The 576,716-nt window shown below is 42.7% G+C and overlaps 11 protein-coding genes, 2 non-coding genes and 1 pseudogene across 33 annotated transcripts; 10 read left to right on the forward strand and 4 right to left on the reverse strand.

The window, feature by feature from the left end:
- Positions 1 to 35,860: 35,860 nt before the first annotated feature.
- On the forward strand, positions 35,861 to 235,672 carry LOC122399631 (teneurin-m). Of its 5 annotated transcripts, none has more exons than XM_043400446.1 (16): positions 35,861 to 36,383; positions 165,252 to 165,324; positions 208,865 to 209,047; positions 212,753 to 212,837; positions 214,173 to 214,336; positions 214,521 to 214,685; positions 217,761 to 218,050; positions 218,316 to 218,562; positions 219,489 to 219,863; positions 220,215 to 220,550; positions 221,233 to 221,440; positions 225,147 to 225,363; positions 225,873 to 226,708; positions 226,780 to 229,088; positions 229,165 to 229,900; positions 229,976 to 235,672. In XM_043400446.1, exons 2-16 carry the CDS (start codon positions 165,288 to 165,290, stop codon positions 231,462 to 231,464), a joined length of 7,677 nt encoding a protein of 2,558 aa, XP_043256381.1. In that variant the 5' UTR covers positions 35,861 to 36,383; positions 165,252 to 165,287; the 3' UTR covers positions 231,465 to 235,672. The 5 variants fall into 5 exon arrangements, with proteins under 5 accessions (XP_043256381.1, XP_043256382.1, XP_043256385.1 ...); XM_043400447.1 differs by having other exon boundaries at positions 217,761 to 218,038; XM_043400450.1 differs by lacking the exon at positions 208,865 to 209,047 and having other exon boundaries at positions 229,976 to 235,671.
- Positions 235,673 to 236,553: 881 nt separating this feature from the next.
- LOC122399633 (RING finger protein 121) lies at positions 236,554 to 243,234 on the reverse strand. Of its 4 annotated transcripts, none has more exons than XM_043400454.1 (9): positions 243,098 to 243,234; positions 242,849 to 242,883; positions 242,486 to 242,627; positions 242,249 to 242,403; positions 241,607 to 241,835; positions 241,294 to 241,529; positions 241,093 to 241,209; positions 239,102 to 239,195; positions 236,554 to 237,936 (listed from the first exon to the last, which is right to left on the reverse strand). In XM_043400454.1, the coding sequence occupies exons 1-8, from the start codon at positions 243,122 to 243,124 to the stop codon at positions 239,126 to 239,128; spliced, it is 1,011 nt and encodes a 336-aa protein (XP_043256389.1). In that variant the 5' UTR covers positions 243,125 to 243,234; the 3' UTR covers positions 236,554 to 237,936; positions 239,102 to 239,125. The 4 variants fall into 4 exon arrangements, with proteins under 4 accessions (XP_043256389.1, XP_043256386.1, XP_043256388.1 ...); XM_043400451.1 differs by having other exon boundaries at positions 236,555 to 238,158; XM_043400453.1 differs by lacking the exon at positions 236,554 to 237,936 and adding an exon at positions 238,878 to 239,028.
- A 739-nt stretch (positions 243,235 to 243,973) lies between these two features.
- On the forward strand, positions 243,974 to 293,009 carry LOC122399543 (protein kinase C and casein kinase substrate in neurons protein 1). 5 transcript variants are annotated; one of them, XM_043400292.1, is made up of 11 exons: positions 243,975 to 244,228; positions 281,347 to 281,738; positions 282,003 to 282,191; positions 283,110 to 283,130; positions 284,205 to 284,216; positions 286,562 to 286,788; positions 287,060 to 287,180; positions 287,754 to 287,864; positions 289,404 to 289,570; positions 290,305 to 290,465; positions 290,545 to 293,008. In XM_043400292.1, exons 2-11 carry the CDS (start codon positions 281,376 to 281,378, stop codon positions 290,655 to 290,657), a joined length of 1,485 nt encoding a protein of 494 aa, XP_043256227.1. In that variant the 5' UTR covers positions 243,975 to 244,228; positions 281,347 to 281,375; the 3' UTR covers positions 290,658 to 293,008. The 5 variants fall into 5 exon arrangements, with proteins under 5 accessions (XP_043256232.1, XP_043256227.1, XP_043256228.1 ...); XM_043400297.1 differs by lacking the exon at positions 287,754 to 287,864 and having other exon boundaries at positions 243,974 to 244,228; positions 290,545 to 293,009; XM_043400293.1 differs by lacking the exon at positions 284,205 to 284,216 and having other exon boundaries at positions 290,545 to 293,007.
- Positions 293,010 to 293,176: 167 nt separating this feature from the next.
- Positions 293,177 to 297,074, reverse strand: LOC122399541. 4 transcript variants are annotated; one of them, XM_043400289.1, is made up of 5 exons: positions 296,980 to 297,031; positions 296,568 to 296,769; positions 296,345 to 296,491; positions 296,191 to 296,265; positions 293,177 to 296,131 (listed from the first exon to the last, which is right to left on the reverse strand). In XM_043400289.1, exons 2-5 carry the CDS (start codon positions 296,703 to 296,705, stop codon positions 293,342 to 293,344), a joined length of 3,150 nt encoding a protein of 1,049 aa, XP_043256224.1. In that variant the 5' UTR covers positions 296,706 to 296,769; positions 296,980 to 297,031; the 3' UTR covers positions 293,177 to 293,341. The 4 variants fall into 4 exon arrangements, with proteins under 4 accessions (XP_043256224.1, XP_043256226.1, XP_043256225.1 ...); XM_043400291.1 differs by having other exon boundaries at positions 293,177 to 296,119; positions 296,568 to 297,074; XM_043400290.1 differs by having other exon boundaries at positions 293,177 to 296,122; positions 296,568 to 297,074.
- Positions 297,075 to 297,394: 320 nt separating this feature from the next.
- On the reverse strand, positions 297,395 to 298,554 carry LOC122399544. Of its 2 annotated transcripts, none has more exons than XM_043400299.1 (3): positions 298,305 to 298,554; positions 298,045 to 298,223; positions 297,395 to 297,965 (listed from the first exon to the last, which is right to left on the reverse strand). In XM_043400299.1, the coding sequence occupies exons 1-3, from the start codon at positions 298,479 to 298,481 to the stop codon at positions 297,674 to 297,676; spliced, it is 648 nt and encodes a 215-aa protein (XP_043256234.1). In that variant the 5' UTR covers positions 298,482 to 298,554; the 3' UTR covers positions 297,395 to 297,673. The 2 variants fall into 2 exon arrangements, with proteins under 2 accessions (XP_043256234.1, XP_043256233.1); XM_043400298.1 differs by having other exon boundaries at positions 297,395 to 297,968.
- A 2,949-nt stretch (positions 298,555 to 301,503) lies between these two features.
- LOC122399539 (ubiquitin carboxyl-terminal hydrolase 1) lies at positions 301,504 to 305,377 on the forward strand. The gene is made up of 7 exons (XM_043400285.1): positions 301,504 to 301,788; positions 301,995 to 302,171; positions 302,260 to 302,498; positions 302,590 to 302,819; positions 303,503 to 304,017; positions 304,079 to 304,271; positions 304,374 to 305,377. Exons 2-7 carry the CDS (start codon positions 302,006 to 302,008, stop codon positions 304,930 to 304,932), a joined length of 1,902 nt encoding a protein of 633 aa, XP_043256220.1. The 5' UTR covers positions 301,504 to 301,788; positions 301,995 to 302,005; the 3' UTR covers positions 304,933 to 305,377.
- Positions 305,370 to 308,331, forward strand: LOC122399540. 2 transcript variants are annotated; one of them, XM_043400286.1, is made up of 3 exons: positions 305,370 to 305,883; positions 307,265 to 307,463; positions 307,652 to 308,331. In XM_043400286.1, the coding sequence occupies exons 2-3, from the start codon at positions 307,293 to 307,295 to the stop codon at positions 307,997 to 307,999; spliced, it is 519 nt and encodes a 172-aa protein (XP_043256221.1). In that variant the 5' UTR covers positions 305,370 to 305,883; positions 307,265 to 307,292; the 3' UTR covers positions 308,000 to 308,331. The 2 variants fall into 2 exon arrangements, with proteins under 2 accessions (XP_043256221.1, XP_043256222.1); XM_043400287.1 differs by having other exon boundaries at positions 307,308 to 307,463.
- Positions 308,332 to 309,992: 1,661 nt separating this feature from the next.
- Positions 309,993 to 350,064, forward strand: LOC122399695. 4 transcript variants are annotated; one of them, XM_043400574.1, is made up of 6 exons: positions 309,993 to 310,276; positions 324,013 to 324,215; positions 327,111 to 327,359; positions 337,246 to 337,459; positions 338,930 to 339,064; positions 340,031 to 350,064. In XM_043400574.1, the coding sequence occupies exons 1-6, from the start codon at positions 310,143 to 310,145 to the stop codon at positions 340,236 to 340,238; spliced, it is 1,143 nt and encodes a 380-aa protein (XP_043256509.1). In that variant the 5' UTR covers positions 309,993 to 310,142; the 3' UTR covers positions 340,239 to 350,064. The 4 variants fall into 4 exon arrangements, with proteins under 4 accessions (XP_043256509.1, XP_043256512.1, XP_043256511.1 ...); XM_043400577.1 differs by having other exon boundaries at positions 338,930 to 339,068; positions 340,031 to 340,222; XM_043400576.1 differs by having other exon boundaries at positions 310,148 to 310,280.
- Positions 323,145 to 323,216, forward strand: Trnap-ugg. Its single transcript has one exon. It is a non-coding gene; the product is annotated as a tRNA-Pro (tRNA).
- Trnap-ugg lies at positions 323,509 to 323,580 on the forward strand. Its single transcript has one exon. It is a non-coding gene; the product is annotated as a tRNA-Pro (tRNA).
- Positions 350,065 to 367,781: 17,717 nt separating the features above from the next.
- Positions 367,782 to 369,892, reverse strand: LOC122399694 (mitochondrial inner membrane protein OXA1L). The gene is made up of 8 exons (XM_043400573.1): positions 369,711 to 369,892; positions 369,445 to 369,616; positions 369,301 to 369,384; positions 368,890 to 369,213; positions 368,710 to 368,795; positions 368,360 to 368,620; positions 368,103 to 368,265; positions 367,782 to 368,031 (listed from the first exon to the last, which is right to left on the reverse strand). The coding sequence occupies exons 1-8, from the start codon at positions 369,774 to 369,776 to the stop codon at positions 367,871 to 367,873; spliced, it is 1,317 nt and encodes a 438-aa protein (XP_043256508.1). The 5' UTR covers positions 369,777 to 369,892; the 3' UTR covers positions 367,782 to 367,870.
- A 239-nt stretch (positions 369,893 to 370,131) lies between these two features.
- Positions 370,132 to 371,717, forward strand: LOC122399652 (annotated as a pseudogene).
- Positions 371,718 to 431,344: 59,627 nt separating this feature from the next.
- Positions 431,345 to 489,579, forward strand: LOC122399537 (protein apterous-like). Of its 2 annotated transcripts, none has more exons than XM_043400279.1 (6): positions 431,345 to 432,154; positions 447,923 to 448,211; positions 448,497 to 448,911; positions 477,299 to 477,828; positions 483,915 to 484,132; positions 489,205 to 489,579. In XM_043400279.1, exons 1-6 carry the CDS (start codon positions 432,107 to 432,109, stop codon positions 489,418 to 489,420), a joined length of 1,716 nt encoding a protein of 571 aa, XP_043256214.1. In that variant the 5' UTR covers positions 431,345 to 432,106; the 3' UTR covers positions 489,421 to 489,579. The 2 variants fall into 2 exon arrangements, with proteins under 2 accessions (XP_043256214.1, XP_043256215.1); XM_043400280.1 differs by having other exon boundaries at positions 448,515 to 448,911.
- A 65,539-nt stretch (positions 489,580 to 555,118) lies between these two features.
- LOC122399581 (LIM/homeobox protein Lhx9-like) lies at positions 555,119 to 571,941 on the forward strand. Its single transcript, XM_043400362.1, has 5 exons — positions 555,119 to 555,478; positions 560,895 to 561,068; positions 562,001 to 562,233; positions 570,397 to 570,632; positions 571,002 to 571,941. The coding sequence occupies exons 1-5, from the start codon at positions 555,204 to 555,206 to the stop codon at positions 571,254 to 571,256; spliced, it is 1,173 nt and encodes a 390-aa protein (XP_043256297.1). The 5' UTR covers positions 555,119 to 555,203; the 3' UTR covers positions 571,257 to 571,941.
- The last annotated feature ends 4,775 nt before the right edge of the window (positions 571,942 to 576,716 follow it).

Here is a 576,716-nt window from a genome sequence, read left to right on the forward strand (position 1 = left end):
TGTAAAAGCGATGGTCCAATGTAAGAAATTGCTGGCTGGGGAAATGCCACGAATCCTATCAGCCTCTTCTTTATTGGTTGAATACCGTGCAACCATCGCCCCCGTTAAAAAAAGAACCAAGGGAACTCTAATACGCCACAAAAACCACGAAACCAAAGTGTCCAACTACTTGAAATATCCAAATATACTATCCAAATTATTTTTTACGAAATTGGAGACTAATACTGGTTTCTTGTAATAATATATTCTCAAACTGACAGACTTTAATCGAAATAAAATACACAGGAAAATACTCAATGTCTTTAATATTTAAAATTCATCATCTTCTATATACATAATTAATCACTGATATAATTAATTAAAGGATTTCATGATTTCATTCTATACTGAGTGTTTTACTTACAAAGCAAATTTGCTTTAATTTTCAGCGTTTGTGCTATAAAATATAACGTTGAAAATTAAAAACAAATACTGTTAAATATTTATATTCGTTACTTTATTTATCCCTATAACAATACGAGCAAAATACCAGTGAGAATTATTATAGGATTACTTGTTGATTATTTTCCTACGCATAATTTTCGATATTTGTTTGAATATTGGGTTCACCTTTGGAAATTGAAATTTGCATTCAGCCCACAGAATATTTTTTTACTAATCTATCCGTGAGTAATGCGATTTCACGTCTGGCCACGCACGCCAGAAACTGCATGGCGACATCAAATTTCGAAACGTGGAACGTCCTTGGGGGGTTTTTTGTTCGCTTTTATCCCGTTGGTTGTGCTCCTTTTCGGGAATATCTTTATCGGTGTGCATTTCAACTCTAACCCAGAACACGTTTTGCTATGGTTTCGAATTTTCAAAGACAACCATTTACCTACTTTTGAGGAAACAAACGTTTATTGCGGGGGATGCTTCGTAAATAGAAATAGTCTTGTTTCTCGACCAGCACGTGTTGCTTAAAGCAATTTCTATGCATAAATAAATAGTCCTCGGTGTAGACTACTGTGAAAAACCGAGCGTCCGTTGAAATGCAAACAGAAAAGTACAATATATCGATTTAATATAATATCTTTGTAATTTTGTACGAGTGAGTACTCCTATCGTTTACACCACTTTGTTTCTACATGTCATTGCCATTTATTTATGCAGATATTTTAAGACACAAAGAAAAATGCCTTTATAAGAAATGTTGACCCATAAACTGACTTTTCTACAGGGGATCGCGAAGTACACTTTTCTTCGCGTAATGGACATGTCGTATATATCCGCAAGCGACGTAAACTTCGAGCCAATTAGGAGCACGCTGCGCACAATCTAACGAGAAGCTTAAAAGGTTAAGGACTACAGAAGTCACCGGAAGTGGTCACTTCGGAAGACGTTGCCACTCTTAAAAATTTAATCGAACGAAATCACAGTGCTACAAGTTAGTCACGGCCAAGAAGATGCTAGTTGAGTTCCTCGCCTATAATATCAGAATTGTGACAAAAATTAAATTTTTCCTTTCAAGAACTTTTTAAACGACAGAGATTTTTGTTTCAGCCTATGAGACGAAAGTTAAGGTTAACCCTGGAATGGCACATTACAGTATTTAAAGACTCTAGAAAAATTGAATGTATAAATAAATAAAGAGTTATTTAATTTTGGGGTTATCATTGTGTAAAAACACTTAGAATTAGTCCTGATATCTGTAATTTAGATGAAGTCTTTCAAGTCACTAAATTTTGTAGGATGTCTGCGGAGAATCTTCGAATCGGAGGAGGAACAAACACTCAAGATCGAGATTTAGTCTAAAAAAAATGTCCTCGTTTTTTCACGGACAAGATTTAAATGGTCCACGATATCGGAAGTTTCTAAAATTCGCGATACTTTCTCTATTGGATGACGCCCTGCTTCAGCTACAATGCACTTTAAAGTACTTCCAGAAGGATGAGGTGCTAGCTCATGACGCCCGGATTGTGACACAATACATAAGGGAAATGTAGCGAGAAAAATGGTTTGGCTCACCAAGTCCCACACCTTGGCCACCTTGTTCCACTCGATTTCTTTCTACGTGGTTTTGTAAGAGACAAAAATGTACTGCGAGTAAAATGATACAAAAAACGAGTGGAAATGCGTATTACTCTATCTTCTATAAATGTTTCGTTTCTCTCGGTTTCGAGAATCGCCTTGTTTGTGCATGGCTGTTTTTGACGTACGATAATGCGTGTACAGCGTGACGTGAAATACTTTGAAAAATTCTAACGAGCATTGTGGCGCGACAAAAGTTTCCCAACGACCCGCATAATGCGTCTCGAAATGAAAACTGGCGTACAGTTTAGAACGTCAGGGGTGCGCATAACTACTAAATAAATTGCTGAAGTTTAAACCCCCGAGCACGGTTCCGCGGTGGCCCGAGGCGCGTGTATGTTAATCGACATCGATGAAATTTTCAAACGAAATTACAAGTGCCGCGGGTACCGGGCGCGATCGTCTCCCGGCATCGGTGAAATCGCTCGGACGTTCGCGTATTTTCCCAGGGACAGAATTATTGCCAGACGTCGCGGCTCGAAAGGGGTTTGGCATCTCAAGGAACTTCAGGCGAGTCTAGGGGTCGAGTCATCGACCTTATAACTGCCATAAGCGCCGCCACTAAAGACGAAATGGCCGGATAAACTTCCGTGTAAAGATTTTTTCCCCTACCCCCATAATGAATCGTTCGTGAACACAGAAACTGACGCTTTTTAACAGCGGAGAAATCAATATCAATTCTGTTCTAAATAAATATTATTTGTCATCAAATTATAAAGACAAGTCACAAAGAGCGGGAGATTCGAATTGTGGAGAAGACCATTTCTCATTTGCTCAAGAATAGTTTGTAAAATTTTGGAATAAATTCGACCAAACTTGTCTAAGAATTGTCATCTATTTATTTCCTCGTATAAATAAATTTGACGAGGCCACGTGGCACTTGAGAAATATTTGCGATTTCCGTTCGACATCTGGCCGGACGCGTAATAATGCGAAATTATTATTATTGCGACGTTCGGGGCTCGCGACTCATTAGTTTTCGATTTATTTCGAAATATTTCGACGCGCTCGTCGATCAATGGTGTACCCGACGACTGGTTCCATGGGCGTCGATCGTCGATCGCGGGAACGGACAAACTAGAAACGAGCGATTTATCAATTTTCAGAGCGATTGTTCCACTGTATAAAATATCATTCGGTCCGCCGCCTCTCCTCGACCTGGCGGTCCGACCGATCGCTCGGGGCTACCAACGAGGATAATAATTATTATTTCACGCGGTTAACGAACGAATTGTGTCACGAGCAGCGCGACGTTCCGCGCCGAGAGAAAGAGGTGCGGGCGACCGACGGAATAAATAGAGAAGAAAAATAAGGGTGGTCTCGTAATTACCGTGGAACGTGAAATTCGGAAATCCTGACTGGCGTGCGTCTCTTCGTAGTAAGCCAACGGTCGGCCGGGCACCGGCAGAAACGTCATGTGCCGTCGTTTTGAACAATAAAACCGAGCCGGGTATACCTACACAACCGTCTAGTCTCTCCCGTGTCCTGTAATCGGATTCGGTTTTTCCAATGGGATCATTCCACACGTCAAATAGGACCTTTTTTATTTTAAACAACATATTTGATTCAGTCGAAATTTAAATACGGTAGAACTCCATTTATCCGAAATCCGTTTATTGGGAAAGAAATTTTCGCCGATACTCGATTTAATCAACTTCTATTATCCGAACCGGGGGTCAACAAACTATTTTTTTTCAACAGCCAAATACTATACAGGGAGTTCGGTTTGCGGAGAAAATTTTAATGAGAGATTCTAGAGGCCAAAATAACACGAAAATCAAGCACACTAATTTGTTGATTGAGCCTTCATTTAAAAGTTAGAGAAACATATCCGGCCACGCGGTATATTTTCGGAAAAGAATTTTTTTCTCGGAAGTACGTAGGATTTCGGGGGTATGTCTATTGACCAAAAATGTTTGGAATTGACCCCCGCGACCGAAAATAATTTTTTCAGAATGATTCCAAACTTTTTAATTTCGGCGAAAAATTTAGCCACCTATTGAATTTTTTTCTCGAAACCACGTAGGATTTCGGGGGTATGTCTATTGACGAAAAATGTTTGGAATTGACTCCCGCGACCGAAAATAATTTTTTCAGAACGATTTGAATCTTTTCATTTTTGCCTAAAAATTGAGCCACTTACTGAATTTTTTTCTCGAAAATTCGTAGGAATTCGAGGGTATGTCTATTCACCAGAAATGATTATAATTAACCCCTGCAACCGAAAATAATTTTTTCAGAATGATTCCAAACTTTTTAATTTCGGCGAAAAATTTAGCCACCTATTGAATTTTTTTCTCGAAAATGCGTAGGAATTCGGGGGTATGTCTATTAACCAAAAATGTTTGGAATTGACCCCCGCAACCGAAAATAATTTTTTCAGAACGATTTGAATCTTTTCATTTTTGTCTAAAAATTGAGCCACTTACTGAATTTTTTTCTCGAAAATGCGTAGGATATCGGGGGTATGCCTATTGACCAAAAATGTTGACAATTGACCCCCATAGCTAAGGTAATTTTTTCAGAACAATTGAGAAAAAATTTTTTTCGCTGAGAAATTTAAGCACCTACCCCCTGTCGATTTTCCTTAAAAATTCGTTTATCATTTTTAGTAACCTTGTTTGACGCCCTACAGAAAAGTTGTCTAATAATTTTTTGTAGACACCCATGGGCTCTACTTCAGAAAAAAGTTTCATTGAAATATATTCACTATTGTAGAAGTTATGGCTGTTTGAAAATTGGATCATTGTTATAGGGTTTTCCTCAGTTCACAGGGTTAAGGACCAACTTTTCGATTATTTTTACAATTTCTACATATTCTCCACTAAAATATGCGTAGTTTGCTTTTTTAAAAATCAAAATCCGCCAATCCGTTCAGAAGTTATGACATTTTAAAAATTTCAGTGAAACATCTCAACGGTATGGTCAGACATGAAATTTTCGGTAATGAATTTTTTTCTCGAAACTGCGTAGGATTTCTGGGGTATGTCTATCGACCAAAAATGATTATAATCGACCCCCGCAACTAACTATAATTTTTTTAGTGTGATTTGAAATTTTTTTTTTCGTCAAAAAATTCACGACCATCGTAGATCGACTGTCTGTGTTCGGAGACGTTGAGCAAACATTCTCCGCGTCGATCGTACCGGAAATTCGGTGAAGATTATTTGGTGGTGGTCGAAACGTGATTGGTCTTTCAATTTCCCGAAGGAGCAACGCCAACGTTTCGTCCAGGACAATACGCATTCGAAACGTTTTCGCTAATTAAAAGGGCCAATTTCTCGAATTGAACGTATCGGTTGCCGGAACCAACTCGCCGCAGTGACATTTTACGATTATATTGTTCCACGAGTCAAGAGGTATACTGGATGGAGGGAATATAGTAACTCTCGTAAACGCAGCAGGACACCAAAGACGATGCAGCCATAAATCATCGTTTCAGCGCCGTGTCTCGGATGCCTTCTCGCATTTGTAAAAATGTTACGCGGGCGTTCGCGAAAAGATCTTTAAAAGAATAAAGATACCCTAGAATATTCCCTACAGACTGAAATAACTTTTCGAGGAAAGATTTTTCTTTAAATACACGTAAAAATAACATTCACGTGATATACCTAGCTCTTCAATCCATTGTTTTGGTTTCCAATGATTGAATTACCATTTCGAAAAATAGTTTGTAATTTTGTCTGGTGTCAACTGGACAGTTTTGCACTTAAGTGTCACTACCAGAGAATACGAATCTCTAGTGGGTACTGCACGGAGGGTAAAAGATTCTTCACACGAAGACATGGGAACTGACTTCACGAGTAATGAGGCAACTTCCAGGGTGAAGGCTATTATGCTAACTCTTGTGAAACAGCTCTTATTCTAGATACCGACTCTCAAGAGTAAAACTATCAAGCGAACACCATGCATAAGTCCTCCTACAAGCTGAATATGTTACGGATACAGTTATTGCTCCGGCTAAGTTCTTCGCGTAGCCATATGTGAGGCGTTTTCTACCATTTTCTAATTCAATAATTCTAATTATATTATTACGTTAACATTGTTGGGCATGTCTGCATAAGACTGTTAAAAAGAAGAAAATGGAGTAGACTGTGTAAGTACAAAAATAAAATGGCTAATAAACATTTGTTATTCGCATTCGAATTTACTAGATCGTTTCGTGTTTGCTACGATAGTGTATCCCAATTGTTTCATTCGTTCAAGAATTCTAAACGAGAGTTTATTGACGATAACGTCGAAAGTCATTGCACTAACTTTTCTGGAAGAAGTGATCAATCGATTGGGGGGACACTGTGGACAGATGTTGTTAGCTCTCAACTCTGAAACGTATGTTCCATAGAAAATAAAACCTGTAAGAGCAAGACAAGCCAGTGTGTCTGGCCCCTCATCCCGTTTCTCGATTTTCTTTCCTTCATACGCGCCCCGCACGGTCCTTCGTCTTCCCCGAGTATGTGTGCGGACGGAATGAAATTTCATTGTGTATTTACCTCCGCGACTATTTTTCTTCAATGACAACACGTCGACAAACAGTCGTTATTAATTTTACTTTCGATTGCTCGCCGGCAACCAAGTAACAATGTCTAACGTTCGAAGGTGCGTAAATTAGTAAATTCTCCAATACGAGATGCATAAATATATAAATTGATACGCTAAATATTTGCAGGCCTATTTGCCCAATTGAACTTCTCTAAATAGTAACGTTTCATTTCGATCTGCTGAACGGCGTGTAATCGTTTCACGAAGAAGTTTATTTGATCGCAGGTTCGATCAGTGAGTGTCTGTTTGTTTACTGGCATCGCGATTGACATCTAAATGCAGACGGACAGATCTATACCGACGTCGTTTTTATTTTGGGGGGATCGAGAATTATATTTCGAACTGATAACAATTAAAATTTAAAACAGAAATTATGTACTTCACAGAAAATTTACAGTACGAGCAACAATAACAACAAAAAATATGAAATGTCTTTTAGCCCCGCAGCATAGGATATATTAATTCGAGAACACGTGGGGAATAACACGGGTAGAAATATTATTGCGTTTAATTAAACGTTGCTGACTGTACGCAAAGGAATACGAAAAGCACGCACGGAATAATAATTCTAGATTTACAGTTCGTTGCCCTGGATCCACGCGCCCAGTCGCCAGCCAGATAAAACCCAATATTTAATGACCGCCGTCCGAGCACCCGTGATTCCACAGCGCCGATCAATCAAGATTATAACCCCTAATGAAAAAAAAGAAGTCTCGGCCCCGCGAGTGTCGGCAGCCCGGTCCAAACAGGCGTCCCCGTGAGTATCCAGGTAAACGTTGATCCGAGTCACAAAAGAAAAGGGGGGCTCCGCGCGGATGAGAGGAGACACGCTCGTGCGGCGGCGGGGCCCGGGTCCCGACTCTTTGAGCGCGCTGTGGGGTCCGAGACCCCCGTCGGGCCCCCCCGCGGTTCCACGTGAAAGAAGAATGACAACAAACCTAGAAACAAGCACACCCGTCGTCCCCCCGGGGGCTGGTTACGAAAGCTGAAAATATGTGTTTCGGCTTTAATGTGCCGAAGGTCACGACCCCCGGGCCCCTCGCGTCTCCGTTTCTTGTAACGAGCGTTAATACAAGCGATAAGTTCAGCCGTGCAGCGAACGGGGGGCGAGAGGGGGGAGAACCGACGCGTGCCTCCGGGCGAGGATGATTTGCATACATACTCGTACGAGAGCTGCACCTGCCCACGGACATTTTTACGCAAGATTTTTAATCGAATAACTTTAAATCCTCGGGCGAAAAGCAAGTCGTTCGACTTCTAATGGCTAATAAAGTCGGATTCATAGGTGGCTTCAACGTCTCTTATTGAGACGGTCAATATGGCGTCTCGAGAAGTAGATATCAGTGGATATCGTTCTCAAAAGCTAACAGAATTGAATTAGTTTTAATACTGTAATGGTTAGCGGGCTCGGTGCACATTATGGAGATAACAACGATATTAAACGTTTCGGTTCTATTTCGAAACCCTCTTCACAAACTTTGCAGATTTATTAGGCTACGATCAGATACATAGAGCTACCGGTGAACATAATTTTCCCTGTTAATTTAGCGATTAAAGTTTTTAGCCGGTGGAACGTTCACGTTGATCCTTGGAGTATTTAACCATCGATTATTTTGCATTTCTATTTAACGAATTTATTTACCAAATAAAAACAAATGTGTGTTTTTTAGTAGAATTGCTATAATAAAGTTTCAGCGATAAGTGATATTTGCGGTACACTTAATTCGTTCCTGTCCAACATAATTGCTTTTTCGGATAACTTGTCTTCGAATAATCGACATTTCCATTAATCGACGTTCGAATAATCGACACTTGTCTATATCCACGGTGTTTTGTTTTTATTTTCCCGTGTTCGAGCTGACAAGTGGAAGCGGAGCCAAAAAAGGACCCAAGGAAGAAAATCCATTAGCTGCTTGATAAAAAGAAGGCTGCACGAAAAACGCATAAAGAAAATTCACGTGTCTACCGTTCCATTTCTAACTTGCTTTTTGGACGATATATTCGCCATTGAATTATTACATAATCAACGTCTCGACTTAAGAATTAATTTTTCAAGTCAAAGTGTTAAGTTACTATTGGAAATAAATTTTACCCAGGTCTACTTTAACCCATTAAAATGGAGGAATATGTAGCAGACTCTGCCTACTACCTCCCAACATGCTGATCATAATGTTTCCTAATGATCTAAGGAATACAAAAGCACTCTCCCAATCCCGTACTGGGGAGGCGAGATTGGTGATTTATACCCAATTACTGACGAATTCATCCTCGAAACCAGGAAAAGACGTGAATCCCCGGGAAAAGCCGGAGAATTAACGGCCAATCAGTTCCGTTCTCGTGGTCAGCCTACCATGAAGGGACGCGGGAGAGTGTTCGATTCCTTAGATGTTCCTGTGACAGACGAGATGGAATGTTGAGCTAAATCACACCGATACGTTTCCGTCAGTTTACTTAATTGGAGGAAACTTTAAGAAGATTATCGAAACGCGCGAAATTTCCAAACATATAATTTTGTCTCCGGTATAAGTTACATTTTGTTAGGTTGAAGTTGAAATCTAAATAATTTTCTGTCTGAAAAGTTCTTTGTATTAGAACGATCACCGTTTTGGTTCGCCATTTTTCAAGAGGTGGAACCCCCCCCACGTGCTCCAATAATTCCTAAGGTCGAAAGGGTCTAACCCTATCTTATTTCAGCTATCCGACATCGTCAGTATCGAGTCCCATAAATCTAGGGTGGTTAGTATCGCGTTTCACAAGTACAAAGTCGTGCGTATCGGGTCCCACAAAGTATACAATGTGGTCTGTTCCACATCTACTTCTACCGTTAACTATCGAGCAGTGGATCCTACTTTGTCTCAGCTTTATCACTAAGTTCTAACGGGAGCGAAAAATGCTTGTGCAAAAATGTATGTTAATTGCACGGAGGCCTTCTTAAACTTCTAGACCATCCCTAACTCGACAACAGTCTTATTGTGATTTAGAAATTCGGAATCGTCGCTAATACATCTCACGTTTCTAAGCTCGTCTCTTCTATGTGTCACAAACCAGGGTCGTCGTTACCGTGTTTCGAGTCTCCAGGGTCGTGTCTATCATGTTTCACTACACCTGCGTCTTTCGTATTGGATCAGGCCACGGGGTCACTGATGTCGTGTGTCGTGTTACTGGGATTGTCGATGTCACATTCTTTAACTTTGGGACGTACGTATCAGTTACCTTCGTACAGGTCATCGTTATCAAGCCCTATAACTGTACGACAGTTCGACACTATCCTGTTCCATATTGTCCTGAACAGTTTGTCGCGAAACTTACATCGTGCAAGAGAAACTATAATGATATTTTTGAATTTTCCTACCAAATACAAGCTTGATTCTAATTTAAATGGAACGTCCACATTCAGAAGAAAGGATCGAAGTATACAAATCAGTGAGTAATTGTACTGTCTACTCTGAGGAGAGGAGTCTCTGCTGTACACGAATAATCGCTATAATCGTTATTGTCTCTGTGTATTACGATTCGTCGTGGTTAATGTCTACTGTGATTATGATGAATTCAGGCGTTAGGGAGTCGCTAATTATACATAGTTTTGTTACGTGTGAAATGTCAAGCACGCGACGTATATGTGGAATATTCGGTATATGCGAGTTATGCGTGAAATGTCAGCGATTCTCAACTTGCTACCATTTTGGAGATTTGAGTTTACTTGCAGGAACTCTTTATGGATAAAATGGGGTCATTTTCAATCGTTTAAAATTAAAATTTGTTATGAAAATATCTATCGAAGCTACATCTATGCCGAGTACTAGATTTTCAACTATTTTCAGTAGATTGGCAGCACGTATTCAACAATAATTTGAAGAAGACCGTACAAACGAGAAGTAAAGAGCTCAGTTAAGATAAGAGCGACCTAAATTGTGCTGTAACAACTATTATACATACTGGAACTCGCTGAAGGCTACACTCCAACTATTTGCTCGTTAAGCCAAGTAGCTTTTCTTACATATCTGACGAACACTGGACAATAGATACTTTTGTCATACGAAAATTCCGTTCTACCCGCGTTTTCACTAATTTCGTCGCAACAATTTATCAAAAACAAAAAACCTTTTAATCGAACTCTAGATATTTTGACGCTCCGACCCGGGTCACGGGATTTAATAAAATTTTAACACCATAGTCTCAATAACATCCACAATATTGGGTTTCAGGCCTGGAATTTAATCAAAATCGGCTTTCGCACCCTGTTTTTGAAACTGATATCTGCACAATGACTGGGATTATATAGATTATGTATATGTAGTGCACTTTAAATACTATCAAGGGAAACGCGCGCAGGGTTTAATTAAACCTTCAAAGTTTCGAAATTCCTTGCAATATTTGAATATCACCATATTTTCAAAAATTCCGTTCGACGAATCGATGGGAATCGAAACTAACCTGGCGAAGAAGCTCTATATTTATGATTAATTTTTGTCTTTTTGTACGTCAGGTAAATTTAAAAAAAATAGGTGATTTCAGTGTCCTCTTCTCATGGATGAAGAAACTACATCGTATAATAATTTCTGAGGGAGTCGCGAGGGCGACAAAGTGCACGTACCGAGAAGGGATATAGTTCGCGGCAGTAACCTTCGAAGTAACCCCTTTAAAAGTAACTGTCGCGACACCTGGTGCTGGCTACGCCATCAGTCGACCCTCTTCGCAATTTCTTCCCGCGTGGAAGAAAAGATCACCGCGTGAAACCTTCACGGGCGCCGGGTCGCACGGACTGAATCGTTCTAACTATTCGATTAAGGGAAACGGTCGATAAGTAGCGCGAATAAGAAGCCTCCCGCCCTCCAGGACCGGCGAAGGTGAAAATATTGAATGAAGAGAGGAAACAAGTTCGAGACCCCGCGATCCTCCGAGAAGCAATTTTCCTAGCGATGGAAGTGGGCTCGCGGAGGGGTCCGGAAAATTTATCGGTCTCCTACAGACGAATCGAAATCATTTTTTATAACGTTCATAAAGTTAGGTGGCAAGCAGAGTTTCAAGATAAACAGGGACGAGAGGGCGCTACGTCAAATTTTATGCGACCATTTGCGGCGGCGTCGACTCCGGAAATTATTTAATTTATCGAACCGAACGGCCGAATAATGTAAATAATAACGGAGCTTCGAGGCCTCCGGTCCTCTCTTTGCCGACGTGGCGATAAAACGAGAACATCGCCGGCAAATGTGGCTGAATGAGCCAGTATCACGAGCACATTACGCGAGGGTTCGCGAAAATGGTCGCGAAGAACGTTGTTAAATATCGATTATAGATATCACTAATGTGCACGAATTTGTACAAAATTTTTTAACATCCCAGACTGACAGTTACTAGTTACCAACCAGTTAATAGAAATGTTTTAATGGCCACCAGTTTTTTGGGGAAAGAAGTTTCGATTTTTATGCTCCCGTGCCGCCTTAAAGAAGGGAAATAACGAGTTCTGGATATCGTTTGGAACACTATCGGGAAGAAAAACGAGGATTCGGTGTCGTTCCGGGTTAATGAGAGGACTACCTTCGGTATGACGAAACTCGAAACTTTCGACTCGTAATCGGATTATTCGGAGCGCGTATGCCATCTAATCTTCGGCAACCGAGCGTCGTATTTCGTTTGACGAATGTGGCTCGTAAATTTCATTGATGTAGTATTAAAAGTCAATATTTCGTTATGGTTTCCGTGATAACTCCTCGTAAAGGGATAACGATAAATGTCGCCCAATGCTACGGCTTTACTTGGCTTTTACGGCACCGAGGCTCGTCCATCTTGATCTGTTGCTCATTAAGTGATTTATATAGTGATCGATAGAAACTCGTTTGATCGAGAACGAACAAATGACACGCGTCAACGACTTCTGGCCGATGTTGGATCGCGTTGGTCGGTTTTAGGTTTTCGTGGACATTCGATAATACGAGTCCTTGGCCTCGTACATAAGATGTGACGTAATCCCAATGCAGCTCTAGCACCGGTTTTACGAACGCGAGAGCTCGTATAACAAGACCGGATTACGAAACGACCACCTTGAATCACTGTCCACCGCGTGAAATGCATGACAGGCTGGTGTGTAAAGTATTTAACGTTACCACGAAAATTCCATTAACCCACGTGCATTTCCACTCAAGACGTGATAAACGTTCCGGAGACTGCGAGCCCATTATTCGCCGCGCGTTCCTTTTATTAGCAATAAATCGCGCGAAAAAAAATAAAAATATCACGACGCCAAATTACAGCGTGCAACGAGTCGGAATCGACCAACAAAATGGTATCGCGCGAAATCTAATAGCTCCTGGGCGAATTCCCCCAAAAGTCAGATTGCAACGTCAGCTCGTGCACGGCGTAAGTTTGAATCGTTAACCTAAACGTGGGATAGCAACGTGAAATAACGTGTGCACTTGACAGCTCGTTGAAGCGTCTGACCCTATGGGAACGCCGAGTCAGCACCTTGACTTGATGGACATTAACGCGATATACGCGTACTTCATCCTGCCCTAGATACAATTACCCGCGATCAGAAACGTTTCGGTTGTTTATCGATAAACCAATTACTATTTCTCGACAATAAAATTTGCTGTCGCTGTTGAAGGGGAGAGCACGCCAGATTCAAATCCCAACACTGAATAAAATGAATAAAATGAATTTAGTAATCGATGAATATTATTCTACTTGTTTACCTCATTTTAACGAAGATATTGTGCAACGTAATTTCTTTTAATTTTTAATACAAACCCAATCAGGGTAGTGGTGTTCCAGGGTTAATGTGCTGGCAGTTGTTCGAAGAACATTCGTGGACCTCTTTGTGCCTCCGGGAGCTTCATCGAGGCAAGTGTTTCGATTCTCCAGGAATTTGTATGACCAAGGACGGACCTGTATTCGCTTAGATGCCACATCGATATCGGCATACATTCGCCGTAGGCATCGAATACTGCTCGATCGTTCCTTTCAGCTGCCTGTGCGCTCGATACAGCTGCCTGGAAATCACGAAATGAATCTGTAACTCTTCCACGAACAACCTTGAAACCATAATTGTACCTAACGAGTGTATTATACGGGAGAAGCACCTGTACTGTCCGGACCATACATGGACCCTAACAACGACCATTTTATCATTCTTGTTTCTATGTTTGGATAACGTTTCTCGTGAGAAAGTATTTGCTCTAGTCTCCCGTTAAGATTTTTAAAAATAGAACGATCAATATCTTTCTTTTAGAGTTAGCCAGATCAACAAAATCGACAGGTAAAAATAGCTCGATACCTTTCGTATCTTCGTGAACTACTGCTCTGTAGCTACTTAACCCATTAACGCTCAAATTTGTCGGGTTAACCAAGAATGATCAGTGTTCTTTATTGGATTTGTTTCCAAGTTGTATAAAAATGCGGTTTTCGTTAATTGCAATGTTGTATCCGACGTATAATTTGAAGAAAAACAAATATTGTCATCCCTTAAACAATTAAATCAAAGAAACATCGTCTTTCAAAGCAGTCAGACTCGGGCATGAGCGTTAAGGGGTTAAACGTGAAATACAGATTGTAGCCAAACTCTTGGCCAGTAATGTACCGTGGGGCCGATCTTGACTGTATACACGTAATTACTGTAAAGCTACCAACAATGTGTTCAAGATAGATTCCATTGTTTCATAATCGTCCGTTAGATTTCCTAACGTTTGGTTAAGACGGAGCACGATGAACAACACGATCTACCTCAAATTATTGCTCGCGTTCCCAAGAAATACCTGCACGGGTTTCCCATCCCCCCTCCGTTGCATAATGAAAACTTGCGTCAGCGTCATTATCCGTGCGCGGTTTGTGAGTGCGTTTACAGTGCTGCAACTATACGAGAGTTTATGTGCTTTGCGTTATCTCGCACTCGCCCTATTCCCATCTAGCTCGCCTGTGTACGAGCGAGACTACTTATCTACTCTGATGTATCGCTCCGGAAACTCCGCACACGAAGGCTTTCGCCTGGCCCTCCGTCGCCATCTTTGCCCCTTTCATCCCCGGCGTTTCTTACCCCCTCCACCCCCCCTCTAGGCGCTGCACCACGTTTTCTGGTGGTCGGGAGAGCTACGCCAATGGTATGGAGAAATTCGGGAAACTTCACTTTCGAAAGTTGCGAGCCCGCAGCACTTTGCGGTTCATCGGGCGCCGCGAATGAAGATAATTTCACCCGAATTCGGCCAAATTTCGCGATTTAAAATTGCTTTCCGCGGTTACGGTTAATCGGTTCGAAGAAACAAAGAGCCGCGACGAATAATTTCCACGGGACGTGAATTTAAACTCGGCTATTCGGAGTCGAACACGCGAATTCGTTTTATAAACACAAATTTCATTCGTGGTTCGTTGATTAAAAGGAAATTTTCGAAGGATGAGGAATTAAATACATAATGATATATATTTCTAGCTTGAAAACTGTAGTTTAGCATCGTCTTTGGGGGCCAAAGTAAAGCGACAAGATGGCGGCTGATTTGATAAATCGAGAATATGAAAGTAATTTCTCGAAAATTATGAAGAGTACAAGCACGAGTATACGATATTCCGGTTGCAATAGTTATCCTATCTGTCGATCAAGGTTGGAGCCAGATCGTATTGCGGAATTCTAATGCCAGCTACAGTGTAAACATTACACGCGACCTTAAAATTTTTTTACGGAACTCTAGACGCACGGTCGCGATCGGATCTCGGGGAAAAGTTGTCTGGGAGGATAGAATAAGAGAGCGTGTTTACGCTCGAAACGGAAGGTTGAACGATGCGGGCAAAACGAGGGGAAAATCTTCGCCAAATCTTATCAATCGTAATTGTGACCGATTCGAAACTTCGTATCCGCCTCCGTTTTCTCCTCTTAAAGAGGTAAACTTGTCAATTAATAATTAGAGGGATTCGTATGACGGTTTTATTTATTTACATCCATTGTTTCCTCCATCCTCCCTCGTTTCTGAGACACGCTCGCTCTTCTTCTGCTCCACACAACAGCGCTAAATTGTCGTATTAAATTGCAATCACGCAACGATACTATTATCCGTGGGTGCCACCGATTTCATAAGCGTCTGCGATTGCATACTTGTTTTTTACTTAATCTATTATCGTATTGCATGCTGTTAGGGTTACCAACCGTACTCTTCTCAGAGTCTTATATTCCTCACAATTGCAGGGATCTTCCTTGGAGCTAATGAAGCAGAAACTGAAAATAATTAAGTCAGTTCTGATTATTTCCACTCGAAAAAAATTCTGAACATTCTTAAAACATAAACAAATATATATACAAAGTATCGAAATTGAGAAACTTGTACTATTTTTTTAAAAAAATGCCTGAAAAAAGACTCTAAACTCTAGTACCCACTTACTTGGATCGATGGATCAAGGTAAGTTAATAACGGAGGCGAATGTGATCGAGACTCGAAATAACTTATGGCGAGATAACTGTGGGTGGCTGCTCTCAATAACAATCGCTTTTAGATACAGTATTTTAACATGGTAATCGGCGCTTCGAACTAGAATCTATAGGTTGCGAAGCCGTGCGGAGCATCCCTCGCGTGGGATAAGGTTTTTCGTTAGCATATTGGAAAGTCGTAGATAAGCGATGCTTTTTCTCCTTCGGACCCCGGGTACAAGGCGAATCCGCTTAGAGTGGCCCCGTATTCTATGCACAAAAGGCAAAGCGGCGATATCTTCAAAACGCGGCCCCCGCCGCCCCCCTTCCTCCACCAGCGTCATCATTTATTCCAGGCGCCTATTTACACGCGAGCCTTCAAAGTCGCTTTCACGAGATAACCCCGGCTCGCTCGAGTAGGATAACGTCAAAGTGTTCTTCCAAAGGAGAAAGGTTACGGTCAGAGACGACCGATTGAAATAGCCACCGTCAGCACGAACGACTATTTTTGAGGATGAGCGATCAAAACGATCGGAAGCGCCACCAATGGAAAAGTATCTGTCAACGTAGAAAGCTCGCGTCCGGGCCGAGACCAGGCAAAGGTGAAACGGAGAACGAAACTTTTGGCGTCCAGGAATTTACTTTGAAAATCTTCAAAGGGTAATGCACCGCGCCGGCGAAGTCCCATTTAATATGTCTGACACGAATGAACGCTAACAAACAATTCTCTACGCGTGTCTGCACCGCATACTATCACTTCTATTCGAATAAACTATTTTATTAAGAAAATAATGTGTGTTTATGTAAATTTAAGAACAACTAAAATTGAATGGGTTACGATCCATGTTAGTGGGTGACATTTTCGCATAAATTCAATACGTTACACGCATTAAGTGGGGCACGTAACCGTAACCACATCGATAATTTTGTAAATTATTTATTCGAATTTAAAGAACAAAACGGTTTCGTTAACGTTTGATCGAGAATCATTGAGTTTATCGACGGTGCATGTATTTTTCACAATAAATCGAATATCGAAATATGTTGCCGAGCGTCGTTTTCATCTCGCGATTCTCAACGTACGCAAATACCTGCGGAATATGTAACATCCCGTGGAGATATGAGCAGCAGAGAAACGCACCCTTTCGGAGTCCGCTTTCCATCAGACAGGTGATTGGCGAAACCATTGTTTTCGGAGCCGCGGACCTCGTTGTTCGAAGGAAATCGTTAATTACACGCGTAATTAGACCTGGAAATTTCATTAACATTTACGTTTCGTGCACGTGCACAACGTATTGTGAAATTTGTTAGCCTTATATTGTACCTTTCGAAATGCACCATGACAAAAAATTGCAATTTTCGAAATATTTCACGGGCAATAAGTTCTTAATTTGACACGAAAGAAAATGACGTGAATTTAATCGCGAAACTCGCAGTGCTTTCATTTTTCTGGGTGTTTTTGATTCGAGAGGAAGGAAACTGGTCTATCGCGAAATACTCGCACGTGCGTGCGCCATAAAACCGTGCATAGATGTAAAAAGTGCCGACAGAGGTATCGTGTTTATGCGCAGGAGGGGTAAAAAAAGGAACGCGGTCGAATCAGAGTGGCGCAGATCAAAGGGAAACGGAAGATGGGAACGAACTGCTGAAACGTCGGTGCCTGGTAATCCATCATGCGCTGTCTATGCCATTTCCGTGGCAGTCGCTCGGGGCTAAACCAATCCACGCATTTCATTCCGGTGACTTCCTTCGAATCCGTCATTTTTCATCGTGCAACGTGACTGCATCATCGTTTTCTGATACGGAAGGTGTACTCACCTATCTGGCGCCACCCTCGTCATGCGGTCTGCGCGAAAGCAGTCACCTTTCTCGTCTTGTCACATCGGCAGACACGTGCAGATTGCGGCTGTGAAAACGGAAGCGGGGACAACCTCCGGCCGTGTACAGAAGGAATTGAAACAGCAGATGGGATTAATACAACGTCGGTTCCAACCTGCAATTTTAGTTTATTGTAAACAAGTATAGCTTGGTCAACTTGGTAAACTCATCCTCTATAGACAAAGTTGGCAAAAAGGACTAGATTTTGTTCTATTTTTATTAATTGAATTAACCTATTCTAACAATTAAAAGTAGCTACTGTATACAGAGATAGTTTTGGAGTAATGGTTCTTTCTGCGTCCAAAAATCAAGTGGTTCGATCTTCGATTTTGGTGATCCTTCCAGAGGGATCCTCTCTCGATAAAATCTTCGATAGTTACCCTACAGAAACACTCTAGCGCCATTCGTCGCGTCGAATCCTTTGTGCAAGCGGAACCGGAGTTTCTATCCGAGTAGAAACGATCAATCATCGGAATGGCTCCACGAGGAGCTACCTTTCATCGCTGAACTTTGGATTAGAACGTCGGATGGTACTCGAACGCTCGCGAAGTATCAACCGAAAAAATACAGCGTGGTGCGTTCCTAACAGTTTTAAATCTCTATGTATGCGACAGAGGAATGGAAACTTTGCTAATTTGAATACTTCGTTCAAAGCTTGTTTCGTCTACTTTATCATGATTTACTAATTGGGGGAAAATACTACTGTGAAATGAGGTTTCAAAAATTCGTAAATAAACATGGTAGTATAAATGGCAATGTATTATTCCGAGCGATAAAATCGAGAATATTGAATAAAGTTTCTCCGTGTCTTTGCTCTCGAGATGACTGTCATTGAATATTCATCAGGAACGTGTCTGGAAATGACTCGTTATATCTACTCGTGTTGAGTGTTTATGAGCATCGATAATACGGTGGTAGTTCTTTCAACTGGTTCTACCTAATTATAATAGCAATTATAGCCGACGATAAAATCATTGAACAACGTCTACCGAACCACCTATTAATTTTAAATCCTTGAAGCCTTCTTTGCACAAACTTTATACACTCACAAACAAACAACCTCCAACAGACTCAATGAACAGTATCAGCCACAAATAACATTAATGCAAAAGGCAAGCATGAAAATATATAAAAGATCCCGGAAATTTACACGAAATGAAGAAGCTGAACTTACTTTAACTTGGATTTTTCCTTCTTTGAGAATCGTGACAACCATCGAAGGACTGCTTTTGCGTTGTAGAAATTCTGAATATTCCTTAAATGTAGATCTAAACGTACGCGTTGAAGCTTAACCTCTGCCCGTACCAAACGGCACGCGTAAACAAACTAGACTGATGCTAAACTGCTTTGTAACAGAGGTGATAAGAATCGTGAGGAACTAAAACTCAATCACGATCGCCAATTGCTGCCCGCGAGCCAGGCTCGTGATGTTTACGTTCGGACCGACCTTCTGCTCGCGAGTCTGGCTCGTGATATTTATGTTTGCGCGAAAATCTTTGTCACGAGTGAGGCTCGTTAAAGTACGGGAAGACTGGGAAAAATATTTTGTATTCTCAACGAGCCGGTGATAAATTTCGTTTCGGAGCAGAATACCCGTTTACGCGGTTAATAATTTGTCCACGGAGATATAACTATTACTATTACGCATAACGTAATCCGAAAAAAGATTGCTAAGTGGATAGAAGGAAGGTAACCGTTGCCGCGTCAGCAAAGCGTGAAATCCGACTGAGCAACGACGCAGTCTCGTGGAGTCAGTTTGCCGAATTTCGGTGTCAAACGAATAAGACTTCCGTCGGCGTTTGCTCACGGGGGTACGGAGAAATCTGTTCGGTCTCTCCGTCATCGTATTTACTCACGGGCGTTCGTTATCGCTCGTTAATTGAGCCCTTGACGCGGCTAGCGTTCACACGAGGCACAGAGCCCCGGGAGCCGTCGCGAGCACGCAAATATTCTCTGCATTCGCGTTGCAACTTCCCTCCCCTCTTTATCCACGGTCTCTGCCTCTCTACCGCCCCCAAACCACCCCTCTAGTTCTCCTTTTCGATTTCTCCTTTCGCGTCTGTCAATTTCGCTTCTCTCTAGCCCCGCGTTCACTGTCAATGCCAAACGGCGGGAGGACGGTAGCGATGGCATCGCGACGGGGAGCGGCAGCCGTTGCTCATTTACCTTGGCTCCTCGACTGTTGGATTTGGATTTAATTACAGGATCCGCGGCGGCGCGAGACAGCACGACAGACGACGGGGATCGTTGCGAATGGCTCGCGTTTGCGAGTGCGTGCCGAGAGAGACGAGAGCGATGAAATTTATTTTATTCGTCGTGTCGCAAGCCCTGATTGCCCGGGCGAAAGAGAGAAAACACTTATCGCCCGACGATAACCATTAGGCGCGAGTCATAACTTCAGACGTCTCCTTTGAAAGTTAATTACGTGGTAAATTAAACATTCGCCCCTTCGCCAAGGCTAAAAATTGCAATATTCCTCCTCCCGCTCCATGGACGCGGACCTCAATTAACCAACAAAATAACCAAGTCTTTATATTATTATAATATTATTAGCACAAACACTGGCAGAAAGTTTTCAACCGGTAGCATTTATATAAAATTCAAGGGGATATTTTAGAAAGTAATTTGTTAGTAATTTTTTGCAATTTTTTGTGGGAAATGGTGAAATATTTTTGTATTATGCTTCGACACATATATTTGAGGAATATTCATAATTTTTTCTATGCCAAAATATTCAATATTTTAGAAGTTATGGTAACCTCAATAAAGGTCCTTCCATGGTTGCCACAATTCTGGTCGTTTGCTCATCAAAAATGTTAAAATCGAAATGCATATTATTCATTGTAGTTATAGCCAGGAATTAGAATAATTAAAAAGTATTAAAGACTAGATATTTGGCAAGAATTTTAATTCAAAGAATTCTCTACGTTGGGTGTCAGGAGAAGAGTTCTGGTTAATTCCACCAAAGAAGCGACTCAGGACAATGATTCTGCTGCATATTTAGGGGTGCAAAGGATGTTATCGGATGTCCTTCGATTTCCTTTACGCGGGACGCGGGGCAAAGGGGGGCGAGGGCCGAGGGTGAAGAAAAACATTTCATCGCCGGGGCTCCGTAATGCAGTTTTCCCTGTCTTCGATGCGGCTGAAGTGTCGCGGGTAGGGAAAAAGAAAAGCGAACAAGGGAATCGCGAAGGGGTGAAAATGGAACAGAAGGGAAAAGGGTCCTTTTCCTCGGAAGACGGGAGCGCGTTTCGCGGTTCTCGTGCACAGAAAATATTAAGCCGCGTTCCTTTTTCCTTGACTTTGAGACAAGACCCGGGAGGCGCGCGCTTACCATTCGCAGCCTATAATAAATTGTGCATGGCGGAACATTTTAACAGCCTCGTTTCTTCCTGTGTTTAAAGCGCTGCAAAGTAGGAGGAAAAGAAAAATCGCGAGGGAGACGCGGAGAAACGAGAAAAGAAATAGACGTACTTAGTCGGTGTACGCGGATGGGAGAGAGAGAGAGGGAAGGAGAACCAGGCGAACGAGACAGAAAGGACGACGGTTGAGGGCGAAAAAGGGGGGGTGGGCTGGGTAGGAGGAAACGAGGGTGAAATGTCTGGTCGACCCGCCAACCCCCTTAACTCGAAGTGTAGACGGTACTTGGAGCGGCGCGTGGAAAAGAGAAACTCCGCGTAGAAAATGCCGAAAAGGCAACGTATGCACCGATTCCTTTCCGCGTAGCGAAAGCTTTAGACCGTTTCCCATCCCTCGCCGGCGTTCGGCTGCCGGGCGAACCAGCCAACCAGTCAGTCTGCCATAAATGCGCGCGTTTTCATCTTGGGCGCAAAAGTGTTCAGGTGTGCGTGCGCGAAGCGCCCTGCAAACTCATTAGGAGCTGAAATAAATACGATGCAGTCGTTGCGCCGGCTGGCAGCACGCTGCGCTTGCTTATAGAGAGGTGCCTTGACGCCGGAACCCGAAAGTTTCGCTCGCACGCTTCCCCGCGCATGTGCCTGTCTGCGCGGAAGAGATGCCGTAGAGGGAACGGACGACAGGGAAAATAAAACAGGAAAATATGACGAAGGAGGAGAAAGAGAGAGAGAGAGAGGGCCTCCAGCAGGAATCTAGCTTTTCCAACGTTGGCTGGGTTCTTGTTCACCCCCGGCTTTTCTCCTCTTCGGAAAGCGACGTCCTCTCCTCAGCCGCTACTCGTCCCTACACTCAAGGGTTTAAACCGTTCGAGCAATCTAGCGCTTTCTGTGTCTCGCGACGACGTTCCTTCCTTCGATAGGCAACCCCCCACACGCCCCCTCTTTTTAGTTTCCCTTTCGTTTCTCCTCGAACAGTAGTTTTCGATCGAAAAATGTAACGATCGCGCTGTAGAATTGTCCAAGGAATGAATTTTCAAATGTTTTTAGCGAAATGAAACAGCCTGTACACTCCCAACCCCTATTTTTATCGCGTCGACTCGATTGTTTCCCTCGTTGCGTTCTTATTTGTCTCGAATGCCCAGCGTGCTGGTTCTGCTTTCTTTTTCGCCCGTTACGAGCATTCACCAGCAACAAGCGAGTGCCATTATGAGGAACAACCGCGCATTCATAATCGAACGCGCGTCGCGACGTCTCACGTACCGGAACTCTTTGGAAAACAACGCATTGACGGGGAAACAAGCGAACGAGCGAATTAGAATCTACAATGGATCGTAATTATACTCTTGTCATTTCGATTTAAAAAAAACTACTCTTCATATATAAAATAAAACGGTGAAGAACATAAGTGCATAAACACATTTATCAACTCAGGGTAACAACGTTTGTTGAATGTTGATTTCGACGAAATTCCATCGAGCATAGATATTTTCTTAGGTTAATATTTTCGAATATTTTCAAATTAATTTCAAACTACCAGGGACGCGCATACACGATCCGTTGCACAGTGCTGTAGCTGTACGGATTAGCCCCCTCGTCCGGCGATCTGCTTCAGCACCACCCCTGTTAAGCCAACCTATTCTGTGATCCGCTTTCGCCATTTCAATTTCGTTGTCCCCTCGTGTCGTTCCTCTTCCGCGTCTTCCGCATCCTGAGAACATCTACAGCTGCGCCTACAACGGGGAACAGAGAGGGAAAGAGACGGGGATCGAGGAAGAGAAAGAAGACAGACTCTCTCGAACCTGCGAAATAACAGTGAACTTCCACCTTGGACTTTGCAACATTTCTACGGTGGCTTCGTAGACGATGGGAAGAAAGGGGAAAGCCAGATCTCGTCCTTGAAATAACCGTAATAATCTTTCTTCTCGCGGATAATCGCGAAACGATGGAGTCGTCGCCGAAATCGAGAAACTCGGAATTAAGTTTCTTGCTTCTAGACAAACGAACTAACGAATTATTTACTTCTATTTGGATTTATTACACCAGAAATATTTTTATTTAAACAAACAACAGTGGACGTCGGAATAAAACTCCCGCCATTTTATAAACCGTCTTCCCTGACGTTGTTGGGAGTTTCTCGAGCGCCGGCTCGCCTGCATTTTTATCCGACCGATCAAGGAATATAAATGACCCTGTGAATCGAACGATTCCATCTACGAAAAGTAGAAATACAAAACAGACACGTGTACGTCGCTTCATCTTTGTCCGCGCCCTCGAAATCAGATTAACATTGGACCGATCAACGCCTACGAGGCGAGCGGGCCCCCGGAGCCATTCCTCAAGATGGAGGAACGCATTTCGTCCGGGCCTACAGTTTCGTATACGAGACATTCCGATAGGATCACCAATTATTCTCGGGGCTGGAGTGAAGTACCGGGGCTGTCAATTATCTACCTGGACCGTGAACCCACGTGCATGAGAAACGATGCTTGCTCGATCTCTGGAAAGGCCAACGTTGGGTCGTTACACGCCATTGATAGATACCATTTATTCGCGACCGAGTTAAACGCGTCGACGTAAAACCCATTCGTCCGTGATTCACGATGCGTTCTCCTACCTGTAGAAATAAAATTCCAACTTTGCCCGCGATTGCAAAACTTTTATTTCGATCTACGATCTCAAAGAATGCGACGCTCGCTTTTTCTAACAGTTTTAAATTCCTATACAAAGACCTACTACTCTTTTTTTATTTTTAACACCCTCTTCAAAGCAGCAACACACTTTCTACATGTGAAAAAGAGTCGAGAAAATCGATATTCAAAATTCAAAGTGCCATCATTTTATGTATTTTCACTCGAAAAGAATTGTGAACATTCGTAAAACGTGAATAAATAGGTAAGAAAAGTGTCGAAATTCAGTAACTTATACTTAAAAAATTCTTAAAGGGGTTAAAAGAAAATGAAGAAATTATTTTCTTTCGTCGAAGAAGGAATAAGTTAGTAGGCTTATTTCGTCCGAAATTCGTAGTCGTCCCTAAAGAGCAATATGTCGATTCTCCGCGGCGGTTTCATGACTCGTTAGCCCAAAAGGGACACCCTGGTAGGCCGGGATTCGGACAAAGTCGAGACTCGCTTCTCGAATTTACATGCCTAGTTTGTGTGTGTACACGTGCAATTTGTTACCGCCGCCATTGCCGCAGCTACTGCTGATTGCTGATTATTCACAGACGCTAAAATATACACGGCTGAGCCCGAGCCGCGCAGGGTTTATGTACACATGCATGAGGGGTTGAAGCGGGGTACGAAGCAAAGTACGAAGGATTCATATATCCGCGCTGCGTACGTATCCTGCGCGTCCATGTGTGTATCCCGTGTATGCGTACGTGTGCGTGTATGCATTCCTATGTACCATTTGCATAATTACAAGAAAAGGCCGTCGTTCGAATTGGACAGCGGACAGCGATGAATACCGAAGCCTGAAACGTAGGGGGGAAACGTTTATTTAAAAAATTTCATGCAACCGGCGGATCGTTTAATTTTCGCCGAAATCAAAAGCACGAACATCGGACGTCGTTAATATACAGCCCATCGAACCCATCTGGAATTTTGTAATTATCATACATGAATCGTAATGGACAAGTATAAAAGAGGTAATTAATACAATAATATCACTGCGTGTGCCACATCATGATATAATTTCCAGAATACCTACTATCACCCTTCCATTCCTCGTGCACGCTTTATTAATCTTGAAATATTTTCATTTCGTTTGTCTCTAACCGTGAAATTATTAATTAATTCGCCCGTGTAATTGATAATTTTCGGGCAACTCCCTCGCAAAACCAAACAATCCAATTAATGTATGCGTGCTCGATAATTGCTCCTTAGATGACAAATTCAATAGTTTTTCGATTTTGTACGGTATCTGCTAATTAAACCATTTCTGCTGATTCTCTTCGGAGAAAGATACTTATTATTTATTTGTTATTATTATACGAAAATGTGACCCATAATATATATCTGCAGAGGGGCTAGAGCAAGGCAAAACGAAGTGTTGCAATAAGTATTTATAATTTACCGCCATGAATGTTTGATGCAGCGTGATTCTTTCGTTTCAAATAAATGTTAGTTTCATTTTATAATTAATTCGTCGAGTGTCTGGTGATTCGCGGGCAAAAAATGATACGTCTCCCGAGTCACATTATGATCGAATTACAATTTCTTCTTTCCCCCGTTTCTTTCGGTTTGTTTCGTTATAAAACCGCGCTAACGATTGCAGGGGGGTTGGAATTTGTGCTTCCTTCTCGCGTAAGGCGGTATCGACAAACTGGCGAGAAAAAGAGAAAATGTCTACGTGTATATATTGCGCCGTTCCGAATTTTCCGAGAAATCGGAGTAACCCGAGTAAAATGACACGCGGGAACGACCGACAAGGGGATTCCTTGCGAGTTTTCAGTGAGAAATTACGATCGTTACCGATAATTAGCACGAAACATAGTCTCCGGGCTACAGCCATTGCGTAACCTCGTATAACATGAACGAGATACCCTTGTGGCAATTATCGCTGCTTACGACTATTAATAATAGGATTTTCTTGGCAAAGATACTCGAGGTCCCCTGCCTACCCTCCATATTGCTCGGAAGGGAACGTCGATGGCTCTTTTCGTCGTGGCTAGAAAGTAGCTTTCTAAATCGCAACACCCATTGTCCGACCCTGTCCAATTTGCCGCGATTATTTTACACTCGGCGAAATTCGTTTCTCTTCCCTCGAATCCGCATAATGGATCAGTCGGGGACGAATCGATGATCGAAACGTAAATACGTAGTTGCCGCCCTCCTTTTCATTCCGCTTCGACTCCGCCAAAAATGATTGCAATCGACCCCTGTAACAGAAAATAATTTTTTAATTCAATTAATTTATCAGAAAGCACAACACTCCGTCGCAGAGAAAATTAGACGTTTGCTTTGTACAAATATGTGATTGCACGGCATATATAAGGAATCTTTTCGTCGCCATGGACTATTTTCATGGCACACAAAGCTTGTAGACTTCAGCAAACCCTACTCTTAAGTGTACCACTCGGAAGTCTCGAGATGTAAACGCTTCCTTCCAGGTAGTTGATTCAAGAAGTGAATTTGATCTCTGTCGTAGAAATTCTTACGCAGAAACTGTTTACCTGTCGTCGTATTGGCTCAGCTCTTTAAATAAAACACCAACAGAAGTTAATTGTTAAATAATACAGGCTTCGTGAGCCTGCAAACGATATATCTAAGATCTTTCGATTAAAAACATTCGAGTCAAGAAGGGTCAATCGACCATCGGATTGGACGGCCACAAGTGCCCCCAATTATCCGACTAATTCGATGATCTACCGTATGTTTAAACAGACGCGTCTCTGTACGTCATTCCTCGACAGAATGTATATCGTGAAAGCATTTATTATTAAACTACTGGCTCGAAAGCTGCAGAAAAAGCAATAAGACATGGAGGTTTAGAGGGCTAAGCCGTACGAATGCAAAGTAATCCTTTCAATAATAGACGCGCAGCAAATCGAAAGTAAACATGGAAACCCGGCGTTTTTCATCGGTTTAACGAAGTCGTTGCAAAGGTTGAGGTTCGTTCTACTGTATAAAGCCCGGTACGCAAAGAGAGTACAGAGAGGCCGGGGACGAGCGTGTATACCAAGTTACCGTGCAAACAGAGACAAGAATGCACACGTGGTGCGGTCAATGTGCGCGTGGGCACACCAGTCCATACGTGCAGATGCGTGCGTAGGTGGTGAGAATACGGAGAACAGGTCAGAGGCAGCCCGATGCATTATTCAGTTCGGTCAACCCTAACTCACGCAAGACGCATCCTCATCCACCCTCGGCCGCCTTCGGAATAAGCCGCACTAACTATCTGATCCGCATACGTGCACTGGTGTGTATAAGTAAGACCAACGACGAGTAAGCCACGATATGGCTACCACCGATCACGATATCCCCGCGAAGTTTGCTGATAGGTAATCTGTACACAGAGATCGAGAACTGCTTGTCAAGAAGTTCCGGATTAGTCTACTTAAACTCCACTGTTTAGTTTACCGCCAGTTCGTTCTTCTTTGACAATCGGGCTCGAACGATCGAACAGTTTATTCGTTGAACCGGGGGACTTAAGCGAAGGTATACTTTGACACTATGAAATTGTCTCCATCGCTCCATCAAAGACGCTCAAAACGCAGGAATCGATATTGCAATTTTAGATGACTTTTAATACAAAATTGTCCGCGTTGTTTGTCGTTCGCATGGTCGACCATGTAATTCGGAGGGCCAGAAAAAATCAGATGGTGCCCCGATACTTGGGGACAAGGAGGAACGGGAGTCGCTTTTGAGGGAGTTTGAAAAGTCCTTTACGAGTCGCGGTCTGATTCGAGGGTGGTCAGGCGAATCGAAATGGGTATTTGGTATTCTGACGAAGTAACTCCAGCCTCTTTCCTCTTTTCCGTCCATCGCACACGCACGCCAACTATCTTTCGATCGTTCCTGACAAGGGCTTCCCGTGTCTCTCGTCTTCGAGGCAAGTAAATATTTGCGATAGCTCCAAAGACAAAACCACGGAACTGCTCCTACTGAAAAGGACAACGTTGTGATTACATTTCATAGCTTCCAAAATTTTCTATATATATTATAACTTGTTATATTTATATTTCGTACATTCCTCGTACGAAAACAATGTTCATGTATAAAGTTCGTTCACCTTTCGGTTCACGATGTCAATTAAAATGCAGCATTAAGCGGTGGCGAGCAAGAAACACAATTTTCTCGTTAGAGCGTGGGCCCGTACGAACGTAGAAATTGATTCGAATTTCCCCGATACGAATGTAACGGAAGTATGAAAAATGTGTTGCATTCCCGGTTGCTTTCGTTCGGCGCTGCGATTTTTACGTTCGTTTACAATGTGCCCGATCATTCAATTTATACGATGGAAAAGCTCAAATTCCTCGACAGCCGAGTTGCGATGCTCGTCGGGCCGGGAATCGATAATTGGAACGAAGATCCGGCGCGTGTTACGAGCAACGAATACGTCGCGATGTTTTTCAGTTTTCAATTAGCGTCTCTGCGCCCGTGATACCGAAAGGAATTTCTTAGGCGAGTTGATAAACAGAACCGGCGGCCAACCTTGGCGCTGGCACGAGCATCTTCGATTTAAACCAACTCGCGGTAAACATTCGAGTTCGCGGAACTTTTCCACACGGTCCTCTTCGTCCTTCGGTCCTTCGGCATCGCGACTTAAGACGAGACGTTTTCATCGTTCTTTCGCCATCATCTTTCTTTCATCCTCTCTGTCTTTCCCGACGTTTTCGTGAAGTATCACAACTTCGCGAGGGCCTTCGATTTGGTCGCAGGTGGGTGGAGGCGGATGGCGAATCCGCATCAAACGAACCGATTGCAGAAAACTTGTCGAAAGCCCCGACGAAATCCTTCCTCCCCCCCCCCCCTCCCTACACCCCTTCCACGAACCACCCTCGCTCTGGTCTTTCATTCGACCCCCGCCTCCGCCGCCCCCCGTTGGCTGCTTCCCTCTGTCGGCTGCGATGCGTTCTCTTTTTCTCGCGCAAACGTCCCTCCTCTTCATTCTTTCCCGATTGTCCTGGTTTTATTCCAGGCCATTGCCCCCGTCGTCCTTCCTCGCGAGGCGGTACGGAATATAGTGGAAAGCGGCGCAACTACGAGATAGGAATCAAAAGACCTCAAAGGATTGAAACCGCCCTCCAGGAGATGTTGTTGGTTTTCGATCACCGGTTAGCCGAATGCGGAACGCGAGGAAATTGCTGGTATTCTTCTCGCCCAATGGTAAACTGTCACCGTTTGTCAGATCAACAGACATTTGTTCGATGTTTCGTCCCGACACTTAACGAACATTTTTCTTCCCCGTGCACGCGTAATTGCATTTTTTTCTACGATCCTCCTCCCCTTTTACGCGTCGCCCACGTTAGGGTCGAAGAATATTTCTAAATTGATAAAGTACTCCGAGCATTTAACCTTCTTCGTGTTTAAACGATTCCTACATAAAAGGATACGCGATAACATTTGGAAAGTTTCAGACTAGCATACCGCTATTGTGTTCGTTAAATAGTAAATGATAAGAAGTGCAAATTTCGGAATTTACACGCCATTAAGGGAAAGCTGGTCAAGTTCTTCGAAAGTTTTATCAGTTTATTCGGGGGTAATCTCTCCGGCGTTAAATTAATGAACGTTTGTGGCACTTGTTTTGTCACGTGGTTTCTTAAGAATCGTCTACGAGGGGCGGAGGAACCCGGGGACCGTATTACCCTAAGGAGGAACATTTCCCGCGGCAACGTAATTTGTGAAGCAACAAGAAACGAGCTCCATTATTTTAACCTTTAATTTACCTATAAATCTCGCAATGCTACAAAACTTTGGTAGGGTTCAAGTGAATAATTGAATTATATACGCACTCGCTTGCTTTTAAATTGCTGCGTATTGCACACCGCTGTCAGATAAATTAGACCTGCCGCGGCCTTCAGCATAGTTCGCGCTTCCTCCCTTCTTCGAAATTAGCAACATTTATTCCACTCCCGCGATTATGGGCATGGAATGTCACATTCATTTATCACAACCCTAAAAGCCTAGGTTCGCGAAGCGTGTTACACGTTTTCGCGCGCTACTGAATTTCGTGGTATCTTGTCCTGCGCAATTTTACGTTTTCGAAAACAGAAAAAAATGAAAACCGAATCTCACAGAAGATATATTATGGGGATACTTTTTTGTAGACGATAATACATGTGGTATCTCCGCCTCAAACACATTTTTGGGAAAAATGTTGAGTGGAATAGTTACGTTTTCTATCGATGATAAACTAATAACAAATTTTCCATTAGTTCGATACGTTTAAAGATATTTTTCAGATTGCTCAAACGTATTATGCGAACTATTTGAATGGCCCGCGATTTTCGCGGTACGGTTTCCTATTTCTCGAAATATTTCCGACTCATACGCCATAAAACAGTTGCAAAGTATCGTAATACGCAGGAAAGGTCGTGGCCAGCGCATAAAATAACCGGGGGCTGTTTCTCTTCTCTATACCCTGACCTGTCAACCGTAACTCCGCGGACATCCTGTTCCAAGTCGTGACTCGGTTCGCTATGAATGTCGAGGGGAGCGTAAACCTGAAACCCTGAATCTACTTAATTGGATAAAAATTCTATCGTAATATTCCCTTTGTTTTGCAACAGTTATTATCCCCCCGTTTCCTTATCCCCATAGTCACGTAGTAAATAGACTTTGGTTTTTTATTCGTAACGAACAGAAAAGACGAATGCATCCTTCCGATATTCCATCTTTGTTAATCCCATGGCCGTTGCAGGATCCATAAACTCGGTTCTTGCAACGTGAAACGTAAATAGAAATGTTTACCAACGATTCAAATCGATTCGGTTCTCGGGAAATTTGTAGCCGGATGTGGAATTCAAAGGGAAGGAGTTTTGTTCCCATCAGAAATCTGATTCTGATGACCCGATCGTTCGAGAAACGAGGACGTCGTTCTTCCTTTCGTAGATCGGATTCGCGGTGAAATACACCGTGCAGTTCACTCTGAAGTATACAAAATTCACGTAATCCTGTCGTCTTAAAAAATTCAGCCGAGTCATATCTCTTTTGCAGCGCATTTCGACCGAAGAAAATGTCCTAAAACGGTAATACTTTGGTGTTAACGTTATTTAATGTATTGAAAAGCAAGTTTTCCACACCGCCAACAGAGGACCATGCTCAACTTGTCTTTCTCACAAGTACTCGACCAATAAACGCTCTCTTTTCCTATACTCTCCTCCTGCTATCTCTCTCGTTTCCTGTATAGAGCAACCTGCAACAAATACTCAATAATAAATCGAACTCTTAGGGCACATTTCCTATAAATCAAAAGTTTGATAGAGCAAACTTGTATCAGCGTATCGTCGAACATAATTTGTTAATGCATTGCTTTAGAAAAACGTCCAATCCTTTCTCAAATGTTTCGAAGAATTCAGGAGGAAGCTCATGGTTCCGCGGCTTCCGGAGCGTCCTTCCGAAGTCTTGGCCCGTGTTGCCGATAACATCCTAACATGCTTCGAATCCAACGAGGTGTACACACACGAAACACGGCTAAAAGCGGAACACATCCACGACCTCTCACCGACGCGCACACATCGAACTCTCGTACCCATCCATCTTGTACACGCGTCTCCGAAGAAGTTTTATTCTGTACGCTTTCAACCCTCCGGCCTATCTTCCTCGCGCGATAACGTCAGCCTCTGCAACTGATTGTGAGAGGAGGATGTCGCGCCTTATACGGAATTTCCTTTTACGTTTCGTTCAGGATGATCCGAGACAACTTAAATCTTCGACGTCTTCCCCGAGAGTTCGCATCGACGTCGACCATTCACGCAGTTTCACCGTTTTGTTTCCGCGCTATTTTCCTCCTAATCGTCCGTGTATTATCTCCGGTTGGGATATTGTTATTTATTTGTGATTCGATGATGCATAAAAAGTTTATTCGACAAGGATTCGTTTCTCATTTCGCGCAACTGAAATTTCGTCCACCACAAAAGGCGAAAGACTAAAAAAAACACTAACTTCGATCGCCCGTAGCTGTTTTCTTCCTAGAGAAAATTGATGCAGAATGAATGTGCATGTATGGAAATGTAGGCAGAGTCGTCACTATTCGAGGGACGCTTTCATATTTACATATTCGTAGATTGCTTTATTTAAATCTGACCACGATACAAAAGGACGATAGGATAATGGCACTTACTGATGCATATGTAAATTGAAATCAAACTGTTCGGAAAAATCTTTTTCCCGGCCATCTCCGTCTTATACTTCTTAAAATTATAAAACTACAGAAGTCCTGATACATCGTTACACTGGAGGAATAAGAGAAGAAATAATAATCATCTTAGTCAGAGTTGTAATAATTCCATAAAGATGGCAACTTTAGTGAAATCGTGCGTAGATTCTGGCTGCGAATCGTATCGTATTCATTCCCTATTCCTTTCACTCGGAACAATCATATACATAGATCGGAACACCTCTGATTTTTACAAAGATCATCCTGTTTTCTCCGACACGGCTCGGCAGTCGAGAGGGAGAAGGAAGGAGGAGAGATAGGAGCCTTAAACTCTCCTCCGCTCTTCAATTTTGCCTTCTTCCAGCCACTCTCTCTGTCTTCTCTCTTCCTCCTCCGACGAACTATCCAAACCCGCCTCTATTCTCCATTCTTTCCTTGACTGCATTTGTTCCTTATTAGATATTCCGTTTTATTGAACGAAGCCTAGAAAAGCCTTCCTTCCTGACGCCCTTTCTTGCATCCTTTTGCTTTGCTCCAGAGCTACACACGAGGATATATATTCTTCCCCCATCTTGGCCCTTCTGTCTTCTTTACTCTTCCTTCTATTTCTTCCCCACCCCCCTCCCCCCTCCCCCCTGTCGTTTCTCAGCCGCCTCTCGTCCACGACATCATTTTATTCCGCGTCTCGAATTTCAAACGTTATTATTCACCCTTCCGCGAACCCCTCCGCGAATCTTAGATCTTCCTCGTCGAGCATTTCCGGTTAGGTGCGCACCCGGAAGCCATTCTTCCTTCCTTTTTCTGCTGTTCGACTCTTAGAAATGTTTCGCTCGGCTATACGTCGATTCCATTTCTTGTGCAGCGAGGGTGACGGGGGGCGGGGGCCGGGAGGGAACGAAGAAGCGGAGAGGAGAGCCGGTGGAAACGAAGCGGCAGATCGACGAGGGCGTACGGGAAAATTTCTTTGAACATTCGATCGGGGGATCAGAAGTGTATTTTGATGAGAAGACAGGGCTAGGTTTTATCGTCGCCGTTGTTCGATGGACCGAGCTACGATCTTGAATATCATAACCGTGTAAAGTCGTACGGAGAGTGTGGAGATTAACGCGTAAAATCGTCGAATTTGCGACTTGCAACGTGGGGACGTTCGAGAACAACGAATATATACCTCTGATCATCCTGAATCGGTGACAGCCCTTCTCTTGATCCAGGCAATCGTCGTTTGCGAGCTATCATCCACAGAAAATGACCGCATAAAGCCTTTCCCATACGCGTTACACCCTCCCTCTTTCCTTCCTTCTCTTTTCATCTTCGATATCCTCGTTTCCTGCTTCATTCGGTCGTCAATCTTCCCTCTTGACTTTCTCATCTTCCCTCCGTTCTCTCGGTCCTCCCATGCTTTCCCTTGGACCCCCGATTCCTGCGTCTCTCACCTGGACAACCGATTATGTCAGTCAGACTTAAAGCAACGTTTGTTTATCTGATCCCGCGTTATAACTACAGACAGACAGGCTACCGGTGGCTCCTCCGGGCGCTATCCACTGCGTATCCGATCAGAGACGACGGGGGAGCAAGAGGACCAGGTAAGGTCAACGTTGGGACAAGGGAGAAAGAAAAGGTGAACGCGAGCGGCGTGCTCCGTCCTGTCGCTCGAGGCGAGGACGGCTCTCCTTCGGAGAACAGTTTAGTTACGATGAATGGACCGAATGAATCACGCAAACCAATTAAGGATTACAGTAGACGATGTTCCGGCACCGGTGCCGTGAGATAGAGAAAGCAAGACTGCTCCTTCACGCCTCCTTAACCTTCGCTAGCTCGCACTTAATTGGAACAGCTAAATATACTTTCCCGATCGAATGTTCCGTAAATTTTCTTCGAACGCGCTCGATACGCGACTCTAACTCCGCTTCTGTCACGCAGCCCTCCAAACAGTCAATCCACTGCACGAAACTTAGGAGCATCGTGCAAAATGATGCACAACGAGTAACGAAAATATTCCTGATCTTCGTGCTATAGCCAAGGATTTATTCATCGACTCGTTTGCTATTAATTAAACTTTTCCCTACTCGAAAACATTCGCAAGGACCTAAATAAGCAGAAGCGTGGAGTTTCAACGCTAGAGAATATGGCGGTTGAGCACTTTCTAACCCAGTTTCTCTAATTTATCCCGACTTCCTAAAGAGACACGTGAACTGACGTTAACTTGCTCTAAAATGATACTTCTGATTTATTAGAGATTTGCGTGTTCGTCTTCTATTGCTCGGTAAAATTGCTGCAACCGGTCGTAGTGCTTTAAAGAATTAAACATGCTGGGAGCTGTTTATATCTCTGTCATGTCTGGTTAGCAGATTAGGATTGTTAACGTGCGATACTTTGCATAATCAAATAAATTAGATCGATCTAAAGTTTCAAATTCTATTCAGGAATGACGAATGGAAGTTTTAGATCCTTTATAATAAGTTACTTTTCCTTGTTATCTTGTATCGTGAAAGAGATGCTTTCGAATTCTTTTGTGAAACTAGCTCCGAAACTATGTCATCGCGATAGCTGTATAAATAACGTATGCATAATCCTCATCACCAGAGATATTATAACTCTGTCTCGTATTCACTCAAGAACAAGGTCCGTGTCGTATAGATTTACGACGAATTTTAAATAAGTGGGAGTTGTTCCCGTTCCTTTCTACCTAGAACCAATTTATTTTATCTGACAATCTAACAATTTATCTTTGACGCCGTGCATTCGTCTACGCTTTTCCTTCGCGTTATCTTTAACGAGATCACAGTTCATATCCTACGACTTCAATAGAGTAAAACGTTAAACATCTAAGCGTATATCTGCATAGCAACTTAATAATTTTACACTTCCGTCCATTCTCTATCTGCTTAATCGATCTCTGATACGTTTTGTATTTAACATATCCTGAATTATTCCTCGGGGTTCAAACATTCGACCTGTATTATTCGATTTAATTATAAATAATACATGCAAATGTATACAACAATATTAATCCCTTTCCTATGCAGTGAACCTGAAGCTTTTTGCAGAATCAAGAAACAGTTTCTTATATAAATAATTCCCTTTGAATCTGTAAATTTTTAATTTTGTTTCAACAATCGTCGAGTTGTATATGTTTGTATTATATAAAAAATTCCACAAATTTAAAAGGAGACACTTTAGAGCTAGAATACCCCTTTAAAGCTTCGAGAATTCGAAGTTTACACTAGAATTTAACGTTACGAACTTTCTCCCGATACAATTTGTTCCGCCACTGTCCTCGATAAGGTCTGGCCTAATCTACTGCCAGGAGTCGTCGCGTTACGTTCTCGAGCCGGTCGCGAGAAGAGGGTATTTGACGCGCGAAGCCGACACCTCTTCTTCCTCGGTCTTTCCCGACAGTGAACACTCTCGGGATCGAGAGCCTGGCGGCAGCAGGGGTAGAGGGGTGGGTTGCAGAGTGCCGATTTAGGGGATGAAGCGCAGAAGTATGTCCGCGTGTACGATCGCGTACGCGTAGCTGTATGCATCCCTCGTGAACGTACACGGTCGAGGCAAAGCACGAGCAGGGCAACGAGGGGGTGGGCGAGTAGGGACGAAGGGGTAACAATGCCGACGAGGACTACGAGCAGGACGTCGTCGTCGACGACGACGACGACGACGACGGTGTCAGCGACGGCGTCAACGACGGCGCAATGTCGCCGCGTTGTCGCACGCATGCGCCCCGCAGAAGTAACAGCCGCGGACTCGGGTCGAACCGGCAAGCTAGTCAGTGCATTGCCAGCTCCTGAACCGCGAACGCTAAACTCGCGCGATCCAGCGTTAATTCGCGATTAGGTACACCTAGACTGGTTTTTGCCAGTGCGTTCTGATCGCGAACGCGTCGCTACGGACTCGTACGATCGGACAACCGACGGACCGGACCTATCCACCACCCACTCGACCGTCTTTGTTGCACCATCGTGTTTATCCGTGGCCCTTCGACGCTCGAAAGATACGGAGAAGTGAGATTAGAGTGTACAGGGGGGTCCGTAGTGTCCGAACACTGGCGCGTACATGTGTTGTGTCTTCGAGCGACAGGATACACCGGCCGTCTCTGGATATACGTGCGCGGTACCGCCGTACTCACGGGCTCGTGTGACGGAACCGTGCGACTGCATTGCACGACCGACCTGCAACTCCACGGACGTGTTTTCTGTCACCGGCGATCGGTGCCCCAGATGATGATCACGATGATGATGACGGTGATTTGAGAGTGTCGTGCAGTGCTGTTGTGCGACGACACGGGCAACCGGTATCGCCAGTGTTCTTATAGGATCATTACATGTACCAATTAGGTGAGTGTAGCACTCTCGGTGAATTTTAACGCGTTTAATGCGGGGCCTCGTCGACCGTGTCGTCCGCATATGGTCAATCGCGCGCTCTTTCGGTGTTTCTTGACTCCCCACCACGCCCAGAGTTTGACCGCTTGCTCGCTGGCCCCGAAAGTCGCTGCTCCGAAAGTTGACGAGCCATCCTTTTTGCAGACGCGAGACACCAACTTGCTCCCGGAAGCGAATTGATAAGGTGTGAGGGCGCAGACAGAGTAGTTTCTGCCTGACAAGGGTGCACCTGTGCTCGTGGAATGATCGGTGATTGGGGGATTGAACCTAACATCAAGGGTTGTAGCGTTTCTCTCGTACTTTATAATCTTCGATTTCACCGCTCGAATAATCGAGTATTCGAAACGATTACCATTTGGAGTCTCAGTGCCTCGTATTTGGTTCATACGTATGTCTCGCTTTAATACAATGTTAAAGCTTTCGAACCGTTGTACAGAGATTTTTCTTGTCATTTTCGGAATCTAAGGTTACCAAATATTGAAATTTTTTTCGCGATCGGACGAGCGGTGATGCAGTTTAGTTTAAATTCGGCTCTTCTACACCCCCGCGAAAGTATCGAACATCGATAGTGCGCGGAGCAGAGCGGATTTTGCTTTAAAAGCGAAAACAGATTTCGAGCGTGTCGCGTGCGAACGTTGCGCGAAGGAAATTTATTTAGAAGCGAAGGCCGTTGACCTTAATGTTCTTGACACTGGCGCTAGAAGAAACGTTGGGTCTGGCGAACGTCGAGTGGATCGTATATACGTAGAAACTTAGCTGGTTCGTCACGTGAAAAGTTCATGCGACGATGCGATAATGCCGGGGAAAACAAGATTGATTTGAACGACCCTTGGAAGGATAACGAAAATGTTTTTGTTTAATCTTCGTCTTTGAGACCTAGCTAATAGGTTATCAGGGCCTCCCGCGTTACGTTCAAGTTCATATCACGACACTTCCTGATTACAGTTCGTGTGGATTAGAATAATGCCCCTGTTAGGGGTGAAACATTCCTGGCTAATTACTTTTTACCTCGAGGTTGGTTAGTATTCAACCTTTTAAGATTTTCGAAGGTTATTAACATCGACAACATAATTAAACAAGTGGACTCGAGTTTCGATGTTTTAAATAGTATAAAAGTGTTTTCATTTGTGTTCTTCATAATTGATTAATAAAAGTGTACTCATTTTCTCCATTAGTAATATTATACGAGTTTGGAAATCTAGTAGCGTGACCATAAAACGATGGACATGCAAAATGGAGAAATTTAAATGTATAATTCGTTAACATTCGAAACAATGTTGTAACTAGCAATAAATTACGCGTTTCTTCCACCGAGATAATGTCTCAATTAAGGAAATTTATCGAGTATAATTAAATATTAATTTTTTTGCAAATGTTACGATATAATGGATTCAATGACTTGCGTGAGAACTTGTTAGTACGTATGTATATTCGTATGATACCGTTTCGCAGTAAATTTGCTCTAAATAAATGATAGCGCGAATTTGAAAACGCATTACCAGCATATATCGTTAATTTACACTTCAGCAATTACGAGGATATATAACTGGTCGTTTCAAATTGTGAGTTGATTAACAACATCCAGCGTTAGGTAGAAGTGTAATTAAAAACGACGAGAATCAATATTTATGCCACGACACTTCCTCTGTAGCTCACGTAATTATACGTGCGCAAAAATCGCTTCCCTCTTTACCATTCTTCTTAAATAGAATTAAGTATTCTTCTAATATTTCCTTGTTTAGATTCGTCTAACTTTAAATAAACTTTTCGTCGACTTTGTTCCTACTTCGTATTATTGTTTCAATTATTTTAGATCGATCAAATTACTGGTTTCAAGATGAAGAATAAATGTTTGAAAATTGTTGTGAAAGTGGTGAACGAAATCAGAAATTCTAATGTTAAAAAAATTGTTTTAAATTTGAATTAGAAAATGTTTGAGAAACTGAGTCGAAGTTATAGTTTTGCATGACTATTTTTGTGAAAATTCTTTTAATTTGATTGCTGGAAAACTGGAATTTTCTTTGAAATGGAATACGTTGTTAGAGAACGACGAAGTCTAAATTGAATTATAAATTTCTGAGAACCGTTGATGTTACAGGCTGACCTATCGGTGGCATTTAAGTGGAAACAAATGCAACGTGCGTTTTCACTGGTGAAAACGACCACACGGTAGTACGGTAGCGTGTCACACGTGCCGTTGGCAGGTACGAAAATAGTTTCGCGAAAAATAATGACCTGTGACTCGCCACGCGAGCAACGCGATGTAGAAGGGCGAAATTGAGTAGGATATGGTAATAGTATAGCTTGGGTGTGTTAGCCTCCAAGCGCACCATTAGGCCTCCTATCACGTAGCAAACTATACGCGATGAATTGCTAATACAATCTTCGAAAATCTCTTTAAAAAGATAACCAATTATCGCTACCGAATATAGAAAATACAGGATATTTAAATTCATTGATCTCTCATCGATAGAACCCTTGATTAAAACCATCTATTTTCGTCTCTAAATTTTATTCGATAGAAATGTTTTGTTGATGAGTGCAGTATGCTCTGGGTCGTTATCTGCCTGGTAAATCAAATTATTTAGTATACAGGTTTCTGCATATTGCAACAATACCTCTCTCACAATATTTAAGTAGACAAATCCGTCGATAATATCCCCATTATGGCGAATTGGGCCAACTTCATTTATCGATATTGCACTTCACGCAATAACAAATTAACCGTCTCCTTTTACCAGCTTAATGCAAATTCGACGATAATCTCCTCCAACGCGACGTCTAACACACGTTTTTCCATCTAATTCGAGTCTATTAAGCTTAAATTCGTCTGTAAATATTACGGCAGCTATTCTCCCGAGCAAATCAAATTAGTTTTGGCGAAAATTATCGTCTTTCATCGCGTCTTTCTACTCGTCTTAGCAAATCAAATTCATTCGACAGCGTCGAACAGTCGTGACACTTATTTGATAATTTGACAAAATATTAAATTGTTATGTGTCCTTTCTCCATAATTGCAGTAATAATTTTAATTTCTTTTTCTATTCTAATTAATCTTTGAAGAGGAATTGGTCCATTTTGGTCCAAATCTGAATTCTATTATTCATTATTATCCTCAATTTTAAAAACTAGTTTTTCACGATACTGAAATAAAGTGAGATTACGAACACATTCCAACCTGTTAATAATCGATATATCGAAACAAACGGCAGTCAAAGAGTACAGAGTATATTACACCAACCCAGAAAATTTTCCAAAACACATAAAACTGTATCTTTCTACCTAAATAGATACCTTTGTTTATAACTTTTCATTCCCACGGTAATTTAAATTTCTCGATGTTCGTAAGTTTTGCACGTTAAAGAAGTATCATCGTTATTATGATTATTATTTGGACGTCTGTATTTACGAAGAAGTATTCCAAAGAAATTGCGCAAGAAGGTCTCCCGGGGGCAAAGGTCGAGCAGCGTGCTTTTTCTCCGTGCCTTTGTCTATCAAAGGAAACGGTCGGATGTCCCGTCGAAAGTGATTGGTGGAATCTGCAGCGTAGATGATTCATGCAACGAAATCCAATAGTCTTAAGACGATTGAAAGCTATTTGCCGCGTAGCGAGTTGAGAACAACGACGAATGACCGCGATTAACTTCTCGGTAGCGTGGCAATCAATTGCTCTTGATAGAACGGTTCACTGAATACGAGAGCGAAGCACTCCTTTGGTCTGACCGCCTATTAAAAATACTTAACTGGCCGGTCGTCGACCCAGTGTCGTCGATACCATCGAAATGCAAATGTACTCCGTATGTGACCACATATTTATGCATTCTTCGATTCCAACACACGTTTGCGCTCGCCTTCCAACGGGTATCGTTACGGAATCGTTCGAACGCTTATTTCAATTCGATTACTTCAAATATTTCTTATATTTTCGTACATTAAGTGCATTCTACATTTTATCAAAAATTTAAATTTCGAACACTGTTCTCGAGAAACCATTTTCTGGCCATCCAAGCCACCCAACGATACGTTTCGCTCGTGTCTCACGAAGGACTAGGAAATACCGAAAAAAATGACAATATCGGAGCGGTTTCCTTCGAAAAAGCATTTCACGGGGAAGGGTGGAACGTCATAGATGCCGAGGGTGGGCGTCAGACCGAAATGAAACAGCGGATCGTACGCGTCGAGACGAGATGCGCGAAGGTGGAGAGAGAGACGCATCAGGGACGTAGAACAGGCGCATTTAAAAATGCAATCAGGATAATAGCAAGGTGGCTCCGTAAAATCGCACAAAGGAGGGATGCTTCCTGTCTCGACGTTTCCCCCTTATTTCCTCGTTCGCTTCCTTCGCGTGTTACTCTTCCTGGCCGTTGCCTTCTTCCCTACATCTCTTTCCGCGAATCTGCTCCTTGCTCTCTGATTTACTCTGCTTCTGGAACTCCCGCGAGAAACGTCTTTGTCTCGGAGCTTTAATTTGTTAAAAGGGAAAGAAGCAACATCTCTCAGCGGGGAGAAGAATGTTTGCGACGCGGTGCGTACGCGCGAGAGAATCCCGTGCTTGTCAAGTAGATACACTCCTGTACCAGTGGTTCCTAATCTTTCTTTTTCCACCCCCTCGTGGCAGTCTAATGGAGCTTATGGATCCTTTTCCATGCGATGTTTTCCCCGGGATAACGTTCTTAAATTAAATCAGTGTTTTTCCACCCAGTGACGAAAACCTTGGCTCGGCGAGATAAGCTCGCAATGAACAACAGAGCTCTCAGAGAATTTTTTACTTCGAATTCGTTGTGAAATATTTAGTTGTACCTTCTCAAACTGTTGATGATAAATATACAAATTCTAAAATTGAACTGTATCATTAGCTCTTCCCCGAACGAAGAGAAAGAAAATAGAGCGTGTTCGTAACTCTTCCAAGTTTGTTTTTGAATCAATGAGTGATGAAGAAGCATGTAGCTACGTTTCCCAAGAATAATTTGATTTATTATCCAATTCAACGTGTTAATCTCGAGCGGTGGTCTTATTTTTGGAGAGAAAAACACGATTGTAGAATTAGTAAATATAAATTCTAAATGGAATTGAAATAGAAGCAATCAATATTAACGTTTTCACCAACGTTACAATGTTATCGTCAAATTGGAAGATTCTATTTTCGTATCGAAGTTTTCAACGAGTAGCTTAACATGCGGGAGCAGATTAAAAAATTTACGGAAATTTCATTAAAGCTACCCTTGTCACGCGTACGTCTGAATGCAAATTCGAAGCCTGTGCGTACGACATAACGAGGTAATTGGCTGTCTCGTATTGGACATCAAACCGTACGCGATTTTCGAGGGAAACCCGTTGTTTTTCCAAATATGTCGCTTGCGAGAGCAAGTTACTCGATTTAAAAGGTTTAATTGAATTTCAGTGGAACAGAGTTCTCGAATTTCAGTATTATTGTCCACTAGAGAATGATGAAATTCTTATCCAGATAAAAATTTCAGTCAATGTGCGATAAACAACTATTTGCATATTATCCATCGAATAGAAATAGAATTAAATGTTTTCCATTATTATTGGAAAGAAAGCGGAGAGACTTTACGTATAGAATCTGGCGCAATCGTCGCAAAGTCGACGTAATAGAAACAATTTTTTAACTACTGTCCGCGAAACATTAATTTTTAAGCGAGACGAACTTTCCATCGGAAGTTTCCTCGCCACGGAGCAACTTTTGTTAACCTCAAGCCGCGAAAACTTCAAGCGCGAACGATGTATATTCGAGGAGAGCTTTACAATGGTTGGATTAAAATAAGAGAAATATCTAATTATCGTTGCCACGATGTTAACTTTTGCCAACAATAACACGCCGGAACGTAGACAAATATCCGAATCCACCGACGAATATTTATTCGCCAACAAACTAGAAACTGAATAACAATGTAAACGCGGCCGTAATATGTATATTTCTCGAAGTTTTGATTCATCTTGTGCACGCGAGAACAAATTATAACCCAGTTTTCTTGAGGTCCATGTTTCATTGTTTGCTTTCAATTCGCCTTGTTCCCAAATACACAGCCCCTAATTTCACAAGAACATAAACACGTATTACGTAAACATATTCCTGTAAAATTAAACAGATAATAGAAAAATATATTTGCAATTCTCGAATGCAATTTTGTGATGTCATTTTACGAAATTAAAATTGTCCCCTTTCCCCAGAAAAATTTGTAAATAATTGAAATTTTGAAGTTTTCTATTCGTTAAGTTTGTGTTATCATATCTAAGTCCTAAATTAAATTGCGGTGGATATTATATGTCAGGGTGCAAAAGATTAACGTCTCACATTAGGGTGGCTACAGTGGAAAATTTGTGTTTCTTAAAATTTAATTAGTATCTATTAATTGTATAATTTTCAAACCCAAACATAATTTGATCTATAGAGGGTTTATTTATCGATCTTTAGACCCCCCAATTACTCCATGAAGGGTCGTTGAGCAGAACAATTTCTAAATGGGAATTGATGTCGCGAGGCACGAGAACGATAGGAACCGGAGTGCCGTTCAGGGGCAAACATCAATCGTTTCCGACTGTGTCTTAAATTAGTCTGTTATATTGTAACGCGCGATAGAGTTGATAGACATTATCGCGGCTACCGAGGTCGGATGTCACGGAGACTGCATGGTTGGAAGCAAAGGGCAACCCTTCCCATGGCGTCGCGCGTGGCGTGTATTCTGAGCCGTGGAACAGCTTTGCTACGTGCCACACACACGTACACACGTGCACGCACACACTCCAACACACGGGTGTGGGCCACCTTGCGCTATCGCGCTCGCACGCTCTGTGCACACGTTCGCGCGCATGCTTTGGTGCATCGACGAATCCGTGTCGCGACGTTTACGCGGCCTGCAACCGCGGACACGCTTTTGATTTTGCGTGCACACACCGACGAACAGAATTATTGACACGGTCAAGAGTTTGCCATAAAATTACCTGCAATAGACTAGTAATAGAAATTTACTTATCTCGACTCGTGACTTCATTTTTCTCTAGAAATATATTTTCTTTGGATTCAACTCGGTTAATACAAGATATTCGACTTAAGTTAAACACCCTAAACATCTCTCTAAAGCAATATTAATATTTCACGTTGCTCCGACCGCGGTATGTCCCAATTTCGATGATTGCCAGTTTCTTTGAACAACAAATAGCATCAGTTTCGGTTAATGTGTAAACGCACCCCTCGACGGGTGGCGAATATCAACTGGGGCCCTTTGACTCCCGAGCATCGTGGTATTTTTATTCGAATTATCTCTGTCCGCCAGCAGTCAGTCCGTCAAAGGAGTACAGCAAGTACATTAATTTCAGGACGACACCCCGGACGCAAACTTATACACGTGCACGTTTACGTGTGGCCGCGTAAAGGTGGTCCAGGGATGGTGACCACGACACGGTATATAGCGACGGCTAAACCCTACTAAAGCTCGTAATGTATAGCCTAGCGCAACCCGTGCTACGCCCTCTGGCCAAACCCTACGATCCCCCTGTCCTCCTTCGTGACACCCCTCTATTCTCTATCCCGCTCCCTCGCCCACGAACCTTGCTTTTCCGTTACCTTCAGCCTCTGGTACCGAGTTCCGATAGCAACTATAAACCCCCTAGAATGTTATCGACCAATCGCTATGGATTTAACGAATCGCTGATTAATTGCATCGCACAGTCTTCGATCCAAACAGTTTATATTCTTATTGTTGGAGGAACCATTTTATTTTATTATTTTTATTATAAGTTGCAAGCATCGAGGGTACCAGAGTTAGAGAGAAGTATGGTTATTCCCTCTTTCTTAATGCTTCATTCGAGTATTCTTCGTTTGTGTTTAATTAAAGTAGTAAATCTTTGGTTTGCAATAAAATTATTGTAAAAATTAGCACATTTACTCTCTCTCCTTTCTCATCCTATTACCTCAAAACCTACTAGAGTCTGTAAATTTATTTTATCAACGTAGATATTCGCAGGCTGTTGAAAATCGATACATTAATTAATTTTGTTCCCCGAACGATTGTTCCACGCTGAAAGTTGGTTCTTTAAGGAACCCGATAGGAGGAAATTGAAAGTTGTCAGATTGGATGCTTTTGACGGAGACTGTCTGTTGCTAACTTTCTCTATCCGACGTCCAGGAAATATAAGATGAAGGTGTTGAAGTCCGAGGTGGCAGTATAAACGTAGGGTCTAAACAAGTTCTGAATAAAGTTTGAAGTAGTTCTATGAGAAAGTACGGAATAACTTAGTATGAAGTCCGCCTATGTTTTCAACTCCGTTCAAGTTCGTTGGAGAATGAAATGAAAAGTACACTCCTTCAAAATCTGAGGCTCTGAACTTCAAAACCCAAAACCGTGTCCCGTTCCTATCGATTTTGAAACTCACAGAGTATTTAGGAATGCATTCTATCGGGCAGGTAAAATTTTTGCATCGTCCAATGATCGAGGGAACAAATTGGACATTAAGGGACAGTTATCGGGAATCGAGTCAAATTTTATGCGCATAATAAAACATTTAGTATCCCGCACATTAGTATCCCGCGAGCCGTTCGTATACAGGGTGGTAGGAAATTTCCAGATTTCCAAGCGCGGTTTACGATGTCGTGATTCGCGCGGAGTAATGTACCGCTGATTAAATTATCAAAAGCGTTGAGGTTATTGGGGTGAAGGGTGGATAAGTCGTAGCCGCGGCGGATTCCGTTCCACCGATCGAGGGGGACGGTCTTATTTCAATTAAAAATTTATGAAGGGATCCTCGGTCCTCCGCAAGTCTCCGTTCATTATGCGCCGATATTAATATTTCAAGATTTATCTCGGGAAGCATCTCGCCGCGGCCAGGACGTTTTCGTTCTCGTTTTCTATACACCCTCCTCCTTCGTGGGCGTCACGATCCTCTCTGTCCGACGATTGTTCTCACCCAGGGTGGTCAGGGACACGGGGACTTCCTCTCGAGGGAGGCTCAGAGAATTTTCCGACTTTGAACGCCCCCTTCGGGGCGATCCTTCGTGATTCAGTGCGTCCGCGGTAACGGTCAGATAACGAGTGAGTCTTTAAAGCCTTCGTTCCGGCATCACAAATCACCTTAAGTACGTTTGGATTAAGGTTGCCGGCCTCGCTGACTTCAATTACACTCACCGACCCATAGTTGCCGCCTGACCCACCCACCCTCGTCCCTTCCTTCCGCGTCCTGTTTTCTTAAACCTGAATTTATTGTTTATTCTCCGGTGTTGGTTCGGTCCCGGCGTTTACTCGTGGGAGACACGGTTAATAAATCTCCGTCCTGTTTCGCGTCGAGTAGGAAAACAAGATCCTTCCTTGCTTCCCGCGGGGTCCTCCCTTGCGCGTCACTTCCGGTGAGCTCTTTCTTCCACGTCCGAAAACAGCAGAAAACGGCGTTCTCGGATCGATTAACGCAACACGTTCGAAACATTACATATATTTTTAATTACCTTCGAAGAATTAACGAATAAATCAATCTTGATCTCGTGCTCTCAGACACCGCCATTTTGTCGCGTCGCTGAAAACTGTATCTCTCGATCTTTTAGGCTGCTGGAATACTATCTATCGTCCTTGTCTCGCGTGCAATATGTTCAGAATTTATGTCTTCGGTTATCTTTGTCGTTTGTAAATACGACCGCATCGCCCTTCTCATTAAATCAAGCCGGCTCAACATGACACAAAGATGGATCTTACACCCCCTGTGTTCTCGCGCGTGAAATCCACCACCCCGATAGTTCTTTTTATATACGCGACATAATACGTTCAGACTGAATTTCGTGCCATCGTTCAGCGTTCGAGTCGAATTTTTTTCACCTTTATCGTAAGCTGCAGCTCACTGTTTTAATCTCTTAATCATATTTGTGCTTTCTTTGTGTAAAGGCATGTCTCCTAAAGATTCATTATAAATTTCCAGTCAATTAGAACTTGTATGAAAATTCTATTAGAACAGTACCGTTCCCTCCAAGTGACTGTAACTTACTTTTACGAATTCCGTAAAATGACTTCGTAAACGTGCTTCCAAGATATTTTTGACGCGGATCGGTAGAAAAATCACGACAATACGAAGCATCGCCGCTAGTTTTTTCACGATGAACACACCAATTATATTGAACGCGGAGCAATCGCAACTGGGACAGCAAAATATTCCCTATCGGTGTCAATTAGACCCGTTTTAACATCTCTCGTCCGTTCGCTCCTCGCGACCCCATCCTCGCAGTTTGGTTGGCGGTAAAATGAAAAGCAAGGACGATCGATGGAACGGGAAACGAGATCGCCGATTTCCCTCGATTTACTCTGCGAAACTCCGGGGGGATTGGTGATAGGTTCGCCGCTGGCGTCGGCACACGTACTCTGTCCATCGATGGGAAACTGCTTGATATCGTTTCGTCTCACGCACCCGGGAAAATTTAGTGCTGCTATAAAATGACGCTGCCAGGCGCGAGGGACAAGCGACAAAACGCGGAAAGGGAACGAGCGAGACACGCGATGAGAAAATAGCGAACGACGAGGAAATAGGAGGAAAGAGACATCAGCGAGGGCGAGAGGGAGACAGAGCTGCTGTTTAAAATAAAAGGAAGAAAAAGGTGGAACAAAGCTACAACGTCCCTGTAGATTTATTCGTCGATCGATCCTCGGATTGCAACCCTAAAATAATATCTCGGAGTGCAAGTCTGGCTAGATCTTACAACGGGGCTGTTACATTCGACACACACAAGTTATATTCGCGGATTTATAGCCGTAGATGACCAGTTAGTTACGAAAAAAATGAGTGCAAAGTTTGCTTAAAAATTATCTTACGATTCAATAAGAAAATACGCGACACTTGAGGGAGGAAATTTAAACGTTTCCGCGGAGGAGAATGAAAGTTTTATCGCAATCATTGATTCATTCCACCATTTGCAAGTTGCCGCACGATCGTCGGGAAGTTTTTCAACAATGTTCCCTGAACTTTTATAGTTCGGTCGAAGGGAAAAGGATTGAATGGAAAGAGGACGGGAGGCTGGCGGGGACGTAGGAAAAAAGCTAATCGGAAATAAAGTTATATTTAATACCCGGCAGCAGGTAGAGTCTCAAACTCGCTAATCTTACTTTCACGAGGAGTTAATTAGGCAACGAGAAAAACGTGTTACGTGGGTGCATTGGCAAGCAGTGGAAATTTGTTGCGGATTTGCATATTCACGGCGCGCACGTACTTACCCCGCGCGAAAACATTTACCTTCGGTAGTCTTTATTATTCCTGGCCGTAACGATGGCTTCGAATCCGAAACTTTGGTGTTTCCAGACGAATAAGTTTCCGGCTTCTCTGAAACTCTCATTATCGTGAAAATGGAAGTAAAACATTCGAGGAACTGCCCTTTTTTCCCTTCTTATCGTCGATATTTTTTTTTTCTTACCGGTCAATTATTCGATCGAACTTTTTCACGATACACAGGGCTGCAGACGCAACATGCAATTCTGCATACAAACGATTATAAGTACAGAAACAATTGTATCAATTATCATCATAACTTGAGCTTGCAGAATTTATTCATAAATAGTGAATTTAACGTAAGGGGAATCTTATATGTGTTTCCAGGAGCGACAGAAAAATTTGCCTCGTTAGTAATTTAATCCCTCGTGAAAATAATTAGGTACGTTTCGAGCTATTATAAACGCATTACGTGTCAAATGAGTTCCTTGATTTTCTGTCTGCAATTATAAATTATCGGGAGAATCGATTCGGGCCGCTGGTTAAAGTGTAATAGAGATAACTGGAAGGAAGGAGCGTCAAAGAAGGGTGGATGATGGACGGCGAAAGGGAGAGAGAAATTGGATGGTCTGAGAGTGCTTCCTCGGTTCGTTAGTGGCTTTATAATAATGAGAACTTGGCTGGTAGTCCAAAAGATGGATTGAAAAAAGAAACTTGTCTCTGATCGTTAACCTTCGTCGGTCAAAATAAAACGAACGAGAAACCAACCCCTTAGGTGCTGTAATAAAATCATGAATTCGAGCAAATATGCACGTTTCCTTTATCAAAGAAGAAATGGATGGATGAAGTTTGAGGAACACTGACCTAGTGTATGTACTCTTCGATTACTGAAATCAGTGTATGCTAATGGACTGCAAAAGTTTATGCGAGTACGCATCGACTGAGTTCGTCCCTCTTTCCATAACACATAGTTTGTGTATCGACTTGCGGTGCTGCTATTATTTTCACTCTCCAACGTCCTACTCTCTTGTACACGGGGTATTAAATACTTAAGGAGCTGAATCTTGACAATAGAATTATTAAAAAATAGTAGACTCGAGTAGACTCAATCGAGCACTCGCGAGAAAGATTCAGGTTGATCGTAGCCCTCTGTTGGCGAGTGCAAGTACCTTGCCATGACTCGAAAGAGTTAACGCGATAAAGTGGACGCTAAATATCGAGCCATTCGTCGCCAAAAAACCCGGTAACCAGAGGTGTCTGAGAAGACAAAGGATATCGCGCGAAAATCCCGAAAATTCGTAGGAATGCCGGTAAGTTCGCGAGCGTAGATACATTTTCCCCAGTTCCAGCATCAGGATGAACAAGAAGAGAGGTAGCTGGGTGGAGGGGTAGACAGAGAAAGAGGCATTTGGGGGATGAGATATATAGGCAATGCCTACCATCGGTGCGATACATAAATAACGATATTGGTGTTTTCACAAGCACACACACTTCCGAGCGTGTACAAGGGAGGTTACTCTACCGTGGCACCGGGCTCTGCGGTATATAACTCACCCCGTCGAGAGTCGTGTACGCTGAATAGAGTCACTGGGATCGATACGTATTGGCCTGTACGTAGATTCGCTCCGGGACAGGAATTTTTCCGCTCCTTCCTATTTTAATCCTCGTGCCCGCGATGCACTCGTCCCGCCCGCGGAAATCGTTCTCCCTCCGGTCATTCGTCCGCTGTTTAAAATGATGGGATTGGCTTTCACTGTTTACTCGACCGCCGCGTCGCGAGACACCCCCGAATCGTCGCTGCAAATCACTACGTGGATCTTCTTGAGACAGCGAACGTTGCTTTATTCCCGACGAGAGTCCATTCTTTCTATATACTTTTCTTTTTTAATTTTGGAAAGACCAATTTGTACATTCGTATCGAACGCATAAGCTAAAGCATTTTCTTTCGTTTCCGTGGTGTTCATCAACGAGCGGGAGTGGATTTTACAAATTCATCGATCGTATTGCCGCGGCGTTTATTTATTCGACAAGAGCGAAAATTGCGGTGGATTTATGCGACACGTAGTACAATTTCGCAATGCGTCCGAGGTCCCTCGAATTTCCGTGTCAGTGCTGAATACTTTGCTGCAGGTTTCTACCGTGACGCTTTATACGCGGCCAGTTTCGGTCAGATGGGCTTATTCGGGGTGTTTAGGGGTTTGGGTGATATATCGAGGGATAAATACAGCGCGTTCAGTGGTACACTGTACGGTCCGTGTGCTGCTTTACCCCCGGGATCACACGACACCAAATAATGACCGACGCTGCAACCCTGGATTAGCAAATCCCGCGCGGAATTAGGTTCGGTGTGCAATGGTTCGGGGCTCGTAGCTTCGCGATCTCGTGTGCGGCCTCGTGACTACCGGACTCGATCGATTGTGGTGATCTCGATGAGGCTTGAAACGATAAGAAAACTAGGAAGCATTCGCGAACCAGTTCTCCCCTGGTGCCTCCGGTTCGATGAACATCGAGAAAAACACACCTTTCAGCGAATACCGGCTTCGTTCGATTGCGTATCGCCGGTCTGGCGCAATAATGACATAACCGGGGGAAAAAAAATGATTTTTCAAACGTAGGAAACCAATCTCGCGATACTCGCAATTAAATAACGAAGGAAACGTTTCGTAATGTCGGAATCGAAGCGATCGTTAGCGTTCTCCAGTTACATTTATGCTTGAATTAGACGCAAATTGATGGTTTTCCTGCGCGCGTGTTCTGTCGCGTGTATGCAAATGTTTCAGATCATTTTTCAAGCAAATGTAATTATATTTAATCAACGGAATTTTTTGCATTTGGTTTGGTTGGTGGATATCTATCTGAGATGCCAATTTTGTAATCGATTTGTAACAGGAAATTGCTCAGGTGTTTAATAATGTGGGAAAATTATATTTGACATGATAAATTCCACTTGACTTACTTGAAATTAGTAATTATTTGAAAATTTCTTTCTTTCACTTTATAATTATTTAACCGTTGGGAATGTCCGTCCTTGCATTTGAAAATGGAGCTTGTTAAGGAACGTGGTAGGCAACTTTCCCCTAGGAGGCTATTAACGACTGACGTTGGGCTCAAGCAGTGACGCATCCCTTAATTATTAACGCGCTTGGACAGATGTGAGAAGGAACGATCAGCGCGCGGGGATCACGCGTGATTTGTTCCGCGCCACGATCCAACCACCAGGCGATGTGTCTCGAAAAGTATAACGCATCGGTGCCGGTATAAGGGGGATGCGAAATGAAACCGGCCTCGTCAGGATCGTTGTACGGTCATGAATAATGCAGCGTCCGTATACCTCTTACTCCAGGTCGCAACAGCTCCATCCGCGATTGCCAAGCTACCGATATATGGCTAATCTTGTCGGTCAATCTAAACGTGCAATCTGATCGGTGGGTACTTTCTGCACGGTCGAATTCAATCCATCGATGGCAAGAAACCCGCGAACGTTGCAGGCCAATCAATCAAACGTCGCTCTGGGTCGTGAACCTCTCCTGTGTCAGATTTAGAGTGGCTTACGCCTAGGTACACTACTGGACAAAACTATAAGAAACTCGTCATATTTGTACGTTAATTTTATATCAGGGTTTTTATTTCAAAGCTTTAAAAATGAAGGAATCTGGTTTATTTGCACTCTTGGTCCAATTTAACGCTTGTCTGTGGTCTTCGTGTAAACCCTGGCGTTTCGATGCGAGCCGCGTCGCTAAAAAATGGCCGACACCTGCCTCGTGGTATTACTGCAGCACGGTAACCTAAAATTCATATCACGGGATCGTTCGAGTCAAGCTTAGCGAACTCGTGTTCCCGGGCTGATAATAGGGCCAAGTCGAACACGTCTGACGTTTCTTTGAACCAGTTGAACTTGTTCCGAACTGGGATAAGAAGGGAACTCGTATAAAATCCTCGTCTGACGGTTGAAATGTAAAGTTCACGCGCGAGGCTCCCCGAAGGGGTGCACAGCGCGACAAAATAACGCTGCTGGAATCCTGAACGAAGAGAATAGACGTGGAACGCGGATGCCGAGGTTTACTGAAAAGACGGCTCTGGAAAAGAACGGTTGGCCTATTTTCGAGAACTAAATGGAGGAAAAAAAAAGAGAAGGATCGACGGAGTGCGTGCACGCGAAACGAAGCAGCTGTGACCGAGTAAACGCGTAATGATAGACGGGCTAATGATAAAGAAGCGTGGCGAGGAAAGAAGCGCTTTGGTAGGGGGAGGGAGAGCGTGCATACACATCAGGGTTGCATCGGTGGCAGTAATGACGGTGCAACCACCTCGCGATGAAATATGAATGATCGTGTTCTCTCGGCACAGATGGTTGAATTTGAGGTCGCTACTTCCTGCAGCAATAATGCTCAGATCGATAGGCCACGGCTATAGATACTAGCTGAGCGCGGATAACCTCTTTTCGAATTCATATCTCTAGTAGCGGTGCTTCTTGCATCGGGCTCGGACTCTGCTCTTTCTCTTGGTATAACCTCCCCCTCCCCACCCTTCCTCTTCTAGCTCTTTTTCTCTCGTCTCGTCTCTCTAGCGCGTTCTTGCGTCCCAGCTATCGATTGGCTTCGTCTTATGGTATTTTTATTTCCGGGTACCGAGCCAACCCGCTCGAAGAGCCGTTGAAAAATTGACCAGCTGTTCTTGATGATTCCTCTTTATTACTTAATCATGTTGACCTCGTTACGCGGCGTCCGCCAGGAAGATACGAAACGATTGAATCGCTCTGCAAGTTCTCGATTCCCGATCAATTCTTTATCACAGCTCGATCAATCTTTTTTTAGGGATCGTGGGTTTGAAATGCCTGTGAGAAGGGAAATGAAAGGGAAATTCGTTTATTAAAAGTTTGTTCTGCTAATGGACTTATTAGTAAGGCAACCGTAACAGTCGATAGCTTGTGAGAAAGACAAGAGCGTAGCCCTCTGTTGACGAGCGCGAGAAATTTCGCTATGATACCCTGAATTATCAAGTTCAATTAATTATTTATTTTAACAATGTATACTTCCTTTCCTACTCCTTTGTCCGTCTACTATTATAACTCTCTTTCAGTCAGTACACGTTCTATAGATACCTACATCCCCTTTATTCATGCAGCTCGCTGTTTTATTCTTTCCCATTTCCTATCTTTCTGTTCACGATTAAGTCAGATTATGAGTTAGGATTAAGTTACGTTCGGTTCGGTTTATTATCAGCTAAGAAAGTAGAATATTCAGCGACCTATATTCGCGTATTTCGGCTTGTCGTACATGATTAACGAATCGAATTCCATTTTGCCGCGTTTAATCGTCCGACGCTTCATCTAAATTTTAATGGCCGCAACGTGTCGATGTTAAGCATATACCACGGTACGTAGTAACAGTATAGCGTTCGCCCATCTAAAAATGCAAATACAACCTCGCCGGATTACACGTAGCTCGTTCGCCGGGCACGTAGTTAGGAAAACGCAGTTTGGGAAGTGTAATATAGGCGCGAGCAAGTTTTGCGGGCTCGTTCCAGCGAGTCGGCCGCGAACTATTGCCTCGACCGGTACGGAAATTCGATCAATTTCGCGAAACAACCCATCACTGCTCGGGGGGGAGGGAGGGTCAGTCGCTAAGTGGACCAACAGAAACGAGCATAGCGACGCGGGTGAGCCCGTAAATTTGATTAGTCTGCGAATGCGGTAGTGTCTGCACTTAGACAGCGGCGCGTATCGAATGTTCCGGCCACCCCGATCGAAGAAAACCCGAGAAACCATCGACCGGGTCCACCTGGAAAATCGAAGCAATAATTAAAACCGTTCGATCGCACTTTCGACCTGTCCAGTTTCGTGGAAAAACTTCGTTGTATCGATAGGTGTTATAAATATGCAAGAATAAAATGAAACGCGTCCCCGAGGGGTTGCTAGTTTTTCGGTCAGAAACGCGTTCTCCGTCTCTGGCGCGGGCCATAAATAAATTCGCTCCGCTCGAACGTCGGTACACACATGGTGCGACATAAAGGGAAATCTCTGCAGCGGCAACAGACGTTGTTGCGACGGCGGAAGAACGAGCGAGAGGCGGGTTGGAAGTACGAGATGACCGGCGGCCAGTGGCGATGCTGTAATTTTAAGTCACGTGAGCGTCCAGGGAGCCATTAACCCTTTAGCCTACTGGCGGAGGCCGTCCGACGACAACTGGGCGAGGGGCGAGGATAGAACGGTGAGACGCTAAGCGGTCTAGGATAGGAATAAAGGGCGAGAGAGAGAGTGAAAGAGGAACGGAAGCAGTCTATCGAGCGGCGCAACAGCGGGAGAAGGTAGGACACGCGAAGAACCGGAGGAACGTACGAAACGGGTTGAAATAAAGAGAGATAGAGGGAAAAGAGCGAGCCAGTGTGTTTGAGAGGACCGGGTAGCACAGAACCGACCGGCAGAAAGGGAAAAAGAGGGTAGTTGAGGGTTACCATGACGACCACTGTGAACCAAATGGACCCACACGCTGTCAGGGCATGCCTGCCTTGAGTGCCAGACGGAGAAAGACTACAAGAGGGAGGCTAGAGGACGCTGTCATCTCTACCACCACCGAGTCTCGACGTTCTCCTAGCCGCCTTCACCCACAACCTCTCCTCCTTCTCAACCCCCGGCATTGGAGGCGCACAGCCAACGGAATTATACTAAATCCTCGACGAGGAAAATTCGCGACACGACGTCGCGTACATCTGCATGTTGTATCGCACGAAATCAACGCGATCTACGCTCGCGAACCCGGATACGATTCGATCAGGATCTATGGCGAACGGAAGTCTTTTCAACTTCCACTGTACAGTCGAACATTTCATAATTGTTCCATTTTACGTACAAACAGAGCAGAGGGCAAATATCGATTCTACTTGTCATGAAAGTTCAATTTTCACAGTAATTTTATATTCAATTGATAAAAGTTCTGGAGGAATTTCTTAACAAATATTGTAAAGTGAAATATAGAAATTTATTTTAAGTAAAACAATTTTGAATGACGATAACTACATGAAAATTCATCGATTATTAAACTGACGTACATTTTACGTACAAACAATCGTTATCGATTCTACTTGTTATGAAAGTTCAATTTTCACAGTAATTTTATATTCAATCAATGAAAGTTCTGGAGGAATTTCTTAACAAATATTGTAAAGTGAAATATAGAAATTTATTTTAAGTAAAACAATTTCGAATGACGATAGCTACATGAAAATTCATCATCATGAAAGGAACCTAATTGCAAATGATATTGCATTAAAACTCCAAGTTGTGTTTACGTTTGAATCATGGAAATCTGTGTGTTCCCTTTCTTAATATTTCGCAATATTTAAAGCGTAGATATTAAGCAGTTTTATATCGTCGATGGAAACGTAGCTGCGTTGATACGATGAAATAACAATGGCGGACGCGCTATAAGAGCGATTCCTCGGAGTGTGAAAAGAGTAATGGAGCACGGATCGCAGAAATTCGAACAGAAATTGGAACGAGGGAGAGATTCACCGCGCCGAGGAAAACACACCCGATGTGTTTGCACGGATTGTTATTCAACCTGATTGGTTTACTCGGAGAGACTATGTACCGAGCTATCCTGCGAGAGAAACTGTTTTACAAACGCACATCTTGTCACAGACATCGTACGTCTTTCTTATATTTTCCCTTTCGCGATCCTTGTCGCTTCATCGCTGCTTCCCGAGGCAACCTTTGCAGTTTGCATTGAAACGGAATAGTAGACCGTCGAGAGACTTCCTGTTTGAAATGACTTTAAACACATTGTGTATATATTTCCAACGAAAATATCAGGAAAAATCATATCGCGATGAAGATAAAGATTACATTAAATTTCCAGCCATGTTCACTGTTCGGGTCCACGTATTTGTCTGAAATAATTTTCTTTGCAAATAGAAATCTTGTCGAAACGGTCTTCTATCTTTCTTGAATCACTGGATTTGATTTAAAAATTTTTATTAAATCTTACTATTGCAAGACAAGACTTCTTTGGTCTGAAATGATAGTTTTGGTCCACGTGCTAATGCATCAGGATGGTTTGACCTCTTACGTTTTCACGATGACAAGTATTATACCATTCAGTGTCACGGGATCAGAAGTGATGATATCGTGTGAGAAAGGATCGAAAAAATCGGGAAGAATTTTTGAATCACTGGATTTGATTTAAAAATTTTTATTAAATTTTACTATTGCAAGAGAAGACTTCTTTGGTCTGAAATGATAGTTTTGGTCCACGTGTTAATGCATCAGGATGGTTTGACCTCTTACGTTTTCACGTTGACAAATATTATACCCTTCAGTGTCACGGGATCAGAAGTGATGATGTCGTGTGAGGAGGGATCGAAAAAATCGGGAAGAATTTTCGAATCACTATACGGGAGCACGTATATGGGTGAACGACGGATGAAGATGACATATTACGCTCGGCGGGCTAGCACGCATACGTATACATATATGCGCGCGAATAATGTAGGGAGCTTACGATATTCCCCTTGTATTATCGCAAGCCCCATCTCGAAGCAGCGACATATTTCAAGATTTGTTATCTTTAATGCTGTATCGTGTGCAAGAACGTGAGTCGGCGCTTAGGCTTAAGCAAAGAGGGTACCCACGGGTGACATAACCGCGAAATATATGTATCGAAAGGTCGCATTGTATTTACAGTCAACTAAAGCCCCGTGGAAAGCACTCGTCGGAGAAAATTATATTAATGTCGGGATCCGTGAAAGAGTTTTCCAATTGTCTCCTCGCGTGAGAATTTTCTTTCAAACGTCTACGATAAACTGTACGGCTGAAAATAAATTCCTTTCGCTCTTTAAAAGTTGCACGCGATAAGACGTATATTTGGTTAAGTCATAAAATTATGAAATTGAATTTTCGTGCCTCGACCGGACGAAACGCGAACCAGTTTCCCTCCAAACAGATTAAAATAGTAATCAGGCGAACGAGCAGTTTTTCTTCGCGGCCGAACGAAAGGAAAGGGTGCTCGTAAATTATCCGAGTGGAATATAACATTACACCCATCCAACGATACGAATGGCTCGAGTAGGGTCTGTTTTATGTATACTGAACGCTCGGTGCTCTGGCCGACTAGCCTAGTCTTTTTTAGACGTTCGAGCCATTCGAGCAGATTGTTTTAATGGGACTTTTAAGTGCCTGTACGGCCCTTATCTGCATACAACCCCGCGTGGCCCACCCACGAAATTTCTTCCACGAAACGGCTCAAAGAAACTGTTATATTCCCTGTCGAGTGTGTTAGCGGACCGGAGTCTCGGTTTCACAAAAATTGTGAGAAAAAAAAGACGGAAAGGACCCGACCCGGGATTTGACCACGCCCTCAAGGCTCCTCTATCGTGGAAAAAGGAAGCAATGTATTCTGCTGCAACAATTTTATTCATAATTAGATTCATTCTAAAACTAGACTTGGTCCCTTGTTCGTCTAAATGTTAGTTAAAAACATTCATTTCTAGACTCCATTTTATCATTGGAAATAATCTACATATATTCAAGAAAAGGCTACATTAGAATATTCTTTAAAAATTATACTTTTAACCTAACATTATTTCACTTCATCGACACTATGATTTTTTCCAAATCAGCCAAGATAGAAGCAGAAGACGTATTATAATTATTTTGGCTGCTGTATGGATGGTGTAGTGAAAATGTTGAAACTATGTTTTTGGAAATGGCGTCAGTATTCGAGGTTATGTTCCGAATATAACGTGAAACGACGGAAGAGGGAGTGGTTTCGTCTTGTAGCACTTCCCTCCGCCGCAGTGTACTGTTACCATTGACGGGGGAAACGAGTCCGACAGGATACGCGCGTATTCGGTAACGAAATAAGTGACGCATTGTGGCTTGTCAGGTATGCGTATTAGCGCGACAAAAAGAGAGGGAGGACGTCCGTCATCGAATCTCGTTGACGTACCACCTGGCCGGGGCCGATTCTCCCTCGCGTTTCGCGCACAGAATCGTCGATTGTGTTGCTCGCGATGAAACGGCTAATCCGGGGGGGGGGAGGTTGTTTTGAAAATAAGCGTCGCGTTTCGGAGCACGTTTTGCGGGTCAAGCGGCGCTCCGGAACGTTCGTGACGCGAGCGTCGAAGAGAATCATTGTTATTGGGCGGAACGGGTACGTTTAATGGAAACGTCGTTTACTCAAATATCAATTTTTCAAGGAAAAATACACAACTATTTCTATAAATTTATATTAGTGTTGCTCCGAAATTCTCAGTGGTATTTCATGATTCCAAATTCTTTATTAAAAGACTCTAAAGGATACTCTGTTTTCCCGTTTGGATAACAGTGAATGGCGAACGCTAACAATTATTTTGGCTCGGTTTTTTTTTAACATCGGTTAGACACTCGTTTCGAACGAGTACGCGTTTGAATGAAGGCTTTGATCGAGACAAGAAAATCTCAGCGCGGGTTTGTTCGCCGGCCGGACCGAACTCTGTCGAGTGACGTCGACGCGGCGATGGAAACGTGGGACAAAAGATTCGTTTCGATTCGCGTGGCTCGCCAATTTGTGGATACTTTAACGATAAATAGCGGGACGCGAGTAATAGAGTCGATTTATTGACACTCCGTTTGACACAGCGGGATCGTGCACGTCTCCGTTTTGGCACAATGGCTCCGATCCGTGGAATCGGTCTGCGCTGGATTATCCATTAAAAAAATGTGTCGAATCGCGGAGTGGAAATAGAATTTCTTCGTGACTTGCCAGGACATCGACGATCGCGGCGCGAACAAATCGCTCGGATCGTACCCGAATAACGCTCGTTCGATTTGTACGCGAGTGGATAATGGAAAACGCATTTTCGATGTATTGTCACCGTTCTCTTCCTTTTCCCCTCGTACCTTCGACGCTATCGATTCCTGCTCTCTCTGGACCATCCAGGTAGGCATGCACAAAACTGCCCCCGATGTTTAATGCACGCTTGTACGCCCCCGTTTGTCCTGGATTAAACGGCCCGACACGGCCATTTTTACATGAGAACACGAAAGCCCATCGCGTCGATGTGTCTTCAGCCCCCGATGTTAATTCATCAATTAACCTTAATTAAAGCGAATCAGCCGCGACCAGGAACAGGAAGTTGGGACGATGGTCTCAGCCGGTCGCCATTTTACTTTCAACGTACAGGAATGAATCACTTTGTTCGAACAAACAAGCACAGTACACAATTTGCACAAATGCTTTGCAGAAACGGTTCTAGGGATGTTTTCACCCCTTCAAAGGGATTCTGATTTTTTGAAATTGTATATTTTTATATTTTTGGATCGATACCGTATTCAGGGTATTTTTAATTACTCATCCTTCGAATCAGTTTTGTACATGGAAAAATGGTCGGAATATACTCGTGGCTAGATTCATATTTATCGGAAAAATGTCGCCAATTTGTTAAAAATATTTCCACGATATAGTAATGAAAAATACAGGAGTTTTACTTTTCGATAGCAAATGAACCATGGTCCTACGCTTGACAAAGATTCTAGTTCGTTTATGAAGGGTGAAATTCAATCAGTTAGCGAGGGAATACTGCACTGAATTGCATAGTGAATGCATAGATTGCCGCACAGGCAGCTAAAATGATATAAACGCGTGGCAATTGAATCGATGTACGTTCGTTTGAAATTTAAAGAACTGGTGTCGGCGCAGTTGCAACGAAAATGCATTTTCGATGCGTCTGTGACAGTACTGGTGACGCACGATCGAACCGGGAATTCTAGAACCTCGGTAATTCTATACAGATGAAATTAATATTTTCCCCGTGAAAACGTGCAATAACTGCCCGTCGCTCGTTACCGACCGGAAAATTTAGAAACTCGGCTGCATCCCTCGGTAAATACAGTAGAACGTAGCCGTAAGGCAAACAATACGACTCGATAATAACTTACTTTTTCCGTTGGAAACACGATCGCTAATTAAAGCCGTGAAATTCGTCGACTGGAATTTCGACGTCGATGCATTCAGTTAACGAATGTAATTCACAAGTTATAGTGGAACGCGTCGTGTTAAGTTTCAAACGAATATCGAATAAATTGCAAAATGTAAATACCTACTTTAAAAAAAAAAAAATTCAAGTAGGTGGGAAAATCGACAAAATTAAAAAATTTCAAATCGCACTAAAAAAATTATAGTTAGTTAGAGGGGTCCATTACAAGCATTTTTGGTGAATAGGCATACCCCCGAATTCCTACTCAGTTTCGAGAAAAAAATTCATTACTGAAATTTCATGTCTGACCATCCGTTGAGATGTTTCACTGAAATTTCAAGTAAATTTTTAAAACGTTATAACTTCTCAACGGATTGGCGGATTTTGATTTTTAGAAAAGCAAACTACGCGTATTTTAATGGAGAAGATGTAGAAATTACAAAAATAATCGAAAAGTTGGTCCTTAACCCCGTAAACTGAGGAAAACCCCATAACAATGATCCAATTTTCAAACAGCCATAACTTCTACAATAGTGAATATATTTCGATGAAATTTTTTTCTGAAGTAGAGCCCATGGGTTCCTACAAAAAAGTATTAAACAACTTTTCTGTAGGATGTTAAAGAAATTTATTAAAAATGAAAAACGAATTTTAAGGAAAATCGACAGGGGGTAGGTGCCTTAATTTGTCGGCGAAATTAAAATGTTTGGAATCATTCTGAAAAAATTATTTTCGGTTCCGGGGGTCAATTTCAATCAGTTTTGGTCATTAGACATACCTTCGAAATCCTACCCACTTTTGAGAGAAAAATTCGAGAAGGTGTGAACTTTTTCGACAAAATTAAAAAATTTCGAATCGTTTTAAAAAAATTATTTCTAGGTTCTCAGGTCAAATACAATCATTTTCGGTGAATAGACATACCCCCGAAATCCTACGCGTTTTCGAGAAAAAAATTCAATAAGTGGACAAATTTTTGGACGAAATTAAAAAATTTCAAATCACACTAAAAAAATTATAGTTAGTTACAGGGGTCAATTACAAGCATTTCTGGTGAATAGACATACCCCTGAAATTCCACGCGTTTTCGAGAAAAAAATTCAATAAGTGGACAAATTTTTCGACGGAATTAAAAAATTTCAAACCCTTGTAAAAAAATTATTTTCGGTTGCAGAGGATAACTACAATCATTTTTGGTCAATAGACATACCATCGAAATCCTACTCACTTTCAAGAAAAAAATTCGAGAAGGAGTGAAAATTCTGGCGAAAAAAAAAAATTTCCAATCGTTCTGGAAAAATTATTTTCGATTGTAGGGGTCAATTACAATGATATTTGGTGAATAGACACACCCTCGAAATCCTAACCAATTTCGAGAAAAAAATTCAGTAAGTGGACAAATTTTTCGATGGAATTAAAAAATTTCAAATCATTGTAAAAAAATTATTGTCGGTTGCAGGGGTCAATTACGATCATTTTTAGTCATTACATATACCCCCGAATTCCTACGCACTTTTGAGAAAAAAATTCCTTACCGAAAATATACTGTGTGACCGAATATTTTTCTATCTCTTTTTAACGAAGCCTCGATCAACGGATTAGTATTCTTGATTTTCAACTGTTTTTGGCCTGTAGAAGGTCTTGCACTTTCCCTGGGAGCCATTCAGTAGCAAAGATAGGGATCAAACGAGTTTCTTTCCCCAGTGATCAGATTCCTTAAAACGCGGTGCATAAATTGCGGGTTAAATATCGCGCAATAATTCTCCCTAGAAATTCTAGCGTTCATTAAGCACTGCGATGCCTTCTTATGTTCTCCACCGAGAATAAATAGCCGACCGTTTAACGTTCTTCCGTTCTAACGTGATTTATGCAAACATCCTGCCGCGTCTGTGGAACGCGCAGGCATAACCATTAAACAAGACAATCAACGAACGTTACACCTGTAGGTGGGTTACCGGTTATCGCGAGAAACGAATAAATGAAGCGTTAAGGATAATCTATTCCTGCCGGCGAAAGGGGCCGTTGGGAAGTGATAAGATGAGGGCTGAACGTGAAAGAGAACGAGAAACAAATAAAAGGACGGGGGGTGGGAGAAAGCGCGGGGCGAAAGGAACGGGCCAGAAAACGGGGCACGGGAGAGATAAAGTGCCCGAAGGAGGAGAGAAATTCTCGAAAGCCCCGTGCCTGCTCGCCTCGCCCACTTTTACCTCCGATCTAAATTAGAGCTCAGACAGGAGTAACGCGTAGAGACGAGAAACGCGACAGTTCTGCGCCTAGGAAACAAGGATAGGGCCCACAATGGCGGAGAACGCGGGGGGAGAAGTCACAGACTACGAAGTTGGAAATTAGGGAGACTGAGAAGCGCCAGAAAGAGAAAGAGGAAGACGAGGATGGATGATTGCGTGTACGCAAAGGTGGAACGCGATGAACGGTGAACAACGGGGGTGTGGGGGGTGGAAAAAGAAACTTAAAGAAGATTGAGACGACCCTAATTACGCGAGTGCCTCGGGAGGCGAGATTACGCTAAATGTGGCCTGATAAACACTCTCGTTTTTCAGTGGAGCACTATGAGGAAAGAGGCTGAAGAGGAACGAGAAAGGGGAAGAACTGTCTTCGCGCCACTTGTATCCGTTCCACGAACGCGGAGGCGCTACGTCCCGCGGATAACTCGGTCTTTTTCCTTTCCTCTTTTGTCTGTACTTGGGAAATGCTCGCTCGTTAACCCGAGCGACGTCTTACTCGTCGCTTAGATAAGCTTTGTACCGTAAACGGCAGCCACTGTTAGGCTCGAGGTGAAAGAATCTGTCGATGGCTCAATCGGTTGGACCCGGTTTTGTCCATTCCGTGTTTCAATTTTACTAACCCAGGCATTCCGGTCGCTCGATTCATCTTCTTACTTCTTCTCGTTAAATGTTATCGAAGATGGCTGCGTGTTTGTTAAGCTAGCTAAGTCGTGGCCATTACCAAAAGGATTTAGAGATTGGGGAACCTAGCGACAGGGCTTTGACAGATCAATTGGAAGATTTTGTTTGTTAAATAAATAGTTATATTTGTTTGGGCTTGATTGCGAAGAAGGACTTTGCAATATTAGCTGTAGTACAATGCTCTAGAACTTCGATTATTGTATGGTGGCCACAAGTGGAGGGGGCGGTCGCTAAGCAACAACTAAGGCTGAGGATCTTAGGGGGAGGGGGGTTGTAAATATATAGCTACGATTGGTTACCTTGATTATAACAGGAACCTCAATTATTGCAAAAGTTTTCAACTCCGATTTTCCCCATTAATCGAGGCTCTACTGTATCGATCAGGACATCGTAAATAGAATCTTATTATTAATTTTAGACGAATCGTGGTACCTTTCTGGACTGATAAGATATTTTTCGATCGCCGATTTGTGATATAAATGCATTGACCTCTTTCTTCAATTAGCAGCTCGTTCTTAAATCGATGTAGGAAGACATTTGCGTCTTTTTCTATAGAATAGTGTGATAAGTGCAGGAACGTAGATTATTTATATATTCGACGGTGTTACGCATACATACGGTTTTCGCGATAAATCGAAAACGATAGTTTCGACGATACCGTCCCATCGTCGGAGTAAATCGAATCAAGTACGGACCCCCGATAATCCTGGCAAGTCCCTGCATTGCTGATCCATCGATAAGAACTATAATCTATTCCGCGTCGCTCCAGTCTTTTCTATTTCCCTTCTTTCGGTGACACGAGCCACGTGTGGAGGGTCGCGTTGGTCACGTGTGCTTCTAATCTCTAATCGTGAATCGGGCCCCGGAACAATTAACGTTCGCCAGTCCAGAGCAAGACATTAGAATGCGTTTGCGCGTGAGAGAATAGGTTACGGATGCTGGTGTCCTGTCGTGGTCATTATTTCGTAATTATGAACACTGTAAGGGGAACCATTTCTTCCTCTAGAATCAGCGTAAACTTGCGTTGCAACGTAACTTGTATCGTTTAATATAATTAAAGTAAAACATCGTGGTTACCATATATTTGTGTGATGTCACACAATTTCATCAGTCACATTTGTTATTCAGAAGAGAAATAGGTTATTGTGGCTGTTTGCTCCCGGGAAATCTTTGAAATATGTATAAGATAAAGCCTCGAAACGACAGCTGCCCCCAACGAGGGTGTGAACCCTTAAGAGCACTCCCTCACTTTTAGAATACCGCGTTACGTATAGATAAAATAAGAAAAGTCAATCTGGCTGTCCCTGGAATACGTAATTGAAACGTACCAATAAAATCAACACAGCCATGTTTGCTTTTTCCATTTACAATCACAGCGGTAATCTTAGGGTCGCGAGTGGTTCCCTGTTACATGTTAATTAACCTCAACAACATTAACAAATGATAGAGGAACACTGAAAAATACCGTGTCTCTAAAAATTACTTTACTTAAATTTTATTCAAAATTAATGATTTGTTCGCGTTTTAAGAAAATCAATTTCTGTTGATTCGTGGCTACGGGATTGCGGAGAATTTTCCAGTGTATTTCCAAAACGGTAAAACTATATTATGTGGTGCCCAAACACTGTCTGCAAAGGATTAATATTTGGCGGTACGGTTCAAATACACCTCATACTGGACTTTCATATATGGCGGCGCGGAACAAATATGTCCCGTAGACTTTTCAATTACGCCCCCCGTGCCGGACTTTCATATATGGCGGTATTCGGTAAATACGTTTGTAGACTTTTCAGTTACGCTTCGTATTTGATGTTCATATCTAGCGAAATCGTGAAAATAGTCTCGTAGATTTTTTTCCAGGCGCGTTGGATATACTCTTAACTTTGAATTATAAATATCATACTTCTACTATTCGTACAGAGCACATTGGCAAAGACCTTGTCCCTGAGCATACCTAGCCTCTTCCTAGAAACACTTTAGCCTTTTCCCTTTCATCTCACGAAATTACGAACGCGACGTATCGCCTCGGAAACGGTCTGTTTAGCTCGGGATCCGTAAATTAATGTCTCGCCCACGTTCATCCGCGCGAGACCATTGTACACGCGGTTCTAAATCACTCTCGGGGATCCCCCCCCACTCCGCAGAAACAAAAGAAACGCGGAGTATGTTTTCAAGGAACGGATAGAAGAGACGAAGCTAAAAAAGAAAGGGGTTACACGGATGGAAACAAAGTCGCATGACGAATCGGTTTAAGATGGTGCGACGAGCTCGTGTTGGTCCCATTCTTTTTTTTCTCGAGCTGCTTCAAGGCGTTCCCCGCGTGTTGCTGTCCACGTTGCCCCCGCTGATAAACCACGAGACACTCTTCACGATCCGTGACAAGCAACCAAGCGCTGTTTCGTTGCCTTTGCAGCGACCAAACCCGACCCACCGCCACGTTTCCTATCCCGTGGACGTGATAGATGCACCGAATCCCAGGAAAATCCTCTCCAGACGGACCCGTAGACGCAACTGGTCTTACGAGTTCCGAGATGCATTTAAATAGGAAGTGGCTCCGACCTCGCGCCACGGTTGAACTTGGGTGGCAGCCACCGGGGCTGACTAATTACCGAAAAATGCGTTAATTGTCTCGGGACCCTAATATCTGTCACGCACGATCTACAAGAGGCCATTTTTAATGGGCATTCCCGTGGAATGTTGCTCCTCAAATGAGATGGAACTAACAAGGGTCTTTCGGGACAAGACGAATCCGTTCGGAATTAAGTGCCCCATAAGTGTGTACGTTATCAGTTACGCGAAGAGGAAGTACTATTATTAAAACCCAACTTCGAAATTATATTCTTGCGAATAACTGGCTAAAACCATCAACCTTGATTAACATATATTCATATTCATATGCCTTTCATTATCAAATGGTAATTTAAACTAAAATTTATTCTGTACGAAAACTTCAGCTCATTTTCATCGATATTGTTATCCTCTGTAGCGTTCGTTACGAGTTAATTGGAGCACCCATGAATCTTTAAAGTTTGAATCTACTCGAAAAAACACGAATCGGATGTTGTTTCCGCATATGTTCCTAATTCCGCGTGGCTTCGGAACGCATTGTTCAATGACAGTGCCGCGTTTAACGACGATACAACGAACCGGGGTCGTAAAACTCGCGGCCAATCGCTCGTAGACTCACTGCAGCTAACAAGACTCGTTTATGCTTTTACATTCGGAGAGAACCGGACGAGGAGTGCCGACATAACGACACATTATGCTCTGCACGTGTTCCGTGTACTGCAACTTGGCTCACATGTGAATCGCATTCCTCGATGTTGTAGCTTCATAAGCGACCGATCGCCACGACGGATTAACGCGAGGGATTGTTTAATTCGTGGCAGGTACAACGACAAAGTAAAAACAGTCGAAGAAGAATACTTTTTGAGACCTACTTGCCAACTTACTAGCTTTTAAATATAGTAGGAAATTTAAGCGTGCGATAGACACTGTATTGGTGTCATCTAGGGTTTATAAAAGTGCTGTACACGTTGTCGAACTCTCCATATATTGTGATTTCGTAACGCTGCGATATAATCTTGCAACCGATATAAGGAAGTGACCCCTAAAAGAGTAGCATATTTCCCGAGCTTGCAGAGTGTTATGTTCCTTTAACGCGGTGATCGAAAGCTGTCGATCTGAACAGTTGGGCGTCGGTGATCGGGAGTGGTGTTCACAGGGCCAATTCTAATATCAATCGGCAGGTTCTCGCAAGGGGTCGGTGCTCGAGAGCTGTATCGAGGCATCGGGGGGAAAGGGCAACGTACGGCGTTGCAATATCGAAAAACGGGAAGGTTTCCGTGGCGCTTTCACGGCAAGACTCTCGTCCGCGCCGTCTGCCCGGGAAAGAGTCCGGTCGGATAGAATATTGGAAACTTTATTCTCGGCTGTCAGGAGGAAGATAGAGGGAAAAAAGGGGGCGAATAAGGGAGGGAGTGGGTGGTCCGGATGGCAGCGGCTGTAAACCATGCATCCCGTTTTCCCATTCAATAAGGGGATGCGCAATGATTTAGGCGAACCGGCCAGCCGAAAAAGGTGCAATAAATAGGAAAAGCTTACGTGCCCGGAATTCGACCGTACCTTCGACGAGCACGTCGATTTCGAAGGGAAGGATCCACGAACCTGGAGAGAAGGAAAAAGGCGCACGAACCAGGGGGGAAGGGGGAGGGGGGTTCGCGTGGACGCGTTCTTACGGGATAGATTTTCTTCTAGCTCGGAGGTCGTCTCGATTGAACCAAGTCGTCCGAGAATACGGTACCGGCATAGGGTGGCATAATTCCGGCTTGATAAAGCACGGATGATCGGCGAAAGAGATCCCCCTTTCCTTTTACGCGTATGTCCATGTGTGTATATATCGGGGGAGAAAGGGTCCGGCCTTTTATCGTAGCATTATCTGGCTTGGAAATCGACACTGGCTTATTGGCGCGGCCGATTTGAATGCACCGCCCCGACAACGGGCTCGTTTTCGATCGGGAAGCGTGCGCGGATAGCCTGGACATGACAATTGGGGCACCCAGGGAACCCGTTAGATTACGGAATTCTGTTAATCGAAAGCGAAACTCTGTTTGTACGCGTGCCCTGGTACATTCTCCCCGTTTTGTCCGGTGTTGTTCGTTGCCCGACTACACTTCGGGACGATGGTAATCTTGTTGATTAAAGATCGATCGTGGATAGAGGAACCGTATATTTTCCAAGCTCTGTCGTCTTCGTACCTTATAATATTGCACCAGTTGTTTTATGGAAATTCAAACTACTCGATCTCGTATCGTATTTAAGGATAAGTCCTCTATATTCTGGCTCTCGGTTCACTGTACGGATTCGATCCAATACCGTATCGGATCCGTACGATCTCCAACAAATAGAAGAACGAAATTAAATAAATCAAACAGGGGCTGAGCTGCCCCTTCTGTCTTTTATCTTTCGTCTATCTACGATCGTTCTAGGGTCTGTCCCTCTGGTTGAGGTATCTTCCGTTTACAATCCTAACCCCGACGAATCCCTTAAGCGAGATTTTCAAGACTCCTCGTCCGTAACTCGTAGGAATGGCTCCGCTAGGAAAAACTTACCCCCAAGCGGCCCTATACCTCGTACCGCGTATAAAGTACCCGGCCAGAGGAAACCCGAAGGTAGAATCTCCAATACTTATCTGAAAGTTATGTATCCGATATAGAAAATCTCGAAGGCTTCTCCGTGGCCTCGGAAATGTCGGGAAATATTCAATGTATCAATTAATCGATCGAAAGGCTAAATCTGATCCTTTGAATCTTGAATTCAAGGGGCTTTGGGACAAATCCTCGTACTATTAATATTTGAAAAGAATACAGAACACGTCGTAAGCTGTTCGACAGTAACAATGTTCGAAACAGGCGCCCTTTTGGCAATTTCCAACGTTGGTAGGGTTGGAGACGAAAAATCGTCGTAACTGGAAATCAAAACGCGAGAGAGGAGCCAATCTGTCCCTCTCCTCGAGTTCCCTTTCATCGGAAATTTCGTTGAACGAGCGAACCGTGTATCGTATGCGTATCACGTACGCGTAATTCGTAGAGACCGATCAGTCGTATATCTTTGAATGTGCGCGCGCACGCGGCGTTCCGTACACATATCACGGCACGCACATGCGCCGTTACATACGTCCTCGAGAGCGGGTATTCCCAAGGTAACTATAGAGCCACTCGAATACATTCTGCTCCGGTCCCTGAATGTATGCTGGAACGATAGCCAGCTGATAGGAGGAACGAGCGATGACCGGTTGCTTTGACAAACCCTTAACCATCCCTCTCTCCTTTTCTCTTTCGATTCTCCGCCCCTGAATGTCCCTGCACTCGCAACCCCTCCGTCTTCCTTCCTATATCCTTTTTGGGTACGCGCACCAGCCATGATCTGCCCTTTCAGATCGCGGACCCGGATAATTCCCGTAACGAGAACGAATTAAAAGGCGAATTAATCGAATCTCTTACGTTCGCGCCGCGTACTTGGACAATCGAGCACTGCCCGGGCACACGAAACGAATCCGTTTAGAGGAATTCGATTTTGTACGAGGCTACGCTCCACGTTGAAACGACGCGTTTCGACGACGACGAACCAGCGATAATAATGATTGTATTCCGGGGAATCCGGGTCCCCGGGGATACTCGAGATCTTTTTAACGTCCAAAATTCTTTGCTATGTTATTTTATTTGCACCATTCCAAGTGCAACACATTTTTCTAATCTATTAGTGTAAAAATATTTTGATTTACTCTTGATCCAACTCCCAAATTTAAATTAGAATTTCTTTACATCCTCATTATTTCCACAATGGCGTTATCGAAGTCCTCAGCCATCGAACAACCCTGGTACAAATTTAAAACTTTTAAGGTTTAATTCTTTCGTGTATTTCGGTTTATTCCGGCCATCGAGGGACCGCGGCGAGCTTTCAAATTTATTTTCCCGTCCCTGCGCGAACATACCTCTTGCTCGCGAGCACTCGTTTACGCGTCCACGGCGAAACGAAATAAGCGTCTTTTTGCGGTGGGTTCGTCCCCATTGCTTTTGTGTCTCGTTTTCATACAATTAAATCTTCCGTGTGGTCGGGCGAAAAGAAAAAAAGAAGCGAGATACGGACGCAGGAGCTTTTTGTGTTTTCGTGCACACAGAGCGTCAGCCCTTGCCGTTCCTACGAAGATTATGTGCCAGCTGACCGCCCTCGATATGGCCGTGACATATCGTTCTGATAAATCGCAACAATTACTCAACAGAGGATGGTGGTACACATATGTCCCGGTAAAATCGGGGTTGCCTTCAGAAGCGTATCTAGCCCCTTCCGTGAGCCGTGGACGCTTTTTGTCGGGACACGGGGTACGATACGCCCCGGAGGATTATAAGGCCGTGGACCCGCCTAATTGTAAAACGTATAATCGTTGCAACCCTATGGCTTCTTTTTTCCTTTCTTTTATACGCAACGATTTAAACAAAAATTAATCAATTTTTGGTCAGCTATAAATTACAATATAAAAACTATCGAAATATTTTTTATTCCAAAGTCAAGGCCACCCTCATTTTATTAAATGGCATTCTATATTTTTCCTTCGAATTTAACCTGACCTTTGAAGAAGAGAATAGCTTAACAAAATATTTAAAAAGAGGAAATATTAACTGTCTCGTCCACCTTGCAAATATCGAGCAAAGCGATTATCATTTATTTCCTAAAAAATTAATCTTTTTTGCATTGGAATTGGAATAAAAAAAAAACTAGGAACGGACTTATGACCTAATACTTTGACGCGTTAATATGGAGGAGATATTTATTTTGTCCATCGACACGTACCGAATCGATTTCAATCAAAACTCCGTAACCACCCCCCCCGGGTAGGAAAACTTTGATCTAACTCTATCGCGATGCTAATCCTCCCCGCCGATAATATTCATAATACCTAATCTCTGAAATTGCATAGCTCGCGCCCGCGCTTTCATTCCCCCGTTATCAAAATTCTGTGGCTTTCGGACAAAAGGTGGTCCCGTTCGCGACTCCGGGTTTATCCCCCGGCGCGGAAAGACTGAAACACGCGCATAGTCCGTCCTAGCTAGTTACCCCGGGTAATATTTTCTTTCAATTTCGTCCGAGGGTGCACCGTACGAAATGAAAGGGCGACGAAGGGTGTTTTCGGGTGTCGACGTTGCAACGGGGACGGACGGGACTTTGCAACAGCGGGCAGCGAGCGCCTGGTATCACCGACGGCAGTCAGCAAATTATAGATGAGTATCAACCGCACGTGATCCGAACAGATAATGCGGCAAATGAATAGGCCGGCTCGACAATGAGGGACCACCGTGACTCTTTCATACGGCCGATCCGGGCTTAACTCCTCTACCCGTAATCAGTTTTCGATCCCCTAATGATTTTGGGCGCGGTTACGGCCCTCTGTCTGCGTTTCTAGGTCGCCAATCTGCTCTCCACCGAAATCGAAAGCTTCCCGCGCGATGTTAAAAGGTCGAATCGACCAGCGTCATTCGTCATACTCGCGATCCACTTTTCACCGCAAGATCCACCATCGATCATCCGTTTTTCTATCATACTGCGTTTTTTGTCGCGATTCGGAGGCTGAAAAGGCTCCCAAGACTGTTCCAAACTGTTACACATCGGATCTGTATGAAACAGTTACGAGGAATCTTCATTTTTAATAACTACGAATAGGTGGTCGATATCGAGTACTTGTGGGAAAGACAAGTTGAACGTAGCCCTCTGCTGGCAAATACGAGAAGTGTCGTCATCTTCTCGTGATGCACAAGATTTCGTGAGGCATTGTTCGTGAGACGTGTAGGTAAATTAGAAATGGAATCAGATTGCATCGAGCACGCTTAATGAGATTAGGCACTTAACAGAATAAGAAGTAGACCGGGGAATCAATAGGATCTGTGTAGGACAGAAACGAGAGGGTTTGGTGGAAATATGAAGACAAAAGGGTGTCGTAAAACAATATTGCTGTGTAGACTGCAATTATTACGAAGTAGAACGCGCGAGCTAGGCTCATCCGGGCAGTTAAAGATTAAAATCTAATTAATCAAGTCTGCGGGGGCGGCGGCAACATGGAACGGGAGAGGAAGCAAGAGAATGGAGAAATACTCAATTAAGCTCCCGGGCCTTTTCGCCTCTCTTGGGGACTCGAAGATTTATCTTGGATAACCAGTCGGCGGTGGTTGCGTATTTAAATCAAAGTGGATTGAAGATAAAAAGGAGAGGGAAAAGGTGTTGAATTCGAGACAAGAGCTCTTCTTTCGCCGGCACACGATTCTCGAGCCGTGGCAAAGCGGAAATGTCTGAAAGCGCGCGCAAGCTTCGCCTCGGTGATCGAAGGTAGTTAACCCTGTTAACCCCACGGATCGATCTACCGTGGATATTTCTTGAGATCGGGTTACCAGTGCTCGAGAGTCGGAGGTTAAGATGTTGAGTGTACCCTTGAAATACAAATGGTACTAACGCCTCCACTTTTATTTTTACTCGGCCACCAGACATTCTGTTCCACGAAGGTTCCATCCTCTGATACCCTAACGCGAGACATTTTAGATAGTTCGAAGGGTTGAAACAATTTTAAAATGGTGAAAGGTATAGAAAATTAAATAAAAACGTGTGTTCGTGAGCATCCACGTGTTACAAAAATGACTGCTCGTTTTCGTCGAGATAACTAAAGTTAAAAATAATTAAAGACCGAAAAGCGTCAGTAAAATCTATTTTTCGTAATGGGGGCGCCGAAAATAGAGCAACAAACTCGATTGATTAGTCTCTCGCTATTTCTCGTTATCCATATACGATTCATTGAACGAACATTTCATTCTCTCGAAGGAAATTAAACTTTTTATCGACGCGTTGAAAAAAGGAACCCAGAATTTAAGTTGTACGTGAAATAGAATAGGTTACGAGCGTAAATATTGTTGGAGTTCTATCGAATCGAGCGAATAAATTTCGCGCGTTCAAAGGGAAACAGAAATAGTTGCGCTCCACAAACGAAAGATAAAAATTGAAATTCTGCGACCGGGGCGAGTTGTTTCCGTCGAGTCACGTATCTCGCAGCTTTGGTGAGTAAACGGCGGTCCGATGTGCCGCGTTTGCATTGACGACAACTGAAATAGTGAATTATTGCGGAACCGTGACGTCTACTATTGGAGGTTTTAATCCGTTTCCGTAACCTACAGCCCGCCAAACCGGTTTCGTTCAGCAATTGCTTACCAATTTCATCGCTTTGCGCAGCAACAATATAACTCTGTCGTTTCCCGTTACCTGCAGCTTCGTCCCGGTGCTATCATCGTTCCGCGTTTCCTGAAAAGTATTTACGGAACGAAAGCGAAATATTTACGTGCGCCGTCTGTATCGAAACACACGAAATATTCTCTATAAAAGGAACTTGTCTAACGGAACAGCGGTATACACGGCACTTTTCTCTATCGCAACGAAAAATCGCTACGGCGAGGTCGTACATTTTACCCGGCATCCGTTTTCCCGAATCTGGGACGGAAATAAAGGAAACGCGTCCTCGAACGTTTTTACTAATGCGCAACGTTTACCAAGATACTCGATATTAAATATGGAGTCGAGTGAAACGCACCATCTCGATGTTGCGATGCATTCAAACTCTGATTTAGGGACATTTTTATTCAAAATATTTTTTCTTCCTGGTCTTCTTATTTTACTAATATTAGTGTCAACAATATTTTATCAAAATGTCCATAAATTAGATTTCAAATGCTCAAAAACAAAGACATTTGTCTTCGTGACATGGATAAAGAGGTCATGAAACAATTGGGACAAAATGGTACCTGCTAAAGTGAGGTTATGTTTCAACCTACAGAATTTTAATTGCACTCTACCTTTTATTCATTTAATAATAATAGTAATAATAAAAAATAACATCAATCTTTTATTATACACATCGAACTTGAACCGTTGAAGGCGTATTAATGGCGTCCAATACGGTACAAAGTAATTACCATTTGAATATAGTAAGGTACCCGCAGGAACGACACGTTCCCCTCGTAATTTATTAATGACGGGGTGAATAATGTTCAAGGACGATAAAAAATGTTCATGTTAACGCGGGCTGTCGAGCATTTGAATGGTAATTGATAATTGTCGGGGCATTACCGGGTATTTATTCGGAATAATTTCCAACGATCTACGCGTATCAAGTATTTCCAGTTTTCCGGCCTGTCGGGTTTCATGTAAATGTTTCCCTTGATTCATAATGCATTCGCCGTGTACCAGCCCCCCATTAATTCACGAAAACTTTCGTCCGCTGTTCGAAGCGGCAGAAAAATTCGCTCCGCGCCAGGCGCAGTTGCTAAATCCGTAATCGTGCAAGGGTTTTGTTTCCCACGCAAAACTTGCACAATAATCGAACCTGTAGTTCGGGATTTATAAATATTATTAATCAAGAAGGTTTTTTGTTATTCCAATAAACCTACGTTTTATTTTTAATTTCGTTCGAGAAGGTGTAAAGGTATTAATAATTAAATTATCATGTAGCTTTTAATGCGAACAATCAGTCTCACAAATCGTGAAACTTCCCCCATTTTTTTCTGCGCGCTTTTCCGAATGAAAGTTAGGGGGTTGCGTCAATATGTTGCAAAGCTCTTCGTATTTGCTTTTATTATTATTTCTGTGTGCTGAATTTAGTCTTCAGGTTGTGTCCACAGATTTGAGGCCCCACCGTATGAAAGTACTTCGCGAGAAGGGAACTTACGCGGTAAAAATCTGTTGACAAAGGATCCGGCGTGAGATTCGACGTTCTTTCACCCTTCGACAGTTTCGAAATTACGAGGCGTGCGGTAGGAAAGTGAGAAAGAGTACCGGTGGCGCGTTGATTAAAATGCATTCGTTGGATTTTTCACGTCCGCGGTGCTTTTCCCGTACGCGCGTGCTCGCGTAATTAACGTTGATTTTTTAATTAGAATCTCGCGCGTGCAACAACGTCAATGTCGGTGCGTAACGCCCGAAGACGTTTCTACGTTATCGGTAAATGGATCATGAAAAAATTCGAACGTTAATAACAACGATGTCGTTTCAAAGGAACTTAATAAAGTTGGTAACAAGTTTCAGTTAGAACGTTGGAAAAAATCAATATCCATCCAAAACCATCGTTCTATATTTTAATCATTCGTTCATTCATTTAAGAAATGTACAGAGTGATTTTTTTCTCTGAAATTCTATTGATCTTCTCCGCTATTTTCAATCCTTTGTACAATTTTTTCAATCCAACATATGAGATATATCAATTTCCAGATTAAAATGCTACAGGTTATACATTTCACGAGTAAATATCTTTACTCTTTGTTGTTTCCATATTTTTGCATTTCTGAATGGATCGTATAACATTTTTCGTTTGCATTGTAACAATATAACGAGGAAGCTTTGCACTTTGATTTGTAATATTAAAAAGTTTCTTCAACAAAAGGGATTACTTGCGTTAGACTGTTCATTTTGTTTTTATTTGATCCATTAGTCTGGTTAAAAAAACAGGAAAAAGGGTTATTTTGTACACTGTTGTTTGCACAAAGTGAAATTAATTATAATAAATTACACTAATTTTAATTTATTATTTTAATTTACTACTTTTTTAGTCTTCCATTCCAATTACTGTAATTTGCATTGCTTCTTTGCAGAGAGAGGAAAAATGCATTTATAAAACTTCTTTTATAAACCATTGGCAAACGCTTGAAATAAAATATCTAGAACGATGTGAAATTTTTAATAAAACTGGGTTGTATTGCTCTACAAATAACAACAACACTCATTTTATCTTTTCAAAATTTAATATCTCGAAAGTTGTGATTACAATATTATCAATTCATGGGAAAGTTAAATACGGCGTGTCATATTTGTAAAAATGTATTATCATTCAGTGAAACTTGAATTTATAAAAGCAGAATCGATCGTGTCTCTTTTTAGTTTGTAGTGAAATATTTTAATAATAGTAATAAAGACTGATACAATGCGCGAGGCATACAAATTCGTTATAAAATATTGTTTGCATTGCATCAAAGTCATATTTCGCGATTAAATAGTTTAATTGGCTGAGCTCGCGGCTGCTCTTTATTAAAAAACGTAAATGCAAGTAGAAAATGAACATGGCGTGGATACAAGCAGAACGAGCGAATTCATTAAAATGCAGATTGAGCGACATTTCTTTTCACGGGGACTTTAATAACACTGTAATTATCTTGTTAGAAACAGGAAGAATAACTTTCACTCTTTCGTTATCTTTTGACACTGAAATTCGCTTTTTCTGTCCCCCCACCTTGGAAACAATAGGGTAGGGATTTTAATAAAGCGTTTCCTTCTTAATCCCAGTTTCCTTTGCACTTTTATTTCCTGCTCGAACAGATTATGATACGATTATTAAGCAAACGTATGAATTCGCGTATAAACATCTGTAAATCTGTAGAATATGAATCAGACAGTAGAAAAAGACTTATTTTTTGCATTGTTTGTTAATCGGAACATTTACTAATGCATTTCTGAGGTTTTTCTGATTAAAATAAGACCAAACACGATATAACTTGAATCAAGTGTATTTAATCGTATTTAATATGATTTTATACTCTATTAGGAGTAGATTAAAAACAAATTATATCGTGTTTGGTCTCATTTTAGTCGGGAAACTATGACAAATACATTGGTAAAGGTTTCATTTAAAAAAATACACAAATAAAAATGTTTCATCTTTGCATTATGTATTATAATATTGTCCAGGTCAGGTTATACCACGCTTAACGTTGAGTTGACTGCAATTCATTTCTTCAATAGAAACTGGCTCGTCTATAACTTTTACTTTTAAATGTGCGTGGAAATTTGATCGAATTTATAGTTTGTTGGTTAAAAAAAAGTATTGAAAAATCAGTGTTTTTCGGGGCCACAAAGATGAATATCCCTTAACGTCACTTCCCTTCGAACAAACAGACAAACGATGATTTCGTTTCAGAATTCTCTCCTTTTAATCTGTGCTTGACATGGCTATTCGCTGTCCTGGCGACCGGATGCCTTTCAATTATTCCGTTCACGCCACGCGTAACGTAATTCGAGCTTCGCTCGCACTTTTTCGCAAACGAACATACGTATTCCTTCTATTTTTCCTGCTGCCTTTTTGTTTTGAACGCGTGGAAACTGCACAGTGTACCGCAGCGAGGTTGTTGTAAAAAAAAAAAAAAAAAAAAGAAGACTCGCGAGATCGAGGGAGAAAAATGGAATTTTCAACGACGGCTCGCTGCCGGCCAAATGGACTTTCGATCGACTCAAATGACCAGCGCTTTAATTGCGTTCCTTTTTTCCCCCCCGCCGCGCCGTCGTGTAATTTGCAGCGTTCCTCGTAGTTTATGCACTTTAAGTGATGTAATCAACGGACTTAATGCGCCCCGTAAAAATGGGAAACGTCATTGTTTTATCAGCGATAATGGGCGCAATCTGCTCCCGTGACGGTGGTCCCGTTCTCGTCGCGAAATAGGATTTGTACTTAAGAGACAACGATTTCTCGTTTGCGGAAATGCATCGGAGAAAAAGATCCGGATTTCGCTTGATCAGGACTCCGGATATCTTTAGCTTGCACGGCGATTGCATTAATCGATTAAGCTATTCCGACCGTCGACGAATTCTCCTTCAAAGTCTCCTAACCGCAATCAGCGATTCCGCTGAAAAAATTCGAGAGCTTTTCTGACGATCGCCGCGTCTGCTTAATTTAACACTAGATTCGCGTCTACTGATTGCATATATTTTTAGTTTTAGAAAATATAATTAAACATATGTAACTTCTGACCGGATTGAATTACTAAAAAACGACTAAATCGATGTAGCAGGAATAGTTTAAGTTAAAGTTGTTTTAAATTGAAAACAACCCCAACGATTTGAACAAGGAGTATAAGCTAGCGTATTACAAATATGTGTATTTCTTTTTGTTTCAGGTAAGTCCGAAAGTAAAACGAAAGCATCGTCGTGGAATCACCGGTGGCTGTAAGTTACGTCCTGTAAACGAATCACGGTTTATCGGTCCATTAATAAGGAGCGTTTCGATGGCAAAAGCGCCGCGCGCTCCCCTAACAAATATATAGATCGAGGCGCGCGCGCGAGTTTGGGGAATTAATTAGTGAAAATTCAACAGCGGAATCGAGGGAAAAGGCAGGTCGGGCTGCAAAGATTGGTCTGTGCTGGCCGGGCTAAGGGCGCGGGCGGTGGAGGCGGTAGACTTTGGTACTCGAGACTTCGCCCTTCCAAACCCTCGTTGCAACGAGGTTCTCCCTCGGGAACTCCCCCCCCTCCTCTGCCCCCTTCGCCTACGTACTCATTGAACCTCGCTCTTCTCCATTTTCCACAACCTCTCGCCGATGTTGGTAGTCGACTCTTTCTGCCTTTTCCCTTTCCACTATTCTCGTTCCCTCGTCCTCCTGCCGACCGATACTCAATATTAACCGCATCTCGCCAGCGCCAAGCCGTTATCGTTATAATAAAGAAGGAGGGAAAAGAGTAGAAAAAAAAAGAAAGGGGACGGGCCAAGCGAACAGGGGGCAACCGACGTCGAAACGAAAACGGTGCAACACGATTATCTACGACCGCCAACGAGGCACCCCCTATATGGCGGCCTGCCGTGCCAGATCATTTCGTAAACGACTTGTAGAAAGTGTATAATATTTTCCCGACTCTCGCGTAAATTGGCGCGGCTTGGGAAATGGACGATAGCGTTTTACGGTTATAACGGCGCCGGACCGAAATTCCGGAAAGTTGCGCGGCGAGCAACGATTAAATAATGGTCGAAGGAACGGTTGAATAACGCAGGATTTAACGAAGAGAATTGCATTTGGAACAAATGTGCAAATTATATAATTTTAAACAAGCTAATGGGCACATTAGTCGAGCACCTGTGAGAGAGCGTGGCCCTCTGCTGGCGAGCGCGAGAAGCGTCACTATAAGTTAATATCTTTTTCTAAAAATAAATAGGTGGTTTTCGCTACCACTGATTAATTCAGCGAGTGAAAAGGTTAGAGAAGGCCTCGGTTGAGTACTGTTGCACGCGAGCGGCCGAAAAACAGGTCGTCTTTGAGCGTTCCCTCGTTTTGTGATACCTGGTAGCTTTCTGATTCGAACAATAAAGCAACCGTGTATACTCTGTCGACACGAAACAGCGACCAGCTTTCAGCGGTCCGTCGCGTTCCCATTTTCTTTTCATGGATTGTCTCCTTAGACGAATCACACCTCGCCGAGTCGGTTCTCGGTCTGCATAAATGATGACTCTGAACGCGTGTGCGCGCGCGCTCGTTGTTTGGTGATTTTTTTACGACCCGCCGACGAAATAGCGCCGGGGTAAAAAGGAGGGTCGAGAACACCGAGGCTCGACATCCCCTACACCGCTTACTAACTCACACCCCCCTCTACCCGCGGCGTTTTCACACTCCAGTCGATTATCCGACGCGAAGATGAATGAATATTCGTCCTCTAACATCATATATGCTCATAGTAACAAAATTAGACATCGCTGAAGAGCGTAAGGGTGTTTGATTATTCGTCTGTTCCTCTCTTCCGCTTGATTTCCTTTCTTTCTCAGCGAGAGAGTGAAAAGAAGGGTTCACAGAGCCTACGGTTATGCAATTCCCGGGGGGGTTTTTTTCTGAGCTCTGTCTACGTCTTTTCTCGACCATCTTCGCGGGGGAAAGGTATTCTAATGTCTCGTGGTACCCTTCCACTTTTTCCTTTTTCTATAACATCCACCGTTCGTTCGCCTACCACCCCGTAAACCTGGCTCTTTCTCCAACGACGAATCTCCTTCCCCGAGCGAACAAAAACCCAAAGACACGTTCCTCGTTCCGGAATCGCGCAACGAAATGGAAATCCGATATCGACGCCCTTTGAAGAAAACACCGAGCTAAGTGTCTGCGTGTAAACTCTCGAGGGTCGATTCACCGAAGGGAAAATCGTGTCGAGGTGAGGGATCGAAGCGGATCGGTTTCGAGAAGCGTCGAGTATTAGGGAATGTTGGTGCTACGAGGTAAATGTCACCTTTTCTCACCATAGAAAATCTTTACGGGCATTTTTAGTTTGCATTTTACGGGGTAGGAAAAATTTCTTTTCTATTTACTTTGTTAGAATGTTTTTTTTTATATTTAAAAAGTCTTGAAGTATGGTGGCTTAGTAGTAGGCAAACTCCTTGCTTTGGAGGAGTGTGCACTTGTGAGAGAGACAAGTCGAGCGTAGCCCTCTACTGGCGAGTTCTGGAAGTGTTTTTATTTTTGAAATTGCAACAAATTTTGATGAACTTCGTCGAGAATACTAGTTGCTAGTAAAAGGATAGTATTAAAAATCGTGACAGAGTTACATTCTCTAATACACTGGTGTTTGTCATATTAATGTGGTGGGGAACGAAAGCACTTCGACACCTCTGAAATCACGTTAGTGCCGAACAATATCGTAAACTGGATTTGATGGACAGCTATACATCTTAGTTGCCTGGGGCTGGTCGAGGGTACCCTAATCCCTTAATTGTCACGAGCTAATGTCCAGGAATAGAAGGATAATTCTCCGGGGGGAAAGATGAACGTAATCGTGGCATATCTAACACCAACTCCTGCAATTCAGATTTTAGTAACAATCGATAACTCTGATAAATGACTTATTGCGTGGAAAAAGAACAAATTTATGTCATTTATCCCCGAGTTTGCTTAATTTTGTCGAGGGTCGTTCGACAATAAACTACCCTCGTATATCCTGAGAGCATCGTTCTTGCTCCTGGAGCAAACCTCTTACGAAAAGTAAAAGCGAGAACAATGCTAGATCGGCTAGGCGATAATCATAACCGGGGGCAGAGGGGGGGCTGGGAAAAACCCGGTGAAATAATATCGCGAAATAAGCCCCGAGACGAATGAACGAAATTTATTATCGCGTCAGCGGATAGTTGTTGCAGGGAGGCTGCGGAGGCTGTGGGGGGTGGAAAGCGTGGATGGAGACTCGGGACTAGATCGTCGTAACACGCAGAGGGGGTGGCTTACCCGTCGAGTCATGAATAACGCTTTAACGCCATTTTTTATGCCTCCCGGCCGGCAGTTACGGTGGAAACAACCGCGGATTCTAAGTGCCTCGTACGTGTATCCCGAAATTCACTCCGCGAAGGCGATATCTCCGACACGGCCGCCCCAATACGGAAATTTACATTGCGTCGACCCTTCTGTGTGCATTTGCCCGTCGCCCCCTACGATCCCCGCTCTGGCCCCCTGTGCTTCGAAATCAAGCCGAGAATGCCTCTATTATCGGATCAGACGCATGCTGGAAGACTGCTACTTTGCATCGGCAAAAAGCTTCGGTAAAGTAATTGACATTATCTACGACACCCGGGGATGGAAGACGAAAGTACCCACAATGCGGGCGCACTCGGGCGATTGTATATGCATTAGAGCTGTACACGGGGTGCCCGTTAGATTGCAACGGGTGGGCCCAGGCGTGCTTCGATATAGGCGAAATTCGGTCGCTGTTGGAAATATCATAGAAATTTTGCACGTTTGTAAATTACGTCATCGAGCATCTTCTTTACGATGCTGTATAATAGAACACCTCAAACACGAGAACCTGGAGTCGAATTACATCGAAGGACAAATATATCTTCTTGCATCAAGGAGCATCAATAATCGACGAAGCTTAAGAATAGCCTCGCTCGAAACACCGGATCGGTACGAGTCTATAATTCACGCGATGCAATTATTTAGTTACACGGATATGCATTATTACGCATCGCGAATGCGATACCAATTTTGCGTCAAAAGCTTGTTTGTAATGTTCGAGCTTTCGACACGTGTAAAGTTTATATCAATCGTAATTTCCACAATTCGGAGATGACTGCCACGTTCGAATTTAGTATGGTTAACTTAATTTGTCAATACACGAAACGTTATCGATAACCGGTGAATATTTAAGTACCTCTTCGTTATGGAGTTACACCGTTCCCGCGATTAAACGATTTATTTATTAGAACGATATTGATTAGCAATTACGTTCCAATAAAGTAGAGAATTGACGCGTGAAAAGCATCCGAAAAAGGGCACCGCGACGAGGCGGAGAGCAACAATACGCGTACCGATCGAGAGGTGGTTGCAATTAATGAACCGTGGAATCGTTAAAAAGAAAACGCGGGAAATAATGGAAACAAAAGCAGGAGAAGTCGTTCACTTGATCCACTAACGACTTTCGCGAACGCACCTCTTATTCCGTTTGGATCCTCGAACGAGTCGTTTAATATTTAACGATGAAAGGGAACTCCGATAAAAGGTAAATATTGGGTCATCCGGCAAGCAGATGTTTCATAATTGAAGCTGTTTATTATTTCTTTCAAACCGAGCAAAGATGGCGTTGATAAATGCGTGAACCCTCGATTGGTATTCTTAAAAGTTTTCCACTAAAAAAATAATAGGCGATGTAATACGTATCAATAATAAAGCAAAATTCCACCGTAACGATGAAAGAATATTCGAGCAGCTCTGGCTCAAGGCACCGGATCGATCCATCAGCATCTGCAAAAGATTGGCAAAGTTTCTAAGCCGGGTTCTTTTCGAATCGTCGGGTCCCGCTAACTTCCGTCGATAACAATTTTTTCTGAGAGCATCGAGAACGTCCAAAAATGGCGGATTGTTAGGACGGGCATCCTGTACGACTCCCACCTACCTGCCTCAATTGCTCGGCGTTGAATCATTAATTCTGATCATCTCGAAGATACCGCGTTATTTATGGGACGACCCGATACCAACACCGACGGATCAGAAAGTTTGCGGGGAAGAGGGACGCCTACACACGTTCCTCGCGCAAATCCTTATTCATCCCATAAAACACAGGAAGGCGCACCCCCTCGGATAGTCGTCGAAATTGCCGGAGGAGCAATGATAGAAGGGATCCAGCTCTCTTTTTCTTGTCTTCACCCTCTCGTCCCGTGGATTCTCGATTATCCAAGACGACCCGGTACTTTGAACGCCCCGTAATCGGACCAGAGTATGAACAAAGAAAGCAGACAGCGCAATGGCACGCGCAGGGCTGGACGCAGACCGAGCACAAGGCGGAGGAACTGATCAAAAGAAACCAGATTCATCGGTACTGGGGCGCATTAACGAACCTGGCAAGCCGGTAATGGCGGCGACGATTGTCTCACGGAACCGGTGCCAGACGATGGAGTCAAGGACGCGTCAAAGCAGAAGGGACTCGACTGGGTGGGCTGGTTTTCACCTCTTTATCGATCAAGGGAAGCTTTCTGGTTTCGAACGCAAAAATATCTATTCGTTTGAAAGTTCAGGAATCCCCTGAATCGACAAGTTTCGTTTCTCTTTGATTAAATTACGAATTTTATCCTCGTCAATTTGAGAATATCAATTGAGAGAGTCCAATGTATTTTCACGATTTGTGCGGGGAGTATTTTCGAAATACCGTGGCGAAATAGTCTCGTTCATTCGTAATGCGACTGATTATGCCAACAAGAACGAATACTTGCTCCTGAGGAAGCGAACCGCGGGTGCTCCGTAGCTGGCAGGTACCGATAACTAGCAGAAAGGACGAATCGATGAATTTCGTAACAACGAATTTCCGCGGGCAAAGGGTGGTGCGGAGCTCTTTGGCTGGTGTGGGAGACGATGGTGGGCGGAGGGATGTACTCGCAGCAGAGTCGCTGATAGGGGGTGTAGGTGGTTCGTGAGCGAGGACGAAATCAATAGCGTCGGCGGGCTCATAGCGGCGCGCGGAGAGCGTCCTGTAGAAAAGGGACGAATGTAAATAAATTTAAATCAAACAGTCGGGCCGAGTCGGAGGCGCGAAAAAGCCTTGGCGGCTGTGGCTGGGCCGAGGTTGCTTTGTATCTTCCTCAGCCGCTTGGCAAACCTTGCTCGAGTGGACTTTGCTCCTGCGGCGACAGCCACAGGACTTGTCGCGTGCAGCGGTCAGAAACTCCTCTCAATATTTATCCCATGTCTTGCATTCGGTTCTTAAACGTGTGGAAGGGTTTAAACTGACATTTAACAGTGAATTCTTTAAATAATTTGATAAAGTTCCCCATTCATTAGATTTCATTTACCATAGGCAGGATCATTATGCCAGCTAAGGATAAGCAGTGTTAAAATTTACGCTCTAATAAAGGCGGCGGGTGCATTGAAACGGGTGCAGATATTACAAGGCATTGTTAGGTGTGTAGATAATGGCAAATATTTGAGCGTGAAATTGAAGGAAAATCGCGCGGTCTGGCAAAGTTTTTCGCGAGAACAAAGAATTCTCAAGGCCAGCTTTAGAAATTCCAAGCCGAAAGTCTCCATTGAGATGGAAATATCCGAGCAACGGCGCTATTCAAAATTTAGTATCGGAACTCTTCCGAAATTACATTTTATAGAGGCAATTCGTTCTGCGCCGCACCGGGATTGGCTTGCATTAATAATGCCTTTATAGGGAGCACCGGGTGACCCCGAAGTTAGTAGTCTTCCTCGATTTTTCACGATAACATGGCAGCCAGTCTCTATAAAAGCATGATAGAAGAAAACGTAGCTTCTATTTCTGTCTTGAATTTTAGATCGCGACCTATCGCAACGGTAAAACGAGATCCCGTTTCTGGAAAATCGGAAACTCGGCTAGATCGCGTTCCTTTATTTGCAAAGGATCGATCCTCTCTCTTCGAGGCTTTCAATTATCCTCTGCGTATACGATTACAATTATGGAAAAGGTATCAACGAAATGATGTTTAAATATTTATTAAAGAGAGCAACAATGTCCACGATTTCCCATTTAAATGCAGAGAATATCTTTTGAACAAGACAGAAAGCTTGCAATATCGCGATGGAGAGTAATGCATAGTATTTACTCGAAATGCAATAAACAATAATTGCTAGTAATTTCATCTGTAACCGCAAGTGGAATGAGCATGAGTGGAATTGTTTCATTACGTGTACCATCTCATTTGCTATACCACAAATGGTACCTATTTTATACAGCTAGCAATCGCCTGTCAATTGTCATTTCCAAATTTAGTAGCGATAATTATCCATAATTTCTCGTAACATCGAAATAGTTTTACACGTCTTACCTGTTCGATCCTTTAAAAATTAACTGAGTGTACCAAATCCAACGAATTGTTGGAAAACGTGGCGTCGAGTTCGATTAAAACGAGTGCAGCCGTGATTGCATAGAAACAGAAACTCGCAAATTAATGTACTCGTGGATTTTTCTCGTGGACAGCGGATAATTCCTCCGAACGTCTCGTCCGGGCTCGCGGTTGCTCAACTTTCGTCCGAACCAAAAGTTTAAACAGTCTATCCAATTTTGATGCACGTTGCGAGGCGGGAAAATAGACTCGCCAGACCCGGGGAAATGAAAATCTAACTAGTTACTTCGACTTTAACACAGAATATTTAAGTAGAATTAATCAGAAATCAATAATTAAAATAACAATTTCCAAATAACAAGTTCTAAATCGATTCTTTAAATGTCACTACTTTCTCACAAGATATGAGAAATGGTAAAAAATATTTTTTTTCAATCGTCTAAAAATATAGATCTTTCTCGTTAGCGATCGATGGAGAATTTTAATACGTTTCTTGGAATAAGAAAGGTTGAAAATTGCTGGTCCATAAGATTTTATAATGCAATAAAGCGTTAACGCGAATCACTGTACGTCTGGTTAAGTTTTTCATAGTCGACGGTCAATAGTCATTCGCAGGCAACAATGGAGTTCGGCGCGGGAAAGGTGGGAAATGGCCTCTTCGGTGATATCGTAAAAATCTGGAAGGCGGTCGTAAAAAAATGGCGCGCGTGCACCTTTACGCAGACACGGCTGCTTCTAATGCGTCCCCGAGGCGTGACAGCGGTTTACGGCATTATACTGTGTCCATACGCTCGCTCGTGTGTTAAACTTTACTTCGACCGTACGCGTTTAGCAAAAAGAATCGTCTCGGGAGAAAAAGTAAACGGCTCCCGAGGGCCTCGATCGCAAACCAGTGAACTAATTTAAAAGAATCGTCGAATGCCTTTGTAATTAATTAATCACGCGAGAGCTGGGAATACCGTAGCAACTTAAACATCAGTTTATCACTGACAAAACGCCATGAAATAGAATTTTTTAACGTAAATGCTTTATACATCAAAATTGTGGAGTGCTTGCGAGAAAAGAGGTTGATGAGCGTAGCCCTCTGTTGGTTAATGTGGGAGGCGCGCCGCAATTTGTTCGCAGAAGGGTTACCCCGCGCGTGTAAATAAATAAAACCGAATAACGAAGACACAACAATGCACTTTGCACCTTCGACGACACTTGCGCGACGTTCCTGTGCAGAGCAGACGCGGCTTTGGGTCCAAACTTGTATAGGGAGATTGAATTACGCGAAAAGGATGAAGGATCGACAGGTGACGGAGATCCAACAGCACCCGTAACTCGAAAGTTTGTTCCTAATTCCAACGTCTCGACGTAAGCCGAATCGAGTTTACTCCAGTCTGGTTCTATTCGAGTTTAGTCGCCTTGAATCAGGGGAAGTAGTGTTACGGCTCACTCTGTGGTTGTCAACGTAGTTCGCCAACGGCGATTCCGTTGTCTCGCGAACATTTTAGTTCGGTTTACATCGCACTTCATCGCGATTCCACCTGCGTCGCGTACTTGCTTCTAGTAATCGGACAATTAAAAAAAAGGTGAAACGTCCTAACTCACCAAAGCGATCGTTTCAGTCGCTGATTTAGTTCTTGTTGAAATCTAGTTCGAACAATGTGACGCGCGAATGGAACAGTACTTCGAAAATTGATTTTTACAGAGGAATTCGGAAACGGAGCACGTCAAAGGCTACAAAGGGATAAAGTTATTTGACCGTTCAGTTGTTTACGTGCGCTCGTGGTTAAAAATGTTCGCGCCAACTGTTCCTTGGGTTCCGCCATGACACCGAGTATCGTGCTTACCATTTCCTTCCAGGTATCGCGGTTATAAATTTAATTACGAATAAATTAATTTCCGTAAAGCCGCATTGAAATCGCGGGACATTTGTACGGGTGCAATTAATTAGATCCGTTACCGTGAACATAACGGCCGTGCTTTGGACGTTGAATCTCGTCAGTCACGCCCGGAACCTGTAGTTTTTTAGCGCGTAGAAACGTGTTCCGTGTTCCGAAACAACAATTATAACCAAGAAGTAATAGCTGGTGGATATCGCGGGTGGAGCCACGTAAGGGCCACTTCGGAGCCCAAGATGACGACATCGACGAAAAGCTGGCTAATGAGAATCTACCGTGGGTGTAAAGTCAGGCCAGAAGTTCTGCTACGTAACAAGTTCCGAGTAAGCTGACCAAGTTAAGTAATTTGTGCGCCAGGCGGCTGCGGCGAATAAGTCATAACTAAGTTAGATTATGACTAATTGTGTCCCAGGTGGAAGGTCGCGAGTCGTTTTCGAAAACGGTCCACCGCTGTTTCCCACCGACTATGCACGAACCGGTGAGAACGTGAACATATGTCGACCGATACACAACATACTTGTAACGTCAGTTACAAACGCTAAATATCTTCGACGAATACGGTTTAAATAAAGTAGAAATTTCCTGCTGCCCTCGAAGGGTGAAAAGCCTTGAATTAAATTTCAATCTTGACGGTATTATGTTAACCAGCGAACATAATACCGAGAGAAAAGTTGAGCCTCGCGGTGCAAATTCAGTTTGGTCGACGGAAAGGTAACGAAGAAAGGAAGACAAACTGGGTTTTCGCGAATAACCGCGATCGACGTCCACCATTATTTCCTTTGGCCGGAAGCGCGCATGGAGGTAAACGCTCTTCACCCTCGTGTTTCTCTTTTCTCATTGTCGCGTGCAAGATAAACAACGTTTCAATCGCGACGGAATCGCTCGACTTATTAAATAGTAAAGGTTAACCGGGGACTTTCGTAGCCACGATTCGTTATCGTTTCCGCGTAAGTAGGACAAAGGAAATACAAAGGGGCGGCGAACGCGTTCCTTTTCCCTAGTTCTTTCAATCGTGATTCGCCCTCCAGCGACATTTCCCGGATATGTCCACTCTGGTTCGTCTCCCCTGGACACCCATGCTCAGTCTCGTAAGGTTAAACAGATATTCTTAGGACTAATTACGCGCGACAGTGAGGGTTCCTCCAGGTTTAATTCTCTAGAACGTCGATTGTCCTTTTAAAAATGTATCGTTGATCTCTTGATACTATAATGGTATTTGATTGTTTTTTACGCGCCTTGAGCACTTGCTTATTTTGCTTACTGGTCGATCCAGCAGAGGGCGCTTGCATACCGGAAACCTAACTGAACAGTTCGGTTCGGTACGCTCAGGAGGGCCAATAGAAACAGTAGAGCGCCACTCGAACTGCTTTGTTGGGTTGCTCAGCCACCTCGACAAAACAGTTCCACGGATGATTTTCACAGCGCCAAATTGAACTGTTCAGATGGGTTCCCGGGTGTGTAAGCGCCTTTAGAATTGTGCTGATTGGTACTCCTGAGACATCTTGGGCGCTGCTGAACTGAACAGCTCGGTTGAATTCTCGGTATGCGTCTTAAGACAATGTCTATGATCTTCGACGTGAATCCGAGCACAATTAACACAAAATAAGAATCTTCTTAAGATATTCAGTCTGTTGTAAGTCTAAGTAAAACTTGTTTCACACTTAAATTTCATATGGTGACTTGTTTAACGAAAGAAAATTTGCTTCCATAATTTGTACGATTCTAAATGGCGGGTAGGAAGAATTTTGAGTGAATTTCGAGGACCACCAAACGTGTTTGGCGAAGTAGCAGCAATGTCCTTTCCTCCAGGAAATAAACTCGTGATTTAAGGCGTCTAAAAAAGAGATCTTTATTTCGCGCCGGGCACTTATTTCTCCAACGGTCGGGACTAAGGCCTGATTAATGGGTGTTAGTTTTATTCGTTTCCTACCAGTTTTCTTTCCTTTCGAGTTGGGTGTTGCTTCGAGGTCGGCCTTTATCTCGGTGGTCGGAAACCAGCTACCCCCGCGTTGTTCAACCGTTGGACCATGAAATAATATAATGAAAAAGACGCCGCTGCACCATCTCTTTATTACTTCTTTTTTTCGTCGTTTTCGTTTCGTCTTTCGCGGGGAAATTTCTCCTCGAAGAAATTCTTTGCGTCTCCATTAGCATGCAGCTTTATTTGCTCGTTTCGTCGCGTTTTATTCCGATAACCTATGAGCGAACGTTCACGACGATGAACGATCATCGGTACCGACATTTTCGTAACGTTTATTAAACATTGTCGCTCTGGGACACCGGTGGAAATTGTCATTTAAATGGGAATTTTTGGGAAATTGGAAAACTGGTTGCAGCGAAAAATAGAACACGACCTTGCAATTGTTCCGTCGTCCTGACACAAATACACCCTGCATTACTGACACGCTGGATGCCTCTCGAGAATTTTTGGAAAATGAGTTATCACAATTGAAACGATTAGAGGATTCTACATTTAAAAAAAGTCCTTGACATTTTCTGGGCCATTCTGAGATATACACCTTCCACCATGCTTGACATTAGGGGTTCCTGTCGTCAGAAATGCGCCTCTTCCAACCTTTCCCTTCGCGCCCTTGCGAATTTAACGATTCTAATTTCGTAGACACCCTCCGCCCCTTGTAGCGTTCGTTAATTGTTCCAACGCAGGCTCGAGTGGATTCGTACTTCACTCGTAGCTGAAATTGGAGCGCAAAATGCACGGTTGAAGATTGTTTAGATAGAGGAACATCTCAGCTTTCGTTCGAGGGATATTTAAAGTACACATTCTAAATGCGTTGCTTGAGTTGCAAAATCCTGACGAATTCAGAGGGAACGTGATATTTCGTCATGTTTCATCAAAAATTTATGAATAGTTTAAGGTTTTTATCTACAACTATCGGTGATTGCACATTTTCTGATCGTAAAAATCGTAGTGGCGTACTTCTCGCGCTCGCCACCAGAGGGATACGCTTCAATCTGTCATGGCGTCTGAGCCAGAGCTAGTAGACCACTCAACAGACCTACTATGAGTTGAATTTTCACTCAAACGCTATAATTATAACATTGAAAGTAAAATAAAAACATTAATCAAATACATTAAAAGGTAATTAATAAAAGGATAGATGAAAATGTCTCTGGGATGAATTTTCAGCCATTAGGGATTAAAAACTGCAACTGTCCAACGACTTACGAGCGGGGTTTATTATACGACATTCGTGCGCAAAGACCATTAACGGGGCGCGCATTTAAAGTTTCATAAAAAAAAGTTTAGGAGGAGCCCACATTTGAAAGCCCCGGTGCTTGACGTTTGCAGCGTATAATGAACAAAGGCGCGTGTAACGGCCAGGTGAAAATTTACAAGCGTCTAATTTATGATAGTCAACGGGGTCTGTGTTGCGTGTCGACGTAAACGCGGGGTGTGCGTACACGTAAAGAGGCGGACAAATAATCGCAGGTAGAGGACAGAAGAGGTAAAACGCGTGGGGATAGACACTGTTGATACAGCATGGAAACCCCGTGGACAAAGTGGCTATTACGTTTCCTCGTTATCTACGTACGCTTTTTGAGCACATCGAGCCCCGGTGCGCTCGCCTACTCGTGGGCGCTCCGCTATACTGGGTCAAAAGCGCGAGCAGGAGAACGCGAGAGCCGGGGTCAGACGCCAGTTGGCATCCCTGGGCTCTCTTCAAACCCTGCCACTCGTTTTCTTTTTCTTCAACTTTAACGAATGCTAGGTCCGTCCATTCGTTTTATGCTCTCTTAAGGGGGAAGCTGCCGTCACCCTCATACAGACCCGCTACGTTAAGCTTCCACGACTAAGAGATACTTACTTTTTAAATTAACGATGGTACTTCCGTAACTTTTTCTCGGCCTTTTTACCGCCAACCTGCACGCCGGTCGACGTAACGAGGCCGCGATTTACAAATTGTAGAAAAATCCAAACTTTAAGCGCCCGTTCGACGAGCTCGCGCGGAACGCTGCGTTCGTTTAATCCGAAAGCCACGGATCCACGAGGGCACTTTGATGACCCCCGAGTGAATCTCGGTCCTCTTTGAAGTTCGGTAGTTTTCAGAGAGCTTCCACGCAACCGTTCGCTGACTTTTAGATCTCCCTCGTCTTTTCATTCTCAGCAACGAAATATAATGGGGTTTCTGTAAATTGCCACTTAGCTATTTTCTAGATCATGATATTAATTCGTGGAATTCTAGTTACTGGTTCGAAAATAATTGTATGTCTTGCGCGCTCTGAAAAATTCATTTGTATTTGTATTTGTTAATTTTAATAGCCTGTTTGGAAGAGGCACGATAAAATTAGCGTATTTTATAGGGTCGTGCGAATCGGGAGCATCATTTTAAATGGCCGGGTACTGAAAAATTGATAACGGAGAAGCGTGAAAGAGAGATACGTTGCTTCCAGGCACGGGCTAACCGCTTTATTTTGGTCCACGGTCCACTTTATCTATCTATATGTTGGATTCGAATATTAAGCTGGGCGAATCGTGCGCCAGGTTAGGTCTCGTAAATAAACAAAACGGGTGTTGTCAGCATCGATCCGTGTCGCGTTATCGCTTCGCGTTATAGAATCGGTTCTGGTCAATGATCAGAGAATTCCGATTGATGTCGGTATGTTGGTCTCGTTTTCGATTACGTTATTGTGCGCTACGTTTTTGATGGGATTGTCGATATCCCCGCGAATGAATTCCGTATAGTTGCAACAATGGAACGTGTTTATGGGGGATCCGCCGCACGAGCATTTATTCCGTCGCGTTATGAATCCACTGTTATTCATGAAAATTAACGTTAAATTGGTTAGAATTATAACGTAGTTCAAATTTACGAACAAATAATGTGTTATGTGTGAAATACACCGTGGCATTAGATCTGTCAGAACGAATTCTAGAATTCTCACTCGATACGACATTCGAGTTTTGAAAGGTAACTTTTACATTATTTAGTATAGTTTCATATACGTTTGGTTTTTCACAAAAAAAAAAAGGTTTTTTGTTCGATCTATTCGAACATTTCCCTTTATAAATAGTTTCATTTTTTGTGCGCGGTTTGAAAGTTGTGGTACCAGCCCTTCTATACAATTTTATTTGGAACGTATCTATCGCGTAACAAAGGAATTGAAGCGTACAAATTTACAATATTTTCTATTTATAGAGCCATTCCTGTATTCTTGGCTTAATGCATTTGATTTCATTGCATAAAACTGTATTATTGACGTCCATGTGCAATGATACAACTATTATTTGGTAAAAGTACGTAGAAATACGAGAATAATGGCGTTTAGATGCTATTTGAGTATGATAGTATTTGAAAAAATGTTGAAATTCATTGGCTCGGCTGCAGTGCGTAGTTCGATGAATTTGTTAGGCGACAAGCGAGCCACGAAACGCCAGCTGCGGTTTCAGACCCCATTAAGGATTAAGTTTGGAGCGCCATCGTCGGCGTTTTGTCCGATCGGCGCCGATGGTTAATTAAATCAGAATCAACATCGAATTAAATTGGAGCCTCGTCGGGGCTGGGAATCATCTCTTATTCTACGCAGCGGCGTGCGGGATCGTCTGAAAACTTCCGATAAGAAGAGAGGAGAACAAGGAGGGAGGCGGAATAGCAAAGGGTAGCGCGTCGCGGCGAGAAAAAGAGGGAAGTCGTGGCAGGCTAGAGTAGATAGAATAAGAGTACCCCAGAAGTATCTGGCCGAATCCAGGTTCCTTCCTTCCTCCCTTCCATTCTTCCTTCCTTCCTTCCTTCCTTCCTTCCTTCCTCCCTTCCATCCATTTCAAGTTTCCAATGTATAATTCCGAACTTTCCGCCGACAATGGCAGTTCTCCGCAGTTCCGCAACACAATTGATCGCACCGTCGCGATTCGCCCCCTCCACCCCCACCCCCTTCTCTTCGTCACGCTTCGAGATCCGAGAAATCGAAAAGACTGGGAAGGTCCTTCGCGGAAGTTGCATGTAAGAGCGTCGCCTACGCGTGTGCCAGGCCCAGTTTCGACGCCTGGCTGACGAACGCCGACCGATCGCTCCGAACAGACTCGCTTCGAGATACTTTTGTACGCGGCTGCTGATGGGATTCGACGAAATTGTGAGAAATGCTCCGCCAAGCTACGTTGAAAGCATCATTCGCGGGGAGAGTTTCCGATTTTGCTGCGCCGGGAAATGGAAAAATGCGCGGCGCGAAGGAATTGATTAAAGTTAAAATTATATGTTTGAGAGCAACCCTTTGAATTGGAGGAGATCTGGTAAAAAGAGTTGCAAAATTTGGCCGTTTTTTAACATCCTCCTTTAGCGACTGCACGACGAAAAGCGTCGATATTAAACGCGTGTGCGCGGTCTGATAAAAGAGTGGCTGGCCATCGCGCCAGGAAGTCGGAGGCGGTCGGGAAACGGAAGTCGTGGCGTTCCTTAGATATTGCCCATCGAGCGATAAAGAGACCTTAAAAATAGACGCTCCGTAACTTCGTTAACCAGTTGTGCGACCCAGATATAAAACAATAAAGCTATATTTGATATAGTAAGTGCTTGAAAGATACAATCACCCCTGGGAAAAATTTTAAATACCAATTTGTTGAGGCTTCGTTTTCAAATCGTTCTGGAAAAATTCTTTTCGGTTGTGGGGGTGAATTGCAATAATTTCTGAACTGTCGGTTACGTTCATTAGCAAGCAGCGAGTTTTACATCAAATATTGATCGACGTGGTAGCAAGAAATCGCAAATTGATTAAACAGCGTAATGGAATTGTCGTACAAACGTCGAACTAGAGTACTGTCCTCTAATTAAAATGCTAATTCATCGCAGTAAAACGCACGCAGGCATTATGGAAAACGCTTGAAACGGTCAACGGACATGGGGAGGGAAACTCTGCTCCAAAGACGCGAATTAAATAATCCCCCAATTCCACTTGAAATTCCATGGTGGTCCGCCAAAAAGGTTGGGCGAACGAGTCGGGCACGTTCGTCGGAGTGTAGAGCAGAACCGGCACTTAATTACCGTACCCCGGAGTTATAATCTGTCGTAAAATCTGAATAACTGCAGCCAATTTCTCAAATTTATCTAAATCTCGACGAAGCAGATTCCCGGTACACATGCTACCAGCGCCGTTTAATCTCCCTAAAACGCGAGAAAGAAGCGATCCGGCTTTGGTCTTTTTACCTATTCCCTGATTAATATTCGGAAATTTATACTCGCCGGCGGTGCAAGTCCGAAAATACAAGTGGCGGTAATAATTACGCGCTCGTACGTCATAGAATTTTATCGCGGATCTGGATCGTGAGCGAAGCCGGAATTTCCCGCGAAATGAAAAAACAAGGAACGACGACAAGAACGGAGCCGGCGGTTTTTCATGCGCAGAAACGGGGCGGCTGAAATAACGCGAGGCATCGATATGTTTTTAACGATAGCAATTTGGAATAATGAAATCCTTTTTTTATCGTTTGCTGAAAAGTTTATTTAGCGAACAATAGAAATTAATATTTAGAAAATCAGTAAATAATTGATTGTATGTTTTCTGATATGATATAACGATTGAACAACTTTGATCCATTAACCATCCCCGTAGACGGCGCGAAAGGGGCAAGAATTACCATCAACCGTGTTAAACACAGTCTGGCCTGGAACATAACGTGGCGAAGGGTGGGGGGAAAGGGGGTGTAGGGGTCAAGGTAGTCCATTACATCAGGCGGAATGAATATTCGCAAGGCGAAGTCACGTCTCCGGCGCGTGCCTGGGCCACATTCGTCAGGGGCCGGTGCAAAGCGAATTCTAAGAGGGCCCCGCTGCCCGTCTAATATACTCATCCAACCCCCGATCCTACCGGTCAGAGGCTACACGATACCATCTCTGTACACTAGTTATGCCACGCTTCGAGAGACGTCGAGATAGGTCGGTGATATATTCGCCTCGTTCCGACATTTCGAGCCTCCCCATCGACTTCGGTCTCGCGTTTCCTCGCGTACTACCACTTCGCTATTCCTTTATCCGTCGCTTCTGATTCTCTCGACCGACCCGTGATTTATGACACTTTTTTCCGTTATCGCGCTTCAAGATCCTCCGCTGCACGCGCTCCGAACGAACGAAAACCCCTACGCGACTGTCCCCCCAGCCGTCGTCTGCGAAAGACGTCGTTCGTGCTGAACGCGGCCCCCCCATATATCCTTCGTGCGTGCCCGATACTTCTTTTCCTCTTTCCTTTGTACCACTCTCAAGCATTTCGGATGAATTTCTTGTCTTATCAAGAATAGAAATTTGTTGGTTCAGTTTACCAAAACTACAGCCCTTAAACCTAGACCTTTTCCTTTATCACCGTGTATAGACGACTGTAGCTGACAAGTAAAGATTTGCTCGAGCTTATCGTAAGTCAGGTTAACCGCGAAATAACGGGTTGCGAACCGCGAACGGTTAATGCGGGGGTGTGCGTTGGAAGCCGGCACGATACGCTTTCGCCAGCTTTTTAACCGCTGACCACCTCCTCCAATTCATTCTGCCTTCTTCTTCGCTCCTCCTTGTAAACGTATCGGACGCGAGTAACAACCAGCACTTTTTTTTACGGGCCACGATCAAACGGCGCCGATAAGACTGCTCGCTCGAACGTGCACCCCTTACGCACGCGGGGGTCGATTACGACCTTTAAACTCGGGTACCTTTGGCGAACGCAATCCTACCGTTATGGCCACCTGAACAGTAGCCACGATGAACAGTGTGGAGGACATTCTTTAACCATACAACCCCCTCCTTCTTCCCCCTCGGTTATACCGTTGAGTTTAGTGTCTTGATATTTGTCTTGTCTCGTGTGGAATTTCAACAGAAAATATGGAAACGCAAGGATAATTAGGCCAGTGTCGGTGCACTTACGTTTATCGTCACAAATGAAGCTTGAAAGCCAAACGGCGGGCAGCGTGAAATTTGCCTTTGACGTTCCCCGAGGCTTCTGAGATCGATTCGGACGGTGGTAGGGGAAGGTCGCAGCATTTTCGCGAGGAAATTTTGTCGATAGCCAACTCGGCCGCGCGAAAGGGCGAAGGACGCCGCTGGGAGGGGTTGGAAAAAGGAGAGCTCGTCGTCTGTTTGCTCGGTCGTCTAGGCCGGCCGCAATAAAGGAATCGGGCGAAAACGTAGAATTCGTTCCGACAGTCGGGGGTGGGGGGGGCTGGTGGTTTCTCGAGCGACGAAAAACACGCCAACGAAATCCACGACCGTGGTGGAAAAGGAACGGGCTGATGGGAAGGGTGAGTCCCGGGAACGGGATGAGTAACCGGGCGGGAGCAAAGAGGACGATTCCGAGGAGAGGAGAAAAAGAAACAGAGGAAAAATGAGAGACGAGAAGATGCGCAGAAGTCGAGCGGGAATGGGTGAATGGGGGCTTCTTGGAAAATGAGAAGAGACTTTATCCAGCACGGATGGATACCGAGTGAGAAAGTAACCCTGCTGGCCGGGGCGTACGAAAGCCTCGCGGAACGAGATACTCGAAAGCTTTTTGGCCTTAGCCGACATCCACCGTCGACTTTAATTCGTATCCATTGCCGTAAGACCCCCGTCTCTGATCTCTTCCCACCCTTTCAACCCACGGCGATTGTACCGCGTTATTAACCCCCGCGTGTGTGAAAAAGGGTGTATCCGTTACGAGACGACGACCACCCCCGGGACAGATCGTTTTCGGTAACAAACCGTTGCGTTTAGTGCGCGATAACCCGGGGTAATAATACGGGGGAATAGATTACAGCTATGATCGGAGATAAGTATACTCCAGATGAGATTTCTTCGGATACGGTGTAAGCTTCTTTGCATCGAGCATATTCGCGAACGGGAAAGGGAAGAAATCTGCTTTCGAACACTCAATGGCGCTCTTTCTCGAACGTTCTTGTGAAATAATTGAATCTTCGGCTTTGGAGGCGCTTACATATAAATTCAGGAGGAACCGAAGAAAATTTTTTATTCACTTCGTGATCTTAAGGGAGCAGTCTCATGTGTACCCCATACTTACACCATATTTATTAATTTCTTTTGGCTATCTGTTACCATTAGAAATTAATAATTCAGTATAATCGACTCGATCCCATAATTAAAAATACTGCAAGCCCTTTTAGATAAGTACAAACGAAATTGGAGTTGCAAAATCGAAATACAACATTTCCAGTGTACTCGTTTCCAGGTTAATTCTCCGTTCATTAATAACGTGTAACGCTATTAAATTAATTTTCCTAATTATTAGTTTGATCATATAATAATTCTTCAATACGTAAATATTACGATTAATTATGCACAGTAAACGCATCGGTGCCGTTTATCGTAATATTGAAAATTCCTTGACGCCGGAAATGCTAAATTTTTAATCGGCCATTGATTTTCTAAAATGATCGCCAGAGGAATACGAAGCTAATTCGAACTTTGTAAGATAGCTGTGAACGTCTAGATAAAGCTGTCGCTTAAACGACAAGAAAAAGAACTATGTTTGATAGTCTGTAGTTAGATTCTCAGAGGATTTCCTCGTTCACGTACCATAATGGCCTAGAAACATCGGATATCGTCTTGAGAAGAACGCTCGAACATACTTGCTATGCCCCTCTGAATTCTCAGATTTGTTCAGTTATAATAAAATAGAAAATTAATTTTATTTATTTCCCAATTAAGTAGTGTCGTGGGAACGAACGAATGAAATTTTATTCGTACTTATAACGAAGAAAAAACAATTTTATTCAGCAGAATCTGTAAAACGATTCGCGATCCTCGACTTGCATTTTATTACGCGCGATTCTTTAAATAATTTATGATTCATGGAATAATATGTCGCTGGCCATTCTTCTTTTTTTCGCGTCTGTGGAAGATAATGAAATTAATGTTCGCAATAACTTAATGCGTTTAACGATTGGTGTCGTGTCATAAACCGGGCATTATATCATATCCGAGGTTTTTTGCGGGGCGATCTAAACTACCGTGTACGTACGTCCTTATCGGGTAATGAAAAAATAATTAGTGTCCTTTGGGGCGCAGTCACGAAGGATCGTTATCTATCACGATACAAATTTCGTCGGTTGATTATTGGGATTCGCGTGAGGCGAAAATTATAAGGGGTTGCGTCATCCACGCGATCGAAAATCCGGATGTTGCGTCAAAACAGCAACAAAGGAAGTAAAGCGCTCTAAACGTGTCATTAAACATGGCCCACAGATTTATTAACATACCTCGGAGTAACAATTAATTCTGAAAATTACCACGCTGTTGCCTTTGGTCTTTTTGTTTTTTAAAACATGGTTTCTTTATCATTCATTATTATTATTCATGATTTTGTTTCATTATTTTTCTTGTAAGTAAGTATTTTATAATTGCTTTCAATTATACAATGACTTTTCTTTGCACTGTTTGTCTATCACAAGTTGAATATAATTTACGATTTTCCTGGCGTGGTTTTTCTTTTTTTTTTTGACATTTTACTGAGTCAATTGTTGTGAATAACATTGGGAATAGTATACTTTTAAAAATTGTATATCAAGAGGAAAGAAAAGGTATAGAAAAGGGAGACGTTTCCTAATACTTGCGAGAAAACGTAGCCCCCTGTCGGCGAGCGCGGAAAGTACACAATAGACTTTCAAACGTGTGTCACGAAGTACTTAAAACTGAAATGAAATTGCAAATATAATAGCTTTTTAGAGTGATGTAACAAGATCATTTGCTGTTGTAACTTAATAAAGTAAAGTCTTGTAGCACTAATGTATCGGCAGTATTGTCTCGCTGTCAACAGAAAGCACACGTAAGAAGGTAGTCGAGAAATAGGTCGCATTCCAGTTTCTTGGAGTTTCTTCAATGACGTCGCATCACTAGATTAAATCGTCGCCTTTTAACAGACAGTTTCAATCTCCTTGATACGGATGCTCCGGTTTGTTTGTATTCCCTTTCGCGCATTCCTCTTCTTCTTAGAACTGGAACGTAGTCCCTCGCACACATTCTTCCGAAGCGGAGCCGGGAATATTTGCGACGACATTTTCTATACATAGGCGTCGCTTGTCAGAGAAGCTGGTATATCTCTCCGAGTGTTTTCCCCGGGTCTGGCCAATTCATTGTCCGATGGGACAGTTTCCAGCACGCCTGGCCAGATATAGCCATCTCTCCGAGATGGACGGAATTTTTATTTTTATATATAATTCGTTCGAGAAAAGACGACGAAATAGAAACAGTGTACGATTGTATTCGATCCAACGATTGTTTAGATAAGTTGCTGTTCATTTAACTGTGTACTTGATTCCTAGGTAATAATTTTTTGGGCCTCAGTGGGCCAGCAAGACGTTGACCATGTTTGTAAGCATTAAATTTGGGTTTATCGTTATCTGGAAATTAAGAAACGTTGTTTCGTGGCTCGGTAGCTAAATAGAAATGCCTCGTGGGTAAAAATAAATTCTCTGGGGCATCGATAAGTACCGAAAGCCCGCAAAGAGCCCATTCGCGGAGAGTCGACTGCGTAAGACGGTTGTTTAGATCAAGAAAAATGGGGCTGGTTTCGCTGGTGCGTGTTTAAGGATTCAGGATAAAGGTAGGAGCGAACCATCGCGCACCGGTTTCGGGCTTATCGTCGAACGCGAAAAGAAAAACGACGCCTTGGTCCTCGATTAAAAGTCCTACGGTGCATTATCCAAAATCTGTCTTCTGCGAATTCAGCCATAGAAGCAACGAAAGCACCGGAAGATAACGCCGGCTAGCGTGGTCGTCCACGGCCAGGAGCGGATCCAAGGACTCCCACCTTGGGCCTAATCAAATTGTAAATTCGCTAAAAATGCAAATTCACCGAATCGCGCGGTTATCTGAGCGAAACGCCACGAGCGTGCACGCAACCAGCCGTTTTCCAACGTAGAAAAGCATCGCGGCATCTACTGCTCATTTGCATACACGCCCCGAATGGCAATGATTCCTCGCGCGTCCCTACGTACTCTCGCTTCCCTGCGCCTCTCTTCTTTGTTCTTATCGCCCCTGGCAACGATTAATTACAACCGAACTCTTGAACCATTTCGTGTCCTCCGTCGGCTGAAATCACGAAACACCTCAATGGCTGCTGTTAACCTGTCACTCCGCCTAATGAAATATCTGGACGGTCGGGAGGCGAGGGAAGTTTTACACGCGAAAACGTGGGAAGACTCTGTCTCGATGGGGGGTTGCCCACCGAGGGAAACTTTCTTCGTTGTTTCGAGGGGGGGTGGAAGTTACGCGCGCGTGTTTCGATCACGCAAAATTAAAAGTAGTAAGTCTTATTTTCATCGGCGTACCGTGGGCACGAACAGCGAAATCTGATCGAAAAACTTTCTCCACCCCTTGAGGTCCAAAATACATTTTCACTTTTATTCGTTCGCGTTATATTGTGACGAAATTGGACAACAATATCTACCGTTGATAACACGCGAAATGCCATTGGTTCATAAATTTAAATGCAGACGCTGCATCGATCGAAAGTCGTATCGATGGGGGATGAAAGTTACAAAGGGTGTATTTACGTTGGAACAAAGTCTCTCCCACACCTGCCTGCATGAAATCTGTCGTTGACGATTTGATTGCGAGAACAGAGACAGCCGCCGTTGGCACGGTGTATTTACAAATTCCATCGTATCCTACGTACAACGAAATTTACTCAAACTTCGACGGAACGTATTACAATTTTAATTACGATCCCACGGCGCCGTAGTTTAGGTTTATGGTACGTGTTCCAAGGGCTCGCCTTCATTAACCCAGCGCGGAGAAAATGAACCGCGAATGAAGCGAAGGCAGTGCCATCGCGATGAAATACCGCTTCGTCGGTCGAAATTTATTTCAACGTCTGCTCGCGGTGGTGATGTAGTTTCCGACGCTCGGGGGATGAATTAACGGCGCGGACGTCGCTAATAAATATAAAAGGGAATCGTGACGCGAAACGAACACCCCCGGCCGCCATTTTCGTTCCGTGGCGGACCTGACCCCTCCCGTGATTAAGGGCTACGTTCGATGTATCGGATGCGTGTCCCAACGTATCGTGGAATGCGATAAGAGCGAAGCAAACCCCGTCACGCGGACCCTCCTCGTCCCTCGATCCTTTATTTATTTCCCCGTACCCGTCTCGCTGCAATATTCATCCGGTAGAAATTGATTTGAAATTAAACCTCCTCTTAGACCTCACTTGTGCTTTCTAAGCACTCTCGAGGGCAAACGAGATTCCTTAGAAGGGAAACTACTCCAACGGAACTTCGCCGCCATTACTCTTCGAGTAATTTCGTGTAATGCTTTCGTAGATTTCCCGTGTTACGTCGAACACCGTCCGCTGTTCTGCCCTCCCGACCTAAAAGGCCATATCTCAAACGCTTGTTTCTTCGACATTAGCGCCTCAATCGACTCCCCGTGTCTTCTTTTCATTTTTCAGAAATTAAAATACTGGATAGCCAAGAAAGCATACAGCTGTTTATTCCTAATGCCTTTAATTTGGACATTAGGATGATTAATAGTATCAAAGGCTTTAGAAAAGTCAGTATAAACAGTATCAACCTGCATGCCTTTGCAAAGAAACGATAGTTTACGACAAATTAGGTATTCCGTAAAGAAGGAAGCTGTTCGGAATTCGTCTCGATTACATTCTTCGCAGATCGAAAGGTACAAAACGGTGCTTTCGGTTTCTCTTGCCTCTCGTCGCGCATTCCGCCCTTGTCACGATTTTAAACCGTAATTTCGGCGAACACGCTCGAATGAAATTTCAGCCCGATGATAGTCGATTGTTTTCGCGTTCATAACACGGAGGGGTGAGCGCCGTTATATCTCGCGCGAAGCAAAACGCACCGCAGGGGATGGTACCCGCGTACGTCCCTCGCGACGCTCCAAAAAATCGAGGGGTTGATTAATTAATATAATTCCGATTCGCCGCTTATAAACGAGTTAGTCACGAGTCCCGCGTCTTCAATTAACACTTTTGTGCCCGTCGAACGGGCGAGAGGGGTGGTAGTGAAATAAAAAAGCACCTCACGCACCTCATTTCCGTCGCGACCCATCCGTTCCGCGGACTAGCTCGAGTTCCGATCCGTTTCACCCGTGACGTTTCGAAGCCACCAATGCTCCGTAAGAACGAAGTTAGTTTCATATCCGGCGTGGTCTCTAAAGCTTTCGGAATCACGCCACCCACCCTCCTGTCAAACCGAACGCAACGCTACCATCGACCGATCCGAAAAGAGTAACCTGACATGCCATGTCGTCCCTGCACGCGATCCTGCCGTCGGGAATCATCCCCTTCCTTTCTATCGACCGTCTATCTATCCCCTTTCATCCCTGTTCCACGGTTGCCCCGTACGTTACGAGCATCGTCGGTGCAGCTCACGACCACGCCAAACCAACCCTGGTTCAGACCACTTTAGCTGCTTGACAAAACGCCTCCACCTATCGGGAAAAATCTCGGTACTGACCCTTGTTTCTGCAACGAGGGTGCTGACCGCGCACCCTGTGTCCCTTTTCGTCCCCACGTTGCAACGGCACACCCCCGTCCCCCGGCGGTCGCCCTTTCCCGCCGCCGAGATTCCCTCGCTAAATTATCGGACCTTGCAGACTCTGGCCCCTAATGGAGCAAAAACTAATACGCTAAAACTCGTATTGATAAACTTCGATCGCGGAGGAAAGTTGCGGAATACACCCCCGGCGCGTTCACTTCTCCTGCTTAACCCTTGGACCAGTACTAAGCATCTTTTACGTTTTTACATTTCAAACAAATAGAATGGCCGCGATAATTTCTAAATTTATAGTAATAAGTAGACTGCGGATGTTTATGCATTTATGGGGAATTTTAATACGTAAAGTAAGATACGAATTATTATATTTAAGGGTTGAGACAATCATCTACAAAGCTCCCATTTTATTAATTCTATTAATAAAAATATGAATTTGATCCGCAGTCTAGTAATAAGAAACATCGACTATTCATCTATGCTTCACAAAATAGAACAAGTACACGTTGCATTTTGAAGAAACTAAATTAATGCATTTAAACAATATTGGACAGAAGAAGATTGGGTAACCAACTTGTCTTTCACACGATTTCTTGAGAAATGTCGCTGCAAATTGATACGATTTAACATCTCATGTTGAACTAAATAAAGTTCGCGCGCTACATTTGCCCGTCGTTTACGTATACGTCGAAAGTTATAGAGAGTCAAAGTACCGCGAAGTAGTGGTACGAATATCAGTAAACGAATTGCTCCTCGCAAGAATTGATCTCCTTTCTCGTGCTTCGTCCAGCGCTACCTTCGATCAATCATAACTTTCGACAAATGTTATTTCGAAAAATTCTTCGCGGAAAAGTTATTCAATTTGATTCGAAGTTATGAGTCATATACTCGATAACCGTCCGTATTTATTAAGCGACCTCGATATGAGTTCCAACAAATTTCTATCTGTGGAAAGAATAATATTCTAAAAATTTTCCTAATATCAAAAGTGTTAATACAATCGACGCCAGATATAGTAGAAGATCCTTCGAATAAATTTAATTGGACACCCGGTTCGCGGATGAATATCATCGGCATTGATAAGTACCATTTTCAACTTTTCCGTCCTCTGGCTCGGTCCAGCTTTATCCTAAGCGTGCTTTTCCTCTTTCGTCCGCCATCGAACGAAGCCAAGAAGTTTCTCGTGTCGTTCCAACCGCCCCCCCCCCACCGCCCCCCGCTGGTCCTTCCGTCGTCCCGCGTCTCGTCACGGCCGCGAACGTCGGCTAACGAGCGACGTTAGACAGGATGCAATTAGTAGAAGTCCTCTTTTCAGGTTAGGTATACGTCTTTTCCTTTCGAAGAGGAAGAAGTGACGAGCCGGAGGGAAAAACCCCGGGACACCCTCAATTGAAAGTCACTTCGGCACGCACCTAATTTATTTCTTTCTCTCTTCTTCTTTTCCGAATGCAAATGCCCTTAGCCGCATCAACTTTCCCCTCCCTCTCTCGTTCCCTCCCCCTCTGTCCCCCCTTCTGGTGGCTGGTCCCGGGTCCATCCCCTCAGGATTCGGCGCTGGGAGCCCGGGTCCCATGGTTCGCATCAGTATTCCTCTCATTTGTCTCGCACTGATTGTCCGGGAAGCGTAATAGCGCAATCTCCTGGGCCAAAACCGTCGAACGAGCAGCCAGCGCAAACCCAACTTGGAACCCTCCGCCAAGTCACGTATTACGGCTGAATCGGCGACCTACGTACCCACCGGGATAATCAATTTCTTCCGATGAAGGGGAAAAAATCGGGCGACAATTAAATGTTGATACGCGAGAATTAAAACGGCTTTGCCCTCGTCTTGCTCGTTACGCGGCAAACTGGGGGCGGGGGTCGACTAACCTCAGAGGGAATGCAAGATTCTAAAACTATTAGAAATTTATTATTTTGTAAATTGTATCAGAAGTTAACGTTAACGTAACAAACATTAATGGAAGAAAGTTGTTGGATGTGATTCCTTTTCTATTCTCAATTTGTGTGTGTAGATGTGAATGCGCCTTAAGCTTTGTATAGTGCATAAACTGTTATTTAACGGGTAATAATTTTTAACGAAAATCAAAATGTACATATATTCGTAATGCCGCGGGGTACACAAAAACCCATAGAATGGCGGACGTCTCCCCGGCTGATCCGTTCGATTCTATGATCCAGGCGGCAAAACGAATCCAACAAATGGAGAACATCGGCTCAGCCAATCCTGGGGGGGGGGGTTCCCATCGTATGCGGGCCGTAGCAAAAATGTCGAGCAAATTTTTCTCCGTCCTCCCCCCTCCCCCCACGCCAGCTCGCGTGGCCTGATATTCCCAGGATCGAAATTGCTCGCACGCTGCGACCCGTGATGACGTTTACGAATCAGAACACGGGTGACCGAAACGAAACTCATCGCTCGCCACGCTCCGATTCACATAGCTTCGTACACGTGTGTCGCGTTGGAGGTGGTAGCCAGAGGGTGGGAGGGGGGAGGACGGAGAGAGCCTATTCCGCACGTCGACACGCATAATCGAGCGCGTACGCGACGAGCAGGCGCGTGTCCGTGTCCGTGTCCGTGAGCCTCTATCTTCGCACGCATGGATCGCGTACGCGCGATCGTGGCTCACGGTTAGCAGTTAGGGGGGTCACGGACGACTAGTTCGCGTTAAGGGTCACGCTCGGTTGCATCCTACTTGCACTCGCACGCCGGTCAATGCACGTTGACCGGGCGGAGCGGTAATTTCTGATCCCGGGGCACGTCGGATTGGCGTGTGCGGAGGAGGAGAATGGCAAACGACCAGAAGAGATGCATCGAGCGACGAGCCGTGGATCGTGATACGGGCCCAAGGGTAGACGCAAGACGTCCGCTACGAGTGGATGGGTAGGGAGAGTGGCGCGTGGGAGCAGAAACAGATTCCTCGGGCATAACCGGTTCGCACACACGCTCGGGCCCCGTAGTTCCGAGAGCGCGAGTTTTATCGTTCCTCGGGCTAGCCAAGTCACTCTGGGATGGGGTTAAGTAACCTCCAGAATCGCCGGGAAATATTCATCGACCCACGTCCCGGCCTGTCTTCCCATCTCATCGATTTTTAATAGCCCTAATGATGGGTAGGCGGATAAGAGGGATAGACTATCCGTCTATCCCTGCAACGGGCCCAGATCGGCTAGATGGGATTTCCCTATCGCCCGGTTCGAGCTTCTTGCTGGCTGGGATCCTGATCGTATTGTCTAGAAACGGATATCTTGATATCGGTTCTGGTATTAAGGACCTTTATGGAATTGAATTCCTACAGATTTTTATCCGAATTGTACATCGAGGGACGAAAACGCTGATACGCGGATACTCGTGCATGTGGAATATCGATTGCAAATAAATGAAAATAAACTCGGCGAACCTCTGGATCGGAAATTACAGTCCACAAGTCAGGGGACACTTAACGAACGTCGAATGAAAACGAATTAACACCGTAAAGGGTTGCAAACGGTACCAAACTTCAAGCAAAAGACACTAATTTTCCAAATTCCTTCGATGCTAAATTTCACTATAAAATTTAATAATACCTAGAATCAACGTACCTTTTTAGTTCTGTTAAGTTACTTTAAAATTATGTACATTTTGAAAAGTAATTCTATTCTAATAAGAAAATGATTTGACACTAAACCTACCGGCACTTTATGTATAACCATTCCTACGATGACCGGTCAAATGAGTATTTTTGCATTATATGTATAGAAAGTTGTGTTAAATAAACAATTTATGATCGAGTGTTATCGTACACTAGTCGTGCGATCAGTAGGAATTGCTGAAACTTCTTTGGGTATGTAGCGTCAAAGTAAATGTGAGAATAAATATAGAAGATAGGAAAAATTATGGTAGGTGATATGATCATTAGATAGAGGATGAAATGCCCTTTAAAATGAGTGGTCGAACAAGGCGATAGCTTTATTAGTTCCGGAGATATAGCGATTTTAGTTTCAAGTCGATGCGGTGGCTAGTTTCGAAGATAGGGTTTGTTTACGTTTCGTTGCGCTCGCGAGTGTTCATTGATAATTCGCGCGCGAAAATAGTAAACAGTGCGTAGTAAATTCTTGGAAATACTACGAAACTAGGTCACGACAGTCACGACTCACGTGCGACAAAGAGGTCCAGCGCGACGCGTCAGACAAAGACAGAGATAGTCAAATTAAGAAAAATTACCCCTTTACATAAATTACGATATCTCGAAAACGGTAAGTCCGATCGACAAAAACCAAAAACCGTTTTAAAGGGGAAGGTTCACCGCTGCCAACAGTGGTTCAATAATTAAGAAAACCCTAGTAGTTTCGGAACTGCACGCGTCCAAAGTTTAACTATTTTTAATACGCGTTAATAGCCTTGTCTAACATGGGGAAGCGAGAGACAGCAGAATTTTAAAAATTATCTTTTACATAAATTACGATATCTCGAAAACGGTAAGTCCGATCGTCAAAAACCAAAAGCCGTTTTAAAGGGGAGGCCTTGCCGCTTCTAACAATACCTTAACAATTAATAAATCCCTAGTAGTTTCGGAACTGCACGCGTCTAAAGTTTAACTATTTTTCATACGCTTTAATAGCCTTTTCTAAGACGGGAAGCAAGAGACAGCGAAATTAAAAAAACTACCCCTTTACATAAATTACGATATCTCGAAAACGGTAAGTCCGATCGTCAAAAACCAAAAACCGTTTTAAAGGGGAGGCTTCACCGCTGCCAACAATACCTTAATAATTAATAAATCCCTAGTAACTTCGGAACTACATGCGTCTAAAGTTTAATTACTTTTAAATAAAAAAAAAATGTAAAACTAACATTTTCTCATTCGCTAACACCTTTTTTAATTCGTGGCTCGCAGACTCCCTAAAACTGCATTTCGTGGTGCGAGTTTGACACCGCTGCGCTACAGTAATGCAGTAATGGAACGTGCATTAACTTTAGAGGGCACGAAACGAACCCGAACGTAGGATAGGAGACGATTATGCGCGCGTCGTGGCACCTAATGTGCGCGAAGTGCTTCCGAAAATATTTTCGAAACACTCGGCGTACATTTTTCGCTTGGATGTCCTCCAGATTGAATGGTACCGAGTGGCGCGTGCATCAGTGCCGCGTAAGCAGTATTGATCGAGCAGGTGCATTACAGCGGTGAGCCCGCAGAAGATGGCGGAGAGCACGGGGCTGCGAAGATCTTGGCAGCGTGGATAGCCAGCGTAGCTCGCTATACCAACCTAACAAAGCGTTGCTATTCGAATTTCATGCCCCCGGTTCTTGCGTCCATTCCTCTCCATCCATCTTTCCTTCTTTCGTTAATCGCCCTCGTTCGTATCCACAAGTCCTCGCACGAATGTCTCTAGACGTCCCCAGGAATCAGGTTAGTTACATATTTTTCTCGAAAAACAATGAGAATAGAGGTGAATATTAAAAAATTCGTCATGGTAAAGTATTATCTAGAATATGTATGAAGCGTGATCCAGGGGGATTATAATCGATCGTTCTCTGAACTTAAAACCCTTTCCCCCCGCATCCATTTCGCGTGACGATTGGTTCTCCCTTCGGGATCATCCTCGTCGAGCAATCTTTGTAGGAACATAAATGGCCAAGAACCTGCCAAGTCTGTTTGAACTATCGATGCTTTACGCTTGGTCTCCGACCACTCTGCCTTCTCTCGTTCGATTCCTCTGACCTCGTGCGGTCAGCGAGAGATCCCGTGGGGAAGGTATTAATAGGCATAGTTCCGAAAGTGAGTATAGCACAGTCGGTACACCCTTCAGCACCCGGTAGAATAGTACGGGCATCGAGGTAGACTGCTTTCGATGGAGGCAGAGCCACGTTCGATCGACGTTCATCAAGGTAATGGATTCCATGTTCAATTTAATAAGCAGTCTGTATTTCTGATTTCAATACCGCGCATATCTGTCAAGGTTTGCCCTATTACCGGCCGACTAATTGACAGAGAACGTTTACTTTCTGAAGTGGGTCAGATTCTTCGCGGATAGAAGAACACGACCGCAACGGAAATACACACGTTGATGCGATTGTGTCGGTGGGAAGTAATATCATCGTTGGTGCACAGTCGGACGCGGGGACTCTTCGGTATCGTTTGTCAAACAAATCCCAGCCTTTAACAAGATTAATCGGTTGAACAGCTTCCAAGACGAACAGAATTTAGATCAAACGAGAGAACGATCTTATTTGTGGTTGTTCGAGCCGCGAGACTGGCGATTTAAATTATATTATTAAGTTCAATCAGCGGTAAATAATACGATCGGTGTGGGATTATAAGTTTATTCGCCGAATAAACGCCGAATTATTGTCTATTTCAAGTGCGATGATTTTATCCGGATTCGTATTTATTTATCAGAATACAATTCAATGGTATTCATACTAACACCGTGTGGTATGCTGGGGTTATTGACAAGTTAACGAAAGTCATCGATAATTGTGAGGAACGTTAGCGAATTCGCCATCGTCGCGACCCTCGATCGGGGCCCTTTAGCCACTCGGTTACATATTGCTTTTGTTAGGGCAAATCGACCGACGCTCCGACGTCGAGCGTCCTCGGGCATCGGTATGTAGGAACGCACGGTGGCGCGTCCCTCATCACTCTGCCTGATTAATTCATTGCGCGGCGGGGAGGGTGGGCGCGAGATACTGACGACGCACACACGCGCGTGCATTAAGGGGGAGTACGAATGTTTGGCCTATGGTAACGGACCGGTCGGACGTTTTGATTCAATGCCGCCTCGGCGCATTGATTAAATGACTTCAAATTAAAACTGATAGTGCAGCAGGTGTGGCGGCCCGGCTCAATCAGGAAATGCAGGGCCGACGCGAATATCCCGCGCGTATGCACCCGGGACGATTGTGCGCACAATCGTTGCTCGGTGACCGAATTTCTCGAAATAGAGCTGATCCGTTTGCGTCGCGCCCGTTTCCCAGAATGTTCGACATCGACAACGCCGATGGTCGTTTCCCATAATGACCGCAAAAACAACTTTAACCCTTCCCTTCCGCCACTTTTCGATCCAAAAAATTTCTTCCTCCTCCTCTTCCTCTGGACTTGTTTCATTGCATCTGTTTGGATATTTGGTGGGAATAAAAATGGAAAATATTCTCATAAGAACAAGTTTCATTTCATTCATGGTGAGTCCAACAGAAAATTATACAAAGGGTTCCATTATAGATTATCGTTTGAATCAACGTCTTCAATGTATGTTGACAGGATGAGCTTATTGTGAAGCTTGTAAAATATGAAGAAACTTGTTCTTAACAAAATAGGAAGAGACGTAACAAGTTTAGTGGTAGCTAGTGTCTTGTATAGATTATACACGTATGAGAACGTGCGGTTCAAAGGACCAGAAATGTTCCGAGAGCTTCGTAGTTCTCTTCTGGAAGCCACGTGACCTGTCATGTGACATTCGAATCAAACGGTAGTAGACCTACGTCGCCTTTGGCGTGACAGCCGAACGCAAAGGGTTAAATCAGCCATGTTCACGGTTGAAGTCCCTTACACGGCTCCGTTCCCCTTCCACCGTTATCGAGAAATATCGAAACCAACACAGTAGCGCGTTCCAGCCTCTGCTAATCGTTTCGATCGTAGAAAAGACGGCGCCGGTATTCGATTTTCGTCAGAAACAAGCATCGTGCAGCTAATCACGATAACTATTGGAGGACAGATTAGGGGTATGGTGACTAAGGCTCCGGGGAGCTCTAATTAACAAAGAAAAACTGAAGTTAGGAAGCAAATTAGACGGAAATTTATTAGAAAATTAAATTAGCAAATTTCTTTGACGCATCGCAAATGTCAGAATCGTCTTCCGACTAGACAATGATGGATCGACGCGAATAATTGTGCACGAATTCCATTCCCTCGACGATACGAACGAACCTGTACTTTGTAAATGTTGGGACCAGTCGTTGCTAGAAAACTCCACCGACGACGGACAAATCAAACGTGGACATTCCCATTGTAAGAGGGAATGATCGATCCGTAGTCGCGTTGCCTTTCAAGGCGCACTCTCGACTTTGGCTAGTCCCTTTTCTTTCTCGACTTGACGTTCGGGTATTCGGTCGATACCTTAGCTCGCGCCTGTCTCTCCCTAGGAAAGATCCTATCTGCCAGAAACGCGACGACCTACTTCTGCTGTCGAGTCATGCGATATCAGCTCCTCGCAAAGTGATTTGTATAGTTGGAAAGTACTTCTGTTACAGTGGAATATAACCACTTCGCAGGGACTCGCTCGGAATCGTGCCTTCGCGACGAGACAAGTTCGACGATCACTGAAAATACAGTTTACGTGTCGTATTTTATTCGCCAACGACGTATAGAAATTTTTAAGTCCCGTTTAAGATTAAATTAAAAAATTTCAAATCATTCAAGTAGAATCATTTTTGTTTAACTTTTCTTTAGCGATACCTATAAATAGGTATTGTCGGTAGGTCTGGCGCAAACGTAGCTGGCGTAGGCTCGTTGATTAACTGCGAAATGAACCGCCTCGGTGTTAGGGAGCAGTATGACAGAATGTCGTTAATTTGAAATCGAAGGGAAACTTTCGGTTAAATCAAACGAGACATTCATGGCTGCGGCGATCGTCTGATCAATGCGACAGCGTTTACACTAGTTCGCAGGAAATTGAGTTAAAGAGAGGAGCGTCCATGCTCGAACGTATCCGGTCTGTGCGCGCATCGTCGATCATTGAATGTGTCGCGAGGTCACGGGACACTGGACGACACCACTAGCACCAGCGCCGTGACCTCGCGACAACTTCAATGATCGCCGGTGTACATTGATAGTAATCCCGGCGTTCACGCTGGATACGTAAACTTGTTAATAACACGATGTGACTTGTACGTGGGCCTCTACGCGCGTGTGTACGTATCGTGATTGCATCGAAACGGTTGAATGGACGTAAATGAAACTTTATATCGAAGTCCCCTATTCGCGTCTCGATATGTGCATCTTGCATTTTTTTATATTATATCAATGTGCTATTTTTTTTCTCTTCGAAAAAACCGAACGTGCGAACAGTTTTGTTTGAGTCGCCGCGTACGTCGGTAGGAGAAATTTAAAAAACTCGTGAAAGTCAACGAATTTATTGGTCGGACCGATGAATTTTGATTTTTGGAGTTTGCACGCAGTGTTCGACAAAACGATAGCGATAGATAGAGCTTTTTTCACTCAGCCCGTCTCGTTTTATGTGCTGACGAATCCGTTTGAGTCCGTTGGAAATTTACCATAGACGGGCAGCAAGAATTATTTGTTCTACGCGGGGGGGGCTTTATTAGTAAAGGCAACGGAGGTTTTACGTCAATCGTTGGCTTTATATCTCAACGTATGGAGTTAATTCGACGCCGCATCGTTTCTATGGCTATTCTACCTCCTGTCTACGAAAATACACGACGAGACAGGAGATAGATGAAGAATTAGCGAACGATGGGGACGAAGGAAGACGGAAAACTGGGATGAAGCGCGGATAATAAGAAGAAAGTGCTTCCTGTGCAGACTTGTTTATTCGTGTTTTAATGGCCACTGATATTTTGGCATTCTCCTATCAGCCACTGTTTAGTTTACACTTTCTAATTGACGTCCCTCTAAAACTTATTTTCCTCCGGCATTTAATGCAGCCGCCGATTGCTGTAGAAATCCAACTAAAATATGGAAATTTCGTGTCACTGAAGCAATTTCTAGATCCTTCATATCTCAAGTAATTTTTCGACTAAATATTGTATTCGAACGTTCTTATCATTTCAAAATGTTGAAATAGTATTTGACCAATAAATACTTGGTTAATTAGCATTTGGCTGATAGTTAATTACTATTTGTATATGGTTTCATTGTTAAATAAAGCCCGTGGACATATCTAGTGATAGTGGATGTTGAATGTATTTAGAATTTTGATTTTGGTCGATTAAATACAGCTAAATTTTGCACACAAATTTGTCCATTTGTCACGTGTACGTGTAAAACAATATGTTCAATTTTTCACTATAAAATGATGAATATAGTCGTAGTTGAGAAATTGAAGGTAGTAGTGAAATTAGGTAAATCCCCGGTATTTTATTGGAAGAATATACCATTTACTTTCGTATCATTTACATTCTTGAGAAGTTATCGACGCTAAAAGGTCTTCGTAGAGCTAATCGTCAACGATCGGTAGGTTGACCGTCAATCTGTACGTCAGGAATCTGGTTTGGCATCGAAGACGATTTCTACGGGCAGGTGATGGCCCGAGCAAAGAGCCAGACGCTGGATTGACGGTCGAGAATTTGTCGAAGGTATCTACGGGGCTGAAACAAGAACGGAACGCCGGAGGATTAGCCGATTATCGATTACGGGGATCGATCTTGCGCGTCGTATAATTGGATTGCGGCTACTTTGTGTACAGTAGTGTAGTACGGTGCACCTGGCTGGTTTAATAACCCCATGCCCGAGATTCGTTCCCTGTCGGCTAGAATCGACGTGACGCGATCTCTAGTAACCCGCATAAGGCGGCACGATGGCGCTTCCGGGTGTTCCCCGCGTCGGCCGTGCAAAGAACTCGCGCGTAAATCGAACATGCATGTTTTAAAAGTCACAACCAAACGAAAAAGATCCGTACATTACATCGTTATGGAGTCACAAACGAACGCTAGGGACTTTCGATAAATAAAATGTGTTCAATTTTTCTGATTATTTTTGTTTATCAGTCCACAAACAATCCTTTCAGGCACTAACCACTGTGTATGATCGCGTGTGGGTGATTTTTGTTCGCAACATTCTGTATTGGAACTTGGCATTCACCCTTTCTCTGTGAAAATCTCGTCGGGCGAGTTTCGATATGCTCTTCTGGATTTTCATAAGACAGGTTGAATCTTATTTAACGTAAGGTGTTAACAAGAATCTAAGGTTCTCGATAATTTCGGTAAGTAGAATTTTTCATGCTGCGAGAGAGGTGAGAAGCCTCCATTAACTAATTGGTATTCATGATTTTCGTCTTATTTTGGCCTCTAGAAATTATTAGAACGTGCTTTATTATATCGAAGTAAGTATTAATTCGTGATAGACCTCTGTCTTCCCGAAAGGTTCTCTGGTTAGCGTTAGTACCCTATTTCTCTAATCGCAACTTCAAAGCAATCGTTTCAAATCGCGTCGGAAGTAATATTCGCTTCGTCAGAGGCAACAAGCACAAAAGGTTTTCGGGGAAGACGTGAAACGACAATAGACTGTCACCGCAGGAAACGTCACTGGCTAAATATTCCTCCGGCCGCCGCAAGACGTAAGTTCGATCCGAAAGGGAGAAATTAGACCCTATCCAATCGAGGAAATGAACTGCGCGGCGGTCTCGTGAAAATATGGAAAAAGAAGACGGGGGGGATCGTCTGTAGTTTCTGCAGCCTTCGACAAAAAGAGCTTTAATTTCCGGCGAGAAAAACCAACGGGCGCTTATGTAGACAGTTACGCGCGGATACACGAACAGCCTCAAACAAAATATTACTATAGCTTAACGCCCTCTACGGGAGAACAGCCGGCAACTCCATCGTCCGTCTTCCATTTTGTTTAGCTCGGTCTGTCATGGGGTTTCCGCATTATTACGGATACCAAACACTTTTTTTACGTACCGCAGATGCATTTCAGCGACGAGAAAAGTTTTCTTTTTCCAAGGAGAGTTTTAATTTTTATTGAAGAGTACAGAATTTCGTTTGTTCTTGAAATGTATCAAATTGATTAACATGTTCGTTAATCACAAATCAAAAGTGCTCAGGGCGCAGACCTAACTTAGAAAGTTTCGAACAAACTCCTAAACATCGTTCCCCGTGAGCTCGCTAGTCACGAATGGCCTTGCAATTTCGACTCCCAAGTACAGGACTTACTTAACCCGGGACCGGATAAATTTCGTGCTCGTTCCTCGCGGCTTAAATCGTCCGAAACCACTTACGGCACGTTCGCGAACCGCACGTCGGGGCGTATCGACGCAAAAGGAACCGCGGCGGCAGGATTCGGCCGTCGTAACCCCCCCGGTACCGCTGCTGGCAGGAAGTTGAAAACGTTACGAGTCCGCCCTCGCGGCCGAGATAGAGAGATATCGTGGCAAAAGTTGCCCGAGAGAGAGAGACGAGAACCTGGGCATCCTGCTGACTCTGCTGGCGCGGCTCGCCTTCAGACGTCGCCGAGAGGAGAACCTGGAAGTACGCCTGAACCACCCACCTAACCTCCCTTTCAGCTGCTTCGTCCTCGGCCAGCGACTTTTGTCTCTTTTGCTCTTTTCACGTCTGCCCTTTTCCCCGTTTCTATGTCAGGCTTTCGTCCCGCGGGATCCACGTAATCCTCTTCCATCATTTCGCAAGGATGATATGAAAAGAGTACTTACGTGGGTTCAATTATGGTGCCCCATGCCAATAAAAACTCCCGCTTTCTCTTCCTCCCTCGCCCCTCTATCTCTCTGTCTTTCTATCTATTTATCTTTGTCGCATTGACTTTTTGACTACGTATCTCCTCTCTCTTTCTCGATTCTGGTATCTAACTTTAATCTTAATACCGGTTATTATATGGTATCCGAGAACCAGCCGCGGTAACTTTATTATTCTGACGATTCGCGATTCTTTATCGCTTTATAATAATATTGAAAAGACAGGTTTCAGACTCCATATTTACAGTTACAGAACCCATAAATATCATTTATATTGAATTTTCTTCATGTAATAATACAAATACACAACCTTCTTGCAACACATTGCAAGCTCGTCGCCAGAGGGCTACGGCTCTCGTCTCTCTCGCAAGTACTCGACCGCCCCATGCGTGTTGGCGATACCAATTAAAGACAGGAACAAAGAAAGTTAGTAAAACGAACGGGAGAACGTACTGGTTAATATTTTCTCTCATAACGCGCCACGAGTACGCGTTCATGCTGTTTCCTTTTTCGTGCTCACTTAATTATTAATCACATTACGCGGGCTTTATCAACTCGTAAGCTAATTTGCGCGCGCTGACGATGATCGCAGTCGAAGTTAATAAAGGATAATAAATAATATTATCTTATTACCGGGGGTAAGTAATTGGCACTTGGCAATTAACGTCGGTGTTTATGATGTAACCTTTGCCGTTTATATTCGTTTAGCGTACAGTTACGATGAAAACTAGGGGCATTCTTGGATTATCGATTCGCCTGGCGGCCGAGCGTGTGCGATCCGCCAATTAATCGGGCAGCAAAGATGGAAAAAGAAACGGCAGCAAAACGCTGGAATAGGTTTTGCCCTAATTAAACATAAACCTTCTCGACGGGCAGTGTGTAGTTACACGATTCGAATGAATTTACAACGGACGGATCGTATAATTACGTTTTTGTTCAGCTTCTGTTCGCTGTTAAATAAACGACGATAAATTATAGCACCTGTGATAATTAACTTTTCCCTATTAGTCACAGATAATACGTTATTGATTTCGATTCGTTCCTCGATTTAAACTCTACGAGATACGTAAGAAGCGTATACAAAACGATTTTTTAAAAAACGAAGATAAAAATAGTCTCGACGATGCTCGCGTGTTCGTTTTCTCGAAGATTAATTAATTAATTTGCACGAGAATGTTCTGCAACGTACAGTTTCTCGTTTCAATTCTCTCTTGTTGTATCGAAGTTCGTTTTTCGAAATAACGAAATATTGCTTCATACAATTTACAGTAAATCATTAAAATTTGCAGAAGTACGAACGAAATAACCTTTGAAAGGGATTAGGGAAAAAGGGAAATATTTCGTAACCCTGAAATCGTGTATTCCGCGAGTTTGTGCGTGAAACTCGAGTTGTACGGCGATGTTCCTTTCATTTCCGTCGTTAAAGGGCATCAAAAAGGCAACCAAGCAAATCTAAGGCGGAGAGGAACACTTCCGGTCAATCTACGCGGCCACCGGTACACTCTCGCGCGTGATTTAGTTTCCGTCATATAATTACCTGGTATCACAGTCAGAGATAATTAACCGATAAGGGTTGTCAAAGGGAGGGACGGAATGGAGCGATGTCATCAAAAATGGATGGAGTTAATCGTGAACAGAAGAGATAATGATTTCGACCTTTCGTCCCTGCCGACTGAAAACGTTCCGGAAATTAATTGAAGCTCTTGTCGGGATACATCCAATGAATACGATATAAATTGTAGACATAGGAAATGATGAGAAAAGAAAGGAACGTACGGATGTTTAATTGGAAAGAATAAAAGTGAATTGGGAAAATTGTTCCGCGAGGGATTTACTCTTTTTCTTTCTTTCTGCCCTTTGATTGTTTCCTGAAGCAATAAATATTCGTACGTGTTGCTTGGTTGGTTTAAGAGCAATATTAAACGCAGCAAGCCTGGTCATTTGTTGGTTAGTTAAAATAGTAATTAAAAGATAAAATAGAATTATACAGGGCGCCGAAATCTCCTCTATTTTTAGGGTGGCGCCTCCCAAGATGTTTGGAAACATACACTTTCGTGTCTCGTGGCTCGTGACTCATCTCGCGAGCACGCAAATCGTAAAAAGTAACGAAACGAAAGGAGAATTCCGTACTACGTTGTCGAAAATATCGAACAATAAAATCGGGCAGAGCGAAAGGAACCATCGCAAACGAGCATATCGCAGAAACGACTGTCTTATTAATAGTCGTCCACGCATTTGCTACGTCTTCGTCGTATGTCATCGTTTTATTTTTCCAGCTACTCCGCGTAGCACGGTCCCTTTCATCTTTGGACTGTCGGGGGAACGATGTATCCCTTGTAGTTCCATCGTACGGTTTCTTTTCCACCGCGAGGATGTCGTAAATCGTACCGCAACGCGCACCTTTGGCTGCTATTCGCAGTTAGAAGAAACAGCGATGTTCTTCGACGTTGACTCGCATCTTTGTGCCCGAATAATCATCGCGTACTTCGCATGGGCGTTGTCCATTGGTGCATACCGCTTCGAACTTGTTTGAAATCATTCGTGAAAGAATATTTATTATTTCAAAGTTCACGAAAAACCATTGATTTCGATGAAATAGTCTGTGACGATAGGATGACATTTGCTTCACAATGAAGCATACATACATAGTTATATTTCTTAGAGAATACTGTGGACACGTAGCACGTATGTACGTGAAGCAGTCGCATGGGGAAAACTATTTCTATCGTGTCTGTGAAATAATGCAAAGCTCTATAGTTCGTAGTTTCCTCAGAGGTGTGTACCAATCCGTTTTCAGCCTTTTATCAGGGAGCTGTATTATCATCAGCTATTCAAAGAGGAATATCAAATTTGAAACTATTACACGCAGATATCTCGCGTATTCATTTTCTATAAGTTGGGCTATTATACCAAAATCATGCAATGTGCAAAGAAGCTATATTTCTGAACATTGAACATTTCTCTCAATTTCATTCACTCGGAGTGTGGTCTTATTTTCGTCCAAAATGCGATTAAATAGCAAAGATAAAGAGGGGTTGGTCGAGCACTTGTGAGAGCGCGACCCCTCTGGTGGCGAGCATGGGAATTACTGACATTAATTTGCGAAGTAAAAGAAATTACATTAATTAGATTTCTTGGGAATATTGAAAATTACTGTTCAATAGTCTTGAAGTCGGATTTAGCTCGGTTTGCTCACTAAAATAGACGAATGAAAGTAAAGATCGCTGGGCGCGTACTTTTTCCATGGCTGATGGCACGCTGGTCTGCTCCGCGAACGAGTGAAATTTATTTTTAATTAACGTGCAAATGAATGTACTGGCCATCGTTTTCTGCTTATCAGAAGTGCCATTCGTTGGCGTTGATAGCACTCGCGCGTACCGTTCGTAGAGATTATTCGTGTCTCGTGAATCTGTCCGCGAAACAACTGTCCAGAAAGTGACATGGACATAGTCATCATCTGGTTAAGAAGCGTTAAAACAGAAAATCTACTCCTATGACTGACTCGCGAATCGAAAGTTTGGGATTATTTATATTTATTACAAAAGGACAGTTTTCTTTATATTTTAGAATGGTTAAACGTTGGGAGAGAGATGGTATTCGCACGGAAACCGAACGCTATTTTAATATCCCGCGGTAATCTATGACGAAGCTATTAATTAGAGCAGAGAAGATGATGAGACTGAGGGATCGACGAGCAGCAAATTCATCTCCGCGCTCGAGGGTAACCAACGTGGTCGAGAGGGGTTGCATCCTGGAAGCCAGGTCGCAGCATCCCTTGGCATCGTTTCCGCTACCCTCCACTCTCGTCCCTCGCGATTCCACCGCCGTGAACTACCGTCATCCTTTCTCATCTCGACCAATCTCCTTTCTTGATACTGCGCGTTCGAGACCGTATATTGAAATATAATTAGGGGCGGTTTAATAAGCGTTGGCCCGTGGCATTCTCTCGACTCTTGAGAACGTAAGCTTCAGCCTGTTAACCGGTACACTTCCTCTCGGCTTTTCAGTCCCCAGTATCGACTTTGCCGCGGTTAAAGTCCGTTTCCAAGCGACCTGCACAGACGACTTTTAACACCTCGATCGTCCTACCGTCCACGTACGGAATCAAAGTTTATCGAGTCACTTCAAACTTCAGAGGAGAGTAGCAATTTTATTCTGATAGCTAGATCCAGTTTGAGTTCGATCACCGTTAGAATCTTGGTACTTTCTAATTAAAATAATGTTCTTTTAATAGTATATTAATGCATTCAATAGTCAGTCGTATTGTGCTTCTAATTAACTACTCGTATTATATCATTTTTGATAGGAAATATGATAAAAAGTTCCTCAGTAAATACAGTTGAAATTACTGAGTTTCACTCCGTGTATTCAGTAATTTATTCTAAGAAACTGTGTTTGTCGAATAAAAGGCGAACATTGGCGAAGTATTTACCCCATACAAAATGGTGTCTCGATCAGTGAGCTTTGCAATCCTGGTCCTCCCCTTGCCAGAGCCCCCCAGCCCACTTCCCCCGGAGTTAATAATGAAATTTGTCTTTGCCGCGTGAGCGTAGGAACGCGAAACGATTCGTTGCCCGTGTAATTTCACGGCAACAGAAAGGGAAAGAGAGCAGAGTCGGTGGGTGCTTCGTAGAAAACACGCAGCCGTTTCGCCAGAATTAATCGTCAGAACGGAAATCGCTGGGCGCTGGTAGCAGACGATGTGCAGCTGCAGCCGTCTGGTACGGTCTGCTTAGCTCGACACGCCGGAAGGTTACGACCTACGGCAACGGGTTGCTGCATAAACGGGTTGCTGTGTGCCAGCCACGTAGAAAGTGGAAGAAAGGGAAACGCGAAAACTGGGGGACCAGGGGGGGGGGAAAAGTTTCGGTACCGAGATGCAGCCGCCTCCTCTCGCTGTCTCGCGGACTCCGTTGTTGCACCCTTCCGCGTGTTATTCCACCCTCCCAAAAATTCATAGTTTCATGAACCCGACAGCTGACGCAATCTATAAACATCAGACACGCTCACGGGGTTGCTTCGGCTTAATATATTGAAAAACTTTAATTGCCGACAGAATACGCTTCGACGGAACCCCGGAGGGGGTTGCTCGTTTTCCTTCGAGTCCTGGATGAGTAAGCTGGTTCGCGCCACTCGGCCTGGAACTTTGTTTCTATTTACCTTTATGAAACCGCGGGGCTCGGCAGTGATTTATTAACTTGTGTACTCCAAAAACACCGTCGGCTTGTTAGACGCTGGGACGATCGCGATGCACCGCGTGGGTTTTGTTTTGGTACCGATGACAGTAGCGTTTGGACGATTGCGAACGATGGAAATGGATTCACTTTATTTTTTAAAGATTTAAAAGGCTAGAAAACGTGATCATCGTTATCCACGATTCGATTCCGTTGGAAATTTAATCAGAGCCGAGAACAGAGGAATGTAATTCCCCTTTTATAGGTAGTAAAGTAAAAATTAACCCGTTTCAGCACGCGTAAAAATCGTTGTTTGCCCTCGCCACGTATTTGATTAGCAGAACGGTTAGTTCCCCGGTCGTTGGATATCGAGAACGTCTTCGTCAGGCGTGGTGGAAGGACGTGAGCAGGATCCGTTAGAGGCGCGAGGCGAAGCGGATTTTCCGCGAGGCGCCGTCAGAATCGTCTATATATTTTCGAGCAATTAGTGTCACGATCTTTTTCTACCGTGCGCTTAACTTTGACATGCTCTGTCACTCCGAGCCCTGGTACCCTTCAATCCCAGTTGTCTGCTATTCGGATGCGAGTAATTACGCGTCACTCATGGCTCTTACGTTCGACGAGCGTGCTGGCGAAGTTTCCTCGCTCGAGCGCGAGCCTACCAACCCGGCGAAACTTCTGTCGCCGAAACGCCACGGCGTTCGCCTTCGTTCGTGTCCCGACTATTTTCGCCCATAATCGCGTTCAAGCCTTCCACGGGTCTCTCTCGACCCACGACTTCCTTCAACTAACGTGATAGATGCTAGAAAATAGTTATTTTCGGAAGCTCTTCAAACGTCAGATTAATCCCCACAATGCATTGATAACGTTATCGTAACGCTACATGAAAACATCCTTTCCGAACATCTGTTTCTCAGCTTATTAATCATCCAGCCACAAAGATGTTCAACGACCTCTCCGTGCGATTTGTCCGAACAAATAGCCGCTGTATCGTTCGAAGACTTTCGCCGGTTTTAATGTATGCGGAGCGTTTAATTAAACGCGCGGTATCGTCGTGGTCGCGATAATTTCGCGATATGCTCGTGTCTGAGCTGTGTTTTACACGTATCGTAAACACGTACATATGTAGATCCGGGCTGTGCACGATTCGCGTGTAGGATCGCACACAACACGAATCAGTTTATTGCGCATCTAGTCTGCGCAGGGTCATCAATCGTCGATTAATCAACCGGAAATGGTCGATTTAATGCGTTAACGTTACGGCCGTTGATACGCGTATCGCTGGTGTTAATTAATGTAATATGGGGCGTCCGTTGTGAGCTTTTTTTTGACTAAATCAATTTCCCTGACAATGCTTTTTACTCGAGAATGGGCATTTTGCTTTTTTATATAAATAGAAGAAAAATAGAAGAAAAATTCTTGGGCTGTTAAAGGGATCGATGGGGAGCACTCGCGAGAGAGCGTAGCCCTCTGTCGGCGAGTGTGAAAGCTATCGCCATAAAATATTCTCTTAAAAGTCTGGTGCACGTGATCTAACTCATCCAGAACGTCTGTAGTAGAGATTAGTGTTTCGTGAGCTTTGACCCACCAGTTATCGGAAAAAAAAGAATATTCTTTATTGGAAACATGTCAAATTTATCTTGTCATGAGAGCGAATTTGCACTTTGCTACCGAGAGTCTACAATTATTTTAGAACAGAATGTAGGATCCGTTCAATGAACATTGCTTCGTGTTATATTCTTAACTTTTAAATTGATATAATACTTTATAGCATTATTTAATACTTTTTCAACAAGTCAAATGGTTTACTTAATTTAGGGAAGTTTAACTGCATCTAACTATAATCAAATTATCGTTACAATCCATTTTCGAACTGTTAAATTTAGAAGACGCTGACACATTTCCACGTCGAGGCCGCGTTATTTTAATAGCATCCAGAAACTTTTAATTTTTAATTCAACCGCGATTAAATACTTGTTTTAACATTTATATCAGTGACATAGGTCATTAAATCGAGTTCAATTTCATAAATTAACTGATCCGTTATTGGATAATGCTCCATCATAATAAAAGATTTTCTTACACAGTTCAAAAGTTAATCAAATATAAATTCGTCACATTATTTCCACTTTTTCTGGAATATTTAAACTTATTAGCTTCGGAATAATGTAATTTTAGTAGAATATTTTAGTTAGAAAAAGAGTAAGTTTTAATTTTTATATTGTTTTGGTAAATATTGTAAGTATTGTTTTTCTAACGAATTTATGTTGTTTTCTGTTGCAGGTAAGTCAATGCCAACAAATCTAGCTGCACAGAACACGATTATGTGAGTACGTTTGAGTTATCTGATACGATACCTCTTGTTAACAATTTTTAACAAATCTGTAATGAAATTTCATAACTTAAAAATGTTAAATATAGCGATTATCGAGCGTAATGTTATCCAAGAACGACGATCATCGTGGCCAGTGTTTCAGGTTATTTGATCTGCTCTCAGCCCTTCGCGAACGAAGTCGACTACCCCTGTTATCCGTGGAAAACCTTCACCCTCTCATCATCCGTTTCACACCTTCCCCTTTCACCTTTACTGGCCTCGAAATATCGATTGCCTTGGGCAACGATTCGTACGTGTGTGTGCAGTGTACTTCTGACACAGGTTCGCCGACAGTAATGGCTGTGATTACGTACGGATGATCTCATTAAGGATTACGAGTCTTACAGCAAGACTTTTTGGCAGCCGTTGAAACAGGAAATCTCTACCTTATCTGAACTTCTAACAGACAAACTTTCTTTTACAGGCTCCTCCCGGGTCAAACAAAAATTGCTCTTCAAGTATACTCATTGACTTCTCAAGATTTCAGACGTTCTCGTAATTTTTCGGTGATTCAAAAGTTTCATGATACCTTCCTGTCTTTCTGGCTTTTCGACACACAATCCGTGACAAAACCGAAAAAATTGAACGTCAAATAAATTTGAAAATTTTCCCCGGACCGTTTGACGATACGTAAACGCTCGGTGCGCAGAATATAGTGAACAATTCGGAGTGGATTGTTCGGATCGTGATTTCCGATCGTAAAAAAGGGAATCTTCTAGTACCACAGTTTTGACAGTAAACAACAGCATCAGATTGCAGTTTGGAAATCTGGTACAAGTGCGAGCAATCTTCCAGCTAGCAAAAAAAGCCTCTCAAAGTGTGTCACACAATCCATCACTCGTTAAACGCAGCTGTGCCCGCCGATTTCCATTGTCTGTGCACCTGCTGTTTCGTGGTTCTCCAAATACGCTACCACCATATTTCAACTTTCGGTGGAAAAAAGGTCGCGCAACATTTTTTGACTGAAATATCCGTTTCGAGTCCGGTTGAACGACTTCCGAGTCGCGAACGGAAGAACGAAGCTGTTCAAGTACCAAAGTATTCCGAATAATTCACACGATAACACACGGTAGTGAAAAAAAACGTATTCGAACAAATACAAATAATAAAATTAGTAAACTGTTATTTGATATTTCCTTTTAACTGAATCGAGAGGTCTTTGGACGAACATGGGGGGTGAAATTCTTTCATATAAGCGGGGAATACAGTATTGTATGAAGTAGGTACTTGAAAAACAATTATTTAGGAATTATCGAGACTCGTATTGTCTGTAAAATTGCTATTCACGCGGATATTTTATTTAAAAATAACAATTTGTAACGAACGCGATCGAGATGCCCGTCGAAAGCAGATTCGCGATCGAACGTTGTTACGGAATTGTTCGCCATAATTTTCTACGCTGTCAGCCCATTGTATTTTACTTCCACGTGATGTAGGGTCAGTAGTGTGGTTACTTATCAGCGATAACCGTACCACTTGACACAAATGTTCGTTACAGTCATTATGTTTCGATGGGGTCATGCGAATCGATACGCACCAAAGCACGAGAACAGCTATGCAGGTAAATAGGTAGATAAAGAGATAGGGAAATAATGTACTTGGGACGAAGCAGTATTTACTGTAGCGTGACAAATAATTCATACCTCGTCGAAATTAGTGAAACGAGATAAATGCATGTGTTTCGAATAGAACGCAATATCCTATACGTCACAACATCAAACTAATCTTGCGTGACTCGCGAAACAGTTTCAAATCTTTTACGCGATTAAACTAAACAGCTAAGCGATCGTACACGCGGCGATTAATATAAAATGATGACATTAAGTCTGTGGACGTTATTGGATTTCATTAAAATAATAGAATGTTGTTCGAGATTGGAGTTGAATCATTTCTTACACTCGCCGGCAGAGTTGCTTAATTACCCCGGGTCATAATTCAAGACTGAAAAGTCAAGTTTCTATAGAGCTCTTGGAAAAATTGACCAAACGTCAAAAGGGAAACCAGTAGTGCATTAGACGCCCAAAGTTTTCACCGAATAAATCTTTTGGAGTGTTTGTAAATATTCTTAAGCGAGGCTGTAATTAATTTCACGTTGTCGTACGATTTATTAAACATTTTCCCAGGGCTGGCGGGGCCCCAGATACACTTTCTTCGTGAAAAACGTCGGCGTCGTTTTTGCTCGTTCGGGCTCGATGACGTGAAAAAGCCCCCGCGGTGATTAATTATTCTTTTAATGAAAGAATTAGGCCGTACGAAAAGAAAAACAGTGTATACAACATTCCGTGCCATTGTCTCATGCTCGTTTCTCCGCTTGCCACTTCGAACGACACGCCGTCGAGGTATTTGCACCTTCGGCATGAAAGACGAGGGCGGCCGGGATGATTAATGAGCGAATGGAGTTTTGATTGTGGTAGCTCAGAGGGTGGCCCGTCATGCAATTAGAAGATGAATCATTTGTAGCCCAAAATCGCGGTAATCCATGGAGAGAATCGAGGAGAGGCTGAAATCGAGATTAGGAGAGGGTCGTGAATAATTATTGCACTACTTTGTTCATCCCTTAACACGTATCGTTCGAAATGATCCTTCCATAAAACAAAAATTGACCCTGTTGACAATTTTTAATCGTTCAATATAATTTCATTCCATAATTTGAATTCTAAGTTTTATCAAAGATGCAGTATATAACGAGTTATTTATCTTTCATCCCCTATTATCAATTTACAATTTTTTAAATTAATTTTATTATCTTTTGTATCGAATACAAATTGCACAACTTTGTCTTTATAAAATAAATTATTCCCATTAGCTACGTGGCACTACTTGTTACAGCAAAACATAGCGTGGATAATAATCGCATTAGGTTGTTTAAGCCGAGTCCAGGATTTCAGAGGATCGAAACACTTAAATACCTAACAAACGTCGTGAAAGAGTAATTTCCGCGTGAATATTTAAGCGTAACGCGATTAATATTTTCCGTCGCGTCAGCTTTTCGCCTGTAATGATGTAATTTCCGCGTTTATCGCCCGGAGGGGGCGGTTCTAAAACCTGCGCGCTGTATTACAAAACACAGTCGTCGGTTATTTTATTCCAGCAGGCTCATCGTTCAACGCTGATGCCCAACGACTTGCGAAATCTCTTCGTGGTAATTGTCGCGAAGGCACGCTAATTATGACGCGTAAGATGATTAAGCAAGCATTGTCGTTGGCTAATTAAGAGATGACTTCAACTTACTCGAGCCAGCTAGCGAGATTAATTAAACCGAATTGCTGCATGGGTGCAATGCTTGGGATCTCGATTTGATTCGTCTGCAAACTTTCTTCGAGTTTGCTCGACGAGCTGCGCCTTTAAAACGAGAATCTATCCCCTACTGTTGCATTTACTGTTGTCCAACTCGAAATATTCGATTACTGAAATACAAATCAAAAGAAAATTCATTTTTTCATTCAAGAATTCAAACTTGAAAATATTCAAAGTTATTCCTAGTATTTTTTATAAATAGATTAATATTTTCATAGACTTTTCTCTTGGAAATTTCATTATACTTTACATGTAGCTTAAAAATCTTTAATTTATGCATATTTGAATTAAAGGCATTGCAAAGAAAGAATGGATGCCAAATTAACCTCTGTTTATTAACCATTCATTTAAAAAATAGTATTTTTCGATATTTTTTTAGAAACGTTCACCGAGAAAAGGTAGAAATTCCTCTAAATACTTTTTTCGAAGCTTGAAAGGAACGAAATTCACTTGAAATTCACAAAGAACGAAATAAATATCGAAATTCACAGCTTCGCGGGCGTTCGACGAACGGCGAATCGATGCGTGTCGGAATCGAGTACTATAATCGATTTAAAAAATCGTAAATCGTTTCGAAAGGTTCGATTTTCTCGAAAATTGATTCGAAATTGAACGTTCCCCGCTCGATGTTCGCAATCTAATAAGTACGAACGAACGTTTTCTACGCGGTGTTCAATTTTTGCTCGGTTTTTGACCAACAAAAAGTTTCGATCGATCGACGTATCGGTAAGGGAAAGGGGGGAAAATGGGTACACTCGTCAGGATCGCGGGGAAATCAGACTCGACAACGAGAGACGCGACATTTCTAACACTGGCAGCCGATATTTATCCAACTACGAACGCCACAAAAGCGAGATTCCCACGTTGTTGCGTTCATTCCTACCGTTTTATCGGTAATACTTGGACTGGTTCAAAGGATTGTTCCCCTTTGTTGGCTTTTTCCTTCTTTGACTCTTTACTTCTGAAACGTCGAATGGAATCACCAATGTCGTTGAAAGTGAATTAGGAATCAGTATGATACCACGTATACAGTGTTCTGATCGTTGAATTGGGAACCACTGACGGTTACGGATGTCCCCTGCCTCCGAGACACAGTCCGTCATCCAATTTGCTCTCTGCAATTATAGTTTGCAGATTCTAAAGACCAGCTTAGTCGATAAAAAGGGGGGTAAAGAATGTTGTTCGCGTCGGTCGAGTCCCGGCCGAGTGGCGGGTTTCCTTCTTTTTTCTTTTTTTATTTTCACTTTTCCCTCGGTAACGGGGGATCAGCAGACCGTTGAATCGCGACCAGCTGGATCGGCACAAGCCGTCCACTGTGCCCGGGTTCTTTCGTACGAGTGCAAAGAACACCGGGAGCCAGAAAGGAGTGAAAAAGCCAAGACGGGGGGACGAACGCGATCTCGCGCGCGGGCGCGCTCGATCCTCTACGAGCCTCTATATATGCACGCCGGTCCTCCCTCACAATGGCGCCGATTGTTTATCTCGAGATCGCAGCAGGCAATGAAAGCTCACTCGAGCCACAGCCGCGAATATACGACGAGCGCCATCGTCGTCCCTCGAGAGTCCCGGGGATCAAGCAGCGTCATTGTCTTGACGCCGTCGTTGCCTATCCCGTCTCGCTCGTCTCGAAAGACACTCCTGAAGAAGAGGTCGAAGATCGACCGTTGTCTGCTGCACGGCTTACTATCCATTCCCGCCCATTATGTTGTTTCGCGTTCGCGAGAATCTTCCGTGGCGTCCCTTTTACGCGTTTTCGATTCGTCTCGTTCGAGGATCAACGTGGAAGCACCCTCCACCTAAACCGTCTGTCCTTCGAGTAAAACAAAGCAACCGAGAATTTACCCGTTGCTGAGAACCTGGCGAGCTTCACGATTACGCTAAACACCCCTATTTTTTTTGAGAAAATTTCTATTCGGTTATCGAACTCGCTTTGAACTCGACGCGGCGGATATTTTTACGCAATGCGGCGTAATTGATGGAAGAGCACGCCTGTTTTGATTTCGGGATAAGCGAGCCGGTAAGCGAAACGGTCCTGATGAAGATCGATTTCCGTGTAATCGGATGCTGCACGCCGCAGCGTCGGTAATTTATGGCTTCTCGTTCGATCGACCGTTTATAAGTCAACCGGGTTTCACGGCTCGCGTTCAAATTGATCTAACGAGGAGTAAATTTAATGGAACGGTACATACTGAAGCGAGGTTGCGTTTTACTCGAATTATTCATTTTTAATAATTGAAGAGGAATAATTCTTTTTACCTTTTCGATAACCATTCGAGGGACTTTCTAGAACTAGTATAATTTTCTACAGATCTCATAAGAAACACCAAAAATTAACAACCTCCAATCCTGTAAATTGCAACGTGAACGTTTCACAAAAGAACCCAGAACATTTCCCCTCCCCTGACAAACGCGTGTTTCTCTCGCGAGCTCGTCCAGGTCTCAACGAGCATTTTTCCCCCCCTGGATTCCGCGTATGCAAAACTCATAACTCCCGTCTTTTCGCGAGGCTCCTTCGCTAACGAGCGTGCGTGTAACTAATCAATTCCTCTCGCCCCCTTTCTCTCTGTCATGCTCATTTTTATGAACCTCTCGGCGATCGCGCGTACACAGAGAGAACACACATAGAGACAGTCGGTACATACCTGATGGTAATTCCCGCGCGGCGTAACCGACTATCCGCAGGGAGTTCGAATGCTGCCAGCCCAGCGGCCGATCCTCCGCGGATAAAGGGTTGCTCGTGGATGATGTAGTGCCATGTTTATTGCGTCCTATTTGCTCCTCTACCATCAGCGTGGCCGCAATAGCGCGAGCCAGACGACACGTAGGTGTGTGCCCAGCCGCGTTATCCTCCATACCGTGTGCGTGTACGTACGTGCGTGTGTGTGTCTACCATCCGTATGTCGCGCGACACTTGTATTCGTTCATACGTGCCCGGACAGCACCTCTGTGTTTTCGTCTGTACGCTGAGCTGGCTCAACTCTTGCTCTACAGAAACTAATTACAACGGAGCCCGGCTTGTTGGCCGAGAGAGTGCAATGTTTTCGTTCTTGTGCCCGTTGCGCCGTCCGTTTCGCCGCATCCACCCCCTCCCCCGGGGGTGTGCTCTGCCTCTGTTCATCCCTCTGCCTCCTCGGAACCTGGGGGACGATACGCCCTGACGATCGTTCCTCTCGCAGTCCCGCGAAACTCGCTCTCCCACCGTGGAATACTGACGAAACGAAAAAAGCAACGTGCTTTTTGAACAGTCGTCACGGTGCCTTTGCCACCCTTTGAAACCAGTCTACACGAAAATTTGTTACACGGGGTACGATTTGTTGGGGGTGGTTGTAGGAGGGTTTCGAGGTACTAGGGTAAAGAAATGATTCGAGAGTTAACCCTAGCTTTTGGAGATAGAAATCTGACCAAATGGACAGAGGACCCTCTAAAGTAGGAAGAAGAAAGATGGTAAAAATGTTACACGAACTGGGGTGGTTTAGTTTAAATGGTAACGCAAGGGGGGGGACGAAAATTGAGAGTACACGCATATAGGGCTCAGAGGCGAGACGGTGATTGATTATGTGATAACTGATGAAATTTAGGGGATCGACGGTATGGAAGCAGAAGAGAGAATTGACTCAGACCATTACCCCATAACAGAAAGGAAGAAGGATACGCAGGGGGGGCTGGACATTGAGAACAATTAAATGAAATGGAAGAGCGTAGAGCAGAATTGTAGCGTTGCCTCCTGCACTCTCCAGCAGAGGGCTACGCTCTCCCACAAGTACTTTGGGAGGAACAAGATCAGGGAAAGAAGGGGGCTAAATATATACAAATCGACCCAGACCTAACCCAGACCTAACCCAGACCTAACCCAGGTTCAAACGTTATCAGAATACCATCGTGAAAGTTCACATTCGTTAGATAGGAGGAACGAATGATCCAAAGTTAATTTCGCAGGTCGAATTTTCTCGTTTTCCAATCCGTTCGACTAATTTTTAACGAGCAGGATCCAATTAAGCTTCGCCTAGGCGACATCGAGCAATTTACAGGACACCCAATTGTCGAGCTGTAACATTTCTGTGTAAATTATGCTCAGCGACTCTATGCACGGCCATTCATGCTTGCTAATGACTTTATCGTACTTTCTTCCCTCGAAATCATTCGTTATTGACGGGGGGCCGAACAATCGCTAATTACGTTTCCAATAATGCGGATGCAGATGAATTTCTGTTGCGCGGTGGAGGCACAATGACCCGAGAAAGTGTAACAAAAGGAGACATCTACTGCTCGGTTCGTTACGCGCTGATACGGTGGAAACCGCATGCTGCAACACAGTTGCTGCTAACGATAACTTGCATCAACGATATTCGTCGATATTTCGTCGATAACGTGAATTTAACTGGTACCAGTCACGTAAAAAACGCAAAACGTGGCTGGAATACGTAAGAACGGTAGAAGACTAATGCTTGAACGATTGTTGCCGAACCAATTGCATAACTGCAGCTACACCTCTTGCACTCGCCGGTAGAGGGCTACGCGCAACTTATCTCTCTCACAAGTGCTCGATATTTTCTAATGATTTCTTCAACAAGGAAACCCTTTGAAATATAATTCCATCCCTCGATTCGAATTATAGTTACTTAACGAGTAACAAATGAAACCCTTGCGCAACTCTGGTACCGACAACAATCTTATCAATTATTAGAAATCGTTGCATCTACGACCCCCCATTATGTGCATCTGTGACAGTATCGAATCGTTTGAACCGAGCCGGGAATATCTCCATCGCGGCCTTCGTTTGCATGATACATTTTCGCATAGAAATTAGGGGATGGAAAACGAAAGAAAGGCACGGGGACGAGATAGTAAAAATTGCTGGCATCGTGGATAGGGACAAGGGTGGGGAGGGAAGAGTAAAAAAAGAAAAAGAAGAGGACAATCAAAGTGGGGGAGACAGATGACAAAAAAAGGGAGGAAAAAACGAGGAGGTTCGATGATTGATGGATACTGGCCGATTGAAAACCGCGCCGGCTGTCTGCCCGCACGACTAAATTTCACGTTTAAATTCACGTGGCGGAAAGTTTGCATTGTAGGTTTCGTTTGCACCATCGTTTTGTTGCCGATCCATTTTTTACGATTATGCAACAACGAATCCGATCCGAGCGAAAAGCCGAAGATTAATATTTCAGCGTGATCGACTTGCTTAGGATGCTCGCTCGCCAACGTATCGATCCATGAACGAGAAAAATAGATTTCCTTAATGCGTGTTACGTGTTTGGCAATCGACGATATTAATTTCTTTATTGCTAGACGCGAGTGTATCGAATTCGTTCGCGTTCGAAACGAAGTTACATTTTAACGAAGGTTCAACGTTTATAAATTTGTTTAAACAGCATTACTACGTTAAACAACCCGCTCCGCGATAAATAGCAAATGAAACTTTAACGTTTGCTCGTGAATAACAAATAAATTTTATTTTCGAAATTAAATGAATTCGTTGGTAACGAATACATTTTCGTTTATATCGGAATTTATTCCGACGAAATTCTATTCTTCGCACGGTAGAATTTAGTTGAACGAACGCAACGGGGCCATCGATTATCGGGCGCATCGATTTTAAGAAATTCTGTTCGTCGAAAGACATTATCGAAATATATAACGCGTCAATAAAAATTTGTTCGAATAATGACAAACTGTAATGAGAATTATATCGCAACGAAACGCTGAAGAAATTCGTAATATTCTGCGACAGAGGCGCGTTGATGATTATTGAAGTTTCAATTTTTATATCGGGCGCGTTGCAATTTTCATTCGTGGAAAACGAAAGAGCTTTCACGCACTTCCGCCTCGGTTTCGTCCTTTAAATGTTTACGCAAATATTTGCACTTGGCGTATAATCGTCAAAGAGAAATAATAATTTAATTCTAGTCTTAGAATACTTTCAAATTTTGATATATTTTTAAATATTGATTACAGTAAAAATTGATGCAACTACTAATGATTGAAATTGTGTAAATCTTAATAATTTTTTAATGATTTGGATCGAAATATTTTTATTTGAAATTTTGAAGACTTGAAAATTACGCCAATGTAAACGATAGGGAAGAATTATGGTAAAAGCACGCAGCATTACGTGCTAGTGAACTGATGAATTTCTCGATGAATTTCATTTCGGCAATTGATATTCTGATTGACGGGTTCGGTCAATGTATTATTTTATTGAGGAAATATTATTCCCGATATAATCGAAATTGTTTCGTGATTCGAATTAACTTCAACTAGGGGGAATAAACGTTCGTTTCTTTGAGTGATGTTTAACAGATGAGGTAATTAATTACACCTGTCGTTCAGCAGTCTTAAACTTGCAATCACCCCTTTCGTATTATTTCAAATTTTATTATTAAAATATCTTTTGTAATAATTATTTTACTTGGATTGGTAATACAAAGCTTTATTAAATTCAATTCTGTTATCAACAACCGGTACATATTTGCGATAAACTCGTCTCGATTCTTCCATGGACCCGACTCCCTTGCCTCCGTTGGTATCCACAGAATTAAGATCGCGTTGATTATTTTTCATTCCATCTTTTCTGGATCCAAGAGAAAGATCCGAGACCAAGAAATAATATCGTCGGAAATGCCTAAGGGTGAATAATTCATGTCGGTTCTGCCAGCGTTATTTATTAAGCAGCAACCCCCCTGAAAGAAGAAACTCCAGTCACCGAACACGCTTTGTGCAATGGTATTTGTAGTAATCCGTAACCACGGCGTCGCGAGCGCATCGTTTTTCATTCGTATTTTATCAACCGACTTCGCCGTGGAAAAATAAACAAAAGGAAAACAACGCATCCATGGTCAGTAATGTATCAAAACCTGACACATCGTGTAAATATGATCGATGATTGATAACGGACGATTCTATCAATCTTCGGAAGTCAAGTGCAAATTTGATCCGCATCGATTTTCTATCGGTTCTCTGCATAAAATAATAACCTCCATCAGCGTTGCGCCAGTTTCTTAACGGAAACCCCTAGGATCGCTTTCTAGGGACATTTCGTGCGAATTTGCATTTTATCAGGCACGTATATTTACCAATTTACAAGCTATATTAACGCAAAACGCTGAAATTAAAGTAAAGTGAAACATAATGGAGGCAAGCCTTCTTTAGAAAAGAATATTTTTCTATTCAAAAATGTCAGTTTTACGTTCGTGGGTTTCAAGCTGATACGCGACCGTTCACGGATCTTCTTACTTGCAAAAAACACAACGATTCAGCTTGAATTTTTCGGTCCAACGGCCAGCGCGAGCACCGCGTGCCTGTTCCGCTTTTTAATTAAATCGAAACGCACAGCTCAATGAATTCGCTAATCACGTCATTGCCAGTGACCGGCCGGCCAGGACGGACGCGTGATTTGTTCTGTAAAATTTCAATAAAACGGCTTAATCGGTTAATCTCCTGGCGAAATGGTGGACGGGTATCGCGGAAAAACGATAAACAATTGTGCAACTGTACGCGTCTAAAAATTGGAACCGATGTAACATTTGCCGCGCATTCCGCCATCTTTTTTCTTTGTGCAAAGAGGCTTGAAACGCCATTAAATAATGTCGAAGGTGCAACGGACGACAAATACCAACGAAAGACTTCATTTTTATCATCAAGTAGAATAATAAAGAAGCTTTTAGCATTTATTGTAAAATATAATGACAAAAGGAGATTTTGAACTTCGAAAATTCTTAATACCATACAAGAACTACTTTATATTTCATTTAAAATGCAAAATGGCCCTTGAAATCTTCTTAGCACCTCCACATGAAATAGTCTCCGGCAGCAGCTGAGCATCTTCCTCGCATATTTCCAATTTTTTAGAGCATAATTAGGTTCCACGGATAATTTTTACCAAAAATCTGTTGTTCTCGCGACGCTTACATTTAGGGTTTTCAAACAGACGCCCCGTGCATGCACAAAACGCTAGTTAGAGTGAGAATTCTGTACAAGCACCGCTGGTATTGTTATCGCTACACCAGCTGCCAACCTCCGGGTTTACCTTTGCGTAGCACGCGTTGCATTCTCGGTTCAGAAATACACCTATCCGGCTAACAAAATCGTAACTCGCGTATACTGGGTGGTTCTTACTACGTGCAAAGTATAACAACGTTGAATTCGTCCAGAAAACGATATCGAATGTTCGACGGTGCACCGTTGTCGGCTTACGAGTTACGAGTTTATGTTCCCCGAGCTTTTCCGGGGTGGAACTATTCGATAAAGAACGAAGACACACGGTTTAGAATCGGTCTCGTTCCGGTTACAGCCCCTTTTACCGTTACGAAACCTCCCACGCTCGCCGCCAGAGGGCTACGCTCTTGTCTCTCTCACTAGTGCTCACTTACTCACTTTCTCTATACCACAAGCCACTTAAAACACATTTCTCGTATTTTAAAACAGTATAGAATGATAACTATTAATATTCGAATGCGAGGTGCCTTAAATTTCGACGGGAAAATGATGCATAACGAATAATGAGTCTTCTCTGTACCCCAAAGTGATAGTAATTTGCTAGAAGAAGCAGTGTTGGTATCGTAGAGTTCACGGAAGTTTATGTTCCTCGAGCTTTTCCGGGGTGGAACTATTCGATAAAGAACAAAGACACAGGGTTTAGAATCGGTCTCGTTCCGGTTACAGCCCCTTTCACCGTTACGAAACCTCCCACGCTCGCCGCCAGAGGGCTACGCTCTTGTCTCTCTCACTAGTGCTCACTTACTCACTTTCTCTATACCACAAGCCACTTAAAACACATTTCTCGTATTTTAAAACAGTATAGAATGATAACTATTAATATTCGAATGCGAGGTGCCTTAAATTTCGACGGGAAAATGATGCATAACGAATAATGAGTCTTCTCTGTACCCCAAAGTGATAGTAATTTGCTAGAAGAAGCAGTGTTGGTATCGTAGAGTTCACGGAAGTTTATGTTCCTCGAGCTTTTCCGGGGTGGAACTATTCGATAAAGAACAAAGACACAGGGTTTAGAATCGGTCTCGTTCCGGTTACAGCCCCTTTCACCGTTACGAAACCTCCCACGCTCGCCGCCAGAGGGCTACGCTCTTGTCTCTCTCACTAGTGCTCACTTACTCACTTTCTCTATACCACAAGCCACTTAAAACACATTTCTCGTATTTTAAAACAGTATAGAATGATAACTATTAATATTCGAATGCGAGGTGCCTTAAATTTCGACGGGAAAATGATGCATAACGAATAATGAGTCTTCTCTGTACCCCAAAGTGATAGTAATTTGCTAGAAGAAGCAGTGTTGGTATCGTACAGTTCACGGAACACCCTGTATATTCGAAAACGTACACGAAGGTCGAAAACAGCTTGGCGAAGCTATATTCGCGTAGCCTGCGGGCGGAACTCGTGCACGAACGACCTAGGTGGTCCACTGGCACTAATTACGAACAGTGTGCCACGAACACATCCCTTTCCAGTACCATCTATTTCTCTTACTCTCGACGCGTGCTCCTTTCTTCCCCTTTCTGTTCTTTCTTTCCGCCGTATATCGACGTCGCGTTATTATGAGCCAGCTAAACTTTCCCTGTAACTTCGAAAATCGTCCTCTTCCCTGATACAGACGCGCGTCGGATGAACACCCTGGGGACCCCTCGGGGGTCGTTCCGCCGGGAACACGTGTGACTCGAATCCTGAAGAGCCAATCAGCCTCGGTAAAGTTGCTGCACCGTTCGTCCTTCCTTCTTAATTACGCGAACAGGGGGCTGAATTTATTTTTCGAGTCATCGTTTTTTTTTTCCCCGAGATACTTGAACCGCTACAATGGCGTGTCCCTGGCCATTGTGCGTCGCGCGTCGGAGACGAAGTTTGCATTCGCGTCGGTTCTGCAGCGACGAGTCTATACTTTGGCAAACAAAAGTGAACGCGACGAAACGGATCGAACGTCAATATTAACAGTCGATAAATGAAGACGGAACTATCCGTCCGCTGTCTCGTCTCGTTGGACAAGGTATAGTGGAGCTCGAAGGAGGGGGTGGTTTAACAAAATATCGTGAAGAGAATTTGAGATCAAGAGGAGCTTTTTAATATTTTGATTTTGAGGCTACTGCAGATCTGATAAGATAAAGAGACCAAGCATGAAGGGTCTTAGAATAGCTTTATGGCAGTGTTCATTGAAGTTCGGTACAACGTGAATGACGCACGCGTCGTCGTAATGATAGTTCTCGAGGCCCAACGGTGGGCTTTTAAGCAACGTTGGCCAACTTTTTGGCGATTCTTTGCGTGCTCGATCGGGAGAAAGAACAGGATGAGAAATGGAGGGCTCCAAGGGGTGCTATCCCCTCGATACAAGGAGAGAACTCCCTAACAAAGCGTCCGACAGATAATTCCCCGTCTGTTGCAACGTCATTAAGTTCTTCTTATTGCGCGAGTTACACCCTGTACGCATTCGTCGTAACGCGGCAGGGGGTCGACTGTATCGAGGAACCCTCCTACGCCATTTGTAACTCATCGATCAACGATGAGAAACGGGTAGAAAGAATTCCGGCTATCCACACCTCCGCGAACACGGATTTCCTTCGTAATCGAGTTTGTTCTCGATTATTGGCGATCGCACTTACCGGAAATACGGCATTTCCGCTTCGCCCCTGACGAAAGAAGCGTTCTATCCCTGCTGTAAAGGCATTTTATGTGTATATAAATACACATAAAATGTGGAATTAAAATTTGCTCACAATTAGAGCTATTTGGACCGTTTCAAATAGTTTATGCACTTCTCTTTCTAACAGAAAATCATTATTTGGTAAAAAAATATTTCATTTTCGAGCATTATCCGACACCCGTGTTCGTGTACACCCCAAAGCTATGCTCTTCGAATTTATGAGGTGCTATCCGACAATAAATCTCGCGAACTTTTTCACGTCGGCGAGGAAAATACGCCATGCTGGGTGACGCGCGGAGAAAGTGCAATTTCATCGCGATTCGAGCGTGACCAATCCCCCGTCCAACCCTTGCGAGAGATCGGGGAACGTTCGACGAGAACACGTATCTCCTTCGTTAATGTCGTCACAGGGAAATTTGGCAAAACGCTTACGCCCGTGGCGACGCGGATCGATCCGTCACGGCGTCAGGCTGCGGTCCCATAAAACATCCGTTAATGATATTCATACGTCGCGACGCTCGCAACGTCCGGCGCGCGCCGGTGAATACCAATACAGGAGAACGCGAAATCGTCGAATCGAGTCGGGTGGGTCCCGTGGGCAAAGCAAACTAAATGTCCCTTCGTCCATTTGATGCGACGTCCCTGCAGGAGGATCGGCGCCAAGGGACGGCTGCACCCTCTCCTTCCTTTGACCGCGAGCTAATGAAATATCACGTATGCGAAATTGACAGCAACGAAATAGACTCGACGATAATGCGACCCCTCGTCCTTCCTCCCAGGGACCGCGTCTCCCACGGAAATAACCGCAAAGGACCCGATTTTTATTCCTCCTCTCGATCTGTGATTTACGCAAAATACACAGTAATATTTAGGGAGGCTTCAAACATCACATCTTTGATAAATTTGCTACTTAAAAGTCTATTTATCTGTTCCATTTTGTGTACCCATAGATTTGATACCCCTTTTCTTATACTTATCGCAGAATAATGCTCACAATGGCGGTTTTAGACTATGCTCTGTGATACATTCGATTTTACAGGAAAATTATACTTAGAAAATAAAGAAAACTCCCATTGCACATTTCAATGTTATTAAAGCCGTGTCTTTATCTCGTTTCAATCAAACGTTCTACGATTTTGACACCAACTTGATCAGTTTGCGCCATTGTACGTCGCCGGGCGACAAACAAAAGATTTTGTTCGAAATGGTTGCACAGTTACGTATCAAGTTACTGCATGATTTCACAGTACATAATCGAAGTCGCCTTCATTGGAAACCGTATATGCATCACTACACCCTATCAGCGTTCTACATGACCGTGTATATTGTACGATTGACTGACTGTCGATGCCTTTGAACACTTCCGGCTGATCTCTAATTGAATCGCATGCATTGATTATTTAGTCGGGGAAAGTTCAAACAAAATTGTTATAAAAATTTATTAAGTATGTTAATAGTAAAATTTATTCAGTATGTTAATAGTAAAATTTAGTTAAATTTCAAATGATTTTTACGAATAATTTACTCTATTTTTCTAGCCTAAAAAATAATTTCTCATTTTACACTTCACGTTGACTAAGTTTTCTTTCTCTAAAAAAAACTTTAACCATTTTGTTGCACTTTCAAAGCGCGGAATACGGCCTGTATAAATCGATGATTCGTTTTCCTTTCTCAGTCTGTCCCACCCTTATCTCTCTCTCTCTCTCTTTCCCTCTTTTCCAATTGCCAGATTTTAATTTCAACCTCTTTTTCGACCGGTTTATATTCCCGTGAATTGGCTGATGTAATGCATTGCAATTTGAAAAGCGTATCAGCAGACAGAGTTAAATCACGAGTGCATTGAATTTTTCGTTTAAATATCGGCATATTTCTGATCGCCGTCAAATATTTGAACTGCTAAAAATCTTTGCGTTCCGCGCCCCGATATAGACCGGATTAATATCGAGATTTTGGAGTTTTTAACGCAGTTTCCGGGCCGACGGTGGTCCGAAATCAACGGAAACGCGGCGAAAAATACAAAAAATAATTATAATTCGAAAATCGGTGCCATTTTTTTTTTTACGCGTCCACTGATTTCCGCGCAATTAGAGTTCCAATTACCGTGCATTCGCGATCACAATTAGGAAAAGCATATTTTTTTACTGAATTTCAACGATGGCGGCCAAAGGAGCGAAAGAAGCAATCAATTCAAGTATCTCTAAGGATTATTCGTATCTTCATTAATCACTAATCACTGATCCTCTTAAGTACACTTCAATCAGCGGAAAAATGGGTTAAGAGAAAGAATGGAACAGTATTTTACCCAAGCATATATTCCTAAGATAGAAGAGACCGTTTTCGACGTGAAATCATTAATGAATTTTAATGGAAAAGTAGTCTAAAAATGGGCAACGTTGTGAATTTTGCTAAATTAATTATATTAATAAACTAGTAACATTAACAAAATTAATCATTTTATTTGAAGAGACAAATAATTTTTGTTTAGATTCTTTCGTTATTTGGGTTGAAGATGAAATAATTCTTCATTTTTTTTTCATTCTCTACTTGTGGAAACTGAAAAGTAGTCTGTTCATTTGAGTATAGGTTGAATTTCTTCGACTAGTCACAGATTACGCGAAAGAATATCGTTTGCAGAATCTTCGTTTCTGCGAAACGCGAACGCGACGCCATTTTGGTAGCGATCGTCGCAGCGTATCTAAAACGCTCGCGTTAATTAAGATATCTTTCCGTCGCAGCGTCTTCTTATTTTTTATATCCGCTCGACGTCGGTGAGATTGTTGGGAATAATAATAAATTTCCCGTCTATCAAGCAGATATCTGGAAAGTCTTGGGGTACACGGTTGTGCAGCGAGATCAGCCTGGCGGCGAGGATATTTTTGCCACGGAATGGCGCTCGTAAAAATATGAGGAACCTGTCGTAAAACGTAATCGCCGATTAGCCTGGGAACGTCCAAACGGCAGCTTTGCAACGGTCTAGGATTGGCTGAGGTTATGCTGTACCTCGTATCAAGCGCCTCCTAAATAGGTACGACCCGATAGAAGTTTGTCTCGCGTGTGTGTGTGTGTGTGTTTCCATACTGGTGGAAAGGGCTCGAGGAGCTGGAGATGAAGACTGGTTCATAAAACCAATGGAGCAACCCTTTCGAAGTCAGGAAATGAATACTGTATGCTTCCTGAGGGACTGTTAGGACCGTCGATAAATGAGAGCAATTACGAAACTGTATAAATAATCATGAAATGCAGTTTGGAGATCTGATATGACTATTTTTGTAAAATGTCAACCATCCTATAAATTACGTGGGGGTTACAGCCCTCAGCGTCGCGATGATTAATGTTTAATGAAGATACGCTTGTTGAGAGGGCAAGGGTTAAACAGGATTGCATCCTGGCGCAGCCCTGTTTGCATTGACCTATCGATCGTTGTCTTCGTCTGATTGAGATCGCTGCTGCAACACTGGTAATGCACACACGGGGTTGGATAAGCTTACATCAATAATAATGTAACGTGAGTCTCGAAAACAGTGGGCAGCATTATGCCTTAAGGTTTGCTCCTATCGTTATTCCATTTCAACTAATTTTCATTGTTTTCTATCGCTCTGAAACCCGCGAAAATATTGAACCAAACGTCTGGCCATTTAGTAGACATGAATTATCAAATATCCATTGCGCACGAACCATAAATCGTAATGAAACTTTCATAAAAATTTTTTTAAATCACGTGTACGCTTTTATAACCGATGTGAAATACGAGAACGTGTGTTCGAAGTTTAAATCAAAATCTATATTTTATTCCGAATAACTCCGTCCATGTTCTGTTGGGATATTTTTTAAATTCCAGTTTTGGCAGGTATTTAAATCGATGTTTACATTTTTTTTGTGGTTCAATAAAATTGATACGAAGTCAATAAACAGTGCTTAAGATATTAAAAAATAGCTGGAAGGAGATTAACCGTGCCTCTTTTTTCGTTGCTCTCTGTTTGATAATAATGCACTCGCTCCGCGCGCCATTTTAATCCGTTCCCATTCATTGTTTCATTAATTTACGATCAGTAACAATAACGTTCTGTAATATCATGTTCTCCTGCTTTGTCCCTGATAAAATAATAGAGATCAGTGCCACTGGCATATTTCGACATTCGCTAATTATCACGGATGACTATGTTTTGTTCTCCTATTATCTATTCACGGCAGGATTAAATCGAGGATGATTATATCGTGTATACATAACGCTGGTAATTAATTGTCATCGAATCTCTATATCATCGATGTCATTACTCGCGATCCATAAACGTTTTACATCTTCCAAACTCGATGATCGACTCTCGAAACACCACAATGGAGATTAAAGTATCATTTATCGAATTTCAAAGTATCAAATACGAAGATTCATAAATGGCAGACCTTTATCTCGTTATTTCGTCGTTTAAAATTCGTTTTTCAAAGTAGCAAGTTTGTCCTTTATTTTCTAAAGCGCCATTAATAATAACAGAAATCTATTTTTATGTTGAGTATTATTGTTTATTAAAAAATTGCTGAAAAGGATACGAAATTCTGGGTTTTTCACTTTCAGCGTTCGCCATTTTGTCAATTTTCAATTTGACAATGACTTAAGACTGTAAAATCTCATTTTACGAGGTCAGATCGTTAAAGAACCTAAAACAATTAAAGCATGCTACTTCAGCAAACTTAAGAATTTGTTCTCAGTCTCTAAATTGACTTCAAGCGATAAACGACAACTGACCCTTGACAATATTGAAAAAATACTCGTAACATATTGTATTTTCAGTATATTTTTAATTATTGTCGACGAGGCTGAGGCAGAACGATCGAAATAAAGCAACCAAGGGGCACGCTAAACCGGAAGTCGCGGAGGAAAGACGGAAGACGTAGTGTAAGGGACCAAAAGAACCATTGAGGTCCATTGAGACACGTAACACCGTGCTGTTTAATCCATCGTCTGGCCCCCTAATTCCCTAATAACGTTCGTAACGACAATGGACACCGTAGCCTGGAAAGTGTCCAGACCCGAAAATGGTTCATGTTCGAGATGGTTCAATAACGCGCGGGCAGATTTGCGCCCGGGGGTCGCACCAAATAGGATTTTTCGTGAAACGATCGATAAATCGCGCGGACAAAGCGCATTAAAGACGTCTCTCGAAACGGAATCGGGAACAATCGACGGTCGTCGCAGAAAAGAGCTCAAGACGAGAGATCTCGCCGCTCGAATGGATCCCCGAACGCCAGAAGTAGGTTACTTATACCAACGTCATACAAAGCAAATAGCATTACCGACCACTGACAAGAACACGCGCCTCTAAATATACAGTGTCGACCATAAGCATTGGGCACAGCACGCGATTCCGTGTTCAGAGCCGCTCCGACAGAGTTAGGGCAAATTTTATTCCCTAATAACTAATAATTAGACTCGTTCGAAACCAATTTTTTTATGATTTACTTGATTTTTTGGGGAATAAAATCGATTAAAAATATTTTTGTTTCGACGTTTATTGTTTTGATGTTTTGCGGGGATATCAGTTTAGGTATCCGAGCAATACTGTAAAATGTATTTGCGTATCTACGACAACAATAGAAAATATGAAGGATCAGGAATGACAGGGAACGTTGCTTCTCTATTAATTAACAAATTACGCGTCGATGATACAGAATTTCTAGCATACATTATATTCGTTGATTATCAAACTTGGACTAAATAAAATGTATGTTTCTGTTTCTAAAAAAAGTCGAAACAGATAATATTATGTGTCTTCCATATTAACTCAAACACAATCGTTTTTGCTATTCCTGTTATGAGAATGAGGAGATAATTACAGTCTTATATTTCGTTGGTAAAAAGCACGGCTACACCTGGTGCACGGGATCCAAATTTTTTTATTTGCACGCGGGATGAAGACGTCCAGCGGCCGCTGTACATTTCCGTTTTTGCCCGGAGGAAACGTTCGTTCTAGCGTCCGCTGTTTTACGCGTAAATAAAAGCTTTCCCAATTTGTCGTATTTAACACTTTTATTTGGTTCCGAAATAAGTTCGTTCCCCGCGTTGGGGATTTAATTTTAAACAAATACAACTCTGACCATAACAGAGGGTACCTCGTCAAAATAAGGCACACACGATTCAACGTGAAATTCTCTTCCTCGGTGCACGCGTTAATTCTGCATAATCAGGCAAATTATTAAAATCATTTTGTTACATTTCTTGTGTCCAAACTGTAAGAAATAAAAATGATCGTTTCAAAATTAATATGCTCAAGTGAGACAGGGTGGGTGTCCATGAAATATATCCCCCTAATTCACGAAAATGTTTCCTGTCATTAGGATCGTTAAGAACACGTTATAATTACGGCCATAATTAAATAACGCGGTCCAGTCTCGAGCAAGGTGAAAATTTCGATAACGCCTTTCGTCGGTGTTTTTTGTTTTATTCCTGCTAACGTTATACCCCATATATCATCGTTCTTTTCACCTCTCAGTTTCTTTTTCACACCATGATCAATCGCGTTTTAACTTCTCCATAACACGAGCAATCGGACGCGGCCGAAAAATTGCCGGGCGCAACGTTTAAATCAAATTTCGACGAGGAACTACTTTCGATTTATATTCATGTTAACACACGGTAACGAAATTAATACGCCGCGATTGCGCGAAACTGCTGATAAAATGCGGGACAATATAAAATCTCATCAAATTTCTACCGGCGGACAAATGCATTTTTGACGAACAGCGCTGATACAGAGGGCCGTGTTCGCGGAACTTCGTTTCGTCGTGATTAATTACGCCAGACAATTTTAACATTTTCGATTTCCACCATCTCCATTCGACCGACCGAATAAAAGTCAAGTCTCTGACGAATGCATCGTGTGTACCAGGTAATTCGAATATTTTCGAACGAGTTTCTCGATGGAAAGAACCGTGTTGACGCAGCAGTGTCAAGTACGATGCATTTATCTTTAAATTTACAAAAGGAAGCACTTGTAATTTTTAGACGAAATTAAAAAATTTCAAATCGCGCTAAAAAAATTATAGTTAGTTAGAGGGGTCCATTTCAAGTATTTTTGGTGAATAGACATACCCCCGAAATCCTACTCAGTTTCGAGAAAAAAATTCATTACTGAAATTTCATGTCTGACCATACCGTTGAGATGTTTCACTGAAATTTCAGGCAAATTTTTAAAATGTCATAACTTCCGAACGGATCGGCGGATTTTAATTTTTAAAAAAGCAAACTACGCGTATTTTGACGAAGAATATGTAGAAATTGTAAAAATATTCGAAAAGTTGGTCCTTAACCCCGTAAACTGAGGAAAACCCCCTAAACTTAGTTCAATTTTCAAACAGCCATAACTTCTACAATAGTGAATATATTTCAATGAAACTTTTTTCTGAGCTAGAGCTCATGGGTACCTACAAAAAAGTATTAGACAATTTTTCTGTAGAATGTCAAACAAGACTATTAAAAATAAAAAACGAATTCTAAGGAAAATCGACAGGGGGTAGGTGCCTTAATTTGTCGGCGAAATTAAAAAGTTTGGAATCATTCTGAAAAAATTATATTTAGTTACAGGGGTCAATTATAATCATTTTAGGTCATTAGACATATCCTCGAAATCCTACTCACTTCCTAGAAAAAAATTCGAAAAGGTGTGAAATTTTTCGTCGAAATTAACAAATTTCAAATCATACCAAAAAAATTATATTTAGTTACAGGGGTCAATTACAAGCATTTTTGGTGAATAAACATACCTCCGAATTCCGACGCGTTTTCGAGAAAAAAATTCAATAAGTGGGCAAATTATTCGACGAAATTAAAAAATTTCAAACCCTTGTAAAAAAATTATTTTCGGTTCAAGGGGTCAATTACAATCATTTTTTATCATTACATATACCCCCGAATTCCTACGCGTTTTTGAGTAAAAAATTCAATAAGTGGACAAATTTTTCGACGGAATTAAAAAATTTCAAACCCTTGTAAAATAATTATTTTCGGTTGCAGGGGTCAATTACAATCATTTTTGGTCAATAGACATACCCCCGAAATCCTACTCCCTTCCTAGAAAAAAATTCGAGAATATGTGAAATTTTTCGAGTGAATTAAAAAATTTCAAATCATTCTGGAAAAAATATTTTTAGTTGCGGGGGTCGATTACAACCATTTTTGGTCTATAGATATACCCCCGAAATCTCGCCCATTTTCGAGAAAAAAATTCAGTAGTTGGGCAGATTTTTCGACAAAATTAAAAAATTTCGAATCGTTTTAAAAAAATTGTTTCTAGGTTCTGAGGTAAAATACAATCATTTTTGGTGAATAGACATACCCCCGATTTCCTACGCGTTTTCGAGAAAAAAATTCGAGTAGGTGGATAAATTTCCGTCCTACAGCCACAATTTAGAACGTTAATAACTGCTTAACGAAGCTTCAATTAAGAAATGAATATTCTTAATTTTCGTCTTATTTTGGCCTCTAGAATGTCTGTATACAGAATATTCAAACAAACTATAGATATAGATGAAAATAATCTTTCAACTTTTGAAGAATTTCTAGAAAATAAAATTTCAACAACAATGATAACAATAACTATTAATTAATAGTGCCATTTCGAGAAACTTGTGACATCTCTATTGCTGAATGAGCTACCTGCCGCGTGGCAGGCGCGTGGCGCCCCCTTTTAGCAAAGCTCGACCGACAGTGTTCCACGTGCAAGATAAAGATGGACAGACACATAGATGGACAGAGAGACTGAATAGACCATCCTGTCCAACACCACGCCTCCACTCGTCGTTACTTTCTCCTCCCGTCTCGTCGGATGTGACGAGACCCGTCGTTTTCCCGTTGGGGGTTTCCGTGTACGTGAATGGACCCTATGTGAACGGTGCCACACGCACACACGTTCGACGTTAATACACGCAGCTGGACTTGCTAATGACCAGACGCATCCAGGAATCAAATTCAGATGACGGGAGCTGCGGTGCCGACATCTACGCGCAATTTCAATTGTAACATGTTCGCAGAGAGGGTTCGGGGGCCGATTCGCGCGATACGCGGCAACGGAAAAGTCCTCTGTGTACGCCCAACGCCGTCCATTCATGCTGCCAATTATTATCGAAAGAGCGACGTAACCGTGCGCACCCGGGGAAATTGGCTTCCTCGATGCTTTATACATTCCGCTCGCGGACCACTGCGGGGGGTGGTTTTTATCGAGCTTGGCCTTCTTCGATCCCCCCCTGCAACCCCCTCGCGAACAAGAACGGACCAGTTACTTATAGAATTCCCCCTGCCTCCCATCCTCTTATTCGCTGCTTTTTCTTGTTTGGAGAGCCGGATGTGTATTGTTTGCCGGGGAATCGATTCGAGTCTCCGATGCTAAAGTAACCCCAGGCTTACGGGGGGGGGGTAGGGACGAAATTTTAGAGGTAATATTCGGCTCGATATTGTCCCGTAAATTGTAATCGAGGATGAATACCTGGGCGCATAATTTTCAGCCACCGTTTACTGTTTGACTACACGAATTTTCCGAATTCTGTCAAAGTTACACGTTTCAAAATATGATAGAGTAAAAAAGAGAAAAGAAAGAGTAAAGAGAAGTATACATCGGGGTTTCCTTGAATGAGCAGCCGTTAATTATTTAAATATTTTACAAAAGAACATTCCTTCGTCATATCTCGCTTTAATCCCATATTATCTAAAATTCACCTTGGCTTTCGCCCCTAATGCGGAGTTAAAATGCTAACTATCCGAAAAACTTTGTACGAAACCGTACTTCTCGCCGTTCCCTCCATTTTCAAACGCGCGCAACATCGTTAGGGAGCATTTAAAATTTTCGTCAGGGCAGAAATTTTTCTCCACCGCAAAGCGGCGAGGCTAACGGGGCAGCATTTATTTGACACACTTCCTCGACAGCTAAACGTCATGCATCGCGCAAGTTGGTTAAACGAAAGAATGCACGTTATATCTAACCGCGGTCAAAGGTTATTTCCAGGGAGTTAAGTGTCAAATATGTCCCTAGAATCGCTTATCACGTACGACGAAGCAATACTCTGTTTACTTTATGACACCTTTCGTGACCAGGGCATTACATAGCTGTACGTACAATACAGTACCTCAATTTTCAAGCGGCACGAAGTCGGTGCGCTCACGAAAGAACCGGGTGGAAAGCTTATCCCTGGGTCATCGACTAGGTCACCCACTTGCGAGCAACTATCCTCGCCTGCGAGGCACCGTGAAATGGGAAAATGATGTTCCGTGAATAACAAACTCACCCTTTTGCTGGCTTGAAATAATAGGCATTAAGATAGCACCACGTTTACCACGTTTGAACTGATCTACCGATAATTCTATGGCTTCGCCTTCAAATCGATAAGAATTTCAAATAGAAATTGCGATATTGCCTTTTAAAGTTAAAAATGGCCCCTCCGTTTTCATATGTTTTCGTCTATATTTTAAAATTTTTTATATGGGATATCCTGAAGCCTGTTAATGATCTGATAGACAAAAAATATCGATTACTCGTTCTAGAGCCCTTATTTTTTAACAAAATATTTATTTATTTATTGTATTGGTAAACCCCCATATTTTTACAGTTTAACAGTGCTTATAAACAAAACAATACAGAACGAAAGGGGTCAAATCCAATTTGACGTTTGGACCTCCATATTTGGTTCATTTGGAAATACTTTTACAATACAAAATAACGAAAGTCACAAACGTGATTGAATTATAATTACACTTCGTATCTGATATAAATTTTAGTTTCTAGCGAGGGCGTAAATATAGGTGGACGGATTAAATTGGATTCGATCAAAGTCCATAATTTTTTATCGTGAAATAAAACTTCATCCCCGTAGACGCGGCGTTTAGGCATTAAAGCGGATCCAGCTGAATTTCAATTCCTTTCGAATTACGTATCGTCGTGGAATTTCGCGAATATCACCGAGGCGCGCTGAGTGGGGAATGGAAGTTACAGGATGTCTGGAAATGAACGATTTCGAAATCAATTTTCTCGATACAAGCGCGCTGACGGGCCACGTACCGAGGGATGAAACTGACACTTTCGTGTCGGGAGGGGGAGGGACGATCCGAACATTTTCTAGCCTGGCATGAATAATGGAGAGTGTTTGTCAAAATTTCTGAAGTGTACAACGGCCGGTTATTGGTTATGTCACGGGGATATAATGTTTACACCCGTTGTGTACAAAAGTTCCCCGTAAGAAAGTTACGACTTCGTATGCTCGGCAACCCTTACTTTTTCACTTCGCCATTTATATGCAGAAAAATGAGAATTTTGACGGAGTGTTTGCCCTTTGTTCCCGCAGGTTATCGAATTCGTGTCTATGACCGCGTAAACTTCATAAAAGATATACTACGCCATTTTATCCAGTTAATTCAAATATAAATAAGAGACACAACTGATCTATAGAATAATAATTATTTCGTTATTAATATTATTGAGCAGACTTCTCTACTGGTAATAGAACTTCAAATACGTCTTCATTCGAATTTTAGGAATAGTACAATGATTTGTAGTATTATTTATTATTTATATAATATTAAAAACTGACGTATAGAATAATAATTATTTCGTTATTAATATTATTGAGCAGACTTCTCTACTGGTAATAGAACTTCAAATACGTTTCCATTCGAATTTTAAGAATATTACAATGATTTGTAGTATTATTTATTATTTATATAATATTAAAAACTGACGTATAGAATAATAATTATTTCGTTATTAATATTATTGAGCAGACTTTTCTACTGGTAATAGAACTTCAAATACGTTTCCATTCGAATTTTAAGAATATTACAATGATTTGTAGTATTATTTATTATTTATATCATATTAAAAACTGACGTATAGAATAATAATTATTTCGTTATTAATATTATTGAGCAGACTTCTCTACTGGTAATAGAACTTCAAATATGTTTTCATTCGAATTTTAGGAATAGTACAATGATTTGCAGTATTATTTATTATTTATATAATATTAAAAACTGACGTATAGAATAATAATTATTTCGTTATTAATATTATTGAGCAGACTTCTCTACTGGTAATAGAACTTCAAATACGTTTCCATTCGAATTTTAAGAATATTACAATGATTTGTAGTATTATTTATTATTTATATCATATTAAAAACTGACGTATAGAATAATAATTATTTCGTTATTAATATTATTGAGCAGACTTCTCTACTGGTAATAGAACTTCAAATATGTTTTCATTCGAATTTTAGGAATAGTACAATGATTTGCAGTATTATTTATTATTTATATAATATTAAAAACTGACGTATAGAATAATAATTATTTCGTTATTAATATTATTGAGCAGACTTTTCTACTGGTAATAGAACTTCAAATACGTTTCCATTCGAATTTTAGGAATATTACAATGATTTGTAGTATTATTTATTATTTATATAATATTAAAAACTGACGTATAGAATAATAATTATTTCGTTATTAATATTATTGAGCAGACTTTTCTACTGGTAATAGAACATCAAATACGTTTCCATTCGAATTTTAGGAATAGTACAATGATTTCTAGTATTATTTATTATTTATATAATATTATTTTTGCCCCCAGAATCTTCCATTAAAATTTTTACCAGGACTGTACACACTGTATATTTTATACGTTTTCGATTAATTCCCCATTAAATTTATCGCGGCCCTTAACAAGTCTGTGGCATCAAAACTAATTCTGTAACGTATAAATCTGTATCGTCTCTCCTCCAGTCGTGGGAAACTCGAGCAGCGGGATCTTTGATGAGCCCCGGCTGTATAATCGTGCAACGCCAGTCTGTGCAAATCTGTGCAGACCTGTGTTTTCTTTAACGACCGAAGGAAACTTGTCGGGTAAGCGTGGCATCGGAAATTGCGTGCGGTGATCAGGAGTCTCGTGTGCTCGTCTGAACGCAGTTCCGGATTTCAATGTAAATTCTGCCCCGCGAATTTCCGGAAGTCAGTCGAGCCGCGCGCGCGCTCGTGTGAAGAGCATTCCCTTTGAGCTCGACGGGGAGGAGGAGGGGGTAGGGACTACAAAATCTGCATCACGAGAGAAGCTCGCGTGCTCTCGTCTGAAAGAGCCCTAAGTGTCCAAAGCTTGAGGCAGGTGAATACATTTGCGGTAGTTACCGGTTAAAGTGCAATCATTTGACTAAAACTTCGGGGAACTTCGAATCCACTCGCAAGGGAGGCCAAATTGGCAACGAGGCAACTATTAGTTGTTTCGATTCCGACACTTTTAACGATATAGGCAAAGAGTCGGTGTTCGTGAATTATACGAATAAAAAACCCTTTTCACCACCTCACTGGCCACCATTTTCTTACGATCGACGCGATAAACGAGATTCTACCGTCGTTTTCGCTGAAACAAATATAGACCGATCGATAGAGTCCAACTGCGAGCCGATCGTGCCTCCGCGGACATTAATTCACCTAATATCAAAGGAACCGACGGGAAACCCTTCCGACTTTCTGCAGATCAATAGCGGGGCGGTCGTAAATTTTAGATTACAATTATATCGATTGCGGGCTGTACGGACGGCAAGAAGCAAGCAAGGGAACCAGTGCCTAAGAATAATAAGGTGGCCGGGGGTATCCGAAGATTGATAAGATGCCGCGAGTGGTGGGGTTAAAGTGGCGGGCTGGGGGGCGGGTTTGGGGGGAGGCTGTTCGTTGGTCCGTTTGAAAGGAATCGCGGGAAGTATTTCGTTCCGGCCGACAGCCAGGAATTTCGGGCTCTTTGTGATTGGCAATAGACCGAGGAAATTGGTTTGAAATTCGCGGGGCTATGGAATGTATTGGCAATCAGATTTTCCGCCCTTCTCGCTCTCTTACACGGTCGCAGGGATCGGCTGGCGAGGGCACAGCCAGCCGCCGCTGATTCTCCCAGCTCTCCAGTTATTCTCAGAATGCGGACCCCCTCTCCCGTAATCGAGATATTTCCTTGAATTTTTCCACCTTTCGTGGAGTTTACGGGACGGAGTCGCGAATTACCCGCGGATTCGAACCGGGCACGAAACGACCCTGGTGGCTAATTGAGCGACGCCGCGGAAGTTTTATGGCCGGCTGTACGGAAAATACGCTTCGCCTCGTCGTCGTAAAGAAAAGCAATAAGAACGCTCGGAAATCTAGCCGCGGTTGCTGAAACAGATCGGGGGTGTATACGCGGTTGAAACTGTTATCGGCCATGGTAACTGGAATTTGTAGCCTCGGGACGGCGTACGGTGGTCCAAACTGCAGACCAGTCCCCCTCGCTAATGTACCCTACTTTTTCCCTCGATATTGTTCGCTGGAGTCATCCTCGCCAATTCCTGGAACTGCAACGTAGCCATTACACGTTCTTACGTAAGACTACACCAGTAATCCCTCGTTAACGTTCGCTACCTTGCCCCTCGATATTATATTCGCGTAATCATTCTCACCGATTAATCCTTGGGACTGCATCAACGAGGTAAACGTTGCGAGCGTGGTCATTAAACGGTCATACGTAAGATTAACCACAGTAATCCCCACAAATTGGTATTTTTTATTTTCGTCTAGAATCTCTCATTAAAATTGTTCCCAGGGGTGGCAGAACACCCTGTATATGTGTAACAGCGGAGGGGTCGGTCGAGCGCTTGCGAGAACGCAATCCCTCTGGTGGCTCATGTCGCTACTATTCATTGACTCGGTTTCAGGACACGAACATTGTCAAGAAAGGGTCAATTCCGTGTATTTCTTGTTCTTAACAGTTTCTTCCTACGATCGACTCGTGGCAACTTGATGTTTGAGTAACGCAGTGATTACAAAGCGTATGGAAAGGCTATCGGATAAGAAAATTCTCAAACAACGACGTACTATCGCCGCTGCATCTCCCCTCGTCCATTCGGGATGAAATAACAAGGCGGATGTTTCTGTCTCGGCCGTCATCGGTTCCGTGGAAAGCACGCTGGGCAATCAGTTACGAGGACTTATGACTCGTGCAATCGTTTCAGCCGTTCCCCGGCGAAAATATTGGCACTTCTGCCCGTACGCTGATAAGAACTGCATCTCACGACCTTTCGTTACGGGTGCATCGTGTATGACGGTCGGGGCCGGGGCGGTTCGGGTATAAAGATGAAACGGCGGATAGAGAAATTTATTGCCACGATTGTGTTTCACTGGAAGCATGATAGGTTCGTAAGTCCCGATCGTTGCGAACGGTTTGACTGGCGCATAAAGATGCACTCTCGCCATGCAACACGATGCTCGTTAGAAATTTCTCTACACAAATACAGAGTGATTCTGGAAACTGGCACAGACTCCAGTTATTTTCTAATCGTGCGCGACAAATTCGAAATAGTGTTTCGAAAGAGATTAAATCATTCTTTGATGTTTCAACGGGGAGAAAAAGACTCCCCAGAACTCTGCAATAAATTGGACCGGAGATATTACGTTCCAAAATTTGAATAAAAAGTACAAAACTCGACGTGGTAACACGGTATAACACCGAGGTACTCTTTTAGTCGAACTCTGAAATGTTATATCTACGCACCCTAGTTATTGTAAAAACTTTCCCGGAGTCTCGTTTTCTTCGTTAAAAAAAATTATTTTACATCCTTTGCGAAGTTTAAAAAGTATACCCTTTACCATATTTTTTTTATATTCCCCTCTGAATTCGTTTCTACGAAATGGAACGCATTGTTACGTGAATTATATAGTAAAATGTATGTCTCATGAATTGATATTTCTAATTACAGGATTTCATAGCTGGTTTTTTGCGTCTAGATACTAGCCTAGGCGATTAAACGTCCGCTTAATTTAGAAGCTAATCTTGGAGCTCGCAGACTTGCACGTAATACATTTCATAGTAATTAATCTCATCAAGCTTCGCTTACGACCATACGAGTTTGGTCTGCTTTGGTAATAGAAAAGTGAATAATTATTTAAAAATTAAAGTTTCAATGTCAAACAGTGACGTGAACTTATTTAAAAAGTTTTCTAGTATATATAATAATATTAGTGAATGTTATTCGATTGGTTATGTTCGATAGTAAGTCTTGTGCGCTCCAAGATGGCGCTCGATCGTGCTGGAATCGTAATTTTTATTAAAAAATAGCAAGCCAAAATGGAGGAAAATTGAAAATTAAGAGAATGAAGCGAGTGAGGGATGGAGGATGAGCCCATAATATCGCAAGGGTGAAATCTCTCTTCCTCTATTGTTCTAGTACTAGTTAGTTTCATTAGTGTAATTCTCGTGTACCAGATGAGGGGTTTCTCGTATTTACTTGGTTTCCTTTTTACTAATCTATTGTCGGTGGCAACGGTGTTTGCATTGGCCATTGTCAGCCACTGCAGGGGTGGATCAAGGATTTTGAAACTGGGGACTGAGGAACGATTAAGGCCCCTCTTGATAAGCAAAACGAGAGATATCAGAACTGAAAAGAAAATACGTTTTCCTTAATATTAGAATATTCAGTTTAAATTCCGCGCCTTTTTTTTGTGGGTTAAGTTATTTTGCGGATAAGAGGAAAACGGTAACGTCGACGATCAGTCGTTTCATCGTCGCGGAGAATGCGATTTGAATCTTTTTAATAAACGACCGTAAATCCTGCAGATGATCCATTGAATCCGCCTCGCGTAACACACGACGATAAATGAGTGACTTTCGTCGGGTTAGCGGTAACGCAACTTCGATCCAGGTGAATGCAAATAGCCTCGGGGCTGTTTGGCTTCCGTTGAATTGATATTTGTTTGGGAGAACTGTTTATAGTGCTTAAAAAGTAGGCCGCGCGGAGGATGTTAGGAGAAGGCTGTACGAGCGTTCGAGCCGTGGCTGCGGTTATGAAAAAGCCCGGAGAAGAAATAAACCGGATGGAGCTTTTTACTGCCGCCATCTCTTAACTTATTTCCATCGGCGGGCAAACGGCTACAAAGTTTTCGGGGAAACGTGCGCCAGGGGGGATTTTAAATATTATCGTGGCTGGGGACCGATTCGATCGAAAGAGGCCTGGAATCCGTGCGCCATTTTGTCGCTATACGATGAGGGATTAATTTCTGTAATCGAATGATTTTGGTTACTGACTAACCGTTCGAACGGTTAAATTCTTTTCACAGTAACGATTATCTATGGCTGAAATTTAGTTTTGGTTATGGTAACCGATATAAATGACCGAAATTTCGTTTGGTCATCCGGTAACCATTGTCGATGGCGGAACATTTTTTTTGGTTACCAGCAAACAATATGGACGGCGAAATTTTTTCTGTCGACACGCGTCCATCGTCGATTATTTTCAACAGTATCGATAATTACATTCTTTTCTTTTCTTTGTAATTATCAATAATATCGCTAATAATGATTATGAATTCTTTTTTTTTAATTTTCAAGTATATTTGCAATTTGTGACAAAAATAACAGTATTTTAATGCACCAGAATAATCCCCAATTGTTAGTAATTATTTTTATCTGAGAGCAAAGATTGAAAATATTTATTGATATCACTTTTAAAAGTACATCAACGATTCACGGAGTTGCAGCTGTGTAATTGGATTCTACGAAACGTTAAAATTGCGAGAAGAGAATAAAAAAGAACACTGATTAAATCAGCAATGTTACACGCGTAACCTCAAAGAGATACTTTCATTCCATTAATGAAATTCGATCAACGAAAATTTTACGATGTTTGAAATCTCGAGTGATTGAAATATCATCAATTCTACTTGAATATTAATCACATTGAATGCAGAGCATTCGCATGTATTTATTATTTAAATTCGTTTATTTGTTTATGTAAAACGTTCTCACATAATAGCGAGCAGATATTTACTATCGTATATGCAAATTCTGTGTAAACGTATCTCGATATCTTATTATTATAATATCGCACGTATCTATAAAATTAATATTTAATTTTGTATATTGCAGTACAAAGTACAAAACACGTGCATACATATCGCGGCCATATTGGATTCAGCGACAAGCGCGCTGTTCACATTGCGCAATATCGATCGTGTGAAATCACTATACTTTTCACACTCACTAAGAATAGAAAAGAAACTATACTCGAAACATACCAGAGCATATATTTATATATTTTCCAAAGATTTCTAATAACATCGAGATTGATCAAATCAAACGTTTTTATAAGAAAGTAAAACGAATGTACCACGAGTATGTAACTTTTCTCCCATCCGTCAACGGAATCGCGACACCTAGGATTCGCCTTCCGGGCAAACGGACAACGTGTAATCCTTTATCCGGTTTTATGACTTCCGGCGTGGCTTTTTTTCGCGCGCACGCATCCCGCCGTTGACGTCCAACGAAATTAAGAACGTCGTTCGTCTTTCGTCCACAGCGAAAGAGACACTGCACGCGGCTCCCCGCTGCGTTTTTGTCCCGTTTACGGAAATACGAAAGCGACGGGGCGCTGGGAAGAAAAAGTACTCCCCCTCCCCCGCCCCCTCGGCACGAGCTCGAGCTCCTCGCGATCACGATGACGACTATTTTTCACGGATGGGCCGTACCGATTCATCTCGCTTTCGGTTCAACGTAATCGCAAAGAATAGTCGGGGGAAAACCAACGACGGGGGCCGGGGAGTGTCTCTTAAAAATCCGACGGATCGTTGGCTCAATGATTAATTCATTATTTACGACTCCTTGGTAGGGATGACAAACTGTGAGGATCAGATCGTCCAAATGGGATCACTCGCCAGAATTCTCTGAACCTTCGGACCTATTTGTATTGGTCTCAGCTCTCCGCGCTAAATCCAAATGTGTCGTGTCGTAATTTTCCGTAAAATTCCTAAAAATGAATGCAACATCGTCGTGGCAGCTATTTATGAACGCGGTCTGAATATAGACGGTGATCCAAACAAGACAACTTTCCCCAATCTTTTTCTTCTTTGTTCCGTGCTCCTTTTTATTTTGTCGTCTCGTCGCCTGAGGGGGGTGTTTCTCTGTCGGCTGGTCGCCGCTGCCACGCGCGGTTTTCATTTTCACGGGCTCGATAGTGTTAAACCGATCGTGTCAATTATCGATGCACCGACGGCAGGCGCGTACACGAGCCTCTGGTTACAAGAAAACGGGCGGGCTTAATTAAATTTAATTAATCACGGTCGGGATCGCGATGACGCGAATCGCACGCCGTCAAAGAATATCCTGGTTGCGAATTAATTACAGTAATTCGCTGGTGGCGATGAATCGTACAGATATCCAACCCGCGGACGGCCCTTGCACCGCCGATTTATGACCGCGACAGTGTGAAATGGAGCGAAAATTGAGACAAACCGTTCGTAGCCTCGTGTGTTACCGATCGCGTATGTCACTTTTTTCGTACACACGCTCCACGTGCTCGTAGATAAACATCGCCTCTATTAATTACCGTTTTTACATACAACAACTGTTGGACAAACTGTAATTTGATTAACGGAATAATGATTATAATTATCGTGTATCGGATAATGATTAATGGTCCCGATTAGCGAGTAATTAATAATTACGTTTAACGATGAACGACATTAATCAAAGTGAACGTAATCGTCGGACGTTATTAACTCGTTGACCATTAATCACCGAACGATCGTACGTGTATTCTGGATCCATATTGATGGCGTGTATCACTTCTTTTGCGATCGTTTATTTATTCTTTTATAAAAAATTACGGTAAATTGTTTACAAGCTTTATTAGAAATTACGAACGAGTCATTTTGAGACAACCTGTACAGCTTGTTCTAAAAAGAAGCCATCGATTAACGCTCGAGTAAAAAAAAAAAACGCCCTGTTGTACGCGAAAGGGAGGAAAAGCAGCTGATTCTATAATGGTCCGTCACGGGGCTGGCGTGACAAATCGAGGCGTGAAGAATCACTGACTTCCGGTGTCGCCGACAGAAACAACGATGTCCATCCCCCCCCGCATGCGGGTGATTCCGGGGTTTTCGTAATAGGGCTCGCTCGAAAACGTGCTGTCCGATCGCCACTTTGAAATCCTTAAATAACTCGCGATCGTCTCTCGCGGGGAACCAGCGATGGGTTCGAAACGTCTTTCAACCCTTCCCGGGCGGCCATCTTGGAACACGTTGGACAAACTATTCGCGAAGGGTTAATATTCTAAACTGATATTCTTAGGTTAAAAAAATTATTTCTTGGTCATTCGTATATTCTTAAATGAATTAACCTGCAGAAATATTGAAATAATTCTAAATTAACAATACTTAAACAAATGGGCAGTGTCACTACGTGTTTAGATGGATATTGAAACAGCAATTTTGGTGATTGTACCATGAGATTTATTTAGAAACCATTACTCTGTTTGACAAGTAGTACAATGATAAGTGGTGGGTCAGATTTGGCCCGCGGGCCATGGTTTGCTAGCCCCTGCAATCGAGGGTTAAACCATTCCAATAGGGAGTACAGATGTATCGATGTTTAGTATAATAAGTCATAGAATTTTGGTAAATCAATTTGACGATAATAAATAAATATATTTGTACATAGTTATTATAATTTCTTGCTCGTTCTTATCTTTTTTATATTAACAATTACGGTGGTAGTTGAAGCGAATTTCAGTGATACGTGGGTCGACTTATTCCGACACGAGTTCGATATAGCAACGCTTGAAATTGATAGATATTGGTACGAACGGATACGTGATTGGATTAGTCCCTTCGCTACTCGTCACCCTCTCGAGTCTCGAATTTTTCTTCTTATTTCTCCCCGAGCGACGCCGCGCCGTCGCCCCCTTCAAACGAAGACTCGGCTCGTCAACCATCGTTTCTTCCTACGCCAGACCCTCTAATTGGTCGTTTAATTACGGTAATCAAAGCGAACCGCGCGCGATTCGTCACGTTTCCCGGGCAAATAATGCGCCCGGAGCGCGTTGGAAAAGGAAAAGAGGCTGCCCCCCCGACGATTTCCATAAGCGTCGGCTATCCACGAGTCAAGCGCGCGCAACGATCAATGCTCCAGGGCCCGCTCTGCATTTTTACATTTTCATTCGCCGTCCGATGGCCTCGCGGGATTTAGACGCCGTTCCGACGCAGGCGAATTTCGAATTCCACGGCAAAAGCCCCTCGACTTGTCCGCGAACTCGATTCCGCGGAAAGTAACTTTGACTTCGGCGATGCAAACGACGACCAGATAATTGGACGAAATTGATCGTCGCTCGGCCGCCTTCTCCGATATCAATTCGCCCGATGGACGGATTTCCTTTCCGTTCGAGCCACTAGCGGCGAAAGCTTTCGGAAAATATTGAAATATTGCGAAATATTGACAGCTCCATGAAAATATATTTGCATTCACCTTCCCCTGGCCAGTTACGACGAATTTCTAGGTCCCATAGAGTTTCATTCCCAACAAACGCGTCCCTTCATATTTTTTATTTATTTATTTAATATCGTGTCATCCCCATTGCTTGCATCTTCGAAATTCTCAGCAAAAGCTTAGAAGAAGAAAGCTAATTCCTCGCTAAAAAAATCAGTATCACCTCGAAAGAAATTCGGAGAATTCGTCATGGAGCTAACAGGTCCTTAATTAATATATTTATCTAACGAATAGCGCTCCGTAGAGTTTCATTCCCAACAAACGCGTCCCTTTATATTTTTTATTTATTTATTTGATGTCGTGTCATCCCCATTGCTTGCGTCTTCGAAATTCTCAGCAAAAGCTTAGAAGAAGAAAGCTAATTCCTCGCTAAAAAAAATCAGTATCACCTCGAAAAAAATTCGGAAGATTCGTCATGCAGCTAACAAGTCCTTAATTAATATATTTATCTAACGAGTAGCGCTACATCTTCGAAATCCCTGACGACGCTAAAAGGAGGAATATCTCGGCTCGCGAGACGGGGGAATCCCGCCCACGCCTCGTCCCTCTTCGTTTGTACCTTTTCACCGAACAAGAGGCTTTATAAGTCCCATCCTTCCTCCGGGGGTAACCCGGTGTTGCGATATTTTCCCGTAACGAAACCTGCAGACGGTAGCACCGCGCGCGGGAACTATGGGCGAGGGGTACAAAGAGGTGGACACGGGTACGAAACAAGATGAAAATCACGGACGCGAGGAAGAGAAGGAGGGTACGAAACCGACGGAAGACCGAGAAAGAGACGTGTCAAAAGAGGGACGCTTAATTTCCTGTCGCGCGCGCTTTATTTCATTAAAAAGTCGTCAATAACATTACGTTAATTACGGTAGCGTGTGTGCGTGGGGCGCAGGTGTTGGATGCCTCGAACGAAACGCACTCTGGTGGTTGTTCGTTGATTTAAGGCGCTGCCGTCGCGTACGTGTTTCATTTCACCCCTTCCATCTTCTTTCCTACGCGATATACAATATTACAGCGTGGCAGCCAGCCACCCTGTCCCGACATTGTCTTCTTGTTCCTCTTCGATGTTTCCCCGTTACCATAAACCGCCTACGACGAATTATTCCGCCCAGTCCTGGTGCTCTGCGCGCTGCAATCGCTGAGAATAAAATCACTAGATTTCAGATAAAAACTCTAACAAGGAAATCCCCGATTTTAATGAAACTTATGGGAGTATGTAGTTTTTACCCCTGGGGAAAGGACAAAATAGGACGAAAATAAAATTACGAAATTGTAAGCGTTAAATCGTTGGTCTTAAATCTTTATTTTGATGTGTCGCTCTGGTGTATACAAGGCCCCTCTCTCCCCGCACTGAGAGGACATTGGGAACGGCTCTCGAATCTCGGTGAGCGACCGGTAGTCAGTTATGTGTTACGTTCCGAGCTATTGACAAGGTCTCTACGAATAACAAACGCTTCTAGACCGCGCAGAAGTTAGATTTTATTTGGTAAACCAGTTCTCCAAATGACTGATATTCTCCTACGAAATGTTGGGTAACTAGAAAACGCTAAACAAAATGCATAAGATTTTTAAACGCCTTGTAATTGTTTGAAGAGGTGCAAGACTGTGACTGGGAATTAGGCGACTTTGACGTCCCGAAGGGCGAAATGGTTCCCCGGTGAAAAGGGAGGCCCACGGAAAGGTGAGAATATCCATGCACAGGTCACTAGATATCGATTCGTGTATCGTGCTTGTCCAGAACACGATGTCCCAATTTCGTAGCACAAAAGAGAGGATGCACATGTTGAGGCACCAGCCTCGTGTTCGCCGATTGAACCGGCATAGAGGAACCGAGCGCAAAAATATCGGCGCAACAGATGACGTTCCTTCTTTGGAAGAATAATACGGTCCCGTTTTGGACATCGTTCCGGGCGATCTCTTTGATCTACCTGGACGGCACCCGGGTACAGAAAGTCTGTCATTCGTAATAATAACTCAGCCTTCGCCCGAGATCTGCCCTCTTTGGGGGTCCTAGCTTATCTCCAGTTTCATCTTATTGCGCGACTCCGTACATTGTCTCGCGTTTCTCTCCCTTCGTGGTTCTTCTATCCGGGCAACGTATTTGGTCCCTCCTAACCGTTCTATCCCGTTTTCTCTGCCGCGGCGAACATCTGCCCGGGCTCGTGTAACTTCATCCAATTGTTCAAAGCGAGGCGAGCTTTGAGGGCTCTTTTACATTTCGCGAAAGTTAAACGTCCGTTTGCTGATCACTTAAGCTTGTCACTCGACAGAGACACTGAGTACATTTCATTTGTTCTGTGAATACTTCATCAAAGGGATTGTTATTGTTTGATTCGCGGTAGCTTCGGCGCTGAAAATAGAAAGACCTTCTGGCCTGGTGCTATTTAAGTATCGACTTGAAGATAATGGCCTCGACTTGTTGCGGATACAGTAAAAAGTAATGTGACGAATTTTCATGGAACGAGGAATAAACAGAACGATACGGGCATTAATTTATCAGGCCCAGTGTGGATATTAAGCGTAGAAAAATGGTCTCTCGCGGGACCACACCGATGGAACGACGTAACAATTTAGAGTGCTCGAGTGCGTGGAATAACAGTCACGCGTACAAAGGAATCGAGGAAGACAAATTATAGAAAAAAAGCGTCGGCGGAGAGGTCGGATCTGTTAGTTTAGGGCTAGGAAGAAACACGACACGGCGTTCAAGCACTCGAACCATTAGCTATTTACGGAAACGGCGCTGCAAATGGGGCGTTCGACGATTTTCGTTTCGTCGAGGGTGGGACGGGATGAAAGAGGTGTATAGAGGTTTTCTCACCGAGCAGCTCGAGCCGGAGAACGGAATATCGACCGTAAGTAAAAGGGTTGTGACGGGAGCTCCTTTTATTTCGGGAGTGGCGTGCGTCCGCCAAGTGTGTCTCGCGACGTGGAAAATCGTACGTAACGATAGCCGTGAAGAACGGAGGAACGTTTAGGTTTCTTTTTTTCCTTCGAAGCCAGGACAGTTGTTGGCATTCGTCTTTAACATTATTCTTTGCTTTTGCTTTGTTTTTAAAAATGAAAAGAACGCGCTTTGAAGTCTTAGGAAAGGGAATATCAACAAAATTTAACGCGTCTATAGCCTCCCCGTCGAACGACCATTATTCCCAGCGTTGTTCCGCGTATTCTATGCGCGTTGTTCCGCCGCCATAAATTCGTAACAACCAATGATGACGGAGGTAGCGCGCGGTCATGGCGTAGAAACAACAGCCTCCCCCATTGTAAGCGGGCAATTAAACGCGCGTAACGGGATTGTCGTAATCGTTGACATAAAACGCGGGTCACCGTGATTCCGGCGTACGCGTACGGAAAGTTATCGATCGAACAGTCCCTCTCTTTTCATCGCACGCCCCCGCCTCATAAATTTTTCAGGAATCGGAGTGCTCCGATCGCGTGCGCTAATCTCGCAAGCAGATGCCACGCAATGCCTCGCAAAACCGATTACGCGAGAGTGGATCGGTGTATGTTGCGCGGTAAAGAGGCCCGCGCAGGATGAAACCGGCACTTTCGAATCCATCAAACTGCCTATAAATCGCCTACGGATAAAGCCCTGTCCTTCCCAGTACACCGCCGCGCCGCTTTTTATCCAAAGGACACTCAGCTACCGTGACTAAACGGATTTCTGTCTTTTCCTCGAGACCGTTCCCATTGTCGAAGCAAATCCATACGACCCGATTACCTACGCTCCTCTACCCACGTACGTGACCCACCTTGACGCCCAATCATGCTTTTAGGATCACCTACAGTCCGTCACAATACTATTAAGTTGGCAACTAAGTGATTGCTTATTTTAAATAACAAGGAAAATTCAAAATTTTTCCTTAAAAATATAACTTTATTCAATCAGGTATTGTCCATTTTTGTCGATGATCTTTTGCCATCTTTCGCTTGTCTCGATAGCTTGATCTTTACTTTAGGAGCTCGCTATATCGTGGCCCGAACTATACAATACTATCATATATATTTCTATCAAGAATCTCGCCTCTAATCCGTTTTGTCTGCCTATAGGAGTACCTAAAATGCACCACGAAAAGTATACAAATCCCCTTTCGAAACGTGTTAACCGCGGTTAGCCGAATCGACGTCTCTTATCAAGTTCTGTTTGACTAGATCGTGAGTAATTGAGAGTCTAAGAGCGATTCCTCTGGTTTTGAAAGTGTCGTGGTCGTGTTTGCCTTCTTCCTTGTCCCCTAATGCTCAGGATCTCGTCGAGTTGCATCCCTACAGAGCACACAGAGAGTAATCCCCATGGACAATAAGAAACAGGATACAATTAAATATTTGAGTTCCCCGTGCCTAAATCCCTCGTCATCCGATAGGGTCGGCCTCCCGCGGAGTGGCGACAACGTATTAAAGAGATTCTTTACTTGTTACCACGTAAAAGAAATTGCCAGCGCGTGCGACCGTAACTTGGAAAGGAAATTCTAATAAACGTACAATTGCATTAACGTTCCCCGTTACTTTCGCGACCGAAGTCCAGCCTTTCGATACGTTCCGCGCGTTAAGGAACACCCAGTGCAATATCATGAATTTTTTATTCTTCAATTTCCTTTCGTCGACCGCCAGGCAACGGCGCTTCCAGGTTCTCGAGTCATGCAACGAGCTATCCGATATTCTCAGCGCACGAGCGCATCTTTCTTTCAGGACTTTCTTCTCGAACGCCTCCAGCACGTGTGTACCCCGTAACAGTGTAATAATTGTCACGTTCGTGGCAATCAATCCCCGATCGTGCAAATATTTGTCAAGCAAAGTCTCGTAAATTCTCCTTTCGCGACGTGTCTCATTCTATCGAGAGCAAAGAAAGAGGAATCAAGCAAGAGACGACGAGAAGTGGAGGGCACGGTTGGTAGAAAAGAAGGGAAAGAAGAAAAGAATTATCGTTCTTACCGTGGCACCTGTTGAATACGCATTCGCGTATCTACCTGTTCGTACTCTATCGGCAATTACTTGGTCGCGATGGCCAAGCGCTGCGTGTGCGTTTTACCATCGAACCGATGGGGGTCTGTCTTCCCATACGCGATACCGATCTGACAAACGGTTAACAATGTCGCTCGTCGACAAGAACGTTAAGGGACGATTGATATTTAATGCAAGGGAATGCCGATGCAACGAAAGCTATCGTACCATTTATCCTCGTTCCGGCGGCCATCAAGGTCAGGCGTGATCTTGCCACGTCATATATCATCGTTACGAGCAAGCCGGAATACCAGTTAAGGGTTAAAAGCTGCCTTTATCAATCCCGGCCGAGCCCTCGGGTCTTTCTCATACATCTATCGTCTCCCCAGCCCCCCAGACGCGCATTTCCATTAATCCTCCGCTGCTATAAGCAGACTTTAAAAGCTTGACGAGGATGATCACTGTCTCAGCCAGATATTTTCGCGGAAAAGTGATGGTCCTCGGGCGTTTCGCGCCATCGAGAGGCCTCGTTACATGGGGCAACGAGGGTTGCAATAACATCTTAACGTGCATTGTTATTTTTAAATTAGAAAGGTTACTTCACGTTGAATAAATAAAATTATGTTGGAACGAAATCCAGCAGTGTTTAGGGTTTCGATAAAATGAATGGAAGGTTCTGCACTGTCCTCGTAATTTGAGGTTAGGATCCGTCGAAAGACAGACCTTGTGGATGAGTAATTTGTGTCGGTCAGACGCTGTGACTCATCGTGCAAATCTTGGAAACAGTCGATGCAGAGGAACAATTGCATTCGTTCGAAAGGGTGGCCAAAGTCATGCGAATCCCCCGGGGCAATTTCTACGGAATGCCGGTCTGCTCTTTTATCCGTGCAATTTCCCGCAAACTAACGACCCCTTTTAGGCCTGTAATTATCGGGGCCGCGTAAGTCATTGCGGTTCGGATTAGACCGTTACGCGAATCGATTAGCGATCTCGAGGCAAGGATTCTACGACGATCATGATAATTTCGTACGGGGGTACCCGTCATTCTACCTGCTGGTAATGACCTTCGCCCGGAGGGTCGAGTCACTCGTGGGAGGGTCGATTCTTCTGCGGGACGTATCCGATGCACGAGCATGAGAAAATAATACCGACGATCCTTTAAATACTCCACGGACAATTGCGCGTTCGTTTCTGAATAATGTAGCTCGTGACTCACTGGGAAATACAGGCGTGAGGTGTTTCGAAGACAATGACCGTCGGTTCCGGTGTAGAATGCGTTTGCAATGGAGATTGGAAAAGTAAATGACGAACTTGAGGAGACTAATGTTGACAGTTTAATATGCCAAACAGCTACAAAATAAATACAGAGAATTAGAATTCAGTCAAAATGGACGGTACGCGAAGCCTCGTGAGTGACGTTTACGATGAATTTTTGAAGCCTGACCCGCGGCCTTTGCAATGTCAAAACGTTTCCCTCGCCTCGGCTGTAGGGCGTCCGAAAATCTAATTAACCGTGCAAGTAATTTTGATTTACGCGCACTCGGCCGCAACGACTGCGAGCGGTACCCTTTATTCTCGAAGCTACGCTGAACGCAGACCACTATAAGGGGGATAAGTTATGTACGTGCTCGCGGTCACCTGCTACATTGGCCCTCGAGATGCTTTCGGAGCTGGTTGCGCGTGCAGGTGCATTGTGCACGGTCGAATTCGGGCGATCTTAAGATCGCTAGCGCGTACGCGAGACGAGGGAGCCCGAAAACCAGCCGGGAAGACAATGGGAGCGAACCCGCGGGGGAGTCGAAGCGGCGGAACGCTCTCGAATGCCTCCGAGGTCGAAACGAGTCGAGAGACGCTCCCGTCCGCGAATAATCGCGTTTTGACCTCCCGTCGAATCGAGTGTTTTCGTTTCACGTCGAGTGCCAATCGTTTTGCCCTCGCTAAAGCGATAACTAAAGGGGGAAGGATTGATTAGCTCCTACGCGCAACGTACACTCCGGAACAAAACGATACCACGCGCGTTTCAGGCATCTAAATAGCATATACTCCTTATTTATTCTTTAAGCCCCCTGTACACATCTGAAACTTTGAACATATAAACGAGTACATTTCACAGAGGCGTTTTAAAAACAACCAGGGAGCAAACTGGCCGTGTGTTCGTATCATCGTCTTCCGGAAATATGCTCGTGCACCCTGAATGCGGGTTCGAGGTCCCCCTTCGCGCTTTTGAAACCGTATTTTCTTAAAACGTCGCCAACTTACTTTCACCGTCGTCACCCGGAATATTCAACACGCCGCGCGTTTCATTCCACGACGAGCTCTTACCGCAAAATGAAAAAATTCACCCCTTTTCGCGCAGCCCCGGTGTCCCGTGGGAGAAACTCGGCGTTCGTCTGGATTTCTTTTTCCTTTTTCTCCTTTTTTTTTTCTTTCTCTCGTCGCCGGTGCGCGATTTGTCGCAAAATGGAGCACACATACGCACACCGTACGGCGGCAGGGGGGGTGAACCCAGACTCGAATTAACATTACCGAGGGTTGCGTTTTAATCCGAGGCGTGTCGAGTTGACTCGCGTATGAGTCACGGGCGCGTTCGCTGGACACCTTGCGAGTTTAGAGAACCTTAAAGGGTCGTTTCTCTGTGGAAGTTGCGAAATTTTCAGAAATGTTTTCGAAACGAATGCTACCGCCAACGTGGCGACTCTTTTTCGTAGGTTATTCAATTACATTTTAGTGGTACATTCAAATTTTGTACATAGTTTTAGGTAATTGTTTTTTACCGTTATCTTGTGGGCAAGAAACATGTTTTTTAACCCTTTGCCAGGTGAAAAAATTAAATTTTTCTATAAAAATCTAACAATGCTTGAACTTGCGTACTTTCGTGGAACGAAAAGGGAAGAAAAATCGATCCTTTTTTAAGGTGTCGCAGAGAAATGTTCCCCTTAAACAGAGTATGAGGGGTTTGGCGTTGTGGCAACGCGAAGCTTCGCGACCCTGTGCTGCGGAGCTTGCCAACCCTAAAGATTGATGGTGATAGCGGGAGGGGTAACGCAAGTCATTGCCTCGGGAGAGGAAAGTTTAAAGTTTCACCGGAACACGTATTGCCTCTTAAATACACTTAAGCTTAACAGCTTTTTTAGGTGAAGATTTGCCGGACGAACTTCGGGGTCAATCATTTCGTCGATAATAAGATTCTTGCTTAATTCGCGGCGCAAGAAATTCGAGGAGTTTCAAACCTTTCGTGCGCAGGGGGGTGGAAAGATAATTCGTAAAAAACAGTATCAAACGAAAACATAGATCGTAAAAATACAGTAGACCATTCTAATCTCTGTGCTTCTTGAATGCCACTATTTACAAAATCATGAAAAGAATTTCAATAGATTCGGTACGAATTATTATTATTTATTTCAAATGAAATAATTCTGTGCCAAATCCCGCACAATTAAATTGATTGTTTCGATACTATTTGCATTTGTAAATTATTCCGCGATCCGTGGGAAATTGTTTCATATTGCTCGAAAATGATATTTCAAGTTTAGTCGCGACGTTGAGAAACAGTGAGAAATGGCGTGTTTACAACGAAATTTCAGATACCTGGAAAATTAATAAATTCCGTGCTGCGTTGGTCGTTATATCGTTGAAGTAATTTATCCACGATCCCCTGCGAACAACTTTTCTGACAGATATTTCGAATTTCTTTTGTTCCAGGTACGTACACACGATTTTAAAATACGATGCACACTGATGCGCTCCACTAACACAGATACGGACGAGACGTCGTGTAAGTAAAAATATTTTATACGTTTATTAGTAGAAACGCCAAAAAGCATTCGTGTTTTTAATATCGATGTTAATACTGTATTGTTTTGATGCTGGTTTTAAAGAACTACATGATTCTCTGTTAATATGGGGCCTCGTATAAATTGTAACAAATTGATGAGAAAAAGGTTAATCTTGAATCCTCCGCGACATACGGGAAGCGAGAACTAAGATGAGTAGATGACTTCAACGATGATATAGCCTCCAAGGATCACGATCCTCAACCACAACCTGCTTTTCGACATCTGCACTCGATTTGTAAACGTGGGACCTCGAACGATTACCAGTTTGCTTTGTTTGTTTACAAGTAGCCTAAACATCGAGACGGTGATTTTCCAATCTTCGCACGAACGGGTATCGTCTCCCACAACATGTGGCAGACTTCTGTCCCGAGCTCAGGGGCTCCTTAATGGCGGAATTTTATGGTTCGAGTCCGTCCCCGTATCCTTGAATAGATTTCTTTTTGAGTGTCTCGGAGCCACAGATTCATCCAATCACATTTTAATGGTTTTTTAATGAATACGGAACGTTTTGTTTCGACTACCACCGGAAATCCTCCTTTTTTAACTCGTAGCCTAGTTGATCAAACCGTTCAAAGTGAAACAATTTCTTAATTTGATACGAATAGCAGAGAGATGTCCGTCTAAACATTTTCAAAGGAATTTTGCTTTGTGATCGGGAAAGATTGGATTCTAATTGTGAGAAACTCTCTTCATCCACGTGGCTTAGAAAGCTCAACCGGTATCGGCAATATTATTCTATGGAACGGTCGAGAAGCGTATTGAGTCCACTCTCGAGGGCATCCAGCGAGAAGCAACAATCGCGCCTTGCACTTCCGCGAAACCGTTGTTGGTTAAACGGGGGATCTCCTTAAATCTGGCCTAGAATTTTACCTGCTTTCGAACGACCGACAATTCGACCGTGCACTTCTACGTCGAACCGTGCGCGAAACTGTTTGTGCAGCCGTCTTGAATCTATCGGAACAGAGATCTTCCGGGCCACGACTCCAAACTCTTGTCTTGCTCCGGTGTTTATCGAAGCAATTTTCCGCTAAATGGCGTTCGTACGGATGTCGTGTCCATTTAACGATCCTTCAACGCTTCGTGACTCGCGGGGAAAAATGTTTCCGGTTCCTTGGACCTGGCGATGTTTACTTTCGTCTTGGTTATAGTTGTCCAAGCCACTTCAGACAGAAACTTTCCAACCTGAAGAGTCTCCAAACGGGAAAACTATTAGTCCTCCGTTCTTGCATTCGATCGTTAAAACTGAGCATTAATCACGACAGAAGCTTAAAATTTTGAACGTGAAATAAATCGAAATCGACCCAATAGATATAATAATATAGAGTTGAGTAGATGTAGTTATCGAGAAAAGTAAATTCCAGGTGTAATTGTAATAAAAGGGTAAACGATTTATCTCGTGAATTCCATAAACGAAATGCAAATTTCGGTTAGCAGAGATGACGGAAAGCGATAATAGCATCTCCGGGAAGCACTCCGCCATCGTGGCGTCTTCGTTAGGGTTAAACGAATGCTAACACTATTTTCCAACAATCGCCAGGGTGGTCTCCGTCACAGATCAGTGAGCTCCTCTCGCTCCCGAATGGGCTCTCAAGGTACCTGAAATTACGGTGTCGGACACTGGGCGGCCTATCGGTCGTTAACGACTCAATTTCCCATCCACGATCGTGGCCGGTCAGTCCTGGTTGTTTGTTTTCCTAATTTTCCGTGGCTCAGGTAAACAGACTTTGGCGACAGCCGGGTCTAACGTTCCTCGGGATCGACGTTGCAACGCGAGGAGCCTGAAAGGGGCTAATTGTGTCTACCGAAAAATTAGGATCGCCGAACCGTACTTCAAACATCCCGTCGGAAAGGAATTCCCTCGGAAGATTTCCCTGCGGACAGGTAACCGGGCCTAATTCAGACCGTCGCTTCTGTTTCTGTTTCCGTAACTATCGTTCAGCTTGGTCGATTATAAACCAAATAGCAACATCGGTGGAACAACGATGACATGTTTTATAACTTGTTTAGACTACGAACAAACTTTCCGTGGACCGGATAAACAGACGCCTAAAAGGGTCTAATTGTGCCTAGCGAGAAATCAGGATCGCCGGGGTCTTACTCCAAACATCTCGTCCCTTTTTCCGCCCTGAGATATCCCCGCGGAGGGGTAAAAAAAATATTCACCCAGCAGGAGACGCCGCGTCTGGCGTCCAGGAGGCCCGAACGAAACGTGCGTCCATTGTCCTGCGCTCAGACTCCCCGTCAGGTCTGTTTAGGCTTTAAATGCAAATCCTTCGCGTGGACAATACCTGGCGAGATTGGCGCGAACTGTTCGTTTTTGGGTGGGCAACGTGTGCGACAGACATTTGCACCGATATTGCGAGCTTCTCCATTCTTCTTGAGACTTTCCAGCGAGTTGGCCAAATTGTTGGTGGGTCGTGGCGTGCGTACCACGTGTCTGGGGAGGAGTTACGCGAAACGGAACAATAGGCGGCTACGTGACGAAGAACAGTCGGCGACAGATCTTGGAACAGATGGATCGAGAAGATAACTGGGGATCCAGATGAAATCTGGTAACACTCGGCACGTTCCGAACGAATAAAGGAGAACCTTGCCGCCGCGGAACTTTTACGATGTTCGAAAGACCTCGTCGTGTCACTCGATAACGAATCTTCCATTCGAATTCTGACGGACAAGTTTAACGATAAACACCGATCGTTTCTTATTTTTATCGACGATTGATATTGATATTCCAATAAGCAAATGTGATTTTTGTACGTTTCCATGCGCTGTATCGGTACGGTGTATTAGAAAGCGACGAAGATGGTCGAAATGAAACATAATACTACGTGTTTCGGGGTTTGTACGCGAGTCACGTAAAAGCTGTACATCCTGTGGGCCCGAAGCACGATCCCCAAACCCGACGTCCAGATGGACCACGGTATGACACTTCTTAACACAAACAATACCAGCTGTGACTCGGGAAAGTACGAAGAACTCCTGGTTTTGACATCAGTCCACGTTGAGAAAACATTGCCATGGAATACCAAGGCAAAGATAACATTTCGTGTTGCGGCGTTAATTGAAGTTCGGTTTAGAAACAGCTGTACCTTGTCTCGTGCGATTAGACGCTCACTTTCTCGTCTACAATTTTTCCTAATGTAATAATAAAAATTCAAGCGGATGCATACTGTTGTGGATAGAACGAACGAAGAACATAAACAAACATCTGGTAGCAAAAGGATGAGAAAAGTACAAGTTCCGTGTTTGTCTCTGGTTGCGTAAGCACTGCTGGGTGAAGTATCGTCGGTTATTATCCGGAAACGGTCGTTTAGGGTGAAAGAAATTCCTGTCGCGTAGCTGAATATACCGAGCGACGTAAAAGCAACACCATGACGGAGTACCGAGGGACGCGGGATGCAGGGGATTAGCAATTTCTCGAAGTGCGGCTGTGTTACGTCCCTGGGGCATCGTATTGCCCACATACCAATCGATGGTGCCATCAATCACTCACACTCCGCACTCGAAGCAGAAATCTTTCTTTGGATTTCTCGCTGAAGCGTAGAGCAAGTCGACGAGGAGCCTGCTCAACCCCCTACTCTGCATCCTAATAATTCCAAATTCGGGTAGAAATATTAACCACCACGTTTCGAGAAATAAAAGTGATCGAAGTGGTGGTTAAATAAATAATACTAGGCGCTGACGGTGCTCCCGGGGAAACTTTATCGGAATTCACCCTATTCCCTTGGCATATTTGGATATCATCGAGCAGCGCGGAAGTGTGCGTTAATGCCGGGCTGTTTCGCGCGTTTGATAGAACGGGGGAGGATTTAAGGACCCTCCTGTATTCGCGAGCTTCTAATTGTCTGGGTATGCGTAGATTCGACGAAATCTTCGTCACGCACGGGGCTGCGTCTGTTTGGTCCGTGGAATCACGCAAACACCCACCGCGAATACCGAACAAATGCCTGGCATCGGTTAGGCCGATGCACCACCGAAGGGGTGGAAATCCCAGCGAGCTTCCGTCGAGGGTGGGTTGCACTGGAAATTTCGTATTCCGCGCGCCGTGCCTTTCGTTTCGCGTTATCTCTTCTTTTTACCCGCTGCTCGCCTTTCTTCCTCCCACCACCACGCTCGTTAACATCCATCGACAATGAACATCGCGAACTATATTCGGTACGAAAACGCACGAATTGCAATTAGTCTTTGCAAACAGTTGCGTAAAGAGGGCTGTTGAGGTTAGATTGTGTTTCGTACGCGCTACGGAATTCTATTCGGTTCGAGTTTACTTCGTAATGACTCCTCGAGTGGCTCGAGTTTTCAAAACTTCTCGAATTTCCATTTTATTATCTTTGAACGTCTGGCGATAATCCACCTCGAAAGACGCGAACAGAAACCACTTAACACTTTACTGGCCGCCTATTTCGGGTCGAAACTATCCCTTTGAAAAGAAATACTCGTAGAAGCAAACTATGCAACAGATGCATCATACAATTAGGTAGCCTTTAACTAATTAATAAAGGACGGATGATAGTTCACTGGTTCTCGGTGTATAACGTTTAAAGTATCGATCGTGTTTTATAGTTTCTGTCGTGTCGTTATATGAAGGTGGACGCGTGGAGTCTTTACACCTTAATCCATCGTAACTTCGAAACAATGATTCCGTACAGTCTTCTTTTATCTAAGACTTTTCGTCTGTATTATGATCCGGATTTGCTACCTGAGTATTAGACGCATACAGTCCTCTGACCACCCTGCACAACGCGAAGGGAAGACGCCGCTTACGCGCCTAATCGTCGTGTTCAGCGGGACTAATCGGACTTTCGGTTGGTAGGGACATCTGTTATGGTCGGGCCGGATGCTTCTTCCACGCAAGCACGACGCAAATGTGTTTGTCATACTCGTGACTTTCAGGCGTCGTCGCGGTGCTCCGAGGAATTAGAGGGACACTTATTCAAACACGCGCCGGTTAAAAGTGGTCCCCTTCTGCACCATTCATCGTCAGCTTTGTGCCTACACTGACGAGTTACACCGTGTCAGCTTGCGAAAGTAGAGTACTCGTCTCTTAAAAATGCGAAGGAAACGTCCATTGCTACGCACCGATGCGTGCTAAATTTCTAGACCCTCCGTGTCGTGGGACCCCACCATAGTAATTGGAGAAACTCGGCTCCCCCCGCTTCCGGTGACCGAGTTTGCGTAAAAATACGGTGACTCCCGTAATTGACCAAGTGTCCTTCCAATAGAATTGTTATTATTCGTTTATTTATTATCGCTGCAAATTAATACGACTCGGTTTTTCCACCCTCGTCCGTATTTAACCCTTCATTTGGTATTCGTGTTTCACGTTTATTTCAAAGGCGCGTTGCAACTCGAAACTAATATCGACGCTGAAAGAAAAGCTCCGTCGAGGTGCTGGGCCTAACGACAGGTTCGTATTCCGAGCATATTGAATTTTGCCCTCACCACAGACTATGTTACGTGACGAACAGCGGATCGGGATCATCGGCGGAACGCATTAGAGGCGCATGTTCCGTCTTTTTTTACGTACGCCTCCATTAATCATAGGAAGGATCCAAACGAGCATCGAGATCGTCACCGCGTGACAAGTTTTGAAGCAATTAGACACCCTTCGAAATTCCTAGCTGAAGAGTCACCGTGGCCCCCCCCTCCTTCCATCGTAGCCTGTTCCGTGGGCTCTCGTTTCGATGGGGCCCGATACGTTCGAAAAGAATCATCGAACGCGTCCCTTGAATTCTAAATGGACGAGTCGACGGGTCGAGGTCTCGAATATTAAATACCATTCCTTCGGTACGGGGCGATATTTTATTACCCGGGCAATCTTTATATTTAATTTCGTTTTATTTCATTTTGTATCTCATTTTATTTATACTCCGTTACGGTGCAATAAAGTCGTTAAATAAATAAAGCAAATCGAGGAGGTAGGTAAATAATGGCCTTCATATAACCGTGATATCATTATTTTCTACGTTTATTAACCTTTCGATCGTTCGTGGTCCTCTCTAGAAAGATCATTAATCTGCATAACAGCGGTATCATTTACAAAAATCTGTCAATCTTATAAATGAATGGAATGTTCCATCTAACTCGAGCCAGAGAAACTAATTTTTAGCGGAAATAATACATATGATAGTATACAATGTGCATATTATTATTTCGAATAGGGTATACCTCACCGATTTCGATGATTTTCAAATATGTTATAGAATTCAACATTCTAAACAAGTCTTCTTGATACATATAACCCCCGTTCGGCTTTAGTTTCCGAGATATTTGCAAAATTGTGTAACCGCGTGCGTATAAGCCACATTCGACGTAACTCTAGCGAAAGTATTTTGCAAATATCTCGAAAACGACGGTCGAACGGGGCTAATACGTATAGAAGAAACTTGTTCAGAATGTTGAGTTCTATAATATATTTGAAAATCAAAGAAATCGATGGGGAAGCCCCTATTTTAAATAACTGCGAACTATTGTACATATTAATTTTGAGGGAAAAGGAGACCCTGAGGGGTGTTTTATTATTTCGTTGCGGGTCGTCGTGTTTGATGGCGGGCTCTTTAGCAGTGCAGGGTCGTTATTATTGCCAGAAGGACGTCGATACGATTTTATTGGCGCTTTGGAGTTTGATATCATAGGGGCCGGGGGGATCGCAAGAAAAACGCTTTTCATTTCGTCATCGGGACCAGCGGGGGAAAAGTGCTTACTCGGTACAGCGGAAGCCTTGAATAAGGCGTATAGGGGGTTTTTCTCATTTTGTCTCACGGCAAACGGGTCGGTCACCGCCACACCTAAACGTATTACGATCCTCCACGTTCCTGGCGAGTACCTTTCGCGGGGCAAGAAGAAGGAGAAGAAAGAGGACTGCCCGGTCAATAAGAGACCCCGTGCGTGCTGATACGAGCATATTTCGTCGTCGAGAGGGTAAAGTCTGCGGTGAAATAAGGATCCAATAACGGGCCGAGTGGACGTCGCGGAGTAGCCTCCTGCGACCTCGCGCTCCTTACGTTCGGTTTAACTATCCGACACGGGACAAAGACAGGAAAAACCGTAGGACGGGATTGGTCACGGCAAACATAAGGGGATATTAGCACCGGTATCAGGTTTTTCTTTCAACGTGGACGTACCGGGAATCCTCAACTTTTAAAATACGCTCCGCACTTATCCCTATCTCTTTCGTTCGCTCCCGTACGCTTCGCTTCTTCGGCCCGAACGGATTAAAATAATTAAACCAGACAGCCAGACCGATAACTATAATGGTTTCTAATAGTGGAAAACCTTGTCCACGGTAAAAGCGTTTCCAGACGGATGTCGGTCGCTTTCGTCGAACAAATTATACAACTTTTAATGAAATATGAATTTTGTTCAGCGATAGGATAAACAATGAATAATACATCGATCGTGATACAGTTCTTTAAGTGTTTCTGAGTATTTTGTGTATTGAATACTACCATAACTGTGACAAATATCTTTCATTTAATGTCGATTGTTGTATCAAAGAAAAATAAACGTAATATAGCGCAGGTATACTGAGCGTAGTAATTTTCCATATGAATATTGTATGTCCTTTGGCATGGGCACACAATGTTTGTACAAACAGTGCACTAGAATCAGGAACATATAGTACGTAAACACAAATATTCGTTACAGAAAATGTATACAATACATGAATATACGATATTTATACAGTATAAAAAATCAACCAAGTTCGTAGCACACAAAAAAATAAATTTAACAAAAAGTTTACGCACTTTTTATACTTGTTGGTACGGAAAATGTTTTACATGTTTGTAATTTAGTCGATATAAAATATAGAGTTTCCACGCGTTACGATATTTTCAGAATCATATATCGTTTAAAAATTCCAAATATGAATTTCCACCTTTCTTTCGAGATTTTCGTGAAGCTAGAACTTCGACCTTCGGTCACACAACTCCTCGATAATCCAACGAAACTATCCAGACCTCCTTGAAGCTCGAAGAAGGACGATCGCTACCCCTCAGCGTAGATAAGATTGACCGGCGCGTTCTTTCGTTGTTCGTTCGAACGTAACATCTTCTTCGATTGTAGAAGGATGTCCCCCCATTTCGTGCGTACCTCTAACAAGCTCAGCTCTCGCCACACAACTCGATTCTCTTTCGCCACGTCGTTCAGGGAATATTCGATCGTTCCTTTCTTCTGCTTAGAAACAAAACCATATTCGAAGGGGATACTTTTATCCGATAAATTCTTACCGACGAAATAAGGACCGCTGACGTAACTCAAATGGAACTTGTGAAAATACACGAAAGAAACTAAGAAATTCAATTTTTATTTCTTATTAGAGAAGCTAGAGAAAAAGTGCAGTCCTTGAAGCGTTTCGTTTCTTAATCTTTAATTACTTTCACGCTCTTGGCGACTCGTGAAATTCCTCGAGCTAGGAAGGGTGAAGGGGGTTGAACATTCAACGACACGATTGGATGGTCAAGAGTGTTTACCCTCGCTAATCGAACCCAAAGGTAGACGTACCCCTGGCGAACGAAATTTTCGGTTCTTCCCGTTTTTAAACCTCCAATAGCGAACTCTCTCGCATCAAAGCAATTCTCTTGCCGTAACGATTGCTCTTATTCCCCGAGCAGATTCGATTTTCTTGTCAGTTATTGAATCTTGGAGCGATTTCCGTAAAAATGGTCTGGCGAGGTAAGAGGGACCAAAGATTAGATGGGCAAAACTGGCGAGACGATCGACGGAACGTCCTTAAAAGCCCGTTGAATCTGTCGCCGCCGTGGAAAATCGACCTTATTTATCATCGATGTTCCGATCGAATTTCGAAAAGGTTTCCCCAGCTGATCATTTGATCAAAAGACGAAGTACGTAATAGTTCCATCACACCTGGACTTTATTTCACTTAATAAAATTAATAATGGTTCACTAACTCGAATATCTCTCGAACAAATTTTCAATGACCTTTGCTGATACTGTTCCTTAAAATCGAGTTTCCCAGTTTTCCTCGCCAGAGGTAACAGTAAAGAAGAAACTTTCCGCTCTGTCCTATAAATTTTCCTTTATTTTCATTCGCATTTTTCTCGAAAGTTTCCAAGTTTCTTAGGTTACTCTCGTCGTAAACATCGGTAAAGTTAAAACTTCTAACAATTCCTGTTGCTTCAACATCATATCTTTCGGGGATAACTTCCCGCGTTACTTGGGCGCAAAGAAGCGTATCATTTTCGATCACATTGGGGCTAATCCAGCAACCTTGCGTTGCTAAGGCGTCGCGAAATTAATTAAGAGAAGCACCGAAAGAGTTTTGCTCCAGCTAGGAATCAGAATAACACAGCACCAAAGAAACTCGAAACATAGCTAGGCAAATTGAAAGAGTGTTAATAGAATTTTTACACCCTCTGAACTGAGCCAACGAACATTACCATATTACTGTACAACAACAAATAGAATATTTTGTGACTGGCTCTATACTAATTCAGTTTGCCCGCCTAACCGTCTCCGCGTCCGGTTCCTCCGTCTAAATCTCGACAGGTGGTAACCGGCGTCGGTTTCCACCGAAAACCCACCTAGAATCGCTACAATGTATCGTGCCCCAATATTACAACCGAAAACATACCCCTCGACGCTGGAACTCGCTCGTAAAAGGGACGTACCCTTTCGCGAGGAGGTACCTAGGTTGTCCCCAGCTCCGGATAGAGCGGGGGGGAAAAAAACGAGGTAACACGAGACCCGCAGAGTGCAGCACGGCGCTGACAAATGCCTCGTAATAAGCCCGATTGTTCGGTGTCGGGCCAATTTGAGTGGCAGCCTAGCAATTTCGAGTGCGGGAAGCTCCCACCGGAAAAGGCGATCCCGGTCGGTCCTTTTCCCTCCTCCGAAGCTGGCCAGCAACGCGCTACGTCACAGTCCCACCAAACACGCACACCGAACCACCCAAAAAAGGGTTGCATCGGTGCGTTCGTGCCTCTATACCTAGTTTTTTCTTCGGCTTTCCATTCGACGCGGCCCCCAAATCGCACCCCGTGCCACCGTATGTCGTAAATACAGTATACAGGGTCGAATTCACTGCTGTAGCTAGATTCAAATTGACACAAATTGAATTTGAATTTTTAATATTTCTTTATTTTTGGAAGTCAAAGTCAAAGAAATTGTTGAGTTCAAAGGGTTGAAAGTCGTAAAAACGTTAGTTTCCGTCCCCCAGACCGGAATCTTGCGTTGTCGACGATCAGTCGAATCGTGATGCTCCCCTCCACTCTGACCTCGTCGTATTAGATAATCACCAAAGAACAGCGCCGTGAAGGGAGTGGAGGGACGCCAGCCGCTGCAGGGACTTGAAAGGTCCCGACATTCATCATCTATGGACACAGAGAGAAGGGATTTTTCCCCCTCCGACTCGCCGGGCGGCTGGTCGATGGTGGACCTGTTCGCGACTTCCCTTTCGAAAATTTCCTCTTTGTCACGCTTCGTCCCTCTCTCTCTCTGTCTCTCTTTCCACGTCGTCCTGTCCCTCGGCCCTTGTGTACACGTCAGGGTAAACACAATGTCAACGAGCACATTAATGTTACACTACACTCGTCGCCCGGACTCTTTCGTGACGGTCCATCGACCCGCGAATCTCTTCCCAGTGACTTTTGGAAATCATTTGGAGAGAGACATCAGTTGAAACAATTCTACCCAGATTAAAACCGATATCTGCATTTCGAACGCTCTCTCGCAAGTGCTCGCGTGACTGTTCCTCTCCAAAAGTTGCGAATTACACAACAAAAATCTGCCCCTATACTTCGACCCTATCGGATCGTTTGGCATTGTTCCACGGAGCTGGTTTACGGACCATTTGAGGGGAACAATCAATGGAAAACTTGTTTCGATTTCTTTGTCGGTGCCAGACAGAATCGTTTGACGAACCATGACTTCTCGTCCACGCGGGACGTGTCTCGTCTCGCGGTTTCGATGCACCTTGTAGGAAATAATGGTCGAAGGGAATCAACTGCACGGCACGCGTACGCGATACGTCGATAATGGTTTGCTCGTCTTCTTTCGAAAGGAACGATCGGCTAAGGCCTCGTACGGTATTATTTCCACCCTTGGAGGACTTCTGAGCTTCGTATTGGATACCTTTTCTTCTTGGATTCGAAATGGAATATGTAAATGCGAAAGCTCCTTACAGTGCTCCGAGCACAATGCACGAACGCCGTATTTTCCCTGTACCACGGAAATGAATTCTTTGTACGCGAATCAACTTGAGCTGATTTTGTTCCTTGTGCTTGACATGAGTATCGAGGTGGGCGAAATCAGTTTTAGAGTTTATCGGAAGCAAAGGACTTCCCCTTCTGCTCGAAACGTACGATACACTGGACACAGATTAAGTATTTCCACTCGTCGACGTATCTTTTAACCCCTTCGAGTTATTTTCATTTACTTTTTAACTATTTACAAACGTTCGAACCCCGGTACACTGCACGTTGCATTATCAATTTCAATTTCATCATTCCATACTCCCTTTGGTATAACACAACCAGCGTACATTGTTCCATGATTGGTTCCGGTGATGCAGCATTTTCATTTAAGTTTCCAATCAAATCCGAAGACTTCGATTTCATTATCATTCACGGGCAACAAAAGACGTAATAAGTGTTTCCTATAGCGTTTCATTAAAAATTCAATATTCGTCTTTAGAATTGCTCCGACCATTATGTGCTTTACGGGTTCGAAGACTCCTTTCCCAAAATATTAAGTCACGCCTATCAAATTAGCAGATTGTTCGCCTAACTCCGTAATCGTAAATAGAAGGGGAAGACGATCAGTGCCGACTCTTAATGGGATTTGTAAGAGAAGAGAGTTTAAAAGTATCAAAGTTAGTTACGAAACACTTTGAATCGCCAAAGGAGTTACAAATTAAAACGTTTTCAGGGAACAGCGATATTTGAATGCCCCGTTGTTAGACGTATCTCTCCCTGTGTGTGTGTTTCATTCGTTCTCTGCCGCGATGTATAGCTAATCGGTTCCATGAAAATATTTATGAGCTTCTCGGAATCTTCCATTATTAGTCAAGTTACTTAGCGACTAAGCTACTCGGAAAATTTGAGCTCGATAAGCCTGGGTGTACCGAAGTTTTGGAGGGGGATATTTATGCGAATACGTAAGGTCTTCGATTAAAGTTGAGGAGGAGTTACATTTTCATTAAAACTGCTCTATACGCGCGGCGAATACGTTTCTACCTGAATGGGGGAGGCTTTCCATTACGGGAAGTACGTTTCCAGCGTGTGTTTTGCCGACTAAATGACTTATTATTCAACGACGCAATTAAATTACAGATTTACATATCCATTACGGCGAGCCTTTACCGGGCTATCCTAGTCACGCCCATACATAAATGTAAACGCTCATGACAAATGATACGAAAGTAGGGGTGGTGTCCTTTCATACTTTGATTCGATCGATATACTTTTATTCTTTTTAACATTAACCCTGGAATATAATAGTTTTCTCGAACTATCAAACGGTACACTGAGAATTTTCAAGTTTGATGTGGTTTGTGCACACTTGACTTGATTTTTTTCTGATATTGGTAATTCACACTGTTCTAATACTTGACAAGCATTTGACTACTTTCTTCATTTGTAGTATAAGAAAGAAACGTATTCGTTAGAGGCATATAGATCACGTTTAAGTTCCAGAGATTACTGTCGGTGAAAAAGGTGGGCATTTTCCCGGGGGGAGGAAGAAAAAGGAAACTGGCGTTCGTTGGTGTCTGGTCCGCATGATGTAATGCTGGAAAAGGCACGTGACACACGTGCAAAATTTGAAGGAATCGCATGGAGATGCGTTGGTCGAGCTTCCTGCACGTTTCGGTGCGTGTTCGCGCATGAAACAGGCCAGAAGGACCCCGGAACCGTCCAGGTTCCCGAAATCACGTTCCCTCCCCTCCCCCACCCACCTTCGGGTTTCTGGAAGAATGGCAAAGCTGGGGAGCAGACGTCGTCTTGAAACTTTCGCGGCAGAATGTTCCTTGACTGAAGATTAAAGCACTTTGAAACGAACGAATTTCTATGAGAAGAACCTGAGAAAACTGATACGATTCTTCTCGTTTTTAACATTAGCCTATAGGAAGTGAAAGAATGTTAATATTTGAGTCGAAACCTCCCAATTGTCCGATAAACAAATAATTTAAATATCTCGAATGCCACGCTTTACATAACACTGCTACGATAAATAGCCTCTAATTATCATTTCAAATTTTCTTCGAGGCTTCTTTTCTTATTTTCTTGTATTACATTTTCCCCCCTGCTTATTTCCTCGGGCGCATTAAATATCCGGTCCTCTTTCTTGCGAGATACTTAGTCCATTGTGTTTGCACCATTTACATAATAGTAACCCTAATTTTCTCATTTCCATACGCACTACTTCCTCGACCATTCTTTTGTCAAGATTCGGATGAATGGAAGCCACGTCTAGACTTTTAACGAAATGAAACAGTATATTTCTCTAAGAAAAAAGCCAGAAAAAAAAGGTAGAATATTAAACAGTCACTTTGCATTTCTTTTTAATGATGCTCGTTCTTTTCCATATCGAAATTTCCTTCGACCTGGGCGTCTCGATCGACCATTTTTCTCTCGTATCGAGGTTGGACGTGTCTGACGCGAGCACAGGTATACTTTTCACGAAATAAGACAATACACTCAGCGGGTGAACGTGTTAGAAGAGATACGATTACTCGTTCGGAACGTATTGACACTGATACAAGAGAGAGAGAGGAACGAGTACGGTATGGCTGTGCAAGACGTTCCGTAAATACGACCGTGAATCGGTAACGTGGGTGAGGGCATTAGCATAATTCAGGCTGAGCCGCACTCGAGATTCCTTCGCCGTGGAAGCTGGATGTCAGATGGCCGGCCTATGAAAAAGCCGGCAGCCGGGGATCTCCCGTAGGGCCCGGGGTTTCTCGCATCGAGATTAGCATCGACGTCCGTAAACGCCAGAAAATAACCAACGGGCCCCTCCCGCGCATTGTCGACCGCCGAAAATTTATTCCGATCCTTTGTTCTCGAACGCCCGTTAGTTATCATTAGTACGCCGCGCGCCTCGAGCACTTGTCAGGTAGACCGGAATACCAGAGACTCCAGCGAAGCTGCCACGCTCGTAAAGAAGCGTACGATTTTCTGCTTGAAGTATTTATTAGCGCGGCAAAGCCTTGCAAGGCGTTATATCTGCGTACGGACACTCAACTATTAACCCCCCTCGAACGACCATTTTCGACGAAATTACGCGTACTCGTTATTATTTTATTCAATGTGTGCATCTTACAAGAAATTTTAAAGGACTACTTAAAGCCTAGATGCTGGGGAAACACTCAACAAAATAACGTGTTCGTAGTTGCTTTATTCAATGCGTCAATTTTACAGTTATCTGGAGTCTGTATACAATTACTTTTTATGAAGGATATTGCACTTGTCCTGTGCGTGCAAAAGACCACTAAAAGCATAGATGGTTGTTACGTGCAGCTTGCATTATGTATAACCGCGATCATCGAAGTTGTCGCGATGTCAATAATGACCCCATAATCAGAGTCTGACGGTCGACGCTTCGGGCGGTCCGCCATTTTGTTGTGCAGTGCGTGACGGGCCGCGCAACTTTGAATTCCATCGCGTCTTTGCGATTCTAATACATTTCTCTGGTTAGTATCTTTTATAAAAGATGTTACGATGCACAATGGCGCAGAAGTTTTAAGAATAAAGGAATATTTTAGCGGTGTTTATTACTATTCTCAGACAAATATTGTTGCATTTTTCGTCTTTAATTTCTGTGAGAAAACGATCAAAGCTGTCAACAGGTCTCACTCGTTTCTAGTTACCTGTCATTTAATCTCTCGTATCTGGTGATCCATGAAGAATTCTGAAGCCTGACCCTCTCCCTTGGTGGTCAGAAAACACCTATAGCCTTTTACTTACCATTTTGACCAAGAAAATTTCCCAGCCGTCTCATAAATCAGATTCGGTTTACGTTAGTTTCTCAAATGAAATCGCCACCACGAGCAATTAATGTGCACTCTGTTTTAGTAAATATTAGCAACGACATACCGATGAAAATAGAACAACAATAATTTGTTACTTTCGACAAATTTGCGTGTTTGAGCGAACGTGGAACAAAAATCGATCCGTTTCAGCTCGAATCGTTGATTCAGGCGTCTCCTTGGGAGAGAATAAGGGACGCCCTTGCCACGGTTTTCTGCTTCTCGGGGATACACCACCGCCCCCGCAGACCATAAACCTCTTGAAGACGAAAGGATAGCCGGAACTGACCGTACGGGCTGGAATAAGGGACGACGAGCGTCACAACCCGAGGGAAAACAATGTGAGATACGGACAAACTCGGCCGATAAGATCTTCGGTTTGTTGCGAGGAGAGGAAGTATATTAAGGAAGTCGGGATCTCTGGCCGGATTGCTAACTGGGCGCTGCATTACGCTCTATCCCCATTATCAGTTGAGACAACTGCAATTAGATTAACACTAAACCTACCGACACTTCGTGTATACCTATTCCTACCATGACCGGTCAAATGATTTCTAATCGCCTAATTTTTGCATTATATCGTATAATATACAGTCGTATGATCAATAGGAATTGTTGAAACTTCTTTAGGTATGTAGCGTCAAAGTAAATGTGAAAATAAACATAGAAGATAGCATAAATTATAATAGTTGTTATAGTCATCGGATAGAGGATGAAATGCCCTTTAAAACGAGCGTTTGTACGAGTCGATAGCTTTATTAGTTCCGGAGATATAGCGATTTTAATTTCAAGTCGATGCGGTGGCTAGTTTCGGTGATAGGGTTTGTTTACGTTTTGTTGCGCTCGCGAGTGTTCATTGATAACGCGCACGTGACAATAGTAAACATTGCGTAGTAAATTCTTGAAAATACTACGAAACTAGGTCACGACAGTCACGAGTCACGTGCGACAAAGAGGTCCAGCGCGACGCGTCAGACAAAGACAGAGATAGTCAAATTAAGAAAAATTACCCCTTTACATAAATTACGATATCTCGAAAACGGTAAGTCCGATCGTCAAAAACCAAAAACCGTTTTAAAGGGGAAGGTTCACCGCTGCCAACAGTGGCTCAATAATTAAGAAAACCCTAGTAGTTTCGGAACTGCACGGGTCCAAAGTTTTACTATTTTTAATACGCGTTAATAGCCTTGTCTAACACGGGGTAGCGAGAGACAGCGAAATTAAAAAAATTACCCCTTTACATAAATTACGATATCTCGAAAACGGTAAGTCCGATCGTCAAAAACCAAAAACCGTTTTAAAGGGGAAGGTTCACCGCTGCCAACAGTGGCTCAATAATTAAGAAAACCCTAGTAGTTTCGGAACTGCACGCGTCCAAAGTTTAACTATTTTTAATACGCGTTAATAGCCTTGTCTAACACGGGGTAGCGAGAGACAGCGGAATTTAAAAAATTACCCCTTTACATAAATTACGATATCTCGAAAACGGAAAGTCCGATCGTCAAAAACCAAAAGCCGTTTTAAAGGGGAGGCCTTGCCGCTTCTAACAATACCTTAATAATTAATAAATCCCTAGTAGTTTCGGAACTGCACGCGTCTAAAGTTTTAGTATTTTTAAGACGCGTTATTAGACTGTTCCAAGACAATGGAAACTGAATACAGGGTGTTCGGCCACTCCTGGGTTAAGACAACAAGGGAGCCAATGAGCCGAGTTAATTGCTATCGTGCTGGTCTCGATTTCTCAATGGTTCAAATTTTCTGTATACGTTCTTTGCGGAATAATCGTTCCTTGACTCTCTAAAATGACAATACTATAATATTGATACCATTTCCATTGATCGTCCATCGTAGAAAAGGCGAAAACATTTCGTTGGAGGCAATAGTTGGAACGATTTTCCCGGCGAGCTAGTTTTGCAGTACCATCAGTGACCTCGTAAAGAATAATAGTATAGAAGAAGGAAAAAGGGTACGCGTAAACGCAATCCTGTCGTACGGATTTAGATCTTGGAAAATAGTTTTCGAATAACCGGGAACGTAGAAAAAGGAGGAATAAGAAGCGACAGGAAAATCCGTGCACAAAGGGGAATCCCGGGTTGGAGACACTTTCATTGCACGCGAGAGAGAGGGAGAGAGAGTGAGTGAGTGACGGTTCCTTCTCACGTTGGGGTTTCGCGAAGGGGGTGAACGCCGAACGAGAATCCCGAATTCGATTTTCGTGGCGATACAGCGGTTTGAATGGAGGACAGGCCCTCGTTCGGAGGAGCCACGGGTTAACGGAAGGGACGGGAAGGGCTAGAGAAGAACGAGTTTCTCATCCGAGATTGTGAAACGTCTGGGATTACGTAAAAAAAGGACTAAGTCAGATTGCACATCGGCCAGATGGCAAGCAGACGCTGCTCGCCCTCGTCAAGCTAACCCGATCTCTGCACTTATGCGAGCTACACGCGTCTACCTGGCGCGATGCACCCATTTATACCTCGCAGGACGACGAAACTTTCGTAGAATGAATTTTAGTGTGTTAGGTACATTATTGATAAATTTAAAACCCGTGAATTTTGTTAAACGGAGTAATATATGTATAGTTTGAACGTCGTAGGCAGAATTAAATTCCATTTCGGGTCATAGAAATTCAGGGAACAGGAGCGGGGTTAATTGTGATCCGTTCCGAGGTGCCAGGGCACGTCAACTGTCCAAAGTTGCGCTATTAATCTCTAACAACGTCGGATAATTTCCTGTTTTCTCGCCCAACTATGCGTAACATTTTTTGATCCGTGCACGTTTCGAGCCAATTACGGAGACGGGTCTCGCGAAACTTGCTCCCATTTTCTTACGTGGTTCACCGGCGAATACGTGTTTAACCAGACTAACAGTTATGATGCACACCGGCGACGTGCTACGGAAGTTCGGGGGTAGTCGTTGCGGAAGATTCCCGGCGCGTTCCAGTTGTGCGTCAGTGTAACACGGCTACAACAAATGTGTGAAGTTGAAGGGAACAAAACCCGTGGAACGAAACACTCGGATCATCTCAAAATTTAAACAATCAGTTTATCAATATTTCACCGGGAAAAGCAGCTCTCGGAATATAAGTGGACGCTGCTTAATTTTGGCTACGTTTTTGGGGATTTCTGTCTAACTGTGCATCCCCACGGAGAACTTGATAAAAGATTCGGTCATCGTGATTCCATTTGTCTTCCGTGGAACTTCCAGACAACGCAATCTGAGCCACAGTTGCTCTTTTTTCTCCCCGGTTTCTTCCAGAGAGCTGACTTCATCTCGTTCATCAAGAAAACGGGGGAATGGGGAACCTATAACAGGTCACTTTCTGCGCGTATAGTGAAATCATCCTGTCTGGCACCATCATCCTGATAGACTTGATACGAAATAGCCAAAGATTTAATTATTTTCGAAATAAAGACTAGTTCTATTTTTTAAATCACCCAAATTTCAAGAATCTTCCTCTGATAATGTAATTATAAACAGCACATTGCACCTTGAAGTTTTATTTTCCAATTGATCTAAGCTCTGTCACAGAGTGGTCCAGCCAAACCATTTAGTTCATGGTTCATAAAATATTTACAGTACAATATTACTAGGTTCCATCCCAGATTCCACTAGTTAAACTTATTAGCAAGGTCTGGTAAATCTTACCTTAGACATGACGCTATTAATCGTTTGACGCACTCTGTTCAAACTAATCGTGTGCTAATAAACTATCGAGTAATTAGACACTGTTCGATCGATTAATACCGCCACGCCCAGGGCAGGATCTGCTACATATGCGGATAATCCTTACCGTTGAGTCCAAGTAATATATATCCGAGACGAAACACGATGATCAGGATTGTTGCGCCAAAAACATTACTTCCTTCGTAAAAAAGTGTCGAGTATCTACGCCTACTATTTTGCATATTTTGTAGTTGGACAGTTCATGTCCCTCCTTTGTGAGAGGCCGGGCGTCAAAGGATTAAAAGAAACCCCTACGATCCATTATTACGCTTGTTCTTCTCGCGCATTATGCTCACGGAACGCGTGTTTATCCAAGCCCCCGGCAACGAGGAACGGTGTGCATCGCGCGAGAAAGTTTTCGAAGCCGACGCGCAAAGAGGTTCCTCTCGGCCGGTCACGGCGCAACGAGGAAGAGTCGGTTGCTCAGAGCTCCGTAATTTACGAACCAATCATTCTTGTATGCAGATGTTACGGGCCCCCGAGGGTTGCCCCCCCTGTAAGACCCCCTCCGCCCAAGCCCGACCAACCCTTTTTCCAACGCTCGAGCCTCTGCTCCTCGCCATCATCACACGCGACTTAGCGAGACCTCCCGCGTGGCTCGACTTGTGCTTCACAGTTTTATTGGCTTAACTCACTATTTTACAGCCGATAGTGGATTAAAAAGATTAAACGCTAGCCGTAGCCTCGTTCGTGTGTGCCGTGTGCTTCCTATAGAGACATAAACTCGGCAAGATACGGGGATTACCCTGCTTTCCATGCTCCTTTTTCTCCGCTCTTTTTTTAGTTCTTATAACAGGCGGTTTGCTGTTGCTCGGCTTCGACGCGTATAAGAACGATCCCTCGATAAAAAAACTTGATTCACATTGATGGACACGGACACTAACAGTCAATTTGTGTACTTGAATATTCAAATCAAGATGGAACTCGTGTTCTCAAACCGTGTCAAGTATTATCCAGTTTGATTGTTCTCAAACTTGAGAAAATTCAATTTCAATCTGGAAAAATGTGAGAATGACTATAATGTAATCGATTAAAAACTTATATCTACCCTTTCTTTTCTTCGTGGAGGAATAATTGCACTGCAAAACCATCTTATTCTAAGCTCAACTATTTAAATATCAAAACACTCGGTGTTTTACTGCATTTCCAATGTGAATTCGTTCTCGTCCAGTTTCTTTTGTCTCCCCATCACGAAGAAATATACTCTAACAAAGAGCTGGAGGTAGTATCCGGTTCGCGTATTCTAAATACCCCGAACAATCTTCGGATCTCGTGGAAATCGACTTGTTTCTCGCGCTTCCGGATCGTTTTGTCGCGACGCGGCAAAGTAGCGAGAAAAGGAATTGGGTCGCGGGAATGAAAATCGGTCAGCGGCTCTATTCTCCGGGCAAATTGAAAATTTTCCCACAATCCCGCGGCGCGGCGAATACGAAACTGGCTTTTTGTGCTTCCTCGATATCTGGCCGAGGAATCGCGCGAATTCACTCGAGCGAAGGCGCGAGGTTTGTTTTAATCTGCGCCGATAAATATCTTTTCATCGCGATGCTGTACTAATTGCATCGTATCCTATACAGTCAAGTATTGTCGTTTAATTAGCGAAACGTCAGTGGATGAAACTTTACTGCTAATGTTTTCGAAGCTCCGTATTAATGTTTATATTACAAATTTTTATAAAACATAAAAAGTACGACAAAATTAACATTGAAATATGTAAAAAATCAGTGTAGTTGGATATTAACTTTCTTTTTGACATATTTTTTAATTTCTGGGAATATAACAGAGCAGGTAAATGCAAGCAACATTTAAGAGTTAAAATAGCGTAAAGTTTTGTTAAAATAGACATCTGGCGGTTCACAATACTCCCACAATTTCCGTGAGGGTTGAATTTTGTTTATTTCTCGTTTGCATCGACACGGAAGAAATCTCGAATCAAACGCAATTTTCCTCGAAACAACTTTCTCGGTAAGGCAAGCAATCTTCAGGCCGATTTCGTGAATTATACGAGCAATTCGCCGACCTTTATGACCCACGGAGGCTTGTTATCGTTCTGACCCATTTACAAGCTGCAATTACGCGAATCGCTTTTATCTATTTGTCCGTTCGCGTTGTATACGTCCCCGGGCCATCGCGACGGATAATTTAGTCCGAAATCACCGGTTCGCGGACGAAGATGAGAAACGCTGAGAAGTCGACAGGTGTGGTTGGAAACCGGAGCGAAACATCGACGATCGAATCTCAACTTCCAAGCGATTCAAAGTCTCGAAACTGTGAAGATTCGAATCGCGTTCGAAGTCTAAAACGCTCGAGTGGTTTAACCCCCAACTTCGAGGCGATTCGAAGTTTTTGAAGACTACGAAGTTTCAAACCGGTTGAAATATGATCTGGAACCTTAAAAATTTGTCTCGATACGTCTGGTTACGGTTGTTGTACACGTGGACCTGTAAATTTGTGTAATTTCATTAAGATCCTCGAGGATCTAGCGATATGGTCCTTGTCAGAGAGGACAGTAGTGTGCAAAGGGTTGTTGAATGTCGTTGCTGGACAAATTGTGAAGTTTCTTTGGAGAAGGAAGAAACGATTCGAAGTTTTTGAGGACTACGAAGATTCAAACCGGTTGAAATATGATCTGGAACCTCAAAAATTTGTCTCGATACGTTTGGTTACGGTTGTTGTACACGTGGACCTGTAAATTTGTGTAATTTCATTAAAATCCTCAAGGATCTAGCGATCTGCTCCTTGTCAAAGAGGACAGTGGAGTGCAAAGGGTTGTTGAATGTCGTTGCTGGACAAATTGTGAAATTTCTTTGGAGAAGAAAAAAACGATTCGAAGTTTTTGAGGACTACGAAGATTCAAACCGGTTGAAATATGATCTGGAACCTGAAAAATTTGTCTCGATACGTCTGGTTACGGTTGTTGTACACGTGGACCTGTAAATTTGTGTAATTTCATTAAGATCCTCAAGGATCTAGCGATATACTCCTTGTCAAAGAGGACAGTGGAGTGCAAAGGGTTGTTGAATGTCGTTGCTGGACAAATTGTGAAATTTCTTTGGAGAAGAAAAAAACGATTCGAAGTTTTTGAAGACTACGAAGTTTCAAACCGGTTGAAATATGATCTGGAACCTTAAAAATTTGTCTCGATACGTCTGGTTACGGTTGTTGTACACGTGGACCTGTAAATTTGTGTAATTTCATTAAGATCCTCAAGGATCTAGCGATATACTCCTTGTCAAAGAGGACAGTGGAGTGCAAAGGGTTGTTGAATGTCGTTGCTGGACAAATTGTGAAATTTCTTTGGAGAAGAAAAAAACGATTCGAAGTTTTTGAAGACTACGAAGTTTCAAACCGGTTGAAATATGATCTGGAACCTCAAAAATTTGTCTCCATACGTCTGGTTACGGTTGTTGTACACGTGGACCTGTAAATTTGTGTAATTTCATTAAGATCCTCAAGGATCTAGCGATATACTCCTTGTCAAAGAGGACAGTGGAGTGCAAAGGGTTGTTGAATGTCGTTGCTGGACAAATTGTGAAGTTTCTTTGGAGAAGGAAGAAACGATTCGAAGTTTTTGAGGGCTACGAAGTTTCAAACCGGTTGAAATATGATCTGGAACCTTAAAAATTTGTCTCGATACGTCTGGTTACGGTTGTTGTACACGTGGACCTGTAAATTTGTGTAATTTCATTAAGATCCTCGAGGATCTAGCGATATGGTCCTTGTCAGAGAGGACAGTAGTGTGCAAAGGGTTGTTGAATGTCGTTGCTGGACAAATTGTGAAGTTTCTTTGGAGAAGGAAGAAACGATTCGAAGTTTTTGAGGACTACGAAGATTCAAACCGGTTGAAATATGATCTGGAACCTCAAAAATTTGTCTCGATACGTTTGGTTACGGTTGTTGTACACGTGGACCTGTAAATTTGTGTAATTTCATTAAGATCCTCGAGGATCTAGCGATATGGTCCTTGTCAGAGAGGACAGTAGTGTGCAAAGGGTTGTTGAATGTCGTTGCTGGACAAATTGTGAAGTTTCTTTGGAGAAGGAAGAAACGATTCGAAGTTTTTGAGGACTACGAAGATTCAAACCGGTTGAAATATGATCTGGAACCTCAAAAATTTGTCTCGATACGTTTGGTTACGGTTGTTGTACACGTGGACCTGTAAATTTGTGTAATTTCATTAAAATCCTCGAGGATCTAGCGATCTGCTCCTTGTCAGAGAGGACAGTGGAGTGCAAAGGGTTGTTGAATGTCGTTGCTGGACAAATTGTGAAGTTTCTTTGGAGAAGGAAGAAACGATTCGAAGTTTTTGAGGACTACGAAGATTCAAACCGGTTGAAATATGATCTGGAACCTCAAAAATTTGTCTCCATACGTCTGGTTACGGTTGTTGTACACGTGGACCTGTAAATTTGTGTAATTTCATTAAGATCCTCAAGGATCTAGCGATATACTCCTTGTCAAAGAGGACAGTGGAGTGCAAAGGGTTGTTGAATGTCGTTGCTGGACAAATTGTGAAATTTCTTTGGAGAAGAAAAAAACGATTCGAAGTTTTTGAAGACTACGAAGTTTCAAACCGGTTGAAATATGATCTGGAACCTTAAAAATTTGTCTCGATACGTCTGGTTACGGTTGTTGTACACGTGGACCTGTAAATTTGTGTAATTTCATTAAGATCCTCGAGGATCTAGCAATATGATCCTTGTCAAAGAGGACAGTGGAGTGCAAAGGGTTGTTGAATGTCGTTGCTGGACAAATTGTGAAGTTTCTTTGGAGAAGGAAGAAACGATACGAAGTTTTTGAGGACTACGAAGATTCAAACCGGTTGAAATATGATCTGGAACCTGAAAAATTTGTCTCGATACGTCTGGTTACGGTTGTTGTACACGTGGACCTGTAAATTTGTGTAATTTCATTAAGATCCTCGAGGATCTAGCGATATGGTCCTTGTCAAAGAGGACAGTAGTGTACAAAGGGTTGTTGAATGTCGTTGCTGGACAAATTGTGAAGTTTCTTTGGAGGAAGAAACGATTCCCAGTAAGTTCCCTTTATCGTTGATGGTTTACGCGAAGGGCGGAAGAAAAGAGGAATGGATATCACGATATCTAGCCGTCAATACTTCTCCTGTTCGGCGTTCGTTTACGCGCGGGGGATCCACCGCTGCCTGGCGGCCCATTCAAGTCTCGTTACGCTAACCATTGACTCGTTAACTCGCTCTTGGCCCATTATTTCGCAATGTATTACGGAGGCATTAAGTTGAGCGTGAATTCCGTGAATGGCGCGAAGCCGCCGGAAACACTGGGAATATTCAGCCACGGGAAAGAAACGGAAGAGATGGAAACACCGAATACCGGCGAGATTTACATGGAATATCACCCAACTGTTACGCGCCGATATTATTTTATTTTATTCTTTTTCCCTTTATCGCCTAAAGCGATCTTTGCAATCTGCAACTACCATCGATAAAAAAAAAATTGAACGACGGGATACGTGTCAGGGTAAATTTTATTGAATCGCGTCGAATCGAAATTAATTTTGATATATTTTTCAATGAAATGAGTCATACATGTAGTATTTATGTAAAAAACTGAAGAACATAGGTTGCTTTTTATAGTTTAGAAGATGATAAAGGTCACTTAGTTCAACAGTGTATTCGTTGTATTCGCCTTGAAGTTTCTATTAAAAAAAACATCGATGACCTTAAAGTCTTGGAAAATATGACCTTAGAAACCGACACCCTGTATAATAGAAAATATTTCCCCGCTTATTGAGTACCTCTCTGTAAAATATGGCTGTCAAAATGGTGATGTTACTATCGAAAGGTTAAAAATTAAAAGATAACACTCGTGGCGTATATTTTACGAAGTGCAATTTAAACCTTGCCGGTTTCCATTAATAAAACTTGATTTTGTTTTCCATTTTATTCTAAAATTATATCGTCGTTGATAAAATATCACTCTATGCATTAAATATTCTTTCATAGAATATGAATTTCAAGTACATATTAATGATTTTAAGTACGTCGAAAGGAAGAGTGAAACTTAAAGGGTTGTCTAGATGTCGCTAGTCTCCAGTAATAAAACATTATGAGCTTCGAAATTCATTTTCTATACTGCATCGTTTAAAGTTATTTTTCTTATTAAAATATAACTTTATGAATGATAAAATGTAGTCTCACAGAAATTAATTAAATTTCTTTTCCTTTTACACGTGCCAATCGTATTCTTTTCCTCCGGACAGAGTAGTGCCCCTATTCACATCAATTAATGATTATCCTATAATTAAACACTGCGCGACATAACTTCTCCGATCTATTCTTAACGCCCCACGCAACCATTCAAATTTCACACGACCCTGTACAAACGTAACTTCCGCGACAAGTCGATTTATCGTCCCCGGTTGCGGGGGCGTTCTCAAACTACCGGAAAACCCATCGCGTTCCCGTTTTGAAATTTATTCTTACAAAAACAATCGTCACCGGCTGGAACACGACGAACCTACGGAAAACAAACAACGAAGAAAGAAAACAGTACATTTTCAAATCATTTTAACGACCGAGCCCCACTTTTCTATCTGATTGGTAGAAAAATATAAAGACGACTACGAACGAGCGATCGCGAATAAAACGAGGAGCGAGAAATCGAAAGAAATAACATAACTCGAGGGAGCAACTGAGCATCTTACGATACTACCCCCTGCACCCTCGGTGAAGTAGTGGTTGCTGTGATCGCCGAGGACCGGCTGTTGTCCTCCCCTGTTTCGTTTCTCTACCCATTCTGTACGCCCCCGACCTATGCGAGCCACCCCTTCCTCGAAAGATCTCCCTGCCGCTCGTTTACTCCCCACTCCATTCGGCTCCATCCGCCACAGTGTCGGGAGTCATCGGCTGGCCCTGTATCCTCAGTCTGTCAGTGACCGCGCAAGCGTGCGGTTCGTCTCCGCTTCGATACACGACCTACGCTCGTCCCACGAACCTCCGTCCCAAACAAACTGCCTTTCGAATCCACGAACGATCGTTTCCGAGCTACACCGATCGCGTCTCTGTCGAATCGATCCACGTGCAACGCGAGTACTAGCGATCGTTCGACGTCGCTGGAAAGTATCGAGTGAATCTCGTGCCTCGAGGGTGTTAAACAAAGGTGCAATAGTGCAATAGCTGCGCTCGAAGGGAGAATAATAGTGTTGCGAGTGATAACAGTCTGCACTGGTCCGGACAGGTGGATAGGCAAACGAAGGACGGGGAAATCTGACCGTGCCTATATCGATCAGCTGAATTTTCGGCGGATTTTCCAACCCTTATCACCAGATAACGAGGCCCTGATTGTAATGGTTGATCGTCTTTATGGATAATTGCGCACGTGGTCGGCGACCATTTGTTTTCGTCGGGGTCACTGTTGATCCGAAAGGACTCTGATACAAAACTCGTGGAAAAGTTTGTTAGGTTTTCCCTGTGTTCGTCGCGTCCTCTGCTCGTTGTTTACGTGCAAATCCGCGTGGCTAACCCACCAGCCGATCCATGCAAATCCTCAAGATATTCGTTCGAACGGAGAGAAAGTTTCATCGACGGGAACCTAGGCGACATTTCACGACGAAGTAAACGGGGAGCTATTTTTTCGCCTGCAGGACGACGGCGTGCACTGCACGAGGGCCAATTCCTCTAACAACTTTCAACGGTTCGTCAGCATTTCACGTGAACACGCGACGAAATTTAATTTGGGATTCGTGCGGGAGTTTCGTGTGTACTTTGTCGTACGTGGACGTCATCCATCGACGTCGTGATCCCTTTGAAGTTTCGAACCACAAGGATCGTTTGTACGGGTCCTGTCTGCGCCCGGGGAGCGAAAGGGGGGTGGAAAATTTCGCTTTCGTTGTCGAAGTGTCGCGACAGTTTACCCGGTGATCCCGTGAGGTCGCGGAGGAGCATGTCATTCCGTCGATGACGAACGAGGTGATCGAAGTGCGTTTCGATGTGCGATCCCACGGCGTTGTTGGACCTAGTGCCGAGCGAGGGATTACTCAAGAGGCCGTCCATGGACTATAACGAGTACACGTACTGCTACGGTGGTGGTCGAGGTGGGTGGTATTCTTCCCTCGCTTCTCCTTCTCGGGGGCCGCGTGTAGTTTTTCTTCGAAAAGAACCAGTCCGTGCGGTCCCTCGAACGTGGAGGATTTTCTACCGTCGTTCGCGACGATTTCTTTCGAATCCACGCGATGTATTCGATCCCCGAGGAACGTCGACAATTTTTACGTTGAAATCGGTCGTGTCGCAATGCCGATCTACCTTCCAAGAAATCACGACTGATCGATTGTTTGCGAAACGTCTATTTCTGTAGTTATTTTTGTGAATTCTCAACAATCTCTCTCTGTACTCTTTTTCTAAGCAAAGTTTAAGTTTGCAAGAGAACGACTAAATTCAATATTTTATTTTTCTAAAAAATACGGAAGGCATACAATCGAAATAAGTATACATACGAAAAAAGAGCTTTATTTGTTCGTGATCGAAATTTTTCGACATCGTACGGTGGCTCTCGATATTTTAGAATAGTATCCAACGTCGCTGTAAGTGTTTTTAATGGATCGTATCGCTTAGAAAATTGCGAGGTACAACAAAACGTGCCCCGCGCCTAGGAAATAATAAAACCGCCATTTTTGACTGAAATTGATTGCCCTTCGCTGACGGAAAAAAAAGAGCAAGGCGAAGGAAACATCCCTCCGGTGTTGGAAGGTGGTGGATGTCACGCAACTGCATTATCACGCCGAACATATTTGTCACGCTGACGTTTTTCAAATCGTGACGCGTAGAAATTTTTCATGCGTCGAAGCAGGAAATAGCGGACCGTGTTGCAAAAATTCCGCGCGTTTCTGATTCCACAAAATTGCCCTTTGCTGCCTGGACAAGGGAAGAATTCAAAAAAACAAAATACAAAATGAGGCTAAAATATTGAAATTTGCACTTTTGCAATACGATCGTAAATTACTATATTGTTCATCGAGACTGTGATGACAGGTTTAGGCCTCTAGAATCTCCCATTAGAATTATTCTAATTCGAATCTATTAGAAAACAATATTTGATTTCCCTTTGTACACGTTCAAAAAGAAAACTTTACAGAGTTAATTTGTTTCGAAAAGGTTATCGTGGCGTAGAAAGGCGCGAAAATAGTTGAGAGCCGTCGTCATAGCAATTAAGAAGAGACGAATCGCGTAGGGGGAACATGCATTTTCCTCTGGCACTTATCACCAGGGTGCATGCAAATCGCTATACGCTAAATTTATCCCCGTGTACGAAATCTCGGCTTATCCAGCAATCGGCCTGCTCTGTTCGCGTGATAAAAGCCTCCTCTCTATTTCGAGCGCGGATCGATTCTCCCGGAGCAACACTTTCACCGCTTTAAAAACGCAACAATGAAGACTTCCGTTCCGTGAAGGGCGATGATCAGAAATAATGTTTCCTCGACGAAACCTGGAATTCCCCATGGCTATTTGGAAAAGAGCAATCATTTCTCTGACGTCAGATCATTGCTAATAGAAGATTATTTGTTAATAGAAAACAATTCATTATTTTTAACTACTGAAATAATTAACTATTTAACTTCAATATTCTCCGCTTTTACAGCGTCGTTACTATGCTCTGATCTCGCTATATAGATTCAAGCCTTTAGTGCACGTACGACTCGCCAGATGTCGCATCCATCCAGCAAGCAGCGATGGAGTAGAACGTAGGTACTTTATCGAGTCCAATATTGGGAGCAAATTCATTATTAGTTAATATTATATAAAAAATACGACACCATTACACTAACAAGAACAGTGTCTTATATAGTTCTTGCCTATTTTAATGAAATTTGTTAGGACAAATAGAACGAAAATAATTATTTTAGAAAGTGTTTAAACTCGTTGTCCCATCAATTTCAGCTTTTGCATAGATTATTTTTCCATCATAATTCTAAGTTAGATGTGGTCCTGAAAAAAGTTTTCATCATGGATAACAAAGGTCCACCCTACTGGTAGTATAATGAAATCAGGATACACAGGAATAATTGAAAGAGTGTGTTTTCGCTTCCGGTTCTCTTCCCGTGAGAAGAAGGACGCTGTTCGCATTAACGGGGACTTGTAGTATTTATCAGACGGACATTTCTAAATGTCGCGCGGTTTATCAGGTGTTCCCGGGTGGAAAGCTTAAGGCCGTGTCGCACGCACGCGCGATGGCGGCCATGGGAACGGGCGAGCGCGCGTGCATCGAATCGACGACGTCATTAAATTTACATAATAAGGCGTCGCGTGGTCGAGTACGGGGTTGCTGCTGCTGCTGGGCTGTGTCTATTGACGCTCTGACGCTGATATTCGCGTGCAGCTGCAGTGATCGCTGGGCAATTGAAAGCGAAACGTGTTTAGTTGTAGCGCCTCGAATAGGAGCTAATCGTGACGAGTGGGTTAGACGGTAAAAACATTATTCGAAAGACCATTAACGAATTCACAAAACGTACGTTCCAGTTTTTCAATAGGCTTCCCCCTACAGGACATAGATACTATCGATTAATTTCCAAAATAAAAACTTCAACCTTTATAATTTTACGAATATTACAAATATTTTTTTTAGAAATTTTGCTTGCAATAGTCGAGGAACAATTAACGAAGTTATATCGTGGAAAGCTTGTAGTAATTACTTTCTATAGAACTGACGTCGACAGATGGCGCTCGTATATTTAAAATGGACGACGATAGACTTATAATTTATTCTACATTTTATGCATTCTTGCTGTTATAACGTGTTCTTATTGAATGAATACAAACCCGTAGAAACTATAAGAAATATCAGATATAGAGATATTGTGCACGTAACGTATGTACCTATATTTTAACCGAATATCTGGTTAGAGCTCTTGCTGATCAACAAATCCATTCGCCCAAGTGATACTCTATTTCTTTCAAGCAGTTTGCTAGAAACTTTGTTCCTCTCCAGAGAAATTTATACGTTCCAGAGGTACTAGGGTAAGTGCCCTGTGATTGCTCACAGTCATCTCACCTATTCCATTTCGTGGCTGGATCCTTTAAGAACACATCCTTCTTTATCTTAGTTCTGTTTCACCAACTTTTCAACATACTTTTAATTAATAATTTGTCCTCCCTCGCGTATCTATCGTTCGATCGCATTATCGGTTATCGGTTATCGACGAGTCTCGAGTGTTTCTCCTCGCTGCATAGAAGTTATCCCGACTATTACAAGTTTCGAAACGATCGTAACGGGTCTTCCGAAATGACAGGACTTGGTCCAGGACTATCTCCACGCCGTTTGTTAGTCGCTAACCCACGGATTTCGCGCGACGAATCCTCCACGAAACTGTAGCGAACTTTCGTCGCCGGGGACGAAAGCGAAACGAGCCGTCGTAAAAAGAAACTCCCCGTACGGCTCGTCGACTCTGCTTACCATCCCATTCCCGACGATTCGAGGGAGAACGATAACGTTCGTTTAGCTTCGATTCCGACGATTCATGGACGTGTTACGGAAACTCGTCGAAAAGCTGGGCCGAGCTCCGGGTAAGTTTGTTTCGAGAGCTCCAGTATTAATAATGGAGCGTTTCAGATGATAGGATCGCGAATAGAAACTCTGATTCCAGAAAAAATGATCAGAACCCGCTACTCAGTTTGTTTACGATCGTTAAATAACTTCTAAAAACCAAACTGTTGGTTCGTTAAGAATCGTTTTGAATTCTATGAGCATTGTCCTGGGATTAAAAACGTTTATTATGATCTGACATCTCGAGCATCCCCTGTGACTCTTTCGACGCGAAATCACACGAATAGTGTTGTATGTCCCTTCGTTCGCGCGACCCTTCCCATATGTAACATCAGTTGCAGAATTGACACCGCGTCACGTAGCGAAAAACCCTCGTTGAACGTTTCTATTATCGATCCCGAGGCTAAAACGCTGTAACGAGGCCGGGCTTCTTGAATTACGCAGCCTGCAGCGTCGGTTCCGTTCCTACGAGATTAACGTCTAGCAATAGCGAGCGAAAGAGAGAGGCAGGCGGCGCAAAATACCCTAGCTACCGCGTACAAGGAACGGATCCTGCGGCTGGCTGTTGAGGGGTAGGTGTAACGCGCGCCTCCCGATTGCTCATTAGAGGTACGCGCGTGGTTATCGGTTGCTCCCGTCTACCGAGACTCTAGACTCGGACCTCGTGGAATTTAATTGTCGAACGCTGCTCCTTGATGCGCCGGCACAGTATCGTGGAACGACCAAAGATTATCCGGGCAATTACCACGCGATAGGGATTTTATTTCAAATTATAACCAACGCTGGGATCGTGTACCTCTCGGGGAATAGTTGACGACTCCAAGTTGCACGCGTATAATTAGGGTGGAACGAAACACAGGGGCGGATCTCTTCTTCGTTGATAATTCATGGCCTCTAATCATAGGCCATATAAAAAGTTAACTTTTACGATGATATTTGAGGAAGAAATCTCTCGAGTCAGTGTCCTACATTGCAAACTCGACGCAAGGTTCCGCGTAACAAAAATTCGATTCTTATTAAAGGTACGTGTACGGTTATATCGGTTATCCGTTCACGTTATCGGCAGGCATTTCGCAGAATGTGATTGCTCGAAGCAAACGTTGGAGAGAAAAGGAATCGGAGTAGCGCAAGGACGAACCGTTGGGACGAGCTACCCTAAGATCGTCTTGTATGACCTCGTCGGGCCTCCTTCCAATATCCACGATCTGCCAAACGCAGAAAGTCCCTTTCCTTCTCCGCTTATCCGCCCCCCGAAACCTTCGCAAACCGCTGCCCTCCGCTTCGTCTTCTTTCTTTATTCCCCAGACTCTTTCTCTCTCTCTCGCCCTCTTTCCCTCTTTTACGACTTTCGTCTCCCCTTCCTGTCCGAACGACTACTGCATCGATTTTAACCTTAGCTTTACGGATTTATTTCGGCCCCTGTTCTCCTCTCTCGGCGCTGGAATGCCGGACCAACGTGTCCTCATGAAGAAATATGTAATTCCTCTTGGATCGTAGAAAATAGACCGGGGAACACGCTGGGAGTGGAAACGTGGACTCTTCCACGGACTACTGATAATAGAATATTTCGGAACGGTCGTGGAAAGCTTGCGTATTCAGCGCCATGTTTCTACCTCGCGGTCAAATTTGCGCGACGTGCTCGTGCATCGCCATTTCTGTCTTTAATTTGATGGAGACAAAATGGGAGGAAACAAGCGCATCGTGGGGATTTAGATTTCATTGCAGAATACGTTAAAATATTTTAATCATAACGTGACTAATTATTATTTTGTTCAATGCAATTTATGACTATTAGTGGGCATCACACTTTTATTCATTTAAAGAAATGTGAACATTTTTTTATTATTTCCTACATAAGTTAGTCTGAGAGTCACATGTGTCGTTGATAGTGTTAAATGCATTAATATATGAGCTTCAAATTCTTACGGTTTTCCATTGGAATAACTTGTTTAACAAAGCCTCAAATCAAACTGTTTTTCGTCTTATTTTGGCCTCTAGATAACTAAAAAATTGGGAAATCATTTGAGGAGTGTATATATAGCAACGGAGGGGTTGGTTGAGCGCTTGTGAGAGCGCGAGCCCTCTGGTGGCGACGCGACAGATCGAAGAACGTTGGGAACCGCTGCTACGAGCGAATCTACTGGCTGCATATATCTTTGGCAAAACGTATTCTAAATTCAGGGCATCGAGAACCAATGGGTGGGGGGAGACAGCCATTAGAAATCCTGGTTCGAAAGTTCTCGAAGGGATCGACACGCTCCTAAATCACGGTTTTCTTCGCGTAGGTGAACTAACGACCGAGCCTCCTCCGCAAAGCGGAAGGGCTTTAATTAATAGTTAGACCGCGCTCTCAGATTCTATATCACCAGATTACGTTATGGTTGAACCGAGAGGCGAGGCGATCACGGCACGTAGATATTATAAGACGATAACGCGCGAAGCGAAAGCGGCGAACGATCGGCGGGGGCCGTAGCGATTACTATCGATTGTTAATGGTGCCGATTAACGAATGCCGATGTCAAAACCGCACGCCTGGGCTCGGCTCGTTAACGCCCACGCGTTTCCGTTAATTAATTCCGCGCCAAGTGCGTATCCTCCTTGTGAATACGAGCCCGTCGTTTCGAGATTGCGAATTTAAACGCGATGAAAATGGAAACGCGTTCCACTTCGTCGATAGAAATTCTTGTTAATTTATTGATGGTACGATACATTTGTAATTAAAAGCCCTTTACTACAAATGATGCTTGTAAAAAATTCAGTAGGTGGGTAGATTTATCGACAAAATTACAAAATTTCAAATCGTTCTGGAAAAATTATTTTTAGTTGCAGGGGTCGATTACAATCATTTTTGGTGAAGAGGCATACCCCCGAATTCCTACGCATTTTCGAGAAAAAAATTCAGTAGGTGGGCAGATTTTTCGACAAAATTAAAAAATTTCAAATCGTTCTGGAAAAATTATTTCTAGGTTCTGAGGTCAAATACAATCATTTTTAGTGAATAGACATACCCCTGAATTTCTACCCATTTTCTAGAAAAAAATTCGAGAAGGTGTGAAATTTTTCGACAAAATTAAAATTTTCAAATCGTTCTGAAAAAATTATAGTTAGTTACAGAGGTCAATTACAATCATTTTTGGTCAATAGACATACCCGCGAAATCCTACGCAGTTTCGAGAAAAAAATTCATTACTGAAATTTCATGCCTGACCATAGCGTTGAGATGTTTCACTGAAATTTCAAGCAAATTTTTAAAACGTCATAACTTCTGAACGGATCGGCGGATTTTAATTTTTAAAAAAGCAAACTACGCGTATTTTATTGGAGAATATGTAGAAATTGTAAAAATATTCGAAAAGTTGGTCCTTAACACCGTAAACTGAGGAAAACCCCCTAAACTTCGTCCAGTTTTCAAACAGCCATAACTCCTACAATAGTGAATATATTTCGATGAAATTTTTTTCTGAAGTAGAGCCCATGGATACCTACAAAAAAGTACTGAACAAAATTTCCGTAGGATGTCAAACAAATTTATTAAAAATGGAAAACTAATTTTTAAGAAAAATCGACAGGGGGTAGGTGCCTAAATTTTTCGGTGAAATTGAAAAATTTCAAATCATTCTGGAAAAATTATTTTCGATTCCGGGGGTCAAATACAATCATTATCGGTGAATAGACATACCCCCGAATTCCTATGCATTTTCGAGGAAAAAATTCAGTAAGTGGACGAATTTTCCGACAAATTAAAAAATTTCCAATCGTTTAAAAAAAATTATTTCTAGATTCTGAGGTCAAATACAATCATTTTCGGTGAATAGACATACCCCCGAATTCCTACGCATTTTCGAGAAAAAAATTCAGTAATGTGGACAAATTTCTCGACAAATTAAAAAATTTCCAATCGTTTTAAAAAAATTATTTCTAGATTCTGAGGTCAAATATAATCATTTTTTGTGAATAGACATACCCAAGAATTCCTACGCATTTTCGAGAAAAAAAATTCAGGAAGGTGGATAAATTTCTCGATAAATTAAATAATTTTCAATCGTTTAAAAAAAATTATTTCTAGGTTCTGAGGTCAAATACAATCATTTTTCGTGAATAGACATACCCCCGAATTCTTACGCATTTTCGAGAAAAAAATTCTGGAAGGTGGATAAATTTCTCGACAAATTAAATAATTTCCAATCGTTTTAAAAAAATTATTTCTAGGTTCTGAGGTGAAATAGAATCATTTTTGGTGAATACACATACAAATTTCATCGGCTTTAACTTCACGAAAGAGTAGAAATTTTACGTCCAGAGCAGAATTACAAACTGTGAATTCAGCAAATGAAAAGAAATTCGATTTTTTTTTAGATTTCGGACAGTAAATACTCGTATTAATATTCACGTCCTTTCGAGAGGCGATGTAACATATGACGAGGTGCAATTCGCGCTCAAAAGCGCCGATCTACGATTCGAAGCGGTCACCCACGCAGCCTTGAGAGAGTCGACAAGACCGTTTTGTTTCAACGAGCAATTTATCTGCTGCCTATTGTAACGCGAATATCCTGAGTTCACCAGCGATGGGACATTTGACGCACTGCGTCACCGTCCAAATTGCGGATCGTTGCTGACAGTATATCGGTATATTTATTTCGGTGGAAAACCTCGATATTGGCCATTTGACGCGTCGTAATTCCTCGTGTTCATTAAGCGTTCCAATCAGTTTCTATATTTCTCGTAATCACCACGTTTGTTCGAATTTTATTATCTCGCGCAGAGACGTTTTGCTTTTAACACTGCGTCTCTATTTTTAGATATACTTTGCGCTGACCTTTCACATTAATTCGGATTACTTTTATCTCGTTCTTTCTGGACTCTGATCCGAAGATTTCATCGTATCGTATAATAACATTTGTAAAGTAACTTCTTCTTCGAACAAGTCCACGTATTTTGATGGCGTTTAAACGGCGTCTGTGAATCTCTAACCTAACTTTGATCTTGACGCAGTGTTAATGCATTTGATTTATATTAATATTATAGTAATATTTGCATATTTTTAAATCTATGCAAATCGAAGAAGGCGCGTTAAAAATGCCAATAAAATGGACGATTATTTACGAAATAAACAGCGGGTAAGCAGCCATTGTTGCACTCCTAAAATTCAACGCGAAACCACGAAAACTGAGTAACCTCGAACGCAGCGTAAATGTAAAAAATTTCATTGCAATGGAAGGCAGAATTATTACGCTTGCGTGACCAAAAAAAAAAAAAAGATATCGACGGGGGGGAGGAGGAAAAGAATAAAACCGTTTCGAAATCGAAAACGTTTTTTGATCCCCGACGTTATCGAAACGCAATTATTGCTCATCACAGCGATAAATGCAGAATCGATCGATCGAAGCGAAACAATCGTACCAAAGCGAGTGGATTCCGGAACATGATTGGACTCCATTTTGACGCGATTGCGCGAGACAAAGACGCAACAAAAGGCGCCCCAGCGCGTAAAAGTCACCTAATAACGTAACAAACCCTTTCTTTTCGACCTCATCAATACCAAATAACCTAAGATACAATGGGAAAAAAAATAATTATTGTTTGTATCCAAGGTAGAGAAAATAATAACAACTTAAGAGGCTTCGTAGTGCAGAGGGTTGATTTTATTCGACGAAAAGACAATTTTAATTTTAATCAGCGTTAATCGGTCACTGGAGAACGTCGAACGCGCGTCGTCGTCGCATTTTTTCCCCACCCACCGCCCCCCGAAGTCCCCAGAAATCGAGAATCAGCGCGTGTTTGGGCGCTTAAGAATCCACAGACGCGTACTACGATTCACACGGACCGTCGACCCTTTGATTTCGACTCCTTTTCGTCCCGCTGGAAGAATTCCACGCGAGACCATCGCGCCACGGCTTTTCCACGCTCCGTTCGTCGCTTGGATCTTTGTAGAAAAGGTGTGGGACGACCAAAGGGGAGAGAAAGAAAACGGGGATGTCGACTGAGGTCCACTCGAAACCTCCGCGCTTCACCGAGTCCCGCTCGTAAAGAACGCTGGATTTTCGTGGCTCTTTTACCCTCTTTCGACTCCTGTGGCTGTACCGCATAAATTCTAATAGGAAACGAATTAAGGCGACTTCTCTCCTGTCTCGACGAACGGACAATATTTGGGAATTAATTGGTACATTTACAAGGGACGTTAGGTGAATTTTTTCATGCGATTTGATCCAATAATGCACGAGTTATTAACGACTGTCTTATTAATGGCTCTACAGAATAACAAATTCTTTGAATTTAATTTCCAACAAATTGGGATCCATTTTGTGCATCCAAACAGTGATTCAACTAAGAATTCACATTTTAGCAATAATAAAATAATATAGCCTCTTATTTTATCCAAGTTAGGTTACTTTGATAATTAGTTTGAACCATTTGGGACCTCATATATAGCAGTTTTTATTACTAATATTTTTGTAACGTCGAAGTAATAGAAATCTCACATTTATAACAATTTTGCGGAAATAATAAAAGTTTTTAAAGAAATACCGTTCTAGGGCGAAGCGTGTGAACAATTTATATCAATTATCATTTCCGTAGAAAAAGTGCAGTTATTTTAAAAGGCTTGAACATTTACAAGCATCCTCTAGGCCGTAGCGCATAAATTCTAATGGGAAAGGAATTAAGCTGGCCCCACGGACTCGGTTCTTTTCGGCGAACGCTACGTCCCAACGAGAATGGAAGGATATATCATTCGATTACCATTGCACGTTGCTCCATTTGCTCGTTCCTTCGTCCTTTCCTACGTCCGTTGCTCATTCCGGCAAACGAAACGTTCATTTTGTTCATCTCTGTGCATTATTGGCTCGTTAAGCGAGTTATTACGCCGGGCAATCGTTTATTGGTTCCTTTGTACACGTGGTTCTTCCATCCAGGAATTTACTCGATTTATTATGCGTATCGCGATGCTTTGTAATATTCGCGGTCCCAAGGTGCCCATAACGGGGAACTTTCCGAAACGTGGAATTAACAATAACGCTGTAAAAGTTTTGCATTGCGTTTACGAGGCTACCTGCCCGGGTGAATAATTATTGAACTTAAGTAACACATTATACCGCGTAGATGGCGCCACTTTCCAAGCGTCCTCAGCAGTCATCGTTACTCCATTTTGTACCAATTATTAATAATCTACAATTCGGTTGCGATTCAGATTTCGACATTAAACGAAGCGTAAAATTAATTTTTTAAGACTTTATAACCCTTTATCCTCCTTCGTGCCTTGCTCAGAAACGCGTCAAACAAGGACATGAAATTTAGAGCAGACATATTGGCTTTGAATACTACAAAAGTGAAACAGGAAACTGTTCACTATTATTTTCTGGATAAATTAGAAAATACGAGACAAAACACCGTTTCTTGATACTTGTTGCTCTCGATTTTCAATCGTAATTTGGTCCACGGATTTTCTCTCGATTTCCAGCGATTCCCGGGTGCACGTTACGCTGCCAAACTTTGTAAACTTTGATTCGACGCCGTTCCCTACGTGTCCCTCCCTACGAAGCGAAACGAATTGACGCTACCGGCTCCGTCGCAACGACGAAGCTAATTTTATTTTCCACGGTATTTCCCCGCCGCGAAATTCGATAGCTACGCGAGTAAGGAAGGAACGCGCCACGGATTCCGCCCTTCGTCCCTATCCTTTTACCCCTACGCTTTCTTTCCACGAAGGTTTCTCGCGGCCTCTTTATTCTCGAGCCACGTAAATTCGAATGGGAAACGAATTAAGCTCTTTTTCCACCCCTATGAGACGACTCTCGTCCCGAAGCATTGTAGTTCCCATCTTGTTCGTTGGAAAAAAAAATAAACGACCGCGGAACACACAAATGATATACTCTTCTAAATTTAGCGGCCATGTTGGACTAAAACTACATTGTTGGTACTTTTATTATATGAAATTTAGTTTTAGTCCAACATGGCTGCCAAATTCAGAAGAGCCGGAATATCATTTGATTCATTTCACCGAATTCTGTTTTATTTGCATTAATTAAAACAATTAAACGTAACTTGTGTCCATTTTTCCCCCCATTTCGAGTTCAAAGCTAGTTATCTGTCTCTGTATCGAGCAGACCTGATCCATTTCTGTATTTGGGAGCTTTAATCTCGTAGTTTTCGTGAAGAGAGAAAGGTAGCCACAGTTACGGCGAGTTGCACGTGTTGGTGCGTGTTTTGTGAGACGGTGTGCACGCATTAACGTGTGTAAGGGCGTGTACGGTCGCGCGAAAATGTACGTAGCGAGGATAAAGGGAGCGAAGAACGAGCTCGAGGGTAAAGAACCACCACCGCCGCTATCGCCTCCCTTCTCCATCCCTCTAACCTTTCCCCTCGCCCTTCCCCCTTCGTCCTTCGCCGCGCCACGGTTCACCTCACCCTATCTCGGGCTAGGGCCAGGCAACGCTACCCACCGTCGTTTCCCTCCACCCCTGGCTTCCAATTAAAACCGTTTTCGTCCATCTCGACTCTGTTATTTTCTTTCTCCCTCCCTCTGTCTCTTCCCCGTGCAGCGGACCGCTCCGTCATTTTTCAAGATTTTTCTTCCCGACGCCAGCAAGTCGACGGACGGGGGAATCGGAAAGGGAACTCGGAAGGACTTCTGCAGGGCTCTTCTCGTTGAAACGTTCGTCAACGGGAGGCGTTGTTGCAGCTTTTTTTCTCGCTAATGTTCACCACCTTTCCCCTCGATATTGTTCGCGTTGTCATATTTATGCAAAAACGTGAGAAACGAAGTTTAAAAATAGGGGAAAAGAAAAGACACAAAGACACTAGCTACCTAAATGTGTACTTAAGAAAAAAACACCGGGAAAATCGTCTATATCATTGGAAATGCGCTCGAGGTTAGGTCTGAGCTAGCTCTACATAAACCAAAAATGAAACTTTCTTATTTTCCTTTTTTTTTTTATAAAACTTTTACCAATGTATTTGTTAGAGTTTTCCAATTAAAATGAGACCAAACACGGCATAATTAGTTTCCAACCTACTTCCACCAGAGTACAAAATCTCGTTAAATACGGAAATATGTTGCTCGTTCGTACGCAGAAGCATGAATCGCTGATAAAGAGGACGAAAATAGCATATTCTTTCGACGATATTTTCACAGAAGCCCTGCCTTTCGTGCCGTTATCTAGGAGAATATAATTACCATCTCCGCGGGCAGGATATAATTCACATCCTGCGGCAGAAGCCCCGCCGGAAGTACATTCTCAACCGAGACACGTCGATTTCGACCTTTTTACAAGACCCGCGCTCGCCGTGCTGACTCTGGAAAGTTTCCCAAAGCCGAAGTTCGAAACATTGATCGACTTCGATCGACCGCTTTGAAAATTTACAGCTACCGGTGCTCGCGTTACGCAGCAGCACGTTTTTAAATAGACGTTTCATGGGAAAACCGATACGAGGCGGGCTTGTAATTTTAGATAAATATTAAATTTAGATTGTCATAAATATTTCTGATCGGCCACTGCTTTCAGCGCGTTATGGACGCGTTGCTTAAAATAAGGACTCCTCCATCGTTTCGTGATGTCCTTAATATTTCAGTTCGAAGGAATAAAAATACAAGCTATACGATATTTTAAAATTATATAAATTGAGCGTCGAAGGCTCTTAATAAATATTATAAAATATGGAAAATTAAAATGAAATTAATTTCATTGTAAATAATTTATTAAATTCAGCATTGGAATTCTTTTTTAGCCCCCGTCAGATAGTAATTAAATGACTCGATAAAATTTAAGTCATTTAGATATTTGAAGAAATAGAATTTTTTCGAGAAGTATGAAAAGGTGACGTTTGCTTTGATCTTTATCCTGTTTCACGTTCGTTCGTTTCGAAGTCACGATACTCAGGGACAGGGAATGGGCGCGGACTTAGCCGGTCGCATATTTTTCCCCGTCGCTCGCTATAGTATTAATTCGTTCCGGTTCAAAAGCTAATCCAGACACGAGACTAACCCTTGTCCATTTTCTCTGTTCCGCTCCCCGAAATACGTCGATTCTACCCGGCGATACGTGACCGGGGATCCGAATCGTTTGCTCACTTTTCCCCTCTGGAATGGCAGTAAACGTTGCTGCGATGTTCTTCCGCGTTGCGTTTTATTTCTAAACGATTTAACACGGTCCACGATCCCGTACGAAAATTAATTCGATCCTACGATATATCCTCCCTTCGCGTTTTATCGCGAACTGCTCGAATAATCGTTCGAACGAATTTCTATTTAATGGGAACGAATGTTTATTCTCTGACAGAAAACTACGGTATATTTTGAAAAATCCGGTCGAGCAAATGTTTCAGTTTCCCCGGGGAATCCGAGTATTATAAGGCAAGAGGTTAAACAGGAGAAGTAAAATAGAGAACGCGAAAGCGCCGAGCAAGTACTCGAGATCGCGAGTTACTTCTTCCGCGGCGGCTCATAATCCCGCACGTTCCAATCCCCGATTCCCGGGGAAGACCAAACAAAAGCGGCGTCGCAGTCGTTCAATCTCGAAACTTGGATAAGTTAACCCGGGGGATCGAGGAACTCGTAACATCCTCTTAATTCGTGGAAGAAGACATGCGGCACCCCGAAGTCTTCGACGCAAGGGTGGCTCCTCTCCCGGGTACCTTCTCTAATAAATTCCATTAGCCATGGGCTCTTGGTTACGAAGGTCCCGATATTATGTTACGCGTTCTGACGTGGAGTTCTCAATGGGCGAAGCATCCATTACGCGAGGCCCGGTGCGACAACAACCGTCGAGGCCTGAGGTTCATTCAGCGGAATCCTTTTCTGGGCCACCGGGGGCCCCTCACGGTCCTTTTCTTCGGGCATTCTCAGCGGCTCGGGGTCCCTAGGACCCAGGACTCGAGGCTCGACCAGCCGAGGATAATTCGATTCACCGATGCCTCCTCGTTTTCCCTTTGCGGACGGTCCTCCCGTAACCTCTATAGCACGAGACTCATCCTGAACACTGGATTACCGGATACCGGTAGCTCCGAGCAGGTCTGACCCAGTCGTTCTTCGTTCTTCGTCCTTTGTACCCGTCTCTTTCTCTCGGTACGCTGTTGCGCTCCACCCTCGGTCTCCGTCGTTGCTCTTTTTCCCTCCTTTGACGCGCTACCCTGCGCACCGATCGACACCGGACCCAGAATAAAGGATCCTCCAAGTAACGACCGTCACAATGACTACTCCCGCCGATCTATTAGGAAGAATAACGACCCGGACACTTCTGCTCCGATGATTCAGTGAGAACGAACTGAGATTCTTTGTGATCGACTTAGGCGCTCGAGCCTGTCGCGCTAGCGGTTCGTGGATTTCGTGAGTGGAACACGGAAAGTCTTTTTCGTGGTCGTCGGAACGACAAGGGTTGCGGAGGACGATCAGATCGAGACGCTTAAGCATTAGAGTCCTGAACTGAGGACTTTTAAAAAAACGTATAAGTTTCTTTATTTTTGTAAAATAAAATATGGCGTTTCGTCTCTCAAAGTCTTCTGAATTATGCAACCAGACTCAAACCTCTCGTCTTCGATCCTTTCGAGACCACGTTCGAATCATCCCCTCCTCGTAGCCTTCCGTTTCGGTAGCGTCGCGACGTCGAGGAGATTTACATGTCCGGTGAAATTTGCTTCCCCGAGGGAAAACGTCGAAACTAAGAAACTCGAGTCGTAAAAGGGTCGAGTGCTCTTGATCGAAGCATCGCGATTAGACGTAGATTGGGAGTAAATCATTATTTCTCTTCTACGCCGCAGTTCTCCGTCCCTTCAACCCGTTCTCGCCTCCTCTGGTCGCCTTCTCTTGCTTCCTGTTGCGTTCGACGTCGGATATCAGGAGGACGTTCTTTACAAACGCAGCGGGGGGAAAAAAGGCTAGGAAGGATTCAGTTCATTGGTTAATAGTCGGCGTAGAAGAAGGAGCAAGGCTCGAATTTCACGCCGGTCACCCTATCCCCGGGTCTTAGGCTTGCTTTTTAGAGTGCTCGATACAATGAGAGACCGAGGTGCTCCGAATCCGAACACGGAGTGGGCTTATAATCGACTTAAGGATGCCGCCAACTGCTCCACTTTCCGTATCGATTCCCTGGAAATCTGAAAACGAAGGCCCTCGTCGACCATCCGTGAACCTAAACTCGCGGTACCGCTGCTCTCTGTGTGTATAAAGCCCTGATTGATGACTTTAAATACTCGACCCAAGATAGACCAACTGCGGGTATCGTCGTTAAATTAATAAAGATGCACTTTGACGAAAAGTAAGAATCAGTGACGTTCTTATAGTCGGGAAAATGTTCATTTCGCATCGTCGTGCACGGAAGAACGTGTCCCGCGATTCTGGGTCACTCTCATTCGTGATGATTCCTATAGCGGCGAAGAGCCTGGCCGTGTGAAACGTGCCTAATCGCGAGATCGGCTCAACCCTTTTGCCTCGGTGAAAATCGCCTGGCCACCTGCCCAGGATTACGCGTAGGCATTGTTCGCCCGTTGAATCTCGGAGAAAACCGGGTCCGGGTTAGGTAATCTAGACCACAAGGTTATTTCAACGATGGGGCGGCTTAACCCCGCGTGTTTTCTAATAATCGCGTTTCCCACCGTGCGGCAACAGCCCAAAATGGACGTTAAGTAACGAAAGAAAGCAAGGTTGCGTTATCTTTTAAGGATATATTATTTACAATAACACCGTGGCGACTGATCTGGTCATCTTCATTATTGGAAACCCCCGTTAACGATTATGAGTGATTTAGCTAAGCATACTAGACAATAAATACAGTCTAGGCTAAAACTGGCTCTTTGTACGCGAAATTGACCATCCAACCACCCATTTGCATATCGAAAAATATGTTTTCACACTTCAAATAGTAATAATATGCCTTCAGCGTGGGATCGAGTAAAAATAATGGTAGAGAAGATACATATTTACGGTGTAAAGACAATGTGCACGCTGCTATTAACCTAAGCTCGGCATCTGCGCTCCTAACGAAGTTTATAACCTTCCTCGGTTTCTGGAGTCGTTCCGCGAAGTTTAATAAACCACGACGAACTACAAAAGGCAGTCGTTATTTAAATGCATCGGGGGTAAGTCGAGGATCCCCCTGGATGTAGTTTCCCCCCAAGACTTCCTGGCAAAAACAGTAAACTTGCACGCCAATCGCTCCTTTCTATCGTCCAGTTAGATCCGCTTAATCGCGATGTAGAAAAAGACATATCCTCCGGTGATCTGCCGTACGTAAATCACACGTATCCTTTCCATGGTTGTTGCAGGGTGTTTGTTGGACAATTCGGCGCCGCGGGGCCCGCCCGATGTGCCACCCCGTAACCCTACAATGAGTCGCGTCAACGGAAGATTGCCAGGAAGTCACGCAGTCAGCGATCACGAGCGTGATCCCGACCTCCAGCCGTCCTGCCTCGTACGCACCCCATCCGGTGGCTTCTACAGTATACCAAGTGAGTCTTCGAGGTAGCCTGATTCACGGGGAGGAGGAAAAAGGGGGCCACGAACACGTGGGAAAAGGATTCTCCCCCCTGAGTCCACCCTTGCCCGTTCCGGGTTTGTCGTTGCTCGATAGTTAGTTTTGATCTTGTTAACGAATCCACTAGCTCGCGAAAAGGATAAAAAATGCCTCAGTCTACTAGATCTAGTTGATTCCAAAAACGTGTCAACGCAATAACGAATTTCTTATTAAAAAGGAGCTACTACTTCGTCAGTAAGTCAACCTTAGAGAAAGCGTATCGCCATATTTGTTTCTCAATTATCTGCAGTCGATAGCGTTCAGAGAATATCACGATTTCAGGATTCCAGGAAGATCGGTCGAAAGTTTAGGACTAACGGACGAGATAGGAATAAGTAAGAGCGTTCGACAAATGAAATTGAAAGGATAAATAGAGTTTCTGGGAAGAAAGTTGGTCGTAGTTCGGGGGAGGTGTGTCTGGTGATAACGTTGGACAGTGTATCATCGGGGACAGCAATAAGATGGCTTAGCCACGGGGAAGTGACTGGCGTCTCTGACGAGGGTGGTACGGAGCTGTAATCAGCGGTAACCAATGGTGGGCGGGGGTGCGATAATTTTCTAAAAGCACGTCCTTCTGGCTGTTATCTTATCGGCCACCCGGGACTCTCGAGCAGCTCTAGAAAAATTCTACCGTGCCTGGAACACGTTGCTTTCGTTGAGGATTCGGGATGGATTATTTGTAGAAGTATCTAGGACCAAAAGCCTCTTAGTTTATCTTCGAGGAACGGAGCGGGGCCCTGCTTCCTGGCGGAGCTTTTTCCGTGAAACACAGCAGCTCTTTTGTTCGTTGCTAGTCAAATTCTCTACTTTCATCGCAAGAAAGTGATTTCTTCCCCTACAATGGATCCCATTGAACGCAAAGGAAAACTCGAGTTTGCCAGTAACGATGAACCGTAAAATTCTCCGCCGGCGGTCGGGGTTCGAATGCACTCGACTGCGGAGAAAAAAATGTTTTCGAGACACTTTAGCACCGTGGGTATGTATCGTCCGTAGCGAAAACAACGAGGAAACCCAACCTTTTCGATGTTTCGAGTGTTCCCCAAACTACTCGAAGGAACCCGAAAAGCGGCCAACAGACAAGCTCCTTTCTTGTCCGTTCCGCGTTTAACGTGCCTGGGGACTCGAAATTTTCCACGGTCGAGCGTGCAGCAGGCGCCAGGGGCGACTTTTCTTAGCCCGACCGTGTACTTAACATTCCTTCACAAAGAACCTCGTTGCACTTCAAAGCCGCCCTTTCGAAAACGTGGGACGGTTCGAACGTTGATTTATGATCTCTCGACTTATTGACCCTTCGGTTATGACACTGTCCGACGCTTATGACCTCCCCGCAGAATGCTCGACTCCTCCTAAGGTCGATCTCCGCTCTCCCGTTTTTCATTCTCCCCGACTTTTCGACCCGCTTTGTTACTCTCTCCATCCATCGGCGAATGTCTACATTCTTTGCATTCTTATCCGCGAAATTCCACGGTGTATTCTTAATCGAGTGATAAGCGCAACACGCGACTTCTGATCCATTTCGTTTTACGTCGCGTTTGCCAAAATGGTTGTTGAACTGTTAACCCTTTGCACTCCGAATTATATTTCAATTTTGTTACCAGCAGCTCCCCGACACCTTCAAGTGTTTTATTTGAAATTTACCTGTTTTATTTACACTGTTGTTGTATTTTGTAATTTTCAAGTGTACGATATCTCTTTGGTTGTCGAATCACACTCGACATAGGAGTGCAAAGGGTTAAGTAGTGATATTTATTGATTAGAATCTGTCTAATTTAATACAAATCTAATCCAACGCAAAGTTATCGAATTAAATAGTCTGCAATCTATTGTGAAACTATAAAACGAGATTTCATCGTGTTCCTAGAGTTATTCCCTAGAGACAGCGACATCTAGGGGGAACTAGTGGTGTGGAATAAAAGCAGACATAACCTAGATCCCCTTTGGACACGATCACTGTAGTTTTGTCGATGTTTCGAATAAAATTTTGCCCGATGCATGTTATTGCGTTACGTCAACGATAAATCCTGCTAAGTGGCTGGGTATTTTCCAAGATCGTAAAGGTTCGCTAATTAAACGCGTGACTAGGAACCCCCCCCGTCAGGTTGGCTCTTCGACACCGCGAGCTGCATGGGAGTAAATCATCCCCGAAGCCGGCCATTAAAACCAATTCCGACACGCAACATCCCACCTTCTTGTTCGGTTCCGCGCATTAGGCGTCGTCTCGTGCGCCCAATAACCCGGAAAGGAAGTAAAAAGAAACCCGAACGGGGGATCCCTGAATCGGCCGTAATCACAGATATCTGCCTAAATGCCATAATCATCGGATTTCGGGGCAGAACGTTCGCCAACACCTGCAATTAGCGGCATGGGGTCCGCTTTTACGGACCTTCGTCTTCCCACGCTCCGATTTCATACTCCAGGTATCTACATGTAACGGGTGAAAGAGCAGGGATCCCTTCGAGGAAAGACAAAGGGCTGCCAGAGTACCAAAGTTGCGTACCCTTTACCTGTTCTCACCAAAAAACTACGAATAATGAGCAGAGGTGATAGGGCGAGAGATTTTGTTCAGTTCAGGATCAATATAGTAACAGTGAATGCATTTTATCGAAATTTATTTATTAAATAGAATGCACGAATACCTAAAAAAAGGGTCAAACAAAATTACTAAAAATCAGAAACGAATTTTTAAGAAACAATCGACTTTTCCGAGGACATTTTTAAATCGTTGGTCGGAAGAAATTGTGGATCGATTACGGGGGGATGGAGCGTGCGATCTTGCGGTGTTTCTAAGGTGTTCAGATTTCCTCGTGCACCTTTGCGGCCTGGTCGCTTGAAATTCAAACCGAAACCGCGATGAATCATGTACTTATTGATTCAACACGGGCCTCCGTTCGGCGTCTCGCTTCTTCCTCTTTTTCCTCGTTCTTCGTGTATATTGGGGAATACGGTCAAAAGAAAGGGCGTCGCGTCTGGCATGGCAAAACGCGCCACCGCGAGGCTCACGGAACGAATAAAAACAGCCGACTCTTGGTTAATTTATTTCCTCGTGGGTGCTCCGCCCCGTCTATACTACGTCTCTGATTATGTGTACCTTGCCAATTAGAAATCTGCGATAAATACATCCGTCGAAAGGCAGGTTGCAATTAAGACGTCGGCAGCGTCGTGGACTCCTCGCAAATCACGATTGTTTACGCGCAAATTAGAGAACGACAGCGATTTATGAATGATCATCATAGTCCGTTAAAACGTACTTTTAAATTCAACATTTCGCCAAAATTACATAAAAAAAAAGAAATAAGAATAGAGTGAATGAGTCACACTGGGGTTCCCCTTGTAAGCATACGTACAACGTGTTCGAAGAAAATACTGAATTATTGACAACACGGTGTACACGTTACTAAGATTCAAAGTTAGATTGCAAGCTTTTGCATTCCCGACGCGAGCGTCGGGCCGTCCAACGCGCGGCGTCGATGAATTATTTCGCAACGTGGACGGCGATGGGAAACATAAAGATATTTCACGGACAGGGGGGGTGGATGAAAGTCTCGGGGCGAGAAAGTAGGGCAGGCTTTCCCACGAGAAATTTCCGTCGATCTGCAACGTAACAAATTTCCTCTATCGTTCCGTTCTCTCTTTTTCGCAGAGATACCCAAGAATGAGTACAACAACAAGAATCAGTCCACGGGGAATAGTCCAATAAAGGTCGAGCTGCAGAACAACATGGAGAGGTAAGCCTATTTCATTTCCCCGGTATCGTATCGTTTCGTGCAACGGCTGGTCCTCGAAACGCGGACAAAAAAACGTGGAAACGCAAGAACGAGGCAACGAGACGTGGAAATTTCGTGAACGACCTGGTAGATCGGAACGAACGAACCGTGGCGACGGACATTGGTTTTCGTCGAACAATGCAGCGCACTCGACGGGCCTCGTGAATCATCTGGCGTAACACAATGAGTCGATGTTTGAAGATGAAGTGTCATCCGTCGGAGAACGGTTTTTGTCCACGCGACACCGTAACACCGTGGAAAATCGTGTTCCTTGGGCCCGCAGAGCGGCTTGCAACAAGGCCCCTCGAGTGTGCACTCGAAGTTTGCTAAACGGTCGTAAACCTCGCCCTGTGGGGGGTTGGTCCCCGTCTCGAGGAAAATCTTCTTTCGCGTAGCAACTGTGACTCCTCCAACTATGTTTTGACGGTTATAAAAACCGTACCTCCTATATTGGTCGAGTACTTGCGAGAAAATATATCCCTCTGCTGACGAATATAGGAGGTACACATATCTCAGTTATCTTCAGTCGATAACGTTCTGAGAATTTCACGATTCCACGATCCTAGAAAGATTGATCTATGCATCATTAGCAGAGACTTAATCCCTTGCACTTCGCTGAAATTCTAAACGAGCTCTAATATCGAGTTTGGCCCAAAATTTTTATCATGAGTCAGACTCGTGAAGATAGGAATCGAAGCCACGTCATGTTCGAGCCGCCTTAATTCGTACGTTAAATATTTAGGCTAGCCAAGCAAGACCGACCAGTGGGCTGGTAAGTTTGTGTGATTTTTGAAAGGGGGGGATCCCCGCGAAGACGACGATGCGTCTGGCTTTCGTTTTCCATTATCGCCGCCGATGCAACGAAAGCAAACAGCCGCCCTTCGCGCACGGGTACCCGCCCGTCCCGTTTAAATATTTTTGTTAGACGTTTCTGAGTTACTTGGAAGCACGCGATGTTCGGTATAAACACACTCCGAGAACCCGATGCTTTTGCGCGGAAAACACGTGACGGCCGCGAATATATTTCCTGCGTGTGCTCCGTTTTCTTTGAAATCAACGTTGCCCAGCCAGATTCCGCTTCAATCGTTAACCAGCAGTCTGGCTAATTTTTCGATCGTAAAACGTTCGTGCACGCGTTCGAATAAATAAATAAAGACCGTTTCGCCACCGTTGGCCGTTGCTCCGCAAAACGAAAACGATCGTATCGATGGATAATGGGATAATGAACGTTTTAAAATCAAAAAGATTTTAGAATATTTCCCTAAGTTAAACGCGAGAAATTTGAATTGATTTCAGAGTAAATTTACCGTACGGCCACGCGCCCTCGATGATCCCAATGAGGAGACAGAGCATTCGCTGCCACTTCGTGAAAGGGGTCGACTGGTGCAGCTGGAAATTAATTGCAATGATATTGCTTATAGTCTCGTTGTGCATAACAGCAGCGTTAGCCTATGTCGTAGGTAAGTAGTTTTCCAATTTATATTCAACGCGCGAGCATCTATGCAGATTAAATAAAGAACAAGTGTCTGGATGGAGTACCATTGAAACGAGCAATCGCTGTGACTTTCATTCAAACCAGTATCATTGTGATTCTATTTATCATTGATCATTAAAAATAGAGGAATTGTTTATACTATGTTGCAGTTTCCAGCATAGTAAGCCGGACTTATCACGGCACGAAAGCGTGCGAGGTGGACGAAAGCGCAGAGACGAAACCGTTGCCCGTCGAGGCGAACAAGACGTTCTCGACAGCGGTCGCGTCGTCGTCGCAAGCTAACAGCAGAACGGGTCAACAGGCGTCTCCAGGAGGTAGTATTAATCCGACGGTTAGCATGTTAGAGCACGTGTACGTCCGTAAGCGTAGAGACACGTTTAACCAGCATGCGTTGCACCAAACTGTCGTATACCCCGAACACCGCGAAGAGCCGGCGTCGTCGAGCGAGGCAACGGAGGATAGCTCGCGGTTGAACGAGGATCGTCCTGGTAGGGTTGTGCATGAAACGGAGCATGCGGATGGTCCTCGGTTAAAAGTGAACACCAGTCGTGAGGACAGGTTGCTCGGAGGCGTACTCGAGTCGTCGGGATCGACGGCTCCCCAGGGGACAATGCTTGCCGCGAATGTCTCTGACTCTTCGATTACTAACTATTCGCACGATCGTTCGACTCATACCACTGTCGCTGTCGACCTCGCCTCCACGTACCCTGCCTTTGTTGCCTCTGACCCTCCCGGCGATCGTTCGCTACCATCTTCGTCCTCCTCTTCCATTTCACTTAACGAACCTGCGGAGACCACGGAATCGACCTGGAACGAGGATCCAGTCACCGTCGAGATCGCGACGATCGATGCTAACGCGGAAGCCGCTCGAAGTTCAAAGGTCTCAGGGGGCCGCGTTAACCCGGGACAGGCGTCCTCGGTGGGCGTAGAATCGAAGAAGTTTGGCGAAAGCGTTAACGCCGAGGACGTTGCCTCGACTACGGTGAAAAGTCCGCTAAACGATGAGTACAGCAGCGTTGGTAGAGCAGAGTTTGTAGATAGGAACGTAGAATCGCTAGAAAATACCAAAGACGTAGACGCTACCACCTTTGCAGCAGAATCCTCGAGCGTAAGTACCGACTGGGCTGCGAACGATTCTAACGAAAATCCTGTACCACCGCAAGCGGAGGATGCAGAGACGAATTCTTCTGGTAATTTTTCGGACGTCGTGAAGGAGACGCAAGAACTCTCGCGCGAGGACTCGTCCCTCGAATCCGATGCTCCGTCGAGTCACGCGAACAGTTCCGAGAGATCCGAGGAGCTCCAGCGAGACTATCCGTTGCCGATTTATAATTACGGCCAGGACGAGATCGAGATCGTGAAGTTGGATCAGAAGAGCGAGTCGGGGACCACGACGAAGACGAAGCAACGCGGTTACGAGTCGACGAACGACGTCCACCGTTCGGGGCACCGGAACAGCGATCTGCGAGTAATCACCAGAGAAGAGAACGACGAGGAATTCATCCGGGAGTTCGAGAAAAAGTTTCACGACGCGTCGGGGGAATCGGATCGCGTGCTCGAGGATTCCAGCCCCGCGAGGAGCCACGATCCCTCTAACAAAGCAGACTCCGCGGAGTCTGGTTCGCCATTGATCCAACAAGTGAAAATCGTTGAGGTGCCGGTGCACCGTGATCGCGAGCCCTCGTCTTCGTCCTCGTCGTCGCACCGGGTGCTCGTGAACATAACAATCGCTTCCGGAGATTCGGGTTCCGCAGCCTCGAAGCCGCTTTACGTTCTCTCGGTCTCCGTGCCTACAAACGGCGACGCTGAAACGCACTCATCCGGGATGAACGTCAAACAAGTCGAGACACAGCCGCGCGAGACGGCTCGAGAGCCTGCCGGCAGCGTGGCGAACGTAGCGAATACCGTCGCGACGGAGGCGAACGATAATCGACTGCCGCCCCCGCCCCAGCCGCCCTCCTCGCCGCCCCCTTCGATTTGGGCCGGCGGTGAATGCGAATGCTCTTGCCCGTGCATGGGCTCGTCCTCCGACGAGTGGGACAACTTTTCAGCGAACGACGAGAGCCTGAATTTCTACCAGGAGACCGACAACTCGAGTCACTCGACGGACAAATCCTCCGAGCGTCGCGAAAAGACCGACGCCGTAGGGGCGGAGGAGCAGATCGAACGGAAAGAGACCCCGTCCGTGAGCTCGATGGATTCGGTAAGGGTAGACGTGACCTCGACCACCGAGAATCTATACTCCCCCGCCACTGAGGGGAATACCGAACCCACGGAATGGACTACCCCGACTTACGAGACAGAGTCGAGCACCGTAGGCATATCAGGGTGTTCTGGGACAACTCCGTTACCCCCAGAACCCACTATACTGATCTTGGAAGGTGAGGCGCCGTTTACGATTCTTTTCAAACCTTTGCCAACTATTAACACGATTTTTTTTCTTCTATTCTCTAACTCTGCTTGCTCTACTATGGCGCTTCTAGCTTCCCTTTCGCTTCTGCTATGTTCTTCGCTTGACTCAGTGTAGTTACTCGCGTTGTACAGTAAGTTCGTGATACTTGACGAAAACTCAGGGTCTGAATCTGAAAATTTACGAGGCTTCGAACGGGGGTTTCTACCATAACGCAAAATACTTGTACAGCAAGAGTTATTTTCGATTGAATAAGTGAACGATAGTCATCCTTATACTGCTAGGGGATTCCCCTTGAGAGACAACCAAGCTCAACGTCGTATGGACCGCTTAGTATAACCTGATCTGAGCTCGAATATCCGTGAGACTTTGATGAAACATTTTTATTTTTGTTTTTGAAACAATTCAGTTACCAACTTACTGTACACTCGATCTTCGTTGCCTGGAACGTTAATTGTAGCGTGTTTTGCGTGGTAATTGCTAGCGTAGACGTTTCTGTAACACTGTAACACGGTTTGGGTTAGGTGTGTAACATGGTCTAGGGTTAGGTCTGTAACATGGTCTCTCACATCGTAGCACAAACGTAATCGAGCCATTTTGTAATCTCACACACGAAATGTTATGGGAAACACAAACGATAGCGGTAACGAGAACTCGCTGAAGAATTTTTGTTTTCTAGAATGTTGTGTTCCTTTCTATAGTGATCTAGGGAAGAGATAGACGGTAAGGAAGAGAATATCGTTGTTGGAATCGTCTTAGCAAAGATAGAATGCATTAGAATCGTACAACGAAAATGAGCGAATTTGCAATTAACATTAGTCGATGCGAAATAATGCGAATCGAAACTTGTCGCGAAGCTACGCAATTTTTGAATACCTGTTTGCTTTACATTTGAACAGAAATAGTTTTCAATCAGAGAACTGATTGCTGGTGGACGGGAAATCAATTGTACTGATCCCTGACATTTCTAACTATCCAGGTGCGAGAACTTTCCCTGCCAGGTCTTTCCCACCTGACGGGACAACGTTCGCCCAGGTGGGCTTGGGGCAGAAGCTCAGCAAGGAGATTCCACCTTACAGCTACTGGAACATGCAATTCTATCAATCGGAGGCCGCGTATGTACGGTTCGACTATAACATCCCACGAGGTGCTAGCATAGGTGTCTATGCCAGAAGAAACGCTCTTCCCACGCATACGCAATACGATCTTCTGGAAGTGTTGAGTGGATTCAAGGCTAGGACCACTCGGGCGTCCCATGTTAGTGTCATTGTATGTGCCAGTGCCCCATTTTACTTTTTTCTTTCTCTCGATCGTAGACCTATGAACCAAATTCGTTCAAAGATTTATATTTTATTTTTTATTTTCCTAACTTTTCTTCGACACGAACGGAGCAACGAACTCCGGTGTTTTTATATTTGGAACTGTCGGTGTTTCGAAAGTCTTTTCTCTCTTTTTTTTTAATTTTTTCCCTTGGAAACGTATGGATCTGTAGTATGGGGCGCGTAAGAGATCTCAAAAACGATCCCCCTTGCAGCCTTCGATCAAGAAAGAGGTGACGCATTACATGGAGCCAGGCCATTGGTTCCTCTCGTTGTACAACGACGATGGGGATCCACAAGAGGTCTCGTTCATAGCTGTGATCGCTGAAGATATGACGCACAATTGTCCCAATGGTTGCAGCGGGAAGGGCGAGTGTCTTTTGGGCCATTGTCAATGCAATCCCGGCTTTGGCGGCGAGGATTGCAGCGAAAGCGTTTGCCCGGTTCTCTGCAGTCAACGCGGTGAGGAACAAGATGATAATTACGTCATAATATCATCAATTTTAACTTATATAACTTAAAGATCATTTAATCCTTCGACTATCACGTCATCCATGATGAATGACAGGACTTATGTAGGAGATTATGTAGTGTCTGGTCTGTCAGGCTTCTTGTTAAACGAAAATTACTTTGATAGTGATTAAAACTGTAAGGCTGTCGATACATCGCGAAGTAGAGTTTCTTAAGCTGACTGACAATCATTTTTGGTGTGAAATTTTTCGACAAAATTAAAATTTTCAAATCGTTCTGGAAAAATTATTTTTAGTTGCAGGGGTCAAATACAATCATTTTTGGTCAATAGACATACCCCCGAATTCCTACGCATTTCCGAGAAAAAAATTCGAGAAGGTGTGAAATTTTTCGAGAAAATTAAAATTTTCAAATCGTTCTGGAAAAATTATTTTTAGTTGCAGGGGTCAAATACAATCATTTTTGGTCAATAGACATACCCCCGAATTCCTACGCATTTCCGAGAAAAAAATTCGAGAAGGTGTGAAATTTTTCGAGAAAATTAAAATTTTCAAATCGTTCTGGAAAAATTATTTTTAGTTGCAAGGATCAATTACAATCAATTTTGGTCAATAGACATATCCCCGATTTCCTACGCATTTCGGAGAAAAAAATTCGAGAAGGTGGATAAATTGTCGTTCTACAGCCACACAATTTAGAACGTTAATAACTTTACAACGAAGCCTAAATCAACAAATTGCTATTCTTGATTTTCGTCTTATTTTGGCCTCTAGAATCCCCCATTAAAATTTCCCCCAGCAGATTGCACATAAAATCACTCGGTCATCCAGCAGAGGCGACACTAAGCGCGTGTTTTGCTGATTTAATCGAGCCCCAAATGCGCGGTTCCTCTTCTGACTCGTTCGACTGTATTATAGGGGAGTACATAAACGGAGAGTGCCAATGCAATCCTGGTTGGAAGGGGAAGGAGTGTTCCCTGCGACACGACGAGTGCGAGGTGCCCGATTGCAACGGCCACGGTCTCTGCGTAAACGGAAAATGCATCTGCGTGCACGGATATAAAGGAAAGTACTGCGAGGAGGAGGACTGCCCTCACCCCAATTGCTCGGGGCACGGTTACTGCGCGGACGGCACCTGCATCTGTAAAAAAGGGTGGAAAGGGGCTGACTGCAGCCAGATGGACAAGGAAGCGTTGCAATGCCTACCGGACTGCAGCGGACACGGGAACTTCGATCTAGAGACGCAGACCTGTCTCTGCGAACCGATGTGGTCCGGCGACGACTGCTCAAAAGGTAATAACACCTCTCCAAAACAACGTACGTACCTTGTCATTATAAATATTAGCTGTACAGGCGGTTGTGATCTGTCAATCAGTGATAAGTGAAAAGAACTACTATTCCAAGATGGCGATTCTTGCATTTCAATGATGGATACCTGTGTTTTCAGGTCTCCCAACGACGACAGTTTCCTAACGTGACGTTTCTAGAACCCTTTACTAAATGTTGCGCTTTTTTAATTCCTCTGTTGGTTAACTAGTTTGTCAGAAAATGTCCGTGTTTACGAAAACTAACAGCTTCGAACTCCTCAAGACGTAGCCTCGCGGGAGCATCGAGTAACTCGTGTTCCGTTTTTACGTTTTCCAGAGTTGTGTGATTTGGATTGCGGGCCCCATGGCCACTGCGTGGACAACGTTTGCGACTGTCTGACAGGATGGTCAGGTGACTTGTGCAATTTGAAGCAGTGCGATCCACGTTGCAACGAGCACGGCCAGTGCAAGAACGGGACGTGTTTGTGCGTGACCGGTTGGAACGGGAAACACTGCACGATGGAAGGCTGTCCAAACTCTTGTTCCGATCATGGACAGTGCAGAGTCAGTAACGATGGCCAATGGGAATGCAAGTGCTACGACGGCTGGGACGGCAAGGATTGCAATGTGCTCCTCGAGCAGAATTGCGGCGACGGAAGGGACAACGACAAAGGTACAAAACGCGACAGAAGGGAAACTTGTTAGCAGCCCGAAATCCTTCTGGATCATTAGACTTAAGGAAAAGGAACTTGCCAGGGCTCTGAATAGCTCCATTAGAGTAATCGTCTAGCGAACAGGGAAATGAATTCGGGAATATCGATCGAGCGAGGGCATTTAACCCCTTCGAACCGATACATGGTGTACGATGATATCTTAAAGACGATCATTTTGATGTGCAAATCATTTTTATTAATATCGTTACATCGTGCAATTTGCTCGAAACTAATTACTTCTTTTTATTTTTCAATGGCAGGTTTCATATCGATTTCGTCGTTGTTAGAATGACTGGCAAGCGAGAAGCAGTCCGTGACACTTTTCTAATCTGAAATGAATCTCCTGGGACAGTTCGATCGAGCGGTAGATTGTCATTCTCCGTGAATTGAGTCGATTTGCGATTTTAGCTAGCTTCGTTCCAGATTGGAAATGTGTCAAGATTGTTTCTCATTTACTAGTCATTCAAACAACAAATCAATATGGAACATGTTACTGAAAATAAAGGGGAACGAAACAGAAAGAGAATCACAAAATTGAATGAAAAGTCGTACAAGTTGCTTAGTTGTTCGCAGTCTAGACGCAAAATATGTGATTTCTCGAGTCAACGATCGATTCTAATCTCGATGCAATGTGGTCTGCAGACGGTCTCATCGATTGCGCGGATCCGGAATGTTGCGCGAGTCATGTGTGTCGTACCAGTCAGCTTTGCGTGGCTGCACCGAAACCGATCGACATACTGCTGCGAAAGCAGCCGCCGGCCATCACCGCGTCCTTCTTCGAGCGGATGAAGTTCTTGATCGACGAGGGCAGCCTTCAGAACTACGCGCGGCAAGAAACCTTCAACGAGAGGTGAGTTAGTAAAAAGCACGCCGCGTGCGATTCTTCTGCGTTCCGCCGATCGTTGTCGTTCGATGGATCCGATTACGTTCCGCGCGGATCACTTCGGAGAACTTATACGAGCGTCGACTGAACGTGTCCGTCCCGATTTTGATGTTACGTGTGTTGAATCAGATACACTTGGTTACAAAGAAAACAAATATACTCAGGGTGTTCGACCAAACCTGAGAAAAACTTTAATGGGAGGTTTTAGAGGCCAAAATAAGACGAAAATCAAGAATGTCAAACTCTTGATTGAGGCTTGGTTAAAAAGTAATTAATAAAATTAAATTAAAAAATTTCAAATCGTTCTGGAAAAATTATTTTTAGTTGCGGGGGTCGATTACAATCATTTTTGGTGAATAGACATACCCCCGAATTCCTACGCGTTTTCGAGAAAAAAATTAATAACTGAAAATTACATGTCTGACCATACCGTTTATATGTTTCCCTGAAATTTCATGAGAATATTTAAAACGCCATAACTTCCGAACGGATTGGCGGATTCTAATTTTTAAAAAAGCAAACTACGCGTATTTGAGTGAAGAATATGTAGAAATGACAAAACTATTCGAAAAGTTATTTCTTCACCCCATAAAATGAGGAAAACCCCATAAAAATAGTCCAATTCTGAAACAGCCATAACTCCTACAACAGGGAATATATTTTAATGAAACTTTTTTCTGAAGTAGAGCTCATAGGTAGCTACCAAAAAGTATTAGACAACTTTTCTGTAGGACGCCGAACAAAACTATTAAAAATAAAAAACGAAGTTTCAAGAAAAATCGACAGGATAGGTGCCTCAATATTTCGGCGAAAAAAAACAATTTCCAATCGTTCCAAAAAAATTATTTTCTGTTGCGGGACTAAATTACAATCATTGTTGGTGAACAGACATACCCTCGAAATCCTACTCACTTTCTAGAAAAAAATTCGAGAAGGAGTGAAAGTTTTCGACAAAATTAAAATTTTCAAATCGTTCTGGAATAATTATTTTTAGTTGCAGGGGTCAAATACAATCATTTTTGTTGAATAGGCATACCCCCGAATTCCTACGCGTTTTCGAGTGAAAAATTCGAGAAGGTGTGAAAGTTTTCGACAAAATTAAAATTTTCAAATCGTTTTGGAAAAATTATTTTTAGTTACAGGGGTCAATTACAATCATTTTTGGTGAATAGACATACGCCCGAATTCCTACGCACTTCCGAGAAAAAAATTCGAGAAGGTGGATAAATTGTCGTTCTACAGCCACAATTTAGAACGTTAATAACTTTTTAACGAAGCCTCGATCAACAAATTGTTATTCTTGATTTTCGTCTTATTTTGGCCTCTGGAATCCGACATTAAAATTTTTCCAAGGTTTGGCCTAACATTCTGGTATACAGAAAACTCGGTAGTCCACCCAGACACGAACACGTAGCATTTAATAAATGGGTGTACGACCGAAAAGAATGCATGTGTTGCGGGACGAGTGAAGGTTATTAAGACTATCGCGGTCCCACGAATGATCAATCGTGCCTACCTATGGGCTTAACGGGCGACTTAGAATATGAAAACGCGTACGAAAAACCCTGGGGGCCCGGTAATCTTTAACTGGCTCGACGTATACGGGACACATGCATACCACACGTCTTATATACATTCTCGTCCGTACACGATATACAAGACACGAAGACGTATACATAGATATGATATATTCTCTGCGTTGTTGTAACCCGTGTGAAATCACATCCCAAAAGTTTTATACATATGTTTGTACGTACGTGTGCGCGAGCGTGTGCCCTGCACTGAACCCCGTCTCCATTCTCACTATCATTCTCTATTTCTTCTTCGCCTATATCGCTATTCTACTACATTATCGATCTTATTGATATACGTATAATCGTCTCCATTCTTTATATATACATACATATATAGAAATATATTTTCTCTCACGTGTCCGTCCGAGTGGAGCTTGCGTGAATGTGTGACTTCATGTTCGAGCCACGAGCTTTGCGCCCATCATACCGATCAACGAGGAAACGATTCTTCTAACGAATCAAAATTTTTATCGAAGACCAGAAATTCTTCTTACGTTCGCTCCTACGATCTTCCGTCCCGGATCTCTCCTCCTTCACTCCCCCTTTCTTACATACTTCTCCTATTCTCTTGCTCTCACTCTACATACATATATAATATATATATATATCTCTCTATCTATCTTCCGTCTAGTTTTGCCTTTAATCACATCATTTTAACTCGGTTCTGTTTTATCCGTGCTGCCCGGTCAGTATGTTCTGGAATCACTTCAACACAAGGTAAGAAACTACGACGACGAAGCTCGACTATGACGAAAAAGAAAAGAAAAAGAAAAAGAAAAAGTAAAAAAAAGAAAAAAAGTAACAAATCGGTTGCGAGTACAGTTCGTTGGTAGAGTGTAAGCGGTTAATAGCTGCTGCTGTTTGACGATATTTTCGTGCATATTTGGTATCATGTGTACATACTTCCTGCATCCGACTGCAAATAAAAAAAAAAATAAGAGAAGACGAGTTGCTCGTGCGCGGTCAGTCGCATTCGAGATCGAGCCTCTTCACGATTTTTGCCGGCCATCGATCGAGTCCATCAATGATTGCCGACAAACGTAAGAAGAACCTCTCCCTCGAACGTCGTCGACGCGCCCGCGCGACCGTTCGAAAAGCTCACAACACACCCCTTTCGTTCCTCGCCATTGTTCGACTCTTTCTCGTTGCATGGTTTGGTTACCTTATTATTCCTACGTTGTCTTTCGTGCCTTTTAAGTTAAGCTTCTGACTTTGTGTTATTTGTGTATATGTACATGTATATAAATATGTATTACTAGCAATCTGTGCTCGGGCGACGTGTTTCGGGCGTGAAAGGGACAAAAGTCGAACGCGTTTCGAATTCGCCTCTTCCATCGCCCAAGCTAGACCGCCTCGAGTTAATTCTATCACGAGTTCGAGAACTTTACACGCACGGAATACCAGATTTATCGAACGAACAAGTACTGTCGCGTCCAACGAGCATTAGGGACCACTGTGCAGATCGTTTTGGATCGTTTATTACTCGTATTGGCTCGTAAATTACATTTTTGCAGTCGTATTGTCCGGTCTGTTGGTTCGAGACCTTGTTCGACGGGTAACATAACTTTTTTCAATAATTCTAGTCGCTATGGATGGATGGAAATCGATGGACTCCGTAAATTAAATGTTACAAAATGGAGCATCCGTAGGTATAGTGCAAGAAGCTACGAAGAATGCTTCTGAATAATCTGTTCAATAAACTGTTGCAATAAACTCCAGAACTCGCCAATAGAGGGCTACGCTCTCTCACAAGTGCTCGACCTATATAAAAGGAAGCCACCACAGTAGATTTCGAACTCGATAGAGCTAATCAGAGGCATTCTATCTAGCTCATACATAATCTATATCATAGTTTCGTCTCGAATGGTTCGTGCACGACAGTACATTTTCGTTTAACGAGACTTTCACTTGTAAAACACAGTAAGACGACGTACGAACGGAGAAGTAATACTGTCGTAGAATTGGAATTAGATTAGATGATAGCCAGTTTGCTTTGTTGTTAGCGTGCCACGGAGCACTGTGGAAAGAAACGATCACATTAGTTGAACACGAGCGACGTGGTCAGCTACCGGATGATTAATGTTATTATTTCCTGACAGCCGATCGGCGGTTGTACGTGGTCGCGTTGTCACGCATCTCGGCACCGGTTTGATGGGAGTAAGAGTTAGCACCAGCACGCCGTTGGAAGGATTTACTCTGACGAGAGACGACGGATGGTTTGATCTACTGGTGAACGGAGGCGGTGCCGTCACCTTGCAATTCGGCAGGTCACCCTTCAAGCCCCAAAGTCACATAGTCTTTGTACCCTGGAACGAGGTAGAATCACATTGAATAACTGTCATCGTCTTCTTAAGGGATCTGTCTAGTTTGGAGATACGGAAAAAGAATCCTTTTCAAGGTTCCAAGTTGTCGATTGGTCTTTGAATTAGAAAGACTGATCGACATATCTGGAGACTCGGTGTTGACAAAATTTTGTTAGAATAATAGGTAATACTGAAGGTCTATAGCATTTATTTATAATGTTCCTCCAACAGAATACAGAAGATTTGATGGAAACATCGAAGTCGTTTCTTTATTTAGATCCAGAGAACAACCACATCACCTAATTGTTGCAGCTCCAAAATAAACAGATCCCCTAACGACATCGTTTTACTGTATGAGGCATGTAAAGCATGACAGTTAAATATACTCAAAACAAACGATAATATAAAAAATAATACTGTAATCTCTAATTTTGAAAATAATCAACTAACACGCTCTGCGTGCCTCTCCTCGTGTGGTCGTAGGAGTTTTAAGAAGTCTAAGTAAAATTCTGTTCGTTGAAGGTGGTTATCATCGACAATATCATAATGACTACCGCGGAGGAGAAGCAACCCAGCCACGTTCCGCACTCATGCGCTGCCCACGATTACGATCTGATGAAGCCCGTGGTCCTGGCGACGTGGAAGCACGGTTTTCAGGGAGCGTGTCCCGACAAGAGCGCCATTTTGGCAGAGTCCCAGGTGATTCAGGAGAGCCTGCAAATCCCTGGTACGGGATTGAATCTCGTCTACCACAGCTCCAGAGCGGCCGGGTATCTATCCACGATACAGCTGCAGCTGACCCCGGAGGTCATACCGCCGTCCCTAAATTTAATCCACCTGAGGATCACGATCGAGGGCATACTGTTCGAGAGGACGTTCGAGGCTGATCCGGCGATAAGGTTCACCTACGCGTGGAATCGACTGAACGTTTATCGACAACGCGTTTACGGCGTCACCACCGCTATGGTGAAGGTGGGGTACGAGTACAACGACTGCAAAGACGTGATCTGGGACGTGCAGACGACGAAACTCAGCGGCCACGATATGTCCATCTCCGAGGTCGGTGGATGGAATCTGGACATTCATCACAGGTACAATTTCCACGAGGGGATCCTGCAGAAGGGCGATGGTTCGAACATCTACCTCAAACAGAAGCCTAGGGTAATTCTCACGACTATGGGCGACGGGCTCCAGAGACATATGACCTGTATGGAGTGCGAGGGACAGGCTTCCAAGCAGAAACTTCTAGCGCCGGTTGCTCTTGCTGCGGCTCCCGATGGCTCCCTGTTCGTCGGTGATTTCAATCTAGTACGAAAGATACTCGTCGACGGAACTGTCAGGACTGTTGTTCAACTCAAGTAAGTCTCATGCCCGAAGCTGTTTGCACAATTTGTTCGAGGATAGTTTAATTCGCCCCTCTTTCTTTCAGCGCAACAAGAGTTTCGTATCGGTACCACATTGCTCTGAGTCCACTGGATGGCTCCCTGTACATATCTGACCCAGAGTCTCATCAGATCATTCGCGTACGCGACACCAACGACTATACAGATCCCGAACGTAATTGGGAAACGGTGGTCGGGTCCGGAGAACGATGTCTTCCTGGCGACGAGGCCCATTGCGGCGACGGTGCTTTGGCCAGAGACGCCAAGCTCGCGTATCCCAAAGGCGTCGCGGTGTCTGCCGACAACGTCCTCTATTTCGCGGATGGCACGAACATCAGAATGGTCGACAGAGACGGTATCATCACCACCGTGATCGGCAATCACATGCACAAATCCCACTGGAAGCCCATACCCTGCGAGGGTACTCTGAACGTGGAGGAGGTTCATCTCCGTTGGCCCACTGCGTTAGCGATCAATCCTCTGGACAACTCGTTGCACATGATCGACGACCACATGGTGCTTCAGTTGGCCCCGGATGGTCGAGTGAAGGTGGTCGCTGGTCGTCCCCTTCACTGTGCATCCCCATCGGTTTCGTTCGACACGGAACTAGCGACTCACGCTACTCTGGTGATGCCACAGAGTATCGCGTTCGGTCCATCCGGTAATCTGTACATCGGTGAGAGCGACTCGCAGAGGATCAATCGGTTACGTGTGATCGGTACAGACGGCAAGATCTCGCCATACGCAGGCGCGGAGTCGAAATGCAACTGTTTGGAACGTGGCTGCGACTGTTTCGAGGCCGATCATTACCTGGCGTCCACCTCCAAGTTCAACACCATATCCGCGGTGGCTGTGTCCCCTGACGGAGTGGTTCACATAGGCGATCAGGCGAATTACAGGATTCGTTCCGTGACGGCGAGCATACCGGACGCGAGCGGCGCTAGGGAATACGAGATTTACTCGCCGGACACCCAAGAAATCTACGTGTTCAACAGATTCGGCCAGCACGTCGCCACCAAGAACATCCTGACCGGTGAGACCGTCTACCAATTCACGTACAACGTGAACACCAGCAACGGCAAGCTGAGCACTGTTACGGACGCGGCTGGCAACAAGGTGTTCCTCTTGAGGGATTACAGCAGCCAAGTGAACTCGATCGAGAACACGAAGGGACAGAAGTGCAGGCTCAGAATGTCCCGGATGAGAATGCTCCACGAATTGAGCACACCCGACAATTACAACGTCACGTTCGATTATCACGGACCGACCGGGCTGCTGAAGACTAAATTAGACAGCACCGGCAGGAGCTACGTCTACAATTACGACGAATTCGGCAGGCTAACCAGCGCAGTTACACCGACCGGAAAGGTGATCAGCCTGACCTTTGATCTCAGTTTGAAAGGCGCGGTCATTAAGGTCGGGCAAAATAACAGGAAACCCATCTCGATGCTGATCAAAGGATCGTCGGTGGTTACGAAAGTTGGAGAAGCGGAACAAAGGACTACAGTTCTCGCGGATGGATCCGTTGGTCAGGTCACGCCATGGGCTCATACAATCAATACGGACACCATGCCGTACACGGTCCTGGCTGAAATCGAGCCGCTGTTAGGCGAAAGTTATCCTGTTCCTGCCAAACAGAGAACCGAAATTGCCGGCGATCTGGCGAACAGATTCGAGTGGCGATACTTCCTGAGAAAAGTCCAAAGCAACAAGAATCGAGGCAACTCGAAGCCCGTCGTCGCGCAAGTGGGTAGGAAGCTTCGCGTCAACGGGGAGATTCTCCTGTCCCTGGAATACGACAGGGAGACCAACAGCGTGGCGGTGTTCATGAACGACGTGGAACTTTTGAACGTCACTTACGACAGAACGGCTAGACCGATCAAATGGGGACCAAGGAACGGTATCTTCGCTGGCGTGGAACTCGAATACGATCGCTTCAGCAGACTGACCAGCTGGACCTGGGGAGATATCAGCGAGACCTATGGTTTCGACAGAGCTGGCCGATTGTACGAGATCAAATACAGCGACGGCACGTCCATGGTGTACGCGTTCAAGGACATGTTCAGCAGTCTTCCGTTGAAAGTGACAACACCCAGGGGAAGCGATTATCTGCTGCAATACGACGAGGCTGGAGCATTGCAGTCGTTGACCACCCCGCGAGGACACATTCACACCTTCTCGCTGCAAACTTCCCTGGGATTCTACAAGTATCAGTATTACTCGCCCATGAACAGGCATCCGTACGAAATTCTGTACAACGACGATGGACAGATTCTGGCCAAAGTGTACCCCCATCAAAGCGGCAAGGTTGCTTACGTTTACGATCACACTGGGAAATTGGAAACTACTCTTGCTGGTGAGTGATAGATATTTGAATATACACATTTGATTTAAGCTACTGTCTCCAATCAATTCTTTTTCTCTCTCTGCAGGGTTGTCTTCGATCCACTACACGTATCAAGAAACGACGAGTCTGGTCCACAGCATCGACATCAACGAGCCAAACTTTGAGATGCGAATCGAATACAAGTATCACGCTGGTATCGTCAAAGATGAGAAGATCAAATTTGGTAGCAAAAGCGGTCTGGACAATGCACGGTATCGTTATCAGTACGATGGCAACGCGCGAATATCTGGCATCGAAGTGGACATTAATGGCAAACAGCTTCCTCAGTTACGGTTGAAGTACAACCAGAATCTCGGTATACTGGAGGGCGTCGGTGATCTCAGGGTGTACAGGAACCTGTTCAACAGATCGGTGATGCAGGACAGCAGCAAACAGTTCTACACCGTCACGGATTACGACGAGCACGGTCGCGTGAAAACGGTACTCATGAACATTCGCACGCTGGACGTGTTTCGTATGGAACTCGAGTACGATAATCGAAATCGCATCAAGATGAGGAAACTGGCGATCGGTAAAGACTCGAAAATGGAGAAGATCACGTACAACGCGGATGGTCACGTGCTGGAGGTGGCTGACACGGAGAACAATTGGCAGTACGCGTACGATGAAAATGGTAACGTGATCGGTGTTACGAGAGGGCACAACGAGAAACTCGCGTTGGGGTACGACAGCGGGGACCGTGTCATTCAGTTCGGTGACGTTGAATTCAACTCGTACGATGGACGAGGATTCGTCGTGATACGAGGGGAACACAAATACAGGTTCGTTGAACTTTTAGTTACGTTTAAGTCGTTTAATGTTCGTTAAAATTCATTGTAATTCATTGTGTTGTACAGGTACAATTCCCGCGGGCAATTGATCCACGCGTCGGAGCACAAGAAGTTCCAGATATGGTACTTCTACGACGATCGCGGACGATTGGTCGCCTGGAACGACGATCGCGAGAACATCACACAGTTCTTCTACGCGAATCCAAAGACGCCGGACCTGATAACACACGTCCACTTCCCGAAATCCGCAAAAACCTTCCGGTTCCTCTACGATTCCCGCAACTTCTTGATGACGGTGGAGACGTCCGAGCAAAGGTTCTACGTCGCGACGGATCAGAACGGCTCTCCCCTGGCGCTGTTCGATACAAACGGGAATCTGATCAAGGAGATGAGACGCACACCGTTCGGGAAGATAATCAAAGACACGAATCCGGACTTCTATTTGCCCATCGACTTCCACGGCGGCCTCCTCGATCCCAACACCAAACTGGTCTACCTGAACAAGAGGTTGTACGATCCAACAGTTGGCCAATGGATGACCCCCGCCTGGGAGCAAATGGCGAACGAGCTCACCACCCCCACCGACATCTTCATCTATCGTTTCCGGAACAACGATCCGATCAATTTCAAACAGAACGTCGAGTACATGACGGACCTGGCCAGCTGGCTGAAGCTATACGGTTACGACATGTTCGCGATACTAGGCTCCGAATACATGAAGCAGATGGTGTACCAACCCAGCGCGATGATCACGTCGCCGCAATTGACGCCAGAGTTCGGTGTGATGTCCGGACTGCAGTGTATCGTAGACCGCGTTCACGAGAAGTTCTCCGATCTAGGATTCGTACCGAAGCCTCTGCTTAAATTAGAGCCAAAGACCAGAAATCTCCTTCCGCGAGTGGCTCATCGTCGCGCCGTCTTCGGCGAGGGTATCTTGGTGTCGCGAATCGGTGGACGAGCGCTCGTCAGCGTCGTGGACGGGGTGAACAGCGTCGTGCAGGGCGTCGTGACCTCCGTGTTCAACAACTCGTACTTCCTGCCGCTGCACTTCAGCGTCCACGACCAAGACGTGTTCTACTTCGTGAAGGACAACGCGCTGAAGATCCGCGACGACATGGAGGAGCTGCGTCGACTGGGTGGGATGTTCAACGTGTCGACACACGAGACCACGGAGCACGGGGCTGGCACGTGGAAAGAACTGAGGCTCCACAATCCGGATGCAGCTGTGGTGATCAAGTATGGCGCCGATCCAGAGCAGGAAAGGCACAGGATACTGAAGCACGCTCACAAGAGAGCGGTCGAGAGAGCTTGGGAGATCGAGAAGCAGCTGGTGCTGGCCGGTTTCCAAGGCAGAGGAGACTGGTCGAAGGAGGAGAAGGACGAGCTGATCAGTCGGGGCACCGTGAACGGGTACGAGGGTGTCGACATCCACAGCGTGCACAGATACCCCCAGTTAGCCGACGACCCTAGCAACGTGGCGTTCACCAGGGACACGAAGAGAAAACGACGGAAGAGCGGTAACAAACGCAACAGAATCCACAGGCACGACTCGTGATTCGAGGATGTGACGCGAGATCGTAACGCTATTTGGGACTTGGTTCACGCACCCACGTGAATCGCGCAGCGGACAAAACGTAAGAAAGAACAATGAAGAGAGACAAGACTAACACGTTCATATTACATTCAGCCGTAAAAAAAAAAAGAAAAAATGGTTCGTCGAGACACCGCGCGTATATGTGCCCGTCGTTCGCGTCCATTAATATCCACCAACCTCCCCCCCGTCCCCGTAATTTTTCTCTGTTCTCCTCTCCGTCGCACTCGTAAAGGAGGAACGAAGTATGAAATTGAGATATGTTCGCGAGGTGCTGTCGATTATGTTCTTTTCCTCACCTACCAAAACCCCCGCTCGGTGTGCCATAATAGCGTTGCTTGCGATTCAACCGTTCGAACCGTCTTTAGTTAACGACAGCACGATCGTGGGCGTCCCCCCGGAGTTCCGATAACCAAAACGTCACCGGGGTTTCCCCTCTGGAGGGCGGAACGGATCGCGACGTGTCGAAAAGAATTATCGAGCTAGTCACAATTATATACGGGAAACGGGAAACGCGTGAAAATGGTTTGTTCGCGCGTGATCAGGGGGAGAGACAATTCCTCGCGAAGGGAGATCTCGAGGTGCGCGCGCATACGAACTTTCAAAGGTGCCGTCCGTGATGAAATCCGACGAAAGACGAGTGCGTGAAAGAGAGAGAGAGAGAAAGAGAGAGAAAGAGGGGATAAAAAGTACTCTCGTGTTCGTTGAAGAGTGTCGATCGAACTGGTGTTCTCATGCAACAGGGTCTATACGAACGTTGCCGTGTACGTCGCCCGTGGCGAGTTTAATAGGGAAAACAAAAAACGAAGAAAAAAGATACGTCGAGAAGGAAAAAGAAAAAAAAAAATATACAACAGATATTTTTAACATGACGCGATGGTGTGCTAGCGCGAGGCGAGCGAATTTGTAAATATAGCTACTCGAGTAAACGTAACTGTAGATATTATAACATACGAACCGGTAAACTTAAGTGGAAACTGTCGATAATGCTTTTATATATGTATACATATACACGGAACACGTCTCGCGTATTAAAAAATGAAAATGATGAGCGATGCATACGGACAACACATTTCACACGAATCCACCGACAGTGCGCGAAACATATGCCCGATGCGTAGGCGAGAAATGATTTGTAGAATTTTGTAACGTGGGGAAGAGCTAAGTTTCTTAAAAAAAACGAGGGATTTGGTCGATATTCGTTTGTGCTCAGGTTTACGCGCGTAATCTCCGGGTTCGCGACAGAGTAATACTTGCGTTTGTCCCGTTTCGAAAGGGGGGTTTTGGTGTCTGTTCGGGGTCGAATCGTCGATCGTTCGGACTCGGAATGAAATTGGAACGATTCGGGACTCCGACCGTAGATGCAACGTGTAAATAGTTTGATATGTATGAAACGTTTGCGTGTCGTGCAGGCTATATAATCGGCGAGAAAATTTGTAACGATGTTGTACGTGTATGCCCTCGTATCAGTACATCGCGTGATCCGGTTTTACGACGATGACGCGACGTAACGAGACAAGCAATAGACGAGGAAAAGTTTCGCGATGGAGAGACGGGGTCGAGTAATAGCATCCGCAAGGAATAATTATATAATAATAACGATAATAATGATAATATAATAATGAAAATAATAATAATGAATAGTAATAACGATATGATAATACGAATACTAATAATAGTAATAAACTAATAAAAAGGAATAATATTAATATAACGATAACACTATTGTATGGAAATACCCCGCCTATCTTTCTACTAAAATTGAAAAATTATTTTTTGAATTGTGTCGTCAAAGATGTCCTGTGTCCTGAAAAACCGTGTGTCTGTGGGATCGCCCCATAGAAATTACCCACCCCCCACACCCCCCTCCTCCTCCCTATCAAAATACCTTTAAAATCCTCCTCTCTGTATAAGCATAACTGAAACTCGTCGGTGTTTATCAAATATCGGATAAATGAAAAGTGGGAAAAAAAAACAAACACACACACACACACGCGCGCGTACTTGTAAGAAAAATGTAGATCGAGCTCTGTGGTTTGAATCAAAGTGGAGTAATTGACATAGAAAGTAAAGACACTAAAATAAAAAAAAAAAAAAAAACAAAACTAAATGCGATATAATTACGTACGCGGTATAATAATACATAGAGAAATAGCGGGCCAACGTGCGAGCCGCGTCGCTCGACCACGTTGTGTTCCAGGTAGTTTGTACGGTGGATTTAAAGCATAAACACATAATCATAATTACAAAAGTAACGTACTAGTTGACGAGTTAACGAGGAATTTAGCGAAAACGTAAAAGAAGAAAAAAGAAAATGAAAAAACGGTTTAAGAGTATGCTGGCGAACGTAAACGCCGCTGTACATATCTGTTGTGTATAGCCAGTATATGCCATAAACCCACGCAAGTAGTGTTCGCGCAAGAAGGAATGCATTTTCTACGAAGTAACGGAGACCGACGGTCAGACAACGTGTGTTCCCGTTTATCGCTGCCATATTTTTCTCGATCGATCGTTGTCGATTTGGCGTGACCGTTTTTTCTCTCTCGTAAACGCGACAGTTCCATTTCTGTTTATTGAACCGTGCCCCCCACCCCCACCCACCCCTCCCTCGTCCGCCATATTGGTTCAAGCGCGTCGAACGACCGTGTCGGGGTTCCCCTTGGACCGGTGAGACGCAGTCCGAGGTAACACGAGGCATATCAATCTGTGATTCACCGTTTTCAATATCCAATACCGCGAACACGAAACCCCTCTATACGTGCACCGGATTTACAATCGTTCTTGCATCAAAGATAGCCCGACCGTTGCAGCCATTTACGGCCTCGGTCTCGTCTCACAACGTGTTCCCGATTGCATGGTTTTTTTTCTTTCGGATTACCATCTTGATCGTTTCTCTCTCCAGAACACGAGAGAATACACGGTTCGAACAATTTTAGATCGATGGAGGTTACTAAACTGAGTAAGAGCACACCCAGGCGTTCGTTTATCAATCATTTCCACCCGTGGACGGTCATTTTACCAAACAAGTTCCTTGCGATCAATTCAGAAAATTCTATCGAGTTGTTCTTTTCAAATTGTGCTGTTTGAAAACCACAATTTTTAATTCGAACATTTTGTCATTAAAGTTTTTAGAGATAAGAAGATCTTTCCTCGCAAATAAGATCATAAAATTAAAAAAAGAAAAATAATACAGACTGGTTTTGCGACTGTCGCTGAATTCGAGGAATTCCAAAGAAGAACATTTAATATTTTAATAACGATAAGAACTATCTGAAACCAATGTAGATCGAAAATAGTATGAAAATCATTGATATCGATTTTTCAATTTTGTACTGTTTCAAAACATGATTTATGCTAGTAGTTTTCGAGTTTGAACATATCTATCTGATCGCTGAAGGTCAGTGAGTTGTTACACCCACCACCCCGTCTGATTGCACCGCAAAATGGTGGTAGGAGCATAAGTTCACGATCGAAAAAGTGGTCTCAAGCTTCAAATCGTGCGTTAACGAATAAAGAACAATTGCAATTAAATTAAAAATTAGTATTTCGAAAAGACTGATTCGCTGTTCTACGTTGAATACCTTTTACTCAGTTTAGAAATTCTTGCACGCCAAAACACTGCCGAATCCAACTGTTTTTCTAACACGCGTATTTCTAGAGATACTTGTCTGATTTGTCTGTTAATTCGCCGTTACCTACCATCAGTCGCGCGACAGCGTGTCTTAAAAATGCTCAGCAAACAGTGTTTCTGTATGTATTCGTTCGTTCGCGAAGCGCCGCGTAAGGGAAACAAGGGAGAGAGAAAAAGAAACAAGAGAAAGAAAAAAAAATGATACGACGTTTAGAAAGCAGTCCTGTACTCGTGTTAACTTTACGCTTAGCGCATCCTCGCCTTCGGGCGAGCAGCGCCGCGAGAATTCTGAAATAAAGAGAGAGGCGATCATAAAATACGTCCAGGCCGTGTGCGCATTCGGTTGTGTCAAGATCGATATCGATTCTGTCGATACCAGTTCAGAGATTTCGATTTAGTATCGACCTCTTCTCGTGGAAGGACGATACTTTAGAATAGATCTTTCACTGCACATCGATACCTATTTGATACTTAATAGGCGCCCAACACTTAATACTTACGCAACGGCCTAGGTTTCATTACTCTTATACAGGGTGTCGCAGGTTTTAACTACTAATAAATAAATTTAAATGACAAAAAAATGTTGAAAAGTACAAAAGTCGTTTATAGCATTGTTTGAAGATTTGGTGTACTGAATTAATATTGAAATTTGGTGATCGATGAAGTATCTTCGATACATATCGATGCTGGATCGAAATTTATAAATTGCTATCGAAGAGAATGTAGTATCGGTCTTGACGTAATGTATCGATACTTTCTATCGAGTATTTTGTTATCAGATTGATTGGATATGATGAATAGTATCGGTATCGATCGATCGCTGGTGTTTTTTAACAGAATTCTCGCGGACGCTCGGAGGCGCGTGATCTATTATTGTTACGCTCGACACGAATCTTCACCGTCGACGGGAAACCGTCCGCTGTGGCTCGGTTGGAGGGCGAACCGCGATCGGCACGTGACTAAATGAAAGCAATACTTCGTAACTATCGTGTATGTCTTAAAGGATCTAATGTGTCGGTGAAAAGAGAGCGCGAGAGAATCAAGAGGTGAACGAAGAGCATTACGTGAGAGAGAGAGAGAGAGAGAGAGTGTGCGTGATAGAGAGCGAAAGCTATTACGATAAATTAATATATAACGAATTGTGTTAAACGATAGCCGGGAAGGGGAGAAGTCGTACGCATTTTTTATTATTTTTTTTTTTATATCGTCAACGACCGAAACTCGGCCGCTTTGCGTCGCCGACGATGGCGACGGGGGAACCATTCGTTCGTAGCCCGGGTGTGTCTCGTTGCGTTTCACGTTTTTTCCCCGCGGCGATTGCGTGTCGCTACCTTTTTGTACATAACGAAAATCCCGAATTACGTTTACGTTCGCGTTGTCGGTCGCTGCGTGGCACGAGACGATCGGAGAACACTTTTCTATTGCTCACGAGGGGTAGTTTTCAAGTGGATCGGACACACGACGTGTCGAGGATCTCTAGGGTATCCGTAATTAGCGTTACCGATAGTTTCGTACAACCGTGTGAGCCCTTCATGCTTTCGTACAGAGACGCGTGGTAACCGAACTTTTTCAGCGCTGTTCAACCAGTCGTTCTTAACCGAAAAAGTCTATTTTCATTCGTTATATCATTTAAATCGCGATGTCAAGTGTGATTCTATCTAACCCTTTCGCTACGAGCGGATTTTCCGCCGCGGTACTTCCCCTAAACAGACCACCGCGCCAAAAACGTGCATGGTGCTCTAATAAGATCGTCAGCGGCCATGTTTGCACTTCACTGCAATCCGGAGTTGGTTTGACGGTGTTTATTAGGAAAAAAAAACTTAAATGATAAAAACAAAATACTGATGTTGCATTCCAGGAAAAGATACTCGATGTAAAATAACTATATCGCCTGTAGTAGCGAAAGGGTTCACTATTAAGTCTATTTCAATTCATCATACTTGATATCGTATTTGTTTACGACTATTCCAATATAAACAACAGTATTTTGTTAACATTTGCAAGAATGATAGCTTGAAATTTCTATACAAAAGCAAATTTCTATTCAGAAAACGAGTATAAGATTTCAAAATGGCCGTTTCGTTGCAAGTACTCAACCTTATCTTTAACATAACCCATAATAGCATTCGTTTACGATTATTCCAATATAAACAACAATATTTTGTTAACATTTGCAAGAACGATAGCTTGAAATTTCAATACAAAAGCAGAGTGTATTCAGAAAACGACTATAAGATTTCAAGATGGCCGTTTCCTGTACAACAAAGGTTCAGAATCAGCTGGCAAACAGTGTTTTACGGTTACCAAGCGGGACATCCTGTCGAAATGAATACGAACAGTGATTCCCCTCCCTCGGCAATACGTTGTCGGCGATCGCAAAACACGGATGAATGTAAAGAGGAAGGTCCCCCATGAGACGCCTCTCGTCGAGACGCGTTTCACGGGGCGGTCGTCGCAGTTCGTCCGTTCTTCTGTATTTTTTCTTTTCGTCCTTTCGTGGAGATTGTACATATTAATTGCGATCATTATGTAAATACTCTTGAACGCAGACATTGAGACACGTACATACACATACACACACACACACGCCAGGAGACGGAAACGCGCAATCTGTCCGCGCGAGGTTTATTTTAAAGAATACATCATTATATATGATACCATGTAATGATATTTAACAATAAGGTAACATATATTCTATACTCTTACACGCTAAGTACTCAATAAATATATCTATAAAATTTCCCCGTGTTTGTGATTGTCTGCCCCTTGACCCATCCTGCCAGTTCCTGTCGATATTCGTGGCGTCTGAATCCATACACGACCTAATCTGTTTACCGATCGTTCGCCTTTGTCACCCTATTTTCACGTAATTGGGCCCGCTATACGACTCCGTTAAATGTTCCCACCTTGTCTATGTTCACACCTGTCGTACAGGCTCTCCCACGACAATAGCGAGAGGATTTTACTCGTAATTGTATAAATAGATATTTATATGTATTTGGTGCTCTCGTTAACGAGTCCGAAGGTCTGAAAAAAGTACCTACGAATGCGTGATGTGATAAAAGCTGTTTTTTGCTATACGATTACGATGAGAATTAATTAAAGACTTTTAGTAACATCACTGGCAGAGGTGTTTGTCTCGTTCTTTTCTTACTAGCCCGGTGTTGGACCTTATACGGGTCCAATTAGATCATCCTCCCATAGACCTCGCAACCCTCCTTACAATGAAATCTCTCTGGGTGCAACTCTGACTTTTTAACGAACTTCCGACTGTTTACTTGGAATATTAAAACTAATGATTATTCTTTTATACAGTTAATAATTTTTGAAATATTCAACACAAAAATTTTGGTGCCCAAGTAGCTTGAAAAGACAACCTTAATACAAAACTTTGAATTGTTTAAACCAAATCAAGCACCTGGTTCTCAGAGTAAACTTTTAATAATAAAGTTTGTGTGGATAAAGTCAAGAATAATCACGATTTTTGTAGAAATTAAAAAAAAAATTTAATTACTGTCATTATGACTAATACACATGACTAAAAAACATTTATTGCAATAACATACAGTGTCGAAATTGATTTACAATGAATATTGCACAAAATGTGCTTGTACATACTATAGAAAATATATTTAACATTAATCAAGCGAGAAAAGATGTATTTATAAAAATAAGACTATTTTTATATTGTCACTGTTTTATACGATACGAGTCACTAAAAATTATTTATTAATTATAAAGCCAGTATTAAGTGACAAAGTATAATTTTGTAATTTGAATAAACCGGAAACAGAACTGCAATGTTAAATATCTCGAGCATTAATAACCATCTGACTTCAAATCAGTAATCATTAATTAAAATAGTTCCATAATATCGTTGAAAAGTCAAGCTTTCACCTGGGGGAATTAAGTCGTGAGAGAGTGTAATCGTTCCTTTCATTCGGTGTAATGTAGAAAATACGATACGTACGACTACTTGACTCTGGTAGTTACATTATAGTGCACCGAATGCTAGGCCCGTCGCATTGCCGTTTCCGCCATCGGAATCGGAAGGTTCCGTTTCTCTGGAAAAATTATAAACGAAATAAAACGAAACGAAAAGTGACGATTGTCTTGTTCTGCTAGATTAGATGTTTGGAAGCAACTACGAATTGAGAGATTGCAATGTAATGGTAAAATCCTTTCCCTTTTTAGGGATGTGTAGGTACACAATAACCTGTTTACGCAATCCATATGGTACTCGAACATACAAATTCAGGGATAAGACAGAAAATTTCGCATAAAGGTAATACGACGTTACATTATTTTATATCCGAATATAAGAAACGTAATTGCATCATCTGGCAATAACTTTGCCCCAAAATTTTCAAACATTCACCACAATAAAAACACAATTCAATTTGACTCGATGTACCCACACACCCTCATTAAGCGGATATGAGTAAACTATAACTATTAGTAGTTCCTGATGATCGACTGTTTTATAGTCTTTGTTGATGAGAAATAAATTTTACATGAAACTTGGTATCCTTTGTACATCATTTATTACGGAATAATTCTTTTTCTTTCAATGTGTACAATTTGTATAATTTCTTTTTTTTTCAAAATACTTACAATGACCATGTTAATATTCATTTAAAAAAACAAACGAATCGCAGTGCGTTTAATTATTCGAGTCTGGCTTACACAATAATCGCGTCTGATAATTCTATTTTACAGTAGCACAATATTTGTACATTCGTTCCATAAATTTTAATATTACGCGGAATAAAATAATTTTGGTTTAATATTTAAAATTTTGAAATGACCGACGAAAAAATTATTTTACTAGTAGAACCACCTTGAAACGGATATTATATAAAGTATAAATGTAGACTATGTATAGAAATATCACAAATAATTCAATTTTATTGTTAAATATATTTTTTTTCTTTACATTTGAAAAATACTGTATTTTTTCTATACGCGAAAATAATTTACCTTGCGACTAATTGCTTCGTTAATTTTCCGACTATAATAATCAAACTTGCAAGATATCATTAACGTTTTGTAGGATTAAAATTTACATCGAAAGGATAATTAGTAGAAACTTTTAAAAGGTGTTACTGTTAACAATTATACAGCATAAAACATGATTTGGTTAAATGAAATGCAAACTGAATATGACTAGCATTAATAAGGAGGTGGAATGGTAAAAGAAATAGTATAGTAAATCCCTGTCATTCTCATGTCGATTAAAAATATTTCTATGTACAGTACAGCGAAATATTTAAATAGCGATTATCCAAATTGAATTTAAAATTAAGCGTCTCGATTACTTATGCGTGTAATTTTCGATAACATATCTTCGATTGCATTAAACTATAAATCGAAATATTTTGATAATACTATTGTACATACTGTTTCTTATATTCTATAAAATTTGAAACTATTCGGATTAATTAATTCGGATAACCGCAGTCCATTCTTTTGTATGTATTTTAAAATACATACGCAAATTAGTGTACGTTATATTCTACGTTATACAATCACTTAAAAAAATTATTTGTACATAAAATGAAACGAACGTGAATATGGAAATTTTCGAACAGACGGATTATAAATGTATTCTTTGGAAGAATTATTATTAAATATTATATAAATTGAGAGAATCTAAAGTACAGAATGGATAGCGTTTCATTAGTCTTTACATCATCCATCTTAGGAAACATTCTGGTTATACAAAATAAGTTATCTATACAAGTTGCGAACGCAACGCTGGAATTTGTTTAAGATTTTAACCATAATTTGGACTGGAATTAATATGCTTCTGACACAATTCGTTGTTACAAACAAACATGGTAGTGATCGTGTGTAAAGGAGTACAAATAGATAACTATTCACACCAATGCGCCCATTCGTCTTACAAAAACACAATGTGTCGTAAGTACAATGCAATTAGCTTGATATAATACTACTTACTTGAGGCCTAGGCCCCAATTGATACCTTGAACAAGAAACAAAATTAATGGTTGCCAAGCAACTAACCACCTGATCCAGTCCAGTAACTGACCGTACAAAACATGAGGACGTTCCCATCTTAATGTTTTGTTAAGGTATATACACAAAAATGATCGTCAGATTATCGTAATAATTACGAGAAAGAATTTGAAAAAAGGATACGGATTACGGAACATTTTCGTTAGATTAACTTTTTCTTTACAATATGGACACGTTTGTTTTTTTCCTACGATACACCATCCCCTAATACAAAACTCGTGAAAGACGTGCTCGCACGAAAGTTTATACGTATCCTCTATAACACCAGGCTCATGTTCTGACACTAATAGTTTGTTACCACATACAGCGCACACACCTGGCTCTAAAGTCCTTGTAGGCATTTGCCCTGGTACATAATACTGTAAATTATTCAATATATTGCACTATCCATATCTCTCAAATCGTTAATGTAATATTCGACTAGTTTTTTACATACTCCGACATGTGAAGCCATTTTATCTGCACAAATTTCCGCGACATCTCTTCCTAACACTCCGAAATAAAGACCGTAAAATAACAGAAGTATAGCACAATCCATCCATACTTCGGGCTTCACCTCAAATATGAGATTTAAACCAAAAAATGTAGCCAACATTATAATATAACTTATTATACCCAACACATAACTAAGTTTATAAATAAAAAGAAACCATTTGTACACCAATCTGTAAAGAAACATATTGCATGTATTATTAAATTTTGTATAATATACAGGGGGCGGCGAAAAGGGGGTGATTCTACGTGAACGAATAAATCTAAAATATAGAATAACAATTTTTCATGCGAGACTTGGTTTTCGAGAAAATCGTGTTTGAATTTTCGGCGGGCACGCGTGCACCTTCAACTTCAATCGAGTCGAGAATCGATTTATTATCGAAGATTCAAAGTCGATGTTCTCGGAAACGAAGCCTCGCGTGAAAAAGTTTCATTTTATATTTTATACGTATTTTTTCGCGTAGAATCGCCCCCTTTTCGCTTGTTACAGAAAATACCCTGTATATTATACATTGATTGCATGCAATATCAAATTTGTAAGTAGCTAATTACACATTACAAGTAGTTATAAGAATAAATATACCTTGGTGTTGTACCTGCAATAGGCTTTTGAATAGCCTTTCTTACTATCAGTCCTGTTATACAAGAAGATACTAACCAAAGAAATATAAACCTCCACCAATGGTTTTTTAGACACAATCCAAATGGAATAATCCACATAGCAATTAGTGTAACAAACTAGAAAGGGATATTACAGTTTTAAATTACGTCGAATAGGATGAGTTTCAATTTCTAATAGAAAATATCGATTTCAATTTACCTGATATGATTTATAATGCACTTTCTTCCATTTAACTAATACAACCTGTGCTACTAATAGTGTTACTAATAAAATGAGCAGCATTCGTGCATGCATTGATTCGTGCCCCTGATGCTGCGCATGCACTTTTATATGTTCTAGCCTGAAATTTCAAAATTATACATTAAAATCAGATTTAATTTAGCATCAAATAATTGTTGAGTATTACGTCAAGAAAGATATGAGCCTTGATAAAAAACTACAATATTACAGTAAATTATAATAAATTAAAATATATAGATCTTTATACATGATTTAACAAATAGAATGAATATGGTTTTAAAATATTATATATATGGTTTTATAACGTGTATTATTATTTACCTCCATTTTTCTTCCACAGTTAATTCTTCCTCGCTCTAAAATAAAAAAAATATTTGCTATGTTAATATGTTAGGTGTAATTGATTATTTCCCATCGAGAAACATTAATGCTTAGTTATTGCTACATAGAATAAATTGTTGGTTAATTGTAATTGACAACTGTCACGAAATAACCATAATGTAGCTCTTTTTGAATTAACTGTTATCGTTGGGGGTTAACAAAATGGTTTTAATTAAAATAACATTATACCTTGTTTAGGATTATGTGAGAATGCATGTTTAATAATATATTGACCTATCATTTATATTTATAAAATAGATTCTAATAAAATGACATAATAGAGGCAACGCTCTTTCGAGACATTGTGGAGTACTGTTCACATTGGTGTAAATATGACACGTTGATCAGTTTGGTAGTTCGTAGCAGTCGTTGAACATGAACTAGCCACATTTTACATTACCAGCAAATGTTAATGGAAAATAATAAGTACAATATTTTTATTTTACAATGACTTGTTACAAAATTATTTTATAAAATTTAATATAATACTTTATATTCAATGACAATGGAAATATATTTATTTTTCGCAGTGAAACGACTCTTCATAGCCATATTGATGACGATGACATTATGTACACTAAGAGAATTTGGTCAAGTGATAATAATTGGGGTACCAGTAATTCGATCAAATATATTTTAAGGGGGACAATAAAGGACCAACAATTTTTCTTAAATTAATCAATTTATAAATGCAAATTAGGGAGACTGTAAATCGCAGTATATCTTTTCTTAAATTAAAGATATTGGATAACGACAAATAAGAAAAAAGACCCATGTTTTAGACAAATAAATAGAACATAGTTTCGTACAAATAAAAACTAGTTCAGTGTGGAAATATAGTAATTTTCGATACATTTATTTGTTTTTAACAACTTTAAATTTGCAGGATTTATATCTGGTTCAAAATTATACGCATAATTTTGATTCGTTGGAGACTTTCGGAATGCATGTGCATCGGCCTTTAGGTCGACCAATGCGCTCCGTTCGTGCGCGTTCGTGTTTGATCGTGCATCAACGGAGCTAAACCACGCCCATCGGCTGGTGTTCAGAGAGGGAAGCTGGTAATTCACTCTGCAAGCCAGCAATATGAGCGTTTGTACCGTTTCTTGAGAGAACGCGCGACGTGACGAAATTCCATAGACCGTAAAATCGCGCGTCGAAAGTGTCATCCGATTGCGCGCTGTTTGCGGATACAGTGAGTGATACAGTGTCGTGATTGGTTTCGCCTCGTACACGTGGATACGATTTTTGGTTAGTTTTCGGGAGCATCGAAAGGATACCACCGCTAGTCGGTTCATTTGCCTCGAGGAATTGCTTTCGGTGAGTAAGAACAGAGCATACTAGAGTGCATGTGTTCCACGACGTTTTTTTCTACACGCAGTATCATCGCCACATATTGCTGACAAACTGCGCGAGGACTGTCGCAAACGTACTCACATGTCGCGTCTTTAACGCGTAAAGACGTCATGCGTAAATGTCGTGTAACCAATCTCGTTTGATCTCACAAAACGAGACCCTAGTTTCACGAAATGTTTTCAGAAATTCTCATAAATGGACATACGGCTCGCACGTAATATGCTGTCAAATGTTATTGTACATTCTATGCCGTGCAGCTTGCGTTTATCTCTTGTTTACTATTCGTTCTTTAAATAGAAACATGGTTACGCATTTTGAATTTTAAAGTAAAATTACTAGTCCACGCTGGTGGACGAATGTGGATTTCCGGGCTACTCCGTTTTCATAATAAAACACCGACGTTTCGAAACTAACCCACATACTTTGCTCGTGTAACTCGATCATGCGATTTACCTGTAGCTGGCAGAGATTTTTTAACTCATCTCTAACAGGTAGTCTCGATACGTCGAAAAAGTCACGTCGGTGTGGATCGTGTTGGCAAAGAAAGAGAGACGAAATAGGTTAATAGTTTTACATTTGGTTTCCACCTGACTGCTAGATCAAATATCGAATCGTAAATCACACTTATCTGTTACAGCGTATCTAGAATTTTTCCATGGAAAGCATATACGTCTAGCGCTAAGTATCTAACCTGTCATTTCGTTATTCCTTGGTCGAAGGAACGATTTTAATCAGGTACCGTAACGTATCGTGACCTACCTTATTAACTCAATTACATTTGATTTATATCTGATAATTCGCGCGTTCAATTTTTCTTCGTAATTATTAAATTTTATGAATATATTATTTTTGGATTAGAACTAACGTTAGTTTGTGTTTCCCAGAAAATAGAATGGTTCTCGAACGTAAGTTACGTCTGGTTCACACTAAATAAGTCAGAGAACTCGAAAGGAGCAAAATCCTCGTAGCCACGACCGTTTAGATGTTGTATAAATTGGCGACTATCCAAGTTTCCGTACTCTCACCACGTTCTCAGTCTTGGGACCACGCTATCACATTCCTTGTTAGTAGTATACGTACGTGCTGTCTTTCCGCATGATTTTGCGCGAACCACTTCTACAGACTAGGTAGAAACAAGCATTACCTGTAAATAGATACAAATGTTCGTGGTCTATAGAAAGCTCTCTTAATCTATTTTGCGTTCAAAAGTCATTTCAAATCATTAAATCATTCATAAAAATTGAGGTTAGAAAACAATGCAAAACGTGTTTCTAGATCGTTGAAATCGAAACTGTTTAAATTAGCAATTTTGTCGTCGCCATTGCATTTCCTTGCAACCTGTAAACAACTTTAATTTTTTTAATTCATTATATTTATAATTCTTAATATTTATTATACTATCAACAATGAAATATTTTAGGTTCTTTGTTGGAATTAAAATTTACAATTTGTAGATCTATAAATTGAATTAATTTTATAATATCTACTTAACCAAAAAGATTATGTTAGTGATAGTGTAACAAACATTAAAGAATCAAGATCTACAGAAACAGAAAGACTACTTTGTATAAGTGTGTAAGCAATTTGCGTGCAATTCTTTTAAAGTTCGAAGCAGCGGAATGGTGGTCGCCCAGTCGTCTTCCTTTTCTCGTATCTTTTGGGATCTACTAAAAGATCGTATACAATGGAACGGCCCCTATTCACTACTTTAGCAACTTCGTGATACCGTAATTTCCTGAACGTAAAAGCAGAATTCGATCGATCTCACATCATTCCGGAAACTTTCGTCGACCCAATTTTCGATCCTCTTCTAAATAAATCTGTCGATACTTTCGTTAGAGCAGAACTTTTCATTACCATTTCTGTGACTTACTCAATAGCCACGTTGTAATAGGAAACGAACAAACACAATTCAAGTCACGTATGTTTCCCTGAACGGATCAGCTATTGTTTAAATTTTTCTCTACAAAAATATATTCATATATGAACAGGAGATCTTTATTTGAATAACAATTGATAAATAATGACAAATAATAAAAATATTTTGTATCAAATAATAATTGATATATTTCAGTGACTCAAATGATTGATCTAAATTAACTAATTATTTTAATAAAATTACAGTATACTTTCGGAAAATATAAGGAATATATACATAAACATTGTATAATAAATATAGGTAGGTACATTTTACATGCATTTTCTTGTCGTTACGAATAACATTTTATTTCCTTAATCTTTGTATTATTGTTTCCCCTTAACAGATTTGAAGAGAGGAGTGGAGGGTTGTGGGAGGTGAGTCTCTAGACTAGAATTATAGTCTACCAGTAATTTCATGAAACACCTGCTACATATACATTAGAAAATCGATGTGTGAACGTCACGTAGCATGTATTCAGGACAGATATATTTAGAATGAATGATCGAGGAAACGTAGTAAATCGAAAAAATATGATAAAACTGCTGTTATCGCTTCTGATTGTCACGATTGATATAACAAACGTTGTAGCTGTGTATTGCGCTGTAGATACCTTGGTAAAGTCAATATTCGTTGGAAGTGGATTTAATGGAAAATTTTGTAATTGAATTCGAAGGGGGGAAATGAAACCCAATGGGGAAAATCTCTTTTAAGAGAAATTACATGTCAATCCATCTTCTGGAAAAAAGATTCGCTAATTGGAACGAGATCGTTCAGTTGTATAATTACTGTTACGATATCGAATGACCCATTTCACGTTCAATTTGATTTGGGGCCACATTTGACCCCCCTTCGACTATATTTATCAACGAAACTAAAAAAAGACAGAATAATAACTAATTATATAATATATATTATTTCAGGTTCAATTTGATTTGGGGTCACATTTAACCCCCCCCTATTCGACCGTACCCTTTGCATATCGTCGATCATGCGTTAGATTTCAGAGAGAATGATCGATTTATGTAGCGAATGGTTTTTTAGTGAAATTCAACTCGATAACAGGTATTTTGTTGATTGGAAATTCGAAAGTGATGTTTATTGGTAGTTTGAAAGTGAATGCCACGTATGGGGTACATCGAAGTGATCTTTGCGGTTTACTTGCGGTGATAATAGTTCCGGAAATGAGTTAGAGACGTAGACGTATCGTCGCGAATTACAGCAGGCTTATTTACTATACCCGAGGGCTTCCATATATTAAGTATTCACAGTGTGTATATTACTCAAACCAATCACGTGTTTCGAGAACTTGTGTAATATTTGAGATTTAATTTTTCGTTGGTTGTATTTTTCAATTGCCTCGATGTAATTACCGATGTCGGATAAAACGTTATTGTTCATCATAATTTAACAGTCGATATCTTTTTTCACAATGTTTTCCGTCTCATTTACTTTTCCCCGCATAACTTAGAAAGCACACCTGTTGAAATCGACCTTTTCTCTTCCCAGAACACTCCACGAAACCCATAAAAGGTGAAAATCTACTATACAGAGCTTATTATAAGATATAATATCGATTCCAAAGAACCGAAACGAGATATTCTTGGAAATATTGGTCCCACATAACAGACATAACAGTTCGAAACAGTTATATTTGGAACCCTTTCGGTCTCTGTTTCACGTTCGGGTGGATTCATAATGGACGATGTAAACTGGTAAAAAGATATTGCAACGAAGTAGTTCCCAAGTCCTCTAATGATATCCATGTCATAATAACAATAACACACCGTAATTCTGCCCCCCAACACACTGTGCAATTGAGACACTGACAAAATTAAGTTTAACCGTAGCAGTCGCTCCGCTTTTCACTTTCCAGCGCCGACAACGATCTTTTCCTCGTTTATGAAAGGACGCGTCTGTGAGAAAGAATAACTGATTTCGTCCCAATTGCAAGTTTGGATCGCGGTTATAATGGTTATAATCCCCGGTAGACTACGGGCTGATCGATCGCAGAAGATGGAATCCCATTGGAATTAGGTGCCGACGTAAGTTAAAAAGACTTCGCATACCGTCGGACGTTCCGTTCACTGTCGTGCTCGGCATTACTCACGTAACGTCCTTTCAGATGGTTAATGCGCGTTACGTGATTCAGTAGTGTACAGGGTGTTCCAAGATAAACGTCAAGTCAAATGATTCGTCGACGAACCCTCTGCAAGGAGTTACTAGCTAGCTACCAAGCAGTGAGCTAGCTAGCAAGGTGTGAGCTAGTTTAGCTACCAAGGAGTGAGCTAGCTAGCTTAGCTAGTAAGGAGTGAGCTAGGTAGCTACCAAGGAGTGAGCTAGCTTAGCTAGTGAGGAGTGAGCTAGCTAGTTTAGATAGCAAGGAGTGAGCTAGCTAACTACCAAGGAGTGAGCTAGCTTAACTAGCATGGAGTGAGCTAGCTAGCTTAAATAGCATGGAGTGAGCTAGCTAGCTAGCAAGGAGTGAGCTAGCTTAGCTAGTGAGGAGTGATCTAGCTAGCTTAGCTAGTAAGGAGTGATCTAGCTAGCTACCAAGGAGTGAGCTAGCTAATTAGCAAGGAGTGAGCTAGCTTAACTAGTGAGGAGTGAGCTAGCTAGCTTAGCTACCAAGGAGTGAGCTAGCTTAGCTAGTGAGGAGTGAACTAGCTAGCTAGCAAGTAGTGAGCTAGCTCTCTAGGTAGCAAGGATTGAGCCCCTTGAGATTTTGTATTAATTTTGCGATTACTTTGTGACCAATTCTATGATCACGTTCGAACTGATCGGTTCTAAGCACGTTTGGTTTTATCAGCCCCGCTTTATAGAGCTTGTAGAATTTAGTCGTCTTCAGAATTTCTATAGCCAACGTGTACTTAGCCTCGAATATCTAACAATTTTTCACTGCTTTCGATCGCTGCCGCTTTCCTTGCTTCTCATTTCGAGGATCATTGATTTCTCAAGCAAGCAAGCATATACTTATACCTGGTTAGTGAACAGGGAATACATTCGAAGCATCGTGGCCTTGTTACGTTACGTGTATTTAAATTTCTTTTAGACTTCACACAAGTCGGAGATTAAAATTTTTAGAGACTACAAATATTCTGTAAAATTTATAAACCTTCTCTTTGGGGCTCGTTAATTGGGTCAGGAACATTGTTCTACTTTCCAATGCGACGAAGACTCACAGTTATTTTCTGTTTATTTTTTCAATTATTTTTGATCGTAAGAAACTTCGTTTTTTCACAAAAAATCACAAAAAAATGCCAAAGAAATGCTCTCTTAAGATAGTCTATAGCTTCATGCAATTGTGGCGTCGCCTCCCAAGCTCGCCGCCAGGGGGGTCGTTCTCTCACAAGCGCTCGACCGACCCCTTGCTATATACGTGGTATTTTTACGGAAATTGGGAAAAAATTGATTCACACCACTTTTGCTTTCGTTTAGTCGATCAGTTTAGCGACCGTGTGCGGTGGATAGCGTAACTGAAATTATGATAGGTATGTCCGAGCACAGCAAAACCGTAAATCCGTGGAAATGATGACACGTCGATCGAAAGATGGTAGGTGCATACCGACGGACGAAAGTGGGTTATCTGAATGGAACGGCGTAGCGTACCTACATAGCTCTTCGGTTTTCCTTCTCAGTCCCTCCCGCTAGCCCATTGCACTCTCTCCGAAAGGAGCAGCGTGTCGAAACCGGCATCGATGTGTAAAATTGCATCCTCGATCTGAGACTTTTGTCGTTGCACCGGGCGAGCTTGTAATTACGAACGATTTTCGTCGATAAAATGCACATTGTGATAGCGTGCTATCGGGCAAAATTGGCTGGAAGATTAACGCGATGCAAGTTTCGTAGGGGAGGGTGCGGTAACGTGATCGTAGACCCGATGGAAACGTACCGTTTGTTTACCCGCGATGCATTTTGCATAGAAATTCCTGTGGACGAAACAAGGCTTGAATAGAAAGGCAAACGAGCGCCAGTCTATATTAGAAGTCACGCGTGAACACCCGTCAATCAAACAGAAGATTAATCCCGCTGACGAACGTATTATTTCATCGTGGAAATGTGAAAGCGGGATTACTGGATCGCCCACGCGAAAATAATTTCTTGTGCAAAATCTTCGTCGCTATGCGTAACCTGGATATTAGGGCTCTTCGAGGATTACTCGCCGAAGTGGAACCCTCTTGCGAGATTAATAATGACACGGTGGGACGTCGATTGTCGGAAATAATAGGGGGACAAAACGTTTCCGATTATCGATTCGCGGAAACAGATATGGGACATTTTTAGCAGAGGAATACGGAACTTTATTTCTTTTAACAAATTATAACAGATACACTCGATTAATCGCGATAGTATTTTTTCAATATCACCCCGACCCCAACCATGGTGTTCGAATAATAGGGTTACCAATCAAATTGCTTCCGGAAGTGACGCTTTTAATTTGAAAATCGACTGTGTCGCGATGGACACTCGAAAGCACTTAACGTTCGCTTTAAAATTTTCTGCTCTATCAGCGAAACCACCGTGTACCGTGATTTAATATTTATGAGGAAGTACAAAATGCTGTCCCCACTGTTTCGCTTCCGTGTTTTACCTTTTTTAATTAGAACGATCTTCGTTTCGCCAAAACAAGCCAAACACAGGTACCCCTTTCGCGAAACTAGCGTAATAAAGAAACGCAAGTAGCGAGACTCGATAATAAAAATGTTTTAATTCATTCTTCAAGTATTTACTTTATTCAAATAGTTATCGTTCGATCACATCCTTTTAAAAGAAATGTTAATGGCCTTTTGTTACCGAGCATATGTTCTCATTAATTGTTTGATATGTAATCGAATATTTTATGGTGATTTTATAAAATACTGAGTCGTAGGATATGTCTGCTTTCCAGAATTATAATTGATTCCTTGTATCTGATAATGGTGTTCTGTAGATGGTTCTGCGTAAAGCTTTTGAAAGAAGAATGAAGCAGGCAGGTCAGGAAAGATAGAAACTAATTAAAAGTTGTACGCATCAGTACTTCTCCTCTAAGGATCAACATCGTTAATGCACGATAGAAATCTCGGTTATTTCGTTGATTCCGCGGCGTGTTTATAAAAGTAAAAATTACTGGAATTTGAAGAGCCAGATTAGTGCCTGTGCGTAGTGTATAATTACCAATTATTAATTACTGTAGGAAGTTTTGTTTCTCTTTCTTTATCTTTCAATTAATCGATTCACGGGCCAGCTTCTCTGGTCAAAATGGTTTATTACGTAATTATTTTAACGATATCGCGATATATATATCATTCTCGCGTATAATCGTTCGGAAATTCGAATTTTTGCAAGTTCCAAGCAATTTCTACCACAAAGTTGAAACACTTAGGCTAATGTGGGATCTCGGTTAAACGGTACTCGGATAACTGACACTCTGCTGGGTGTAATATCGCGATCGACGACAGGTGAGGTGCCCACGCGTCACCACAAACATTTCACGGCTTCTACCACGACGCAAGGAATTGTAGACGGAGTGAAAGGATTCCTCCGGTTTATATTTTTACGTGCAATCCTCGGGACGTGACGCATAAGCTGCTATTCGTCATTTCTGGTTTCACGTACGGTGCAGTCGGATTAACAGGTGCCTCGTTCGACTTCCTTCGGAATTACAGCTTTTGCAACACCAGCTTGGACAAATTCATTCACGCGTTATGCCGTTTCACGATAAATATCAACCGCCTTTAAATGGTCAATAGGACATTTAAATGCAACGTGTTTCATAATATACAGGGTGTTCACCCATGGGAAAAATTTCAATGGGGAATTCTGGAGGCCAAAATAAGACGAAAATGAAGAATACAAATTTGTTGACGGAGGCTTTGTTAGAAAGTTATTAACAATTAAATTCAAAAATTTCAAATCGTTCTGGAAAAATTATTTTTAGTCGTGGGGGTAAATTACAATCATTTTTGGTGAACAGACATACCCCCGAATTCCTACGCATTTTCGAGAAAAAAATTCAGTAGTTGGGCAGATTTTTCGACAAAATTAAAAAATTTCGAATCGTTTTAAAAAAATTATTTCTAGGTTCTGAGGTCAAATACGATCATTTTTGGTGAATAGACATACCCTCGAATTCCTACGTATTTTCGAGAAAAAAATTCAGTAGTTGGGCAGATTTTTCGACAAAATTAAAAAATTTCGAATCGTTTTAAAAAAATTATTTTTAGTTGCAGGGGTCAATAACAATCATTTTTGGTCAATAGACATACCCCCGAATTCCTACGCGTTTTCGAGAAAAAAATTAATTACTGAAAATTACATGTCTGACCATACCGTTGATATGTTTCACTGAAATTTCATGAAAATATTTAAAACGCCATAACTTCCGAACGGATTGGCGGATTTTAATTTTTAAAAAAGCAAACTACGCGTATTTTGACGGAGAATATGTAGCAATACCAAGAATATCGGAAAAGTTGTTTCTGAACCCCGTAAAATTACCCCATAAAAATGGTCCAATTATTATTACACTCATAACTCCTACAATAGTGAATATATTTCAATGAAATTTTGGGTGGAGGTAGAGTTCATGGATACCTACAAAAAAGTATTAGACAACTTTTCTATAGGGCGTCGAACAAAATGATTAAAAATCAAGAAAGAATTTTAAGGGGTAGGTGCCTAAATTCAACGAAAACAAAAAATTTCAAATCGTTCTGGAAAAATTATTGTCGGTTACGGGGGTCAATTACAATCATTTTTGGTCATTACATATATCCCCGAATTCCTACCCACTTTCTAGAAAAAAATTCGAGAAGGTGTGAAATTTTTCGACAAAATTAATATTTTCAAATCGTTCTGGAAAAATTATTTTTAGTTGCAGGGGTCAATTACAATCATTTTTGGTCAATAGACATACCCCTGAATTTCTACCCATTTTCTAGAAAAAAATTCGAGAAGGTGTGAAATTTTTCGACAAAATTAAAATTTTCATATCGTTCTGGAAAAATTATTTTTAGTTGCAGGGGTCAGTTACAATCATTTTTTGTCAATAGACATACCCCTGAATTTCTACCCATTTTCTAGAAAAAAATTTGTGAAGTTGTGAAATTTTTCGGGGAAAAAAAAATTTTTCAAATCGTTTTGGAAAAATTATCTTCGGTTGCGGGGGTCAATTACAATCATTCTTGGCCATTACAATTTTCCCCGAAATCCCACGCACTTTCGAGAAAAAAATTCCTTACTGAGAATCTAATAGGATAATATTGGAAAATTCATTGTATTATGATTTAATCAGTTGTATAATCTTGACAATACCTCTCGGTTTCGCAGTATTATTTCTACAAAAATCTGTAACGTTAATTAAAAAGATATTAATTATATCTGATGCTTAATAAGGGCAGAGTCGTCTTCCATATTCGATTTTCGCGGATATACGCGCCGTTAAGTTTCACCGGTTTGCGTAGCGGTGCGTCCATCTTGCGTTTCGTTAAAGCAATGGGTATAGTTGTTGTATAATTCGTCAGCGGATTGAATGTTTTAATATCCGTGCGTCGTTTTATTTCTCGCGCCATCCATTCGCCCTTGATGATTTTCCTCCACGAACTTCCTCGTTTCGCGTTGTAAAACTGGTTGGATAATCCAAATGCATCGAATGCAACGAACCGGAAACAGTTGGTATGAATGGGAGCATATCTGCTGGTCAGAGCCAATAAAAATTCTTCGGTACAAAAAAGACGTAATGCTTTCAGCGTGTAATTATTCTCATTAATGTTCAAATAATACGAGCTTGCTACAATGTAGGTGCGTCTCAATTAAATCAACATTAATTTTCGCTACACATAAACTGAGTAATAAGGGAAGTTCTAGGTGCCAAATGAAGACAATAGTAGTTTGTTTTACTCTGTAACAATACATCGATTTCTCTTTTTGTTTGATTGCAAGTAAAGACGTCAAGGGTTTTTTTTATCAAAAATAATTTAAAACTCGGGGAAAGTCTGAGATCGGAAAGATCGCCCGGAACTGGAGCCGGGCTGCGAGTAAAACTGTTTATCGGAGAAAATCTGATGGATTTCGCGCATAAACGAGATTTACTGCTCCCGGGCTCCCACCGGAACGATAAAGTAAAAACGATAGAGGTAACGTATAACAGATGAGGTGAAAGATTTAGCAGCGATCGCCAGCTATTGCATCACGATATTTCGCTGCGATGGAACTTTTCTAGCTTGAGGGAAAACTCCGCCTCTACGCTCGATAAGAACGCTGACATTTCGGGAATTTTTTAGGGGGGTCAAAGATCACCTGGATCAGTTTATTGACCAAAAGGTGTTGGACCAGAATGGACAATTACTTTCCCTAATAGTTTCTACGATGGCAATAAATTAAAAAAAAATTAGGAATATTTCACGTGCCCCAAGCTGTAACTCTTTAACGGGTCCCTGCATTTCACCTTCGACCTTCCAACGCCTTCAGCTTCTATCGTCGCGACTCGGTTAGACGCCTCTGGTGAACTTGTCCCAAATTCCGTGGGGCTTACCAGTCACGATCTATGATCTCCGGGAAGCGTAATTAACTCCTGCCGATCCATTTCCGTGCACGACCTTCTTCGCAAGATCGATAATCGCGGTAAGAAGCAAGTCGTTGCATGGTTCAACAAGTCACAGCCTTCTAATGGAAGAAGAAGCTCGCTCGAAAGGCACTCGTAGGCACTTCAGATTCTCTGTGCCCGGCAACAACCGTAGAAAATTTTAATTACTTCGAGTAGCTTCGACTACTTACGGTGTTTAGATGTTCGTTGAATCTTGACGCGAGTTTTACTTCGTCGAACTAAATATAAAACGCCTTCTGCGTTCATGTTGGGCGACCGAGAGAATTCACGTGCACGTAAACAGGACGTACGCGATGGAATATATTTTAGAGGATGATGTGGGCAAAAATAAGACGAAATTTGTGTTTGGGGCTGTTTTACTTCTCGGCATATATTCTAAACAAGACTATCATAATCTGTACCAGGTTCGACGAGAACTGGCAGGAAATATAAACGAACGCCCAAGGAATGAAGCATGGGGTGTCTCATTCAAGTTAAAATTGCAAAAAATCTCGATTTTCTTTTTTTTTTTACAATGATTTTTTTCTAAAGAAGAAATCAATATAATCCACTGGGGCGGGGGAGCATATGACTCCCGTTTGGTAATTATTTGTTGTTCCCGTTCTATGCAAGGGTGATAAAAAAAAAAAAGTAATATTTTTTCGCGACACAAAAACGAATCGATTGGGGGAAAAGAACAGCAGGGAAGGGAACAATGTAAGAATGCGATCAAATGTGCACTCTTATCAAGAGGTTCTCCTCATTTCGCAACGAGGTATTTCGAGAGATGACCTTAGGGGAAAATCGATGCCAGTCGCCGTATCTACGCTTTTGTAGGACACGAAGCTAGCGAGTGATTCGGTACGTAGGAAGTACCCTTTCAAGTATTTCGATCTATTTATTTTGCACTTTTTACTCGAATCCATTTGCTACAAAAACAGAACGTTAACATCGAGCAATAAGTCGTTTGTCAGACATAATCCACTAGATGCATAGTCAGCAAGCAGAGTAGGCTCTCTCGAAAGTGAACATCGGTCGCGCGGCCCCTTTTAAATCGCAGAACTTTCGTTCGAATAATTTCTCCTTGCCCATTGAAAAGTTTTCACGAGTTTTCGCTGCGCGTTTACTCTCACGATTGTTGCACCGAATCAATGACACGCATCTTTTTCGAATCGCATTCGCGCCTAACACAGCGTGCTTCGTACGTCGGGAATGATAATACCAGATTCGCTTGCCACATGCAACTGCTGAATAAACCAACGATCTGACCATAATCTACAGACTTACGGCACCTACAGCTCGATGGCATTAACGCGATAATAAACACGCGTGTTTGTATACAGGGTGTTCGACCAACCCTTGGGAAAAATTTTATTAACAATTGAATTAAAAAATTTCTAATCGTTCTGGAAAAATTATTTGCGGCTGCGAGGGTCGATTACAATCATTTTTGGTCATTAAACATACCCTCGAAATCCTACGCAGTTTCGAGAAAAAAATTCGAGAAGGAGTGAAATTTTTCGTCGAAATTAAAAAATTTCAAATCATTCTGGAAAAAATATTTTTAGTTGCGAGGGTCGATTACAAGCATTTTTGGTAAAAAGACGTACCCCCGAAATCCTACGCAGTTTCGAGAAAAAAATTCGAGAAGGAGTGAAATTTTTCGTCGAAATTAAAAAATTTCAAATCATTCAGGAAAAAATATTTTTAGTTGCGAGGGTCGATTACAAGCATTTTTGGTCAAAAGACGTACCCCCGAAATCCTACCCAGTTTCTAGAAAAAAATTCGAGAAGATGTGAAATTTTTCGACGGGAATAAAAAATTTCAAATCGTTTTGGAAAAATTATTGTCGGTTACGGGGGTCAATTACAATCATTTTTGGTGAATAGACATACCCCCGAAATCCTACCCACTTTCTAGAAAAAAATTCGAGAAGATGTGAAATTTTTCGACGGGATTAAAAAATTTCAAATCATTCTGGAAAAATTATTGTCGGTTACGGGGGTCAATTACAATCATTTTTGGTCATTACATATATTCCCGAATTCCTACCCACTTTCTAGAAAACAATTCGAGAAGATGTGAAATTTTTCGTCGAAATTCAAAAATTTCAAATCATTCTGGAAAAATTATTTTTAGTTGCAAGGATCAATTACAATCATTTTTGGTCGTTACACGTATCCCTGAAATCCTACGCAATTTCGAGAAAAAAATTCCTTTGGGTGCCTAAATTTTTCGACGAAAAAATTAAACTCTAAACTGGAATACCTCTTCAGAATCGATAATGTTCGCAAGTATTTTGTGTAGAAATCTATAGTGTCTTTAACACGCGGAAAAACGGCAGGTGTTGAAGCTATTTTCTAGGAATTACAACCATTTACCACGAAAACAAACGCGTTAGAATGTCAAGCTTGAAGAACACTGAATATTTAGTTAAAAAGCAAGCGTTTCAAAGTATAAAAATTGTTAAAAATGTTAAATGAGAAATTGAACGATTGGTAAAAATGAAAGTACAAAAAAAGTTACGACTGGCTTGATGGAATTCCATGCATTAAAATTATTCGATCAGCCTGAAAATTTTTCAATTCGAGTTTCTTTGTTAGAATTTTACACACTTTTCGCGCCATTTGAATAGTAATAACGCATTGTGTTTGAGGTGATAGATCGTATAGCACTCGTTGCGGTTAATACGAGTATATCGAAATTGGAATATGTCGAAGGACACAGTAGATAGTGAAAATATGCAGTTAGGTCGCGAATGTGGGAGAAATAGCAGCCGACGCCAGGTGAGAACGCGTTGCACCGATAAAGAAGGCCAGAGAGAGAACGAGAGAACGAGTGGGATAAACAGAATAACATGTAGCGATGGATATGAGCACAAATAGTTCATTTCACGGTACAATTATTCATATAATTAATAATATTCTTCGTTCAAAAAATAAGGGCGAATTATCTATCCAAATAAATATACATTTTCCCTTGCTGTAAGCTATTTAATTCTACACGCGATTATCTGAAATTAAAATTAATGTCATTCATTTTAAACAGTGGAAAATACACTCGTTGAATTAATTTTTGAGTTCTCGTGGACGAATAGACTATGATCGATTCTTGCTCACGACTATATTAACGTTTCTTCGATCAGAACTCGAGGACGTGTTCGCAGAAAAGTTGGCTGGTAAACGAGCACAAAGAGTAGGCATTCTTTCTCGATTGGGTATACTAATTACTAGAAAAGCGAATCCGACTTAAAGGTTGCATTCCTTTTCAGCGAATGACCGTGACTTTCGACCTGAAAATCAGCATGGAGTGCGTTCACCCTGATTCGATTCATTGACGCCTTTCTAAGCGGTCTGACATTCCAAGCGCGTACGACTCTGTTAGTTCACTCGAATCTAGATTGCGTTTCTATCGTACAAACGCATACTTGCGCTCTCCTTGCTTTCATCGTGAAATCTGCATCGTTTACATACCTCCTGTCGCCGCGGTTAGGCGTTGCCCGGATCAATTTTTATTTAGATCACAATTTTATTGTTATTTAAGTTCAAGTAAAAACACATAATCAAGCTTACACAATTAACACTAAATTTACCGATATTGATTATATGTATACCTATTTCTACTGAAATTAAAATTCAAAAATTGCAAAAAAAAAAAAATAGTTCCAAATCAATTTTCATTTTTGTGGCGTTAGGTTCTTGTCAAAATTGTTATTTCTGTCGCTAATTTAATTTTTCTTTTCTGTTTCAGGTGAGTCACGCCAATTTAACATAATCGAAACCACAGCCAGTTGTCGAAGAAATTTTTCTTCACAGGTATTTATTACATTGTTAACAAATATGCATTACATTTATTATCGTTATACTTCGAAACAGATTTATCCTTATCTAGCTATTTAAAATATCGAAGATAAATATCTTTTGTTGAAATCTTGAGATTTGTTAACATTTTTCTGTTTTGAAGTATGAATTACTATGAGCAGATAAACGACTGCGTATTTTTTATATCCACGGAGTTTAGTCGATCGATACATTATCTTGTTTTATCGTGTATCTTTCAATCCCTAATAATTTACTCTCGATAACGTTACGCCGTCTGTAGCGCGAATTCTATCGCTCGTCTTCCGTTGAATTATCAACGAATATATCACATCCAAGCTTCGAACGCGTTAGGAACCCAACGAGAGACATAAAAGACTTTAATATACTTAACTAAGCACCCTAACTACAGGCATGATCGCTTTACATACTTGATGAAGAGTGTCGACAAAGTCTTGCGTCTCGCTAATTGCGTGTTAATCTTTTAATTTGATTTTTACAAGTTATGTTCGGTACTGTAGTTAATGTACCTTCTAAAATTAGAAATTCTGACGTTCCTGGTATTAAAATCGAAACTAGAGAATAACGAGGCGCTGATTAAGCCGATATCCTAATTATGAATTTAAAAACTGGCAGAAAATTTGTTTAATAACTCAAGGATGCTGAATAATTTATAAAATTCCATTAATTAAGTAAATTGACCCGGCGTACAAATGAAAATCGATAGCACGTGATGTGTGACACATAGCACAGCTGCATTGACAAAGCCTTGCACGATGTGTCCTCGATACGTTTCCATTATTCGCAAGGTTTCGTGTTCCAAATTGAACGCGAACAAAGGACAACGTAATAAGAATCACTGTGGCACAACGATTAAAAAACTAGGATGTCCAGAAAATTACACATCGAAACAATTCGCAAATAGGAATATCAATCTGAGATTTATGCATCCATATATGCAAGCAATAAAAAAATATTAAAATTATAATTTAAAAGCAAATTTTTTAGCGACATTGTACACGATAGATACGGTGTCGTAAGTGCTGCAAATAGTTTCACGTATTTTCCTCGAAGTCTTTAAAAACCAGTTACCATTGGCCATTAAATGGAATCACAGTGGTTTGTAATGTTAAAGCTACGAATTATTTCCATCGAATGTGAAATCACGGTTGTCTGTGCAACATTCCCGAATCCAGATGTAAATGTATCGGACAATAGTGAGTAGTATCGCGCATACGGAATCGATTATGTAATGCGTGCGGTATGGGAAGTTGGGTTGCAGGCACATATCAGCTGACGACGGCCCCGATTTTGAGATTCCAAACTTGGTATTCCGTATAGATGATCTAGTTCTCCCTCTGCGAGCGTACTATGAAATATTTGCGATACAGTATAAACAATAGTTGCTTCAAATAGACTGCGCCATGCAAGCAGATTAGTAACAAAATTACAAAATTTCAAATCGTTCTAAAAAAATTATTCTTGGCTCCAGGGGTCGATCACAATCATTTTTGGTGAATAGACATACCCCCAAAATCCTACACACTTTCGAGAAAAAAATTCTTTTCCGAAAGAATGTCTGACCAGGAATGAATAATTCTCCTGAAATTTCATGTGTTTCAAATCGTTCTAAAAAAATTATTTTCAGTTGTGGGGATCAATTTCAATCATTTTTGGTGAACTGACATACCTTCGAAACTCTACGCACTTTCTTGAAAAAAATTCGAGACGGTGTGAAATTTTTGGACGGGAAAAAAAATTTCAAATCATTTTGGAAAAATTATTTTCGGTTGCGGGGGTTAATTTCAATCATTTTTGGTGAACTGACATACCTTCGAAACTCCACGCACTTTCTTGACAAAAATTCGAGAAGGTGTGAAATTTTTGGGCAAAAAAAATTTTTCAAATCGTTCTAAAAAAATTATTATCAGTTACAGGGGTCAATGACAATCATTTTTGGTCATTACACTTTTCCCCGAAATCCTACCCACTTTCTAGAAAAAAATTCGAGAAGGTGTGAAATTTTTGGGCAAAAAAAAATTTTTCAAATCGTTCTGTAAAAATTATTCTCGGTTACAGGGGTCAATGACAATCATTTTTGGTCATTACACTTTTCCCCGAAATCCTACCCAATTTCTAGAAAAAAATTCGAGAAGGTATGAAATTTTTGGACGTGAAAAAAAAATTTCTAATCGTTTTGGAAAAATTATTTTCAGTTGCAGGGGTTAATTACAATTATTTTTGGTGAATACACATAGTCCCGAAATCTTGCTCATTTTCGAGAAAAAAATTCAGAAAGTGGACAAAAATAAAGTAACGAGAAAATAAAAGTATCAAAATTTCGAAAGAGATTTTATCCGGAGCATCTGCGTTTACTTTGGAAAGCATAGCCAGCGTAAAATAATATTTCCAGTAACTGGACGAGGGGTACAGTGGTTCGTTTCTGTAAAGGTACCAAGGGTTTCGTAAGTGTGATAAAATCATCCAACTAACTGTGAGTTTCCATCAACGACCCGTCTAAAACGTTTATGAACGCAATTAAGACGCCAGACGTTGCTCACGTCACGCCCAGCAATTTAATCCAGTTATTTTTATCTTTTTCGTCGTTAATTATCTTTCGCTCTTTCGGATGAAAATTTACTTCTGGGAGAATAAGCAGCCGTTTCCATCTTACGTAATTCCGTGATATTTCGATCTTAAAGGAACGCAAATTCGGTCAACAATGTTATAAATTGAAACGTTTAAAAATAACTGTATTTTAATGTTGCAGATAGCTCACTTTTATTTCGTTTGAAACAACAGAAATAGAGAATGCCATTCGTGTAACAATAGATATAAAAAATGTGATAAAACTATTTCGCCTAACTGATGCAATTGAACGCAATCGGTGATAAAATCTTGTTTCTGCACCACATGCGATGAATAAATGAAGCAATTCCGGTTATCGAAACAGAAACCTGCTTTTTGTTCTGGAATACATATGTAATCCGTTCGTGTGTGCTAACGAAGCAGTTCTTAATCGTTTTATTTATTTGTTTAAAAATTCGGGAAACACAATGTCCTGTTCGATCGAAGAAATGGAAATAGGAGAAAACGATAATGCATTATTCATTCCCAAGATACTCGTTTGTCACGTAGAGAAACTTTCGCCGTCTATGTTGCGCCAAATATTAAGTTGATCGATCGATCGACTTATGCAAGGAAAAAGAACCATGGCTCCCGAACCATCAGTTACACCGAACACCGTGTGTTACACGCTTGTCATGGTCGATCAGACGACTTGGGATGTATCGATGGTTCAACGTGCTCATTTAGGTCTCTAAACTCTCTACCAACAAGCAAAGACCTCCTGGTCTCAAGAAACCGGTCCTGACTCCAACCTGTACCGATTTACCGATATCAACCTGTGCGTAAATATACCTAATGTGTCGCGTATGCGTTCTATCTGTTATTCCCCATCCTCGGATCATCCTCATCGCACTTCGTAAATTCTCGCAAGAATTAAATTGATCGACCCAATTCTTCCAGCTTAAACTTTCTATTTTAATTTATTTATTAAATTCCATTTTGATCTTATTGAATTGAACTGTTCGTAACTTTTATGTACGATAGATAACACTTGGTCTGTTTGGATGTAACTGTACATCAACATTCATTTATCATTCCTGTTGTACTATATCACCGACAAATTACATTCATGCATGGAACCGAATAAATTACACCAAACGTTTTTCTATCATCAGAACATTAACCTCGATGCACGTGTGCCATAACTACCCTGAACTAATTTCTTCCATCGTTTATATGAAAATTGTTGGCTTTAAATCAGTGTTTCACTGTAGGAATATATTTTTCTAACGTCACTTTAGATACACCATTTTTTGTTTAATTTTATATAAAATAATTGAGTAACATTCATTTGATAGAACTCGAGATTTAAGAAGCTTTTCTCAGCGTCATTTCTTTTTAATATTAAAAAAATTCAGGGGAATCGACAGCAGCGATTTAATTTTAAATTAATTAAAACAAACGTAACAAAAGTTTATACGGAACGAAAGATTGCATTCCTGGAGGGAATCGCTTTCACTGGCTCGAACAATCTCTCTGTCACTTCCGGAATGGCGTGCATTCTTTCCGTAAGTGGTGCGTTTATGCGCGCGTGGAACTAATTTTAAGTTTTTCTTCTCGGTGTCACGGTCGTGCGATTTGGCGTTATTAAACTAGATCGTGTGCAACGGCGTTTAGGCGTTTCGATAAGGATATCGCGCCTCTGTAATTCCGTACACGTTACGCAACTCGTTCGGATTTTACCATCCTCTTTTCGACCTTTTTACAGGGTGTGGCCTTTAAAACGTGTAATTTGGACAACTTGTTCATTTTCAACAACAGAAAATAATGGACATTTCGAAGTAATTAATTTCGTCGCAATAAAAACTTGAAAGACAAATAATTAGTAATTATTCTGCGTTTTTTTGTAGTTTCGTTAATGAATACAAATTTGACAATTTTGTCTGAAGGGAATGCTTAAACGTTATACTTCCTCATTACGCGAGTTCTTGTTACGTTTCTATGAAGAAAAATAAAAGGAATTAATTCGTGTTGTGACTCGGGAGTGCCATTATAATCCTGTCCTGAGGCGAAAGAACGACTCCTAGTAACGAGAAACGCTTCGTTGATCTCAATTAAAAGTACGACGGCGCTAAAACCCGCGCGAAACGAAGACAGCGAAAATCCGACTACTATAATTTCCAAAGAGCAACTCGTTGTCACTGGTAACGACTGCTCTAACCTCGGAGGGAAAAACAATTAACAATTTTTGCAATTTTTATGCATCAAACTGGTGCATGTGAACTGTCGATTCTCCTGTTGATTCGAGGATCTAGATAATAACATTTTTGAGGAACTCTTCACACACGAAACAGTTATCTGATGATGACCTTTTATTTCTTAATTAATTCTTTCATATTCAAAGAATTGGAAGACATATTTCGTTCTGAAACAAAAAATTAGCTTGCAAGTTAACGGAGACTAGGGAAAAGTGAATGTACGAAGATTATGTATGAAGAAGGACAAGAAAGTGCAACAAATTGAAATAGTTTAAAAACTAATAAACGTGTTTATCGTATAATTAAAAATGTCTTATTGTATGCGTATTTCCTTTAAATTGGAAATCAATTCGTGTATTTTAGGTATTCCTGTAGAGGGTTACAGAAAAAGTCTCCGATGCGGAGGGGCGCGAAGAATTCGAGCTCGAAGGTTTGCACGTCTGGTAGGACCGATCCCGATCGCCGTTCCCTGGGTTTATGACACTGCAATCGCTATTCAGGGAAGACAGTAAGACGATAAATATGTATGCGGTCGACAGACATATAGATATTTAAGGTAATCTCTATGGTCTTAATTCCTTTGCTTAATTGTTTTACCAGGTATACAATTTTGTAGCAGAAGCGTTCCTAAATAGCGTGTTCCTGGTGTCTGTATCATAAACCCAGGGTTATGCAAGACCTATTCGAAATTTTTAATACGTAACTAGCGAAAAAGTCAAAATTATGTGACTGTTTTCTGATAGTGAACAAAATTTGCCTTTTCTTTGGTCTTAGTACTTTCTTATTTCGGTATAAGTTTCTTAATTTCGACATTTTCCATACATTTATGTTTTACGAATATTCACAATTTTTGCCAAGCAAAAGTAATCAAAACTTTGATTTAAAAATCGAAATTAATTTATTTTTCTTCGAGGAAGAACGTTTCCCTGCACACAATTATCATAAAAATTTTTGCTCGTTCATTGTTATCATCACTTCGCGGTCTATCGCTTTACGTCAAAGATGATGTACGCTTTGATGTCGAAAGAAAGTAAAGCACCGGAGCCACCTTTGAGCGATTCCTAGTATGCCGTGTGACGAACTCGATGCTACATATACAGTATTTATAGAGATTAAAACAATGTGCGTGCCATGCCGCGTTATTAATAGCGCCTTCGTTCCTTCTTTCGTGCTACCAATTGTATGGAAACGGCACAACTGTCGCGCAGCAGTTCCTATTGATCTTCCATTTAAAAAGAATTAGCTTACTATAAACACTACTCCATCTATAGAAGAATTATTTACCCCTTTAAATAAAACAATTTTTGTAAGAACACTTTTTTGATACCTTCAATACCATTCGTACTTAAACGTAACACCCTGTATATTTCTCATTACTTGTTTTGTAGTCATCTAACAGTGGTCCATACGTTTCGTCGTCGATATGTATAGGAACAGACGATTGCTCGAGCACTTGTGAGAGAGAGAGTTAAGAGCGTAGCCCTCTACTGGCGAATGCACAAAGCTATAATTTTTTTTAAGCAACGAAAGCGTGTTAGCTATGCAGTTTTACCCTACTCTCCTCTATCTATTGTGACGTATTCGCCTCGGTAAATTTTAAGCTGCCTTGGCCCGGTCTCGTAGAACACGTTGTATTCCAGTGGCGCGAAAAATAGGAGTAGACGTTACGCGTAGCGACGCGTGCAGTATTAATATCGGCGTTTATGCCTAGCATCGAGACAGCGCGCTCGCGAGCGCGTAATTTGCACTCGTCATTCAGACGGAGTACATCCTCATTAAGCCGATCAGACTGAGTTTGCATACATTACCTATACGAACATTGCGGGACACGGTGTTTAGGAGGATGTTGTGCGTGGCTCCGAGACGCCCCTGAATGGTCAATCAGGAAACCTGTATCGGCTTCCGCGAAACAATAAACACCGAAAATAAATTATACATACGAAATTACGCGATGCATTTGGGGCGAGAAGCCTAACGTTCCATCTCTATCGCTCGAACTCGTGAAACAGTTAGCTTATGGTTAATCGTTGGAACCGAGAGCCACAGATCCGGCGACTTTTCACAAAACACTGTGTTTCACGTTTCACTGGGCTCTAGGGGGATCCCCCAAAGGCATACAATGTTCAATTTACGAATCATGCTTGGGATTTTGGTTTAAGGGGCCTCCCAACATTGTGGGATTAAAAAAATCCCATATATGGGTCACAGAACTGTAATAATGAATTCTCAAGTTGAAATGTTAAAGAAAATAAATTTCAATAGGGTTTCGTAAATTTTAATCAGGTTACGAAAGCAACTACTACGATAACTTTTAAGCCGTGTAGTTTAGAGTTGCCTAAAATGAAAGTTTTGGTCCCGTAAATAATTTTAGGATTTTAGACTGGCAGTCAACGTGTTAAGAAGTTATTAACGGAGTTTCCAATTTATAATCAATGAAAATGTATAGAATGAATTAACTTTCTTTAGTGTATGATGTTTTTATACGTGCACTGTAGTATTGTTGGTTATCTGTCGTGGTGTTCTTCCCTGGGAGGTCATTAACCGTAGATATACGAAGGAAATGTATGTAAAGCGATGCACATAAGCGGTCCTTCTTCCACGTGCAATATAATCATCGTCAGATTTATAACAGGATTGGACACAAATATGGCCTCTCGACCCATCAACCTCTGTTCGACGAGGAAGCCAATCCCCTTTGTATGCGCCATCGGTAGCGTAATCGATAGAGACAAGAAATTGTCTATTGCCCGATTTTTACTTATCGTATTTACCATTTACACAAGCTTTACCAATCGCGATTAGGTGTAACAAGACCAGTGCAACGATGAATTCTTGAATTTCTACGTGAACCACGTAACTTGATCACTTTATTGTATTACTAGTCAACTGACGATCCTAATCAAATGATATAGTTTGCGTATAATTCTGTGGGAAAGAATTCAAAGAAATATATAAATTATAGTAGTTTATATCTATAGAGATCTAGATTGATAGGCCACTGAATTTCGTTTCTATTGATTTAAATATGACTACTATGAATTACATTAACTATGAATGTAGTTAGGAATGTAGTATCGTTATATGAGCGTTGACAGTAATTTTATAAATTAGTGTCACATACGATACTTTTCCTGGGAACTTAGGCTCGTGACCGGTAATAAGTTCACTGTTAGAATGATTTGCTATAACAAACATCCTCAAGAATTTCAGAACGATGCGCAGGAAGAAAACGAGAAATAACCTCTATGTAAAACAAGCTTCCTAACTGCTTATGGTAACGAATTTACGTGGCTTCGGATAAACTGACCAACATGGTCCGTATTATGGCATCTATATATCGGGTATGCGCGAGTCCAGTTTGATTAAGCTTCGTTTCCATTTCGCGTCATATTACGCAAGTATAATAATTTACTTTCGTTGAATTTGTAAATTTGTAATCAAATGAGTGTGACAAGTGCTAAAAAGAAGGGGTCGAAGAGCTAGGTCAACGAGATTCTACACGAATTAATAAGTAATTTAATGATATAATTTTATATCTCGAAAGGAAATCAACATTTTATTAAAAAGATTTATGAGGATCAATTATTTCCACAGAGCTGTTGCACGAGAATTCCCGCTTAAGAAACACTAATCGTTGAGTCGTTCTCGAAAATCCTCAGCCTTGACCAATTTATGATACGAGCACGTACAAACGTAGACGATTTCGAGCGTGAACGTCAGCATAATTAGCGGCCACAAGTAAATAAATTCTTTTTTATGACGCGTGTTGCGGTTACGTAAGCACCTTCTGTTCTCCATCGATTAGCGGTCAAACCGTGTAGCCAACCTTCGGGCACAGCCATCTTGGTTCCGCGCGTGTCACCGAAGGTGCATTGATTCGTCATCTTTCTACAGTTATAAATAGATAATTGTTTTGAGTAGTTGCGCAGTTCGTAACCATAAACGTTCCAGCCTTTCGAAAAAATATCACTGTTACTTTGAAATATTAAAGTTTATTAGTTTTATCTCAAGCAAACTGGTATTCCAAATATAACATATATGCTGCACTTTATTTACAGCATTGAATATTAAAATTTAATTAAAATTAAGTCTTTCGTTCCGAATTTTGAACTTTAATTATTTTCAACAGCCTGTAAATACTTAATGGATTGCTCTATAATTCACGATTTGTTGCAAGATCATTAAATTCGTTTAATGAATGCGAATCCCGGCGCTGGCGTGTTCCAGCGCTGTTTAGCGGTAAATTTACCGTATTCCTTAATAAAAATAACAACTTCGCATAATGTGCTGTTTTAAATGTAAATGGGATACCAAATATAATACAACGTTTATAAATATCACGCTGAACCGAGGACCTCTGGAAAAGCGCGGTTTGCATTTCCTCGCAACTGTACTTACGACCATCGAGAGAAAATGCATGCACGGATATTAACATTTAGTAAAGTACATTATGCGCATTTAAAAATCTCGTACACGTTTCTTTAAACGAACTACACCCTTCACTCTTTAACCCTCGCGTACTGATCGATTGACAGTTAGATTTGACGGATATAATATTTGTTTTAAACAAAGTAATGCATTGAATTATTATTCATAGAAATTATTTCTCCGTTCGAGCTGTAGAATGTGGTACGGATCTATTATTAACGTATCGACTAATTGCACATCCCTTCTGACGGTACGTAATCACATCGAGTGTTTATATATTTTGCATTGGGCGGCCCTCGTTGCACCTTGCATCCTGGAGCGACGTCAGTCGAGCTCCGACCGCCGCGCTGCACGGATGTGCGTTGACCGTGTCCAGAGCGGCGTTATTTATAAATCGGTATCCGTGGTCCTCGTGTGTACGATTCGTTCGGTTTTTTACTGCCAATCGGGCGCTACGCGTGTGGTTCAGTGCAGTGGATATCCAGTGGTTGGAACCTCTCCTGTGAATTAAGAAACATTCCGTTCTACGAGGGTCGTTACTCAACCATGCTACTTCGCCAAGGTAAAGATCCTGCGTTACCACCTTGTGATTTCACTCGACGATTACGTGAGTCGTTCATCTGTTATTCTGTTTCCGTAAATTCGATTCAAGCTCGAGTCTATCGAATCATTTTTATTACGTTCGATTTTCTTCTCGATATTTACTACGAGTTCAGAAAACGCACAGAAACTACGGAATTCTGTGAAAACCCAGACTTAACTCAGATAAAAATATGAAAAATATTATTTTCGACCAAGTTACAAGCCTGCAAATTTTCATCTGATTCGTTGCAAGCCCTTCCTCGTGAGAAACGATTACGTAGGCCAGAGCTTTTCAACCTGTAGGATTGCGACCCAAAAGTGGGTCGCAGAACTTTGCTTTCTGTGTCATGGAACCACATACCATGTATCAATAAGATATTAGGCATTTACAAAACAAAAACGATTAAAAATGTACATTGAGTTATAATTTTTTTTTAAATCATATTTCCTTTAGTTGGGTTCCACATTTTTCATAGTAACTTGTATACAGGAGTGTTCAGCTACACCTGGGAAAAATTTTAATGCATTCTAGAGGCCAAAACAAGACGAAAATCAAGAATACTAATTTCTTGATGGAAGCTTAGTTAAAAAGTTATTAATAATTATATTCAAAAATTTCAAATCGTTCTGGAAAAATTATTTTCAGTCGAGGGGGTCAATTGCAATCATTTCTGGTCATTACATATATCCCCGAAATCCTACCCACTTTCTAGAAAAAAATTCGAGAAGGTGTGAAATTTTTGGGCAAAAAAAAATTTTTCAAATCGTTCTAAAAAAATTACTGTCGGCTACGGGGGTTAATTACCGTCATTTTTTGTCATTACACTTTTCCCCGAAATCCTACCCACTTTCTAGAAAAAAATTCGAGAAGGTGTGAAATTTTTGGGCAAAAAAAAATTTTTCAAATCGTTCTAAAAAAATTACTGTCGGCTACGGGGGTTAATTACCGTCATTTTTGGTCATTACACTTTTCCCCGAAATCCTACCCACTTTCTAGAAAAAAATTCGAGAAGGTGTGAAATTTTTGGGCAAAAAAAAATTTTTCAAATCGTTCTAAAAAAATTATTGTCGATTACGGGGGTCAACTACAATCATTTTTGGTCATTACACTTTTTCCCGAAATCCTACCCACTTTCTAGAAAAAAATTCGAGAAGGTGTGAAATTTTTGGGCAAAAAGAAATTTTTCAAATCGTTCTAAAAAAATTATTGTCGCTTGCGGGGGTTAATTGCAATCATTTTTGGTCATTACACATATCCCCGAAATCCTACCCACTTTCTAGAAAAAAATTCATTACCAAAAATATACAGCCTGGCTTTTTAACAAAGCCTCAAACAACAAATTATTATTCTTTATTTTCGTTTTATTTCTGCCCCTAGAATCTCCCATTAAAATATTTCCCATGCAGAACGATTTTATGCGCAAACAATTAAAATGTAAAGAAACAAATCCATGTGTAGTGCCCCGGAGAGTTTCGTTACTGTAGGTGGCGAGGGTTGTGATCCTTTCAAGGACATTATTAAAAAATATATTTGCCAGACGTAACGCGATAGCGTGACGGCAGCGTTGACGTGGAAATTGCCAGTGGAAAGTCGTATTTATAGAACCAGTGACGCGTTGTTGTCGGTGTGGGATAAATTCATTTGAATGACTCGCCCGTACGCGAATAAACGCGGACGTGGAAATGCAAGAGAAGTTTTCGCCGCGGAGTATCCGAGCCTCGGAATTTTCAAAGTGTGTTCGCGGATAGGGGACGTGGATCAAGGATACGCTCTGATGAATGTGTGTTCCGGCGGGAACGCACGCGTGTACGCGGTGATGTATGATCATCAGTATGTTATACCGTACGTACCAGCCTTTATGATCAAGACTTAATTGCTGCCAATATAAAACCACAGTTATCTCTGGCTTGCACGATTAGAAAAATATATAGACTGTGCCTTACAATCGTCGCGTCAAAATTTATATTTCGACACTCATCGATCGTAATCTACTAGTGACTTTCGAGACACGTTGTATTAGAATTTCTTTACAGTCATTGTTTTCCGCTCGATTGCATTAAAAACGTGTTCTCGATGGTAGATCCTCTTTGTCAGAGAGAATCAGTCGACCCAGGCCTGAATAGATCAATTATTTAACCCCTCAATGCCGCTCTATACATGATACGAACATCTATCTCCTCGTATACATAATTACGAATCTGGGTAACCGGTTTAAATTGCACTATGTTACACCGAATCATTAAAATGCATACTATTTATCGTACATTTTTATTAACAATTTTCTAACATGGGATTTCCGGGATACGCGAATCGTTCGTACAAGCATAACAGCGAATCGAAGCACTCGTTTCCGAGAGATTAACTAGAGCAATCATCCGGCAAACGAAACATCCGATTGGCCAATCCTATTTCTTCCCACAAATTCTACAAGTTTTTCTAAATCTGAAAAATGTTCGTAAATTCCAGCGAATGCATTCGATTTCGCAGCCGCCATGTCTTTTATCAATTTGTGGTAAATTGGATGCGAATAAAAACATAACAATGATCGACCTAAATATAATTTAAACTTTAGCTGTTAGCTGTGGAATTTATGAAACTCTGGCGACAGTTCTCGTGCTCGCCAGCAGAGGGTTACGCTCTCTCGCAAGTGCTCGACCCAAAGAAGCAGCGTTTGTCGATTGGTTACCGGGAACACGGTTAATTTCTGTTTCGTTATTTTTGTACGTTGTTACGCGCGCATACGTGCATCGCAGACACAGTTCGTTGCACGTAAACGCGCACTTGAATCACGAATATGCACCCAACATATTTTTTCTCTCTTTTCTTATGGATACGGCTACTGTTTTCGTTCCGCGCGAAAGCTGGTTCTGTATTAATCAAGATCTAAAGAATCTGGGAAATCGTTAGTTCGGGTAGCATACAACGATCCTTCGATGGTCAACAATCTTCGCGAAACACATACATCAGAACATGTCGATGGAAACATCCATTAGAATGTTTATTGCTCCCATTTACGATATTTAAATTAATTAAATTATTATTTTTAAAAACGGGTAAACCTACTTCTGATATTTTAGACTATATTTAACAGTCAAGGTATACAAATTTATTCGGAAGAGTTTCAAGTTTGGTCGAATCGATAATTCAATTTTTTAGTCCTGGCAGGACAAACAAATTGAACACTCGCTATAATGCATGTGTTCCTGTGGTCACGAAAGCGTTAACACGTTCACTGCTGCGCCATGCATATATGTATGCACAATACTAATGGTTTGGTTGCTGCGGCCTCATATTTTAAGACGTGACATCTAATCCTTAAATAGGTGCACAAGGGTCTAGCGAACTCCCCCTGGAATACATTATTTGCAGCTGCCCTGATACAAACTAACTATAAATCAAAAGAATGTTTGTTAAAAGACGTCAACACAAATATTACGTTTAAATATTATCCAGTTCTAGACGCTACGAAAGTTACGAGACCCCCGCGACTAGCTCGTTCGTGTGCATTTCGTTGAAACGTTACTGGAAATGAAATCTCAGCGACGCGGTAACTTCACTGTCTGGAGATGAAGCACGGGACTGAAATTTGTCGGAACCTTTACGCTCCGAATATTTCAAACCTTTTTCCCGTGTCAGTCTGCTTGCCGGTCTCATCCATTTTCCAACCTTTTGTTAGGACTTCAGTTACCTACCAAGTCACTTACAATGGGCTTGAATAAAAAACGTTAAAAAGCACCAAGTGACCCGCTACAAAATAAAAATTATTATTGTTGTTATTATCATTAAACTAACTTCGTTTCTACAGCGATCTTCACTGATCATTACTGGGGGGGCCTTAAATAAACTATGTGTGTATTTCTGATAGGGTTAGTTCGCTTATACGATTCCTATAACTAGTAAATAAAAATCTAGATCATTTTAGTATCAGATTACCCGCAAATCTATGTAGTTTTCTTTTATTGTGTTGTGTCTTGAGCTTGTTGTGGTCGAGAAAGGGTTATTGACTGTATTGAGGGACACAGTGTCGCCATCTATCAGAGTTATCCGAATGGGACTTCCCCGCGCGACGCCCAGAACGTTCATAGTCCTTTTAGTTATAAAAGAATATCGATTGTAAATTCAATTAATTCGCGACAAATTTTTGTACAAAAATCAGCTTCAATTCTTTAAATAAAGAATTTGTAGAAACTGTATCGATACAAATTTAATTATGCTGAGAAATCTAATCGTTGAATCACATTTAAATAAATTCGACCGATAAATTGGAGTTGAAATTTAGTATTATAATTCGAAATTTTCAGTTTCTGTAACGTGACCTAGCTGAACACGGCCACGTGCGCATCATGCGCTGTGCAACGTCGCGAATTAACAGGCTTCTTGTACAAGGCCAATGGAAGAAGCTCGGCCTAATTGCACCTTCGTCTTCTTATGTTTTTCAGCTCTGAAAACTTGAAAAAAAAAAGGGGCATTTCTAACTAGCATTTCTCTCTTTGACGTTATTATTTTCCATGCATCGTGGAACGAAAAATTTAGGCACGATAGAACCTTAAATCGTACTCTTGTTCCATTATTATTACGTAAAAAATATATGAATTTTATTTCTTATTTTCAGCGACCAATATCTCATCGAAATGGTCGAAATTTATGATTAAAAGAGAACTTACCTTATCGTGTCTGCTGAATTTTGTCCGCAACTGTACGCAAATTGCGTTGAAACGCCTTCCAAGTTGTTATAACAGTCAAGGTAGCTCCGTTAATAACTTTTCGCAGTTCGTATATGTAAAAAGTCCGGTAATAAATTACTGTTGGATAAGAATCGCGCGATAACGTATCGTAATTGTGCCTTTATCTTATCGTGTTTAGCAGCGACAAAAGCTTCTGAGAGAGGAATGATTACATATCGATAAATAATTACTCGAAATGCACGATCGCGTACGGGGGAAAAAAAATGTTTCTATCTTTGGAGTCGTCGTTCGTAATCGATGAGCATCAACTCCGCGCAAATGTAGCAGCCTTGCAATGGAAAATGCAGGCCATACTGAAATACGAGCCATTAATGCCCACTGAACCTACATTTGTGTTACAATACTTTCCTTCTTTCTTTTTTTTTTTTTAAACCCCCGATTTCTGGGGTACCATCGAGCATCCCAATCACGCTCACACTTTCTCAAAATTTTTAAACCCGACTGTTTGCTCGGCATTCTAAAAATACAAGCAAAGCTAAAACTAACCGGAGCTCTATTGATATTTCTCGCGCGTTTCCAGAGCTAAGAATTTCAACGAAGACTTTCAAAAATATGCAAGTCAATGCGTGTGCAAATACACCTTTATATATTATTATAATTCACTGTGTTTTAATGCAACGATTAAAGCTGTAAAATAGTCGTGTTTTTAAAATTGTTTCGAGCTCCATAAAAGATATATCTCGGCAAGAAAAGTAGGATACGAATTAATGTCTGGCGCGAAGTTCTTAACTGGTGCTTCGAAGTAGCTCTCTAGGCCATCTTCAGAGTAGCGGCAACAGGATTGTGCGGAGTAAATGAGGTTCTTTCTGTGGCAACACGTAAGGGCAATTCATGTTTTGAAAACCTGGCGAGATAGAATAGACGTACGCAAACCGTGCAGACACGTGTATGCACCTTTCATGGAATAGTCTCTTCGCGGGTCAACGAGCTGACCAAACGTTGCACCGAGAGGAATTATGGTTCCTTCCTGCCCTCGATGCTGTTTCAAAACGTAATCGATCGCGAGATTCGCGAGAAATTTATATTCTCGTCCATTAGTCACCCAGACGCTTACAATAGGACCGCGCGAAGTGCTACATATCGAATTTAACACTAACCCTACGGGGATGTGTGGTTTTAGGTCACGGAGGCACGTTCGAGCAACTCTACGGCCTGCAAATAAATTAATTCGTAGACACTACAGTTGCTCGCACTTGCTGTACGATTAAAATCAATAGAAGTTCCCTCGATCTGTTTGTTCAATTGCATCTGTCTTTCAAATGCTCCAATCGAAGCACTTTTCTCTTCCTTGCATACAAATTTAGATTTTTTTAATTTAAGAATAGCTTCTTCCGGGGCTTTTGTACGGAATTTATTAAAGAAGTATAGTGAGGTTATGCGTAAGTGGTTGGTAGCCATGCAGCTGGGTGGGGAGTACCGCGTGGTAAAAGAACTGCGTGTCGCGTTGCCTCGTGCGGGTAATATCGGATGTCTTTATGTGTTTTATAGCATTTCACGTTAATTAAATCCTTTGTTCTTACAATTATGTTGCGTTATTATCATTGACCCTAATAGTTTTTGTCCCCTTATCTTCTTCGAACAGTTCAAGCACTAACCTGTGTGCTAATCGAAGAGTTTATCTCATTGTTAGCATCACTTACAAAACGAAAACAATTCTCTTGCGCAATTTATGCATCTGACGATTCATTTACACTGTCGTTACACCAAATCTGGTGATTTCTGATTAATTCACTAGATTTGCTATTTCGACAAAAGTGTTCGTGTTTCTGTGATCTGTGGGATGAATTAAGATTTACGATGTTGTTTTACATATTCATTGGATCAGTTACGAATCCTTTTATGCGTGGCTTCCTGTGTGTCGTCGCTGCGTAGTTAGGGGGGAAATAGGTCAAAAGGTTTATTTCCGACTGGTCCGAAAAGATGTGGCGTATAGTTGGTACAAAAGGAATTCGATACACGTAAAGTCCTTATGTCTTTCCCGGCGATTCGTGTATGAGGTCGCTTTTAAGGCCATCCATTTCCGCGGCCGTCGTATTCTCAGTATTGTTCATAGCGTTTCGTGACGCGAGTTCCCATCTCGAGATTTGTGATCTCTAGAAATCATTTGTGCCTTGGCTAACAATTTCTGTAAGTAGTTTTCGCTCTCTTTTCCTTTGTCTCGTTAATATTTCGTGCGCTCGTTCGGACGAACGCGTGTACTATAAACAGTTTCGTAGCTTACGTTCCAGAGACCACCATTTAATCTGCAAAATGCATTCAATGAATATAAAGTTAACACTTGAAACTCTCAACTTCTCTTCGAAATAATTTAAAAGGTTTTCCAATAAATGAAACACACGAAACAAAGTATAGATTGTGTTGAAACAGGCTTGGCATGGGTTTTCTAGAGATCGTAAGAAAGTCGGGAACGAAAGTCCCATCAAAATCGGTCCAGTGGTTTTTAGGATTATTAAGGTCAATCGTTCGTAATTTATATCTCTCTGAAAAAGAATTTGTATCGATGTAGATTAAGCAAACATTACCGATTCAACAAAGTGGAATAAACGTAATCTAGAAACGCATGGAGGTCGATCGAGACTGGAAGTTCCTCCAGAGTCGATAGAATTTAAATCCAGTTATGGAAAGTGTATTTTTTAAACGTAACGCTTTTACTTGCAAGTAGAAAGGTGAACGTACGCGCAAGTTCATTTACTGTACTCGACCTATAAATATAAAAAATATAAAAATAACGTCCTCGTGCAACCCAGTTACGGCAGACGATGTTATTTTTGCACCAAAAGTTTAAACTTTCAACGCTCTTCCCGCTACCAGGAATAATAATCATACATTTCGTAATTTTCTTGTTTATCGAGACGTTGGTCATGTTTATTTATATCTTATCACATTTTTCCACACGTCTGCAATCGACAATTGCATCGAGAACAGCAAACATGATGTCATCGATATCAACAGTGATCAGAAAATTGCTGATAAAATTGTTAAAACTGCTTCGTTTTTTATACGTCATATTTACTCTAATAATATGCAGAGATCTTTAACATTTGAAACACTTTGAAACATTTAATTTCTAATCGTTTTGTGGGATTAGAAATCGCTCAAGTTAGTTTTTGTTTGTCTCAAGGAGACAGTTTCTTAGGCTGACCTGGACGTGTAATGACCAAAAATGTTCATAATTGACCGCTGCAATCGAAAATAATTTTTTTACAATGATTTGAAATTTTCTAATTCCAACGAAAAATTTGTCCATCTACACGATTTTTTTTCTCGGAAATGGTTAGGAATTCGAGGGTATGTCTATTCACCAAAAATGATTGTAATCGACCCCTCCAATCGAAAATAATTTTTTCAGAACGATTGGAAATTTTTTTTTTTTTGCTGAAAACTTTCACTCTTTCTCGATTTTTTTTCTCGAATATGGTTAGGATTTCGAGGGTATGTCTATTCAACAAAAATGATTGCAATTAACCCCTTCAATCGTAAATAATTTTTCCAGAACGATTGAAAATTTTTTTTTTCTTCGAAAAATTTCACTCCTTCTCGAATTTTTTTCTAGAAAATGGTTAGGATTTCGATGGTATGTCTATTCACCAAAAATGATTGTAATTTAGTCCCGCAATAGAAAATAATTTTTTTGAAACGATTGGAAACATTTTTTTTTTCGCCGAGTAATTGAGGCACTACCCCTGCAGATTTTTCTTGAAACTTCGTTTTTTATTTTTAATAGTTTTGTTCGGCGTCGTACAGAAAAGTTGTCTAATAGTTTTTGGTAGCTACCTATGAGCTCTACTTCAGAAAAAAGTTTCATTGAAATATATTCCCTATTGTAGGAATTATAGCTGTTTGAAAATTCGACCATTTTTATGGGATTTTCCTTATTTTATGGGGTGAAGAAACAACTTTTCGAATATTTTTGTCATTTCTACATATTCTTCTCTCAAATACGCGTCGTTTGCTTTTTTAAACATCAAAATCCTCCAATCCGTTCAGAAGTTATGGCATTTTAAAGATTCGCAAGAAATTTCGGGGGGTCATTTCTAGGTCAGATATCATATTTTCGCTAAGGAATTTTTTTCTCAAAATTGCGTAGGATTTCGGGGGTATAGGTAATGACCAAAAATGTTCATAATGGACCCCTGCAGCCGAAAATAATTTTTTTACAACGATTTGAAAATTTTTTTTTTTCGCCGAAATTTTCACTCCTTCTCGAATTTTTTTCTCGAAACTGGTTAGGATTTCGATGATATGTCTATTCAACAAAAATGATTGTAATTTAGTCTCGTAACAGAAAATAATTTTTTTAGAACGATTGGAAATTTCTTTTTTTCGCCGAAATTTTCACTCCTTCTCGAATTTTTGTCTCGAAACTGGTTAGGATTTCGAGGGTATGTCTATTCACCAAAAATGATTATAATCGACCCCTCCAATCGAAAATAATTTTTTCAGAATGGCTTCAAATTTTTTAATTTAATTTTTAAATAACTTTTCGACGAAGCCTCAATCAATAAATTGATATTCTTAATTTTCGTCTTATTTTCGCGTCCAGTACCTCCCATCGTAATTCTAAACGCTGTGGAAAAAGTACCGAGCAACTCGTTTTCCAGAAACAGAACGAACAGTCGCGGGGCTCCGTGTTCTGGCACGGCTGTGTAGCAATCCTTAGACGTTCGGTTATCCTTGAGCCCGTGGTCGTCCATGAGAGCTATAATAGGTTCTTCTTAACTTGCAAATAACTTCTTCGGTAGTAATAACGCTAGAATCGACTAATCAGCGCAAGTCGTGGCGCCTGGAAGATCTCTGGCGTGTACCGTGCTTATCGAGCTGGTAGGGCAACATTCCACCGTTCGGAATGACCGTACTCATTCCTCCGTGGTCCCTCGCGAGCACTGAAAGGATTCACCTAGACGGTGCAGCGCCGTCTGGTTCCATCTCCGGCAGCAGCGTGACTGCGAACGTGAAAGGTGAAACAGGAAACCATTTCGTTCACCTGTTCCACTCGACGCCGAAAATTGAACTCCACGGGAACCTTGATCCGACCTTCCCCTCCGCGATGAGCATTAAAGGCCCTCGGCTGGCCTGGCAGCATTCCTCAGCCCACGCTTGTTCTTCCCCTTCTCCCTTATCCCTCTTCATATTCCTTTTTTCCTTCCTTTTTGCCCATTTCCCTCGTTTTTCCTCCAGCAAAGGTCGCGCAATTACTGTTACAACCCGATAATTAAAGCACTCGAACAATCTCAAAGGGATTCTCAGCTTCTATAAGTCTCTGGCTGTCGCAGCTACCGATTCATTCGGTCACCAAACAAAAACGAAGAACATCTGGCCTTGAACTTTTCGTACGTCCATCGAAGATGCAACTGGCAAAATTTCGCGTTAATTGCCTGGAAACGTAATTCGTGTTTACCTGTCCAACAAAATTAATCGCTGCGTTTCCACAATCAGATAGCAAAGTTCGCGAAGCGAATAGTTTTCACCTGGGCGAATCATAAATATCGAAACGACACAGGATCCATTGATTTCGCGTTTAACGTTGCTCTGGAAATTAATTAACTGTCCCACGCATCCTACGATGAGGCAACAAGCTCCATTCCCATGCGTTCTTCATTAATTCAACGCACGGATCTACGAATGAGAAAGAATGACGGATGCTATTTAGATACGTCCAGTGGCTGTTGACATAACCGTTATAACAGTGCAATTGTGCATTTGACCCTTGGAATATCGACACAATGTGGCCCCATTAACGGCTGCTTTGTTTCAATGGAAGAGCTGCGCTTGCAGTACGAGCGTCTTTGATTACAGCGTGTTAACGAACCATTGGACTTTGGCAGTGTCAATTTTGTAATTTGTTGACATCGATACGGGAGACCAAACGTAGACGAAAATGCTTTAATCTAATCGTATTCTAATTATTTGTCTTAAACCATGATATACAGGGTGTTCGGCCACCTCTAGCAAAAATTTTAATGAGCGATAGTAGAGGCCAAAATAAGACGAAAATCAAGAATACTAATTTGTTGATGGAAGCTTCGTTAAAAAGTTATTAACAAATAAATTCAAAAATTTCAAATCGTTCTGGAAAAATTATTTTCGGTTGCGGGGGTCAATTACAATCAGTTTTTGTCATTAGACATACCCACGAAATCCTGCCCACTTTCGAGAAAAAAAATAGAGAAGGTGTGAAATTATTCGAGAAAATTAAAAAATTGCAAATCGTTGTGGAAAAATTATTTTCGGTTGTAGGGTTCAATTACAGTCATTTTTGGTGAATAGACATACCCCCGAAATCTTGTGCATTTTCGAGAAAAAAATTAAGTAAGGGCGGCACTTTAAACGTTAATAACTTTTTAACGAAGCTTCCACCAACAAATTAGTATTCTTGATTTTCGTCTTATTTTGGCCTCTACTATCGCTCATTAAAATTTTTGCTAGAGGTGGCCGAACACCCTGTATATCATTTTGTATCACTGGTCGTTGAAATACTGCAAAACAAGTTTCTATCATTATTTCTATAAATAACAGTAGAAGACGAAAATTAGAAAAGTAAAAAACGAGCTCTTTTCTTAGAATCTAATAAAAATATGGAGTTTTGTTTTTTAATTAAATGGTTCAAAGTGTTTCAAATTGTATTCCTGAAATATGGATATGATATTATAATTAAATTTGTTCTCTGTTTTATAAAGTAAATTATAATGAAAGTGCTAGGATCTTTAGACTGGATCACTTAGCGAGAGAGGCAAGAAAACAAATTCCATTTGCGTTTCTTCCATACTGGGAGGAGTCTACAATAATTCACGGGACAGTGATTCTCGTCCCTGGATTTAATTCCTCTCTACTTTCTCTGAAGCTTTCGACTTGGACATTTCTTGGCAGACTCTCGATAATACTTGCACGTAACAGTCCGTCGTGCATCTTCCATACAAATTCTGCCCCAAACTTTGCTCCAGAAACACAGCTCCGGCGATATACGCCTATATTTATCGTAAACTCGAATAACAAGTCTTCTTTTTAGACGTTTTGTGATTTTGTTTTGTTGGGGTCCTTCGAATTTAATCATTGACGCTTATACAGGGTGGATTCATCACATATTATGTAAAGAAATTACTTGAAAAGAATCGTCAACTCGTGGATATGAAACACTGTTTTTTGAATCTTTCGATTTTAATGGAGTTTAAAAAAATTGAATATAAAATACAACTGTGGATAGTAAGAAACGTGTGCTGGACAGTGTGAACCTATATTTCCTTTCGCGTATTAGAAACGCCTAACTGGGCTAACCTACCAGGCAATTAGGGACACTCTGACGATTATGCCTACAATGTCATCATAAAGTGATCGTTAAATCATCAGATTCGTCGCAGGAGGTAACTGGATCGTCGCTATCGTTATCATTGACCACCCACCATGAGAATAAGTAATTGCAGAAAGGTATAAAGATGTTATTTACCACGTTTCGATCAAAAGCTAATAAATTTATAGTAGAATGAAACATATACTGGTGAACGAAATTATAAGACACCCTAAAAATGATCTATCTACTGAATATCGTAGAGTAAGATTTACCCTATCCTTGCTCACGATCGATCCATAGTCTGGTTCAGTTTCTAGAATTACCCCGCATAAATATAAGTCAATTGTAGCTATCGTTTATTACCGCTTCATGTGAAAACTGCTGGAGGAATCACGACGAAACTGGAACGTATCCATGGAGTAGTTCAACTTAAAATATAAGCTACGTAACAGTGCCAAGAGAAGGGGTGGTGGGTGGCGCTGAGAAAATGGCTATGTTCCATATCTCGCCTGCAATTGATTTTACAAATGCATACTATTACTAAAGTTGGTGCAAAATAATGTTTGATATGAACACATTTGGTCGGAGAAAGTAGTGTAGTACTTTTAATATCTGCCACGAAGATGATTCACAGTTGTTGCGTAGGCTCAGCAATTGCTGTGACATAACTAATGATAAGATATAAATCCAATCCGACGGCTCGTGTAGCTGAATAAGCAAAGTCTGACGAATAAAACTAATTTTATCGTCGCTATAATAACTTGGTAAAATTCTCTTTGTCAGCATTTCTGGGTGTATTGATCTCTGAATGGGAACTTTTTAAATAAAGAATTATGAAGAATTTTGCAGTTTAGTGGGTTAAATTAACCTTGTAAATTTAATCCCACCTCTCACGGTTCGTATCTCTGGTTCCAGGTGAAAGGAATTTCTCGACTTAGGCTAGGATGTCACATCACAGCGACGATAACATGCTCATAGCAACATCAGACTCCTTCTGGGAGCCGGGCAACTACAAACGAACGACCAAGAGGATCGAAGACGGACACAAGCTCTGCGACAGCTTGATAGCTCTGGTCCAAGAGAGGGCGGAGATCGAAAAGAGCTATGCGAAAGCGTTGAAAAATTGGTCGAAGAATTGGAACGACAAGATCGAGAAGGGCCCCGAATATGGAACCACCGAGGCAGCGTGGAAAGGCGTCCTCGTCGAGTCCGACAGGCTATGCGATCTTCATCTCAGGGTCAAAGAAAATCTCTGCAACGACATCATTCAGCAAGTGAAAACGTGGCAAAAAGACACCTATCACAAGGTGTGTCTATTGCTCGATAGATAGTATATTCTCAATATTACCTTGGACTTCACCACAAATTGATACACACCATTTTTCTGCAATAAAAGGCCCCATTTAATGAAATAAAATTTTTGGGGCAGCTTCTTATTTAGTCTAGATGATATTCACGTTTTATAGAAGAACTTGAGACATTTAAAAAGTTATGAAATTCGATATAGAGATTCGATATTAAATTGCTTGTAGAAATTTATTGATCTTAACGAGAGTGTGGGTTCGTTGCAGTCGATGATGACGCTGAAAGAGCGTAAGGAGATGGAGGACGCTTTTAAGAAAGCGCAAAAACCGTGGGTGAAGCTTTTACAAAAGGTCGAGAAAGCCAAGTCAGAGTATCACAATAGCTGTAAAACGGAGCGAACCGCCGCGAACATGGAGAGGAACGCATCGGCTGACAGTTCACTTTCGCCAGACCAGGTAAAACAACAGTAAACCTCTCTTGTTCCTCGTTCTCTATGTCGATTACAGTAATGAAAAGTTACACCATCCGTTGCTCATTCATTATCGACGAACAGCGCAATCGTTACGTTACCTACTTATCTAAGTCACAAGTCACAGTCACGTTCGCTTTTAAAACGTTTCTCGAAGCGTCGATGCTTCCGATCAAACAGATTTCGATAACACAAATCGTACTCTGCTCGAAATAATTGAATTTTTTATTTAATAAGACACGAATCAGCTTGGACTTTCTAACGAAGCCTCTAGCAACTTTGTATTCTTCATTTTCGTCTTATTTTGGCCTCCAGAATCTCCCATTAACCCCTTAACGCTCATATTTTTCGGGTTAACCAACAATGATCAGTTTTCTTTATTGGATTTGTTTCTAAAATGTTTGTAATTTGTTTTCGTTAATTACAATGTTGCATCTAACGTATAATTTGAAAGAAAACAAATACTATCATCCCTTAAGGGGTTAAAATTGTTCTTCTGCTATTCAGAGAAATATAGAACATAATTGAAACGAATCATTTGAAACCAGTGAATGCAGCTTGCACATTAGCTAGTAAATAAATTAGAATCGTAATCTCTGACAATGAATTTGTCGCCCTAAGTGATCCAGATGCAAGATTTAATAGTTTCGAGCAGTGTACTGTTGCCGACAGAACGTATAGAAATTGAAATGTAACATTGTTCAGTTTCTTTTATATAAAATGGAAATATACGTTTGCAAAGAGTACACCATGACCAGATTCTTTTGTGAGCCATGGTATTCTCGACAGAACGTGCACACACAATTGCATATAACGATATCATGCGTACATACGTGTCTCGATCACACAATCGCGGCTCGGCGTACAGTAGATACAGTTGTTCTTTAGTCAGTATTATTTACAGATGGCCCGAGGCTCAGAAAACGTATGTTAACAAATCTCGTGGTATCTTACCAAAATTTGCATGCCTTGTTGTTGTTGTTCTCGACATTTACGAACGTATATCTAATCTTCTCGTATCACGGAGCGCTTCTAGATCTTCGTGAACGTCCGAACGAGTTTATCTCTGCACAGTACGGTCGTGAAATTGAAAATAAATGTTACGTTTCTTGCTTGATTTTTACTGATTGCGAATTGCAGTACCGCTCGTAAATGTGTGAACGATTTTAGATGTTCGAAAAGGTAAAAATACTTAATTTTTATTTGTTGATCTTCTCAAATAAAATCTTCACGGGTGACATCATGGCGGCCAGTGGCCGGTGATCTCGTTTCTATCACGTTATTTCCCGCTAAGGCGTATCAGAGTTCATGGAAGTGAATCGAAAGCGTTAAGATTACAATTAAAAGATATAATAGTAATATGAGACAAATCTAAATAATGTTACTACGAAAGAAAGGGTTTTCTAGGGGCCCGTAGGGCGAGGGGGGGTGAGGTAACATCACAGAGTCCCCCGCAATTACTACGAGCAATCTTTCTAATATTTACGATCGGTATTTTGTACCAATCTTTTCATATTTTCGATAACACGTGACTGATTATAACAAATTACATGCTTGGTAGATAAGTAACACATGTTTTGTATCGATTATAATACGATGTAATGCAAGAACTGCGTCTTTCGAGTCTGAAACTTTTCCATCGGAGTATCTCGTCGCAGAGAAAGTGTATCGATCATTATTCCTAGAAATTAGTTTATCGCACTGTGTAATCGCTATACGTCTCACGCATTTTAATCGCAAAATAGAGACTATTTCTCGACATTATTGCACGTGTCGCTTTTTTGGAAAAAAAAAAATGAATAATCGCCCGGCGAGAGGCGATCTTCTGAAAAAAGGCTACCGACGTTTTTAGATGACAGTATGTGGATGTGGTGCATGGGCCCTCAGAATACGAAAATCCTTTAGGAATTCTAAAATAGGAGACGTTCAGCTTGTATGTATAACGATATTGCATGCGGCATGTATGTTAATTAACATTCTCTCGTTTTTTTCGTTACAGAAAGCTCTGCTGGTAAGCAAATCCTCTATATCTTGCTGTCTTGTACGACAATAATTACACGGAGCAACCATCGAGCTTCTGTACATATAAACAATTAGGGGATCTAAAGAAAATACAGGAAATTTTGGGGTGAACAGAAATAATGAATATTCATATTATTTTTATACCAGAATGAATGACTCTAAATTTCGTGAAAAAGAGAGAATCTCAAAAAGTTTCCATTTAAAAATGATTAAAATCGGTTTTGTTTCGAATTGCAGTCGTATCTTCAAAAATGATTATTTTTAAGTAGGGGCTCTGATATCGTTATTTGTTAAGTTGATTTCGTGTATGTTTTTCATTAAAATGAAACTTCTATCGACGCATAATATTCAGATATTAGTACAGCTCGGTGGATTGCTCGTTATTTGCTCTTATAAACAAATAGAACAATTTATAATATATAAATATAAATGTAGGAAATATTGGATTGTATATTCGTGAATTGTAAACGCTTTGCGAGCCGATACGCTTCGATTACTTCGCTAGTTGCACCGCTTAACCAGATCAGCGATCTCGACCACAGATCGACATGCACGAACACTTCTTCTCGAAAAATCGAACTATACAATTTTTATCTCGTACAATTCGTTACGTGGACTTGTTTCGATCCCGCCGTACACTCTTTGACCATTTCTGCACGTATCGATAGGTGTATTATCATAACGAGCTGTAACGAATGCCCTCGAGGTACGTCACGAGGCAAGACATAACACTATTGTTGGTAATTACCGTGCACGGGACAAGATAGTATTCGAAACAATGATGGCATGGCTTTTTAATGCTTAATAATTACGTGGGGGGGGGGGCAAACAAAATTCTGACGAGACTCACCTTCCGTTCAGGGGCATTCTCGAACAGCTTTATGGTACATCACGTACTTTTCTTATATACAGGATGGTCCATAAATGGATGTCAATACTTCAGAGGGTGTATTCACCCGTTAAAAACTGTTGTTTGAGCATATGTTGTTAAATACTATAGTTCTCATCCCACTTTTGTCTCGCAATACCTACACTTAAATGGTCTCCTTGTAAACTTAATCGTCTTAATATTAATAATTTCTTCGAAAGTTTTCATTCAGTTTGAATCCATTGAAAATCTTAAAAACACACTGTATAAACAGTCCTGTTCATCTTAAATAAAAGGATGAAAAAGTATTTTGTTCGATAGGATGCATGTAGCTATCAAGAGCTGTCCTCGAAATCTTTAACATTTGTAATGCGATGTACTCGATTTTTGTTCATAAAACATGTGTTACGTGTTTCAGTATGTAGATCCATCCTCAGAAGTATTGACATGCATTTACGAATCGCCCTGAGAATTTATCTACGAAAAGTCCATGTTTCGCGAAACTAGTTAATAAATAACGAAGTACAAGGAACTTGGATTTTGAATGACAATCGTGCAGGGGTGTCCCATGTAAGTGTAATCACGAAATTTCAGGAACTCCCCTCACACTCGCAAGAATAAAAGGTTGCAAATAAAAATTTGACAATCTCTTTCGTATATCTAAATAACTTTTTTAACGAAACTTGTCAAAATTCATGGATAATTAAATATAATATAAATCCTCGAAGTAACTTATATCGTGCTTCAGTCTCCCGAGCTGTATGCGCACTCGTCTCCCGCGCATACTGCTTTACATTGTATTTCATAATTTATGAAACACGACTATTCTCAACAAAACTTTTACCAATGTATTTGTGAGGGTTTTCCGATCAAAATAAGACCAAACATGGTACAATTTGTTTTTAATCTATCTCTAATACAGTATAAGATCGTGTTAAATACGCAAATATTCTTTTCGATTTGTTTTGTTTCGAGGAATCAGAATCTTTCAGTTCACTGCATAAAGGGACACCCTCTCACACAATTATTACTTTCACAAACGCATCAAACAAGTCTTTGTACTTTACTATAGCTTTGTTGCACGCGTCAGTTAATTGATATATTAAGATCACGCTTACTTTCTTCAAAGGTATTCTTTGCCACCACAGTTGTACGCTAGGTAAACTTGAGGGTAAAGAGTTGGAATAATTAATCAGAATACAATATAATGTTTGACTGGCAAGAAGCAAGGTTCTGTTTGTTCGAACAAATTGCAGCAAAACAGTGTTTTCCATTTGCAATACGCGAGTAACTTTTGTAACTTTTGATGGAGAACTTTTTGCCAGGGGTTGTAGTTTCTGTCTACCATGAGGTAGACTACCAGTGTGAGTTAGAACCAAGATCTTTACCTTCGATGCCCATAGTTCGCCACTGCAAACCACTCGCTAAAAGGTCGCTCATTCGCGATCTTTTATTTAATTCGACAGGTGAAGAAGATGCAAGACAGGGTGCAAAAGACAAAGGAGGAGGTCCAAAAGGCGAAGGAGAAGTACGAGGCCACGCTGCAAGAAATCAATCAGTACAACCCTAAATACATGGAGGACATGACTCAGGTGTTCGAGAAGTGTCAAGAAATGGAGGCGCAGCGGCTTCAGTTCTTCAAAGAGGTCCTCTTTGGCATTCACAAATGCCTTAATATCTCTCAAGATCCAATGTAATTATACTTTTATTTTAAATATTTTTAATGCAACTAAATGGGAATCCTGGGAAAATGTTGAAGCACAGCATTTTTGGAATATCAGTCTGTTTAAAATGAATAACAAGTTAGCTACAAAGATGAAAACAATTAAAATGGCATAAATATCGTAGAGAAATTGATAAACTTTTATATTTCAAAATCCGAAAACACATTAATGTTTCAAGCAGAATCAAAATGAAATTGAGATTATAAATAATCTTTAGATTCTCGTATTTTAATATTTTAGACTTCCACAAATATACGAAGAATTCTACCACACGATTAACAACGCGGACCACGAAAAGGACCTAAAATGGTGGTCGAACAACCACGGTGTGAACATGGCTATGAATTGGCCGCAATTCGAGGTGAGATATTCGAACATAAACGTACGCATTGCAACGACTCTTCTTCATCGCATGAAAGCCCCTGCTCATGGTTGGAAATCTGATGTTAGAAAACATAGCCGTAGAGTGCATTGAATATTATTCTCGTTCTTTCCTTTTTTTTATAACTGTATTAATTTTATTCGTTAATTAATTCTGTTCGTCTCGATGTTCTACGATTTCTCAAAGTAAAGCTACGCTATGTATTCGAGACCGAAATGTATGAGAGATATATGCGATTCTTAGGGGTTCTGCGCTAACTATGATTTCTCCTTCCGATCAAAAAATTCGTCGACGACCATTTATCTTGAAATTCCCTCGAGAAACCCGTCGCGATTCAGATTACGTTAATACGTAGGTCAAAGCACATATACATATTTCTGAAGGGTTAAACCCCTTGGAAAGACAATTAATGTGCAACGTTATGGTAATGATCCTATGTTCCTTTTTATTTTTCTTTCTTTTTTTTTTTTTCTCAAAGCTTTTAATAGTATCCCGAGACAATTTTCTGGAATGCATGCATGTGATTGTTTTTTGGGCGTTGCTATTATGCAGGACTACACAGAGGAGTTCCGTGACATCACCAAGGGCTCCAAGTCCAAGGAGGCGCTTCCGGCCGGCTCCATCACGCTCATCAATCAACGCCCGGTCGGCGAGGATCTGCATGTAAAGTTTTGTTATGTTTTACCATCAATTTCGTTCATTGGCTCCGTCCATCGAGTTTGTACAGACGCGTACCCCGGCGATAACGCGAGCATTTTTTACCGTCGCAAGTGGCACGAAATAGTGCCGTAACGGCAGACACGACGAGGTCACTGAGGATGGGTTTCCTTTTGCAGCTTCTCGCTCGCTAACTTAACTGAATTAACCGTAACCCGCTATGTGCTTGGTCTTGCACGTAATCTCAGATCTATATCACGAATACACCGAGCATGTTTCAAAAATAAGAGCGAATTTGCCACACTGCCGCCATCTTGATCAATCTATAATCTCTGGAAACGTTCGATAATCCTTAGAGACAGCTAGAGTTGCTTGTGCAACTGATATGAAGGAATAGTGACAACTTTCCAAGTACCCAAAATGTCTCTCATAAAAAAGACATATTACATTGTGTAATATACTTCTTGAAACATTCTTTTGTATCATTAACATCTTGCACATAGAATGGGGTTTGATAGTCCTTGCCAGATTTGCGTCTCCAGAGCACGAAGAAATAGAAATCTACTATATTATGAAGATTTCTTTATGGATAGTAATATTTTTGTTAACAAGGAATCTTGTTGCTTCTCAATATGAAATGCTATGCTTCAAAAACATGAAATTTTTTAAAAATTTGAACGTAAATTCGCTCTTTATTTACGATCCCAGCTGTTAATATCATACATCGTTGTCATTTGATACATTGTTATATATTGTCACGCGAAATTAAACCTAAACATAAATCAAACATGCTTGCAACCAATTAAAATCATTTACAACACAGTTAATTTCTTATATTCTTGTGCCATCCATATACTCGAAAAGAATGTAGGGTAGTCCCATATACATATTTACGATCATGCTCGATGAAATGGCCTGGGTCGATTTTATTTCTCTCTTATAAAAAAAGTCGTTTTTATTGCAATAGTTGTAATTGTTGACTAATCGATGAAGCAACAGTGTTATTGACCTCTTCATCGATCCATTATAAAAATTCCTTTCAAGTATATTTGGTGGGAAAATCGCCCGGAGTTTGTAATCGCATGATACATGGTAATTTTTCTCGATCATCGCAATTGCAAAGATGCTTTTGAAAAGTAGTATTAACAGGCACCAATGAATGCAGCTTAATTCTGATTCATATTAATTGTATATTTTTGTTCACACGTCGAATTTAATTAATTAATAACAAATAGCATAACGTCATCGCACCAATCTTCATCTTCGAAAGTAACAAACGAATGCGATTCAGTTTCACCAAAAATTTGTAATATTTAATTCAATTATTAACATACAAATGTAAATGAAAATTCAATGTATCGTTTATACTTTGGTTGCACGCATGATTTAAAATATTTATATACACTCTATTTAAAAATTGCTTAAGATTATAAATATGTACAAGCATACAAGTTGAAACTTCACAAATGAACTTGCACTTAATTATATAATGAATTATCATTATTAATATGGGTAATCAGTTTCTATCATCTCCTATCGATTTAGGAATTCCCAACAGTCAACAATAAATCAAAATCAAAACCCAGCCCTCGAGTAATATCAACAGACGGAAGTCATGGTGATAGCAAAACTGATACGATTAGTTCCAGCAAACACTCCTCAGAGAAAAATAATCACGATGGCAATGCGGTGAACAGAACCTCTACAATTACGTAAGTAATGCATTTTCTATTCCCATTTTCTAGAAAAAAATTCGAGAAGGGTTGAAATTTTTGGAAGAAAAAAAAAATTTCAAATCGTTCTAGAAAAATTATATTCAGTTATGGGGGTCAATTACAATCACTTTTGGTGAATAGACATAGACCCAAAATCCTACCCGTTTTCTAGCAAAAAATTCCAGAAGGTGTGAAATTTTTCGAAGAAAAAAAAAATTTCAAATCGTTCTAGAAAAATTATTTTTATTTGTGAGGGTCAATTATAATCATTTTCGGTGAATAGACATACCCACGAAATCCTACCCGTTTTCTAGAAAAAAATTCCAGAAGGTGTGAAATTTTTCGAAGAAAAAAAAATTTCAAATCGTTGTAGAAAAATTATTTTTATTTGTGAGGGTCAATTATAATCATTTTCGGTGAATAGACATACCCACGAAATCCTACCCGTTTTCTAGAAAAAAATTCGAGAAGATGTGAAATTTTTCGTCAAAATTAAAAAATTTCAAATCGTTCTGAAAAAATTATTTTTGCTTACAGGGGTCAATTACAATCGTTTTTGGTCAATAGACATACCCCTGAATTCCTACCCATTTTCTAGAAAAAAATTCGAGAAAATGTGAAATTTTTCGAGGGGTAAAAAAAATTTCAAATCGATCTGGAAAAATTATTTTATAATATGTATAATATATATGCCTTGTTTTTAATCTAATATACATGTTTTTTTGTTTCAGTAATGGTACGAATGTTAAACAAGAATCAAATCCTTTCGAAGAAGAGGAATGGGACGAAGATGGCGGCGAACCATTAGTGGACAATGGAGAACCTGGCGTTCCTGTGCGGGCGTTGTACGATTATGAGGGAGCAGAAGCAGACGAACTTAGCTTTAAACAAGGTACATAAAGATTCAATCATCTTACACGTATGATAAAAGTATTTAGAATTTAATTTTTATAATTCTTGGATCGTTACAGGTGATGTTTTTGAGAAATTGGAGGACGAAGATGAGCAGGGATGGTGTAAAGGAAGAAAAGATGGCAGGGTAGGTCTCTATCCTGCAAACTATGTAGACCTCGTGTCACAGTAAATCACAATGTGAAGCCAAATTTCATGAACAATGTTAGTTACTTAACATGTAACGTGTACGAAGAAAAGAAAACTTTTATTTTATTGTTTATTTCTCAATGAAATAGCGCTTTTATTAAAATTTGTAAATGTTGTTAGGTAAGTTACACAAGACTATATTAGAGATCATTGATTTCGCGTGGTACGCTATGATCGCTAAAAATAATACAATAAATATTACAGTTTGGTGTAACGAATAAATAATATAAATTCAATGATTAATGATAGCGTAAGTGTCGGGAAGATATAAAATTGTTCGTGCGCCCGTTCGGTTTTCTTATTTTCTGAAATTGATAGAGCTCATCGCGATGGCACATCAAAACGAAACTTTTACTCTCGCGGGTAAAATGGTTTTCTATAGGTAGGTAGCGTTCTCTCTGTATCCATCTATATAATTAATAATAGACAATAAGATGGATAATGCATATACCACAAATATATTAAGTTTAGATTCCCGTGATGATGTACAATCATACATTCTCCGAATTCATTTACCATTGTTGCTACAACAAAAATTTCAGCAAGCACGACGAGAAAATATATTTAATTTATTGTTATTGAAATGATACTATTAAAACCTACTCTGTCTGAATGATATCGTTGTATATAATAGATCTAAGAACATAATGGTATGTAAAGTTGCAATCGTTTAACAAAGTTAAGATTTTATGATGTTTGAAGTGCATCGGCTTAAAAATGAAATACTTCGAAACCGCGTACATTAAATGTACTAAATAAATTTGGGACCCAGAATAGTCCGAAACTTTGTTTTATCGATTGAAAAGAACAATAAATTATTGACATATAAAAACAATTGAATTTTGATTATAGTTATAACGAAGAATTTGCTTGATTGATTGTTGTATGTTTTGTACATAATTTCTTTTTGCATCGAAACAATATTCGATTATCGATTACGAATGAAATCTTAATATTTTTTTTTTTTTAATGAACAAAACTTTGTATCAAATTAGGTACAGGATATTTGAAGGTATTTCATATAATCACTCTTTTTCCTAGTAGACGTGACACGACCTAAGAAATTGAAACGAAAGCGCAAGAATGTATCGAATGCGATAAATATCTGCTTTCACGGTATAAAATTACTTGTTGAGTTGTGCGTTTCATCATGAATCGATGTACTATTATATGCTTTCAGAATATTTTTAGCGTAGACACATTGTTATATTAATGTAAACGACAATGTCGCAAAGCAATCACGAAACCAAAACTGTAGATTTAAATGATTCAAAAAGGGAAGCATTTATAGTTTTCTATTATAATGAGGTGAATTCAAAAGCAGTTAGTGTCAGCTTTAACGAAGCCAGTTGTTATTTATTTTACTTTGATTTCACGAAGCGCTTAGAAGAGTCGATTTACAGTCATGTTTTAACGGTATACAGTATAGTGATAAAGTACTAGTTATTCTCCACAAGTAAATAACGTGTCACTGTATACAGTATTTATGTAAATATAGTAGAATATAATAAGATTTACTATTCAGCCAGCGACTGATTTTTGTAATCGTTTACATCATTAGTCCTCCAAATTATTTTCTGTAAAGAGTGCTCGCGATCCCATCATGTTAAATAGACTAGTTTGTGTATAAAATTTATTATGTATAACTTAATAAGTAGAATATGTATGGAATATTACATAATTAATTAGTGCGACTTATAAATTTCATAAACGTTTTTAAGTTTGCAAAAAAAAATTATAGCACAATGGACTCGTACATTGTTTATTTTGTGAAATTGAACATCGAATATTCGGTCACGTTTTGACGAGAATTATCGCATGTAAAATTGTTAAAAAGGACAAATTTATGTACAACCACTATTCCGTATAAAAACATTATATTTGCATACCCATTGATATACATATTAAATTCCAATCAACAAAATACGTTTACAGTTTATACACGAGTGTTTATTTAATCAGTCCTATTTCTAATTCGGTTTATTTCAATCGCGTAGACTTTATATTACAATCTCGTAATTTGTTGAAAATAAAACTGCAATTCATTTATGTAGAAACGGTTGGATATTTATTAGAAATAAAACTGTGCTTTATTAAGTATGACTATATACACACACATCTATGCATTTATATAAGAGAGATTACATTATCGGTATATATTACAAAGGACTCTTTTCTTTCTAAATTGCTACAAAAGTGTATTACTGCAATTATAATCAACAAACGCTTCACGTATTATTTATTGTTTATATTAATATCCAACGATTGTAAATTTTGTCTGCATATAGAGCTATGTTATTAATATTGAGAATATTGAAGTCTAATGCATTCTGAAATACATACAATCTATGTGTACATATATATATATATATTTAATAATTGTGTTTTTAAACATTTCAATAGATGCATGAACTCTTATGCACAGTTTGTACTTATGATATTAAAAATACCTTTAATTACATTTATTCTCATAAGATATCTTCAACGTTTATTTTTATAGGACTTTCGAACGAAATGAGACGGTATTATAACGAAACAAATATCGTCTTGTATTAAATTTTTCTTCAACAGATAAATTGTTACAAGTTTATGAAATATTATATACAGGGGTACCTTCCTTACTATGCTAATATACATAAAGCTTCTCATTTAAGAACGAGAAGGCAATCAGTGGGTTGCAACATGCTGTTGTAAATCTTCCAGGCATAAAAATGGCTTTTCGCATAGCTGGCAAACATGGGCGTTACCGTTATGTATGTCCAAATGGTCGGACAATTCCGCTTCCGTTTCGAAAAGGTCGTCGCAGATCGAACATTGATACTCGTAAGCTTTTATTCCCTGTTTCTCCCATTCTGCTATCGCGGCTTCTTCCTCGTGAGCTTGCATGTGCATCTCTAATAACATTTCGGAATTAAACGATTCCGCGCACTGTAAACAGTGATACGGATCCTCGTCAGATTTGTCATTATCATTACCAATATTAATAAGATTAGGATTGTCATCTTCCTCGTCGAACAAATGCTTTTCAACGTGAGCCTCGAGTGCATCCTCTGAATCTAACGAGTCGCCACAAATTGCACACTGATACTGTTCTTTACCAGTGCTTTGATCATCCTCGCTGATATCGTCGCAATGCTTTTGCAAATGATCTTTCAATATCTCTTCATCCGTGAATATCTTGTCACATACAAAACAAGTGTATGTCTCTTTTGGCCTCTCCATTGTCTGCGCATTTTCTTTCACCCCTTTGCTCATGCCTACGTTTTCCGTTTGAACGTTGCTCATTTCGATTCTAGGATCATCTGATTTCGTAGGCATGGAGTTGTCCACTTTTAAGAGTTGAGAAGCCTCGGATTTTAAGTACATCGTCTCCTTGGAATTTTCTAACATGTTCGCGTTGGTTGACTTTTGTGATTCCGCTTTCGTTATATTCTCTATGTTAAATTCCGATTGATCGTGACTCTCCAAATGGCGGACAAGAAGCTTCTCCGTTCTGAACGTGGAGTTGCACACGTAGCACTTGTGAGTCTGCTGTTTCGTGGATTTACATACGTGAGCTTTTACGAATCTAGCCTCGACTATTTCGTGGCATCTTTTACATCGCATCATTTTATGTTTGTTGTGCCGAGGTACGGTGGATGACTCTATTTTGTGCATTCGAACGTGTGCAACAACCTCGCTACGACTACTGAATGTCTGCTCGCATACACCGCACACGTGCTTCTCATCGAGAGGTGAGTTAAAAACATTTTCCTGATTCTCCGTTTTCTCTTCGTTCACCTTAGAAATTATTACAGTATCTTTGAATACTTCTACTTGCTTCAACACGGTCTTATCTTCTTCCGTAACTGTATTGCGATTACTTTCCGTTTTCGATGTTTCGGACATCTCCATTTCGTCCGACAAGTCAGAATCGGAATCCAAAGCAGAAGTATTGTAATCGTTGTATCTTATCGGTGGTACGCTCTGTCGTTTATGGGAAACCATGCTAAACGGTCCGCCAAGTTTGTTTTTAACGGTACGCTTAGCTACAACGTGCATATTATTAATATTTCGCTGTTTGCTCTCTTTGGTTATATCTAAACGTTTCAAAACAACTTTCGGTTGATATTTTTTCGAATCCACCGCCTCTTTTACAAACGTAGGCGAAACCGTTCCCGATTTTTGAATGTACGAGTTAAACCCTGAACCGCAGCTTCTCATCATGGAAGACTCGAAATTTTTCTTTATTGTTTTCTCTATTATATTCTTCAATTGTTGGTCCAAAGTTTGGTACGAATTCTTGCAACCATTTTCCGTCTTATCTTTCTTTGCATCATCGTTTGCTATCCCAAATAATCTTTGCTTCATTTCTTTCTCCACAAATCCAGCGAGCTCAACCTGCACGCGTTTCAAAGCGTCTATCTCTGTCCCTTCTACCTCTATGTTCAAACATCTCTCGATATATTTCTTCTCGTTAGAATCTGCTGGAATCGGATTTATTCTACGAAGTTGTACGGCATCGATGATATCGGTATTTTTGTCTTGCGAATTTTGTTCGATATTATCGTTCCTGTACTCTTTCGATAAACTATGTAAATTTGCTTTATTTAGATAATGTGGTTCCGCGAGCATTAACGTAGATGTGACGATATACGTAGCGTCTCCGATTTCTAATTCCGATTTCACGGAACACGGAGTGAATATATCTTCGGCAATATTGGTTTCGCTCTTTTTTGGCAATTTTTCTGTGCTAGCTTTTTCTGGCAGTGATACAGAAGTGTTTTCTTTTGCTTTTGAATCATTTTGAGGACACTTATCCTTCCTCATTTCGTCTTGCTCGGTGGAGTCTTTTACAGACGTGTTTTTGTCCGTCAACGAAATATCGGAGTTAATGTCTTTCAGTGATCTCGTTCTTCGTGTATCGGAATCGGTATCCACGCATATGAAATCACTTTTATTACGTTTGATACAATATTTGTCGGTCAAATTAGTCTCCAACTGCTTTAATGCTCTGGCTACTCTCTTCTGTTTTTCGACTTCTATATCCATGTTAGTCTTTGCTCGTGCTTTCTGCACCGGTGACAATTCAGTATCATCAGATGCCATGGAGTCTGTATCCGATACGCTTTCTCCTGTTGCTGCTAGAAGGGCTTTCTTTCTTGCAACCCACCTTTTGGTAGATGCTTTCCTCTGTTCAGTTGTTCTACTACGTCTACCTGTTAACAGTTTTACCTTCATAGGGACCAATGATGGTTTCGGCTGTACGTTATCTTTAGTTTCATGGTCTCCATCATTTTTACATTTATCATCATTGGAGGCATCCTGAGCTCTCTGGGAAGAATCCTTAGAGGATGTAACATCATCTTCGGAAACATACATTTCCTTCAGCATTGCTTGGTCCGTTACGCAATCTACGCTTGCAAACTCCAAAGGTATTAATGGTGGCACCTCGGATTTTGCTTTCTTCTGAAAAAACTACTCTTATGTACTTACATATTACTAAGAACAGAATGTGAGGTATTAATTATAAATACCTTATCAGAAGTGTCGGAAAGGCTGTCCTCTGCACTTTGTTGCAAATCAGTGTAAGCTCTTTTAAGTTGTGAATGCTGATGCAAAAAGAGAAATGATTGTATTTGCAATGCTGTGTGAAATTATTATGAAAAACGCAAACGCAATAGTTCTTACCGCGTTATCAGAAATTTCCGCAAGTTCCAATTGACTTAATAACATTTGGTTCGACCGTATGAATTGTTCTTTAAATTCGTTCCATATATCCAGCTTGTAAAAACACACATGGCATATGATGTTTGGTAAACCAGGCTCGTCTTTGATCTATACGCAAACATAACGTAGTTACACGATAAAATTATAAAACTTCGTGTGTAAATTAAGGAGAATGTAAACATACATTGATGGAAGTGCATTTTGTCAAATTGTTCAATTTCGATTCCAGAACTTCGTTAAACAGATTGCTCATGCAGCCATTGTCAACTAGACAAATGCGACATCTTTCCCTTATATTCGATAATTTACGTTTTCTCGGCATCTTCTTTGTCTTATATAAAATATAAACCGGACTGTACGTATCTTCACTAGCGATACCAAATACTCTGAAATAAGTAGCGAGACAACTATGGCGGGTGGAACACAAGGCCCCCTTAACGGCAAATGCTGCAACGATAGCTCGATCATATCGATAGTAATCGATACTTAGTTTTAATCACTGATCTCTATATCGGTAGATACTATCACTGATTTCTATATAGAGATCAACGCTAAAACTTAGCTTGGAATTAGCTTTCCATTTTGGTTGATATTACCTTATGTTCAGAGTTTGAGGTTAGACACTTAGTTGAATTTAAATATCACCGAAAACCAAATGGAAATTAAAAAAATCATTCCCCTATTTAATAAGATTTAATAAGTACTGAATAACTTTGCTTAAATATCGCTCGTTGGTACAAGGTTATAGACACGGTAAACATTAACTAAGTAGTTGCATCATTAACAAGTGGATGCGTCATACTGACAACGTAATTTTTGTTTTAAGAAATAAAGATGGCTGAAATTACCCTAGTTTCCGCTAGTTCTTTTTGCGTGGCATAATAAATCGATTCTTCTCCAATATTCTACATATAACGCAGGATTGTTAAAAATTCGATACTACGAGATATTCATATTCGTTTACTCCACTTTCATACTACAATTGTATTCATCGCGCTAGATCGCTTAACCTTTTGCTTATCATGAATTTGCATATAAACAATTTGAGACCTGTTCGGAAAATATGACTTTTATATATCTTTTCATCAGTATTCCTTTATGTCTTACAAATTTATAGTTTCCTATGTGCCTCTTGAAGATCATCTTAATTTAAAGATTGTAGAAAAATACAAAATACTTATGTATTAAAAAACATTCAGTAAATGTCCAAAAATAGGTATCAAAAATACTTAGAACTCTATGTATACAGATCTTACATAGAATAAGGTGAAAAATACGTAATTTATAGATTCATTTTTTTAGTAAGTTGTAAAAGTGAGTAGAATAAACTGATTCCTGTGGACGTTCTTTAAATGGGGTGTACAAATTATCTCTATGGATAGAAGTATCTCCTGAAAATAATGCTGAGCTGTTAGTCATGTGTGTTGCAATTGAATATGGTGTATAACTGCCATTAGATGCTGGTGTTTCTTGTTGTCTCTGCTTAACTCCATAATTTGAATTAAAATTAGGAGTAACTGCAGCTTCTGAATGTTTGGTTTCTTCCAGTAGGCACTGATTAGAAATGTCATTATTTAAATTACTTCTATGGAATATAAAACAAGAACATTAGTAGACCATTAAATACTTTTATGTAAAATTGCAGTAAAATAAAAGCTTACTCGTCTAAAGGATTGTTTTCATAATGATAACCATGTTCTGCTAAAACAGATTCTAGGAAATCACTTTGTTCTTTTAATGATTGGTATGTTTCCTTTGTTTCTTGAAGAAATTCTTCCATAAATACTGAATTGGGTGACTGGAATCCATTTCTCTTCGACAAAAGTTCTTCTATTCCTTCCTGATATGATAAAACGTTAAAAAATATTTCATGCCAACAATCGAATTAATAAAATTCAATAAATCGATTCATATCAAGAACCTCTGTCTTTCTTATGTCGTTCCATAATGCTTCAATGTGAGAATTTGCTTCTTCGGTAGAACCTGTAAAACGTCCAACCAAAACGTGCGGCAATTTCCATGTTTCACTTAATTTCTCGATACCATCGTCAAGTTGTCGTGCTTGAACTACGAGTTTCTCAAAATAATTTGAGCACATTATACAGTTTTAATATCAAATTCCTTCGTTATTTCGCAAAGCGTCGATCGACTTGCACATTTCAAACGTCCATATAACCAGAGGTGCCAGAAATGCACCGAAGGTGCTCCCACACATGCCAGATCACGCGTACGTGAGCTCGTGGAGTTTCGGAAAGTCGACAAAGACAAACTGACCCATGCCCTCTTTCTCGTTTCTCCGAAAATGTCCGAAGTAATTTCGGACCGCCTCGTGGGAGTCGAGAGAGAAAGGCTCGTTTGCCTTCTTGCTCTTGTACATCTGAACTCCGACTTCAAATCAATGGCATACGACTTGCTTATATTTCTGACAACGTATAACGATTACAACTTGTTACAGCTTGCCCCTGCTGGTCTCTGCTTGCCACTGCTTGCCGCTGCTGACCACTCCTCATACTTCTGACAACGTATAACGATTACAACTTGTTACTGCTTGCCCCAGCTGGTCTCTGCTTGCCATTCCTTGCCGCTGCTGGCCTCCGCTGGCCTCCGTTGGCTTCTGCTGGCTTCTGCTGACCACCACATATATTTCTGACAACGTATAACGATTACTACTGACTTCTGCTGCTCCCGCTGGCCTCTGCTGACCACCCCTGATGCTTTCAACAACGTATGACGATTACTGCTTGCCTCTGCATGCCTCTGCTCTCCCCTGCTGGCCTCTGCTGGCCTCTGCTGGCCCCTGCTGGTCTCTGCTGACCACTGCTGACCACCACCGATGCTTCCGACAACGTATGACGATTACAACTTGTTACTGCTTGCCCCTTCTGGCTTCTGCTGGCCACTGCTGACCCCTACTGACCCCTACTGACCCCTGCTGACCACTGCTGGTCTTTGTAACAACTTCTTACATGATATATATGTATTAAAACATTGTATAATGTAAATCTATTGCAATAAATGATATAATCACAAAGAATTCTATGCGTTCTCACCATTTTTACCTTTCCTTTCCTCTCCAAATCATTGCCTTAGTTTTAAGAAACCGTTTTTCCGGTTAAAATTGGCTTCCTAAAGTATCCAGCTCTCGTACTTGCTGCCAAATTCAAAAATTAACTTTTCAAAAAGTCCTGAAACAATTGGAAAGTCCTGAAACAATTGGAAAGTCCTGAAACAGTTGGAAAGTCCTGAAACAACGGAAAAGTCCTGAAACAACGAAAAATTCCTGGCAGCTGGAAAGTCCTGAAACAGCTGGAAAGTCCTGAAACAACGAAAAAGCCCTGAAACAACTGAAAAATTGGGAAATCGGCGAAATTTTCGAGCAAAAATTTTTTGGCGAAAAAAATGAATTCTCGATTTTGCCAGAAGGTATGAGAGTGACGGTTACAGGAAAAAAAATTTAAATCGGAATTGGGAAATCGGCGAAATTTTCGAGGTAAAATTTTTTGACGAAAAAAATGAATTCTCGATTTTGCCAGCAGGTATGAGAGTGACGGTTACAGAAAAAAAAATTTAAATCGAAATTGGGAAATCGGCGAAATTTTCGAGGTAAAATTTTTTGACGAAAAAAATGAATTCTCGATTTTGCCAGCAGGTAAGAGAGTGACGGTTACAGAAAAAAAATTTAAAAGTTAATTTTTGATTTCGGCAGCAAGTACGAGAGCTGAGTAGGTATGGCGGTGGCGGTTTTAAGTTGATTTTAGACTTTGTTATTAGGAGGACATGATATGGGAAGAGGTGGCGCGTATCTTATAACTAAGGGAATGCTTTGGAGAGGAAAAGGAAGGTAAAAAATGATGAGAACAAATAGAATTCTTTGAAATATGTCATTTATTGCCATAAATTTACATTGTACAAAGTTTTAATACATATATATCATGGTAGAAGTTATTAACAAAGGTCAGCAGTGGCCAACAGTGGTCAGCAGGGGTGAGCAGGGGTTAGCAGGGATCAGTAGGGTTCAGTAGGGGTCAGTAGGGGCCAGCAAGGGACAGTAGAGACCAGCAGGGGCAAGCAGTAGCAAGTTGTAATCGTTGTACGTTGTCAGAAGTAACAGGAGTGGTCAGCAGTGGTCAGCAGAGGCCAGTGGAGGCTAGCAGAGGCAGGCAGAGACCCGCACATGCTGGCAGAGGTCATGAGATGCCAGCAGGGGCAAGCAGTAGCAAGTTGTAGTCGTTATACGTTGTCAGAAGCATCGGGGGTGGTCAGCAGTGGTCAGCAAAGGCCAGTGGAGGCTAGCAGAGGCAGGCAGAGACCCGCACATGCTGTCAGAGGTCATGAGAGGCCAGCAGGGGCAAGCAGTAGCAAGTTGTAGTCGTTATACGTTGTCAGAAGCATCGGGGGTGGTCAGCAGTGGTCAGCAGAGGCCAGTAGAGGCCAGCGGAGGCCAGCAGGGGCCAGCAGGGGCAAGCAGTAGCAAGTTGTAGTTGTTATACGTTGTCAGAAGCATCGGGGGTGGTCAGCAGTGGCCAGCAGAGGCCAGTAGAGGCCAGCAGAGGCCAATGGAGGCCAGCAGTGGCAAGCAGAGACCAGCAGGGGCAAGCAGTAGCAAGTAGTAATCGTTATACGTTGTCAGAAGTATGAGGAGTCGTCAGCAATGGTCAGTAGAGGCCAGCAGAGGCCAGCAGAGGCAGGCAGAGACCCGCAAATGCTGGCAGAGATCAGCAGAGGCCAGCAGAAGCCAGCAGAGGCTTTCCTTTCCTTTCTCCTAATAAGATACTATGTTAACATTGCTTTCGGACCATATTATGATATAATACATATACAGTCTAAGGACATAATTCGCAAAAAATGAAAAGAACGATCCCCACCAATCAAAAGCGATCACGAAGAACCAGGAATCACTGTGAAAAATCACCATGACTAGTGATTCAGAAGTAGCAGTTCACGCCATCTCTAATCGAGACGGGACAAAATGAAATTAAAATAATATCGATATTACGAACATCGATATGTACTATGGATGTGTCGAATAACATCGATAGTACTTGGTATCGATATACCCATGTTTTTCCATTTTTTGCCAGCCCTAGTTATAGCTAACGTCCATTTTCAGACGCAACGGTCGTAGCGGGGAATGCTGTGACGCAGTGTGACAGTAAAGGAAAAGCTATATGAATGTGAAATTGTGAACCGCACATGAACGCGATTCAGGAATTTATGATTTTAGGTGTAACGGATAGTGGCCGCTCCAATATTGTTTCGCGAAACTGTTTTGTGTGACATCGGTAGAAATGTAGTTCGTGTTATTTAAAGAACATTTTGTGATTTAATTGTACATACACATTTGTTTTATTAACCAAGGTTAATAATAAACTCATTTATTCCATGACTTCCCCACCAAACAATACGTAAGTAAACGAATATCAAGATCAACCTTTATCTTAATATAGTATAAAGTAGAATAATTGGTAGGACTTAATGTCTACGAAATTGAGTAGAAACGTAACGTATGTAAAATGGTATTTCGGAGATATGTATAAAATTCGAGTCGCGTCAAGCGAAAACAAATTTCCATTTTGTGTTAACAGCCCTTTAAAGTTTATTGTTCTTTCAGGTTAACAGAAAATGACAGTATTAGATACAGAAGAAGACGCGGATAAACGTTCAGTTCCCCCTAGAAAGAAATTTTGCTTAGCCCTTTCTGGTCGTGAACGTACAATTTCTAACATCTCTCAGGCTTCCCAGACAACAGTTAAGGAGAGCCTTCTGAACAGAGAAACTTTTACATATAGTATGTAGATTGTATCACTTAACATACTTTTAACTTTAATTGAATTAATGTGGAGTTTTAAGAGATGTAACATTTATTGATTATAAAGGTACAAGCAAAATGTTGAATGGCTATCGCAATCAGCTTAGCAATCATCAGGATGGAAGTTATGATGTATCGAACAGTGGTACAGAAGGATTGAGAATAGCTACCTTGTGTAATTTAGGAAATACATGTTTCTTAAACAGTGTAATATATACTTTAAGATTTGCACCATCCTTCCTACATAATTTGCACCATTTAGCCACTGATTTGTCTAATGTAAATGATAAACAACTTCAAACTAAAGTAAGTTTTATTTTATCAAAGAAAAACGAGGTATTTTATGGTTCTGTGCAATGGAGCAGGAATATTTCACTTTATACATTTTTTCCAACAGATGAAATCATCATCTTTGGGTAGGACTGGCATGTCGCTTACGTCGAGCGGCAGTCGTAGTTGGAGTAGCAAAGATTTGTTAGCTTTGGCTGGATCCACTGGAGATAGCAGTAAACATAAAATACAAATAGCTACCGAAAAATTACACGAATTGTTTATAGCGTTACGTGCATCCGAAGCAAGAGAAAATAGCGAACCGTATCAACCAGATGCATTTTTACAAGCACTTAGGTATATGTATATTAGGTTGTCCGGAAAATAATGTCGGTCTTTATATTGTTTGACTTTTTCTGCGTGCTTTCCAAATAAATAGTTCGATCCGTTCATATTACATAACATTTTCGCTTCCGTATTACTTTTATTTTTTAATTTTTATTTACGTTTATTTTTGTCTATAGATTTAAGAATGGAAAAGAAACAATTGCGTGCAATATTTTTGTACGAGTTCAAGCTAGGTCGTAAAGTAGCCGAGACGATTCATAGCATTAATCGCATTACTCACCGGATCTTTCATCTATCGATTACCACTTCAAGCATCTCTACAACTTCCTACAGGCGAAGTGCTCCAAGAAACAACGAAACGTTGCCGGAATAAATAAGCTTGTATCTCGGCAAAAATATGTACATACGCGTGGCCTTAATTTTGAGTAATAAAGTTTTGAGATACATGCGTTTAAAGTTAAAAGTCAAAAACCGACATTATTATCCGGACAATCTGATGATATGATCAACCCTCTTACAACACGATTTAATAAACTAGAACAACCCCCGTATATCATGAATTTCTCCTTAACACTTCTGGTTGAAATAAAGAAATTTTTTAATACGGAATGAATTAACCGTGTTATAGAAGGGTTAACTCCATAGTGAAAAGAAGAATTGGACCTATAACATAATCTCTGTATTTCTTGTAGAGACGTAAATCCTATTTTTGAAGGGAACCAGCAGCAAGATGCTCACGAACTTTTAGTATGTTTACTTGATAACATCAGGGAAACATTTCAGTTGTTGGTCAGGCATAGGGAGAGTCAGTTTGGTCAAAACAGTGATGGATTAACGGACTTCTCCACGGAACATTTAGCGAACATACAGTCAAAAAGTAGCAATTCCAGCAAGAGAAGCATCTGCAAATCTAGGAAAAAAAAGAAGATAACAACGGTAGGGAGTTCGTCGTGTATTGTACAGTCGAATTTAAACGGGGTGTCAGCATCCTCCAGACCATATGAAAACGGTCACGCTGAATTTTTGGAAAGCAACGGAGATATTAGTAGTCGTAGACCGGAAAGCAAGAAGTGCTTCATTTCCGAGGATTTCGAAGGAGTTAGTCTTTTGCAAACCACATGCCTTGAGTGTGAACACGTCACGGAAAGAAAAGAAACATTTTGCGATATATGTGTGCCTATTGATATCGACCGATCGAACGAAACAGGTAACATTAGTTCACGTTAAGGGATCAACGGTGATTAAAACGCGTACGTATTTATTTGCAGACGAAGAAGTAAGATCGATGGATAGCAGCGAAGTATATAAACGTGCAGTAGTTACTAGCGAACTTCTTTGGGGCAGAGATAAATATTGGTGCGCCAGTTGCCTTCGATACAACGAAGCTCGAAGGGCTGTATGTTTTCCATCCTTACCGAGACTTCTCATACTGCAACTGAAGAGATTCTCCACCGCAGCCGGGTAAGATCACGCGTTCTTTCTTTTCTGAAAAGGAAGCTTCTGCCAAGACTATATCGTATGAAGCTATTCCCATTTCCATTTATATTTTAAATTATACTTTAGGTCAATGGAAAAAATTAATAACCACATGCCAACGCCATTAACCTTGCAATGTTTCTGCGAAGAATGCAACAACGATCAGACTCGCGGGGGCACAGGGGGCAAATCAGAATCCCGTCACGTGTACAAGCTGTATTCCGTCATTATGCACCAGGGTGCAACGATGACGGCCGGTCACTACGTCGCTTACACTCGATTACCTGATGAATCTGCGTTCGCGGAGTACTTCCAATGCGATCGAGACAGCAAGCGACAAACTTCTAGTCAGAGTAGTAGCGGTACAAGTACAAACTCATCCTCATCCGACAAAGCATCCGGTATATTAAAGTACTTCAGAAGCAAACCGAGTGCTAGCGAAACCAAGGAGCAATTAATAAGGGTCGGTTGCCGTAGCATGGATTGCTGCGGCATACGTCGTCACAAACACCCTAGCACATGGCTGGAATGCGACGACGAAGCGGTACACGTAATCCCGTTACGGGAATTGGAAGATAAATTAGCACCAAATCCGCGAAATTCTGCTACCCCTTATCTCTTGTTCTATGTGAGGTCCATGACGTAAACAGTATTTTCCTCGTAGAAATGTATTAAAATATCGAAACTAAAAGTGCATCGGGCCTCGTTTATTCCCTGCTAATGACTGCTCTGTGATGTCATACACATTCCAAAATCTGTTTACTCTGTATGTACTACGTTGGACTTAGACGAGCGTGTATAATTTCCTAGAGAATAAATTTCTGTATTCGAAACTCGTTTGAAGGTTTAGAGTCTGGTAGTCGAGAAACGCGCGATAAGTTCTTCGGTTCGAACGATGATGCTGATCGGGTCTTAACTATCGGTATTCACGAAATGTCAATTTGTATTTAGACGATTAATGTTAGTTGGACGTGGAGCATTTTATTTTTAACCTGTCACTGTGAAAATAAAAGTGTGTATTCTTCATTTTATTTCCTTCTTCTTTTTAGCTCGTAGGCATTTTCGGATTAAACCAATGGAATACTAATGATATTTATGTCGATTCATTCTTTACATTCAAAATTCATATTATTTGATGATAACCTGAAACTTAAAACTCTTCTTGGAAGTATCCAAGTTCCGAACACGAATTACAATTGAATATTATTAAAGTACCGTAATACATGCGAGAATCAATCATTATTGCATATAGTGTAGAGTAAATATTTATGCATTCGAAAGTTTCTAAGAAACGAGAGAATTGTTAATGGCAGAGCCGAACCGGACGGGGAACAGTGAATTATTAATTACACCGGAAGGTCCTGTTCGCGTTAAAATATTTGTAAGATGTCAGGACGTCGGTTTAATCATACGTGGCTATATCCATATATCGATTGTCTCGATAGGGGTCAGTAGTAGATAGTCGTGCTTTACCTGTCAGCCTGACATATTGTAGTTTCTTCTACTTTTCTATTCGTTTCATGTTCGGGTTCTGTTTTTTCTAAATAAGTAATTTTTCCTATTTCGGATATGATAGCACTACCACTTTCCTAAAAAGGTAAGTCGGTTGTGTAAAAGAAACGATTAAAAATTTCAGCGATCTCGAAGGGAATCGAATTTTGCGCGCTACGAATAAGGAAATTCAAACGTAAATGGAACATCAACATATTTTACGACATAATTGTACATTTTTAATATATATATTCCCTTTCGTTATCAGAAGTCACGAACTGTTTTTTACTGAATATTACGAATGACAAATGTGTTGTATTAATTATTATTTATCGCCTCGGTTATACATTTTTAATTACTAAGTGTTCTGCTATTTTGAGTTTCTAATAGATATAGTGTACATCCAAAAGCAGGGGGGTTGCGATTGTCGACACACTTTACTCGAATTAATTCTTTTCTTTGTTTACATAATTGTCGAGTAAACTACGTTCCTGCGATTTACTCAACGTTAGCAATTTAACATCAATTTATATACTAATATGGTGAGTGTAATCTGAAAAACATTATTAAACGTGTATATTTTCATGTGAAACACTTTCCGTGTATTCGAGAGTTGCTTGCAACTTTTATAGAGAACCTGAATCGGCTAGTCGCGTAATTTATCATAAATTCCTAATGAAGGATTTGTATCGAAAGTAGCGGAAGTACATAATGCACAATTGTCGTTGTAACGAAGCAACTGCAATCAATACGTTCACAGTGTATCGTCAACGAGTAAATGGATGTCACAATATTATTGACGTTTATTATATGCACCGTATATTATCACATTCTATCCGTAATTTCAACTAAACAAATTATTATTAATTCATTACTCACACCGTTCACCATTTGCTTCTTATATTAGATCGTTAATGATGCTCAAATTAGACGAATAAATGCAGTACAAGATTTCTACATTTATTCTATATACATACTACTGTAACATTTATTGTATAATATTTATTATATAAATAAGTTCTGGAAGAAATTATACTAGAAATATAATTGATATGTTGGTCGTTCATTGTTATTCCAATAATTATAAATATATTTATGATAGCAGTTACCACGTATGTCAATTTATTTTATGATGTCGTAATTCAACGATATTCTTCATTTTTATACTTCTATTCATTTAACAGACACTTTTAAAAATCTAAACAAAATTGAAAATCTTAAAAATATTATAAAATAAAAAATAAAATTATAAAATTTACTTTTTACTTGGCAACGTCAGTTTACTATAATTAGAGATGACCTCGACATATATTCGAATTCTGATACGACAAATAAAAATGATGATTTCATTAAAATACAAGTATATCAATGAAGGAATAAATTTATTTCCAATTCTAATATTTTAATGGCAAAAATTTAAAATAATAATTTGTGTTTACCATTTTAATCGAATTGCGGATGATTTTACTCTATTTCGTTGATTACAGATCCCATTGAAAATAATAAATTATCAATATGAAACACCAACAGATTTCGATCGATTTTGTAAGTATGGTGTTTACTGCTTGTTCGTATTTGGCTCTTGCTGGGGCAGTTTGGATATTCTTACGACTCATTCAGGCGTGTTTTTGGCTCCCGCGACATTTGCAAAGACAAAATGATGTGCAGCGTATGCTTCAGGATAAGGTGCTTAAGTTATTTCAGGAGATACGTGTTAAAAATGAGATTTCGATATTAAAAACACCTTGAGGGGCGAGGACCACTGGTAAAAAGGATTATTTTTACAGTGGTCTTACCCCTTAAATTTATTACGTCGCGTAAAAGAATTATGCTTTTGAGTTTAACAATTTTAGAAAATGTGCATTTCTTCACAGGTCGAAAATTATGAAAAGTATATACTGGAGTGCGAGGAAAAAGAAAAATGTGAACAAGAAGCACGTGGCGAGGACGCCAACATAGATCCTGTACAAGCAGAGAAATGGAAGGAACGTAGAGAATGTCTGGAGATGTTGAAGAGAGAATTAAGCAAGGTGCGAGACAGTGGTGACAAGTCGTACGACTGGGACTACCTTTTAGAGGACGAAGAAACAAAGGACGAGGGGGTGACCATTACAGAAATTCAAGACGAGAACGACGCTAAGAGCGAACGTAACAATAAAATGGACGCCGCCACAAAAATCACCAACAAAATGTTAGATTCAGAGCGCAAGAAAGAAAAATAGTTCCCGTACCGCCTCTGTAATAACATTCACGAAAAAAAAAAAATAATTTATTTCATCAAGTTAAGCATTTACAAATATCAGAATCGATGAATCGAATTTTGTTTCGTGATAGCAAAAGCGGGCAAATTTTGTTCTCAAACAACGAATAGAAATGTTAGAATTACTCGTAAACTAGATTTTGGCCTTTGTTCGTGTGAATATTTATTTATAGACTTAATTATGGTTGTATGTATGTATGATTTTTCAACGACTAGATTTATAAGTAGTTTTCATAGATACCTTTCATCTACATAGCCACTTGATAGTGAGGCACCATCGATTTAATAATTAATACTGACCGTTCGACTATAATTATACACACTTCGAGATATATCAAACAAATGTCTTTTATTTCGATCGAATACAATAACTTATTTTTTTTTTAAATATATTAGGTCGAGTTATAAGTAACTTCCGTTTTTTTATCAGACATTTATTTTGCTCTCATTAAATAACAAAATTATATCAATTTATTGTGTATTCACTGCTATTATCTATAACCTTCTCCCATCTTCCTGGCAGTTTATCAATTCCTTCCTTGTAAAATGTGGTTGGTTTGGACTGGAAGAAACTTTTCGACAGCTCTTCAGAATCGAAGGTTTTTTCCATTCAAAAAACACATAAAAATTGTTATTCTTTGCGCTACAATTTAAATAAATATCGAGACGATTTCTAAGCTTGGAAAACCGTGGCAGTGGACGCGTTAATCGGAACGATTGGCATAATTTATTTGAAACGTAGCATGCCAATTAATGGCCGCAGGTATTTTTAGAAAACAGACACGGGCGGGCGCAACAACTGTATCTAGATGTTCCAATTACGACGTCGTAGGAAACAGGTGCGAGGTACCTGCTAGATACCTACCGGTACACGTTTCACGGCCTGAAAGTCAAGGCTACGCTCGAAGGGCAAACTTAAAAAGGAGCTACATTTGCTGGCGCACATCCAACTGGAGCAACGATTATTTTCTTTGCCTGCGAGGTAGTGGAGGTCGCTGCGCCATTCAAAAATATGTATTGTGTCTACGGAGGTATATCTCGCTAACGTATCTCGTGCACGATCAATTTTTCTCCCGTCGTGCACTACAATTACCTCCTTTTTTCAATGTCAGCTTTTCGCAACTATCTAATTTACGGCTCTCGTGACTTCAAATAGGATAACAAGGCGGACATCTTTATTTGCTTATCTACTATAGTATTTTCGAATATTTATGATATTAATTGTAGATTATTGATCTCACGAACCCGGTACACCTTTACCGCTCGAGGTGTACCATTACGACAGAGAAAGATCCTAAAAACATCCTAAAACTTATGTGGCTCCTAGGGTACAAAGCCCCTGGTTCGTCCAGAGCTCCTAACCATACCTAAAACCACCGGTCGAGTACTGTTTATTCTATTTCTAAATAATTCATAATTGTCAACTATTTTTCTTATTTCCATAAAGATTTTTATCTTCATGCTTCGTAAACGACTTAGCATCCGCGACATAGAGGTTAAGAGTATAAAATTGCCAATGTTTGTTCTCCATCGGGTTCGAATAAATGGAGTTTCGCTGTACTTACTTTTGACTTTAGATTTAAGGTTAGAATTTCTGCTTTCACCACCGTCAAAACAAATGTGGAGGGATCGTGTAGATGACCGTGGTGTCATTGTTTCACGACTATTCAAAATATTAGAAATATATATGAAAATATTGAAACAAATTTCAATTTCTTTGGTTCTTTGACTTGCACCACTTCCGTAATCACGGGCACAGATAATAGAATAGAATCGTTCGTTGATACGAAATAGAAAACTAGCGATGCACGTGTATCGATTTGTCAACATTTTAAGGATATTCGATAAGTGGTCACGAGGTGGTGCCACCGGCGTATATTTGTACACAATCACTCGGTTCGATGATGGGAGGGCGCTACTTGTGATCAGGTGGATGCACAAAGGGGTTCGTGTGATCGAAATTGGTGCTCTCTGCGGACTTAACGTTACGTTTCCACCGTGTAATACAAGGGACAACACACGGAAAGTGTTGAACGCCGTGATTCGGAGGCTAGACGGCTATGTCGTCCAGGAAGCGACGTTCCACGATCAACTAAACGACGTCCATGTACACTCTCGTCGCTGACCTGGAGACCGGCGACAGGAGCCATGCCGCAACACAACCCCCGACAGAAGAAGCTGACGACAATGACAGCGACGAATCGTCATCGTCTTGTCAGCTAGGGAACGCCGGCAGCAAGTAAGTAAGTAGACGAGCATCACGTTTCCGTGGCTTTCTCACCTGGTCAGTTTCATTTAACACTTTTTCTGCCTGAATATACCATGGAAATGGTCGCGCGATTTTTCGATCGGTCGAAGCTAGCCGCGGTCGCGTGTCGATCGACGATAAAACCTTGCATTTACGAGGACGTCGTTTGCGCGCTCGTATAGCTGGTTAGTGTGTTTAGCAGTTAAAAAGGGAACTTGCTGCATAACGCAATATCGATGTAACAGTTGGTACAACAAGGAGGAAAGGATCAGAACGGACAAATATGTGTTTTCCAACACTTCGATTATTGGATTGTTTTTTTTTTGCGCACGATCGCGTGGTCGTTATGGTTGATTTAGTCGACACGTTTGCGCAGTTGGGATATCGGCTCGCTGGTGGCCACGGTGAAGCCTTTTGTCACCGCTTCCAGCCAGGTGACTGGAATAAACAGAGGTGATTGACCGGTGAACTCTGACCGAATGTGACGTCATTGATTGTAGGCTATACCGGGGAGTTTATTTTTGTGTCGCCGTATGGGAGGCGAATCACATCGCGCTAACCGCGGCCTTTAATTCCTGTTACATCGTTTCGTCAACGCGACTGCGTCATGTATTCGCGTCATACTAATGGAAATGGAAATGAATGAATTTATACAGTAGCGGGATGCTATCGATTGATATTGATACGATGAGATACTATATTTGGTTCCTTTTACTTACAAACAAATCGTCTTTTACGCTTAATCCACTTTATATCGAAACATAGCACCTCGTAATCCAAATACTTTCTTTTGTTTATCCTTTAATTTTGTTTGTTTCTCTTATAACCTAGATGTAATCAGGCATATGTGCATATACAGGATGTTCGACCACCCCTGGGATAAATTTGAATGAGAGATTCTAGAGGCCAAAATAGGAGGAAAATCAAGAATATTAATTTCTTGACTGAGGTTTCGTTAAAAAGTTATTAAAAAATTGAAATTTTTCAAATCATTCTAAAAAAATTATTTTCGATTGCAGGTGTCGATTACAAACACTTTTGGTTATTACACGTACCCCCGAAATCCTACGCATTTTCGAGAAAAAAATTCCTTACCGAAAATATCATTTCAGGGTAGAAATGTGTCCCCGAAATTTCGCGCGTATTTTTAAAAGGTCATAATCGATCAAAGAACAGGGAAGGAATAAATAGTAAGCCAAAGTTCAGCCAGTTAATATAAAGCGAACCAAATGTTAGTTAAGTTTAGGTTTAAGTTCAATTTTAAGTTCATCGAAGCATTTTAATTTGTTTAAATTAAATCTTGTAGTTATGTAGTTACGTTGTACCATAAGACAAATCGATGCCATACAGATGCACATGTACAAAGCCGAGAGGCAAGGATCAAATCTCAATAAACAGTAACAAGACAACAACTATATGTGGTTTCAATTTACAAATTCAGCGTGATGTCAGAGTTACATGGACCTCGTGGTGCAACAGTTTCTAGCAGAAGCAGGTACTTGATAAAAATCATTCTACGCCCGCGCCGCAACACGCGACGCTCTTTGTATCGACACCGGACCTCCATACGCGCTCGTAATTCCCTCGAAGCGTGTTCATTGACATAACCCACGTATTTATCTCATTCATGATGTTCCATCGCGACTATTGGTCTCCTGCGAGGAAAACCGAGCATCACGCAGCTCCATCCTATCGATCTGCACCAGCCATCTCCATCTTCCTCTGTTCCCCGTCTTGCAATCCATACCTTTGCTTTTTCTCTCTCTCTCTCTCTCTCCCCACTCTTCCTCTATCCATCCATCTATCCATCTATCTAGCTATTTATCTATCTCTCCCACACCTCTTCACCCCTTTGCATTGTCTCCCATTCCCCCTTCTTCGCTCCACTTTTCTCCCCTTATTTAATTTCCCTCCTCATCTTTTCCACCGTTGGTTTCTCTCCGTCTCCGTTCGCGTCCATTTTTCGTCCTGCCCGAACTTCCCTTTTACCCCCACCTCCTTTGTCGTTCTATCTTTGAACCGGGGAGACCTCCCCGGCGTCCATGCTCTTTTCTCCCCCGCCACGGTTTCTCCTAGCTTCTGTTCCTTCCCCTCTTTTCACAGGCTGTCCTCGGGCAAAATATTCTACCGTGACGAGAACGGAATAAGGGGGGTTCCTCAACCTCGGTTTCTCGCCGCCACGCAATGCTCGAGAGAATTGGAAGGATCAGTAGAAGGGAACACGAGGAATAAACTTTCAACCCTTCTGAATCATTTAGATGTTAGAGTATAGAGTATCCTAATTGTTAGATTTGTCCTTGCGGATTCGTACCATTTGACAGCCCATGGGTACTGAATATTTCGCCAGTAACCGTGATCCGTACTCCGTTGCATTCAAAGTTCCGTACATAACTACTTCTATTCATAGAAAGAATGGCTAAGGGTTATGTACAGCTATACGTAGCATAGACACCTCTTTGAAAGGCTCGAGATATGAAATTCTTTTTAAGAGGGTGCAATTTTGAAAGTTACGGTCAAGGTCCGGACACTGAGACTGACGTACGAACCATTTACAGCGCTCCCGCGTTAAATGTGCTTAGTCAGGGCCGAAGAGGCACGTTTATCGAAAGGGGACAACGTTCTTTGCGTTGCTGCCGCACGGTGGAACGCAGAAAGAGACAGAAAACGAAACACGAAGAGGGTCTGAGGTACACACAGCATCCGCTGGTGTCGAATTTCACCTCCGCTGTACGAAAGATGAACGTACCAACCCCGTAACGATGTTCATTTTATGAATCATCACTCAGGCAAACTTTAGGAGCTATTTTAGGAGCATTCGAGATCCTAGAATGCATCCAGTTGGCCCTTTCGTTAACAGGAACGACCCGGTGTTACTCATTTCTCGCTGAACGGATGCAAATACTGCAACTCTCATCCATGATTTTCACCCGCGATGATCATCCAAAGCGAAGGGGTGTAAATTTGGCTTCAGCTCGGCTCTGTCGCGCGCAACGTAGCAAAAGGAAAACTCTCCCGGTGCTGTCGTGCAACTGGTACGCTCGTAATTGTCGTCTGGGATGCCCGGTGCCTCCGTCGTCGATGCAAATGTTTGGCTGCGGCAAACTGGGTCGGCGCAGCAGCGTCGGTCCACAAAATCATCCTAGCTTTCGATTGTCCTGCTTTTTACCAGCGGCCACGAGGAAGTTTGATAGGCGGACCGGGATCCTCTGTGGCGACACCAACAAAGAGAATTCGGCCTATCGAGAGCTGGCTACGTGCCGAGAGGACCGAGGAACACCGGATGCAGTTTTCACTGAGAACGACCAGCGTGCATCACGACGAACTCTGTGTGTGTTGTCGTATGCCAAGTTCTTCCTTGTTGCGATTGAAACTTGATCGAGATACAGACAAAATCCTCTTCCAAGAGTGACAGAGCTCCCTTGTCTTTAAGACAATTGGTAGTTTAATCCTTTAATATATAATAAAATCATCAAAGTTTGCTCCTTTAATGGACTCAAGAACCTTTACTTGTGGGTTCAATTCTATATTTGTTATCGTAAACATTGTACTTGGATAGTACCCTCATATTTGTACTGTATTCCTTTCATTACAAAACGGAATAAATTGAGTGTTTACTATTTAATAGTATTTTCATAGAAGATTTAGAAAATCGGGCTGAAAGATCAATGAAAGTTTCCAAAAACATTCGAGAAGTCTAAGCCTTAATACACACGTCTTTCAGGCGTGCCTTGGGAAGCTGTTTAAACTTCTTACTAGTCTCGGAAAGTTTTCAGCTTAACTTGTTAGCGTTCGGTCGAGAATTAATCTGTTCGGAGTGCTTCGTTTCACGCGAATAACGCTGCAAACTGACGCACTCGTTCGCTTCTAATTGCAAGTTAAAGATTCAATCGAGCCAGTGTTTGAATTCTTTTTTCATTGGGCTCTAAACTTACATCAACTGCATGGTTATCAACGACCAGGCCATTTTACACTATTTTAGATAGAAATTTGGTAAGGTTGTCTATTTTCTTTGCGAGAATAGTTGTGAAACAACTCATAAGATAAGTAGTTCAAACAAAAATGGATGTTCGTTCAATGATAATGTACTTTTTTAACGATTAGATTCTCCCCCTTGAAAGAACTGTTTCAGCAGATGCGACGATTTAAATTTGTTCACGTTTCTTTGCGGGAGATAAGGTCTATTTCTAGAGGACGTCACTTGCTGAGTTCACGACTTATAATTAGTCCTTATTTCCGTTTTTCTGGACAACTCAGAGATTATTGGGAAATTTTATGACAATTCTCCCTCAAATCTCTGCGAGGATGTTCTTCAAATGTTTGGTTTCTTTCGAAAATTGCTTTGCTTTCGCGATCGAGGCTGAACGTCTGTTTAGAAAACACAAAGAATCGCGAGCAATTATTCTGCAGTTCTTTATAGCGTTGCAAGTGCTTCACATGCACGCGTGCAAACTATTAATGATGCATTGGAAGCGTTTAGATAACTAACAATGGTTTCGTGAAGGCTATTGTAGCGAATGTTGGCTGTGAGGAGCTCAAAAAATTTGAAATCTATACACGAGTTTATAGTAAAGATGAAAAAACCGACGAGAGAGCATATTTCCTGCGATGCAGCAAATCAGTTAGCTATGACTGCGGCAAGCCCGACGTACGGAATAGAAGGAGAAGACAGATGCATGCATTTGATGGAAATCGCAGTCTATTTTCGATGCCCGCCAAGAATTTGGAGCATGAACATTGAAATAAATTGCGTTTGATCGCCGGTCTGACTTCATCTCCGATCGCCAAAAACAGATTTCACGCTGTCGCCCGCATTTTTATCTCGAATTATCGTGTATAGTCGACAGGGGGGCTCATCGAGAAACGAATGCAGTGGCAAAACATGCCATAAGATTGAATTTATATTAAAAAACTACGACTACTGGGGCACCCTTTATAGTATCTCGTTTTTGGGAAAGGAACCACTTCACCGGGACCCTTGATTGTTTGTCCACCGTTCGTAATTCGCGTCGTTGACAGAAATAAGTTTTGAGGATAATTATTGGCACGCGTTACGTCGAATCGATATAGAACGTTGACTTAATTTTAGCTTCCGTTGATTCCCCAAAAATATTGGCGCCGGGACATCGAAGACTACGAAACGCCGTGCGTTTAAACGGCGATTATTATTATTATAAATAAAACAAACGCAGTTGAATCTCAAACAGAAAGGATACTCCGGAATTAAAGTAAAAATACTGTAGTGTTCCCTTTAATCAACAAGTAGAAACAGAAACGATAGAAATAATTTTGCATTAGGCTCCATACAAACTTTATGTCCAAAAAATCGACCAATCATAGTCCCAACAATCGAGATGGAAGTGAATACAATTTCCAACGAAAATAAACAGCATCGTAGAAACTGTGATTCATTACAGGAGAACTTTTATTTTATTCAAACTTCTTCATCGTTCTTGGTACGTGACTCATTCTTGTTTCCATATTTTTCTCCTGAATCTTCCCAGGTCGAAGTATTCTAGACACAGCACCGGTTCATTGCGAAGGGGCCATCACCCACCAGCGTCCAAACTTCAAAACTGATCCACTTGATGATCACGTAGAAGAAGAGCAAACGATTAATCGTGCAAATGGCATCGAAGACGTTGCTTTCGATGGACGCGTCGAACAAGAGACCTTGCCTCCACATTTCGCGGTCAAAGTTCGAATCGTTCGTTTCGCTCGTGAATTTCGTTTCGGGAACCGGGATCTTTCGATTACAATTGGAGTCTTGCAATCCTTGCACCCAATCCTTGACCGTTCGAAGACTCGAACAGATCTCACCCATGGTTCCTTCACGATCGGCGCGCGATAATCGTTCGAAAAGCTACCATTCGCGCAACTGACGGATAACTGATCTCGTCGGTTCATCGCATTGCGATGGTTCCTCATGCGAATGCCAACTTTGATGTACCTTCGGTTACCTAACCGCTCTAGAATCGTCATCGGTTAAAACCGCCTGCTTGATTGCGAAACTGGCGTGCGCGTATATCGATGTGCATCTAACATCGAATGAGACACACGGTGCACACACCGCGATAATGCTATAAGACATTGTGGCTTCGGACGAGTTGAAACTAGAAACACTCCGTAGGAATCGCGTGCAGATTATGCCCAGCCTTGGCCTAGGCGAGATGAGACCGAGATTGCCGTCATGGCCGAACGATTTTCATCCTCTTTTCCTTTCGTAGCTTTCGTAATCGCTCGATCTTTCAACCCCCCCGACCACCTTATCGATCGTTAATTCATTCGTTTCAGAAATATCTTTCTATCTCGGGGTAGGTCAGGCTCCGAGGGACTATGCCGTGGGGGTTGGAAGTAGTGACCTGACGTGAGGTACTCGATAGACGATATGGATTACGTCATAAATATGTTTCTCAACGTCATGGGATAATTTTCGATAAAAAGTATGAACCAGCACATTGCAAGAGGTCCTCTCGCGCCTCAGGGAAGGGGGGGGGGGACCTAAAGGTTAATATTTTAACCTGACCAGAGTAACTATAGATCTCCAGTTCGAGAATTTTTGTAATCTCCTCGGATGGGGGGATGATCCCTCTCGAGTACGAGGCGAGATCGTTACGGATTTAAGACTAAATAATAACCAGTGACGTACAGAGGTTCCGGCGGAAGGTTAGGAATAAAAATAGGTGACCTAGAACGAGTTAAAAAGCTACAAAACTGTCGTTGTGGGTACAGTATCCTGTCGCGCGTAACTATGCTCCAAACGAGGAGAAAAAAGCGTGACTCTGTGGGACGAGGGGGAGGGAAAGGTACGAGAATCTCGAAGAAACTGGAAAGGAGTTGCTGGATGCGTGTTTGAAATACGTCCGGATATCGGGTGCTGGGATGCTGTTGCAGAGGGGTTGAGGATAGTGACACGGTCCGTAGCAGTGCGATGGCGCGACCCAGGGTCGTGACAAGGGGTCACGGGGGCGGAGGGTGAGGTAGCCGTTTCCCCGCGTCCGTAGGCCGGCTTTTCTCGGGAGGCAGTCGGATGCCAGACGCGACGGGAGTTGGTTCGTTGTATTCGGTACGACTCGGCCGCGGTCGGCTTTCGTCGGATACTCCTGGCTTTTTTACCGCACAATAGCACCGATCGTTCTGCATAATCGCGACCCGATGCACGGACGCGCGCGTTTTGCGACGATTCGACGACCGATCGTTATCGGATAACCGATCCACCGGACGGACGCTCGCGAACAACAAAGATCGAGCGACAGGTCGTTGCACTTTGTACGTTCGAGCGTCGCTTCGTAAAATTTCCGTGCTGTAATTTGTGTTTACCGACCGCGCCTCGATACCCGTTACTCCGTGACATTTCTCTCGACGATCGATCGTTCACCTGCTCCGACGGATGCTGTGATTTTCTTTTTTTCTTTTTCTATCACTTTGACGGTTCGAAGTGCTGGAAGTCTATCTGTGATACAGTCTCGTGGGAAACGGAATAAGTGTGACCGTGCTGGCGGGGACATACGGTGGAGTGGCGCGCTGAACGACCTGTTGTGTGCTCCGAAAGCAGTTCGGGTTCGCGTCTGCAGGGGACCTGAACGCGGATAAAGAACTCGTTCGTGATTCGTGAGTGGAGTCCGGCGGGCGAACAGCCGCGGGGAAACGTTTCTCACGCAAAAATTCCGGCGATAATGCTCACTAACGAAGCGATGAAGCATCGCGCGATCAGCTGACTAGCCGAATTGTTCGGCGGCCGTGGCTACTACTCTGCCGGTAACAACAAACGGCAGAAAACCGGCAAAAATTCACACCAGCGGCAGGAACGATTGCCAACCTGCTCGGTTATGACGTTCAGCACCCAGTTTCACACCGAGAAATCGCAGTTTTCCAGCGATAACTGTACTCGGTACGTTTCTCTCTCTTTCTCCTATCTTGTTATGGTGTTTTATCGGGTGTCGCGAACCGGTTCTGTTTCTCTGGAGCGATACGCAACGCGGCCACTGAATTGCAAACACTGTGTTAATAATAAACCGTGCTAAAGTTTTATTTGCAGGTGATTACATTCAAACTTTTAGGTGGAGATAAATCAGGGACTCATAATAAATTATTACAACAGTAAAAACTGATGCAAACTTTGAGTTATGTATTAAAATATTATCCAAAGTCAATGTTTCGGTCTTCTGGAACATCTTGGAATTTTGAGACAGCTTTTGAGAGATCGAAAAAGGAGTTTATTAACACTAGAATTACCGACAGTTATTATGAATTATGGTAAATTTTTTACAGGTTTTATTAGAAATTACGAATGAGTTAGTTTGACTGGTTTGGTGGTTCGAGTGTTAATAGGAAGAGTTCCTTTCCGAAATAGACAAAGACAAGAGAAACAAAACTTGAACGTTTTAACTTGCTGGAGTTTCCGGTCGAGAAACCACGGGAATTTCTTTCCCTCTCTGAAATGCTGAGGTAACTCGGGAAGCAATTAGAAGTTAAAGATCTCTGACGTCAATTTACTGTATCCTTGCGCCCATCTATGTGTACGTGTGTTTGTACTACTAATTTGGAAATGGGTTAGTTATATCCGAACGTCATGCTACCTGTACGCGTCATTTTTATTGATATTCATTCATGCGCGCCGTCGCTCGAAAGAATCTCCGTGGAATATCGTAGATTTTTATAGACTCGGGGGGCAGGGAAAGCGACGGTAAAAAGGTATTCCGAGCAACAAGGAAATTATCTGGAAACGATACAGCAAAAGCTACGATGCAGCCTTATCGCCATCTTTGCCTTCCTACGCGTTAAGAATTTTAATGGCGCCGCGAAAAAATACGCATTAATTTCGAAACTAAAACGGATTCGAATTTTCATGAAATACTTTCCATACGTTTTGTCAATGCATTTTTCAACTTTTAGATTACAGTAATCTAAATACATTATAAAATTGTTTATTTCTTGCATTAATAATATACACACTTATGAAAACAAGTCGAGCTTAAAAATTCTCCGAAATTTAATTCGACGTTATCGTTTTCTTTTCGAATTTGTTTAGAAACGTGTCTCATCTCAGTGAAACATCAGCTTAGTTTTTTGGAGTCCCTTCGCGATCTGCGTATTTTTATTCAAAATGAAAGATTTCACGCGTTTGAACGAAGCTTCCACGTGTTCCTGTTCCGTTCGGTTTCACTGTTTTAAACGGCAAGGAAAAGGTCGCACATCCATTGCCGTATTAGGCCCTGGTTATGGTCATTGCGCCAATTCAGTTCGACATCCGTCCACGTCATTCGTTCGCGTGTGGACAGGCACTTCGTTTCGTTGCTAAATGCCAGTGCAGAACGACGCATTGGACCATAGAAATCGAATTCAGGGGAGTCGAGGTTGAGAAATACCAAGGATTTTTTCTTTTCTACCCGTGGTCCCCGGTGTTGCCCTTTGAAACGCGATGCCCCCGACAAAAGTCGCGAATTCGAGGCCGCTCGGAGGCTTTTAACGAGGGTGGTAGGCGATTTTATTCCGGGGGGTCGACCTTTTCGTCCGAATCTGCGGCTGGGCGTCGCGTGTGGCGTCCAACATAGAGATTTAATGTGATAACGTTGAGAACGAGCAAAATATACACGTATAGCAACTGCAATTCAACATACAGTGATCCTCAAAACTGTTGCAATAATTGGATATAAGAATTCTATATTTAAATTGACGAATCAACGTGATACTTTTTAAATGACCAAAATGTAGCATTATCACTCATGAACGCCGTCGTCGAAAAAGACGAGGAATTAGATAATAGCGAACTCGTCGCTCCGAACCGCCATTTTCTCATTATCGGCCATTATTTCATTTTCGACTTTTTCACCTTGTCCCACTGAATGACCATTCCACGAGTGGGTATAGTGATTCTGGTTCAATACCTAAAATTCTATTGCAACCAATAAAAAGTTACAGGATAATTATCCTTTCAAGCAATGTTTTTAGTTGCAAATAACGATTACAAGTGACTGAAATGTTTCTTTTTATTGTTGATATCGACAAGAAAAATTTATTTCGATTGCTTATTGCGATTATAATGTCCTTTCTTGAATGACGTCTTCAAAAGTGTCTCTCTTTTAACAAAGATGTTTTCAAAAGACGTAAAAGCGCGCTGCACTTCTTTCCCCCCCTAATCTAATAACCTGCGTGCGTTTATAAAAATATCCGTCGGCATAATAACGGGTTTAGATTAGGTTAGTATGCGTGTGCGACGTCGGAGAGCGACAGTAATACGTCATTCGGTGCACGTTTACACGTGACGACGAAGCTGGCAGCAAAACGTAATGGAGGTTGCAGTCAAGGCTGTAGAAAGGCGTTCCTTGTCGCATCTTGCGAGCCATACTAACCGGTCGTCGACCTGCCGGTGCTCACAACTCTTTGTGCAAGGTCATTTTGCGTATTGTTAGATTCATTTTGCCGGACGTATTATTCTTCCGTCGTGTGTCGTTTGCCTTTGTCTCGAGATCACTTGCGTGACCGAGAGAGACGAATCCACTCTGGTACCGACAATTTTGCAATCGATACTTAAGGGGGAGGGTGGGAGGATTCTCATGTAATGGCTCTTAAAGCAACCGACACTTATATTTTTCCTTTTTAGCTTACACAGAGAGTGCAAGGCCTTGGGGGTCATCGATGTAGTTAAAATTTTGCAGGATGAAAGATTTGATTACCTTATTGTTAAAGTTATATGATTATATGGGCCATTATTCAATAATGATTATCGTGTAACAAAAGAAAAAGTGGAAGGCAAATTATATCATAAAATTATGGTTCACCGAGGCAGAAACGCCAGCTCCTCCGCCATCTTTGTTTCACGCCGCTCGAGAAGTTTGCGAAAACCGGGAAGATTCTTTCTTTAAGTACTTCTGGAGCCTCCGTGCTTCGCAAAGTTCATCGAATTTTCTCAGACGGCAATGGACTTACCGAGAAGCAGCACTCGGGGTTAATTAGTTTTCCGCTCTTTTGCGTAAGAAAGCATAATAGCACGGTTGTCACGCCGGGAATAACTCCCCTTTGCAAAGTCATTAAAATTATCTCCCTCTCGTGGCACAATACTGCCGCGCCCATCTTTAGAAATCACGAATGTATCGGTAAGAAATTAGAAGAAACCCTTTTAGTTTGCCCGAGGCCCATCGAAGAATTAAAAGGTTTTTATCTTTCGCCAATTTTCGTCATTCATCCAGATTTATACTGTGAATTTTTCCCCGAATCTCGTTGTGATTCATCTCGCGGTTACGAAACCCGTTGTTTATGATTCGCGATCCAGAGACAGCAATGCATCGACGAAGATTAGCAACGATTTCGATAAATTGAGTCACCGTCGTCGAAACTTATTTATAGCGGCGACACGGGAATAAGTGGTACTCGTTCTTGTTGCTTCAATTGTTAGACCCCCCTTGTCCCACCGCGTCCCCGGCGACCGACACATCCGGGTAAATGGGGCAAAGAGCGAGCCAAGAGTTGAGGGTACATGGGTTATCTTGTCGAGATTTGTAGAATGAGGTCATGTCGATCGCAATTCATCTATCGGGGGCCATTGTGTTCCCCGTCTCGACTCGTACGCGCGACAGTTGACGACTCTGTTTACCTTTTTTTGTTGTGCAATTCCATGCGAAAGTTTCTATGGAGCCTGGAGTTAAACGGGGGAAGTGGTTTCCGGTGAATCCCGACTCTTTAACGATCGGATGCTGGAGATGACTTTCGAACCACGTGTATTCGAGGAATTGAAAATGGAAAATTCGAACAAGTCGCGGCAATTTTCTCTCCGTGAAACGCACGGTTGTTTTTAACGAAGAAAAAATAAATATGCGCGGCGTTTGTTTACCCCCGTAACTATGCAAGCATATGGACAGGGATTTTCGTTCTTTTTTCTATTTCCTTTCATACATCGACGTGAATTTAACGAGGTACCCTTTTCATTATGCGGAGCAAGAGGCCGGCTTGCTTAATGAAGAGCGGGTAGGTTGGTCGACGTTAATTGGGCGACGGAAGCTCAAAGCTCGAGAGCTTAACTCCGTCGCGCAAAACCGACGCCCTTGCTCTTTTCAAGCTCTTCGACGCGAATGCCACATTGTTGATCGCCGTGGCGCCGGATTCGTTGCCGTACACTGTGTAAAACTGGACGATGTTAAAATATGTAATCGAAACTATCGATGGAACATTATTTATCGGGTCAAAAAGACGTACAAATTAATCATTATTTACTGTATTTAAAAAACGATTGAAATGGAAATAGCGTAGAGGAAGGAAATAGAAATTGTTCGATTTAAATGAGAATTATGTCGATAAATGAAATAGGATTTTCTATGTCACGATTGAGAAGTAAAATTTGTTCGCAACTACGGGGACAGGAAACAATAGTTACTTAATTAATCTACGATGAGAAAGTTGTAATAGACTTGCCTAAAGGTCGGAATGCCATAGCGTGTAGAACTCACCTAATTAACGTGCTCTATCCTTGTCGTTCGTCATAGGTCAGTCCGTTGCTGCAGTAATTATATAGGAAATCATTCGAAAAGTCTGTTGAAGGTCTAACAAACCGGAGTAATCATAAATCTGTCGCTACAGGGGACCAACTATAATACTATGCAGTCATGGAAAACGATTATTTTCGGTATTTATTTTTCTGAAAAATGCAGTCCATTGAAAACGACATATTTCTGGCAAAAATGATAAATAACAAAGTTTTTTTATTTGTTCTACGTGAAAAAAGAATAAACTTTTGTATGGAAAAGCTATTCAATGGAATATTGGTAGTTAAAGAATATATAAAAAATAGCAAAAATTAAATGTTCCTGTATGCAAAGAAATATTGTTCATCAGTAATGACTATACTTTTGCTCACTTGACTGCAAGCGGCTCAGTGGTCTAGGGGTATGATTCTCGCTTTGGGTGCGAGAGGTCCCGGGTTCAAATCCCGGCTGAGCCCAATTTTTTTTTTTTCTTTCTCATAGAAGAATCCAATATAAATGTATTCCAATAATAAAAAATTGTATTTGTAATTTTTATAAACAAATTTTTCATTTATAAATATATTACAAAATTGTGATTAATGCTAAAAGAGGAAAAGGAAAATACGTTTATATTTTATAGTTATTCCATACGTATACACAAATGTTATTTTTTTTATTTAATTGAGAGAGGTATAGAAATTGAATATTTGTGAATGTTTATTGGATATGATTTATGATTGTGTGAATACACGAAGCAAAAAATCGAGTGGCTCAGTGGTCTAGGGGCATGATTCTCGCTTTGGGTGCGAGAGGTCCCGGGTTCGAATCCCGGCTGAGCCCTTATCAGTATTTTTCTTTTTTTTTTTTAATAATACCATAAATATGTTATTAATAGACTGCGGATGTTTATGCATTTATGGGGGATTTTAATTCTCAAGAAACTACAGAATGCACTTAATATGCAAAAATATAAGATACGAATTATTATATTTAAGGGTTGAGACAATCATCTACAAAGCTCCCATTTTATTAATTCTATTAATAAAAATATGAATTTGCATAAAGAGCCGCAGTCTAGTTATTAATAAGTACACATTTTTATATCAGCACACACATTAAGTACGTCTCTTATGTTCGTAGAAAATGATGTATTATTTTCACAGTTTAGAAGTGAGGACTGCATGCAATATGTGCATTAATATTTACGAGGGATGTGGATTATTGGCGAAGCGGAATCGACTAAATATGTTTCTGTTTCGTTTATTATTTCAGGCCCAACACCATGGCCGGCGAGGAGGGCACGCTGAGTGGCGGACTCGGTACAAAATTAAAATGTCCGACCCCTATATCACGCTTAAAAGTGGAGAAGATTGAGGGTGGCCTGATGGTGGCCGGGGTTGTAATAGCTGCGAACTGCCAGATTGCTCTTCCGGCATTCGGGTTCCTCTTCATGCTCGTCGGCGCTGTACTCACTGGTTTGTATCGTGCTTCTTATTGTTTTTGCCCACGCCTATTCTATATCGACGCCCCCATTGTCTTTCGTTGCAATTGCACAGCTAATATTGGAACAAAATAAGGAACAAAGGTTCCTCGGCTGGTTGTTAATCCTATTATGCAAGCGGTTTCATATCCGATAAATGTCGAGGCGAATATTACGATAACGCAAAACCATTCATTCCTGTTCGAAAACTTAATGTTTTCAATGTTCGATAAACGAAATATCAAACTCAAGTGTTTCAAACGGTATGGCATATACCATTATAAATAAAACCAAACTTCTTAAACGGTTGTTTATTAGCATGTGTAAGTTGTATCTCTGGATTGCAATTTAATGGGAAATTGCTATGTATTGGTTGAAATGTCGTTCGAAACTTTCCATTTTGGAGAAAGCGTACAGGTTCCAAGAAATTATAGGCTTATAAGGTTCGAGATATGTACCACTTAACGGTTACATCGATTTATAAACGTGTCGATACTATCGATTCGAAGAAAAATAATATTTACATCGATACAAAAGATAAAAGAAAAAACATGCACAGAATGATTGAAATATATTAATGAATATTAATATATTTCTTCCTTGCCTTCTGCATTTTTCTGTTATGAAAGTTTCACGAAATATTTCGATCGTAACACTTCGAATAGACACTTTGTATGGAAAAATTCAGTAAAATTGCATTACGGGGCGTAAGTAATTCCGATGGAAAGCTACTAAATTCACACTGCGTTGACGGGAACACGTGCAAGACAAGAAACGTGGATTCCACGATGATGGAAACTACTCTCTATTCGCAGCTTAGCATTCTCTGCTGATCTAACGGAAGCCTCTGACGTGTTCGTGGAATTCGATTAGTTCTACCGAATAAGAAGCCTTGTTCTAAGCTGAGCTGGCAGTAAATACTCGAACGACAAAGTTATACGCGGCGAGATCGATTCCTGGGAAATTGCTGCGTCGATTTATGTTTACAACGGATAATCGACGATGTTGTTTACGCTCCTGTTGGTCCAAGGTTCAACCAACATCGTGAACTCCGTCTTTTTTAATTACCGACGCTCGTCAGAAATCTCAAGCCATCCACTTGTTAGTTGCAATCGATGGACCTTCGATCTTCTTGAATTTTCAGCTTATAAAAATAAATGGCCCCCGAAAAGGCGAAAGAAAATTTGAGATTTCGTTCTTAAGTCGGGTGGAAAATGATCTACCGTTTCTCGAGGTCCGAATTGTATTTCTCGCCGTGGCGTGTGAAGGAATATGATGGGAATTCTCGTCACGTAAAGCCCATAACGTTTATCTCGAGGCATCAGCCGTCTGTTCTGCTGTGCTCGTTACGTTGCACCATTTGAGAACCACTATTTTTCGAGGTGATTGAACTCCGCGACGGCAATGTAGCGTTTATGTCACGAAACCGAAGAAGAAGACGCGGAGGAAAAAGCGAAGGAAGAAAGGCTCGGCTGTTCACCACCATGCAACAGCTGGTCGTTTACTTGTTGGCCATGGTTTCTCAGATACGGGTCCCGGACCGTTGTTACCAACCGATTTATCAAAACCGGTCAGTCCTTCCTTCGTCGCCATTCTTTTTCTTGCCTCTGGCTCTCCTGATAGGGACCGGTCCTGGGCCTCATTTCCCTTTCGTTCCCTGTCATTTGCTCCTTCTTTGCTGCCCCGTGTTAAAAATCGTGCATCGAACGATCCCACATTTTTCAATAAGCTCTCCATTATTCGACGCCCAAGAATATCGAATCAACCGGAATAAATGTATAAAGTTACAGTTTAAAAAAAGAAACTGTGGCTTTATTACGTCGAACATTGTTCGTCCAGGTGCGTGGGAACATTCTCGCGTTGATTTCGCGGAGAATAAAATCGAAAACGAGGAGTTACGCGCGCGTCTCTAAAATGGCGCCGTTCTCCCGAGATTCTTCCCTTATAGAGATCGTCCGAAGAATGACTTTCTCCTGTAACTGGCAGGAAACTTTCTTTAAAACTCTCCCACGTGATTCCAAGGCGTAATCAGCATCCTCGGTCCCCCTCGAAAAAATAATAAAGGTGAAGTGCAGATTGCTGTGACTCTTCGCTATTTTCTTACTTGAAGAGGAGTCGGATTTCGTGCACTTTCTTCCGCCTCTCGAGCTCGATACCGTTCTTTGGTTACGCGAGACTGTACAGGGTGTCTTGAAATACAGTTTATAGTTCGTAGAGGTCGTAATTTTAATATCGTTGACCTTTTCAAAGAAATATATTAAATTTCGTTTTATAATTCGTGTAAGGAGAAGAATAGACGATTGCAGTAGCCTGTAATTTGATTTCCTTATGCGGTAATATACGACACAGGCTTGTCCAGTCGTCGTTTCCATCTTGCATATTTAATTAAAAATCTTCTTCTCTTTTTCTTCCCTGAAATTCTCGGTTATTTCGCTTTTTTGGTGCTGCGGTATCTCCGGAAAGTTCGATACTATACGCGGAACCACGAGAGCGTGAATTTAGCCGCAAGCACTCTCGAAGATTAAATTTCAAACATTTATAACGTAACGCCAAAACTCTGAATCTCCGAAAGGACGACACAGGATAGTTGAGTTATGAATCTGCGGTTAAGAGGATCGAAAAAATAAGTCGTCTTCCAGAATTTAAAAGAAAAAGAACTACAACCTTTGTATGCATGAATTTTTCCATTACAAACAAATAAAAATTGAAGAAATTATCAAATGAAAACTGCACACTGATGTGAACGGGAAAAGAATGCATTGTACGAACTGAATTCGAGAAAATGGAGACCAAACTTGGGGAATGTTTTATCTTTGTACCTTCCGAAAGACTGAATAACGTGACTACATGTTGATAAAAAATTCTGATCGCGTCTGTTTGCTCGTTGCAGCTGCCTCTTATCGCGGGCCTGGCGAGGACGAGGACAAGGATTCGTACGCAGCTAGGATCGCGTTCACGGGGAACTCCCGAATCTTGGGGCCGATATGTATCGTGGTGGGCGCCCTCATGCTAGCCCTCGGCGTGCTGCTGTGCATGCTCACCAGAAGGGCGAGAAGAAGGGAGCGTAGGGTCGGTTTCCATTGCCCTCTTCACGGGGATTTTTACCCCTTGAGTCCTGTTCAGGGTGTCAAGATGCTCGGTGAGTCGTGTTTCGTTATTTACGCTCTGTACGTTGCCAAAGAACGATCATTTCGTGCTTTATGCTTTGACAATGAAAGGGTAAATAAAGAATAACATTTTGGATGCCAATTAAAATTAACACTGCTCATAATTCGTATAAATCTGTCTACCAAACTCTGGGCTAGTTGTAATTACGCGCAATATTTCCCGGATAATTAAAAAATTAAAACCGGTATCGTGGCGTTTTAGCTGTTCAGGTTTATTCGCGATTTCGTTCGAGGAATCGACCTTTCGTATCTGGGGCTGAGACCCACCCACGCGTGAAACGTCCGATGAACAGAATAACCGAGATACACCAAGAGCGAACGAGTCTCGTATTACACGCGCTCGATGGCCGAACTTCAAAGCGACTCCGCATGCGTAGGGGTGCGGTAGCATCTAATGCAAATTAAAATCTTTAATATATGTCGTCCTATCATATTCATTTATCGTGCTTTTATTTTCTTCAACCGACGATTACGAGTATCTTTCCAGGAATGAAAATGAATTTCATAGAACGTCGATACAGAACGAATTTTTCCTTTGAATGATAACGGTGGACTGATAGCGCCATGGTTATTACAGTCTGCACGCAATTTATCATAAAACCGTATTGTTTCCCGCCCTAAACATCGGGATTTATGTCCCATCGCTCATTCCGTTATGATATCTTCGTTGTCATGCGAACCAACATCGACCAAAGTTCAGCCATAAAGCACGTAAACAGTGGCTCTCAAAACTATTACAATAATTTGTTTATTCATTATTACAACCAACCATATTTACTCTTAAGATTACTTAATACTTAAAATTGGTTTTCTTCGAAGGTGTTTATCTAATTTTTATTGAATCTTTAATTCATATTGCAACAGTTTTGAGAGACACTGTGTGATATACGATTTGCTTCGAATAGAAGCTTCAAGCGTGTATTCCATTTATATTTTCCTATCGGACCCAACTCTGATTCGGGGAATCTTATCGAGAAATGAGTTTATAATTTTTCCGTCCATTATCGTTCGATTCACTGCTTTTTTCCACCGTACCAACCCGGGGCATTCGTCGTAACGATATCCAATATACAAAATTAATCGTCATGTCATTGTAATTAATTACAATTTCTGTGTTATCGCTGCACGATCTATGATCCTCGATAATACCATTAAATTTAGAAGCTGTAATGGGATTGCGAATTCTTTTGGTGCATCGAAGGAGTTCTATGCTTCTCGGAGACGTTTGACGTGTTGGTTCGACCAGTCTTAAGAAGCCTATACAAAACGTTAGGCTATCGGTGCACCAGTTCATGTCAGTTACTCTGAATTCAGGACGAGGCTGGATCAGGGTTAGGGTAGCTAACTGGATTGTCGGAATTCAGGCTAATACGAGTCTATCAAATTATTTCGTCCGTCATTCGGACGTGTTACGACTCCTGCAGCCTCTCGTTTTGTATCAGAGACCAAAACAGAAACTCTGATCCGTTTGGAAATTTAAAAAAACCCGGTTGAGAGGGAACGGTCGGACGGTGGAGTGGAAACACGAATTTCTTTGGAATTTGTTGCATCATTTGTTAGTTTTGCCCGCGATACGTGAACTCATTGACGCAGCGAAGTGTATGAAATAAGAAGATAAATATAGAACATCCTGGTAACTGTTTCACGTGCTAAATATTCACGGTGCGATAATAAATAAGAGAAATAAACGCGGATGACACTTCTAGTCGTTTCTTGTGACGTTGGAAATCTTTTAAAGATGAAGATAGAAACCATAGTGGATAGAAATTAACAAATTTCAATTAAGTTGAAGTTCAATGAGTTAATAACTCAGAGAGGATAAATATTCGGAAAATATAATTTACGTTTAATGTTGGTGCATCAGAGTCAATAATAAATTATTAATATATGGTATCCCCCCAATTTACTGAGAACTTGATACGAAAGAAGTTACATAACTATTTCGTACGTAATAAAATCAATTTAAAATAGAAAGTCTATCGTACGTTTGACCCCTCGTTTTATGAAAATATTCAGCGAAAAGCAAAGCCAAGTAAAAAGTAAATTACAAACACGGTTGCATAATATCGAGGTCAATAACATGCAAAGCCTAATGGACGCAGGCCAAATAGGTCATTGGAATTAGCAAAAGATATCCAACTAAATACTAGGCAAACAGTGGATTTGAAACTGATCTTTTTGTTTGAAGAGCCTGTTCTACAAATCAAATATTAAATGATCGAGAACGTCCTTAAAATTCATAGCTCACTGAATTTTTACAGGAAATTTGCATGACTCTATTGTTAGATTCTTTTAGAATTTTATTAAACAGGGTTTAAAATTTTTGTTGTTACAACTCGAAAACCATGTGCAATGTATACACCTACACGAGTCACGTTGTATTGTGGCTACAAACTAATGTATATTTCCGTCCGTAAATACAATACTCTATAAATGCTCATGAAACCGTGGGGGTGTTTATTTGAAATGAATCCATCGCCCTAACAAATCTTCTGCTAGTATCAGGGAAGCAAGGTCATCATTTGCGAAGTTTCTGCAGGTTATGTTTCGCAGATTAGCAGGGATCGTGCCAATAGGAGGCGAATGTAGGACGTCAGTTCGCTCTGTCCAGGCGAACTATATATTGACGTTATTGACGTTCGTATCTGGTGGTCTATTTAATTCACCCCCCTACCCCCTATCGCAATTAATTACATAGAATAACTTTAACGAGAATTCTTGGAATCGTACGCGTCCGTTTTCCTACCCCAAATTGACGCGTGAGATTAGAAACAACAATGCTCGTTTCCAGGACTTAAACGAGACTAAAACTATTTTTATTTCATGATCTATGAAATTTTTTTTTTATTTGGAAAATTGGTAATACGTATTCGACTTTGGGGAGTCTGCAGGTATCTGTGACCCAGAATCGAAACCTTTTTAGAGCATTGCTCTCGGTATTTCGGCTGTCTCGGAATTAGGGCCAATATTTCGGTCGTCTTTACGATCACGTATCCGTGATCGAAATACCAGGGGTCGTACGTTTCGATTGTCGATCATTTCCTTGCGGTGCTACGGTCAGTATTTCGGTCATCTGAGAATTGCAGTCGCAGAACCGTAACCGAAAAGCAACCGATTATGTATTGCGGTTTCCATTCCGGTTTCGATGCTCTGATTCAAATACCTTTCGCAATTCTTATCCACATCCTCGTGGATACTAGCACACGCGTGCAAGTTCAACACTGTATCTTTCAGCTTCGTTATATACAAAATGGCCCCCGAGGGCTAAATTTAAAAAAATCTTCAATCAAGCCTACTAAAAATAGCTTTATTCTTTGTTTAAACGTTCCTCTCACACTACCAATCGTTTCATAAAGCGCGAAAATGTCAGCGCCCGAGTTTTACTTTGAACCACTGTATACTTCGATCAATACTAGATTCCTTGGACGTATATGCACGTGCCCCTAGGATACAAGAGTTGTCTTCAAAAATTTTAAACAGATTTTGCTCAGGATAAATAGAATAATTCACCAACTATACAGAATAATAAAATAGGTTCAAATACATTCAGTTCGTTATTCTAAGCGCGACTTAAAAACCTAGAAAATGGCGCTACGTGTTGTATAAGCAACATCCTTGAGAGATTTCTCAAATAACCGAATCGACTAGTTCCCCGTGTTCGTTCTAGGATTGAATTCAATCGCACGTTTAATAACACACGGTTGTAGAATATGTGAGACTCTCTTTACAGTCAAGGCGAGTCCATAATCGTGCACAGGTTCACTTGCACTGTTTAATTTCAGCTCGAATGGATTCTCAGATCAAACGACGTTTCTTTGGTCGTTGCATTCATCTCGAAACGTAGACAGTAAAAGATGGCGTACCCCGAGAACGAAAGCCTTCTAAAGGTTCTATCCTTCGATGCAACACGAGCCTGCCTTTTTTCTTTCTCATTTTTCAGAGTGTTCTTCCTCCCCCGCGACGTGGATCGCTCATTCGAAGAAACAGTTTCAGAGTACAGTGACATTTTCGTCTCCTCCGGAGGATCATTTCGATAAAACCTTTGCAAGACTCTACGACGATGGAATCCTACAAAATACTAAAATAAAATTTAATATTAAGATTTCCTTCTTGCATCCGAGACTCATGTACCTACTAGTAATACCGGTTAACTCCGAGTTTATGAAACTGAGACACCCCGTACGACTTCAACCTTCCTACGTAAGATCTCAATACCGTGATTCATCGATAGTTGCATAACTGACCGATTGTCTCCATTACACGTTCGATGTTTAATATTTTTTAATCGAGTCGGTTGGTTACCTGGGTAGAAAGGCATCTTCATTGTTCATTCAACCTCTTATTACTCACTTCTCCGAAAGATTTAATTAACAGTTACGTTACACCTTGTTTCCGCGAAGTAATATCTCGTTGTGGGGTGGCGTTAACAAGATCCTGCATCCCCGTATTGGGGAATAATATCTACGGGTATTCGTGGCTCGTAAATATCGCTGAATCTTGTTCCAAAGACTCTTATCAGGACTTCGTTCAGCCTTATCGTGCAAGAACGTGATTATCCGGATTTACGAATCGCGTTTATTTCGCGTCGACGATGCGTGATGCATGCAAATCTTGATCGTCTCGAGGATCGGCTGAATCTTGAAAATTCAATCACCCTTCGAGGTATTCCCACTTGTCTAATAGGCTCACGAATCACGATTCTAACGACAAATTGTTACTAACAGGAACCCTCAACTCTTACAACCAAAATGAAAAAAAAATCATAGGACAATATTCATTTTATTATTTAGTTTATATTAGTATGATGCTCCACGATTGTGTATTAAAATCCTATGATACCAGCATCCTAATATATATCGAAATTATTAGTCAAACGTAGGGGTGGCTGGGACTGGTTATGACATTTTCACCAAAATGTCACTATTACAGGATAATCTGAGATTTGAATATTATTGAAACAGAAGCGTAGTGAATTACGTAATGAAATTCGGTTTTAGCTAACGTTTGTACATGACAGATGGATAAAACTGGTTTTTGAATTTTAAAAACACTTATTTTAAGTGCAAAAATATAAAACTGAAATGAACTCTACAGAAAATAACTAAAATCCGTACAAAACATAAACTATACATTTTTATCTTAATTGCTTTTGTTCTTTTATTGGTCGTTTTTAATACGGAAAATTCGGCTTACAGAGTTTTCGAATTTATTACTTTTTCAGACCTTTCAAGAAATTTATGGATCGATTTTTCCATTGCTTCTTCTAGAGCATTACCTCGAGTAATAGTTTCCTCATCCTCGATATTAAACTCGATATTGGAATCTGTTTCTGCCCCCGTAGAAGAATTGGGATATTCTTCCTGATAACTTAATTATATTGGGGTTTGAAGGATTTTGCAAATATAGTAAAATGCTTACTAATTTAACTTGTTTCCTATTATTATCCCTTCCATTACAATTGTTTTCTAAATTCTGTGATTATTTTCAAAGGTGCATCGAGTTGCATGCACCAAGTACGGTTATTGCAAATTTGTTGTTTACATTGGTCGCGGTGGGGCTATTATTTCTTGTAATAGTGTGTTTGGGTGCCGTTCGTGCCAACAATTTTTTGCATCAAATTACCGTGATTCGTGGATGGGGTAGATGCATGACGCGATGTGCCAACATTGCAGTTTTACAAAGGCGCACGGTCGAACGTGTTCCGCAGGGACCAAATGCATTTCAACGATGTCCCGCTGCGGCGAAAGGATTAACGAATCCTCGCTGATACGCCCAAAAGCCTCGTCATTCGCGTTCTGTCATCATGTTAGAATCCGTCGATCAATAATGCAGCTGCTTAAGCATCGTTTCGCGCTCGCTCTCGTTTTTCCGCGGTGCTCGTTTTCGGGTCAAGATCAGATTAATAATCCCTGATTTCGTATCCTCGTTGACACACATACAATTCCAGTCAACGAATCTCCACGAAACGCCATTTTTTTCATTTTCGACCTTTTTCAGTCAAACTTATTTTTTTTCGTTTCGAATAGACAAAATAGTGTAACGATCGTTTCTAAGAGTGGTTATGTTTGAGAGGATCCAGTGCTACCAATTACAACTTCCTTTGTCTCGACACGAACTCGTCGCTAATAACCTCGTTGCCAATGCAATGCAAAGCAGCAAGAAAGAAAATTGTATGAAATGGAAAAGTGAATAGAGTCAGTTGGAAATGATAAATCATTGAACGGGACCCGCGCGAGAGAATGGCGTCTCTATGAACAACACCGTTGCACCGTCGAATTCATTTAAGTTGAGCTCTGACTGTACCTACGTGCCTGGTAAACTAGGACGTGCACCGCCGCCATTGGGGTCCATGACATCTGTTGCCCTCGATCTTACGATATCCCTTCGCCATTCGTCGGGATCCACGGTTTTCCTAGCTCTTCGATCCTTTCCACGCTATCTGGCGCCCTATGCTTCCTCGATAGCACGAGAACAATGACGACGACGCAGATTACTCTTATTAACGTCGCTCATTGTGCATTTCCGCGAAACGCTATGCTACTGCGCAGATTATACCTCGAGCATTTCCTTACGGCCATCTTATTCGCAAGCAAATGCTCGACACAATTCACTATACCGAAGAAAGTGGCGTTGCATTGTACGAACAGTGTATAGAAACAGCTTAAAATTGCTACAGAACTCCTTTAAAGGGATATTTTCGTCAAAGAAGGGTACTTTATTGTGATTCACTTTGAATCCATAATTTTAGCTCTATGTTTCAAGAAAGATTATGGAAATTACAACAAATCTAATGAAGCCCTCAAAAAGACTGGATTTCTTAAAGAAATACCACTACTTTGGAATTTTTTTTAAGTAACAAAGATATTTTAAGAACAGAGATATGTATCTGTAGTATTTACAATGTTTAAACGTGAATTGTTTTTTAATTGTAATTTTAAATAAGGAAAGTATCTCCGACGCCCGTCTGGGGGACAGTGATTCCTCGAGCGTTAACTTTTTTCTACAATTGAAACTAATTAGACCATATAAATTGGATAGCTGGCAACAATTTGTGAAGTACAGTGTGTGGTTACGGTCTCGGATGAAATTTTTAATTACTTTAGCTACAGCTGGTTCTTAAAACGATGACGATAAAGTAGACGGCGCTGCCTCTGGAATCACGGGCGTTTAAAAAACATAATTACGCCGATAAAGAACTATATACCACGGACTTACAGGAAAAAGAGGCTTTACTCTCTTCCGTTGGGTATTATCATCTTTCGCGATCTGTGCTTGCCTGGGGGTTCAAGGTAATATCTAAGGATTACGATCAAATAGAAAAAATTCTCTCGTAACAATCTAACAAGGGAAGGAACGGAGAAAAATATTGAGACACTTCGAATAGTCGTATATTTTATTAGAAAATAAAAATCTTGAGTTCGAAGGACATACAAACAGCAACGAAACTATTTTCTGTGTTTTAATGATAGCTAATATGGTCAAATACCATTCGACAGTGACTTAATTCATGAAAATAAAAGTTCCACCCGTCAGGGCCACCCAAATTAAATTTTCTTCGTTTTTAAATGATAATATTTTTATTCGTGATTGAGTAGGAAGAAATAAATGTTTACAAAAAATTCTATTCTTTCCAAGAGAATTTCTATCATGCCCCATTCGACGTGGTTCGCCCAAACGTTCATGGATCGACGAGAAAAAAGGATGAACACGGAACAAAGGACCGTTTGGAGAATTAGTCGATATCTCGTACCATCGAGACGGATTGGCCGTATACAATAAGGGCCAGAGAAATACGATGAATGTGTTGCGCGTATTGGAAAACCGCTGGAGGCAGACCCGATGAAATCCTGGAACGAGGATTTCTTCGATACAAACAAAACTGAGATGTAACGGTCTGCCCGGTGCTCTTCCTCTCTGAACATCCTGCCATCTCAATATAACTTCCTTTTATCGGCGGATCGATACGAAAAGAATTTGTTTTTGAACGATTCGCGAATGGCTACAGGGACGAGCGAACGTGGACATGAATTTTGTCGGAAGCAATGATTTAGGACAGTGGTCCTCGGCCAAAAGCTTCAAATTGATTTTATGGAAAGATACTCAGGGTTGAAAGTTTGACATTTTTAATGTCAAATTTTAGAAATCTCCTTTTTTTAATGAATTGGTTGGAAAATTCAATTTTTCGCTTGTAGTTACTATTTTCTTAAATATATTTTAGTTTGTAATGTTGGCTGTTGTATTGTTCGGCTTTGACGAAAGAGTATAATATAATCCGAGGATTAAATAAAATTCTGAAATCCATGTTTTCTTCCGAACGTGAGGTTTCCTGTTACGAAAGTGTTCCGCGGAATATTAAATCGAATAAAGGATGTTAAATCACCATCCCTTATGTAACCGAACGTTGCTAACAACGAAATGGAACGGTGGACGAACGTAATTGAACGTTACATCATCGTCCGGAAAATTGACACTCGGTAAAGACAATTTTTTCGATCTTAACAAAAAGGAATGCATCATTTGGCTACTTATGCGTTAAAAACAAACCTGACCCACTTCCGTGAGTATAAAGAATACTAACGTGCAAACATTATGCACACGAACGTTCACTTTTTGCGTCACACAATCGGACAAATTGTGTTTGGAACCAATGCATTTAGTTTCTGACTTTTTCTAGAGATTTTATTTCTACCTTCAAATCGTCGACCAATTAAATTTAAATTCACACCTGCATTGCAATTATAGTAGGGTAAACTAGCCTAATCATGACATCCCTCTAATTATTGACACCGATTTAAATTACAAACATAATCTATTGCCACCTACTCAGTCACCGTCGTCCTAAATTGTCTTTTTTTTAATTGCAATCACGATTTTCAATTTTCAGATCAGCCGCCATGTTGTCGTTTTACATTAGACCTCGACAGATGGCGCTACAGTTTACTTAACCTAAAATTATTATATATTTATGCAATTCTACATTTCGTTATGCTTTTAAGATTAATAAATAAATTTCTGTTGTGTTTAAAACATAAAAATTTACTTAAAATATTGAATAAACAGAGTTTTAGGTACTTGAAATACTGTAATATATAGTTATAAGTATAACTATTATGAGACTACCAATTTTATTCAAATGAAAAGTGTAATATTCGACTTTTGCTATCGAGGCAAAGTGGAACGCATACTATTTTTGGTATCGTTCGCCACGATGACCCAACGGTTCGTACGCTACGACAAAATCTTCTATGGTCAAGGTCGCTCGGTCGTATTCCAAGCTTCCGCTTCCGACGTTAAAGAAATTTTAATTTACCAGCGGGATTTTATTAGCAAGCACTCCGCGCAACAGAGAACGGTGCCGCAAGATTAACAAGCGCCGCGCGATACTTTCGATGAATAATGTATAAATGGCGTATAAATTGCACAAAGTGCGCGACTAGTACGTGCCTAGGCGGTCATTTACAAAATACTCCGATGCAGATTTATATTTTCGATACACCAGCACCCCGTTTTACGTTCGAAAACGCTTTACAATCTGCAAAACTATAATTGCAATAAGTAAGTCATCCCATAACTCGTTCGATATTCTCAAATTGATAAGGATAAAATTTAGTACCTCACAAGAAGGGATTCCTAGAACACCAAAAAATGTCGAAACATGTATTTTTTTATTTTGGACTTTTTGGGGGAATTTTTTTCTCAAAAGTGCGTAGGATTTACCCATACAAAATGATTGCAATTTTACATACAATGAACAGTGTACGAATGTCTAGGTAGGGGGAGGCACTTCGTCAACGAAGTTATTTTATTCTAATGCTAATGGCCGTAATAGTCACGACTAATCAACGTGTTTGTTCGCAGGAATGTCAGGCAAGGATGTTAGCGGTTGGTCCAAAATACCCTGCCTGAAGGGACGTTCCTCGGGTAAAGGTGGAAACGCATCCGGCGGTGGACATAACGGTCCACCGCAATGTCCACACTCTGTGTTAAGCAGCACTCGAAGTTCCGTGAGCAGTTCGCCCCTGAGCCCATGCCCAACGCCTATGCCATTCCTAGTTACCTCAGGTTCAGTCAGGTAAGAGATCTTTTTTACAATCATCCACAAAACTGCTCAACAGTCTCAGATTTTTCCTAGAAACCCTCATACATAGGGTTAAACTAATAAACTTTTCCAACATTTTCCAACTTTCTTTGTTCTCGATGAAAATGTTTCTGCCTGACAAGAAATCTCGGTTTCATTTGTTTCTACTGTAAACGCGAGTCAGCATACCGAGCCCCAAAGGTCATTACTACTAAAAATACGCCTCCTGTGTCATTCATACTTAATACGGAGCTATATTCAGCAGCAGAACAGACATAGCTGCGTAAAAGGGACCGTCGTTATTCTTTGTTTAAGGTTACTAATCGTGACTATACTCGTCGTCTTTTCATGCAATGAACTCGCTTGCTTGTATTACACTGCTCAATGATACGAAGCTTTAGTAAAATAGCATTTTAGTTTCACGCAGTTATCCAAGACTTGCTGTAATTCTCAAAGAAGACTTCGCTTCGACGATTCGTCGGAAGCCAAGTTTCGTTGATCACGAGCACGTTTATCGCGAGGAAGGCAATTCGTTCGCAATTAAAAGTTTCCGTTAACGATCCCCCATCGATACGTCGTTAGCTGGTCGACGCATCGGTTTAACAAGTCCGCGGTAACTTTTCCGCGCGGGAACTTGGCCGATTCGACCGGGAGAAAATGCATTAACGACGAAGTCGAAGTCGGTTTGTCAGCCACAACTTCGACATCCTGCCCGCGCCACCGAGCATTGAATAATTCATAGCACGGGGATCTCGAAATGCTCGATTTTGCCGCTATATATCGATAACTACCCACTTCGTCCAAGTATGTTCCCTTCCATCTCGCCAGACAGGAACCGCTATAGAGGTTCCTATTTGCCATGGGAGGGGTATCGATCCGAACCTCGCATTACTTTTCGAGACTAAACCGAACGACTGTTTCAGACGGATTTGAACAGATAGCTCAAACTAGATACCAACGAACCCAAGTAATCAATTTAAAATGCATTATTATTCGTGCATTCCGAACATGCATGTTTCATTCCTCGATACGCGTTGCACGTGTTTTTTTAGTGGATGCAAAAACCGTGGCATCTAATTAAATTGTTTGTATCCTCGAAATCTATTTCCTCGTCACGCAATTCGAACGGATGACGCCAATGGTACGTGAAACGATTTATTATCAATTACGTCTGCTTCTCAAAACGTATGAATTATGTAGATTCATTTTTTACGTCGAATCGTTCACGTGTGCGTATGTATATACATAAATTCGAAAAAATGGAAAGTGGCGGGGTAAATTTTGAACGAAGCACATAAAAATTTCACCAAAAACGAAGTTACAAGATGTGTGCTTCCAGCAATTGATCTGTAATCTAACAGATGCTCGGTAAAAATGATTCTAATCGATACCATGCGAGCGGTATCGCATGCAACATGCAATGTCATCAAATTTTATTGATGTCGATGCATCCTTCTGTTTCAGTAGCGGGATGGTGCAGAGTGTTGGCGCTAATTTATCGCCGGACCAAACATTCGGATCGATTCGTTCGCTGTCGGTAACGAGAGAAGTCGCCAGTTTTCCCCTATCAAGAACGCCCACGCCACCCCCGCAACACACGTGGGTAATTTTTCTCCATTTGTTGCATTCTGTTGCGTCGAGCAACTATTCAAATTCGAGACACGGGTTTCGAAATTTTAATAACTTTTTCACGAAGCGTCGATCAAGAAATTAATGTTCTCCATCTTCTTATTTTGGCGTCTAGAATCTACCATTAAATTTTTGTCTAGGGGTGGTCGAACACCCTCTATATCGATACAAATTTCTGTCATTTTTTGCCGTCCCAAAATGCAATGCATGTAAAAGAATATATTGCATCCAGAGTGCAAGTTGCATATGCAGTTCGACCAATGCGTGCTTCTTGCACAGATCTTTAGCACGTGAATTCCTGGGCGTTGCGCCCTGCTGTTTACTGTTGCGAAATCCACGGCGTCTACCTGGTCAGGTGGACACAATCAGCACGTAGACAACGCGCGTTAATACGTGCAATTACTTTCGTTACGAGGAACGCACGCCGCTGATAACAGAGACCGCGTCGCCACGTAACACTACCGCGAAATGTTTTGAGTTATCGTTAACGGGCGCGATTATTGCGTTGAATACTAACTAGTGGCATTCGATTCGCTGGAATAATACTCCGCGTGGCAGAACGATACTACAGTATATATTCTCTTACATTACGCAATAATGGCGGAAGATAATGCGCGGTGAACTCAACCCCAATAAATCCGACCTTCGAGTATATCTGTGGCTGTCAGGCTACGCGACGCCAAGCCGACATTTTTAACAAATTTGTTAGTTTACGCGATGGTTCCCAATGTTTCAGACAATGTTTTAGTTGCAATTATTTAAAAATTTGGGGGTCGTACGAGCGATGGCCATTTCTTCTATGCATATGGTTACTTTTGCTTCGAACAGTATTTCAATAATTCGAATATTCCCATCCCTGGTTGGCAACGTGTTAAGAACAATCGAAACAAATTATGCGTAAGCGGAAATATCACCGCCAAACGTTTTGGATTTCAGACCGTCGGCGCTGACGAATGCGGAGGACCTTGTGAACGTAGGTAGCCCGCTAAGGGAGGCATCGCCGAGGCCGGAAGTGCGGGTGGTGGCGCCGCTGCATCGACCGCCGTCCGCCCTGGCGACGACCACCAATCCTAGCAACGTCACCAACGGTTCGGCTAATCGCAAATCGGTCAGCATACTGCTCCCCGAGCACACGAGTGGATGACCTCAACAGCAGCACGGCTTTGTGCACCGCTGCGACAAGGAACCACCCTCTATATAGGAACCCGCGAGAAACGAGACGACGAAGGGAAAGGCGAAAGGGCAGAGATCGATTGCGCGACGAAAGGACCGAGAAATTATGGAACCCTCGCCGAGCAATCGGTCCTCGAGTTTCGAGACGACGGCCATCATGTATCGCGACCTTTTCAGCCTGAAGTAGCGCCCACGTTCGGTGCATAGCGGGATTCGGTGATATCGAAATCCAAAACGGAGCGGACAGCAGGCCTACCCGGATCGATTCGATTCAAGCTATCGGCAAAGATTCGATCATCGACTCGAATCAGAGGACAATTCGTCGAGCTGCAATTGCCTTCGCCCGTATTATAATACTTTTATTCTGTCATCGTGCATAAGCGCCACGGACGAAGATGGAACCGAAAGTACCTTAACGCGCGGGACTCTCGTTTGGATGCATCTTGCCCTAAGCGTTCGCACACCAGGTAACGGAATGTTTTGTAATTCGTTCAAAGGTACAGTAATGTTCCTCGGGTTGTCAGTCGACCAAAAACGAAGGCTAAGGCCTGAACGAACATTGTAACGTGGGTGGGGGCCGTTTAGAAGATTGGAAATATCGGGGCACTGTTATTTTGGCGTGTTTGGAATAATTGTATGGTGAGGTTCCCGAAAAAAGAGTTCTGAAAACGCCACCAATGGCCGACTGGTGTTTGCATTTCCACTAAAATCTGGCTCCCGAGCGATTTTAAAGTAGTAATTCTAGCTATTGCTGACACGTTTATGTTTTAACCATATGTACGTAGAAACGTACATATGCTTCTAGAGACTTACAAAGAATGTATGAAATTTATTTTGAAGAAACAAGTCTTAATATGACGAGTATATTGCCTGCAAGATTTTGTAACTAGTTTCGAGGCAAATGATATGATACACAAATTCCATTTTACTCGTTAAGCTTTTGTGTACTTATGCAAGACATTTTCCCTATACTATTTAATAAAAAGGAAAGGTTATAATATTTGTAGAAACATGAAAATTGTGTTTTCTATTGAAGCTGCTGCTATTGCTTTAAATTGTATAGAGAAAGAATTTATTTTACACGTAAATAAACATATCTAATGAGAATATCGTACGGGATATGTTATGAGGGTCCGAATTAGGCAGAAAAGAAAAGTAAAATGGTACTACTATTTCGTTGACAAAATGTTAACATTTGATTATCGAACGATCGTGGTCGTTTGTAATATACTTCAGCCAGAAATAATGAATACACCTCGATAATTGTTGCCATATTTTATATTTTCTTATTCACGAGAAATGAATTGGTTCTGAGAAAGCACAATTCTCTCTCACGAACTTGCGAACAACTGACACAACTCAAAATATGGAATACGTGTTCCGTGACTGATAGGTAAAGCGTTAAATACTCTTTACATAATTTTACTCGCGAGAGTGAGTTCTGAAATAACGATTGTAGGGGGAGAGTACCAAATGGAACAAAGTACCAAAATTAGACAGATTAGGATTGTTCCGTAATTAGATCATACATGTCAGTGCCAATAACTCTAGAAAAGGACAAAATTACTTAACAATTGTTCTTTTCTTGAACATTCTTTTGTTCTTCCTGTAGCAATAACTTAAGTAAAATACGCCCCCGTAAAAAAATTCTTATTTGGCACTTAAATCCTTTGGTACTTCCACTGTGCAATTGACTTTTTCGACGACTTTTTTGTACGAAGTAGTTCATAGAGAAATATTCAACGCTTGTTTGTTTTTGTCGAAATGTCCGATTATTTTCTAGCTCAAAATCATTTGAACATCTTTTAAGAGCTTCATGAATTGAAGCAGCCTTACTGTGATACAGCAGAGCCTCCGTTATTCGTATAAAATAGGGCAATTTTCAAACAATTTCAAGTAAATTATCCAATATAGTATGTGAACAAAATTTAATCAAAAAATCTTGATTTCACTGTTTTATTATTTGTAACATGTTATCCCAGCTATGTGTATATATTTATTTATTTATTTATTTTATTGGAGTGTTATCCAAATTGTTTACATATGATAATAAAGGGTTAAATGAAAGATACTGACGTCAGTAAAGACTACATAGTAATTAACACTAAAATAACAGACTTTATATACTATATTGTATATCTAGTGTCTGCTTCGATACTATTGTTCCTATGTAATACCTATAAAGCAGGTTCTACTGTATCCTAATTCAAATATGAACTTTTCTACTTCTGTAACTAATCGATAACTCGCAGCGATAGCTTTACAGCAACCCGAGGAACAAAATTTGTTGCAACCTGAAGCACACTACTGTACCGCTGTTTCGATTGCGACACATCCAAGAACTTCGAACGCCTTTGTTGTCTTCGTGTGGAATAATTGTAGCGCCCGTGTCTCCCAGTTAAGAGTACCATATGGAGCTGAAAAGATGATAAGCGGAAGGAGTGATAGTTTACTATGCTCCCCTTTGCTCCACACATCGTATTTCCAGCTCTGTACAGTAGCTAGCGAAATCTTGCGCGATTCGATTCCGTGTAAACTAAGATATACGATCCTGCCACGCGAGGGAGCGAAATAAACGCTCCTCTTGGTCTCTTGTGAACGTACGCGGATAAAAGATATCTTTTAATTGCTAGTTACGTCTTTGTCATCAGCGACTCCGTTAGCTGCGACCCGCGGAGATCCAACCCGGTCTCGAGGCAGACAAATTAGGCGAATTCGGATTGATTCGACGTTATTATCAGAGTCGTAGTGTCCCGAGACAATGTACAAAGCATAATTTGCGTTCACCGATTGCGTTGCTTGCAAGCATCAGGTCGTTTCACGAGTCATTTTGTTTGGGAGAAAATAAAATTCATGCAATATAGGGTGAAAAATAAAAGGAAAATTCATGTTAGTCTCTATATCTGTGAATATTATTAAAATCATTCGATAAGTATTATTGCGGGTCAACAGTAATGAGCAATTAAAGCATTTATCTGTTCAAATTAATTAGATTCTGTGTGCAGAGACTTATTGTACATAATTTTTATATATTTTTATTTGTAGTATGATAGCGGATATTGACATTAAAATCGACGGCTTTTATCAAATCATTCCATGTAGTGAAGCTATGAATTAACATTAACGTTATTTACATTTACAATAAGCTTTTGCACACAAACTGTAATTGATATGAACAGATGATAATTATATAATAATTCTTCAACGTCCCCAAATGGGAATACCCTCTTAATTATAGAGAAAAGTTGTGTAGAAAGATGGCCACGATGATACGTGGGTGATAAATATTTATACAGTTCGCAGACTTGTGAAATCGACCTGATGTAAAGAACGTACTAGTTTTGTGCGGCTCTGCTGTTAGTTAACATTAACACGCAATGTTTTGCAACGAACGCTTCGAATATCCCTCGCTTTCCTCGTTGAATTTCGCGGCGGTAATTCCAATCGGGCAAGAGAAAACGGTTTTTTTTTTCATCGACGATCGACGGACACGGAATACCTTCTTCGAACGGGAACGATTGTGAATAAGAAGTGTCAATTTACCATCGTACTTTAGGAAGACAGTATTATTTGGCGTACATATTGGTCATCGTTGCTAAACCTTTACGCGAGAACTGATACAATTCGAATAAACGTACGGGTATCATTCGCTGACAATCCATCTACCAGACAAGTATTGAATTATAATTCGTTCATCGTAAGGCCCAAGACCATTCGTCGAGTGTCTTGGCGGACATTGAAGCAAACTTCACCTCCAGTTCAGTTTAAGCGGTTTTTTAAAGAAGGCACAACCGAATTATCGTTACCGTGAGGCGATGGATATCAAACACTTCTCAATGCATTCAACATTCCATACCAGAATCTTAGATACGACAATCAATGTACTCTGGGGAATCGTTTAAACGAGTTGTTGCATTCTTCGTTTGCGAGCAGAAACGTTGGCCATCACAATGGCGGTGCACTTACTTTCCAACCGTAAAGTAACGAGAAGCTATCAAAAAGCTAACGGAGTATTTCGAAGAAAAAAAACGAACCATGTCTGTGCATTCACGGAAACATCGATCGAATTTGATTACCGTATACATTTATAAATCTCATTCCATTGTTACTGCTCCGGACTATCGACGTGAAAGATCGACTTTACAACAGCGCACCCCATAATTTTCGTAGACTAGCGTAATCGTACGGCGACGTGAAATGAATTTCATCTATGGAAATCGGTACAATAACGTTCTAACTTGTAAGAATAGTTCAATTACGCGAACGAAACTCATTCTTAGGGGATATATATTAAAAAAACAAGATGGCGCGGAAAGCGAACAATGCTCAGAAGCCCGCTCAGAAGGGTCGCTCCGATAACAAATAGACAGATACGGACTTCGATACGGATAGTGGTATTTCTCGAGGGAAAAAACAAAACGATTTTGTTCCTTTATGTTTGTCGTTTTAGACGAGTTGACAAATCCCACGGTCTGATTAGATCCGGCCCACGATAATTGGTAAAACGCGTTAGTGGAATTAATCGAGAAAAAAAGACTATTAGGATTCATTGTAAAACGATTCGATGGTGCTCCATGGGACGATGCTCGATCGAGATATGGGATGGAACTCGTTCGACGAGCTTATTAAATTGTATGATTATCGTGGGCGTTAATTACACATAGTCGTTAAGGTACTAGAACGTAAGGTAACATGTAATATGCTCAGAATTCACCTGCCTGCTCAGTGGCCACGATAACCCAACAGCTTTCACGACTCTCATCGGATAGTTTCTATTTAACCCCGGTTCATCGTGCAACTTTTTAGTGGTTCTTTACTCGAGCCTCCATCGCGACAGAGTTTGAACGGCGCTCGAGCAGGTGTACGAGATTTTAAATAAGACTCTAGTCCTGTAAATACGTAGCTAGACGAAACGTCGAATGAGAAAACGATCATCAGAACCACCGTTGTCCCGAGATTGTCTTGTGGTACTGAAGTAAAACGTTTGTGGTTCGCGATAGATCCTACCGTCGCCATTGCATACATCCATTTTTAGCCAAGGAAGACCATTCTTTACCAAATTCTTTTCTTAACGATGAATTCGATTGTTCACAAAACTGATTTACATAATTAAAAATCCAAGAAATATATGTGTCAGTTATTGTAGCAGTGGCCTAAGTTGCATGTTTCTTATTCAAAGATGAGCAAACGTTCACGTTTGACCGGATCAAAAAATATTTCTCCATCGTGACGCAAAAATTGACCAAAAACCAAACATTATGCTAATGCGAAATTTAAGATGCTCCACAACTCTGGAACAGAAGGTTGAAAGAGAAATGTTCGCGTGATAAAAATATGGACAACCATTTCTATTAATATACTGATATATTTTGTATAACATAATTGTTCCACGCTATACTTGGATTTTCGTGACTTTCTTGTTTTGTACCACAATATGTAGCGTAGTAAATATAATTTATTTATTAACATTTCTCAAGCATTTATCGTAATTGTTCATCAATTTATGAACAACGAGTGAATAATTAAATCAATGAAAATTATATTAAAACAAGCTAATTCTCGGTAAATTAACGAATATACGAATCTATAAATTTCGAGCATGTTGGTACGCTGTTTTGGGAAAATTTGGAACCCTACTACTCCAAAAAGATTATGACACCGAGAAGTAACGATTGTATTTAACTCTAATTGATTCCATTCGACGTATGGAATTTAGTCTGCATTTAATCTTCCGTGTAATCGCGTACAAAATGGCATTCCAAACCGCAAACGTGTTGCTGCAGAGAACACCGAGTTCTGATATATCCGACAATATATTTACATTAATTGTAACGGTCTAGTATACATACTCGTGTATAGTACACTTTGTGACGATTGTTCATGCACCCGTAGCAATCATGGTGAAAGGAAGAACGTACGTGCGAAGCGGCGCAAAGCGTAAACGATTCGATGTTGAGGAATCGAAGGAAGAATTGTATCTGTCATCGACCTAAATGCTCTCTACGCGGTTTGTGTTGCATTCGCGATGCACGTGGAATAATACGAGATAGAGACGTTCGATTCTGATTCGATTCTTGGCAAAACTCGACTCTTTCTGTCATTAAATTGATTTCTTTCTCAAATGAATCCTGAAAATTTAATGCATTTAAAATTACATTTGACTAATTTATATGTTTGATATAAAAAAATTCTTTTATTAGTGTTTCTGTTAAAGAATCTATTCCAAAATTATATAGGGTGTTCTGGAGGCCAAAATAAGACGAAAATCGAGAATACCAATTTGTTGATGGAGCTATGAAGCTTCTAATGTGTAAATTAGAACAAAAATTTTTGATCGATTCATTAAAAAGAATCGAACATCTCTAATATAAGGCGACCACTCGTATTGCGCGAAACCGTGTGCCAAAAGATGCGTCGTGTTTCTTTAGTGATACGAGGACTTCACTGCGCGTTTATCAACGAATCGGACCAACAAAGAACATCGCTCGATGAAAACCAACATAAAGATTTGGACTTAGAAAAATTGAATATAAAAATAAAAACGAGCGTGAGACAAAATCGAATTCAAGAACAAAATGTGACGTTTTTTTTCTTAATTTTGTAACATATTCCAACACACAGGACTGCTTCCTCGAAGTTAATTTTTCGTTGCTATTAAAAATCCTTTATTGTCTACATTTCCAAAAAATGGAAAATTTCATGTGCAAAATTGTTTTGACTAAAATATACCCCGGTATTAATTAAACATAACTTCGAGGATAGTTTTCATCCCTCCACAGTGAATATCAGCAAATAAAAGACTAAAATAAATAGTAAATTTTGAATAATGCTACTCAAATAATAAACTTGTTAGTGATACAATAATTTTAATTAAATTTATCTATAATAAATCATAATAAAAATTACCTTCATTATTGTTCAAAGTATATTATTTATTTTAGAAATTTCAGTAAGTGATACTATCCAGTGTTTTATTTATGCGTTCGATTTTATAAAAATTGGAGATCGGGCAATGTTCATTGCTAGGTAGAGGGAACGTCATATTATTAATTATTTAAGAGTTATTTCTCGTCGAAGATGCCACACACATCGGAAGCTCAAAAATAACGTTGTTATTTTTAAGGATAGTCGTTAACAGAACGAAGAAACTCTGACCCCCGTGAAATCGTCTGAAAAGGCTTCGTATCATTTTACAAACGTAATCGAACTAGCAGGGGTCCCGAATCTAACGATTTAAGTTGTTCAATTAAATTTTAATTTATCACGTTAATGAAAATGATATCGTCTCTAGAATTATTCAACGAGAAATCGTTAGTTTCGTGGGCCCCCTAATCGCGATGCGACCAGAATTTCTTCAAATACCCGAATCGAACGAAAGATCGGCACGTCGTATGCTCAAGCGCTGGAAAGCCTATCGAATCGACGCATTCTTAACTTCCGGGATCGATAAAGGACACAGCGTACGTTTCGTGGACCGAAATGGCGTCGATGCAACGCTTCCGCTCGAACGGATTTCGTTTCGCACGGCGCGATACCGATTGCGTTTCTCCTTCTTTCGTTTCTAGAGAGGAAAGGGAAGACGATTATTGTGATAGAACACGTAGGAACGTAAGGCGAGTTGTAGGAGTTACGATTTAAGCGACTAAAGCTATCACTTAAGGATGCGAGGGGAGATTATATCGGCCAAAACCGGGCGTCGATCCACGGCGATCGACGCGAACGCTTGATACGAACACGCATTTCGGTGATGCTCGTGTGTAGTTGCAATATCAAACCGAACGAGACTCACCGATACGATTAATCACACCCGTTGTATACACGCGATAACCGATTGCTCGCATTTTCGTCTGGACGTCGGTTTTCTGGCCGACGATTAAGAGGCTGATTAAATGATACACTGGAATTACGTATACATATGATATATATGTATTCATATATAAATATTTCGGTAGTTGTATTATTATACTTTATATATGATATAACACGAGTGGAAATCGTCCCTGGTTTTTCTCCTCATACGATATATATATGTATATGTACATACATACAAGTACTTCTCCCGTCTCTCCACGAGTTTCTTTTCTTACCCTAGCGAGAACATTTCTTTCTTCGATTCAGACGAGACTAATATACAAGTCGACTTCCAAAGAACTATTCTCATTGGTAAATTTTATTTATAAATTAAAAGCAACCTCGAAAGACACAAGTTGTTCTCCTTAACGACGAAATAGAAATCATGAAAGCTCGATTAGGATGTTTTCCACCCGTCGTATTAACCCTTTACAGTATAAGAATTCGTCATAATTGAAATAATTGATTCTTGTGGTACCATTTTGAGAAACTAAAATTGTCCTCTTTTCAAGAAATTAACACAAATGCATGGTATTTAAAATTTTGTCTGTTTTATTAATTAAGTTTCTATTGCCATACGCTTTTTAGTTATTTAGTCTAAAGATTGTGAAGATGTAATGTCTATGAAGAACTGAATTTTATTAATAGCTAATTTTTAATATGATTTTGAATAGATCTTTCGAAGTCCACTTTGTAGGGAAATTAACGATCTGGCCTGAATATATTTGTACGAAGATTAATGATGTGTTATGGCCTGAGTCCGTAGACTTTCGAAGCCGAGGACTTCCGTTTGGATCGGAAATACGACGAAACGATCCCGCATTTTTCTCGGCAAATTTTTCGATTACCGTTGTTACACAGCAATGGCCGTCGCGCGATCATTAATCACGCAATCAACCAAGAACACGATTTTTCACACCTACGGCGACGTTTGCCTCTGTATTTCGTTCTTTTTTATACTGTATAGATCAGGATAGAGGTGACCGGAGTGTGGCCTATTTTTCGATAGCGTGTAACTGGTAAATTAAACGACGTACAGCGACGGGACGCTTTTCAGATTGTGAATTTCGGTCGAAAATGGAGGCATCTCGACGGAAATGACTGCATTTTGCGAGGCCGCTCTGTTTCTTAGAAACGATCGAGCAAACGTTCTCGCGGATCGATCATGTACGATCTGGCTACACGTTGAGTTTTTTCCTATCGTTTCGAGGACCCCAGCTTAGTGTTACGCCCGTTATTATTATCGTTAACGTTAACAAATTAATTATCGATTAGTTACTATCGTTGCTATTGCTATGATTATCGTTATTCACCGTTATTATTACCGTCATCGCCACTATCGAATTAAAGCGAAAATAGTGTGCTCTATACTCGGTATCTGTGTCGAAAAATCACCTACATATGCATATATTAATGGTTATCGCTATATATGGCTAAAGCTCCAATATAATAAGGACAAAAAAATAACAAATATTACGCTCCTCTTCTCAACCCTTTGATTCATGAGAGGTCGTTCTGGCTCGTAAGTAAGCAGAGTAAAAATCTTAATCTACGGCTGTACGAACTCTTCTTGCGAAGTTTTCGCTAACGTAATAATCCGTTGGCACGCAACGATTCGTCGACTTTCATGTACGTGTTCGATGGACGACGTCGGTTTCACAAATTTTGTACGCGTATGTACTCTAGTTTCGTTTCTAAAACGTCGATAACGAATCCACGAGAAAACGAGAGAGTGTAGGAAATAGAAAACGATACTCGATCCTTGTGTGACTCCATTAAGCATAACGAAACTGTACGCGCACCGATGTAAAAGAAAAGAAAAAAGGAAAAATGAAGAAAAATAATAATGAGAACGATTGATGAAGAGTACTGTATTCATCCCCGACACACACCTATTTATTTGTACATTATTTTACCGAATAAACGTGCATTTTTTGCATCCTTAAGACACGCGTTCCCTTTTCTCGACCCTAACTACAGTGCACAGTGGATCTAGAAATCATTAATTGTTGGCCAAATGTCAATCTTTTAAGTGACAATACTCTAGAATCTTTGATGAATCAATGAGAATCAAAACTAACCTAGTGAAGAAGATCAATATCTATGATGACCTATGCAAGGCGGATCGCAGCCAATTTGCTAATATCATTTAGTTTTTAATTAATAATTGCATTACCCAGCTAAAAGTGATACGATTATTAATTAAACCCTAAATAATATTACCCAGGTCTCACCACGAGGAGGTTGCTGCGAATGGAGACCCGCCCTAACCGATTCCCAACCACCCTCCATTAATAAAGAATTTTTATGACCAGCGATCGAAAAGCAATAAACGAAAGTGCAACCAAAGAAGGAAACAACCAACGAAAGAGATTTTTAAGAAAGAATTTGTCTCTAAATTCTCATCAACAAAACAGAGAAATAGACTCTTGCCTAACTATAAATCTAAATTCATTTACATCCTACCTATCTAATCATCTAACAAAATATATAGAAAATATATTCTTCCTTGTTGATCCTTCGACGAAAATTTCTTGAAACATACTGTTACATTTTACCTAACTATAAATCTAAATTATTAAAACATAAACTAAGCAATTTGAAACAAAATACATGAAATACATTCTTCTTTCTTCTATCTTCTATTTATCCCACGATGATTTCCTGAAACACAAAGCAAGCAATATGAAACAAAATTGTGATAATTCTTAATTGTTACCTCTATAAACCTAAAACTTCCATAGGAATGTGCTCTGAAACAGAAACTTCTTCGATAGATTAGTAAGAAAACAACACTGAAGCTGTAAAACTACAAATACTACAACTACAGGCAAGTGCAGTGAGAAAGTAAAAATAGTACATCATAATATACGAGGTTACTTTGACTCTAAAATGTATTCGTCGCGAAATATCTTCTTGCACGTCACTCTAATGATATATTTTAATAAGTAAAGAGAGACTTTGGGTATCCTCGATATCGAAGATACCCAAAGTCGTCGACTCAATTATGAAAGTGAATTTAATTATTGAAGAATGTAAAGAACAACGAACATCGGAAGCTACTAATTTGACACTCATTCTAAAATTAATATAATTATAAGTATTATAAAAGGATATTAAAATCACGACTCTACTTTCGATTGATATTACGATATTTGTCATATTAAAAATTGCGGCGTGTAAACCATCGCACGCTTAAATAAAACGCGAACGCGACGCGTGCTCATAGCGTGCAGTGAGTGTGGGTATCAGATTGATCCCCCCCGGCCTTGATTATCAGAAAAGCAAGTCGCGCCCCTGACCCACGTCTATCGGACCTCTCTACGTACAACCGCCGGGCCCTGGAGGACACACGGTCACAACAGGACCCGCTTAGTACTCGAGAACGGATATGGGTCAAGAACTCTCACCGGAGGTCATTCTCTTTTCCGTATAAAGAGGAGAATATATGCGCTCGGCGAGGCCCCACTTAAGCTGAACCAAGCTGCACCGGGGTTGAAGCGGTAAGAGCTATCACACCTAATACACAGGTGTCACATGTTTCATTCTATCAAACAGAGGTGAACGAGCATAAAACTCTCCGGTCCTTTCGGTCGAGACATAATCTCGGAAAGCGAGAACCAGAGAACAAGCGGACGAGAGAAAGTGATGTACGCGTAGTATACGTATGTACTCATTATATATTCATTTTAAAACGAGTGTCAAATTAAAAATGAATCTACTATGACATTCGTCATCTTAAAAATCGCGGTGTGCAAGAAGATTACAACTTTAAGTAAAAGGTACTAACTACACTTGCCAAAGAAAGCACGTATACAACTAGTCGTTTTACCCCTTTGCCTTAAGATTTAATTTCCAACTGTGCGTGGCAAAAGCGTCACCAAGGTTTGGCCAGGTAGACTTATCACGTTTCTGGGATGCCTTGTTCATGTTTGGCCCGGTAGATCACGTCTCTGAGACATCAAACACTTAAAAATGATCTATCACCTAGCTAAAGGGAATTGAGCAGAGTATATTAGTAAAATGTTACAAGAATTTAAGCTGAAACGTAAAAATAAAAATCCTATATTAATCAGTGTCATCGAAACAACTGCGGTATATGCATCGACAGCATGTTATATATATCAAAACGATCATTCGTAATTGTAACGAAAGAAACTTGGATCAAGACACCAAGTTGAATCAAAACCAAACAATCAAACGAAATGGAAGAATCGAACAAAGTACCTCCGTAGAATATTACGAGAATTCGAGCAAGAATATAATATTACATTATTATATCCTGCGATATCATACATATCATCGCAGTCAGATGGATAAATACAGTTGAATTCACATCAAACAAACAAATAAAAATAATAAAATATAAATAAGTGGAGTGGACTTACTACTTGTTGTCAGTACATAGGGTAGTTACCACTGGGCAAGCTGTAAAGTAAGAAAATATTCATATTATAGCAACGTCAGTTAGACAAGCAACGGAAAATCAGTTTATTCAAGCGAAATTGGCATCAAACGATAGAATAGAAGAGGGGAGAGAAGTTTTAAACAGTTCTTACCGTTGGTCATCACCGTCCGGCACTGGTCAGTAGTGGTCAGCAGTGGTCAGTAGTGGTCAGTAGTGGTAGGAGCACTAGTCACAACTGGTCAGTAGTGCTCAGTATTGGTCAGCCATGGTCATCGCTGGCCAGTAGTGGTCAGCAGCGGCCAGCACAGGTCATCAGCGGTCCCCAGTTCTCCTTTGGCCGTTTGAACACTCCCGAATTCGCGACGCGACTGAAGAATTGTTCGCAGTGACCCCGCTTATCTATCTAAGGTAATGAAAGGGAGGGGAGACCAGTCAGAGCCAACGTTACAGTTAACAGATAAGACTGTCTTGTCTAGAAAGAAACTATTTCGATTGGTCCCACCCCTGACCATTTCTGGATCTTGAACTGCTGACCTTGATGTTAACGTCACTGTTGACCACCAATGACCATAAGCTAGTCATCGTTGATCATCGACCCATTAAAACCATTACGAAGATTAAAGTCTTCTTACGAGGATCCCCTTACAATTTTATGCACGATCATTTTAACATTTTGTTCCACTTTGGAAGGATGTATCTCCTTAATTTTTTAATTGTCATACCGAGCAAAAAATTCGGAGGTGATTTTAGCGTCCTCGTCAATTGAGAAACTATTCACTAAATTAATATTGATGGACAGACAGTTGCAACGTGTGCATAAATGCATGCGAGTTGATTATGGGGAAGGTATTGACACAGACGAGGTATACGAATAGACCTTTCACCTAATGTAATTTTTCGGCCCGGTACGTGGAACTATAAGAAGAACGCAGCCATTAGCTCATATTATTTGCTATGTAATTAATAATTATATTAATTACATAGTAAATAATATGACCCGGGTCTCACCACGTGGAGGTTGCTGCGACTGGAGACCCACCCTAGCCTCGCCCCAACCACCCTTCCTTTGGCGAGAAATTCGAATACCTATCTAAGGGAGAAGCTATCGAAAAGTTAGAAACGAGCTAGAAAAGGAGAGTTCTTAAAAGAACTGCCCAATCAAGAGACGAAGAACCTAACAAAATGTCAATACATGTGAGATGATACACATGTTTTCTAAAAACGAAATTGAAATGTGCAGCTGCACGCACGAACTCTGACCGATGAAGAGATCAAAAACCTAACAAAATGTTGATACAATACAATAAATTATAACCGACATGAAACAAAGAAATACGACAAGATATTTTCTTCTTGGTGTCTTCGTCACTCCCACGATGTTTTCCTGAAACAAAAACTCATATCCAATAAAATATATAACTCATATAAAACAAATAAATATGAAAAAATATTTCTCCTTGGTGTCTTGATTAATCCCACGATGTTTCCCTGAAACATAAATCAGACAATAAATAAAATTGTACAAAGAAACTAACTACATCAAGCTACTTCAAACTACAATAGAGTGGCACATATGGGGATGAAGTTAGACGTTTTAAATATCGCAACACTACGGGGCAACAACGCGATAAATCAACAATCGCAACGCTAATTTATAATAGAAAATATTCCAAACGCGACTTGTAAGAATAAAAGCAACCCGCGAATGGTAATTATTCGCAACGCTACCCTGAAAAGCAAACGCGAAAAATAGTAATTCGCAACTCTACGAGCAATCGCGTTTACTAAAAATTCGCAACGCTATTTTTAAAGCAAATAACCGATTCCTAAGTTTGCATAAAAGAAACGCGAATCGTGTTTATGAGCAACACTAATATATCAACGCGATAAATATTTGTTCGCAACTCTACGAGCAAACGCGAACATTGCATATTATTCGCAACTCTAACTTTAATCAGGGGCTATTGGTACATGTGCATGCACATGTACTGGCCACTAAACTAACTACTACTAGTACTACAATTGGGGTAGAATTTGGGCATTGAAAATATCGCAACGCTAAATAAAAAATCGCACGATTAATCAAGATCGCAACGCTAATTTATAACATGAAAATTACAAACGCGGTTGATGTCCATTATATACATATATAAAAGAGTAAAAAAGCAACGCGAATCGTGATTGTTCGCAACACTACCCTGAAAAGCAAACGCGAAAAATAGTATTTCGCAACTCTACGAGCAATCACGTTTATCAATAATTCGCAACGCTATTTTTAAGCAAACATTCAGTACCTAATTTTCAGTACCTAGTTTGCAAAAAAACAATCGCGTATCGTGTCAAGGCGCAACACTACCCTGAAAAGGCAACGCGAAAAATAAGAGTTCGCAACTCTAAAACCAAACGCGATTATTGCATATTCGCAACTCTATGTATATCATAACCGCGAGTTATGGGGAGACATGGCTGGCATGTATGGTGCAATCATGTACCATCAGGTACATGCATACGTGAACGAGTTAGAAAAATAAACTAACTACAACTACAGACGAGTTAAGTGACAAAGTAGTAAGAGGAATGACTTTCCATTCTCATCCGAGGATGAAGATGAAAAGCCATTTGTTGCAGCCCACTCTTGAGACAGTTTGTCAGGGCCTCTTCGGCTCATATAGAGCCTTTTCTTTCTTCGGCGGTCCTGCCGATGCCTGAAACTTACTTAAAACAAGGCTCGAGATTTTGTGCAATACGTAGTCTTCCAACAATATACGAATTGTTGCAAGAGCGTACGTGGTGAATCTCGAGGGAACGAACGTTTCGAAAGGGACCTGATCACGACCGCGAGCGCGAGAGAGCGACTTTAAGAGTCGCGCGATTCGAGGAGTCGAAAATAAAGCCGAAACAAACAGCACAAGTACACCGTTTGAATCAGCAACATTTCTACTCTCGAAATCGTAACTACAGGAACAGAACTGCCACGCGAAAACGCGCCTACCCGAATTACTAATGTGGACAGTCCTGCCCTGACCCTGCCTACTTAGGTTTAAACATACACACCAGAGAATAAGTTACCTACCTACCTAACCCTATATTTAAAAAAATGCAAAACTCAGTCTCTCAAACAAACACTCCACGGTTCTCATTCTGAATGTCCGGGCGCGACCTAAACTAGAGAGGACTCCCCGGGGTTCCTCCGACACCCGGACACAACCTCATTCATACTCTAAATGTACGTACCATTTTCTGGAATCGACTGACAAAGCTAGTGCCCATTGCGTACTTTAATTATTTATGTAAAACATTTTAATATATCTGATATAGTCTTTATTAAAATATACTCTATACATATATGATTGTATAAGATTGAAAAGCTAATTCATTATGCATTTTACAATATTATCGACGTGTATGCAATACAAACAATTGCCAAGTAAATAATAACTATAAGTTTAATATTATTATTGTGACTGGTATGAATCTAATGTGAAAAAATTCTGTATCTGAATTGTAATAAACTTTAGAAACGATGCACTTCCACATCCTAACCACAAACACACATATGTGGGCAGTACATCGTGCACGATACACTAGCATTGTCAGTCGCACGGATAAATTATTATTATAAATGTTACAAACTAAGTCATCGTGCCCCGTTGCGTTCGCTCGTGCAAATAACACTTGGGCATGTGCATGAACTTAGGCAACGAACACGGGAAAGTATCCTGAAAATCCTGACTAAAACAACTGGTTATTAATAATTCACTAAACGGTATCTATTCTCAGTTAAAATGACTCGACTTGTTATATGTAATATATCAACAACAGAGTACGTTAATATCAAAAGATATTATTATTCAAGAAAAATTTGTGACTGAAATTTAATTGTTCAAAATGTAAGACTTTAATAAAGATTTCATGATAAAATAATTTACTTTGCAAATTGAAATAAATTTGTTAAATTATTATTCAAAATATTCAATTAACCTTGGTCGATTCTATCGTCAAAGTAAATTTAAAAAAAAATAAAATTAACATGCATGTTCCTTTGAGTTGAAAATCGACCAGTCGCGAAACGCCTTCTTGCACATAAAATACATCGTATGATGTATTAATTGATAAAACGAATATTTAATAATTATATTAATGATGTAAGATATTTTACACAATCGTACGATTAATATAATGTTTTCACATTATATTAATTCATATTCTACTCAATTATTTAATTCATATAAAGATAATAAACATATTTCATATATTTTATCAAAATTGTGTAATAATCATATTGTGTAATATTTATTGATAACATTAAAAAACGCGAGTGCAAGAAGACACTAGCCTGCACTAAAAAAGTATAACTCATGGGTATTTTTCATACCCGCGGTCACTTAACTCGTCAAAAATACTAAGTATACAACTGGTCACCCGTGTTGATTCGGATATTTCATCCTACAACATGGTTGGGGACCAGAGGAAACAAAATAGCATGCGACTCACCAACTGTAGAATTCAAGCACCCGGGCGACGATGTCGCCTAGTAGGAGTCATCAGCGAAGTCATCAGCGACGTTAGAAACGAACTCAGCATCAAGGTCAGCAGCGAGATCATCGTCGAGTTTCTCTGGATCCACAAGTACGATGATGAGATGTCAGGATCCTTTAGAAAGAAAGAGTAAATGTTTTTACGAAAAGGTTTCTACCGTATTTGAAAACTTGATGGCAAAATCAAACAATTTTTTTTAAGCGCACTCGGAACAAAATACGAAGAATACTTACATTTTTCGCACGTGGGCATCGACAAATACTCTTTTTCGTATAGATACAGGTTTCCTGTCGAAACGTGTTCACAAACTCTCAAAGCATTATGGCCTCGCGTCGATAGCGTGACCGTAGTTTGGTGGCAGTTGAGAGTCTCATGTGGTTGAATTGTAATTACGAGCTGCCACAGAAATAAAACACAAATTTGTTAACAGACACTTATTAATATTGGATAAACACATCGATGGATAATGACGATAAGAAGAGAACCGGTTAAAAATGAAAAATACGTTTGACCGTAGTTGAGCGTCCCGTGTTTGAATTGTAATTACGGGCTTTTACAGAAATAAAACACAAATTTGTTAATATGCACTTATTAATATTGTATAATTGCATCGATGGAGTATAACGAGGAGAATAGAAATGGTCAAAAATAAAAAATACGTACCTAATTAGACGCGAAGCTGTCAACGCACTTCTCACACCACTTTCCACACGAAGAATGACGAACAGGATCGGACACGTCTCCCCCGCGAGGAGTGGGGATGGTGATGGGGAGTGGGGAGTGGGTTGAGGGAGTCACGTGGTCCGTCTCGACTCTTGATGTGTATCTTCGAAATAAAGGTTAAACCTTATATCTCGAATAACTGAAAATAAATAAAATTAATATAAAAAGATATGAAACAAACAATTAATTAATGATTTATAATCTTTATACTCCTGTGACGTCACAATGAGCAGCATCCGACTTTCGATTATTCGATAGATTCAATAGTGTCTCTTAAACATGAAATATCGATATACATATGGAACTCATTTTATCGAAATATGTACTAATTAATATGTAAATATATTCATTTTTAACTGAAATTTTGATAAATGCTTTTCATATAAATTGAGTGAACGCAACAACAATAGACAAATAATATGTATAAAATATACAAATATATTAATTTTTCACGATGTTTTTTCTTTTGCGTCATAGGACTCCCACTGAATACTGTTCCTGTCTGTCACTCGTCTGTACCTATTTCTAGTGTATTCTATAATATTCTTTAAAAATAATTTTATTCTTACCATTGTTAGCATTCCTAATCCAAGGATAATGATGCGATACGTTTCTTATCTTTTAAAAGCTCGGCCAGGTTGTGTTTACATTCTCGGACGCCGGCCTCTCGACTTCACCTTGGAGATGGACTCATGAATTCCTGATCTGCGTGACACTAACACTGTTGTTTTATGCGTCTATACTATGCATTGTCTGTGCCCTTAATCCCTGTGTTACGAAAAAATATCGCGTTCGGCGTCTACGTCACACTTCGTTTATGCCTGTAGAAGACTTCTTACCAAACTGCGTCAAGTTCAATGTTATCGACACCGCGTCAAAGAAGGTTGGGTATCTAGTGAGAATTAAAATAAATATCTTTAGAAAATTTAGTAGAAACAAAAGAAACTTTTATATGAAAAACTGATTGAAATTTAGATTGAAAGTTAATACTTACGCATTATATGGTTATAGTTAATATATTTTAATTGATCTAGTTATCTATGCAACCAATAACAGATCGATATTAGATGAGCCAATGACAGCTTCTCATTGTGACGTCACAGGAGTATAAACATTATAAATCATTAATTAATTGTTTGTTTGATATCTTTTAATATTAATTTTATTTACATAATGTCTTAATTTTATTTATTTTCAGTTAATCGAGATATATGGTTTAACCTTTATTTCGAAGATACACATCAAGAGTCTAGACGGACTACGTGACTCCCTCACCCCACTCCCCACTCCTCGCGCGAGATCGTGTCCGATCCTGTTCGTCATTCTTCGTGTGGAAAGTGGTGTGAGAAGTGCGTTGACAGCTTCGCGTCTAATTAGGTACGTATTTTTTATTTTTGACCATTTCTATTCTCCTCGTTATTCTCCATCGATGCAATTATACAATATTAATAAGTGCATATTAACAAATTTGTGTTTTATTTCTGTAAAAGCCCGTAATTACAATTCAAACACGGGACGCTCAACTACGGTCAAACGTATTTTTCATTTTTAACCGGTTCTCTTCTTTTCGTCATTATCCATCGATGTGTTTATCCAATATTAATAAGTGTCTGTTAACAAATTTGTGTTTTATTTCTGTGGCAGCTCGTTATTACAATTCAACCACATGAGACTCTCAACTGCCGCCAAACTACGGTCACGCTATCGACGCGAGGCCATAATGCTTTGAGAGTTTGTGAACACGTTTCGACAGGAAACCTGTATCTATACGAAAAAGAGTATTTGGCGATGCCCACGTGCGAAAAATGTAAGTATTCTTCGTATTTTGTTCCGAGTGCGCTTAAAAAAAATTGTTTGATCTAAATTTGCCATCAAGTTTTCAAATACGGTAGAAACCTTTTCGTATAATACCTTTCGTAATGCATACGAGTTGAAAAGTACGAATTATTCGCGATTCCTTGTCTAGTTAAAGTTGTGAATAACTTGCTAAAATCAGTCTATCAGCGGTTTCTACCTGAAGCATCTCGCGGGTTCGTAATACAAGCTTCGGGAGACGTCGGAAGTCCCCCCGCTTCCCAGCCTAAGTCGCGAGCGTTGCCGAGCACAGCGGACGGCCATCATTCCTACTTTGAAAACAAACATAGCAAGACGTGTCGAGACGTACCGGCGTTTCGCGACCTAGGTACTATTTCTAACCTGTTGATCGTTTCACCATTACTACTCGCTCACTTGCAATACGGTTTCGATTTAATTATTACTTAATTATAATAATCGTTCGTTTTCTTTAATGCATCGTTATTTCATTTCTGTTACAGTCTCTTATTGGAATTCGAAATGAAGAAATAAGACTTGTTGAAACTTGTCAAGACTTGTCGGCGTTTCGCGATCAACGAAGTACGTATGTATTTCTAACCTTTTGCTATTTCCTCATTATAATCAATCATTGTTTAATTATAATTTAATTTGTATTTTATTTCTGTTGCAGTCTCTGATTGAAATTCGACGCCATGGAAAATTTCATTGGCGCGTAATGGCCGCCATAACAGATGGCAGACGAGTCGACAAAGTTTGAAGGGTATATTGGTAACGTTTAAATAATTATAATAAAAATTGACATGCATATTAATATTTAGACATTTTGATCGTTTTATCAATTTATTCGTTGCAAGCATGATCTTAATTTTGAAATCGGTCATTGTTAAGACAAAATATCAAAATCGTTAACAATCTTTTTACCTACTTCGATATATATCGAAGTATAGACAAATGGCGTCGGTATATATTAACGATACATTGGAATAGTTTATATTACACTGTATTCTGATCGCGATTAAATATTTCCGACTATTATTTATTCAATTGATTGTCTATATCTCTTTATGAAATGTTGTAATTCCAATTTGCATACATATTTCGATGCAAGTTTAAGAGAACGTAGTAACTGCGTAGTTGGAATATGCTATTCGAGCATAAATAACTAGCGAACTTTAATTCTTGCAAATTTCGAAATATTTATAAAACTTACGGGATATTCTAACGTTCGATAGAGTAAACATAATCATGCTTACAACTCTAACGATGAAACATGGTGATATTTATAAATTGAATAATTACTTTTAAGGAATTTATTTCGTAGATAATATTTTATCGTTGAAATTCGCATTGATTGTGAATATTTCGCCTTCGTGGCAAATTGTGTATACAATAGTACTAAGTAAAGCAGTATTTCTGTTGACGAACTTTTGTTAGATGAACAAAGAAAACCAGTAGGCTAAGCACAGGTGTGCTTGTTTTGTTTCTTGTCTCCTGTCCCTTTTCTTTCAGCTCTTTTCTTTCCAGGAAATTTGTTGGCCGCGTGCAAAGCGGCCGGTAGATTCAGTGATTGAGCGTAGCAACAAGTTTGTTTCTCGGGGCAAAGTGACCCCGAGCACGTTATCGTTCACGGTGTTAGGCAAACGCGAGAATAGAAGCAGTGTTTTCTACGCAATATTAAATTACTTGCAGAGCATCGTGGCTCTCCTTGTTTTCTGAATCGCGATAGTAGAATCATTTGTTCGCCGATTTCAACCTTCGGTCGCGGTAATCTAATTTAATATTTTCCAATCAAATTAATTATTTTTTCCAATTTGAAATTTAAACTCCTCGTTACCGGAATTAGAGTCAGTGCATCACCGAAGAGGATTATTTGGCGATGCTCCACGAGCAAACAATGTAGGTATAAATTTATACTTTGGAATTTTTAACTAAAAATCTTTAGAGTTTTAACAATAGATTCTAATTGTTTTCTTACAGTTTTCTTACAGTTTCTGAACATGATCCTGAGAACGAGTAGCAGTACTTGGGGAGTATCGGGCGGTGGACCACGAGCGAACAACGTAAGTACAAATTTATACTTTGAAATTTGTTAATTAAAAATCTCTATAATTTTAACAATCGATTCTAATTGTTTTCTTGCGTTTTTGTTACAGTCTCTGGACCTGAATCTAACCAGCAGGACCATGCTGACTGATGGATGACTGATGGATGATTTCGAGGACTTCAAGTCATCACTGGTAAGTCGCATGCTATTTTGTTTCCTCTGGTCCCCAACCATGTTGTAGGATGAAAGATCCGAATCAACACGGGTGACCAGTTGTATACTTGCTATTTTTGACGAGTTAAGTGAATAGTAACATCAACTGTTATATTTTTTAGAGCAGGTTTTAGGGTCTTCTTGCACTCGCGTTTCTTAATATTACAAATGTATATTACACATTATGATTATTATACAATTTTTACAAATATACAATCTTTATAGAATATATGAAATATTTTTCTTAACTTGATACGAGTTATATGCTCGAATAGAAAATGAATGAATATAATGTGAAAATTATATCGTGCGATTTAACGTGCAAGAAGGCATTTCGCGACAGGTCGATTTTTGAGTCAAAGTAACATGCATTTTATACTAGTTTCACCTTTTAAAAAGTTTACTTTGACGACAAAATCGATCAAGGATAATTGAATATTTTGATTGACAATTTAATGAATTCATTTCAATTTTTAAAGTAAATTCTTTTATCATGAAATCTCAAGTAGAGTCTTTCATTTTAAATAATTCAATTTCAATTATAATAGTTTTATTGAACAGTAGTATTTTTCAATATTATCGTATTTTATTATTGATATATTATATATTACAAGTCGAGTCATTTGAACTAAAAATTAGATACGAAATACCGTTTAGCTATTAACTAATTTTTCTAGTCAGGATTTTCAGAGTAATTTTTCCGTGTTCGTTGCCTAAGTTCATGCACATGCCCAGGCGCTATTTGCATGAGCGAAGGCAACGGGGCACGATGAATTTATTTATAACAATTCAACGACATATTGAGAACTGACATTGGCTAGTGAATCGTGCGCGACGTACTGTCCACATGTGTGTGTGTGTGGTTAGGTTGTGGAAGTGCGTCGTTTCAGATGCTTTATGATTGCAATTTGCATACAGAATTTTATAACATTAGATTTTTTATCAATAATAATATCATATTTCAATTTATCATTTATTTGAATACTGTTGATCTTAATAGATTTGAATCTTAATATTTTTCAATCTTGAATGATACATCCATACAATAGATTTTATTAAAGACTATATTCCATATATTGAAACGTTCTATACAAACGTTTATCTATATAATATAAGAACGCAAAGATCACTAGCCTTTGTCAGTCTCAGAAACCAGTAAGTCCACAATTAGAGTGTGAATGTTTGCAATATTCGGGTGTCGGAGGAACCCCGGGGAGTCCTCTCTAGTTTAGGTCGCGCCCGAATATTATGCGTGAGAACCGTGGAGTGTTTGTTTGTTTGAATGAGTTTTGCAATTTTTTAAATATAGGGTTAGGTAGGTAGGTAACTTTTTCTCTGGTGTGTGTGCGCTTAATCTAAGTAGGTAGGGTCAGGGCAGGACTGTCCACATTAGTAATTCGGGTAGGCGCGTTTTCGCGTGGCAGTTCTGTTCCTGTAGTTACGATTTCGAGAGTAGAAATTTTGCTGATTCAAACGGTGTACTTGTGCTGTTTGTTTCGGCTTTATTTTCGACTCCTCGAATCGCGCGACTCTAAAAGTCGCTCTCTCGCGCTCGCGGTCGTGATCAGGTCCCTTTCGAAACGTTCGTTCCCCTCGAGATTCACCACGTATGCTCTTGCAACAATTCGTATATTGTTGGAAGACTACGTATTGCACAAAATCTCGAGTCTTGTTTTAAGTAAGTTTCAGGCATCGGCAGGACCGCCGAAGAAAGAAAAGGCTCTATATGAGCTGAAGAGGCCCTGACAAACTGTCTCAAGAGCGGGCTACAACAAATGGCATTTCATTTTCATCCTCGGATGAGAATGGAAAGTCATTCCTGTTACTACATTATCACTTAACTCGTCTGTAGTTGTAGTTAGTTTATTTTTCTAGCTGGCTCACGTATGCATGTACCTGATGGTACATGATTGCACCATACATGCCAGCCATCTCTCCCCATAACTCGCGGTTATGATGTACATAGAGTTGCGAATATGCAATAATCGCGTTTGGTTTTAGAGTTGCGAACTCTTATTTTTCGCGTTGCCTTTTCAGGGTAGTGTTGCGCATTGACACGATACGCGATTGTTTTTTTGCAAACTAGGTACTGAAAATTAGGTACTGAATGTTTGCTTAAAAATAGCGTTGCGAATTATTGATAAACGCGATTGCTCGTAGAGTTGCGAATTACTATTTTTCGCGTTTGCTTTTCAGGGTAGTGTTGCGAACAATCACGATTCGCGTTGCTTTTTTACTCTTTCATATATATAATGGACATCAACCGCGTTTGTAATTTTCATGTTATAAATTAGCGTTGCGATCTTGATTAATCGTGCGATTTTTTATTTAGCGTTGCGATATTTTCAATGCCCAAATTCTACCCCAATTGTAGTACTAGTAGTAGTTAGTTTAGTGGCCAGTACATGTGCATGCACATGTACCAATAGCCCCCGATTAAAGTTAGAGTTGCGAATAATATACAATGTTCACGTTTGCTCGTAGAGTTGCGAACAAATACTTATCGCGTTGATATATTAGTGCTGCGAATAAATACGATTCGCGATTGTTTTTATGCAAACCTAGGAATCGGGTGTTTGCTTTAACAATAGCGTTGCGAATTTTTAGTAAACGCGATTGCTCGTAGAGTTGCGAATTACTATTTTTCGCGTTTGCTTTTCAGGGTAGCGTTGCGAATAATTACCATTTGCGGTTGTTTTTATTCTTACAAGTCGCGTTTGGAATTTTTCTATTATAAATTAGCGTTGCGATTGTTGATTTATCGCGTTGTTGCCCGTAGTGTTGCGATATTTAAAACGTCTAACTTCATCCTCATATGTGCCACTCTATTGTAGTTTGAAGTAGCTTGATGTAAGTTAGTTTCTTTGTACAATTTTATTTATTGTCTGATTTATGTTTCAGGGAAACATCGTGGGATTAATCAAGACACCAAGAAGAAATATTTATTCATATTTATTTGTTTTATATAGTTTATTTTGTGCATGTATGTTCGTAGCTACAACTGAAGACGCCAGCACCTGATCCAGCATTTTTGGGCTACGCGATTTGCATTAGCGTTGCGAAACATAGTCGAGAAGCAAGATGGGATTCTACAAAGCCTCGAATGGCTCAACGTCATTATTAAAATTAGTGTTGCGCATGATTGAATATAGGTGCACGCGATTTAATTAATAAAGGAACCCTGCGTGGTTCATTTCACGAATAACAGGCACCATTCGCGTATAGTTTTTTATTGTATAAATTAGCGTTGCGAAAGAAAGAATGGTCCACTCACGGGTTGTTTGAATTTAAGACGAGTGGACGTTTATCTGAAATATATATTTTCTTTATATGTTTGCCAAAGGAAATACTGCTTGAAAATACTGTTGTGAATAGACCAATTATTTTATTCTTCATAACGTGTTAAAATCTATAATATATGTAAATGTATTTTCATCACAGATTTGTGATGCATTTTAAAATTCTATATTATGATGAATTTTATTGTAGATTGAATTTATGATTGCAATATATATATATCTATATCACTAATTATTCATTGTTAGAGTTGGTCATTTTTACGGGATATAATAACGCTTTGCAATCCAATTGTTATTTATAAATAGTGAATTTTTTATAAATATTCTGTATTCTTTGCATAAATCAAAGTTTGCTCGCGATCGTTGTTTTAATTGATGGAAAATAGAATGCTTGCATCAAAAGGGTATGCAAATTGCAATTCGATATTTCATATTGAGAGTTAATTTCCGCGCAGAATCGATATTTTCGTTCGTTATTGCTTTTTCTGCATGAACGTAATTTAGTTTTCAGTACAGTAAAATATAATTATTGCAATGTATACGTTTTGAAAATTTTTTTATTTGATACGCGAAACGAAAAATAAAATCTACTTATCTTAACACTGAAACGAATTTAACTTTTCCATTCAATTTTACGTAATATTTATGTTTTTAAACTTTTTAATATCAATTTTTACTCGTGGAAGCTTTGGTTAAAATATTAATTTCATGTCACTTTTACTATGATCGATACCATGAGTCTATCTTGATGGTACATCATTTTTTTTTTCTGTGTCCATTAATACACTTTCATTTCAGCTATTAATTCTTTGAAAAAGTTCTTGTTACAGAATATAGAATCATTGAAGAATGGAGTTGAAAATGGTACACGGATTCCATCTTGATTGTTCTTAGAAAAATATTTCATACAATTCTATTAATTGTCTGAGTTTATGTTTCAGGGAAACATCGTGGGATTAACCTAGGCACCAAGAAGAAAATATCTTGTCGTATTTCTTTGTTTCATGTCGGTTATAATTTATTAGTGTATGTTTTAGAAAAACATCGTGAGATTGATGAAGACACCAAGAAGAAAATATATCCTCGTATTTCTTCGTTTCCACAGATTGCGTTAGAATATAAGTAAAAATGTATATAGATTATAAGATAAAAAAGCGTTCTCCAGTGTTTGATTAAATACTACTGAATCGTGTGCGTAAATTTAAGGGGGAATGATTAATATTAAGGTACATATTAGTATTCTAATATGCAAGGTCCATACGTGCAGTTGCACATTTCTGGTTGGATCTTCAGTGTCTTCTTAGGCACTGTCATAATTAAGAAGGAACAATTAATAATAAAATACATATTGGTACTTTAATAGTCAGGATTCGTACGTGCAGTTGCACATTCCAATTTCGTTTCTAGAAAACATGTGCAGGATTATCTCACATGTATCAACATTTTGTTAGGTTTTCGATCTCTTCATCAAAGTTCGAACGTGCAGTTGCACATTTCAATTTCGTTTCTGGAAAACATGTGTGTCATCTCACATGTATTGACATTTTGTTAGGTTCTTCATCTCTTCATTGGTCAGTTCTTTTAAGAACTCGACCTTTGTAGCTCGTTTCTAACTTTTCGATAGCTTCTCCTTTAGATAGGTATTCGAATTCCTCGCCAAAGGAGGGTGGTTGGGGCGAGGCTAGGGCGGGTCTCCACTCGCAGCAACCTCCTCGTGGTGAGACCTGGGTCATATTATTTACTATGCAATTAATATAATTATTAATTACATATTAAATAATATGAGCTAATGGCTGCGTTTTTCGCGTAGTTTCACAAATATTCTTCGCCCCGGTGAGCGATCTAGCATCGATTTCGAGTCTCAAATCCATTTTTGCCGAGTTAGTTTTCAAATAAATGATATATTACAATCTAAAATAAAAAATAGAGGATTTTCGGTGTAGTTGTCAATGAGGTACATCCTTACAGATTTTAATAATCTTAATCGATTAGTTACTCCAATGAAATTAATAGATTGATTCTCAATTCTGTATCATACAGCTTTCATTCCGTTTAGAAATACTAAAATTTCATTTTCTGTCTCACTTCCACTTGTGTTTATTTCTAAATCTGTTGGTAACGTTGCGAGTGGCACGAAAATGGTAATGGGGCTCTATAGCCCCAGAAAAATGGGTCGAAAAAATTCATGGGGTGAAAGATCTCGTATATTTAGTTTGTGCATCAGTCTGCTATCTGGTAACACTGATTAGTACTGATTCAGATGAGAGTAAGACTGCAGCGCTGACGGAACCGGGGGAATTATATTTAAATCGATTATTTTAAACATTACAATCGAGATCGACGTATCGAATTGAAATCGCGATCGTGAATGTCCTGAAAGGCAGTTCAATAAGCCGAATATGTGAAAATTGCGGATAGTTTGGTGAAAATTTATGTACAGATGTTTAATCATTGCTTGGTTTAACTGTGGTCTAGGTGAATTCAGTAGAAATGACAAATCCAGAGTCGCAAAAAAGATATGTTCGTATGCGGCCAGCAATTCTTTAGAAATAGTTTTCACGCAGTCGGTTTGTTACGTAGAAATCGCTCAGTTTCATTAAATAAAGAAAACAGATTGCTATCAGTGTGTTTGAAATCATTTATTATTAAAGTATCGTTAGAATTAATCAAGTATGGTACAATTATATCTACATACGATCATGTACGAAATATTAGCTTTTCTTTGATGCAGCTTGTACTGCTATCTTTGGCGTTTTTGATGGATTGTATTTGAATGTTTTCTTTAAAGGGCCTTTTCCCGCCTCATTAAATAACGTCGAATCCGCGTGTTTTTTGTTCGCCAACTGTTTAGATATTTTGATATTGGTCCAAGCTAAAAAAAAAAGGATTCAAAATTTAGTTCACCGAGCATTGTGCTAAGTTTCTAATCTCATTTCTAATTACAATTATTTAGTTCATCCATGAAGCTTTTTCGTTTCTGAGGAAACGCTTCCTGCTGTTTTATATGTTCCGGTATGTCGAAGAATTTTCTTATTCTATCGATTTTTAGAAGCGAGACTTGAAGCAGGGTGAAAAAGTTTGTTGACACCCAATAGCACAAAATAACCTGAAATATGCATTTGAAAAATAACAGTATAGTATAGAATAATGTAAAGAGATCGATGTTTCGTTCGTAAATTTGTTAAATGTGCGTTTCTTACCGCTGGAAAGTTTATTAGAAACGGAAACATAACAAATGGCACAGCACGAATTACATGTTTAAGTATACCTTCTACATTTTTTAAACTACCGCCGTGCATAAGTGTCGCGAGTACTGTCGTGCAAGTGATTACAGGTAGTATATAATAGGGATCATTAGCAGTTAAATCTGTAAACCACCACAATCCGCCATTACTTAAACTTTCGACAGGTAGATTGGCCATTTGTCTCAAAGCCAAAAAGAATGAAACAAATACTGGCATCTGGTGAATATGAAAACATAAATTTTCGTTATTATTTTTCGACATTTTTAAATCCAAAAAAATCGCATTATTTGTTGTAAAATACGTACTTGCGACAAGCCTATGAACATAGTCTTCAATGGATTAATATTCTTTTCTTTCATATAATTTGTTAAATCATGACCATACTTGGCAACTGAAAATAAAAATTCATTTTTAAAGTGGGAATCCCCGGTTTTGGAATAAAACTATTGGGAATAATATGCGATCATTTGAGTATTAATATATACCTTCATATTCATTTCCACATTGTCTTGATTCTGTTATTTTCTCCTGTATTCTTCGCATGCCTGCTAGATTGTTGTTTAACATGACATTATTTTTCTGTGTTAATATTATTAATGGGAACAGTAGTGTTCTGACACATACAGTGCCAAATGCAATTGCTGCCCACCATGGCATATCGCAATAAATATGTAACCATTCCAAAGCGTATTGTATAGCACCGATAGGACTATATCCACACAATCCTATACTTGAGAACATAGGCTCTCCATTTGGATGTAGTTTAACAATAGTTTCTATTATTTCTGGTATCTGTGGTGCAGGTATATCTATGGAAAGTAATATAAAAATTGAGCACATTTCTTTCACTTTATTTTAAATAAAAAAATATTTCTTAAAGTAGAAAATTAATTCACCTGGTATTTCACTGATAAATACATTTTCTGGTACAGTGTTATTTGTGGTTTCCAGTGCATTCGCTGTCTGTGGTGCTGGTGGACCTAAGAGAAAAATATTTAATTAATAGAATATTGATATACGTGCATATATATATTTCATACTTGGTTGAGTATTTAATACAGTCTCCTTCGTCGCATCCACCGTACTTTGATATCGAACGCAAAAAATACCATTAACTTTTGAATGTTTATGAACGTCGAATGTGCAATTGTTTCTGGGTATAATATTTGTAATAGGGGTGGCGAGGCGACTGAATTTGCATTTTGCTAATTTCTGAAAAAAGATTACAATTCAACGTAAAAGAATTCTGCTCACGCCGACTGAAAATGCAGACATAACCTCACCACAGAATAATACTTCAATTTACCTGAGAACTTATGTTTGTATTTAACAACAATTTTCGAGTGGTATTTACGGTTAATCGCAATAACATGTTTGCATCTATATAGTTTATGGTTTACGTTTAGTTGTATTTTATGGCAAAAAGGTTACGAAACGCGCGACGAAATACGATTCTGTGCAAACTGTGTTTTGGTGTTCGTGCATGCACACATAACTTTTTTACCTTTAAAGGAACGGATTGAATCGCATCGAGTTACCATGGTTTGCTACAGATGGCGCATCTAGTGCAGTTTTAGAACTGGTTTGAATCGATTCCAAGCAATGATTTCACATTTCTGTTTTGTATTATAATCGTCAGTGACATTTCATCCCTCGAGGAACGAATAATCTTGTTTAAAATATACTAAAATTCGAATTAATATCGACCTATGGCATCTTTTAACAAAATGTTCAAGTTTCACAATGATCAGCCAGACACAATTGTTAATGAAACCATTGGTAGACGCTGAGGGATAATAATTTCAGATCGTCGAGGAATTGAAAAATTATAGTTGCAAAACGTTTATTAGCATTCGGGTCAGAGTTCGAATCCCTGTTTGAGAATCGACCCATTTTCTTCCACGAATCGAAGCCACTCGCTACGCCACTGGCGTTACACTGACAGTGCCGACTCACGTGATCGAATCTACTGCAATGACAATCAGTTTGGGCCCCGGGACGTGGGTTATTAAGCGAGACCTACTATTAAAGTCCCTCTCGTGCCATCTTCCCGGTTTCGGGTGCCCCCCTCGTCCGTCCATGGCCACGGAACTCCTTTCGGGCCGCGTTGGTACCGACCGTAGGAGCGGCTCTGTTGATTTAAGGCGATAATACGGGGCTGTATGAGATTTTACGTGAACAAGAAAGAAGGCGAGGGGGGTGGGAGGGGGATGGGCAGTCAGAAGACGGCGCGCTTATAATTACAGATTCGCATTGTCCGTGAAGGCCCCCCTAACCATCGCGCTTTGGTACCGCCTGTCAGTCTCTCCTCGAAATAATTCGGTAACGACTCAGCCTTCTGGATGGCGCAATGACGGCCTCGTTGTTATCGTCTTCCCCACGTCGATGGCCGGCCGTAACGTTCAATTATACACAAGTCAAATTATTTACCGGGACAAAATTCACGCACGAATCGATTCGTAGAATCATCACGATCGTGCTGCCCAAACGACACGCGTTGCTATACTTTACCAATCCAACGGAATAAAAGTCAATTTTCATGACGATCGAGAAAATAAATAGAAATATTTAGGTTCAATTGACTATTTGAAAAGATCTAGATGTTGTTGTCTCTAGGGAATGATTCTAAAAACTCTTGCATCGATATTTAATACGCAAATTCTCGTAGGTTTTGGAAATGTTTGGGTGATCCTTCGAGTGGGCTCGGATTTCATGGGGTTTTAGGGACCCTTGGTACGTTTGCATAATATTGATAGTCAAAGCGTGAATTTCAACGCGTACCCCTTGAATTCTAAACGATTGTGCATCAGTGTTCGTTGCCCCGGGTCGTATGAGCACTGTTAGGCTAACAGAGCAACGAGTTAAATGGTTTACGACATTATTCTATCGATCTGTGGCGACACCTCCCTTGCTCGTCAACAGGGGGCTACGTCAAGCTTTATTTTTCTCACAAGTACTCGACCAACCACCTATCTGTTAAAACACACATTCCCCTTTCTTTTCTTTTCTTTCCTGAGATGTGAAATTACGAGCAAGATCTTCCAAGAAGAAAATAGAATCAACAACAAGGAAAAGATAATATTTCTCCCGGTGTTTCGCAAATTCCGCAACATGAGGACTCCATTGATGTTATCCCATTCAAACATAGTTTACGTGAGACGACCGACCAAACGAATACGTTCGAGAAGGCAAACGAATGACAGTGAAGACGTTAAAATTTTCCTGAAGATGCCCAAGGATCGGTCGGAGATCGAAGATTGCTTCCTGGACAGGACTGCCCACTTTACGCTCGGGTGACCAGTCAGTTAGATAATGGGATGACCGTCCCCCTAAAGGAACAAGATAGCGAAGCTGTCAAGGGAAAGAGATGACACCGAGTTCGGTCTTCGTGTCAACGTCGCGAGCCTTTTGATCGCACCGATAAAATCCCCGGAGTCTGGAAAAATTTTCGTCTTTTCCCGGGGCCCCTGATCCAACCACGCGGACACCTAGACAAGCTGAGCGCGCGAGAGGAGGCTGTGCGCTCATTACGCCCGGCTGTTCCGTTAATAGAAGATCGTAAAGTTTTACGAGGCAGCCCGGGGTCGATCACGCGACGACCCGTTTCGATTAACACGTTGCACCACTGTTTTCCAAAGTGGGAGGCGACGAACCCTGCGGAAGGTGGCTTGTAAAGTCAAATACGCAAAAGACGCAACGATACGCTCTTTTGTACCCTGACGAAGCTGCAATGCTTGAACACTCGAATGCCTCGATAGTAAAAGTTATATGAAGCCAGGAATGCCGTTTAAGATGCTAAAATCGAATGAAAAGTTAAACGAAACTTGAAGAAATAGCCAAGATCACTCAAGACACACCGTCGCCAAAGAAGGATCGATCAAAGGGAGTCGATTATTCACACCAAAGCCATAGTTTATTAATTTAATTTGATTCCTCCTGGAAAGTCCTAAAGTATCGAGAAATGTATGCGTACGCCTTTCGTGGTCAAAGGATTAATCTAATCGAGGCGAATCAGTCGTTTAGGGAGTCGATTCTAGATGTCTAACGCGCCTTGCGTGTAGTTCAGGACGCTTCCTCGCGATGGCGCGCGTGTATAGGGGGAATTTAGCGATCGCGATGCCGCTAATAAGATCGTAAAGTGGATCCTAGCGGATCCGCCGTTGAAACGCAAGATCTTGTCTATGACAAATTGCACATAAGCCGATCCCGGCGTAAAAGCCCACGATGATCGATCTCGCTCGGCCGCGATTTCATCGCGATATCGCCGAGCCGCGTGAACGACGCGGTTCGCCAATTATCGCGAAATTTGCATGCCGCCGGCTGCGCCTTCCTCAAACGTTGTTAATGATGATGCGAACGAGCAGTACGGTGACTGTTGCAAATCAACTTTTAATTGCGACGCCTGTTGATCGGGGACGTTATAAAACTGTCGCGAGGAACGAGGAATATTGGATTCTACCGGCAATGAACGCTGCCGTGCGAAGATAAGCTTTTTAGAGCTCGTGGCCATTCGTTTCACTCGGTTTCTATCCATACATGGTATTATCTCTTCTATCTTATCGCAGGATTATACCTTAACAGCGTGTTATTTATTGTAAATTGTATTATTGGCAACAGAAAAATTTAGCAACTCGAGTGTAGTATATTTAAATTGGAGAATTTTGGCAGATTTTTGCTATTTAAAGAAAAGATAACGCTTGGAGCTCAAGCACCTCACACTGGACAACTATTTGTTGCAAGTTAAATGTTCGATCATCGAGTGTGAAGAACAGAGTATCGTGTGTTCGCGATCTTGAAGAACCTTTGGACGTAAAATCATTATTTCAAGTCATCGAACAACCACGAGGGTTGATTTTCGTTGCAAGATGGAAACCAAAATAGATTCGAGGAACGTTGAAGTTATTCCGCCACGTCGTTTTCGTATTCCTCGGTGGACAACAAGGACCTGGAGAATCTTATCGGAAGATGTTATAAGAAGCCGACGGGGTCCCGCAGCTTTCGACAGATAAACCAGTAAATTTGACTTTTATTGAGCAATTTCTCGAAGAACCTGTCCCCCGGACGACACGTACGTACACGGATCCCCGTGTGACCAGGAACGAGGAAGAGAGAAGAAGAGATCGGTGAGCTCTTTCGTCGCGGTGCCATACTTCCTGTCCAATCACGGCTTCATCTGTCTCTCACGAGCTAGCCGCTAGCCACCTGAGATCCCGCAGATACGAGGAAAGCAGGCGCCGAAAAAAAGGACGTACCTGCTTCCACGGGCGTGTTAACAGCCGAAACTCATAAAGACGTTTAAAGTGGCTTGAGAGAAAGAGACGGCGACGTTGGGGGACTATCTTCTTGTCCACCAGCGCCTCTCTGGCCCTTCGATTCCACGGAGGAGCCAGACGCCGACGGTTTAAAAGGCGGCGACGATGAATAGGCCGTTCACCGATACTCCTGCTCGCCTATGTGTACGTGTAGGGTGGTTCTTACGAAGCGATCGGTGCCCCAAAGTTACAAATTTATCGTGACAGACGTTGGAGGGATTTCGAGATCCCCGCGTCCCAAACTTCCACGATCCACGCTACTCGGACGGTGGACATTCTTACGAAGGGTAGTTCTCTTCCGCTTTCCGCCACTCGCGTGAAAAAGGCACGATCTCTGTATAGTGTAGGCACATTCTTTCAAATTTCCTCAGAAAACGTTGTCAATTCAAATATTAAGTTGCAATTCTGAACACATGGTTTCATGGGGTAGTTTTATATTTTGAACGATTCTTTTGTTATTTCATTTCGTTCTATAACCTTCTGTTTTTCAAATATTAAGTTGCAATTCTGAACACATGGTTTCATGGGGCAGTTTTTATATTTCGAACGATTCTTTTGTTATTTCATTTAGTTCTATAACCTTCTGTTTCTCAAATATTAAGTTGCAATTCTGAACATATGGTTTTGTGTGTCAGTTTTATATTTCGAACGATTCTTTTGTTACTTCATTTCGTTCTATAACTTTCTGTTTTTCATTCAGTAATACGAATATTATCGATATATTAATATCCTCGTATTTCGTACAATTTTACCTTACATTTTGTAACCCGAATCGTGTATCGTTCTTCGCCTTTTATTGCACCTAACGTCCTGCTGGAGAGGACCCTCGTTCTGGGATCGAAACGTAAAATCTCTCAATAAACACAAATCACCCTTCAAAGAAAAAGCCGCTACAACTAAATAACTTTATTTCATCCCAAGTTTCGGCCTCAGAGGCGATGTGTTCCCCTCGAGGACCCACTTTGGGATCGAAACGTAAAAAGAGTTTTAAGTTTCCTGACTCTTTCTCTCCAAATGACCGTAGTAATATTTTAGATGCATCGTTTCACCCCCTAAATATGAAAACGGGTCGATATAAAAAAATACGTATATCTTATTTTTTGCTCCTTTAAAACATATCTAAAATTCAGAACAATCGGAGGTGGACACTTACAAAAACAGTGATGATTCTTATAATGAACACGTGATTCGTGAATTGAACATTTCTGTCCAGTCTGGGGGATCCCTCTTGGAGCCAGTGAAGCGTGAAATTTCTCGATATACGAAAGATGAACAGGACCATCCCTTAGTGACGTTCATTTTACGAATCACTACTGTTTCATCCCCCAAAAACCAAGCTAATATTTCGAATTTCGTGGTTAAAATCGAGTCACGTGTTCTTGCAATGTGAAACTATAAAATTGAGTCTCGCGAGCCGCAATTTTTCCCAATCTCTCGTCCCTGCAGCTCGCGTGTCGAGGTAATGGTATGTACAGAAGGATAATCTAGAGGATACGTCTCCGTGCAGCGTTGTTGTGGGATTATAATGCGTAAAAGGAAATCGCTTTGCTTCAAAGTAAATGGTCGGGGAGGCAGAGAGACGTGCGTGCCCGGCCGCGTGTGAACCACCACCGGTTTCCTTTCATTCAGCTAGTTTCTTCATCGCGAATGTCGCACGATTGCTGCGCCCGATTATCGTTGCGCGAGCATCATCTCCGTGGAAAACAGAAATTCTTTCGTGGAACCGATCCCGCTAGAGCTTAATGGAACCCCCCGGAAGCAATTCCAGCGCCGCCGTGAAAATATTTTCGTCGCTTTTCGGAAGTTCTCACCGCGACGCGAACGCTTGCGAGAATCTCGTTCGCGGTTAACTATCTTTCTGCGCTCGGAATTAAATTACGAACAAATGATTATACCATTTACTATCAGAATTATTTAATAGAAATTTTAAATTTTAGCGGGTGAAAAATTAAAAAAATGTAAGCGCAGTATAAAATAGTCGAGTAATATTTTAATACAATTTAACGACGTAAACAAATGGAACGGTTGAAATATTGCTTTAAATTGTAGCGTAACGATCGGTAGGAGCTCGAGGTGGCCCATTTTTGGCGGAACAAGCAGCGCATTTGGCATCAACCGGGTACAAAATTTTAATTCACGTTTTACTAACGAATCGCACGCAGGAACGTGTTTATCCCGTCGAAATCGAGAATTCGATTTGATTTTATTCCAGCCAGAGACCGGGAATCAAAAGCGGGTTAACGCTCGTGCACGGTGGTTCGAAATGACGCCGACGTTGGCGCTGAAGTTGCAATTAATCGTGGAATCGGCATTGTCGAGAGAAATTTTTCAATTATAATTTTATGAGCGCGAACGACCGTTGCGTTTTATTGTTTGCAAAACGTGAAATGTAGTTCAGGAGATCGGTCCGTGTCCTCGATCGGATCGCGAACAATCATTCGGGACGGAATTTACTGAAATTCATGAGAGTCAGTAGATCTCTTAAATTTCAGAGATCGAAGTTATTCCGATCGTTAAATTTTTAATGGTTTATCGACCAATTTAAATAACCATTTAGATGCTAAGTAGAGAAATAGATGCCCTGGTAGATTATTTAGCTTCTTAATTTCGAGTGTTTTCATATTTACGACAGAATAATATGAATATTGCCTTATGCATATATAAGACTATGGTTCCTATTTTGTTTGCATGCGATGTTGATCTCACGAGGGATGAGAGAATCGCGTACAGTACTGAATAAATATATTCTGACAAATATCCGTGTTTTGATATTTGGAATACCTGTTTGGCTGTTTCTAAATCAATAGAACGACATATAGGGGATGAAAACGGACGATGATAGTGTCTCTCGATAGATTCAATCAGTTTCGACACAAAATCTGGGTGACAATAGTTCTCTGTTATTAACATGCAACTATAAGTAGATGAGCGAACAAATCATGAATCAAAACTACCAGCGAACAACTAAATTCTTTAAATCGATCCCGAATAGTTGTTAACAAGGAACAGATGGGAACAGAAAATAAAAGAAAAAAAAAATGGGAATGAAACAAGGGGGCTCAACGACGACGAATCTGATCAAAGACTCGAGCGAATAATCACGTGACCGGAAACAGCGACGGTCGCGCCGTCACCCCTTGGAGGATCCGGGGAATCCCACGGCGTTTTCCGGGCGAGCGACGGGGCTAACAAACATTCCAGTTTTCGTTCGTTAATTCTAACGCGAGTCGGGTTTCTGCTTCTCTTTTTCTATTTTTTCTTTTTTTTTTTTCGTTCTTTCCCCCCGGTTCGAAACAGGCTGCTGCCAATTTGTGGGAATATTCTCGACGGCGCGGGCGAGGAAACGCGTTGGCGTAGTCGCGAGAGGAGGGAGGTCTTGCTGGTCCCACGACGGCTCCTCGAGGGCCCGGATTACACGCGGGAGCGCCTCCTCGCGACCAGCATTAAGCAAGCATTATGATAAGTGGCGTGCTCGCGATCCAATTCGCGGCCTCCGCTGTCTCACGCGCGAATTTCAGCAGACGCGTCGCCCTGGGTCCCTGCCCTGTCTGGTACCAATATGGCCGCCAGAGAACTCTGGGGAATTTTCGTAGCCACTTGTTTTCTCATCTCAGACACTCAGGTCAATAGTAACACTCAGACTTTGGAATACAATAACCCAAAAAGTATTACACTTGGAATAAAAATTGTTCTATGAAAATGGTACTGTATGTATACTGTATGGTAATGGTATTGTATGCCAAGTAATACTCGAGTTAGTAAAAAATGGAGGACAGAGAAAGTGTTAGAACCATCCCTTATCTTGGAGCAATTGTAACACACTTTTATTCTCAAAGGAATCGTAGAAATTGTAATTTTCAAGTGTACGATATCTCTTTGGTTTGGACTTGAAAAAATGTCGAGTGGAACTCGACAAAGGTGCTCCTGAGATAAAAATTGATGTCGAATCACACTCGATACAGGAGTGCAAAGGGTTAAACGAAACGATGCCTCGAACAGAGGGGGCGTTGAACGTTGCAGAGTCGATATTTTCGACGAAATCGCGGTTCCGCGAATCGTGGGCGACCGGTTACAAAGGAAATCGCCCGCGACGATTACCCGGCCGCTGAATTGATATTTTGCCAGTGCGATTAAATACTGCGACACCGTGTATAAATAGATCCCCGGTGTCCCGTGTTCGCGAACGCCAGTCGAACCCAAATCCTCGAACGTGAAAATTGCCACGGGACTATCAATCGGTATTAACTTTCGCGTTCATTTTCCATCGCGATTCCATGGAAACGACGTTAACGCCTATGAATAGAATTATCAGGATTAAATCAAACTCATGTTTGCCCGAGAGTCAATTTCCGCTTTCGTCTCTGTATCGTGCTGATGTTCTATTAAAAAATGTTTTAAAGATTATTTTTTTGTCGTTACACCGTTCCAACACAGACGCGTACGAAGTATAGATATAGATTTATAGGGAGCAGTTAGATCGATAGCAAAAATTATTCTCTTATTATTGGATTATTTTCCAAACTTGAAAAAATGGCGGTAAAAGATTTTCCAATAGTGAAGAGGTGGAGTTTCGATGGTTCTCACTCTAAATAGGCTATTGAAGCTATTGAACACCGCTGGGGAAAAGTGTACCCAGTTGAAAGGAAATTATGTTGAAAAATAAGGATATTTGTTCCTAAATTTCTCGTGTTTTTTCTGTTAAGTCGGATATTTCTGGTACCACCTTCGTAAATATACCTGATCCTCGGTAGTAGACTCAAAAATTAATCCAGGTTTCTGATTTCAAAGCATACATTATCTATTTCCATTTGCAATTTATTCCTTCGAAGAGAGTTATACCATGCTAATTTAAATTTATCGCCTTGTTTATGATTGCTTGATCGAATCTATCTTTCGAAGAAGACAAAACTATGATCCTATTTAATGTTTTCCAATTTGAATGCATACGAATAAACGTCGAAGAGGTGTGTTTTTCCGTGGCGGGGATCGTAAAAATGCATCGCGAAATCGGTGTGTAATTTCGGCTCGCGCAGGAAGGGAACCGAAAACCGGCTCACGGATCGATCTAGATCTGTCCACCGGAAATGCATACGTTTCTATGATATATACACATCCGGCGCCACGCCTCCTCGCCTCACCTGCTGCATGTGATGCCGTACACGATGATGATAATAATAATAATGCTCATCCGCATCGTCGCGGACGAGCATTCATAACACACATCTCGGGGCACGTGAGCGATAACGCCTGGTTTGTAGTCAGACCCCGGCCGTCTTGTATAACGAGCGAAACCCTGCGATATCCTACGTCTCCAGCGGATCAATGTTCCCAGGATTTTGCTCTTGGAACTCCGGTTCTTCCCTCTCCTCTTTTTAAGAAACGTCAACCATCCCCCAGAAATTTAGAAGAAATTCAAAATTCATTTATTCGACTACAAATAGAATTTATTTGAGTCAACGAACAGCCACAGCGATCAATTAGTCCAAAGATCAACATCAGAGAATGTTTTTAGAATATCAGAGAAAATGCAGCATATTTGATTATTTTTATTCGACACCCCACGGAAATATTGTCACGACAAACAGCCCCTATTCCGAATAACTCATAAATCATCATAATTAACATAATTTGAATTTGTTTTTCCGAGCGTAATCGAGACATATGGAAAATAGGCTTCGCCGAAGTATTTGCCGCGAAGAGTGATCATTGCAACGGATCCGATATATTTCTTTGGACAAATTTCGATGAATTAATTAACAAATAATCGTTGACGACGTGGAATAATTAATTAGACAGTGGTATGTGTTACACACACGCGTTAAACGGTCCCCGTAGGGACGGCTAAAGTCAAGGATGCTCATTTTCGCCAACGGACCGATTTTATCAACCCTTTCGAGCTGTAAATTAATGACAGACTGACTGACCTTGCCTCCGACGATACTTATACGCGTAGCACTTTATCATCATCTGCCGATCGATCCACCGTGTCGCGCATAAATTATCTACACTATTAATTAATTTATAAACGCTACCATTGCGTACGAATTACCTCGTAATAAGTACTATTACGCAATCAATATTCCGCGCAACGTGTAATTGATTATTCCGCGACAAAGGAAATTTATCAATCGCTATCGAGGTCCCCGAATCGCGAGAGCAAATTAAATTATGGTTGGACACGAGAGAATTCGCTAGACTGGAAGTTCACGTTTCGCAGAATAATAACAAACACTATTTTTGAATATCGTTTGGACATTGAGCATACGTAAGAAATGGGACGAATAGCGAGCTAGAATCTCTGGATCTCGTGCAACCAGAGACCCTAGGGAAACAATGCTTGCACGCTGATATGGTAATAAGTCCAAGGGGAAGTCCACGTGCACGTCTTCGAGGTCCGACGTCGGCAGCGAGTCGAAAGACGCCTACTTTGGGCAAGAAAATTGAGGACACCGTGGTCCGACTAGTTCGCGTTTCAGACGGCCAAGCTTTGCACTTGTTACGAGTTTCAACCCGGTAGGATTTGTACTTGTTATTGGCTACTCTCTGCAGCTCTGTGCTCGTTACCGAGGAATCCCTTTGTAGGGACGCGGGATTGTTCCAGACTTGACTGTAAAGAGAATCGAAAGTTGGAAGCGGATATTTTGATACCGGGGGAGGTCGCAGTCGTGGATGTCTTTTTTTGCTCGTGACGTTCAAAAGGAATTAGATTTCACGGTTCTAGCAAAAACCCCCATATTTGGCATGGTTACCTTGTAGAGCCTTAGAGCATTTTTGTACTACTCGAAGTTTAGAGAAAATTACTGCTATCTAATAGTTGCATCAGTTGATTACTTAGAGTATGCACAGTGGTGGATTTTGAATTATTGGGAGAATCGACGTACCAAGTTTAGGGGGAGCAAATCTCTTTAGTCTAAATGGAGGATTATTCGAGTTTTTATTTTTATTGTTTTCGTGTGTAGAGAGGTAATTTTTGGGAAAATTGTGGGGGTAGGTCATTGCAGAGGCCACCAACTATCATATCAAATTCTTACATGTGTAACCTCGTGGAGGGAACGAAAAGACGTAAGAGCAAGTCGGGTTGCGCGGCAGCTTAGAGGCGAGCAGAGTCGGACGTGCTGTCTCGTAAATTTTGCGTGCACCCGTGTCGTTGGATGCGGTAAGCCGTGTAATGCTCGACGCTGGGCGCAAGGGGGACGGGTACCGTGTGCATAAAAATGAGTGAACTCGGTGCATTAAGCCGAGTAATGGGTGGCTTTGGGAGGAAGCACCACCATAGGCGCCGCAGCCTAGGTGTAATACGCCATGACAAAGTGGCGCGTCTGGCCAGTTGCGACGAGGATATAGCTCGGTCAGGGTATCCTTGACCATCGTCCGGCCGCGTTTTACAGCGCGGCAGCACGCGTTGTAAGAAAGCGTATCGCCGCGTCGTCTCGTATGCTGAACTTGGCGGAATAATTAATTCGATCGATTCGAGCCGGCCGCGGCAATTAAACCGGTGTCAGTGCCCACAGATAAGTAAACACCTCCAACGGGCCGACGGTCCCATATTACATAAATAACTCATATATTGATCGGTCCCGGATACACTCGTAACCCGTAATTTACAGCTAATCACGTCGAACTCAACGTAGATTAGATTATTAATTATAAACGTGACCTAAAAGTTTGGATTGATTCTAATGCGGACTATAGTTATACAGGTACTAAATGTTCACCAAAATTTGCAAGGCAGTTGGTTAAGTAGACTTTTAAATATCGTGGATTTTGAAAAACATATCGTCATAATAGTGTGGTTAACTTCATCATATTTTCGAACTTCTTTAAGGCAATTAACAAAAAAGTAATAACGATAATAACGTGAATTTCCTAAGTAGATTCTCGGTGGAAGGGCGCCGGGGTTCGAGTCGACGATTATTTAGCTCGTTAATAGAGACATGATGAGATCGAGAAGCAACGTTTTCATGGTGCGAACCATGCACCCGGGGTTATTACTGGTTACGGGCGCCCTATTCAACCAGAGCGGAAGGCATTTTGTTGGATAGTCCGCGGTACACGGTGTACAGTGCGACAAAAAATGCATTCTAAGCGTTGCACACTTCTCCCCCGTATGGTTAGGAGCCCGCTACTCCCACCGGTTCTGTTAACGACCACGCACGCGCCTGCGCCTGCGCGTACGCACGCGCAGAACTCGATTCTGTGCGCCGCGCGAGCGTTGGCGCCAACCGCCGTGGTTCCCCTTTCGCGCGAGCTCGCGTCGGGTGGTTTTTTTCACTCGGTTGTTTGCGGAAGAACGCATAGGTCGTGGCCGTTTTATGCAAGGCTCTGCCGCGACCATGGAAGCGCCGCTCGACTGTTTTTGCAGCACGGTTGTTTCGTTTCCGTTGAGTGCCGTTCTCGCGAAACGCAGCGCCAATGAGAATCATGTCGCGAGATTTTTCAACAAACGAAGCGGAATCGATTGTTTCTCGTCTGTCCAGAAAAAGCGCGCGTGAAGCTTTCGAACGTGAGGCTTTGCTTTTTAACAACAATTCCAGAGACGATCTTAAGATGGATTTGTACACGATTCTATTCTAAAAGTTCCTTTGACTGCACAGACACGAGTATAAAACTACGACTTGGCCATTTTTGCCTCGTAAAAGGCACCGTCCGTTTCGAAATAACCTAGAAGGTTCAGAAAACGCGAGGTTACAATGTGCAGGTACTCGTCGCGAGCCGCGTGTTATTGAATTCTTCGGCGATTACGGATTTTATCGCCGATAAATAACCGCGACACGGAGTTGCAAGCTTCTGATATATAAACGAGCGTCACGGATGAAATGATAATTAGACATTTTTCCGTCGTTGGGAAACGTTGGCGCCGACCGAGAGGGACGCCGCTTTTGTGTCGTATATTACACACGGGGCCGTTTGCACTTCTCAACTAGACCGTAATCCGCGGGACACGGGCATGAAAGTCCACGCGTTGCAAGGGGACCGACCAATCCCGTCGCGAGCCGCTTACATAAATTAGAATATTCTGCCGGGGCGAACGCGTCTAAGAAATTGCATTTTCTCGGTCAAGATATTGAAAGCGTTATAAAAAATCATTACCCGCGCATGCGCGATCACGCGGTCGTTTGCTCATGAATATTTACGCGTCGGTGTGCATAATACCCACACACCTGGGGTGTAACAAGATTTTGTTAACAGTGTTAAAATTAACGAGTTTCGAGCTACAATCGTTTTACCAACGAAGAGTTTTTTTATATAGAAATCGAACGTCTCCAAACGTCCACCCCATATTTCGTTTTTACTAGATTTTCGTGTTTTCGAAATGCGTTTAAAGTCGAAGAAGGCACGATACGATGTTTCTTACTTCGTTCCCGGGGTACTTAAAAATGTAGTACCATTAAGAGACTCCCTTTTTTCTCGTCTCGCGATACTCCCCTCGCGACACGGCCAGACGGCGAAGCGCGTGCACGAGCGTTCGAGCGGATAGTCGAAAAGTAAAAGGAAAAAAGCAAAGATCGCGCTCGTTATTCAGCGTATCCTGGAGGGCCGTGTAGATGATTTCACGCCGTGACACGGCCGCTCGACGAAAGGTGCGTCGAGTGTTGCATTCGATGCAGTTACAGTCGCGTTGCGCTTTCGAGCCCACTCTTCGGAGCACCGGGTACGCTTCGAAAGGAAATTTCGCCGCGGCTTTTCCCCGCGGAGATGACAAGGGTGAAAATGTGCCTGCGTGGAAATTTACCACTTCGCGTGGTTTTTATTCGCCTTTGTGCAACGGTTTGCATTTAGAAAACGTGTTCACTGCGTAGAGAATAATCATCCAGGTAAATGTTAGAAGCGAAATAACACGTGGCGTTAGAGGGATCGTCACACTTTTTTTAAAATGTAGCTCAACGCTGGTCCTTAAAACGTTGACAGTTTTAAATTGTTGAAAAGATTCATAGTTCCAAATTTGTATGAATTGCCAATTGGAGAATGTCGAATGTCACGAACTTATGGGATGGTCTAAAATATTCCTCGATCTTGTCGACGATGAGCCCCCTAACAGGCCCCACTTTTCCTTTTTTCGCGTAAAATACAAATGACTCGAGTGAATAACAAATATGGCGGGACGATCGAAGGTTACGACGCTGTTATCGAAGAACCGTATAAAATTGGAAATCGTCGAGAAGAGATTCCCGTGGCCGGTCGTCGGAACGAGAACGCGCCGCGACCCGCGGTGCCAGAGGTTGCAGTCGCCAGTTGCAGTTGGGGTGCGCCGACGACGAAGGGGGAAGTGTGACGGTAGCCAAGTCCTCATTAGCGCATTCCGCTGCGACGCCCGCGACTCAAAGCGTCGTAAAAACGGCTGAGATGTAGCGAGACAGAAGGAGAGAGGAGAGACACGGGAGACGCAGAGGGGCGTAGGGGGGGTGTGTGTGGGAGAGAGGGTCGTAGCCGCGGAATCGCGGCGCTCAAACGCGGATCCACCCCGCCCCTATAGAAAGGAGACGAGGCGGAGGGTGGCGCAACCTTCTCCTTCACACTCGAAAAGCTCCTCTGTTCCCGTGGTCTATTCCGAGATGAAGCTCTCCCGGTTGGAGGAAAGCTTGCCTGCGATCCGGTTGCAACCGCATCCACGGTCGATTCTTCGGGAACCTTATTCCCTTCGACTCGGATCGCTTCGAACTGATTGTGAAAAATGCCAATGTGCAATGTGATTGAGACGAGATAAAGTAAATCCGTGTTAATAAAAAGAGGAATTAATATTATGTATGGTTAAATTGAACCACGAACGATGGACGAAGTACTAAAAGTATTTTGATTTACGAATGGTTAACAGATCGAATGTTGCTGTCTCCGAGGCGAATACGGAATGGGAGAAAAAGTGAGAAAAATATGGAAGAAAGAATTAATTAACCATGGATCGGGGGCCCGCGAATGCCGTCTTCCCACGATAAAAAGTTTCACGGCACGGAGACTTCCTGGATCGCGGCAGCGAGGATCCAAGCCGTTACGATCTCGTAACTAAGACGCAGACGAACCGAAGAGAAATCTGGGTGATTTATGGAGGGAGAGAAAGGGAGACGCGGTCCGAAGTAGAAAGAGCTCTCTCGCCCTGGCGAGAGACGCGCGAGACGTGCTTCGTCACCGTGTTCTTTCGCGGTGGCTTAAATTCATGTAGCGTGAGAGTGTTTATAAATACGGGAAGCCGAGCGGATTTGTCAAGTCTCGCTCGTTTCACTCTGCTCGGGACCGAACACCACGAGGGACACGTGTTACAAACGAAGGAGAAAGTATCGCGATTCCGGTGCCTTCGATCGTATCGAACTCCCCTTTTCAACCCCTTCGATCATGCTATTTTTTCATTTTCTCAACATCGTTCGATAACACGATTCTTCGAGATTTTATTAGATGCAACAGAGGTTCTACAAAATGTGCATCAAGCATTCATTTTTATTCGTTAATTGTTTTGTTTAAAGTTCTTCGTTAAGTGTGCTATCATTTTGTCCCTTCATATCTTCTCAATGATTGTATTTCTTTAAATAAAAATAGATAGATCGAGGAAGGTTCATTTCATTTATATGCATCAATAAGGGCAGTCTAAAAAGTTGAATTTGCAATGTTTAATAAACAAAAATTACAATAATTTGGAAGTTTGGAAGATTTGCTAACTTTCTGCCCCGAAAGTGTATGTCAGATATGTTATGTTGGGTCGCTTTTAATCCAAACTTAGAAGCTCGTCAGACGCCATAGAGTGAATTTCATAAGATTTCTGTCTTCACATTTAAATACGTGTATCTATCAAATACTCATTTATTACAGACTCTGAAAAATATTTTTCTCGAGGATCGAGTTAACAAACCTCGATTAATTTAGGTAAAATTTCCTCTTGAGTCACTTTTTAAAAAACATTCCTTGTATTTTACGATCGAACAGGCATGAAATATTGAACTGTTTAGCTGAATTTGACGAGAGAGACTTTAAAAATTCATGAGTTATACACATACGCGTGCAATAGAGTACTTGGTGACGAGCATAAGTAGAAACAGCGAGTAATGGACAGACGCGAAGGGGAAATCGTATTCAATCTTAACAGTTACAATTCAAGTAAAAGAAAAAGGAAATTTTCAATAAGCATCGATTCAAAATTCTGCGTTTCCACAATTATTGCAATACATGCATTTATAATAAGTTTTCGCATGTTTTCTACCATCGTTGGTGGCTAGTAATAAATTTCATTTTTTAATGCTCCCTCAAAGGATATAATCAAGTAGCGTTAAATCTGGCGAGTGAACCGACCATGCAATATTACTACCGCGTCCGATTCGAACAATATAGGAATACGAAATGAGAGATGAAAAATTCTGTTTCGTTCCGGGTGAAGCCCCGCAACCATATTCATACGTTCTTTTAAATTTTATTCATCTAACACTAAACACTGGTGGGCAATATAAAGAATTTCTTTATACAAGAACAATGGAAAAATACACACTTTTAAATGTTTCTTTTTATTCTGTAAAAGAAATGGTTATCAGTGAAAAATGACTGGGAAACAAATGTCTCAAGATGAAATACTATTTATACGAAATAAACCGTCTTCTAATTCATTAATAACTTACAATATTTTCTATTTTAATTATCTAATTTTATCCCTTATTCGCGATGAATAATTGATACACTTTTGGGGCTCAAAAAATCTCGTAACGATGCAAAATTTGGCAATTTTGTTACCATCCTTTATAGAACCGTTCGATTAGTCGCTCTTTGACGTTTTATTGTACTTGGGAGGAACGGTTGGATCGCTAGATCTTCGCCGCGGGCGATATTATCGTGCTGTAACCGATGATCGCGTCGATTTGTATTTTCATCGCCGTATTTTAACGCGATTTATAGATTTTTCGTGAAAATATCCCCTCCGGGGAATCCGTATCTCTACGCAGACGATCTTGGCGCGACAGAGATTGAAGCCGCGACGTGGGAGATCGTCGTTATCGTCGCCCGGGCGAACCGCTGATGATCTACGAAGATTGATCCACGCTGGGCGGACACTGACGATGACGCGTTCTGTCTCAGAAACGTTCCGCCTCTCCGTGCTTTTAGCGCGTCTTGCACGCGACTATCTAGCGAGTAAATCGGCAATAAAAATAGCTCACCGAGAAAGCAATAAAAAATAATTAGCTGAAGCACAGCGATATACGCGGCTATTGTGTTCTTCATGGTTGATATTTTGTACATTTTTGCGGCAACGCGAAACGGGCATCAAGACGCGTATATACGTTTATTAACTTGTTAATTGCCCAGCGATGATTCGGTGTCGAAATGGTGCTTCTGCGGGTCGGAATTATTCGATGGGCTTCGATCTATCGGGTCGTTCATGATCTCGTCCGCGTTTCAAGCTATCGTTTAATGCGAAAATTAAATTAATAAACGACGTGGACGAATATGAAGAGTGGAGTGCAGAATACGAAGATCGGTGCTCGTCGAGTCACGAAGTATTAGTTGGAAAAATGCAGATGCACGCCGTAAAAGAAATGTTTTTACGATCTGAGGAGCTGTACTAATTGAGATACAGTAATTATATAGGAGATGGCGAGTCAAAGACGTATAAAGGAGTGGTCGACGGTAAACCTTATGGAGATGAGGCACAAATAATTAAAAAAAAAAGGGTGCATCGGATACGTGCGAAAGAGGATGGGAACACGACCACGTCGGCTTGTAAAAGGAGAAATAAAGGCTACGGTGGGAGGAATAAGTTCATCGGTGTTGCGATAAATAAGTGGAGCATCTATTATGGATTAGCAGGCCCGCTGAATTTAATATTGAAAAGATGAGATATGTTCCTAATTACATACGTATTCGAGCCTTGTGGGGGTGTTGCAATACCGAAAATAAAATAAAAATAATATAAACTGTCAGATGTTAAAAAGTAATACAATATAATGTAAACAATAAAAGAAGAAAGGAAAACTAAATTCCATGGGGTCGTGGGATTCGAACTGGAGACAAAATATTAGTAATTTCTTACGCTGATCATTAGATTGTGATCATTTTTTACTCGACTGTTCTGTTACTAAAATATAAAGTACCAAGCGATTTTTATTAACTGGTCATCTACGGTTATAACTGCAAGATATCATTAAAATCTGACATTTTTTCTTTCATTGAAATTTCCAAGGCATCGATCGTCATGGACAACAATAAGAAAAAAAAACAGCAGTCGTCCTGGGTCGCCCTTGGCGAGGTTTTCACTTGTCGGGGGTCCGGTTGGTCTCCGTTTGCACTACGATCAGTCGTGTGTGTACGGAAGATTACAAATTTCAATCTCACCGGTGCGTGACGCGGTGTTACATTCATGACCGACCCTCGAGAGGCAATCCTTTCACCCCCCCTCTCCCCCCACGCCTCGTCCTGCGTCACCCTGCCCCCTCCCCCCGTTGGTTGGCTCGTTTATTTTAGGGACGAAGTTAGTGCTGTGCACACAAACGTTTGCGGTCGTGTTTGCTCGTAGCCTCCACGGTAGCCAACGTAAGCCAGTTTGATGCTCGGTTGCTTCGATCCCGGTAAATACCAGCCAGAGGGGTGACTGAATAATACGGCATGATTATACCGGGCCGACCCCGTGAAAACGAGGGAGGCTCGGATAATTCCCCCGACCGACCTGGGTACCGGTAATCTTCGCTAAAGGTGCTCGTTAGTTTTGCTTTTGCATCTCTCGCCCGCTGCGAGACCTACGCTCGCGCGTAGACGCTTCGATGATTCGTAGCGCGCCTTTTTTTTTTTCTCAAAAATTGTAGCCAGGTTGTAGTTACGGAGTTACGGGACGAACGGTACGCTGGAACGGGGTCTGGATGTCGAGGAAAATAAGTTTCAAACTCGCGTTTCGATCTTTAACAACGCGTCCTTTGGGAATCGACTGTATCGAATTTAAAAAATGATACTTTGGAACTTATTTTATATTGAAAAATATCTTCATAGCGTTTAAGTGTAAAAATAGGAGTTCTGTTAGGCGACTTTTGCAGGCCTTGATGAGGGGGCACCGTGGGTAAAAATTCACATTTTAATTTTCAAAGAAATATAGTTTTTTTCCGTTTCCAATATTACTAATTAAACAATGAAATTATAATTATAGAATCAAGGTGTAAATTCAACCATAGTATCGTTAGTGTAACAGTAAAGTATCGTACAGATACCAGATATGGGATTTCATTATTTTATTTTATAAATATTCGTATAAATATTCAGTCCTACCATGCATAACGAAAATTAAATATTTACAAAGACAATATTTAATTTGAAAGTACCATTACAAGAACGCGTCGAATATGCGAAAAATTAACACTGAATATTGGTTTTATTCCCCTTTTGAACATTCGTATCTATCATTTGGATCAAGAAATTGTTTACTCCTAGTTTATACTTTGAACGTGGAAAAGGTTTTGCTCCCCGTGGCAGCGTAAGGTATCTGATGTAACGTGGAAGGTGTGCTTAATTACGAATTACTCAAACCAGGTGAAACAGTCACGGTGAATCGTTATCGACGTCGATCGATCAATTTGTACGATAAATTGGCGCGAAAGAGATCGTTTACCGGTCAAGAAACCTGTCGAGTCACAATGTTGCATGATAACGGTTGGTTACATGCTCCACGGCCGGAAGTCATCTTCGACTTGAGCCGGGGAACTTATTACGCACGCGCTTGACCCTGTCCGGTTACCACCTGTTCCGGTTGCTTCGACATTCTGGTTCCAGAAATGTAAAAAGTCAAACAGGTCGATCATAAGCAGTCAAAATGGCGGTAGATGTTTTGATATTCTTAATGACTCTTAATGAAATATAAGTAGAACTATATATCCAACGCGTTAATTTATTTTTATTATTTTTTTCTTTTCATTTAACATAGAATAATATAAAAATTATTAAGCAAAATTAATGTTGACGGAGTTAATAATGGTTCGTAAACTCGTTTTGAAGAATTTATGGAATATTCGCGCGCAAATGTTATGCGTCCCAGAGGCTGTTTCGTTATAGTAATAATAACAGTTACGTAAACGCGTTATTACGCGTTACATCGGAGGCAGTAACACGCGTCATCTGGCGTAGGATATCGTTTCTTCGTGGTAGCCATTATTTCAACAAGAATGCCGTAAGTCCAGAGGAAAAGTCGAGCTAACGGCGTTCATAAATTAATTTAGGTAGCGTCTAACAACGCCGGTTGTTCCGTTCCGAGCGCTGCTTCGCACCGGGACGTGCTAAGCGCATAATAACTCATAAATTCCACTTCCTTGTTTTACGCGACGACGTCGGAGTCACTTTGTTAGGCGATCATTGTTGCGGGACAAAAAGGGATGGTAGCGCGCGCGCGCCTTTCGCCGCCATAACGCAACGAATATAGCGCTCGAGGGTTTTACCGCTTTATTCGTTTATTGCGCCCTCGAATCGATTCGAGAGATATGATTCTTTCTTCTCGAGACCACTCAACGAGACGCCGAAAAAATACATTCGTGGTCCTTCCACGTTGTAAATTTTCATTTATATTGCGTCGGTTTTCGGGCAACATTCCGTGAACGTTGTGAGAAAACTGGACATAAAAGCGGGAAAATATTTACGAGTCGTATCGGTAGTTACCGCGCCACCTTGTTTACGATTAAATACTTTTTACGAGACTGTTCGGTTTCTGCGTATTTCAGGCTCGCTTGAGGGACAGTAGAGGCTCGATTTTTGGGGGTGATACATTTTTTAGGTATTATCGTGGCTGTATAAGTACATTGTTGTCCATTTTGCCCAAATATAACGCGCAAACGAAGCTCTTTTGATTCAAAAGAAGTGAAATGAAAATTCGACGAAAGAAACTCAGAACAAGAAGTCAATTTATATCAACCGTTTAATAATAGTTGACAATTTCCCAGTCAACAAATGAAATCATAAAGTAAATGAATGGCCCCGTCTCTATCCAATCCGTATAATAAGAAACGGTGATTCGTAGCGCAGTTTTTCAAAATTACGTCGTTAACGTCACTAATCCGCCGTCGTCGATCACGATACGCAAAATAATAGCGAACCAATATCGCGGTGGATACGTTAGAACCCGACCACCGATTTAATCTTCAATAACGTTGAAGAAAATAATGTCGCGATTCTCTCAGCGACGCGAAATACGATTGCAACAAACGGCGGCAGGATCAAACCGGGCGGACAAAACAGGTCGTAGCGAAAAAGAATATCTAGAACGAAATCCTCAGAGAGAGAGAGAGAGATGGAAAAAAAAAGAAAAGCGACCGATCCAGATCCCGATCTTCGAGTCGCGCTCGAATACTAATTACCGCATTAGCGGCGCGGCCATTACCAATTTGTCTTTCGCTGGACGAACATTTTCCCTCGCGAGCGTTCCACTCCGTTTAAATACTTATAAATAAGCCCGCCGGCCGGGCAAGGGAGATTTTTACCTGCGAGGCTAACCGTAAACCCGTACGCTGATGTACGATTTCGCGCGATATTAATTGCGCTGCTAACAGCATCCGCCTTTTTACCCCGGCAGAACAACGGCCGGCGCGCAGCGAGAGCCGGGCATGCCCGGTGCCCGTGTAAAAGCGGAGAATTATTGCCACAGGAAATTCAATCAGACCTGCCCCACGGCTGTTGGTGTTCGCCTTGATTTTCCAGCTTGTAAGCAAAAGGGGGGTTGCCCTCTCCCCTTCTGTACGGCGACGACCTGCGCAGCCGCGGTCCCCCGATATCTTCGTTAAGGCCACTCCGCATCGCGTGGCCAACGGGGGCCGGGGGGGCTCACAATGGCCCTCGCGGGCCCTCACCGTGTGTGCCCAACACGCGTAATTACGCGCGAAACTGATAAGATCGATGATCCGGTGCCTATCATCCCGATCACCCTTCGATTTCATGCCGTATCGACTCATCGCCGGAACGCGCCACACTTCGAGCGTTTTCGGTACCGTGGTCGGGCTGAGCGACCAGAGATCCCCCGTTCAACCAGGGGTGAGAACGATGGCCTGTGAAAAGGATTGGCCGGTTCGTTAGCGGACGAGAAATTTCGGCGAGACGAGGCCAATCGGGCCCGAGGATCTTCTGGAAAAGCTTCGATCGCGATTGTCGCTGGTAGAGGGAGGGGGGAGGGACCGGGAGACTACCGGAGGTCCTCCGGAGTGGCTTTTTGTGGGAACGGGGTTCGAGTGGCTCGGATAAGACGCGATACCCGTGTGCCCTTTCGCTGCCACGCACTGGGATTAAATGTACCTTCGTTCCTATGCACTGTGTGACTTGGATCGAAGTCTAAAATCCATAGCTCATTCTATCTTAACCCTTTGCACTCCGAATTGTATTTGAATTTTGGTACCAGCAGCTTCCAACACTTCCAAGTGTTTTATTTGAAATTTACGTCGACCAAAAAGTAGGGTAAATTTAAACAAATTCAGTGAAATATCTGTTTCACTTACGCTATTGTTGTATTTCGTAATTTTCAAGTGTACGATATCTTTTTGGTTTGGACTCGAGAAAATGTCGAGTGGGTTGTTACCAGCAGCTTCCAACACTTCCAAGTGTTTTATTTGAAATTTACGTAAACCAAAAAGTAGGGTAAATTTAATCAAATTCAATGTTTCAATCTGTTTCACTTATACTATTGTTGTATTTTGTAATTTTCAAGTGTACGATATCTTTTTGGTTTGGACTCGAGAAAATGTCGAGTGGGATTCGACATAGGAGTGCAAAGGGTTGAAATACTAACGAAGTAACGTAGATTTTAACACCACCCAGAATTTGCTTCCGCGATTTTATATTAGCCTTTGCCCACGCGTATAGTTTGACACCTCGAGGAAGAGACTTGAGGCAGTGGCCTCATAATGGCGAGGTAAATGGTAGGGAAGAGATCGGACGATGATACATAGAGCCACGTAGCTATCGAATGTAATCTCATACTGTTTAAATGCGGACTATGGAACGACGACAAGGCCTAAACGTAAACGTTGCATCGCCGTGGAATAGAGGCGTTGATTTAGTGTTCTAGTAAAGTATTTGACTCGGGGGATAGTTTTCAACGTTGAGTTTTTGGATGGTATCGAAAAAGTATACGAAGTTTAGGTATTCGAACTGAAATATCATGTGAAATGCCACCGGGCAAACTGAAAGGGAGGCTCTGCTGCCACGGCAATCTTTCTTCAGTTGTCGAGCTATATATCTCATCGAAAGGGACGATAAGGAATAGTAGACAGTGTCCTAACGCTGCGTTACATGCTCAATATCTCAGAAAATATTCCGTTCGAATGTGGACGAGTTCAACGACTTTTGATCCATGGTCAAGCAATGTTAAATCTATTGGCTTTAGCATATTTCTATTATTCAAATAGAAATTATAAAATAGAAATATTATTCAAATAGGAATAGACTCCAAAATAGATATTTCAACAAAAATCGTGTTTCAATTAGTAATCAATGCTTCGCGTAATGAAGTAAATTCTCGATAAACTTTCGATCGAGCTCTGACAGAAGACGGTCGACGAAGTAAGAGGTTTGCAAGAGCATACAGGCAACAAATATGAAGAAAAAACCGTCCAAGCACGCTTGTCCGGTACCGTGGATGTAACGAACGTGGAGCGCGTTAATTAAACCATCGCCAAGCTAACCGGAAACGAGACAAAGGCAGAAAGTCTCGATTAAAAACATGCGAACGACACCGGCCAGACCAGTATAGCGCCATTTAAGCCACGTGAAACGCGTTCCGGGTCTTCCTGCGGACTGGAAAAGGCACGGAAGAAACGAGTCCTCGGGTCATCCGCGATTCCGTGACACGAGAGTTTCTCCTACGAGGCTTTTCGCGCGGACAGGACTCCTATACCTGGGTATACCTGGACGGAGAGCGGCGGGGCACACCGCGTTCTACAAAAAGCGAAGGCTCAACCGAGGCGGACGGCTCATCAGATAGCATTTAACCGAGTCCAACGAGATGGTCCGCGTGTGCGTGGCCATAGGTAAAACGCCACGCGACCACGGGGCCAAAACGTTCCTGTCGACCTAAAAGCCCATAGTTCGCACTGGGGACGTAGATGTCCGTCGGATAAGACGACAACTTGAATTATATTCACCCGGTGCCCCGGGTACCTATCCGGACGAGTCTCGGACCACGAGATAAAGTTAATAGCTTTATTAACTGTGGGAAAGCCGGCAGTCGTCCGTTTTTCTCCTACCTTTTCTGCGACGAGACGAGGACTCGCGAGAAACGCGAGCGTTGCACATTCGACGACAATTTCCTCGGATTTTGCGTGAAACTTGGAACGCGGAAATTAATCCGCGATGAGATTAGCTGCTTCGACGACGCATGGATAATTTCACGGAGACTGCAGTCTGGATTTACTTTACTAACGAACTGAATTTTGTTGACGTTTCGAGAACGAAAAGTTGAGACCGAGTAATGTCATCTTCGTGTGCAATATCTTTCGAGAGACGGAATGTTCATCTTATCGAACTTGGGGGTTGAAACAACCCTCTACGGAACTCCCATCTCGAATATATTTTCTGAACGAACATAATTCCCATAACTACCAAACCCGAGGACTCGGGATATTTCGTGGCCCCCAAAACAGATAACGAGTTAAGCCTCCATTGTGACGAGTATTGCGACTTTCGTTAGCTCGGGGCCCGGCATTTGCTTTCAATTTGTAAGTTATCCCCTCGGCTGGCGAGTATCGATGCAAAGTCTCGCCTCTCCATGGCGTCCAAAGCGTTTCAAGGTTTCCCTAACAACCCAATAAACCTTACACCGCGTGCAAACTGGAGGTCTCGACAATCGACGGGGCCACCTGGTACACCGTTTATTGGCGATAATCGCTTTTGCCCCGGGGCCTGATAAGTCCTCCCGGTGGCTCGTTTGCCTCGGAAAGTTTCCGCGAAAGGGGCAGAAAATGGTCAACGCGTGTAGCACTTTTCCCCGTTCCTTTGGCCAAGATTATCCCGGGGCACAAAAGGAGAGGACCGACGCGCGGCACGCTCGGCCTTAATGACATTTAAGGGCACATTTTCATGGCTGAACCTGCAAATGACCGGATTACCGGATCCAGCACGAGTGGGCCCTTCCTGCTTCTTCGTTTCGCCGGAATGCGAAATCGTCAAAGGCGGCTGCCGTGCCAATATCCTCTCGACGTCTTTGGCCCGGTGGTTAACGGGCGATTTCGTACGATTCAATGCGGATTGAATGCACCGGGGAAAGGATCACGAACAACTAAACGCCGGTAATTACGCGGTCAGCCGGCATTTTAATATTCCAGCCACCTAAGACGCGTTGGAACAGCTCCGAGACTAATTTTTTATCACCAGTCTCAAACCCTAAAATTGTTTACTTTGATTTCAAACAATTATAAACCACATAACTTAAAATTTATGAAGCCTGTACAAATTTATTTTCTTTTACGTTTCAACTTGAGAGTTAAAAGTTCTGTCACCCACCCATATATGGATGACACAATAGTTACAATATTATTCTTTTTTAAACATTTGAAATAAAAGACTGGATTCTCTTTAAAGGTTTATCCGTGGAAAAAATGAAATACGTTTTTAATTCCACGAGCAATATAAATGAAATTCCGTACGTTTGCGGCAGGAACTAATTTAATGTTTACATTAGAATCGGTATCAGCGAGCATCAGTGCCAATGAGCAAAGTGCTCGAATTGAATTGTACATTTTCATTCATTGCCCGCTAAAGTATTTAGCTATCACGAGTTCCTTTCCATCCAACTCTTTACCGCGGTTATGGTTCTAATCTAACAATAAGCTTGAATTATGTATGACGAAAATGTATTTACGAGGTTTTGATTTGAATAACAGCATTCAGATATAATCGGTTACAAAATGCTCGCGGCTAATTATGCAGTTACATCTGCTAGTCCTGAAAATAAGCATGTATCTGGCTAACGAGGGGGGAAAGTGGTTTCCTTATCCGGAAATTCTGATTCGCATAAGAGTTTGTGGGAACGGAGATTACGACGATGGCTGTAGGAAATAATTTTTTCCTCCGTGTCTCTGAGGGGGTGAAACCATCGTCTAAGGCTTGTATGTTTATACAAAACATCTCCTTTCACATAAATCTTACGATATATTAATTTTTATGAACGCCACCATTTGACTTTAAAAACTTTTATAGCCGAGACGGCAAAATGTTACAAACCGTTTCCAAGCCGGAGCGAACAAATTTTATTCGCGAATAACGAGTAAACATTTTTATATTCGTTCGTGAACCAGCTTTTGCCAGTGGTTTCAATTACGAAACGAATTTACGAGCGAACACAAACGGAAGCTAGTTTACGAATAAATCGGAGATTTTCTATTCGTTATTCGCGAATAAATTTTGCTCGACTCGAGCTTGAAGCGAGTTCGAAGCGACGTTTCCTGGGCATTTCTAAGTTTATGTTTTTAACGCAGAGCGAATAAATTCGGTAAACACCGCGTGATGGATCTAAAATTTTCCGTGATCAAATAAATCAGTCTGCCATTTTTTATAAAACTGAACGCTCGAGGGGAATCCCTGTGCACGGTTTCTTTGTTTGATATTAAATTCCTTCTGTTTCAGAAATAGAAATATTTGTGTGTATAAATTCTCTGGATAAAATTTTTAAACTCAAATGGCGTCTATTATAATAATCTGTTCCGGGGTGTTATAATTCGAAATTAGCACGGACTAGCAATGAGTCAGGAAACCAACGAGACGTCAAATTAGCTTGGCTAACATGGCGCCCTAAAATTTCGACGGTGGTCGAAAACGTCCCGACCGAACGCGCAATTACCGCCGAAGCGTTAAAGCAGCGCGTATTATTTTCTGGCGAATGTACGCGGCGATCCAAACACGATACACGGGGCAGAAGGCTCCTCGATGGGCCCCAAGGATGCGTTTCAGAATTTTTGACAGTCTCTGTTTCCGTCTCTGTCTGCCTCGCGACGGAAATAAGCCTGGTACGCATCTTTACGCTTTCCTGCCGTCGCGAGCGCTGCTCTTTCCGACGTATCCGGTGTACAAACTATTTCCCTTGGCCTTCTCCTGCTGCCGAATAATTATCTGGCGCTGACTGACCGCGTCCAGATAAAGATTCGTTCGACCAACAAGGGAAAAGGACGCGCTTACGTCGCTCGTGAGCGGAGCAACGTGGACACACCGGTCGTCCCCGATCCCCCCAACCCCCCGTCGTCGTCGAACCGACCGGCGAAAAATTTCTTCTTTTACGAATTAATGGAATAGTTTGTTTGGCTTTAACCAGACGATCTTATCGGGACCGGCAGACCATTTTTTTTCTGCTTGAGATCACACGTGAAGCGCGGCTGGCTCGGTCGGCGAGCGGCTCGTACGCGCAGCCGCGATCTGCGCAGTTCGCTGGATCGCGCGCCGTGCTCGGGCGCATGCGCGCTGGATCCACGTTCTCAGCGCGCCGGGGAGACCCGGGATTGCCGGGGACGATCGGTCGATCGAGACCGGGAGGAAGTGGAGAACCGTTAAAATGTAAACGGAAGGAGCGAGAACGGGCGAGATAGCCTGGCCCCGGCATGATGTAATTAAACGGACGGTTTTGACATTATTAAGTAATAAATTCCGTCGTGGGTTTCCTCGGTATCGCTGCTCGCACGAAATTGCACTTCGAATGGTTCCGCTCGTGAAATCGAGCTTGGACGAGGGTTCACCGCGATAACGGGCTGGAGAATGGGGAGGGGGGAGATCCGACCCCAGTACGGGGACCCAAAAATTTAAAAAAACGTGCCCCAAAAGCGTCCATTACTTTATAATTGTTATCAAGAAACGTGAAACTATATAAAACAGATTTTATCTTCGTGCTTCTGTTCATAGTCATTCCTGGGACTGAAATTACATTTCAAGCTCTCTTACCTATTGCCTAATTATCCGAGAAAGTCGAGGAAGCCAGAGATGAAGGTTTCGAAAGTATTCGCTGACATTTCACTTGGAAAATTTCAAGCTACAAACGAGGATCTGTTAAACATGCTCCTCATTTTGTCAGACCCTGTCATAAGCAGTTTTCATCCCCCTTTGCGCAGAATGAAAGTAGCTTTTCCTGGGAAATTATATTGCTGCTCAAAGAATAACGGTATCTTTTAATCAGCTTGGAGAAATGACTAACGAAAAAGGAGGAGTAGATTTTATTACGTTTCTGGGAAGCATTGTTTGATGTGGTTCGATAGGCACATTAACAGATCTTGTTAAAAACTTGTTAATTTTAGTTTTTGTATCCTTGTCATCTTAAGTTTGTTTTGACCTAATTTCTTTGAATGGAGAATGATGAATCGTTGATCGAGTAAAACTGGCGATGTTTGTTTGAAAGGAGAAATTTGTAACTTTCACGTTTGCTGCCATGATGGTCTCCAATTGATACAAACGTTTCTATCTACGCTAGTTTGATAGCAAATACTCTGAGTTTCTTTTTAAAAAGTGATCAACATTTGTAGAGACGCGATGGTTCAAGGAATGTAGTTAATACCTAATAAAATATTTTAATATCGAGACTTTCAGCACCTTTTTATCGCCTTCAGACAGATTTGGAATCCGTCGAGCCCGCGGGCAGAATCTTTTAACCCATAAATTAATACCATTTCTTGTTCCTCGTGTATAGTGAATGAAATCACTCAGTCTATAAAATACGAGAATATACAAATCGAGAACTTTTTAAAATAATATTTCCAACAATACTAGTACTCGATTCCTTTCAAGTCGTAAGTCATCGTCCTGACGCGTTAACGCGTTCCTCAGGAACCCATAACGCGCAAAATCTTGGCGATTTAGAAGCACACGCGAGCTCATAACTCGACGATAGTCTGAACTTGATGATGATCATCGATTCAGGAGGCAGATACCGGCGCATACATAATCGCGGCATTATTTCGTCGTTCTCAGGATGGTGCGCGGAGTTCCTCGTTCCCAGCTCTCAGATGTGCCAACTGCATTAATTAAAAATCTGGGATCTCGTTAAGTTCCCGTGGCACCGATCCGGTAAACCATGTCGAACTGGCGTTTCCTCGATTTGCGGGGCTTTATAATAATTGAAGCGCGCATCGTCTCGCGCGCTGCCCCGATGTGTTCATTTCGCTGTCAGTTGCGCGCGTTCTGTTTCCTGTTTCGACTCACTTCGAAACCATTATCTCTCCAGCCTGCATTTTTCATGAAATCCACGGCACACCTACAGCTAGAATTCGCTTCACTCCGCGTCTTTGATCTTTCGACGGTGATAATTATCATCGTTCGAGTGGCCATCTTCTTCTCGAACCCCTCAGAAAGCTAGATTCCTTTTAACTTCATTTTCCACGGTAGATTAACGTTTCTTTAATATTCGATGCTTCGCGTAGAGATTAATTTATCCTCGTCTTTGGAACTTGTGAATGTTATTGGCTATCTTCTTTCTTCGATCGCAGCTTCGAGCTAGAATCTCTTCCGTCCAACTTACTTTCTCTGATAACTTAATTATGTTACCATCTTCTTCGAAACCGTTATTAACAATCAACATTCTCCGTGCATTCCTACATAATCTCCGGTAGATCATCTCTCTTCGAGCTTTGTTAACTTCCTCTCGTGGTGTTTCACGTTGTTGTTATTCGTAGAATCTTAATCCCCAGGAAGCCCCATCTTCCTCTCGAAATTCGAAGATCCTATCGCTGTTGTAAATTCCTGTATAATAAAAAATGAGTCTCGGGACTCCTTGGTTTGGAAAACAATTTGCATCGAAGGCTGATACTATTTAAATTAGAGATCCCTTTGGACAAACGGTGTCATAAAATACCAGAACCGTTGTTGGAAACGCTAATGGCGAATTTACGAATGTGTGAATTTTTATACCGAAGTGAACGTATAGAGCTAGCGTTCGGTACGGTTTTCGGGATATACGTTGCAAGTTTATAATTATTCATCTATGGTACAGGTTCCGGTCACTGAGTGGAGATGTTTATCCTATATGACTGGCAAGCACCTGCCAAAACCGATATGCAATTAATGCTAAATGTTCAGGCAGCATGCGATCTTTACATACTGCCCATCCCTCTGAGACAACGAGCGCCGCGTCACCTTCTCTCTCGTGCAACGTGTTCCTGCATTCTGTTTTTTCCACCCAGGGTTTTGTTACGCCAATGAATCGACGCGAAGACACAAAAACGATCAATCTGAAATTTACGTTTTAGTCAATTGTTTCTTATGCACGCTTAAGAAATACTCAACGGTAACCGCATACTTGTGCAGATCATTCGAAGTTACGATATTTCGTATCGACATTACGGATTCTCTTCAATCTCTCTTTCTTTGGTGAAAAAGTTCGTTGTAGTAAACTTTATTTCTTCTTTCTTGAGTGTCTTTATTGGACTCATTGCAACTCTTGTAATTTATAACGTTTTTGTACGAGCAAAATTGTAAATACTTCAATAATTTCAATAATTTTCGTCTTGCATACTTCTCAACCTTAATCCATATTTAACAAATACTTCGCAACGATTCTACCGCGAAATTCTAAAGAAAGCTTCCCCGATGAGTTTCCCTCCGCTATCGAACGTTATTCCCGATAAATTTTCTCGATCGTGTCCTTTTTTACAAAAACTGCCACCACTTGGCGTCTAGTCGAGTCACGCGACTATATATTTATATAAATAAACAAAAAAAAAAACCGAAAGGCAAACGATAAGCTCCTTACGGTGCATCTTGATAAGCCGTGCAAGTTGCTCAACGCGTGAAAAAAATATGAAACGAGGGAAACGGGAGAGGAAAAGTGCGGAAGGATCGAGCCCCGGACGCCGGAGTACCGTATTTTGCATATTTCTCTGACGTATGGGACGCTTCGATCGAATAAAGCGTACCCATTAATGTAAAATTGCCCGTACAAAGTGGCTCATAAAGTCGAAGGCCCCGATTAAGGAGACTTCGTCGATGCTGCTTAGCGTAGCGAGTCGCGAACCACCTGCCGCCCCGTGACGCGCCACGCCTGCCTCGTGCACGCGTATTACCCGTGCAATTTCCTAAAGTCACGGGATTCTATGGGGCAGCTGTAGCCATCGATGTCCCCGCGAACCTTGCGATCGATTTAGGACCGCGCGACACCGCCATCCCTCGATCTTTCGATCGAAACGTAACAATGGTTCCTATACCAGCCTTTCTCATGATTTTAAAGCAACTCGATGCTCGAGTGCTTATTTACCCCCTTATAATTCGTCGAAAGATCAGATAAATGATATTCTCGCAAGTGGAGGACACACAGAGACACCATTTTATACGCTCCATATCGATAGATCGTAGTATTCCGAGTATAAATGTCCCAAACTACGTTTCTCTTAAAATTCATAGTTTCTGAGATATTCGATCGTTTCCATGAAGCACATTCAAAATGGCGATCGAGCTGCAACGATGCAACGTTGCAGTCTTTGCAGTATCGCGTCCCCCACGCGTCTTATTGTAATATTTGCGATAATTTTAAAAAATCTGGGGGTGTTAAATCGTCCAGGACTATTAATCGTTGCAAGGATGTCGTGAAACGGTGGGCCCCCCCGTTAGAAAATGCGTTCGCCAACGGTTCGTTGCAAGTTGGTCTAACAGAAAAAGAAAGATGGACTCAACGAACGGTTATGGCGCGATTCGCGAGATTCGCGGTTTTCTAAACGGGCGTCGGGATGCCGGGGGATCGTTTCCAGCGGCGCGTCGCCGTGAAATTTATGTGCCAAAAAGCCAGTGGTGTGTTGCCGGGGCATAATATTCGAGAGATTACCACCAAACGTGCATCAACCTCTTGCCGGAGCGTGTAATTAAACTGTCTGTAGAGCGCTCGGTATTACTTCATGGTAAACAGAACTATTGCATCTCTGTTCGTCGTACTGGGCGCTGGTTTTTCCCATCGAAGCGCCGATCGTCGCGTGACTGCATCACGTGCCCGATCCCGGTGCTGGTTTTTCTCCATTTTTTCCGTTCCAGCATGGGGAGTCCGCGTTTTCACGAGTTTCCCCCGGCGTTTCGCGAAATAAGATGTACATTTTCAAACGTAACGAGACGCGATGCGCGATAAAGCTGCGCCCTTTTGTACGGGCTCTGACCAGCGTCGCGTTGTACGCAGGTGAACAGGAAACAGAGTTGCCGTCGGAGGGAGAAAAACAAAACGACCAGGGATCCTCCTCGAGGAAAGAAAATAAAGGCCAGAATCAATTCAAAACCCTTTCAATTCGAAGTCCCTTTTTAAAAAGATGATAAACAGAGGTGTAATTAAAATATGTTTTCTCCTCTTTTTAGCTACATTATTGGTACCACATTTTAGATGCACCGTGCAGGGCTTGAAAGATGATTTAGCCACCATTTTTTAGTAGATGTACACTCGTTGCTTTAGTGGTGTTGTCAGTAAATACTCTAGTCTCTATTTAATTCATTAAAAACAATTATTGAGTGGAACAAGAGCCAACAGGGTGAAGGTGCTTCATATGGCCTAGCAAACTTAAAAATTATTATTATAATATAACGAAAAAGATCGTTACCTTCTCCCAGTGACTAAATAAGAAAAATGGATCAGTTTGCAAGGGAATGCTAGCTTCTCAAAACACGAGATAAACTAGTTTCCACGATCGCGAGACGAGAGATTTCAGACTAACGCAAAAGGGAAACACGAAGCGACTGTGTTCGTGTCTGGTAGCATAACATCGAAGTTGTTCACCAACCGTATAATTCTTAATCTTTAAACAGTGCTAAATTGTACACGCGAACTTTGTACTCTCTGGGCTAACTATAAACGAACAAACTCCTATCTCTAAAGAGTTCAAGTTAGAAGGGTAGTTGATTCTTACATCGTTAAGTTTTATCTAGCAACCTCTGTACCAATTCTTGACTTTATCGATACTTTATAGATCCATCGTAAATTGACCACGCGTTGTGTCATACGTGAAATTTATTACCGTTTCGTGATAAAGCCGTACCAACCGCTGTTTCACTCAACTGTTTTATGTCCAGTAATTACGTTACGCACGAAAAAAAAAAGAACAGGAGAAGAAAGAGATCAAGACCCGTCCGCGAAGATCATCCGGACTTGTTTTCCGTGTAATTACGATTCCTTTTCCGGCGAGCGAGCGCAGAGGCAAGGCTAAGGGCCCCGGCCTAATCACGTCTTAATTAATACACTTCGGCTCGACGATACTAGAAAACGAACCGTTCGCTGGCCATTCCTCCTACCTGGCCGTAATTAATCTGATAAGCGTGCACGCGTAACCGCGACTTTTACACGTTACTTTCTCTACCGAGCAAACATTTACAGAAGTCTCGGGCGTGTGATCTATGCAAGATGAGAAAGATATGCCGTATTGTCGTACAAACAGCACGGCCCCGTGCGATACGCGACGCACCGACGCCCCCTTAAAGGGGTCATCTACTCCAGGCGTTTAAAGAAATTGATATTTTCCTTCACGTTCCCTTCAATTTTTTAAACATTGGCCTCGTAATCAAAATTAGCGAAATCAAACCTTGAAAGACTCGAAAAATGATCGAATTGGATGCAGAGTATATCGACTAAGATGTCTTTTGCTTATCATATCATACTAAATTATCGCTTATTCAAAATGGTGTTGTAATTCAAGTCACAAACTAATATTTTTTTAGCAGTTTAATTTTTTAATTAATCTAGTTTTAAAAGTTCGTATACAGTGGCTAATGGGAAATGAGATAAAATTGATGCAAAATAGATAAAAATAAATATCGCAAAAGACCCTATGATGAGGATGGCTTTGAACGATCGAAAGCTTCCTCCTCGACCCGGACAACTGAAACGTCGTCGAGCAGCCACCGCCCCGGATAACTGAACATCGTCGTGAACAAATGACCGTAGACCGCTGATTTCGCCGAGTCGTTTCTGTTTCGCTCGCGGAAATCGGATAAAGAGAGAGAGATGAACAGGCTTGAGCGTTTCAGCGACCGACAAAAATCGTCGTCGGGTCTCCCCGTCCTTTCTCTTTTTTCGTCTGGCCGAGTGATCGCGCACGTGGGAATGCCGGGGCATAATGTAACAGTTTTATTCACGGCGGCCAATGTAAATATGCGAGATTATGAGCGCCGCGAGTGCAACACGGTACCGCGCCGCGGTTGCACAGGACCGCCGCGTGCATATATCTGCGACGCGTTTTGCGCCTAATTCCGCCGATCCCCGGGTCCGCTCCGATGATTCCATTAGCGGTTCGTGAGACTGCCCCGTTCGTTCGCGTGTGCACGCCGATACGCGATTTTCTGATAATAAACAGCTCGCGAAACATTAATGGAACCTCTACGAACAGTTCTTGTCGCGCCATCTTAACTTTCGGGTTTTTAGTCAATTGACGGCGGGAAACTCTGACCTGATGTAAGCTTTCTAGCAAGTGTAAGTCTTAAAATTTCTATTTTTCACGCGTTGTACATCGCTACCATACGGTGGATACACTAAAGCCCCTCCTCCAGTTGCTCAGTTGCTCAGTTAGCAAAGGTAGATATATGTAATCTCTCATAGGCAAGATCTAGACTAAGTGTGTTATTAACAATAAAGGAACACTCATGGACCACTAAAGTTACGTTTAACCCCTTCTTGATGTCAAGTTTCACAATCCTAAGGCTACTCACTCCTCATTGAAACTAGGCGCCTAAGACATTGTCAGACTCGACGTCATCGTTGTCATACACGCGTTCCAACGCTGTCGATATTCGTGAGACATGTTTTCCTCGATACTGAAGTTACGTTTAACCCCTTACTATACAATGATGACTCTGACTTGATGTCAAGTTTCACAATCCTAAGGCTACACACTCCTCATTGAAACTAGGCGCCTAAGATATTGTCAGACTCGTCATCGTTGTCATACACGCGTTCCAACGCTGTCGATATTCGTGAGACATTTTTTCCACGAGACGGGATAGTGTCCCAGCGTTCTAGATCACGTAGACCTCCGGTTCTCAGCCCCGAGGAGCTACGCCCGTGGCTGTTCTCCCGCCTTGGGCGCGCGGAGGACTCGTGCGTGTCCAGGGGCAATTCACCGGGTAGATTCGCGATTCGCTCGGGATTTAATGTGGAAGGAAGCGGGCATAGTTGTACTGCTCGCTGTGATACACCGACGCACCGCCGGCGTGGCTTCCTTCGATAGAATAATACACGTGCACGTAAGTACACGTACGCGTTTACCCCTGTTTCGTTCAGGTTTCTGGGAGCCGGCGGTCGTACGTGTTCGAGTGTGTTCTGGTCTGTGCTTACCCCGGCCGCTGTATCGGCTGATCTGTATGTGTATAATAATTCAGAGCGATATGCGCGCGGCTGCGCGTGGGAAAACGTTACGTATGTTGTCGAATCGCGGATTGCGTTTCGTTCGTCGCGCATATTTTCGTTCCTGCGAAACGGATATATCGAAGCTTTTTATTTTGAATATTATTGGTGCATTGAGTGCATAATTCTCGTGTTATGACGGTAACAGTATCCAGAGAAATTGAATTTATCGCTCACTTCGTGAGTTGTGAAATAGGACAGAATAGTACAATCATTTAAAAAATTGCTTGAAAAAAAGATAGATGGCGTCCATATGTATATACGAATGGCTATAGAAATAAATACTGCAACGAATGTTAAAGTGAGCAGTTTGCAAGTGGTTTGGCGGTCAACGGGTTAAATATTTACAACCGAGAATCAGATGGACTTCTTAATGTTTTAAAGGGATTCGATAAAAAGTTTAATTGGTTGCACGGCGTTTCTCGTTAGCGTATCTGAACGACCCGAGACATACGCGAGGAAGCCAAGAAGGGACACGGTTCGTACCGCGATTTAATGGCAGCCACGGACTAGATCTAGCAAACTGCGACTCAGCCACCCGCGCGTATTTATTGCCCTCCACGGGCATGAGGGATGGTTCGCGCATAAAATTAGCGATACTCGTAATTGTTATTGCTTATGTGCCGGACGTCACCGCGATAACGGCTAATGTACGCTTATTTGTCGGGAAACGAGCGTGTTTCATGCGCACTTGGCTTTCCCTACTCGTAATTAGCGACCCTTCAGTCCTTTGTCGCGTTTTCCCACCGTTTTCGTATCTGAGCTTCTGTAAACGTTCTCCAGATTGCCGTGCAATGATTTCATAACCGAGAATCTTAGCTGGAATTCCAAAATTCAATTCTGATTCAGCTTTATTCTTTGAGAGAATATTGATCGATCGATTGCTTGAATTTTGACCAAATTTCTCTGAGAGAATGACAATTGAATACCTCGTGTGCAACTGAGCTCGAAGACAACCTCGACCTCATTTCTTAGAGAAACTGGACTCATCAATAAGCTATTATAAGTATTGATGCGACGTTAGACCATTAAATAAAAAAAAAGAAGAGAGAATATCGAGGAAGGAACGTCGAATTGACGAAAAGATCGGCGGTTAATTCTCGCGCGAATGAGCGAACGCGAACGAGGCGCTGAAATAACACGATCTGCCTGCTTATGCAAGATAATTGCTTTCTGGAATGAGTTATATCGTGTATCTATTCGTGCTAGCTTACCCGTGGCAGAGCGTGGTTAATTTTTTGCCCGGAACTAGTGCGATTAAGCTTTCGTTTCGCGAAAGGAGATAAACGATGGAACGCGTCGGAAGCGATTACGATCATCGTAGAAACGGTCGTTCGTGTTTATCAGCGATCCTTTTTGTGTTTGGTCGATTTACCCGGAGAAACAGATACCAAAACTTGAGGAAACATTCGTGCGACCCACCTTAGAAATCACCGTTCGCAAGATAGGCCCTTGCACTTTTTATTTGCGTTAAGAATCACGGTGATTGCGTCACTAAATATACTGAATTCGAATTTGAAAAAGGCGCTTCTTTACAATATTAAATTCTTCGAGTTTAAGAACAATACAGATATAAATTGTATCCAAAGTGTATAAACTTATAATAATTTATTCATGGCGTATAAAGGTAGAACAATCAAATTCTATTGCGTTCATTGTATAGCTAAGATGTTAATTCCTGCACAGTTATTTATCTTTTATTCATCATTCGATACTTTTATCGAGATAAAAGGATCTTGGCCATCCCTGTAGCAGAGAATAAATTTACTTAGAAATTTCCATTTTGGCTACGAACACTTGAAAATCACGCGCGAAACCATCGAAGATACGGCGAAAACAACAGCTACTTTTTCGAGCAATGGAGTTTCACAATGTAACCTAGAAACAATTACAACCGCGTCACGCTCGGTTCCCATATACTTCTAACTGTTTTTTTTTTATCTGGAAACCATTATCGCAATGCACCGTATACCGTCGATTTTATATTTCAATGATTTATCTTGGAAACTGGGTTAAATGCTATTTAATTCAATTGCATTGAAATTTGACAAAAAGCAATTACAGTCTACGCTCTGTGTACAATAATATTTTTAAATCAATTAATATTAGTGTCGTTTTTCTTTTGATTATATTCAGTTGAATATTTTTGTTTTATATGTCTTTTCTATTGAAGTAAGCGATTTGGGACCACTGTGCGACGCAACGCCGCGAACTTTCGCGCCGCCAATGATTCACGGTTCCGCGGGGCCAAGAAATGATCGTTCGTAACGTTCGCGTTTTTCTACGAGCGTACTACGGTCTCGTGCTCATCGACGCCAAAAGACGACCGGAGCATGCAACGCGGTTGGGAATACGAGCGGAAAAATTCCACGAAACTGCATTTGCAAACCTTTGTCGGCGAGGCCGGGTTAGTTTAATTCCGCGCGTCTCCCGCATTGAACGTAGTAATTGCGAGTATCGTTAAATTTCACGCGCGAGCTGTTCCCCCCGTTGCTCGTAATTAAACGCGAACGTCACAGACGAAAGAAGTCATTGCCGGGAAATTATTCGGCGAACGCGTTCCGCGGAACTCCGATCGCACCGGAGGCCTAAGGTTATCGCGAACGGAAACACGTATTAAACGACCAAAATATTTCATCGATCTCTCAGTTTTCAAAACAGCAATCTCCACAAATTTTCCATTACGTTCATGTTAAAGTTAAAGATATTTAACTAACTCGAATTCGTAACTTTTAAGTTGGTGTAAGTTCGTGTCAGCTTAGGATATTCTCAAATATGATTTACTACGTTTTAACAATGGATATTGTGATGGTAACACATTAGATAGTGTGGCGTTGCTTCCCATGCTCGCCACCAGAGGGCTCGCGCTCTCACAAGCGCTCGACCGATCCCTCGGTATTTCTCGAACGACTTCCCAATATTCTATCTAATTTAATTCCACTCTAATCCAACGCAAACTTATAGAATGAAACATAGTTTGCGATCTATGAAACTCTGTGAAAGAAACGAAATTTCATCGTATTCTAGAGGCAGTGATACCTAGAGGGGTGTCAAATAAAAGCTCTAACGTGATCTGGATTTGTCGTTTAGCTTTTCTTTGGCAATATGGCTGACGTGGGTGTAGCTCCCCTCTCGAAAAGCGACGAGATAATAGAACGACGGAGACCGCGATTGCGATCCCTGGTGGCAACATCGGGTAACAAAGGTGGAAGAAGGTAATTTCAGTCCGTGAAGGCGAACGGGAAGCAACGGCCGCGGCGATTACCACGGGGATACCGTGTTCCTGTCATCGACGGATCGAGATCTGTTATCTGATGCTGATTATGCCTGCGCGCGCACACCCGTGTACATCGCGCCACACAATGTATAATAAAAAGGAGGTAAAGGCGCGTCTTAGCTCGACTGTAACAAATATTACCTTCTCGACGCGTACAGCACCGCGTGTACGCGTTACGACCCGTTCGGCTAGCTATTAAGCATAAATACCGCGTACCAAGTTCCGGTCTGAGGGAAAGCACCGAGTAGGAATCAACCACGCGATCCTGGCGTCTCTGATTGGTAATTAAACGCATGACATCCGACCGCTATTTCATCGACTCCGCAACCCTCCCACTCCACCTCACCCACAACGTCTGTGCTCTTCTTTCTCGAGCATTTTTTTCGTCAAACATCTCAATTACTACTCCACCTCTTTGTATTGTTGCAAAACCACCCAAAATTATTACTGATTACTGACTTTGCTCGGCCAGTTTCGAAGGGGAAGTACAGTCACAACAATGGTAAACGTTTCTGAGGTGTATAGGGAAGATAATGTAAACATTCCAACGTGTCAAAAGGGGTTCAACTTTTCTTAAGTAGAACAGATTTGTATTATTCGTATATATAAATTTTGCAAAAAAAAAAATCGATTTCTTCGAAGGTTCAAGCTAGGATGCTCCCTTGAAAGTAAATCTTAAACATCTCAGAGACGATGAACAATTGTTTACAAGTATTTTCTATATGAGAAATATGATTTACCAGTGATAGGCTCCTCCCCTTAGATTTTCTGGGGTTAACGAAGAAGAGTACACCCCGTTGGCTTCTGGTGGGGTTTTGTCTGGGACTCGATGAATTAAACATCGAAGAAATTGAGTGGGAAGAGAAAATTCTGCCCTGTCTCGATCCACAAGTTTATGAATGAACGCGGTTAATGGGAACGACCGTGGGAATCCGGCGGAAGGATGGTGGAACGTAATACATAAAAATTCGTGACGATAATAGAAATTTCCGAGTGACAGTAATTTTTCTGTTCGACTGACTTCGGGAGATCTGAAATCTGCACGAAATCTCGGAGCGTGGTGTGTAAACGTCTAAACGGAATGAATTACACGGGCTCAGTTTACAACGAGCGTTATTGAAACGCTAAAAACGCCTATAAACAGGAAACAAAGTCAGATAAGACAAATGTTCGCACGGACTTCTCTTATTGTTTTTGTGCGATGAATCCACCTCCGAAAGCACTTTTATACGACTCGGAATAATTAGAATTTGTCTTCCGGACGATGAACCGAGAACTAAATGGCGAACGATACAAATATAAAACTACCCATTGAGTCGACATTCCAATGAATTCCACTGTCGAAATTTATTCCATGTCAGCGAATAAAAGTAGCCTGACTCCATCCTGGAATGGGTATCTATAAAGTGGACGATAAATCGCGTTGAAAATTATTGCAAGAAATTTTTAATACTCGCACAGTTTATAGACAGTAATATCAAATCACATTTAATGCTCGCCTCGGCGGTTCTTACTGAGGATGAATCGTTCGAGCAAGGCGCAACGTAGCCCAGAAAGCGATTCACGCGCGAATTCGAGGCGAATTTGTCTCTGGATCCATGAAAAAGCACGGCGATCGGGGGGGCCTCGCGTTTAAAATTAGATCGAGATTGTTTAAGACCTTTCCCAGCCGTTTCCGGGCTGGCGGGCATGGTCTTCCGGAAGATTTACGTCCCACATTGTTTCGTAATCGTAACCAGCCCGGTTCTCGTCAGGTCAGTGAACACTCACACGAACGCTATCTCGAGGATACTCGGAGGAAAGAGCGTCGTGTCGGACAACGGAATCAGGGAGCCGGTACACCCTGGCTGGCTGGATAGCTAGCGGTTTGTTCAGATCTAGATCGCAGATTTAACTGCAAATATTAATTAGGCTAGGCTGCGCTCGTGAATCCTAACGGACTGCGTCAACTCTTGCGCCGGCTAAAATCCTCGGATCTCTGCTAAATTTCCGCGATAACCAAACCTACCTTTGCTCGATTCAAAAGTGTACTCATTTCCTAGGTCTATCATAGACCTAACCAGAAGCATACTATCTCATATCAGGAGAAAAATGCTCAGGGAACGTTCAGCTGAAATTTATTTGAAAGCGCTTCATTGCTACGCTTTGATGATAAAGTTTGGACAAGTGAAACTATTTAAATAAAAACTAAAAAACTAGTGGAAAGGGATGAAAATTCATCCCTTGTGTTTGGAAAATACTATGCACTTGGATGGTTGATTTTGTAATGTTCCCTGAGGACTACTAGCATCTTAGGGATACGATATCGTTCCCATCGCTACCCTTAAGTCCTTCGACGACCACTGGGCACCTTCCCGTCGTTTGTTCGAGTAATTGCGGGCAGATTTCCCCGGGTGTCGACGCGGTAAAAATCGTTGTTACGACGCCACGAGAACATCAACCCTTATCGAAAGGTCGCGGCGGCGTCCACGGGCGTCGTCGTCGAAACGACGGGGCTCGCGGACCTCGTCCAGGTCGATTTGTTGAAAATAGTCGTGTGCAGGATATGTTTCGCGTTATATATCGTTGGTGGTATGTCGCATAACCGGGATTGGAGCTCGCCGGTTACAAGCGGCATCGCGCCGTACCCGCTGCGCTAGCAGCACGTCAGCGTGCCGCCACGAAATACGGTGAACTCGTACAGAGTTTCTCAAACGAGAACCTGGCAAACGGTACCCGACACTGTCCAACGAGAAAAAATGAGGAAAAACTTGCGGTTGAGTCTGCTACCGCGGAGGGTCGAATTTGCAGCGATCACTACTGGTACATTCAATCAATCTGGACTCAGAAAATACAGAGAAAATACAAATTCGGGGGGAAAAAGATGAAACATCCCAAAATGTTACGGTCTTTGGAATTGTCAAAGAAATTGAATCTGTTCAAAAATTGTGGACTTTCAATCGTATATTTTTTCAAAGGCCAATTCTTTGGCAATATTTGATTACGAAATGCAGCGTTTGGTATCAGTGTCGGGGGGGAAGGTCGCCTAAACGTTTAAGAAATTGAAAACGATCCTCCGCGCGGGGGCTGGCGTGGACCTGTTTGAGTATCACTGGACGATTGGGACCGCATTCCCGGCTGGAAACCGCAGCAACGTTTGAAGACTGCATTTGGAGCGGCCACGTAATGCAAAGAGATAACCTATATGAAGAGCTGTCGGTCCGGCCGGCAGCAGTTATGCCGAATAAAATCGCTGATTTGTTGTATTACCGACGATTCCGATTCCCTTGCGCGGCACGATGACCAACATTCCGTGGCGCGTTTATGGACCTTCCACGTCGATCACCGATCGTTCGTACGGCCGGGCCTGATCCCCGGTCCTTAAAGGACGGCGAAAGTTTCGCATCGGGGACGGGAAAACGCGCGGCTGCACTTTATAGGATACTTAATAAGGGGCCTTATCGGCCGGCGGTGAAGTTAGATACACAGGGAACGAGGTATCCACGTCGATATTGGTCGAGATATATCGGGTATTAGCCTGCCCGTTTAACCTTCCCGGCTGTCTTCGGCTGTTACGCGACGGACGTTCGCGAAATATCGCAGAGATAGAAAGTGCTGAATCGATTCCGCGGACTACGTCTCTCGATCTTTTTTCTTCCACCCCTCCTCGACCCCTTCGATCGGGTCAGATAGGTGAATTTTTAAACTGACGGACGTTTCCACATGCGTTCTCGTGTATCTTAAAATCTCTTCGACGAGATAGCGGGGGAAAAGAAAAGAAAAGGAGAGCAGGTTCTGCCTTAAATACGGTTTAACTATTTTAAATATAGAGATATTCGTTGTGTTCGGTTTCGCGACGGTGAAGCGGAGAAACGATTTTCAGGAACAGAGGAATGATATAACCGGGCATCAAATCGTAAAACTATCCTCGTAAAAAGACAGTTTTTGAAAGGAATTTTGATGGAGAGATCAACACTCGAGTGGAAAGACACGTCGGATGAATCAACGGGATTACAAGATTTGGTGTACGAGATGAAGTTCTTGGCTAGATTTATTGCTAGGCTAGGCTGGGACAAAATACGACGTGAAATCATAGAGTATTTTCTTACAATGTAATATATACGCTATCCAAACTTAGAATCGGTAAAGATGAAAGCTTCTTTTTGTACTTACTGAATTTTTAACTTCTACAATGAACCTTTCAATAAATATGGAGCAGGTATATTAAAAAAGGGAACACATAGTAACATTCGAATATCAGTTCATTAGTCTTAGTTCCACAAAAAACCCATATAACGTTATTATTATTTCGTTAAACACATTATTTAATGAAAGTCATTCGGCTAGCAATTTTAAAATGAAGAATTTATAAGGTACGGTAAAAAATACTGTTCTGGCTCGTAAATTCTGCGTTACATTAGCACCATTATAAATATCCGAACGTTTCCACGGAGCGACACCCAATGTTTTACGACTACAAACGACAGATTATGAAATCTGGTTTTTTTGGTGGTTTGACGACCGTTCGGGCGTCTTTTGACGTTCGACGCGTTCCCGCGCCATTAGACGAATCGACGAAAAGAATCCGACGGACAAAAGGATAGCCAAGAATTTTATAACGGTTCAACTGCCGTTGCCGTTGAACTTCTCATCGCGATGATTCTGTGATACCGAGCTTTCGAGGCGGCACGCGTGTGTTCGTTCACGGAAATCAGAAAAACGCAGGAAGAAATTCTTGGTGGATCGTTGCACACCGCGGTGATGAACGACGATGATAAACCAGAAAATGAATGATAGGACACTTTACGCGACCAGGACGCTATAATTGTGGAGACATTACGCCGCGCGACGTTAAAAAGCGTTCGTTTTACTATTTGGCCTCGCGACCAGCGGAAATATTTCGAACGACGTTTATTGGAGTTGACGAAACATTGCACTGGGCAGTGCAGCGAAGTCAAAAGCAAATTTACGAGCCTCGTAAAACGATCTAAACGAACGCACAATGTAGCACAACGTAATCCGCGCTCATAAACCTCTATGCGTTGAACCAATCTGCGTTTCCTGCCATCGTGAAAACATAATTAAATAATAGAAAGAATCTAAACCTCGAGGAAAGAAGAATTCGCGGTTGAGACGCTGCGCGCGCATCGCGCCGGACGCCATATTGGTTGCACTCGGAAGCGGCGCGCGCTGAACGAACTTTGCGATCGAATTGTCGAGCGAGGAAGACGAATTTTGAGAAATGTTGCTCTTGGGAATCGTCTTGTTTCGATGTCAAGAATCTATTCATTACAAGTTGAGGTTACGTAATTCGTAACGTTGGTGAAGATTGTGTATTCGACGGAGAACCGCTAAATTTCCACCGTGCACGCGAGAATAATTTTTATTGCTCTATCAGAATGGTCTTTGATCAAGAGATTTGTACGCCGTCGGAGTTTACGAACCGGACCGTTTACGTCCGCCAGTTATCTTCGTTCGTTTCAAGGAAATCCCCGGAGCCTTCGAACGTTACGCCGGGGGGACCGCGAGGCGCGCGTTCCGAGATGAAAAATGCCCGGAGACACGTATAGCGGCATTGTGTCGCCAGTAACGTGAAACCATACGAACCTTACGCTCTCGAGCATAACACGGGGCTCGCATAACGCATGGCACGAGTCTCGGGAACGAGTGTGATAAACATGTCAGCGTGACTAGACCCCCTGTAGAGGGCCAGGGACCAGCGAGTTTGATGCCCCCTTTACCTGTCCCGAGACCTACACCCTGGGCCCTGCGATATCGGGGACCTGCTTTCTCGAATTTTTCGGTTTCTCCGGCCTGCTCGCGGAATCCTTTACACCTGTGCTCGCCCGCTCGCACGACCTTCGTTCTCACGGTAGGCGCGTCATTTTTTTTTAACGCACACCACGTAAAAGTGGACGTTTTTCGACGATTCACCACCCTGTTTTGACTTCGTTGCATCCACTTATGTGGGATTAGTCCAACTTATACAGTGTTTGGAAGCTTTTTTTTTATCTACATTGCATGGAAATGATCATAGTTTAAAAAAAAGAACAATTTAATGGTCGATCGAAGAGTGTATATACATATAGGAATAAGTAATCGGTCGAGTACTTGCGGGAGAGGTACAGGGTGTGTGTGCCCCTCTATTGGTCAGTGCAGGAAGTGTCGCCACACAGTAACGATAACCCTATTAATATATTTGATATATTCGAATTTTTTAAAAATGAGTTGGAGCATAGAATAATCATACTCAAAGTACATAATGTTACAAGATAACAGTAGTGAAAGAATTCCATGTCGAGTTGGACAATCATACATGGAATTAATAACACCGTATCATCTCACGAGCTTTACAAACATATAATTAGGACATGTCCGGTTGCCTTATAATTCAAACACAAGTTCCGTGAACAAGATTTAGTGGAAGAATACCGAAGCGATACGATAAAAATAGAAACCTAATCTTGCACCTATTAATCACGAAGGCGACTAAAAGATTTCTGGGCCATTAGATTCCCCCCGGTAGATTATTAACGCTGGAATAGAAGTTCTTTTTTTCCACCGAAGGTGAAATGCTAATTTTTCTCATTTATCACACCAAAGGAATTAATTACTCTCTCCTCCGCCGAACGAGAATGGTTAGCTAAGCGTCGACAGATGGTGACCGTGTCGGTCGTTCCGCCATTTTCGCCAAAATCACCGAATCATTTCCGGCGCTGAAGGGGCAAAAATACCCGGCACTCGTCTCGCCTATCATTCTTTCGCAACCTAACGACTTTAATCGGTCCTTGAAGAGCAGTCAGGCGCCTGGACCTCTCGTAAATTGCAGTTCAGCTGCGTCGCGACCGTAACATCTGATTAAAAGCAATTTTGACCGCGTGATTAAGTATTAACACCGGCTACTGACCGCATTGCGCATCAATCGTCGATGAAGCAACTGGTTCCAGCACGCTGCCCCGACAGGGTTCGCAAATTTTCGCCCGTACAATTTATATAGTCATTAATTTCATATTTTCAATTATTCCAATGCTTAAGCGTGCCAAGTATCACCTTCTAAATTTTTCGTTTTGTACTTCCATTAAAAATCTATACCAAAATTTACTAATATTATGTTTTCAAATTATGAGGCTTCTTTAATAATATGAATTAATTTTACAAATAAAAAAAAAAATAAAACTAATTTGTAGTTCTACCAAAAAGGAGACGATGCAATCTCGTAATTGCTAAACTTGGTACAAATACCTTATGAAGTATGAGGGATCAGAGTCGCCATTGTTATGGCAAGAGGTTAAGTTCTACAAAGTTCATGGAATATGGCGTAGAGTGCCCAGTTCCCGAAAAACGGAAACAAGCCTGACTCTTTCGTCGAGTTGGCGTAAACAATAAAGCGACTGTTCGTTCCTGTTAGCACGAACTTGTCGGTCGAAATAGCGCGATTTCGAAACGGTCCGATTTTAAGCACCGCGGCGCAAGATAGATGCTTCCGGGAAACGGGGCACAGTCAGAATTCAGTCAAAGCACGACTATCTGTACGGTCCAGATGTTCGGGAGTCTTCCAGTCAATGGTCCGTGAAGCGGTAGACGACGCAGATAAGCCTTAACAACGATTTGCCTCCGAGATAACCGTTGGTCGCCTCTAATCCATCGAGGATTCCGAGTTATTGTTGGTATCTTTTTGGGCGCGTCGAGAGAAAATGTGTGTCGCGGCTCGACGAAATGACGCCTGGAATCTCGACTCGTCGGATTATCTTCGTCTCGGGCCCCGAGAAAGAGTTCTTCGCGAATTTTTTTCAAACAGTTCCATCACAAGTCTCTTAAATATGAATTTCTTTTAGAAACGGTAAAATCAATTCCTCAAATTCTAGCAGGTTTCACAATTAGTCGATACTCTGAATCACGCGAACCAATCCCTGAGTCACTCTACGTTGATCCTTTCCTATTCTGAAATCTCGCCATAGTATTTTCCGAACCAGATATAATTGGTATTCAAAGTGTTCGACGAAATGAAACGAGATTTCGACATTGCCAACGCGCGGTAGCCTTTCAGTTATCCCACACCGAGCCCGTAACACGCAATTTAGATTTACGCTCGGCAATAATAATACAGAAAAAACATAATATTCCCGTAATACGGCGGATTTAGAAGCGGATTTAATTAGAATCGAGTTGGCCGGGGCAGTTGAAATGTCATCGATCGGCGTTCCTTTCACAGCGTAGCGTTCAAAGAATCATCGGTTGCCTCGGAGGATCGATGGTAGATCTCGTGGTCGAACGAAGGGAAGCCGAAAGGCAAAGGATAACTCGATGTTTACTCGGTCATTGTCTCCGCCGCGGTCACTAAAGAGACTCGTCAAATAGGCATTTCGCGACCTAAGAAAACATTTATTTAGTCGGCGCCCGACCCGACCACGACCCAGTCTACTAATTTTTGGCGGGAAGAAAGGCGTGAAGTGGATGACGGTGCTTAATCGCGGATAATTCGCCATTTCCTACCTGTTTTTCTAAGATCTTGGTGACGGATCGCGATAAACCATGACCTCTTGCTTTCCTTCCTGATCTCATCAAGAATCCATGATGGAATGATTCTGCAGATTAACCTCGGAACAGTGTTAATTTTGAATTTTTTTTAATTTCTGAAAAGTAAAAAACGTACAGGTAAACAGGCAATTATTGTGTCAATTACCCCCAAAAGCCTCAAAAGTGATAACAATCCTTTTAATCTTCATTGCGTTTCTCAAACTCGAGAAAGACCAATGACCTTCTCTGGAAATTTCGTTCACAAATTTTCCAGAGGCAGACATTAAAAAGAAATCATGGTTCCGCTGTTACTGCAGTACGCTCAGTCCTCGAACACGATGTCGTCGCGATAACCTCGAACGTTTTTTCTTTTTTTTTTTTTTTCATTCTTCAAGGATCCGAAACCGCGTCGAGCGTGCTTTCTCCGCTCTTAATTTACTCGACTGTAAACGTCGCGGTCGCACGGGGACCGCGGCTTCCCCGGTTCGGGGATTTTTCGAAAGGAACGACGACCGGGCGACATCGGGGCAAAAAAGTAACCCAACGCCTATCACGCTGACACAATTTCCCCGGGCGTCGCGGTGCTCGACGGTACGGGGCGCGACACACACGACGGGAACGCGTGAGTTATTTACTGCGCGTAAATGAAGATATATCGTAGGGAAATCCTTTTTAACGACCGTCTCTCCTTGGCTGTTTCGGGTTGCTCCCCTGAAAACCATTAAGCATCGAGCGCGTGTGCGCGGCCCCGGTGGTTCCCCGACAACGAGGTGCACGAAAATCCACCACGGGGATTTAAATCCGTCGATTTTCGCGCGGGGACGCCACCTGCAGATCGAACGGCGAAACGAAGTCACCGCCTCGCGACTTTAGCGATTAAACAAACTAAGCAAACGCATAGATAGGGATTCATAAAACGATACACGTGATGTTCGATCGTGAGGGATACATATTCCGTATCTATTTTCCTCGTATGAGTACGAGCTTCCGTGATATCTCAAAGGAGACCCGCCATTTTGATAGGAGAAAAAAGATTCCTTTGTATCGCGATTGAGAGAGGATTGTCGTGAATCGTTTGACAAAGATTTTGTGCAGTATTCGGTAATCCTGTTACAAATCGTAGAACGCTTGCCGCGCGCGCACCAGCTATGTACCCGAGCCAATAAAAGTAACAGCTTGAAATTACACTCGCTTTGAAACATGACTGGGCCGACCGCTGTGCAGAAGCGTTCCAGATCGAGTTCCAATCGTCCCCGTATCAATGGTACAAAACCACCGAGCAAAAACACGGCTCTCCCACCTTCGGTCCCGATCGATCATATCGGGTAGCTCGACAACGAAGAATTTCCATGGTATCACCGACGGCGGACTGTTAGCGAAGATCTCCAAGGGACCGCCGAAAGGAAAGATGATCAGGACAAGCCGTCGTCGCAGCTGTGCCCGCGATGCAGTCGCATAATTTATAGCATCGGCCGGGTAGCGAAGAGCCCGGAGAGAAACACAGCGGACGGGGAGAGAGGGGGGTTCGGGAGGGACGGACGGGGAGGAAAGGATGCGTTCTTCGTGGCGATGAGACACGAAGAAACAGAGAGACGAGAAAGAGAATGGACAAGAAAAAGGGGGGGAGGGTTAGCGAGAGGGGCGAGAGGGGACGGAGGAACATTAAGATACCGACACTAGCTGGCAAGAGTGACGGGGAAAAGGCGCGGCCGAAGAAGAGAGGGACACGAGGGACAAGCATTCTTTATGCGTCTTATCGGGCTTATCAAACGGCCGGTAGTGATGTGACTCCGGCCAACTCGATGGCCCCCCCACCCCCCACACCCCCCCTTCTCGCCGTGCTTCCAGGCATATTCCCGTTGCTCGTCCCGTCGACCGTGTTATTTACGAGCATCACCGAAGCGAAGGGCACGGGGGGTCCGGACGAGCCACGGGGAAACGTAGTCTTCTCTTTTTTGGCTTTGCTCTAGCTGGATCCGTCCGGGCGGGTCATCCTCTTGCACTTTTCGGGCTCGAATTCGCGCGGCACGATACTCGAGATTTCCGTTTCGTTAAAGGTCACCTGATATTTTTGAAACTCAAGCAATTTGACCGAAGTTTCTCATATAAAAGTAACTTCTCTACGGTAGAGTCGTTCGAATCGTGAGGTGGCTAGGGCGTCGTGCCTTTTATCGAGGTGCAAGTGTGACGTTATAACAGGGTCGTACAGTTTGGTTAAGATTTCTTGGGTGTCCTTGCGTTCAGGGCAGAAGTCTCTGCCGGTCCGAAAAAGGCGCCCGGTCTCCGATCTTTCTCGAGACCAGCCAGCCACGATCCATAAATCACCGATGGGGGGAGAGTGCGCATCGGTGTCCGGCTCACTTTATTCGCCGTAGACTTAGATTATTTATCACTTTCGCATCGATGCATCCCGGTCTCGTCGCCGTTAATGCAACTGTCCATACATTTACATTGTCGAGTGCGCCAAAAGCGTTGCCACACCTACGTAACACGGCACTCCCGGTGGGACGAAGCGCATCGCGACGTAACCCTCTTCACTCTCGAGGGGCTGTAGCCGGAGCTGGCGTCTGATTGATATACGGACTGTTAAGTGTTTGCAATAACCGACGTTTATATCCACCTCTAATACATCCAGCCATAAATAACCGGCCACTTCGAACGCCTGCACGCGGCACGAACCCCGCGAGAGACGCGGCGGAGACCCGTGGCGGGGGACGAGGCGAATCTCTGCTGGCAGCCTTCGAGGTGAGACGTTGACCAGAAGTCAGCTTTCGGGTAGCTGGACAGTTTTGGGTGTCGATAACCTATTTTAACGCACGGCTGGGTGAACGTAAAACGGACGCTGTTTCGAGGGAGCTCTCGATCCGAAGGATCTAGGCTAAATTGGTCAAATCAGATTGAGTCAAATAGACTCAAGAAACTACGGTAAAGTTCCGATTATCTGGCTCTCGGTTATCCGGAATTTCCAAATAACTGGCATATTTATTCCGACTATAATTTGGTAAACGTTACGGATTATATTTCACGGGGGTTGATGACTAAAATTTCTCGGCGAAATAAAAAATTTCAAATCGTTCTGGAAAAATTGTTTTCAGCTGCGGGTGTCAATTGCAATCATTTTTGGTGAATACATACAACCCCGAAATTCTACGCATTTTCGAGAAAAAAATTCGAGTAGGGGCTTAAATTTTTGGATGAAATTAAAAGATTTGGAATCGGTCTGGAAAAAATATTTTTAGTTGTAGGGATCCATTACAATTATTTTTGGTGAATAGACATACCCTCGAAATCCTGCGCACTTTCGAGAAAAAAATTCCTAAACGAAAATATAATGTCTGGCCAGAAATGTACCCCGGAAATTCCATGTGAATCTTTGAAACGTCATAACTCCTGAACGGATTGGACGATTTTAATGTTTAAAAAGGCAAACGACGCGTAATTTAGTGAAGAATGTGTAGAAAATGCAAAAATAATCGCAAAGTTGATCTTCGGCCTCGGAAAATGAGGAAAACCCCATAAAACTGGTTCAATTTTCAAACAGCCATAACTCCTACAATAGTGAATATATTTCAATGAAACTTTTTTCTGAAGTAGAGCCCATGGGTACCTACAAAAAAGTATTAGACAACTTTTCCATAGGGCGTCAAACAATGTTACTAAAAATAAAAAACGAATTCTTAAGAAAAATCGACAGGGGGTAGCCCATAAATTTTTCGATGAAAAAAAAATATTTGAAATCGTTCTGACAAAATTATTCTCGCCTGCAGGGGTCGATTACAATCATTTTTGGTCAATACACATACCCCTGAATTCCTACTCATTTTCTAGAAAAAAATTCGAGAAGGTGTGAAATTTTTCGACAAAATTAAAATTTTCATATCGTTCTGAAAAAATTATTTTTGCTTACAGGGGTCAATTACAATCGTTTTTGGTCAATAGACATACCCCTGAATTCCTAACCATTTTCAAGAAAAAAATTCGAGAAAGTGTGAGATTTTTCGTCAAAATTAAAAAATTTCAAATCGTTCTAAAAAAATTATTTTTGGTTACAAGGGTCAATTACAATCATTTTTGGTCAATACACCTACCTCCAAAATCCTGCACACTTACGAGAAAAAAATTCCATAGTGAACCCAAAGGTGACCGTAGTTAGATACTTGAGGATCTACGTACTTACACGTAGAAATTTTAAATATTTATCTTTGATATATATCTAAAAATACCAATTTCATCTGGAATTGTTTCATGAATGTAATGTCTCGTACAGAGAAATTGCAATTTGTAATTTTTACAAAAATTACAGTTTGCCAGTTTGTTTCGAAGTAAACTCAAACACCATTTTAAACGACATCAAAGTCTCGTTGGTTAGTCATTGGCTGGCAAACTAGGGGCAAGTTGATGGGCACGCTTCGGTTAATTTGTGTGAAATCAGCCGTTTACCCTTGACACGCTCAGTGTGTCGTCACGCCCTTTTGTGCCCACGGAACCATTGAATCCAATGATCTCTAGGAGGTCCTCCCGAGGGAACACCTGCGATCCCAGGATCCAGGTGTCGCCCACGGCTTACAATCTTCCAAATTTGCTAAATCTCTGCCCTTAAGCGACCGTTTTGTTGTCGAAAGAGCATTCCTCTTGCTTGGATGAGCAAAATCCTGCGTCATTAGTAGCCAATAAGCGCCACTAAGCATGATTTAGGGAGGCTGAGAGATCACAGAGAAACTCTGTACTTGATTTTCACGTCAACATAAAATTCTTTTAACAATTATCATATTTTAACTACTGGTTACAGAAGATTAAACTATCATTTTTCGATGTATCACAATTATAGCAATTATGTATTGCTTCGAGTCCAATTCTTCGGTGGTTTGTTTCAATGCCAGGGAACGTCGTTGAACTTTTCCGACCTTTCGTTCGAGATCATCGGATTTTGCTTAACTAATTTGACGTTTTATCCATCACCGGGCTGCCACCGCTGTCGTTTTCATTAGGCCACGAGTCGCGGCGGCTTTTTCCGTGCTTGATGGATGAATTCTGGAAGTCTGTAACACGAAACTGGGGGTGGCGAAGAGGCGGGGTGGGACGAGCGTCAGTCCGCACGCGGGGGCTGATCGCGTTGTTTATGAGATTTTTATGGAGGCGAAATGTTGGGAAAACGCGCACCCTCCCGCGATAAGCCGGATAATAAAACGTCGAGCAATCACGGAGACGGGGTTTTTTTTTTTACCTCTCTCTCTCGAGGGTTCATAATTAGTGACTCGTGTGTCCTCTAGTCCCCCCCCGCGGACAAGAAAGATCGTCGTCGATAAATTATTTCTTTCCACGAACCTGTTGAATCCCCTCGCCTGGTACGTTCCAACCGATATTCAAAAAACTTGCAACTAGTTGGTTCTCGCGAATAAAGATTAAATTAATAAATATCTGGGAATCTTCGATGATGAAATACGAGTCTTTTCTTTTTACGAAATATTCAGGGTGCGATGTAATATTGTAATTTACCCTTTTTCCTCAAAAAAGAATTCTAAGCGTTTGGAACAGAGCTGAGTACTATTTTTCAAATCTATTTATGCAATAGTACTTGCATCCCTCTTCTTTCTCTGGAAGAGAATATTATGTAAACGGTAATGGTCCGTCGGTTCTTCCCTTTTACGTGGCGGCAAATTGGACCGTGCTATCTTTTTTCAGGAGGAAAGAGAAGGAGCGGCGTGACGGGTGGCTTTCAGACCGTTTCCCACAATAAAGGGCACACGTGAACTCGTCGCGGGGCGTAGAATGTAGTTTTTTCTTTTTTTTAAGGGGTATCCCTTACACGTCAGATCGACTCTCGTCAACGTTTCGTATTGCTTTGCACGCCGGATTAAACCGTCAAGCTCTCAAAGCACGACTTGGAGCTGACACGGTTCGTCAGATTGTCTGCATCGCTTCCCCCTCATTTCCCTTGAACCTTGAGCGCGTCATTCAGCGTGGCGAATGACTTCGAAAAATTCAATTCTCGTGCGAACGTAAACATGCACTGGGTATCTCTGGCTTCAATTTACGCTCTAAATTCAATCACTGCTTAACGACAATTCGATCGCACAGTCAAGTATATTTTATTTGGAGTAAATTAGAGTCATTGGATACAATGAAATTTTTGCAATCTTCTCATCTCTTTCTTTTTTTTTTTATTATTGTCTCGTCGCGAACGTAACGTGACAGTTGTTAGCCACCATTTCGTACAATCTTAACCTTTTTATTATTCCTCGTATAAATTAGTCCGAGAGTTACACGTGTGAATAAAACATCAGTGAATGAATCGCAAGGGAACAGTTTATCTATTACGAATTGAAACGTAGTAAAACGAGTTGTTTGAATATTCGTTAGTTTTTAAAGGCGAGCGGCTGGTGGGTGGGCAAGAACTGTACCGTTTACCCTTATTGGGGAACAGGAACCAGCAATCCCCCCGTGCCGAATTTCAAAGCCGCGGCGAGGCGCGCGATCGCAAGTGGAGACTCGAAAAATCTGACGTGTCCCGAATCTCTCTTAATTAATAGCCTTATAGGGCCGTGGAGAGCGCCGTTGGCCCGAAGGACCCTTTCCGTGCTCCTCGCAGGACTGGTCGGGCAAAAGGGGCACGTGCAGGCCACGTGTCGGTAAGAGGATATCCGTCCGTGCTACCCTAAGCGACCGCCTTCAAGGGAGAAAGACGGAACGAGGGGGCACTGGCAGCGTCGGTCTCAGGTGCCACGGGCTCCTTCCTCGTTCCTCCCTTTTGGCGATCCTCTCCGCCAGCGTGCACACACCGTGTAATCCCGGAGAGAGAGAGAAAGGGCCGAAAATAAAAGAAGGGAGCCACTCGTGTTGTTGCCGCTCGACCAAGCAAGGATTTCGCGCCGTGAGCGCGACGAATCTCCCTTGGGCGATCCTCTTCCTTCGGATCGAAGGACCAAAGCGGAGTTGGATCGTGCAAAGACGACGAAAATCTAACATTTTGCACGAATTAATCCTCAATGGGGGTATCATAGCTAAAAATTGACCGTATTAAAAGAATAGGTAGATATGTATGAGTCTTCTGGGGGGCATAATTTGACAAAAAATGAGGTTTCTTAAGGAGCTCCAGGATCGAAACGTAAATCGTAGGGATTATTCGCGTCAAATCATGCACCTGTCTCGCAGCTAATTTTATGTTAATGGTCAAAGGTGGCTAGCCAATCCTTCTTCTCTCGCTAATAGGTATGTACGACGGGTTGTACAACAACCTGACATACATTACAATTATCTTTTAAACGGCTGTCTCGACTATAGTTGTACGACTTATCGTACAATAAATCGTTACGTGCGCGACCCCTATAAGGGAGGCCTAATCCAGATCCGACACACACACCTGCTTGTATAATAGTATGATTCGTTGCGACTGGGACCTTGGAATTTGAGATAACCTAACATGGATCTAACCCAGATCTAACACACATCGGGTCTTAGGCTAACTCTTGGACTCGGGAATTTTAGAAGGTGCAGTGGGAAAAGAGTATAATAAATATGTGGATATAAGCTTCGTTAGGATTAGACTTTGTAGCAAGGTTGGGTTTCCTAACAGCATTTTTGGGTGTTCCTTGGCTATAATTTTTATAATTGTCTCTTTTAATATGCCTACGAAAAGTAGGACCAAATCTTGAGGATCTCGAAGGAGACACCCGTTGGGAATTTCTGATAAATATTGATCTATATTAAAATCATTGGAAGTCGTGACGACAGCAGTTCGATTTCAGGTGTGTCGATGGTTTTTTCTTCTAACTGACACTAAAAATTGATGAATCGTTAGCGTCTCTTGATAACACACGGCCTAAACTTATCAAAAACAAAAATATTCAACAAAAGGGGGATACAAACGCGTAAAAACGTAACCACGAGACGTTAATCGCCGAGAACGACAAACAGAGCATCCAACCCTTCGAACTGTACCTCGTCTGTTTGTTTATCCCCGAGGATCGAAGCTAATTCGCAGCGACACGCGGTGCACGCCCACGATCGCGAGACGCCGTGTCCGGGCTACGGGGGTTTAACAACTTCCCGGGAAATTTCCTGCCACAAAGGGCCTCCTTTTCCGCATTCTCGTCGACGACTGTCCACTTGGGCCGGACGAGAATCGACCGAAATCCCGTAATCCCCGCGGTGTCCATTGATCAGCACGCGTTTCTTACAACTTTGGGCTTAATTGTTCCGGGGGTTCCCGGCGACAGAGGTTTCCTCTTCGAGCACAATGGGCGGGAAACATTTTCCAGCGGGGCCACACCGGGCCCGGAGGACGAAGGAGACCTTCGACATTGTAATATCGTTGTCGAGCTGGCGCGTGTAACTGGCCCGTCCGGTCATTCATCGGGCCTCGACTTCGTTCGCGAGTCTATGCGAGCCAGAACCCGCACTCGTGGGCGAGACACGACCCCCCGACAATGCTTACAATGTACACGGGGTTGGAACGTTTAGGGGTGCTAGCTTTGTCGAGAATGGACCCCTCCGATAGAAATTGCCGCATTTCGGGGCCAGGAGCTGCTTGCTCTCCTTTCTGACGTCTCTGTTCCGATCCACCCTCGACCACCCCCTTGTCCGTTTCCTTTTCTGGTCGCTGGGCTTTTGTGCGGGGACACGTTGGTGAACTATAACTTACGAGTCTTCAGACTCCTTTGGAAATCTCATTTTGGTTTTGTTTCATCGAAATAGATTGCTACTCGGAAAGAACTCAATTAATTGCCAATAGGCATCGATCTGTTCGAAGTACTGTATTCTCCAGGCTCGAATAATGGAAATTACGAATTTAATCGTAGAGAGCATCGGACCAAAACCGTGACATTAAAGTGGAACAATGTTCTCCTTCTAAGACAACTCTTGAGCAGACCTTCGTTAAAAACCAACGACAAACCTTGACCAACTTTAGCCAACGGCGAAATCCACAAAGCGACAGCGAGCACCACTTCTCGCACTCCAAATCTGTCTCCGACTCATGCTGCGCGCTACAGTGCGTTTCATATTTACGAGAGCTCTGACGAAAATTATACTTGTCAATGAGAATCGAAAAATTAATTGTCTCTTTGATACGCTGTTTTTTTTTCATTCGCTCTCACTGATTTGCTAGTGTCGAATTTTTAGTGTTCATTATGAATCATTACTGTAAAATATTTGTACAAATCCGATCGAAGAAGGCTTCTTTCTACATAACATTCTATATTTTCCCTTGTTGCTTGTTAATAATCGAAAGTTTGAATCATTTTGCTGTTGTTTACTTTGCATCGAGACTCCTTCAGTTTCTCCAATTAAAGAACACTTTTTGCCAGTTCTTTCGAAAAACTGTGAGCTCGAAAAATCCATGGGGGTGTTGTAAATGCAGGGGCCCAACTGTATTCAGAAAACTGCAGCGTTATCGAGACAACGAACCGACACGAGCGAGAGTAACAATTTCGCCGCCCGCGGAAACCGCTCGCGACTACTGTTTTCGCGAAACCTGCTCGAGGCGGAAGAATACGAGAAGAAGGGCTGACGCGGGGGGGTGGGGAGGGGAGGGGTGAGTTGTAGTGAAAAGCCAGAGAGGATTTAAGCGCTCGAAACGAGCACCGAAGTTCTCCTTGCGCCGGCAGGAAAGCGCGTTTTCAGCGAAAACAACGCGGAACGCCGGCACGCGAACGGAATAAAAGAGCTTTCCGTCCTTTGACCCGGAATCCGCGTTTCCAGCTCGGAAGCTGCTTCCGTGCTCTACGCTCTTCCGCTTCCTCCTCTGCTGCGTCGTCATTTTCTTCCCGGGAACGAGTCAAAGACCAGCGAAACTCGCGAGCGCTGGGAAACCCTTTGCTTTTGAATTTTAACGGTAAATAGCGCTACACCGGGCATCTTCAGTTTACACTGGCTGTTGCCGAGTTAAAGAACTCTAAAAAGAAGCATTGATTTCTGATTTTTTTTTTTTAATCATCGTTGACAATAACTTTCTCAAACTTGGTACGTTCATTTAACACGTGTTATTAAAAATACAATTATTTACTATTTATTTTTAGTAGGGGAAGTTAAGAATATCGTGTACCCTAAGTTCCATACATTGTTTCCTTTCTCTTTGGTACAATGCTTCACTCCTTTTTAAAATAACGTATTCCACCCTTTCGAGTTTATTTTTACACAATTCCTCTCTGCCCTCCCTTGTATCTCCATAACTTGGCAATTACCATTAAATGCAAATTTCATTTCGCAAACAGTTCTCAGCGGCGTTCGAAACGGAGGTATTGAAAAATATCAGTAACATCATTACCTTTCGAAAACTACCGGTACCGATCGCTCAATTTATTCTCAAACGTAACAAACGGATCAATGGGGGGAGTTTAGGGGGGGTCGTGTTCTAACGCTCGGGGAACGCATTGTGAACCTATCAATGAACGAACACAAATTTTAACAGTTCATCCGGTTACGTTGATCCCGAAGGTATAAGCGGTTTCACGGACCGACCCCCGAAACGCAAGGTTTCGCGCTTCTATGGGTCTTTCACGGATCTCGTCGAGTCCCACTCATGGGGGGTTCTCAACGGGCGGGGCCCCATTCTCCATGGGGCGCCAGCGTTCATTGTACCGTCACTGCGTGTTTAGTACTCACGCGTCAAGTTAACAGCATCCCTCCCCTTCTCACCTTTTTTCTCCCCTCTCTCTCCCTCTGTGCTTCCATCCACGATCTCTTTCCCCCCACAAACGCGTCTTCCTTCCTCGATTTTCTCAAAGCTGGGCCCCGAACAATGTCTCCCGGAACTATTTCATCAAAAAGTATTTTTAACGGGGTACAGAAAACATTGATAATAGCTATTTTAAAATTAAATTCAAAATTCACGGTTGGTTGCTATTTTATTATTTTTTAATGTCCTTCGGAATAATATTTTTCGATATTAAATAATTTCAAGCAATGTTGAAAATCCTAACTCAAACGGGTGAGAACAATAAATGAGATTCTCAGACGGTCGCCTAATTTTTTCGGATCCCCTAATGCGGCCAGGTGTCGGGAAACGCGGGTTTTTGTTTCCAGGGTAACTTCTGACCCCTTAATCGATCTTTCCTCGAAACGCTGGTTCCGCCTGGAAGTTCATTTCTCAGATTCAGTTCCTCGAAACGAACTTTTTCGAACCACCGCGTTGATGGTCCTATCGCTAATAGAAGTCCTCAAAAAGTCAAAACGATTTTGCAGCTGGCGACTCTAGCACGCGATCTAGAAATCTGAAGGCTGTGGATCACAGAGGAACACTCAAATCTATTTGCATTCCATCGAACTATACTTGATATGACGTTGTCCAATAATCTTCAAATTCAATTTACTGACGCATAATATGAAAAAATGATTATGATTTATGGAATATCATTAGTAAAAAATAAATTTGAATTGTGCTCGTTGGCCGTCTCATTACGATCGGTTTTCCCGCCCGATCCACGATCCCCGTACGAATCGCCTAACCTCTATACAGCGGAGAGGACCGCGCGCGGCCGGTCTCGAACAAAAGGCGCAACAAAAAGGGCCCCGGTTTTCATTCTTTTTCCCTGCAGCCTCGAGGCACGGGCGTAACGCGCTCGCCGCTTCCTTCCTTCTCTTCCCGGTGTTGCGTCTCGGTGCAACGAGAAAAAAAAAAAGAGAGAAAAAAACGACAGGTTTTCAGCGAGAAACAGGACAGCGAGGCGGCGGTTGAACGCGCGGAACGAAGAAGGACGGGGGACGAGCTGGAGACCCGACCAGCTGAAACAGAAACGACGACTGTCCGTCCGATATATTCCGTCATAAAAAAGAACCGGTTTCGTTGGCGAACATAAACGGAAACCGTCGTCGTCGTACCGGTAGGCTTCGATGACGCCCGTCGAACGATGGAGTCCGCGAAAATATCGTCCCCCGAGCCTCGCGACTAAGAAAAAATAGACTCCAGATGAAAAGAAAGACTCGAGAGGAAACGTGGAAGGCGTAGGATTGCATATTTTTTTTTATAGAATTAATAAAACGGGCTTTTCGTAGAGGGTTGTCTCAACCCCTGAATACAATAATCCTTACTCTTACATTTTTGAGAGTTAAAAATTGTATTTGATATATTACGATCTTCGAGAGCCCTGATATTTAAAATCGGGTCAGAATGGACCCCGACTCCGAGGTTGGTGGTCGTAAACGGTTTGTGGGAGGATTAAAATCGAGTGTTTATAGGCAGTCCGGGGGCGCGGAATGCAGAAAAACACGTCGACGAAGGGAATCGTCGTCTCGCTGAGAGTAGTTTCTTGGTAGCAGTCGTTCGCTTCGATCTTCCGCTGACTGTGTTGTATTCGGATTTTACGGCGAGATCGATTGCCGATAGGGAATCGCGGAACGGTAGCCAGCGGGAAGATGAAGAGCGCGATCACGCGCGGCATCGTCTTTTATCCGGGACGATTGCTATCCTCCCCGATCCGCCATCCTCCTCGCGGCGCGGAAACGTCATCCAGGGGGTCCACGTGGTGGTCTTTGAGAGACGACGGTGCCCTCGGGCGTGATTTAGGGGTGGAATCGCGCGATACTTAACCTCTAACTCGCGTGACGATCTCGAAATTACTTGGAACACCCAATGAAGGGTCACAAATACGAGCAATTGTCGGCTAACGTGTCACTGAACGCCATTTTTGTGGGATGAAATACCTTTTGAAATTTTCTGTACTCAATTTTGGGATAAACGCACCATTAATTTACCTTCTTTCTGAGCAACACGGTCCAAATTGAAGGAACACGAAATGACCAGTTGAAACGAAATAAAAAAAGAGAAATGAATTGTCACTTGTATAATTGCGCATAGTTTCACTTTATGATCGTAAACGGTTGTGGCCGCTTCCGGTTCAACGGACGAGGCGACAAATTCTATGAAATATTAGCGGTACTCGCGGTCACGAAACTTTCACACCGAGTACAGAACTGTCATGGCCACCGCTGTTTACTGTGGCTGGTTTGGAAGCCTGTTATTTATCTCGGAGAAGACGCCGTTTATAATTTACATCTTTATTGGCACTAAACGGCACCGTAAACGAGTCGTGAGATTTATAGGATTTGAAATATTACACTATCGTTGTTATTATTATTCGTAAATAGTATTCCAACGTTCTCTTATGCAAGATAAACTAGTAATTATCGAAGAAATTGTATGAAAGGGACAGTTTTGTTTCAACTTTCGACCTTTGATCTGGATCCGGTTCAAGAAGATTTTTAGTTATTTAACGATTGGGTTATAAAACTGAGTAGTTAAGATAAAGGTTGGATAAAACTCATCGATTTTTGAATTACAATTTCATTATAATGTCAACCTCGAATCAGTGTACAGTCCTCTGCCATAAATCACGGAATTTCCAACCACAAAACCCATCCCCACAAGTCGGGTATCTCCTTCCAAGAGTTAAGGGTGAACTGGAAGGGAGGATTCGAGTTTACACATTCCACTAGACAATTCATCGTCAATCTTAACACTTTGATGGCAAAGTTGACAAAGTTTGGGAAGAGTCTGTTCGATCGAACGTAAATTTTTGAAAATCACAGCTAACCCAACAGTCTCGATAATCGCGAATAGAGGGACGAACGGACAGTGTCGTGTAGAAAGGCATCGATCGCCGCGTTACAAAAAGATGAAGGTCGCTACTGTTCCGCCGAATCGACTTTCCAGGAGCGAAATAAAAAGATGGAGAGACCGCTGAAAGCATGGTCGGATGTATCCGACTGTCCGCTTCGCTGACTTCTGGATTAACGTATCGTCGATGACGCAATTATGAAAATTGTACTTATTAAAGAAAACAGAGAGAGGGAGAGAGAAGTTACCATGAATATTTCTGTATTTGAGATATTGCATTTATCTGAGAGCTTCGTATGATTTAATGGAAATGTGATAAATCACTGACCCAATAATTTCACTCTGAGCAATAAGAGTAATAGTTCAGTTAAAGAGTTGCAGATTGCCCATTCCTGTCATACGTTTGCCATCAAATTAGTCAAAGTTCAGTTTCTCGATAACGAAAAGACTTCTCTCTATTGCTGCTAGTAGATTGTTGTATTCTTTTAATCAATTTAGCAAATAAATATTCGACAGACATCAGCCCCGATGGTGTTCGTTTCTTCCAGTCGCGGTTCCGCAGCGATGCGCAAGGACTGGAAGAAACGGACGTCCGACTCGTCCGGTCGAAGCGTCTATTCCGCCGAGACGCATAGGCGTCTACGCCACTGCGCGGCGCTGTCCTCTCAGCGCGGACGGTTCTCCGGAGGCAGCGGCGTGGAGTTGTCTCGCGGCGGCCGGAACAGAGACGGGAACAACGACAGAACGCCTAAGATGGAAGAGGAGAGGGGAAACCCGGTTTCCGTGCATGGGCGGTGCTTGTTGTTCCTCTGTCGGCGATGGTGGGGGGCTTCGGTGGGCCGTCCTTCGCGGAATCGTGTCCGCCCCACCTTCTGTCGTGCGGTTTACGTGGCTTCGCCGCGACGCGGCGCTGCCTCCGGCTGGAACCAGTTGCAGCTGTGCCGGTTCCCTCACTCCGCAACGCGGCTTCGCCACGATAGACGGGCCTGTAAAGTATTTACCGTGGCGCAGCGTGCTCGCGCGTACGTACGGTTCCCTTGGCGTTCGTTCCTCAGCGGCGTGTCGTCTGCGTCGGGTTGTCGTCGAGTGCCGTCACCGGGCACATGCGCCATGAAACGGGTCTGATGTGCGTCCGGTCGTTCCTTCGCCGGAGGACGGACTCAGAGATCGATCCCCGAGGACACCTCTTTAGTGGTAGTATTTGAGTGCAGGTGCGCGGACCGCGCCGGGTGTTGCTTCGATCGTTCTACCCAAGTGCTTTGTGAACGGTTCGGGTATCCGGGGGCTGACGATGGAACCGGGGTTCCCGCTGGATTCCGCGTCCCGGACTGTGTACAGCGATCCCGACTATCGCGGATGAACCTGTCCGTCAGTGATTGTGCAGTGAGGGGGTGTACTTTGTCCCGGAGGATCGTGACTACGCTCCGGTGTTTCCGTACCGTTACCCGGCTGGGGGAGCAAGACAGAGTCGGGGGTGGTTCTTTTTCAGGCGAGATGTGCCCGTGAGGGCGCGCGTGGCCTCTCAGACAGCGATCGGTACTGCCTGGAATCGTCCTCGACCAAAGGGAGATCCGGCCAAGTTGAGTAGTGAGGTTGTTGAGTGCGGAATAATCGTCGGACCAAGGTAACCGCCAGAGAAGCTTTAAGGTGACAGCGGTGGAGAAGGAAGAAGAGGAGGCAGAAGAAGAGAACCTGCGCAGCGGACGCCATCTCCGCGTTATCGGCAAGCGGATCCTCCGGGACTCCCCCCCAAGCAGCTTCGGCGTCGCGCACCCTCGGCGGGATCTACCCCGCGACAGCAGCCACCCTGATGGGAGTGTATGAGGAGCGCGCCCCTCCTACCACCGGCATGCACTGGGTGAGTGTCATCCCTCTGTTCTCTCTCCTTTGCTCATTGGCCGTACACGAACCGTCAAGGGGTGCCCGGCCTTTGTGTCGGTGGCCTCGATGATCTGTGGATGATGATCCTTGCCCAGCCCTTTGATCTTCTCTGTGTCTGCCTTCCTGCGAGCTCGCGCTTCCACTTCGCGGAGGGTTTTACTTTTTTTGGGGGAAATCGCGTCCATTGGGACACTCGTAGGATTCTCTAACAAACGATGATCTCAGTTCACTCTAAATCCTATAGACTCTACCTCGACCCGAAAGACCATAAGCTCCTCCGAATTTGGAACACCATATCAATGGTACACTCTCGACGTACCAAGCTCAGCCAAGCGTTCGTTCTCTGTCAGGTGTCGCCGATAGTTTTCTCGATCAGCTCGCTAAAAATGCGTGCAACTTTGTCTCGATCGATCTGTTCGCCGATAATTAACACAGAGTTCTACGATATTAATTGAAACTCCCCGGAGTCGAGCAAAAGAGCAGCACGACGACGGAGTCGGATCGGAACGCGACGTTCGTGTCGTATGTACCACTTAATGGAAACAAATCCCAGGTACAGGTAATTCGAGCCAGTGATTTTATTGCTCCCGATCCCGTAATTGGAATATTGCTGGTCGTCGCGCGACCAGTCGCGGACGAGTTCGACGCTTATCGGCGACGTAACGCCCGGGTGATATATTCACCGAGCAACCGCGACACGGGCGAAACGGGTTTCTTGATCCGCCGCGTTGTAGATCCCCGAGGACAGACCCTGTCGCTGGGTTTGACGGATCGTCACGAAGGTCACGAATTTTTGGGTATCATAAAGAATTCGAGTCCTCGAAAATAGGCTTCACATGTGCTAGCAATGAAATTAGTCACATTATTGGGCAGTGGGGGGGGGTCTGTTTCTTTCCAAACAGAGGACCTCAACTATCTGATCATCCCGACGATTCTAGTTTCCTAATTTTCTCTCATTCGAGCTACTTTTGATAAATTCCACGCGACTGTAAGACCGTGGACCATCGATGAAAATAATTTCGAGGCGTCGAGTGCCTCTCATTCCATCGTCGAAACCGCGTGTAGGATCAAACGCATGAACGCTGTTCGCCGTTCTGACCGGTGACATTCGTTTCCATCTCACAAGCGTTCCGAACAACGTTGCAATCAGCGTAGCCGGCGTTCATCTTCGTGGAATGTTAATTCCGTTTTAAACGACTGCTCAATGGCCGCGTCGTTAACAGGTACACCTTGTAAACAAACGTAATTGATTGTTCCGTGTCACCGCGCTGGCCGCTAATTGAACCGATGCATTTAACCGCGCCTACGCCGACGAAAGGTGCTGGTCGCTGAAACGGTCCCTTGGAGAGCTTCGGAGCGACAATTTTTCGCCGTTTCGGTTACGAATCGAACGACCTTCGGTGGTCGGATAGTCGATATAAACGACGATCGTGACAGCTGTCGCTATTTTCCTCCGTTAACGACCGGGTCAAGTTTTATCGGGCAAAGTTCACAGACATTTCTCTTGTACCGCAACTTTGCTTGTCAGTGTATGGCGCTCAAATTAATTCAGAATGTTTTCGAACTGTTCAGCCAATATTAGAAACGAATATTTTCTATTTGGTGTATATAATAACGTTTTACTCGCGGTGAGTTGGTCAAAGAATTCGTTGTATCGTTCGATCATTTTGCACAGGATTTTTATGAAGAATTCAGGAGAAATTCGATCGATTTTTATAAAATATTACTTTCAACGTTGTAATTGATCGAATGGGTTATTTCGTTTTCTGTCAGGCTTCAGTTTTGAGCGTACAGTGACTCTTGTATTAGTAATACTTCGTTCTTCCGAGGTTAGCGCATTTCGACAAGTGAATTTTATGAAAGGAATTAAGTTTCATCAGGATGAATCAAACCATCGAGTGTAATTAATTGTGCATTCTCTTTCACAAAGTTCTAACCTTCACTCTGATTCAAGTTCTGCAAAAAGTCCATTAATCGATCGTTGTGTTTCAAAATTAGTATTATTTTCGTGTGATTCTATTTAAATATTTGTTATTAGCGGCTGACTCTCTATGCATGTGTATATTTTTGGCACATTTATTTCGCCAAACAATAAAAAATGGAGGACGAATATTCAAATACAAGTTGACTGTTGCTACAAGAGCTAACGTTCGTATCACATACGTGTATAATCTCGTAATAATTTATATTATTATTAAAAAACGGTGAGCAACGCGTTGGATCAGAACTTTGACCGCAATATGGTTATTTTTACGAGTTAAAAAAAAGATGATTGTTCTGGTCTCGGACCAAGGTCCTTCGAGTACCGAAAGTTGGGTCAAAAATGTGTTGAATGCACGACGAGGACGATGATCGAGGACATTGCGCGCATCATTCATCATCGAACCCTACCAGCCTCGATCGATTTCGATCGACCGCCCGGTTTGCTCTCCGCTGACTGGCTGGAAAAAAGAATCCCTCGATCGTCTGCGAAATAATTCGGATTAGAAGAGTCGCCGGACAGCCCCGTGTTCGAGCGAAATTAATTTCTGTCGGTCGAGCAGAACCGGTAGCGGTTCCGTCGCCCTTTCAACGAACGAATCTTCGTCCCTTCCTCGGATCCGTGCCATTCGTTCGGCCGGTTTAATAGATTTCTCACTGTCGCGGCGGGAACGACTCCGAGACTCTCAATTCCAGACTATCTGGTCCCTGAATTTTTCTGTATTTTTGTTACAAAGTTGCCCATACGCTTAAACTGAAGCTTAAACTGCTCAAATCGAACGACTTCGCCACTTCATTTTGTCGTGGCTGCTGCAATTCGTGTAATTCGGTGTAGTTTTCGTGTTAATTTAAATAAAATTGTAAAAGTCACTCTGTAGTGCAGAGGAGGCCTTGGATAGGTTTACTTTTTAAAAGAAATTGATTTCTTATTGGAATTTTTAGGTTTTTGTCAAAATTCCACTGATATTAGATTTTACATTGTGCACAATAAGTACTCAATTGTGGTGTCTCAAATTTTCTCGACTGGAGGGTAATTGTTTCCCCATTTTCCACTGGAATATTTACTCCATGCAATCATGAGGACATATATAACAGTTAATGGGGGAAAGCAAACGTGATCTTTAATTGCATAGAAAGAGTTTTTACGTTGGATAACCAAATTTTTAAAATGAGAAAAATACAGTACAATCACAACTGACCATATACCGACCAGTTATTATCATCTTGATTAAAGTAGCGAGGTCGTATCTTAGCGAAGGCACTCAGCTTATCATTGGTCAAGAAAGCGTCCAGCATTTTTATACGCGTTCGTGTGTTGCGGATAACATAAATAAAAAGTGTAATCACGAGCGTGAATATTTTGTATTTTATTTTTATACGATATTTGTCCACGATTTTTCTAATTACCTAAAAGGTCCTTGTTTCATTTTCACTGCTTCAGAAAAAGATTCTTTAAATTAATACTGTTCCTAATCGCCGAATAATTAGAATACGATTTTTAGAAATTTATTAGATTTCGTCAGTAATGGTATATTAGGTGTTTAGATTTTAGGTAAACGGAGAACTAATAAAATTCACATTTCACATTTGCATACAGATTAATCATCCTGTCGATTTATTGCACGACAAACTTAATTTTAGCTTGTTGACAGTTTTCTAAAGTTGTTAGAATTCTAATATACGTATCGATCATTATGCAAATTTTGAAGTCATGTGAATATATGCACACTGTAGAGGAATCAAGCTCGAGAACAACTCGGTGGAAAAATCCACTTGGCACTAGGGTTAGGGGTTGTCGAATTTTTCTCTGCTCGAGTATGTGAACGCTTCAGTGACTCGATTATTATTCAAATACTTGAGGTATTCGAGTAGTTAGGGTCCATCTACTGTCTGGTTATTTGTATAGGTACTTAGATAAATGCAATGTGGGCCATAAATCGAGCTCTTCATCGACGATACCCCATAGAACCTATGATAACAAAGAAAACGTAACGTGGGTATAGTTTATAGCTATAAGTAACTTATATGGATCATACTAATTATAGGATCTACTATAGAATAGGATAGTACTATAGGACTATAGGATAGTAATATTAATATATGATCCTTTATTGTACATCTTCCATCTTTTAACTGTCTCCATCAGACTATCATAAATCATTTCTTCCAGAATCGTGAGCCCGTTAAATTAACAAAATTACTAGATAAAGAACTTAAAAATACAATCAGAAACTTTGCACTGGAACACGAAATAACTAAATTCATGTTCGGGTCTAAACCCATCAGTTTCTTGCAACACGTACTATCGTTTCTCAACAAAAGTCAGTTGTTCGTCCAAACTTTTCGTAGTTCTCTTGTTTCTCATTCGTCGAGGAATAAAATGGAGGGCAGAATGAATCGTTATCAGGTCTTTCGACTAAAAAGAAAAGAGGTCCCGCGTAGTTTAGGAATTTCTACGCGGCGAATGCGTTAGGGGGAGTGCGTGATCGTCGAGATGCGCGCGAATCGAGCGGCGTAAATATTTTGTTTACCGAAATATCGCCGTACCGATTAAAGCCTATCGCGTAAAGTCCACGGGCGCCGTGCGTTCAGCGTCCTAATCTCCTTCGGGCGGCGATTATTTTATCGCGCGGTGCCTCGCGCGGACCCCGTCGAGACGATTTTTCGACGAACGGACCGATTTTCTCGCGGCTCGTTGCGCAACGTGATTTTCCCGCCGCGGCGAAATACGAAAATAAATAACCACCGGTGAATTACGACCGGTCGAGCGGATTTTTGGGACCCGGAGCCTCGTCGTTTCCACCGAGAATTATTCGTTCGGAGATTCAGCGAGGGGTTGCAACCGAAAATTGACAGAGACGAACACTTTGGCGAGAATAAAATTGGAAGACGCGACCATAATGGCGGGAGAGGATAAAAATTGAAAATTTTCTTTGCAATTCGGGCTGGAAATAATCAAAATGGAGAATTTTTTTAATTAATATTAAAATAACTGTTCTATGGAGAAGCGAAGATGAACAATTTTCTATCCGTCGCTCGTCGAACAATGGAAGGGGAATATTTGAAATTAAATGTAAATTTAAAATGTCGTGGGTAGCCATGTTTGTATTTATTGAATTTCATTAGGGGAATAGTATAGTAATAGTAATAATATTCATACAATATAAATTCAGAGATTAAATAAAATATGACAACTAATGTCTGTTTTTACATGCCAATGCTACTGGTGAGAGATAGGTACACTTGTAATTAGTTGCTCACTGGCCTCGTGCAGGTATAAATAGCACTGCTATAGTATAACACAAAGTGTGTATTTCGTTACCTTAAAAATTCACCTAAAAATATTACAAATAAAATTTATACTCAGATCAGTTTCTTCGAAGCTTATCTTCATTAAGATTCGTTATTAAGAATTCACAGACGTCCTAATAGGTAATATTTCTCTATCGTCGGACAACAATAATTCGATCTTAATAATTAATAAGTAGACTGAGGATGTTCGTGCAAATTCATAGTTTAATTAGTAGAATTACTGAAATGGGGGCCTCTTGGAGGGCTGTCTCAACCCCTAAATATAATAATTCATATCAAGTGCATTTCATAGTTCTTCGAGAATTAAAATTTTCAGGATCTATTTCCAAGCTTAAATTCTCCAATTTTTAAGAATTTATTTCTCGAAAGAAGTATCCCTTTCGAGAATTAAAATTTCCCATAAATGTATAAACATCCACAAACCTATTTACAAGCTGAAATTCTCCAATTTTTAAGAATTTATTTCTCGAAAGAAGTATCCCTTTTGAGAATTAAAATTTCCCATAAATGTATAAACATCCTCAATCTATTTACAAGCTTAAATTCTCCAATTTTTTAAAATTCATTTCTCGAAATGTGGTTCCCTTTTGCCTTTTTCCCCCCTATATCTACGATGAAAAGCAAAATAATAACGATAGAAAAAATGTTGAAAGTTCAGTCCAGTTTGAGAGACGCTGTTCGAATGAAATATTTGTAACAATGTAATATTGATTCTATTTTTGTTTGGTCGCGGCTGCACCATTGGACCCGAATTTTTGTGATTCCCCCCGCGGAGAGAAACGCGTCACGGTATCAATGACACCCTGGCCCGATTCGGCGTCGTTTAGTCTCACGACGCTTTCGATGTTTTCCACGCTTGGCGACCCGGACGCGTGCGTCAGCGCGGAGCCGAGACTCAGTTCGGCCGAAGAGTGTGTGATTATTGTAACTTCGATGAGATAAGGGCATCGTGCCACGAACGTGTCTGCTCGTGATAGTGGTCCGTTTGTGCCGAGCGTAATTTATTAGACGGCCAGGCCGAGATACATATATACGCGGCGGTCATCGCGGCCTCAACGAACCTTTTTCACAGTTCGACGGAACGTTTAATTCCCATCGAACCACCTTCGTTTTATCAACTTTCCTTTTCATTGCCCCGCTCTTCGAACAATCATTACAAATATGAAACTAAAACAGTTTATTATATTGTCCACCATTTAGAATTCCAATGTGGTTCTAAGTTCGTCAGACTTCGGAATATTCTCTATTCGATGATAGCTCGTAGCTTGATCAGCACTCGAATCTCAGAGTTCCAAGTTGAAGTATAATAAATACAGTCGGAAAAGGGTTGGTGATCGAATTGAGAATGTTTGTTTAAATAAAAGTCTTGTGAGCGTCTGTATCGCCTGTTTCTGTGTGTATCTATCTCTCAGAGACTAAACAGTTAGCCTCGTCGTGCTGACAGAACTAAGCAAGGGTTGATAAAGAGGCGTTCCGTCGCCATTTTATTTATTGCGCCGCGATACGGTCGCCGGGTGAACTCTTGGAAGACCGTTCGAATCAAAGATGGGCGCAATTTTATCGAAATAAAAGGCATCGAAATACACGAATTTATCCACGACGTTCGTTAGAGTAGTCAATAACATAACCAAACTATTATTCCTCACTAAAATATAAAAATGGTCTCCTCTGCTGGGAGATTGGTAACTCAGAAATAGTAGGACACTCTCTAACCTTACTTTCCTTTATATTCAGTTGCATGGTGAACTTAGGATTTCACATAAACATAATTCAAACCTAAGTATAATATATGTATATTATCACTAGCCTAATTTCGTGTTCGATTGGCAGTGTTTAAGTCCACATAGCGAAGATGTCGTTTTGTCCAGTTTTCTAATTGACAGAAACTCTGCAGAAGCAAGATGGCGGCTATGTTTCCTCGAGCCACGGAGTTCTCGTGATCGTTTAAATTGGTCCGGCGTTCGCTCACTCTGTCAACGGATCGATCGCGATTCGGGCGTGATCGATCGCGGTTGGATCGCTGGCGTTGGCAGCGTAGATCAGAATTTTCGCGGAACGCGAACCGTACGTCGAAAGGGGGGAGGCAATATCTCGGGGTCGGGTCGTGATTCTTGGCCTGCTACGGCATGCTTTCTGTCACTGCATCGCTCGTTCTCGCTCCCAGCATTTAAATAATCGGTTTCTCGTGTCCCCGAATACGTACGTGTTTTCGTTTCGACGGTGTCGCGTGGACGATCCCCGCGATCTCTCGTTCGAGATTTCGCGAACCAGGAATATCGAAACTGTTTCTCCCTTTCGTACGTGGTCCTCGTGCCAACCGGTCGAACCTAACAACATGTCGCGATGAAAGTTTCGATCTTCTGCTCGAACTCTTGATCCCAGATCAAAAGTTTGCACCATTCCGCTGCACGTTCCGTTAGTATAGCTCTTGGACCTCCTGAGGACTTATCGAACGACATTTAATGACTAGAATATTTGTGCAACTAATGTTGAGTTCCCAGAATTCTCTAAATTGTTGCAATGTCAGAGTTTAATGCAGAATTCTATGATAGAAGAATCGCGACATTGTTGGGGTATATCAGAGTCCCGGAAGAGCAGGGAAACCCATGCTCGAGGCTCGTAATTTCTCAATTGGTATTACGTGTTCCTTGTTCCAAATTAATCAAATTGCTTCCTTTCGTTGCATCTCGAGCGGTTGTGCAATAATGCAGCGGATGCACGGCAAGGACAACAACGTTCGATTTAATGTGCGTGCACCATTTCAGTTCGCATAAATACTCAGGTATGCGTTTCGATACGCAGGGGTAAAAACTATCGTCGACCACCTGAGTATTGAATATTTTTAAATATCTTATATTATTTCTTAATTACTTAGAAAAGTAACTCGAGCAAAATTTCGATGGTGGGTTTTAAAAATATATTCTTTTTTTTGAATATTTTAGCGTATGCACGAACGCGCTGCATATCTTTTGCATACCGAGTACATTTATCTCGTGAGATTTGTTTTGTTTGTCATTGAATTTTCGCACGATGACATTGAAGCGTATTGATAACATGTTATCGATGACATAACCATACTGAAAAACATAGAATATCAAATTTTAAGTATCTAGAAACAGGTAAGAGTAGTCGAGCGTTAGACGTAGCAAGGAAACCATGTTGGTATTTGATTTAAATAGTTTTTTTAATTGTTTACACCTGTCAAATCTAGATTTTAACAGGGACGATATATCAGAATACAAATTTCTTTGGTTTTGCACTTATTTCTTAAAATTCTCTTGATTATAATTACGGGATGGTTGCTAAGTTATACACTACTTTGTATAAGATAGTTTTAAAAGTGTAATAAAATGTAACACCTGTTCGGACAATGTTCCTCGCGGTATTTGTGTACCGCGTACATTACTTGCATATTTTGCGTTTATATGTGCATATTTTTCGGTGAATATATACATATTTTACGGGCATAAACGTCACAGGTTCGTTGCATATCTTACATGCATTAACATCCGCAGGCTTGCGATATATTGTGCTTGTACAGACTATGTCGAGGGCCGTTATTACGCTGAGTCGATGGTAACCTGTTAATAATGAACATTAAATACAAAATTAAAACTGCCCGGGGTAGTCAAATTATAAAGGGGAATTTTTTTTAATTAACTCCATTCTCTCAACGTCGTTTACGAAAATTCAATTTATTCTTCTACTACGAATTTCCCTGCAATTCTCTTAAATAGTTTGGCACTTAAGAAATTATATTGGTCGCTGCATATGAAGCATCAAACTTTATATAAACATTTTTTAGACTCGGTGACAACTTTGACAACCACTTTAAGTTCTTCTTCGTTCAAAAAATTCGTAAACATGCTGTAGAATCTCGTAGCTAAAATCACTCAGTTTCAAAACTGTCATTTTTCAGACCAGTAGTATGGTCAATATTTGAAATTGTTATCTGCAAGTTTTCTGGGAGTTTCGCGAGGATCTTCGTCTGATAAAAATTTCCCTATTTTTGAGATCGTTCTTTGTGGGGCGCGCCATTTGTAAGTCACGACCACGTTTATTGAATCAGCCAGTACATTTGGACTCTTCATGGTGATTTTTTCTTTCCCCAGTCCGCCGAATAAACGGAGGTGGCACAGTAGCACGAGTAGCCTTACGGTCCAATATTTTTGTTGGCGAGTGGCTCGATCCCGGGCCGGTTGGTAGCCGTTCGCCGCGGAGAAGTGCAGATAGCGAGCAGTTTATCGGTCCTCTGCGGTGTTAACCGTCGCCCACGCGTTTTAAGAGAGAAACCACAGCATCCCAGCCGTACGGCCGTAGTGGACGACGAGGCTGTTTATTGTTATCACTATCATGGCCGGCAAGGGGAAGCTGATACGCACCAACACGTGGACACCGCGCGTGCTTGTAGAAATCGTGAAAGCTGTGCTTGTGGGCCGATTGCTGTTTGCCCGGCCGTGGATCGTCGGGACAAACCAGAGGGGGGGATATCGGTTTCGCTCGAGTTTCCTGGTTGACGATGCTCGGGGGCTAGACCGATTTTCCAACCGATAGTTTTAACCATCTATGACCCAAGTTATGGGTCGGGCTCTCGAAACATATTACACGATATCACCTTTGATACACGCTAATAACCGGACAGATGTGGCGAGATAGGAGGAAAGGAAAGGGGCACGTTCGATGGTCGATCGAGGAGTGCTTGTGAGAGAGAGAAATTCAGTGTAGCCCTCTTGTGGCGAGTACAGAAGGTTTCTGTCTTTGAATAATTGCCTTCTGAGTATGGTTACTTTCTAGCGGAGGATCTGATTCACTTTGGGGTAATTAAGTTCGCGAGAATGGAGTAGAAATGGTCGGTGAAATTAGCGAGTCTCCATTAGAGTTTCAGACTGTTACACCATTTTCCACTGAAGTACAAAACTCGACGATCTAATATACGTAGGAATTAGATGGTCAGTCGAGTACTTGCGAGAAAGATAAAGCTTGGCGTAGCCCTCTGCTAGCGAACCTAGGAGGTATCGCCATATATCAAGGACTTATTTCACGAGATATCATTAGATTCAAACGATCGATGCATATTGGCAGTAAAGAATTGTAGTTTGGCAGTATTTTCCCCACAAAGAAACGTCGAATTTCGAGCCCAGGGGGCTCCCCCCGGTCGTCCTTGAAACTTTTCCCCGGGTAGAAGCCCCCCGTGGAACCTTCTCATGACGAAGTGGAATCGATTCGAGCCGTTTTCCCATCGTTAAGCGCCGAGATACGTCTCGACGACGGTCTACGGAGCGAGGGGAACCTTCGCGGAAAAATTCTCGCGGTCGTTCCTGATCCATACCGATGGCTTCTCATAAATCATAAGAGATCGCGGCGCGCGACAAAAAGAATTGCGCTCCAATTACCTCGATTCCTTGCCCGTAAAGAGCGGGAAAAAGCAGCCGCTGGGGGGGAAAAAGTCGGGAAGTTAATCCTCTATAGACTTTGTTGCGCGGTGGTTTCTGTACGCGATAAGATACCGTGAAATAAATTCATCGGATACGCGGACAATATTTCGCGGAATCCCGCGAGTACTTAGAATCGATCTTTCCGCGTCGATCGATGGTTCAAGAAAGAGAAAACCGAAAACCGGCCTGAGTTTTATCAAAAATTCATTTCGTGGTTCCTCCAGTTTGGTTTCTCTTTCGTGACTATTTGCTTTTATTGTACTGTGATCTGGTCACATAAATACCTAAAAAGGGGGAATTGTTTGGATTTTGAAGCTTTCAAGAGGATGTCAGAGTCATAGAAAGACAATTTATCCGAAATATTACGGTCGAAAACTTGGATTTCGGGTCTTTCTTTATAAGCAAATTTCTATGTAAGTAATAACTAGACTGCTGATCTTTATGCACATTCATATTTTTATCAATGGAATGAATGAAATGGGAGCTTTGTTGAGGGTTATTTCCACCCTTAAATATAACAATTCGTATCTTGAACTATTTCTTATATTTTGTCACATCAAGGGCATTCTATAGTTTTTTAAAAATTTAAATTTCCTATAAATGCATAAATATCCGCAATCTAGTAATAACGAATGGCTACTATAATCGTATAAATAAAAGAATCGCCAATGAACATCTCATTCGATCGATTTTTCATCGAGAAGTGGACTTTGCCTTTCATACCAACTGGTCGTCCAAGCCACCAAAGTCTCGAACCCTTTTTTTCAACATCCTGTATATCTTCGCGGGCGCATTAGCCATTCATTCGCTGCACAAGCTCCGACAGCGAGCGGCAGAAAAATGAATCACCGATTCGTTATCAATCCCGAAGTCACGCCGCGGACTCACTAAATCATATCCTTATCGCACGCCGCAGTCGTTCGGCGTGTCCACACATACGGAAATAAATAAAAAAAGAAAAAAAAAAACGTAAGGAAAGGAGGAAGGAAAAAGAGGTGCTCGCGCGCGGTCGCAATTGCCGGTCGATATCTCGAAACGGTTCGACCACTGACGGCGCACAATCGACTGTCGAGCTGCATTTCTCGCGGCATTCTACCGCCTTTCCGTGACGGAATCCCGCGGGGCGGATTCCGCGCTTGTTATTTACCTCGCGTTTCGTGAAAATGATAAAAGGCGGAGCTCGTCGACCTGGTGAAAGTAGCAAACCATTGCTGGTCCACTCCCGAGATGGACAAGGATCGTCGATAAATGAAGATCGATCGATCTGGTCGCGCCATTTCGTGAGAAATGAACAGAATGGCCCGAGTGGATTACGAAGTCTCGGGAAAATCCTAGAAATATTAAATTGGTGGCAAAGATGCATCACATTTTCAATCGTTAAATGTTTAATTTTCAAAAAATTACTCTTTTTTTACATTTGAGAGCTGCATTTGAGAACGTAAAGTTTAATTGACCAGCATCAGCCTTTCACGAGATGAAATTCAGTAAACATTCGTAACGTTGAAAGAGTCGTTGAAGAACATAAATTAAAGATGCGAGGCAACCCAATAAAACCCCAAAGAAAGCGTCCCAGTAACGAGGAAGGACATGTGAAAAAAGGATAATTGATTATAATTGGTAGTACACGATTAATGGCGTGCACAGTATCTTATTGTTATTATTCCTTTATTTTATTTTTAACAAAGTACTTATACATTATTCGAGCACGTCGCTTTAGATACATTATATGCCGTATCCTGAATCCCACCACTAACCTCGAGTTCTTTCATCGTTAAAACGAACTTCTAACAGTAGCGCTCCAGACATGTAGGTCGCTAATCCTAACACTTGTTTCCGCGTAAGCATGCTTGTGGTTCATAAAATTCCTCGCATCGGTCTGCGTGGTATGCAAATACACAGGCGTTCGGTGGTGCTCGTGCTCCAAAACGGGGGATGGGCAAAAAGCAACGTGTTCGTGAGAAACACGCAGGTCGATGGAAAAACGCGAGATAATTTCCAGTCGTTGGAAGAAATAACTCAATTTGCATTCGTTGTTGGTGGTTCTTTCGTTAATGGCCAATACGAGAGATCACTGGGAAACGTTGCTGCTCCTAAAGGACATTTTCACGCGCTACGCAACCGCGATTTAACACAATGGAGTGTTAAGAAGCGCGTCTGATCGCTGGAAAAGGCGCGCATTGTGTCGGGTGACTCGGCTGGTTGATAATGACATTAAATGCGGTGAACCGTTGTACGGTTTTTTACGTTGCACTTGGTGAATCCTAATTAGACGACACCGATACCATAAAGAGCGAACCTAGAATCAAAAACGAGATCAAATTTTATTTTATAAACATGGAATTCATAGCAAAACCTCGATGGTTGCAGGAGAATAATTAATACAATTATGGGGGAGTGGTACCAGTCAAAATATAAATCTTGCAAATTAGCACCCTCAGTAATCCATCGTGAAAGTATTGTTTATTTTTAAATCAGACGTCCTTTAAATTTGATTTTAGACAACGTTTTCGTTGCACACAGTGATTTTCTAGTGGTTTGTTTGTGACAACGTGCAACAATAATATTGAATTCTTGATATTAGAAATATAGAATAAAAAGTTTGGGTATCAGAGAAGAAACTAGAATTCCAAGAGTATCGTCATCCATCCTTCGCAATATTCGCTCGCTCGCCAAGTTAACGGATCGAGCAAACTGGTTCAAAAATAGCATATTTGTCCAGGGAATCGAGTTTACCTCCGCGGGGTGTCTCGGATAAAACGCGCCGCAAGAAAGTCGCCCAATCAAAGTTCCAATCGAAGCTTAATCAATGATCTTCGAAGGAAACGAGCCGAGTTCCCGATACGTTGCACGACAGAAGCATTGGAGAGACACTTGGAAACGCGCGTTCTTCGAATTCTTTACGCGACCCGGTTTATTACATAAGAAACAACGGCCGTCCGCCGTAACGGTTACGTTGCACGGTGAAAATCCGCGGTAACAAACAAAATTTCTATTAGTTTTCCCACGTATGGAACGAGCTCCCGCGACCAGTTCTATCCCGAACGATCGGTCCGCTTCGCGCGCGACCTTACGCGAAACGGTAGCCGCCGATAAATCGATCGATACCAACAACAAAGGGAATTAAATCCATTTCGTACGCGAAGATCGCCACGATTATTTTATTCTTTGTTCAACGAGCAATTTTAAGCGATATCGATCGCTCCGCTGCCACGCCCGAATTAATTCCAGCGGCACTGCCAGGCGAGCAAGTGAAATCATGCTGCCTGGCTAATAAAGAATAAAATAGAAATGTATACAAATTTCGACAAACTTCTTCTTCATATCACAACTATTTTTCTACTCGAAGATTGTCGTTTCTGGTTTTATTGCATCTCACAACTTAAAACAAATCTGAATGGTCGAGAGCGATTTAGCGAGAAAAGAAAGGATTAAAAGTGATTTCGGGGGTAGCTCCGCCTCCCGCGGGTGGCGTAACCCTTTAAATTCGTCAGAGGCTGGGATCCTCGCGCGACGGAACGATCTTTACAACGTCCTGGTGAAGTTAACCGCCCCTCGGTGGCGATCGCAAACGCGCCGCTTCTGCTAAGGCGCAGTAAATACCGGTATCTGGTGTCGTAAAGTGCAGCATTGGTTTTCCACCGTGAGAGCTGGAGGGGACAAGAACGGAGCTGGAAGGAAATGGCGAAGAAAGGGTCGAAGGGAGGAGAGACAGAGACAGAGTGAGAGTGAGTGCAGGGTATACACACATATAGAGAGAGAGAAAAAAAAAGGCAGGCGGAAGGAGAGGGACGAGAAAGAGAGGACCAGGGCAGCTCACCGCGTAATTTATGTCTCGAGCGCGCCGCGGCCGCGTTGACAGTTGAAACACGGCGGCGGCTAGGATTGGTCGGCTCCGGGCGCCTTATAGGGTCGCGCGCATGCGCACACCGCCTTACGACATCCATCAGAGGCGAGCGGCTACTGCCGTCAGCGTGCCACTCTTTATCTTTCTCCTTTTCTCTAGCCCCCTTGCCCTTTGCCGATGTCAACCGAGCCGTAATCCGCTGTCACTTCGGATACTCTCCCCGTCCTCGTGTTCCGTGCCGGTTAGGTTGTTGTCCTATTTCGCCTATTCCGGTTAGCTGTCGCTGACGGCGGAGGTAATCCTTACGCGAACGTCTTCCGACGATGTCCTTTGCGGTCCCTCCTCGTCGACCACGGTGGAAAGTGTCTTCTCCTTCCCCGGTCGTTCGTCGCTTACTTTTACCCGATAAAACTTTTTTTTTTACCCCCCCTCCCGGTCGTCGCCGGAGGTTACAGGTTTTCAGGAGGCAGCCTCGGGTGTCTCTCGACGCCTTTTGTCCCCGCGGAGCTCTTTTCTCTTTGAACCTTTAATTGGATGCTCCTTGATTACTTTCACCGCCTGTTTCTCTTTGGTCATTGATTTTTCGCCGTCGACTTTTTTCTCGCCCCGACGACCGCCGTTCGAGTTTACTTGTTCTCGAAGTAGATCTGGATAGCCGTTTAAGGACCGCGAGGCGCGAAGATTTCATTCGAGTCGATTCTTCCACCGATCGGAGGGATTAGGTTCTTTCCAGGCCTGTTTTACGATATGATTATCGAACCGTGAAGAATGGAGCAACGATCCGCGCGCCTTCGAGCGCCGCGAGATCGCGTTGCTGAACAGGCGCCTGTTGAACAATCGTTTAATGGTACGACACGGCGCTAAGGATCAATTAATGTACCCATTCACACTCCGGTACGCTCCTTCCTCTGTTCACCGCCGCCTCGAACGAATAGAAACGTTTGAAATAGACACAGAAGAAGATCTCGACGCTTCGTCATCCGAACCTAATAAACGCGATCTCTCGTGGCAATTAAGAGAACGTTGCCTCGCGTTTCATTTCGATAGCCTTCGGTATTACGCAATCGCGATCAGCGGTTCGTTGAGCAACCGTCGGAGTGACCGTGCGGCGCCGTCGTCTCCTCGCGAAACCCGAAGTTTCTAAAGTCCTCGACTCCGGTGTTTGTTCCAGCAGCCGGCCAGCTCGCAGGAGCGTGGCAGCGGCTTGGCTGTGGGGCGTCAAGGGGGGCCCGGCAGCGCGGGGGGGCCCGGAGCAGTGGACCAGGCGAGGGACCTAAGTCCCTGCCTCCCCGCGTCCATGGGCGACGCTGCACGACCTACCACTTTACCGTGCAGTCCTCCTGCCGCCCACCATCACGGGCCCCATCATACGCCCCTGCATCAGACCCACTGCGGTACCAACAACAACTGCTACGACGGACCCACCACCCCCTACGACTCTAGGGACTACGATTCTCCTGGAGGTTGGTTAATTTCTGCTTTGAATCGGGCTCTCCCTGAATCATTCAAACTCTGCCATCCGCCCTTTACGTTGTACACTTTTGTAATACTTTCGTTTCGATATAAGTACTTTAAGATCCTACAAAGTCTTCGTTCGCATTATAAATTATTACAAAGATACAAACAAAGGTCGATATCCCATTCATGATCGTTCCTTCCTGCAGCCTTCTCATCCCCAGCCTCTCGTAGACCAATTTGTAAACGTGCCAGGAATTGTGATTGATCGTACAATTTTTTTTTTACCCAAGTGTTTAAATATCGATTAGGTGGACAGGAGTACAGGAACAACAATAGCAACTTCGAGAACCCGAGCGACCTGAGCATGCCGCCCCAAACGACCCACCACCATCATCACCATCACCACCACCATCATTCCCATCTGCATCACCAAACTCACTCGCAAGAACAGCAGACCACGGAACACTTGCACGCTATACCGAAGCTGGAGCCGCCGCCCACCCCTCCAGCCCAGTCCGAGGACGTTCCAGGGGTGGTTTGCGCCGGATGCGGCCTGCGGATATCCGACAGGTTCTACCTGCAGGCCGTCGACAGGAGGTGGCACGCCGCCTGTCTTCAGTGCTCGCACTGTCGTCAGGGCCTCGACGGCGAAGTCACCTGTTTCAGCAGGGACGGAAACATTTACTGCAAGAAGGACTACTATCGGTGAGTCGATGCCACGTTTGTTAAGGCGGTTACAACCCCCCGGCTAGCAGGGTTGAAATATTAGCTGGAAAACTTGTTACGTAATCCGGTGGTGGTCAATTTGATTCCCGTCGTGGGTACAAATAGGGGACAGTACGTTTCAACAGAACATCTAACTCCTATTCCCATTGGTCTTGCAATGGTTTTCCACTGGTAATAAATTCATTGCAAACATAGTAATCAGATGGGACATTTTTAAAGTTAGATTCATTATACGGAAGCTAGTCGATGATCTTTTATTAAAAGCAGTAATTGTTGATCCCTTAATAGCGAAGAATCAAATGGAATTATTGTTAATCTGTGACAAGTTTGCAAGTACCAAAACGACAATTAAATCTCTAACCTGTAAAGTCGAGGTGAATCGTAGCTGACTGGTAATAAGTTAACAGGTATAATTATAGACAATAATTAGATACTTCGGAAGAACACTGAGCACTGAAACGACCTTACTCTACCGACGAAACAAATGGAATACACGTTTTATCGAATCAAGATGGTAACCGGTGCTCGCGTTAACGTTAATTACGAGACCATAACCTCCAAAACCAGTGAGAATAGTTGCCAACTGGTAATCATTTTACCGCTAGAGTTGTAATAATCATAATGATTTCTATCCTATGCTAGAGCCAGTTAATTATGGCGTTCGAATCCTCAAAGCCACGGTAAACGATTGCTAATTGGTAATAAGTTTATTATAGCAGTTAGTTAGATAGGAAACCTCGAAAGAACAATCTATATCTCTTTAACCCCACCGCACCGGTCGTGGATTAAAGCTTTCAATTAACAATCCGCGCTTGTACCTATGAATCTTCGCTGATTATCTTCCCGAGCAGAGCAATTAGTCGTGACCGCGAAAGAGTAGCGTCTCTGTCGTTTATCAACAATGTTTCCCGTGGAAGTGGGTGCGGTTAGGGCTGTATCGTTGCTTTCGAGCCATTATCTGTCGCGTGCAACCTTGACAATTTTATACGCGCAACTTTTACAGTGCACCTGCAGCACTTCCGGAATCGCGAACTTTGTTTTCTCCCTTTTGTCATTATTTTGTTCGTAATGTTCCTTGTCGAGAACAGTGTTTAATACTGTAGGTTCATAACGTCATAAACTTCTCATGTTTTATAATTTTTTACAGTAATATTTCTAAAGATCTTCAATATTTCTTTGACCTTCGAAGTTCGCTCGTTGATCATCGCCGTTTACTTCAATCTTTCTTTCGCGTTTTTTCTGCTTCCTTCTCCTCTTTAGCTGACCAATTTCCATCGAAATTATATTGTTCTCCGTTTCCGCGGCGCGTCGTACAATTTCAATAACGAACAATCCACGCAACGGGGTCAGCTCGTAACAATCTTCAGAGAATAGTCGGGTCGCTCGTCACGTCAGCAAGTCAAGCGAGAAGCAATTTCTGTAATTTCAAGAGCCGTTTGAAGACGTTGTTCGAGGGTACTCGTGCCGCATCGAAGCGGACGCCGTTTTGCGCAACGCGTCGACGAAGGCCTCCGGGTTCTTTTCGACCGGGGCACGATAAGGGCCCGTTTTATCGACGTGCACGCGATTTACATCAAATTACCGTTATAACGACGCTGAACGCGAACGAATCGAGCTGGGAATAACGATAGAAGTATCGCCGCCATGACAGTTGCCGCGTTACGTTACTCGAATCGACGCGAAGCTGGTCAAGACTCACTTTTCCGCTTGAAAATATAGAAAATAATACAAATTAGAGAAATAACTAATTTTTATTGACTTAAGAAATTTCACAATCACTCATCAAGTCTAATATATTAAAATCAATGCATTTTTACGTTCATGAGGTATTCCTAAAACAAATCTGTTCTTCTTCGTAGTTACTTTTTGTACTCACAAATTTAAACAGAATTAAATAATACACGTTTGAGGAATTATTTGTAATTAAATCGTACGTCAAGGGGGTGATGTACTTGAACTATTTTTGGCAGAATTACTGACTCTAAAGTCCTCCAACGTAAAAAAGTTACAGCCGCCATTGTGAATGTTTTGATAGCGTCGAAAAGCATTTCTGCGCGAATAGTTAGTCGTTTGATCAGTCGTACCGTAATATATCGGCGATAAACAGTACGCCGGAAGTTACGCGAGCGCGTCGGCTTCCGCAGGGCGGGAAAAAGCGGAGTTTTTAAACATGGATGCAGGAATGCGCGGCGTTGCGTCTCTCCGCGGAAATTCCGCGGCTCCTTTAACGGGCGAATTCCCATACGAGACCCCCACCAATGCACTTGGCACAGCTTAATAAGCATTCTCTCACGTTTCGCCGGGTCTGCGGCGATATTTCCATTCCGAGGAAAACAATTGCAACCCCTTCCCCCCGCGACGGGCTCGTAGTAAGCGGAAATCACCTGTCTCGCCATATTTCGCGCGTCGATACGAGACACTGATCCACGAACTCGAAGGGGACTCGCGATAATTCAGCAGGTATACGGATCTAACCGGGACACGTAATCTTTTCGAGCGAAAATCGCTGCCTTTAAACGCCTTTGAACGAAACCGTCCACCGTTTCTCCGTGATTTTACATTCCGGTTCGGGGTACGTTGTTTCCGGTATTCGAACGCTTTCGATTTGGATTACAATTTGTTCATTAACGCTTCGTTAAAAAGTTATTAACGTTCAAAGTTCCGTTATGACTGAAAAATTTTCGACGAAATTAAAAAATGTCAAATCATTCTGAAAAAATTATTTTCGATTGCAGGGGTCGATTACAATCATTTTTGGTCAATAGACGTACCCCTGAATTCCTACCCATTTTCTAGAAAAAAATTCGAGAAGGTGTGGAATTTTTCGGCGAAATTAAAAAGTTTCAAATCATTCTGGAAAAATTATTTTCGGTTGTGGGGGTCAATTACAATCATTTTTGGTGAATACACATACTCCCGAAATCCCACGCAGTTTCGAGAAAAAAATTCCCTATGGACCCAAGGTGACCGTAGTTTGACACTTGAGAATCTCTCGTTAAAATTTTTCCCAGGGACGACCAAACACCCTTTATATTAAAATCAACACATTTATACATTCACGAGATATTCGTAGAACAAATCTATTCCTTTTGTGACCATTCCTTGTACGAACAAATTAAATAGTATACGTTTGAACAATTATTCGGAATTAAATCGTACGTCAAGGGATTAAGAGACTGAAAGCGATGCAGCCATCTTTTCCTCTCTATTTTGTCCAATATCGCATCTTTTACTCGACTATATTAATGGAACTCAGAACTATATGGTTGAAAGTATAAATAAAGAAGAGATAAGCATGTGTAGTCTTGTTTTATCGCGAACCGTGATTTAACGAGACGGTCTAACGTTTGGAATTACATATCGTCGGAACAGCTACTCGCGATTCCCGATCTAAAGCATTTAAAGATGATCGTTTTCCATTTCTTTATTCCCATAAGTAGATAGTAACAAGGGGCATGTGAATATTCCGGCACGGTATCTTCAAAGTCGATTTATTACCATCGATTCAATTCACCACAGGTGTGCACTATCAATTCACACATCATATATGTGTGAGATCCTAACAATACTTCGTGAACTCCATTTCCACCTTTCATGTTCCTCATAACGTAAACTCCCCAGTTCTTAGGTGGTCGTCGACCAAATCGAGTTATCCAAATATCTTTAAATTGAAATAAAACACAAACTATTTGAGATATTTTTAATAGCAATGCTCCAAGCAATATGATTATTACAGAATCGATGTATCATACGTTTGTTCGATGGAAAAAAGGATAAGAGAAGACACAACATAAATTTCATGCTCTAAATCGTATCTCACGCATTTATTAATTACTAGAAAACAGTCGATTAAATGTGTATAAAATGGGGATCAGAATAACAGTAACAGCAATTTATTTTTTATTTTCGTCGTGAAATATTTATGTTTATAATTGAAATTCGTATCTCCAACGTGTAATGGATAAACACTCGTTATCGAAATTCGCAATCTGGATAAGAATTTTCCACGTCTCAGATCTCGATCAGCTAATCGAGAATCGCCTCCTAAGCGTAAACGACTGTTAATTTACGAAAAAAAAAAATAGACTCACAGATCTTAACGCAAGGAGCAAAAAGGTCTAGTACCAGGAGCTTCTAAAACGAAGATTTGTATCTAAAAAATGCAATTATTCCTCGAACATCGCGCGTTATTTAATGCATTGCAAGATGGCGTCGCGCGTAGAGCGCTGCTCACCGACCAAGGAGACGACGGAGAAGAACCGCGTTTCCGCGTTTTATAAATATTCATTACAGAAGAAATAGTTATAATTTTTGCTCCTTTCGTTCAGATCTGTGCAACGATATACCGTTTCCTTCGTACGAGTTCGAAATATTAATCGTCGATCTTATTCGTACGAACAATGAATCGTGTTCGTTAAACGACACACACAACTCGTTACCGAACGCGTGCTTCCCACTTCTCTTCGTCCGCCGGCGAGGAATGAAAATATCAACCTTCCCGTTCATCGCGATTCGCTCGTCCGCCTGCTGATCGTCTCGGACAGATCGCCGCGCAAAATAATTTAAAGGTTCATGCGGGAATATCTCGGGGTGGACGTTGGTAGAGAGACAGGAACATCGTGTTGGGCCGTGGAAGGCCTCACACGGCGCGGATATTAGCGTACTCCCTCGCCGGACGATTCGCACACACGGACAACAGCGTATGTACGGACTGACCAGTCCGTGGACTAATGGTCACGACTCGACCATTTACCTCCGGCGAAGCGTCGATTCTTGATAAGTAAATCACCGTCGATCTACATTTCACCAGCGCCGGACGATATACACGTGCAACGGCCGGACGTCATCCGATGGCGCACCGGCGGCCGTCATCCCCCGGATGTCCTCGGTGCACTTGCTCCATTTCGTCCTTTTTCCTCCACCTATCCACCTTCCCCGACGATAAATCTGTTCTTATTCCTTTTTGCGTCTAACAAAATCGTCGATGAGCCTCATGGAAATTCGGGAACGCATTGTTCTTGATGTCAAGCTTTGCAATCGTGAGGCTACTTACTCGACATCGAGTCTTATACCCTGGGGAAAATTGTAATGATAGATTTTAGATACAAAAATAGGAGGAAAATCAAAAATACCAATTTATTGATGGGGGCTTCGTTAGAAAGTTATTGACGGTTAACGAATTTTTTTCTCGAAAATGGGCAGGAATTCAGGGGTATGTTTATTGACCAAAAATGTTTATAATCAACCCCTGCAGGCGAGAATAATTTTTTTAAAACGATTTGAAATTTTTTAATTTTGCCGAAAAATTCCACACCTTCTCGAATTTTTTTCTCTAAAATGGGTAGGAATTCAGGGGTATGTCTATTGACGAAAAATGCTTCTACTTGACCCCTGTAACTAAAAATAATTTTTTCAGAACCATATGAAATTTTTTAATTTCGTCAAAAAATTGCACACCTTCTCGAATTTTTTTCTCGAAAACGCGTAAGATTTCAGGGGTATATGTAATGACCAAAAATGATTGTAATCGACTCCTACAATCGAGAATAATTTTTTCAGACCAATTTGAAATTTTTTAATTTTGTCGAAAAATTTCACATCTTCTCGAATTTTTTTCTAGAAAATGGGTAGGAATTCAAGGGTATATGTAATGACCAAAAATAATTGTAATGGACCCCTGCGACTAAAAATAATTTTTTTAGTACGATTTGAAACACGTAAAATTTCAGGGGAATTTTCTCGCGATTTCGATGGCCAAGCGCGTAGCAGAGTCTCCTCTCGGCGGTCTTTGGCCCTGTTTGCTCTTCTTCGGGCTTCTGCTCGCTCGTAGACGCGGTGGTATGCCTCGAAAATCGCGGCAGCCGATCTCTGAAGCCACGGTCGAGATCCCTCGGGATAAGTGGCTGGTTTTATCGCGCGAACGAGGACGCGGCAGGGAAGACACCCTCTGACAGCGACGAGATTAAAGTTCGCGGGTAGAAGAGTCGCGTATCAGATATTCAAATACGTATCCAATATACGAAAATCCAAATTACGGGTATTTTTAATTTATTCGAAGCTTCACGCCAGAATCTTGCTCGAAATATCGCTCATAACACGTTGGAATTATTACTTAATTATTAATATATTACATATTAATGCCATCGACAGTGATAAAATTACACACAAAACAGTTTTAACAATTTCATTACTTTTCACGAAGTATCGCCAAAACATTAATCTGGTACGAATATATTTGGTGAACCCAGTAGAACGTTGACTTGAAAGTTTAGGGGTTGAAACGTAGATTTAACCAAGGAAATTTAACCGAACCCCCAAAGAGAATGTTAGAAAGATTCCAAAAAGCACATTGAAATCGACAATTTCGCGTCCTTTCCTTGGAAGTCGCAGGTTAGAGTGGTACATCGGGGTCACGGTTTTCGTGGCGGCCGCGTTTCCCATTGTCGCTTGGGCGCAGGAACTTTATTCGCGGCGGATAGTGTGTCGGCGATACGCGATATCTACTAGGAAAAGGAATAAATTTGTCGCTGCGATGTGCGGCCGCGATTCCGCCGTGATTTACTCGCGCGGCACTCGTAAATTAAGCCTTGAAATTTGAGAACGTAGATTTCCCGTTGATGCGATTGTGTAAGACGAGCCCCCCGGGTTTTTGCACACGCGCGGATCACGTTGATTCGTTGTTTCGTGCCCAAGATGCAAATGTTGCGGTCGACGATTACGCGAGAGCCTCGCGGTTGCCTCTGTGTATCAGCGACAAACGATCGAGAAGAGGCCCAAACGCTTTCCTCGATATCCTAGAAAAACGAAACTACCCTGTTGCGACCAAAGATGGCCAAATTCTGCGACTCGAAGCGATCGATGTCGACAGCTTCTTAAATATCGCGCAATTTTGGTGTTCACTTTATCGTTGGGGGTCACTGATTACCCCCCTTTTGATAGGAAATTTAAATTTCATCCATTTAGAGATACTGTGGTAATTAAAAAAAATAATAGAAGCTCTCGAAATGATTAAATTTTTTTAATCAGGCGTTGAAGAGTAACGCAATGCAATATAATTAATAAAAGAAAAAATAGAAAAAACTGAATAGAATATGAGTAGTTTCCTATGCTGGGTATTGCACTACAGTAATTTTTGACCATAACGATTACTAAAATATATTTGCCTAATTTTTTTCATAACTAACTAGCCATCCGTGATTGTAACCCCGGTTACTATTATTGTACACGTGAATCTAAGAGCCCCGCGAGATATCATTAAAATCGTCGAGTATCAGATCTGACATTCTCCCCCGCGAGTCTCGGCAATAAGAGTACCTTTTACCATTTCTCACAAGGTCCGTGTCAGATTATCAGTTCCACCTTCAACGATACGTGAATCTTTTAATACGATCCTCGAACAAAGCGTGCACTTCTCACGAATCAAACGCTTATGATCGAACGATTAAACAGCCGACATCGGATGCACGGTGCTTGCCACGAAATCGCTGGATCGCGAGCGTAGCTATTTAGTTAGCGAGGTATAACTGTACGCAGCATCTAAGAGATCTGCTCGAGATAAGTTCGAAACACAGGGTAATAACGATCTATATGAACACAAATAGGAAAATCATTAACATGGTATTGAATCTCTTGTAACCTCAGTGGTATCAGTGTTACCTAACTCAACAATAGGTGAATATTTTGACACAGAATGCTTCTCACGAGTCGAAGGCAACGCGATCGGGCCATTAAAATGGGGAATCGTCTGTGTACTAAATATTAAGTTCTACAGAAACTGTAATTAGCGAGAAATTACAGGAAATTTGGTGTGTAAAAGTGTCTGAATATCACTTAAAGAGTAAGATGCAAGAACTTGCATAGTGTCTTCACAAAAAAATACCAAAGACAACATAAAAAAAGGCGTTTCATAGCAGATGACCCTCTCAAGGGTTAACCGGACGCGAGCATTGTCAATTTCGAAGCCATCGTCCGGAAAAACGGGGTTCGTAGCATTTTCCAAGATCGGTTCGAGCATTCGGGGTGCGAGAAACTGGCGAACGAAGTGTCTCGAGGCAGAAGGCGTGGCGGATTCGTGTTCACACGTCGGTCAGCCCTTGCACGCGAGACCCTGGGACGCACAGCACGCTTCCTCGTCGGCAAGGACTATGGTATTTACCCTCGTGTGTGTGTGTATGCGCGTTTAGAATCCGCGCGGACTGCATATGTCGTCATACAAGACTGACAGGCAAGATGGAATAGCGCAGACATCCCGTCACGACACGGCTTCGGGGCCCGAAACTCTCTTATCTCGGTGGCTCGCATGTGCGATCTGCTGTTGTCGCCGCATAGCCGGCGTGTCGTTGCTGCCGCGACCGGTGTTATTAGGCAGCGCGTTCGCGTGTCCGTCCAGTGAACCCGGTTTTGCGCGCGTGACACCCTTTCGTAACTCCCGCGGAAGGCTCTATCGGAAGGAATTATTTCCAGCAGCGGTCCCGCGGCCGCTTTTCTAACGCCGTGGAATCGTCGCAGCCAACGATTGATCCAACGCGACGACGCGTTCAGCCGTCCAAGCTTTCTAAGTGTCGGGTTACCGGACCGATCTCCAACAGCCTCGACGCCTTGACGATGATAGGGGTTGTTGTCTGCGCGTGAAATCTCGTTCAAAACTCAACTTGCGTGCCTGGACCTCGGGTTCATTCTGACCCTTGCAAGTTACTTAAATTTTAGACCCAGGTGTGTGTTGTTTAGGTCAGCTAATTATCCTCCCTCTGGAGTAACTGCCCATCTCGTAGATCAACACACTGTATCATAGAGAGATGTCCTGTTGGCTAGGTGTGCAGAACAGTGCAAGGGCATAGTAGGTCTTAATTCCACTGAGGATGATAGGGGTTACTGGCTTAGCTTCTTCCAGGCCCCAATAACCCACTCAAGGGTTAATCAGCTAGCCAGAGCCTTGGCGCTTCCAAGTTCCCCAGGTCGTCTACGTCAGAATCGAACGCAATATCGACGGAACGTTCCAAAATACTCGAGGCAATCTCGCGAACACAGTCTCGCTCTCCCCGCTATCCGTGTTTATCAGCGGTCCTCTGGCAAAACGAGAAACAAAGCGCGGCTCCCTATCCACTCGGTGACCAGATCTTGATATTTTGACACCGAACAGGATGCAATTAGCGAAAACGGGGAACCAGTCGCGGTGCCCCTTCCCTCCCCCCCTTCTGGGGAGGGGGCTACACGACTTATTCGTTTCATTTCTCGAGCGTTAACGAGCCACTTTCCAAGGGAAATACGAATAAGCACGGTTCTCCGTCGGGCGTGGAACGTCGAAAGTAGTGTTCGCCTCGCGTGCTCGCTCGGCCCGGCCGGGTGGCTTTGCCGTAAAAATTGCTTGCGCGTAAAGAGATCGTTGCACGGGCTAGGCAAGAAGCTTCCTGGATTGTTCCGTTTCTTTCCTCCGTTGGTTTCTCGTCGCGTCGTTGGACGCTTCTTTACCCGCTCCGTCTCTCTTTCGCGGGCGCGTTCGTACGGCCTGGATCGTCCGTTAATATGAGCGGCGTCGGTGATCGAAGCGTGTCCAGCCCCCTGATCGCTGATAAATTCCTCTAATGCGACTAATGAACTACCCGCTACAAGGATCCCCCGAGCGCCTCTCGGTTGGTTTCTTTCGCTTCGCGAGACCGACTACGACGTCGCTGCGATCGCTGACGCGCGCGCCTGCGCGTTCCCCGCGACGGGGAAGTTCAATGCCGGCTTGCTAATTAATTCGGGACCCGTCTCGCTTCGGGGACCATTCGGAATTTGTTGCCCACGCCGGGCAAATTCGACCGTTAAACGATGCAGATTTCGTTACGTAGGCGGCCACCATTCGGTATCAGCCTCGAACCGGACCGATAATTAATAGGCAGAGGCGTTTGATCAGTTTAGGATTCGTTCTTTTGTTCCTACGATCGCATCCAAGGAAAAGAGTTTATAAATCGAACTGTTGCGTTACTTTTATTTCAACTTAAGCTTCTTCGTACACGTCTGTACGTAAGTCTGCAGTTCCTTGCATCTTCGCGTCCTTATTTATTTTTTATTACTTTAAAACACGCTGTGCATATAATCCTTTTACACAAATTAATATTACATAGGAATCACGTCTGTTCTTCGTAACCCCCCGTTTTGTTCTCAAAAAATCTGAATAAAATTGATGTCTTCAGGAATCATTGAAGGAAGTAGAGTATTATCCATGACAACAGTGTTAAGTGAAAAGTTCGATAAATCAAAAGTTTTGACAGAAACACTAATTCGATGATCTAATAACAATCCCTCATGCGATAATTACTGGTATCCCGGAATTTAATGTTCTGATTATTCACTTTCACAGTGAATTTCTCGTAAATTAAGCGTAATTATCGTCGCTTTAACTTCTTCTAGGCTGGTCGGGCACTTCCTCGAACAATATTGTATGTTTGTTGCGTTTTCTAACGTTCGTCTAATAGATAAGATAATCCCAAATGTAAACAGTAATTATACCATGAAACTTCATTTCTAATAAAAATAGAAAGCAAGGCGATCCACGAGTTATTACGCGGATATCGTTAAAAAGTGATAACGATTTGTAGCATTTTCTGGATACTGCACGCGATAATATCGAGCCTACTAGGAGTTTTACGATTTCAACGATGTTTTGGTTTAGTTGTGGGGAATTAATTTAATAGCCAAGACAGGAACAGGGAAGCTTCGTGCAATATTATTAACACAACATTTAAAAATAATAGATTCTGTCCAATTAAATATGAATAATCCGAAAGAACTGTTAGAAACTTTTTCAATTTGCGATTCGACGGAGATATTCGGAGGTTACACGGGGCTGCGTGTTTCCACGTGTCGCGGGAGGGGTCGTTAAATTTACCAACGATTCCGAGTACCAAAGGGTACGTCAGATCGGATTTGTCGGAACGCTCGTTCCTGCAGGTTTATTTTCGCTATTGGTAGTCGAAATCATCGCTGGGACCCGACCTCCCCCTCCCCTCCCTCGCCCTTCGATGGGTTTTCGAGAACAGGAGGGGGGGAGGATGAGGGCACCGGTCTCGCCGCTCATTATTTATCGAGTAAACTCGTACCAGCGCCACGTGGGACGCTGGACACGCATAATTTATCGCGTGGCTTTTTTTGCATACAGCGAACGTATGAACTTCGACGAGGATTTGCACGTATATCGAATCGCGAGTTTCACGGTTTCGAGGATTCGTAACTCTTTATGGAATTTCAATATTTTTCAAGGTTTGCATCCACCATCTTGAAAGTGTCTTGTAGACTTCAAAGTAACACGGTGATAAAATCTTTTTCGATGTGCATACAACGAAAATAAATGGAGCAATTAACGTCGAGAACGTTCAGTTTCGTTTCGAGCGACAGAAATGGCGGGAATAGAGGGTATCGAAAAGATAGTTATAGACTCAAAGATCGTGACAGTCCGCGTTTACGTTCTATGTATATAAATCACTATGTATACTCGTGTATTAGTCAGTATCGTCGGAACGTCATTATATTTTCGCAATGGAAGATACACGAGCGCATAAAATTCACTTATTCCTTGTAGAACCACCGATACGTTTGAACCGGTTCGGTAGAGTATCTCGTGAGTCGTCGTTCGCCAATGGCTCTGTTTCCACAGGACTCGAACGACTTAATGCCGTTCCTCTTCGACTTCATTTTACCTTCTTTGGGTTCCAGTTTCTTTAGGACGCTGCAAACACTGCAACTCGAATGTTTTCTCCATAACCGGCGCTGTCTTTTCAATTTTCGGATGATATCGTTTGCTCCGGTATCAGCTTTTGCAATTCGGAGTTCTACTCGTGTCAAAGCATCTATTAGAGACACCGAGAACACTGATCTCGAGAGTCTAGCCGCCAGAGGGCCACGCTCTCTCACAAGTACTCGACCAACCATCGAATTCTACATTAAAACATCCGCTGAAAGTAACTCTACTCAAACTTTTCAACTTGGACGCCCTGCAATCGGGCACAACAACGAGTTTCGTGAAATTCTTGGCTCCCAGGAGCTTCATAAAACACGTCTACTTGAGGCGATAAAATACTGTCCATCTTGGCTCGTCAAGAAAATTCAGCAATTTGGCTACCTGCTCTTCGAACGGAACTTTAGAAACCTTGCAATTCAAAGATCGAGTACAAGTTGTAACTGTTCCAAGACTGCCTGCTTCTGAGAATGTCTGCTGGTGGAAAAAAGTATACGGAAGATCTGTAGACTTTCTTTGTCTTCGACCATGGCTACTCTTTGAAAGGTTGCAATTTGCAAAGGTCGAAGACAGCGACGTCTCGCGAACGACTCTGTTCGAAACTCGGTAGAGACGATTACTATCTGTCGGAAGGACGCAAGAGGACGTCGTTCGTAATTGCAGACGAAGAAACGTCGGGGAAACGATCGCGGATCGGGGGCTTGGCGAGCTCGACTTCCTGGAGTTTCTGGAGGCTGGCTGTTCGAGCCGGTGGCGGCGGTCATGCATCGTGGCCATGGCGTGTGTTGTGCCAGGACGCTTTCGTGCGATTCACCGGCGTCTAAAGCGCATCTCCGTGCACGGTTCTACGTGCATACGCGTCTCGTTGCGCTCGGATATCAGTCGTAAAGTATATATCGCTGTAAACGTCCCGGCGGATAAGGCTGCCGTGCGTGATGGCCGCCACCGACAACTGAATTTGGCTTTCATGATCTCGTACGCGACCAGACATTGTCTTCCTGCCTGCTCTAATTAGCCGAACGAAATTCCCGTCGCTTTCTTCTCCTTCCTGGATCATCCAGTTCCTTCTCTCTACACGTTGGTAACTCGTCTCGTGGCTATTTACGTTCATATCGTGATCGTTTAGCTCTGGAATTTATTCACTAGAATTTTTGGTAATTAAATCGTAGTTTTCTTAAAAATTTTATCATTTTCTCTATTTTTCTAGTGTGTATTTCTGGCTGGAATAATCTGCCCTCGATTACTAATTTCAGTATCGATGAACGAAACTTTCGTAGTACAATGTCTACAGACAGCATGGCGAACATTACGAGATCACGATGTTTAGATTGGAGTACTAAATAGTTGCGTGCAGTCCGGCACCGACATTTTAAGTTTTATGATTTCCTCCCGAAGTGGGCTGCAATTAGCTCCTATCTGATCACATTAAATTTCGATTGCGATCTTTCGCTTTACATCTTAATCCTTCGATGACGAGCTTGCCATTGCAATAATATCATTCGTGAGTGGCCGTCAGAGTGCTCGCAATTACTCTTCGCACGTGACGTGCCGATTGTGTGAAATTTATTCTCAACAAAGGAAAATCGCGATCTCTGGGTCTTTTCAAACCCATATAATGTAGAATATTTACTTTACACACTTGTTAAAAGACACAATGATCCTAATTTTGAGTTTTATTGAAAGAATAGATATTTTATTAGACTCTTAAAATCAAAAAGAGCCACCAACCACCAATCGTAAAATCTGATATCGATAGAATCTTTACAAACAGGAAAACCTAAACATTCCAGCAACAGCAGATACAGTTTCATATAAATATGTTTAGTAGAGCAATTATTGCACTTCGAAACCATTTTCGAGCGCGTTTACTGTATCCGGTGAATCGTTTTACGTAATCTCCCGTAACGAATCGCGATCGTTAGCGATCCTTCTCGTAGTTTCGCCAAATTCGTTGAACGAAAACTAGTCGAGGCTGGAACAATCGCGAGCTCGTCTCTGTTCGCGTCGAATGATTCAAAGATTGCCCAAAGAAGGAGGCTCGAGCGGTTGTTCCCCGGTGAATCGAGAAAGATCAAACGTTGCTAGCTCGTTAAAGGCGTGGACCGAGCGAGTTTCTCGCGGTTTCTGCCGGCCGAAACGATCACGAAGGACGTCCTTTCGGGCGCAGGAAGTGGTCGCCTTAAATCAACGGCTCGCAAAGGAAATAGCGAGTGGTAATTGAGCCATAACCCTCGGCCGGCGAACGCACAAATATTTCAGCGCCGGGAGCTCGCTCATAATTTAGCCCTCATAATTAAGATGCGCCGCGCAGACTCCGGGACCCGCTGGAGAACCCCCTGCTCGTGTCGTACGCGCGAGAATCCTTGCTCGAAAAAGGACGAGCGCGAACCCCGCTCTACCAGTTCGACCCGAAAGATTCTCGCGAAAATAGACACCGACCGCTCGGAGATCCTTTCTATTTCAGAAATCTGTTGCACTGTTTTTTGGGGAAAACTTCAGGAAAGGAATTTTTTATCAAAGCAAAGGTTATTTATGGGATATAACTCGAAGATGGAGAAAAGCAACTATTGGGGGTAAATTCGTATTCGTATAGCAGGGTGATTTTGTAATTCTAACCTCCGAAAGTTTCACTCGATCCAAGAGCCTCGACGCGAGGGCCAGGGCCTCGTCAGTCGGCCATCAGCGACAGAGGATGGGGCCCTCGAGGCGACGCACAGTGGGCCAACCAGCGATTGTGGCTTGTAAAAAATCCTATTTGTCAGAGACAGTTTCTTGTGTCAATTTTTATGGCTGGGAGAGGGAAGACATCATTTTTCAAATTTATAATGATCGTGAAAAAGATGTGAGCTGCTCGCGGTCGTTCGAATTATCTGATTGAGGGTTAAAACAGAATATTGACTCGCCATGTATCCGAGAGTGGAGTGAAACCGAAATTCGTTGATTCGAAGGACCTTTGAGTACCTTTTTACCAAGCTAGAATGGCGGTACCGTAAAAAAGTGCGGCATTAATCAGAACGCAAGCAGCCCATCGCTAGAGCGGGCTGGTGCAACGATAACGAGGTGCACCAGGACATAACTCGGTGCCTCCACCGTGTTACGATCTAAGAAAGGGCCCGAGAAATACTGCGACACCGGGACGGCTACCGATGATGCATGTCCCAGAAGTGCGAGAGCGGCTGTGCACGCGTATTATGTTACCGTGCAACGCACCAGGACACGGCTGTCGTCTACCGTGCGTGCGTACCCGGGTCCCGGGTCGTGACTCTATCATATTTATGTCCCCCTGGCCGGCTGTTCCCGTGCCCGGGGAACGTCGAAAATTCCGGGGGGGGGACGCCGCGTAGATCCAAGACCCGGATAAGGGACGATCTTCGATGGACGCTCGGTTATCTTCGCCGCGGTCTAATCAGCCCCCTCGAGGGACTGATTAGGGGACGCGGACGGAGGAACCGTACTTTAAGGACCGATTTCGAAGATAGCCGCATTCCTCTCGCTGTAATGGCGGCCAAGGGTTCATAAGCGGTGTGTTTTTTATCCGTGGGCCCGGGAAAATCGATTTTTCGTCTGGAATGGAGGGACTCGGAGATCGTTGGATGATCGACGATCGCGGTTGCTTTTATCTGCATCTGTTCTCTGGTCTCTGGTGATCATTGGGAAGGACGTTATCGTGTCGTAAATATAACCCCGGAGTTTGAATGCACCATGCTTCTTGTAAAGAATGGAGCCAGTCTGATGTAAACGTTGCTATATCTAACTAAACGTTACATCTAACGCTACAATTCTTTTTTGCAGTTTACTTAACTGTCAAGGATAATCCTTAATCCTTCCTAAATATCCAGTAACATAAATTTCTGAGCTTATTGGCCAGGGGGTCAAAGTGAGTTCAATATCTCAGCTGTGTACCATTGTAATACCAGCACAGCTGAATTTTGCCTCTTTCTTTTCAACATAACGTTCCAATTATACACTCTTACAGTGAAGTTTTCATAAATTAAGCGTAGTTAACTTCGCTCTAGCTTCCTCTAGGCCCCAATAATCCACTCAAAGGTTAACTTGGTGAGATTGGAACAGGTTTGAAGCAATGGTACCGCGTAAAAATAGACGAGTCGGGTGGAGGATCGAAAAAAGGACTCCGTTACGATATCTCGATGTCGTAGATCCTCTGGGAGATAACTCGACCAGGGGTATTTGTTCGGCGACACCTGCGCGCGGGACACTTCATGTATCAGCCACAGGATGCAACCGAACGCAGCGAGAACACGAATGATAGCTCGTCCGTGGGGCGATATACCTTCTTGCCATTATCAGATTCACGAGCAATGGCGCCCCGCTAGGAGTCACTTCGCCGTTCGTGTTACAACTCCTGTCATATCAATTTTTTTGCCGGTGGGGTTAGCCGCTCCGGTATTAATTCCCGATAATTCCGCGCGACGATAACGATAATTTTCTTTGCCTTTCGAACGCGAAAGTGGACGCTTCTCTGTCTTCTCATTCAAGGATGACACGATTCCCTTGTTGCAAGATACTCGGTTCGATCAAGGTGCTGGAATTGCTCAAAATACGTTTAAAATGGCTTGAATTTTTTTAAGGGTTAAGTCCGTGTCATGCATTCTGATATGTTCGCTAGAGCAATCTCAAAAATTAGACGATCTTCACCTCGTGGCTCGAGTTTAACCCCTAAGTGGGGCTCTCAAATATAAAAATTTTATTTTCGTTATTTCAAGTGGTTACTGATCGCGAGATCTAGGAATTGGCCACTAACTGACATAGAGTAGGGATCGCAGATTTCCGAATGGCTCTAAAGCAAGAAGTCGTTTTGGCATTCGATTCCTTCCACTTGGAACTGAGCCGTGGCAAGAACGAGATTCTGGGTCTCTTAATTCGCACGCATGCCAACGACACGTTCGCGCATATAAACCCCGTTCTGCATACGCCTCACCGGGGATTCGTACGGAGTTTTCACGAGTGGCCGGGCCGTTGGTCATCGTTACTCCTTAAGAGGATTCGGCGTAGCTCGACAGGGGGTCCATCTCGCAGGGCCTCGCAAGGTCACAACCAGTCGTGTGTCCGCCACGGAATTGCGAGTGTCACCACATAAACCATTCGTTGCAAAAGTATCGGGTTACCGCGAGATCCTTGGGCCCTGGGACTACCCTTCTTTCTTCCTGCTCTCTCGTACCCTCTCGCTCTGCATGAACGCGCAGATGAATGCCTAGATTGTCCCTGGTCCCTAGCTTCGGGTCGCCTCAGCTAGCGATCGTGTCTTTTTCTACCACCAGTGAAACTTTTCGCGTTAAAATAACCTGGAGTTCCTTTGATACACGGAAACTCATGTTATTTATAAACATTTTAAATATTATTTTATATTAATCATGCTAATTCAGAAAAGAGAGTTTTGATGAATAAGATTTGGTCCTGCAATTTTAAGTAAAATACGAATTTTGAATGCACTAATTATCCGTATCATATTTGGAGTAATTTGCATATTGTTCAAAGGAAAATAAAGGACTTTAGGTTATGTTTTTATGATTAAAATTCCTTAATTTTTAACACTGTTGGACTATTCTGACGTGCATCAGTGTTCGAAATAGGGTAGTTTCAAACCGATTTTAGGCGTAATTGGGAATATTTGAACATGCATCGGTGTAAGTTCGACGATTTCCGAGACCACGACCTCTCCGAGCGCTGGCTCGAAGGCTCGTTTGAGTTACAACTGCGCAACATTGTAATCGCACGTATTTATTGCGCCGGTGGAGATGAGGTACGTACCCTCTGGCTAGATACCCCGCATATCACGCGACGCAGCGTGTCTTCCCGTCGAGTTTATATTTCCTCGCCAGGGTTCCCTGCCTCTTTTTCCTTTTCTTCTTCTTCGTAGATCAATAATCAGATTAGACTGCTCATGAGATAAGCGCACGTTCGCGAGGGAATTCTGTGATTACTATATCACGGAGGAGGGTTTTATGGTCGGTGGTTAGGAGCAGCTCGTTAGAAAATGCGAATCGAAGTTTCTTCGGGGCGAATTCTAAACGAAAGTCATCGACGAAATTAGATATTAGAAAATTAACCTATTACAGAACAGAGTAGACTCATTTAAACCACCCTCGAGCGTTGTTTCGAATTTTTAATAACCTAGAAGTTTACTCCCAACGCAAAATTGAGAGTGAAACATTTTTTAAAAATCTTTTACCGTCTGAATCTGGATCGAACGGTTCCCTTGGATCGTTCGACGCATAATTTCACCAGCTCTCCTTTCGCGACTTCAGCAGCCGCGATCGTCCGGTCAATGGCGGACGAAACAGTCGTTGATCGAGCCTTGTTCGAAAATCTAGCTCTAATATTTCCTAAAACGAAAGAAACCGTGGATATAAATTTTCCGCCGTCGGTCCGTGGGCGTTCATAAATGGATAGCTTGGCCATTTTCGGTCCGGGATCGATTCGTATTCGCTCTTGTTCCACTTCTAGACGTCGTCGGCCCGTAACGATGCACGCGTTTGTTAGATCGTCCAATAACGGTAGCCGCGAGGCTGCGAGACGACGATCTGGATACAAATTTTCCATCGGTGGCACTATCTGTCTTGGACGCGACGATATTGCAATTATCTCCAGTCGCAACGTGACACAATTGTAATTATATAGACCGTGATATACATTGTGTTACGTAACGCGTGGCACGCGGTGTTGGTTCGATGCAATTCCTCAACAACGAGCTAGAATCAACGTTTATAATAAATTTGTTCTCCTCGAAGAACTGTTAATCTTTGACAAATGTATGGACGGTGTTTCACAGGCAAATAACTAATCTCGAATAAATTGTTTTTGTTGGATAGTTATTTGGCAATCCGTGAGAACAATTTTTCGTACGAGGAAAAAGAATTTCTCGGTAAGAGAGGATTGATTACCATCGATAATTGAGGCCGTGTGTTCCCGCGACTATAGAGATTATATTGTTCTTTATTTCCTGCCTGAATACATCAGAGAAAATGTAACCTTTATATAATTGCTTGGAAAAATGGAAGCTGGTAAACATAATCGCGTTGCAACTGAACAACATTGTCTCGAAGGAATTAATTTATCGATCGTTCGTACAATTCCATCGTGTTTCGACATTTAATACATTAAATATATTTGATTCGAGTCAACTGACTGTTTATGAATTTTCGAGAAGTTGAACCAACTATTAATATCTATCGATACACAAAAGAAATACCAACGATGTTTCGTCCGAGTAGAGAATTGCATAAAAAATGGCGATGAACTCGCACGATACGGAGTATCCAAGCGAACGTATTATATGGAACATTTGTACCCGTAAGTAGTGCTCGATTCCAACGAAGTGAACCTTGGATAACGAATTGATTGATATCGTGAGCACATATTGAACTCGAGCCCGCCATTAGCCGTAGCTACTCGATGAACGTTGCATCGCGTTTTATCGATACATCAGCCGCGGTTTTTCACGGTGCACGGCTCCGAGAGACGTTTTCCTTTTAGGCTTCTTTGTTGGCGAGTCTCGCGGTGGGGGGAAGGGAAGATGCTAATGGCGATGAGTCGCCGCGATACGGAACTTGTTTGCTTTGTGAAGTTATTGGTATTGATACAGGGAATATGACATGTTTATGTCTACTTTGGCCAAGTTCTCGTGCGAGTACGCCGGGGCTGCGGGGCCCCAGAAGCCGGAAATTTTACTCGTGCCGTAACCGATTGGCGGCATAATATGGAAATTTTTTTCTCTTGTTTCACCGCTGGCGCCGCTGAAGCTTCTTTATCATCGACCAGCGCGATACGTTGTACATTTCCTTACTTTCACGATTCGTTATTACGAGTTTCCGTATTCACCATGATACTCCACTTACTCTATTCACGGTCGATGATCACCCATTGCTTTATTTCGTGCGTACCCCGTTATATTCGCGATGTGATTTCATCTATTATGCAAAATATCAATTTTCGTAAACTATCGGTTGCGAGAGGAACTGTATTGTTATACATTTTTAACGAACTTCGATAGCTATGCCTGTCGAATTCAATAACTGCCCTAGGATCGAATTCTCGACGTTCCATGACTTTCTTTTTTATTAATTATAATGAAAATTGCATCTTGGTTATCTTGGAGAAAAATACTTTAACCCTTAAGGGGGTTTTCAATCTCAATAGAGTTATTTTTCTTGACGTTGATGTCTACCAAACTGGTAAATGGAAATCAACTTTATTAATTAATTTTATACGAGTCCAGAACCTCGATTTCAGACGACTGTAAACTGCATAACTTAAAATTTGCCTTCAGGACCTATTTTCGAAAGCTTGCTAAACTTCGTGCTATTCAAAAACATTTCAATTTCAATATGAATTGTTTTAGTTCCTTGTATAGTGTATGACTAGCGTAGTAGCGGAAGTTAGCATAGGTAGATCGAGGTGAGGGCGCTGCGAGCAGACACCAAGAACACGTACTTCGGTCACCTCGCGTTTTACAGCCCGAAATAGAGCAGTTTTACTTAATATTTCACGTGTTGGGAAAGTCCTGTCACTCACATACGAGTGAACTAATGGAAAATTAGATAAATTCCTAAATAATTACATTGAAATATATTATACAGTATCAATAATCTACTTAAGGGTTAAAAAGGGTGATTCGATCGTTAGTGTTAGGTCTCAAAACAGTCTTCTAAGAGATTCGAGTGTCCCCTTTCCTCCCACGCGATAATTTACGCTTTTCCACGTATTCCGTACAAGCAAACACGACGTCGCGGCCCCGATGAAACGGAAACGAGCAAAACGGCGGAGTCGAGCATCGCGTTTCCTCGCGTTTAAGAAAAGTCCGGGTGACAGGGTCTCGAAGGAAATCCCGAGGATTGGTTCGAGGGGCAGCCAACACCACGGCGGAGATAATATAATGCCGTGATCTAGATTAATGCGTACGCTGCCGGGCAGCATCCCACGCGCAGCGGTGTCCACCTTCGAGCAGCGTATCCGCCGGTAGGCTGTCGCTACATTATTCATAAAATAAAACGCGCGCTGCTGGCCGACGCGCGGACGAGAAAATCAACGGGGACGCAACGAGCCGAGGCGAGGTGTGCTGTGTTACCGAGATTATGCGAAAATCATTCAGAGGGGCCCGGGCGTAGCTTCCGGCGGCCCGCTACGTAATAAAGCGATACGTGCTGTCGGCCTTCCGTGTACAAAGCGTGTCAGAAACTGGACGTTTCTTCTTTCCACGAATTAAAAATAGCAAAGGAATACTACAGAACCTACTATGAGTCAAGATAACGTTATTTGACCCCTCAAAGCTCGCATTTTTCCCCCACAACCCGTCAAAAACGATCAGTTCTCTTCGTTGGATTTGTTTAGAGACAGAATGCATTTTGCAGTTATTTTCACCCCTTAATTCAACTTCCTCCGCGTTTCTTCAAGTCGTAGGGTGAGATTCCAAAACTGGACGCTTAAAAATTTAACCAAATTATCAGATTTTTAACGAGGATCGTCTCAAAAATAGCGTGCATGTGCGAACAAGTTTAATTTTGGCTCCTCGACTGTTTGAGGAGGTCTCGAATACCGGTTGACGCGTCGACTGCATTTTTTTTTTATATCGACAGAGGCTGTAGAACGTCTGGATCGTGTCTGCAAAATTCTATTGGGAAATTCTTGAAATTAACAAAGTTACGATACTTTGAACGAGTCGGTCCGCTCGAGATCCACTTTAACTTCGACCTCTTGACGATGGAGGATGAGGGACGAAAACTGGACTGTGCCGCGCGGAAAGAATTTTAGCGACTCGACCGTTGTACAGCAGTGTTCGAGAGATCTTGTTCCTTTTTAGTATTCTTTCTCGTTGTATTTCTTATGGGTTATGCGATTAGATACCGTTTTGGTGATCAGTGGACTTCGATTTGATGTCTTCTTCTCGAGAAATCGGACGTCGAAGACAGGCTCCAACTGAACTTAAATGTTTCTAGTCATTCTCAAGATTTTGTACACGTTACATGGCGATTTGTTCATGTTTTGTGATGAAATATAGCAAAGAACAATCAAATCATTTAGCAGTCTCATCTGTTGAAACATGTGACACTCAATTTGGAGAATCCTTGTATTAATTTGCTTTGTGAGACAACAAACTATACCAGCAAACAAGAGGAATATTAGACCCAAATATAGACCAAGAGACAGTGAACGTGTTAAAAGAAAAATAAAAGTGAAAAAATCGAAAAGTGTCATAGCAAAGGGTTGATCGTTTCGCCATCGTCGACATCTTTCACTGCAAATTGTCGCGGTTAACCTACGCGAAAACGATCGTTTGTCTATCATGGCAAAGGGGTCTGGAGGAACGGCATCTCGAGTCGATTGGAGTCTCGAAAAATGTGTTGGAGCGCGGTTTTCTCGGTTGATACGCCGGTCACGTCGCTCGTCCTCGTTCGGACGATCGTCGAATCTCGTCGATCGGGGCTCAGCGCGACTGAAAGGACAGAAGCCGGGGGACCGTTTATCGCTAGATGCATTAATTACGCCGTCCACGGGAATTCCAGCCGGGGAGGACAAGCTTTTATCGTGGAAATAATAATTTACAGCGTCGCGAGGCCGCCGCGGCTTAAATCCCGGCGCGCGGCTTGCTTAGGCCACTCTTATGGATCCTTTCGACATCCAGTGCAGCTAACTAACGCCACGGGAACACGGTAGATCATGGCACGCGCGTGATCCGTAACAGAGACGGGTAAAACGAGTCCAAAAACACGATTTTAAAGGAAAAAATAAAAAAGAAAAACGTTCGTTTCGATCGTTTAACGCAAGAAAGGTTGAAACAGTGTCGAACTCGCCTAATCTCAAAGAGTCGAGACCTCATCAGTGCTAGAAACCCAATAAAAAATTCATGAATCTTTAATATCGATTTATTCCAAAAAATTCATAATTTCTGCAACATTGTTTATTGCATAAATAAACAGCTTTAAAAATCTTCGAACTATTGTCCATGTATCGGACTAATAATATCGTTGTTCCATAAAGTTCGTAAATATCGCCAAATACGCCACGTTTTTAATTCGTCAATTGTCTGATCATACGCGTGGTTGTTCTACTTATTTTTCTAACTTCCTCGAAACGCGTGACTTTTCTACTTTTTTTTTAACATCCTGTGGTGTCTTCTTGAGAGTCGCGACATCGAAATATACAATTATAAGCCATCAATAAATATTTTCCAAGTTTTGTTAGAATCTTCTACGAAGCAAAACTTGTATACGCAAAGCGAGAGGCATAAATGGGTTAATTAATTTTCTGACCGCGAATCGGGGTTTCTTACGACGGTGTTCGAATCGCGTGGCGATTTGCACGGCGTCTTAACGATGTTGCTGAGCGAATTTAAGGACCAGGCTAAAGTCCCTCGCTGGCGAGGTTTTGTTACTACATTATGGAGAAATTGCAAGAATGTTTAATCGATCCGTGGTTCGGGGGGGCCAAATTTTTAGCTTAATCGTCGATTTACAGAGAATCGGACCTCGAAGAATCCCAAACGCGTTCGATAATATTTATTTTAGCCAAGAAACACCGCTTTTTTAAGCTCCTTACGTCGTTACTCAAATTGAAGTTGCAGACTTTTTGTAAAATTCTTCTAAAAAGTAACACAATGCCTATGAAAGAAGATTGTTAGTAAGACAACAAACAGCAATAACTCCGAATGGGAAAACATCTGTAATTATAATAATGGAGGTGGAATGGTTCTGTCCTTGGTAAACATCGATTATAGCAGGAATTATTTCAACGCGACGTACAAAATTGAGAATGCAAGAATAGAATCGTTATTAAATCGCAGGTACAAGAGAACAATAATTCCAGAACAACGGGCAATCATAACGCGAGATGTATATTCATAAGAAAATACGTAAGAGTGGCCTCGATTCGTAATCATCGCATAATTGCGTACGAATAGACATAATTCGATGAAACTCAGTCGAAGGAGGACCCTAACCTCGATGGGAACAGGAAAACTCTGTAGAAAGTTGCTGAGTTTGGGGTTACATGTCTTCTCAGTTGGGTTTGAATATGTTTGACTTCGTTAACAACGAATGGAATAAATATTCAGAGTTTTCTAATGAATCTTGTCATGATGAAAGCTTCAAACCACCGACAACAATGTCTTCAAGATTTTTGTCGAAATATTTATCTGTAAAAGTTTGTACAAACATGGTCAAACTTCTCATCGACAGAATAACGATTAAAGGGCCTAACTTACTCAGAATCGCTAACCTCAATTGCAACAGCTCAACAAACAGCCCTCAAGCCAGCTCATCAAACAGCTTGCAAACATTCTCAAACTTCTCACGAACAGAATGGAGAGCTGTATCTTCGTATCTGTGCTGACTTCTCCATAGAACGACGAAAGGTTCTAGCCCACGCAGAATCGGCGAACCCGATGGCGACACCGTAACAAACAGCTCTCAACCCCAGCGCATCAAACAGCTTGCAAACGTTCCCGCTTCATTAACCCATCAGGGCTCTATCCGCTAATCTCATCTCAGGTCCGGACCAGACCCGAACACTTCGTCGAAGCGTCCCGGAGGGAAAAAATTCCGAAAGAAGTCGACCAGCGGCTAAGGGGAAGGGTGGGTAGGGCAGGGGGGGTTGAGGGGAGGCAGACGGTGTTTCGGCAATTCCTTACTCGTCGAGCGTGTCTTCGGTCCTCGCCTCCCCACGAGTGCTATCCACCAATGGATGAATGAACGAAAGCAGGCTCCGCGACCGGGAATAACCTCATTCACGTTTCCATCCGTCCTTCCTTACACACATCCGTGTTTCAGGGCTGACACGGTGGGGGGACGCCCGCAGAGTTTTACACGATGCGCCATATGCGATACATTATTATACAATGCGAGCGCGTATTCTAAACGCAGCGGAGGGTTTTCTATTTTTTTTTTTTCTTCGGGGGTCCGTATTCCCCCGTCGCTGCTAAACAGAGACTACGCGCCACATCGCCACAAAGAGTCGGAAATCTTTTATACGCGGCTACTCGCGGCGGGGACCACTTGCCGCGCGTTCGCACACTCGAGCACCCGCGGAGCACGTGGATTCTCCCGTTCCTTTCTTTCCGTTCCGTCCTGGCCGCTTCTTTCGCCGGGGCCCTCTTTCTTTCGCGCGCGGGGACCCCTTTTCCTTTTCTTCGCCCGGGCCGCCGAGATATGCCCGCGAGGACACGAGCCCCGCAGAGGCCGCGATTTCTCACGTGCCGCCTCGGGGACTCGCGCGCTCTGTGCGGCGAACGCGTCTTCATCAACGACCGTTGCCACGTACCCCGTCAAAATTCGATTCTAAACCCTTAGAAAAACACTAAATTTATTCCCAAGAATTTCTAACGGACCCTTCGTCCCGCTCCATGTTAAAATATTTACGAAAAACGAGTAACAAAGAACACGGTTCTCTTGCTGAACGCCTTCGAAACAGTTTCTACCTTGGTCAAAGGTGAATCTGCTGTTGTACCGGTTCGGAATAAGGCCCAGTCGATTACCCAACACGGTCCAACGGATCCGATTAGGCGAAAATACGCGGTCTTGCCCCGCTGGGCGAAAACCAGACCACAGAAGCCATTGTGCGCCGGATGCGTACCATGATTGGGGCCGTCAATAGGATCAGGACCGATAACAATGTGTCTCGCGTCAAGAGACCCTCGACGGTACGGAGACTTGCCGTGGCTAATCCATTAGATTAGGTTTAGGTTTTACGCCGGGTATACCCCCCGGTCCAATCCCTTCGAGTTGACGGCTCCGTTTCGTGTTTGAATTTCCTGGGGAACGTGGAACCAGCTTCCTGAATGACTAGCTACTTCGCGGAGCGCTCAGGTTGTTTCGTTGTTGGCTTCTGTGCGAAGAGGCGTCGACACGGCTTGACGATAAACGTCGTGGACACTTGAATGGGGGACCTCCATTTGCCAGACGTCTCTGGGACGGTATTCTTTTCCTTAATTTGATTGGATCACACTGCTCGGTCGAACGTGAAATTGCGGAAGAGGATCAATCCTGCGTGGACGTTGTAGCTCTTTCGAACAATTCATTTTTTAATAACCTGATCAATACCATCGTTGTAACACGTTCACGAGATATGGGGGACTATGCCAGAATTGTTAAAAACATGAATTTTTTCACGTAATTGGACTGCTAATTGGTGGGGGGATAGATGGTTATGGCGTTTGAAATTGAAAGAGTTATTAAATATGTTGAAACTTTATTGCACAGTATATTTAATTAACTAACGAGAAGGACAAAGCGGTATGACACGTGTTACAGTTAGTACATTCTGAGACTGATCTAAAGATCAATACGAGATCCAATAGGTGGCGATCGATTATCTGCTCTGCTTCATCGACGCAAGTGAGACTTACGATTAGGCTTTATCCTTGGTACTCCTGACAAAATAAACACGAAATAAATAGCGCAAGAGGTGGTTTTAATCTTAAATTTATTATACTTGATCGAGCGAATATATTCCCTGTATTTTGAAATATCAGAGATCTCAGAAGACGCGTTATTCCATCCCGAAACAACGAGACTCGTTATGCCGCGAGGCTTGCTTTTCCGTTCGCGGTATCTGATCATTATTCTCCATTTTCTCGTTTTCCGATTGCTGGGATCGTTGCTCCACGGTGCGTGCACGATTTCGTGTAGCCACATCCTCCTTTTGTTTTCCTATATTTCCCCATTCACTCCATCAATATCAGTAATCTCTGAAAAATCATCCTATCGCGATACGAGCTGACATGATTTAGAGGGATCTTTCAGGGGAAAACGCTTCCTCTTCGGCGTGTCGCACTTTCTCTAGCCGGGAGAGGAAAACTTGGCTCCGACCAAACTGTTTTTCCCATTTTTAAGAAGATGGAGGCCCCGTCATAAGTGGATAATAGTATTTCAAGTATTTAAACCCTTGCACTCGTATTTATATTTATTTTATTTTATATACGCACACACGTTTAAGCAGGCTCTAAAAGAAGCATTGTAATAACAATCTCCAGAAGGAAATACTATAAATAATAAAATGTAGGATGGCGACAAAATGGCGACATAGGAGTGGAAAGTTAATGACACATCTGGTCCCAGAAATATGCTTAAATGTTAAGCTTTCGAGGATCCTCAGTAAATAGGAAACATTAAAGTCTACAAGTCTGAATTTTGACAAGTGATGGTTGAATTTGGGACTCCCTGAGCCACCAGGTCAATTCCCTAACCGTAATCTCGAAGGTAGCCGAATTCTATCAGTCCTTATCGCGTAATGTTGGCGATAGGAGTTCTTGCACGAGGTCCAGCAGGATCGAGTCATCCTCTGATCCTGCAGGGAGCACGGACAGAAGCTTGTCGACCGAAAACTCGTGCGTGTTGGGGATCGCCGCGAGGAGGAGGTCAGCCCCCGGTATAAATACGTGGCACGCCAGCTCGCCGGGGACTGGATCCGACGCGGCATCAGGGTTATAAGATCGGCCACGTCTCTATCTAGGTTCTTTAGTACGGCTGCGAGGGGACGTAATATATTTGGGAGGTGGAGAGTGAGATAGGTGGTTAGGTAGGTAGCCGCGGTGGATGTCGGGTAGATAGTCGACCGGCTTCGGTAATGGAGACTGCAGGGTGCCGCTAATGCAGTAGCGATGTCACGGTGCCCGTTGCATCGGTATATTCCTTCCCTTTCCGGCCTTTTGCTCCACCGCGGTTACCATACGTGTCCCTTCTTACAACGATATCACCCGGAGTTCTACGTGTCTCGTCGTCTCTCGGGCCCCAAGGATCCTCCTCCTCCTCCTCAGCTCCTCGTTCTTTATCTGCCCCCGTCGCTTTTTTTCCTCGATTTAACGGAACCCTATCTCGGGGGACACGGCGGTTATCTGGACGATGAGAAACATTCCCCGCGCGGATGTGTTTGTATCGTTTAAAGCGAATGGAAAAATGGGCGCCGCCTGTATCCCCGCGGTTACGATAATTTCTTCGTTATTTTTGTTAGCAGCCGCGGATAGCCTAGCTCTCGGACGTTCCGCGAACGTTGCTCGACTTCTTGCCTCGGTTAATTGGACCGACAATCGCTCGAAAAAGTGCCCAATATAATTAGGCGTTCTAGATCGCGCTCGTTCGAGCAGGTGTCTTTGATCTTTGCTAAGTGAAACCGTAAACAGTTGCAACGTGATGCGACATCCAGGTGAAAAGAAGCTTAGGATGTGTTTAAGAATATGTTAAAACTCGCGGAATAAGGTTCGTGTCGATCGGGATATTTTCGTCTTTCGAATTCCTTGAGGACTTGGAAAAATATCGTCGTTCATTACACGATCTTTAAAGACCTGTTTTCTCGTGACGTATTGCTGACACGGTCCATTTGTTCCAACGATTCAGATAACGTTCTATCCGAAGTGGTCCAGCGCTGGCAAACTTGTCTCCGCTTATCTGTATTTTTCAAACTGTTCTATCTAGAAAAGGCTGCGTGTAATCGCTGGAATTCGAATCCGATAATTCAATAACGCCTATGTCGAACGTATCGAAAAGCGAACAATTTATTTTAAAAATAGCTTTTTTGTAACGCTGTAATTCGATTGTGGGAATAAACAGTTCGATAATCGATTCTTTCTTTACAAAAATTGATCGTCTCTGGTTGCGCCGAGTACTTGCATCGATACTAATCGGTTGTTGTTTTCTGTTGCAGAATGTTTGGCAGTATGAAACGGTGTGCCCGGTGTCAAGCAGCGATCCTAGCCTCTGAGTTGGTGATGAGAGCCAGGGACCTCGTGTTCCACGTACGTTGTTTCTCCTGCGCGGCCTGTGCCGTACCCCTGACCAAGGGCGATCATTTCGGGATGAGGGACGGCGCGGTACTCTGTCGCCTCCATTACGAAATGGGCGCTGAACTGCATCCTTCTCAAAGTCCTCCGGTTCCGGTGTACCCGCCAGGACCACACTACCCCGGCCAGCCCTTTCCTTCGCCGGAATTCCTTCATCACCACCACCATCATCCTTCCCATCCTCCGCATCCTCATCATTCCATGCACCCGCAGCATCCGCACAGCCACGTGAGCCCTGTACCGCTTCAACCCTCGACGCCATCCGTGCCCGACGCGGGATCGCCACCCAAAGTACCGTACTTCAATGGCGCCGCGGTCGTACCGCCACCCAGACAGAAAGGAAGGCCGAGGAAAAGGAAGCCCAAGGATCTCGAGGCTATGACTGCTAACATAGGTGAGTTATCGATGCACAGTTTTACAAACGTCCCTTTGGTACTTGGTCCTCTTGGTGTAACGTGTTGTCACAGACGAGGTTATGGTCTTTCGTGACCAAACTGAAAATTCGGAGGAGATTTTAGCGTCCTCTTCTCATGGATGAAAAAAAAAAATTTCAAATCATTCTGGAAAAATTATTCTTAGTCGCAAGGGTCAGTTACAATCATTTTTGGTGAATAGACATACCCTCGAAATCCTACGCATTTTCGAGAAAAAAATTCGAGAAGGTGTGAAATATTTCGACGAAATTAAAAAATTTCAAATCGTTCTGAAAAAATTATTTTCGGTTGCAGGGGTCGATTACAATCATTTTTGGTCAATAGACATACCCCCGAAATCCTACGCAGTTTCGAGAAAAAAATTCATTTCCGAAAATTTTCATGTCTGACCATACCGTCGAGATGTTTCACTGAAATTTCAAGCAAATTTTTAAAACGTCATAACTTCTGAACGGATTGGCGGATTTTAATTTTTAAAAAAGCAAACTACGCGTATTTTGACGGAGAATATGCAGAAATTGTAAAAATATTCGAAAAGTTGGTCCTTAACCCCGTAAACTGAGGAAAACCCCCTAAACTTCATCCAATTTTCAAACAGCCATAACTCCTACAATAGTGAATATATTTCAATGAAACTTTTTTCTGCGATAGAGCTCATGGGTACCTACAAAAAAGTATTAGACAACTTTTCTGTAGAATGTCAAACAAATTTATTAAAAATGAAAAACGAATTCTAAGGAAAATCGACAGGGGGTAGGTGCCTTAATTTGTCGGCGAAATTAAAAAGTTTGGAATCATTCTGAAAAAATTATATTTAGTTACAGGGGTCAATTACAATCATTTTAGGTCATTAGACATACCCCCGAAATCTTACTCACTTTCTAGAAAAAAATTCGAGAAGGTGTACAATTTTTCGTCGAAATTAACAAATTTCAAATCATACCAAAAAAATTATATTTAGTTACAGGGGTCAATTATAATCATTTTTGGTGAATAGACATACCCCTGAATTCCTACGCAGTATCGAGAAAAAAATTCGAGAAGGTGTGAATTTTTAGACAAAATTAAAAAATTTCAAATCGTTCTGAAAAAATTATTTTTGCTTACAGGGGTCAATTACAATCATTTTTGGTCAATAGTCATATCCCTGAATTCCTACCCATTTTCTAAAAAAAAATTCGAGAAGGTGTGAATTTTTCGACAAAATTAAAAAATTTCAAATCGTTCTGAAAAAATTATTTGCAGTTGAGGGGGTCAATTACAATCATTTTTGGTCGTTACACATACCCCCGAAATCCTACGCAGTTTCGAGAAAAAAATTTCTTACTGAAAATCTAACGTGTCGGTGTTTTAATTTATTCAATATGGAACTTACGTGCTCCGTTCTTTCGCAAACACCAAATTTTTAGTTTGGAAATGTAGTTAACAGCTTGAAGAATAAATAACCAAATTGAAAAGAGCCTGATAAAAGAGATAAGTTTCTGTACGTTGCTCCGCGCTAGAACGTATCGTGCAATACGTAGTTCGCAGTTAGAAAGCAATGACTTGTATCTCATGAATTTGGTATATTATTTTTTGGACCGTGAAGTTGGCGAATATTCGCTCAATATGTAACAAGAAAGCACTAGAAGTAGTGTTGTTGAACCCCTTTATCTCGCTGCGCGAATTAGTAGCGCGAAAACTCTTCGTTTATCAGATACACGCACGAAATGTTTCGATAACATTTCATTTTACCTTATATAATATAACTCATCCGGCACAGTTTTCGCGCGAGTCTTTATTAGACTCCAACCGGAACTTGCTCTAAAAAAAAAAAAAACATGTTTTATTCCACGGCAATTTCCTTTCGAAACGTGCAATCTAAATGTCACAATCGCGTTAGCTGGTTGATCAAAGGCCCTGCTAAATCGGTAAATCAACGAACCCCACTTGAAAGATTTGATATCGCTCTGCAATTCCCTCTAATTACACTAATGTGTCTTTCAAGTCCAACTCTGATCTCTTTCGTTCGAAAATCACACGACAAGTTATTAGGCTACTTCGAACTAAGAATTTAGAATTTGCGACGACACTGTATGGGGTGCTGAAGGCTTAGGGTAGAATCTCAGGAGAATCGTAGGGGGGTGTGAAGAGGAAAGGGGGGCCTGCTAGTGGACTCGTCTCAGTAAGGCTTCCTAGCAGGCTCTGTCTTAGATGACTGGGATATTGGGAAGTTTGTCGAGCGCTTGTGAGAGCGCAATCCCTCTGGTGGCGAGCATGGGAGGCAACGCCTACGCCAAACGCTCGTGTCTGTTAATATTGATAAGTGTTTGTTGCATACGATTTCTCTGTTTGCCAATTCGACTGGATCCCTAGAATCTGAGTGGGAACGAAAGCGTAGCATCAACTCGGGGAAAGAAAGTTGCATTTAACCGGGGAGTACTGTATCAAGAAGGGCGAAACTTTCAGAGACGAAACCTACTCGTCGATGGCTTTGAGGAGTTAAGTTTCGCGTCGATTTCCGTTCGAAAACGTGTCAGAACCGGCTGGCAGGCAAAGTCGAAGGCGGCACAAAGGCCCCCGGAGTAAATCAGCGCCGCCGCGTGTCCGTTCGAGCCCCGGACTACCTGAAAGAGTTCCGCGACGCGTGTTCAGATATCGCCGGCGTTCCTTCTAATTATATTGCACGACCAGCTGTCCGCGTAACGTGGTTAATTTAGCACCGCCGTCCGGCCAAAAGGCCTGTAACCGCGAAACGAAGGAAGTCGCCGGCAGCGGCCTGCGGTGAGTTATCGACTCTTCCTCGCGCGGTATCATCTCTAGCTGTTCGCGGGCACGGTTGTAGCGGTTGTCGGTACCCGGCCGGGATTTTCATTATTCTTGGCGGGCGGTTGTTCCGCGATGGCAATCGCCGAAAATTCCACCGCGACAGAGGCCCTGGGGTACTCTCCTGCCCCCCCCCCCCCAGGCCTCGGGCTCCAAGATCCGTGAGCAGTTCTGGTCCGCGAGACGTCTCCAGCGAGCGGTCAGATCGCGGCACGTACACCGCGCGTCCCGGATACACGAATCCCGACTCCCTCGGCGTGATTTACGGGCGCGCGTGGGCGTGCGGTGTTTGCCACCGAACCCTGATAAAATTTGTCGGCGCGACATAAATTCACGAATCCAATCCCAACAAAGCGTGTACGTGTCGCGCGTGGGCAGAGCGCGCCGGGCACTTCGGCGGCAGCTTCCTTTCCACCCAACGAAGAACTTAATTTTCGATTGTTGACCGACCGTGGGAACAACGGATCCTCGCGTCGATCCCCTGGATCAAACCACCAACCGAGAGACCACGGGAACGACGACCACTCTTTCGTTCCCTTTTTGCAGTTTCCAGCCCCTTCTTGCGGTCCTATTTTCTTTCCACGAGTCGATCTTTACGGATGAAAATTCTAATTGCCGTGAAAGCGAATCGATCCACTGGTTGCTGCGTTTTACAGCGATCTGGTACTAGTAAATTGTCGATTGTTAAGCTTGGTCGCGTTGCAAGCGAAAGTGAGGAACACTGAGAGTGTACGGAGAGGAATTTTCAATGTGTGTTTGCACTATAGGCTCTAGAATCGGTCAGAAGTCAAAATATGTAGCGAGAATCGGAATTGTCATGAAAGTGAAACGTTTTACCATCATCCCTTGTTAACCTTCGCTAGCTTGATGTTATCGAGGGAGGTACTATGCAACTTTCGACTTTTATTTCTTGTCAATTTTAATCGCAGTGCAGACGAAAATGAAAATCATCGAGAGTTTGCTTATTCCACAGATTTTAGAATCATTAAAAAGTCAAAGTATGCAGTATATTTATAACTTAAGTTCGTGTTGGTACACGCTCGTAGAATTCCAAAGGTACAGACCGGTTTTAGAAAGATTTTGTATAGAAGCAAGTAACTTGCAATCGAAAGTTTTGATCTGGTTGATTAATTTATCGCGTAGAATTCTACAGTTATTGTAAATGTTTTTGATCGACTTCATTTTCATCAAGCCTCTTTTCTTTAGTTTTTTTTTACCAGTAATGTTGCGGATTCACGAATGACTGGAAATCGTTTTGTTCTATTTGCTGGTCCGAGGGCTGGTCCCGGACGAAGCGCGAGAATTTATCGTCGGAAATAAAATAATTTGATAGCGGGGGACTTCTGAGTCGATCGGGCCTTTTTTTCTGGCAAGGTCATCCGGCCCGCTCGGAACATTAACGTTCGCTTTGTATTTTCTATTTTTCGACGATGGCTCGTCGCTTTTTCGCCGCGGCCGGAGAAGAAGGCCGGGCTTGTCCGTGAATGAGACGTACGCGGGTCTTCTTTTAGAAATTTGAGATTGGCTATTTGGGTCCCGACGGGCAGGGGAGACGTTTCAATTTGAAGTAAAATCGTTATTTAAACGCGTATATTTTTGAACGATCGACGTCCATGTTTAACTTGTTTTCATCATAGGGAAAATATGTCGGTAATTTGTTCGAGTATTCGTTAAAAGAGCAACGGCCAACACAAAATTTCTCTCTAAAGTAATTTAACATTCACCATCCCCCGATACGCGGCAGCGGAGCTGAAATAACCCTGGTTTAACGACTAGTTTGACATGCCTGACCTATGTAAATGTCGCGTGCAGCGGAACGTTGATCGCTTAAAGGGCCCCCAGAACCGCCGATAAATATATTTTTCGGTAATGAAAATTCAACTCGTCGATAACCTCGTCTCCCATCCCACGACTGCATTACCCGCGCAGCAAATAAAATTTTCGGAATAAAAAAATCTCTCGATCCCCTCTGGATGAAATTCATCAATTAATCCCAGCGACCAATGAGAGGTAAACTGATCGAAAAAAAAAAATCGCTCTAGTTGCCGGAGCTGGCGTAGATGAACGCACGATAACCGTAGCGCTCTCGATCTTATCGATCCTGGTCGATTCATCGACTACCGGAGGCCCCGCGGTCGTTCAGCGACTGTCAAGCGGCGCTTTATCTTCCGGGACAAGCGAAGTCTCGAGGACAAGATAGGTATACCCGGAATGAGGTATCGTGCCTACAAACTATTTGCTGCATAGAGTTGTAATTGGCCGTGTATCCACTGGTCTTTCGCATACGCTATCACCCTTCTTGTTTGCACTCGAGGAGCTAATGAGCTGTGATACACATCAAACAGCGCTAGGAGTCGCGACCGGCGGCATTGCCCGCTTCCGACGGTTCTTCGCGTTCCCTCCGCTATTGCGATCCTCGCTTCGAGAACTTTATTCGACACACGAGACCCCGTCAATACGGTCATCGATCGATATGAAATTTCATGCTCCTTTTGGTCAACTCTAACGAAAAGTTGGGTGATCTCGATAGCTTCTTGCTACGTAATTTTGCTAGGGTTTCCACACGTTAGGGTAGTTTGTCGCTGTACAAACTCAGGCAGTTTGACGTTGACGTCAGACACAAGACGTTGACTTGAAATATAGATTATTGCAAACATTACCCAGTATTTATTTTTTAATATTTACATTCGTCTTTGAACAGGTATGAGAAAGATGTCATAAGAATATAAAATAAAAGGCAGAGTTTAATTTAGTAACAACTTTTGAGATTTTCTGTCTGGTCTAATTAAAAATATAATTTTTATTTTAGAAAAGGTACAATTACATTTCTCTTTTTGTGCTCGACGATGCACAAGAGTGCATAGAATTATTTTGCTGATTATTTGCTGACACTGAATTCGTACAGCCAAAGATACAAAATTTTTTATTAAAGTCGATGATGGAGCAAAGTCTTTGCCCTGAAGGAATTCCCCAAGTAACCCATTTACGCGAAACGATAACTCGAACAATGAACATGGTAACAATGTTGGCGGAACGTTGACGTAAGTGGTATCGGAACGATGAACGGGGTTCCAGTGGAAGCATAAATCTAACTGGTCCAACCCCTCGCGGAGAGTTGGTACGCCGTCGGAAAAGATCCACCGACCCGATACAACCCGATACGGGCGGTTTCAAAAATACCCAGCGCGACACCGGTGTTTAATTAAGACGCATAATCCGGATGTTGGGATTTATGTTGCAGATTTAAACGCGGACTACATAGATATGCCCTTCGGTAGAGGGGGCCCGGCTACTCCCGGCATGCCTGGTTCCAACAGCAGAACAAAACGAATGAGAACGAGTTTCAAGCATCACCAGTTAAGGACGATGAAGAGTTACTTCGCGATCAATCACAATCCCGATGCGAAGGATCTCAAGCAACTTTCCCAGAAAACTGGCTTGCCAAAAAGGGTGCTGCAGGTAAGATTCGCCACGATTCCCATAGGTCTACAGTCCCATCGTTTCGCGATCCAGCGTTCGATCAAAGTCTGTTGTCTGACGATACACGGGGCTCTGTCACTTGGCTCTTTCGTGCCCCGTTTCGAGACCTGTAAAATTGAGCACGTGTTTTCACTAAATTAACGCTATGTGTTGTAACAATGAAAAGTTGGCTGGCGAGTCTGATCATGTCTGGTATAATCTCCTATTCTTTCTCTCGAGTTTGGGGGAAGTAGATTACACTATAACCAATCAGACCAGAACTGACCATCTCTGAACAGTTCGAATACACGAATTTTTTACTCGATAAAGTGGCCCAGAAATACACAATTTTAGACTCTTCTGACAATAAACGTGGCCTTACAGTGTCTCTATTTATTAACCCTTTGCACTCCGAATTATATTTAAATCTTGTTACCAGCTGCTCCCAATGCTTTTAAGTGTTTTATTTGAAATTTACGTTAATTAAAAAATATTGTATTTTGTCATTTTTAAGTGTATATCTCTTTGGTTTGGACTTGAAAAAATGTCGAGTCACATTCGACATAGGAGTGCAGAGGGTTAAAGCATGTTACCAAGCATGATTTTCTATAAATATTATCTACATCAGAACTTTGAATCAGAGCTTTATCTTAAAGACCAGATAAGCAAGAGTTTGCACAAATAATAGACATTGAAATAGAAAGTGTGGTCATCAGGGTGTACTGGTTTCACAAAATAACAGTGGCTATCGTTCGAATAAATAGAGCATTTAGGAGTTAGAGGAAAGGCTGGCGAACGAAGGATTCGTAACGCGTGCGAAGTGTCGCGGAATCGTCGCTCTGCGTAATTAAAGTGAAATTTACAGGGTGGCTTCGCGGGAAAAGTATTCGCGTCGGTGCTGGCGAGCGGCCTCCTCCAATTAGCGCGCGGTGTCAATGACGCATGACGCCCTTCATAGACGCTAAAAGTATCCGGGACCTTTTGGGTATACGTCGTTTTGGACAGATTGTATCGTCGGTGTCGTCCTCGTGTTGTTCGATTCCGGCGGTGTCTTTGGAATTTATGCGACCGCGTTACGTTTATTTCGGCGGCCCTTGAAACGCCGAAACACGCGCTCTCGGTGGGAGGTTAAAGATAGAAGAGATTGTTAGCGCGCGAAAACGACACGGAAAATTGTGCCCTGTTTTCTGACTAGCCACCAAGATAAATATGGCAGTCGTTCTTTCAGAGATTCAAATTTCATTCGACGATTCGAGCACTCTTTTCATTATCGAATGGTTCTTCCCTTTGCTACTTTAGCGATTTATCGGCGTTAATCAGGATCAGGACACTTTTGTAACCTGAAAATTCATAATTAATATTTTCTCGTGATATCTGTCAATTTTATGACACTTTCCCTGTATTATTGAGTCAGAATAGTTATTCCCAATTGTGTACCCTGAAGAGGACGCGTAATGAATGTTTGAGTAACATCTCGCTCGATAAAAAATATATTAAACTACGAGTATTGAAAGAGGTTTTGTGAATGGCGGTGCAGGATCCTCAAAATTCTTGGAAAAGGAAGCCTCGTTATTAAAAGGGAACGGTACTCTAGGATTTAGTATTTATTCCCGAGCCTTTTATTCGGTCGTGCCGGGAATTATTCCGTGCGGCGCGTGAAAACGAACAAATCGCGGAGAAAAAGGCTGCCAGAAAGTCTCATTAAGGGAATCGTACAAAAAACTCTCGGTCGATTCCTTCGTTCCGGGCGCAGCAAGATTTCCCCGATCTTCTTCGAGCTCTCCGACTGGTACCAAAATAAAGCACGCGAACGCACGGTAGAAAGTCTCGAAGATGGTCTCTCTCGCGAGCAACGTCAGATATCCATCGCAGGACGGAGAAAGAACTGTCCGGGTAAGAGGGAGAGACGGTTGCTTTCCAGAGCTTGGGTAAAGGAACAAAAAGGAACGAGAAAAAATGAAAAAACGCGCGGAAAAATCTCGAGGCTGAGTATAGGTCAGTTTTATTCGCGTAATAACGAAATTTTCTTCCGACATTGTATCAAGATTTCGAATAATAGAATATTCCTTGAAAAAAGGGGGTTCGAGTCGTATTTAATGCGTGATAATTTCTCGAATACGATCCTCTCGCTATAGGACGAAGAAAGGACAGTCGAGGGGTGGAGAAGGGTGGTAGACGCGGTTGCTTTCAGAAAAAGCAGAGAAAGGTGCAGAGAAAAATCGCGGCTGGAAGATGGATAGCCGGTGGTTCTCGATGCGTATTTTTTTCCCCCTTTTTTTTTTCTTTCCCCCTTGGTCGCGCGTATGCCGGGACTCCTATAAAAATATTCACGTGCGGCCGAACCCGCGGAGACGTACGCGCGCGCTTCTCCCAATTAGTGCGTGCTGCCGGCGGCGCGTTGAGGTAAAAGAACCGCATGGGCCGCGTGATATTTCCGTCGACGAAGCCTCTGTGGCCTTTCTCCGTAATTATGGCCCTCCGTCAATCCGCCGCTGCCTCGAAATCCCCCCGGTCGGCTCTGGTCGGCGAAGTTTTGTTGTAACGAGCTGCGACCGCCGCTGCCCTCGTTAACCCACTACCGTTAAATTACATAGGCGAATCTATTCGGTTGGCCCTCCCGCGCTTTAATTCGGCCCTGGGGGCCGCCGATCGATCGCGGATCGACGATCAACGCTGGACCAACGGAATCACCGGTTACCCGTCGATTAGTCCTCGAGCTTCTCAGCTTCTGGGCTTTCGGGGCCCCCTCGGGGCACACCGAGACACAGCTTCCGGTTGTTTCGCGGCTTGGACCCCTGGGTTTTTATGGGAAATTAATCTGTGCCGCTCGGGGAAGGCCCTGATGGACGGTTCGAGGATCGTCAGCCGTTCCACGGACCAATTTCATGGGTTTGGGCGTGGGTGAGCGTTTCGAGTCAAGGAGGTGCGGTTTCTGGTGTTTAATTTCCGGTAATCGTCGTATAGCTAGTACCGGGACATAGTGTACCACTGTTTTGGATTCTGAACAAATCATAAGACTCAAAGTATGATTAATGAAATCCATATGTAGGGGCCTAGGTACCCAATAGACAACTGAGACTGAAGCAAAGTCTCCGGCTATAATTCCGGTTATAATCAGACTTCCTCCGTTTCTGAGATCGAGTAATCCTGAACTCCTAACTCTTCCTAGAAGCTTCTATGCTGGCACACAACCCTCAAAACACGCGATTCGTCAGAGAATTCCCAAAGAGCGTTCTTTCGACGCCCCGTTCGCTGATCCTCCATTCTTGCACCCGTTTCCGTGCAACAAACTTCGCATCCTCGCATCTAGCAGCCCCTCGGCGCGTCCCCGAGTCATTAACTCGACGCATCCTGGGCGTTTAGGACAAAACCGTCGCGACTACAAAGCTCGTAGCCTCTCCCTCGCGACGAGAGGGTAGAATCCTCGAAATCCTTGGCACTTTAGCTGGAACCGGGAGCAGAGACTCGCCTTGGGATCCATGCAGACGCGGTGACTCGATGGCGCCGGCAGCAGCCAAAGAAGATATAGAGAAAGAGAAAAGACCGGGGTCGTCGTGTGGCCCGGGGGGAGGAGGAGAGCAAGGGAGAAACATAGAGAGAGACAGAGGGGGGTAGAGAGAGAGAGAGAGAGCCAGCCTATTGTATTCGGTGCGGCGTAGGGTTCTTGGTCGCCATCTTGCTTGATATTGATCGCGAAACGCACGAATACTCGCTCATTCGCCGCGGCTGCGTTCGTCGCCGCTCTCCTCTTTCGTCGGCTGTGTGCGTGTCGGGCTTGCACACGCTCACCGACGCGAGCACCTAACCCGCACACAGACGCGTGTCTATCGCGTGCGCACCGCGGAGTGAAACACTCGTACGCTTCGACCACGAAGGGGAGGCCCACGTTGTGTCGGTTGGAAGTCTCTCCTGGTTTTCAGTCCGCGGGGGAGGAGACTATCTTGAAAATGGCGACGCGGATCCCGGTGCATCGAGGTCGTCTTTTATCTATCAGGAACACAAGGGGGTAGAGAGCCACGCCGTGGAGGAGGAGGAGGAAAAGGGGGGGATGGTAGAGAGGCTCGAGTGTGCGTCGTCGCATTATATATTGTTGCATTGTACGGACGATGTAGCTATCCTAGCAGGGCCCAGGACCCGTTGCTGACGTGCCGGTGCGCGCGTGCTGTTGCATTTAAATTACTCCCTCCCCCTCCCCCAACCCCACCCCCTTCGCGTGTAAGCCCTCTCGATGAAGATATATACGAGCCGCGCGAGCTTTTTGGTCCTCGTTCCTCCGAGTGTTCTCTTCCCCCTTTGTCCCGGTCGCCGCGTTTCTTTTCGGGCGTCAGGTGTAACGACGCGCCGTTCAGGGTAATCCCCGGATAGGGGCGCGTCGTTTCTTCGTTGCACGGCAAGCGGAGGCATCGCCTTGAGGATTTCTGGAACCGATCACCGAGAGCTCCGAGCTCCACGACGAAGAATGCTTGGAAACTGATGAAAATTATTTGTATTTTATGGAGGATTGCTAACAGTTAGCAGCTGTCTGCACTGTTTAACACTAATGGCTGATGGCTTTTGATAGTTAAAAGTAAGCTATTCGAACGTGTTCCTAGCGATAAGAATCCTTAGCATTCGTGGCTCGCCAAAAGAGTACCTCAATCTCCATTCTGCTTTTATTTTTATTAACCACTATACACTGTTAAATAATAAAAATTCCATAAAGTACTCGAGCAAATTTCATAAATATTGTCCTTTCCTACAATTATCAACCCTTTGCGCTCCAAGAATGTATTTCGATATAAGCGAATAAGTGAAATTGTCCTTTTTCCCCCCAGAAAGATTTACAACCACATTGTAATTAAAGCTTTGTTTTCGTTAATTAAGTGTGTATCGTGCAAAGGGTTGAGCAAACAATCCGGTAGACCATTGTTACACGCTGGAAGCTGTCGGGGAAAAAGTTTTTGAAAAGCTTCTCCCAAAAACCTAGCGATTTGACGACTGCTGACGGTTCCGTCTGTCTCTCGATCACCCCTTCGAGCGAACGTGAAAAAGCTCGACACTCACCTGTCGCCTGTCTCTCTCTCTGTTCGCAGGTCTGGTTCCAGAACGCCCGCGCAAAATGGCGGCGCATGGTGCTGAAGCAGGAGGGGAAATCGGACAAGTGCGACGGCGGCGTGGACGGCGGTTCCCTTGGCGACCTTGAGCTTTACGGGAACAGCACCGGAAGCGGCGGTCCGCCGATGAGCCCTCCATTCATGCTCGGCGGACCGCACAGTCCTGCGTCCTTGGCGTCCTTGGACTGCGCGTGATCCCCGAAATCCCGTTTCCGGACCAGGCCCATCGAACGAGACCAGCGAATGGACTCGTCGATGTTCTACGCGTCGATGATCCGCGAGATGGACGCCAGAGAAATGGACGCGGGACTGTTCTCGTCGGATCCGCGGGTCCCGTTCGTCAACGGGGGCGCCGCGACGCTGTGAATAATTTATTTGTCGCGAATGAACCGAGTGGCGCGTCGCGTTCGGGGAGTTGCTCCCGTGAAAAGAGAATGTGTTCGCGAGAATGGACTCTTTAACGCGATCGTTTCGTATCCGCGGGACGCCATTTCATTATCGACGATTGACTTTTCGTTAACGAGAAGCCTGTTTGGCGATCGTGTCGCTGTGCTACGAACGAGCGGGGAGAAATACACGGTCGGATCAAAGTCAATTGGCAAGATCATACATCCGCCGGAGGTCCTCAGACGATTCTTGGATGAAAGGGAACGTGGACAGAGTGTCGGGTAATTCTTGCAGCTCCAGAAATCAACTGTACGGTCCGGTAGTTCTAAAGTAGCGGAGATATACTTCCTATGGTTCTTCCAGTTCTCTCGCAATTATAGAGGTTTTACTGTAAACGCAACCCTTGAACCGCCTGTAGCCAATTGATCACGCAGCCTCGAAAAACAGCCACTGCTAACAAATTTGCAGCGTACAGTCTTTGCCACGCGAGGCTCCCACGGCGAAAGGGTTAGACTCTGGAGAGACAATGCGCGTGCGCCCAGCAGAGCAGCCAAGCGACGTGGTGGGGGGTAACGGTATTCGACCTCGAGCGGCCAGTTGATGTTGATTCGACTTCGCGAACGACTTTCCTCCGTCACGGGATCGTCGACGATCGACCGTCGTCTCCCCGATCAAATATGGCGGGCACGCGGACTGAGCGGTGCCTGTACCGCGATGAAGGATCGATTAGTCGAACGAATAGAAAGCGTTGTATTTATTGTAGTCGACACGTCCGTACGTGTACACCTTTTTACGTCGGATCCGTTGACTTCGTAACGAGCTTCGACGCACGCGTGGGCGTACACGCGATATACGCCTCGTTCGAAAACGTTTTGTAATTAGTTGTCGATGTCTATTTATTGGTTATAAGCGTTCTGAGGTAAGCCTAGTTAAGGGTTACGAACTTTACCAGTGCTGTGTGAAAATCCAACGTTTCCAGAGCGGGAGGAGGAGGTGGGAGGGAGGGAGGGAGGGAGGGAGGGAGGGGGGGGGGAGAGATGTAATACTTTCGCTCGTGTTACGTAATAATATAAATAAATGAATATATATAAATATATGTACGAACATGATAATATATATTAATATTATTATCGTTAGGTGAATTAGATAACAAGAGCCCTGATCGAGTGTATCGAGTCGATTGAAGTGCGGCGTGCCTCGGCGGAGAGTCATTGAAAATTGTTAATTAAAAAAAAAACGGGAAAGAGAGAAACGTGCTCTGGCGGTGTTCTGTGTCGCGCGAAACGTTGGGTTTTAACGTCGAGTAAATATAAATATATAAATATATATATATAAATATATTATTTATAAATAAAATTCGGGCGCGTCGAGCGCGTGTACGGCGTGTAATTATAATTATTGCTCAAAAAAATAAAAAGAATGCGAAGGAGAGTGGAGAATCGAGCGTAGCGGTAGGAGTAATGGCGGTTCGAAGTCGCGCCCGATCGCGAATCCTTGGCGTAATTCACGTAATTGTTGTAAATAAAGGACGTTCCTCGAGTTTCTTAAGGCACCGCTATAGGTTGTAGGGATTATAATTGCATTCGGTAGCGGTTCTGTTAGGCAAGGTAATAATGATGACAACGATTATTATTATTATCACTCCTATTATTAATATCCTTGTAACGAATGGAACGATTGTCTAATTTTACAAGATGATTTTTTCATTGAATATATTTTGACAATATACTCGCTGCCTCTGTCGACTATTTCTTTCGCCTAATCCCTCGTCATCCCCTTCGCAGCGTAAAGTCTGAAACCACCGATGACAATACCATGAAAACGCGATTAAAATTAATTTCTCGCTTTGCTCAAATTATTTCCAGATACATGGGATTTTCAAAAACAGACTATCACGCGAAAAAATATATCGCAGAGTTTCTCGTTCAAACTTGCCTGAACGAGAAACTTTTTCACGCTCTCAAATGGAAAAAAAAAAAATATGGGAAAACGTTAAACGGTGCGACTCCGGAAGACACTTGTCCTCGGTGGATAAAAAAAAATTAGAAAATGGGAAATATTCATCATTGAAGTACCTGACACGAGGGTTTCGCATTAAATGCACGCGACGGGTTGAGGACGCGGTTTACAAGGTTGGTAACAATTTAACGACCCTGTTACGCGTACCAATGATTGCGCCACCATTCCGCGGCGCAAGCATTAAAATTAAAATTAAAATTAAAATTAAAATTAAAATTATGCCGCGCACGGCTATTCAAATTAAACGAGGCTGGATCGTCGCGGCGCGTAAATTATATTCGACGCACGCGGGAAAAGAAATATCTCGTTAGCTTTGCCGACGCGAAGGCCATGTATTTTTCAAGCGATTGTTCGGTTACGAAATTAATTGCGTCGCGTAACAACGCGCGTAGAAGTTTGAATACTCGTATCGTTCGAGATCGCGCGGTGGATCGTTCCTCCATGATCGATCGCTTTAGAAGCAACCATAACGACAGAAGGTTACTTGCACCTGGATTATTTTTAGGAATATTTATAATATCAGCTGCTTTTATAATATACTGGATTTATGGATCAAGATAGGCATCAGGATCATCAATAGGTATCTTGTATCTTGATTGACGAAATTGCTATCTTTTGCAAGTTCTAAATCTTGACATTCTGAACATGTTCAGGACGAAATCTTTTGTGACACTTTTTCAAAACCAGTTTGCAATTTTTCTCACTGTTCTTTCTGTCTCCCTTGGCTTCCACGTTTCTGTTGCCACCTACGCTCCTCCTGCCTCCTTTACATATTCCCTGTTCTCTGAACTAGCAATTCTACTTCTTTTTTTTTTATAAAAACCTACTTCGTGGTATCATTTGTTCCCCCTTTCGCCACCGCGGGACAATGATCGATGGTGGCCAGGGAATAATAGTTTCCGTATTGTGTAATAGCCGGGTTTAAAGCTGAGGAGGTTCAGTAAATCTTCTGCCTTTACAAACTGCTTCCTGAGTTACGGAAGCATGGGGAACGCGGGGCGATAACGTCGTGCTGGCAAGAAGCTTCTTATCAGCGTCGCGGAAGAATGAGAATTCGATTCGTTGATACCGGGGAGGATATTAATTATTTTGTGGTAGGAAAGTGCAGAGCCGTAGGAGGATAACGGAAATGTAAAAAAAAACCAGAATGCATGGCGGGTGGCGGTGAATACAATACGCGTGTGCATTGTGCCAGTCGCTGAGTAAGCGGCTCTGACGCATTATGCGATTTTTAACGGAGATTAGTCGTTGCGTTTCCGAATCGATAAAAATCGCAACAAAAAGGGGGTGGAACTGGACGAACGCGAAAACATTTTGCTTTTAATTTCGATTAACTTCGATAATTCCCTGTGATCCAACCGAAAAATCAGGGAGTGTCTTTACACCCACGCTGGGTTCGCGTTCTCCGTTCCTGGTCACGTTTCTGCGCGATTTCAACTCGAGATTATTACAAATCCCGAATCAGCGTGAGTAATCCTTCGAGGACAAGACTGGGGGATGAAACGTGCACCATGAAAACTAAAGGATCCAGTTTTCTGTGAAAAATCTAGCAACGATGCATCTTTGGCTATCAATTTGTCTACTAACAGTACGAATTGTTGCACTTTCCTCCAAGAAAACGTAATTGGGGTTATTGCAGAACTCAGTAGCTTCAGGTTTTGCATCCCTCAGGGGATCAGGTTGTCGCGAATATCGATAACGAGCGCGTTACGCGAGAAATATCCAGATGATCCGCGAGTAGCCAGGTCCAAAAACATCGAGGGGGGATGAATATTTCAAGAATATCCAAAAATACCGGAAAGCTAGCGGTCGTTTAACAAACGATCCGCGGCGAGGACACGTTGGACCGTTGCCCACGGACGAAGGAACCGCGGAGAAGTCACGATGCATTTAACGAAGTAAATGAGACGTTGGCGAGGATCGACACCGTGTACCACTGTCAACGAGGAGCGGGTCTCCTCGGGGCTGTCGTTCGATGCTCGGCATCGATCATTCGCGTTATCGACGTCTCGATCCTCGAACCGGTCAGAGGACAGCGGCCCCCGGGGCCCTGACATCGCATGTGGAGGATCTAGGAATCTCTTTGGTCGCCTCTCTCGATCACGCCTGATCGGCCCGGAGAACGAACGGTCCCCGAATGCGAACGGAACGTTCACGTTTTATCGCTCGACGAAACCACACCGTTCCCCCCCGGCATTGTTTCCAACGTGAGAAGAAAATGTTAGAAGCCTTCCATGGCTCTCTCGTTGCACTTTACCGACCTTGCAATAAAATTTATTCATTTCTAGACCTAGAAAGGTTATTCCGAACCTTTTTATTTAGTTTCAGGCTTAGTTATTGCGTAATATATTCAATCGAGCTTGAATATTTATTAATTTTTCGCATCGATGTATCATGATGAAAACCTTGTAAACTTGACACGAATTTCTAGCTTAGATAATACCATGCAACACTTTTTCTCCCGTTTTTCGTTGCACACTGGCAGAAAACCGGTCGTTCGTTTCTTCCTCCTCGTGAGTCTTTTTCTTTCCACTTTTGGAGCATAAAACGCATGCACGTCGCGCGAACTCGTACTCCAAACCCATAGAAATTCACTGAAAGATGCTCGTAATAAGACGAAAACGAACGTAATGTCTAAATTAAACCGGTCCAATTTGGGCAACCGAGAGCATTCAGTTTCGATAACTGGCCCGTCACGGAGTTTGCCACGTACTTGACTTCTTTATTGCGCCCAATGATTTTTTTCGTCGCTGTGTTATGGAGTTATAATACTTCATAAATTTATCAAACGCTGGAATATACAACCCTCTGGATTTCTAATCTACTAGCTGCTTCGACTTGACGTTTCAAAATTTGCATTTGAAAAACCTAATAGAACAGAGTAACGCAATCTACAAATGAATCAAAAGAAATAGCATATTTTATGCGATAGATAAACTAATTTGCTGTCGTCTGAGAACCAAAATGGCGGGAGACTAAGGGAGAAGAAAAAGATACAAATTGATCGTGATAATGATTCCTCCAAGAGTGGTCATCAACCAACGGTGGTCTCAAACAATTGTTGCTTGTATCAAGTACAATGAAATTTCAAACCTTGTCATAATTTTATTAACTTTACCTGGAGGTTGTAAATATCGGTAAAATGAATAAAATGTAGATAACACGGAATGTTGGGAGAATCTGCGTGGCAGAATAATCAACAATTTTCAGTTCGGGCGGCGCGCGGGACAGACGTTGGGTGAAAATCGGTAAGAGGGCCCTTGACGAAGGCAATCCCGTCGTTCTCTCTATTTCCAGTGTACCCGGTGCGAAACGCAACGGAACGTCTCGTCGCGGCGCCATCGAGCGTCGCTCCCAATTTATCGAGGCCGCATTTCACGGAAACAGAAAATACGAAGCGCGACAACGCGGCCGCCAGTCGTTGATTTCCACCCCCCACCCTCCCCGTCCTCGCTGGTTCTCTCTTTTTTTTCTTTTTTTTGTATATAAACCTCGTCACGTTATTATTTCTCGCCCGCTACCCGCTCATTAAGCTCCTCTCCTTGATTTTTTTAGTGCCTCCGCGGGTCTCCGGAGGCTCCTCGTCCACGCCCCGATGCACGACCCTAGCTCTCTTTCCCTCTCTCCCCCACTCTCTTGACTTCTCCTCTCACAGAGTCCGGGACTCACTCGTCTCGTTTGTGCGGTCCCTCTTCGAGGAACGCTTCCTCTGAGCGCGCCGAGCACCGCGAGCAACCCTTTGCCGAGAACTTTTGACGCCCCGCGATACGCTCGAATACCGTTCGACAAGAGGATTCGGAAGGCGACGAAGTTTTTTTCCCTCTCTGCTTCTCCTCCTCTCCACCGCTACGTTTTGCCCTCGTTTTTACCTTTTTTTACACCGGTCGCAACGACGAGTCGCGATATTGTGCTCTGGACCAGCGGTTTCGAAAACTTATAAAACCTCCATATAGTCGATCGATAATTAGTACGTAGAGATCATCAAAATAATTGTTACACTTGTGAGTGACCCTTGAGCCTCTATAACGCGTTAACCAAACTCGTGTTATTTTTTACGAGGCCAGAATTTTGCTTTTAGACAATTTGGAAACACTCTCTTGTCCACTGCTCTATCTACTACAGCTAGGAAAACACTCGATGGTCAATCGAGGAGTGAATGTACTCCTCTAGGTGGTTGGTTGAGTACTTGCGAGAGAGACGAGAGTGCAGCCCTCTGCTGGCGAGCGCGAGAAGCGTTGTTCACTTTTCTTTGTCGAGAAGTTATATAAAGTTCTAGTTTTGTACGAACATTATAAAGCTCCGTAACTTATTAGTAGACAATGTTTTGCAATAGCAAAGGCTGCTATCTAAACCTATAAGAAACGGATATGACGAGGGTTGTGATCCAATGAGAGCTTGTCTATCTCTTTAATAGTCTCCTGGGGGGAGATTTAAAGCTTACTTATCGAGGAAATAGCAACGAGTGCCGAACCTTTGACAGTTTGAACATTTTCCAAGAGTCTGCCGTCGACCCTACACGGGGAACGCGAGACCGTCGGTAGACTCCGTGTAAAATCCACCCAGGCACCGGTTCTCTTTGCCACCGAGCACTTTTGACGCCCTGCATCACGCTCGGATACCATTCGACAAGGGGTGCCGCTCCTCGCGGCCAATAATTCAGACTTCAAGGCGCGGGCGTGAAGATCGCCCCGACGGAATATCAAAAGCCTCGCGCGCTTCCCGCCTCCCCCTCGCCCCTCTTTCTGCCGCCTCAAAGACATCGTTCTTCGCCCCCCCTCGGCCGAGAGGAAACCATCCAAACATTTTCCGCGGAACTTACAAATGGGACACAATTACGGGGAAACGGTGCTACTTAAATAGAAATCCAAAAGTTGATCGAGTTGATCTAGTCAAATTCGATGAAATTCTCTTGAAGCCTTTCGCTGATGAAATTGAATTATTTAACACCGTTTGCAGGCGTGTAGCGTTTGAATGGTACTAGAGATTCGAACATAGAGATTTTAGAGTCGATGGTTATCCACAATGTGGTCCATGGTCCATCGTCCTCTGAGAAATGGGCTTGGAGAGTATCGAAACATTCTGCATCCAGTTTTCAAATCGATAGCTCAATTATACCTGAACAATGTCATAAGACGACAAACTTTACATAATATCACGAAAGAGGGTGATAGATTACTGAAATGCAAGACGATTTGCCCTCGTGTCCCTTTTAAAATGTGTGTTACTACTTCCACGCGTAACCTGAAGCATACAACGAATGAACAATGCGCGAACGACCTAATCAACGAAGCTCCCGGAGCCTCCATGTACAAAACAGAATTCGGTCCCTCGCAAAACCCTCGTCGGTTCGAAATCCACGAGAAAAATGAACTCCAGCTTCGGAAGTCCGCGCGAGATAGCGCCCGGGCGAAAGCACAAAAGCGAGCAAAGAAACCGGGTCGCCCAGAAGGCGGAGGGGGACGGTGAGGGGGGAGCGGAAAGCGAGAGAAAAGGGGAGGAAGCTTCCTCCACGGTGCAGCGCGGGTGACAAACAACCGCGCGGATTCCACGGATCCGTGCGGCGCGCACAGTCCGCGCTAATTAGCGGTTCACGAGCGTGCCGAAAAAGAGGCGAAGCGAGACGGCCAGAACCGCGAGAGAAAGAGGGGGAGGAAGCGGGAAAGAAAGGAATAGAAAGTAAAGACCGAGCAAGAAGCCCCTGGGTGCACCGGGGACACCTCATTCCACTTTCTCACACTATCCCAGTCGACAAAGGCGAAGTGATACAGGCTCTCTTTCTCGATTCTCCGAAGCTGCCCGAAGTTACTTCGGACAGTCTCGTGGGAGTCGAGAGAGAAAGGCTCACTTGTCTCTGATGACCACTGATATGACCATTCCTGATACTTAAGTATAACGATTACTGACACCATTATTTGTCAGTGGAGGCTAGCAGGGTCTAGCAGATACCAAGAAAAGCCTGAAAGATTGTTTCTCCTTATAGTACTTTGTTTATGTGGGTCTACATAGGTCAAAAAGTAAAAATTCCTGAGCAGTCGAGATTTCAAATCATATAGAGGTCGAATTTCAGTTGTTCAAGAGCTAGAAGGCAAATGTGAGCCTTCCTCTCTAGACTCCCACAAGACGCATGTGTCAGTTTGCTTTTGCCGAGTCTGCACAACTCTACGAGCTCACGTATGGGTGATCTTAGTGTGAGAGAGTGGAATGATGCACCCGGGGCTCCGTCTGGCATCTCTGGGCGCGCGTACAGGCGTTGGAAAAAGGAGGATCGGTCCAAGATGGCAGGCGGAGCGGGCCATTTGAATATATATCGGCGACGGACAGTGAGCGATGTTGCACCTGCCGCCGCGAGTCAGCGTAATAGCTGCGAGATGTCACGCCGACGGTACAAGCACGAGCAAAATTCGCGGGGGCTACACTCCTTCGACCGCGTCTTTTTTACTCGCCGCGAGCCCGAGCGTCGGGGAACGCGCCGCTCCGGATGGACGATTAGTTGGATGAGTTGCGTCGGACTTCGGGGGCTACGCTGGATGGATATGGACGTCTTCTTTAGCCGTTCTCCGCTCGCCTCCAAGTAATTCGAGTCGTTGGTGCGTTTCGAACGCTATTACTTTGGAGTCGAGGAATTCTTCGTGAGGCGACGCCTCGCCGACAGAGGGCTACGCTCGACTTTCACTTTTCTCGCTAGTACTCCGGGGACTATCTATTCCTACGTAGACGCTCTTCCTTGAATGTTACATGGTTTTCGAAATGACTCAAGAAACCACCCCTAAAAGATTCCAAGTAGAAAAGTGTTCTCAATCGTGATACGCCTAATTAAATAAGGGGTATCATATGATAGCCACTTGAATTTTGGTCGACAGTGTACTAATGTTTCTTGATGTTCGCGAGCGCACGCACCATTGCCAAGCAAAATCGGTAGGCGGAGCCCCGGGTGAACGGGCGCGGGTTGTTTCACTCCCCGCGTATTAGTCAACATGATCGCCCACGTGGCTATCTATATACTTTCGTAGACGAGAATCTTTCGGTGTCTTGTCGATGATTCACCCCGTTCGCGGCTGAAATTCATACTCGCGAACGGAGCATGACGGGCGATTGAAATTCCAATCGAACTCGTACGGAGCGATACGCGTTGCGCGTTACGCTTAGATGAACTGTTTAATCCTCCATTTTTCCACGGCAAATATTTATACTACAATTATAAAAATGCAAACACGCTGCGCTTTAACGAGTCCATCGTTATTTTAGTTAAAATTAGCGTTTTCACGTTCAACTTTGTATAATAAAAATCTTAAAATATATAAAGTTTGGTTGGATTTGGAAAGATTTGACCAAAGTCGCTGTTTTAGGTAATTACCATCTATTTTTTATTGTTTGTGTAAATGGGAATGTCCTTCGAGCAAAGGAGAGCACCCTCTGAGTGCACCACTGTTTAATGATATCTTATCGAGCCGCTTTGTACCGGTTTAATTAACGATTAATAATATTCGCTGGACGTTACGTAAATACGGCGTTTTACGAGTACGCGCGGCCCTGATAAGCCCGAGGCAATAGAAACGTATGAAAATCGAAATGGATTCGTCCAGAAACCGGTCGCGGGGATCCTGAGATACCGTAACAGGGATTATAACAGGAACTCGAGCGGGCCCCAGCCGCTTCTCGTTCGTTTCTCCTTTATCACGGTCCGGGTTCAGCACGCCTCTGCCAGTCAAATTAACGTGTTAATTACGGCAAAAGGAGAAACGGAGCGCCGACAGCGGCCGGTTTAAACCGCTCGAGACTGTTTACTCGTGAATTATAAACGCCTGGAACATTTCTATTAGGCCGTACGAAATCAAAAGTTCCATGCACATTGTCCTCCTCTATTGCAATTGCACTTTGGTGCTATCGGAGACTGCAAACGGAGTTCAATCGTCAGACAATAGGACCGACGATGAGTTAGATGTCAACAATAGTTGCGGAGTTATTTCATATACTAGATTCGATTTGGATGCAACAATGTCACACCCAAGTCGAAAAGATTTCCTCTCGATCCTCAGCGACTCGTTAGTTAAATACAATTATCCAATCGTATCGAACGTTTAATTAGGAGAAGCCTTTCATTACGGGTATCAAGATTGCCAGTGAAATGTCACTCCTCGTTTGAATGAACAATTACCGACGCTTGGTCGACAGCCATCACCGTGAATCGATGATCGACGCGGGCTCCAGCTCGATTCCTAGTGGCTCAATTTTCCCATTGTGATATAATAGAGTGGCCACGCAAGAAAGAACCGCACCGGACAACCAGTTCGCCTGGTTCTCGTCCGCGGGAAACGAGACGAGCTTCTTTCGATGTTCCCTCGGTTCTCTAAAACTTTTGAACGTATCGTTCTCTCTCATCGTCGATGTTCTTGGTAATCGAGGATCGTGTAATACCTGGACGACGAACCATTCAACATGGAATCGTTGCACGGGTCAAGATTGCAACCTTTATAGATTATTTAAGCTATTTTTCCCCCCTTCCAAGTAATATATTAGACCAATCAGGAGGAATAGGAAGTCGTAGTCTTTGCACCTTGCGATACGAGTTGAAATTTTGGGTGAAATTAACTATAATTATAAGTTGAGAATAGACTACGGTCTGGATGAAACTTCTGTTTGACCCGTGTTGGCCCTTGTTTGATTTGGGTTACACCTATACGCGCGATCGTCTGTGGGTTAAGCTTATATTCTAAGTTCATCAAACTTGACCTAATTCCAGTAGTTCGGTATGGATTAATTCTGTGCTGAACCTCCGGTTAACACTGCGTGAAATTCAGGTTGTGTTAGTCTTGGCTTTGACAATGTCTACATCAAATAGAGAGCCACCGCTGTTAGGTTAATTCACGCTTATGCTTCGAGCGAGATGGATCTATCTTCGACCATATACGTTGACTTTAGTGTTACGATTTTCTTTCTCTTAAATTTTTGATTTTCCAAGTAAATGGCATAGAAATGGGAATAGAAATCGAATGAGCAACGATAGAAGTCCCATAATTCTTCGATCCAACCGATTGCGCGGCACTCGACGTGTTAAGGGATCCGTTTCACGCATTAAAAAGAAAAGGAGTCGATTGTCCCGACACGTCTTTCGTTTGCATTCGCTGTGAACCGATATCGCGGAGCGTGACGCAACCGAACGCCACCAACGCCGATGCCATTTATCCCTAACGAGGCGGCTTATTAGCTAATTAATCGATGTGCATTATTGCGAGGAACCGGCGACAGTCGCCGACGAGGCGAGACCGTTCTTTTCTTTCGCGACGACGCTGACCTCCCGATAATTCCGACGACGCAATCGCTCAAATATTCTGCCTCGTTTCGCGATATCTCGCGGTTAGGATCGTGGGTGAATGTTTTCTTTCGAACGATTGATAGGTTCTACGGGATTAGAATTTCTTGAATCTCGTCTGTTTGGTCAATCATCCCTCGATAATGTTGAAACACTAGAATCGGATCTCCTGGACTTAAAACACATCGATCAAAGAACGTAGAGCACACTACACGCACAAAAGGAACTGACGAAACACTTCGATCTCCCTAATAATATACCGATTTGATCTAAACAAGATCACAAACAGTATCGGGGACTCCCGAAACATGGAGGCTCACCTGTCCACCCCGTTACGTAAGCAACGTCGAACAATCGAAGGCAACGGACGATACCGATCGAACATTATACCCGTCATGGACACCATGATGGCCACCTGCGTGTGTCCTCTTAACAACGGAGGGGGTACTTGGTGGACGATGATGCGCCAGCTTCCAAGGGGTTGGGCAACGAGAAGAGGAGAGGGGCTCTAGCAGAATTTAAATTAATTGATGGCCAATCTCGTACGGGACTCATAGTCCGTTAATTGGCAGCTTATAGGCGAGCGACCCCTCGTTAGTAAGCGGAGTATCGCGAGCGTAAGCGTGCAACGCGCACCGTGTACATGCGTGGCCGCACGTGGTGTTTTCGGATGTGTTATTTCAGCCGAGCGGAGCGCGTACGCGACGCAACAAAGCGAGGATAACAACGACGACACAGGTGCAACAACCGCCGGTAGCACCGGCTGTCATGCGCGCCGCGCGTCACGCGAGCTGGTCGATCCTGGATGACAGTTCGGTGAACCATAACCGCTTTAATGACATAATCCCCCATACCCCCTCTCGACGATCACCCCCTCGTGCATCGCGACCTTTCGCGTTCGATGGGCACTAGTTCTTTCAAGCTCGACTCGGGGTAAACAACACATTTTTTGGAGTGTTCCCAAAAATGTTAACTCAGAGTTAAGATCACGAATCCATAAAATCAAATCTTTCGCTTAATTAAGGGGTGAGCAATAGTCTTCTCTTATGTCACCGATCTCCCGTTCGACCCACGTTTGTTTCGTGGTTGCATGGCATTCGACCCACCTTCCGTTTGTTTCAAAGAGAAAAGCGGTAGCACAATGTCTCTCTCTGTCAGGCAACCAGGCTTTTAATTGTCAAGGAAGCAATAAAATAGAGACTGCCAATGCAGATATACAGTTTCCTTCATTATACTGTCGGGATGGAAGGTGTAGGTTCTAATTAAACATAAAAGTAGAGTATATAAATATTCTGTTAATTGCCTATTCTTTTGTCAACAAATGGCATCATCGACTGCTATCTATTCTAGTTCGTGCAGACAGGCAATTATAATTTCTCGAGAATCCTTCAACGCCATTAAACTAAAAAAGTTGGCATAACTTTTGAAAATTCTCCGTAAACATTCCGGTATAATTGCTTGGTGGACGTTATAAGGAAATGTAATAAGAATAAAAGATAAATTCCTTTCATCCGGGTACTAGATAGAGCCCTTAATTCGTCGGAAGGAGCGTGTCGAGGGTGCGCGAGGAGGCTGCGCACGGACAAGCGCGGCCGGAATCGGAGTGCGAATCGAATTGCTTTCTCGCTCGTTCGCCGGCTATCTTCCCCGGGTTCTGGCAATAAATTCAGCGGAATGGTAAACACAACGGACCGGCGAGTGCATCGAAACCCGAAACCCTAAATCACCGGCGTAGATCTGCGAGAAATGGGGGGAAGACGCGAACGGGAGAGTAAGGTAACCGATGGAGATCCGGACCCGACGCGCCCGCGCTCATCCCCTCGGAGTGTTTGGCTAAATAAACAAATACAGATTAGTTCCAGCGGGGCGACGGGGACGTAAATCATAGCGAGAACTCGTTACACGCTGCGCGTGTATATATGCATACGGTCAGCCCCGATGACGCGACCAGAGGGACTCCAAATGGAACAAAACCCATCGAATTATTGCTTCTCGACGTTCGCCCGAATTGTTACGTTTCGGGACGATTTGCCACTTCCTCGTCGTTTCATTGGGTCTCGGGTCTCGGGTGCTTGGGGATAATTTACGAGCTAAAAATTTTGGATTCGTTCCTGCACTTCCATTCACGTGATTTTTACTTCTGAATGATGGTAGACACTCCGAAATTCGAGAGAAACGTTTCTGAGAGGTTTCCACGCATTGTAAATTCCTGATCATTCTAAACCCAGAGATCTTCGTCAAGATCCTCGGGGGAACAAGTCCGCCATAAATCCTGTTCTGATCAAAGAACGCTACACCTCTTCGCCAGGGGGAAAATCGTGCAAGAGGGTGCTCGTGGGGGGGCTAGATCACGAAGAGTTATTTTGTCCGCCCTCTGGCCGGATATCGGGCTACCGGGGCTCGATCGGCGGAGGAACGTAGCGCGTTGGGTGGTCCCGAAAGTGGGTATTCCTGTAACTTCGTCAATGGAGCGGCTCGTTGCGCGGCGTAGCATCGTTTTCGGGGATCGTCGGATTTCGGATGTAGGCGCGACCACGTCTAACCGAAGTGCGAAGGTCCGGTGACGACCTAATGAGCAACAAACCCGCTGCCATCTGGTCACCAGCTTCGGGTGGAGAGGCCTGACGTTGCTCGTGGTTACGGGAAATTAATGTACCTCGAGAATTAATGATCCGACCCTCTTCCTGGAAGAGGAACGCGGGACCGATTCGGTCGCGGCGGCTGCCTGCACGACGCGAACCGAATTCTCGTAGACGTGTGGCCAACAATCGGACGTTACCGGAGTATTTATCATATTTGCTGGATCGAGGATGGTAATAGCTTCGCTATTAGCGCACCCGGTTGTCTGTATCAATGCTGTTTATTCTGGTTTCAACGGATCTTTGTACTTTGGGTGAGCTAACCTCGCCAGTGGTCGGCCATTTTGGGCGAGGTGGAGATTCATCTTATTTTTAAACGTTTCGTGCACCATTGAATTCGTTTGAGACTGCACTTGACTAAATAATCAAATAACAACATAGAAATGTTTATATCTGTCCACAGAAAAACTATAAAAATGACGACAAAACCTTAACCTCAAATAGATCTACTCTTCGACGAGGTTATTAATTTGCAATCTAGCCAGTGATTTAAGATAGAGAATGGTTTATTTCGTCACAGAAATAATCGTACCAAGCTTGTGTTCTGCTCGAGGGGGGTTAATTTCCAAAATCGGCTGTGCCCTGGAAACCGTCTTCGAGGATCGTTGCCCCGGCGATTCTTCTTCCTCGCGGTTTAATTAATTGGCCATAAGTCAAGAAATCCGTAAATCTTCGATCTCGCCGCGGAAGAATGGCCTCGTAGGTGGTGATTGTCTCGAGGCCCACGCTGCGTGGGTGTGCAGAAATGGCGCGACACCTCCGCGTTGTCAGGGGTAACAGGCGACTTTTGACGTTCGACGAGACCTCGAAACGTTCACTGGAAAGCGTGGAAAAAGGTGGAAATATAAAAGAGATTGTTGGATTCATTTTTTCCTAACATTAGACAATAATATCACTTGAAAGTAGGCGGTAAATCGATTTAATAATTAACAGATTTATTGGCATTATTATGATTATAAGTTAATGTCTGAAATGAAACTGCGTACGTAAAAATACAGAACTACAAAACAGTTAGTTGTCACTTTGAGTACAAAACGTGGTTACGAAAAAGCATTTCTGTTTATAAAAATAAAATAAAATTTTCTAATTTCTTCTGTACGGTCTCGAACACAGAGTTCTGGTATTCTGTTCAAATACGATTAGAGTGAAATAAAAAGTAATATGGCAGGCTCGAAACCATCTAAACCCATAAATATTCTACCCTAGCGTTTCCGGTACACAGAAGCTTGTCATAGTTATTTACTGCATCTGGTTAGCGTTTCTTTTTACTCGTAAACCAGGAAAATGAAGACAAGAAATGGAGTGAAAAATCACAGACAAACTCATAGGCGAGGAAATAAAGCTAGGAAATTATTATTCTACGGAGGAAAATAATTTTTGATTGGCTAGAGAATTGCCTACAGAGCGCAACATGGATTAATAGTCCGTGGCGATTCTGATTGCAGTGAAACAGACGCAATTCAACGAATTTTCATGCCTCTTCTTTCGAACGACGCTTAGGGACTTTCACCGTCGTTCGAGGAATTCTAAATGTCGCTTGAAAGAGAAAGCATGAAAAATTATGTTCGTGTGGTTTTTTTTTAACGAATAATCAATTAGTGGCTTCCGTCGTTGCTTCGTTTCTTCGTTAACTCTTAATGGTTTAAAAAATGCAAAGAAACACCGCATTTCTCTTATTTCTATCACTTTTGTAGCAACTTTCGCGTGTTTATGAAATAGCGAGGCTTTCCAGGTCACGTCGAAGAAGAAACGAACCAGGTTCGATTGTTCCCAACCTGACAGATTGTACGAGTATCGCGAAACGATCAAGAAACCATACGGCCAAGAAGATCTCCCGTTGCTTTTCGATCGTTCGCGTGGGATGGTTAGAATACAAGGAAAGCAGGTATTCGTGGAAACAGTTTCTCGCTAGAATCGCCGAAAAACGTCGTGGAAATATCCTAAAGACAATTCCGTGCAGAATCAGTACTCTAGTTATTACACGATGGGATAGGATCGAGGACAGTTTTAAAATATGGACTTTATTTTGTAACAGGACAACATAGGACGATAACGCGATGGCAGAGAGTACGGCGACTGCGCTTCGAACGCGCTGATATCGATTCTGTGATTGACCCTAAGTTCCAAAGCCTGGAATAAACTGGTAAGCGTAGCAAGAACCGTAGCTGAAGATTGTTCGAGGAAAAAAGGTATATTCGCACAGTACGGGGTAGATAATAGATAATAGATAAATAAAACCTGATCTATTTATGGGAGCTTTAACCCTGCAACACCCACACATAATCTCGTTAGCACTGTATAGAGAAGACGGTTCACACGAACTGTGGAAATAAGTGACAGTTTTAATCGACACGAAATTATTGCAAACTGCTATAGAGTAGATGTTTTTCGTACCGGAAGAGCGAACTGCTACTGTCTTTTGGAAACGACTAGGGTTCTAGGGTCATCTTGGTACTTTCTAATTGAAATCTATATTATTTCGATATGAATATTACTACTTTGGACCCGGTACAAATTGGTTACGAATTTCAAGGGCCAAAGTTCCCGTCCAATTACAAGTCGCGAATATATTCTTTTTTTCGCGATCTCCGCGCCCACTCGTGGCTCGAGCAAAGGGCTGATAAGGAGCAGATCGAGTACGATAGCACGAGGGCGTTGTGTCGCCGGAAAGCGACAGAGGATCGTAGATCATAGCCCGGCGGATATGAATGATCGCCTGATACTACTCGTCGGTGGTTCTCTCGCGTGGAGAAATTTGCAAGTCGTGAGGAAGAAAGGTAGGCGACCCGGGACCACACGCAACTCGAATATTCTGAATCTGACGTTTCTTGTCCCGGGGCTGAAAGAAGCTGTCCAAAAGAATGTCTCAAATTTCTTAAATTTCGGTTTCACGCAGATTACAATATTCCCCAGTAAGTGTCTTGGTTAACATTGCAATGGAACAGGAATAAATCATTATTTGCGTTGCGCGAAAGGTTGACAAGAAAATTAAAGACCGTTTGGTCTATGGAATATGAGTCTTCCAGCAGACCCTGCACTGCTAGCTAATATTTCAATTTTGATATTAATACTGATCAACTTGCCGGAAACAATAATCAATCTTAATCATTGGGCGATGGTTGTTCTCTCTTCATCGAGAAGGTTACTATGATTAACCCCTTGATGGTAACGAATGATACAAATTGTGACAAGAGTAACCAAACTGTTGCGCAGCAGTGGTGAGGAAATCTCGTTTCAAGATTTATAATCGCTACGTAGTAATTACAGAATTTCGTAAGTAATTTTAATATCGAAATTAACTTGTGTAGCGATATTATAAATTAGCTCCCCAGTGAGTAAAAATTCTTGCTATAATCGAGGTAACCATCGAGCAGTCCATCGTTTGGTGTTATAATAATTTCTGAAGGCTCGAGACGAAACGAAATGTTGCATCGTTGGTGTCATCGTTGTTGAAACGGCCTTTTCGCTCGATTGGCAAAGTGAAGAAGAAGAAAGGTGGTGTGGAGGGCCTGGACAACCCCTATCAGCCCCCGAACGGCTGGCCCCCGAAGGCTCAGGTGTGTCCATAGTATAATGCACGGAATAAATCGGCGCGAACGGGTTCCAACAAAGTTTCAGACGAGGCGCGAGACCTCGTCGACGCTTCGACGGTCTCACACAGGGAGGGCCGGCCACGCCACGGGGTTCTTGCTACCCGCCAACTTTACAAACCTCTTTACAGATCGTTATTCGTCCGATCGGGGCCACACATAAATCGAGCCCCGAAAAGGGCCGAGGAAGACTGCGAATAGCACCTACGTGCCGTGACCAGAGAATATATCCAAGCTCGCTCGGGAAAACTTATTCCGATCGGCTTAGCCAGGGTCAAGGGCTGTCGTAAAATCAGCCTGGGAACACCTGCTGCGCCCTTCCTCGATCCGCGAACCCTCCAACTCCATCCCCCTCTTTGTCCGTTTTGCTGATTTTCATGATAGTTTTTGGGCCCTCTCGAGTGAATTACGAGTGATACTCTCCTTACTCGAGTGTCTCGAGGTGTGGTGGGATCGATTATTTGAAGATACTTGTTATTTAGTATCAGTTGAAACGGTAGCCTTTTGGTAACCTTTTGGAGGAAGCAATGTTAAATAATTTTACAAAAAATGGAGTCTTCCTAGTTTTAACAATGCTTGGTATTCACGTTAGTAGCTTTGCAAGTGAACAAGAGTCCTTACTGTATCTTCAACAGGCAGAAAGAAACGTGTGTGAGATGAATGAATGGTACATTACTGATACTGATTAAATAGTTACGAAATATCAGAGTTTATCCCAAACTGGACGAAGAAATTAATCGTGTTGAATTTTTGTTGGCTACTGTACGCCTGTTTCGCTCATTACAACCATTTCCTCAGCATATTTAGATTCCCTAGGACTAAAATTTGCAGACCAATCGTCCCTTAGGGGGTACGATTCGAGCGCAGTTACCATATGTTGCGTGTCAGGAAAGGCAATCACGAGGTACCGAGTCATCGTAAAGAAAACATTGCGAATCGTGCAAATTTAGAGAACAAACTTTCGATACCGGCGGTGAGTCACGCATTAAAATTTCGCGCCCAAAAGAATTTCCGGCTCTCTTTCAAAATCTAAACTTTCCATTTCTATATTGACGTAATTTCACATACCTTCGTAACGATTTTTTATGGATACAAAGACTCTCAGACGTTCATTCGGGTCCCCAAAAGGGTACCGGAGAATCGCTACGAACAGTGAATTGGTTTTCGTGCCTCAGACAGCGTGCAATTAAGAGATATTAAATATATTACAGTTTTAAAGCCTAAAAAAAAGACTTGAACACTCTGAAATTGTGCAGATTGGTCGAGAAAAATCGAGAGTTGAAAAATCAGAACTGGAACTAGGGATATGGGGTCGAACGAGTCGCAATCGATTAAATCGCGTCCGATCTTTATCTCGCGATTCTACTTCTTCCCAGACGTGTTTAATACTTTGGTAACACGCACGAGCGGATCGAAGCTCCACGGAAACACCGGCGGGGTCATCGGGTCCGGTCGTAGGAAGAAAACGCAGTAAAGGCAGCCAGCATTTTATGAATAATGGTCGCAAGAAACGTTTCTCGGCGCGAGGCGTACGGTGGGCGGTTCTTCGTTTTTTACGTTTCACTTTTACGATCCATTCGGTCTTAGCTCGGAGGTGGAGGCGCTGCGCGTCCGGCGGGCATCAAGTGAACCGACACGACGCCGATCCGCGTCCGGGTTCTAACGATTTCCTGCGATGAAATGTTTGTTCTAATGCCAGGCGAAACGCGCGCCTCGTGGCCTCTCGTTAATATTTCCATCGCTGGCGGAATCGTTCCCCTCGAATCTCAACCCCCCGATGCTCCCGGGGGGATATACTTAACATTGCCTTTTAATAAACGCGTTACTATCAATTTTCTATCGGAACGGAAACTGTAAAAATGTCGCTGAACTCTCTCGGTGACCGCGCGTCTGCAGTAGTGTGGCCAAGTTTTCTTCGAACGTACGCACAGAACAGCTTGTATCAACTTTTATGGGGTTCCTTTTATGGTGGAGGGGAAACCTTGTTTTTCAAGTTGATGATAGGCTGGTGGATGTGATTTTAGAATCTATTGAATCTATTGCTCTCTATTTCACTAATTCTCAGTGTCTTTTGCCTGCAATGGAATCGAGCCTAATGGAGGCAACGATCGACGATTCAATAGTATTGTACATAGGGACCACTGTAGTTTCCTATCCTGGTCACTATGCAGTGATCATTCTTGACTCGAGTGATCTATCACTAGAATATCTTGAATCTACAAGCTTGCGAAATATCGTTAAAATCGTGAAACGAAAATGGAATTGAGGTCATCGAGCAACCAAGGACACAAAAAGCATCGCTGAGGAAGAATCGAAGATCGAGATTGAATTTCTGCCCCCCCAGCTCGAGCGTAGGCAACGAGAAGTTAAGGTCACGGAGTAACCAAGGTCGTAAAGCGTCTAATCGTTCCGAGAATAGGTTTGGGGCGTCGCGGGGTTGTTCGCAAGGACGCAGCCGCTTTTGAAAATAGCTCGAATTCCGCAACGCGGCCGGTCCTTCCTTCCTCCACGCGTCATTAGCCGGCGTAGGAGGGCGAGCAGGATCGTGGAGGAGGACGAGATGGGGGGGAGAAAAAAAAAGGAACCAGGGGGGAAGCCGTGGTTGGACTTGCGCGGTTCACACCCCTGCAGACGGATCACGTGTCGGCCACGCAACGACGTGGCGCCAGGGCTCATCTTGTTTTCGGGGTCCCCTTTCGGGGGCCTTTGAGGCCGACCGCAAAAATCATCGACTCTGTGAAACCCTACGCAGTGTGCGGAACGATCGCCGCACACGTGCTGGTCGCCTGGTTTCCACGATCCGGCGTCGACTTTCATTGTTGGCCAGGAAAGAGGCGGGCGTGTCGCGCCGGAATCGGGACGCGTCGCGACGCCGTCGAGCTTTCGAAACGCACACGGGTGCGTTGCTCTGCTTTCCCGTCGGGCTGTGAAACGGGATCTTGCGGCGAGATCGGTTTCCAGCGACGGTTACGGATCCACCGACAGCTCGTGTTCCCTCAGATTTTCTTACGCTCTCGACGGCTCGTCTTTGTACTCGTCGGTTTTACGCTCTGTTTTCGGCCTCCATTTGTGATTTTATGGCCCGCGGTACGATTCCTCCAGTTCTTTTTATAAATCTTTCAACGCACACGGAGGGTGATCGAAAAAAATGGACTGAAAGCGACGGAATAAAATCTTCTCGTTGGACGATTCATTTCCAAGAAAATTGATCACAAATTATATTATTTTTACGAAAATAAAGGAAAGACCTGATAGTGACTGTTGGCAAATGTTTACCAAGTCTTTTGATCGTGGCAGAATAAATATTGAAAGGGTCCATCGATCATAACGATGACTGTCATCGACCAGTCGAGTACCACCGAAGGAGCAACTGGTGAGGCGAGTACGAAACGATTATCACCCCCTCCCCCTTCGGAATTGGGCTCGTTACTTCACCCCAAATGCAAGAGAAGCATCGCGTGGCAAATCTCCGTGCAGGAGATTTGACAAGGTACTTTTCCGCGGACAATGGCGCCGCTATCCCCCTCCTAACACAATTGATCGTCTATCAATGAACTCCATTTATCTTTCCGACGAACAGATAATAATTCTCTTCATGGTACACGATACCCCGTGACACCAGGTGCTCCGGGGGATGCAAGTCAGCGAACGTGTTTATTTCGTAACGATTCACCTTCTGAATCGAACGAATGAATGAATCTTTACGAGATGTTTTCAGATCGTGATAAATTATTGTCCTTTAGTGTGAATTTTTCCTTTGGTGGCATAAATTACTGTGTTCTGATTTAGAAAAATAATTCGGGGCAACAGATTGGTTTCTCACTTTCATTCTCGTTTGCTACACCTTCGAAAGCTTCTTCTACCTAGAAACCTATAAATTATTCTCGAGCATTTATTTTTGCATATTTATTACTCTGGCCACTATTGCAACACAAAGTGGTTGCTTCGATCGAGAATCTCATGGCAATCTTTTATAATTTTATGGCTTTCCTTGAAAATTAAAACCTGCCAATGAAGACAATAGCAATTCTTTTTCATGATTAATATGCACTTGTATCTTTTACAGATACTTAAACTAGCTAAACAAACCGAACATTATAGTTTTGAATAACAGGTTACATATCACGTTTGATTCAGTTATCTATGGTAATGGTCTATATGTATCAAGTCAAGTATAAACAGTATCTTCTGCTTTGGATTTTAAACTTTAGCCTCTAGATAACACTGGTAGGAAACTATTTGTTTCAACCTGTTCCCACAGCTTCGTTAAACAAATGAGTCTCTCCTGTGCATTGTATGCATATGAGTAAATTTGTAGTTAGGTTTCATAACAGCATTTGTAGCTATTAATTATATTTTACCTTGTAAATACTTTCAAAATTGCGGAGTAATGACGTTTATTAATAATAATGATAATAATATCGGAAAGCAAATCGTGTCAAAGGTGGATGGACTGATCCAGACCTAACCAAGAACCACCATACACTACCCTAATATGAAAAATAAAATTCTAACAAATATGGAGTAACTAATCAATAATGTTCAAAAATAAAATTCCCATAATTGTGGATGGACTGACCCAGACCTAACCAAGGACCCCCATGCACTGTCCTGATATGAAAAATAAAATTTTAACAAATATGGAGTAACTAATCAATTGGAAATCAATAATGTTCAAAAATAAAATTCGCAAAATTGTGGGATTATTCGAAAAATTGTTTTATGGTTGCTCGTTTATAAATTTAATTTTGTAAACTTTATTGTCATATTCGTAGACTCTGTTGACGTCTATAGACGAAAGAGTATTATATAATACAAAGTTGCTCGTTGAGACAGTCTTCCTCATTAATTTTCGCTTTGGCGCAACTCGTTTAAAAGTGACGAAAAAGTCACGTAACAAGCTGCATTGTATATCGGCACAGAATGAAAATCGTGTGCTTTGGGAGGCGAAAAGAAGCACGTCTGGTAGCTGAAAATTGTTATTTGATTAAAATGTGAGTCGACGAACATCGAAAGTGAAGAACGAATAGAAATTTAAAACAAAATTTTAATTCGTTCGAGTTAAAACTGTCGTTCGTAACAGTTTATAAATAATGAACGATGAACGGAGGAGGTATAAAAGTGACGCGAACATTCGTTCGTAAAAATACTGTAAAACATTAAATTATTAGTGGCGGTCGACCCTTAAAACTCTAAGTATGCCTCCCAGGCACAGCCAATGCGTGGCGTTCTACTCGAGTATGCCTGTCAGGCACATCGCAGATTATGCTCACCTTATATGTTCATTTTTGCATACTGTACGAAGATTAAAGCATTTATAATGGGTGTACGAGAGACAAGCACTGAGGATCGTACTTTAGAATTGCGAAATGTAAATGAATTTCTGCACGATGGTGATACTGAAGTTAGTTCCCACAGTCTTGTCACCTATGGGGGTTAAATTGTTAATAACATGCATCATAAATGTTTTAGTTAACGTAAATAGTATTTTTCATTTTGGCCAAGGAATATTCTTGCGATTAAATGATTTCCAGAAATTATAGAGATTAATTTTCACCCCCTTCGAGACCCATTTCTTCGATTTCTCGTCGAAGCGTCTTAAAATCGGTGATAGTTTGGGTCTACTTTGAGAAACCTGAGTCCTGGTGATCCGCCCTCGCGGAATTTATCGTGATGAATAAAACTGGGGACGGAGGAACCCCGACGGGGGGTGCAGCGGGAAACGTAGGGGCGGAAAAGCGGAGAAGAAAGTGGAAACACGAGGAAGAAGGAGGTGGAGAGCGTAGGAGACACCATCGGCGCACGACTGACCATAAATCCCGAGTGTCACGTGGCGTTGAGTTGCGGGTCTCTGAAGGAGCCATTACTTTCCGTAGCATCCCCGAGGAGCCGTGGTCCGCGAAGGCGAGGGAGAGAAAAAATGGCGCGATAAAATCGTCCCTCTGACGTTGTACGCGGCCATGTACACGTAATACCGCGTGTCCTGCTGCACCGGCGTATATACAACCCCCCCTACTGGTACATACTCTTCTCCCGGCTCGGGAAGGAGCCCCCGCTGGGGTTGGGAAAACGAAGGATGGAAAGAGAGGCGGGAGGAATCGGGTTCCGGGGGGGGGGTTGGAGCGAACGGGAGTTTCGCGTAACGAAGGTAATTTCATTCTTCGTAAGGAAGGTTAGCCTCCACGGAGCGAAGGGTGAGAACTGCTGGTACCGAGGGTGGAAGAGGAGGCTAGCGGGGCGGAAATCTACACGGGAAAAAAGGGGTGAGTGGAGGCTGAAGAGGGAGCGAGGCAGAGAGAGAATGAAAAAGCGGCGAGGCGGGAGAGAGAAGAGCGAGGAGGGGAGGGGGGCGACGCGGAGAAAAGAGGTTATTCGAAGGGGCGGGAGGGGGAACGAGGGGAGCCGGCTGGCTGGCTGTGTCGAGTTTTTACGGCTAAAAAGAGACTTTCAGTATAACAAACTGCGAGGAAAACGCAGGGAAAGCCTCCCGGGGGTGGGTCGGGGCTCGGGGGTTCCCAGCGACTTTGCAAGCGCGCGCGCGAGACCGTCGACGGAGTCGCGGAGGTTTCGCGGGTGGCTGGCTGGGTTATCGGCCGTGGAAAGAATAGATGTGCGCCTTATTATGTCCCAGCGGGACATCTAACCGGAGGATTTCAAAGGATATTGGCCCCGTTGTGCCGCCATTCTGCGCGCGTGAGAAACAAACGCCCCGAATTAACATTTCGTAGGAGCTAGAAGGTCGGGGGGAAAAGCGAACCTCGTCTTCGACGACGTTTGGGATCGAAGGATTATTTGCCTAGACTCTATCTACAATATAAAGTACCTTAGCGATTGTCTTAGTTTTCCAAGTAAAGTTCTCATTTCTGAAACATGGTTATCGAATACACTTATCGTGTCGGTCTCACAAAGAAGTCTCTCAGCAGTCGTTAAAAGGAAGATCGAAAACCCTAGCTTTTTCCCCCATAAAAAAGCGCATTCCTCGTTCGAACGTAATTACATTTCAATGATGGGTCGCGCGGCGTTGCCCAAATGATACCGGGGAAACAAAAAAAGACAGCCCTTCGCGTTGAATGCGATCGCGCTTGGTTTGCGGCGGTTCCGCGGCGTTGGACAAAAAACTCAGTCACCGTTACGCGAGCCTCGCTTAACATAAATGGCGGAAGTGATCGCATTAGGTCCACGCGTTAACCGCCGCGAATCGAGCCGCTCCTCGAGCATTCCGCACCCCCCGGGTACGAGACTACGGGGGCCCAGGTATCAACGTAGATTTCGTGTATCGGGCACGGTCGGCCTCCACAAAAGGTGCACCGTCGGTTAACACGGGGTGACGTGTGTTTATAAATAGGCGGCCGAATTGCTGGAGGGGTTGTTGCGTTGTAGCCCGTCATCCGTGTCGATTCGCGCCCCGAATCGCTCGCAATTATTGCCCGGTCATCGAGTCGGCAGCTAAGTATAAACACATTGACGTTTCGTGAAAACGATGAACTGCACGGTGAGAAAGTTTCGTTTTATTGTTACTCGGGTTTCCAGGTGATTTCAACACGACCCTTGCTCGAATTAATACTTTAACGCAACGATCATTATACTTTTGCCACGATGTGACTACGCTTTCATTCTTTGGTTGCTTCTTCCTTCTTGTTTACAAAAATATTTTTCACAATTAAATACTAGTTTCATCCCCTTTCGTTAGTCTTCGTGGACTCTGCGTGAGGACACCTTTTATCATTCCACCTATGATTAAGATTTCGAAATACTTCCTGCGTGAGTTAGTCGAACTCTTTTGTTACAGAAACGGTCAACATCTGGAAGTCGAATATACCTCGGTTCCTTCCTGCGCAAGAGCACACAGCCCCAAATATAAAGTTCCGAGTAAGTCGTCTATTGCAACCGCATGTATCGTTCGAAAATCGACTGCCTTTGCTTAAATAAATTTACACGAGCACGATTTCTTCCCCTGGAACGCTCGAAGAATACTTATCAACGTTTCGACTCGAGAAAGAAATCATTGAAACGTCTCTTCGAGGCTTTCGATCTTGCTTATTGTACTCGTGGACGATTCCATTGGGTTCGCGGTGAAATTCTGAAGGATCTGACGGTTTCCATCGGCAACAGATTCGAACGTGTTCGAACGATCCTCGAGCAGCCGTCGAAGCGCATCCCGCGATGGGTTGTTTATTCGATTGATCGCAACCAGGGTGGCCAGTCAGCGGTAAACTAATGCCCGTCGGTGATGCTCGTTGCTCGCGCTAATTGATTGATTACACGGCCAAATATTATGCTCATTTTCGTGTCGGTCGAACGGCTGGCTGGCTGTGCAAATATTCTCTGACCGTGGCGTAAATCAGCGCCGACTTTGTTAGTCCGCTTTGCAGCCGCCGTTGTGCAATGAAAAAACAACGTTTTCGGGCTGACTGTGACTTTTTCCTTTACACGCGATCGGACGAAACGTTCCCATCGAATTTTTCGCGGAAATTTGCTTTGGCTCGAATTTGGTATCGACTCGGTTTTTTTCGTTCAACGAAAGGGTGCAAAAGAGCTCGAAATACAGGATGGAAGTATAACAAAATGGATACATGAAACGAGAAAAGAGCAATCGGTGTACAGAAGGAAAAATTGCTGTGAATTACGTATTGCAAGTATCGTGAGAGAAGTCGACAGTATTAAGAAATGTATTGGCATTGTTAACACTGCGATTTAAGAGTTTACGAACAAGAAAATTATGGACAGAAATTTCTTTGTTGTCCAAATTAAATAAAAGTCAATTTGCCACGTTTTTCTTGCATATTTTTCTCGATCGATAGGGAAAGGGACATTGTTACATTATTTTTGAGATAGTTAATTATCAATTGGAATTTTTGGATCGACATTTGGCGGCGTATTGGGGGCAAATACGGGCAGTGTGCGTGGCTTTCTCTGGAGCACTGATTTTCAATTGAAAAGGGAAGCTGAGTGAGGGGGAGTGCGGGGGTCCAATCCTCGAGCAGATCTTCGAAACAAGCGTTCCGTCCTGGCGCAGATCGAAGTGCCTCTTCCGTGCCCAGGAATCGCGGGCTAAAATTGAAAATCCCGTTCACCGAGGCACGCAATCGGTCACGAAGAAGAGGGTCTGTACTTGAAGAGGACGGCAGCTCCGATTTTATCCCCGGGCACCAGTCGTCGTCGTCGTCGTTCCACCCCAATTAGGGAGGAACTTCGCCGACGTTCCCCTCTCTTTCTCTTCCTACCGTCCTCCTTTCACCCTATTTTCTCCTTCTCCCTTCCCACTATTTTTCTACGCCGTTCTGTCCCTCCGTGTGTTCTCGGTCCTCGTCGCTCGGGGGCAGCATCTCTCTTCCAGCTCGCAGCCACGGTGACGTCGACGCTCTCGTTTTCACCTAAAGCCGACGCTAACGAGCACATGGAAGTCACGTGGAAATACGACGTGGACGTAGCCGGGGAGAGATGTAGGAAAATGGGGGGAAACAGAGGGGGGTGGGGGCGACACGTCGCTGTCGTGGAAAAGCTCTGACGGTCACGTGGATCTGACAGGTGAGCGCGACTACTATCCGGCGTTCTGTATTCGCTTCCGGGCTAATGAGGTCGACTTCCGGCGACGAATCAATTGGCTGCTTCCGTCAGTCACGTTTCCAAAGGACGTACATTCCGCTGGACGACTTTTCCACACACGTTTCCCGAAGACAATACCAAAAGAATATCGCAACTGGTACCGTTGGGGTCATCTGGGATTTTGAATATTATTTACTCAAATATTCGGTCGAATATCTAATTATCGATGGTATGGAACAGTGGTGCAGGCAAAATTGAAAGTCACCAAGCAGAAATAGGTAGATGAATCCCTCACGACAAAGTCGGTTCGGTGTTCTAACCGAAATTCATCACCTGCGTACGAAATTGCAAAATTGAATCGAAACGAACGACCGTATCTGCTCGAGGGAATCTCGAAAGGTGTATTCCGAGAGTATGCCGATAAATCGTGAAAATCCAAGGTGTTACGACCGCCTGTCCGCATTGTTGTGCACAAAGACAAGGGAAGAAAGGCAAAATGGTAAACGTTTAAATCCTATCCCCGTCACCGAGACAAATCCCTCCGCGCAATTAAGTCAGCCAGGCGCACAATAGGCCGTAATTGAAGGAGTCGAGGATCACGACCCGCGACAGACGGCGTGTTAAATGTACGGAAAAAAAAAAACACACACACGCACGGCGGTCGGGTGGCAATTGATTGCGGTGCCCATAAATTCCCTTGATGTCTTCATATGCTGGCGATCAGGAACCGGAGAAGGGTTGGGGCGAGCAGCGAGGGTTGGTCGGCGGCTGGATTTCAGATTCCACGGACCGATACGAAAAATAAACAAACCCCTTCTGTGCTTTTTCAATTTTCACGGGGTTGGGAGATAGAGATCGCGATTTCGGTTTCGAAACTCGGTAGGCGTTCCATGAAAGGCCATGACGAGACTTCTCTTGGTAAATTCAGTTAGTGTTCGTGTATTCTAGGAGCCAAGCAGCGCGATACTGCATTGTGAATCCTTGTTTTGATGCATACGTAGGTCCTTTCCCACCTACTTTGCGCGAATCTTTGGAGGATCCATCAAAAATTCCCATAAAACGTGGTTGGAAGTCGCAGAAACCCTTGACACCGTTCTAGGATGCTCACTTCGGAACCCCTCTCGACGCGAAACAGATTTCGGCCGTTCGAGGACGGGGCTGGCAGCCTTTATTTATCTATTACACAGGGCTCGGGATCGAGATCGAGAGGATTAGCGGCGGGGCTCAGCAAGGACGAAGAGAGACAAACGAGGACAGGGCAAGCGAGGGTAGCATATGTTAGGGGTTTCCTCGTGGCCCCTCCTGGGGGTTGCGGGCAGAGTGGGCTACCCCCCAATTACCAGGCTCCCCTCCGGCCTCTTCTTCGTCTCTGTTAGGCGGGATCGCCCCTCCAGAAAGTACTTCATTACGCAGACAACCGTGTTGACTTGTATTGTGTGCCTCGAGAGGGAGCCCCTTCAAATAATATCTGTGACGAATCGCTTGCACTTCCCCGCCCCACTTGCCCCCCTTCTTCTTTTGTAACTCCCTTTTACTTGTTTTTGCGCCGGTACCATCGAATCACACGGAGATGTTGATATTTCCTTGGAAACACGTTTTTTCCCCCCCCACTTTTCTCCTTTCTCTCGATCTGTTTTCCTTGGAGATTCTCCACTCTTCCGCGCTTTTTCTCCTCGTTTTTGCTAGCCGGTTGCTTTTTCTGTCCCTTTTGCCGGCTCGGTGTCGTTTCCTCGCCCCGGAGAATGAAAACGATTCGAGATCAGGCGGCGAACACCTGCTGTGAAATGTCACGGAGGTTCCGTCGTTAACGACGAACACCTCCGGGGCGTGCTGATTTCAGGAATAACAACGCTGCGAATGTTTCTGCTTTGGGAGTCTACCCGGGGGAAGGTTGAATCGACTGTTCCGGGGATTCCCGAAGTACTTTTCCTCCGATCGATTGTCCATTTTATTTATTTATTTGATAAAGTATTGTGCTTGCAATAATACAATATTGAGGGGCCACTACAGTACTATGTTTTTTAAAGTTGTTGAAGCAATGTTACCTCCCCCGTCGATACGTTCTATATATTCTTTATAAGCAAATCGGTGCACCTGCCTTTGTAAAAACCGATCATCGTCGTCCGTACGAACAAATGGGTCCTGGCAAACAAAACGGGGGATCCCGTAGATGTAATAACGCCAACGGGACGACTGTTCGGGCGCGACTAAGTGCTTGGCCAAACACATTTTAATCTGTCGAGCAAACATACTCCAGGTCGAGGGAAGGGTGGCTTATTTAAGGAGCGGATGCGAGTAATCGAGATAATCATCGCGACGGGTGTAGTTGGCCGATGGTGTCAAGGTGTTAACTTTCCTCGGTTAACGCCTGCATTGTTGCGATGCTTAACGCGCTGGTTGTACGTCAGGTGTAATTGATGCAGTTTGATGTTGACATTCAGAAATGTTCCACGATCTATCGTTCGATCAATAACGTGATCGTTCGCATATACTCTATGGATACGCTAGCCCTATCGTCCAAAGGAAAATTGGAGAACAAATTTAGGTTAAATTAGCTTCCATTTGGCGCTATTAGATTTCCATGGGGATGTAGATGTCGCTGTTTGTAGGGAATAACTCCAGGAAAATGGCAGACTACTTGATTCGATAACTTTGAATTGGATTAGGTCTCAATTGAATTAGATTAAGGTTACTATCATGATATAAAATAGAGTGTAACAGGTATCAGTTCGAGATTGAATTTCCTCTTTTAATTGAGAGTACCCTGTTATTATAATTGAGTTGTTTGTCGTTGTTGATCTCACAACAAAGCTTCCAAGACGTGGTTTTACGCGAAACGAAATGTGGCGCGTTTGTAGCGAGGGGATACCCGATTCGGACAGGGGGTTCGTTGCACAGGTGAAGTAGCGAGAGACGCTGGGCTACTCCGTTGATTAATGATGCGCAATCAAAGTCAGCGTTAGAAGATCAGCAGCAGGTCATAAAAGCAGCGTTTAACATCGCGCAATGCCTCATCACTCCTTTGCTATAAATCAGTCTAAGCGGATCTCGAATAGAGAGAATGATTTTTTCGACTGCCACCTTGTCCCAAGTCCGTTCGTACTTTCCATGCCGAACGACATACCTCTCGGGATTACGTCACGTTCTTTCTCACGCCTCGGGAACTAATATTATCATAACTCCAGTGGCATCGAAATTCATTAACAGCTAATTAACGATTCCGAGTCTGTTACTTTGCCGAACACGCGTTCGTTACTTGTGAATTCGTCTAAATCAACTATTCATTACTTGTGGGCGATGTCGAAACCACTATTGTGTTCGATATAATTTATTGCATCAACGGTGTCTATAATAATCAATGGAGGTAATAAGAAAATCTGAAAGGAATAAATGATGTATAAATTTAATTATTATTCAATATCTTTGCCCATTGGTAGCGAGGATTAATCAAAATTAAAGGTGCAATAATACAATTTTCATTTTATATACTCGTTTATTCGTAGCTCCAGTAAACAGACAATCTGTCTTCAGTAATAAAGAAATCGATAGTAAAACGTAGACGCGAGTAGATAAAGAATTCATCGAGTTCTTTCCCGACGACGGGAGAACTTTCTGAAGTCGTAGAAAAATATGAGCCAGAGGGGCTGCGTATTTCCTTCAATAATTGAGTTGCTTACGCAACTTGTTCGGATCCGAGTCGTCTTTGCGAACGAAATGTAATGATCAAAGTATTAAAGGAGAAGGAAATAAGAAGCGGGGAAAGAATACCGGAGTCCCTATGGCTTTCAGAGAAAGCTTATTTGATTAAGGTTTCCTTTCCGCCAAGTTCCCAATGGAAAAACGTAGCTTTCCTTTCGTTAATATTGTGTTCGTAATCCTTTGATCGAGGAGAGTTTCTTCGCTAGAAATTATACTGCGAAATAAAGTTTCTTCAATTTAAATTTCTCAATAGTCTCGACTGAATTTCAAATCGAGATTACTAATAATTATGGTTTCGAGGATATGAAATTCGAAATAAAATTATTTAATACATACATACTCTCTATTTTACGTTAAACGTTTCTATTTGGACTGGCTAAAGTATTGGGATAATTGTTAGGCTAATTACTTGAGAAAGTTGGACTAGGAACAGGCGATTTCTTTGAAAAGGAAGCTTTCTTTCTGGGAACGCAAAATGTATAATAGTTTCCACGTTTGTATAACTTTAAATATCTTTTCATTCGATTACATATACTCATTCTATTAATCGTCAAATGAATGCAGTTCTTTTACGACGAGAGTGCATTTTGAGGTTGTGCAAAATTAGACTAACATAACACAGTCGTTAAATAATGATTCTCATAAGGAATTCAAGAATATCTAATTTCGAGAATCAACGTTCAAGGTAAATGAAGTAAAACACCTCCAGAACAAAAGATAAACTGAAAGAACACTTCCGTTTTGGAAGAAATCGCTGCTGGACGGGAACAGTTCCCCCGTTCAACTTTCTCGAGCAATCAGCGTAACAATTATGCTTCAACCGGTCGAAATAAAAACGCAGGACCATAATCGGCTAATAACCACCCCTCACCGAAAGTGACATCGTGCAGCAATCCTCGTTAGAGTCGATAGGTTTCGCGTAGCGGGGGAATCGGGTCGCGTTCCTCTCACCGTCCAACAATGCGGTTGCCTTTCATCGCCAAACAGAGAACCACCTTTGTGCACATCGATTCTCGAGGCTTGTCAACGTCCTATCGCCGTTTGACGAAACGTTCGGCGGATATCGGTGCCCCCTCGTTCGATTACCAATGCCAGACGCGTTCCCTGGCTCCGACTCGGTCCAGTTTCTGCGGATCGCCGCTGACTCGTTCGGACTTGTCCGCGCGAGGAAGTTCGTTTCCCTTTTCTGCCCGCGATTGTTCGGAATTTAGAACGGTCGCTGGACGTTTATAGGAGTCGCTGTACGTGACATGCTCGACGCTGTCAAACGGTACGTTTTCTCGCGTCGACCGGTGAAATAGCGTTTCCGAACGTCGGGCAAATAGGAAACGATTAAACGCCTCGTTTCCTCGTTGGTACTTCGATCAAACTACTCCTGTTACGGTTCTCAGCCTCGATTCATTTGTTAAATAAAAAATGTAGGAGCGATTCCATATTTGCATGGAAAGAAGGATGTTCCATATTACGAATTTGAGAAAATTCATATTATGGAACCTTGAAGAAAGAAGCAACAGGTATAATTTAATAATTAATCGTAGAACGCGGAGAAAATACAGTCGGAAGAAAAATAAAGTAGGAATTTGTAGGCGTACACCGAAGCAACAAACAGATTTACATACCAAAGACACAGCGCGCCAGCGTTTCGTTTCTGTCGGTCCGTTGAAACAAGAAAGAGGAAAACGAAGTATGCGTACTGGCGTACTTTTGATAAAAGGGAAACACTGGGGTGGAAAAAGGCTAAAATGACAGCTCGCCGACAAATAAACGTGAAAACGAAGCAACAAACGAACCTACGCTCCAGAAACACCAACACCTACCTCTTTTCAACAGGTTTCGCCACTAGCCACATTTCTGCACTTTAACAAGTGAGATTCCAACCGCTAAACAAGGAAACAGAATACTAAATTACAACTAAATTAAACGCAAAAAAGAAACAACCAACAGACGTGCACTCCGGGAGCACTAACACCTACCTCTTTTCAACAGGTTTCGCCACTATGCACAGGTGAAATACCAACCGTTGGACGAGAAACTAGAATACTAAATCTGAAGCAAATCTAACAAATCTAGGCACCTGAATCATCAAATTCTCGATATATTGGAAATTTTATTTTATGTTATAATAGATTAACAGAATATTTAAAATCCAAAGCATAAATTACTCGAGCACATCGTCCAGTTCGTTTACCTCGACACGGTCTCTCTAACTGGCTGTTAATTAAACTGGAATATACAGAAGTTGACTGTTCAATTGCCCTAAAAATTCTCTGTTATCCGAATTTTAATCGTTTAAAAATTATCTAGGGCCGAGGATTCAGAATCCTCGAAACTACGAACATGTTTCACGATGTTTCCTCAACTCCCCCCTCTTTGTTAGACCCATCACTGACACAACCCTTTTATTACAGGAGACCAAACCATGAGTCCATACTTTGTTGCATAAATCTTTTTAGACCCGTTATTTTCTGCATCGCGCAATTTATTACTAACTTATTCTCGCTTTATTAGTGCGTCGCCTCTTCACATGAGGCAAATACGTTGCATCTGTGCGTTATAATGACCGCTTATTACGCAGCGGTAGTCTTGCCAGACGGACATTGTAGAAGTATTCCGGAAAGCACTCTCGAAAGTGGTCAATTTTAAAAGTACATTACTCAGATAGTTCAGAATCTTTGAGTATTTTCTGCAATACTTCCCACACTCGCCAACAGAGGGACACCTCTCTCACAAGTGCTCGATATACAGGTGGAGTCTCTTAAGACGTCCCCTGCCGGACTAAACCCCTCAAATTGTCTAAACGATAATCTTTTTCTGGACATTTGGAAACTAGCATATCCACAATTTGTCGTAGAACTTATTTTCACAGCCTCTTTAAAATTTAAGTACCCTATCAAGATTTAATCTTGAGAAATAATTTTGTTCAGCTCATCAGTGTAAATTCATCCATATATGGTGAAGTGTTAAGATTGGTCAACTAACTTTATACTTTCTTATATAGAGAATGATGAGATGAGTGTCAAAAATATATAAAAGAATACTAATTACATCGAATACCAGAATATTCGAAAATATTTCTGCTTCCACCCTGCATACACTATCGAACCCCTCGACGTCCAAGGCGGGCCTGTTGGGGGCCTCACCGATGAGTCCCACTAGCAGGCCCAGGACGAAAAACGCTTGCCTCTGTGGAGGAGCGCGGGAGTTGTCGCCGTAGGAAGATTAAAGAGGGGAAAATAAAGGAGCACGCGGTAGAGTCTCAAACGCGGCCAAATCTCGCAGCGTAACCGCGAGGACGTCCGATCGACAAGAGGTGGCTAACGAACACGCACGCCTCCGCTTTCTTCTCGTCGGCGTGGAAGTTATAGGGAGCAACGGGGCCTCGGGTACCGGTCGCTCGTGGCAGAAAAAATCGTTAAGGCCATTATGTCGCGGAATTAAGACGTGAGCGCGGATCCGCCGCGGCACATTAATCATTTCGGGACGCGGCGGCGATTCTTCCGGCGCGCGGAGGCACGCATTGTGCGATCGCGTACTCCTCAATGCCGTGTGATTACCGCGCGCGCGCGTCCCGACGCCGTCGGCCGTTATTATCGCGGTGAATCGGTCCTCGCGAAGTTCAACGCGAGCGATTGCGCAACGCGAGCCAGCAGGTGGTGCGATATAACAGATCGTAAAGGCGGCCGAGGGTTTCCACCGACCCGATATACACGGAGGAGGCGCGGAGAACCACAAAGAGAGACGCGCCGGGACGAGGAGACCAGGAAATTCGCGACGATTCTTTCCGATTGCCGCAGGAGCCACCGCTTCCTGGCAGCTGCGTTCCTACACGGTGCCCCGAAATCCTCGAATTTCGGGGCAGAAAGTTCAGTTTCCAAACGAACGCGTCAGCCACATATGGGCGACATTACTTTTCGCTATGAAACAATTAATTCGAGATCACGAAAATGGGTACTGAATTTTAAGTCGTGTGGGTTACAATTGTCTAAAATTTATCACAGACCCTGTAAATCTTTGAACGCCATCTTAAATAAAGCATTGCGGAACCAGCAAAACCTCTACCAAGATTTCAGTCGTCTTCTTATTTTAACAACGTTAATGTAAAATTCTGAAGATCCGTTTTCGAGCACATGACCATTAGATTGAACCATAAGAGCAGACGCGATCGCGGTTTGTCTCCTACGGTCGAAGGATGATCGGGCGCGGCAACAAAGAACAATGGCGCACGGTGGCCACCGCGGATAGTCCGTCATTGTTCCGTCCTGGGAGCTCGTTCCGAGTCCACCCAGGACGTTTTGACCCCGCAGCGAGATAAGAGGAGTCGGCTCCCTTTGATTCCGCGTCCGGTTGGAGGGGGGCGGCCGATGTGGATCATCGGGCAGAGAGCCTGAAGACGATCTGGCCGAGATACAAATGGACCTTTCGATTCGGTCATTTACCGGCATGGAAACTCGCCAGCGAGTACGGATACCGATTCGAAACAGCGATAAGCGATCTCGAACCCTTGGGGATATTGTTACGTTCGATCCTGTTATGATGGTTACGCAAGTTGCTTTTGTGATTCGTGATTTGTTTGCGGTGAATTCGTTGGTATGAACTACTTTGTTGCGGAAGATAGTTGCATGTACTGGTATTCGATGAGTTACGTGGCGATTTCAAAAATTAAATTTAAATAATAATGAATTTATCGTGGAAATATTTACACCAGTTGATTTTCCTATAACAAACATCTTTGCAACCTAAAATACATCCCCTCGAATCGTTCGAATCTCGAAATCATCGTGGAATATTTAACTTGGATCGTGCGTCAAAAGCCTGGAGAGAGAAAGCGTTTCTACCGTCGCTCGAAGGATGTAAATTGTTACCTTTCCTTCACCCTATTTTCCCCTCGAGCAAGAAAACCGAAGAAAAGGCGAAACGAAGCGTGGCGAAAAGGTCCTACGTTCGATGAGACCCTAGACTCGGGCAGTGATGCACTACTCACACTATGCCAAATCACGCGTACGTGAGCTCGTGGAGTTTCGGAGAATCGACAAAGGCAAACTGACACATACCCCCCTTCTCGATTCTCCAAAGCTGCTCGAAGTAATTTCGGACCGCCTCGTAGAAGTCGAGAGAGTATAACCATTACTGTTGGCTACTGCCAGCTTCTCACAGCCTCTGCTGGCTTCTGCTGGCCACTGCTAACCTCTGCCTGCATCTGCAGACTTCTGCCTGCCTCTGCTGGCCCCAGCTGACCACTGCTGACCACACCTGATACTTCCGACAACGTATAACGATTACTACTGGTTACTGCCAGCATCCCCCAGCCTCTATTGGCCTCTCCTGACCTCCGCTTATATTTCTGACGACGTATAACACTTACGACTGACTCCTGCCTGCTCAGCTGTCCTCTGCGGACCGCTGCTGACCACTCCTGATACTTCTAACAATGTACAACGATTACGACTGGCTACTGCTTGCCCCTGCTGGTCTCTGCTGACCACTACTGACCACCACCGATGCTTCCGACAACGTATAACGATTACAACTTGCCACTGCCTGCCCCTGCTTGCTTCTGCAAGCCTCTGCTGTCCCCTGCTGTCCCCAACTGGCCCCTACTGACCCCCGCTGATCACTACTGACCACTACTGACCAATGCTGACCAATGCTGACCAATGCTGACCAATACTGACCAACGCTAACCTTTGTTGACAACTTCTGATATGATGTATATGTATTAAAGCCTTGTATAATGTAAATCTATGCCAATAAATGTTATAATTTCAAAGAATTCGATGTCTTCTCTTCATTTTTACCTTTCTTTACCTCTCCAAAGCATTCCCATAGTTATAAGATACCTGCCACCTCTTCCCAGATCGTGTACTCCTAATAACAAAGTCTAAAATGAACTTAAAACCGCCACCGTCATACCTACTCAGCTTTCTTACCTGCTGGCAAAATTAAAAATTAACTTTAAAATTTTTGAACGAAAAATTACGCCGATTTCCCAATTTTTCAGTTGTGTCAGGGCTTTCCAGCTGTTTCAGGCTTTTCCAGCTGTTTCAGGACTTTCCAGCTGTTTCAGGACTTTCCAGCTGCCAGAAATTTCGCTGTTTCAGGACTTTTTCGCTGTTTCAGGACTTTTTCGCTGTCTCAGGGCTTTTTCGTTGTTTCAGGGCTTTCCAGCTGCCAGAAATTTCGTTGTTTCAGGACTTTTTCGTTGTTTCAGGACTTTCCAGCTGTTTCAGGACTTCCCAGTTGTTTCAGGACTTTTTGGGAAATCGCCGAAATTTTCGAGCCGAAATTTTTTGACGAAAAAAATGAATTCTCGATTTTGCCAACAGGTACGAGAGTAACGGTTATAGAAAAAAATTTAAAAGTTTGGGAATCCAATTTTAACCGGAAAAACGGTCTCTTAAAACTAAGGCAATGATTTGGAGAGGAAAGGAAAGGTAAAAATGATGAGAACACATAGAATTCTTTGTAATTATATCATTTATTGCAATAGATTTACATTATACAATGTTTTAATACATATATATCATGTAAGAAGTTGTTACAAAGACCAGCAGTGGTCAGTAGGGGTCAGTAGAGGTCAGTAGGGGTCAGTAGGGGGTCAGTAGGGGGTTAGTAGGGGTCAGCAGGGTTCAGCAGGGGCCAGCAGAAGTCAGAAGGGGCAAGCAGTAACATGTAGTAATCGTCACACGTTGTCGGAAGCATCGGTGGTGGTCAGCAGTGGTCAGCAGAGGCAAGGAGTGGCAAGCAGAGACCAGCAGGGGCAAGCAGTGGCAAGTTGTAATCGTTATTCGTTGTCGGAAGCATCAAGGGTGTCGATTTTCCGTAACTCCACGAGCTCACGTACGGGTGATGTGGCATGTGTGAGTAGGGCACCGTCGTTGGTTTTCTGGCACCTCTGCCCGAAAGGCCTCCGCGGCCAAAATCGGTGATGGTTGCTTCCGTGGGCAGGATTCCTCTCTCACGGACGCATTGGTCTGGTCGGAATCGCCGTAGTCATCGTGCAGGTCCTTGCTGGTGACTGGGGATGACTGGCAAATCCTTGGGAGGATGTCAACGGGACCGGCAGAGGTCCTCCTCCTCCTCCTCGACGCCTCTCTCTGTGTTCGGGTCGCTCGTGAAAGAGCAGGAAAAAGGAACGAATCCATCGACGGCAGAAGCGTCATGAGTCATCGTCAAGTCATCCTTAAACTGCCTTTTAATATCTCCCGGCTGCAATCCGTGGTGACACGAAAGGAGGTGAGAGGGCACACACGGCCGATTGTGGGGACGACTACCTGCTCGGTTGGCGCTTCGTGCGCGAGTCCTGGCGTCCGCGTCGTCGAAGAAAAGGAACCACCGGGTCGGGGAGGAGGAACCGGACGGTGAAAAGTCGATGGTAACCGGGCGGTTTAATAGTCGGAGGCTCGAAGCTATTACTCGGCGAATTCTTTCCCGCGGCTGTAATCCAGCAATCGGTCACCAGTCATCGCTATGTCCTACCGTCCTGCCACCGTCGTAAAACTCTCGACGTTTAACGTTTCGCCAAAATTTTACCCCGTTAACGTTATTAGATTTAGGTTTTATTACTAGGAATACTCGAGTCCAAAATTAAAGTGTCGATAGTTCGAAACAGACTGCATTTATCATAAATATGGATCGAGGAATGTAAAGCACTCGATTGCCCCGGTGAAGAAACGATTCGCTACTAATATGTGACATGCAGAAAAATAACACTTTTCCACCATTAGTTTCAATAAGAAAGACACGGGTCCGCTTCTTTCGAGCCGTCATCATTAAGGACATTAGGCTTATATTGTACGAGTACCTCGCAGTCCTCGACGTAAGAAAAATGAAAGAACGGTCTTCGGTTCCGACACAAAAGGCGTTCTATCGAGTGGCACAACGTACTAAAACCAAGTATAGACCGCTACCTGCCATGAACAGATCGGAATAGCCCTCCGCTTTCCATAACGACGAGGCCGCTTCACGGTAGCCCTAAGTACCGTAAAGATCCATTAGACGTTCACCGCCTATAACGCAAGAACTGGAACCCATCGTTTATCCAGGTGTCGTGGCAAGCCCAGTGTCCTTCCACTGTCTCGAAATTAACACTTCACCGCGATCACGATGAAAAGAAGGGGGTGCCCGATCAACGCGTTCGCCTTAGCGAGTGGCCATAGGCCCGTATAGGTACGCAACAGCGACACATTAGACGCGCACACGCGATGCACCGCACTATAATTGAACCTATCCTCCGTGTATCATTACCGGGGGCGACTTTTTTACGTGGGCCCCCGTAAATTACCAATCGCGCATTCCAGGAAACCGCACGGCGGGCAGGACCTACAGCCGGCAAAGGAGTTTTGGGTAAAAAGGCTCACCCGCCATTTTATCGTCGAGCACGCAACGACGATTTCGAACGAGAAACGCTCCGGGGCCCCGTGCAGCCACTCTAGGTAAACAAACCACCATGAACGTCCGGCTTTCTACGCGATTTTTCGGGGTAGGCGTTCGACCAAGTTGCAACAAAGTCGGGATAAGAATAGGGTGCGGCTGTGAAATTGACGAGGCCGAATTGGTGGACTGTCAAGAGGCCTTTGTAGTCCCCTCTGGCCGTACCACGTAATATGGGTCACGGTTTCTTTTAATGCCGATCCTTCGTGTTTCTCGGATCGAGCGTTTCCGGAATTTTCGTTCGTGACTCGCGACTCGCGACCGCTGCGGAGATGATTGCCCGTTGGACACCTCGTTTGGAGAGATTAGGAACGCTTTGGTTACCCTAATGGCGTCCAGGACGCTACGAGCTGATGGATTCGATCCTTTGTGCGAGATATTGTAACCACCGTTTCGTTTCTGAGATAAAGCGATCGAGTACGGAAAAGTCACAAGAAAATGGTGACACGTATTATCTTTCTGAACTTTCTGCCTGCTATTCTACTACTTCCTCAACGTGACTGGTAGCGGCGACACGTAGCAACGTCGGGGGTTCCATGGAAATCCGATCGGAATTACCACCGGGTGTATAAATAATCGCCTACGAACTTGAACAGGCTATTTACCATGCCGATTCTTCTCGGATCGTTTAACCATGCCCGTTCCCGCGTCCCGCCATCAATATTAACCGTCGAACACTCGAAGCTAGTGCGCCCGTACGTAACCATACTATTCCTCCGCGCAAAGGACTACACGCACGCACGTACACCGGCAGGTACCTGTACACAGGGTCCACCTGGCGTATACGTGTACAGGGTTCACCCCTGTCAGCATCCTCGCAAAGAGGAATATTTAGTGATAGTCGCCCGAAGCGAGAGCAACGGACGTTAACTAATACACGAAGCCGACTGTGGGACATAGTGACGTATGGGCCTCGGTAAATAAACTATTAATATTATGGTAACGTCACGCATTCCTATCCATATTGGCTCTCGGCTCGCCCTGCTCACTCGTTGGCGCCTCAAACCCCGGCCAAGCCAGAGTCAGAAGGAACGGGAGGAAGAGGAACGGTCGAGACCCGGCCGGAAGATTTACAAGCCGAAGAACAAATACGTAAATTACGGGCCGGGGCTAATGGCCACGAGTACTAAACCGCCCGATCCAGTTAAATGCGTACCAACGGATAGAACTTAGTCGGGAATATACACGAAGGATGTCTTCGACGTGCTCGATTGTCCCTTGGATAAGTCCTGACCGAGCTGGATGCTTCATCATCGCGAGATAAACTGACGCTGGAGAACGCGTTTCGAACGGTCTACTAAAGCCCAGGTGCTTCTTAGATCGGGTTAACAAACCCCTATGAAGTACCATCAAACAACGACACGTGGACTGTTGTAATTTTTCGGGGAATTAGAAACGGGGAACGTAGGAACGACAGATTCTGGGAGTCCAACTGTTCGTTGGTTCGATTTGCATTAAAGTTGGGGGACGTTTTACTCGTTTGCCAAAGATCTGGTCTCACGGTAGCGTATCTCCTTACGCTAGGGAGCCAAAACGCCGTGATCGGAGCTGAGCCATATCGATTCCCCGGCGAAAGAGACTTGTTGCAAACGGTTGGAGGACGGTCGCGATATGAGCCATCCGGAGGGCGATAAAGTATCCCAGCGCGGTGCATCGCGTCGAGCCGATAATAGACGCGTCTCCATAAATCACGCCATGCTGGTCTTCGACGGGGCCCGAAAAGGACCAGCGACAGTGAAAAAGGAGGAAGATGGTGGACCCGGTGCGGCGGGGCAGGATGGTAAATTGAAATAATTCTCGGGGAAGAGAATAGCCGTCGGCCAGACGAAGTGGAATCGGTCTGGCAGGCGGACGTGTGTAGGAGCAGCTCCGGAGGAAAACGAACCGTGCTTCGAATAGGCCTCGTGACGACGTAGCCGTAAATCGAGCCGAGTTGATGGCGCATTGATTGCCTCGCATCTCATCACGCTGGAAACTTCCATGTTGCTCGAGCTATTCCTAGTCACTTCGGTGCTACTTTTACGACGATACGAGCCACCAGCTCGGACTGTGATTTTTTGGAGAAGGACGAACGCGCTCGCCAAGATGGCGGCGCGACGAAGACGTTCGATCGGACACTACCAACGCTCGGCGTTCCCATTTTCTATTACATTTCTTTACCGTTTTCTTTTACTGTATTGGAAACACTTTCTTTTACTCACGCACCACCACGTGCTTACGTAACCTCAACCAACGAGTCAGGGATAATGTCTTATTCTTTATAGCTTGTATCGAGTACTGCAAATTTTGATAGAAGGTCAATTTTTTCAAAGTGTCTGACCAGAACATGATCCTTGTATTTTCCATAAAGTGAAGCTTGAGAAGTTTATATAATTCTGAACAGGCTACGTGGAGTTTCCTTTCAATCGATCCCCATCGCGAACGGAGACTTCCAGAACTTAAAAAACAATCGACACGCGTCGAGCGGAGCCACCCCTAAACAAAAGTCGTCTCCCGGAGCTGCCGTGTCTCGTCTGGACCGCCGCCTCCGTCGATCAATTACAAAAAAAAAATTCAGCCGGTGGTGTCATCGAGAGCGGACTACTCGAGTCGCGGTGAGATCGCTCGGCGACGCGGACACGTTTCCCTAGCGAGTTCTCGCCCTTTAATTAAACGAGCTGAGCGCTGCGCGATGGAGAGAGAGGAAGATAGGGGGCAGAGAGAGAAAGGGCCATCGCGCGAGGGTGAAGAAGAGGCGGCGACGCGAGAAGAAGGGAAAAGAAGCGGAAGGAAAAAAGAGTAGAAGGAAGAGAAGGGGCAGAGCAATAATTACTACTGGGCTCACAGTTTCCAGGCCCGATGCCGGCGAGCAGTCATGCAAAAAATCCAACGCCACCCACACCGCGACTCGAGGGGCCAGAGGTTAGTTATTCATGCGTCAAGGCGCCACCGCAGAAGTTATTCGAACCAGACCGTGCGTCTTTAATGCGCGACTACGAAATTCTAAGCGGTCTCCTTCGCGTCGCGCGGAAACCGATAACTCTTCGCTGCGTAAACCCTCTTGGACGAACGATTCCATGTCTTTTCAAAAATATCTGTTCTTCCTGGACCATCGCCTCCCTCATGGGACGCCATTGTCATCCTTTGGGGTTCTCCAAGAGCGATAGAACTTTCGATCGTCATAGTCGCCATGTTTGTTATAGAACAGCGCATTGCGATCGTGTTGAAATTATTAAAATAAGCAAAATTGCCGAATTTAGGAAGATGCTAATGCTAATCCTATTAAGAACGATCTTAATGACCAACTAGGCCTGTTATCACCAATAGCAACACCTTGTTGTTGTTGCTTGTTAAGTATTTTAGCAGCAAACTGCTTGAGCATCATCGATACCTAATCGAACCAGTTCTACCACTGCTCCATAAATCTACCGAAAGTTCATTATTTATGTACACTAGTTTCAAACGATGTCTAGCCATTCTACCACCGATGAACGGAGATTTCTGGTTTGTACTGGTTGCAGAGCGAGAGTGGCACGCGCATTCTATCAATCGAGATTCGAAACGAGCTTCGTGCCTCGCGTACATCCGCGGTGGTATGGATAAAATTGTTTAAGTGTGCTTAAATCAGTTTGAGAAAGAACATGTTCGAACTGATCATCGAAGACTAGGTTAAAGTTATCTATCATCGTTGGTTAGGTTTCCTTATGACTTTTCGAGAAGGAGATTGGATTTTGCATATAGATCTTATATGTTGCGTGAATTTTTATGTAGCCAGAGGTTAATTAGCTATTTCGTGTATGTTGATGCCTTTCTAACTGTTACGTAGATGCTCGAATCGTTCCAACTGTATCTTGGAAATAAATAGAAGCAATGAATTTCTGGGATACCTGTCGCCCACTTTGATTATATAACAATTCTAAGAATAACTATGTTTCTCGGAATTCACACCTCTTCGATTTTTGTACTTGAAAAAGAAACTAACATTAATGGCCACTAATTATAACTCATACATCAGATTGATACTCTTTTAAAGGATTAAATGGAATAGATGGAGAACTAGACTCATTTGGTTAATTTTATTACTGCTATCGTTATCTTCCAAAGCGGTTAATGACTTAGACAAGTTAGTTTATTAATTAGCATCGACCATTAATGGATCATAAAACTGCTGGACAACAAAACAAATATTATACCTCGTTTATAAAAGCAAGCCTATAAAATCAAACCTTCTATTTGACATTTTTTTATCAAAAAAATGGAGCATTTGAATCGTTAACTACGAAGCGTGAAACTTCGGTCCTATACTGGATCGCAGAAACGTAACATTGCAGCCATTTTTAGTACGTTTCATCTAATACTTGCTCCGACATTATTATTAGGCTGCTTATTTCCTCGAACACATGGTATATTTTTAGCTGAATCACTGCATCGAATGAGAGGAGCTCTGATCGACGTTACTCGATGCTATTGAGTTTCAAATTTCTTGAATATTCTTGGCAGTTTTATCATTCAGCTGACTTTTCACACGTATGCAGTTAGTATGCGGCATATTTCATAAAACAAGGTCATGAGATATTAACGAAATACTATAAAATAGTGAAAATTCGAGTTATTTTTAAAAATCGACGATCGTAAAATTTCCACGACGATTGTTCCGGTTAATACGCGCGTAACAAAATGGCGGTAAAAATGGCTCGACAAGGGAATCTCGTCACGCACGGGTCAGGTGCACGGGGGCTAGGAGAAAAACTGAGGTAGTTCTCGAGACCGATCGAACGAGGAAGCGACTCTCACGAAATTTTCACGTGAAAAATGCTTCCCACGAAAGTTCAACGAAGCGTTTCTCTCGAGAGCAGCTTTTTAATAAGCTGTCGGCCTATCGGGAACACCTGACAACCTCTCGAGGGCGGATACAGCGTACTTAATTCACCGCGCACGTAGCCTTTGGAAAGTCGCTACATGGCTGCCGCCGTCAAATAAAAATGCTCGCCGAACCGCGTTCGAGAAACGAGATGATTTATGGTATCCTCGAGACGCATCCGTAAGAAATCGAGGAGAGGCCACAGGACTGGAGAGTAGGGGATGGAAAAAAGACGACTCGCCGAACGAGATTATCGACGGGGACTTCTGCGTTGTTGGAAATCTCTCCTGACTTCCATTGCTACGTGGAACGAATTGTCCCCACATTTTTTCTGTACCAGCCTGCGATGATCTATAAACGTTATACAGCGATCCCTCGTTAGGGAGGTACCGAAAATTGTCAAATGTTATTTGTTAATCTTGGTAAAAGCAAAAGACATTGAGAATCAATGAAACGAAGAGCCATACCCAACGTTTGTTTATTCTACTATTAAATAGATCTAATTAGAAACGAATAATCACACTAGTTTACAACCAGTTCTCATCTTTTCATCGTAAACAAGGTCTGACGCGAAAATGACACGTCGAGGAAGAGAAAAGCGTCTAACGAACAATTTTCCATCAGAAATTGAAAGAGAAATCTTCTCGAGCGGTGCTCCAGCCCTGCTGCACCCTCTCAAATTTTCCGCGGATCATCGACAAAAAGCGACTCGCTTTCCCCGGGCGTCGGGTGCACAGCTTCCCCTTTTTCCCCGGGGGTTGGCTCGCGTATCAGAAAACAACGAAGAGAACGGAAATAGTGCTCCTCCCTCCCGCCCGCCCCCTCCCCTTTCCACCCCCGTCTCAAAGAGCGTTTCATCCGTTTGACGCGTGAATACGCGATTTCAAAAGCGCGCCTCGAGAAAGCCGCGGAGAGCCGAACTCTGAAAACCTCGCGCGATTCAGAGGGAAACGGAGAACAGAAAAGGAAAAGAGGAACAAGCTAACCCCATCCCCCCACACACACACGGCCTTCCTTTTTCGCTCGTCTCGTGCGCGAAATTGAAATGTGCATACATCCGCGCGCGTATCCCTTTCAGCGGAGACTTGACCGCCTCCTCTCGACGTGTCGCGTTCAACGGGAAGTCGCGAAAGGGGGCGAGGATCCGCGGATACGGAGTCGCTGGGGGTTGGAAGTTGCTTCGAAAGCAGCCTCAAGTTCGTGCACGAGCGCCGCGAGCAAGCGTGCAGGCCGTCTCGTCGAGGCTGATAATTAAAATGCATTCGGCCGAGTTATAAAGCCTTAACGACGTGCGTGCGAGACCGATTTTTTGCCAGTGTCCCGGCCTTTACGATACTATTTACTGCTTATTTAATTCTACCTCTCTGCTTCGACGAATTGGGTTCGTCCGTTGTCCATCCCCCGCCCAGAATCGGTCCCGTCGATCTCTCGATACGACGACCATCGCGTCCTTGCGCTCTCTGCCTTCTAGGAATCTCGCACTCACGCAGAGAAAAGGGGGTTGTAATTACACCCCAATGACCAAAAGTTCTCGTCCAGATTAAATTTCAAACGACTTTGCTCGCCAAATGGGAAATACACGTTCGATTCTATGGAGTCGTTCGTCCTTTTTACGAGGATTGGGTATAACTTGTAGCGTACATTAGGAGGTCCATGGTGGACACAAGGTTCAGAACCGCTGATTTATAACATATACATAGTGCAATATGAGCCCCATCGAGTTTTATTCTTAAAGAATTTCACTTTAAAGTTTTACTGAAATAATCAGACTTATAATAAAATTTTTAAGAAAATTATAGACTGTAAGAATTTAGGAATCCAATGAAAGTTATTTCTACCTGACGAAGAAACTAAATCACAGATGACGTAATATGAATCGAGACCAGCGCAAGCGAGTAGATAAACTTGAAGTTTCGGTTGAGAGTATGTACAGTCGCGTGTTCGTTTCACAAATCTAATTGCTCGTCTTAAAGCGCAAATATAACGGTTGTGTTAACGGTTCAAATTTATCTTGTTACTACGTGTAAGTGTTAATTCGTAACTTAGCAATTTAATGGTGTAATTGGAACTGTCGATCTGATGATAGAACTGTAACTAACTTAATTGTGTCATGTGCTAGTAATGGACTCTCTTTAGCCTATCGATTTGAATTAAATTAAACAGAAACAGATCTAAATTATCCTGATAGGTGTGTTACCATGATGACCTAGTAAAAATTTGTTTAAAAAGAGGAGAGAATCGAGTTTTGAAGGAGCAAATAAATCCAGATAGAAGTTCCGATATACTTTATATTGCACTCTGCATATTAACCAGCTGGGAATCGTTCTTCGCGTCGACCTTTTCAAAGTATTCGTGGCAACCCCTCGGTCTCGAACAAGTCCCATAATCGTAGAGGGTCCCAGAAGCGAGCCGTGGTCGAACACGCGACGGTCGTCGTATTTAGCTCGGGACTCGCAGAAGACCGCACCAGGAATGTAAATTCTGCGCGAGCAAACAGACTCCTGCGGGTCTGGAATCCCGTGCAAGTGTAACGCTGAGGACAACGCCACATATGGTTTCGTATGCGGCATGAATGGGTCGTGGCGCTAGCGAGGTTTTTGCGGCCGCGGAAGAAGCGGAGCTATTTATCAGTGGCCCTGCTCCGAGCATACTAAGCGGTCTTTTAATCAGCCAACGGTCCCCCCACCGCCCTACCGGCGGAAAAGAAACGAAAAAGGAGTCCGGGAAACGACGCGAACCGCCACGATTGTCAATCAACGTAGATGCGGTTATCGCAAGAAGCTGTCGGGTCATCGTTCAAACGTCTTCATTCAAAATTGACGATTTCACTTTGGCGATTAGCTCGCATCGACGATCGCCGCGCGATCTGTTTAGAATTTCTGTCATGGAGGCTGTCGGAGTTACTGGACGGGACCTTTCAGACGCAAGTTAAATGATAATGGACGGGCGATGATTGGAAAGAGGTCGTTAACGGAAGTAACTTCACGTCTGTGATATCAGATTCTTTTGTATGGAGGATTGGTTCAAGAAACAAGCTGAATACCGAACAAACTTTAATTCAAAATTCAGACCACAAGAGTAGCGAACATTAGCGAGGGATCAGGGTAGTTGTTTTTAGATTCCTCTACATTTTATATTTTTTTTTTCTATAAAATAATTATATAAATCGACTTGTTCGAAATAACCTAGACGAGTGTACTCTTGATTGTTGAGTACAGAATTTTATGATTTTATCTTCATGTTGGAAAAAGCTTGAGAAGTTCTGCTCTTCGGTGTGCAGCAGGTTGTGCATTTCACAGCGTTTTCGCAGAATTAATCAGAAGTTCGCATCGGTGGATCGCGAGTAAACTGTTCCTCTCCTGGATTCTTTCGTCTCGTCTAGGAAAATGGAAACTGTGGAGTGCCGCGAGAGCCTTTAATCTTGCTCGCGCTTATCTCCGGCTCCTTGGTTTCCCTCCTCCGAGGTTAGAACTCGAAAGGGTCGACATCCCGCGGCGACGCCGTGAGGACGATGATAAAGATGAAGTTGATACTCGCGGCTGGAGCAGGGAACCAAGACGGCGGACGCCAGGAACGCGGACTTTCCGGCGTTACGTGTAACCCGGAGAGATTTTATCTCGCGTTACGGCTCCGAGAAATTTGGTAAGTCGTGTGAAAACGCCACGGATTTTCGAACTCTCCCGTTAAAGTTTCCCTCGAGGTTGCTTTTACATTCCTGAAACCTCACGGACATTTCTATTCGACCGCCAGATGGATTCCCCGGATAACTGGATCCACGATAGAACCGGCGAGCATCTTTTTTAATACAACTAACTGTCACAGCAATTCAGTTCAACTAGTTAAAATAGATAGAACTATTTTTGTAAAGTACCAAAGTGTCCTGGAATATTTTAAAACAATTCGATCCCCAACCTCTCTTTTCTCACAAATACTAGACATTTAAATTTATTAAATTTTGGTTACTGTTTCTTTTTTAAAGCACGAGACGCTTTACCACCCCTGAATAACGAAGACAACTCTAACGACGCTAACGACAAAGGGCGAACCGTCCGCCATTTTCTGCGAGGGGACAAAGAGCTTCAAGTTCGTCGAGCAAGATTTCTGGATCCAGAGGATCCCAGGGAACGGGAATTCGCCGGTCGGCCAGAAAATCATCCTGCCTGACCGATCGTGATAAGAAAAAAATCATCCAGCCGGTTCGTGGACTGCGAGTCCAGCTCAAGGGGAGAAAATTCGAAGCTGACGCGGCCTGCCACAGCAATACGGAGAGGGGACATTACCATAAAGTCGAGAATTTTACGAGAATTATGTCCGACGTCCGAATCGCGGGTAGCGCCGCGGGATGCCCCGTGGTGTTCTCTGTCGTTATCAAAATTCCGTCACAATGGCCACATATCAACTCCCAGGACGCCAGGTTTTCTTCGTAGCCTACGTCTCTAGTGTCTCTCTACAGGGTGTACTCCATTTTCCAATTCTTCTTGGATGGAAAGCTTGGCTCGATGCGTGGCTGATGTGTGCAGTTTATTTCGGAAATATCCTCTAACTCACAGTGTATAAACAGTTATTTGATGTAATTGGAGCATGGAGCAACATTTGTGCTTCTTTCTCGATCAATGCTTGTAATTTTAATAAACATTACGCGTTAAAAATTGTGTCATGTTATTCCCCATTTCCTCGTCAAGTATTCGTAAACATTTATGTTATCATTTGAAAATATAAGATTGTAGCGTCCCCCCTAATCCACGATTATCAAGAATAGAAGATAAGCAAACTGAGCAATTTTAAGGAACTGTTAAACGTCGAAGAATACGTGGTCCACCCGTTACATGAAAGAAAGCTCGCGCTGGGGGCAAGCGTTCAGGTAGCAAAACCGGCGTGGCTGCTGCGTTTTGTCGTCCTTCGCGAGTCGTCCTCGTCCTCCTCCTCGTCATCGTCTTCCTCCGCCTTTTCTCTTCCTCTTCCTCCTCCGGTTGTCTTCCACAAAGTGAACCCGTCAGCGAATCGTACGTCGAATAACCATAAAGTCGTCGCTTTATGCTGGAATCGTATTCCAGCGTTCCCCCCGGTGGATTAAAGTTGTCGGTCCTTTAATCGTGCCGAAGGATATGACGCCCCGGAATCATTCCGCGGGGACGATTATATACGAGGACCCGCGCCAAACCTGCGCGCGAGGATAAAATCTCGTATTTATCGCCGACGAGCGCGGGCGTTGATGTGACGGAGACGGAGGTTCAGGGAGTCGTGAAACAACATCCAAACCACGATGGGATATTTTCGAATCTCACGCGTCACGACCCAATTTAAACATCTCGGCCCAACGAAGAGATCTTGGCGACCAGCAAATCGCATTACCGCCGCCATCTTGTCAATTGGGACTCTTACACGGTTCTACACCATGTTCAGAAAACTCGACGCGGGTCTTTGACGATTCCACGCGAGAAAAGAACATCCTCGAAGGGAGGTTTCCGTTTCGTCGCAAGAATAACAGGGAAAACGGTGGCGCGACCAAAAATACAAGCCTCATTGTTTGGCTAGAGTGATGAAACCCATCTCAGCGCGACATCAGAGGCACGAACGCCGCCTCCCGCGCTGGCTCGCATCAACTTTCTGGCACACGACGTCCTCGTTTGTCCTCTTTGACGAGCGGCTGAAAGGGGGTAGTGGCATCGACTTGTTTATCCAAGCCAGCGTCGTCGATTCCTGTCGTCCGGAGACGTTCGATCCACCCCTCGTTCCGTTTCACGCCCTCCGTGTCGTTAACGACTGCTGTTGGGTCGGCCAGGTAAATAGAACAGCGACTGGGAAGAGTGACGAACGATACGAGATGCCGATGACGAACTATGACGGCCACGGAATAATTTACGCCGCAGTTGGAACGACTGGAAAATGACATCGACGTTAAATTGTCCAGTTAGGTCTGTTTTTTCTATCCCAACAGTGCGTTTTCTTGTACCCTAAGCGTTTTGTTCGATTCCTGTATCTGGATTTTTAAGCATGGGTAATTGGAGTAATCTGCTTCCAGAAGATTTAAAGCTAACGACCACGGGTGGTTTCAAAGGTTCAGGGGATGAAAATTCCGCGAACAACAGTTGATTTTAGTTAGAGAAAAGACGATACGCAAATGCATGAAACTGGAGGCCTAGTTGCAGACACCTAAATCATATCCGTGGAACGAGAACTCGATGACCAAAGGCACGCGATCATAGGCGAGTAACACTGTTCGATGTTCCACCATCGAACGAAAGGTTCTTTAAAAGGAAAGAGGCGTCGAAACGCCAAGAGGGGAACGCAACAAGGTAGAAAGACTGTAGCAATTGCGACTTCGCAATGGCTCCATTCCCCCGGCGATTGCCATAACTCACTTTATCATCGAGCCTCTTAATGAGTCTTCGCCTTTATTCCCTCCTTTTTTTTCTCTCTCTCTCTCTGTTCCTCGCGTTGCACCGCTCCGCCCGGCCGTTTTCGCGTATATAATAGGATACGGGATTCGCCGAGCGCGAGGAAACCAGCCAACGCAAAGTGGTTATGGTCTATATCCTCTTTCGCCGTGATCCTGGTCTACGATAAAGACGGAAGCTCAAATAAATCGCACCGAGGCGACGCCGCTGCCGCCGGATGCTCAACACCGAACGTACCAACGCCGGTAAGAGTAACGAGGATTTCATTCCTTCGGGGGCTGCCCCTCCCGGGGCCCCAGGATCGCCTCATTTTCAGCGTCGTAAATATGGCGTAAAGCTGCCGGAAAGAAAAAACGCGAGGAAGGACGCGTATTTATGGCCGCGGGGAACGTGTTGTACCTGGCACCTGGACGCGCGAGGTACCAACGTCCCAGGACACGTGATTTTTCGCGCGATCTCCGACCCAGGGGAAAAAACTACCAACCTTCGCGAGGGGAGGCGGGCTGGTGGCGACGGGGGCGGCGGAAAAACGCGCGGTGGAAGAAAACGGAAGAGGGAGGGCTGCGTTTCCTTAAACGGGGGAGTAGGAAACGCCGGAGCGTAATGCGTTCTGATAAATGGCGCGCGGTTGAAGGAGGCGGTTCGCACAGAAAGGAACACTGTTGAGTTACGGCTGGAGAAAAAAACACCGCCGCTTATGGAATTTTTATAATTTCATTTGCCGCTCGGTTTCCAGCTTGAGGCAGCCGCGGAGTAACGTTAACCCGCCATTCATGCAACGTTGCTCGGGTGATGCCGCCTTTCTTTTCCTCCTTCGCCGGTAATAATCGCCGTGGATTTTTCGTGGAACGGGTGTACCCGTCCATCCGAATGGAAAAGCCATTTCGAAGAATTTGTTAGTTTGATGCATTGTTGCGATGAGTTTTTTGCGTCTTAATTAGGATTTCGAGTACCATGCCGCCCCGGAGGTTAGTTCTTTTGTACACGCCGGAGGAATAATTTATATCGAGTCCTAATTATAACGACGATTTAATGAACGTTACATATTTATCACGAATATTATTAAGCTGCCCGCGAATACGATTTCGGGTCTTTGACCTCTGGAGTTTTATTCTTGTTTGGTCTGAGAACAATTTTAGCAACTGATTATCATCGTTTGGTAATATTTACATACGTTGCATGAGTTTTTAAACTACTTAGACCCCTCTGCTAAAAATCCCCACGCTGTAACCTCATTAATTCTTGTTTTAAGGGGTCAATGGCCCGGGAAAACAGAATACAGCGCCGGGTATACCGCAAAATCAAGCTCCAATTTCCTAGCAATTAATTCTGAACATTAAAATTGATATTACGATAGTTAAATTTAATTTCTCCGCGAACGAAAACATCGAGCAATGAAATTACGTTAACCCTTCCAGCGTTTACGAGCGTCAGCGTCCAGAGGCGGAAGAAGGGCCACGCGGGATCTCGAGGAAAACCATTTTTAGGTGCATACTGATAATTAAATGGAAATCAATTTGCTGGGCGACGGTGGCTCGAGCAGACATCCATCTCGGTCCGCCCCACTTACGGCCTCTATCTCGAAAATCAGAGGCGAGAATACTTCGGTATTCAGGCGAGACTTTGGGTTCAAGGAGCGAAACGAAATACGAGGATTCTCGTTTCGTATTAACCAGATAGCGCGGGAACTCGTTCGCATAAGGCGGGACGATGACGTGCGCGCGATTCGCTATCCGAATAATTTCGTTTCATACTTTTTCATCCAGTCTGACTGTTTCCTTCTTTTTTCACTAGCCACGATCGCCTCGTTTTCGCTGAACCTGGACGATCATGATCCATATTTATGCGATAGAAAAATGTGCCTCGAAGTGGACGTTTGTGCATCGAGATATCCGTTCGCTCTTAAATAGAACGTTAACAATGCGTTTTATATTCCCCGATATTATAATTTCATATTCGAGAAACGAGGGACGCATGGAGAAGATAATTGTCTGTTTCGTATAAGCAGCCCGCAAATAAATTCTGTTTGTACGTGCCCCAGGACGTCTAGAGCCACCTAACTTTCGAGATAGTCTGCGATATCGCAAATAAATCCAAGATACGATTCTTCTTTTAATTTCTATTGATCTCAAGTACTCGACTGCTCATTAAGTGTCCTAGTGTCTAAGATTGCTCTATCGATGAGCCCCCTAGCAGATCCAGACGATATATCGATCAACCCCCAGTAATAGAAACCCGAATAAAGCAACAAAATCACATTCATAATACCCGGAGATCTAATCTGCCATTTAATCAGGTGTGCATTTAGTAAAACAGGAGCTCTCTAGCCCCCCTATATTTTAGTTATATTTTGCAACGCTATTGACTAAATAGGGAGCACTAAATTTTCTAGCAGAAGTTCCTATAGGATATAAGGAATAACAGAAACTCGCGTAAAAGAAGAAAATCGAACGTAGAATAATCGACGTCCTAATCTGCCACTTAACCATGTGGTTTTAGCCAGACAAGAGTCCTGGTTGAATAACGTTTATAGTCTCACGAGGTCTGAGCAGCGATCGTTGCCGATTCCTAAGCATGTCCACGAGACCCAAGCAGGTGGGTCGGGACGATGCTAACCGAGATAGGGCGGCGCGAACGTTGCGCTACCGGGGGGGAACTATGATTTTCTTATGGAGTGTGAGATGCATTTTTCAGCTTCCATTTGCAGACAATCGACGCGGTAATCACAGGTTGGGCGCCGGAAGCCGAGAAGATATTCGCGCGCTCGCGATCAGATAACCCCTGAGCTGGCTTTGCCTGACCTGCCTTGCTTTCTTATTCCTCCTACCCGTCCTTCTGCGTTCCACCGCCACCCTGTTGCCAACCGTCGCCTTCCGTTTCGCCTGACAGGCCGGCATATCGCCAGAACAATGAGACGAACCCAACAAGGATCCGTAAAAGTGAGAAGCCGAACGCGGAACGGATCCCTATCTGGTCAGATCTGATTCAGTGTGCCTACAAGCTCGCGCGGGCTGATTGTGTTTATGAAGTGGCCGGGGCCCTGGCCCCCCGAATGGACGATGGATTAATTAGATTTCGATTTTCGAAAGTATCTGCGGGGGTTGGTCAATCGCGTTTCGGTGGAGAAGGTAGGTGTCTCGTGAGAGCGAGCTTTCTACGCCCCGGTATATAATTTCGTTCATCCTGTTTTCAACCTGCACTTCGAATGGGACAACATTTTTCTGGAAGACGGAACAAGTATCCCAAGATCCGAGCCCTTGATACCTAAGGTTACCAGCCGGTTAAGAATCCTCAGCCACACGAGCTCTCTATTGCACCGGTTACAAAACCCCGAAACACGAATCAATTTTCGTTATTAACGGTGAGAATCGTCAGCGTCGAACCCGAAGCTGGTAGGAGCCGGACGAGCATCGACCAGCTCGCTTCCTGAAGTTCCCGTGGCACCGATCGGCCGTTGTACCGAGACCAGGGCCCGGAAGATCACCGAGTATACGTCTCCCGCGGGGAAACGCACCATTTATCCACGTCAGCCTCATTCACCAACACTGGTGTCCCAGCCGCAATCTACGATCCTTACCCACGTGACGGTGCCCGCACATAAATATACTTGATGCACGCGCACACGCACCGCTCGCGCGTTGTCCCTCTTCCTCCCTGTCCTCGTTCCGCCACCGAGGTATCTCCGTTCTCTGTCCGGTCAGGGGCTTGGTCGCTGGCTGCGTCCTCGTCCAACGCGAGATGCAAGCTCGAGCAACGTGGAAACGCACAGTAACACGCCAGACCGCGTGGAACACACGTTCCACGATCAAAGAGGGACTAGCGGCGGACAGGTGTGCGTGCAGATGCACACAGAAAACGGTCCCTGCGCGTGTGACGTGTGTGTGTGTGGAGGAAGAGGGGGTCACGTTTATTGTGCGTGTGGCCGTGTGCGCGGACACACGGTAGACACACGTGGAAGAGACGACCGCGGCAGATTCACACTGGAAGAGCCCCGGCATCCTGCTGCTTGGGCGGCTGACTGCGGATAGACGTCGCGATAAAACGCGGTTAACACGGAAATTAACCGTTATATCTTTGCACTTATTTACTCTTACACCGGCAGATAACCTAGCGAGCGGCACACCGTATTTTACATAATGCGATCGGGCTGAGCCGCGGCGACGCGCCGTGCTCTCTGCCCGAGGCCGAACGAGGATCCGTTACCGGCTTTCCCCGATTCCTCGGAGTCCTGCGGTTCCAGGATCGCGTCGTAGGAAACCAAATTTAACCTGGAACCTCGTCATGATGTAGAATTTAGCGTGTCAGAGGCGGTGAACCGGTGAGAAGCTATCGAAAATCGCCTTGTTTCAGGATCCACGTTTCTGGGACGCAATTTGAGGAAGAGGATCAAGGGCATGTTGTACAAAATAGTAGCATATGTGAAATAGTAATATACGTGAGATCATGGCTTCCTTATGGCGTTTGCATCATTAACTTGGAGGCTCTGGTTTGAGGTCTCCTGTATTTTGGAGCATTAATAGATCGGCTGAGTTTGTGCTCCAAAACGAAACGATATGCAATACAGAAATGAGCAACATACGAGATGTGCTATCATTTTGTCTCAAGACATTCAACGTGTCTGAGTCGTGAATTTGTGGAAAGTAAATCAAAGACGCCTAATCACTACTCACTGGTGCATCTAGGTAGTCAACTGTTAGACCGTATCCCAAAGAAAATGAATGTATATTAATCGAATATTAAAGATTCGTTTGTTGAAAAACTGGAGTCAAATGGTAATCAGTTTCTATTGCAATTGATTCGTCAATTTATGAAATTTGAGACTTAGAGCGAATCAACTACGCTATGTAGCTATACTCAAATATGAAATTTAGTGCATCAGGGAATTGAATCGATAGCAAACTAGCTCGCCTAATTATTCGACGATCTATTTAAGTAGATCCCTAGTAGAGTATTTGTATTATTTTTAGGCAAAGTAGATTGTTACTTTAAACTCATTAGACATCAATTTACCTACCGGACAGTTAGAAACTTTGTTAGAATATAACACTAGTGCTAGTTTGCGAGATACCTGCGAGACATTGATATATTCTAGTAACATTAATTGCGCATTTTGATAGTCACTTTTTAGAAATCCGAAGAAGACAAACTGCAGGGATATCTATTTTCCTCCACAATGCCGCCATAAGCGAACATTAGAGTTTCGAGAGGAATATTCAAATAAGAATTATCTCAAAATCCGACCAGATTACGAAATTTACTACAGTGGACGCAGTTCTAGGAATTAGGTAGTGATAGTTGGATGGCGATCCTGTGCTTTAGTAGTTGGTTTCTGGGACATAATTCGAAGACAGTGTTAATAATGTCTTGTTGTTCGATGACACTGCGACTGTTACGTTGGGTTCTCGAGATTTAAAGCGCGCCATATCCTCTACGAACCGAGAAATGATTTACTTGTTTCATGAATAATGGCGTTAAAACTCTAGGTGCAACATCGGAGTCTGAATTTTGGAACGTACTAGATTTAGCTTGAACTTTTGCCAGGTTATTCAGGATGTTAGAATGACGCAACGACAGGAAGTTTATGAAGGCTCTGAGGCGTGTTCTTCGATGATGAATTTGGACAGACTCTGATTTAATTTGAAGATGGAGATAAAATGCAGAAAGACGGTTGCTGTTATTGCACCTTAACTGTCTCGTCGGCCATATAGACGGAAATACAATTAACAATGACACGTTCGCGTGTCTCAGAAAGCGACAAGTCTCTTGTGTGCACTTTGGAGCAAGTTTGCTCCAAAACTAAGTACATATCTGTACAGCTAGCATTCGTCAAGTAAAGTACAGATCAATACCTACAGAAATACTACACATACCCCAAACATAGTTCTCGAACACCAGCCCTTCTCGAATCTACACAATTCCGCGTTACGTAACCACCTGGACGAACGCGTAAAAGGATCACGAACCAAATTAATGGAGAGCTGATGTCAATTTCCAATTTTCGCCACGACTCGAGGATCTCTCGAGGATCTCTCGTTTGCAGACGACGGTCTCCGATCAAATTTGACGGATGAGTCCAAGTAAGTTGGCGATTTTGATTCCCAAGGATCCACCTTTTGACGGAGCATCGTCGAAAACAGCCTCCAACGACGTCCACCAGATGACTCCCATTCTCGGCACGGATCCCCAGGTCCGTGGATGCTGGTGGGACCAGTTCCATCTCCAGCTCCTCTACTTCGCCGTTTCCCATCAGCACAGTGTCAGTCTGAATAGCACGTCGACCAATCGGGCGACGGCTTTATCTTCGTCCAGTCCTCCCATTGGCTGAAACCGGTTGGGCTTCTATCGAGCGGGCGTCAGAAGGCCGCGCCTAGCGGAGAGGTTGCCGCTTCGGATCTGGGGTTAGTGTACCTTCGTTTTCCCCTCCAGCTAGCCGGAGAAGGACGCTCGAGGGACGCCAGAGAGAGACGACGACGACGCGTACCCGCGTGAGAGAGAGAGGAGATAGACCTAGTACTCGTCTTTTTCTTCGTTAATATTGCTTCCAGCCGTCCCTCCGCTAGGCTGTTTCGAAAGTTCCTGATCGATATGACGCTGCATCCCCGAAGTCTTGGGGCAGAGGACTCTTCCTCTGTTCACCCTTGCGACAGGGTTGCCCTCGACATCTTACGATTCCCTCGTTCGTAATCTCGACAGACCGGGGAGTCCGTTGATTGAGAGGTCTCTAGTGGATTTTTTGGTCCTCGTTCCAGAGAAACGGGGTTAGGGACTTGCAAGATTCTCGAGTTTCGGTGTCATGGAAATCGATTCCAGAGATTTGTAGCGCGTCTTCGAGTCTAGAAATCGAGCCTAGACGATCACTGGGCCCAAACGACGCGATCTGTTGGGCGTGTAAATGATCGTTCGAAGAACGGGTCCAATAGACAAACGAAAGTAGCGCTGCGAGAAGCGATCAATCTTCCCCGCGTGGAACTGTTCCCGAGATGCCTGAGCATCGTTTGCTTTCCTATTGTTCCACTTTCCGTAAACGGCGCGCTCTGTTGCGCTATTAATTCGAAGAAAGTCATCGAACGTAATTGCCGTGAAATCCCGCGTGCTCGAAAGCTCGAAAACAGGGCAAGAAGCTGTTGACCAGTGGTAGGAGCGTATAAAAGGCGAGGCCCGATTTGTAGAGGCTCGCGCGATTGTGCCACCCGCGGTTAATGAACCTAATGGGATATATCGAGAGAGCCACTCCAGAGACACGATTCTGTCGCGGAGGACGATGAATTTCCGTCTCGGTGCGCCGAATACACACCGCGGCTACTGGTTCGCGACACCGTCCAAATATAGTCGGCCGTTTGCAAGAAGGCGAGTACCAGAACTGGTCGAGGGGGACAATGCATCTAACTGTCGCTCCGTTGCTTCGATTACAATTAAAGGGCGCTCGCCAAGGAAGAGAAAATCCGTTCCTGAATTCTGCCAGATTCGACAAAAAACAGGTGCACACGCGCGACATAAGAAACGACGTTCTTCTCGCTATCCAGCATCCTTCAAAAATTTACGTTTCTTCGCCATTTTGCAATATCTTTTTGCAGAGATAATATATACGTTAAGTTCTGCTGAATAAAACAGAATTTTCGAGGTTTTAATAAGTATTAGATATTAGTCGTTTCAAATGAACCGCCCTTTTTGAGCGATCAATGGCGGAGGAGAGCAAAGGTACTAACAAGTGATTGAAAATTGTTTTGATCGAAGTAACTAAATCTATATTAAAATGGGGTATTTGTCAAGCTTTTGACTATGAATATTTCTTTACAATTTCAGGGGTTATTTGAAACTTCGAACAAAACTTAGAATACAGGTTCTACGCTAAATCGAGGACATATTGGAGTCGATAGAACAATTTTGACCACGTAGACTTAACCCTTTGATCAAACTTAGTTAACGAAACAAATGAAAAAAGTATATAATTACTAGCTTTTTATAAATTTTTCCAGGAGGCAATTTTTGGAGCAAAGTATTGCAAGCTTCAATTAAGCTACAATATTTGGAGCGCAGAGGGTTAGAGCGTTACATGACACAAAATTGAAACTTCTCGAGAATTGACAAATGTAAAATTCCTCCCCCACTTGAATCTTTGTGATCTTGAAACGAATAGTCGACGAAGAAAATTTGTCCCAATTGTTTGCAAGGGTAATATCTACCAAGGATTACTTTTTGAAATTAAAATTGCATATTATGAAACAGTGATGAGACAGTGACTTGGGGGCTTATAACGGAAGACTAATAAACAAATAGTGTTTGTCGACGGTCTCTGGTTTTCTTCCGGAGCATCCTGTTGGTCGAACGCGCGCCGAGAGCGGCGTTCGATGGTAAACTTTCGGAAAGTCAGGTTCGCCGGGAGGGTGAGGGGGGTGGTGGGAGGGAATTATTGCTCGAAATCTCTGGGTCGAAACGTTTCTAAGCGTTCCGCGACGGGCCGGCATTCATTATTCATGATTAGCGCCTTCAGCCCCGTCGACGTCGTCCTCAAAGCGTCTGCCGTGCGTTCGCGTTTCACTCTCAATTAATTTGTAATCGGTGGGGGCCTCTCAATGGGAAGAGCGCGCTCCCGCGAAGAGAAATGACGCGACACGCGAATGGTTAGTCACGCGTCAGTCACGCATACAGGTACAAATCGTTGCGGGGACGGGCCTGGTCCGGCGACCGGGGCGAAAAACGTGTCCCCGCGACGATTTTAATATCGCTGACCGTTTGTCACCCGGACTGTTTCGAGATACTCGACCGCGGGTACGCATCCGCCGCTCTTTTAAACGCTGTCTCGCCCTATCGACGCGGACACCGCGGAAAGAACACCGACACCATCGCGTAATCGAGTTTCGAGCGTGTTGCTCGACAGGGGGAACTTCCGCTCTTCGAAACTACTAAAAATAGGCTACGTTTCTCGCTCGTTAATTTATTTATATATTGCGCCTTCGACGCCTTCGAATTATATACAGTAGATCGATTATCAGAGATAATGTGGATCGAGACTGTCTCGTATAATACGAAAGGATCGATGGATGCTTTATTCCTTGATTTCTAGCCAGTCAAATATTTTGTTTATTGATGCTTTGAAAAAAATAAAGTTGTAGATTTTTGTTACATTCTACATGTGATCTTAAGGAACTATTTTTACCCTAAAGCTTAAAAAGCCTCGAATGATATGGGATATCGGTTAAAGGGGACTCTGATAATGGAGGCTCTAATGGAATATTGCACTTTGTACGAACCATTTGAAACAGTTTATCTTAACACGTTCAGCAATCAGCATTACTTTCCTGTCAACCCAATATTAATCTACACTCCTTGATCTGCCTTAATTAGTGCACGTGTAATAATCTTATTTAATGTTAATTAATTTACCAATCGAAAGGGTTTTACTTGTGACTCAATCTTGCATCGTTACTCGGTGTAAGTTTGTCATGTTCTCATAACATGCAATTATGAAAAATAATTACGAGTTTACGACGTCTCGGATTTAATGACTCCTGAGAAACAAAGGGCAATGCTCGATATCTTATTTATGCACAACTTTGCAAGTTATGGTATTTTCAAACTGCTTAATTTTTATGTTCTGAAAAGCATTACTGCATATAGAACTGTATCACGTTTTAGCCTTATATTAATATGCTTTGTATTAAAAAATACTACTATGTTATTTTTGTTCGAATAAATAATGTTAACATCAACTGTTGAACTTTATTACAACCCCTCCAAAACTATAATGAGATATAAAAACTGCTCCGTCGTCCTAAAAATCTCCACGCAACAGGTTATTTCAAATTCAATATAGAATCAAGTATTAAAGAAGATGTATTTTTGTCACTTTGTCAGTGGTATTCCAACTTACAATTATTTCAATTTAAATTAAGTTAGTATTATAAACTACCCCAGAGAACTAATTCTGGTCGAATTTAATGGATCGATTAGATGGCAGAAGTTATAACATTCCCTTCAAGCCCTACTACTGATCTCAGGGTGTATACGTGCCTTGGGGTAGTATTAATCAGAGTTGATCCTTGCTCCAATGTAATTCGTGTTAAAATGATCAAATAATATGTCTATCCCCACCTATCTCCAGTACTTAAATCCTCAATACCGATGCTTAAAAATTCAGAACCCTTTAAAACTCAATAAAGGAGTGCTCAAAGTCAAACCAGCGCCGAAACGAAACCAAACGTCCCCGATAAACTATTTCCGGCCCCCAACCCTGTCTCTTAAACCGAAATCGTTAAAATTGCTTCGAAACTCGGGTAGTCCAAGATTCAATTAAACCCTGAATATCGTTTACTCTTGACCAAAAAATCGGGACCCTTGAGATCCCAAAGAGAAGCGTGCAGAAACTGGTCGCGGTGAGAGAGAAAGAGTACCAGCCGTCCAGCGGTCGGCTAGACTACAGGCGTCGCGTCGTCGCGTTGCGACGCGGCGTCGACGAGGACAGAGATACGGCTGGTGATCGCGCAGACGCCTGGCGTCCCGACGTCTCTACCCCTCGAGGCAGCCGAAAACCCCACCCCTAGCGACGTCGGTGCACGCGGGGGCCAACCCCTCTATCCTGGCATGTCGGCGTCCGCCCCTGGCCCTGGTCTGGCCAGCCCAGGATCGTGCTATCACGCCGACGGGGAGCAGCTTCCCTCGCAGCCGACTCGCCTGCCACTCGGCCCGAACCTTACGCCCGTATTCCGCGTATCCCCGGGTGTCACGCAGAAATTTTCACTCCGCCGTGGAAAAAAAAAGAGAAGCGTCTCTCCGCGCGAGAAAGTGGCGTCTTCCGGTCTCGCGTTACCGTCGCCGCGCCGGCCGAGTGAACGGGCGAGGATTCAGTGAGCTGACGCGGCCCGCCGGCGCGCGGCGACGCGAGGAAACGTGGTTACGCGACGACGCCGGTGCCCGCGGAGGAACACGACGATGATCCGGACGCGGACCAGGTGATAGAGACAAGGCCAGCGACGCTGGAAGACCACCCGGAGGAACCGCGGAGGCCGACAGGTACACGGAAGCCTCCTACGATCGGACGATCGACCAGAACGATGACGAGCTGTCGGAACGAGTCCGCCGTTTTAACCGACCATTCTGCGGAATCGTTGCGGTCGCCAGTTCGTTCAGTGATTCCGGATCCCCGTTCAGACGACCACCGAATTACCACCTCGGGTTAACCGCAGTTCCGCTTCATTCCTCCGTAAACACTGTCTTTAGAGTCCCCAAAGATGTGCTGATCTGATCGTTAACCCTTTGACAACGCGTGTTAAACTCTTCACGTTCCTCGTAAATTTACCACAATTTCAATGGGCAGAGTGTAGACGTACATTCGATCAGAAGTATGCAATCTCTGAGGCTGTGCATTTAATCCCTTGACGTACGATTCAATGTAATTTCTCAAACGTATACTATTTTGTTTAAATTTGTTTTACGAATACATCGTGAGTGTAAAAATGTGTTGATACGTAACACTAGTGTCGAGTCAGACTAGTTATTGTACGACAAGGGGTTAAAGAACATATTTAGGGCGTCTATGAAGCAGAGACAAGGGAAAATATCCTGTAAAACTTGTAATATGAAATCGTTACGAACTACTTCTTGCTTCTGGTTAAACCCCAGAATTCTTCGTTGTCGCGTCAGCTTCCGACGGATTCTGGATCGCTAGTTTGGTCGATCGTTTCGATCGTTCAGGGTTCGAATCGGGGGAAAACTCGGTGCTCCTGGTTCAAGGTTCAGCCTTTCGGATGGAAATAGCCAGGTTCGAGAAGTAAATCCGGCGGGGATCGTTCGCGAGGATCGAGAATAGGCGAGCGACGGACGACTGCGAGGACAGCGGAGAGGAAGTGGACGGCGTCGGGAGCGCCGGGTGGAATTCGACGCCGCGTTTCCAGCTGGTTAACCGAACGACCAGGTAGGTAAGAACAGTGGCTGACCGATCATTAAAATTTCGCGGGACGAGGGCTGACGTTACGACTTGACGGAAGGGTCTAGCGCGAAGGACGAGGGAACAAGATTGGGAGAAGGATTTTCGATGGTTTCTAACGTGGCCTGTCTACCTGACACGCCTTCCCATGGGACTAGGGGCAAATTGTTTAATTTGTGTTAAATCTGAGGCTTTTCGGGATTTCATTGAGGGGGACGAGCGTTATCGATGAGAAACAAACACGAGAGTTACACCTGTACCAGAGATAAAACAGATTAGCGTTGAAAACAAATGCTATTACCTAAGAAACTACACAATTTGACAAACACATAAGTCTGCAGTTTTGAATATTTTCAGTTAGACATATTGCTACTATACCCTAGAGTTCGAAGAATGTGTTGTTTTCATAACAAAATTAATACAATTTTTGAAGTGTCTACGATCAATTCTCATAATCATTATATTAGATTCACTGCATTTTAATTATATTGTACTCATAAGAAACTAACAAAACGTTGAACAAGCCTTTGGAGTATAGCTCTGCGTAAAGTAATTTATTATGTCTGATTTTTTCTATGTAGCAATTTACAATTAACAAAATTGCGTGTCTTAAAGCGATGAATGCTTTTTATTACTTTGAGTATATTGTTCGAGTACGTATCCACGTTTTCATAAAAATGAAAGTTAATACGTACGTAACGATAATGTGTGATCCATTGTTCCATGGAAAATTATAAAAATTACCCTCTAATTGTACATTGCCCCTGTTTGGCAAGTCAGAACGTAGATATTAAATGGAATTGAAGGTAACGAAGTGGAAAAAAAGTGTCGCTGGAAGGAAGAAAATCGTAATGGTACTGGCAGAAGATGAAATAAAACTTTCAGAAAGTTACAATAGGAGTAAGAGGTGAGTGTTTGCGGTTGACTGACGGGAAAATAGAAACTCGGAATAGAACCTAATGAACATTATTCACGTGGCGGACAGAAACTTATCTGGAATCAGGAACTACGTTTCTTACTGTTTACGAAGAATTTTCTACTGTACTCATTTGTCATTACGCAAAGTTAACGTTTACTTCACGTTATTACTTTTCCAATCCAATAAATCACCCTAATAGTTTCTCGCTTATCTTATGAAAGAGAAAAGCAAAACTATATCCAACATATACATATAATAGAATTATCAGAATTGCTACGAAGAACTTTCAAGAAAAAGAATATTAGTCTTTCTATGTAATTGAAAATAATACATTTAACAATCAGGTTAAACGTGTCGTATCTAATGCGATTTTGTTTACTAGTTCGGTTAAGTAAATGTATATTTATTCGTATTTGGAGCAATAAAAGTGTAATATGTACGATGCATTTTTATCGTGTGGCACGTTGGATTCCATCTATCATAGTCCGCGCAATATCTGACATTTTTAAATTGGCTCGATTATAATTGCAAATATAGCAAACAGTAAATTACAGGATTATATTGTAACGAAACAGTAATGCCGGCTGAATCGTTAGATCAGTCGGTTTGATAATACAAACAAGCCAGTTAAATGGTATTAACGCACGAATACCATAAAACGTTATCGTAATATTCATTGAACGAGTCAAAGTAAAAACCTGTCAAAGTACCATTAAAAAAAATAAGGCAGATATACATGAAAAATTACAAACTATAGATATCCATCCGCTCTAACATAAAATTACCACAAATCGAACTATCGAACATAAGCTTCTGCATATATAAGTTATGCAAGCCTACTCGTCAAAGTACTCTCTGTTGCTCACAAATCTCATATTTAAACGTTTATTTGGATCAAACTAGTTTTGTTTTCTGATTTCCTTCCAGTTAAAGTTTAAATCACTACTTTGTTAATGCACCGTTCAAGCCAAGATGATGCTTAGACTATTTGCTAGATCGCAGGTTCTGAACAATATACTTCCCCTACGAATTCATGTTGAGCGATCAGAACAGCTCGTTGGACTAAATGTTACCTCGTCTATAATTGGAATAAAACTTTGTCCATCTCGCGGGAAAAAAAATAATGGAAAATGGATAACGGTGGGGAAAACGGGAAACAAGGGGGAGAATAGTTGTAAATCAGCGTGCACACGTTCGACCTAATACGTCGGTGACAAGCGGCAGCAAAACGGCGTCACCTTGGTAAAACGAGGTGTACGGTGATTCCAGGCGACGTCACCTTCCATTTAACTTACGGAAATCACGTGCGGCCCGCGCTCGTAAAGGACGTTGAGTTATTGTGGCGATCCGCAAGGTTCTACTAATTAGCTCGCGGCCGATTCGAAACCGAGAGCCACTACCCCGGGAGTCATTCATTAACGGGACAGCAGTCACGAATTGTTTTCATTCATCGGTTCTTGCGTGCGCCGCTGCCGGAGAAGTGTCCTGAATGAATGCAATGTCGCCGCTCCTGGAGGATCGGGTAGTCCTTCGTCCACGGGGAACACTCGTCATCGCGATCGTCGCGAGAAAAACAGTCACGAGCGACCGTGGGGCCACAGGGAAAATTTTCAACGTGAATTCGGGGGGGACGAGTGGCCCGGGGAACTCGAGTGCCCGTTAAATACGGGGCGTTCCTGAAAAAAGGTGGATTCCGTGAATGCGGAAAGGGTGCCCTGCAAGAAGGAGCGATTAAAGTCCTGTAATTACACGCCACTGCTCGAATGTCTTGGACTACTTACCCGAAATTGCACACGAGCATGGAATTTTGAAACTTTACGGTTGATCGAGAAATGACTAGATTCTTCATTTTTCCGCGCGTTGAAAAAAAGGCTGAGTAGTTGCTTACCTAAAGATCGAAAGTTCTATTTGTTAGATACGATTTTTATTCGATCAACCAGATGAGTATCATTTGGTTAAATCGGGCAAAGTACAGTACAATTAATTTAACAATATCTCCAATTTTTGGGCCTTCGAGACATTTATAGACAGCTGTACCCAAGATTCGTGCACACAATTGCACAATATCCACCGTAAAAATGAAATTTCGATCGAGCAAAGTGTATTTTTCAATCTATTTGTGATCGTGAACGTCTGAGAGCGGCGCGATCGAGGCCAGTCCGGACGGGGGGGCAGTAGTCGAAAGATCGGCCGTGAATCGGGCTGTAAATCTGGCGAAATGTCACCGGGGGCCGTTTGTCCGTAGAATGCGCCGGTGGCTGCGGCCGTCCGTCACGAGATGCTGAAGGAAGTCGGCTGCGGGAGCAGCACACCCCCGCCAGGCAATGGTGCCGTCAGCGGCCGGCAGATCGGCACCGGCGAGAACAACTCCGACGGAAGCCTCGGCTGCGGGGGATGCGGCAGAGAGATAGCCGAACGGTGGTACCTGAGGGCTGCCGATCGTGCGTGGCACTGCGGCTGTTTGCGTTGCTGCCATTGCCGGGTGCCGCTGGCCGCCGAGCTGACATGCTTCGCCAGGGATGGCAACATCTACTGCAAAGAGGATTATTATAGGTTAGTACGAGTAGTCGTAAGAGGATTAAACAAAGTTCACCGACGGGTCACCTGCCGCGACCGGATCTACCGACTTCGACTTGTCGCATGGCTGGCAAAAAGTCGAAAATTTAAAGTTCCCAGAATGAAGAAGGGTTTGATTTTACATAGCTCTCGGATACCTGACGGGCTGGACGATTTACTTATCGTGAAAGAAGAATCTAGCTTTTGGGGGGTTCCTCGTATCATCCCTTAACTCTCTGTTGCTCTGACGCACGTTACAAATGAGTTTAAACTATACAAAGATGAGAAAAAACTCCAAATAGCTGCATTGTCTATAAAACGTAGCCAATCAAATGTTTCAAACGCGAAATCAAAGATGGTTGCACGAAATTGTAGTCTTTATATCCATTGAAACTTCAAAGAACTTCGGATCTAATCCACCCTTTGATTTTCTATTTGAAACAAAGCGATTCCCATGGCGCGCCATACCGGTACACGTCGAATTACCGGAATGACGTCCGGAATTAATGCAAGATCCGCTGGTCCCCGTTCTAGTGGGCCCGTCGTACGGCTTCCCGTTTCAGTATTTATTGGGGTATCCGCGAATTTGCATAGGAGCGTCCGCCCCGCTCAAAACTGCGCCCCGGACCACACAAAATGTCTACTAATGGCCAGCCCTGAGCCGTGATACCTAGGTTGCCGAACCGGGACCAGAAATTCCACGCTGGTGATATACTCGCCGCGATAAAAAGACGCGGTCACGATTTCCAGTAATACCTTTTCGCCACCGGGCGACACTTCGTTTTTCGTCGTGTTCCTCCACCCCCGATTCGGTGGCGCGGACCGATCGACCGTTGGATCGTTCCTCCAGCTGTTTCCCTTTATTTGCAAACCATACTCTCGATCGAAATCGCGTCATTCGGGCAATGCAATTATCCCTCTTCCAGCTCGTAACGTTTATTTATATATTTTAATATACCGTAGTGTCCAAATAAAGCGTCAATATCCACCCCTCAAAGTAAACTAGTATATCCCCCGAGTTTCAGAACATTTTTTATTCCCTCGATTGTGAATCTACTGCAGTACAGTAAAAATCCATTCTCGAAGTTATCGCGCGAAATGAAAATTGGACTATAAAAGAGGGTGAAGCGAACGAAACAGGATGGAGTAGCTAGGAACGTTAGACGAAGTTTTGATGGATGAAGGATCTGGTGGGGCGTTTGAATGCAGAATGTTGCCGGTTATCTCTTGCATCGCGTACTCGTAGGCGGAGGATTCGTCGAGCAGCTTGTCGGACCGTTGTAGATTAAGATATTAAAATGCAAAGTCTCGATGAATGAAATTAATTAAGTTAAACACAGCCATTGTGGGGGACGGTAATTAGATGCGGGGAATCTGTTACTGTGTTTTTGCCTATGAAACGCTGTTTCCGTTGAATTTCAGAGCGCGGCTCGCGAACGCGAGGGAGAATCACGCGTTGCATAATTCCGCCAGTCGTCGAAAGCGCGAGATCGGTTTCTTCGCTCCTTTTCTACCTCTGTCTCTCTCCATTGTTCGCATTAAACGGATCGAAATTGTTAAATCGACGAGCCCCGGCGGGAAGCAGACGTTAAATATTCAATTCCGTATGAATTATTCAATCCGGAAGTATTTCCGGGAGTAGGTGGATAATGCGAGCGGAGCTTTTCGAAAGCACCGACGTGCGCGCGAATTAATTGACGAGACAAAAAAGAAATTTGCTTTCCGCGAAAAATTATGAAACTTTGCGTATTCGACGAAAATTATTTCCCCCGAAATGAAAACCGTGAACTCGCTTTTTCTCGAACGTCGTTCCCTGGTTACGCTTTTAATGAAAACCAGAAAAGGATCCAATTTCCAGCATCCTGTAATCTTCGCCCCTAATCAGTGCTACATTCTCAGTGACGATGGAACGGAATAATTAAAGGGCACGAAGAGCATGGGGGTTAAGTCCGTCAGAGGTCATCTTTTTTGCACAGTCGAGTACGTTACTGTAACGAGAAAATTGTTAAGTTTCTTTATCCGTGGAATAACGAAGGCGAAATGTTATCGTAATGTATTTTAAAATTAAAGCTGCTTCGCTGAGAATCCTAGCCTCGTTTCCGTAAAAGAAGAACTACAGCAAGGAAACTGAAACCCCCTAATCGATGCATAAGTTTCGATAGACTCTAATTTCGGATGAGTTTGAAACTATTTTCAGGGAAATTCTAGAAGTGTTTTGATCTCTTCCTCACGCAGCTACGGTTAATACGTTTGGAAAAAGATCATAGCTTACTTATTATTCTTATGTAAACTAAGTAACTACCATGTTGCACCTCCTGACATTTGCAACACATTAAGTTCTAATATGCCAATCAGATATGTGGCACATTAGCTATTACTCTATGTACAACATCATAAAATATAACACTGTCACTCTTTGATTCTTCCTATTACTTTTTTAGACCATTCCTCATTAGTACCATTTAATCCAATTTGGTTACACAACCGTATTGCGACATTATATATTCCACGTTAAACAAAGTTAAATTTACCCAAAAACAAACACTAAGAAAAGCTAAAATTTCTTGGTTTTCTATAATTCTTTAAATGAAAACTTCTATCATTTCTAATTCTTAGGTTTAAAAGTAATTACTCTTCTATGTTAAAAATATTCAGCTCTGTATACGGGAAGTAATTTCTTTGCAAGTAGACTCTTCGGTAAGGCTTTCCAGCAGACAATGACTAACGCGTAATTAATCGTACGAGCAGTATCCTGTTTACAAAGAAAATCAGATGAAACTCCACGTCGAGAAAGAGATCTAAACAGTGGTTATCTAATAACAACAATGTATGCTCTCTGACTGGTGATTTTTCTTCATAAGCTAGCTAATTGGTCATATCGGCGCAAGGTAGAATCTAATTTGAAATCCTAATTTCGATTTTTCTACTAGAAGGTAGATGGACTACACGATATTATTCTTGGGACTATATTAATTTAGCGAATCAAAAAGAAATTCGATTCCTTTAAATGGTAATCGTGGTGTCACTCTTTGGAGAATGTTTTATGAAACCTGACGATCATCGTGTTAGGATCAATCAGAGCGAGAAATGAAAGAAATTTATTTCTGAACGAAAATGGGAAAACGTTTGTAAATTGACTCCCGTCTTTCCTGGCTCCTTGAACCACCCATAGACCTCTTGGGTCTCCTCCACGGTGATCGTCGGTGACAGAGGATTCCAGGCGAGGGTGGAACCCACCGTGGACCGGTATTCCTCCAGGCTGGAACGGCTGCTGGTTCGTTAGAGAAGAATACAACCGGCTCCCATGCAATATGCAACGATCCATATCCGACCCCTTTGTCTCTATTTGGTTTTCGCGCTTCGGAAACTGTAACGCTGCCTTGATCGTCGACGGCCGATATGAGAGCCCGCAAGGAACAACCTCCACCACCCTCCAACCCCCTTGGTGTTATGGTGTATTAGTGGAAGAAAAACGCTCACGGAGGGGGACCGGCATTGTTCTCCGATTTTGGTCCGGCGGATAGTCACGAACAACGGAGGTCACGTGCGCGGACGGGGAAGAGAGGATCGATGAATTCGAGCGACGATCGGGATCGTTGATTTTGTAATTAGGGGATTCTACGAAGAACGCGTGATCGGGAATGGCCGCCTCGAAGGAACCCGGAACGACGGCTGAACCCGAGTCTCTTGCTCCTCGTTGGACGCCCTGGAGAATTGAAACGGTTTTGTCGTACTCGAGAGAGGGTTGATTGGTGTTGAGATACGAGGACGACGTAGTTCCACGGGATCGCCATTGTTGAGTCATCGTGGTCGTAGCCGGTTACAGGATATCTAAGCGGGCTTTGAAGTTTTCATTGTCGAAAGGATATTCTGGGTACCGTACAGAGATGGACTTGTTAGCTAGGCACTTGCAAACTGAACATGATCGCTAAAACTCTACTTTTAGATCCATATTCGCGAAAGATACATTTTTGTTCTATTCATGGTTGATATTCCGAGCAATGGCGTTTCCACTATGATTCTATCGTACTCCCCACGCAATAAAACTGTAGTTGTGATAAACCAATAACGACAAGCATCGTTATTAAGTTAGGGCCAAGCCTGCCTAGGCAACAAGTAATCTCTGAGTATGGTGGAAATTAAAAAATTTCGAATCGTTCTAAAAAAATTGTTTTTATCTAGGGGGGTCGATTACAATCATTGTTGGTGAAAAGACATACCCACGAATTCCTACGCACTATCGAGAAAAAAATTCGAGAAGGTGTGAATTTTTCGACAAAATTAAAAAATTTCAAATCGTTCTGAAAAAAATATTTTTAGTTGCAGGGGTCAATTACAATCATTTTTGGTCAATAGACATGACCCCGAATTCCTACGCACTTTCGAGAAAAAAATTCGAGTAGGTGCTGAAATTTTTCGGCGAAAAAAAATTATTCAAATCGTTTTAAAAAAATATTTTTAGTTTCAGGGGTCAATTACTATCATTTTTGGTCAATATACATAACCCCGAAATCCTACGCATTTTCGAGAAAAAAATTCTTTACTGTAAATCTAATGTGAGGCTCACCAAAATTTCATGTGTATCTTAAAAATGTCGTAACTCCTGAACGAATTGGACGATTTTAATGTTTAAAAAGGCAAACGACGCGTATTTTAGTGTAAAAAATGTAGCAATTCCAAAAATATTCGAAAAGTTGTTCCTTGACCCCGCAAAATGAGAAAACCCCCATAAAAATGGTCCAATTTTCAAACGACCATAACTCCTACAATAGTGAATATATTTCAATGAAATTTTTTTCTGAAGCAAAGCCCATGGGTACCTACCAAAAAGTATTAGACAACTTTTCTATAGGGCGTCAAACAAATTAATTAAAAATGGGAAACTGATTTTTAAGAAAAATCGACAGGGGGTAGGTGCCTAAATTTTTCGATGAAAAAAAAAATTTTCAAATCATTCTGGAAAAATTATTTTCGGTTCCGAGGGTCAATTTCAATCATTTTTGGCCAATAGCTATACCCTCGAAATTCTATCCATTTCCTAGAAAAAAATTCGGGAATTGCGAAATTTTTCGACAAATTAAAAAATTATTCAAATCGTTTTAAAAAAAATATTTTTAGTTCCAGGGGTCAATTACAATCATTCTTCGTCGATAGACATAACCCCGATATTCTACGCACTTTCGAGAAAAAAAATTCTTTATCGAAAATATAATATGTGACCTGAAATGGTGCCCCAAAAGATGTAGATCTTTAAAACATCATAACTTTTGAACGGATTGGAGGGTTTCAATGTTTCAAAATAGTCCTGGACTATTCGAAATTTGTTCCTTAACCGCGTGAAATGAAAAAAACCCATAAAAATGGGACGGAACAGTGATTCGTGAAACAATTCCGCCGCATATTCTGTTCCCAGATTGTTCGCCGTGTCGAGATGTTCTCGATGCCGGGCAGGCATCTCCGCGTCGGAGCTGGTGATGCGCGCGAGGGACCTGGTGTACCACGTGGCCTGTTTCACTTGCGCGTCCTGCGGCACCCCGCTGAACAAGGGCGATCATTTCGGGCAGAGGGACGGCCTGGTCTACTGTAGGTGAGAAACACGAGCCCGAATTACCATCCTCCAAAGGCCGTCTCTTTGTTATCAACGAGTTTGATGACGAGAGTGACAGAAACACGAGGCGCGTCGACGTAGGACACTTATTATCCTTCTGTTCGCCGCGTAATGACAGCCCTCCGGCGCGGGTGAATCCGGTCTTTTCAATTCTGAGAAACGGGATCGAGTCGAGCTCGACGCGCGTTCTCGTAAATGGGAAAACGTCGCGGTGCCGCTTCCCGCTCCGCTGGATCGACGGGATCGGTAGTCGCGGACTATCGACGCTCGTCCTCACGTACGTTTATTAATCCGCGTTCGCGGTTCACGTCGATGGGAACGGCGGCACGAATAAGGGAACGTGTACAAATCACATTTGTTCGGTCGTACAGCGACGTTTGATCCGGTGTAAGACATTTTCTCCAACGACTGATCGAGTTTACGGACGAAAGCAGCGGTAAACGCTGTCGAAGTATATAGGAGCTTGCAGGACCAACGTGACGAGTAAACACCATTCGAGAGTCTCGAAGTTATGGTGATTATTGACTTTGATCTTCCAAGATAAGTTCGAACGATAACCCTCCAATACGATTTTAAAAAACAGAGACTTTTGTTCATTTGACGGCCATATTGGAGGGTTAAAGTTGCCTGGTCGGATCAAAAAGTTAGCGAGCGCCAATCGGGACCAGAGTCTCGATTTCGTTTGGATGAAAAGTCCAGCCGAGATAAAACAAAGGGCCGAGAATCATTGTAGACGCTCGATTCGCCGATCCGTCGATCCGATCGAGCGGAAAGCGGTCGGGGCCATTAGTCTGTCTTCTCTCGCGAGCGAGTTCGCGTTCGCTCGTTCATCGAACTCGGAGGATAACGCAGGGTCGCCACTGAAATACTCGACAGCAAGGTTCACGAATGACGAGCTGGTCGGTCCCAAGACCTCACTATGAGTTGCTCTGCTGCGCGGGGGATTACGGGAGCGGAGCCGGCAGTATCGAGGACATCGGTTCACCGGGGGTGTCGCCGCTTCCGGCTTATTACAGCGCCGCTGAGCAGAGCCCGATCACCACTTCCGGCACGGTGCAGAAGGGTCGCCCTAGAAAGAGGAAGCTGTCGGAAGTCACCGGCGCTGAACTACCCGTCACGATGAGGCTGGCTGCTGGCGCTCTCGGTGAGTACTTTGCTCTTTAAACTCTCGAAAGGCAAAAGGCCCAATTACCCTAACCACCCCCTATTACTAATAATTAATTTCGAGAAGATTCAGAAGATTTCTCAAAGTCTACTACCGTTGTGGAAAGTCCTAAGAAATAGCGACCCTTTGAATATTGATAAAATAATAAATTCACTACATCGCCGTATTAAAAGTTATGAAAGTCAAAAATTGAGTCTACCACAGTATCACCGATTTCCGTTAAATAGGACAAAATTTCATACGATTGTCACAGTTATCGACTTCGTCTTTTTTTTGAAATCGAATATAAGTAGAAAAATTTCAACATTTCGGATAATAATCATTCATAATACAATCGTGGATTTGTTGTACAACCTGCTTTACGACGTAGTCGCGTCTAATGGCAGTAGAACGTTGTTACACAACTATCGTAGCAGTTCCATGTATTGTTGTATAAATCGTAACGTTTCTAGTTCCTATTAGACACGCTGAAATTTCCACACGCGTAACAAACGGAAATAGAAAAATTAAAGTACTTCTATTCGGAAGAAAATATATCGTTTAAATAGAATTCAATATACCGAAGTATTTAATTTAATTTGTTTGGGTAAGAGGAAACAGTTATCGCGCCTTCTAATCTCTTCCACTCGTATAAATTCTACCTTTCCTAATTTTTGTTCTTTATAACGGAGAAACTTTTTATTCGCGAAAGAAGTTTTTAATAACAGAAAATGCTTTTTCTTCTGCCTTTTATTGTGCGCCAATTAGTCCTATCGTGGGTCGTATCAGTAACAAAATTTCATATTTTTTTTGTATGATTTATTCAATTAACAACGCGTGTTGGATTGTTCTGTTATGATCGTTTCTGGGAACACACGCATTCCGACAGAAACTTTCTAACGTATCCTAGATCTTTTCTAGCGCAAATAAAACCACGCAACCTAACAGAACGATATTTTGATCCCGTAGAAAAAATTATAGCGACATTTTTAACGATAAACAACATCGGTGGACGCAAACAACTTTGATGTCCGCTCGAGTGGAACAGTGGACGCTACGCCCGAAACAAAAAGTGTGACACTCCACGGTTAGAATATTAAAATACAGTTCATTAGAGTGCAAAGAAAAACTCGAGCTGCTCGAACAGAACTGAAACAGTCCCTTTCATCAAAGAGTGTCTGCCGTTACAGAAAAGGAGTCGATCGTAACGACATCGCGCCTCCGTCCGAGCGAGCCCGCGATTGATTAATCGCGCGACAAAAGAGAAAGACCGGAAGGGTGGGGGCGGAAAAGAAAACGCGGACCCTTTGTTTCACTCGTCGTACAGTCGAAACAATAAAGAATTCACAAGAATCCAGTCTCGGCTCTCGTCGGCCCGAGGACGCAAATACGTGTAATTGGCAGCGGTGAAACAACGCGGGAACGTAAGAGAGGTTATGGAAGGGGTTGCCAGGGGGATAATTGGGCCGGATGGTAAACGGGGGTGTGCTTTCAAACATCGGTATTAAAACCATGGGAACACGTAGCGCGCTGTTCGCGACCTCTCTTCTTTCTTCTTTTCCTTTTCCGTGCACGGGTCTACGAATCTCGCTCTCTTCCACCCTCGAATCGATCTAGCTTCCTCTCCGTTCCACTCGTCAGCCTACTCTACATCCCTCGAATCGAACAAGTTAGTAGGGGGAGTTGCATTATTTGCCCAGCAATGAGTATAATGGTTGGTTCCTTCGGCGCGCAAACATTTGCCGTAGCTCTCGAGGATCGCAGACCCGCGAATCGGCCGGTGATTTGATCGTGTTCGCGTTCGCGTTCCTGTTCGTGTTCGTGTTCGTGTTCGTCTCGTTGGAGGTTCTCTGATCGACGCACACGGAAATTCTTCGGCGAAATTTCGCCTTCCGTCTGTCTAATTGATCCTTGGTGCGACGGGGCCACGCGGCTGCGCCCTGTGTCGGACATGTGCTGCCCGCCGGGACGGTTTTCCTTTTCGAGGGCTGAATAAATAACTCACCCTGACAAACGTTCAACCGACTACGCAGAAAATGTCCATTCAAGCCACCAGCGACGACAAACACTATGAAAATGTGCTACGATCGCAGAATAATAACGAACGTTATCGAGTCGAACCTAAAATGTGTACGGAGGAGAATGATATTCGAGATTCAAGAAAATATCACGTATAGCGAAAGTTAGGTTAAAGGAGAACTGGAAGCGGAGTCCTAACAATTCGTAGAACTGCTTCGAGCGTCCATTTTGTCTGTAACTCGCGCAATGGCGTAGCTACGAACGAATCATCGAAAGAACGAAAACATTTATATATTTTCCAATTTGTAAGCGTGAAATTAGTTTAATGCAAAATGCTTGGAAATATAAGTAATTATTATATTATATCAAAGCCACCGTTCTCCTCGAAATGGCGCTTTTCAGCGTGCTGCGTACGACGTATGAAACGTTGGACGATTTACTTTGAAATTTTAATAGGGTATAGAAAAAGAATTCTGAAAATGTCTTATTACCCAACATGTACCACAACCTTGCCCTAAATTGGCCTCGATTTAAATTGGAAGACGTACCCTCGTTGGATAAAACGTTCGAAGGAAGCGGGCTGTGCAATTAAGAGCGAAGATGCTAGAGGTTGAAGAAGAGTCTGACGAGATATGAAAAGTCTAATATTACGGAACAACCGTGAGATAGTAGTTTTACAAATATTTCTTGATATTTTAGCTATGCAATTGCCAACCGAGCCAGTAGAATTATCCGACGCGTCAGCCATTCTGTTCCCAGACAGTAGTTCTTCCCAGGGACAATTAAAATAACGTCGAAGAACATCTCACGGCGTTATCAGATCGAAAGGGCGACATATGTTAATTCAGCGAGACGTTAACTGCCCCCGGAACCAGTGTCACGGAACCAGATCCCCCAAAATCGTTCCGTTCGTTTCGCCCGGTCGCTCGACCAGATAAATTCATTTAACGCTCACGCAAAACACCCTCGTTTGTCGAACGACGTGTCCGATTTTATTCCCCGTGAGCCGTTCTATCACGGAACTCATTTGTTTCGCGATGTTTACGACGATTCGACAGGGAGTTCAAGAGTCGTGTCCGGCTACCGGTCGTGGCTCGCGGTTGTCAGTTATTTTATAATCGACGCGCGATCAGGGAGAATCACTTTCGGACTACCGGCTGGAATTTACGACCAACAGCCATAAAATCGTCCGTGAAGACGGGGTGGGAACCGCCGACTGGTTCGCGTTTTATTGTCTTTATATATAATTGGGACACTTTTTGCCGCGGACGGGGGATCCCACGAACTATTCCGTCTGGACGTCGGCAGGCGCGTTCGATGAATCGTTGGAATTGCGACCGCGATAAGTCCGTCGTTTCTCGGCCATTGAAAATGCTTTCGCAGCGGCCGTGGGGCTCTTGCACGCTGAAAAATTAGTTCCATCAACGTCGGTCCGCGTCTCTCGCCGGAGGGGGGGAGAAAAAGCGGACAACTTTTTTGAAATATTTTCCCCCGATATTTTGTGGGTCAGGAATTGCAAGGGAGATATTCTTGCTCGAAGAACGGCTGAAGACATCGATTCGGAATGGAGGAGTCGGATTTATAGTTTTTCAATAGTTCAATAATTTACTATGTTGTGGTTGTAAATGACACCGACGTTGTTAGAAATCAGTCGATTGATTATAGGTTCAAAATGCCGGCCATCGGTAACCACCATGGCGGTGAACCTCAAAAATGGCCCGACAGTTTTAAAGAACATCAGTTTAACGATAAGTTGGCTGGCGATAGGGAGATAATCAATATCAACCGTTGACAAAGACTATCAATTACTCCTGTAGGGGAACGTACGAGATGTGGGTACTAATATAATAACAGTCGAACTTTGTTATAACGAGCACAAGGGGGTCGATGTATAATAATTTTCATGCTGTAACTATTACTCACGGTGCACAGTGATTACTTCTACTACTTTTAACACGATAGACAGACATCAAAAATAAAAAAAAAAACACATTATTTATATTAATATTCTTGCATGAATTACGGTACACTATTTCGAGTTATTAAAAATTTCACTTTCTGTTAGTTGTAGTCCTAATCTCCATACATTCGAGTTCGTTATAATCGCGTTCGACTTTAGGTACTAAAGAAAATGGCATCTCGTAGTACACCAGATGTACTTCGAAAATGAAATTTTCCAATGTCTCTGATTGCGATGATTTCGAAACCGACGAGGGTCGATCGAGGGAAGATCGCCAAAAACCGAAAAGGCAGGGAGAATTTTTGTCCGTCCCCGGAAGAGGGAACGGTCCCCGTCGATGGGAGCAATTTCGCTGGATGCGTCCCGTCCTTCAGAGGCGCGCTCGACGAGCGGAGAAAAGGCTAGGCCCCGGTGGACAGTGACAGATGGGTATCGGTGGCGAGATGCATCGATTGGCCGATCTGGCCGGAAAAGAATGCTGCCGTGGCCAATACGTGGCCGCAGCCAGCAGAATGGCCGGCGGAACACTATAATGCCGCCTGCGCGAGTTTCTTGCCGTCCGGGCGTCCCTCGCTCGCCTGGACCGACCGTGCCATCCGCGTGATTTCGGCCTCTAGCTCGGTCCTGACAAATTGTAATCTCATTCTTGAACCACCAAATCCCTCCGCCAACCACCCCCTCTCCCCCCCCTCCGTTTCAAAGCCTGACTTCGCCGCGTCGCCGTCGCGGCGACTTCGCTTGGGAACCAGGCCAGTTTCGTGAAAAAACTGGCGTATTCCTTTTGCAGGGGCCTCGGTTGCGTTTATTGATAGAGCTGGTTCTGGGGAAAGCGATCCTTTTGGGAATTACACGATGATTGCGCGCGCTCTGCGACGTGGATCGCGGACTTTTTAGTTTCGGTGGGAAAAGAGACCGCTGGCCGAGGAAGAAGGCTCCTCGATTATACTTTGGTACAAACTTTTCTGCTCAGATATGTTAACAGTCGACAAAGATTGAGAATAACGTGTCATCGATAAGAAGAATACGAATAGCGTCGAGTTTATTTAGTGGTAAGCGCTTCGATGGCTGACTAGGGCGTCTGACCCAGTACGGTCTGCACTTCCTTCGACCAGCAGCGACACGTATAATATAGAATTTTCGTTGTAGAATATTTCTTTATGAAAGGGAAGATTGAACGATGGAAAACTCTATTTCATATTTTGAAACTTATAGATCTGGCTTGTGTATGCTCTTGAGTACTCTAAATGGAAGAGATAGAAAAATATAGGGTAGAAAAGGAAGGATTAGAGCGAGCAAAACCAGAGGCAGAACGTTTAAAAGAAGTAAAGAATTCTAAAGGAACGTGCGGGGACTTCCAGATTTATTCGCTTAAACCCAGAATAGTAACCAAAAACTGCTACATGGGTTCTGTTAATTTTGATACGAAGAACTACTGCAGAAACTATAAAATATTACGTATCAAAGAGCGTATTAAAGTTAAAATAGTAAGAGATAGCAGAAAAGACTTAAAATTTGGAAACAAGAACTTTATTAATGCATACTCGATCGTAGCGTGTTTATTGGATCAAACTCCTTTCTGTTATCGTCTCCATTTTGTAAAGTCGCGACATCCTCTGATTCTCTGTTCGACGCCATATTCCTACATCAATGTTTAACGACTTAATCTTCGGAATCACACTACCAGTTATAAAAAATACTTTGTGTGGAATTTTAAAGACGATTAGCGGGTCCATAAACTGCCGTCCAATTAACCCGAGCTTATATTCGAAATCGTTTCCTCTAGCAAAACTCTAGTAAATGCTATTGACCATGCCCGTCCATGGTAGCAGCTTTGCACTATATTCGGCTTAAAATAATTCCTATCGTATGTGCCCGATTCCTGTCCGAAATCAGCTTAAACCAACTGTAATTATCTCTGTTTCAAACTATCCATTCCCGATTACATTTCATAAACCCTTCTCGTATTTCGCGATACCCGACGATCGAATCTCCGCGGCGAACAAATTCGTCTTCGAGGCAAAGATAAATTCCCGATCGACCAACACCAATTAGGTAGGGTTACCCGGGGATGGTAACAATACCCAACGAAGGAAACACCATCTAACGAAAGTACTCGAAACCACACGGATGGGTCTGGAGGAGACGAACGGGGTTCGTCCTCGTTATCGAACCTCGAGGAATCCTCGTAACGAATTTAATCTTTGTTCGAGTCCCTCGAAGAATCGCGCGGAGAGAGGCGGTTTTCCAGCGATCGTGTGGAAACAAAAATTCGTGTCGTTCACCTCGAAGAGAACGAATTCCAGCGGCGGTGTGGCCGTCCGCGAAAGCGGTTCTTCTCTTTTCTGGATCGCGAGCCGGAGCAGCCCGTCGTCGTCCGCAGGGAATGGAAGTTCGGGACAATAAACAGTAATGGCGGATACGTGCTCGGGGATTTACTTCTGGGTGGACTGCCCCCTCGCCCTCCGGCCGCTCCCGGCGTGGTCCCAGCGGCTGTCCGCGAACGTCGCTGGAACCCGTTCTTTCTCCCGATTGAATTCAATGGTTACCCTCGTCGTCTTATTTATTGGATGCGTTCCTTCGCTCCGGCGGCGCGCAACAACTGCAACTTGCAACGGCACTGAACGGTTGCACCGATGTCGTTCCCGATGCCTCTCCTTTATCCCGGCCGGGAGAGCTTGCTCCGCGCAGTTACGTGCGCGGAAATTCGCTCGACGACGGTGGTTCCCGTTTCTCCGCGGCGGCGGCGCGAAGGGGAACGACGGGGTACCGAGCGATCGGTCCGTTTGCGGCCGGTTCCAACCGCTGTCGATGTCCATCGGGAGGCGACAATAGGAGTTTTTACCGTGTTGGTCGTTTTCGGTAGACTGGAATGGGTAGTCTCGGCGAACCAGGTCGCTTTTAACTCGGAAGAGACGAACGACCATCGTTGGGAAAAGTAGTATGACAGCTGTCCAACCTTTTAATTCGGTTCACGCTTCGCCTACCCTGGTTTTCAATTATTTTGAACATTTTACCCCTCCCCGTTCGATGAAAGAATGCACAGTCGGGAACAATAGTGAACAATATCGATATAATCTCCGAAATTTCTGTATAATCCACACCAACTGGGTTTGATACTTAATATCATGCAAGGATGATACGGCTGAAGCGTATTCGATACAGAGGAATATTAGCTTCGACGTACACGGATTAGGAAAGTCTATAGCAGCACGCATTAGATGTAATATTAGCAAATTCAGGAACATATGCTCAGAGTACAGACAGTGCAAGACAGTGCCTTAATAAACGCCTGAAACAAGACGTATCTTCCTCGACATATTTTCCTCGACATCAACTAATTGAAATTACGAAAAATAGAACCTTTGAAAAAATATTGAAACGAAGCGAGGTGCTGTGGACTTTCCGTAATCGATGATCGAGGCACAAGGGGGAAAAAAATGGTACCAAGGGTTCGTTTTCTTTTTAAAAAGGGAACGACGGTCCCTGGAAGAATGTTGCTCTTCGATTGTTTCCAAACAGAAGAACAAATCGCACGATTCGAAGGCTAGATAGTCGCCTAGTATCGATTGATGGATCACAAGCATTCAGCAACGATCGGAGAGGAATCCTCTCATTTACCATCGAGCCTTCCGTGTATCGTACGATCGACGCCTGCCTTTTTTTCTGTCTGCTGTCTCGTCTTTTTACAGACACGGCCGGGCTCCTTTCACGCGTCCTGCCGGCCGATCAGATTAAGAAATCTTTGTAATAGGTACGCGAAAGCCCGCGCCGTATGGACTCCATACACGCGCGCTGCGCTCTTTTAACCTCTTTCAACAAACCTTGCCGTGGTCCTGTCGAAGATGTTGCTGAAAGATTAAATTTCCGTACTCCGGTTCGCTCCCGGCCCCCTTTCTTGCCTCACCTTGCCCTCGACGCATCGATTAATTAAACACGATCATCAATTATAACCGGCGTTCCCCGTTGGCCTTCGTTCCTCCTCCAAATGAGTCCTGCTCACGACTCGAGTCGCTATCAGAATAATATCGAATCTCTAAACCGATATTCCGAGGCTTCCAAATCTTCGTCTCGTAATATAGTATAGAATTCTATCTTCCACTTTGTAGCGATTAATTTCAACGTATTCAAGTTACACGAATCGTTGAACGGAATAGAAGTATTCGGTAAAGGCCATTTTGTTGCAGAACTACTCCATCCTACCGAACTGTCTTCGTCCATGGAATCCCTGGCAGCGTATGACGCGTCTGTCGGGTCACCGGGCCCCGTGCACCAGAGCCAGCGAACAAAGCGCATGAGAACGAGCTTCAAGCATCACCAGTTGCGAACGATGAAGAATTATTTTGCTATAAATCAGAACCCCGATGCGAAGGACCTCAAGCAACTGGCGCAAAAGACGGGACTCTCGAAGAGGGTGCTTCAGGTGGGACATAAATTTTGTTTTCAATTTCTTTCGCTACGCCGGACCCACGTTTTACCCGGCAATACTATCGATCAAAGAATAATTAATAACGGAGATCGTTTCTTCTTTACGAGTAGGTATCTTTCCACGCGGAAATAATTTTTCAAACTTGTACTATTTCATTTTGTTTAAATTGGCTACGAAAAAAATAGATTTGTGCTAAGAATCGTCGATGCAAAAATGGGGTTGATTTTAATATACAAGGCGAGATGACGAGTAGCCTCATGATTGTGAATCTTGGCGTTAACTCCTACATCACAGTTTAATCTGATCAAAATAGGAGTGTGATATTGAGGTGGAGTGGCCTCTGAACGATTCTCGTGCACCTAGGTCTGGTTCCAAAACGCCCGCGCGAAATGGCGACGGAACATGATGAGGCAGGAGGGCAACACGACGTCGGGCAACGTGGGGTGTCCCGGAACACCGGTGCCCTCGAGCACGGGCGGTTCACCGAACGTGGGACCGTCGGCCAGCATCCTGGGGGACAGCAACAGCATGCCATCGACCTCGATGGAGGAGCTGCACGCTCTTCATCACCTACATTCCGGCGTTTCCTCTCAGGTCTCGTTCTCCGATCTTTACTGACGACGGCTTGAGATGGAGGAAGACAGCTATAGCAGCCTTTCCAGCCATCTTGGATGAAGGATCGCCGCGTCCCTTCTTTAGGATCGACTCTCGACGCGCTGTCTTTCGGGGGAGGGGAAACACGGTCGTTCCAGGATCCGCTCGGTTTTCTTTCGCTCCTATTTTCTATTTCCGAGGCTCACCGCCGTGGAACAGTTGGACTCCGTTTTGTGTAGGTCCCGGGGACGACGGGAGACTGTGTTTTTATTCGGGTTTGACAGGACTTCTCTCCTGAACAGCATGGCGGACGAGAATTTTGGCGAACGGACTCGCTGAACTGCTGACGACCTTCCTGGTGAGTAATCGCAGACCTCGCGATCTCGATGTTCGAAGTTCGCGAATATCACGCGCACGAGAGCCATTTGTTCGTACAAACTTGTTAAATATTCACGGTTATCGCCGTTCGTTTCGACCGCCATTGGACAGATCTTCTCAGTACCAAACGTCAATCGTGCTTAACAGGAACAAACGACCATTCATCGATCACGAGCATTATTTCGAGTAAACAACCGCGAACGATCGATCGATCGGATAACGCAGCGAGACGGTAGACTAGCGAATCAAAATGGAGGTCTTCCACATCCAATCGTGTAGTAAAAAGAAAAGAAAAATCTCACCAGGAAACTGTCAGGGATCGCGACCTGGTTCCAGCGACGGATTATGTTTAAGTAATCAGTGATAATAATCATAGTTCCATGCACATCCGAATTACCAAAGGTACTAGGCAATAGGTTATCTCGCTAGCGAGAACGCGAGCCGGGTACGCGTGCGGAGAACGAGGTACCATTAACGATTTATCAAAGAAAGAAATGGCCACGTTCGATTGTAAAAATGTCGCGCGAGGTTAATAAGGTCTTTCCGTTGTTTTATAGAGTGTTACTATATCGTACGAGTATCTCGTTCGTCGATAATCGGCCTTTCATGCGGGCCATATCGCCCGATCGATTTTTATTGCGAACCATTTTTATGTCGTTTCCATTTGGGCCGTGCTCGATCGTATCGGGGACTATAATTATCGAGAAATATATAGAGCGGGGTGCATTTCGCGGCGGAACGGAAATCAAGGTGATTCTTTGTAACGAAGCTGTAAAAGCAGAAATTTTGGTACTACTCTGTTTCAATGCAACGAATACCGTGTAACGTTTATAGAAGATAATAAAATTGATATAGATTTGACGTTGGAACAAGGTACACCAAAAAATGAGGACGGTGAACTGTTGAAAAATTCGTCGAGCAAGCAAGAATCCATACCTTCGTTGTATGTAGTATATTTTTAAAATGAATTTTCTCTAAAAAGCGAACCTCTTGTTAAAAATAACTTGGTCCACGCGTTCGTAGTATTTTTGTACAAAGAATTGCCTGCCAGTCGATCGTAGTACAAATTATTGCACGATGCGAAATTACGGCCGTGATCAATAATGGCCGCGTTTCGGTACCTCGATTTTCCCGACACGATACGCGACCCCGACTTCGCGCGCTGCTTCTCTTCCTTTTTAGCCGAATAATAGAGACTTTTTGATATCGAGAACGGCGATTTAAGGCTAGAATAGCGAACGAACAAGCGACGTGTGTCAAGACGGCGTTCCTCTCCTCGTGCCAAAAACGTAGCTAAGATAACGAGTTTTTTCTACGGTGCCGCGCGAATCCAAAGGAATTGTGTTTCGCAGACCAATCTGTGGCAATTCACGAATTCCACGAATCCATTTGTCAAACTATTTATTCAAAATTATTTAAGTCTAATCTCTATATTAAATTACTCTTTGTTTTCATGCTTTTGGAATTAAGTACTTGCAACCCTCGATCGGTAAGGTACGACGAAAATGTGATTGAAGTTAAATTGTCAGTCGTAGTTTAATTGGAAATTACATAACAGACAACATACATTTCAAATAAAGAAGAAATAAGAAAGATAAGAAGTACTTGTACTTGTAAATCGAAAGTCCACTTTTATATCAAATTTCAAAGCGGACTATAATGTTTGTGTAATAGAAATTTAATTCATTTTTTGGCCAGATCAATAAGAAGAATAATTTCATATTTATCCAGACGAATCCGCGATCTTTGGATTCGATCGGTACGAAACACACTCATTTGACCACTGACGACACGGTATGTATATTAGTGAGAATGATGATTAGCGGAGAACTCGCAAAATTTTTAGTCGTACCCAACGTACGTCCATTTGCGGAAGAAAGCTTGGGTATAATAAGTTTCTTAACAGCAGATCGATGTGTAGCAAAGTGATGATCTCGAAATAAACGAAAAACACAATTCACCAGCCGACAAACGTATGACACGAAAACAATAGAAACGAGGATTCCTAACTACCGAAGGGAGAAATTTACCTGTATCGGTCGAGAACCTATAATTTTTATACACGTCGTGTCAGAAATTATATTTATCAAACGCAGACGACGAGACGTTGAATAAGATCGTCGCGAATGGATTCTAAATCGGGTAACTTTGCGCGCAATTAGTACTCGCTCTGCGGGCAAGATCTCGTCAATTACGCGGCAACGCTCGCAGCATATTTTTTTTCTCTGTTTTTCCCTTTTTTTTTTACTTCTTTCCACACTTTTGCGACACAAAACCCGAGTCAGGAATAGTTTGCATAGTCGGCGAAGTGGCTGCAGTCGCATATTAGGCATGTGTAGCATAGCAAGATGATTTAATGTACGTCAGCGTCTTAAAATGCGTGAACCAATTATGTAAAACTGTATAGATAAATTAATGTGCTGCATTCGAGTGCGACTATTATCGTATAATAAATAGTTACGTACATCTGGACTTTGGAAATGCTATTCGTTGCTCGTCATTACCCGTTCTATTTGCGTTTCCTTCATTTTTTGTAGGAAAAAGGATGAATTTTAGGATGCTGTAGAACAATTTTAATTAAAATCTTGGGTATACATGCCCTTATTTACGTTCGGATAACGCTGCTTCCAGCCGACAGTAATTTGTAAAATGAAATTCTTCTCTTTCTCATTCTTGTTTAAACAACCATTACATTAATTGAACTCCACGTTTCACAATGTTTCTAATTTTTAGAACGATTTCGCTACGATTCTTTATTCAGAAAACAAACCGTGTCTAATTTAAACCTCTATATTAAAAAATGATATTTCGTATATAATTGGCAGAGGTGTTACGACTGCTACAAGCCTTCCAGTCATCGAAACAACTAAATTGGAAACAACGCTCAAAGTAATGTTGCTCCATTCCTCTACAAAAGTTTTTCCTAAAATTCTTTTAGCATAAAATGTGTGTTCGAACATTGCATTCCAGATGATGCCATAAATATTCAACGAGGTTAACGTCTAATGACTGCGTAGGCGTATTTTAAGTGTCCTAACATGTTGCGTAAGATTCATATTCTTGAATTATAGCCAATATGTTTAAGATCGTTGACTCCTATTAAATTGTTTTTAATGCTCGTTTTCTCTTCGTTAGATGCGGGATGGGGTTTTCTGGATGCCAATGTACATTCAGCGATTCATTATTTCATCAAAGAAGTGTAACATTCCAATACCAGATGCACTTATTCATTCCGAGCAAGTGCGTAACAACAACTGTGTTTTACTACTGGTGCAGGTTCTAAGAATTGTGCACTGCAGTTTATTGCCTCCATTCTATAAAATACCACCAGTAACAATTACCGGTTCCACCACTCCGTTGGCACATTTACATAATCTTTAGCAAATTCTACTATTTTCTTCTCGATACATATATGGTTCGTGTGTGTCTCGTAACATTTTGTGTCATGGACGAGCACACTCGTAAATTTACTCGATATCTTTTCCAAGTGATTGATTTTTATCGATCAAATGTTTAAGTTAAGTGAATAAATAAATGTTAGCGATGAAATTAAAACCTAAAGTGATTGTTTATCTTTTCATATACTCGTAGTCGTTTAATTTTTGCGACAGAATTTAGGTGCACGGTCTCGAAAGAGTCTGGTTAAGAATCACCCCTGCATACGCTTTCGATAGTAAAAGAGTTAAGAGATGGCCGACAGTGGCGCCAATCGCGATCCCATGAAACGCGAGTTTTATTCGCGCGCGCCACATTATGCCCGCGTTACATTGAAGATCTTTTGCGTGGCGCGGGTAAGTGCTAGCGATTGGTCGGTTTTCCAACGACCCTGACAACTATGTTCCCTCGAAATATCAATAACCGCGTTACGATCCTCCCCCTCCCCCGCCCCCGATGGGAACCCGCGGTTGAGTGTGTTTCCGCCACACGCGAGCCACGGAACGATCCGGTCGCGGAGCAAGTGCGAGTTCTAATTAGCATCAAATTAGGTATTTAAGGATTTCACGTTCGTGCGTGAGTAAGAGGCGGGATGGAGAGTGTTAGGCGGTCGGGGGTGTAGAGGGGGCGCTGGCAACCGGAGGAGAAAAGAGTTTCGACGTTCGAGGAAGAGGAGGAGGACGAAGAAAGGGAAGGAAGGTCGAGAGACGGTGCAAAAGGAACAAGAAGGTATCCTACTTAGGAGTTATACCAACATAGGGACCTCTCGTGTAAATTGTAGGCCCCGGAGTCGTATAAGTGCAGCGCGCTGCACGGCCGGGGCCCGCGTACGCCGTATATATTTTGTCGGCGCTCATATAAGTTAATTTTCAATCTATATGCGGGTTCTCGGATGGCGCGCGGCGACTCATCAACGAAATGAAGAAATTGAGACTCTCGTTAATATTTAATGAGCGCGAGGAGATACAATGGCCGGACCCGTCCCCGGGGACGTCGGAATATCACCTCGGTGAGCGAGTGCCGGTGCGCAAGCGCAACCGCGACCCGTGTTTACAGGCGTGTTAACGCGCGCACGCGTGCGCCTCGCGGATGGATTACAAATTTCGACGGGCCCCAAACCACGGAGGGGCCTGATAGTTCCTTTGCTTTACCTTCCTAAAGGCATCAACCACAGCACTTTCCGATTAAATCGAACTTTCGATTGTCATGGTCGCCATATTGGTTATTCGCGTGCTCCAATCGCGCGACATTTTTATCTGTGCTTTGCAAGAAATCTAGTCTTTCTGAAGGTATGAAATTTTACAATTAAAGCAAACTTCCGAGTGTCATGGTCGCCATATTTCTTATTCGCGTGTTCCAGAAGAAAATATACAATATGAATGCTTCAAATCGACTTTTAAAAGAAGGGTTAGAGTTAGTCCTTCCTTTATAAATCAGCTGCAAATAATAGCGAAGACCAGAGATCAAAAGAAGAAGCTAGTTTCAAAAACGGTTCGCTCTAAACCGCGATTTTTATACCGAAAAATGGTACCACCGCTTAAAAGCAAATAAAAACAAGATTAAAGTGCAGACTCCAAAGTTTAACCCTTTGCACTCGAAAGGCGACTCTCATTCGCCACTCGGTGTTTTGCGGTAACTGGAAAGGCGACTCCCGCTCGCCATTCGGTTTTT

Source organism: Colletes gigas, unplaced genomic scaffold, assembly GCF_013123115.1.
Source record: "Colletes gigas isolate AHSC1104 unplaced genomic scaffold, ASM1312311v1 Colletes_gigas_Sc00014, whole genome shotgun sequence".
Lineage (NCBI taxonomy): Eukaryota > Metazoa > Arthropoda > Insecta > Hymenoptera > Colletidae > Colletes > Colletes gigas.

Bases quoted from the DNA above. Each gene is read 5' to 3' on its own strand.
- LOC122399694 (XM_043400573.1), bottom strand. From the start codon at position 369,776: ATGTTATTGCGATTAACCGTAAATACCACTCGAAAATTGTTGTTAAAT. The intron at 368,266-368,359 runs GTAAGAAACGCA...TGCATATTTCAG, and splicing joins TTCTAATAAACTTTCCAGCG to GTTATTTTGTGCTATTGGGT. The intron at 368,032-368,102 runs GTAATTAGAAAT...TTTTTTTTTTAG, and splicing joins CATGGATGAACTAAATAATT to CTTGGACCAATATCAAAATA.
- LOC122399543 (XM_043400292.1), top strand. From the start codon at position 281,376: ATGTCACATCACAGCGACGATAACATGCTCATAGCAACATCAGACTCC. The intron at 287,865-289,403 runs GTAAAGTTTTGT...CTATCGATTTAG, and splicing joins CGGTCGGCGAGGATCTGCAT to GAATTCCCAACAGTCAACAA. The intron at 289,571-290,304 runs GTAAGTAATGCA...TTTTTGTTTCAG, and splicing joins AACAGAACCTCTACAATTAC to TAATGGTACGAATGTTAAAC.
- LOC122399541 (XM_043400288.1), bottom strand. From the start codon at position 296,705: ATGCCGAGAAAACGTAAATTATCGAATATAAGGGAAAGATGTCGCATT. The intron at 296,492-296,567 runs GTATGTTTACAT...GTTTGCGTATAG, and splicing joins CAAAATGCACTTCCATCAAT to ATCAAAGACGAGCCTGGTTT. The intron at 296,132-296,190 runs GTATTTATAATT...ACATAAGAGTAG, and splicing joins TTTCCGACACTTCTGATAAG to TTTTTTCAGAAGAAAGCAAA.
- LOC122399581 (XM_043400362.1), top strand. From the start codon at position 555,204: ATGCTGAAGGAAGTCGGCTGCGGGAGCAGCACACCCCCGCCAGGCAAT. The intron at 555,479-560,894 runs GTTAGTACGAGT...TTCTGTTCCCAG, and splicing joins TGCAAAGAGGATTATTATAG to ATTGTTCGCCGTGTCGAGAT. The intron at 561,069-562,000 runs GTGAGAAACACG...GTCGGTCCCAAG, and splicing joins GACGGCCTGGTCTACTGTAG to ACCTCACTATGAGTTGCTCT.
- LOC122399544 (XM_043400298.1), bottom strand. From the start codon at position 298,481: ATGTGCTCAAATTATTTTGAGAAACTCGTAGTTCAAGCACGACAACTT. The intron at 298,224-298,304 runs GTTCTTGATATG...TTATCATATCAG, and splicing joins ACGACATAAGAAAGACAGAG to GAAGGAATAGAAGAACTTTT. The intron at 297,969-298,044 runs GTAAGCTTTTAT...TATATTCCATAG, and splicing joins GAAAACAATCCTTTAGACGA to AAGTAATTTAAATAATGACA.
- LOC122399539 (XM_043400285.1), top strand. From the start codon at position 302,006: ATGACAGTATTAGATACAGAAGAAGACGCGGATAAACGTTCAGTTCCC. The intron at 302,499-302,589 runs GTAAGTTTTATT...TTTTTCCAACAG, and splicing joins ATAAACAACTTCAAACTAAA to ATGAAATCATCATCTTTGGG. The intron at 304,018-304,078 runs GTAACATTAGTT...ATTTATTTGCAG, and splicing joins CGACCGATCGAACGAAACAG to ACGAAGAAGTAAGATCGATG.
- LOC122399695 (XM_043400574.1), top strand. From the start codon at position 310,143: ATGTACACTCTCGTCGCTGACCTGGAGACCGGCGACAGGAGCCATGCC. The intron at 324,216-327,110 runs GTTTGTATCGTG...TGCTCGTTGCAG, and splicing joins CGTCGGCGCTGTACTCACTG to CTGCCTCTTATCGCGGGCCT. The intron at 339,065-340,030 runs GTGGGTAATTTT...TTTGGATTTCAG, and splicing joins ACGCCACCCCCGCAACACAC to ACCGTCGGCGCTGACGAATG.
- LOC122399633 (XM_043400454.1), bottom strand. From the start codon at position 243,124: ATGCATTCTCACATAATCCTAAACAAG. The intron at 242,628-242,848 runs GTAAATAATAAT...TTGAAATTTCAG, and splicing joins ACTGTGGAAGAAAAATGGAG to GCTAGAACATATAAAAGTGC. The intron at 241,210-241,293 runs GTATCCTTTTTT...CAAAACATTAAG, and splicing joins ACGAAAATGTTCCGTAATCC to ATGGGAACGTCCTCATGTTT.
- LOC122399540 (XM_043400286.1), top strand. From the start codon at position 307,293: ATGAAACACCAACAGATTTCGATCGATTTTGTAAGTATGGTGTTTACT. The intron at 307,464-307,651 runs GTGCTTAAGTTA...ATTTCTTCACAG, and splicing joins AGCGTATGCTTCAGGATAAG to GTCGAAAATTATGAAAAGTA.
- LOC122399631 (XM_043400446.1), top strand. From the start codon at position 165,288: ATGCGCTCCACTAACACAGATACGGACGAGACGTCGT. The intron at 165,325-208,864 runs GTAAGTAAAAAT...TGGTTGTTGCAG, and splicing joins AGATACGGACGAGACGTCGT to GGTGTTTGTTGGACAATTCG. The intron at 226,709-226,779 runs GTAAGTCTCATG...TCTTTCTTTCAG, and splicing joins AGGACTGTTGTTCAACTCAA to CGCAACAAGAGTTTCGTATC.
- LOC122399537 (XM_043400279.1), top strand. From the start codon at position 432,107: ATGGGAGTGTATGAGGAGCGCGCCCCTCCTACCACCGGCATGCACTGG. The intron at 432,155-447,922 runs GTGAGTGTCATC...TTGTTCCAGCAG, and splicing joins CTACCACCGGCATGCACTGG to CCGGCCAGCTCGCAGGAGCG. The intron at 448,212-448,496 runs GTTGGTTAATTT...TTTTTACCCAAG, and splicing joins GGACTACGATTCTCCTGGAG to TGTTTAAATATCGATTAGGT.